Here is a 503890-nt window from a genome sequence, read left to right on the forward strand (position 1 = left end):
TAGCATTTTGAGAAGCAAAAAACATTTTGAAAAATGTATACAGAAGGAATACTCATTAAAGACTTCAGTATGTAATCTTAGTATAATTGAACGAAAAAACATGTTAAGAATCAAAAATTATGATAGAAAGTTAATAATATAGAGGGCACAAGATTATGAAAATTTTAAAGATTGTGTACACAAAAATTAACTTAATATAAAAAATGAAGAAAAATGCGAAAAAGGGTACTAGCGCCCGCAGGCAAAAGCATTTCAAGAAGCAAAAACAATTTGAAAGAATACACCCTGAAGACTCAGTATATGTAATTTCCAGTTCATATTAGAATGAATATTTAGAGGGGAAACAACTGTTATTAAAGTTTAAAGATTGTGTACACAAAAATTTAATTAATAAAAAAAACGAAAAAAAAATGCGAAAGAGGGTATTAGCGCCCGCGGGCAATAGCATTTTGAGAAGCAAAAAAAAATTTTGAAAAATGTATACAGTAGGAATACCCGAATTACATACTGGAGACTTAATAGTATTATTATAATTGAACGAAAAAAAAATGGTAAATCATTAATATGGCTTTAAAAACATGTTAAAAATTACGGTCATAATTTACATACATAAAAGAACGAATATTTAGAGCGGACATGTTTATTAAAGTTTAAAGATTATCTTAAACTTCAAATGTCAAATAAATCTTAATATAAAACACGAAAAAAATGCGAAAGAGGGTACTGGCGCCAGCGGGCAAAAACATTTCGAGACGCAAAATAAAAATTTTGAAAAATGTATACAGAAGAAATACTCATTAAAGACTTCAGTAAGTAATCTTAGTATAATTGAACGCAAAAAAAATGTTAAGAATCAAAAAATTATGATAGAACGTTAATAATTTAGAGGGCACAATACTATGAAAATTTTAAAGATTGTATACACAAAAATTAACTTAATATAAAAAACAAAAAAAAAATGCGAAGGAGGGTATTAGCACCCGCAGGCAAAAGCATTTCAAGAAGCAAAAAAAATTTGAAAAAATGATAATGAAAGAATACACCCTGAAGACTTCAGTATGTAATATCCAGTTCATATTAGAATGAATATTTAGAGGGGAAACTGTTATTAAAGTTTAAAGATTGTGTTCACAAAAATTAACTTAATGAAAAAAACGAAAAAAAAAATGCAAAAGGGGGTATTAGCACCCGCAGGCAATAGCATTTCGAGAAGCAAAAAAATTTTGAAAAATGTATACAGTAGGAATACACATTAAAGACTTATTATAATTGAACGAAAAAAATACTGGAAAATCATTAATATGGCTTTAAAACCATGTTAAAAATTACGGTCATAATTACGGACATACATAAACCTAAGAATGAATATTTAGAGGGGACATTGTACTTAAAATTTAAAGATTGTCTTAAATTTCAAATTTCAAATACATTAACTTAAAATAAAAATTTTAAAACCATTTCAAGAAGCAAAAAAAAATTTTGAAAAATGTATACAATAGGAATGAAAATGATGTCTGCAGTATGTAATTTCCAGTTCATGGTAGAATGATTATTTAGACTTTAGTGGGCACATGGTTATTTAAGTTTAAATATTGTGTACACAAAAATCAACGATAATTAAATTATGAAAAATAAAATGCGAAAAAAGGTATTGGCACCCGCAGGCAAATGCATTTCAAGAATCAAAAAAAAATTTATATATAAAAATGAATATTTAGAAGGGAAACTGTTATTAAAGTTTAAAGATTGTGTACACAAAAATTTACTTAATAAAAAAAACAAAAAGAAAATGCGAAAGAGGGTATTAGCACCCGCAGGCAAAAGCATTTCGAGACGCAAGAACAAGATTTGAAAATGTATACAGTAGGAATACACACTGAAGACTTATTATAATTATAATAATATTAGTATAATTGAACAAAAAAAATACTGGTAAATCTTTAATATGGCTTTAAAACCATGTTAAAAATTACGGCCATAATTGTTCATTTTAATTAAACAAAAAGTTTGTTTAAAAATCAATTTAGAAAAAAAAAAAAAAAATGTTTTACAATTCCTCGTCAATTTTTAAATATTTTCTTTGATTGTTATGTTTACAATGTCGAATACCTTGGTAGTTAGTAGGAAAAGATCATTGCACAGGTCACGACCTGTGATGTTAGTCTACTATCATCAACATAGCTTCAACCAACCATAGTCTATGTATAGTTACCTAACCTAACCTTATTTTGACTTACTTAACCATCTGCTTGTCACGCGGGGAAGGCAGTGCCGTAGCCAGGGTTAGGATTTAAGGACGGTAAAAGTGTATACAGTACTATACACCGAATATCCCTCCTAGGAGGCTGACCACGCCACTGGGTTTATCAAGTATCAATCTAAATCACTGTAGAAAAATAAATAGTATTTTTGGGTAACGCGAGACAAACGGATGGTTAACTAGGGCACTTCGAATAAAAAAATCCTTAGTTGGTTATCAATTTAAGTGTTTTCTAATTAAGTTGTTCTCTAGATTGTTGTCCTCCTAGGAATACCTCTTATTATAAATATATTGGGCTTCTTGAGATATTTTTCACCCTAATAGGACTTCAATAACACTGCCTCTAAAGTAATATACTATGGATAGAGTCAAGTCCATATTTTTTATGTATTTAATTTTAAGCACATATTTAATGGACTGATACTCGAGATGAGGGCATACATGGAGGGAACTGTCTTCATATAGACACATCCATACTACTTATTATTTAGCTCTAAACATAAAATGTGTTGACTGCTGAACATACATTTTCTATGTTTTGCACTAGTAACAATAACTGAATACTTGGACAGGCGAGACGTCTTAAGCAAAACAACTTTTAAATATGAATTTATAAATATGTTATTACCGAAATTCTGCCTCTTCCAACAATAAAATCATACTTATTATTATTTTCCGGTCCTAGAAACGTCATATGGCATCATGATAAATTTGTTTAATTTTTAAATGATGTTACCAAAAAAAACAACACTTTTACACCAGAAGTTAAATATTATGATTTTGGATGTTTTTTAAGTAAAATAATCTAAAAAAATTTTTAGAAAATTTTTTCTATCGTTAATTAATATTATATTACCTATTTATTATTTCGACATAACTTTTTTCTGTGTGATAGGTAATCTTTACGTCACAGTGTCTGTATTTTTTTATATGATAAATATAATTTCAAGAACAAAATTTAATCATCTGAAATACCTCAGACTACATACTTATTTTTAATTATTATTACTTAAAAGTTGTACTATGAACTATAATATCTTATATAGACTTATATAAACAATGTACAATTAGATTTGTATTATTACTATTATTATTATTACATAATAAACTTTTTTTTTTTTTAACATAGGTAAGTATCGGAAACTATGGCTGTTAGCATTTGGTAAGTAAATAGAAACACATGTGTATGCGGGGAAAGGTTTCGTCACTAAGCAACTAGGTGGTCACCCATCCAGGAGCAAACACGGCAAACAACCGCGCCACACCAGTACCAAATTACACTTTTTGTGATATTCTTTCATTGTTATACGATTATTGTGTGCATATACCAGGTCAGTGGCAATTTTTTTTTAAGTATCAACTGCATAGTCTGGTTTTACTGTTTGGTTTAAAACACATGCAAATAGGACGAGGATTCGTCACTAAGAACCCAAGTGGTCGCCCATCCGGGAGCTAGCGACGCCGGTCGATGCGTTGACCTCGGAACAAATAAGTGACTTCGGCCAACCACCGTATTACCACACCAAGCCTCAAATTTACTTTTTAAACATAATATTATCTATAATGTTATCTATTACATGTGATAATTAGTACTTGTGCATCTATTTTTCATAGTGTTCATGTATGTGTTTCGAATATTTAGATAATAATTGTAATACGTATGTCACTTAAAATATTGAATAGTTAATAAATATCTACGTGATAATAACTAATTAGTTTTCATAAATGCCTAAAAATTATTATATTTCTATGAAAAATCACCTTTCACCAGATCTAATTTTTTTCCAGTATTAGAGATTTGAATTCATTTTATAAAACTATTATATGAAGTTACTTTTAATTTCGTAATGTAATTCTTATAAATCTTAACTACACTCAAAAGTTGTTTTTCTTTTATCAGGACAAATTACTATTACGAATCTTTATTTTACATAATTATATATCTACTATATTCCATATATACCTACTTTAGATTATCATTCATCTAAGTTAAACAATGTGTTGAGTTTAATTTATGAGTTTCTATAATATCTACTCTCATAAAGTTCACTTTGATAATTAACGAATTGTTGTATGTATTCTTTTTGGAAGACAACTTAATTTTTTTTTTTACTCTGTTCATTATTTAGCTACAATATAGCTTAAAAGTTAAAATAGTATATAATTATTTTAAGCGCACTGTATATTGTAATTAGTTAATTAGTTAAAACAAAATATTATTATTTATTAATCTTTAAGTACATCGCTTATTATGACATTGCTACCATTTACCGTTATGTCTCATTGTATCCCTGTTTCCGTATGGATATAACTTTTACATATTTTTTTTTTTTTAGTAAAGGGCACTCAGGTAAAAAACAATACGAATCAAGGTATAATAAAATAATATATTAAATATGAATGAATACATTTTTACTGGCTGTTTTATTTTTTTTTTCAATATAAATATATTATATAACATATTACATTCATCTCATTACACTCGTGAACTTTTTAAACTTAATAACACTTAAGAGGATATCAGTGCATTTATATTTTCTCCCTCTGACCCATACAAAACATAACTATATTTGCTATATTGCGCGTGAGTCAGATGGAAAAAATTGTGCTGACATCCTATTAACTAAAACCAACTTTCTCCTTTTATTCTATCCAATAAGTACCGAAGGTTCTAAACCTATTAACTTGGTATCTAGTTTCAGCAAAAGGGTCGAGTAACCTTTGCATATCAAGATCCTTTCCTACGTATTCGGCAATGTAAACATAATTATTCCAACTTCTCCCACCTAACCTAACCTAACCCTGTCACTCCCAAAACCCACTCTCTCACTCTCTATCAACCTATCAATCTATCTGTCTCCCTCCCCCTTTCTTATACTCACACACTCAACCTCTCCCTTTCAAATCTACCCCCAGACCCTATATATCTCTCCTCTCATTCGCTATTCGCAATCTCAATCTCATCATTACCCAGAACCTCTTTCTCTCTCTCTCTCTCCCATTTCTCTCTTCCTATCCCTCTCTACCCCCTTTCTAACCCAGCCACTAAAGTGCCTACAGGTTAGGTTAGGTACAAAAAAATGATTGATATATAACAGGCAATTATGTATCTCCTGATCAATTAACAATATAAAAAGAAACCTACTGAAAAATAGAAAATGACGTACCCTATATCTGAAATCTGAATCAATATCTGCTACAAAAATTCATCTTCGAAACATCGTTAACGCATTTCACATAGCTGTGTAGGCTACACAGTTGAATATGATACTCAATTGTCAAATTTTCACTGACGAATACCATCTATGAAATTTCAATAAAAATTATAATATATATAGCTCAATAATATCCCGTTTGTTAATTTTGTTCAATTCTCATCAATTATATTATATTCTGATCTATCGATCTATACCTACATATGATAAACAACAAAGGTTATATATAACTATAATAAACCCAATATAACAATAAAATATATTAATTCTATTAATTGAACCGAAATATCTATTACAAGAACCTATACCAAGGTAATTAATTTATAATTATAATTATACTATAGGTTATACCCTTGACTGAAAAAAACGGCGTTTGAGTTTTATTCATTTCAAGAATAAAATATGTGTCACTGCATTTGGGTAACATATTTTTCGTGTTTAAAAAATATTTATTTTCAGTCTAAAATACTAATTTAATTCGCATATACAATAGGTATGAAATCAAACTTACTTTAAATATCGATTCTTTTGGGCTTCGGTAGAGTCCGTGACGCGTATGCACTCCGACGCTTACGTGGAAACCCATCAGATACTGTTATATTGAAGTCTGAGAATTATTTAATTTATGAAATAAAAAAATTATACGTAATGCAGTATGTTTTTCGTTCATGTCTTCTTCGCTACCTAATTGAAATGTTACAATCTTTAATCGACTACGTCTCCTGTAACGATTTTGGTAATCGCCATAGATTATATAATTTTATATAGTGTTATATCAATAAGATAAATCCATAGATGTATATTATAATACGATTTTTATATCGATGAGGTCTACGTTTATAATTGGTAGGGTACCAAAGGGTAAGGGTCTAAAATTCCAAGTCAAATAATATTTTCTCCGAATACGAATTTTATAATCAAAATTTAATATTATAAACTAATTTTATTGACTAGGTAAATTTTATTTTAAGCCATTCTGAATATTTAAAATTTAAAATTTAATTATTTTGTTCCCAAAAGATAATAATAATATGTTTCCCGTAAAATTATCTTGTAAATGTAATTCAAGCTATCTTAAATATTTGTCTATCGTCAATTATACTGCTATCGTGGCAATTAAAAAATTAAATTTAATAATCAATAAAAATTAATTTAGAAATTGTAAGCATTTTAAAATTAATCACTTATCTTCACAAATTATTAATATTAAGTTGTTTCTTTTGATTATATTGATTCATTATTTTTTATAAAATTGTAATCTAAGTAAATTAGTAAACATTTTCTTTGTATAATTTTCCGTATTACACAGTAACACAATCTATAAGCTTATATAGGAGTTGTGCAAATTTTTCTTGTCTAATTTTCTGTTTTATATAACTTGTATTTTCAAAAAAATCATAAATAAAAATAATATTTAAGATTTATCTTGCATACCTATTTATTATATTTTGTTAATGTATGTTTTAAATATTTTTATACCTACGAATACTTATACAATTTTTTCACTAGCCATGAAAAGTTAATTATTTACTGGAATTTGGGTACTACCTACCGGTTTATTTTTATTATAATAATAGAAGGATTAATTACAATCGCTTATTATAGTTGCCAACTATTAGTTGGTGTATATATTTTATTTCAATCATTTATAAATATTATTCCAATTTATTTTTATTTATTTTTGATGCATTGTGTTTTATAAATTATAACTCCCGTGTGTTTGTACTACTATGCATATTTTTCATAAACGAGCACATGGGGTGGTCATCGCTAGTCAGAGAGCTCAGGATAGGCAGTTTATCACATGGTGAACTTTTTCATTAGTTGTATAAGGTTATATGTCACTACAATATATACCTACATAATATGGTGAAAAACACAGGTTATATCAGTTATAAAAGGCATTAATTTTAATAATTGAATCGAAATGTCTATTTCAAGATCATATCAAGGTAATTAATTCATAATTATAATAATACTGTACGCCGGAAAAATGACGGCGTTTGAATTTTATACATTTCAAAAATAAAATATGCGTCACGACATTTGGGTAGCATATTTTTCGTGATTTAAGTATTTATTTTTAGTCTAAAATATAAATTTAACTCGCAAAAGAATATATATGAATCCAAACTTAGGTACCTAAAAATATCGATTCTTTCAAGCTTCGGTGGAGTCCGTGACGTGTATGCACTCAAACGTTGACGATGAAACCCATCAGAGATACTATTGAATTGAAGTCTGAAAATAATTTAATTTATGAAAAAAAAAAAATTATTCTGAATTCAGTGTGTTTTTTCTTCATGTTCGTTTCACTAGCTGATTGTTAAATGTTAGAATTATTAATCGACTCGAGTCTTCTGCAACGACTTTGCAATCGCCATAGATTATAAGTATAATTATGTGTTATATTACATCAATAAGATAAATCTATAGATGTACATATTTATCTGATTATTGATTAAGATGTTTTTATATTCATATTGTTACTATAAGCGAAATTTATTGGGTAGGTGAATTATATATTATTTTATTTTAAGCTATTCAAGAATATTTAAAATTTAAAATTTCATTATTTTTTTCTCGATAGATATTATAATAATTTTTTGTTATCCGTAAAAAACCTTGGAAATGTAATTCAAGTAGCTATCTTATAAAAATATTTGTCTATTGTCAGTTTTAATACATAATGGAATTTTTAAAATATTTCAACCAAATTTTAGTTTTTATTTAACAGTGTTTTCGCTGCACCTAATGATAATTTATGTTTTTAATATACTCGTACTTTTAAAGGCTTATATTAAATAGAAAACAAATTTTAAAAATATTGAATTTAAAATTAAATTAAAATATGAATTTTAAGGATGATCATTAATTATTTATTAATATGGAAATCACTATTTTAAAAGTTTACAGATATGTTCATCCGTTTTTTTTATTAAAAAGCTTTAACTTTTTTCGTTACGTCATTCATCGATTATGAGTTATAAGCAAAAAACAATAAAACAATTAATGGTTGTCGCATGCCAAACTGAACGGTACAAACTATTACACAATTTTATCAATAGTAAAATGTACAATATTGCTTGAGTAGGTATGTGATTTATTTACCAATATAATATAATAAAATATAAATAATTGGTTTGCTGCATAGTTGATTGGTGCAGTATCGCAACAAAAAAATATAAAAATCTTACAAAGTATTGACTTTCTGGTGAAAATTTTATTTGTGCAGTTACGAACGCTGTAGCACATCATCTTCGCATCTCCGAACTGGAAGTAGGTATAAGTATACTGATTTTTATGAAATTATTATATATACTATATACTAGGGCTGACGGTATTAAAAATAATTTTCGGTATTACGGTATTGATTTCAATTTCCAGTTGGAAACGGTGTACCGAAAAACCGAAACAACGAAACATTTCGGTATACCGATATACCTAACCTAACCGATATGGTACAGTACATCAGTATACCGAAATAATACATTTTTATTTAAATATTGTTTCACAGTATATAGGTACCTACATTATGGTTTATTATATACTATATAACCTACACTATTACAGTATTACCATTGATACAAGAAAAAAGCAAGCACTAGAACTTGTACTAATGTCTAATAATTATTTCATACTTCAAAAAATACTAACGTACAGAATAAAAAAAAATGTGTGCTGTTTACATTGTAGGTATATAAAAAGTTCACTGTATATCATGTTAGTAAGATAACTTTAAGAAATATTTATTATAATCATAAAGTTTTATTTTATTTTATTCAGGAATTAAACAAAAAAAGAAAAAGAAATGAATATAATAGTGTCGCGTCTTGCGAAAGAATGATAATGAAAAAAAGTAAAAAACGTAACAACAGTAATTTGAGTAGATGCGCTATATTATGCCACAATGAGTAAGTCATTAATGAATATACTTGGCATTCATAGATAGAAAAATTAACTCTTCAGCATGTTCAGGAGACAATGAGGATCGGTGATCAGTAATGACATTACCAGCAGAACTACACGGTTTTTACAATTAATTCGGTATTTAGGGTTTACCATTTATTCGGTTTTTTTTACGGTATACAGCTTAGGAAATTAATTTCAAAAGATCGGTATTAACGGCGGTATACCGAAAAAACCGTCAACCCTACCATAATATTTTTTTTATATTTACTATGTCACCATGATAATATTTTTAATCTTGTTGTATTCTTAAAAATTAAAAACTTTAACCATTATAGTTAAAGTTTTACTTTTCATACTTGTAGGTGTCTTGCTCTTACAATTTTGAACTATAGTCAGTAACTATAGTGTCAGTAAACTACAACAGAGTAAAGCAGAAAAATCTAACATTTTGTTATCATTCAAAAAATACTAACTTATTATGACTTGAAAGTTTTTCTAGTCTTCCAGCTACCTACATCTCTATTTATATGTATATTATTTTATTTATCTGTCGGGTGGTACTACTGAGTACCCTCCCTCTCTGTTATATCAACGCTATTCTCCTTCTAAAAAAATTACTTATTGTATAAAATGTTTGTATAGATTGTAATTATTCTTTTAATAAAAAAAAAAATAAAAAAAAAATATTATTTTATTTTACTTAGTAGGTAGTTAAAAGTCCAATGCTCGTCTTGGAGGTGGGGGGGTGGAGTGTAATAATAAAAACATGTCGAACACAACCCACGTTATAATGGAATTGATGAGCACATTCGTTTTTTCCGCATAATATAACCAAATACTTGTTTTCAGCGAATTATTTTTGACGTCACTGCGACGTTGCGCGTCGGCATCGGCATCGGCCTTATAATTTATTTTTACTCTCATTCCTTTATTAATTCCGATTATTAGCTAATAATTATTCGATCATTATCAGAAATTTAAAACAACAACCGTATTAAACAAATGTGTTATAACAGTATGTACAATGTAAATTTTCATTTCAATAAACATGTTTGTAAAAAAAATGCTTTAATTCAAAAACATATGAAAAATCTATTTTTATTCTAATAAAAATTAGTAACCGGAAGTTTAAAATGAAATGCCATGCACATTAATTTTAGGGTAATTTATATTCGCGGGAAAGGGGCATGCTTTGTCAGCCGCATACCTTGCATACAAGTCTGCGCACAGCTATGCGGCCTATGCGCTCACGTCCGTCGCATTGTCTCCGAGATTATCAACATCTCCAGGCAGAATAGGCAGCAGAAAAGTAGTTATAGTCATTGCAGTACTCGGAGAAACTGATCATCATTGTTTGTGACTTGTGTTTACCCGTAGGCCTTAACAATGTAACATACACGGTGTTTGTTACTATTTTTGATTATATATTAATTATTATACTGTTGCGCTGGCCTGATGAGACATTTTCGTGGTGATATTTTATTTTTGTACAGCTTTAGTTGCTCCACTACAACAGTTTAGGAAATGGTTAGATAAAATTTGATCGAGTACTACCTTCGCCACCTTTATCGTTGAATTTTGTGTGTGCAACGTTGAGTACATTCGTCATCGGACAGCGGGATGACAAATTAATTTTTATTTTGACATGTTCGTGTTGTTAATGGCCGTTACTAATCGTCTCGGGAATTAAACACTATCCCGTTTGGCTTTTCTATTCTAAGTTTTGGGTTATTGTTTCATTACTGTCCACACGTACGGCATAGGTAGTACCGGATGACGATTCATCTGCCGTTACTTTTGTAACGTGTGTTGTATGTCATTGTGACGTTACATCGTTATCATCGTTTTAACAGTTATTACTATGCAACCAGTCTTCAGCCTGCAACGTTACATTACGCAAAAATGGGCAAAGCGTAACGAGATTTACAGCATCACTCTGTCGACGGCACGTGCCGCATCGTTCCGTAAATAATAAATATTTTAAACACAAGGCACAAATGAGCTAAACAAATAATGAGAATAATGATGTGTGTTACAATGTCCGACTAATAAGACACATATATTATGTATAATAATTACAATTTAACATGACAAAACCTGGTTCAATGGGCAATGACAACTGTCAGAATGGCATTATGTTGGTTGACAGTACTGTACGCTGAAACGACGAGCGTGACGACGTGTAATACTTTAAATACTTTTGCACGACCGACCATATTATTATGGTTAATGTACTCGATCCCTGGATGTCGGGAACGTCGTCAAAGTTGCACTAAGCTCTCGATTACAAGATTTCGGTGGTACTACCAGAGGCGGTTTGAATGTATTATATTTAGTGGTGCAAGACAATATATAGACACACACTCACCAACCTCCCCCCACCCTTCACCATAGAAATTGCAAATAAATATTTTTTTATAAGTTTATAATTTATAATTATAAGGTCCTTATATTCTTAGCTCAACGCTTTCAACAGTTTCAGCCACGATTAGGTACTTTATTATTTTTTTCATTTATTGAACATTAAAATTAAACATTGCGGTCAGCACATGCTCAACTAAGACCACCCACCCCCTAACATTGGTGGTGCAGTGCACCAACAACATTATACTCAAACCGCCTCTGGGTACTACAACAACAACAGCTAAGCTATAATACGATTGTAGTTTAATATCATTCTCTGCTGCTGCTATACACCACCAAGCAAACTCCAATACATAAAAAGAATCCCAAAACACAAACGGGGTGAACGCAAAGGCCGACACCAATACGAACTCGGACACGAACACGTGGTTTGTAACTGCACGTCGAAAAATAAATGAGCGGACACGTGAATAATTATTATCAATTTATGATACACCGCAGAAGACCACGCAAAAAAGAACTACTTATATTTGCTGCGATTAAATGAACGGCGACGACTAAGCACAATATATACGTGTCGAGCCGGACACGACGGAAGCAGTGGGTAGGCCGCCTCGAGAACATTTTATCGTCAGAGGCCGGGTGCCTTTGACTGTGTCGGCGGAAATTTAAAAATTGTGCCTTTTTGAAATAAAAATTTAATAGTTACAACCCATTCGTCAAGTATAATTCTAAAAGGAATTGTGTATTTTACTTTAAAATATTTGATTTCTGAAAATAGAACTACCAAAAAGTGCTAAACATAAAAATTAATTTTGTTTAAAAAGGTATAAAGCAAATTTACATCACTCTTCCTATTAGAACGTATAGTTGAATTGAAATAAAATCAGTACCTACCTGTTGCCACAATAATGAATATATACGAGTACAATGATAAAATATGCAATACCGGTTAAAGGTCCGCTCAAACCGAAGCGGTAGCGGTAACGGTAACTTAATTATCTTAACTAATTTATCGCTTTTTAAATACCGCTGATCTAACCTAACCGGAGAGCGAAATATTTCGCCGAAAATTACTAGCCGACATTGTGACACCCATGCGCGTACATGTATTTTACGGCACTTTCCATTACCGCACAAACATGACCCAATACCGCACAAAATGCATAACCCAATACCGCACACAAAAATAGTACGATACCGCACAGATTTATAAAAAGGTATAGCCTAAATCCGCATACAACAAATGGTACGATACCGCATAAATTTATTAAATATAAAAATTTAAATAGTTAAAAATACTTTTTAGTCATAATATTTGTAGTAGTATTAGTAATAGTAGTAAATTCATTTTTTCATCATTGTCCTCATCGTGTTGGTGATCTTTAATATTACTGCGAATTAAAACCATTTTTTCATTGTTGGTGATAATAGTTACATTACATGTTTTTGGCACACACCACCAAACAATATCACCTGAACTTTTATTATTTCTAAAATAACGAAAGTTATAGTTGTCGAAATGAATAGAACTATTACCACGGTTATTAGTAAAAAGTTTAAACATATTGTATTGATTTTATTTATTTTATTTTAAATGTCACGTGGAATAATTCAAAGATTGAAAGACGACTAAAAACACACTACAAATGTTTACACTGCGAATACAATCTTTTACAGATAAAGCTTAATAATGTCGTTATAGATAATTGTCGATAAGTGACGCAGAGCCCAATTTAGGAATTTTGGGGCCCGGGTCAAATTTTTTAATGGGGCCCCAAAATTAATTATTATCTAAATTTTAAATAATCAACTTAAATTATAAATGTAGTCTTTATGCTATATAGATTTGTTATATTCAATTTATTTAAGATTATAAATCAATTATACCATAATAATAATATATTCCTAATTTTAAAACTGAAGATCGACATATATTTATTTATTTGCATTTTTTTATACTAGAACATAAAGTTCATACAATATAATGTATCGTGTATACTACACTTTTATCGCGATCGACCAACAGTCCAATAAAGATCGACTGATTGGTGACGCTTCTTAATTCCTGATTTTGATTTGTAAAAGTTTTTTAACAATTTAGAAAAAAAGTTGACAATACATTTGGTTTTGGTTATTTTCGATTGAATATTTGTAAAAAATTTGGAACGGTCGCGACGTTTAGACGCTGTTTGTAAAACCGTTTTGACGCAGCGTTTGAATGCCGCGTCTAGTGTCGACTAACCGCAAGGTCCGGACGCTGTAAGGAAAACGTACCTTAATTACTTAATAAATATTAATAAAAATGAAACGATGAAATTAAAAATATGAATATAAATAAAGAAATGTAATAAAGTGCTTTTGACCAACTTTATCTTAAAACTTATTAGCTTATGTTATCAATTAGAAAATAATTTATTATAAATTCCATTACGATACCTACGTGACTAACGAAACTACGTAACCAATAATACCATACAATTATTTCAAAATGCCACTTTAATAATTAAATATCAACAGAGGCTCGGGGCCCCAAATAATATCGGGGCCCGGGGCTGCAGCCCCCCTAGCCCCCCCCCTAAGTTGGGCTCTGAAGTGATGATAATCGTCCAAAATAAACGTGTGCGGCAATGGGATATCCAGTATTTTAAAATCTGTGTGCGGTTTTGTCCCATGCGTATTTTGCGCTTTTGTGCGGTAACGGGCGACGCCTGTATTTTAGTAATTATTATATTTTTATTTATTAATAATAATATTTTAAAGTAGGTACAAAACAACAAATTGCTATATTTTATTTAAAATTTTTAAAGATTCAACTGCAAGGTGTACAATTACGATGAATATTAGGTACTCGTAGATATGTGTTTGAATATTAAGTTAAAATTATCATACAATGTAATGATAAGGTTTCTATAGATATTTATATAATATTAATAATAAAATGTAGGTAACTCATAGTTGGGAATTCACAACTGATTATCGTAGCGGTAAGCGAAAAATAAAAATATCGCGCTCAATCTTGCGGTAATATTTTCGCCGCGGTATTAATTTCGCGATAGTGAGTGATGCGTTCGTATTAAAACGTATGGGCATTAAATTTCGATGCCGCTACCACCGCCGTTACCGCTTAGGTTTGAGCGGACCTTAGGGCGCAGAATTGCAGAAGTGAGCAACGAGTTCGAAGATCTGATCGAACTGCCGATCTGGGATGAAGCTATTACGTGCCAATCCTTCGTAAGGTTACGTTGGATGGTTTGATACATGAAATTAGTGCCCGGTGAAATGACCGTTATCTAAAACTTTCACATAACGTACGGCCTTACACGAGACATTCTATGACACAATCGCTTAAGAACTTCAATATAAAATACTCCTGTCACTGTTTGACCTTGTGGAACAAATTCTTTGTGCACAATACCCCTAACATCGAAGAAACAGATCAGCATGGTTTTGATTTGGCTTCGAGACATCCTGGCTTTCGTTGGGCGCTCTCCCCCCTCTTCAATCCACTGTTTGCTCTGCCTACGTGTTTCAGGGTCATATTGATATACCCAGCTTTCATCTGCCGTAATAATTGAACTCATCCAGTCACGCCCTTCACTCTGAATTCGTTCAAGAAAGTCCTCACAAATCGACCGTCGCAACTCTTTTTGCTCCACCGTCAGCATTTTCGGAACAAGCTTTACACAGAGCTTGCGCATCAGTAAATCACCATGTAACATCTGGCGAATGGTTTCTTTATTGATCCCGAGTTCACTGGACATCATTCGGACTGTGAGGCGTCGATCAGTTCGCACCAACACACTCAAACGTTCAACATTTTGCCTAGTGTGCACAATTTTAGGGGCACCCGACCTTGCATCATCTTGCGTCGATTCTCGACCTGATGCGAAACGTGATGCCCATTCATACACACGTGGTTTTGATAAGCAGTCATTACCGAACACACGCTGCAATTTACGAAAAATTTCGGCCGTTTTTTCACCAGATTTCACCAGAAACTTGATGACGATTCGTTGCTCGTTTTTCACGTCACACATTTTTGTACGTCACGACACTACACTACTAACTTTAAAAAATCGGGGAGCACAAAATATAACACCGATCACTATCAAACTTGGCAAACTTGTGTATTACCTCGTGAACTTTAAGTCAACAAATTTTCAAGGTATCAGTGTTACCACTATAGAAGCTAGAAACAAATTCTCGTTATTTAATTGCCACACCTCGTATAATAAAATTAAGTTGGATGTTGTAGATAATATAATAAATTTGCTTATGCATTTAATATAATTAACGTGGTACAAGTGACGTTAAGTGTACATTATATTTATATAGGTTACGTATTTAATAATAAATAACATGCGTATAACGCAGTGGCGACTCGTGGCTCGAACGACGTGATGATACCACACTTGGCTACGAAAATAAATTAATTGTATTCATAATTCTAATTTGTTTTAAATGATTTTTATTTAAACTGCAATTTTTAAATATTATTATATTATAATTGTTCTAAATGTATAATACATATTTCGTAATGTGCGAATATTAAATTCGTTTTTCTCAGTTACTAAGATCATACGGGTAGGTAACGTACACACGAGCGACGTTGTTTGGACGAATGACAGCGTCGTCCGAGCATTTTTAAATAGTAAATACAATCATTATAAGCGAAGACAGTGCAATTGTATTCGTGCGTGTACATTTTTATTCTGCCGTCTTATATTCGCATTTTGACAACTGGTAGCGTCGTCCGTGTCATTATATGTTATTATTAATTTTATAATATTATTTTCTTATATTTTAATTGACAATTTGATATACCTATGATTAAGGATATTATGTTTAAACTTTTAAAGTCGCACTTCCACTAACTATCCTCACCCGCGAGAGCCGCTATGGTATGAATTATAGTAAAAATAATACTGTAATAACATTTTATTTGGCATATAGCAAACTCACATAAAACATAATAACAGATAAATAGAACCCGTTAAGATTGACGAGTGCGTAATTAATGAAATAAATTATATTATATTATGAATATAATATGATCTCGGTTGACTAATTATTTGTTAATTGATATAATTTTATGATAACGACGATGTACTGAAATTAGTTTATTATATATGGCCCTAATGTAAAGTAACGTACATTGATACATGTTTACACATGGATGTGCGGCCCGAGTTTGGGTATTTCAGTATTTTGTATGATACTTTGAAATATGAAAACAAGACTACAACAGTGGCGTAGCGTGCGTTTCAGCTTAGTGTATGCATTGAAGTTGTAAGTTAATAAAAGCGTAGCCTTAAAATATAACTAAAGTAGTCTTAAAATATAACTCGAAACTAGTTTAAATAGTTTTAATTTAAAAACGATATGTCACACTTATAATATAAATTAATTATACGCACTTTACAACTTTAAATAATAATTTTTTAATATAACATTATAGCCGGCAAAATATACGATAGACGGCTCTATGCAATAGCGTATGCAATACTGATCCAGCATACACGAGTGACGTAAACACGACCGCGAGCATTCTATGTTTTGTTATTAATATTATCGATAAGAAATATAAATAGCTGTCGCTAAATGTCTGTACTAGTATGCAATCGCCAACGTGCATACTGCGTACATAATGAACATGTTACATGATAGGTATTAGCCATTAGATATAAATATGACGGACAATAGCGCGACGCGGCCGTAGTGTTGCGGATTAATCAATCCTAATGTACTTAGAAGAAAATATACAAAATATTATAATATTATAAAATATTAAATTAATACAATCTAACATGTTTTTATAAAAATATTACATTATTAATACAAAAAAAAATTATTATTTCAATTTGGGAAGTGTATGCTGTGCATACACAGCATATGCACACGCTACGCCACTGGACTACAACTTACAAGGTTCATAATATGTGTATGAATAGCGTGAACGTAGCTACAGAGTATAGTTTGGTTACTATCGGTGGAGTGCTCAAACGCTCATAGGTAATATCAATAATATGGCAAACGATATTGTGTCGTATCATGTAATTTGCTGTCATCGTTATCGATTTGATTATGTACGTTTATGGAACAGGAACGATGCTCGAACTGCGGAAAACGTCATACGGTAGGACAATATTTGAGACGAGCGATTCTTCAGTTCCCGCGGCGAGTAATAGCAACCACCGTACTCTTATAGTCGAAAGCAACCAGACAAAGCAAAATAACGTGAATTTCTACGTGACAGAATACGTACGGTGTTCTGTGGTAACTAGTAAGTGACCCTAACGATTTCTCCAAGGCTCACCGACAGTATGCGAGGGTGATGGAGACCATACAGAGTGTATCAGTGATGGAGTGTTAATTCGGTCGCCGATGATACCATAATACCACTTCTTCGATCGACGTTTTTTTTTTTTTTTTTTTTTTTGTCGTTCGTCATCATCACCAATAATGTCGTCACACGCAGTCGCTCGCCGAGTATCGTCACTCCCGAGGCCACGTCATATGGCGTCTATATTGACACATTCGTCTGACGGAACAGTCGGCGATATAATTTTGTGCTGATGAGATATAACCGCAGTGGCCCACAAGTCACAATTGATTACTACATCAACATCTGCACTAACTATGCCGCCGTAAAAGCACCATTGGGTAAGGTGTACCTAACTATTGACATGTCTTGTTCATTGCTTCTTAATGTTTTTTATATTATTATAATTATTAATTAACATTCACTGACACAGCCACTTTGAACCAAGTTTATAAATTACAAAAATGTGTTTGATCTTCTCGAGTCACGCGTATGATACAATAATCAAATTATTGTTTGTGTAGCTGTGGCCCACATCGTATTATTTTTATAGATAATTAATAACAGTTTATTATACTTTTGAGGAAAATACCAGTATTTCGCGTTTATAAAGTCGATTTGAAAAATGCAGCGTACAAACACTACAAAGTACAAACTGACGATTGATTATATATAATACATAGATAATATTTATTTCATAAAAGTTTGAAATCATAACGCATGTTAAATAAAAATATGACACAAGTGTCCCATAGTTTACGGACCTTGTTTTTGGAATTCTTCGATTTCTTTCAAGACTTCTTCGTTATCAATTATATCTGAAAAAAGATAGTTAATAAAACATTATTGTGATTATCATTAATATATATTACACATTTGGTACATTATGTTTAAATCACCTATCTCATACATTAGAGTATTTTAAAAACTTATATCATTTGTTTATTGTTTTTTGTAAAAATTTAAATAATATCTTTATTTATAGATTAAAACAATAAAAACTACATATTCGATGAAATAATGTGTATTATACTATATACGGCGTACGTACATTCAACGTTTATGTAAATATAACTGTGCACTAACAAACACAAATTTTAATTTCTTATAATTTTTTAAGAGTTTTATAAAAAAAAACTAAACACTGTATTTTATTCCAGGAGCAATGAAACAGAGTGGTTGCAACTGATGTGTTAGGAACTTATGGGAACTGATTCAAGACACTAGGTATATGCTAGGGTAGTACTAACTCATAACCTATGCATAGATATACCTTGCATTATTATTTATCATACAACGCTGAATAGGTATAATTATAATATATGAACAGTGATTAATATTTAAAGATCTATCATTAACTTTATGTGTTAGATAAATATAATATTTAAAGTTAAATTAAAAGTCAATATTTAAAATATTGCTTTCTCGATCTGCCTGATGGCAAGTAAACTATCTTCGGCAGTGTCTAGCTGTTTAGCCAATACAGCAGAACCGGCCAAAAATTACCTTTACAAATAATTATTTCATTAATGTATTGTTGTGTGTGGTTCGTTTTACATATTTGAAGATCTAATATTATTGGTAAAATCTGTAATATTCTGATAATTTATTTCTATAATTTGTAAACATTTTATTTTGTTTATGTTTAAAAGTATTAAATTTATTTTTTTTAAATTTATAATTTTATATAATTTATAATAATCATTCTATAAAATATGCGATTTGTTTTTGGAAAAAATTAGTTCAACCATTGGTTATAAGTTATAAATTCTAGTATTTATAATTACCTAATGGATTAACCTATCGTAAGAAAAATAATCAGTAAGTATGATGACAAAATTTTATTTATATGACATTGAATATTAGAAAAGGAAGGCCCTCAGTAGTGCCACCTGACAAGAAACATTAAGTTAATTATTTGGTATATTTTTAATTGTTTTTTTTTGTATTTATGCTTTGAGCATGTCTCGGGGCCACAGTCTTTTTAGTCTTTTGGGAGCGTGTGTTGCAGAGGATAATTTTTGGATTAAAGGGTTGTAATGAGTGTGGAGTTTGGTATAATGGGATTTGGTCAAATCGTTAAGGGTAGGAAGATTTAAATCTTTGTGGAGATTTTTATTTGTTACATATCAGGGGGCGGAGGTTATTAGTCGTAAGCATATTGATTGAAAAGCTTGTAGAGTTCTGGTGTTGGAAGGCTTTGAAGACCCCCATAGCTGAATGCCATAGAGCCAGACCGGGTGGATTATCGCTTTATATATTGTCACCTTGTTTGTTAGGGATAGTTTAGATTTTAAAAGGGGCTGCAGCCTGGGGTTAACTTGTTTCCGTTTTAGTTTTAGGTGTGGACCCCACGTTAGACGTTTGTCAAATGTGAGCCCTAAGTACTTAACTTCGTTTGCTGAAGGAAGGGTTTTGTTGTTGAGTGTAACTGGAGGGCAGTCAGAGTTTCGTAAAGTGAATGTTACGTGAATTGATTTGGTTTCATTTATTTTTATTTTCCAACGATTAGCCCATAAGTTAATCATGTTAAGGTGATTATGAATCCTAAACCTAGCAATTTCAGGATCGCGATGTGACGCCGATATTAGAGTATAGTCAGCGTATGTGCCAATGAATGTGTCTTTGGGATATTTTGGATGAACACAGAGTATAGGAAAGGGGCGATGTCGCTTCCTTGTGGGACACCTGCTTTTATGGGGTGACATATTGAGTAGCTGTTTTTTAGACGAATAGTGAACGGTCTGATAGGTAGGATTTTAATAGTAGAAAATAGAGGGCTGGAAGGAACTTTTTTAATTTAAAGAAGAGTCCATCGTGCCAGACCCGGTCAAAGGCCTGGGAGACGTCGAGAAAAACGGTGGGGCAGAATTCTTTTTTTTCCAGAGCGTTGGAGATATGATCGACAGTGCGATGTAGTTGGTGAGTGGTCGAATGGTTAGGTAAACTAAATTGCGTGTGCGGGATGATGTTGGCATTGGTGGCGATGGAGAGGAGCCTTTTTAATAACATTTTTTCAAAAAATTTTGATATGGAGGGAAGAAGGCTAATTGGTCTGTATGATTCCGGATTTTCGGGTGGTTTGTTTGGATTGAGAATAAGAATTATGATAGAGTATTTCCAGGTACTAGGAAAGTATGATAATCTAAACAGTGCATTAAATAAGTGGGATAAATAAATTATGACTTTACGTGGTAGGTTTTTTACTATAAAGTTGGTAATTAAGTCGTGACCTGGGGATTTTTTGATAGGGATTGTTTTTATTATATTGTTTATTTCTTCGGGGGATGTGGCTTTAGCAGGCAGAGACATTGGGAGAGGAGATTCAAGGTAGTACTCTACTATTTTCAGTTGAGTGGGACTGGGTTGAATATCATGAGGACAGAAGCAGTTTTTTAGGTGCTGAGCTAGGATATTAGATTTATCGGTGTCGGTAATGGCCCATGAATTGTCTTCTTTTCTAAGAGGAGGGATGGGTTGGTTTATTCGTAGAATGTTTTTTGTCGCTTTCCACACGATATATTTTTAGTAGTTAAAGATTCTACATAGGTGTTGTATGATTGATTTTTGTAATTTTGGATTTCCTTTTTTATTTGGATATTTAGTTTGTTGAGTTTGGTCTAAAAAGTCAGGCCTAAGGAATTAATACAATATTTTATGTGTAAGATATCCCCGAAACAATAATATAAAAACTCCTTAATTTAGACTCTTCTCAAGTAAGTAATAGCCTAAGAACTAATAGGTATGTATAGTTTTTTCTGCAATTTACAAATGACCGAAAGATGAAAGTTATGTAAAATTATGTTATTTTTCTGGTAGTTCCTACCTACATTATAATGTATTTATGCATTACAGAATTTCTGATAAGTAATATAAACGCAGACGATAAAAATCGTTTTTATTTTTCGCTGAAAATGTAGTAAATGAAAAATATGATCCAACCATTTAACATTTTGCCACAGATACTATTATAATATGCGTTATTAAAGTACTCCGTTTTCTTAATATAAATTGAATGTCATTGATGTAATTGTAAAAATTGGTAAAAATTTCAATCTTGTACCAACTTACTTAAGTTGTTGGTTAATTATTATCAAACTTAATTATACACATCAAAACCAGATTGTATAAATCTTATGGATTAATCTGTGTATAAATTAAATATTTTTAGTAATCATTGATATGCTGTTTAAAGTATACACTATACAGTGGCAACTTTTTTTTTCATACAAACAATTTTAGAGTGACATCTATTTTTAAGGAACCCAATGCAAATTTTGGTCAGAATATCAAAGAAACAAAAATCCATACCACATAATTTTAAAATGCAAATGTTTTCTTGCGCAGTTAAATGCCAACACTAATTGAATACAATTATTTAAATAAGTTAAAAATTTGTAAATTGAAGGTCACTTAGTTATTTGAAGGCATTTAATTGAAATCCATAATACATTTCATACATGTAATACTGATAAATTACTCATATATTGAGACAGTGAAAACTTAACAATTACATTACATAGTTTTTATACTGCAGATTTTTCATCATGGTTTTTCTTCTTTAATTTTGGATCATCTGGTTTCATTACTGGGCAAAATAATACTTCCTAAAATTTTAAAAATATAGGATTAATTATATAAATATGTAATTTCCAGTTCATGGTCAAATGGATATTAACAGGGAATGATTAAATTATTTAAGTTTAAAAATTGGGTACACAAAATTTACCTATAGATAAATAATGAAAAAAGAATGAGAAGGAAGGTATTGGCTAAATGCAAATGCATTTCACTGCAAAAGTCTTAAATTTAATTTTATGACATTTAAAGAGATGTGAGAAAAATTGTTCAGATGTATTTGGTGATATTTACAAAGAATTAAAAACGATAGCAACATTATTAAATGTCGATGAAAAAAAACCACGGATATGTCGATATGTGTCGATCAAAGAAATCGTTAAAATATTCCACAGTGTTTCACTGAAGAACTATATGAGAACTATTTTTATCCCTCGCTTAGATGATTTAATATCATCATTAGACGATCGTTTTACGCATCAAAAAGAAACTATTATTTCTTTACAGTACATTTTACCTTCTCTTTGTGTTAATAAATCGTTTTTATTTATTAGTGAAGCAGTTGATTTTTACATGGATGATTTACCGGGTTATAAAGATTCATTGGAGGCTGAGTACGATTTATGGATTTTTAAATGGACCTCAGTAGTACCATCATAAAGACATTCTACCGCAACAGACGCTTTAATTTCTTGTGATAAAACATTGTTTCCTAAATCTTTACCAACTGCTGAAAATATTTGCCATACTTCCCGTGTCAACTGCATCTGCTGAACGGCGAACGCAATTTTTCAACATTGTGACGGTTAAAAACATATTTGAGAAACTCAACTCAGAGAATCGTCTGGTTAGTATAGCATTATTAAATATTCATAGAAATATTTTTATAACGGATGATATGGTCTTAAACAAGTTTGCCAATAGTGGACGAGCCAGACGTTTAAAACTTATTATTTAGTACCAAATGGCTAATACATATTATTATTTATACATTGTAATTTAAATCATTAAATTATATTTTTTTGTTTCACTGTATAACTATGGACTACATTTATACATTTTGATCAACCCCTCACGAAATAAAATTCTGGATACGCGCCTGTACCATGGCAATGTATGAATAGGCATTTATCATGATATAAATTTGTATTTAGTTACTACATGCAAATAGCTTCAAGCGATTAGAATAAGAATTTTCATTTGGCCTCTTACGCCCGTTTCACATGGAGTGTGGACGCGTATCATACGCACTTGTCTCCAGTTACATACTCACCTAAGCACCTTTCCCATGATCTTCTTCCCGTATGAATTTAATAAATAATGTAATCTGAAAATGCGCCTATGTAAAACAAGCCTAACGAACATGATATCATTATATGAGTAGGTATATATTTTTATATAGGTTTATTATTACGTATGATTTCATATAATACGTGATATCATAGGCGCCCGCAGGGGGGTGAAAGCTGGGGCAATTTGCACCCATCTGGCTTTTTCAAAATATTTTTTTTAATTGAATGTTTTAAGATAAATTACTATATACTATACAACAAATTTAATGTATAAAATAAGTTGTAATACAATAAAATATAATTTATTGAGTTGAGTACGAGTATAATAAAAAAAGGTTATTATTTTAAAACACCTAGTAAAATTATAATATTTATCCTTAAATCCTAACATTGCCCCCCCCCTCCCCATAGAAAATGTCTCTATGCGTGATATTAATATCTTCTTTAAGTCGTAGCCAAGATTTAAGTATGTCTGAAATCGTGGTCGTAGTTCAATAACATTAGTCAGCTTCTGGTTTACTTAAGCTATCATAGATCTAAGCTGCTGCTGACCACGGATATCTTAGATCAATTAGATCATATAGGTAGGTACACTGGATACAGCTATAGTGTATATCACGCGGTAGTCCGTGTTTGAAGCAGACCTGTTCGGGCCCGAAGTGCTTATTGCTCATGCGTGAGAAATGAAATAAATCGCGCGGGACGGGGAAAGAACTAATAATGTGTGACAGTGATTAGGTACTGAAATACCTATTACTGTTATGATGTAGTATAATTGTAGTCTCTAGTGATCTAGTCTCTAGTAAGATAAATATAGGTACTAGGTTTTTTTATAGTGATAATAATAATAAAACCTTATCTGAGATCATAATATTATTGTCTTATTGTATTTGATTGTAGATAATAATATTATGATAATATGATAGACTACAAAAGTTCAGCATACTGCAGAGTACAACTTTCAACTTTAAACGTTTGAGCCTACTGCACTGAACTATATTATACTGTATTTAGTATATGCATTTTATTAAATTCTTTGCTATTGATTTCAGTTTTGAGTCGTTCGAAGTTCGCACTTTTACGTTAATATGACAGAGTTTAAAAAATCCGAAATATTGTGTCAGAACTTCATTTCAGTAAAAAATATTCTAACTTCGTCAATATCAATGTTAATATGTTTATAGTCTTTGTTAATAATCTAAAACTGTGAAAATGCTGGTGTATTAATCTATCGATAGTTATTACAATAGGTATACACCGTGAGTTAGCAGTATTGACCTAGCTATTGATAAGAATGGATCCGATGCTCTGATGTGTTGCCTCTTGCCAATGCTAAGTACTAACTAACTTCCCTCACGTAACATGGCGACATTTTGTAATAATATGTTTATTTTTATTTAAATTATATAGATTCCAAAGTGGAACATTTGAATTGTAGATTGTTTCATATTTATTAATTATCTGTGATGCTTATGAATCCTCAATAAAGCATTACAAAATATTATTATTTACTGAAGTATAATGAAATTAAGTAAGTACAATTTAGTAATATATTAAATGTAATTTAAGTTAAACTTTTTCTTTGTTTAAATAGGTAACAACTTAATCGGTTATTAGAATATTTTTAAATATGAAAGGCTATAAAATCACTAACTGTGCACAAGATAAGAGAATTGGTATTGTCGGAAATTCTTTAAAAGACGTTTTTACTAAAGGATGTCAAAAATTAAAGGTAAACAATTCACATATCTATTTGTAAATTAAAACCTATGTCTTTAAAGTTGTATGTAAGATTATTGTTATATTTTACTTGACTTGACTTACCTTTACCTGACAGTTGATACTTTAATATTATTAGTATAGTACCTACTGTAATAATATCGAGTTAAGTTCTTCAATATTTTTGAAATAATGTACAGTATAAAAATATTTTTACAAACCTGAAATCAAACATCAACTAGAAACATAGTTTTGTCTCCGCTACTCAGTAATGACCCATTGTCACCTATGTTGGAAATATATTAGTAATATATACCTGATAAATAATTATTGTAATAGTCTCCCTTACTTTCGACACATGTTTTACTTATGCTTGTAGGTATCAACTTATACATGTTAATTAAATATAAAGATTACTTAATGTTATAAAGTTGAATTATCATATAAATAAATATAATACCAATTTTTATTATTATTTTATTTTATAGTTAGACCATGCAAATGTGACTATGATGACTCTTGATGGTACAGTAATAGATGATGAAGATTATTTTCAACAACTACCAGCACAGACATTATTTATATTTCGGTTAAATGGGGAAACATTTGAAACAGGTATCTACTTACAGTTGATTACATTTCATCACAAATTGATCCTTTGATTACTTGTCGAACTGGAGTCATATATATTTTGACACTGATTAGATTCTGATCATAATCCTTTTTATTATATATTTGAAATGAATTTGATAATACCCAAAGATTTCCTGTTCTATCAACTCTGACGTCAGCTGGATACATATCTATACTATTATCTAAGCTTATTACGCCTTGGGTCAATTCATTATATTCTTCACCACTGTAATTATTTATAATTATAAAATTATATACAATATATATCATATAAGTAATAATCACTAAATTACCTATAAGAATTCCAACAACCAAGAACATTTTTTAAAAGAAGCCCATAAAATAAAACACCGGTTTCCATATCAAACGATGATGATGTAGCTTGTTTATTAGTACCTCTATTTCCCATCACTTTAAAATCATACACATTTACATTCTTATCATAATTTCCACTACGTATTATTTTCGAATTAACTGCAAAACCCATTGTACTGGCAATACTATGAAAGTAAATAGTTCTAAAACCATCTCTTGCTGTTGGTGATAGAGTTATTCCATATAGACCTTTCTGAGATTGAAAATGAACTTCGCCCAAGTCTATATCGCCACAAAGCGGATCAAAATGAAAATAATTATGTGATATTGAATTTGACTCATTAGTCTTCCAACTGTAAACTAATAATCGATAAGTTTCAGTATCTGGTATATATGCGTATGCATCTTCACAAGTTGAAGATGTTACATCTATTTCCATGTTGGTGATATCTGAATTTATAGTTGATAAACGCCCAAGATCAAATGTTCTCAAATGCAAATCATTTTTTAAGTCATACACATGTATAACAGGAATACTTTCTTGCTTGTTGTTTATCTTTCCATTGTCTAATATCCATAAGCGGTCACAAACATCAGCTCTTACTTTGACTACTGACTTAAAATTATGTTCAGATATTTCATTCATTTTCCAATCAGGATAGGGAATCAATAAAGGTGTGTTATTTTTATAACTTTCCATATCTAAATTATAATCATTTTTTTTTTTTAATGTAAATAATAATACTTTTGTTAATGTATTTAATTATCTTACTTGTTATATTTATGTATGATAACGTTACTGGTACATCAAGCTTGAATCTAGGTGTAACCAAAAATAATTTATTCTGCCATCGCTCCAAAGCCAGTGGCATTACATTAGTTGGTTCAGGTTTAGTGTTATTTTTAAGTATTGTCACATTGATGGGTGAAAAAAAAACTTGTTTTAAGCTAAATACTTCTTTGATTCTGGAGCTCCATGCAGACGACAAGTAAATAGCGAATAATACTAAAATTAATTTACACATTATGACCAGGAACTTAAATAATCAAGTTATATTATTATAATAATATTTTTTATAAATATATATAGTTATTATTTTTGCACAATCATTTCCTATAAATGTAGTATTATTATAAAACAAATAATATAAAAGAATTAATTACCAAACATGTTTTAATCACATTAACCTGCCAAGCATGTCTAATGAAGATTTTATACTAAACAATAGGTTACAACCTGTATTGTTGTAGTATGTCATAACAAACAGATTATTGCTTTTTAATTATTTTTGATTATGAATTTATTAAAGCAGTACTATAATACTGTATTTTATTTAATAATGTCTATTTATGATAAATGTATATACATCTTATAAAATATACTTGATCACTAAAACTGAAAATAATTTATACATTTTTCACAAAATAATAAAATTAAACATTTTATTGATATAACAAATAATATGTTTTATAAAATAGGTACTTATTATTTTAGATTCAATTAATATTTAAAAAAGTAAATCAAATTTCATAACATGAATCTCAAGGAAAATAAAAATTAATTTAATTTATGTATTTTTTGAAGAATATACCACAAATAAAACTTATGAACACTTCAAGAGATGAAAAATAAATTTTAATTATTAAAACTTATCTGTAATAATATTGTGAGCATTAAAATATTTTTCGGTTAAGTAGTTAAATATCATATTTAATATTGTGGTTAATATTTGAATTTTTGATGGAACACTTAGTTCTAGTTAATTATCAGGGATAAATAAATAACCATATAATGTCTAAAATTATATTTTATTATTTATCCTAAGATTAAACGTGAATTCAATGTTGCAAACAATTCTTTGTGCACTCCAGTGTTCCTTAAATATTTGTTAATAAACATATTTTTAGTATTTTTTCATTAGGTCATTCCATTTATCCCTAAAATAAATATTTTCTCTTTTTCTTCAAAAGAATAATTTATTTAATCATCAAAAAGAAGTTCTTATTATTCTGTTATGATAATGACATAATATTGAATATGTATTTATTAGTTTTAGTTATATATTTAAATTTGATTTGATTATTTTTCATTTTTTCAGGTGCTGATTTAATATATAATGTGCTTGCAGCTGTAAATAATAATACATTAGAGACTTCAATTAAAATAAAATCATTTATGGATGAAAACATTAAAGAAAAAATTAGAATATTATCTTCAGTTCTGGATGCAGATGATGATAATGATAAAAAAAAAGAGATAAGCAGTCTAAGATCAATAGACCCAGATTGGTTTCAAGGTAATAAAATAATTATAATGATTACCCCTTTATTAATTACATTTTTTTGAATACTCTGTAATTGTTTAGTTATATAATTTTTAACTCAACTCTATATCAAAAAATGATTCTCACCCAACACTAGTACTTATATGCATTGTACATACATTCAAGTTTGGGATAATTTTATTCAAATATTATAAACTCAAAATTTCAACTCTTAACAACTTTCCTGTCAATAAATGTTACGAGTGTATGATGATAAATCATAATAATTTTAATTATTATTTTAAGTTACAGGTGATAAACTATACATATGTCATAATATTAGGTGTATCATTTTTAAAAATTTATGTATTTTTAAGGCTTGGAAACTAGGGCAAGAACAAAAGAAGAATTCATGTTCAAACGCTGCCAAGAACGAATTCGAAGTTATATGTACAAAACAAAAACGGATGTAATTAAGTCAGATTTTTACATAAAACATTCAAAGTGCAGGAAGTACTTGGATGAAGTATTTAAACAATTCAGTGAGCTTTTAACAAAAAACAAACATCATGGATATTATTTTGATAGATCAAACACAAATGGTTTGTGCGATGAAGTTGGAACGTTTAAATGTGAGGGAGCATGGAATCAATCAATTTGTACTTATGAACGTGGTACTGGTCACAAAATCAATCCATACCAAAACAGAGAGAGTAGAATTATATTTTCTACTTGGAACTTAGACCATTGGTATAGTTTATAATACTTTAATAGTTCTTAACGATTCTTTCTAACTTAAAATCCTAAATTTATAATTAATTATAGAATTTTAGTTTTATTATTGATTTTTATTTTTATTATTAGGATGGAGAGATCTAGAACTGTTATACCTGCATTGTTTGAAGCCAGTAAAATGGCATCTGAATCTCACCATTCAATAAATATGAACTATTTCTATGAACTGCTCTTCACAACAGTTAATCTTAAACTGGTACATATTGTATGCCATGACAAAGGTCAACATATTAGTGCTAAATGTGATCCAAACTTATATTTACAATATAAAAAGGTAAAGTCTTAAAATCAATGTTTAACATAAGATATGTTGTTAGTTGTATGAACAATATTATTAATATAACTAATTATATTACATTAAAGGATTAATACAAATTCAATTTAAATATATCAGATACATGCAGATTTCTGCAAGAAAATCAATTAAATGAATTGGAATAAATTATTTTTGCTGTCTGTAGTCATAAATATATTGTTATGTACCTTTATCTTTTTAATAAGTTTATTAATACGTACTATTTAATTATGTTATGTGAGAGTTTTTTGTTTAAAGTCTCATACTTATTACTACATTATTAACGCATATAAATATTGGTATTTATAACTAATGATATTATAGGTAAATATCATAATACTTTTATAACATTATTAAAGTATTTTAAGTAATTATTAATAATCTAGCATTATTAATCTTCATATATTTTATCTAACTTAGAAGAACTAACTTTTGATCCTAAGTAATTTAATTATTGAAATTAAAATTAACATAAGTTAACATAATTTGTAGTTACAAAAAAACAAAATATTAAAAAAAAATTATTTACTTATTTTTATTTTATCCTATTATTTGTTAAGTTTTATTATTTTTAATTAAGCGACCATTTTTAATTTCATATCCAAAAGTATAATTTATTATTCTTGATTGCTCTTTAATTTTAAATTAGATTTCTATCAAATGCAATTTTGTTGACTGATTTATTTACAAAATATGGGTTAATGTATAAAATATTAGTTAGCAAAATATAACAAAATATCCAAAAATATGAAATATAATTTTTTAGATTTGAGATATGAATGAATTTATGTGAATCAGATTCTTAAAAAATATGTGAATACAAGAAGTTCAGAGTTCTGCTAATTACCTTGTTTAAACATTTAAGTTTTTGTATTATCTCAGTATTATTTCATCATGAAAATATTCTGGGTACTTGTATGTTATCATAGCCAACCTAAAAAAACATTAAAAAAAAATAATAATAATAATTGGTTGTTATGATCTTATGAAATTATATTATAAAAGGTGATTCTTTTATAAGTGAACACTAATTTTCATTAAATGTATGTAAAAAATATATTTCCAAAAACATAAATAAATGTTCAAGAAAATGAGTGTTTAAAAATAAATTGCTTTTATCATCATACTTCTTGAATTATATGTTATTGAGATCTTCATCAAATTGATAACATTTAAAATATAATCAATCATTAAACTGAAAACAGAAAATTGTTAATTTATAATATTGAAATTTTGTGTAATATATTATTATGTTTAAAGTGTTAATATGATTTTATTTTCACAGGTGAATCACAGCTTCTCGTATGTTGATAATTGTTTAGTGAACGATTTCAATAATTGATCAAAAAAAAAAAATAAATAATTATGTAATGACATATACTTTATTTATTACATTACTAATTGGAATCATGGGTTTTTCGCAAAAATCTAAGATCAACATTAAATCTATTTTTTCAAGAGGTTGTTATAATTAGTTTTATAATTTTTCATCCTATAATAATGTTTTTCTAAAAATTAATTTGTAATAAATGACTGATAAGTGATAAGTAATATTCTTGGGTTTGTATTTCTATGTAATCTTCTACTATCTTCGGTATCAATATAAAATAATAGTTTTTTGAAAGAATTTATTTATTTTCTTATTGTTTATAGTATAGACTACAAAGGTTATTATCTTAACATAAATATTTATAATTTCATTTATTGAGTTATATATATATATAATTTTTTTTTTAAGACCAGGAAATGATGTATTTGACTATATTTGACATTAAACCAATTACTTCATATAGCTTTTCTGAGGTTTTAAATTAATTTCTGTCGTGATTAAATTTAGACTGTGGATGATGTGCTTGACAGAATTGTTTGTATTGAATGTTGGCATAAGGATGATTCTGTATTTTTCATAATAATAAGGTCATCTCTATGTGAGAATTTTGTGTGACCAATACTTAGTCAGTTAAGAAATATTTCTTTTTTTCTACCTAAATTTAAGTATTTTGGTCTGAATTCAATGGGGTGTTTTATTTCTCTTAATTTGTTTTCGCTGTCTTGCACCATTCTGTGTTCCATATACCCATACAGTATTTATTTATATTTTTTTGTATTTTTACAACACTTACAAGTGATGAAAAATAATGTATTTCACTGTTAGGGTTGTTTGTTGGATTTCTTACTGCTACATACAACTGCTTGTTTCACTTTATGCTACAATGTCCTAGAGTCCATATAAATTGTTTATCTTTATTAGATTTGGTAATAAGGTTGGAAAAATTGGCATGATAATTATACTAATATACAAAACTAAATAATATTGTTTAAGACAAAAGATTGTATTTAAATTTATTTCCACATGTTAACAATATAGATAGAATAATATTAAATTAGTTATCCAACAGTTTATATCTAATTTATATATTTTTACACCTAGGTACCTAGGTCATAAAAGTATTTAATAATAAACATAAAATATACTCAACACTTACACATATACATACCAATACAGATTTTAAACAATACATTTGATTAAATAAGGCACTTAATATATCATATGTTAAATAAAAACAGTAGAGCTAAGAAATAAAAATCTGATTTAATTTTACCATAGGTATTTACAATACAAATAGTTGGTAGAAGTATACACAATCTGGAGAGTACACACATAATATCACATCAAAAATTATTAGGTCAAAATACTGTGCAAACATTTATGTACCTACTACAATATACAGTGTTTAGCTAGTTTGAAAAACATCATATTGACTACATCAGTTATTTAACTGTAACTAAACTGTTGTGTAATTCTTATAGTTTTCAATTTGATTATTGCTTTTAGATAATTATGTTTCAGATATTAATGAGGCACTAAAATTTATAATAATTGACATAATATATTGAGAAAAAAAACAATTTGTACTGTGGTATATAATAATATAAACGAATAAACAATGATTAAATTATTTGATCTAATTTTAATCAACAGGAGCAACTTTTCTGCGTATCATTTGGGGTGTTGTTTAATATTATTTGACCCTTTGATTTTAAGTATGTTGGTTTATGTTGAGCAGTGTACTTCAAAATCTGAAATAAAAAAAAATATAGTTTTAAAAAGTATTATCAAATATAAAACATTAGTAGGTATCTAATTGTAAATTTTATGTTTACATTAATCTATGTTGATCAAATCGGCGTGTTAAAGATAATACTTTGGAAAATAAATTTAAGATTCTATGGGGGTAAGTGCCCTGTCTTGCTTCCTTCTGGGGATGCCTATGGGCATTAATACTTTTTCAAAATAATAATAAAGATTTTATAAGAATGTAATGTAAAAAACAAAAAACAAATATAAAATGTTTATAAATTTTAATTTATCTTGTATAGGTAGGTAATGTATTAATTATAGGAGTGTAAATAGTAATGTTTAAGTGTTGAATTATGTTTTAACTAAAATTAAAATGTATTAACAAAAAATAGCACAATGTATTTAAAAAAAAGTTTTTGTGCAGTTTTGGTGTACAATAAAAATAACTGGACTAGGACCACTAGGGACTCAATCATATGCCAGACTAACTCTAGACTATTCTGAATATAATATTAGGTATTAAAATATTATTTATCTACTTGTAGTGTAGTTTTATAAGTATAATAAATTTCTAAATAATATTTAAGATTATTATTATTTTTTTTTTGTTATCTTATGATGTCATTAATATGTTTTTGTTTGATTGTATCTAAAGGTTAAAACATTTTATGCCTTCAGACACAATTAGATAACAGTCGTAACAAAAATTGAATGCTTATATAACTTAAGCGATTATTCTGCCAATAATATCTGTGTACGATTAATAGCTATTATAATAGTTAAAATATCAATTAATATTTAATAGTAAAGTTAGGTACATAGATAGAAATTTGATTAATTTTTTTTTTTTTTGAGGGGGGGGTGCTTAAATCTTATTTTATAAAATGATAAGTAGGGGTTTGAAAAATATTCGATTAACCACCCTTTCTTCAAAGCACCCACTAATCTCCATCTATGAGTAAAGAAGGTAGGTAGTCAGCCATTTTTTATGGTATGTGAAGGAAGGGAGGCATAGCCCATTATTTGTTATGGACATTAATTTAAAAAACTAATAATAATCAAAAATTTCATAAGCCTATAAATAGCTCAACATAATATGCTATAATGTTTTGAACATTTGATAGTGTATAGAAAATGTTGATAAAAACATTCAGTAAATATTTCATACATTCATTTATTTTAAATTAACACCGAAAACCAAAATTGATTTTGTCGAAAATCTATTTTTCGTAACAATTCCCGTTTTTCTTTATTTTATTTTTTTTGTTTTTCCAGGAGCTCTTAAAAACTACTGATAATTTTAAATTTCAATGACCCAAATGCGCCAACTAAAAATTCACTTTCCTATCAAAAGATACTGAAGTTGAAAATCGAAACATTATTTCAATTACTTATCGTGTAAAAACACACGTCATTATAAATTTGTAAAACCCTGCATGGATCACTCCGCTCAGAATCTAAAACAGTAATCGGTACCTAAGCCGTAGGTGTACCTACTATTAAACGCAGAATATTAATGGAGCCCATCGATGTTTGACTGCTACATTAAATATAATAACATAAATAATTCACGCAACTGTAAGTTATAGGCATATTTTATATTATACTGTATTGTCTGTATTATCTTTGTTTGTGATAGGAGCTAGTTTGTGTCACATCCTATGGCAGGTTATATAAATTATATTTTACGTCTCGAAAAAAAAAAATGTCATTAGGATAATTAACAAACCAAGTAGGTAGTTTTTATTTGGAATTTCGTTGGTATTAAATAGGTAGTGATGTTATTATAATATAAATACCTACACCATAAACGAACATTGGTTATGAATGCATAAATTGTAATTAATAATCGGTATGTTTTTGTGTAGGTAACAAAATATATGGATTTACATATAGGTAGTTATATAATATATATTATAATTTTAGTACCTACGAGTACCTAGAGAAGTTTAAGTGATAACGTTTACACGTTACGATAAATTAATTATACATAATACTATTTATGCTCTATGCGTCTATGACGGCATCCGTCTTTGTATATTTGAATTTATAAGTAATTTAATTTATAGAACAGTTTAGAATTGATAGATACCTTAATTTAGCCAGTTTAGGTTAATCTTAATTTACCTGAGTCACGAGTGTCTTTGCTGCATCGTCGATATGGACGTTTTCTTTGGCTGACGTCTCGTACCAAGCAGTGAACATATTTTCTTTGCAAAATTCGTCCATTTTGGCAATACTATTCACCATTCCTTCTTTAGTCTCATCACACTGCAAAAAAAGTGAAGGAAATTTAAAAATATATAAAAAATATTAAATAGGTATAATATGGAAAAACGTCTCATAGAATAAATATTTTTAATATTTTGTGAGCACATTATATACTTTCGATTTTTCGATATTTTATAGTTTATAGTAAGTTTTATATCTACAATTTACTTAGGTATACATCAATAGTTCTGTGTCATGTCAAATTGTATCACTATAGGCAGGATCATCTTGTTTTTTATATTCCTAATGACCTAATTCATACCTATTGCTCTACAATCGACTGATGAGGATTTTATATTGAAATGATAAGAATCCAATACATTTTGGGGTAGTAGTCATCCTCTACCTATTTATTTGATTGTATTATCAGGTATTGTTATGTGGAAATCAAAACCAATAATATAACATAATAGTGTCATATAGACACAATACCTAGTATAACGATAAATCTGTATGACAGTAATATTACGATGTATTGATGTGAGTATATAATAATAATATTAAAGTTTCAATGTTCTTTTAACTTCCACATTTGTTTTGAGCTACGGTCATTACACAAGCGAGATACCTCAATCAACAAATTCTTATGCCGGGTTTACAAACAATGACTAAACGAATGTTTAATGAATTAACTGTAATGCCTAATGGCCTTAAAACAAGATTTAGTAGCATATTATAATTGTTCCATTAAATTTTAGTGAAACATTAAAACCTAAAATATAATATTTATCATTTTTTTTTATATATAATTCAACATAGTCGTTCAGGTTATGTAGTTACTAGTTACCTACAATTCAACACATAAACCTATAGGTCATAATTACACTCGAAGCGTCGAAGCTTATCTAAAACGATAACAATATAATAGTAAAACATGTGTTTATTATAGAATACTATGTATTGGTATTTAGTGTGTAAAAATAATTATAAAAAGGAGAGAAAATAATAGGTAACCACTGGTGTAAAATAGGTATCGACTATCGAGTGAACCCGTCTAGTCTGCAGTAAGTCATTAAAATGTATTATTATTTTTAAATTTTAGTTTAACTATAAATTGACAAATAATTGTAAGAAAAAAAATTCTGAGTAAAATCAGTTTGTCAGCCTATATTATTGGTTATTTTGATTTGTATTAAGCTATTTTATAGGCATATGACATTTTCGATTAGTCCTAGTTTCTTTTAATTAATGTTGATAAATAAAAATTTTGCCTGGTTAAATAACTTGAAAATATGTATAATACAAGGTTTTCATAAATTGTTATTGCAGGAAATTAAAAAAAAAATTAAGCGTAAATCTACAATAGTTGTTTATGAGGGTCCGAAGTTAAAATTTTGAAAAAATGATGAAAATTTGCAAAATCTATTGACTTAGAAATTCTTTAAATTTTTCTTCTCATATCTAAAATTTTAAATTCCTTTAAAGAGTGTATACCTTAGTCGAAAAAAAAAAGTTTCAAGGAAGTTCAAAAGTTTACAAGATTGGATAGGTATTCCCTCAATGTCTCATGAAATTATTTAATTATATAATTTAAAAATTAAATACCGTATAGCTAGGTAGGTACTTATCGAATTACATCATACATTTATTTTATCATTTTCTATTTAGAAAACAGACATTTTGCCGTTCGATCTGGCTTCTCCTTAACCGACCGCCGATCCACGCAGGGGTATCTCAAGGATCTGTTACAGCACCTTTACTCTTCAATCTATTCACCTCAGATCAATCTATAATCCCCAACAGTACAACTGTCGACTTTGCCGACGACAAGGTAATTCTAGTGATTTTTTCCGACCTTGAAATAGCCTCAAACCTTGTACAAAAATCATCTCAATCTCTTATCAACCTGGTATAAAGGCTGGAAGATAAAAATCAACGAAACAAAATCCATCCACTGTAAGTCCACACTAAGGTAAATAGTCTGCCCTCTCATCTACCTCAACAATGTACCTTTCCCAACCACCCAAAATGTCCGATACATTGGTCTACATCTAGACCGCAGGTTAACTTGGGTAACTGACACCCACAACACAAGAATTGCCTTAAATAATTGCTCCGGCCAATTAATTTATCTCCTCACATCTCAACACATCAACTTAAAAACAAGATACTATTATACAAACTCCTACTTAAACCGATCTGGACTTACGGTATCCAACTCTGGGCTGTACCCCAGTACAGCCAAAAAATTCAACTTAAACAAAATCCAAGTCTTCTAATCAAAATGTCTCCGCCAAATAACCAAGGGTCCTTAGTTCCTACTATTTAACGACACTCTACATAGAGATCTAGCCATTCCAATTGTCCAAAACGTCGCAAAAACTTTCTACAAATGCACACACTCTAAGTCCCACAGCCATATAAAATCCCCTGATTTCCTAGCTATCTACCAACGCTATTCTTGGTGACCTCAGAAGACGTCTTAAACGTGCCTGGTGTCGTGACCTACTCATCTAATATTGTATATAACTCTACCTCCCCTTAATCTTGTGTACTCTCTCTTACTAGCACATTAAAATCCTAACCTTAAGTACCTCCAATGGGTGGCTTCTTATCTTCTGACACTCAAGCCATATCACCTCCATCACCTACGCTTGTTGTAAAATAATATTTACAGATTGTGTATTTAATAATATATGATAAAAAAAAAAAATCATTTTCTATTACAGAAATATTTTGACTCGTTTTGAGCTGTTAACTAACATTTTCAATTTCCAATTTTTTTCGGTAAATGTCAATAAAATTATATTCATTGGGCTAAAAAGCTTAAAAATGTAATAATCTCTTGACATAATATAAAAAAATGAATTTAACCTACCGTAATAGTACTATTATAATTATAAATGCCTATTATATAGTAAAATAAATTATTTCAATCATAATAATATCGTAATTTATTTAGTAATATCATAGGTAACCTCAGAAAGTCAAAATATTTTTTCGTGTACAATGGTTTTATATCATTGAATTCAAATTTAACACTTTAATTTCAGTGACTTCCTATACAAACACCTGATTACATTAGAGCGTTAACCACACGGGATTTTTGTTATTAACTTTTGAGTCAATAGGTACAGACTTACATCGTTAAACGATGTGTATATAATAGGTTAATGGTATAAAAAGGCAGTAACATAAAATTAATCCATATGTTTTAATACAATAATGTATGTAAAATCTTTAAGTGCTTATCCGAATAATATTTATGGATTACAATAAAATAACTAAAATCAGTATTATTCTTTGTTTAAATAGGTACCTATTTAATTTCCACCAAAAGTTGAACTTCAGGTATCTAAAAAAAAGGCGTTTTATTTATTTATTTTTTTGTTTTGGTATTAACTACTAACGAGGAATATAGTATTACATTTTCAAATTTTTTAACCAAGCTGATTTTTATCAAAATACATTATTTTTTTTAAATTTACGTATTAAATGCCTTTAATAGTTTACATTGAGTCAATGTACTCTTAGATGATTTCAAAGAGAAATTTAAGTAGGTACAAATGGAATGTTCCAATTTTCTATGACTAATTATTTTTTGGTTACAACAAAAAAACTAAAATTAATTGTTGAGATATCATTATTTTACGTGCAAATATCCTTCAGTTGTCAAATTAAAATTTTGTTACTCGTAAAAATATTTGTGGAATGACGACGCTCAATTTGTATTTAATTCCAGTAATACAAATTTTTGAGGAACCTTGTATTAAATTGTCAAATTTATTAACATACTTAGCGAACGTTTTTCTTATCAATATTTATGAAAAATAAACTAAAAATTGAAAATTCCAACATAAATAGTAAAAGAAGTCAAAATATTTTTTTGAATTACTACAAAGTAAACCGAAATTTATTTCCTAATGAATGCAGGTTTTACATAAAAATTCCTGTTATTTCCAATTTATGAGACACAAAAAACAATAACCTGTGCATTTTACACCACTCTTCTCCCCCACAAGTACTTATTAGGAAAGGTATTGAAATTGAAAATTGAGGCATTTTTTATTATACATATTGAAACGTTTAAGTAAGTATCTATCTACCTGTATTTAAAATTTGAATATTTTACTAGATTAATTAATAATTATTTTTACTATTATCCAATGACATATTTAATGTATTTACTTTATTTGCAAGTAAGACGCATGGTATCGGTGATCCGTCTTCTAACGAGACCTTTGCATCCAAGTCTTGTTTCCACTTGGCCACTGCTTCAAACGTGGCTGGTCGTGTGACGTCGAAAACTACGAACGCTCCTAGTGCGTCTTTATAATACACGCGGGTCATGTTCCCGAATCTTTCCTGGCCTGTAATAAGTACATGAAATACGTATAAATTATACCAAAATAAAATTGTTGACAATCGGCCTCACCTCTATAGATTATAGCTTTTAAATTATTGGAAAACACATTTTTAAAGGTATAGATAACTTAATTGCCTACGATTTTCATTTTTTAGGAACACGATTTCTTATACATATTTGTCAAATAACAAATGAATTAAGTTATTGAACGATACGATTGCGTACTAAATAGGCTCCTAAATTTTCAAATCAAAATTTTACAAATTTCAAAACACCAAGACCAAATTAAATATTTTTTGACTTGAAAAAAATCCAACCATATTTAAAAAATACAATTTAAAATTAACTGATATTTATATTACTAAAAAAAATAATTCTATAATACTATAACTATACATCAACACATCATCATTATATTAATTAAAAAAAAAATTAAAAGTATAGCTTACATAATATAGGTAGTTACAACTGTCACGTTAGTTAGCTAAAATAATTGCTTTTAAAAATAACACTCCAAATAATTAGCTTGTTGAAAATAAAAACATTAAAATATTTGATATTTTCATGTAACATATATGATTTTTTTCCTCAAAGGAAATAATAATGAATTAATTACTTGCAGTAGGGAAGGGCAGACAGTTGGGTATTACTTCTATATTTTAATTTAAAAAAAGTATATAAGACATATATATAATATTAACAGTAAATACTATAAACTATAGATCAGGGGTCACCAAACGACCCGCGGGCCGCATCCAGCCAGTGAATGCATTTTAACCGGACCGCAAACTGAGAGAAAAAGCCAATAATTTAATTATATCTTCATTAGTTTTAGTTACATAATAATTAATAAGTGTATATTTTTTTTTATTTAAAAATATAATATTTTTGGCCAACCGGCATATTATAATAAATATTATGTACTTTGAATTTTTATGGCACGCGAGAATTTTCCGAATCCTTAATGTGGCCCGCGGAAAATATTAATAGGTGACCCCTGCTATAGATAATATACATATACAGTAGGAGAGTTTGTAATTTGCACCACCACAGGTAGCTTAAAGTTGTCCTCCCAAAATGTATTTATTTTTTAGATAATACCTATACAGGTGCCTATATATGCCTATTATGTGCCCTAAAATACGTAAATACATTGTTTTTAATAAAAACATGCTTATTAATTATTATAATACGCCTAGTTTAATTGATAACAGCAATCCTGCTGTAAAAATATTATAGTACCAAGTAAACTAAAAGTGTTTTAAACTATCAATAGTTACAATTATCATTATATATATATATTTTTTTATTACTTTATTTATATTTCCACAATCTGTTACATACATTTTGAACAATAAGTGAAATTGATGAAATAGATAACTATGGCGTGAAGGACGGATTAAAGATACCTTCCAGTGAAGACACTTTTACAGTTAAAGATGAGAAAAAAAGTGTTAAAAAATGTTAGAAAATATCATAAGGAAAGATAAGTGGAAATAGCAAAGATATAGAAAGAAGAACAAAAGGAGTTAGATTCGTCTAGACTAATAGGTCCCTACACCACCGCCTTTTCAACCTTTTTTGTGGGTTGCCGGGTATATTTATAGACGCAAGTTCTTTGATTAAAAGATGTTTGTGGTTTTGTAGGTTGAAATTAAAACGTCTGTAGAAGGTCTTAGCTACATCGTTGACATCATTATATTAAACGATTTTAATTGAAATTAAGAGTAAAAGTCAAAAAAAAAAAAAATGAATTAAAAAAAAATTAGTTCTACGTTATGGTGTTTGTCTACAATTAATTGTTTAGCTATGTATAGTTGGTGGTTACATGAGAGACGTAAAAATGAGAAGTGGTTTGAGTTGATACATATTTTAACTAAATAGGTAGGATATAATAATATATTATGTAGGTAGAACGGAGTACCCGTTCTGTATATTTTACTTAATATTTATTAATCTCATTGTAAACACACGTTGTCTTAAATGCTTACCCAACACAATAATATTTACAAGTAAAATAACTTGTATAAAATATAGATATTATTAAGCTCACCGGCTATGTCCCATAGTTGTAGCCGAATGACTGTGTTGGAATCCCATTCTAGTGATTTCAACGCAAAATCTACACCGATCGTCGCGCGGTAGTGTTGCGAGAAGAATTTGTGCACGTAACGTTTGATTATGGAAGTCTTACCGGTGCCAAGTTCGCCGATGACTAAAATCTTGAACAGGTATTCTGTAGGAGCCAATGATGAATTTCTCGACTGTGCGTTAAAACATAACAAAAATAGTGCTTGATTAACATAATATTATATATCATTCAGGGTGATGCACCAGTATGTTCATCACTATTTTCTTCAATAACGCAGTAGTTAAAAATCAGATTTTTTAAATTATTAAAATTATTAAATAATATACTACAACAATATTTTGAAATTATTGAGATTATTTCGGTGCAAGAAAGTCCAATGTCACATTTTGACGAAATTGAGATTATTTGACCAATGTCATTAAAATTTGATTATGTTACTTGTATTAAAAGGGCTAATGTCTCTTATACTGTGTGACCAAATTAGATTTGACATTTGCCTCTTTGATATTAATCAATAAAATAATATTCGATATATTATGGGCCTATGTCTACATTGGCCATTTCGAAATTAATTAATAAAGTTTATAAATGCAGATGTTACTAACATTTAGTAAAAATTTAAGTTCTTTAGGTATTAAAAATTGTTTATTTTAAATTTTGGTTTTTGGCCAATGTCAAACAAAACTAATTTTTATTTTTTTTCTGATGGGCCAATATCATAATAATACTTAAACATTTGTAGTTAAAAACAAAATGAGAGCCATGCAAAGAAATAGAATACAATTTAATTAAGTAATAAGATTTTTAGAGTTCCTACATCAAATTTAAGATTTTTTTGTAAATTTTAAAATTTGGCCAATATGTGTTTATAATCCCTGGACATTGTCAAAATATGACATTGGCCTTTCTTGCACCAAGCCACAGATTTATTACTATATTTACTTAAAGTGTAGTGTGTTGTTGACAATACAAAATTCAGTTTTCTAATGAGAGCACCCTTTTAAACAGAAATTATTCTGTGGATAATTTTCTGAAAACGTTGACAGTAAAAATTACGAGTTTTTGAGATATTAACATTTAACTTTGTGTACTAAGGATATTATAGCAGGGGCAGTCCGCCTGAAATATCCCCCTGGGCCGGTCTAAATTAAGAAATTTGGGCCGGTCGTCGAACAATAAACTTGTAATATATTTAGTCAATAAACATTCATATTGTTTTTTTTCATTTATTTAATAATTAAATGTTTCAGCATATTAATCATGCTTTTACAAGTTTAGATTACGGTTTACAAATAGAATATGGAATGGGGATTGTAGATAATTTTAATGAGGTATGTAGATAAGAGATTTAATATTGGAAGTAATGGCTGCTATGGGAATATTGTTGTGAGTTTGCTTAAAATTACAGTTATTAGAGAAATTAATGGATTTAATAATATTTTTAGTTCATTCAAGATGTTTGACGTTGAATTTGAATTTGAGTTTGAAGTACTGGATGTTAGTTGGGCAGCTGTTACACTGGCATATGATGGTCCAGACTGGGGTGCATGCGCTGCATGATGACGTGAGATGCCTTGTTGTTTTGGAATTACTACCTTTTTTGGTTTGTCAGTTTTTTGTAAATGATACAACCTTCATATTGTTTACAAAATCACAACTTATATAGTAATAATATAGTAAAATATTTAGGGCCGCTAAGCTGTATTTCCCCCTGGGCCGACAATCTCCCAGTCCGCCCCTGTATTATAGGTCTATGATGATAAGTTTAGATGATATAGGGGCAATGAACAATATTGTAGTAATTTGTATTAATCTATCAATATTTATAATTTGTAAAATGACTCAATAGTGTAATAACTATAATAAATAATTCAACATAGGTATAATCTATATATTTTTTTTAAATTCATATTTTTTTAAGACTATATTTAAGAGCTATCATCTTTAGTATATCATTATAAACATAATAAGTAGTAATAACTGAAAAACTACTCGTTTGAATTTCGTATTAGGTAATAGGTATACTTTAACATTTTCAAAAAATTATCCTCTGAATAATTTACATTAATGAGGTTTTAATTTGAAAAATAGAAGTTTGTATGACAATAGAAAACTCCTACAAAAAATCTCAATAATTTTAAAATATTAACTTCAAGTAAGTATCTCTATGTATTTAAAAATTCTAAAAATCAGAACTTTAATAAATTTAGTATCAAATCAAATCATGAGCATTTTTGGTAACTACTAATTACTAAAATACCCTATAGGTATATCATTATTTTAACTATTTTTATTCTTGTACAATATCATATTATGATAAATTATAATATAAATTATCATTATATTTGTTGATCTTTATTACCGTACGGTTAGCGATTGGTTGCAATTATATTAAATAGGTACATTTTGGTTGAAGTCGTTGAAGACTAAAGAAACGGTGATTTATAAAACATTGATACACATATTATCAAAATTACCTACATAGGTATAGTAGGTGCATGATGATGGGCAGTTGTTTTGCGAATATTTATACCTATAATATGATAACATTGTACATTAAGTCGTTAAAACTTAAAACATAATTATAAAAGGTATCATCATAGCTTTGAATTCGAATTATGAATATTATGATTTTGCTTTTTGCATTATTTAAAACGCAGTTTTATAGGTATTTAAGTATTTGTATACCTACTATGGTAAATTACTGTTATTCAACATTTTAGCATTTTATAAAATATAGATTAAAATAGAGATTAGAATTCAGAATCATTATGATACCATCGATGCCCAATGATTTATGATAGTGAAAGACACTAAGTGTTTAATCGCTCTTTGTATATACTTATATATCTACCTAATTAAATTTGCATAAATCATAATAATTGTATTGTTATCTATAGCAGTTATTAACGTAGTCATATAGGTTAGGTATACCTACCTACTTCTCGGACCACGAAAATGACCTAAATAAGTTTTAAAATAAGTGTAATATTATAAAGAAGCTATAATATATACAATACCAAAAAAAAATCAAAATACTGATACTATTTTTAGTAATAATTTAATTATAAATTCATAATCATAGATATAGGTCACGAGACACGCTTACTAATGTATACGTGTGAATGTATTATGTACTGAATCCTGATAAGACAAGTGATAGTCTAAAAAACAAATTAACTTAATTTCTACTATGCTCATGTCAACATGTTCAAGGCACTATATGCCTATATGTTTGTGTACATTTACACAAAATTATTCACACAATAATACTTGTTCAAAATTAACATATTAAAATATATACAAAATTATTAAGTCTGAGGCTTTCCGAGAATCTTCAAAAAAATGCCTTACACTCTTACCTTTATAAACGAAATGATAAATAAATACGTACACAATTCTTATTCCGCAAATAGATTCCACTTTGTTATTAATAGTATTAAAGCTATTTTATTTTATAACATAAGAAAAAAAAATTAATTTATCTATTTATATACTTCTCAGTATAGGTAATTTGCAGTAATGCAGTTGGCAGGTTTTCTATTATTTTAAAATAATTTGAATGAGACATCATCGATATACATAACACACATAAATTATTTATTTATATATTTATAAAACATATAGGACATAGGTACTTATTTGGAAATATTATTAGCAAACATTAGAATAATTATAAAATATTTATATTCTATGGGTATAATTTGCATAAATTCTAGTCCTCCACGTGAAGTAAATGCAATAGTGGTTATTATGCAATACTATAGCGATAATATATGCAAAATCAGACCTTAAAAAATGCACACGTGTTTTCTTGTTTTCGATATTAAATGTCGTTTTTAGTTTTTTATATAGGTGTGCCACTTAAGGAATGAGTTTTCATTCTACATCTAGTAAAATATATCGATCTATTTCCGACGCGCCTTTGATAATTTAATAAATGCTTTAGTGCGTATATTTTCGGTTTGTTTTACGATATAGCCAACCTCTACCTATCACACCAATAAACTTCGAGGAAAAACAATATTGGTATTTAATTTAATATATTAGGTATATAATTAATCATATGTCTCAACAACGATCTAAACATTCTAAACATATCACTTCGTATTGATTTTGATACACACCAATTTACCTAATAATACGAATATATTTAAAAATATATTATTAAGCAATTATGTAATATTATTCTTTTATAACTAGATCAAAAATAAATGTATACATATTTAACATTTAATGGTTCAATTTTTCGATAGCGTTTTCGATAAATTTATACGTGCGTTAAAAAAATCACAAACATGGTTACAACATTTGAATATTATAAATGTACATATACGTAACATGAATTATAAAATAAATTATAATATTAATAGATCAGTATAATGCAAGCGATTGTGTCGTAAATATTTCTTCTTCATATAAGTTTTTTAATTTTTATCTTTGTCTAGCGGTCATAATTTATTTGGATTAATAATATATAATTTTTACAACTTTATGTAGGAAATTGGAAAATATACCTATTATACGTTATATTAATACACAATAATATGATATAACGATTAAATTATGAATTTTAAAAACAGCTACTTCTACAAGAGTATAATAATGTTGAACACGGGAAGTTCTAACGTGTTATTACTGATGGCAAAACAATATTAATTTAAAACTTTTGGAACTTTGGCTTAAGATTATAACCATTTGTATTATTATGGTTTTTAATCTACCACTGTAATATAAGGTTTCAATCAATACCTACATAGGCAGAACATACATATAACATAATATATCTATTGGTTACCTATAATTTACTTATAATATATTATATACCTCGTAATGGACACCGTAAAAAAATGTTACGAGCAAATAGAATAAGGAGCGAGGGGACACATTTTGCTTGGCATGGTAGTTATATTTAATTAACGAAAATAGTCTTAAAATATTATATAATATCATATTACGCATATACATACACACACATTCTTATGTGTGTGATATACCTTTTAATAATACCTTATAATAAATTAATGTTATACCAATAAAATAATAAAATTACAATTTTCGTCTGGCCACGAGTCCTAAACGGCTAAACGTGAATACACGCAATGTCATATTGCGTTATTATATTAATACTTTTATAACCATATTATATTATTAAGATATCGACATATCGTGCAGGTACATTTGTAGGACACGATGTACTCACCGAAAAGTCTATGTCGTCGGACGAACTTTCAAATAGCACCCTGTGCTTGTACGCGCGCGATTTGTTAGTAAATGCCATCAATCACAGTTTTAAAGAAAATTAACGAAAATGCGTATTGATAGTAGTGACCGCAGCAGCGGTATAATATATTGTTATAAAAGGTTGGTAAAAGTTCGTGTGTATAGATACTACAAAAAACGATCACTCGGGTGTTGTTCGATCAATATAGACGTTGAGTGGAACGAAAAAGTAACTAGTCTTAATAATAATATATTTATCGGATGTTTTTAAATTAATATTAAAATATTAAACGTAGCTAAATACAGTCTACGTGAAACACCAACACAACATGTATAACTGATCGCACAATCGCAGAGTGCACTCTATCACTGCTCGTCTCTTGAAATTTATTGTGCAACGTCTAATATTTATCACATCACTATACTGTTGTAGTTATTAATATTTTTTCCTCTCCATTCGATTACGTCTGTTAAGCAGTTATATCATAATATAATAATTTACGATAATACTACTATACTATACTACTAGTTACTACTACTACTAATAATAATAATAATAATATACGTGTAGAGATACCTATATACACAGTAATGTGACATTACTCTACCAGGTGCTCAGCACACATGTGCTTATCAGGTGGTCGAGTACCTATACCTACTTGAGTAAGAGTAGTGATTACATTTATTATCAAGTATTGCTATTGAACTTTAATGACTTATTATAACTGGTGTTGAATGTTTTTATTTTTGGATGATTCGATTTATTTATATTTATTACGTTAACAATCTGCGAATCGTGATTTCAAATATTTCAATATTGAACTAATTTTAATGTAGATTGTGGAATACTGGAATGATAATGGAAATGAAACCATTTAGGAAGTACAGATGGACATTAAAAATTGCACCAATATTTTATGTAGCAAGTTATAATTGAAGTTATTATATTAGTAGTGATGACATATTTAAAACAAAATACAAGATAATACAAATGAATAATGTTACCAAATAGTAATGACCAAGTTAATAGGATTTTATAGCTCCTTAAATCGCATAAAATAATATATGCAGAATAATATTGCTTTAAACATCACTAAATATGCAAAAATAATAACAAATAGATAATTTTTGAAATTTTAAAACTAAGTTGAGTACAATTTTAGACGTGAAATTCAACTTGTTTAACTAAAAAAAAATATAACTATACAGTATTTTAGTAAGTACTTCGAGTACCTACACAAGTCGACTTTATAAAACTAGCATTAATTATAATTCTAGTACTTATAAGTTATAATCAATAAACTATAAAAAATATCTACTACCAATAATATATTTGTGGCTATGTTTAAGATCAATGATAATAGTGATGGGGCACCACATTTAAAAGGATGCTACACACTGATATTTGTTATCTTCGTCTTACGTAAAAGTGCGTAACATAGCAAATTTACTCACAGCCGACTAAGTTTAGCTTTGCTAATTTAAAAATTAAAGAGAATCGACTTATTGTGAAGCTTGATGGTAAGAAAATTACCTGTGTTTGTTTGTGGGTTTTTACGATACCTTAATAAATTTTTTAGCATGTTTAGCGTATAAAATGAGGTGTAAATTAAAAATGCTCATAACTTGCTTAAAAAAATGAATTATCGTAAGAAACAAACATAGAAACACAGATAATGTTCTTTTCATAAAAAGTCGATTTACTTTTATTTATAAATTAACGAAGCTACGCGTGATCTTAATGAGCATAAATTTGTTATGTTAGGTGATTGTAAGACAGAGATAACAAATATCAGATTTACGTCCTTTTATACAGTGTTTTCAACGGTTTCGCAACATTCAATACTAGTTCGATGACAATTGCAGCAAAAAATGACTTAACACCAAAAAGAGGGTTAATCAAAATTATCAGATACTAGTTTAAAATTATAACTAAAGAAGAAGTAGTATAAAAGTTATGAACGTTGCTGCTTGCGCTGCGTCGTGTAGTAATTGATAGTAATCGCGGATCTTTATTTACTTTTAAAATTAGACAGTAATCAAAAAGGTTGTAGTCAATTTACTCCAAAATTGACCAAAAATACATACAACATGTGTAATTTGCACCATTTTTTTTTTAAATGCTTTTGTAATTTGCACCAAAATAAGGATATGTAATTTGCACCATCTTTAGGTATAGTTAGAAATAGGAATTGTAATTTGCATCGACTATTCTTTTGATAGTATCTTGATAGTACCAACTTACAAGTTTCTATGTATCTGAATTTAAATTTACCTTAGTTTTTATTTTTCAAATAGCTGAGGTTATACACATATTGTTGTAAGTATATATATAAAATCGTATAATTATGAATATAAAAAAAGTTATTCAATTAAAAAAAATATATGTAATATTAAACTATTAAAGTCGTATTACTATGAATAAAAAAAAAATATTATTGTCATTCGTGTTCATCTAGTCTTGACGTCAACGAATATATCGAGGAATATTCAAATATTTCAAAATCGAACAAATAAAAATCATTTTGGTGCAAATTACAAATTATATTTTCGACTATCTATCTGAAGATAGTGAAAATTACATATCTTTAATTTGGTGCAAATTTTACAAACTCCCATTTAAAACACAGGTAAATGTTATTTCATAAAATATGACGAAGTTTCATTTAAAAAAAACAGGTTAATATGCAATGCAATATTCAAAAAGTCCCGAAATGGCATTGAAAATCTAAAAAAATTGCTAAATTCTTTGAATAATGAAACAAATTTTGAGCATTTTGTAAGAAATATGAAAATTAAAAATGATATAGAATTTCAGCTCAGGTAATGACTTATTTAAAAAATATTCTATTTATATAATTTAGTACCTAATATGAAAATAAACATGGATTTTTTTTATATCTGAAAAATATTTTAAATAATTTAAATAATATTATTTGATTAATAATGTATTATACTGCATTTTCAAAGAACCTATTATAATACTGTTACTTACAATATATTATACGTACATATTAAAAAATCACAAAATAATATTTTTTCAAATTATTATTTAATATTAAATTATTGTAGTAACTAACTTAGCACTGTTAAAAACGGTTATTGGTCGAAATTCAATGTAAAAATCTTATTTGATGAATTATTTGGGTAATTAGAATGGCTGGGGTGCTTTATTAGACCAAATACATTTACAGTTTACACAATGATTTTTGATGTTTGATTGTTTTCGTGTCACTACGATAAGTGAATGTCGCAGTTACAATTCGTATACCGTATATGTAACAAATTATTTTAAAAGATTTTTCAATATTTGAAAAGAAAAACTAAACACTTAAGACAAAATGCTGGTTCCATCTACGTTTTCAGTGCATAAAAAAACTTCACTTACGAGCTTACGATGTTTGAAAAAAATTCTAAAATATACTTTAAAGTTAAGTAAATTTTTGTGTAAAGCAATCAACTTATCAATCACACGTAGAACTGTATAAGATGGGCAATTTTCAAATTGAAAAAAACTTATTTTTTGTGTTTTGTTCTCCTTTAAATACAAATAGAGTGAACCTATTCTCATAATCAATAGATTGATACACCAATAATTTAGGTAAGCTTATGTTGCGTATTATTACCATGTTTATCGGAGACCTTCAATTGCGTACCAAAGTCAGGTGAACGATATATTTTTCCGTTCTCCCCTCTGATTTTCTACGCAATAATCATGATATGAGATCGGGGAAGTAAGTTGAGCGAATGATTGAAATACTAATAAACTATGTTGTAGTTACAAATATTTAATGATTGAATAATTTGTACGTACCAACAATAATTATCCTAGTTTCGGATTGAAAAATATTATTTTAGCAGTCAGTGTTTTAAAAAAAAATAATAGGTAGTAATAATAAATAAAATAATACAATATAATAATTTAGTATTTAATATATAAATATATTAAATATTTTTTTTATTTTAAAACGTATCTCAAAAATAATTTTGGGATAAAGAATTGTACAGAATTTTTTATTTTTGAGTAAAGTGGATATTTCTAAGTTTTCTTAACAAAAAATATTCATCTTTTTTAGGTAGTTTGGTCTGAGTGTTAAATGTTGATTTGCCAAGTTTATACAGATTTGCATGCCACATACATAGTGTACAATATGTTAGTCTCTATACAAATTACCAAGTAACATAAAACATATTATAATTATTTTTAATTTATCCAACTTGATGCACTATGCCACACCACCTTCGTATTTCCCTTAAGCCTTGTGGTTAATGCGTTGAAAAACTATTTCACCATGGGTTAGGTGGTTATTTAAATGGATTGTTAATGAGTAATGGCTATAATATATACCTAGTGAAATCGTTTTGCCTAAACGATATTATTCAGTTTGGTGAATAACAAGAAAATACGGACCAAACACGTCCACGCCGCAATATAGTGCCTTCAGGGAAGCACCTAAACAACACTGGAAGGCATAAATGGTCAAAATATGGTACACAATCGAATAACACCGTCCGTTTGTATTACGATTTACGATTCACTGCATAGACCATGTGCCATAATATTATATTTGTAAACAGCAATAATCATTAATGATATAATAATACAGATGCCACATTATTATTAATATGAAATGAGATGTAAACAGTTAAAAACATGACTATACATAATACGTGTATAATAACCTGCAGTAACAATATAGGTGTACACAATATATTATGTTAAGCGTAAAAATAAATAGATATGTGGTATATTATAAGATATAATGTATAATTAGATAAAAATATTTACCATAATATTACTGTTGCCGTGGTAGGTTTGAGTTTTTTCACGAAATTATAATATCAATATACTATAATTATAATATTATGACGACGAGATGGCTTTAGCAGCATGAATTAATTTTCGTTACGTTTTATCCGTCGCGCGTCTCAAACTCAACATGTATTATTATGCTATAATATATTTTAATGTTGTATTAAGTAAATAATCTGCGATATCTGCGAATGATAATTGGCAATTATTATCGTCGGTGGACCGCGACTGCCGTCGAACGTTTTCCGTTCACACTCTTTGTAAATAACGCAGTTGCTGTTGTTGCTCGAAGATATCCGGCGAAACACGAACGACCGTCCAAATATTAATAACATACGAAGAGCGACCGTTCGACGTCGGCGGTTGCGGTGCGGCTGGTTAACATTGAAACGCGCGCGCCGGCACGATGGAGCGTCAGCGTGGGTTCGTGTACTGTGTTACGGCCGTTTACTCGGCTCCGTTGTGTAACGTTCGGGTGGCAGCGCTGGTAAGAGGCGGCGGCGCGCCGCGCATGTTTGTAGGTACGTTCGAAATGGTTTTAAGGGAGCCGCCTGGTGCGTCGTCAGCTGAGCAGTCGCCACTGCCGGTCGTACTACTCGTACTACCACGCGATTCCGCCACTCGGTCCGCTGCAGACCTGCTTGCTGCGGACTGTCGTCGGCCGTATAACGATTTCGTGACATTGTACAGGAACGATACGACCATGCCGGCAAACGGGCCTGCTGCCGACACGCCGTCGGGGTCGTATATATAGTAATAATAATAGTAATATTTTAATACACAGGTCGTATGACTGTAGACGGGCCTTACCGACTTTCCACGCATCGTGTCTTCGGTTCGATGGTCGAAGTGAGAATAAATTATTATTGCGATTATATATTTTCACCTAAACCGGCATCGTGTGCAAACTGTACAGGGTGTTTTATTACTACGGTGGGGGGGGGGCGAATAAATCAAATGTTTCTGTAATTTAAAAACATATGTAATACATAATATGCCTATTTAGGGGCAACTGGGGTAACTGTATTAATAGATTCGTCAAAGCTTTCCTGACCAACGACACTTTGTATCATCATATCTATTATGTTACGTGTTTTAAACTCATTTCGCAATGTCATAGGCACCTAGGAACTACATAAAAATAATCACATAACACAATATTGAATAAAAAAGCATTATCTTGTTCACAAATTAAAATGTGCGTTTGTCCCATGCTAAATGAAAAAATAAATGTTGGGTAAACGGAAATGGACACCTCAGATTTAATTAACTCGATTAGAAGAAAGTCAGGAGGGATAGTATACAAATGATCGATATTTTAATTATTTTGTACTTCAAATGGTTATGACATGCGTTTTTACATTCGTTTCTTATTTTAATATCAAGTACACCTAATCAAAAAGACATATTTTTAATATTCAGGTATGCACATTTTTCTCATATTTTTGCATATTATTCCCCTTCGATTCGAGCACTGCTCAATGGCTAAATACTCATGATGGTGGAGAAAAAAGACACAACAGTGTGAACTTGTCTCATGTCAATAATGCCTATTGCCTAATGATAATATTACGAAAGGATATTGTTGTTGTTCGGTGATGGACCGACACGATCCCAATAATTAATATTGATCAATCAACCAGAGAGACCTCAGACCAGAGACATGGGCGTACAAGACAACATTACGGACGGTTGAGAAACGATGGCGACGGCGCGCGCGACATACCAGAAAACCGGTTACCTCAATAAAACACGTTACCGTGGACCATCGTCAGTGTAAGAAGTTTTTGGAAAAAATATTATACCGTGGCTCGTTGCTCGTAAAATATATATTATTATGTAATACTATGAATAAGTATGAGAACCTACGAGAATAATATTATTTACCGGGCCGTCGGAATATTATTATTACCATCATCTTATGATACAAACATTATTATTATACCATTCGTATACCTATATGACGTGTAGGTTTACACTCGGGATGCCGTGTATAGCGACGCAAAAATAATTTGCCAACAAAAGTTGACACATACACCCACACACCGACGAATGAATATGATATTGAGTTTGTTTTTCCCTCTCGACAAAATTCGATATCCCATCGTTCGCGGATAACTGCACTGCTGCTGCCGTCGTCACCCATAAGCCGTAGCAAATACGTGTCATTATTATTATTATTACTATGATTATGTTTTTTTTTTATGGATCTCGGGTTACGATATCGAAGACCGACAACACCGCGGCGACAGTATGTCAGTATAATATACGTCCTGAAACGTCTACTGCAGTTGTAGGGCAAAACTTAGCTGCGACCGAACTTAAGACCTGAACGCAGCACGTGCGGTTCGATCGTATTTATGATAATAATAATAATTTAAAAAAAAATGACATTGGTGTGCCGCGTGCGTTTGCACACGGTTTGTGGGGAGACATTTTTTTAGATGGTATATGATGTAGTGATGGGTAAATATGTTTTTAGTAACTTTCCTTGTTATATACTCGTGATTTAATAATAATACTAGGTATTTTGGATATTTATTTCAAACAAAAATTATTCAACATTTGTTTATCTATGGTCAAATGTAACCGGTATAGTGATCCAAGCCTATAGTAATTTGTAATATGTAACATGTATCACTATATGAATATATTTTAATTTAATACACTTTAGGTGGAAAGTTGACAAGATATTTTTTTTTTTTGAAAAATTATAAATTAATAATAATAAAAAAAGACTTTTGAGTTTTGAACCGAAAAAAAATCTTCATAAGCTCATTGCTGTTATATTAGAAGAAAATATAAAATATATTTTATTTAAAAAAAATATCTTACTTCAATGTAGTAATAAAATGCAATAATTAATAATAAATGAATAAAATTGTATAGGTATGTGTGTGAGACCAAATAAAAAAAAAAAATAACTTTTAAAAGAATAACAAAAAAAAAAAATGTCAAATATGAGTAATCGATATGATCGGTATTCACTAATTATTACGGATCAAGTATGTGATGAGCATCGTGAAATCATAATAATATCATCCTTTTTAATAAACACGTTTTTATAAAATATGTTATAGCTCAAAAAAAATCTGAAAAACCTTATAATATTAGGTACATAATTAATATGCATTTTCTAATCAGGAGCAGTAATTATGATAAAAATGTTAATCATACATATTTGTAAGGCAATATTATGGTATATGAGCATTTATTTATTCGGGGGCATTTTTATTTTTGGAAAATACCTATTTTTATCAGCTGCGACCAAGTGCTGCTTATGGGTCGAAATGTATACATCGCGTTTGTATACAATAATATTGAAAAACAGAATAATTGTATTATTTAATACCACACTGGAACCAGAGAATACCAATGTGTGTTGTTATGGTAAAACATTTCATAATTATTATTATGCGAGAACCGGCTTTCCGGGCATTAACATCATCTCTTTCTCGACCGCTGCTGGTCAGCGCGATAACCTTTCCGTGCTCAACAGATTTTTGTTCACCGTCCGCCGCACCAATTATTATAATATTTTTGACTGTTGTACTATATTTTTTTTTATCGCGTGTACAACAAATTGTTGTTAATTTTCGTGCTCGTGTTATACATTATATTATTATTAAATCATCAGCGGAACAGCGTGTATCGATAAGATGTGCGTCTACCCGTTTAGATAAGACTATTGATTTTACAGTCTGCCGAAGGTGGCGGCGCTAGCTGGTCATCGCCATTCGCCACACTATAGCCAGCTATAGTATAGGTTCCTAAAAATCATCGATATAATATATTGTTTTTCAATCTTAATCTTTGTGGTGGTGGTTGGTACCTATAACACCGGGTGATCCGTTTAACACAAGACTGATTATTTCAAAAATTGTTCATGTTTTGAAAACATTTTTTTACATAATTTTAAGTCGGTTAAATACAACATTGTTGTTATAAATTTTTAATTTTATTCCTTTTCAACATTAGTACTATTAATTTTTTTCTTCAAATCAGAATATTGTTTGGAGTACTTTAGACACGTACAAATCGAATTTTATGAGTTTTAAACTTATAAGTATTTGAAATTTAGATGATTGGTACCCTAAAGACATTGGTCTATTACTCCACATTATTTTCACTCATCAATATTTTTTATACATTATACTTGTAAGTTATAAGTTTATAACTAATAAACTATACCTACTTGCACGAAATTGGATTTGTATAGACCGAAATAATTCAAATATTATTCCGCTTCAGATTATGAAATGTAAAATTCATGTTGTCATTCAAAAAATTTAAGAACTTAAATATAATAACGATAAAAACTAATAAAACTATTATTTTTTTCCAAAAATGTTTTCTTGTACGATTCAATATTATCATAACCGTTTAGTGTCTTCTGAAATTATAAATGAGTATCTCATGTTAAATGGGTCAGTCCAGTGTCGCAACTAAGTGGGAGTTAAACCCTCCCCAATCTAGAACCTTGATTTTAACTTCCGGCATGTTATTATATATATAATATTGTAATAACAATGCAACCCTTCCCCGTTCCCCCCAAGAAATTATTTTCTAGTTGCATCACTGTGGAGTGTGAATCACCCATTCAACCAGTAAATATAAATTCTTCACTGTAACATAATTATCATAGGTATTAAGGTATGTATAAAATATAATATCACATTGAATAATACATCAACTATATTGTGAGATAGTTCAAAATGTTACTTTTGTGAGTCGTCGTCTAGTTTTTGTCATTATTTTGTCATTTGATCATATTTAATATTCATAAACTATAATAATAGTAAATCTAGAAAATAAGGAGTAAGACAGAGTACTATTGAAAAGATATTATGAGGTTTATAATATTTATGCATGCCGTGACCAATATTGTATTTGATAAAGTATTCGAGTAAAAGTATTCAAATACTTTTTTAAAATTTTTTTTAGTTCTTAATATGTTTTTATTTTATGTAATCCTTGTTAAATAAAAATACCATGCCGTCATGGTCATGTTTTAACGTGATAAAAATTATATTATAACAAACTATAATATATTTATTATTTATCATTTATGGACAATTCGATAAAGTTTCTCTTTAATTCACAGCTTAAGATGTTTTTTTTCTACAGGAAACATTTAATCGTTTAATAGTCGAATAGCACGTTGGTATTGTGGAGAATCTGCTAAAAATTTCCACCCAAGAAATTACCATGTTACTCACCCAATTTATAATTATTATAATAATTAATAATAATTTTCCATAAAAACCTTTTCGTTTTTTAATTATCTATTATTTAATATAATATATACGTTCAACACGTGAATACGTAGCTTATTTCATCATTTTTCTACCAGACAGTATGACGAAATAGAAAATCGAAGCATTTTTACTGCCTCTGTATGATAGTCACAATTTTTTATTTTTTTTTTAAGCATCAACATAAAATCAGTACATTCATATCTCAAATCGGTTATAAAATATTAAACGTATTTTATAGAAATAATGACGGATAAATGACCTCATATAGTTATGTGTACTACTTAATGCAACCAAAATGACATTAAAAATCGTGATGCGAGTATACGACAAAAAACAACGTAGACACGCAGTAAAATATTATCAAACAATATGTTATCCAAGTACATCGCCACATCGGCCATGAGTTTTAATACGAGAATCTGCCATCCGGGAACTTTTCTGGTATTCTGGTGTGGCTCACCGGCTATCCACCGTTGCATTGGTACCAGCATCTATTAAAGCTGTTAATTAAAAGCTTATAGCTTATATATTTTATTATTGACTGAAAAATATTTATTATATAATTTTACCATACTAAAATATTATATTATATAATATTATTACTTACTAACTACATACCATAAATTATTTAAAAAATAGGTATATAGATTTTTTTTTTTGTATTTGAAGATTATTTTAAATAATTTTTTCTAAAAGTATTTTAGTAATTATTTAAATACTTTTGAGTAGTTTTTACAACACTGCTAGTGACCAGCTAAAATATGTGAAATGTGATTTATAATAATTAGCATAATGTATAGCATACATTAATTCAGTCACGGGAGTGGCTGACGATAAAACGTTCACTAGCTGCACAAGAATCCAAAATTAAGCTGTTAATACATTTTTAGCGAATTAATTGTTGTGAATTAGATTTCGTTTATGTATTATGTATATTATGCAACTACCTACTCAAGAATCAAGAAATAATTGTGACAATACTTATTATATTTTGTTGTTTGTAATATTGTGTAATGTTAAAAGTTTAATAAATTACGTCGAATTCGATTCATGTAAAGACATCACATTGAATTATTAGCTTACTAGGTACATATCATTCATTGATTTTAAATTATTAATCTTAAAAAATCGGGAAATATGAATTATTTCATACTTATATAATATGTACTAAGGGACTATAAAATATAATGGTCGTATAGTACACGAGCTATACTTTGGCCACCCAACGATAAAGTATAATAATAGAGAGTAAACTTTAAGGGACGCTTTTTCATACGTAATACAGTGTCCTATCATACGAGTTTCAATAGGGAGTTAACAAGAATAATACAATTATGTAGAAACAATTTCAGATAAACATTTTATAACGACACATACACGATATACCTTATCACATTGCTTTGCAAGAAACTGTAATCGCTTTAAAATATTTATAATCATATAATATATAATATAAACATAATAGAGTAATATACTACGGCTGGAGAATTAAACGGTCAAAACACGTCATGTTTCTATTATACTATAAGTTTTGTTGGTTGAAGATGAAGAGATTAAATAATCGAAGATAATCATTGCAGTACAAGTATCGTATATTATATTACGATCGTATCGATGTTTTGTAGAACGTTCTATCACAGATTATAACATTTAATCTTTGGTTTTATTTACATAACTCGCACAATTCGTATGGAGCCTAAATAGAAAAAAAGGAGCATCCATTCCTGCGGCCATCTTTTGATGGGTAGAAATATCAAAAACTAAAACTATTAACCAACTGTTTAATTTTGACTTTTTTTAAAAATAATTGAAATCACGATAAATCTTTAGTTTTAGTTATAATTTAGAATTCAAAGAAGCATTAATACAATAAATAAAGTATATATTGGTTACTCGTAATTGTATTTTCGATCAGAAGATAAAATTATTATCATTTGTTTTCATTAGGTACATATAATACGAAATGTAAATGTAAATGTATAACATTTGTTGAATTGCTTTTAGAAGCAGAATCGTCAAAATAGTTTAAAATAGTTTTAAGAATTAATTGTACTATATTAGTATAGTACGTTCAAATTAAAGTGTGAAAGATCGTTTCCAGTCCGTAAAAATTTGTTTGAAATTATCTGTTTGATCTTTGATCCACTGTTGACATTGACCTTTATCCGACTCCGATGAGATACTCTTGATAAGAAATTCTTATTTTCCAATAAATTAAGTGTATATTCCTTGCGCAGTTATGTGCAGCGTATAGCATTACAATAAAATATAATTACGAAGGCTTCACTGGTGCCTGTTGGCTGTTATCCGTTCTCATAATAATAATTAATATTGGTTGTCGTCATTCGTTATTCTCAATAAACTACTACAAAAACACCTACCTACTCCCTCATCTCTAAGTTATATTATTTTATGCTTATAACTCTGTAATCTGATTGATGATTATTTACTGTCTCCGTGATTAATGTAGGTCGAAATTAAACTCTTTATGAATTATATTCAGATAATAATTATAATTTAACCTATAATCTACATTTTAAATAACAACTTTATCGAAAGAAAATATCTAAGCATATGACTTATGAGCGAGTGTGACGTAAATTGGACATTTAATACGTATAGTATAATATCTATCAGAATATCAAAAAAATAAAAATAGATCTCAGACAAAATTGCATCTAAGATATTATAATTGTTATTTATTTTGATATTATTATTTACACAATTGATTGTAGTACAAATATCAATCGTGTACAGTCATATTTAAACTATGTTATCAACATTTTTTAATTATTATACTTCAGATATCGTGTGGTATATACTAAATTACTAAAGATGATTAATGTTTAGCATACAAATATAGCAAATTTACAATAAATTATTGTTTTTTTTTTTTGTCAATTTGTGGGGTGATTTTAATTTTTGAAGTAGACCATTTTTGGTATATTTTGTAGCATTATTCCAGCGACTTCGACCGTTAAATCATCTATCATAAAAGTAAATTTCCTTTTGCCAGGAAAAATAAAAAACACACCAAAATTGAAAACAAATATTTATTTACTGCAGGATTTTTCCAAATAATCGCCATTTTTCTCTAAATATTGTTTGCAATTTAGCAAAAGTTTTATTAAACTCTCTTAGTATTTTAAAGGGTATGTCGTTTTTGCCGAAAATTAGTTACTAATCTCACAAGTTTTTGTTTCACTCGCTTATGAACAATTTTCCTTCCCAAAATATTTATAATATTGAAAAAATGAATTAATTTTAATATAAATATAATATGTACATTGTATTCGACTGAAAACTCTACCCTTCGCCAAAATTCACCTTTGAAAAATTTATTTTCGGATTATTAAAATTAATAAAAACTTACACGGTGATAATAATATATAAATAATGCATTCTAACGGAATTTGGATGTATATTCTTCAGATATTACTCTAAGAGTCTAAGATAACTGTTAATTTATTTATTGAATTTAATTCCTTATGCATTTACTGGTCCCCAATGAGCATAATTATCGTGTGGAGGCAAGGAATTTCAAATTACATTGGATAATACTTATATATTATTTTTAAGGTACATGATTAATATTAAAAAGTGATTAAGATTTTAGTGATACCACCAACGTATAAGATAAAATTGGTGTAATTTAATATGTTTTAAAACTTTGTTTAGGTTTCTTAATATATGAATTATTTTCTTCAATTTTTTTTTATCTATTGATTGGTTTGATTGACTGATTATGAATTTTTTAACAATTTATTGAATCTTTAGGTATAATTCGACTTTTTCCTAATCCCTATTATGTTTCTGAATCAGAAAGTTGAAATGATAAACCAACAATTACATAACATTTGTGTGTAATATGAAGAACACTATAATAAGTAAATTTAATGTTTTTAACCCTTAATCGTCGCGTTTCAATACAGGTGTGTACTTTTATTGCCTATACGTAACGCCGTACAACACACTATTATAATTTAACACCAGATAAGATAAAGTTACCGCCGTTACCGGGTCTGGGACTAGTGTTGGGCAGTATTGCGGATATTGTCGAAGTATTTCTAGGACATTAGTTGTTACTATTTCGATCAAAAAACAAGTTACAGTAATATATAATAAATATTACATTAAAACGACATTATAATTGAATCACCTAACTTAATACAACCAAATAAGCATATAAGACAAAAGTAGTTTTTATAACACTATAATAAATTAATTATTGAAATAAAACCCACGATCATAATCTTAAACTTTCTAAATCCGAATTGAAATAATTAAATTCACGATACCTATCAATACGTCTCATATCATTTATTGGATTAAATAAAAATAAAAAATTCTACATAATCTTATAATCAAGCTTAATTCATTTAAGATAGTAGAATCTTTACAAATTCTACATATATAAAGTATATAATATTTTACGAAAATAATTTATACCGAGATAATAAGCTGAGTATATACATAATTTAGAAGTTTTTAAGTAGTTTAATTACTTTTATAATCTACTTTGTTTTTGGCAACCAATTCGTATATATGGGAAAGAAATTATAAATTAATTCATAGATAAAGATATTATATTATGTTAAATATAAAAAATAAGTAAGAAGTTACACTGCCAGTGTAACACTGGTAAATAATAATACGTAGTAATACAGTTTTTTAATAATTTAATTAAAATTCGATTTCTGTTCGATTTCGTTCTGTTTAGTTGCATTTCGGTTAGGTTCGAAGTTCGTAAACATATGAAAATCCTATTAGTTGAGTATATCCTTATAAAGTGTCCACAATATCGGTTAAATATGGAAGAATGAATCTCTGAATTACCTAAGTCTTTTTCCTTCTAATATCTAATGAACTATTCCAATTTATGTACCTACGAACACATACGTATACCATATCATAATAATCGTAAAAATAAGAACATGATAAGATATTATTGTACAATGATTGATGTGGTCTCGACTTCGTGTGACGCTGTAATAACATTCGACCACAGAAATCGATGTTAATAATGCACATGCCATTATGATATAAATACATTTTTGTAATGCACCACGCCTTTTCGAAACGCCAATCCTCGGTCACATGAACGTGCATTTTTATCATCCACTGACTCGACATTTTAATTTATTGCTATAAATATTTTACTACTACCGATTTTTTTTTTTTTCATAAATTAAAGATAGATAACGATGCTTTTTTATAAATTTATAGTTTATTTCTAATTTATTATAATTATTTATTTCCTCTGTCGTTTACGTATACTCTGTTATCGGCCAAGTACTGAATGATAAAATGTTATAACGATCAATGTTTATATAATTTTCAAACTATAGCGGTTTCGACTGATGTTTGCAGTGTTATTAGAATCGAGTAGGTCCCTAATTCAAATACAATGATTTTTTGACCAAATTCATTTTTCAAATACTAACGGTTATCAAACGAATTTTTGGTTTTTATTGTTTGCATGTGAACAATATTAGGTATTACTATGAATCCTCTAAATACCTGATACTCTTGGTCACTGAAATGTTGACCTGCACTATTTAGAAGACGCAGTTTGTAAAACTGTTGGTTTGTTCACCCCAAAAAAACTATTTATTGGTGTCTGTTTGTAGAGCTTGTATTGTATTAATCTTATGTCCTGCTTTTGACAATTTATAGTAAACAATCAAATCTTAAAACTAAAAATAAATTGTATAAAATTTAAATTTCATCTGATTTTTTTCTGCATTATATTTTACAAAATAAGAAGATTGATTTTATCTAATTAATTAATTTATTAATATTCTCAAATTATATTTTCTGTTGTTGCTTTTAACATATTTTTATTAATGAGTAATAGCTTATAAATTAAAACAAGTAATAACTGATCACCGTTGTAGAAATGTGAAAATATTATTTTTATGAGGCTTAATTTAAACACTTTTGCATGATTAATAATAATTTAGTAGAACAAAAACCGTGAACTAACGCAGTCTATTATTTCATTGAATAAAAATATAAAGACTGTGTTTACTTTCTAAGATTTTGTTAATATTTTATTTTTATTTTGCAAAATGAGAAAAATCTTATGCTAGATGTCTATTAATGCATTATCAATCGATTTCTGTTTGAAGAAAGAAAAATCAAAGAAAATAATATTTATATTATTTGTATAGGTTGCCTACACAAAACGCCTACAAATAAGCATTACGTTTTCGTGGGCAGTTATTAAGAACAAACTATTATATCAGACATTTTTAACATCCTGCATTAAAATTGAAACTCCAAAGATTAAAAAATTATATTTTGAAGAATTATTTAATAGCTTTAATCTATGAAGTCTTTGTTAGATAACAGTTAAATTAATTGAATTTGGTTAGTATTATTTGATTATTATAATAATATATTCGTAATATTGATGGGTGACAATATTTGTAATACATGCTTTTATTTATTATATAGGAATTATTATATTTGATTTATTCCAAATAATCCCGTAAAAAAAAAAAAATTAAAAAAAAGTTTGGAAAATTTGTATAATATTATAATAATAAAGGTATATGTAATATGTATTAACTTAATGTATATTCTCAATTTTTGATGTTTTTTCAACACAATGACAGACAAATACTCAATAATACATGCTATGATAATAGTAAAAAGTATTTAGATATTGTCTATTAAAACATAAATTATAATAAGTAGAAGGTTTCTTTTATAAATAATTAATGATGATGGGTACCCATACACTAGCACAAAAGCTGTATAAGAATCTAACAATTAACATTTCGTAGACCTAATAATTGAGATTTTATCGAAAAAGAAAACGAATATTTCTGTTCATTTTTTTTTCTTTTAAGCCATGTAAACATGATAAGTAAAAAATAATTAGTATAATATGTTAGCACAAAATATATAAAATAAAATATCTGATACTAACAAAATCATATTATTTTTTAAATAAATTTTGTTTTTTGTTTTTTATTTTTGAAAAAAAAGTTCAACTACCTATGTAAGTTATAACGTTTTCGGTAAAAAAACAATATATACATTTTTTTAAACAAAAATCTACACTATACACCATATGTTACAACACATTTAAATATAATTTTATAAGCATAACAGACGGTATAGGAATAGTATAAACTTATTATTGTATACTCAATGTATTAATTTTTGCTTTATTATTCTTCCTATGATCACTTTTAATGTTTTTAAATTACAATTTATTATGACTGAATACTGTATAGGTAGGTATTACTGAATTAGGCGTTGTAAGCTTTTTAGGGTATTAATGGTATTATTATTTATTGTTGAGAATGTCTAGTAAAATATTTAATGAGGATAAGAGTGGATGTAAGGAATTTAGTGTAGACAAATCCTCCTAAGTTTCTTATCATATATTCAAATTTCAAATCATAATATATACAATATACATATATAAATTATTATAAGCTATGTTTAAATATATATATTATATACCTTTTATGAATTATTATAAAGTCTATTCTGTTATATACGGTATAAGTTATGTTTGTTATCCTATGTATAATATCAGTATATTATTATACCCAAACAAATATTAATTCAACATGATCACTATTATACTATGTAAAAATAACAAATAACATACGAGATAAAACATTTTTATATGTGACAGAATTTATTCACTCAGAAATCAAAATTGTTTTTTATTGTATGTCGTAATTTATTTGTGGATTAATATTGAATACATCAAGTGATCTACATAATGATAAAGTACACTATACACCAGCTAGCGACTCTTCTGATTTTTATAACATTATATTATAATAATATGATAATACACTATTTTATTTATTACTTTTCTTACCTTCTAGAAAATATTAGATTTTAGAAAATATCTTGTTTTGTTAAAATCTAGTTGAATATGAAATGTATTAATATACGGTTAGGTATCGATTAAAATGTGATATATTTTAAGGATTATACTATAATATTAATACGGGAATCTTAAACTATTTTATTCACATATTATTATTATTATAATTATTATTATAAAGTAGATTCTTATTATGTTAAGCTTTTATATCTCGAATTTATTAAGCACCCTTGAAATAATTACTATTTCAATAAAACTCGATATCTTGAACTTTTTTCTGTTCGCCTTGAGTTTTGACATAACAAATTGTATTCATTTTAACGATGATCTGCATGATAATATTAAGACTGGCTATTTTTGAAAGGGATAAACACGGTTTGATACAAATTTAGTTTTTGTCGAATATAACATACATAGTTATTATATTATTAGGTAATATATTTTAAATTTCGACGTCGATTAAAATCGACCATGTTGCCTCATTTCGTATTAAGATATACCATATTTTATAGATTTAGCTGCGGCCCATTTTGAAGTCAATAACTGCAGCTAGTTGCTATATCGTATCGATTTCTGTTTTAAATTTTCATGCAAATAACCTACGTAAACAACTTGTAACAAAAGTGTCACTATAGTATACAAAATATAGGTATATTGTCCTAGACACCATCGCTTGAATACATTACCGTAACACGTGGCAAGTGGCAAGAGTGAAGGGGGTGGCGCCAGGACAGTGTGCGCTTAGTAATAGATATATAAGTGCATCTGTGTTTGACTTGCACAGCTGCAGCTCTCATATAAATGTATAGTTATAGTATTATTATGTTGGCATAACGTTTCTAAGTTGTATTTTTTGGAATTAACGTTCAGCTATACATTATAATGAATAATGTTATGATACTATTGTATATTTTAAAAATAAAAAAAAAATCAGAAGAGATACCGTCAGCACAAAACCAGGACACCTGTTGCCTGTGCGTCCACTCTATATGGATCCGGTTGGACGTGAGCAGAGAACGGCTGCAATGTTATTATTATCATAATAATTATTTAAATATTATTATTATTATAGGTATTTTAATAGTATTTTCAGGATTCAATATAGTTTATTTATTTATATATATTAGAGTTAAATGAATCAATAAACCTTCCAAAAATACACATTATCGACGATAGACAATATTGATATATTTATTTATTATTTTAAATATAAAAAATATATAATATATAATATATTAAAAATATATTGAGTATAATAAAGTGAAAGTAGAAGTACAGTAGTTTTGTGGCCCCAAGTCAACGGTGAAATCGTATATATATATATTATCTTATATTTTTCATAGAACACGTTTATTGATAGTTATATATCATTATAATTTTAATGGAATTTTGTATCCAATAAACAGATGTATTCTGTAGTTGTAGATATTATTGGGACTTACTGAATATTACCTTTTATGAAATGTATTCGTTTTTAACTTAGATTTTATGAAGTAATTGTATTTATAATACATAGGTAATTCATTATATTTCTACATAATATTATAATATATTTTTTTTTATATATATAATAATGATAAGACTTCAACATCTTTGGTTATTAGCCTACAATTTTAACAATATGAAAAAAACGAAATTTACATATATTTACAATTTATGGGCTATAGCCGAATATAATAGAAAAATTTATAAGTTGCTTCAGTATTATCTCCGCTTAGAGTAAGTCGTAGAGAAGTTGCATTTTTGAAAATTGTTCGAGTTTTGGTGTATTTTGGGAATCTCATGATGGTATATGGTTGATATATAATTTCACGTTATATGTGTTGCATACTGGAGCAGGTTTCTTGGTGATAAGGAAAGAGTGGGTTACGTGAGTGTGTCCTATTCTGGCTCTGGTTATAATGACCTCGTCTCTTCTTCTAAGACCAATGGGAAAATTCCATTTTTTTATGGAAGGCTTAATGTTTCTTAGTTTGTTTGATAGAGGAACCTCGGTCCATTTTGTTTGTCTTGTATCAAGAGTTTTAAGGTTAATGGTGTCGAGTGACTCTGAGGATGTGGTTAGGAATATTTTTGGCATTGTGAGGAATTGTAGTTTCATTTGCTGATTTATCAGTTCTTTTGTTGCCAGAAATACCGACATGAGAAGGGGCCCACATGAAAGTGAATATTTTATTGGATGTAGATACCAGTTCTTGGATATGCTGCTCAAGTTCATTCTTAAAATATGGATTTAAGATTGATTTTAAAGCACTCAAAGAGTCACTTATGATAGTGAAAGAGTCAGATTTGAGGAGGAGGCAATTTTCAGTGCTTCAAAGATGGCATAAGTTTCCGCTGTGTAATGTTGGTGCTGGGAAAAAGTGAAAATGTATGATTTTCATGACCTTTTATTATCGTAAAACCCACTCCATTAGAATTTTTTGATACATCAGTGTATAATATTTATTTTAGCGTATACTAATAGAAATTATAACATAATGAATAATGATACATTACATTTAATTTAATTCTATAGTTACCTTTATATTCGATGAACATCGAATTTATTAATATGTTTGTTGTTGTAGTAGGTATTTAGATCTAAAAAAATAATGTACATCTACCTTACATTTTTAATAGCTAGGTATGTTATTATCAACTAATTAGGTACACTTTGAACAGTTTGAACCCTAAATACTAAGAAATTAAACAAAATAATAAAAATGAGTAAATAAATGAGAAAATAAAAATTATGTAAAAATTATAAATAATAATAATGGTAATACCTAATAATAGTAATAATCTTTAGTTTAAAAGTAATTAACATTTTACATAATGTATATTATAACAAATTTAAATAGGTTTTATGCATTTTATATATTTACTTAATATTTATAGTTTCTTATCGAAGTTATTTTCTTAATTATTAATTATATAAAAATGAATGTTAATATCAAATGATAAAATTTGATAAAAAATTCATTAAATATCTTATGATATTAAAATTTGTAAACAAAAATCATAGTACAACTATCAAATTTGAGTCTTTGTAAATAAATTTAAATGATTTACTAAGAAATCTTTGTTTTTTAAATTAGCAAAATAAATGCATCTTCTTAAGGGAAACTATCAAAGTAACAATAGCCAATTGGTATATTTTGTAAACGTGCATATAACATTGTCTGTAAGAAAGTTTGTGTTTAAAAATCATATGGATGACGTTAAATTTTAAATTATTTATAAGACATGTAATTCTAAGTTCAGTATGCAATAAAAATATAGTAAATCGTGATAGCAAGCTGAAACTAATAATTATAATTTACATTCATAGTATTATCGCATTATTAATTTTTGCGCATAAGCGATTAACCGGTTAATCAAATTAAATCAAACGTCAATAAATATCAGTGATTATAAAATAGCTCATTTTATTCACGGTTACCCGAATATCGACCTATAATTATTTAATATTATTTAGCCCTCCCCCCGCGTTCAGTAGTGATACTTATTATCTACTTGAATAAATAAATAATATAACGCAATTCAAAACGGATCATATATTATTATTATACATGCGTCATGGATTATAAATTTTAGAACATTAAAAAATAATATATTACATTAAAGGTATCTATATAGTATAACTACATTTTCACATTTTCACAATTTCAATTTTAAATTAGTTTAATAAACCAGCTGCAAAACGTAATTTAAAACATAGCACAAGTGCATTGTTTTTATTGTAATGAATTAGTTTAAATTTTTTTATAATAATATAATACAATGGTGAATGATTATAATAATATAATATATAGGGTAGTATATAAAAAACAATACATTTATATTTCATAAAAGTTACCATATTTTTTTAATTAACACGTGGACCACGTCTTAGGTGGTACGTATATATACGGCAACGAGGATGAGAAGTTTGAATACTGTAAATTAATAAACAAATAATTTATATTATAGTATTAGTTTAACTGAAAAAAGGGTCGATGTTCATAAATAGATTCTTTGAAAATGCGTTAATCGTTTTATAGAACATTCTGATTGAAGCAAAGGGTGTGCCGTGTATTATGTATTTTTTTTAACTTGAATACACACACAGCCACACGCACTAAGATTTACATAGTTATTTTGTCTATGAACATTTTTGTTTCATAAACAGTTACAAACATTTTAGTAACTAGTTGCTTTTACTGAATTGGAATTTTTTTAATCTACTACCTATGAATCTTTAAAGAAGGAACTATTGGATTTTTTCATTTAAGTCCTTAAATGCAAGTAAACGTTACACACCATATCCAATAATATATTATGAGGAAGAAATCTTATAAAGTTCTAATAAACTTGCAGGCATTGTCATATTGTTATTATTATGTTAAATAAACAAAATACATATGATAGGCGTTAAAAATTTAGAAAAAAAACATGATTCTATGTAGTATTGTAGTTAACTATATTTATAAATGTATAATAATATAATTTAATCGAGCTTTCTGATCAGACTCGTTTTAATTATATACTACACGATACCATAAATTTATAGATCAAAATAATATATGTTTATTACAAAATAAATGAATTATCCTCTAAGAAGTTTAAAGTGATTGGTTACGAAAATAGTCGCGTACGCCAAGATGTTGTTGTCAAATTGGATAGATTTTCCTCAAAGTTGATACTAGAACCTCACCGTGCGTAAAAGTTGTTTTTTAGAAATATTACTTGACCTTGGCATAATAGAAGTATACAGTGTACTACATAATATATAATCTCTATTTTGGCGACTTTTCAAATAACACTCCGTTACACGTATTGGTATATATATATAAACATTAGTATATACATTTAACTTGTCTCACTGATTTCAGGGCGCGTATGTGCAAGTCTAGTGATTATACTGTGATGGGTATATCGGTACAACTCATTTTATTCTATAGTTAACACATTGCGAAAAATTCATCTCCCATTAAATGCATACGCAATAATATATAATATCTATATGAGGTCATTGGCATTTATTTGTAATACGACTGCAGTCCAACAGGTTTTAATGGTATTTTTGTTGATTTAATTTTTTTTTTTTTGTTATGCATTAAGTATTTAGGATGGGGCACAATTATCATTAAAATTAGTATGTTTGCATTTATATGCATGGTTTAACATATTAAAAATCTTTGTGTTAGTTTAAGAGTGGTTCCATACAATGTCTATTTTCTGATGAAGTTTATTCAATACTAAATTTAAGAAGAATATCGTAAAGTCTAAAATAATTATAAATTCAGATACCTATTTTAATTTGACAGATATTATAATAATTTAATTCTTATAGTTTGTTTGATGTATATAAACTATAATAAGGGTAGTTTGCCCATAACTTAGTAAGAATGGAGGATTTTAAATTATTAATATTCGATGAGTAAATACTCCTAAGTTATTTCTCTGTTATAAAAAGAAGTTATTGATATACTTAGTAAGATAAGATCTTAGGAGATAGTAGTAGATACTTAATAGTATCTTAGTAAGAAATATCCCGAAAAAGTTGAGGCATGGACAAATTCTGTGTACTAACAATTGGAAAAAAAATCCTGATTCAAAATCCAAGTTTATTCTTATCTGTTGAACTGCATCAGCAGAGGTACTATACCACAAACAGGCACGGACGTATACAAGTACATCATATTTTAATATTCTATGGGTGGATAGGCGAGAACAAAACTGAGTTTTATCAGAGCCCGCACCTAATTTCAAATCCGAATGTTGTCTGAATACCCACAATAGTAATATACGAATAATACACTTAAATTGTATGGGTATAGGCATGGACGTAAACTAGAGGATTTAATAGTTAAAGGGGATAGAATCCTATATAAAACCAAAGTTCAAAATAAGCCATAAAGTAAAAGTGCTTCATCATCCCTCGTCAGTCGCCATTAAAAATAAAATGTTAACAATAAAATAAGTAAACATGTAAAATGTATTAATATATTTTATAATTGTATACGACTCAATTTAGATGCAATTTATTGTTGATTATATAATCATCATTCTATTGCTTTATTCGTATAGCCAGAATCGCTCTGTTTTATTGACCTGATATGTTTTGATTCGACTTATTATCATGTATGGCATATCCATAATACCTATTAATAAACTATTATATACCTATATACAAACGTAATAATCAATTATGTTAAATTAAATTAAAAATTTTACGCAATGAACGCACCTGAAATTTTTTTTTTTTGAAAATTTAGATTTCACAATCTAACCTAAGCAGGAGGTGTTAATAAGTATAAATGTATTTAAGGAGGCTAAAAACGTGAATACTCGGCTAAGCTTCCCTTCCCTCATCCTTAGTCTCTCTAGTTAAGCGCCTTAAAACAATACACAGGTACCTATAGTTATATTACAGCTCTGTCGAGGAACCAAGTTTGAGGTTGTGTCAGACCCTCAGACCACGGTGTAATGTAATATACATAATATAGATCGTATATACGCCTGAAAAATGCGTTAAAGTTCTGCGACGCAACACGTAACCAAAGGTACTAATTAATGTACGTACGTGGGTAGTGAAACGAGCACTGCACCTCTCGTCAAGTTTTGGTGCAGTATACAGCAGCTCCAGCGGTATCGGCTTTACAGCGATGAAATGTAAAATAACAATACTCCAATAGGCGATAGGCAAATCGTGCGGCACACGAGTGGACCAACGTAGGCACAAACACGGCAACGTATACAATTTATTACCTTCGAGTCCTGTGACGGTGGACGAAGAAATATAATTATTGCGATTCGGTGGGTATATAGAAAGTATCGCCGTCGACCACGACACGTGTACACAATTATCATTACGCGTACACTGGTCAATTGTTACGCCGTGTAATAGGCTGTTATTACTTGTTATATACGTGTCGTGCATTTGGACTGCAGTCAATACGATAGTATTGTTATCATAACGATCGGCTGTTCTTCGGAGCGGTGGAAACTCTACAGCGAGCAGAAAGAAAATATCATCGGGAAAACAAAAAAAAAAAATCGTAATTTCGGGAGCTTTTCGACATGACGTGGCGCTGTGGAGACAAAATGATTTGTGGCGAGAGACAGAGAGATGAGAGAGAGACAGAGAGATGAGAGAGAGAAAAAGAGATGAGAGAGAGACAGAGAGAGAAAGAGAAAGAGAAACGAACGAATAGAGAGAGGGAAAGAAGAAATAAAACACCAAAGTCGGGAGACGACGGATCAAGATAATATGTAAACCCACACGAGCTACCGGTGAGAGTGGAAAATTACAATAATAGTATATATATATAATATATAATATATACACTGTATTATTATTATTATTATTATGACAAATGCGCTGGACTCGAGGTGGGTGGCGGTGTGGATGGTGATGAGGAGGTGACGGAGTGCCGGTCACCGTATAAATACTGGCGGCGGACAGGATGTGAAAAAAGTCGTGGCGGTGGAGGCAACTTGGGCGGCGACGGCGGCCGAGGATATTTTGTATCTCGTCACGTGGCAACGCCGCGGCCGTCGCCGAGCATTGCACTAACACCATCTGGATCGAAGCCGGCCAAGCACGAAGGTCGTCTGTGGGTCGCACGGCGGCGGTGGCGGCGGCTCGGCTTCGCTAGCAAACCGACACCGTACCGAGCGAGCGCGCCGCCGCCGCCGATCGCAGTAGCAGTGCTCCGGTCGTCCAGACTTCCCGACATACACGCGCGCATGCTCTCCCAATCGGCCGCCGCCACCGTCGTCTGGTGCGAATGATAATAACAATAACAACAATAATAATAATACAAATAATTACAACAATAACAACTCACACATACATGATACGCGACGCGCAGAGAGCATAATATTGTTTAACGCTCTCGTCAGTTTTTTTGTCCAGAGCTCATCGGCAGTAATATCAAATAGACTATTTACCTGCTGAAAGTTCGTCAGGCATAATTATAATATATCGCACTCAAAACATTTCTTGTAAAATATTTTAAGCCAGTCCGACGGTTTGTCACGAGTGCATAAGTTTATTCTGATCGCCGTGTGACGTCCAAACGGTAAACGGATAAATAAATCTTATAGTAACAGCTTCTGCGGCACACGAACAAGGGCGATGTACGCGCGTTGTTAGTCCAAGGGAGAACTTTGGCATCGGAAGTGGTCACGAGCTACATCAGCGAGAAGCGGAACAGCATCAGTATCAGCCACAACTCCGTAATCACGATGACAACAGGTTAGTCTAACCCTCAAATAGGTATAAGTTTTGGTAGTGGTTAGATAGACATGGCAATAGGCAACGGAGGAACGGAAGCTCCGTCGTAAAAATAGGTATTTCATATGTTATTGCGTGTTTCTAGCGCACAGTACGCGTGGACTGCGCGCCACTCGGCGATCATAATAATATAGTAAGTAGGGATACTGCAAATAATATAATACGAAACCTGCCCCAGGGGTTGCATCGAGCACCCTGATAGAACGGTGGGGGGGGGTAGTCGGGTTTCAAATTATTAAAAAAAAAAAAAAAAAACATTGTTCTACTTTTTATATACGTAAAACATCGGACGAAAAAAACCGCAGCCGGCGTATTATTCCACGTGGGAGACGCTATATACACATATATATTGGATTTACATATAAATATATACGTAGGGTACGCAGCAGCTCCGTGCATGGGTTTTCAAGGTTTTTGAAGTGCGCGCGCGCGACTGCATCGCCGGCGTTTACAGTCGCACACCGGCGTCACATCGTTTTGTATACCCGGTGTGCGGTAACCCGTGGCAACGCGATCGTAAACGTGTGTTCGGCCATCGGTCGTACGACACGACACTAAAAAAACAATAATAACATACTATATTACTATTATAATGCATACGGACGACACAAACTGGTGTTGCAATATTATGCGCGCGACATGTATACGGCGACGGTCGTAGTATAATATAGGTACGCGCGTGTACTATATCCGAGTGATGTGAAAAATGGTGTTAAATCTCTGTACACCACCGTATTTCCGTTATAATGATGATCCTGTGGACTCGTGGATGTAAGTACGGGGAAAAATAAAACCAAAAATACGGTGCGTTATCGCCGCCACTTCGACGCACGCGCTTTTTGCTCCCCCCCTTCCCGCTTGCCGTCGCCAAAAACCTGCGGGAGTAATAACCCCGCGCGGTGCCGATACCTCTGTTGGTGCGCGTGTATATTATAAGAGCCTACCCTAGTTGGCAATGGTTTTATTGTTATTATTTGTATAGGCAGGTATACCATGGTCAGCGTAAAGGGTTAAACTTGTACACGCGCTCTGGTCAAACGTGATGGCTGCGTGCACGTGTGCATATATATGACACAAGGGTAGTTCATCGGTAGATGACGAGTTGGGATAAAACCCCCCTCCAATGGATTTTTTTTATTATAATGTCATGTATTAATTTTATTTTTATATGGAAAATGATTTGAATAATAACATTTTTTTTTTATTCTTATTATCTGATAAAATATGAATATTCATAATTTTATAACGGAAAAATTATTTTTAATCATTTTAAAATCATTAAATATAGAACTGTTGTAGAGGTAAATACTGTACCTATTCGATGCGCTTTAGGCTAAAAAAGTGGGTTTATTTTTTTTCGCGATTTTGTAAATCCAAATTTATCGGAAATACCTTTAACTTAGCACCATTTGGTATTTACTGTATCATTTCAAACAGAAACTTACTGATATTACTAATAATACATTATTATATTAGGGATGGAGAAGTTTACTAAAACTCTGATAAATGCTCAAAATTAACTGCAGTGATGCTTTGTGATATCTCTTTGTAGTAAATTAAATTTAACATATCTACATAGTTTGCTGAACCGGATGAAAAATATTTAACAGACTATACGTACATTATAAAATGTATAGGCTGAATAGTTAAATACGTAATCATAATATGCGATATACGTGACATTTATGATTAAGTTTTTTCATTATATTTTATATAACATTGTTTTTCATCTCTAATAATTACCTAGTGAAATTATTTATTGACTCTCATTCAAATGATATTTTTTGAAACTTGCTAAGCATTCGAATACGTTACATAAACCAATGTCTGGTAGGATGTTTTTAAGAAGTTTAATCGAATTTGTAAAAAAAAAAAACCATATCAAACTTCAACATTAAACGTTGATTACATCATCTGCCAAATGTTTCATATTAATTGTATAAAAATATTACGTTACGCTTTTAGCACATGTGTTATTTGACACACACAAACCATTATTATGATTTATATTTTAAACTGTAAATAAATAATTGTAAGAATAATTACATATTAATTATTAAAATATGTTGAGTATAATTAAATACACTATTTTACACCGAATGATTAATATTTCAAAATATTATAAGTATTTAGTTTTACTGAATTTGGTTTACTGTATTTATTGGCTGAATGTTACCTAATTAAATGTGTAAATTAAAATAAAAATTTTGACATTTTTTTGCTTATTTTCATTAATAATGTTAGTAATGTTAATTAAATCGCAGAAGAAAGCTCTGCTAAATAATAAATCAATAGGGAATCAAGCAATTGTGATTATAAGACTATATACAATATACATATGTAGAAGAAAAAAGTGATAATTAATATAATATCTTTTAATCTTTTAATCTAGTAAATATAGTCTATCTTTTGTTATTTATTTATTTATTATCATATACCTAGTGATAATCAATAATAATTACGTAATAAAAATAAAAAACAATTGTATTTTCACTATGAAACTATACTTAAATACCTAATTGTTTTTTATTTTAATTTCTGATTTATTATGGAGACAGAAACATCAAACAATTTAAATAATAGTTTTTATTATAAAAAAAATAAATTGAATGAAAGACAATAAAAAAATATGTTTTTTTTTAAACGTTTAACATTTAATACAATGACTTTAAGGCCAGACAAAAGTGATAAAAGTTGTCTTTAGAAGAAATAAAATATTCTTTTATTGTTTTCAAGACACACATAATATATGCTTTAATTCACATAATATTAAAAAACTATGCTAACAATATTCAGAGTTATGTATTTTTTTTTATATTACTGTCCAGATTGTCCTTGAAAAGAAAAAACATCAATTCAATGCACAGACCACAATATTTTTTTTAATTCATAATCTATATAGTATAGGTAATAGGTATACAGGGCGTCCCGCGAGGATTTACCCATTGCGATATCTCACGAAATAATGGAGATATCAAAATTCTGGTTTTATAATAAGATTCACAGGGATAAAAACTACAATTATTTCATTTTTTAATTTATTTCAATGTTTTTGTAAAAAATGTGAAAAATATATTTTTTTATGTAATTATTTCCAAAAATATTAAAGATGGCCATTTTGTAGAGTTTATTTTTCTGAAAATATTGACGTTTCAAAATTTTATTTTCAATAATTTCCTGATTTTTAATATTTTTAATAGTTTTGAAGAAATAAAATATGATTATAATTTATAACTATTATAGGAACACGGAAGGTATTCGGCCGGCTGTATGGGAATGCGCGCGGCGCGGCGGGTCACATGTTTGATAACATTACGCTATTAAATAATTCACAATTTTTCTCGAAACTAAAAAAAATATTAAAAATAAGGAAATTAATGAAAATAAAATGTTGAAACGTCAATATTTTCAGAAAAATAAACTCTACAAAATGGCTACCTTTAATTATTTTGGAAATAATTAATAAAAAATATATTTTTTAACTTTTTTACCAAAACATCAAAATCAATTAAAATATAAAATAATTGTAGTTCTTATTCCTGTGAGTCTTAATACACAACCAAAATTTCGATATCACCATTATTTCGGGAGATATTGCAATGTGTAAATCTTCACGGGACACTCTGTATATAAATAATGCACAATTTTGATGTGTATGGTTTAGATAAGGAAGTAAAAATTATTAGGTATTTAAGTTAAAATATGTATTATAGGTAAAACGGACATTGGATAGGTGCTGTACCTATGTATATTTATTTAATTTTCGGAAACAAGAATACTGGGTCCAACCGGGATACTCGTGTATGAAGAATAGGAACAATATAAAGTATTTTTCAACTATATTTACTATGATCTACAACTATCAACGATATTATGGTAAACATAATATAATTTTATGTTTAAAATGTCAAAATGATTAAATATAGCAAATTATTTTATGTAGTGATTATATTTTGTGATAAATTGTTGATAATTCAGGTTTTACTGCTTGAACTTATGTTAGTAAATCTCAATTGCTTTTCTAAAAACACTCTGATTTTATTTATAGACGAACACCCCATCGGATTTAAATTCAAGGCATTTTTAGACCAAACGGTCCTTTGAACATCATTAGATAAATCTGGGAGAATCGACGGATTATAGATGTGGTTTTTAGATTGTTGTTAGATAAGATAACTTTATCGAAAAATTATAATGTGGGTTTTATTAAGAAGATTGGTTAAAAGCCAAAGATTTAAAAATACAAGGCACTAAACTATGTAAACAAGAATGTGAAAATTTATAATATGTCGTGAAAAAAAATAATAAGTAAAATAATTTAACACTTGACAACAAAAAAAAGTTTATGCTGTTAAAATATATATTACAGCTGCTCTGGAATAATATAATGTACACAGCATTTATTATTTAATTAGTGAAAATTAATTAAAATTGAAGTATGTACCTATATTGTACATTATTAATTTTCAAAACAAGTAGTTCTAGAGCCCATAAACCACAAAATCATCATTTTATTTTTTTTATTATGGTGGTAGGTGTAACTATACTTATATCATTAATAATAATTAGATTGTTTGCTTATAGTAAAATGCATTTGAACCGTGGTTTTGAGATATGCTTACGTTTAGTTAAAAATATTCCAGTTATAGGTACATAAAATATTATTATAAAGCGGGTCACTGTATTGGGAATTGAGTAAGTTTTTGTTTTATAATATTATCCAGCTACAATATTTTATATGATATTAAATATTTTAGAAGGAACTTGAATACAGTAGATTCAGTCCAGATTTTAAACAAAACATTAAACTGCATATTAAAATAATGGTAGTAAAATGTTAATTTCAAAGTAATTATAACATGTATAAATCACTGTGTTAAAGTTAATACAGTATAATAAAAAAAAAATTGATTTTATACTGTCAGCTTATTTTTATGGTTTGTTATTAATTATTTCTTTCCTCAACATTTTTATTTTTATACTAATGTATCAAATAAAGTGATGTATCATTATAAATCATCAATAATTAAGTGAATTTAAAATTAAATTCAATGCATCTGTTGTTAAATACCTAATACATATTATAAAAATGTATTTTCCCTTGTGGTTTAATATTTTAAAATTAATAATGACAACACAGAATGATATTTTTGAAATTTTCAAGCAAGTACTATTGTAAAAATAAATATATACACTATGCTTTAAGTTTTTGTTTAAATTATAAACGTGATTGTATATCCTTTAAATGGATCAAATACTTTCTTAATTTCATTTAGCTTAAGCTTTTTTACAAAATCATAGACTGAAAATAGGCTTGGAATAAGTACTATTTCAGACTTTTTTTCTTCTGGAAATAATTTTCGAAATCGGTTAGATCCAGAACTTGCTTACGTCAGATTCAAACACTTATGCAGAAAGCAGACTATTACGAATTCGCGTTGAGAGCTTCTTATCGAAGAGTTTGTAGACAACTGACAGCTGGAACTAAATAACAATATTCTTAAAAATGCATAGATATTGTCACCTGGTTTATATAATTTTAATGTAACAACAATATTTACCTCTTGATGTAACTTCTTAACCATTTCAAAACATAAAACTAGAAATAGTTTGTTAATTTTAAATAATTTTAAACCATAACTTTTTGTTACCTAAATAACATGTTAAATATATAATTTTTTCGTATTGCATCAAACTTCTAGGTACTGAACTATATTTATGTGTTACCAATTATTAGCACAAACAAGTTCTTACACATTTTTAAAAGCCATTTCTAAAGGTTTTTAAAATATTATAAGACGTTATAAAAAGTGATGGTTTTTAAAAATACTAATGGTTTGTAATAAAGGTCTCTTCCTTCTAAAACACATAAAACCTAACTATTTTATATATTGATCGACCACTCATTACAACTATGTTTACATTAAGCATACCATATCGTACGTGTAACTTTTAAATTATAAGATAGCTGCACGCTTTGCATGCATATAATTAGACAAACAGCTTTTCCTACTATTCAATATGATAAATAAAAATGATATTTTAATAAATATAATATATTTGATAATTTATTTATGTATGATTAAGTGCATGACCTAGTTGTTAAAGCCAAAACACAGTTTTCACGACTAATAAAAATAAATATATACCTAATATTGTTTATTATACTTGTAATGTTGTATTTTCTAAGTATAGTGTAATAGAAATTTAAAAAAGTTAAAAAACGCGCAATAAGTCGACTGCTTTTTACAAATTTAAACATTAAATCAACCGCAATTTTGCTAACGTTAAATTAAAACGGAATATAAAAATATTTGTTTTTCTAAGAATATAAAAAAATTTTTTTTAGATAAAATAAACTAAAAAACGCAATATGCCCCATATTGTACTAAAACAATCTCAAAATTCTTATTTTGTGAGAATGTGGTATAGTTGTATACTGTGTATTACTATATTAGTATACACAAATCATCTCGGTCAATGTTTTAATTGTTATGAATTATGAAAAAAAAAGAGAAAATATAAAATAATTTAATTACCTATCAAATATAAATAAATTAATTAAAAATTAAGAATATGAATTAACCATTTATAACTATTTGAGCTCTGAAAACAATATACATATTATCACATCCTGGGCAATATTAAAATATAATAATATTATGTACGAGTAGGTAACTGACAATTAAATCTGTGTGTTTTTGTAAATATCGTTCTTTTTTTCATGTAGGTGCTTATCTTTAAAATAACAAATTATTATGATATTTGAGTACTGTTAAAATTTCGCATTAAACAAACCATTGTAAAATATATAACCACTTAGAATGATACTATTATCTTAGAACTTTTTCAAATTTTTATCAAGAATAGTAATTTTTTCACTAACTATTTAGTATATTTTATTGATGGGAGGTTGGATGTAATTGATATACATATACATATTCAAGTGCGTGACCTCGTCATAGGTAACATATAATTTTTGTTAAGTATATTATAATTTATAATTAGCAAAAACATAATATTCAAATCGGTTCAATGGACATATTATTTTAATTAAAGAATTCACAATCTTCTATATAGTTTGCAAAGCGTACTTAAAAATGAAATTATTGTAATCTAATACCATTTATCAGTACCTTCAGTATTAATTTTTTTTTTTGTATTTGATGACATATTTTGTCAATTTGTCCACAACACTAAAAAAACCCATTTGGTTTTTATGTTTAACTGCATTAAATTAAATGTAACATGAAATAAATACATAATTCCCAGTTTTATGTTTAATATCTCTGATAAATACAACTATTTAATTGTACATGAGCACGAGGTCTGGTAAAAATATTAAATAATATATCAATATAATAGTGTTGTGCGTGATTGGACATATAGCTGTTAAATCTCTTCAGAGAATTGACACGATTAAGTCTGCATTCTAAGACATCGTACACTTTTAATTTATTTTATTTTAATGAGTCCTCGTATTACTATTAAATGTGTAGGTGGCGACTATAAGAATTGTAATTGACATTTGTTACCACACCAATGGTGATTGTGAATTTTTTTACATTATACATTAACAAATTATAAAAACTCTAATGCATTTTATCAAACAAAGTCGTTACTAGTTACCCCCCCCCCCCTCCCACCATAAAATAGACATGGATCAAATACACTTTTGATTTTAATCTTAGATATTATATTGCACTATACTCTATTAATTATTTCAATAATTATTGTTTAAAGTGATTGAAACTTAATATTTATATAGCAACACATTTTAATATTCACGTACACAGACCTAACCACATAGGGCACACATTCAGTTTTATTAGGTATATTATAAGTCGTAATAACGAATATAACGAATGTAACTATCATATTTTGTGAACGAATACAAAATTCAAATGTATACATTAATTTAAACAATGGTTTCGAGCGGGCGGTGACACGGCGGCTCTGCACTTTGAGACAACAGAATACTACGCGACGCATGAAAAACTCCGAAATAGAAATCGAATAAAAGTGACCAAGAACGAATATCTAACGATCGGTGACAAACGAGAATGTTATAATAATAATATTATCCACATGAATAAAATATACATGATTGAAACGCATATTATTGAGATAGGTTTAATATTATTATAAGTTATAACATCTCGCATATAATGTACATTAATCAAATTATTATAAACAGCAGCAGCTGTTGGTTGTTGGCCTATAATCCGAGTGCGTTCGAATTTGAATACACAAATTGTAGGTACCTCTGCAGTACCTGCAGCCTACCTGCTCACTAAAAAAACAGCTACCTACCCATAACTTATATGATGTGTAATATTATTTCATATTATGTACACGCCAAATCGAAATTTGAAACTGAAACATGTGTTGGGATGAGACTTGTCACGTGGGCGAGAACGACAGCGCACAAATATTTATAATAACAAATAATTTAAAACCTTCGCGGTAGTTGACTCTAGTCGAGTGCGTACGCCTGTTCAAAGTTGCTCCGCGTAAATATTATATATAATCATCCATCAAACAGAATTATTATGATACACCGCAGTCGTTTATTATAAAAATTATAATCGGATGACTGCATTTAACATGAATACAAGTGATAAGACATTTTTTTGTAAACCAAAATTTCGGGAAACGTTCAAACATATTTTCATATTTTAATAATTTTAAAATAATTGTTATTGTGATATCCATATTAGTGTTTAATCCTAAACATATACTATCGGAACTATCAAAAATATATTCGAAAAATGATGAGACATCGGTTAAAACCAAACCGTAAAGTTTTTTTCATAAAAGTAATCGTCTGTAAAATTATGATGTCAAGTTATACAAGTGCACTTCGTCCATGATTTATGACTGTATTAGCGTACTTATTTCATATTGTAGGTCTACAGTCATCGTATCTCGTATTCTGCAATTTTTCTGATTTGAGGCCCCCGTACACCTAATCGATTACATAAGTGTAGCATACGAATAGTACGATATGAGAACTAACTTTAACAATAATTATAATCATATAAAAGAGGAAGATGATTAAACACAGATCGTCAAAACGTCCAAATAATTAGATATATGCATCAAAAAAAGAGATAATAATAATACATACATTTAATACGCACATGTTGTATATAGTTTTATACTACGTTTTTATGACCTGCAAAATTCTACTCCTGTGACGACGTTGACGATGGTATCGTCCTTGTGCCTCGTATCTAAAATTTCTAAAATACATATATTATAATATATATGCATAAACATAAACATTCATGATATATATATATAGTTAATATCGACTAATTCACCACCGCCACTGTCAAACCAATTTATTATTGTTACGAGTGCAAATTGTATAAGGCATCATGGGCCTATTAAAAACACATCAATTTTGGTAAAGCGAAATCGCCTTTCTCGTCATGAACGGGGAACAGCTTGTACAATAATATATATGAATATTATATAACACTACGTACTAAAATAATAATATATTGTACTCGTACATGTGTTACGAATTATGACAATAGTAATGACACGCGTTGAACACTTTGTTCGTGCAAAGATGTTCCATGATTCGTATTTGTTTTAATCCATCGAAACTCATGATGGTTTCGTTGCTATATTACTAAATAATAGAAATCCCTTTCCTTTAGTGGTGATTGCAATATATGTGTGTAAGTGAGGAGAGAGGGAGAAGATAGCAGGTTCACTTACAGTCTTTTCGGTCAAAAATTTGAAAAGCTCTGCACATCTTTCACCGTAAGATAGCCAGTTTACATTTTTACGAATTTTTTCAACGCGTTATACCTTTTAAATTTTAGTCCAATTATATTGGAAAATTCGTATGTAAAAATAATAAGTCTTATCAGCCATTAATCAATATATTATATTATCATCATACTCTGGTTTCTGTAGGTACTCACCGATCAAACGGTATAAATGGCCGTCACTCATCTTGTGGAAATGTGTGGGTTTAAGTAGAGGATAATTCTGTGAAACATAGCAAACGATTGCTGAGGAAAATCGATCAGTGAAAATTGTCATCTTAATAGAGTTCTCCACGTTAAGTGGTATTGTTTTGTTATAAATATTCAGTATTTTCTAGAGTTATTTGTAAAGTTCTGATACATAAAATGGTTTTATAATTAACTATTATTAAATACAAAACTTGAAATAATATATGAAACCAAACAAATGTTACTCAACCGCGTTCGTATAGACTTTTCATTATATAAGCTATCGTAATGATTAATTACGATAACCTACTACACATTTTAATATGAGTACAGTTGTGTACCTGGGGTCTGGACAGTGCCGACGAGATTTTGGAACTTTTCTGGGTGGATCATAACTTCTAATGGGTTGGTTGTACAAATAATGAGAGGCAATAGGCACAAATATATTGAGCAATATTGACATAACCGCTATAAATTGACATGGTTAAAAAAAAGTGATTTATTAGATAAAAACTGTAAAAAAATATTTAAGTAATTTTTTTTTTAAATTTCATGTATAAACTGATTTTATTAAGCGAAAAATATGAATTATTTCGTTTAATACCCAAACACTAATTCAAGGGTTGCACTGAGAAAACACGCGAACAAATCACTTCCTAAACATTCCTTCCAGTAAGAAATGTTGAGGGCTGTTAATATTAGAGTATTCCCGAGCTCAGATTTTTCACAGTCAACCACTGTCACCGTCGAGTTTTACACGTTATGACGACAGTCACCATTATTACATTCACCTGCTGAATATTATATGTAGATCAGTATATAAAGGTGCGAATAATATTTTTACGATCGAGGCTTTTTTCTCCCATCGTCCGAATAATCAAATGCGTAATGTTACGTAAAATACGCGATATGTGCCGACGGCTGTCACTGTGGCGAGGTCGGAGCATGCATTGTTTCCGAATTTATCGTGGCGACTTCGAACACGCTTAATAATATTATAAGTATCTAACTGTATACGATATTATACATTCAACCGGCCCGTTTAGCGTATATTATTCATCATTATTATTGTTATTATTATTAAAATTATGCTAAACTTAATGTATTTAGAGTAAACCCATGAGCGAGACAGATATTGCTGCAGAAAAAAAGAATAATATAATGTCGTTTCAGTTTAAAAACCGAATGAAAAAGACGGACGACGACAGTAGGATGTGGCAAACGCCTCATAAATGCACATAATATAAAACGACATTATGCCTTACCTAAAAATAATAATTTATATTATACGCGCAGACGAAAAAACCGCTATCGATATCGTATAAATTATCATTAAAATATTCTAATGACAAATGGCACACAACGATATTTTCGTTACATACCTACTTTAATATTATTATTAAATTAATCGTGTCATAATATTCTGATTCCTGTTGGCGTTCTATTGTAACGCATATCTGGAGAAGCAGCAACAGCAGCAGCAATATGAGAAACGTGTAATTGAAAATTTGAAGAAAAAAAAATACCTTTCGAGTTACGTGAGAGAAATTTAATTCTCTTTTATGTGAACGACGACGATGGCGACGATAACGCTGTGGAGGGAAGTATTGTACAGTACCTAAACCCTTTTTCTTCATTGCATAACACTATAGCGGTGGTGTTCAGGTGTTCTGTATGGAGAGAGAAAAAGGTCAACCACACACACATTCTATTCCAGTGCGTGTTTTTTTTACTACGCAATGCTAAGTAATTTTTTAATTTCGTCGTCGTTTTCGTCGTCGTTTTCGTCGTCGGTGTAGTACTTGACTTGTTGCCAATTATCGCCAGGCGTGCGTGCGTGCGTGCGTGGGTATCCACACACACTGTTATACCGGAAGTATGCTTTATGGAGTTATAGAAATGTCTCGAAAAGAAATTGCCCGCACGTATTATCTATGTGAGCAGAATACGTAAATCTGAACTGGTGGTGGTGTGACATTATAGTATTATTAACGAACGATTTGCGAGTATTGTGGTGTGAATATATAAAGGTACCTTAGTAGTTTATCTGATATGGTATATATATATATATATATGATATATATTCTACTTACCTATATCTATGTATATACTGCGGTTTGAGTCCCCCCGATTGGGTCGTGTAACTTCTGTAGTTGTGTAGGTATGTGTATAAGTGCATAAATGTAGTGGTAAAGGCCAGCGTGCGCAGACAATGACGTTCACTCGATTCGTAAAAAAAAAAATTAAAACGTATCGTGGAGGTGAAGTCTTTTTTACGCGTTTTGCCGAGCTGTGCCTATAGTATATAATATTTACATGCACACGATAGTGATATTATTTAATAAATCGCATCAGTATCACTACTACTACTACCACTACTACCACCACCATTACTACTACTACTACTACTACTACTACTACTTCTACTACTACTACTACTATTTGAACGCGATCTATTGTGTGCACCTATTCTACACATACATATTGTACAACACTTCACCAGTGTAAATATTATGTGTATGAATAGAAACACATAATATTATAGATGACTAAGTGACGGGCACGTTGACAAACAACCGGCGTCGGAGTAAATTATAAAAATGATTTCTCGATAAAGTTCATTGCCATGAGATGGACGTGTGTGAGTAAATTAGTATATTGTAACACAATATTATATTATAATAATTTTTGAGGTCTACATCATGTAGGTACATGATATTGTGAAAAAATATGTACATACACACTGCAGCGCACCGTGATTTACAACGGACACGTTAACGTATATTATGCAGCTAAGTCAAAGCAATAATTGTACGGTTTTCCGACGAAGTTGCAGGTGCAAGTATAAACTGCACTGTTTTTGGACGATTTCCCCGTTCCCCCCATAAATAAGAGGAGGGAGATAAGTAGGTAGGCAGGTATATAGGCTGGTACTATAGATATGCTCGCCCTCTCCTCCCTCGGGCCACTATATAATATTAGGCATGTGCGTTAAAAGTGGAAAAATCCAACTGAAAGAGTTCCCAAACCATAATTGCCTATAGCTTTTTAATAGCAGAAAACTATAGTATTATAATAGGTGATTTATAATTATACAATAATATTTACGAGTCCAAATAGCTGTAGGTATAAAATCGTCGTTGGTGTTAGCTTACACGATGCATCACACATATATGGCTATAACTATAAACTATGGTTTACCAGAGTCCATCGTAAGTTGGAGTAATAATAAAGAAGCAATAACATGACGAAAATGATTACGATTGAAAGTTGTCGTAATATACACATAGACGCGAGTTAAAAAAAAACATGGAAATAAACTCGCGAGCAATGTGTTTAATATGTATACACTAACACTATATACAGTATACACAGACATTTAACATATATAATGCGTGACGGGCACGTTAGCGAACCACATGATTGCTGAGTAAAGTTCATTGCCACAAGACGCGCATATAAATTGGTCACATAACGCCAAAAAATATGTCTTTGAATAATATGTTAATAGGGAACGAAAAAAAAATGAATAACAGCTATATTCGTAGTCCTAAATAATTGTATTCTGAATAAAATTATAATATGATACTGCGTCAGATACAAAAAAGTACCTATAAGTGGAGAATAAAAGAAAAAAATTCAACCGACGGAAGTAAATTTTAATTTTGTAAAAATACGAGTATATAACACATATTAATAGGTATTTTTTTGTTTAGCAAATAGTGAATTACCTATTCAGTATTAAACCTATAAAAGGAGTACAAAAAAACATACCGTGTGCTGTTGAGATTTGAATTGAGGTATATATAAACTGCTGCGACAGACTGACGGTAGAATTAAATATCTTTATAAATATATATTTAAATATATTATATAATATATTTAATAAAATAGAAATAACGCATTTTCAGAGAGAGAGACTTAGTTGTATTTATTTTAAGAAAAAAACTCAGCTGTGACGAAAATATTGACAATTATTAAAAACATTTCAATAATTAGAATGTAAAAATGACACGAAAGGGGTCCCTTGTATTGCTCGAGAATCTGCACTCAACTGTTATGTCACGTATCTATAGATCTGGTCACGATTCGTTAGTGGATGTATTTTCTAATTTTAAAAACACACGTTTAATAATAATGATTTGTCGTATACACTTAAACGTCTTATATACCCAGACCCAATAACATAAATGTCTAAATCGTATTACATTATATCTTACAAGTTGAGTTATTACAGTGTATTGTTCCCACATTCCCACTCACACACACGCATTGCGCTCATATGCGGTTGCCGGTCGGACTTAAAAAATCTTCATTGATGGGTACGCTGTACGCAAGCACGACTACTCATAAATTGCTCTTGACCTTCACCGCACGAGTGTGTTAGACCGTCAAGTGTTTAAAAATCATTAAGTCATTGTAAAATGTACATAGCACAGGCCGAACAGTGCGTATTTAAAAAGCGCTGTACCGAAGAACATTTTATTAATATTATATATGTACGTTAATAATTATTCTAGTTAAAAATCAGTAATTATCATAGGCGTGCGCAAAGTTTCAAGTCGGGGGCAGCGAATATTTTTACCTGCCCATACATGATGGGTATTAAGTTAACATTTTTAAGCTCAAAGTCAAAATTTAACCTTTGACCTTTAAATAAAAATATTTTAAACGATATTATCATTGGTTAATCATAGATTGTTTTTGCTCAACACCGGTTACCATATCAAAATTAAAAATACATCAAATATCAATAACACATTATTCTTTATTATTATAATACGGTTATATTATTATGTTATGTTATTATTATATAGTTCGGCCCAGACAAATATATTCAAACCGTCCAGGGGCAGCAAGAGCACACCTTGCTGCCCCTGTCCGCACGCCTATGGTAATTATTATATTATGGAAAATAAATGACATATTAGTGTATATTATGACTATTGTAATCTACATGATACACTTCATAGAATTCATGCCATTGAGAGCAAAGACAATTTTTTGGTTTACTGGATGCGCACAAAAGTAATTCATATTTCCGCCCTCACATTCACATAATATACGCCTTAGTGAATTTGACTTGAATATAATGTTGAACACACCGATAACCAGTAAGTATAATAGGTTGGTGAAAATCGATTAAGACAATTATTGTGTTTAAACTTTTTAATAAACTATAATAAATATGAAATATGGAAATATTTTATGATTTTTCTGCAATAGTATTATGATAATTTTTTGACAGTTTATAATTTTAGAGAAACAAAAAAAAATATGAAAACAAAAATCTCAAACTATTAATTATAATATTATAAGTAAATATAATATGATTGAAATTTATACATGACTTAAAGTTTTTAAATATTTTCGGAAAATATTCAGAAAGGTGCGTTTTCAACATCATGATTTTACAAAAGTTAGCATTGATGATAATAAGATTACATAGTAATAATATATTTCATAATAGGTACTTATAATATTAATGTGCAGTCTATTGTATTTGATTAATCCTAACAATTAAATGTTACCTGTCTATTTTTAATTAAAATTACATTCATAGTAATAAATTCAAAGCTGGACAAGTTATCTATTTTTTTTTTAACTGGTTTAAGTTAAGATATCGTAAAAAAAGAATTAATTAATAGTTAAGCCTATAAGTCAACTCTAAAATGAATTAAAGCCACTAAGTTAAAAAATAACATATTATTCTTTAACATAATGATAAAAAAATAACACCCAAACCCTATCATCTCGTGTATAAGCCTCTACATTTATACATTAACAAAAAAACAGTTGAATACAAATGTATAATACTGACGTAAATTATTATAAATTTGATTAGGTAAAGTGCAATAAGTTTAATATTTTCTGATAAACAAATGATTCTAAAGAAATCGCAGCGTTAAATGTTTGATGATTGATAAGCAGCGGAAACATTACGTATGTTATTGTCATAACATACGTATTTAATTTTTCAAAAAAAAAAAAAAAAATGTTTTTAAAAAGTTCCTTTGTGTTATAAATTGATTACTCTACCCGGTATATGAAATAATTGTTATTTTTTAATTCCAGCTGCTATATAAAAAATAAAATGCATCAATAACGTGCAACTTGAATATTGTAACATATTTTCAAATATCATCATTATTATTAAGAACATGTAGAATAATGAAACGCAGCCAACTGAATAATTAAAACATAATACATTGTACCGCATAAAATTCAAACTCTTATTAAATAAAAAATAAAAATATATAAGTTCGGACTGCTATAGACAGGATGTTTATTCTCGCTTCACTCACATCTATTACCATTTTTTTTTTTTTTTTTTGTAAGGAGAACCCGCGGCAACATAGGCCATTGGGTGTGGGGTGGTACGGTAGGGGTTATTTTTGTATATTTGTTTGTAGGTTTTTAAGTGGGTAGGGTTGTAACACGTGTTTGTGTATGTGTGTGGCAAGGATATGTTGCTAAAAATCCCGGATGGGTGACCATCCGGGAGCTAGCAACTGCGGCCGGTACTTACGCTCAGTGCATTTCCGCAGATTGAGCGTACGACCGCGCCTCACCAAGCCACTTACCATTTTTTGTGTTGTTATTACCATTAATAGTAGTAAAGGTAAAGTTATTAAAAAATTAGAAAAATAATTTTGTTTACGTTTTAAAAATGTGGCTTTATAATATTGTTGTTACTTTGTAGGACATCTTTAAAATTAAATTTGACTATAATATTTACTGTTACCATTCTACTACTTAAAAAAAAAAAAAAAAAAAAATGTCAGTTGAGAAGAGTGCACTACTTGCAGTCTAAATCCTTGCCGATAGTTAGAGTATTAGATTATTGAAAAATACACACAAATGTATACCTACAGTAATTACTAATAAAATATTATAATATCTTGAACGTGAAGTTAATAAACGGGACTTTGTGCAACTCATTTCGTCGTACCTATTTCATTACATATACCTACATAATAAAAATTATCATTATTTTTTTTTTATTACGTCTAATTTATAATCTTAGAACTATAAAAAATACAATAGGTATACCTGTAAACGATATGATGATGCATTGCAGTAAATCAATTAAATCGTCGATAGGTAAGTACACCCGAAATAATTGCCTATACCGGCTATATCGTTTTAAAAGTTAATAAATATGTTTTATTTTATGGTCAGTAAACATTTTATAATTAATAATCGATAACAATACGGTTTCGTATTGTATAATATTATAGTATATAATATTATACATCGTTACTATTTTTATTCTATAATAACCAATGTCAAGGGGGCCGAGAACGTTAAAAAACATATGTGATAATAAATTAAACGGACGACAGTGAAAAAAAAATTTACGAGCACAGTTTGACAGAGCTAGTGTACACTGTACACGCAGTATATACGTACGTTAATATAATGTTTAACAAAACCACAATATTAATATACTGAATAATGATGATATTATAATAGTTGGTAGGTATTTAAATAATTGAACTTTAATAGTATTATTGGAATCATTTTTATCACCGGCTGTGGTAGTGATTTTATAATTTACTGTACACATATAGATACTTGGTACTGCTGCTGCAGAGGTACCGACGCAAAACGGAGACAATAGACAATATACTAATAAATAACAAAAATAATAACATTAAATTATTCGATTGTTATATACACCAACAAGCCGGGCATTTGTTTTTTTAGCGAATCGTTCCAAGCAGATTTTTTGCGATCATTATTATTTTTTTCCTCTTCCCTTTCGTTTTTATTCGTCCAGACATGACCGAAATAATTACCGCTCTATCTCGCCGGGCGCCTGCTGGTGCAGTAAAAATGCAGTTGAGCATTATTTTTGCCTGAGGAACAACAATATTATTATTATATACGTCGATAAGAAAGAAAACAAATATTACATAAAACGCCTGTGCGTTACGATATTTCTTTTTTTTTCTTTAAAAAACCGATCCGAGACAACACATCATTAGTCAATCTATTATTAATGCACATCGAAACTTGTTATTAGAGAGAGAGAGAGCCCTTTGCTTATAACTTAGGCGAGGCACCGGCGCAAACCCGCGCACCACTATATGTATATAGGTACGTTCGGCTTTCGACCTCTATGGAGTGCGTGCACGTGATCCCAATATAGGAATTCATTCTCCCTCTTATGTTTAAGGTACACACTATAGGTACGTGTGTATACGTATGTTGCCCGTGGTCTGAGGTGGACATTATATAATGTATATTTATATATTCTGTGTTGAGCAACTATGACGACGGTCATTAGAAAATAAAATAAAAACAAAACAATTACAAGTTACAAACAAAAAACAATCGTTCGACACAGTCCGTATTCTGTTTACTACGGGAGCCGGACATTGGTATGGGTACTTATATAAATTGATATAATAATAATAATGTATTATATATTTTGTTCAAACCTGAACACGCGTTCCGAATGAGTCACTCCTAAGTCCTAAGAGCTGATTACCACAGTACACGTATAATATAATGTAGTCTGTAGAGTAGAGTATATAAAAAAAAAGATTATCGTTCGATATACCTACCGGACACCGTAGTGCAGTGTGCATTAATATTGCATATCATTACTATTGTACGAACAATATATTATTATATAATTTTATATTATATGCCTCATATGGACTAAAAATAGCATTTAGTTAGTATGTAATATTGTATTTACACGATCGTTGTACCTTTATTTATGAGACAGAATAGCAACAATTACAATAGATTTGAAAAAAAAAACAATGTGTACGACAGTGAAAAAAGAAGATTCCGGACAGATGGCTCACATAATGATAATGTTATAAAATATAATTTATGGTTATAATATAGAGTAATTCACTAAGCATATATTCGTCCATATATTTTCATTTCATAATACTTTTTACAATTTTGATTTTTGGGTTTTTTTTAAGTATTCAAGGATCATATCCTATTTTTCAAAATACGTGGATTCTTAAACCGTTTTCGAAATGTCTTTTAGTGATAACAAATTCATTTTCACCCAATGAGAACCATCTTTTTGGCATTATTTATTGAGCAGATGGTTGTTTTAAAAACGTCGAAGACTCTAAATAGAAAATTAAAATTAATAGTTCTTGACTTATTTAACTTCATGCTTTAAATAAGTCCGTGATAATAAGTTTGGAAGATATGGGAGATGATAATCATAAAAATATGAAATAATTTAATGATAATACCTAACGTATTAATATTGCATAATAATTATATGAATATTCAGATTAAATTATTAATTAACTAATTTTAAGGATTATCCTAAATATAATAGTATGCATTTCAATAACTCAAAAATTACTCGTTTGAATTTTTACATAAAAACATCAACATTTTCAAAAAGTATCTGCTTAACAATTGCTAACAAAAAAATCTTGATTCTTATTTATAAAAATAAATTTATTTTCAGTGGTTACTACCAAAAGTAGCACAAAAATATATCAAAAATTTAAAAATATTTACATTGAGTGGGTGTAAAAAGGTATCTATTATATTTATAAAATTTGAATAACTGCATTATATTAGGGGAAAATAGGGATGATAATGCTTGCAATGGCGAATCACTCTGAATATAATATGTATTATAACCTGCGTATATATAAGTGTTTATTGTAGGTACTTGCACTATAGTAATATTAAGGTATTTAATATTTGTTTTATGTTATGGTATACAGTATCTACTTGTACATTTATAATTCATTGTTATTATTTTTACGGATACAGTGGATACACAAATATCACTCAACTGCAAATGCAGCCGCTTGCCTTCTTGCCGATATAATATAATTATAATATAATAATAAATGACTTGCCAGTAGAAAAACAATGGGAAAAAATTAAACGTTTATTTATTGAACGATTGTGTATTACATAATATTATTATAGGAAACTTATGAAAATCTTCAATTAACAACGTACTTATCGAAAACTCGAGTACAGTTAAAACGTTGGGTTCTTATAGAGTTGTTTGTTCTGTTATTGATTTGTTAAGAAACAAATCAACAATCGTATTCAACTACTACAAATGTTATAATAATTACATGAGAATATAACAGTTAGCTTGATTAGTATAGTTAAATTGATGTCAACATTCTAGAAACTGCACTATGCATCTTTATAATAATGAAACGCACTTGTTAGTTCAACAATAATAATTGCATCGGCAATAAATATATTTATCGTTATTACTTGTGCATCTTTTTAATATGATTAAATGCGTTAAAGTGTATTTATTTATTTTTGTTTACATATTTTAAATTAGACCGTCTAGACTGCATCGCCATATTATGTTTATTTGTCTTTCCAGCATTCATCAGTGATGATTAGTATATTAAGTATAATTTATAATATTAACAATTAAAACGATGTCATAACTCCACGCTATTCAATTATTCGAAGTAGATAAAAAAGACATATTTGTAGTTCTTCGATAATGCGCGTATTGAAGTAATACTATTTTGTTTTATTTTCATCGCTGACGTTAATTTTACGACCGTTAGACTGTTGGACACAAATCAAAGACAATGCACAATGACTAATTCCTTTTAATTTATTATTCATATTTTTTTTTAATAATCGTCAAACATTCGTGTGGTGGTGGTTGTCTGTACGTATTTTTTTAAATAATTAATGAAAGAAAAATAATAACAAATCCTGAACTAACTTGGTGCTAACAGTTGTATAAAGTAATTTGCGTAATGTGATGGCGACGATGGCGCACGAAAAAATTATAATATAATGTGATAGGTATAAATTAGTAACTATTTAACATTACACATACACCACGACCACGACGTAACGTGGGTTGTAACTTTAAGTCAATAACAAGTAAAACGACGACGCAAAATGATATAGCATAATAATATTATAATGAGACACCAGACTATATTATTATACTAGGCACCTACACAATACACAATACATTTTCTTAAAAATATATTGTTGTTATTTATAAGTAATGATGAGGTTCAAAGATAATATATTATAATGGATAGGGAGTTTTTAATGGCTAAAATTAAGAAAACACAAATATGTTGAATATTATGAAAAAACAACATATTTTATATTTATACAATATTTATTTGTTGACAATCTAATAATTATTTATGAACAGTGTTAATATTTATATTGAATTGACGAAAAACAATAAATCCACACTCAAACTACGTTATCAGTAAAATATAATGATAGTATCGCAATCGAAATTTATTTTGTGTGTATGCATAAATCATACACATTATATTATTGAAATAAAGATACATTAAATGACGGAACTATAAACACAAATTCTGAGCTTCTGAGTTTTTTGATTATATGGTGTTGAATCTTGGAATGCTTCCTGGTGATCTTACAAATAAAACAAACAAAAAATAATAAAACATCCTAATGACCACGTATAGTCATAACAAAAATAGTAAAAGGTTGCGGGATATCAAAAAATCATAACGCATAGTATTCATGTTCGGTAGTCGTGGAATACGAAAAAGGAGATTTTTACCGGATAAAATATCAAATTCGTAAAGAAATTATTTCAGCAATCAAAATACCTATCTCTTTTTTTTAAACATTTATTTTTGAATTTACAGTTGTTGTGAATGCGTGAGGTGAGTAGCAACCCAGCGGTAACACTCGACGAAATACCTATCTAATTTCTCTATGACAGCGTGGTTACGGGATTCACGAGAGTCCTCAATTTATATGCTATTGATGCACGAAAAAAAAACATTATCTTCTGGTAAAATGTTTTGTTTTTTCATTGTAAGTACGATCATATACAAAGCACATAATATAAACATTAAAATTAACATATTATTTTAAGTACTTAACGTCATGTTCTCAAAGATATTGAACACTTACAGGCATGTTCGAAAACATTAAATACTCTCAAGACAGTGTATTGAATGTTTAAAATGATTCCCAATAAAATTAGAATATTGTACACTTTACATATTTTATCAAAAATATCATATATCTATATTATGTTTTGAAAATAATTTCCACAACAAATTTTGAATTTAGCTAACAAATTTTTTAAATGTGTTGTATTAAAATACGTTGTATAGTGTATTGTGAAACCAGCAGTGGCCATTGGTGATGCGGTATATTAAAATATGATACACTAGACATATGTCTTGCATATATTATGCACATTACTGCTGTGGAGTATCTATAAGAACAATATTTTTAAAAGGTTTCAGTCAGTTGGAAAAGTTGAAAGTAACTTATTCAAATTATATAAACATATATATTCTTTTATCAAATCTAATAACTACAAGTCGGTAGACATGGATAAGTGCAGTTAATATTAATGCGTAAACGTTCAGTGAATAAATGTGGTCAGGTCGTGGTCGTACATTTGGTCATATAATCACATTTGGTCAATAATTTCTATTTCAAAATCAAAATTAGTATTATATCTTAGGGTATTTTTGAGTATAAAATAAAATAACTATACACATGAACAATTAACTTAGTTTAAAGCTTAGGTCTTATAGAAAAGTTCAAAAAATGGTATGTATATTGTATATAAATATTACTTATGTTAGATAAACGCAATATTTTATTGATTTAGAAGCAAGTTGTAGGTTGTGCCGTCACAGAACGCAATATTTAGACTCATAAATAATTGAGGACGATTCAAACGGACATACACATGTAATTTTGTACATGGTGGCACAATAATAGCTATACAATGAAATATAATATTATTAAAAAGCCCAAATGGAATTGTTAAGTAATATCGAACTTGGATTGTAATAGCTCCGAGTTTGTTACAACAACTTTTGGTTGTCGTGGAAATAAAACTCAATAATGCAACGTATCGCGTTTAATACGCATAATATTATTTGAATAATTGAATACCATATAATATGCAATGCCGCGAAAACTCAAAGAATATGACGACGACGTCCTACCGAGATGATAACTTACCCATAACACTGTACAATAATAATATTTTTGAATTATTGTAACATATAATCACTATTCCTACAAATCGTTCAATTATTATTGTTATCGTCGCAGCGCAAATAAAAGGACATTAAAATAATACATTTTTATAAGAACACTCTTTTGATTTAGTGGGTGGTGGATTTATAATAAACAGACCCGAAAAAATATAGACCATTTAAGTATACAATTGTTTTCTCCTTAATTATATACACTTGAAATGTGTGCATGTTGAAACATTATCGTGGTGTCACGTGTAATAGTAATATACGACTCTTTGAAAAAAATCGAAGGAACGTTCCTATACATAACATATAATATAGTGTGCGTTTATGTAAATTTGCCGTGTGACAGTCAAAATGTTGTTTGAAATCGCGAGTAAGTGAAATTGACCGTCAAAACTAGTTTTGTACCGTGATATTATATTATACTCGATGCGTTACGCACAAACGTCACAACCACAAACGTACAGACATATTGTATGTGTGTAAAAAATGTGATTTTTGTTAATGGGTAGGTAACGCGCAGATTTATATAATAATAGGTAATATTAGTATGTGAAACTATGTATAACTGAAATTCAGCATAATAATATCTCCGCGTATAATATAATTATAATACATAAAAAAGCGAAACATTATTTTAGACATATTATATTGAAAGTACTAACTACTTTGTGTTTACATATGTATAATATTATTTGGAATGTCTTATGAGAATGTTTGTGTCACTTGTTCACTTGTGAATATATTAAAAACGATTATCAATTAAGATATATATATATATATATATATATATATATATATATATATTATTTTACTGCAAAAACCGGGTGCGTATATTATAAATGATAATGTTATGTGTTATTCGTAAGCCTCCACATTGTACTCTTCTCGATTCGCTTATTATTATACACGCGTCGACGTGGGCTAGCGCAGAGTTTTCGGTCGTGTATAATTAATATAATGGTATGGTAATAACCGAGTGGGTGGGAGGGAGTGGGGTGGATTCGATAGAAGTAATTTTTAAAAACTGAAACGGAAATAAAATATAGAGTTTTAATATTGTTTCGATATTTATCATATATTTATCATATATACATCTGCAGTACACTCGGCATCTGATCGATATGTGAGATTGAAAAAAAATTATAATAATATACGCGGTGTTTAGTTTATCATAATGTATTATTAGAAAATACATGCATAATCGTTCAGTTTAAATAATACGAAAATATGGGCCATCGATTGGACGGTTAGGTTATTATATTATACCTAGGTAGTGAACTTGGGGTTCGGGTCACCAACACAATATTAGAATAATCAATCGTAAAAAACGCAGAAAAAATATTATTTTACATACATTATAATATTATTACTATTATTATTATTATGCTATTGGAGTAGTATAACATACATAGCGTGTTAATATTATTAAAATAAGATTACGGGTTTTTGATTTTGAAGCACAAAACAAAATATTTTTAACCCTCGAGTCCTGCAGTGGCGGCAGCAGTTGTAGTCAAACATAATGATGATTTAATATTATTATACAGTGTATATTATTATTACTACTATAGATAAGATTATTGTTTTTCTAGAGAAAAAAAGGAGTGCCTCTCCGATTGACAATGCAATAGGTGTACAGATGATCTTAATATTATGTACTTTGTATTATGATGGCTTGTGTGCGTAAACATGATTAGGTTAGGATGCAAGGTACATAATATTATTTAAAACATGCTGTTCTTTAAAGAAAAAAATTTCGAGAAAATGAAAATTTTCATTTACCCATCTACTGCCACATTGGTTTTCATATTTTTAAACTCTTCTGCAATGTAAAGTGCATTAAACACTGTTATGAAACGGCTAACGAGGTTTGACTGTATGATATTATAATGAGATTATAAACATTTTTTTGTGGTTTAAAATTCGATTTAAACTATAAATTTCGAACTTAATCATCGAAACATTTAATATTTCATTAATGCTTGGTACAATACTTCGCTTATTTATCGATTGTCAGCTATTGAAATTCAGTCACAGGTTTGGACAAACTAAAGTACTAAAATAACACAGATCATTAACAAATTAAATTCTTTAAAAGGATTACACAAAGTGTTGATTTTTGAAGTAGACGGAGAGTTTTTTTCTTAACTTGAAATTACATTATATACGAAACACAAATCCAGTGAGATTTATTGAGTAAAAACCTACAATTCATGATCATGAGACACGATTTATTACAATGTTCTATATCATTCTTATGATTAAGAAAGATTTCTCTGTTATCGGTAACAGTTGTTGATATTGTGATAACAGTTTTCCTCTGCGTACATATTAAAAAAAACAACTTAAAATCCATGTATTATATACAGTAGGCATGTCGAGTCCCGACGACGGTGGCTCTGTTTCTGCTAACTGTAGTTGTATACTGTCGCGTGGTTATTGTGATATAAAAGAAAGAATACGTCTAAAGAATATTATGATGTTCAACATTCGTTAATACAATAATATGATAAAATGATAATATATATCTAAGTATAATATATATAATAACATAATATTATAATTTTGAAGTAGTGTCACTGGGCACCCTCTTCTATCACGACATCAATTGATGGCTTAAGACTTGTACAAATCTAAAACCATCAAAATTACCTATTGTATATATTAATTACAGATTGTATATTTTATCTTTTCTAAAAATAAAAAAACAAAACAAAAAATAAATATAATAATATATGCGCATTGCTCGTATAATATGGTATAGCAACGATGGCCAGACGACTTTTGAAATAATATTGTGTTTCACGACTTCACGTGCAAACAAGACGGATCTCGGTCATCCAATCGTTACAGAAAACCCGTTATGACATTGTCATCGCTTCAAAGTGACTCGACTTAATAATGTTCATCTTATTGTTGTCATCACACATGGTTAAGTTTATCAATTATATTGAATAGAGTGATTTGATATTATTATTGTTATACGTCGTCGTATACAATGGTGACGTGGCTGACGCGATGCACAATAAATTATTGATAAATGTGCATCGAGTTGCATCATAATATTACTAAAGTTATAAGTTTTAAAAATTTCCTTTTTTTTAAGGAATCGCTAAATTAGTTTATACCAAACGAAGACTTGCCAACCATTCATATTTTGCAAAGCAAACTAAATTATTTTAGCAGATTTTGAAATTGTCAATTTTTTTTTTAAATCAAATAAAAATAAACGTAGGTATCCAAAGTTGTATCAATAATTTTAGTGTGATACCTTAAAAATATAGAGAATTTGTAGACCGCTTAATAATTATTGTCAAAACATGTCATCATTATATTTTATAACTCATAATGTTAAAATAATTTATATTTAATAGGTCATACTTTGGATGTAGGCAGTTCCATACCCAGGATTTGTTTTCCGGGGGGGGGGGGGCTTTAACATTCATACTTAACTCTATAGGAAAATAGGAAATAATTTTAAAACATATACATACATAGTATTCAATGTATTTAATGTATTATGCTATTAGATATTATTATAATCAGCTGTGGCGTCAAGAATGATCATGCTTATACCTATATCATCGGTTAAAACAGTTTTTTACTGGCTTCTGCCATGATAGGTAAACCGATAGCTCGGTCTCTCTCAGTCATATTTTATCTATCTTTCTAAACGCGGTCCATAATTTATATTAGGTAGGTATGTCAATTGTCAATGAATCATTACCATTTCCGTCGTAGCGTCGTAACCATAGGGCATGGAGTAATAATATAAAGTAAAATCGTAGATTTAAAGTTCGTGTTTCTTCATATCCGTACGGATATCAATTGTATATTATGTGGAAACAATAATAAAAATATAAAATGACGTTTCAAATATTGGATGATCGATTGTATGTATAGTTACTGATTTTTTTTTAACAAACGTGTACGTAGATTTCACCTACGAAATCCCTACTTAGGTGATACGCGCACATAACATATTGTGCGCATTATATATTTTAAATATAGCTGCTATATATATTTTAATAATAATGAACGATCATCGTATTGTTGCAGTGCAGCATTATATTATTATACGATAAATAAGTCGGCGAGTGGAGTTTGTCAGAGCATTTTACAAGTACAAAAGAACAACACTAGCGCGCACGTGTACATCATGACATTATATACACCATAGTGGCAGCAGGTCGGGTGTGGTAAAAAACGATAATCAAAATCTTTTTTGTTTCTCATTCTTTGCCTAAAAGAATAATACGATTAAAAAACACACTCGTCTACATGGCGGTGCGCTACTACATATTATATTACAATATCTGTAACATAACGTACACATTCAGATAATAATATCTCAAATTTTATTTAAGTGATAGGTAAATTTGATATATTTGTTAGTTTTGATTATGAGGATCTATAAATATTATTTATGTGACACAATATTGTTATATATGTAGTATTAATAAAATAATATAATAACCATATTATTATATGCAATATAATATAATGAGGAATTTTAAATATCTATTTTATATAGTATTTAGGTAATTGTCCGATATCATAAATTTGTGAAAGAAGTAAAAAGTATAACATAATATGCGATATATAGTAGACGAAAGATAAACATGTTGTGATGGGAATAAACTGATGCAGATACAGCTTTGAATATCAAACCAATACAATTATTATGAAAACAGTATAGATAGGTAACTTAATATATATTTTCATTGTTCTGCCCAAGTATCAATTGATTAATACTTTGTATAGTTACAAATATGACAACATATTTAACATCAATCATTACAAGGATAGTAAAAAAAGAAATATAACTATCCATCATGTGTACGTAAAATACATCTCAAGTAAATACTCAATAACATATTGTTATACCAATCGACCATCGGGTTCGCACCTACGACTCCGACAAGACCAAAGCACCAAACAGGTGGGGGATATGTAAATTGGGTCTGAGATTATTTTGGTACATTTTGAAAGTGGTAAATTGAGTCTCAGAAAAAAACAGGTAGTAGTAAATAAGTTGGGCCTCATGAAAAAAAAAGATTGTAGGTCCCGGCTACTAATTAAAAAAAAATTAAAATTAATTTCATTATACTATTATATACTTCATTTATATTGATTAAAAATATAAATTTATTAAAAAAATAAATATCATTATTATACCGTGTGTTGACCAATTTAGGAAACACTGAATTTCTCGTCCGGATTATGTTTTGAATAAATAGAATTTTTTTTACAAACTAGTGGTATATAAATACACATTTTCAGATAAATTTCAAATTTTTAACCCTGTCGGTACGCGCATGTGCACCGAAACTTATTATTTATTTTTTTATAGCAACCGGTATTTTTGATACCAAATTCGGATAGACTAAATTTTTTAAGTCATATTGACCAATAAACCATGGCTCTAAAACCAAAATTTAATGAATGAGAGCCATCCAAATTTGAATAAATAATACATTTTTATAATTTATTATAAAATGCATAAAACCATTTATAATTATTTATTATTGGTTACTTATTGAATATTTTTACGTATACAATTGTAATAAATTTTATATCCGTATTATGATAATCTTTTTTATAATAGGTATAAAAAAATAAAAAGTAAAAATATTCAAAAAGTAATCAATAATAAATAATTATGAATGGTTTTATGTATTTTATAATTAATTGTAAAAATGTATTATTTACTAAAATTTAGATGGCTCTCATTCAGTCAATTTTGGTTTTAGAGCTATGGTTAATTAATCAAAACTACTTTAAAAAATTCAGTCTATCCGAACTTTGTATCAAAAATACCGGTTGCTATTAAAAAAAAAAGTTGCGCTGCGCATGCGCGTACCGAGAGGGTTAAACATTTGAAATTTATCTGAAAATATACCATTAACTAGTAAAAAAATTTCGATTTATTCCAACATAATCCATCTGACAAATTCAGTGTTCCCTAAATTGGTGAACACACGGTATACATATAAAATGGATATTATGTACTCGTTAAAAAATTCATTGATATTGATTTAATATTTTCAAATCGGGTAATAACATTACTAGTATATTTGGTAATTTGATCCCCTTTATAATCATAATACAATGAAATTTATTTTTTATTTTTTAATTAGTAGCCGGGATCAACAATCTTTTTTTCCAGGGACCCAACTTACCTACTACAGGTTTTGTCTCGGAACTCGATTTACCGAGTAACGGTAATTTGGGACCCAATTTACCAACCCCGACAAGGCGAATTATTACGATGTTATGTCGTGTAGTACTGTCATGATCTAAACCCAAGCCGAATTTTTTTTTAAAAATCATAATAATTTATTGATCATCTAGATAATGAAACCTTATACATACATAGTTATATTAAATACTATACAATATGATCATGTCATAATAATTCATAAATATATTATTATTCTTGGATATTACGCTAATAATGTCGTTATGCGCTTGTAATTTCACACGTTACACGGCGGCGCTCGTTTGCGAATTATTCGTCGTCGATCTCAACCTGTTGCTATCTCCGGAGCGCGCGCGCGTGCGCCCAGTCCGTCACCCTTTTTTGTTAGCGCGCACTCCAAGGCCGATCGCGCGTCTCACACGCACTGATACTCGTGTATCTTTATGCGTGTGTGTTACGCGAGCTCACACACGCTTAACTAACACAATAATGGTAATAATAGTAATAGTAATAGTAATAATAATAATAATAATAATATAATTTCTCGGAAGATAATACTATTATATATTGTAACGCGCTTTCGGCCGCACGCGCGCGTTCACTTTTGGCCGCGTCCGCCGTGACGTTTAATTGCCATCGACCTTGTCCCGCACAGGTCATCATCACAATATCGGCGATCGCGCGTGCGCGTGAGCGTGCGGCAAACCTTGGGGCGTAATAATAATAATACGTTGCGCACAATAAACCTACGTACGACGTCCGAAAGGGAGAGTCGTTCGTCTTTATTCGTCCATCTGACCGTCCGTCCGTCTGTTCATCCGCGCTCCGGTGCGCAAACGAGCGTGGACTACGCAGCACGACCGCGTCCCGTGCAGACACGTCTTCCGAAACAAACTTCCGAGTGCGCAAGAATCGCGTTATAATTCCTAAACTCTCGCTACTATTTCCCAAACCCTGAGCTCGGACGACGGCGATAATAATATTACGATTTCAATATTTTGCCGTGATATTATGATCGATCATTTCCGAACAGCCGATTTATGTATTTTTTCTCTTAATTTCCACAGAGACAACCGGACGACGAAGTGCACAGTGAGCCGACGTGCACGACGACGGTGCAGTAGCCGCGCAGAATTGTTGTTGTACTGACGCGGGCGTAGACGCCACTAAAATGGCCGCGTTCAACGGCCGGACCGGGACGGCGGCCGACGACAAGGAAGCGACAGACGCGATGCTCACCACTACCGTGATCGGCGGCGTCACGACAGTCACCGACGACGACGATGATGACGATGACCGCGACTTGCAATGCGGCATCGGGCCTTGCCGGTCCAAGTGGATGCAGGTGTTCGCGTCCAAGCAAGTATTCTTGGCCACGTTCTGCTTCAGCTGGGTGCTGCAAGGCATGTTCTCCACGTACTTCGTTAGTGTGATCACCACACTGGAGAAACTGTTTCAGCTGCAGAGCAAGACCATGGGACTGGTACTGAGCGCCACTGAAATCGGACAGATCGGATCGTCGTTGTTGCTCACGTACTACGGTGGCCAGGGACATCGGCCCAGGTGGATAGCTTCCAGCATGGTACTATTCGGTGTGGCTGCCTTCGCGTGCTCGTCGCCGCACTTCTTGTTTGGCCATCACCAGTATTCGCCGTCCGCGTCAGGGTCGACGATGGGCGGCGGCGTGGCCGGGTCCACTGGAAACTCAACCACCGACTATTACCCACCCAACGTGTGCGTGGCCCCCGACCTCACCATTGGTGACAATGGTAGTCCTCGGCCACCGGTCCAGCAACACGACATGTGCGAACAGAACGAACTATCCGAACAGCTAGAACAGTCCAGGAACACGCAAATCGTGCTGATCATATTTTTCACCAGTCTGCTGGGCGTGGGCATAGCCCAGACTGCCGTCTACACGCTTGGCATACCTTTCATCGACGATAACGTGGCCAGCCGCGAGTCGCCACTCTACTTTTCCATCACGATTGGAGTCCGCATACTCGGACCATCTTTTGGATTCCTGTTGGGCGCCTTGTGCACCAGCCTATACGCTGACCTTAGCAACGAGCCCAATATGGACACCAACAACCCACGGTGGGTGGGCGCCTGGTGGTTGGGCTTGGTCGGCATTTCGGCAACGCTGCTGTTGGCCTCTGTACCGATGTTCGCGTTCCCCAAACGGTTGCCCAGTCCGCCGTCATCCAGCAATACCAACGTGAAAAAGCAGTACCCATCCAAGCGGCCCGTCAACGGGTGTGCCAATGCGTCGCCGTCTTCGCCACCACCACCCCCCTACGACGGTATGTCGGCCGTTCCCAAGGCGCCTAAGCTCAAAGATTTTCCGACCGCAGTCAAGAGACTTCTGAAAAATGACATGCTCATGTACAGGACCGCAAGCAGTGTTTTTCACCTGTTGCCGCTGGCTGGCATTTACACGTTCCTGCCCAAGTATTTCGAATCGCAGTTTCACTTTCCCACGCACACCGCCAACATGGTCACAGGTAAAAATATTAATATAACTTATAATCACGTGATGATTTTTTATGACTCATATGCCATGTTTTTCACTGTGGACGTCAAACGGTGATGGCCCCTAAAATTTTTATAAGAATACAACCATACAAGCGATTAACCAATGAACCAAAGTTGTTGGTAGCACGATGTTTCAAATACCATACGGTAGATAAATATATTATATGCACGCACATGACTTTAATAACCAGTATTATATTATATTCGTACCCAAGGTAGACGGCATCTGTCGGACACAAATTGAATCACTCCGAATCTGAATCTGCAGCACTTGAACTTTCGTTCAAAACAATCTTATTTAACCAAAAGGAAAGTAGGTACCTACAGTTTAACCCATGTAGTTATCAGGCTTAGAAATATTTATGAGTTTTTCGTTATCGGTTATATATGACTGTTCTAAAAATAAATTCAGTACCGGTTTCGGTTCCGGTTCCGGTGGATACCGGTATTTAAGAATATAATTTTTTTTTAAAGGTAATAAAAAATTTAAGTAAGTATACATTTCTTGTAAAAATTTTTAAGATAAACATAAGTTATCTTAATTGGTTGAAAGAACTTAAGTGAGTTAACTGTTTTTTTAAATGCATGTAAAACAAATTAAAAGAAATCTGTGTTGATACGCTTTATAAAAAATAGTGTTACTATAATGTATCATAGATAGATACTTTGATACAGTCATATTTCATACTTCACTGTATCTATAAAAAGTGATTTGTTTTAAATAATAGCATCTTGCTGCCACTTGTTTGCTTACTATACATCCGAGTGATAGGTACATAACTTAGTGTGATTGAAAAGGATACTGATATGAAAATTGGCAGGAAGAAACAAAAATAAGCGTAAAATTTTTTGTGATTTTAAACAAAATCAATTTTGGTTTTTGTTATAACTTAAAAAAAAAATGACCATAGATACAAGAGATTTTCATCGAATTAGCATATTAGGACTTTATATATACCATGCAATTTTTAAAATATTTCTACTCTTTTAAAGTTATTTATAGACATTTGAAATTATTTAGTTTTTTTTTTATAAATATCATTAGAATTTTATTCATCGGGTCAAAAAGTTTGAGAATTTGATACAATATTCCACATAAGTTGATATGATTGCAGTTGGAAAATATTTAAAATATGTAGGTACTTTATATATATATATTCAATTTTTAAAGTTCAATTTTTGACAAAATTTATAAATTATTTAGTTAAAATATCCTAAACTGTTAAACCATCTCCACTCAGAATTATTTTTCGTATACGATGATATTATATAAATTTAATTCAAATTTAAATTTAAGTTTATCATCTTTAACAGTGACTCACCTGTAACACAATGATATAAAGTATGGCGACATCCACTTTACCGCTTTTTTAATCTTCAAATTGTTAATAATGATAACAATAACAATTTTTTAGAAAAAGTTGAAGAAATATAATATCTTAGCATATCATGTCACAATGTCAACAAGTGATCTTCAAAAATATTATCAAAAGACAAAAATCCGGGAACTAGTGATACTAGGTTGATGCTTGACCGCAGATTACGTTTGTGACTCAGGTCATACAGCACGTCACACCTGGCCACTAAACAAACATTATTACTTAAATAAATCAAAAAGCTAAATAATACCGAAACTGGAAAAAAATAATAATATCGGTACCGGTTTAGGTTTCCAAGAAAATTGTAAAAAAGTTAAATAAGGTTTGAATATTATAGGTTATTTAATTTCTTATATTATTATAATACAGGTATATATTTTATCGTATACACATTACGGTGAACAAAACCATAAAGTATGAAAACTGAACCATTTTTTTTTTTGTTTTTAACCATTTTTTTTTTTTATCTTAGGAATTTACGGAATTATGGTCATGGGCATTGGAATCATAATATCCGGAATATTCATACTGAAGAAAAATCCCAATGCTAGAGCAGTGGCTGCTTGGATCGCATTTACTGCACTGGCATACGCCATCGGTAAGACAGATATAATATTTGTTAGGTACTTCACCGGATACAAAGTTATTAACTGAAATTATTATTACCATTTATAGGTATGTGTATTTTAATGTTTTTCGGATGTCCAACCACGAATATCACAGGATTGCGATACGACGAACTGTGAGTATAATATTATGCGACCACTATGACGTATATCATTATTTTGGAAAGTCATTGACTCTAGTACAGTCTTATTTTCGGGGATTTATAAATACACATACAATTCATAGGCAGTATAATGGCTAATGGGTTATAGATTTCGTTATTTATTTTTTACATTTTTTTGAAACACCTTTATAAAATCTTAGACTCTAAGTGAATGTAGTGTGAAAAATCAAGTAGATATATTATACGAATCATTATTGGTAGATAATAATATTCTATTCTATCGCAGTACGGACAACTACAGATCATTATAATAATATTGCTCTATATTTCTCTGTTGAATGAAAATAAATCTAAGTAAGTAGAGCGGTTTAATAGTGTCGATTCGGACGAGCTCCTCGTAGAATCGTATTTTTTTATTTTAAATGGCTTAAAAAAAATCATAAATTCTCGTATTAACCAAGTTCTATCTATACACCCAATGCGCATAAAGCGTCGTGATATTTTCTGCTAAAAATTGAATGTCGTGTTGCATGCAAAAATCACTTTGCAGTATTCGGCTTGAAATGTTTTAATAGCTTTCTAATTGAATCGGTTTCACGATTGTTTTGCACAGGAATCAGCCCAAATTTGAGTCTCCATGCTCGGATCGATGCGTGTGTGACGAGGAGATGTTCAGTCCGATTTGTGGCGTGGACGGGATAACGTACTTCTCGGCGTGCCACGCAGGATGCCAAAATCAGACGTTCGGAAAAGAGTACAGCGCCGGCTACAAAGTACTAAATAATAAATTGTTTATTTGTATAGTTAATTTGCGTCGCAATTATGAAGTCGTCGACTTATTTTTGTTTCCACAATTAATTATTATTATTTTTATAATGCATGGTTACCATTTTCTGTCAGTGATTTTTCACCCTCATAACACTATTATAACTGACTCCATATTATTATTGTTATCAACGATTTGAGACTCATAACTAAGATTCAATTACCTATTAAAAGATGATTTACATAACATGCCAAGTTATAGCCACCTTTTTTTTAAAATTTTAATTCAATTCACATTTTTTGTACTGTTGTATACGCGTTTTTAATATTTCAAGTTAAATTATTTAGAAGTAATTATAAAATCATCAAAATTATTAGTGATTTTTAGATATTTTTTTCTGATAGTTTATGCAGATCAATACATAAATGAATATAATTTGAATTCGGGGGCTATAAATATGATGCTTTTTGCATTTATCGCCATAATTACAAAAAACGTGTCAAATTTTAACTATTAATTAAATCAAGTTGAAGTTTAGACTTATATTTAACTTAAGCTGTTCACCTCTATGTTTAGTTCAGTTATTAATGTGATATAACGTGATCTTTTATTTATTTTTTACTTAATCTGTAGTACTTACTTTCATAATATTATTCCATAAATAAAACTGACTATATTATGCAATCGGTTCGACCATTGCACAAACCATCGAATTTTATAGTCACATAATATTAAAAAGTATACTGCCTTATTCGGTGATCTCTCATTTTGAGTTAAGACAAATTGTTATTATTTACATTATTTTGCAGTTCACAGACTGCCAGTGCATGAACAGCAATGCCACGGAGGCATATCCGGGTGCGTGCAAAGATGATTGCGAGGACTCGGGCTTTTGGTACATAGCTCTGTTCTCTTTGTTTGTATTCATCCATTCCACGTCAGAGGTTGGCAGCATGTTGCTCATACTTCGGTGTGTACATCCTCAAGACAAGGCGATGGCACTTGGGCTCATACAATTCGCTATAGGCCTATTCGGTAAGTCTATATGGTGTCAATAATCGTTTGACGCCAGTGCTTACTCATAATATACCTGCAACATGTTGTAACATTCACTCAGCTTAATATGCAGAAAATCTATAGTGAAAAATTTCCATAATATACACCTATTGCATTTGTAATAGTTCAGCGGGGAAAATATGTTTGGTAGGGTAGCGAATGATAGTGGCAACATAGTTTAAATTCAGAGTCACATTTAGGAGGTCACAATGAGTGCAATTTATTATTACATAATAAGCGGAAAATGTATGAGTCCTAGAAGAAGTGTAAAAAATAAAAACAATTTTCAAGTTAGATGTTTAGTGAGACATTACTAATAGTATTATGATATTTAGTTTATTAAACTTTCATGGCAGTCCAAACTACGACCGCTATAAAAATCGATTTTTGAACATGAAATTAAACAAACTGAATGTGAGGGGCCCCTAATTTTGCAACGTGTATAGTTTTGTAACATATTATTATAATGTATATCTGGTGAGTAGTGAGTGGAAAAGTTAATTTTGTCTCAATGAAAAATCAAAAATGTTCATGTATTTGGAGATTTTAAATTAAGTTGTAAAAAAAATGTTTCACAAGCAATATTAAACATTAGACTTGCACAAAAAGATCAAAGTACTAAGTTATGCTTGAAATCAAATAATTTACATTAATTACATATAATACATCCCAGAGCTAGCAGGTGCACACTTACGATATTTGTAGGGAGGGCTAAGAAGAATTATTTTTAAATATGTACAGAACTCCGAAAGCACGCTTGTGAACTATCTTAATTAGATAATAATTTAAAATCGATGTCTAATAAAATTAACAGTAAAATAATCAAAATTATAAGACCGTTATCTCGCACTTCCTCCATGGTCGTGCTTTTGGAACTATGAACGATTATTATCTAGAAGTACATAATATTATATTAAAACGATTATCGGTACTATGCTATTAAGTATTAATATTGTTTTAAAAACTTTTACACACATAGAAACGATTATTATAACAATGTAATTATTTTATTGTCACACAGGTAACGTTCCTTGTCCCATATTGTACGGAGCGGTCGTCGACTCTGCGTGTCTCATATGGGAAATGACGTGCGGAAAACAAGGAGCGTGCTCTCTGTACAACTCGGACTCGTTCCGTATCTTCTACCATGGTAATATCCGCTAGCAGTCGATCTGGGAGGATTAGATTTCCGAACACAATTATTATCTTTGGGAGTCGTTATTACCATTATACGTTTATGTATACCTACGTAATTCTTAGAGATTGATAATTGAGCTTTAGTTATATTACTATTACGCTTGTACGTAGTGAACCTACCGATTTAAAAAATTTAATGATTAGGGGTAAGATTTTGATACCCAAATAGGTTTTGTAAATTTATCTGAAAAAAAAAAGAAAAGAAAATGCTTTATATATATATCAAAATAATTTACTATAAACGTAAACATTAAAAATTTTTTTTATTTATCATATGTAATACAAATTCTAGAATTAGTTAGGTACTTATCTATACTAAATATCTTAAGATTCCGTATATTTTTTAAGCAAATAAAATACATTTAAAATAATATAAAAATAATTATACTGTACTTAATTTTGATATAATTTGGAAATTAATTGAGGTTGTATTAGGTAAATAAATTATGGTTGGTTGCCGTTAAAAAATTAAAAATTAAAATTTTCTTCGTTAGTCGGCTGATAAATTTTTATCAAGTTAAAAAATCTTCGAAAATTCCAAAAATTACCAAAACGTATACAACGTGATAGATTGTAAAGTATAAATTGCATTTAAATTTTAAATATATGTAACATAAATTTCACTCATGAAGTTACATGTTTAAATACACACAAAAAATAAAAATGCATCGAAATCTCAGTATATTAATGATAATTTACACGATGCATCTTGGTAGTTCGGCGGTGGTGGGATGAGGTATACATAATATTAAAATAGAGCTTTATAAATTATAAAAAAGCCAGAATGCCTGAACAATAAATCGTTTATTTAAAATATTATGTTACTCGAGACTATATTTCTAATAATTTGTTATTATTAATATTGTGAGTTCCGTTTGCTTATGATATTATGCGAAAAATCCAGTTATATCTTGACAGTTTTTTTGCAAATTAATTTCCAACTAACTGCTCATATTTTTATTCACAACAGGTGTTACTGGACTACTGATGATGTGCGCCTTTTTCGTTGATATAATTGTCTGGTATAAGGCAGGAAGTATAAACTTTGAAGACGACCATCAACTACCTATTAACGAGGAAGAACTGAGTCAACTGACACCTATCACTGACAAAACTGAGACGACTGTTTGACTAAAGTGAGACTTATTATGGGTTTAAATTGTTTTCACGAAGAAGAGTTTTCATAATTTTGAATGTATATAATATTATTTAAATTTAATTAATTTAAATCTATAAAGTTTAAAACTAGGCATCAGTAATAAAATCATTTAACAGAAGTAGTAAGCATATAAAAAAAATATATCGTTATACTGGAAAACATAAAGTAATATAAATTTTAAATATTTCATTTCATACATTTGTTAAAACGAGGTTTATATTATGGAAATAGGAGCTAATATCAAAAACAATTTAATTCATGGGGAAATATTTCGTTTTTTATTATAATAATATGAGTTATCTCGAAAAATAAAAATTTATATGAATAAGTTTAATCAAAAAAATAATAGGGTTAAGTAAAGTATAAATTGTAAATCATAATCAATAACAACCTAGGTACATAATATGAATCTGTTTTTTATGATATATTTACTCGAGAACCAAAATTATCATATTATAATTTAATATGAATCCCAATAGTATGGTAATAGTTTCATAAACATAATAATACAATACAATATGATGTGATATGTAACAGGTTATCTAACATCATTGTACTCAAATAACGGTAAATAGGTCGTACAGGTTGTTAGTTGATTTAAAGTTCAATAACTTCGGAAAATCTGTGTTTCATTGAATTAGATCAACATTATTTTGGTTGGACTTACACCACACATTTAACAACCTTAATATTATCTAAATAATATGAATACGGAAATTCGATACCTACGCATATTTTCTAATCTAGATTGAATGTATAATAAATTTATTCAACGAATAAAATGAATTTAATAGGGTCAGGATCTTTTCTGGTACCTACAAAATCAGATACTGAATAGCCATAGTCATCGGGCCACGTAAAAAAAGCGTAAAAGTTGTAATTTTTGTTTCTACCAGAACTTTTTTTTCTTTTTTTTTTAAAGACATTTCCGCTAAATATTGTTTAAGAAACATGTTTAAATGTGTAAAAAATAAAAATGTAACTATATTATGATGTGTGTAAATAACAAAAAAAAAAAAAATGATTGTATATCAAAAATATTAATCACAGCTAATTTTATTTATAAATTATAATTAGATCTTTTTTTAATACAATATTATATAACAGTTGTAGAGTATACGTTAAACTAATGTACAATTTAACCGTATTATTAACAAAGGTGAACCGTTTTACCGAATTTATTTGACTCGTATTTTTTAATGAAGTTTTCAATTTTTTAGTTGGTATATCTGATTATATATCAATGTATTACACAAAAATATAGCTACTCTTCCTTCATCTGGGCCTAATGGTGGACTGGTACAAAAAATGAAGGGTCAAAATTAATAGCACACAATTAGTCCGTATACCTTCACACTAAAACAAGGACACTGTCCTAACGTTTTCATAAATAATATTCCAATTCCCACTTCTGACATGGTGAAATAGTTTGGTATTCATCTCTTTATTCTAACCAATTCACAAATTTAAAAACAAAAATAATAATATATAAATCTCTTTTAAAACCTATATGGGCTTATGGACTACAACTCTGGGGAGCAGCCAAAAAATCAAATACCAACAAAATTCAAACATTTCAAAATATTTCACTCCACAAAATTACAAATGCTCCTTATTTTGTTTTAAATCCAACGCTCCATAACGACCTTCATATCAAAACAATTAGGTAACTAAGAAGCTAAAATTTTCTACAATAGATTTATAGATTTCACCTTAAACTTTCGAATCACTACAATCCACTCATAAAATGTCTCTGTATCTCAACTCTTCCTGGAAATCCCCAACGTAGGTTGAAAAGAACATGATGTCACCACCTTTTTTAAATTAACTAACGATGTATATTATATACGATATATTTACAACTGCTACTGTGTCATTAATGGGTGACTCCTTTAATAACGCCTTTCTCGTCTGTTTTATTTTTATTTATTTTTGTTTTTAGTGTTCCATTGCTCACATATGCTTATTGTGCCTAATTTTTACAGATTGCGTATTGCCTAATAAAATTTTAAAAAAGTAACATAAAAAAAATTAGCTATGATATTGTAGATTTAACTATAAAATTATACATATTAGGCAAATATCGACAGTTAAATGCGTTTCGTTTAATTGAAGTTGATTTGTTATATTATTATTTATTATATTACTCACCTATACCTATAGATAAATATGAAACTAAAATGGGATATAAATTAATACATATATGCACATGGCACCCATGACCCGTTATCTACCTAGTTAAACAATTCCAATAAACGACTTTTGTAGGCTATATTTGAACTGGTGAGTTAGTTAATATTATTAATTATTACGTGATACTTTATAATAATAAAAGTGATTAAAAAGAGAATTATTCTTGGATGATCAGTCCACCGAAGTTAAGTTAATTTTTCATAAAGTCCTAATATTTAAATGTTTATTACCTATGAATTAAAATTTGTAAGGCGCTACCTAATGTCCATTGTTTATGATAAACATTTTGAAATGTCTATTTTCCAAGGAACAATGGTCTCTAGTTTCTAGTTTTTGATTTTACCACTTTCTGTGGTCACATATTCGAGAACTAGTGTCAACGGCTGATGCTTGTCCTCAGAATACGTTAGTGACTGAGTTCTAACATTGCGCAACACTAGGCTACGCATATTATATTATATTAATTAATGTTTTTTTTACAGGTAGATCGTACTAAAGAACATCAACATTAAAACGATATGTCATGTTCCTTATTCATAACCTCGGAGAGATCTGTTGAATTTTTATTGAATTTTTTATGGATTGAATTTTATAACTAATTTAAATATATTACGTATGGGATACATTTTTCAATAATTTAGCGCGTTATATTTAAACGTTTCACGTACGTCAAAACATGACAAATATATAATTCTATAATCACCACACGGTGCTTTTAATATTTATTTATGTGTAAAAAGTAGCATCATTTACAGTTTATATAGATAGAATAATTATATTTGTTTCTTACCGGTCCAATAATACATTTATTGCAGGCAATGAAAAATAAACTATAGAAATTTTTTTATATATTTTTTTTAATTATATATATATATATATACAAACGATTATTTATCATGAATAATATGCGCATTTTATTGTTGATAGGAAATTTGTTATCTTAGGTTAAACTTTTTTTCGTATTTTAAAGTCAATTAATTTTGCTACAAACAATATTTTTCTTTTTTTTTTTTTGTTGTTGACTTTATATTATCGTAATATTTTATTGTGTTAAGCTCATAGTATACATCACATTATAATATAAAATTAGATAATAATACTACAATGTAAAACTGACTAATCTCACGTTTTTGAATTATAATAATATTCTAGTGTGTTGTTTTTGTAATCTCCAATTCATGGTAGACCATGGAAACCCAACAAATTAAAACGACGAAAAGGCTGTATTCGGTTTCTTGTGAAATAATAATAATTTATTTTAATTTTACAAAAATAAAATCGATTTTTATGTTGTTAATTTATTAATATTGCTAATTGAATATATTTTTCTAGTTTTTCTTTTTTAGTTTTCAACGTCACATAATACATTAAGTTACCTTTTTATATAGAAAAAAATGAATTATTTAAAACTATATTAGGTTATTAAAAATACATTATTTTATTATAATTAAAATAATTAGTTAATTATTTTTGTTGTTTGGCTGAATATTACATGGACATTTTTACTCAAACATCAAATATTTTGTTCTAATCAATTGTATGCGTGTGCTATGTTGTTTTTTTTTATTGTTAATTTATGTTTATTATTGTAATTTATAATGTTTATTTATTTGTATTTGTATTGAAAAATTTAAGTAGTAATAATTGGTTTTAAATAAGATTATTTATCTGACTATGTAAACGACTTTTTTGCAGTTCGATATCAATTTTTAAAATTTAAAAATGTTTTTTCATATACTTTATTCTTTTAAACTTTCTATCAGTTTTTAAAATTTGGTTGTTCGGTCGGTTAGATTAAATGATGAAACTATACATCAAAATCGACTGACTTATTTAGAAATAATATTATTTTTTAAATTTATTTGTACACTAAATAACAACGTATTTTTATATTGCATTTAAAACATGGTTTCTTTTAAAATAAAATATGTTTTTAAGAATTTAAAATCTTTGTTATTGTTGGTTTGTTTGAAAATAACGATTGATGTGAATGAACAAAATAAAATACTATAAATATTAATTGTAATCCCAATCCAACATTCTAGTATTTGTTTAACTGTTTATTAGGTTTAAAATAAAATGAGGAAATACGATTTTAGGTTATGAGTGAAGTGATGGGGTACTGATGTGTGTTTTTTCAAATATAATTTTCATTTTTACTATCTGTTATCATTTTTTGGGGTAATAACATGAATCACTATTTTAATTTAGACTTGTTTCTGATAGAAAATTATCTAGTTGAGAAATCAACGTAAATAATTCCTAGTACTTTTCAAACTGATCGAGAAAATACAAAAAAATTTTTAAAAAAACTGGAATTTCCACGCAAAACTAGTATTCGATAAAAAAGATTTTTCAAACTATAAAAAAATAAATAACCTTAGATATTTGGAATATTCACGAAATGTTTATATTATTATAGTTTTCCTCAAATAATACATATATTTTTTAAATATTTTGACTCGTTTTGATCTATTTATTTATCATTTAAATTTGTTTGATATTTTTTTCTATACATTTTGATACAAATTTTTCGTCGTGTAAAAAAGCTTGATAATTTAGTATCAAGTTGTTCATATGTAGCTCTGTAGCTCTAGGTAATATAACTGGAAAAAAACTAAAGAATACAGGAAAAAATATTTTTTTGACATTTTATGTTCAATTTGAACAAAATTATATATTTAAACAAAGAATAACATTTTATTCTAATAGTTAAATAAATTGTTTTAATATTTAAGCAAAAATATATCATAAGCAGTAATACTTGCGAGAACCGTTTTTGTTTTTACGAAAATTTGATAAATATTATTTATCGTTTAAATAAAATTTAATACACATACATGTCCTATATTTAGGCCTATATATATGTGTGTTTATAGTTATACTTCTTATGATATCCTTTGAGATGGAATGTATACTCGAACCTAGTGCGTAGTAACTGTACAACAGAGTGGACTTTTTTTTTCTTATTTTCCATATATTTGAAATAATATACTCAAGCTGCATGATAATAGTCTGAATAGTCTGATCATGTTAATATTATGCAGGTATTTCTAATGTCTGTATCGCATTATAATATGCTTCAGATAACTAGAGAAAATTTATTTAAATATACATGAAATGATGAAATGTTTACTGATAATGAACCTGGACAAAACCAAACAGTTAGGTACAGAAGAGAAAGTAGAGAGTTAGAAAAAGAAAAAGAACAAGAAGTAGAAAAAGAACAAGTTCATTACAACAAATATGTTGTTTTTTAGATGTTACAAAATTGATTAGAATAAAATGTAACCAATGGGTGATATATATTTATAAATTGATGTACATGTATATATATTTTTTTTATTGTTACATCATCAACTACAAGGTTATTAGCTTACAGTAGTAATATTTTAAGTTATAGATTATAATATATTATATATTTACAATAGATTAAAATTATATTATGTTGTACATTTCAATTTTTTTTAGGAAAGAAATTATTTTTTCTGGATCTGTATAAGGCCCAATAGCTTGTACATGTATATTACAATAGATATAGGTAATAATATCCCTTGGCTTTAACCTATCAAGCAAATAAAATATTATAAAAGAATGCTACAATATAATGTTTATGTTAGTAAATTCTGAAAATACTTCATCCCATTCAACATTTTTTATTTTAATTTTTTCGATTAAATAATTAATTAAACCTCCTTTAAGCTGGGCTTGTGGAGGAGGCATAATGTTTTTTATTTTAAAAATTTCACTTATAATTAAAATTTGAGAATAAATTATAAACGCAGTTCAAATACAAAAAAAAATCAACAATATGATAAACTTTTGAGAAAAAACCGACCAGTACAATAAAATTTGACTTTTAAAAAATAAAAACGAAATTTAAAACTATTTGTATCGTCTCTTTACAAAAATATATTAACTAATCATTATTGTATTATTTAATTGATACCATAGTACCACCGTGTATAGTTCATGTCTATATAGGTATTATCTTAGTGTTCAATCGTATGGCATTATGTCTGTTAAATAATTAAATAAATACATACATTATATAGTAACTTTTTTATTTATATTTGTAAATAGCTGGTACGTTTAATGAAAAAATAAGTCTATATGTTCTGCACGAGAATGCAATGCTTGCCATAACCTTATTATACTTTTAGTGTCTGTACCCATAGAAAAATATGTTATAATTTACAACATCAAAACGTTAAAATAGATTGATTGGTGACGAGTTGCTCGATGACCACTGTTTAGATACAATTGAGCTCTGATAATAACTGCGTTGCATCTTCATGGTAAAAAATTATAAATTAGTAAAATTATTATTAGTTATCACTGAAGTAAGCAATAATAAGGCAAATCTAACCTAATCTAATAAAAACTACTATTATTTTTTATAAACAGTACAATTTGAGTTAAATGTAGTAATTTTCTAATTAAATAGATTTTATGCACTGTAAATCAGTTAAATAAAATATAACAACCTTATCTTTTGAAATTTTTGAAATACAAATACCAATAATATTTTATACATTTTAACATAGGTATAAATAATAAATTATGCGAAGTTAAAATGCAATACTATATCAGTTACACAAAAAACTATTGGAAGTATTCTGATTTAATTCGGTAGTTTTGTACAGAAAACGAAACTAACTAAATGTAGATACTAGATATAATACAGTTGTGTAGGTATATTAATATCGTGGTTTTAACTAAACCCGAATTAATATTTACGGTAAATTATATAATATGAAATATACTATAAATCTTTATAATACACTAAATTTGCATTTTATAATTTTATTTACACACGGTAAACAGTATGTAATTTATTATATTTTAGTAAGATATGAAAAATCTGTGTTTTTAATAATATGTGAATATAGTAATATTACTGCAGATGATTTTAAAATTTTAATTTTTTAATTTTTTCTTTTTAGAACGTTTGATGGTTACATATTATCGTTATATAATGCATATTGAGCCGGATGGATTCAAAAATAATAATTATTGTTTAATGCTTATAATTCATTTTTAACACATATTATACTGTAACTCCTGACAAAACATGCATGGAAAAACTCAGTCACCAAGGTCGTGACGGTTGGTATTTTTCTTATACGTCTAACAATATACACAATACATAAATGAACGCGTTAAGTGTTTTCCTTCGTTTTCATGTCCACAGGTCATATCCGGGTATGGTTCAATATCTTCTGCTAATACTACATATAGTGACTTGCACGTCCGTCATATATTTCACGGGTGACTATATAATAATATTTCTGTAACATAACAGCTATTATATAGACAATACTTGAAAATATAATCCTACTTACCTGTGTAGCGTAATGAGTCAGATTACTTCGATGTTTTCGAATTATCAATAGGTTTGTCGATTTCATTGCACAAGAAGTCTGTAAGTCATTATAAATGAGGAAACTAGATAGGTACATGTTCATTTAACAACAAATAGTTAAATACAATAGTATACAGTGTAAATCATAATTACCATTTGTTAACTCAGAAATGTTATTGTAATGTGTTTCTTGTTACTCGTTTTCAACTAAGTCTTTCAAAAACCAAAATTATTTTGCATAACAATATTAGTTAGCTTACTACATAATATTATGCAGTTTTTTAATTTATTGTCCGAAATATGTTGTATAGCATTATGAGTTATGACCGATGAAAAGAGAAATGACAAAGATTAAAAGAATATTATTATACCGTATTGTAGGCACCTGTGAAATAGTTACATATTATTATGATTACAATAAAAAAAAATTCCACTTAAAAATATCTGAAAATATCAGTAATACCATTGAGTATATTATGTAGGTAAAACAATACATTTTATTATAAATATTTGTTCTGGTGTAGGTTCTACTTTTACTTTTGAAACGATAGATTACATAGCTCGTAAAAACGAAAAGTGACAACACTTGAGCTCATTTAAGAAATAACACTTATAAAGAATTAGTGGTATAAGTTGGATTAGTACATTTTCTTGTATAAATCAAAAACTAATTAGTATCACGACTTTAATAAATTGTATCCAATATTTTTTAAACGTATAAATACATACACAAGTAATATCAAAACAGCATTTAATCATTAATATTTAATACTCATATTATTTGGTATCTGTTATGTAAAAAAAAAACAACATTGACGTATAGAAAATAATATAAATTTATAATAATCGTAATCATAGGAAGATCTCAAGTTACATTAGTGACATTATTAACTAACACAAATCGTTAAAACTTAAATAATTATAGTTAGTCAGATCACTACTCCAACTCAAAGCCCTGATTAAATATTTCTGCATAGCATATAAATTATGATTTAATAACATGCATTTAATTTGTTCATATAAATAATACAAACATTAAATAATTTTCAATTTACTGTTAATATTTAAGAAAAACCGTTATATATTAGTTGTTTAAAAATTTAACTAAATTACAAATATGTTTTTTAGTTTATTAAAAAAAAATATATGGTGATAATATGATATTATAATCTTACTAGATAGCTAGATATAATAATATATGAGTTGATAATTCGAATTACTTCACGGTCTACATAATATATTAAATAAACCAGAACAGGAAAACATTTCAAGGTTTTCTTATGAATCTATGGAAAATTGAGTTTAGAAAATGTATTAAAAAAACTGTATGGGTAGTTTTTTTTATAGCGGAAGTATTATAGAAGTAACACATAAAGCAATACAGAATTTTTTTTCACTAAGATTGAGGTTTTTTTTTAGAAATTCTATGCAATTATTTTTTAACTTACTTACAGAAGTAAAATTGTTTCCTCTTGTTTATTTTGTAATTTATTTATTTATAAATTTGTAATTCATTAAATGATTTACATCAGTGAGTATAAGATATCTATATTAAGTAATAAATAATTTTTAATGTTATACTATAGGTACCTAGCCATTGAGGTAATCAGGTTTATGAGTGGTGTGAAGAGGAGAATGCGAGACATAATATAGTATCCAGAAGGATGAAGAAAAACTAGAGAGATTCAAGAGAAAAATATTAAGGAAAATATAAGGACAGCTATACAATGCTGACTTGGAAAAATTCGAAAGAAGAACACTGAACAAATAAAAACAGCTATGTAATAATAAGTTGAGTCTACAGTATTTCTTGGTCAAAAAGAGGTTGTGTTTTAGTAATAAACACCGTTATAAAAAAAAAATATTTATAAATTTATATGTATATTATATACTACCTAACGAATGAGCCACTAATGGGTAACACTAACACTAACAGGTGACTGTTATTATAAATTATAAAAAAGTGACTGCTCACCTCAATTCTATTACGCATGATTTATGCAAATTATTTTTTATTTAATATTTTATAAGTTTAATATGTCTATTCTTGTTTCATATTTACTTAATGTGCTATTAAATATAGATTGTTAATTTCATCTATATAAAAAAAAGTTAGAATGGACAGGCCACGTCTGGTGAGCTGAGTGGACGAGAAGGTAGCTGAAATAAAATCAAGAGGTAGATTTTGGCAGAAATGGAATGAATCAATTGGAAATAAAGAACAAAAAAAATTGATCCAATACTAGATATGTGAGTGGAAGTGGATAAATAAATGTGGAAAAGCATTCCTCAAGCGATGATGGGCTGAATGGATCGCTATAATACTAGGAAGAAGAAGATTCATACAATGCATTGTTATTAGCTGGTACATTATGGTATGATCCATTTAACGTAGGACACTCAATATTTTTAAAAACAATTGTTTTTGAAAAATTTTAATTTGCTTAATTTTAAGTCATTATTGTAAAACAACTTATTTTTATTATTTTTGGACCACAACTTACATTTATAATTTCATTTTCCGAAGCAGAATATTATTAAGAAGGAGTAATCAATAAAAATAAAATTTCTGTCAAGTATATCTTGTTAATTAATTATACCTAACTATTTTTGTTTTATTGAAATGAAACTTCCATCTATACATTTTTTTGTACAATAAGTAGGTTTGATAAATGGTATAGAAGCTTAAACGAAGCTTAAGATTAGAGTAGTTACTCATTGGTAACACCCTATATATAATTTTTTTATTAACCTAATTATTTAAATTTTAAAATTTCGCTGAGTGAAATTGTGGACCAATATTTTGTGTGGTACCACCTATTGTATCACTCCAATAATCTGATGCACTCATCAAAACTTTAAGAACTATTATAACTCATCACAAGCTACTTTTCTATAATTTGAAGGAAGTACTCCAAAACATATTGTTCTTTGGAATAAGGAATTAAAATCATTTAGTCATTAAAAAAAGGAAAACTAAAAAACTAAACCAATAAAAATCGTTAAAATATTTTAGTAACGTTAATAGTTTTTGAACAATAAGTGTCTTGTATTAAATGGATCTCCTGGTCCTATAATATTATAATATAATATTCATCTAATATTGTTCTCAGAATTTATGAATAGGTAATATTATATATCAAAACATAGATATTATATCACCATGAAACATACATCACATCGAAAATAATCTACGTATATGATATAAACGTCAATGCCAAACGGTAATTATATTATGAGTCTCGTCTTTTATAATGTATAACATTAATATTATAACTAAGCCTAAGGGGGTAATCATTATAATACTTAGGTAAGAAAAGAAGGAATGATCTAATAACTAATAAAGACAACTTATTAGTTATACATTTTAATATAAAATTTATATAGCTTACATTTTTTTCACTTAAAAAAAAAAAATATTATTATTTGATATAGGTCTAATATACTTCAATTATTAGTTTGATTTAAAGTTATGGTTTAAATATAGTCTATTTAACAAAACCTTTAAATAAACCTTAACTTAGTTTTAGACTTATGAATGTGTTTAGAATTTATAAAACAATGGTTTATAGTCTATAAACTTTATGCAATATGAATTTATTGTTGTATTATTTAATTTATATTTTTGAATAATTAAGGACTTTATTGTATTATAAGTATAATAAAAAAACAATATAAATGTAATTTGAATTAACATTGTATTAAATGGCTTAAAAAAAGATGCACATACGATGTAAAAAAGTGTCGAAAAACTAAAAGTTTCTTAAGTCTCGGCTTATTATGTATTACATTTTATTCTTATTACACAAACACAAAAGAATCAATACTTAAGTTACACATTCATATAGTTATAATCCAGATTAGGTAACTATAATATTCCTGTACATACATATATAATATTATAATCAAGAATTTTCATTCAAAATATTTGAATATTGTTTCAATGATATTATACAATCGTAATTCAGAAACTTTTTTAGTTTCGTTAGCGTTATCTTTACCTTTATAATACTCTATATAATACTATATGTATATTTGTGAGAAAATAAATAGCTTCATGGAAATCTGTACAAAAATTTTTACGCAAGAAGAAATTTTATGTTCCAAGTTCCACATAGCTAAATTTTTTAAATTTTTAAATTTTAAATTTAATGAGCAATCATTTAAGTACAAGTCAATAGTTGCTGAGGTATACCTCTTTACGCATAGTTAAAACTCTACATTACGTAACTTTTGTTCGTATAATGAGTTTGTATTAAATTCATAAATAAATAAATATTATATTAAATTTATTTTTCATATTACAAACATGTTCGTTGCATTATTTGTCGAACGTAACGTAGATCGAAACGCTGCGTGGTTTGAATACAAATAATAATTATATTGTCAGGATTAAAACATTGTGCGTGGCTTATGGTAGATCATAGTAAGACAGGTAAAGGTATATTAGGTATGACATTATACATCTCTTGGTTTCAGTGATAACTGCACCGTCGCACGCGTTAGACCATCAACGATCTGGCCGATTTGTTGGTCTGCATCGATGTAGCCGCGGCCGTCGAGTTGGAAGGCAACATAATCTTTGATTTGTTTTTGGATCCAACTCGGTTGTGCACTTGCAAATTTGATTCGACGACGATCTCGTCGAAGCCTGTGTTCAACACTACCGAAAAACAAATATTTAATTATTAAAATAACGGCTGCGACGTAAAATTCAGTATATTCCTTTAATATCTAATATTTTAGGTTGCAAAGGGTACCTATTATACTTTCCAGTTATAAGTATTGCTGCAACATCTTAAACTATTTAGGATTTTTAGGATAAAGGGTCGTGGGAGGAGGTGAAGGCTATTTTATATTTTGTTTCTTTCATTTGGTATATGAAATTTTACCTTGTGTGGGCTTTTGAAGTCTGCTCATCCGGTTGTTGGAAAGAGTCGTCGGTCCGGTGGAGGTCTCCAGAGGTTTGGCTCCTCCGTCTTTTGACGGTTTGCCTTTGCCGGCTTCCTGCGGTCTGCAAAGGCAACCGATGACCAGAAGTAATAAAACCATGAGCACGCTGACCGAAAGTCGTTGAGTGGTCTGCATTTTAATATGTTACGATGTTATATTAATATGTAAAATAATTCACGGCGAGTAGGTGAATATGGAATAATAATAATAGAAACAGTTATATGTTATATTATTATAATAGTCGGTCGACGGAACTGGCGATGGTTCGTGCGCGGATGCTGATCCAATACTGCAGCCACTGCCACCGCCATCCACTTGACCACCCACCTACCCAACGCCGTAGTAACCGATATCGTCGCCACAGCAGCGGTCATACTTAAATCTCGCTTAATCTCGCTTGGTAGAGGCTATATAATAATATATTATATTTTATACTATACATTACATTACACGACCGACTATATTTATTTTATCAATTTTATATTGTGTGTCAGTATACGAACGATATTTTAAACGCACATATATTTTGTTTATCACACACAGTATTATTATTGTTCGTACATGTCTATATACGGCCATATAACTATGTAGGTACCTATACTGCAGTGACAGCGCTGCTGAGACGGTGAAAGTATAAATATTGTACATTAAACCTAATGAAATACCTATTACACAGAAAGACGTGGTAATCTGAACGGGCTTGAAAATTGTCACATATTTATATTAATACACACATATATTATGTATGTATATCATAATAATGTAATAATATTTCCTGCTGATAAAATATTTGTCGATTGCGTTCGTACATCTCACGTGTACTTGGCCGTTTGCAGGACAAGGCATTTAATATAGAAACTAAGTAGTGTTCAAAAAACAATAAATCAATGTTTTAAATGAATAGGTGCATAATCATAAATAATATACATATTAAATGACTGTACATACATAATTATAACTTTGACACGAAATAATTAGTATTTAATTAATAGATAAAAATAATTTTAAATTTCAAGAAAATTGATTTTGTATAAATCATTGGTTACCTAATCCGAAAAAGATCAACTATCCAAATAACCTCTTCCCCCAATTTCGTTCGGGTTATAACGATATCCTACTGTATTATTATTACGAGTTTAATCTACACGAAAACCAATTTCATAGTACATAATATTATACGTTCTGATATTTAATTGTACCATGCATTCTGTTACCTGTGTTATATTAATTTAAGAAGTGCAATACTGTGGTGTCAAACCATGAGTTTAATAATTATATTCGTGGTCTGTGCTAGATCTAAAAATATTATGTTATTCAGGACATAACACAATATCAGTAGGTATTCAGTAAAATTCTATAATATATTTAAATTATAAAGGCATAATTTATGTTATATTATGCAATTTACGCTCATTTTTTTTCTTTATTATAGAAATAACTAATAATGTAACAATAATGATTGTTTTAGAGTCTTAAGCATTTTGACCGGGTGAAATTTTTTATTGTTATTTTTCCTCCTCTCATCTAGATCTAGTGCTGTACTGAGTAACTTATCTGATGGTTTATGTATTTGAGTGTAAGTACTAACATTTGTTTTAGCTGTAATAGAGAAATAGTATCCTCGATCCTGCAATGTACTAATAAGTTATTTCACCATGTCTCCTTGGTAAAATTTGACATGAGACTATTTAATTTTATAGCTTTATGGCGAATCTCGTTTAATCTACAATTTTAGTTTCCATGAATAATATTAAATTAGTATTTGCCCATGTTCTGAAAGTCCTGACCACGCCCCTCTACTGCATGGAGGACGCTGGCTATACATACTTAGTAGGTATGTTCTGTGCCTACATAGGCAATATTAATTCATATTATCGTGTATTGTCCACAAACATAATATTAAACTTGTATAAAAAACAAACAAGTCATTCATATACATTTCTATTATAATGAATAATAATATGATAGACTAGCTACAAATTATAATATGTTTGTTATTCATGTTGTTTTAATATAAGAAAAATACTAAATAATATACATTTTTAAAACTATTTGCTTAACTTATTAATGTTCATTATGCCTATTACTTCAATTTTGTTCAAAATAAATTTAAATAACGTCCATCAGTTTTAATTTTCATGAATAATATTTATAATTTTTGATTAATGTTCTAACATGTAATTTATAAAATATTTTCTGAAACTATTTTTATCTTTCCACTTACCTAGTTTATTATTTTTTTCACTTAATTTTCGATATAAAACCTTTAATCCGTTTTAGATTCATAGATTCGTAGATTGCACACACCAATAATGAACTCGATTATTACCAAAGGATTTATTAATTTATTGAACTCAGATCTGAAATATTTGTATCGTACCTCAATGTTTCATCTCTGTAAGTTAAGTTTTGTAACAAGCCATTGAGTCCAAGTAAGAAATTATTTTGATATATTTAGTCATGGTAAGCTAATTTTATGTATTTTATGTATTTTGTAAATATATTATGTATTTAGATATTAAGTATTATAATTATACTTATTAAGTTCATTTTTAAAATATTTTTTTAGTATTTATTTAAGTAGATAATATATAATATTATAGATGTATATAATAGCATCAAGTTATTTGATTGACGAACGCTTAGAATGCCACTTGTGATTATGACAGATGTTAATTCAGAGGATTTCTTTAGTTTAGTGATAGGAATGAAAATCGTTCATAATACGTCATCATCTCCGTATTATTCGAGTCACGTATTATATTTTATTTTTATTTGATAATTTCGTCCACCCACACATCATTTGTTCATCTCCGAGCAGTCCGAGCTCGCTACACATCATCCCGGCCGGCTTTACACATTCAAACACGTCTTCCCCGGAAACGTAAAAATTTTTCATGAAGGAGTTTTGTTACACATTTGGTAGGTTGAATAGTTAGGTCTTATTAGAGCGAGAGGTTGGAAACTTAGAAATAGGTCTTTGTCTGATCACTAAATGGTAGTAAATGAAATTTAATATATTCCTAATATTATAATAATGTGATAAATGATAAATAATAATAATAATAATTATTATTATTATTAGTATTATATTATATAGTTATCGTTATAGTATTAAGACAGTGTTGAATTTAAATAAGTATCTTGAAAAGGGCTCCTTTAAATAAATTTAAACGACTATTATGCAGGGTATCTACTCCTCAAAGAATTTCACCTGTTTTTACTGCTTGGACTTATAATATCATGTAACAAATACAAATCCTTAAGCACCTGCATCCCTGGTTGCATTTTCATATTTACGGAAACACACTTAAATTCAACACTAGTAAGTCGTGAATGAGTGGGTGCCGTGATTCGACGAAATAAGCAATTCTAAGTTAAAACCAATTAATTAATTAATTTTGGTATATTTTATTTATATAACCAATTGAATTAAATTATATTGATAATAAGATGATTTTTATACGCGAGAAGTGCATTTTTTACTGCACAAGTCATTGTAAATTAAGTTTTATTATTGCAGTCGACCGGTGTTTGCACGTTTTCACTTACAATGTGGATTAGGCCTACTGGGGACACCACAATAAAAAAAAAAAACGCGCTACGTGTAATACCTCATATTTTTAAACCACATTATGTAGTTTAACAAGCTAGGTGGTGAGGAAATTTACACAACAGAATTGTTATCTTATATCAAGTACTTAGCTGCAAACTGCAATACACAATACTATACAAAAAAGGTTTTTTATTTTTTTTAAACTGCCTATTCCATCTTTATTTAAAAGACCAAAAGTCTTTATTAATACAATACATATTGAGTGTGTACAATATGATAATATTTATAAGTAATAATAGTTATAATTATAAATTATAATAATTACTTAAGTATCTACTGTACAAGAACGTGTCTGGGTTAGTACCTCCAATGAATCAATTTCCTTATCCTAATTCCTAAGACACTTAAATATGTCATATTGCTTTAGACGCCTAATGTTTTGTGAGTTGTAAATTAAGTATTTATTTTTTTCTAATTTTAAAAACCAAAGTTTGTTTTTGTATAGAAGTTATAAAAAAAATCTCTAGAATTGAGAAGTATGGTCATCAAGTATATTCAAAAACTAAAAAAAAAAAAAATCAGATAATATTGAATAACTGCAATATTAAAGAAAAAAGTAGGGAACCATTCTTGGTGATATCAAACAAAGTTGGTGAAACACTGTATATATTTTATATTGAGTACCTAACTCATACCTTATGTCTTATGCCCATGTATATAGCATAGTTCCTCCAAACTAGATTTGGTAACGGACATTTTATTATATTTTTAATCAGTGTTACAGTGATTAATGTTTTGTAACTTAAATTTTTGGTTTTCTTTTCTCTGTAACTAATATGAGTCATCATATTATGTACATTGGATTAGATTTTTCATTATTTTATCGTTTTATAATTTTACAATATTTGTTATTAATTTCTAACTGAAACAATGTAGGTACTTATATTCTTACTGAGGAATAACCATCATATATTTAATATTTATAAAACTCTAGATCATTATGTAGGCATTAAAATGTATTATTAATAATTTCATAGTAAAATTAATACAATCACATAACATTGGTTCATCGTATATATTCAATTAAAAATCATGTTGTACGCTATAATAATTGCTTTTGTATAAATACATTATTCATGATATGGTTCTTCGCACAAAACGTTGAAATATGTTGAACAACTTGTATTTCTTTTACGTGCCTTACAGTGATCAGATTGATCAAATTAATAATTCTTCTGCCGTTTCAGTTTATTTTCCTCTTTACGGATTCTTTAAACAATATTATATTTATAAGCCTATGAAAGCCAGTATACGACAAATAAAACACTATTGTTCAGTGCAAACACTTCTGATAAAATAAAAAATAAATATTGTTTTGCGCTTCACTACACTTGATTTTACAATAGTGAAATACATTTTCATCAGCATTTGGGAATGCATTTTATTACATTTCTATAATCGATAAAAATTAAGTATGTGAATATTTTATTCAGCTGAAAAAGGAAATAATAACGAGGGAACACGCTCTGCTGTATTGCTAGGGTCGAGTGTAATATACCATTGAGTAGATCACTGTATAGGTAATAGATAATACATTAAACAAAATTAAATGATAAATGGTTGTGTAGGTATTTACAAATACTATTCTGAGCGGAGATAGTACGTTGAACTATAGTAATTTTAAGGATAACTTATGTTATATAATTGACTATTAATAATTTGTAAAATAGTATAGGATTAATTAATTGTTGAATAAAACTAATCACATATCATCGTTGAATGTATAATTTGGTTTTGTGTTATAATACATTTTTTTATTTTATATATTTTAATTGTTATGATTATTAGGAAAAGTACTGAGAATTATCGACGTTCAAAGTCTCAAAACTCCAAATAAAACCATCATAAGTTGAAGATTCTTAGCATTTTAACTACCTATTTCAAAAGTCGATGACAGGCAAAAATCACACTTCATTGTAAAATAAATGTACATTCATCTCCGATGAGGATTTAAAACTTATTGGCATAGAATATAACGCATGATTTGAATAATTAAAAACAAATAGTTTGGTGATACTTAGCTGTAGCTGTATACTAGGCTGTAGCTGATGTTTTTCCTATAATAATTTTTTAAAGCAAACATACATCTTCGAATTTAATAAGCGATTCTACTACCAAATCCTCTAGCCAAATATATTCCCGAGATATATTTAATAACGATTTAATATCTATTACTGTTCTTGTTTTAAATAACTTATCTAGCATCTTAAAAACGACTTCTAATAGTTAAATATTACAATTTCCGATTTCAAAACGTATTCAGCCATTAGTATTAAGTATTAATATACAATTTATTAATGGAGTGTTTGAAAAAAAATAAAATCCACGTTATTTCAAATAAGAGATTAAAAAAATATGAGTAATTTAGATTTAATTGTTTATTATATATTTTTTATTTAATTGATCTAATAGGTGCTTGATGCGTGTAAAAAATATGCTATACATTAAAATATTATTTTAAGTATAAGTAGAGTTTCAAATTTTTTGTTGAAAAAAACATGTAATATTAATCATCCAATATAAATTATTATTTAATAAAATATAAAATTAATGATATTTATAACTAAAATTACAATTCTGAGGCGATACCTCAAAATCTGGCACTAATAAAATCCAAAGTTTTAGACAAAAAAATACAAAACTCTATACTTATATACAAAAATTAATTGTCCATACGTAGAAAAAATATGTTTTGGATATTTGCGCAGTGGACAAAATGCTACTAATTTATTTTACAGTTGAAAGCATCCACAAGACTTTTTGGTAATAATATTATTAATACTATAAAAAGTTATTGAACGAAATAAATGGAACAAAATTACTACTAATCCTCTACTCAATATTCCAATATTCATAAAAACGTAAACTACTATGTTTTGCATTAATTCAGTGATATAATTTTATTGATATATGCAAAAAAAACTAAACACACCGCAAGTATCAGCCTTTGAAAAGAAGGCATTATTTTCGTTATCTTTATCACGCACCACTTTAAAGCTTAAATATAACATATTTGCAGATCATTCATAAACTATTAAGGGGATGTCAATCAACTGATAGTTTTCTCACACTGGTCCACGTGCATGAAAAAAGCATTCTGTATACGAATTCAAGCAAAATTATTTTTTTTACATGTTTTCATGTTTTTTTAGTCATTTTAGTGTTAATCACCAAAAAAATTGCAGTGGATACAGTTTTGTTATTATTAAATTGTGTAATTTATTTTTCTAAAATAATATTGCCTCAAGACGATTAAATATTCATTTAAATTTACACATTTTTAATTTTTATTTCGAATAATAAAAAAATATAAATCGATATAATATATGACATACACTTAAAAAATATATTATTCTTTATAGATTTCGAGATAAGTGATCATCCTAAGTAATGATTTTAAAACCAATAATATTACGATCCGCGACAAACAAAAATTAAAAATAATTTTTTGAGGATATTTGTTGATTTTTTTCTCTTATACAAAAACAGAAATTATGCATAAATGATGATAATATAGTTTTGAGGTTTTCGGTATTATTTTTTCATCACTCGTAAATGATCTGCTCGGGCTCAAGAGGTTGTTTTCAAGACATCTGCTGCAAGTATGCAAAAGTTTGTGTGACATCTCCGAAACGATATCGAACTAATAAACAAGCAATAATATATTTATTATATTATTGTACTTTTCAGATATCAGTCGTGGTCAGTTATATCTACGCACTGGCCACACGCACACGCACAACAACATATGTCTTATGTATTTATTCCCACGGCGGCCGGTCAGTTCTTTGGCTACAAAAACCGTATATTATAAGATATTCACGGCCCGGCGTGCACTATGCGACTAGAGTCGGGCGAGTACGTGACACGCGTTTTGCTAATGTGTATAATTTAAAAAAAAAATTTTCTGAAATTTTTATTTTCTCGTTTTTACGTGCCTATTGTTTGACGGTCACGCGGATCTCGCGAGCACGCGTGTGTGTGTGTGTGTGCGTGTCGTGAAAACCGTCATCGAAGCGACTACAATGCGAAAGATGAATAATAAAAAAAAAAAAAAAATGTGTAGGAAGGTATAATACGATATTGGCAACCGATCGCCAACTCGTGTGCCGACCGCCCGTCGCGAGCCTGCGGGTGTGCGGATCGACAACGACGACGGCGACGTGTCCGTCGTTCCGAGATAATGTACAGACGCCGTGTCTCGTGCAGACACGAGAGGTCCTTATGGCCGAGGCGGACGTTTGTTCTGCCGCTGCGCCCAGGTGCTCGGCTCGTGCATGTTGCGTCACAAGCTGCCGGGCTCATCAATAATGAATGAGAGTCACCTGAATGTGCGGACATATTATTATAGTACAACATACTATATACCAGAATAATAATAATAATATAAAAAAAATATTAGCAACGTCAATCGTCACGATACGGTTTCGTCTTCAGAATACGATTTTTACCAAAGTAAAAATAATAATTAAGTGTGACACATCTCGCCCGGAAAATACGACGAGCTTGTGTGATTATTATGCATCATTGGGTATTCACGACCAATCGCTGACATACGTCGCCAAGCTCCGACCGCTGCAGTCTGCCGCTGACGTAATAATGCGGTGTAATACGATGGTAATATTTTTATTATATTATTATAGATAACAATGGACGACAGATAACATATCTTTTCCGAGACTGATAAAAACGTGTCACGTGTCTCGAGCCTAGTTTATACACGAATAATTACACTCGTAAGACACTCATTACTACATTACCTGCTATTATTATTGTCGCGATTGAAAAAAGTAAGAAAACTGTATGATCGTTCCACGAAAAAACGATATGAACTCTGATATGAGCATTGGATTAACTGTGACCATTTTTCGAGGGAGGGGTATTTTTAAATTTGTTATAATACTCAAAAAGAGTAAAAACACAACATCATAATTTTTTTTGATAATAATTCATAGATATTTATTATTTTTCAAGATAATATTCATAAATAGTATTATTCTAAATTCTCATCATACAATATAATATTATCAGAGTTCACTGGATAGTCTCAAACATAATAATAATCGAAATACTAAAATCTTTCTGACTAGATGTAGGTATCGTATAAGTAATGTGATGTACCTATAATACAAAACGTGTGATCTATAAAATGTATACAGATATTTACCGTCCCAATTCTTTCGTTTACTTAAGTAAAACAAATATTATAAAACACAGATAAACACAATAGTAGAAACAAAGTGAGTTCTGGGGGGAGGCGTTATATATCACATTACCGCTTGTAGTTACGCTACTGCATGGTAGTAAAACATTTATAATAATATGTATTTACGAAGTATGACTTTGAAATTTTTGGTACAAACCATGTAGAGACATTCACTGGGTCACATAATGCAGTAAACCATTTACAGAACATATAAAAAAAATCAAACACTAGTCATCTTAGATATTAGTTAGAATTTATTATTTTTAATTTTCATTGGTCACATCATCACAAGTTAAGTTATTCCAGGTAAATCATCAAATGATAAGCCAAGGGCGTCATTTTAACTTTTTATTGTTGGTGTCAACATTTTTGCAGGCCATTTTAAATCATTACCAACCCAGATAACTTTTTTTTATGAGTGGGGGAGAAAATTTTTAAAAAAATTTGTATAATTTATTTAATATAATAATATATATATATATATATATTATATTGTATTGAAAATATCACAATTATTACTATTTTAGTCTAACTATTTGTACTTTTAATGTACATATTTAGGTATATTATTTATACTTATTTTGTGGTTACCAATGGTATTAATACTTGTTAAATAAATTTACAGGTACCTTAGTAATCAAATATCTAATCAAACCTAACCTATACATTTTTTTCATGGCACTCAAAATACATAATATAAGCTAGCTTAATAAAACCTGTAACTTATCGTAACTGTATGGATGGATACCCTTGCTCACAATGGAACAATAAACAGTTATATACCTAATTAACAAAATAACACATGAGCATAATATTTTTTTTTTTTAATTCTGAAAAAATATATATGGGGTAAAACAATTAGATTTATTGGAGCATGTATTTATTGTTGGTAAGCCAAAGAAGGCGTTTTAAAAAAAAAGTTGGTGCAAATGTACAACCTGACCACCCCCTCCCCCCTTAAATAACCCCTCTGTGATAAGTTACATAAAAATTAAACTTTTGGTTTCCAATATTAAATTTGTGTCAAATTTCCTTATTACTCAATGAAAATAAATATAATACATGAATTATTTTAAGTAAAAAAAAATTATCTCTTAATATAATATCAAATTTCAAATAAATTTTGTTTAAACTTTTTAAACACATGCGACAACAAACTAAATAAGCATCTTGTAAATGCGACAACAAATCCCAATCTACTGTTTGTAATTTGATAATGAGTTATTAAACTTTAATTCATTAGTTATTACACCTACCCAGTTAGTACTTACCAATAGAAACGAAAATTACACACCAAAATAAACGTCTAATGATTATACACTAATTATTTTGCCGAGTTAACTGCAATTACAACGTTAGTCTAAGTATATAATTGGTAAAATGCATTATATTGTATTTACAAAAAAAATTACTTAGAAGGTTATTATCTCATAGAATACTATGTCAATACTAGTTATATTTAATATTTTTTTATGAACAAGTTCGGCTTAAACTTTTAAAGTAAGATTCAAATTAGGTGTTTATAAATAAAATATAGTATGAAACAATTTCAATTATGTCATTTTTATATAAATAATATTAACAATACTAACATGTAGGTTACCAACATCTAAGTTATTATTCGAGAAACACATTATTATGTTCTACGGTGAGACCTTGTGATTTTTAAGGTTTATAATCTAACGTAATAGAATTTTCATTGAAGCTCTTAATACAATTGATGTATTTTGTTATAGTTAGTATTTAAGTATGACAAAGAAGATTAAAATGTGTATGGTTATTTACCATAGGTATGCAGCTGTTTTTAATAGATAGGTAGGTTATTACATTTTAGATTATAACTTATTTTGTACTTACTATAACTAATATTCTCTTTTAAAATATCGAACAATCTTTGAGTAAATTTTATAGTAACATAATATTTAAAGATTAAATTGGTATCTTTTATTGAAATTGAAGACTAGGACCAAATTTTTAAGTGTGCACCTATTATAACTTAAGATTATTATAATATTAGAAATTATTGTTCTAGAATATAAAACTAATTATATAGTCTAAATAATGTTTTTTTTACTATATTCGAGTAACGGAAATTTTAAAGTATGAATTAATCATTTATATAATATGAAATCGGACATTTCCTAACGACTGATCAACGTCGTTTCTTTGATTTAAACGTTAATTTCTACCTATATATGAACCATATGCGTGTAGGATCTTAGTTTTCGGTTAGCAAATGTGCACATATACGATGCGTGGTGGCACTGGTGGCTACAATAAACAGTTCTAAGAAAAAAATGCATTACCAACTGATGAACAAAAATATAATTTGGCTGTTGTTGAATTTTAAATTTGTATGTAAAAATAGTAAAACAACTATTACTTTGATAAAAATTATCAATTTCATTTTTTTTAGTATAAGACTAAAGTCTTATACTAAAAAAATACTTTGAATATCAATCTATAAAAAATTCAATTTTTTTGCTACTTTTGATTTTATAGATGATGTTTGATAATTTTTAATTAATATTTAAAATCTATATCAACCACTGAATATACCTAATAATACTTAAATGATATAATCATTACGAATCTTTTGAACGAAATTGAATAACTTATTTTACGAAGATATCTATCCTGAAAACTAAAATTGCACCAATGCTTGGTGTAATACTAATTTAGATACAGCTAAATATGTGCAAAAATATGAAATTAAAACAACAGCAGACTATGCAAAAATTAGTTTTTAAAACAAAGTTAAGGCACTAAAAATAATAATCACGTTCAACCGTAAACAATGGCTTTCAAAATAATTACCAATCTTTCGATCAAACCTAATGAGAACCTAACCTACAGTCGCAGGGTATGATGGGTACTATTACTAGGTATATAATATGCAAACCGTTTTTTTCCCTCTTAACTATACATGGTTGATATTATTATCATATAGACACCTAGCTATTGTGTAGTACTAATAATATTATAATCCGAACGGGAATATAACATATATTATTAATATTAAAATCGTATCGTTTATTTTTAATCGGTGTACCTACGTGTTCGTGTGTAAATATTGGTATCGACTTACGACGGATTCTATACGGTCAAATCGAAATAATAATAATATTATAACTGCAGTCCGCGCACACACGAATCGTTAATGGGTTTAACGCGGCATTTTGGCAACTGTGGACTCACCCATCTCGCCCGAACCCGGACACGGCAGGATTTTATAATGCACGCGACGACTGTGGTGTAACGTCGTTATTATAATATTTTTCAACCATCGCATTGTTATTGCGTTGGCGCGGCGACCGTTGATATCGCGGAAAACGGCGTCGACGAATTGGTAAATCGCGCGCGCCTAATAATATTCAGCACCACGATTACGCGTCCAGACCACGTATCAGGTGGACCGAGGGGATAACCTCTCCTCACCCCGACCGCCACAACTGGCAACCCCGTGCAGGACGACTGCCCGCGGGGACTATATATACGGGATGTCGATCGGTCACTCGTCCCATTCCACCGCTGGTCGCCGAGCAGTCCACAGGTACACGCGTCAAGCTCTGCCCCGCAGTAAGTACGACACTGGACCAACACCTCTCCCCCCAAGTCCAAGACCGGATTTGGTTCAAGTCTCCGAACGCGTAGTACGCTGCAGCAGATCTTATACGAAATGGCTAGCCGTTACGCCTCGACCGCCGCTCTGCTGGTATTCGTCGCCGCCGTCTTCCTGCAAGCTACGTCAGCCGCTTACGTGGTGCCAGAAAGTAAGTCCTCTCCTGTAAATCCACGACGGGTTTGTACGATTGTCTATATTATCAGGTATTTAGGTTAATATTAATATGCCCACCGCGATAAGAAGAGCTCGTGTTTTGCGACGATAAATCGCCGTTGTCGTGTACAGAACACCATTAGGGCTAATCGACCCAGTAAAAGGAAATATCAATAAAATACAATGTATTATGTCAAAATATGTTTTTTTTATTTTGTGATCATCACCAAAACTGGTATATATTTCAAGGTTAACCTTTTTTTTTTTTTTTTTTTACAGTGGTCGTGATGAGGATGAAGCGCAACCCCGAACCCATGCGATCATTTTCGTTCAGCGGTTTCAACCCTAACGGTCAGATGGCCGCGTTCACCGGCCTGGCCGAGTACCCGATGTTCGGTGGCAGCTACGGGTCACCGTCGCAGGCCGGCCCGTACGGCTACGGGCCGCAACCGGCCACGCAAGACCCTTACGGGCCACAGCAGGCCAGTCAAGACTCTTACGGGCCACCGCCGTCGGGCGTCGCGGGACAGCAGCAGACGCCGGCCGCCGACTCGGCCAACAAACAGCAATACGGAGGTTCGTCGGCCGCGGGCAGTCAACAGCAACCGCAAGAGTACGTTCCAACGAAGTCGGGCGTGCCGGTAGATTCCAAGGAACAGAGCAACAACAGCGTGGAACAAGCGGACAGCAAGAAACAGTACAGAGGTAAGCGTGTCGATTAATTATTCGCCGCGTCGTCAACACCGGCCGAGCACGTGTGTACGATGGTCATTGATACCATTGTCGTGTACGTTTATAGGCACCTACTTTTGTATGATTCCATCGAGCGTTCAGCTTATTTCGTGTCCTCTCAAAAACAAATTTAACTAAAATTTCGGATTTTTAACATTTTCAAGTGTACAGGCAGGTATGATTTGTTTTGTTATGAAAATCAGTTTTCACGTCATTTAAGAATTGTCTTGATAAATAATATTTATATACTATGACCATGGTGGTCAGCACCGTGCTCGAGGTGCACGCAATAATTTACATCATAATATAGTGCGTATTATTTTATCGTATCTTTTATGAGTTTATGATCTACCCGGCTGAGTATAAAAATAGATTCAGAGTATAATTCGCGTCCCTTAAAATGCATAGAGTCAATAAAAACGTAAATATTAAAAAGAAAAACTGATTTTCAACTCTAACAGTTTTAACAGGAGAACGATGGAAATGTAAATGAAAATATGTTTGTTTAGTAGGTGGGAATAATAAATATGTATTAAAAAATAAATAATACATAAAATAAAAACGACGACAAACACGAGATGGCAAACACTGTGCTGTTGTCCGATATGATAATATTACCATTATAATAATAATAATTATTATATTGTTCGCCTTAGCACGTCGCTGAGGTCATTGCCATTAGCATACTAGCATAGCATTATGTACTGTGGATATTTTATCTAGTCAATATATATTATAGACGTGTACACGGAAACATTATTATTATATCGTCAACTGTTCTAGTTTTTTTTTTTTTACTGCTGTTGTACCACAGTTTTAAATTTTTTTCTAATTTGAAACTGTTTTCTTAAAAAAAATCCTATAATTTTTTTCTAGTGAAACTGCGTGATTTAAATACATATCTATGATTAGTTTTATTCAGAAAAATATATTTTCAAAGAATCCTTTATCAGTTCAAAATACAAGTTCATAGATGATATTATACGAAGAAAAGTACATTTATATGTATATATAGCTCACCATAAAGCTATAATGTAACCGTGTGTCGTATAACTATATAAGACGTAGCCTAACCTAACCTAACCTGTAATAAAAGTAAAAATAATATTAATATAATAACTACGTGGTGATATAATAATTAATAATCATCGTGGTGATCGACAGGTCGCGATGGCCCGAGCAGCAATGCGGAAGCTTCGTTCAACGCTTGGTTTCCCATAATGTTCGGTGTATTCCCCAACGGTGCTGGCAGCGGCAACGGTCAATCGGGCAACGGAAACAACCGCGGTAACTACAACCAAGGACAGGGCCAGGGTCCGGACCAAGGTAACTCGTACGGGGGCAACGGTTACGAGAGGTCATCGGGCACGACGGTGATCGCAAACAGCGTGAGCAACGGCAGACACGGTGTGGCCACCAGTCATGCGATCGCCTACGGCAATCCCAGGTCTTCGTCGCAAAAATGAACGCGACTATATTATAATAGGTCATAATATTGTTGAAATTAGAAAGACCACAACTTAATGATTTTGTATAAAATTAAAAGGTCTTTCTAGTTCTCCGTGATATATATACGTATTTATATTGTTATGATGTAAGGTACCGTAAAATAGGTTAATAGTATACCAATTGCATATCCTATCTACTCACAAAATATTTTCAAATTATAATTATTAAATATTTTTTTTATTTTTTTTTTTTGACGTATGAAAATCGTATGTATTATATACTATTAATGGCACCTGTAACAGTTATCGATTAAATACATACAATGCATACTCATAAAAATGTCATATTTTTCATTTATTTTTAATTTGTACAATAAACTATGGTAATCATTTATGCGTTGTCGTTATAAACAATGCGACTTGAGTGGAATTTACCTATTCGTCCTCAAAATAAAAAAATCACCATTCCCAAAATGCGTTCAAAATAGTTAGGTACTATATGATCCAAAACATTTACATTTATTTTTTATCAAACGTGTGTTACACTAAAACATATTTGATATATATATTTTATTAATTATTGTTTGTCATTTTTGATGAAGCGGACCGATTGATTCGCAATTATATTTACATACCTACTCATTTTGCTTACTGTTTTTACTAAAACAAATAAAATCAATACTTCATAATAATTGATTACGTTATTAGCCATACAAACGTTTTTTAACCTATGCATTTATAATTTTTATGTTGTTCGATTAACTGATTTCCGTATAAAATTTAAAATAATATTATGACATTAAGGTCCCACAAGCGTTATAATTATGATATTTAACTCCCAATTGTTGTGAAAGAAAGAGAGAGGAAGTATATTATACAATATTATGTTATATGTTTAGGTATTATTGGTATTAACTTTTGTAATAATACAAATTCATATACGGGTGCAAAATGAAAATATTCGACCACGGAATCAACCGAGGTTTAGATTAATTGCACTTTTTGCAACAATAATATTTAAATTTTTTACTGCACGTGGACGAATAATTGTATACTTTATGTGAATAAATAATAAATACCTATACCTAAAAATGTTATAGGTAAATTAATTATGTAAATTATTTAACAAATTCACGTGTAATACATGTATTAACAAATATGAAACTGACAACCCAGAGAAGTATAATGATCGAAATTCAATAATAAATTCGAATATACTCAAGAAATAAGTAACAATATTAAGTACCTAAGCACTAAGTTGTTATAAAGGCTCAATGGTAAAAATGTTTAAAATAATTATTATTTAAGTGTTCGGTATATTTTCAGATAGGTATATGGTATATGGTCAGATAGGCCATATTGTTACAACGAATAAAATACAACCAAAATAATGTTTGTTCACTTAAACGATATTAGTAAAATAATCAAAAAGTTTAGTAAGAACATTGAAAATAGATTTTAATTTAATAAAAAATAGTAATCAGTTGTAAAATATGTGTTCCATTTAATTACTTTTTTTTATATATACTTATATATTAAAAATCAAATTTGTATTGTCACTAAGATAACTTAATTCGTGTGTAAATTGGGAGAAAATATAATTGGAAAGTATTATAACTCAAAATCACGTTATACAATGCTCTTTGAATTTGTTTTAGTAAGATGAATTAAACTGTTTAAGTATTTGCGTATTTGTGGAGACAAGTTTAAGAGTGATATAGTATATTTATATTATAATAATTTATTCATACGATCAAATCGGTGTAAGGAAAATTGTGAAATAAAATAAATAAACAAAATACAGTTTTTCTTTTATTTCCAAGAGTTAAGCTGCGCTTATTCAAAAGCAACCGATTTCAAAAACGACTTTTATGTGACACCGACGCTTAAGTCCAAGTCAATTCATCATTGCACATAAGACTGTCTTTCGTTTTATAATAGTAGTAATAATAATAATAAATAATAATAATAAGACGTTTTGATTTTTTCGAGAAAGAAGAAAATAACATTGGCCCGGCAGCGCATTAAGCACACAAAAGCGACACAAGCCCTTTTAACTTCTGAGATGCTTTTGTCAGGTATCTCTCGGTACGCTAAGCCCCGCGAAAGAAGAAGAAGAGAGTGAGACAGATGTATATACATATACATAAAGGTGCTCTTAATAGACAGATGGAGTCCCCTTAAGCTCCGAGACCTTTTTAAATTATGATCTTCCATCGCCGCCGTGGCGGCAGGTATATAATATATCGCGGAGGAGATGACGACGCGGCGGCAGCGGCGGAGTCACGCGCTTCTAATTATGAATGCGCGGCCGAGAGAACGGGTGGGAAGAAAAACGTACAGGCGAGAGAGGAGGACACACCCGGCGCTAAGGGCCAGCGGGAGGGGAAGGGGGCAGAGAAAAGAGACGTGGGTTTAGAGCTTTTGTGATGGAAAACGGTGGAAAATATTAACAAGTAAAAGATTTGAACAGATGACGCGCGGGAGAGAGGCGCCGAAGGGATCAATTATGAAGTAGGATTACTACTGTACTATACACTAAAGGATGGGGTTGATGATGAAGAATGTCGTTTAAATTTCATTAATGTCAGTCTCCATTTTTATATTATACACATAATAACAATATGATGCGAGCGAACGGAATACGGCACGAGGGGGAAAGGCTCTACACAGAAGAATTTTTTTTTCCTACCTCATCGCCACACGCCGCGACGTCTACCCCTCGTGATTCTTTTTGTGTGTTATATTATAAGAATTTAAGTCAGCCCCGAGCGACAACAACGATATATTAACGACCACGGATCGTTATTGGCCATTACGCGCAGAATTAAGCCACGTCGCGGTCGTAGCCACCCGAAAAAAATATTATTATTATTAATTCATTTTTTTTTTTTTTTTTTTAAGTGAGCGCGCTGTGACAATACGACACTCTGTAGCACGCGATAATATCCGTCAAAAGAGAAAACGGAATGAAAACGAAATCAGATTTAATAGGTATAATATAATATTTTAATTTGTGAAAATATTGATGTGGAAAAATATAGTTTCTTTTATGCCGCGGCCGTGCTTAGGGGAGAAGTATATTTTAATATCAACGACTAAGATTTGTAAGACTAATCGATCAATAAAACTCAATTTCGTTATAATACAGTAGGTATATTAAAGGCTATTATTATTAAGATTAAATGTAGGCGTATATTATCATTTTGGTATACTGCTATAAAATATACGAGATGACAACGATATTATCAAATAATTTAAAGGTAGATCAAACTATTTGAACTGTTCAAAAAATTGCACAAACCATTATTAGGTATCGGTGCGAGTATGAAAGTCGAACTCGCTATACCTAAAAAAAAACCAAATCTGATCAAAAACTTCAAAATTATATAAATAATCTGAACTCCATATTATAGTTAAAATTCTAAGAACGGATTACAAAATCAAAAAAAATATCAAAACCAAACACATCTAACGCTGCAAACAAAAAATACATGCACATGTTTAGTTTTAAATTCGTAGTTTGTCTGTTATTTATTTTTAATTTATTGACAAATGTATACCCGCATTTTACTCTTTTCAGTTTTTGTTTTTAATAAACTTATTAGTAGTAAACAGAAGTTAAAACCGATTAGTAATAAATATATTTTATAATATAATATAATATAGAATAAACTAGATTGCTAACTGTGATCAAACGTGAAGTTACCATTCACTATTTAAAAAGAGGTCAATGCGTCTTATCACACATATTTTTAATATTGATAATAAGAGAAAAAAGCTGACAGACTGTTTAATTTTATAATATGTAACTTTTGAATATAATATATTCTATAAATTATTTATGCATCTACATTTTCATAAAGTTAACATTTCAGTATAGGTAATATATTATACAATTCTTGTAATAGCTTTTATTGTTTTATTAATTATTATTATTACATTGAAATACTGGATTCAATTAATAATATTATTATGTTAAAGTGTTCAACTATTTGGTTCAACGTTTATTGTTTTAGACTTTAGAAAATAATTATTATTATTTTTACAAAATAGTTATTAAATAAAAATTATTTTACATTATCTTATAAACACAAGTTATGACGAATATTGGCGTTGTTTAAAATGGCGGGCAATGACTTTAATTAATTACACGAACGCTGTTTCACAGTTAGGAATCTAGCATATTCTATATATCTGTAGATTTAAAATAGAACTGATAAGACTTTAATTGGTTATTTCAACATAAATCTAAAAAGTTGGATTAGAAATTTAATTGAAAAGTCCATTTAAGATTCAGTTTGGTATAAACGAAACTCATGGTAGGTACTGCAGGCTATTAGTTCAGTGTTGAATGGCATATTATTGTGTTTGAGTTCGAAATCAGTACATCACGCTAAATTGTTCAAGTTGTGTTGTGTTTGACATACAATACAAAATTCAAAACCATATTTTTAAATTCAATCCACTCTAATATATATATATATAATATAAAACAGCTTAAAAATTAGTATTTAAAATAAAATTGTATATACATTTTTCATACAAATTTTTTTTTCAATTTGGTTGTGTCGGCAAAATGTTTAATCTATTTGGAGAGTACTATTACTACTTAGTATCTAACAAGTTATTATCCAAACATTCCAAACCCAATGCACTGTTTCAATTGATAATATTTTTAGACTTGTTTGCATCCCTTTTGTCCCTATCCGAAGTCAAAAGTCAACTCCGTGTTTTACTGAAACTTTAATTATCGCTCAAGAATTCAAGATTATTAATTTTAAGTTGTATCTATAAATATATATATAACATATATGTATATAAAAACAGTAATTATAAATGCATCAGTTGTTGTACTTGTGCTTGTAGCAATAAAATTATTAGTAAAATACAGTGCAAGCCCGTTGCACCGTAAACCAATGATATTAGGTAGGTATATTATATTTGTTCACGGCGATGGAAAGGTTTTTCTTAGAATCAGTAATTAATATTTCAACTTATATTCAAAGTTTGATTAATTTGAATTATTTTCGATCATATATTTAAGTGTCTTTGCGCATCTACTATGGATTTTCTAGTCATTAAATATCCAATTTAAAATATTTTAAATGAACGTTATAATTCAAAATCTTTCTAACAATGTATATATTATTTTTCTTGGTATATAAAATACAACTATTAGTGCCTGTCTACTCATCTTGGTATTATTTATATTGGAAAAAGTTTTTATATGAATATTTTAAAATAATAATAATATCTACAGCAAATACTCGTACACCTGTCACTTTAATCATAATTTAATTTAATAAAATATCAATACGTTTGAATGCACCGGGTAGGTGATGAGTTGGTGTATCGTTTAAACAGTATATGGCTCAACACGTCAACGATGCAGTTTGTTTCTAGATAGGTAGATAAATTAATCATGAAATGTATGATAAATTCCATTACGACGAAGGATGAATTTAAGACTGGACGTTAAAAGCCGACCAAGAGCAGTAATCGAGTCAGACCCTTTGAATAATATTATGGTACCAAAGAACGAACGAAGAAAGCACGGAGATATTATAATGAAATCACTGTGCATGTTCCGAGACAAAGGTTAATTGATTATAGAGTGAAACTTCACGATTTCATTATTAGTTAAGCGAATTATACATGTTCAATATTATGTATATTATATTCTTATGACGCGCATATGCACATCACCAAGAATCTGCAGACATTTCGTAAGTAAGTCAAGAATGAATCGTTTTTGAAAAATATTATTCCTGAGTGATTATTAATTAAATATTTGCATATTAAACATCTTCTTTACAGTTTTTATTATTTTGACAAGGACTCGCATTTTTTGATATATTTTTATAATATGACATTTTGAATATTAATATAGATAGGACTATGAATATGATAGATGACGGCATTGCAGGTAAAATGTACATATTACAATTTTTAACTTAATTTAGTTTCATTTTAAATAAACATCTACTACATAAATGCTACAAAATGGATATTATGGATAATCCAGATTAAATCATTTAGAAGTTTTATAAATAAAATGTGAAAGATCGTAAATATTAATAACGATAAATTCATCAAACAATTTGTCTCATACCACGTCGTTTAAAGTTAACTAAATAATAAACATTTAAAATGCATAGTTTCATATCTATATATAAGAATAAATATCTATTATATAGAACATAATAATATTAAAATATTGTTTGGTTTTATAATGTTGGAGGCGTGCATTATTCTAAGCAATTTTTATAATCCTTGATATTTTGCCAAAATTATGCCGCTTAATCATCCGATATAGTTTGATTATTTATAGGTACTGATATATGTACACAAAAATCGGTAGATAAATCAAACTTTCGTATATTAGTAAATTAAATTAAATTAAAACATGTTGAATATTATTACTTGATCTGCTCTACCCTTAAATTATCTAAATTATAATAAACACTACATAGCTCTTTTGTTATATCAGAGCCCTAATATTATAAACCAAAAAATAAACCACCTATTAACAACTATATATATAACTACTTTCACCATAACACGTTTACACAAGAATAAAATACTAACGGGTACTCAATAAAATTCAAATTATAATATTATAATGGACAATGACGATGTACATTGTAAATTCGTATAAGCTATAAGTTACAATTAAACAAAAAAATTAATTGATTTATAATAAACAAAAGATAATTTATATAAACTCAAACCCTTCATACTTAAGATTTGCAAATTTGATTGCCGGGAAAAGGATTTCTCCGTCCACAGTGAACACCGTTATAAACGTGGCTGTGACGCCATTGTCACCATTACTTTCTTGAGTGCTTATTGCTGTAATCACTGAATGACCAGTTCCAGGAATAAATTTAAAACTAGAGTAACCGCGGTTAGGTACTATATCGCCAATGCGTACCGCCTATACAAGCAAAATAAACAAAAAATAAAAGCAATGAGAATGAAAATAAATACAATTTAAGTGTCATTCTAAAAATACCCATACAATTATTGCAGAAAAAAAGTTTAATATTATTATTGGTTATGATATTATCAGTGGCGTATTTTGGGGGGGGGGGGGGGTGTCCTCCATGTCTTGACACCCCCCGACATTTAAAAAAAAGTCCTAATATATTGGACATTAGTGTTGTCACTTATTTTATAGTATACTATTTTTATCAAATGTAAAACTTCTTGTCAATTCCTAACATATTAATTTGTTAAAAATTAATTCAATGTCTTTTTACATTAGTAAATAATACTAAAAATTTTGTTTGTGAGGTTCAATAAATGTGGACACCCCCCGAGAAATCACCCAAAATACGCCACTGGATATTATTATGCCGAAGTAAACTAGAAACAAATTTCAGTATTTTAAAATACGGTTAAAGTAGGTATATCTAATCAATCATTGACTTTGTGCGTTCAAATTTTGAAGAAAAACGTGATTTCACCAATGGACAAAACAGGAAACAAACGTGTATTAAATCTTATTTTTAATTGGCAAAAATGATGCTATACTGGGACTTTTGAATCGATTAAATTAGCTTTTGGAGATGTTTCATTAAGTCTTTGTGTAACTTTTGACCTTTTCGGGAAAACATTTTAGCAGTTGACGAATGACTTGTCGGAAAAGTAGCCTATAGAGATGGCATATCAAAAATTGGTTAGTTTTTCCATTTCAACAGTTGAGTTGGGTATGGAGACCGTTTACCCAAAATGAGTGCCTAAGTGGTTATAAATAGAGGACCAAAGCTGGAAAATCTGATTGAAATGTTTTTGAAACTGAAGAATATGGTTTTAATGACTAAAATTTAAGAGTATAATCAATGTACCATGTAGAAATTACTAAACTAGGCACCATGTTTATAATATTTTACCACCCCTACAGAAGAAATGGAACCAATTCAGTATCCTTATATACGTGTGCTATATTCCATCCAAGGTATTATTAATTTTAGGTACCAGAATTCAAGATAATTACATATATTATATTGTAATCAAGTTATTATATCATTTTCAAATGCGAAAAAATTAATTTTTTTAATACATATTATATAGAATACTTTTACAGTTCAATACACTTAAAGTCTAATATCGTTTTAAGTGAATTGTTTAAAATGCCTATATTTTGAATCGAATTTGATGAATATTTCACTGAATGTTTGACTTAGTTCCAATATGGAAAATATAAACTGGCAATTTCTAATGATGTATACGACTTAAATCACATATTATATATCTAGGTAAATGTAACATGTCATACAGTCATACTACTATTTCGTTCACCTTAATATCTTCGAAATCCGATGTGGCTGATAACAGTACATTCGTGCCCTTTTGTTCGTCGGCCGAATCATCGAATTGTTCCTCCGATATTTTTCTCGGCAAAAAGAACCATCGTTTATGAATATCACTCCATTCGACCGCCTCGTGAGCCATGTATCCCGGGTATTCTATATTTACGGCTTTCCGAATTTTGATGAAGTTATCCTTCCAGTTCAGGTGCTCCACATTGCCTAACTTGTCGATGGTCTTCACCCACATATACGAATAATCAATGTCCTGACCGTTAACTAATTCCCTGCCATGTGAACCCACGTAGAGTTTCGAGTCCTTGACGGTGGCCCATTCGTTCTTCATTTCTGCGACATGTACCTTCGTAAAGTTTTAGTAGTTTTACCGTGTCACGCACTGAGTATTTTACAAATCAGACGTGTAATAATAATTATTAAAGGGTTAACGGGTTTTTTTTTTAGACAGTTTTTTTGTACCATACAAATTAAACTAATAAAACAAAATCGAACAAAATAAAGCCAACTAAGTACGTACCTATAAGTAAAAACGAAAAATCTCATGTTCAATGAACACGATCAGAGCAATGTTTTTATTTTAGGAATATTAAATATTTATAATAGACTCGGTACAATTTATTTATTTTAATTTTTATTGTTTTAATTTTAAATATTATGTCCAAGCAAAGCTGGAATAACCATATCTCAAGTATGAGTAATTTAATAAATATATCCAACCCTAATACCCTATATCCAACATAAAATTGTTTTAATGTTTTCTATAATTGCACCAACAGTTATGAAAAAAGGAAGATATTATGGTGCTGTTTTAATACACTAAAATATGAGATGTAACATGACTATAATATCATCTACAAACAAAAATTTAATTTGAAATTTCACATTTTGATTAAAAATGTGTACATGCAAATTACATTAAATGTTTAGAATTATTTTAATAACCAATTGTCAATACTATTTTGTTAAATATTAACGTAGGTGTGTATTATACTGATTAATTCGTTTAACTTAAGAATTTTTTTATTTCGGAAATTACTAACGTTTATAAAACTATTTCTCTTATATAATTTTCAATTCGTTATAAAATAACATTTTTAGATACAATAATATCATGTTTTATTTCTTTCTCGTATGTGTTAAGTGTTTTACTCTTTTGAATGAGAACATAGATTTTTAATATCATATTTCTAAGCAGGATATTGTTTGGAGTGTTTGTCGAAATACAATTTCGGACAAGTAGCTTATAAGTTACTAGCTTAGTGTTTAAAAATTAAAAGTTAAGATAAGTGGAGTGATTAACTAACATTTTGTGGAGTAGAAAAGCATCACTGTAGTTGTACCACTTCACTCCTTTTATCTAAATCAGTGGTTCTCAAACTTTTTTGGTTCATGGCACATGGCACACTATTATACATCACAAGTTTTACGGCACACTCAAGACAAATGTAATGAAATAAAGTACTGTTTTCAATGTTTTTTAACAGCATGATTACAAATTTCAGATATTTCTCGTGGCACACCGGTTGAGAACTACTGATCTAAAGTGTTAACTTGTATAATATTCATTCCTCAGAAATTCAGTTTTTAAAGTACAAAAAAATAATCTACTTTTGAATAAGAAATTCGTGTTTTCATTAAAAAAAATATACAATTTCATAAATTGCGTCGATGTTAAATAATACAATTATGTTTTTAGGAAAACGTTATTTTTAAACTTTTTAAATATTATGTCAGATGAAAATATTTTCAATGCCTAACATTCATTATTATTAAGTTAATGATGTGTGTCTTACGCGTTAAACGATTCACTCGGTATCTATTATTATTACCTTTATTGGTGTTGCCATCGCCGTTATTAAGCTTCACCCAATTTGTCAAATTATTGTTTTTTTCGATCAAATAAACCCATCCAGTTTTGTCGTCTACTGTTATTAGCTTTGCATCATAGGTAACCAACTCTGATAGCTCTGCGCCTCGGTCGTTCACTGAATCGTGCGATTTGAGCAGATCAGGAATCGGGGAATTATCCCATTCAATGAATACTTCTTTGGTGTCTGGTTTGTAAGTCAAGTAGCCCTTTTTGAAATAACTGATCCATGTAGAAGATTCTATTGAGCTCTTCGATTTTTCGTCCAAGTCGCTGACGATACCTATGCGGTACTTGACTATTGGCTCGGTCAGTGGGTATCTTTTATCTGTTATCAAATTGCAATTGCAATCTGAGTTTACTGGGACACCAAACACGGTGGCTATTGCTGCCAAAATCACGAAACTGGTCAAATGAATGGACTGAAACACATTACATTGACAATAAATTAGTATTCAGTGGCATATAGTGTTAGACAAGGCCGTATCGGGGGGGGGGGGGGGGCGGGGGGTTGAACCCTCCCCCCCCCCCCCGAAATTTTAAAATAGTTAGTAAACTGAACTTTGAAATAATCGGCAATAATAAGTAATAAATAACGTACGAATCACCACAATCGGAACCTAACCGGATATTTACCGTTCATTTATAATCTGTATATTTGACAACGAAGCAAAAATAATTTAGCACGCGCAATTGTACGCCTAAAAAGGTACAGCTGATAAGGACCGCACGCAATCGTATTTCAGCCATATATTTATATTGTATCGAAAATTATATTATATTATTTTATAATCCGGTAATCGTGCGAATACGAACCGTATATGAATTTATATACAATATACATATTTACGCACAAGCGATTGAATGTAAACGATTAATTGACAGACGACGATAACGTCGTACTGCCGTTTTCCCCGAAACTTTTCGATTATCGGTACCTACAACTTCCTTTGTAGTCTGTGTTGAAATTGTAAGTATTGTGCTATATTTTTTCATAATTATACTGGTAAAGGTGCACATCAGAAACCCGGCGTATTAGTAACAAAACCGTTCAATAAATGGAAAAATGCAATTGAAATTTTTAACACACATAATAACACTGAATATCATAAAAACAAATATGTATAATATATACAAGTATATATATATATATCTGTGGTGATTGTATCATAGATATATAATTTACCTTTTACGAAAGGAATGGTGCATAATGGTTATTTATTGTTTTTATTGAACTATTTTGGAAAAAAAAATTATATTATTTGCTTAGGGGAAAATCCTACGTAAACTCGTATTCAATTATTCCAATAATAAGATAACCATCTTTACCATATTATTATTTATAGTTTATTACAGGATATTATACATAAATTATATAAATAAACTATAAAACAATTTTAATACTAGTCAAAACAATATGTCTATACACCATACTGTATACAAACATCCAATTACGGAATGAACATGGTGAATTATTCAATTTTTTTCAAATATACTTTAAAAAAATAATCTTAAATTGAATGAATTTGGTGATTTCGGTAAATTAAGGAATAGGGTGCTTCGGCCCATGAAAAATCACTGGTCATGCCTGGGCACGCCCGGCATGCCCTGTACACACGCCTATGCAAATAAGAAATGCAATTTTAAACACAAAAAAAACATATTTTATTTGTTATAATGTTAAATTTATATGTGAGGTATATAGTGCAATGCACTTATTTTTATTACTGTGCGTATTTTTAAGTTATAATTAAGTCGAAATACACGTATATTAGTATATTATTCATTACGATTTACGAAAAATATATAAATATTAAAATTTATTAAATAATAAAAAATATATATTTAATATAATTATTATATGTATATTATGATTTGTCGAGAACAGTCATAAATTATTATTTTATTATTTAGATTACATAACACGGATTATTATATGGAAGTTTTGTTGAATTTACCTCCCTGTTTTGCCAAAATTTTGGTTTTTTTTTTATTCTATATTAATGTATATTATTAACTGTTTCATCAAATAAAAACTTTCGAGTGGTTTTAGAATTTCCACATTAAAATTTGACAAATCCCTTTTAGCTCTAACCTACACTATTGTGTATGATAATGTAATTCACCTAATAGTCTAAAATTATTTCTGTAATAATACAACTTTGATACTGACCAACAAATGCATGTAGGTCAGAAGTATTCAAACTGTGCGTCGTGAATCACAAGGGCGTCGCGAGAGTTTGCAAAGGGAGCCGCGTCAAAGCACCGGAAATCAACATCATACATAGGTATGTCTTGTATAATTATCAAAAATGTTATTTGCAATCATTATGGAAATGAAAAAGACACACCTTACGACGCGACCATTTGAAGTTTGATTTCTAGTACTAAACTATTAAATTCACTGTTATTATCACCCATATAACATATTGGCCATATTGTATCCGTGTGTTATTTCAATTTTTTTGTAATAATTTGGAAGCCATCAAAATATTGTGAACACCCAAAGGAGCAGCGGGATGAAAAAGTTTGAATACCTCTGATGTAGATAAATCCATATAGCCCTAAAGACCTGAGATAAATCAAGTGTACATCACCTGTATACAATCATTAAAAATATAATTTGAGTATAAAGTTGCCAGATAATTTATACAACACATTTGTGTAGATCAGTTATCAAAAATTGTAATCATTATTAAAAGAACACATGTTTATAATTCTATATATATTAAAAACCTCTAATAATTGGAGGTAAGGGATAACAATGTAAAATATTAAATTATTAATAATAACTTACATTTGATATTAAAAATTGTGTTGACATTGAACCACATCTATCTACCGTTGTTGGTAATTTTTTCAAAATGTATTGACAAAAGAAAAAAGTATTTTTAATAAAATTTTGCTACTTTTAAAATATAAAAACTATTACCAATAACTAGCATTGTTTAACCAATACATCCTTTCCAAGGTTTAGAAATAAATCAAATTATTTTTTTTTTTAAATATGTATTTAAGTTATTCGTTATTATATATAATAATACATTTATGTCATCAATATTTAATAATTATATTAATCATAAAATTAATGCAAGTAAAAATAAAAATAAAACCATAATTTATTTGTCAATGATATTCGTTTTAATATTATTAATATTTATCTGAAGTACAAATTTTCCTTCCAATTGAAAAAAAAAATATATATATATATATACATATAATCAATATAATACGTTCGGACCTCCAGTCTCCAGTTTGGTTTTAATAAATACGATAAAATATGTCTGCAGCCAATATTCGCTCAACTCACTATACTCAGTAATGCAGTGCCGTCATTACCTCTCTTATATAGTAACTTTTCTGATGGGTTACCATTTAATACTCAGTGAATTTCTATATACACACTGAACCTACTCATAATTTTAAACTACTTTATTTATAACCCTGTGGATTCAATATCTGGTTAAAGGTTTTCATTAATCACTTAAGATCAAAAGAGCGTTTCAACTAAAATATAATATAAACGTATTAATGTTTGTCTTTTAAACTGATCAAATAATCAACATAAGTCATCCGTCCGCAACGAAATTATAACATATATTTTTTGAGTATACATAATAATATACGTTCGATTTTAAATCAAAGGTCTCAGAGAAACCGTATTATTATTATTAATATTATTGTGTACACCGATATAGCTTTTAATAAAGTTATCTATACTGGTGGGTGATGTGATTAATGGACCATCTAATTAGCCGTCCCGATTTTACTCGACAGTAGCGGCGATTAAATTACACGCATACGTCTATGTAGACTCCTCATATCTAGAGAGTAATCGAATTCAGTTGACCGAAAGGTCCACTTCAAAGGTCCACAGTATCGAACCCTAAGATATGTATTATTATTATTATATTATTATTTAGAGGAACTCTTTATCTTAAGTGATCCCTTCGGAATATGCGTTCATTGCGTTCAGCAAATAGATTATAATTTTTCGTTTAACACACACATTATTACGTATTTTTCCATTTCTCGTATACTCACCAACCTATTCGACTTAACGGTAATTTATTTGTACGATAATATCACCCTTTAAATGATGAATGTAACAAATAAGTAAAGACAATTCAATAAACTGTTTGGTTCAAACACATATAGGTACCTATACTTATATTACTATAATACCTATATTATACTAAGTATATAGTGTTCTTAAATCTAAATAAGATAGTTTATTGTCGAATTTAAAATAAAGTGGGAAGAAATATGGTGTTTATTCTACCCAACATATAAATATATATAATAATAGATGAATGATTTTGAATGATTCTTACTAAAATATATAAGGTAATATAGATTAAAATTCGATCAAATAAAAAGGAGTAAAGTAGGCAACCACTTTGTTGCTTATCTACAGTTTTAAGTGTCGAGTGAACCTAATCATAAAGTAGTTCAAAGTGATGTCATAAATTTATAATGACATATATGAGCTAATTTTAATTAAATGATAAATAATAAGCAAATTTTCATTAAAAACTTGATTCAGAGTGAGTCTAGGATATTTTATAATATTGCCACTATAAACATTTATTTAATAGTAGGTGGAAATTATGGATCTTGCATTCAATTTTCAAGAAAAATGTGTACCATGTTTAGAAAATAAACTTGCCAACATTTTGCAAATTAATCTACAGCTACGGACATTATTTTCGAAATATTCAAACAAAACTGAAGGGTTATCAAACGACATCAAATACATTTGCACCTCCTTTACGCGCTTATGAACGGCAACGTTTTGATTAAAAATTGGCTTGACTCACATGAAAAAAACAACCAATAACTTACTGTTGTTTTTTTACATAGTTTTCTACTGAAACTTTTTTTATTTGTCAGGTAGTGTAAAATGGCGTAAATGGTCTAGACGTACATTATAACATTAAAATAGAGTGATTCACCCTTTTCATTTTATTTAGTTATACATTTTGTCAAAATCTTAATTTAGAAATTTTTAAATATATGCTTATATATACTTGATTCATCGTGATATCGTTCATTACTATGTAAGTAGGTATTTAGTTTTACATAAATTATAATCTGTAAAAAATGGCCCAATTATAATGAGCATTAGATCCAATATTACATCTAAGTTATGTTACAAAAAAAAAAAAAAAAAATTGAAGGACGATTATCCTTTTTATACAATATGTAATAACTTAAAGACTACTAACTTGAATCTTGAACTAGGTTGGTGCACTAAAATGTTTTTTAAGTATTTATAAAAAATCCAAAAATCAGAATTTTAATAAATTCATTATTAAAGGAGAAATATTATGGGTTAGTATACTTGGTGAAAGTACCTATACTCAGTATACTCTAAAATAATTATTCCTAAATTGGAGAAACGGCTGATAATAATTATAGTAATGCTTGTTGGTAAATTGTTATTTCAACAATCTATTCTACATCTACACGTGAATATAATTATTGTTCCAAAACTTGTTAAGTGACACCGCTGGGAGCTTTAATTTTCTAACCTTAAATGAGTTAAATGTCATTGTTAAATTTGTCATCAGACTTGCCTATTCAATTTTAAAGATTGTAAATAAATTATTTCTTGATAGTATACAAGGAAAAATTATGGTTAATGGTAACAATCACAGTTACATTTCACAAAAATATGGCATAAAATTGTATTATTGTTTTTGAAAAACCTCAAAAGTATTATAATGTTTCAAAATGTAATGTTAAAAATATCTTATATTATCTATAGGTACATAATTCAAAAAAATTACAATTAAATTAGAATAAATAATTCAAAAATGAAATAACTTAAGAAAATATAATATATTCTATACTATAATACATTTATATCATTACTACTGTACGGTCTTTTTGATTATTTACGAATTTCAAAGAGAACATAGTTACTAATTTATTATATGTATAGTGTTACTTGATATAACTAGTTGCCTAAAAATTTGATTCATTGAAAAATTTAATTTGGTAGAAACTGGAATCAAAACTTTAAAACTTAAAAAAATTTTTAATTTTTTTTTAATTTCTGGTTTTTGTTTTGATGGCAGAGTGTTACAGAAAAACCCGATAAATGGAATAACATTTATTTGAATAAACAGTTAATTTTATAATATTCGATGTGTTGATATAAAAATGATGTCATACAATGGTACCTATTTATTTAATATTTGTTATTTTTATCTATATAAATTTACGTATCACACGTCGTCCAATATTTTCAGATTGTTCAGTCAATATTAGGTATAATAATTAAAATCATTATTATTATTGTTATTATTTGCTTAGGCTTGGTTATTCATGTTTCAGAATAATGCATTTAGTATTAATTACTAAATTTACTATTATTTTATATCTTCAAGTACACTCTTAATCAAAGAGCCATCAAAACATTTTAATTAATAGTTTTACTAAAATATAAACATTTATAAAATAGTCAATACTTTAATAATATTCATTGGTGATTTAATATTTAATATATACTCTTATTTATAGAACTGTAATAGTATACAATTATTACTGCTTAAAGATTTATATAGTTGATTTTTCTTCAAATATATTTTACATGTTTTCTTGGTAATGTTTTGTGTTAAAAATAAATGTTCAGGGCTAGAATTTTAAATTGAAACAATTGAAAATAGAAATAATAAGTTAGGTACATAATCCCATTAAAAATTTTATATTTGTTAATAAAATAAAATAAAAATTAATAGCGTTTCAAAGTGATACGAATTAAACAACGCAATAATGTAAAAATTATAATTTAAGATTAATATACATACATATCTTTTGTTCATAAAATGTCATTTAAAAAAAAAATGTACTAAATTTGCTCAATAAACATAACATGCATCAATAATGGACGAAAAGTGTAAAACATTATTTGAATTTAATCGAATATATTTCTCAACAAAATTTAAAAATATTTTCATCACATAATCACCTCACTCACACTTGCTGTTTGTGTTCCTGTAAACACAAAGTTAAAAAATATAATTACTAGGTGCCTAATTTATTATTATTTTTTTTTATAAAACATCTTAACGAATACAATTCGTTTATAATATCATGTAAGCAAAAATAATTTATTGCATTGATAAAATAATAATTGTTTTTCGTCACATTAATGACAAGTCAATAATTATGCAATATTCAAATGATATATTCTATGGTATTATACTATTATTACATTGCAAAAATTTAAAAATTCAAAATATTTACCTACAATTTCCGGATGATGTTCATAATATGTCCACTCGTTATGAAAACCCCAAACTAGTAAATCCAGTTCATAAAACATTTTCAACTCAATGGCCCGATATACAATACTACGGATTAAATTAACAAATAGTATTTTAAAGGTTTTTACGGGGTGTGAAAAGAGTCAAAATGTGGTAATGCTTTAATACAAAAAATAAACCTTAAAAGATGATTAAACAATTTGAAATAATTTTACTTCTAATAGTATCTCATACTATTATACTTATACATTTACCAGAAAGTTACTGTCAGATTTATACGAACATAAGATAAAACGATAACAACGTAAATGACTAAGTGAGACCGTAGTAATTTATTAACGCCGTTGTCAAAACAAACATTATATAATAAAATTTGTAAACTCTTATAATACATAGTTAACCGCAGTGCACCTATTTCAAACGAAAGTTTAAATCTTTAAACTATTTTTTTTTCCAAGTGATTACAATGTCAAACGTCTTTAGCTTGCTATTTTTATACCCGTTCGTAATCGGTGCCTTTCGCATTGAGACATATTTGAATTATAATACAGCAATATTCGTATACAAATTTAAAAATATAATGAAATTATTATAACATAGGTATTAAAACACAAATAATGGCAATTTTATCGCTATTCTTTCACCAGGCAGTGTGTTATGTTTGTCATATTATTGGCAAGTAAAGTTTATTTCGTTACTGAAATGTAAAAATTTTGACTATATAACTAGTAACTTACGCACGCTTTTTTGTATGGAGAGTTTATTGTTGGTTTTTTTTTTTTGTTAATTTTTTTTTTGTAATTATCTACTGGGTAACTGTATTATAATATTATAAGACGACGCAGTAAAAAACAAATGGCCCCACTTAATTTTGGTTTAGTCATGTACGCATACTTAAGTTTCGGGGCTTGGTGGATTCGGGGGTAGCGTTGTTATATAAATAAATGTATACACAAAAGTATACGGGCGGGCACGTGACCTAACGGTGAATTATGCACAGTATACTACGTGCTCATTGACGAGAGGAAAAAATGAAACAGTGATCCCCGTCTTAACCCGATAATTAAGAAAACGAAGAAAAAATGTCCTTCCGTTGCCGACGACGAGCCGGTGCCACTTAACGTGGAGAATCTCCCGGCAGAATAAATAAAGGAGAAAAAAATATATAAATATAAAAACCTCGGCAGTTTTCGTTTCATCCCTCCGCACCATCATCCAGCGACGTCCCTCCAAGCAATCATTTCACCGCGCACCACTCCCGTCGACCGTATCATAATACTATATTAAGCGCGCGCATACAATATTACACAGTCATTTTTGCCCCGCGTACTTTTTTCTACACGTTTTAATCCCGGCACTTAATTTGCGACGTCGATGTTGTTGCAGCAGTGCCAGTGTGTCTGTTTCGGAAAATATTTTCTCATAGCGTGCAAGGAAAAAAAAATTTAAAAAAACATGGGAAATCCCTCGACATCCTCCCCACCACTACCCCCTCTACCTACCACACAACCTCATTGCGCCCCATCCACCTCCTTCCAGCATCCGGTTGATGAGTCTCCGTTTTAATCGCGTTCCGCCCCGGCATCGTTAATTGACCAGACGCATTTTTCCCTTTCTTTACATTTCGTAATCCCGACGAATTCAAAATACACGCAGATTCGCTTTCACGGATATTTTTTCTCCCACTCGCTACGCCGTCCGCCGTGCGACTCACGTCTCAGTATAATATTGTAATACAGGGTGATTCGCCGAATATGCTCACTCTCAGTTTTTCTTTTAATATTGCGGTCGTATTCAAATTTTGATTTTTGAGAACCTATTCGAAGCCCATTTTTTCAAATTATGACACCCCCCCCCCTCAAATTGTTTACTGTTATTTATACACTAGATCGCTTTTAATCATTTCGATGTTACAAAGGTTCAATTAAATACATAGGTATAATTTAAAATTCGAACGAGTAGTTTTTGAGTTAAACTTTTTGTACTAAAGATGAATCTTTAAAAATGGTCTTACAGAAATAAAAGTTATAGTGTATAGTTATTAATTGGATTCAGTATTTATTTCGTACAATTTTTAGAAATTAATAATGTTGATAGATAATTATAAATAACTGCAATTAAATTTTCAAATCACCATAGCCACCACATTTTCCAAACCCATTATCAAGGACCTATTACTCCTAGTATCTACATACTTAACTAAAATAAAAAACAACTCAAAAATGACTCGTTCAAATTTTATTTCTAATACGTTAATGTTTTCAGAAAAACTATAGTATAGATAGTAATCTGTTAAATATTTTACATATTTTATAATTAAAAAGAAGGGGAATTCTAGTTTAAAAAACAGAAGTTTATATTTCTACATGAAACTTCATGACTTATGAGTAGCACAAAAATCTCTACAATTTGAAAATATGCAGGTCTTTAAGACTTAATTATAATAATATTTAATAAATTCCAAAAACAGATTTTTGCAGAACAACTGTGAATTAATGAAGAAGAAAAAGGGAGTTAAGCACGCTTGTTGAATCACCCTGTATTAATATCATGACACTGTGACACACACACACACACACACACTATGTAGTTATATATGTAGCCACCCCCGCGAAAGTTTCTTCTTTTTATTTATTTCTGATCCACAGCGGTACTCAATTCTTTGCTCGGGGATTATATCGTGGCCGAGGAAATTGCTTTCTTTCAAATAATATAAATTAAAACAACGTTGAACGAAAAAAAGATCATAGTCTTCATGAATATTATTATTATTAAACTCAGCTGCCACCACCGTCTGCGATTGTCATCGATTTCTATGAACTGTTGCAAACTGTTGATTGTTCCAAAATGACGAGCAAAAAGTTCAGTAAAACATTTTTGTAATAATTAAAGAAGTTTGTTCTGTACATTTTGAATTCGTGTTAAACTGTTAACAAATACTTACGAATCTTGCATGAAGTTTTGACACGACCAAAAACTAGGAAATTACTAAACAGCTATTGGTTTCGTAGAAGATATCTGCGAAATAAACTTTTGTCGATCCAGCGCGAAGCTAAGTAAAAAGAAAATTGCGTAGTAGACACTAACTTATAATAACAGAAAACCGAGTTGTACCCACCATTGAAATACCGTGATAATTTTTGTTAATCCATCGGCCACCTCTACAGAAGAAACGGCTGAACATATAAATTTGTATAAGGTATCAATTGATCAGAAATATTATGCAGATGGGAACGGAGGAATTAGCAAACAGATTGGTTAGATGGTTTATAAGTTATAACCAAAAACGTTCAAGTACTTTTAAGACCGATTTTGCGTACGCAACGTCGCAACGAAGATATCGTAAAATGTAATATTTCTCCGGATCCGCCGTTTATCGATATCCCCAAACTATTATCATCGCAACGGAGGCGGTGACGGTGACGTAAATTGTATATATTATATTGTTATTTACTATATAATATTATTTATTATTATGAATAATATATTACATCCATATTATTTATAATATAATTATTTATTTATAATTAACTTGTTATTGTAGTACGTGTAATAAAGTGGCAAATCATGTACAGAAAATAAAAATAATCAACAGGTACATGCCAACATTTGTATTTTTTAATCCAAATTTAGAACAATTTTAATAATAAAATAAACAATCTAGTGATTAATTCATTACCCGTGGCAATAATTAAGATCGATGGCAAATAATATGCACTTAATTCCGTGGTTTGAAATCATGGTCCATCTATGACTCAAGCCCATTATACATCAATCAAAAACGTAATAATAAATGGGTTAGATGTAACGAAGTATAGAACACTGGCCTCGTGATGGAAAATATGTTTACATTATAGTTTAAGAAAAAAAAACTAAAATGTAAGATATAACAACAGGAGGCCAACAATTTTAGCTGGATTATTATTATTACTATTATTATTATTATAAACAGTCAAATAAAATTGTGACGTATTTTATAAAAAACCGGTCAAGTGCGAGTTGGCTCGCGCACCGAGGGTTCCGTAGTCCGTACAAACCTGTAGGTATATAAGTAAAAGTTCACCCATCACGACAATCGAGTCATAGTTATGGTATTTTTATTGCAAAATTAAATTTATAACATCAAAATATGGAAAGCTGGAGGATCATAAATACGCGTTCGTGAGGAAAAGGATTAGAAGTTTAAAATTATTTGAAAAAAAAAAAATATTTTTTTTTTATATGATGAAACTAAAAATTTACGGTTTTCGTAATTTTTCCTATATCTGTACTATATGACGTGACTTCGTACGAAATTTCAAGATTCTAAGTTCACGGGAAGTACCCTGTAGGTTTTGATTCCCGTGCGAGTTTCGAAAATTTGCGGAAATTTGCGGCCTAAATGGCTGTATCTTTTGATTGCGTTGGCTTAGAAGATTGATTTTTCTACAGCTTCCAGGGACAGTAGACCTGAGTATCATATACAAATTTCAGTTTGATACCTCCACGCGTTCCTGAGAAAAACGCTCTTGACAGACGGACGGACGGACGGACAACAAAGTGATGTTATAAGGGTTCCGTTTTTTTCTTTTGAAGTACGGAACCCTAAAAATAACTAATATCATATTACAAAAACACTTCGTTATAATTTCGTGTAAAAAAAAAAGCTAATTTAAAAATAAATAAATTTAGTAATGATTAAATCTTTAAAAGACGTGATTGGACGAGTATGGAAACTAAGTGAAATGCCATTTTATAATATCACAAATGCCTATGATGACAAATAAGATCAATAATTGTAATGTTAAATACTTATTAGTTAGCATATTGTTCAATTACTTGGCAGGACGTAGAGTTGTAGAAGTATACATATATGGGTACTTAAATATATACAAATAAGTAAACACTCCGATTTTTCGTAATTAACAAATATGTTGACGAAGTATTTAACATTACAATTGATCTAATTTGTCATCATAGGTATTTGTAATAAAATAAAAATGTCATTTTACTTATAGTATCCATAATATACCAATACCACGTCTTTTAAAGATTTAATCATTACTACATTTTCTTATTTTTAACTTGGCATTTTTTTACATTAAGTTATAGCGAAGTGTTTTTGGTGTGAGAAATAAAAACGTCAGAACTTAAAAATCACCAATATGTTCTTGCGAATTCTTATAATGTCACCGCCCGTAGGAAATAGTTACATTTTGCTGCAGAATATGACGCATTGTCAGAATTTAGAACATAATAAAGCTATATTTATAATAAAATAAAATAAATTGATTTCAACAGTTACCTTAGTTTATGATTATGATATGTTATTATTTATTTCAATAAACAAAATTACCTTTCACGATGTGATAAACAAGCAATACTGAATAAATTTAAATTTACTTTACAGTCATTTCCTCAATTGTATTCTTATTTGAAATACTTGATGATGAAAATGTGTAAAATTTTAAAAGTATTTATTATTATTATCCACTTTTTATACTATACTATAATAACGTTAATATTATTATTATTATTATTATTTATTAATAAACATTATTTTAAATAAAAAAGCATCTTTTAACATTTTTATTTGCAACTAAATATTTTAAGGACGTTAACAATGGCAACATACACATTTCTGTTTTTGACTGAATTCGTTCGTAATTTTTTTATTCACGAATACCTAATAAAATTAAATCGAATACAAAGTATAGACAACTCACCTGTTTATATTATGATTACTGAGTTTATTATTTTGCATTACCTGTAGAGCTTTAGTAAATTATATGCCTTTGGTACAATTTTATTTTTACTTTTATTAAAGGTAAAGTTTAGAGCTGTTGTCCTCCTCTTAGTGGTTTAGGGGGTAACCACCGGCAACTGGTAACCGAGCTCCGCCTATGACGCCTGTTCGTGTGGCGCGACTACCGACTGGGCGGCGTCTCCGTACCTTTAGTTGCCACCCGACGCCTGTCAACAGGATTGCTCTCACGCTTTATTTTAGTCAATAATTGATGAGCAACTATAATGGCCAGCCGGCAGCCACATCATAATTATTACGTAATAGTACTATCGTTTAAATGCTTTGATATTTTAAATATTTTTCCAATTTTACTATAACATAATGATATTATTGTATATTAGTGTTTTAAGCTAATATAACCTAATCCATCTTTATATTATTATCTCATTATCCCATGAACATCGATTCAGTAGATATAAATTGTAACATAATTTGAGTACTCGATAGTCAATACTGATACTCAGTGGACTTAAACACGAAGAATATTGTTTTAATTATTATGAAAACATTATTATTAGTTATTAATATTATATAGTGTGCATATTTATTAATTCAAATATTGTTGAGATGCTTGATTAAAATTTAAAAAAAAAATGTAATTAATCATTAGGAACAAAATTTCATAAGTCAATGCATTTTATAATTTTTAAAACATTAAAATATCAATAATAATTCGTTCAAAAATCTAAAAAATGTTCTAATAAATTTAAATCTTGTAGGTATAGGATTGAATTTGACACATTCTGAATGGCCCAATATTTTGATTTGAAATTTAGGTCTAAATCGGTTCAAGTTTTCAGCCTTTTCGACACGTATGGATATAAATCAAAAGTTCGATTACGTAACATGGCGTAATATGGCCCTAAAATTGTTTACTACGACCTTTATGTCATATAAAATTCAACATCAAGAGTCCTATCGTGAATATCAATTATTAAGGTGTTAGCTATAGGCAATTATTTCTACAAATAAATATGTTTATTATCGCCGTGTTCGTGCATAGTTGTAATTAATATTAGTATGGCGTCGAGTAAACTTTGGACTTAAACTAGCACGTACGCTGCTCAGATTATTTGAATCAAAATCTTATAGATTATCATTAAAATAAATTTCATAACAACTAAATATGACAGATGTGAAAAAAAATCATATCAATATTGCAGTATAATATTTTACTCAAACAATATAGGTACTACACATAAAGTATGCGTGTTTTCATGCAGTGCCACTGATTACTGTATTATTTTACGCCTTTACCGATATATATAATACCAAAAGTATATAAATAATTATAAAGTATTAAAATAAGTGTACTTAATAATAACTACCATCGCCTTCATAAGTCTGGGTTGGTAGTCGATTCGATGGACTAGAAATCGAAGGTCTTTGCAAACAATTTTCTGTAAAGAACAAATAATAACTGTCAATCGTCAGGCCAATAGTTCTCATTTGAATATACTCACGAAAATAGTTTTCAACAAACTAAATGGTCCAAAAGGTTTTAGATAATGATAAAATATGTATTTTTATTTAGATACAAAATAGTATAAGCACTATGTTCTGTGGTACTATATGTACCACAGAACTTCAGTATTTTGATATAAATGCTATAAAACATATTTTTATGGGTAAATTTATATAAGATAGTAATAATAATGGTAATACTACGTATAGTGATATAATCTTAAATTCTATTAATAAGTGTCAAGTATTTTGTGCATATTAATTGTTTGAATGCTATATCCAAAATATTAATTACATTTTCTAATTTTTTAAATATTACTATATTGAAGTTAAAATAGTTAAAACCAACCATTTACTAGATTACCTTCTAAAATATGTGTAAATTCCGATTGTCATAATATCTTGCTTACTTTTTTGAAGAAAAAAATTTAGATTTAGGCCTTAGGTCCTAAATTAACTTTTGTTCGCCTGTCATGTAATATTTATTTAAGAAACTGACGATTGAGCTATAATTTTGTTACCTAATAATAATAGTTTTTTTTGCGTAGCCACTGCCGCAACTAAAATGCAAGTATATAATTAATAATTACAGACAATAACTATCATTGATATTTTTAGATTATTCGACTAATTTAAATTAATTGTTCATGTATAATACCGAGTAATACCTACAATTTCATTGTTCCATTCTTGAATGTTTTTTTTACAATGAGTACATTTTTTTCTAGATATGATATTAGATGATAATTTTTAAGTGCATGACGCCACTCATACATGCTGACATGTTTTTGAGCAGATGAAGTATTTGGATTTCACAGTTAGATATAGCTTTTAGTCTCGTATGCTGTTGTGTTTGCTGATCAGTGATCACGTAAATAATAGGTGACTTTCAAATTGCCTCCTGATTCCTAAATATAGGCAGATGACCTTTTTTCACCAAAAATTACTACCAAGTAAGTATACATAAACGGTCTACTCGTATTGCATACTTCGAATATTAGGTAATAATTAATCGATATTTGTACGCGTACTATCGATTTTATCAATTTCCGTAATGTTAAAAATATTATTCTTTAGACAAACAGTATTTTTCACATAGATTAATAAGTCGAATGCAATCAACCTTGTGATTACTAATCAGCTAAAAATTAGTTGATCATCGTATTGAATATCATCAGTTTCATTAACCTAACCGAAATTTAAATGCCTACTTAAAAGTATTGGCAATTACATTTTTGATCTCTGAACCATTAAGATATAACATAATTTACTCACATTTTTACACTAAAACATAATGCTATTTTATCTGAATTAATTTTCAAATTTTTTCTTTGATACTTTTGAAACAGTATATTTTTCTAAAATATTTATAATTATTTATTTACTCGGTTGACTACATTAAACCATCATCATTTATTTTATTTATTAATATTTCCTAAATGTAGGTTGGACAAATTACATAACCTAACCTAACCTAAAATCTTTCTATATTTACTGTATACGTTCTTAATTGTTTTTTTATTTAAAAAAAAAAATATATTTTTGTTATTTGAAATAGAAATCAGTAGTACGAAAGTATCACAAATAGGAGATAATTCAGATGAATGATATTTTTGAAATCAGTAGGCAATTTGAGTAAACTTAAAAAAAAGTAATTGAAGGATCAGATGGTAGGAAATTCATGTACACCAAAATAATATTATATTACTTTAGAAAAAGATACTGATAAACTAATAAGTAACAATAGTTAATAAGGCGTACCATATCCAAATTTGTAAAATCACTTTCAGTAAAATCTGAGAGGCAGAAAGGCGTCTGAAATAGGCAATTCAAGTAACGCGTGTGAAATTTCGAAGTTAATTTATTTCTGTGTTCTCCGTAGTCCATACTATGACAGTTTGCCGACAAATCAGCCAAATTTTAACGCTTCACAACAATTTCCCAGTTTTCCGAAAACGAATACCGACAATTTTGGACATAAATGACGGGATATTCAATAAATTTTTTGATACACTCTATTTGACGTAAACTAATTTTGTTCACTGCAGTCTTACATACTTGTCAGCGAACTGAGCATACATCATGAACTTGTTTTCTTCAGAAAATTTTAGACTACTTGTTATAAACGCGTATGTAATATTATTTTCATATGTCCATTAACCAACATAATGGAGTATGTGAGACACTCTCTCGTATTTTATGTGACAGTATAATAATTAGTGATTTTCGATGGTTTATTTTAATTTATAACTCTAATCAGTAAATAATAAGGTAAGTATCGTTTTATTATTTTTATTTTTAGAGATGAAACTAAAATAAATACTATAAATAAGAAATGGAACTACAATCTGAGTCACTAAAAATGTAAACCTGTTATCAAAGTCCTTGTCAGACAATGTGATCAACAGGAACAAAATAATATTATACTGAATTATTTTGACGTTGGTCAATAATAATGTTGAGTGAATAATAAATATTAATATTGTACACCTAATCAAAATAATAATTAGCACAAATTTAGATTTTGACCGGAGCAACTCGTGTATATGTATATGAAAAGGGGTTGAAATAATGCTTTTAATTTTCAACTTCAGTATTCACCTTTCTGGTGAGAAAGTGGATGTAGCTAGTGCATTAAGTAAGTCGAAATTTAACTCTCAGTAGCTAAAAAATTATAAGAAGAAATGGGAATTTTTAGGCAAAATCGATTTTCGATAAAATCGATTTTGGTTTTAGGTGTAATTTTAAAACAAATTACCACAGATACATGACAATTTCACTTAATGCTTATAGTAAAAATATTTAAATGTTCTATAATATACCATGACAGTTTCAAAATATTTACTCATATTGAGCTATTTATGGACATATGCAATTTTCGATTATTATTAGTTTTTTTTTTAAAGTTATGTCGATAAAAAATAGTGTGCTCGATAAAATACCCTTTACGCCTACACACAGTAAATTCTGCTTATTACGATATAATATTCCAGATAAGACGATTACTTAGCAACCATGTATTTGGTTCGTTTTATAAATCACGTGCAGTATGTTTTTGTCATCCAAATAATACGAAGTTTGGTTACAACGATCTGATCCTCAGGGTCCTTGAATATCGTTATATTCTACTGTGTAGGACGTATATAAAAATTATACATTTATTTTGGATGAGACATTGCGTGCACCTGCAACACTATAGACACTTGTATGGTGTAATGGCTTACCCTCAGAAATGAGAAATCGATATTTCATTACCACTACAACTATGCTATAATATTATTATTATTATAATCACTATACGAACAGACGTCCCGAGTAAACTCGATACCCTATGGCCTATAACGTCGGAACTCACGTGGAATAAAATTGCACCTCGTGTATTACATGGTTATATTATTATTACGATTTGCATAGATGCTAACTTGTTATCGACTTGATTGTGTGATACATAACTATATATACTTAAGAAATCGAATGCTATAACAAAAAAAAAAAAAAAAAAAAAAAACGATCTAAATGTATGTATATGATACTAGTAAACATATAATTAACATATAGGTATACAAAGAGTTTCACCATGCATACTCAACAACATTTTTTCATTAAATTACTAATTTATTTAATTACAAATATCAGATTTTGAATAGCTGCACTAATGCACTATTGATGGAAAAATGCGGTGGGGTGGTGGTAGGGGGGTGACCATGTGCTTCAAATAAACTTGTGTACAACCGACTAAATGTACGAATAATATGTAATATGCAATATGTATGTGAATTATGTGTATTTACCGTATAATTGCAGTGTGTGTGTAATTATTTAATACAATAATTATAATAATATATATTATTTATGCACTAATGCGTTGCAGTAGTCATCACGATACCGAACACAATTATGGATTTCGAGAAACAATGAGTAGGTACAGTAGGTACCTATGGGCACACAGAACAGTTACAACACCGAATGTGAACGGAAACGACGTTCTTATTTCGATCGATTTTGTCTTTACTTGTGCTCATATAGCGGATAATTTTTGCATGGGAAATCCTTCGCCGATCAAAATAAAAATAACAATATAATTATTACGTGACATATTTACTGCAGAGGTATGGCTCTGTATGGATTTCCAATGTTCACACAATCGCACTCGAAAAAATGGTGAGAACAAAGTTTCACAAAAGCAAGCACATAAAAATTATATTATAATATAATATATTAATACGTTGTTCGCACATCTAAATAATAAAAATGAAAATAACGAAATTTAATTAAAAAAGAAATGAACTATTCATATACTTTGTATATCATTATTATTTGTCATAAATGATTGTAAAAAATATACACCAAAAGAAAAGTTGTTCTTTTCTTAATATTAATTTGCACTTGTTTTCAAAATTTACCTTATAAGTAAATCGAAAATGTATAATTTCACATTCAGAAACATAATTGTAATAATCTAATTTAAATATTAAGTGAAAACAGTTTTGCCCAAAGTTAGTATTTTTTACTATATAAACATTATAAATTGATAAATGATAATAAACACTGTGATCATGATTTATGGCGGTCACCCATCCGGAAGCAAGTGGATTAAGATGATGCTGGACGGCCAACTACCACGTCACTCCAAGACCAAATTATTGCTATTTTATCTAAATAAATAGAAGGTAGATATAAAAATAAAATATTATTCAGAAATGTAGTTCACGTAACAATATAATATGATATTATTATGTAAAATCTTGAAATTAGAAAACTTAGTCTATGAGTGTATGCATATAATTATTTAGATAAATTAAAATTGAAATTAATTTAAAATATACATACACATATTATATATTTATAAAAAGTCAATTGTACAATTTGTGACGTAATTACGAATATAATATTGTATATCTTTGTTATATTATAATCGTAGGTATATATTATCTAAAATAATTAATAAATTAGAAATGTACTTCTATTAAAAGAGGCGATTGTTACATAAATTATTATGTAGAAGAGCGTATTTTGAATTTCTAAACTTTACATAAGTTGTAAACTATGCATTGATACAAACAAAATTTGAAATTAGTAATCTTATTTTCATATAGGTCTTAATGACACTTGTTGATAAGACCATTCCAACTACAAAAGTCTCTTGTTTTTGAATTTTGAGGTGGAAATATTTCCGATCAGTTTTCAAAACTAATCTAGATAGTTAACGACATTGTAAAGCTATATTTTGCTAAGAAAAAGATTTTAAAAAATATGTAAAATAGTCATTAAAGTGACGATTATGTTGTTTGCACGATAAAGCAAATAATCTACTTGTATAATATTTAAAAATAATGCGTCCATTATACTGATGTACCTATTAAAGTGAGTTCTGCATATTCCATTTTCTAATCTACTTATAAAGTAGATAATAATATAAAATGAACTGACGTAGATTTATGTAAATTAATTTTAGTAAAGATTTGAATTATTATTAATTTTTTTTTTTTATTGATATACATACTATATGATTCCCAGTTTCTTGTTCATTGTTAATTACCTATAATATACTACATTTTTTTTGAAATTCTAGTTTTATCATGTTGTATATTAATATTAATTTATATAAGAACCTAAGAAAAATTAATTAATTAATTAATACATTTTAATTATATCATAGTAATGGATATTTACTTTTAAAAATATTTCTATAAATTTACTTCTCAATATTTCAATGTGTAAAATATAATATGAATATGAATTTCTAATTTTTTCATGGATTATTCAATCCAATTTAATATATTATTATTACATTTTCTATCAATTATTTATTTATCATATTGATGGGTATTTTTTTAATCACAGATCATTTGCAACACAACAGTCAACAATCTTATACATTTTAGTACAACTCTAAGACATATAACAAGTCATACATTTTTAAAAATATATACCTAGTCAACCACAAAAAATCTCATAGACAAATCTCAACAAGTTAATATATAACTTAATTAAATAAGAATATCTAGGTAACACTTACATGGCGTAATAGATGGCCCATGTTAATTCTAAAATTCCAATCGTTATTCATCTGTTAGGCTTGTCCACCGCGCGAAGACGCGAAATCTTTGAATTGTCAGCCAATTGGCCGTAAATTAGCTAAATTGATCTTTTATATGGGCGAATAACTCAAACTAATTTGAATAACAAACCTGGTCTCATCGTATGTTTGCGCTTTTTGCGTGTGTAATTACACGCGTGGCTCGATGCGCTCGATTGGCCACGTAGTATGCCACGTAGTATTGCGTCGTCTGCAACGTTGGCTATACTGTAAGGGACGCCGCCGCCTCCGCCGCCTCCGCCGCCTCAGCCGCCAGTTGAGTTCTACGCACGTTGTTTGTTGGTTTTTACTATTTTACTATTCAGTGCTCATACGCTCACGAGTACAGTCTGTAATTCGATTGCTCCACCAGCGCGTTAGGTTAGGTTAGGTACGCTTGAGCGCGCAGTACAACCCGTCGATCCACGTGAGTTGGACCCAAGATTATTGGATTCAGACGATTCGGTAGCAGCTCAGCAAGGATCATCTCAAGAAGTCGGTTTTACGGTGCTCACCATTTCTCCTCTATATTGTTGTCCCCTTATTTTATTATTATTATTTGGAATATTTGTTGTTATATCATATTATTTTGTGCTCCCAATACAAATGGTTGACATATCATTAAAATATTCCCAATCACAAAGGTCTGGAGGACTTGGCGCCCGGCGTACGCCCTAATAAGGCCCGTTGGCGTCAACACCGTATAGTTCTTAGAATGATGTTGGTAGTCGGCACTAGTCGCTGTCCATGGACATCGGTGTGCACTTTAAAAGTATTGATAGAAATACAATACATGATAAAAGAAGGGTCTGAGTTAAAATGTTTTAGTCATATATCCGCGAAGCTGCAGCTAATGGATTTGGACAATACATTTTATTATATAACTGTATCCATATGATATTGACATTTAAAACCAGTATATTTAGCTATAAAAGTACCAATTTTTTTATATTATAACATAGGATATTTCATAGAATATTATTATTATTTTTTTTTTTTAAATTGAGCCTCAACAACAAAGGTTATTGGCTTTAAACATTAATATTTTTTACACAAGTATGAAGCATTAACAATAATATATACATAACAATAAGAATAGTATGAAAAAAAAAGATTGAAATATATCTAGATTAAATTAGTTTATATAGTTTAGTTTGATTTAAATAATTAATTAATTGTTCTACGTTGATTGGCTGTGGACTTAGAGCTTCTTCCAGGTTGTCTTCTATGTTGAGCTTAGCTCTGATGTCGGTGAATTTACGGCAGTGGCATATTAGATGTTCAACCGTGGAAGTTTCACCGCAAGTTTGGCATTGGTCAGGTGTTCAGATCTGTTCATAAGGTGTTTATGAGTCACCCATTTATGACCTATCCGTAGTCTGTTTAAAATTACTTCCTGGCGTCTTGGTAATGAGGAGCAGAATGGCCATGGGAGACTGTGGATTTTATTTTATTTAGCTTGGTGTGAAGTGTTGACCACAAGATCTGTCATTGAGTTAAAATGTGGTTGTCAATGACGGATTTTAGATCCTGGAAAGTATAGGTGTGAATTTTGTAAGAGAGATGGGAGGAGATGGCTTCTTTGGCATACGTATCAGCTAATTTATTTCCCCGGATTTCAACGTGGCTAGGTACCCAGCAGAGAATTATGGTCTGTGCATTGGTTTTGAAAAGGTGTAACTGATTGTGGATTTTTCTAGATATGCTGTTGGGTTGTTGTATATTTAGAATACCGGTTAATGTGCTGAGAGAGTGACTAAAGATTATGGCTTTATTTATTCTATTTTCATATATGATATCGAGATCTTGGGAGATCGCAGTGGCTTTGGCTGGTTAAAGACTGAGCAGAAATCTGGTAGATTGAACATTTGTTTTATTTCGTTATATACCACTGTGGCTCCCACACCCAAGTTTATTTTAGAGCCGTCAGTGAAAAACTTAGTATGTTCTTGGTGGTTGTCCGAGAATGAATAAAATTCTTTTCTATATACGCTGGGCAAAGTATAGGCTTTGGTAAGTAGGGATAATGTGGTGTTTATATTGATATCCATGATCCATGGGGGAATGTAAGGACATTCGTGTCTGATAATTCCGGAAAGATCAATATTTGTGTTTTCTAGGAGGCTTCTAATACCTTGGTGTGAGAGAAGGTTGTTTTGAAAACACTTAGCAGCTAGAAGCATAGCATTCTTTTTCCTTATTAGGCAGATGGGAGGGGTTTGGGTAATCAGGGTTGGGCAGTATCAATGATACAATTGTATCTTGTATCTTGTATCATGATACATAATTTTAAAGTATCAAGTATCATGTATCATAATACATTTTATACCAGTATCTTGTATCTTTTTGCCAAAAGATACAAGATACTTTTGTTGTAAAAATGTGTACTGAATAGTGCCAAGGCATTTCGATTTTCGTTATTAGATAATTTCGTCATGGATTGTTATACATGTAATTTCGTGATATTTCTTTCATCGTTTGTAACGAACATACTTTTTAGCCGTAAACATCGAAATAGCGTCAAATAGTACCCTAGGTACTAAATGTCAGTTGACGTAGAGTCATTGGGCGCGTGTGGTATATCAATTGTTTCCTATTAGTTTATACATTTTGTATCATTATTTTACATGCGTTCAGCTCATTTGTTACGTACCTACTTGTCCAAATCTTTGAGTTTTGGACCTGAGTTAAAGTTAAGTGAATTATTTTCATCGAATTTAAAACTAGAAAACATGCTTGATGGTTAGGATAGGTTAAGGTTAGGTTAGGTTATTAATTATTACCAAACCATTATCACCAAATTACTTAACTTTTCTCAACAACTTTTGAACTTTTATAAACACTAACCAAATGACTTAAAATTCAAAAAATGAATATCTGATTCAATAACTGATAATCCGTAAATTTTAATAATGGTTAAAAATAGTGTATGAAATTTAAAAAGACTAATAATTAGGTACGTACGCATGAGATAATAATTAAATCTTAAACAAAGTCTAAACTCTCCTTATTCCACGACGGAAAAGATCATGAGTACCATAATATACGATAATATATTAATATGGAGAAGATCTCGAATACTATAATATTGTACCTACGCTACGCCACTGATAAATCGTTAAAAATAAGGAAACGCAGTCATACTCATCATCAATATAGGTGCCTATATTATAACATTGGGTGAAATTTGAACATAATAATTCATGTTAAATCAACGATCGGCAACTGGCGGACCGCGGAACGCAGAAAGCCTCCGGGACCGTTGACATGTCTTAACATTTTTTCTTCATATTACTATTATAAGAACATAAAGATTTAGCAAACATTTTTTTCACTGAACCTCATTTATTTACTACTTTAATCTTCCGGAACCCAATAGAAACTACTTTCCGACCACTGTGTTAAATTATATTTTGTAGTTGTGATTTCGGTAAGTGAATAAGGGATGGGACACTTCTGTCATATATTGTATAATTTATTTTACATGTGATAATAACAATAATTAAATATTATACCTGCATCTATAATATCAACGTATATAAATACAGTAAGCATACGTGATGATTCGCGTGGTATATGGTGTGCACGCAGCAAGTTCGTAATAGTATTATATTGGTATGAACACGAGAGTCGGAGCTTTTGTGCGGGAGGAGGTGTTTTGTATTGTGTTTTAATATTATTATTATACATCAGAATAATAATAATAATAATAATATAATGTTATAAAAGCGAAGGGAATCCACTCGAAGGCGGGTCCCGAAACGCCGGAGAGGGCGTATTTATGTCATCTCGCGGCGCGCGCGGTAAAAGACACCGTCGTCGTCCGCGGTTTTCGTGGACACGCTTGGGCGGACGAGGCGACGGCGGCGGCGGCGGGCGAGCGCGAAAGACGACGGCGCTGCGCCGAGGGGAGGCAGTGGAGGGAGGCGTCGTCGAATAATTCGCGTCCGACCGACAGCGGCTGCGGTGGTTGCGGCGGCACATGTTTTCGTCGCGCAGTTCAGTCGGCTCCGGAACGCGACCGCGTGGCCACGTGTTCTGCTGCTCGTCTTGTCTCCGCCGCGCACCGCTCGTCCGGTCGACCGTTGTTGCCGCCGCTGCACACGACGAATGCGATCGTCGCCACGCCAATAATTATTTTTGTTGATATTATTACCCATTTCGGTGATACCACGGTAACCGCACGCCGTTTGACATTTTAAAAGGCCCAGCTGAGCCCACCAAGTCGGGTACCAACGAGTTCCCCGACATGGACTTCCAGAGCGCCATGGAGACGTTTGCCGAAGCGTGGGTGGTCGCCAGTGCCAAAGGCACATTTACCTACCCACCGATCAACGGATTCCAGGTCAGTTTTCTTACTATAATTCCGGAAAAATATTATATATTTTAAAATTGAGTATCTTAAAACCGTAATGATAAAATATTTGTATTTTTTATTTTCTTGTATTTACCACACATTTCAGATAGAATATCGCGAAACCATTACCGTTTTAAAATAATATATATGTATGTTTACACAACGATGATATTATGGTATAATAATATAACATTGTCTTGGAGTCACGTGATGAAAATTTTTTACCAGTATCTAACCAGAAAATTATGGAAGTAGCTATATAAACTCGCCACGAAAAACTGGATATGATAATGATATTGTAGTGTACCCAAATGTTCGCGAACGTTTAAGTACACAAGTAAAAAATGCATTCATTACTCATTCGGTACACACACTAAGTCTGAGAAAAACACTTAATTTCAAAACATTTTGTATTTTCGTGCGTATTACGAATGATAAATCGTCGTTTTCGAGCTAATCGTAAAAATTTTTCAACTGACGTCCCAAGTTTTAATTTACAACTTTGAAAACTCGTAAAAAGATTGTAAGGCTTATTAAATCTTATGTCCAACTGTATATTATTATTAATATCTCGTATAATGATATTTCAAATAATATTAATTGTTAATATTTCGCAACAGAATTTAATTACTGCATTTATGCAATAATATGTAAATGATTATCAAGCTTAAATGAATTTATTTTTAGATTTCAATAATTTGTATATGTTGAATTTTAATTGCATTTAATGTGTACGTTTATTTTTGTCTGAATAAATTAAAATAAGATAATTCACATTATGTGCTAGAATAAATAAAAAAATATAAAAATCTGGCAATTAATAATAGTTAATTATTTCCAAATTAATCATTGTAAAAAAAAAGAATAAAATAAACAATAGAAGCTTTCGATGCAATCGTTTGAATTCATAACTGCATATTAAATATTTAGACAATAGTTGTTTAAATGTCACAATTAGCAAAATCACTACTATAATAAATATACGATAATGAACAAAATAACATTGTTCGAGATTTAAATAAAAAGTGATCTACCTTTAATCTTTAAATCAATAAACTTTTATTTAATGACACAATTATGTTTTATCTGCACATTTAATTTCCAATTACACCATCCATGTAATAAAATTATGTCAAAGGAGCTGAGAATACATAAAAATATTTGAAACTATGTAGGAATTAATTGAAAAAAAAAGTTAAAGAAGTATAGGTAATTTAAATTAATGTAAAGATATTTATCATTTTATGAACTTTTAACGTTATTCAATATATTCTTTTTACTTAATTTCAAGTTATAACAAAGCAATATTTATCATAATTTGAAACTGTGTGTAAACAATAAACACACACATTGCAATGTATTAAAACATTTAAAACAATATGTGGAAAATTAATATATTTATTATTTTATTTTGTAATTACATTGGTATAAAAATAATATGTTGGACTGGGTGACAATATTGTAATAAATAGTTTTCATCCATTCTGTTTTTTTTTTTTTTTTTTTGAACAAAAAATATGGTAGATACCGATACTTAAAAATAATTATCCGTTATAATATGATATTAGTTATTTCTGTAGCGTAATACCTTGGATTTTGTCTGGAATCCGTCAACTGGTGGTTTAAAAGTTTTTCCCCTCGAAATACAGCCACCGTGCGTAACAATATTATGTTTTCATTTCGCGGAACGTGCACGTTATGCAACAGATTTGTTGAAAGTTAAGCTAATCTGTTCGCAAGTGTAAGTGTAATTCGGTCGTAAGTGCTAGAGAAGAATGAAATGTAGGGTAGAAATAACACACCTGCCAACACTCGAGATGGCTATATTCGCTCTATTTATTTAATTTATTTTCACCCGTTAAACGACTCTATTTTATATCTTGTACAAAGCGCAAGCACTTGAACGACAGCCGTAAAAAGCTTTTAAATGGCAAAAAATAGATCAACTGGTTGTGCTTTTCGAGTGCTTATTACCATATTATTTTCGTTGTAGAAAAGAAAACAAGAGTCAGCTGCTATAATATATTATTAACAGCTAACCAATCGACTTTCAATAGTATAATATTATGTTTTCTGTTCACGAAGTACGTCGCTTTACTAAATTGAATAACTATGTACTGTATTGTCGTATATTATGGGTTATACGCCAAAATAAGTGTACCATCGTATATTATATAAATACTTTTTTATTGGTTTTAACATTTTATGATGTACGCACATTATGTTTGTATATTGTACACCATATAATATTAGTAAAACGCTTACCAACACAAGACCATGATATTTAATATTATTATCGCATAAAATAGTAATACTCTCAACTCCGTGATGTTTGAGATTATTCGTTTATAATATTTATGTTGTACCTATTGCATAATCGTAACCGTATTGTAACCTTAGGTATATATTATTTTCTACTCCATTAATTTTTACGAGTTTTTATATTTAAATAATGTACATATTATTTATAAATATTATAACTTATAAACAGTACCTAAGAACCTCTAAAATTGTTAGGTATTATTATTTATTTTTAATTCCTCACTATTGAAAAAAATACAAAATATATTAACTGTATTACAACTTACTGTGTTGTGAAGACTATAAGTATATTTTTAGATAGTTTATGCTTATAAGAAAATTTCCTTTTATTGTTCTTCGTTTAATTTTCCACTAGAAAAAAAAATAAAGCCCATAAATTAAATAAATAAATCATTTTTAATTGATTAGTCTAGTAATCCTCTTCACCGTGATAATTATTATTGGTTATAGGTAATTATTAACAGTTTCGTGTAGTGTATTTACGATAATATTACGATGGTATGTACGATATAAGTAAACATGAAATAAGCTACTGTATACCTAGTCACTGCAGATTATCGTTAATTTATCGTATCAATTGATTTAATAAGTATTATAATAAATTGTGCTATGGTTTATTATTGAATCAATTTACTTTATTAGTTTATCGCAACCAAAGAAATTGTTTTGACGTAAAGGGGCCACTGAACGTACATATCATTTTAGAACATTAATTTGAATGCGATACGGCATTGAAGTGTTCTACTATTACAATAATAATAATAATAATAATAATAATAATAATATCAATAATAACAATATACGATGTACCTTATTCTATTTTATTTTTTACACTACGCAATGTCGAATCACATAAAAATCATAATCACAGTTATAGATACCTATATAATATTATGAATTTTTGATATTTATTTAATTACGCACCAGCACGGTGTACGCATTTGTGCAATAGACTTCAAACATATTGTGTACAAACTACAAAAGACGGAAAAAATAAGCAATAACCACCTGCTTATGTTCTATTATGTTTTGAAAACAGACTTGAACTAAAATACTGCAATGATACGACTTTTACGCCTAATAAATAATTTTAAGCCTTTACCTCAAAAAAAAAAAAAATAAAAATAAAAAAAAAATAAAATAAAATAAAATAAAATAAAATAATTTTATATACCTAATAAATAATAAATAAAAACGTGGAGCGTGTGTGTGTGTATAATTACATATTATATGTCCGGCGTGAAGCCTTTAATCGTAAATCATAATCCCAAAATACTAATTACTGTCGATAGGTAGGTACTGCAACTGCACGATATTACAGCAACACTCTGCGTCGTGTATATTATAACATACCTACCTAGGTAAGCAGGTTCCATAAAAAATTTATTACACATAAAATTACATTTGTGCTCTATGTACAAGGCACCCTTTGGGAGTCGGGACATCGCAGATTTCGGTGAATAACGTATTCATAATCATCTTTCGGCATAGATCATCGACTACAATGCCATTTCGCCGCCGCTGCTCTATATCCGTCTTGTTTTTACAGATAACCTTTTCCTCTCCGATATTGTTCACGATACATAATATATACGCACGCACTGTACCAGAATATTCCATAGGCCATAGCAGGCGTAGTATTACTCATTTAGGTACTGTGGTTGGCATTATACAAGTCACATTATAATAAATAATAATACAGTAAAACTTTCATAAAACGATGTCGTATGGGGGAATAAAAAAAAAATCGTAATATAGTGGAATTCGTTAAATAGAATTACATATTTGTTATCTACGAAGGTCATGGTTCTCAAAAATAGTTCGTTAATTCGTTGAACATAAAAATTTGCTATATGGAAACTGCATATTATATTATACGCATAGAAATTCGTGTTAGTAGATGATCACATCCGTATTATAATAATTATGGTTTATATACTAATAAGCAACATTAAACTAATATTCATATTATACGAAAATACATATGTAATATGAACGCGGCGCGTTTCTGTTGATGATTTTACAGCGGAAGAGGTGGCGCGGCGTAAGGTCTACACTGACCAGATCACACCGGGGATTAACCTCAGAGGTTTCAAAATTATTGTGAACGATCCGCTACAAATTGGGACGCCGCCGGCTCGCTATATTATGTGTATATATTAGATATGGTAGTTATACTAACCCACTATGTTTAATAATTCTCTCGGCCTGCCATTGAATCAAACTATAATATTTTACAATATAAAGACAATAGTAATATAGTTTCGTATACCTATATCTATATCTATATATATAGTAGTTATACTGTGATAACGCCGCTAGCCTGAGGTGTACAATGTGAACACGCTTGCTGGTTCACATTTAATTGGAAACATTGTGCGCTTCGGATTTTTCAATTATATTGCTAACGACGAGGGTTATAACACAATGGCCAATTCTGTATAAACAGCACTACATGCGCGCACTTCGTTCACCTCGTAATATTGTTGTGTATGTTATATAAATGTTGTACTGTTATAATATGATCGGTCAGTATGGTCACTTTAATAATATAATATTATCAAGGTTTGGATAATATGCGAAACGTCACCGCGGGGGGAGGATCCACCTAGGGGCTAGGGTGACAGCGTTTATTATTTATCCACCCTCCTCTGCACCACGGGTCGAAGAAACTTACTGTAGGAATACAAAGTTTATTATGTTCGGGTTGCGCTGAAGTATAGTGAAGTATAATCCGTTTAAAAGGGGTTACGCGTGTGTACACTAAGATGTCGTATTTTGATTTCTAGAGGTGTTTTTAAGAAGGCTTTGTTATACTTGAATTTAAGATCTTAGAGATCTTGCACATGCTGCCGAGAAAACGTTTTCAGATTAATTTATTTTAAGGTGAGCAGTATAGAAAGCAGGTCACGTGAAATACTATTATTATACAGAAAAATACATACTATACTTTGTAAAAATTACAAAATAGGAGGAGTATTGGCTCTTGGATACCTATTAGATATATACATTATACAATTTATATAAAATTAAATGAATAATTAAATAAAATAAGTCGTTTTACTTATCGTGTTTTGAATCTTTATATAACAGAGGCATGGTTGTAGTGATCATAATAATAATAATAATAATAATATAAATACAAATATTATGTGTGTGTGTTATAGTAGCAATTTTTTTTTTGCGTATGTGTATATATTGATTACATCGTGAATATTTAACTTATTTTTTTAGCATATATAGAAGTATGAATAGTTTAAGTATATTTAAAATATTGATTTAGTATCTTATATCACAATAAATATTATATTATTGTATTTCTGTTTGATAATTCAAAATCGTGCTTAAATTATTAATTAAATTTGTATTTATTATATAATTTATAATACTGCATCGGAGTTTCAAATTATTCCAGTATTCATATCACCTATAAACTAAAAAACGAGTTGAAAATATTGGTATATTTTTGGAATATAATATAAATGTATTGATTTTTTCACGATCAATAAGAACAAATCAAATATTATAATGACATGTATGTTCATAAATGGATTTAAAATGGCATACGCCACTAGTTTTTTAACACCTACAAACAGCTGTAAATACCTACGTTCGTTTATTTTTAATTAATATTCTACTGTTTACTATTATAGTTAAATAACAGCCTAAAACTATTTTATAAATAAATTGAAATACCTTTATAAAATTACAGAGCGGTTTTGTTTTTCAATATTTAATATTGGCACCGTAGCTAAACAAAATATATACTCTATAGATATGGGTAAATTTATTAGGGAATTAAAAATATATGATATAAGTTGTATGCCTATATTATGTATATTAATCATACATGATGTATAAAAAATAGCGATTTCATCAATTTTTCAGTAGAATAATTTATTGTTTTTAACAACTCCAATATAATAATATGCAATATGTTTATTAAACTTTACTTATTGGTCAATGAGGAAACGAAAATATTAGAAAATCACATATAGTATTATCTTTTAAATACGTAATATGTGTGAAGAATTTTGATTTTTCAGAAAATATAAATGAATATCAGAAACTTTCTGTTCCAATCAACAAACTTATGACTGGGTAGTATAATATATGACTACTGATAGTAGTTCATATTTTAATCATTCGTGGAGTTATTTTCATTCTAATTAAGATTCACAATAATAATAATAATTTGTATAGATTTTGATAATATTATAGATACCTACGTATTCAACGGACAATCGCGATGTGTAAAACACTAAACTATGAGAACGCCACTTGCCCTGTGATTATAAAATATAAATCTGGTAAGTTACACATTTACGCGCTATGAATTATATTATAATAATGTTCAAAACGATTAATATGCAAATGAGACGCGTATAAAAAAAACTCATTTTATCGTGTGTGATTTTTAAATACTTAAAAAATACCGAAAAACGATTCGTTTTTGGTTTGTCATTCTGTGCTGCTTGAAATAATATAATATCCTTGCTTAATTAATAGTACCTACCTAATAAATGTTTCTTGTGATCGACAACCAGTTGATGTAGAAAATAATAATTATTGCAATATAATATAGAATTAATACTACCATGATATTATTAAAATCATAGTGCCAATCAGAATAATTATTTGTCTGATGATTAACTAATATATCCGATGACTATTATTGTGTCTGATTCGCGAGAGCGAGCGCACGTGTGCGTGTGCACATTATTTTTCGACTGTACAACAACTTGAACAAAATACAAAATAAATAATATTTAAAACGCAGTCAATCACTTCGCGGTAAAATAGTTTTTTTAAAAATGTAAACGCAATGTTCATTATACTATTATATTATTTTTATACACCACGTCGTTAATCATTTGATCGAAGAATAGCTAGCATCCGTTTAATGATCAATAAAAATAATATAACATATTACACTACTTTAATATTTAATCAATGATCACATGCTTTGCATTGGTACAATTCTTACTATCGGGTTAGGTGATCCGATGATCGGTGAGGACAATCTTAAGCAAGCCTAGCTTTTTAACTGATAAACGTAATAACAAAAGTAAATTCGTATAGAATAATAGGTACACTGTTTTTATTTTTGGTGCTGATTTTAAGTACCTAACTTACTAATAATTATGTATAGTGTTTTAAAGAAGCAAACAAATTTGAGATAAATATTTGAATCATTTATGTATTTAGCGCGGTCATTACTGTCTGTATTCTCCTCAAACCGATTCAAAATTAAAACATACATTTATATTCAAATTCGATTCATATACAACGTAGGACTACGTAGGTATCTATGTATTATTATTTTTTTTTAATATTCGTATGTTTTTAGGTTAGTTACAACTTTTTTCTAACTGATTTTTGTAAGACCGATTTTCGTAGCACCTTTTTTATTGTCACATAAACGCAAATAAAAAATAATAATAATAATAATAATAAATAACTAGTTAAATTCCTAAAAAGAAATGTAGCGGCTAAGTACTGTAGATACTTTTGCTATTTATACTCATTTTTGTATATAAGTTTCATACATTTATTGCATTCACAAATCGAATGTTTTCTTAACAAAGACAATAATATAATATAATATAAAATATAAATAAAAGTATATTATACTGATAGTGTTTGAATATTAAAAATTCATAAATGAATGAGCACACGCTCGTTGTTAAAAACAAAATAAAATTATATTGAATATAATTTTGGATGTGCATGCACCGATGCACTCAATATTATTTTAAATGGTGTTGTACTCAAATCCTGTTAACGACGATTCGAATAATATTCGTATCATATACTTAAAAATAGGTCGTGACCAAGACTACGATGCTCTTAAATTTGAAACGATTTCCAAAAGGATTTTAAGGTTATCTGCATGAATATGGGGACGTCGAGAGTTCAAAACGTCTCCGCCGAGAAGATTTTAGTATATTATATATATATTATCAAAGCATTATAATTCATAAATAATAAAATTGAAACGAATTTTGTACAGTTTTACGGGCTATGCACATATTATTAATGCCATACAATAATAAGCTGCAGCGGCTGCAGACGAATCGTCGGACAACAATACATAATAATATTATACTACGACGACAATCAGCAGTTTCTCCGGGTTTCGAGATTTGTATTTATAATTTTGGTAGATAGGTAGGTAGCTAAATTTTTTCCTCCTTCTTTCTATTTATCGTAATTCCACTTTGCACAGTTCCGGATGACGTCTTGCGAAAACCGCGATGTTCTCATGCATTATGACACCTGTATATATTTAATATAAATAATAATACTCTGGCTACCCTCTCGTCGAAAGCACTGCTCCACCGGCATTATAATTGTCGTGTGTCTTAATGATGACAATGGTTTAACTTTTCGGTTGGACGGTTTTTCACGCCGGATGCCTGCAGCAGAGCACTCGAATAAGTGCCAATTTTCCCGAAACATTTTACACGTCTAATGCGATTATTGAAATCAACTGTGTTTGTATTCCGTTTATTATATTTGTTTCTTTAATAACAATGACGTTTTGATTCTTTTCCTCTCTCTCGGGTTTCGTCACCGCCATTGTTTTCTCACGTCGCATACACGCCGCGATCTTATTTTAACGCTGTATATTATTATTATTATTATTTCCGCGCGAGTATGTTGTATAATAATACTTCTCATCAGAAGAGTAGAAATAAAATAAAAATAATAATAGTATTACGTGTGTCAACTTATATGTATAATACATATATACCTATATATACCTACAGCGTATATATGGTTTATTTTTTGGACTCTAACTGCTATACAGTAAAAGGGGGAGGAAATATGGTAAAACGTCATAAATTTCTCTTAAACTAGATAAGGATTTTCTTCTGGCGAACTTTCGCGCGCCACACATAAATCAAAGTTTATACGAACAATAATAAAATGTCTTTGTGATTACGAATTCAAGGACTGCGTGCGGTCGATGAGTAAAAGATAAACTCGTCACCAGACCCTGCTGTAGCCCTCATACATAATATTTGTATTCTATTTTCGTACGTTTTTTTTTCGTACAAGTGACCCCAGACAAGTATAGTTTATCAACATGTTTTATTATTTTAACAAGAAATATGATTTATGTGCCAATAATAATATCATATTAGAAACAAGGATCATGTGATACAGACGTGCAGTTTGATTTCTAATAAACGACAGCTTTTACCTTGAGTTTCTTGAATAGAATAGTGTAATACATATATAAACGCTATATATAATATATTATCGTAAATCAGTTTTCGTTTTGGTTGATAAATCCAATATCAAATATTCATTCTGTGACTACGTTTTGACTGAACAGTGAACAACCAATGCTGCCCTGCAATTGTAACTTTATAAAGTAGTCGTTGTGTTGTGTACACTTTTTATTACAGCGTCTTAAGATAAAATATTAAAGTAGTATGTATGATACATATTATTATCATTAAGAAATGAAAAAAATAGGCATTTTGACGACAATCAATACAAATAAGATAAAATACCGTAATTTGTAACAATAAGATTGTCTTTGTATAGTAAGCATTATAAAAAATTAATTTTGAAACTTAAATTTGTTTAATCTATATTATTATGTATACCTAATAATGGAACGCTAAACTTGAAGTAATCGATTTGATTGAATCATTTTTGTATAGGAGAAGGCCAAAAAATATATATGTCAACGAACAATCACATTTTTCAGTTTCCATAGTTAGGTTGATGTGAATTTACGTAATTAAATAATAGCGATAATAAATATTAGGCGTTGCTTTATAACAATTAGTTATATACTTAAAACACTGCATTCGTGGATTTGATATGCTAACACTACTCTTATATATAATATATATCATATACATGATTGCTATCTGATAAAAATTAGTATTAAATATTAATTAATCCTAACTAGTTTAATGTAATGTCGAGAATCGAGATCAATCAAATGTACGGTTACTACTAGATTATTTTGTACATGTATATATCGATATACGATGTTTTTTCAATTGGTGAATGTTAATGATGATGACTCATATTAAAACAAATTGATTAAAACTACTTTCAAACAAACTGCTTACGCTCAAACATATTTTTCAAAAACAATCTAACTAGGTACGTTATTATACATTTATCGTACATCTGGCGGTACACTCGAAAAACACAAAACACGTTACGAAGTTGCCTATTATGTTGTGTGCGGATACAGAACATAATATTATGTAATAAAATTAATATTACAGGCGTATTTTTACTGGAGAATACGATTTCCACCAAACATTCACTAAATAAATTCCCCACACAACAAAATATTATGTTACCACAATGTTCAAACAATGTTAAAATTGTGGTAAAATTGATAGTACACATTGTAAATAAGTTAATTATACTTTCTCTATATGCTCTTATTAACTTATAATCTTTTAGACTTTAATATGCAATTGGAGTTGATTATATTGGTGAATTTGGAACTCGTCATTAGTATTTTTTAATTTTTTAATTAATATTAAAATCTATTTCTATTTTTTAATAGTAATTTAGTTATATTAGATACCCTATTCACTTAAATACATTTTGCTATTAAATATAATATATTAAAATTATATAAATCCGTGGTGACGACGTACGTAGGTCATAGGTATCACATTACTATGAAATATAAAATATATTATAATTCGTTATTTAATTATACACGCGTCACAGCAGTGTGTACTACAACGTCTGCAATGCACCTTCTTAGACATTTAATAATATTATGTATAATATAATGGTAGATGGGTATATAGTGCAAAAACAGAAATTAGTTTATACCGGTGGATGTTATTGCGCTTAAATTCTTGGAAAGAATTTAAATAAGTGCGTATATGTAGTATAGTGCCTGTGTATTATAATAATAGTACATGGGGGCGAAAACCCAGTAGTAAATCGGAACTAAAGAACAACACCGTGACATTGTAAAAAAGGAAAATAGGTGTCAACGTTTTTCCGCTACTATTGTATTGTATATTGCACCCGTTCTTTGGTGTATAATATTATATATATGTGTGTGTGATATATATACGTATCAACAGATATTTATTCTACAGGACGACGCTAATAAATAAAAATACAATTTACGGTTTTCGATTATTCCGTTTCAAAATCGCCTCTTCTTGGTTGGCTGATTCGGATCGGTCCACCATGATCTGCTATAAAGAAGAGAAATAATACCTTCTAACGAGCGCAGCGAAAAAAAAATTGACTGCGAACAGAAAGAAGATGACGAATAATAATAATAATAATAATAATATAATAAATACATATATATGTTAGAATAAAATGAGAAAACGACCAGATAATAATGGCAACGGATGAAAAATACCGTCACACGATCGGTGTACAATGACAAATTAGTTGGGATTTTTTTTCTACTCTATTCCACTGGCATCTTCTTTTCCGCGGAGGCGGCGATTATTCGCGGTGTTTTGTGATGCTATAATATAATATTTATTATATTACATATTGCGGGACGTGCACATACTTTTAATATTATATCGTTAGATCACACAAGACGGAACAAATATGGTTCCTAGGAGAGGCTAACAAACCGACAATGAACCGTAATCGCCAACGTTGATACACACGTATATTAAAGGTAGTGCATATTACCTATATTATAACTAAAGAGCGGATTTTTAGGTTCTTAAAAGCTTAAAATATGATGCTAATATGCTCTAAAAAAACACTAAAATATTCTTTAAATATGCTTTAAACTTATAAATATGCAAATAATATGTTTTTTTTTTCGAAAATAGTTCAATAAAAACAATAAATAACTTATGTACCATTCCTTTGGTAACGTAAAATATTTAATTATAAAAAATACAAAATAGTTCATAGATATATGAATATAATGAAATAGGTATAAAAAAAACAAAACAAATTAATAAAAACTATATAGAACTTGCATGCCCTTTTGTAACAGCTAAGTTATTTAAATATAAAAACATAAATTAGTTTATATTTAGTTACCTCAATGAATATAAAGAAATATATATAAAAAAACAAAATAAATTAATAAAAACAATATAATTCGCGATTTTTTGTTGCAAGTAATCTTCTTGTCGCATACTTGACAATAAACTATATTACCATCAGTCGTAAATACTGTATCTTTTGTTTTATTATACGGATCTATCCACTGTTTATGTAAATATTTTAAGCTTTTATTATTTTTCGGCATTTTAAAAAATAAAAATGAATATGACAAATTTAACTAAATCGTCAGACATTAAACGTTAAAATAATAAACAATATAAAAGTAAAAATAAATGTATTATTAAAAATCATTCTTATCGCGTTATCAGTTATCAAATACGATCTATTATATTATAATCTATGGTACGATAATGGATTGAGAATAACGGAATGACCAACATTACCAATTTTATTACAAACAAGTCGATAATTGAATGATTTTTAATTTTTATCATTTTTATAATATGAAATATTTTTTTTCCTAGAAAAAATTGTTGTTGGAAAAATTACAAATCGATAAATTAACAATATATATGATATTTTTATGAACAATAATAGAAAATATTCTAAAATATGAAAAATAGGCTAAATATTCTCTTATGTCCAAAATATGCTTTAATATGCAAAATAAATTTTTTCCTGCGAACTCTGTGATGGATAAATCGTCCACATTTTTCACTCTCGTAAAGCTGCATAAAGCCAATAAAAATATGTAAAATCCTAAAGATCCGCTCTCTAATTATAACATAATATAATATGTTACTTATAATCCGTGTGACAACAAAAACAGACTGTTCGACTGTGCACGCTATAATTAAACGACACAAAATTATTCAGAATACTATACATATTTTTGAATTATTCTGTTTGCGGTACATGAAACTATTGGATTGTCAGTCTTCAGTAGGCAGAATTCTAAAATATGTATTGGGTACTAAATAATGTTGGTAACTGAGCTTTATTATATTGGAAACAATAATGTACATACATATTTTATATAACAGCTGTGGTAGACATACTATGCACATATAACATATATTAAATATGGATAAATTATGTTTTTTCCTTTTTATAATCTTAATATAATACAATAAGACACATCTAAAATATATTTGTGATGTATACAATGTGCATGAAGTAGTGAAGTATATTATTTACAAAAATAATGTGTACCTACATCGAGGGTTATTATAAAACTACATCGATATAATATTATGATTTATTATATTTTTATTAAATATTGTTTTAATATAATTCTAAACAGTATAAAATATTTTATTAAATGACAATAATTTTGACTACAGATGTTATGGATAATCTAATTTTAATGAATTTAAAAATGCTAATAAATTGAAACAAATGTATCAATAAGGATTAAATTTTAAATAACTCTCTTCAGTCAATTATTAATTATTAACCCGAAGTTGATGAATCAAAATCACTTGAAAAAAATTGGACCGTCTAAAAATAGGCGTTGCTATTCAAAACAATTAAGTGTATCTGTATACGCGTCTAATACCGAGAAAATGAAAAATTTGAAGTGTTTCGATGATATTATATAATATGTGTGTATTTGAGGCTTGAGTATCCCTAAGCTAGTCAAAAATGTCTTGTCAAGAAATCGAGAATTCCCTTAATCAGTATATATTTAAAAAACGTAATTATCTTAAATAATATTATATTGTGCTGATATTTTAATTAGGTGTTGTGTACTATTATGTCAGGTTCCTATCTATTTTATATTTTAATAATAATTAAGTCAATGTTTATGTACAATTAAAAATGCTTCACTCTGTATAATAAATTACGCTTTCTGGTTATAAGTACGTTTAATTTCTATTCAGTTTGTACATATAGGAGCATAAAGAAATGTTCATTATTAATTTTTTGAATTTAGTAATGGTAACGATACATTTGAATTGTTGTTAATGAAAACTGATTTGTATTTGAACATGATAAAAATAATACAGATTATGTTTATTCTATAATTATGTATTATTTACTATTAGGTCTTATAACATAACTAGTTGAGTAAGTATATTCCTAAAAAATAGTAGCCATAAAAAAAATCAATGAATCTACGTGTTTTGTTTTGAAATAATTATCAATTAACCAGTTTAAAATTTTTAGAGTTCGATTATAATACTAATAATTAAATAAAAATATTATTTATGTATGTTAATAGTGTTGCATAAAACATAATACGTGTAGCAATAATTCTTATGGAAAATTATCTGTAGACCTCATTATAATTAAAAATCGTAATTATATTTGATACAATTCAATGACGTTGTTTTCTTATTGAATAATAAAGTCCTATAAATCAATAAGCTATAATGATTGATCATATTATTATAATATATTTTACATTATACTTATCACTTATCAATATTTAACTCTATATCAAGTTTTCTTTAAAAAAAAAAAACAATACTAATAACTAGGTAGATCAGTGATGCCCAAATTAAACTGTTTGAAGGGTGGAGAGGAGGTACTCTGGAACAATGCATGCCAAAATACATTATTCGTTTAATGTAACTAACAAATACTTCAAAAGAAAAAGATTATTTTGCATCTTTCGTAGAGTTATCTCAATAAATTTTGTTAGGTTTAATATACAAAAATGAAATGCTCTTAATTTAACATGTGAAGAAAAGTTTAATGCAAAATTTAACAAAATCCTAGTCTTAAATTTTCGCATATTTAGAACTAGTAGTACAGAATTAATTCACTGATAAAAATCACAGACGAGTTATTTAAAAACTTTTGGTCATAATTTATTAATCATAAGGTTATTAAGGATTTTAAGAGACTTAAAACATTATAATATGAAATTGCTAATGAAAAAAAAAAAACAATGTTATTTTTTATAGCCATTGTGGCATATTGCGGTTAAATTTTATTTTTTAAGAGCATATAATATTATTTTTTAGAGTTTTTCCATTAGTAGTTATTAAATATGTAGTTTAAATAGCTAAATCATTCCCCTATTAATCACTATGTAATCAATAACTATTTTGTTGTATATACGGTTATGTTGTAAGTATTTTATAAATATCTTATAATCTTTATTCTTTTAACCTAACTTAACTATTTTGAAATGTAAGACATTTAAGTCAAATGATTAAAATGATTGGTTTTCAGAAGAAAAAAGTACGAAGGTATAATAATATTTTAATGTACGATTATAAAATGACAAATGCAGTTTTATACAAAACTTACGCTACATATGTATATAGTTGGTATATAAGTCATATTATATTATTAAATAAATTACTAACACCATAAGTCATAATTGCTGTGTTAAAAAAAATTAAATGTATGTAAGTACTCGTAATTTGTTTTTAAAATATTTCCTAAATTATTTTAACACTGCATAATGTTTAGTGAAAAACATTATTAATATGTATGTACTATAATGCCGTATTTACTATGTATATATAATTAATGAAATATCTGAGAAGATTATTATTTTTACTTAGCTTATAATATTCTAAGATGAATACATTTATTAGTTTAATGGGTCAAAGTTTAATCAATTAATCGAGTATATATGTTTAAAATTATAAAAAATAATAAATAAAATGTTATATTATATTACAATGAAAAAACGTATGGTATATGCTAATAATACGCTCATTTGTTAAAATTTAATATCAATCATCGTAATCATTTAGAGTAGGAAGATAGGTATATACCTACTTGTTAAAATATATTCGATAAACAGTTATTTCAGATAAATCGCAATTGAACCAGTGTGTTAGATTAATGAATGTAGGTATTAGGTATATTAAAATACTATGAATGTAAATTTAATGATTCAGTTTTTTTTTTTTTTTTAACGATCATATATGCGCAAACAAAAAAGTTTAAAATTTAATAGTTACAATAATTATTATACAATTAATTAACCGTGAAATAAAAGTATAATTTATAATTATAGTTTAAGTGTCTCAATCCTCATGGATGTATTAATAATCATGTCCTAAATAATTATTCTAATAAATGATATATCATGCCATAATCGTAAATATTATTATGTTCGCATATTTATGTTGATAAATCATTTTTCTTAAGTATTTCGGTTTATTTTAATTTCTGATTGAATCAAAGTAGTAAATGTCTCCCTTTATTCGTTAATATAAAATCCGTATCTATACGATTAAGATGCATCTAGATAGAATACTATTAACCGTCATTATTACGGAAAAAAATGTTATAATATATTAAATAATATTATTATTAAAAACAAATTTATACGTGCGTGCTCGTGTGTATGTGTGCTCGCGTATGTGTATAATGTAATAAATGCGTTATACGCGTATGATATATATATATTTAGACATTACTACATTAGTACATATATTGATATATGTACTACCTATATAACACTGTATATACCAAGACGGTAGGTATAGTATTCGCGGATTCGGTGGCAACGATGATGGTGCTTCATTTTATGATGTGTGTACCTATCATATGTAATATAATATATATGTATATATATATATATATATATATATGACTATATGTGTAGGTACACTTAAACTAACTATATAAATTATTCGCCTGTTTCCACTGCTGCTAACAGCGACGTCGTCCCGTTACACCGTGCGAATACAATAAGAATATAAGAAATCGAAAAATATATATCTATATTGTATTGCATGCAGTGTTTAATAATAATAAAATCGAAAGAACACCGCGAATACCATAAAAAACCATAGCCGATTGCTGTTTGAAAATAAATCCTTTTCCGATGGAAAAAAAAAAGTAAAAATACAGCATAGCAGCTGACCGGCAAAACGAAGACGATGATATTATTATATAGCTATACAGGACGACGGAAGATATAGCTGCAGTTGTATAGGTAGGTACACCATGTTACTATTACTATGACTATTATCGCTATTATCGTTGTACGCATTTCATATTATATTAAATATATAGATAGATAGGTATACGTGTAAGTATATATAATATTGGCCGACACAAAAGCGTCCTCAATTGTACGCCTATTATTTAGCCATGGGATTCACGTTTTGGAACTATTGGACAGACGGCGAATAGGTGCGCTGCAGGAGAAAAAAATTATCCTCCAATGTCCGATACAGATAAACAATGGATACCGCATTTTCGCCGAATCGACGAGCTGCGAAAAAATGAAAAAAAAAATCGAAATAAAGAAAGAATATAATATAATAATAATACCGAAATATCCGTCAACGTTTATATACCTATATAATATATATAGTGCCGTACCTATATATAATACACCCACAAAATGTGTGCGGAGTTCGCGTAACGGAATGTTTTAAAAAAAACATCTGGTACACCGCGTTATAACAATTTGTGCATGTGTGTACGTATTTGGTGTAGGTGCAATCATACGTCTATATATATATATATATATATATATATATATAATATATTATGACAATTTGATTATAGCAAAGACGTGTGTGCCTGCATGGAAGTATGTTTATTAGATTCTCTGTGGACCGGACGAATCGCGTGTCGTACGTGATGCTCGTCGTCGGTTGTCATCCGCGGTGCACGCGATTCGATATGGATATTTTGGCGACGATCCAAAACGATGATAAAGGAAAATAGAAAGAAAAAAAAATGCCAATAAACACAAATTTAACGCTAAATTGTTGCCCAGTGCTCTATATGATATTATAAACGAATTAAACCTACCTGCACCGTTTTCAATGCGCGTGAATTTCGATTTGCATATAGGCACATTATTGTCACGTTATTACGACGCACGGAGTATGAAGTTATAGGTACATATTATATTATACTTTGTAAATAATTTGTTAAACACGACATTGTGCTGTGAAGAGGACAATATCGATTTATAACCAAACATTTTATTAGAGATTTTCATATACTTGGTCTTAATAAATTCTATCAATGTATAGAAATAACAGTTTTTTATATTTTACGTTCAATTCTCGTCAAAATATTAATGTTGTATGACAGCGATTCACACGATATCAATTTTAAACAAGTATGACTTACTATTAAATAAAGTACATACAAAATATCAAATAAAGGTATCACCTAAGTATTGCATTACTTTTTAATTTGTATGTATTATTATATGATGTTATAATGAAGTTTTTTTTTGCAAACACAAATTTACCCTCAGCGACATGGCCATTGGGTTATAATAATGTAATTTTGGTGCTCAAAACTTTAATGATTTATAATTTTCTGTAGATATTTTCTTTTCAAGTTAAAAGTCAATCTTAATATACCGATCAAACATGATGTATATAATTAACCAAAATAACTAAACAAATTTTATTAGAATCGAAATAAATCCTAATGAATTGTATTCTCTGATTCATATGGCCTAAAAGTTATAATTATTGTTGGTACATCTGTAGTACAATAACGTATAATAGTATGTTTATGCGTTATGCATATAAATAAATCTAAGACCCTGGTTAATATAAGCATATTTCCACGACATCGATTTAAAGTAAAAATTAACGAAATAGATTAAGATAATATTAAATAAGTTTAACGTTGCAAAATCTGACTCTATTATATTCACTTGAGTTAATCAAAAAAAAAACCTGTTAAATAAGTTTAATTTTACTACACTTTTGTTATTATAGGTACCTATACTTATTACACAATATTAATGAGTTTTTAATGTCAATCGAGTGGTTTTTTGAAACATAATTTATTATTATTAATATTATTTTTATTATTATTATAATATTCTCCATAGGTACACTGGTACACAATAATATAACGTTTGGTAGATTAAAATGCACTTTTAGAATAGAGTATTGAAATACCAATAGGTATATGTAGTTAGATGTAGCTCGTTTTTCGTTTTAATATATTTTATTATATTTACCTATTTGCGATTTATGACTATATAAGCTATGTTTAATTAAAATTACAACAAAATATATTAATAATTTCATAGAATTTGAATTCATCATTTTTATCTATGACAACTCAATCAAATCCATTAAAATAAAAAAAAACATTATATTGATTTTGTGAAATTAGTTCTTATAAATAATCAATACTTATAATATATGTTTAGATCTTCTCCATTTTATATGCCTTAATTCGTCTTCTTTAAGAATCACACAACATACATACCATCTAGGTAGTTACCTCAAAATATTTAATCCTTTTTCGGTTCTTTTAAAAGTTTCTAGTAATTGAGGAAATTCAACCACCCCCTACCCCTAAAACAGAAAGCTTTTTTATTATTTAAAATACATCTACAATCTATACAAATTTTTGTACAATAATTAGATTTGATAAAAAAAGATAAGAGAATATAAAATGACGGCGAATATTAAGATTGGGAAGTTATCCATTGATAACACCCAACAAAACAGAAAGTTATGAATGTAGCAGCGCAATGCATTAGTCTCTCTATTACACTTATAAAAATATACAAATGTCAAGCAGACTTGACCAAATATCTGTCTATGCATAAAATAATTGATTCATTATCTAAAATGTTGTACTTACTAGGTATATTGTTCATGGTTGTGGAGCATAATTATTTCTAGTTAAGCATACATGTTCTGAATTTGTTAGGTGATCTAAATGTTAAGTGGGAGCTTGAAAAACGAGCATCGAATATTTCCGTAATTGAATATAGTAATTAAATGAGAGTATGAGACCACAGGGGAGGAGAAAGCGGCAGCAGCAACTATACCTACCACTGTTTCGCTACCATAATTCTATAATATTATTATACGCGTGGGCGAATGTAAGAGAAGAGGATTCAAATACAATAATATTTTATTTTGCCGTCGTCCGCTACAGAGCGCAACCTGTTGTGTCGAATCGCTGTGATGGACTTGCGTCTATATATAATATGTAATATGTATAATATATAACGGTAGCGACGAGACGAGACAATGACAAACGGAACGATATGGAATTAGTAATACAAAATGTAGGCAATGACGTATTATGCGTTTCAAGTCCAGGGCTCGAATTTCCACGAATTTCTTGGTACGATGCATTTCAATAAGGCACAGACATTATTAGAGTACCTATATATATATTATACTGTTCTGAAAATGAATTAATAACAAATTTCGTGATTTTTTAAATGTTTGGTGCATTTCTTCTATATTTTAGATCATTTTTGACCTATTTTGAGGAATATGACAAAACAAAATTTCATCAATGTCAGTGTATAATATGTATTTAAATTTTTTTCTACAACGAGTCTTTATCTGGTTTTAAACAAGTATTCGATTTATCTTGATAAACAGATCATTATACGACCATTGGTCGATTATGTATACAGCTAATGATGAATTTCGTTAATTCAACACGTGTCAACATGTCGACACTTTTTTTTGTTAAGCAGCAATAAATTGAAGTAAAAAAATTAAAATATTATCCAAGCGCGTTTTTTCTTAATTATTTAGTCATAAACTCATAAATGATTTTTTTTAAAGCGAGTTTATACATTTTTTTTTTGTGATTTTTATCAGATCATACTTATTATTTGTCTAAGGACAATAACAAACTATAGGTACACACTCAGCTATATTTCATCGGACGGCAATACTATAATAATAGATACAAATAATATGCTGCAATGTCGCTACGTGCGGCCTAAAGAATGATTTTTAGTGCCATTCATAATAATGGTACTTATATACCTGTAATGATTTTATCATAATAGAATGGTCTTTGGCCATAAGTGGTCTTTGTGCGAATAATATGATTGTCCGACAAGTGACAAAATTCATCTCAACTGTATCTATTCCTATTTCCTATACGTAGGTAGTCTATACATTAACGTGTCACGGGTTGTTGAGTGTTATGGGTTACATAATATAATAATTAATATATTGTTCATATTATTTCGCGTAGGTAAATTGGTAATACCGAAACTATACTCGATGTAGCTTGTCGGTGATCCCGAAAAAATCTCGATCTCTCTAAATAACATAATATTTTGTTAGTATGCACGCAAGACCGCACGCGTTGATTGTAAAACAATAAATTAATTTTATACAAACGAATTATGTCATTATAATATTATATCGTTATGATGTATTTGATTCGATCGTATGCGTACAAAAAGATTAAAATCACAAAAGTAAACACTTATTTGTACTTTGTTGGCATAAAAAAATAAATAATTCAACCGTATTAAAGTCACACACACACACATAGGTACCACGTTGGTATGTTTATAACACTTGTGCGTTAAAAACGATATTAAATTATTATCGCCGTCTTTGTAAAAATGACATCGTCGGACCCGCGCAGACGGGTACAGTGAACCTATGATTTTTGGGTGCGCGCGGGCGTGGCCAAACGGAGGCGGCGGGGCGGATCTCGCGGTCGACCGCGGCCGCCCGATCCGGTTATCTTATTGGGCCGTGGAAATTCCATGGGAAAAATCAGAAACCAGTTTTCCTCGTCTAAATCCACTCCGGCGACCACGGCCGTGGAAATCCACCATCGCCGCGCGCCCATTCCTCTCTTCATCGCCACCACCAGGCGCACCGTCGTCGTTGCGGATATACAGCGCGTAGGTACTATTATTATTATTATTATTATCGCTGTTGTGGCGTTCTTTTTGTATTATATTATTATTATTCTCTTTCAATCTGCACGCCAATCGTCGAACGATTTACGTCGGATTTTTTTGTTACGTTTTGGTTTTTTTTTTTTTTTTCGTTCGATTTTTTCTGCTACGCGGCAGAATATTCGTCCGATTATCGTCGGTGCAATCACCTCTCGCGGGCGGCTATAATATAATATTTTTTAAGCGACGACGTGGGTATGCATAATAATATTGTTATTACATTATTCGACTGCCCGCCCCCGCCTGTCGTCTATTTCTAATTCCATGGCTGTTAATGGGCTAAATAATAATAATAGTATGCCTACCTATATTATAATATCATAATATTATTATTGTTTCGCCGACTTGTGGCCGCCGAGTGTCGTTGACCAAACGCAATATATTATGCAGTTTATGATGATGACAATAATAATGACGTATTACTTGTGTTATTGAATACAATATTGTTTTATGATATTATGATATAATGATATGATTATTACATTTACAAGTGGCACCATCGACGCGCTGCTTCTGCCGCAGCCGTCACGTGTAGTGTTCTTAGAAAAGGAATAATGATGGAAATATTTTAACGATTTTCAAACAACGGAAACAAAAATATCTTCATTGCTCGTTATAGATTAAGTTAATTGGCGAGTTCTAGGAGGGTATAAAAAATGCGGTTTTTTTCTATTTGCATTAATTTTAAAATACCATTAATGAATTTATATTTTCGATGCGCATTAACCGAGATAGCACGATAGGTAGTTGCAAAATTATTCCGCACTGCTGTTCGCATTTAGTTTCGTTAGTCATTATAATATTAGAAAACTTAAAAGTAACAACATTGTGCTTTTCACTGTAGTTTTTTTAATTTTTAAATCAAGTCATGAACATTTTTTAGTTATTTCACCCACTTCTCATTGATAAAAATATATTATAATTTTTATTTTCAATCGCTATTTTGTTGTGTCATCAATCTTAAAATCGGTTGATATGAGTTTTGAAAATTTTGAATGAAATATCCACTTATATTTTTATGATAAATTTCAACTAATATTTGTCTAATGACATTGCATCTATATAGTAGAACAGAGTGGTCTAATTATCGGCCACCGATGCCTTTTTCCCTCTCCCTTAAAAACGTATGTGGTACATATATTTAATAATTTAAAAAAAAAAAACTAAGATGATGCGAGTTTCACGGTGACAACAGTACAATTTTATATAGTCTATACGTATTCTATAATGTGATAACTTGTGTATTATGTTTAAATACCTATGTTTGTTATTATATAAAATAAGAATAAAAATATTATTTTTCCCTTAGCAGCCCCCCTAGTGCTTATATAACTGTGTAAATTGGCTCACCAACTACAAAAGGTTGGACCACCCTGTAGTAGATAATACTACTTATCTTCTTATTGTTACATTTTTCATGGACTAAGAAATTGTTGTTTGCAGGGTCACAAGCACCCTCAATCCCATATACATACCAGCTAATACTTGTTTCGCCTATCCTATCGGTGCATTATGCGGTCGTATTGTGCCGTGCTACCAGCTGTGACCCTGACAAACTCTTAGAACGTATGATTCATAAACTACAAACCTAAATTTTTGACCTGAGGGATTAATGATGCGCAAATGACAAACTCCACGGTTATTTACATCGATAACACTGAAAAGACTTCCGGAAACCACAGCGAGCACTACCCTTAGACATATCACATAATATTATTATTATTTTATTATATTATTTCGAGACTAAAATTCAAAATCCAATTTGCTTGCCGTATAATATAATACTAAATCACAATAAACTTGTTACGGTCTAAGTGGACTATTGGCAATTCGATGTATGAGATATTATTGAGAGTTTAATGTAGATACGCGTATGTGAAATTGTGAAACGTTGAAATACCTACAGACTTTCTGTACAACTATTAGTTTGTAAAAATACATATATACGTATAGATAACGTCAGTCAATACGTGCTGCTAAATAGGGTCTGAAAAAATTGTATCTCTTTAAAGTTGGTACATTTTATCAGATGGTTATTTGTTTTTATCTTCATATTTATTCATAAAATAAAAGGGTAGAGACTCGTTTGCGCACATATTATTATACAATAATTCAAAATGTTATGACAACTCGTTTGCACACAAAATTGTGAACGATATTATAACCAATTTTTGGGAACAGGTTAGGTTAGTATCAATCAAGATAGATAGCATGCATTATAGTTATCATCATAGACCGGTCCTAGACCCATACGACACAGCAAGACTCGTATACTATCGTAAAGCATTATATGACAATTATGTGCACTCGATGTTTCCTATAGTTTGTCATCGCTTATCGGTAACGATATAATTGCAATTAATATGCTCGCCAAGTATACAAATCGTATAAGACAGGCTTATATATTTTACATCTGTATAACTAACTATATTTCTAATCGGACAATATTTTTGGTAAACGTTTTCGGTGAAAATGTGCAATAATTGATAAACCTCATGATCATAACAGATCGTAGAAGATAAATATTAAAAAAAATAAATACATTTTTTTTTTTTAATAATACGTCATTACATCATATTAACAATCTGCAAAAATTGTAAAAACTGAAGATAATTCCTAATTCTTAATCCTATGATTTGGCACTATACAGATTATGCGTACTTCGTGTGAATGTGATAACATTTCATTGAAAAAATATTTCAATTGGCTGTACATTTTACTCAAATCAGTGAGATTTTTGTGCCCAAATGAGTTTAGTTGTATAAAAGTCGCAATGCCTAATTGCCCTAATTATCACCAGCTAAGATGATTATAAGACGTCGTATACCTATGTATTTTGATTGGTAAACGCGTATATTATCTCCATATCTGCTATTGCAGACGACAAGATAGTATTTTAATGAGTTAACACCGAACAAAATATAATGCCTAATAAAGTTTAATCCCATAGACCGTGTGTGCAACGTACCAAATTGCTCGCGACATACAAAAAATGCATTTTCTAAACCAATTGTGTACGGCTGTCAGCCGGGCCGCAGTGTGGACAGCGTGCGTATTCGTCATTGTGACTTATCAAAATTGTCCCGAATTCTTTACACATTATATAGTTTTATTAGAATGTATTTCCCTAGCAATAATAATAATATAGTCAATCTAACGTAAACGACGTGATTTAGCGTAAAATAATAATATACTAAGCAGACTTATATAAGTTATAAGTTATACCCAACGATTATTACGGTTTAAACTAGTCTATATCAGGGAGTTACGTAAAATAAAATCGAGCGTTTGCATACATAATAATATACAAAAATATATGAGAATGTGTTTGGTAATCATTTTTTTTTTCACTTTTTATTTTGCATACATGAAGGATTTTTCTCTGTCCGTTTAATATTATAATAATATTTTACTGAAACATGTGTGTTGCTGGTTTCAAAATACGAATTTACAATAGTGACTATTACAAATAATAATAATAATACAATAGGTGATTTATTTGACGTAAGACACTTCACACTTTAAAAACTATATTAACGTCTTTAAAATTATTTCTTTCATATTTTTTAAGAGGTTAAAAACAATATTTTTTCTACCTGGGTGCTTTTTTTATTATTTTCCCTTTTATTAGTGAAAAAATACGCAATTTTTAATTCTTTACTCCCAAGCAAAATATTATATTGCTAGTCCAAAAATTGATTCTTATACACTGAAATACTACGAATTATATTCTTATTAGGATTAGGATTATGAAATGAAATGTATGCTCAAAAGGCACTTCAAAAATTATAGCGATAAAAATGATGAAAAACATAATTTTTTCAATAATGTTTTATTTAACGACTCAAAATTATGTAAAAGAAATAATTTCAAAACCGTTAGTATGTTAGAAGTTAAAACACATTTTTTTAAATAATGAATATCTTACTTTTAAGGTATCACCCACATATCACAAAACAAATTTACATTATTAGTATGAATCTTTAATTGGGTTCTAAGCCATTCTTTTTTTTTTATCTTTTTCTATTTTTACTTAATTACTTAAATGTTCATATTTCAAACTAAATTGTTATGCCAAAAATGAATAATTTAGATTGTAATTACGTATTCACCTCATATATTCGGCTGTTGGGTATAGATTACAAAAATAAACAAATAAAATAATTATGTTCATCTGATTATTAGATATATTTGACGAGACTGCCACACGCTCTGCATATCATATTGGCATTCAATCTTTCCCAGACACTTGTGATGCGTTAAGTATATTAGCTAAGTTGCGTTTTTAACCTATTTATATTATGTACATATAATAGGATGGTATTACATTTGTGAATAATATTGTAATATCACGTCGAGTTGGCAATTTAGTAATAAAATAACAAATACATGGGAAAAATATGTTTGAATTAAATGTTGTTGTATCTAATATATATTATTTTATCATCATTTGTAGTATAATAATCATACAGCATTAGTTAAGGTTTACATTTAATCATAAAATAATCATTTTCGGTGCTATTATTATTATTATACTGTTCATATTGTTGTGTATATTTTGCACTCGCATTCGAACAGAGTTCAAAGAGCTACTCTTTTTATATGACGAATACGATAATATTATGTAGTATCAATAAGTTTATTGGAAATTTATCCTTTTAAATATTGAATATTATTATGTACGCATAAATATAACTTTTTTATTTTTTTAATACCATACACGTGTTTAATAATAAAAGTAATAATATAAGACATAAATCATATATAGTATTGTTAAAAAAGTTTAGTATTTTGTCTGCTGCTATTATTGCATTTCTATCGAAAATTGTAATAGGAATTTCTAACAATTATCTGTTGACCCTTCTTTGATGATTTTGTTCGATTAAATAATAGTGTTAAATAAATAATTTGTTGACATTTACGGATATCAAAAACGAAATACTTGTTTAATAAAAAAATATACACGTCAAGAATCTATTTGAAGCAATCGATATTAATCACTCAGAATTTGGAGACATATTTATTTATTGGGTTTTATGCGAATTGTTTCATTATGTATCATATCACAGAATCTCTCATTTTATATATCATTATTATTAATTATTATTTATTTATTTTATGTAATGTATTTTATGTTAATACCGTTAAGCAGTGGCGTATTTTCTTTTAATGGCTCCATTTCACTGTATTAACTCGTAACCGTATGTATTAATTATTGACTACCAAATATGAAATCAAAATAAGACCGCCCGTCCAACGTCGTGTGTCACTTATTCGTCACGAATAACATAATACACAGATAAAATCCGCGACATCGTTACATCGTAACCGCGTTATCGGGGCCAGAATAGACCAATTTGCTGAAACGTATACAACCGATAAAATACTATCGTACATACCAGTGTGATCCGGGACTAATAATAATAAAAATGATTAGTATTTGGTAATCTTTTTCTTTATAAATTACCCGTATTTCAACTTTTCATAGCCGAAAACCCTAATATTATCGTACACTGGTTTTATTAAAAGTTTTAAACTAAATAGTTTAATATAAAAATAAATAAATAATACTCAATTAAATGTTACATTTTTTTCTCTTTATTATTATAATTTACAAAATAATCCTACTGTAATAAATTATTATTATAATATTTAAATATTTAAAATTTAAGGTCTCCAGACGCATTCAATAATTCTTTGGGGGAGAAACCCCAGCACCCCCCCATAAATACGCTACTGCCGTTAAGTGCTTAGTATAATGTTAGGTTAGGCTTTAGATATTATTTTTATGCTAAAAAATTATACAATAATACATGTACATATATTATACATATATATAAAACTATACGGCATCATGTAAATATTAGAGTTAAGGAATGATGATATCATTAAGATGAATCTTCTCAAAAGCGAAATTCTTATTGAGCAGTATTAACCACCTGTTAACAGATGGAATACGGTTTACAACCGCATGTTTAGTATAATATACCTACATATTACTCTGTTGTTGAGAATCAAGAGATGTATTCTAATCCTTCCGTGTGCGTACAGTAAACATATTGGAAGTTTTAACTACATTACACTTCGGGTCTGACAAAATTGTATAATAACATCAACTGACGTTGTGCAAACACAAATACAATGGTTGTATAATCATCAGTTACTACTAAATTATATTCGCCTCATTTTCAAAAGTTTTATTTACCACCGCTTTCAATTTAAAAACAACTATCAAGCAAAATGTTATAAAAATTTAACAATATATTATATACGGATTAATACGTGTTTTAGAAACAGTTTTTTTCTTTTTTTTTTATCGAACTCTGTGTTTTTTTTTAATGATAATAATTTAGAGGATATTGAGGAAGGAAAGCAATGAAAACGAATAGTAAAATTATTATGAAATTATAAAACAGACTAAAATAATATGATATAAATATATTATATTCTATAGTTATACTGTTATGAAATACGTCATACTTTAATCTTCCATAGGTATTGAATGTTTAGAAGGCATGAACTCAACGAATATTATTCTTATAACTACTGAATGCAAGCGGTCACAGGGAATGATAACCTTTTAATGCCGTCCCGCAGTTTCATATATCAGTGTATATAATACCATATTAATATTGTTTATAACTTAGTAGATTTCATTATAATAATATCGCGTGGTGATCGATAATCACCACACTGAACATCAGAACATCGTCTTAAATAATTCATAACAAATTTCCATAGAAGATAGAACAGTATATTAATCGAGTGGCCGTGTGGATAAATAGATTGATAATAATAACGATTAATGATTTGTTAAAAATAATTTAAAGACATTAAGAGTGAACATTATACATCACGATCTCATATCGTCGTTGCTACCATCATCAATATTCTCCAATCAATGGTATAATTTGGTCATAGTTAAACAAAGTTATTGCATTATTTAAATGTTTTTTTTTTATTTCGTATTTCTGTAATGTAAAATATAGGTGATGATCTAAAATATAGATTATCGTCTCGTTTCATTTGCATATTTTATAAAAATATTGAAATAGGGTATATGTCTATTTTTTCTCGTTTAGGGCCTCTACATAATACAAATTACATATTTTATAATAAAACATAATTTAACAACGTACAACAAAACTAGAATAAATAAATAAATATTGATAAAACACATTAATAGGTACATAATTTGGTAACACAAGATTATAATAATTTTCTTATTCCCAGTACCGAACTGCATATATCATCTATTGGTTAGGTTCATCATTCATTAGATTGTCTTTCTTACACGAGCTTGACTCTGCTTGTCATAAAAGTATTGTAGATTTTGTGATGATGCCTGTTCATTTCTATACAGGGTGATTATTTTAAGTGGGTACACTAATTATCTCGAAAAGTATTTACTTTTTTCAAAATATTTTTTTACATGGTTTCAAGTTGTTAAAAACCAACGTTGTTATTAAAAAATTATATTTTTAAATATTTTTTATCCTTATCATTTTTTAAGTTTTTTACTTTTTTGAATGACAACGTAGAGTTTTAATTTCATATTATTCTAAAGCAGAATATTTTTCTAAGTATTTTGATTCATAAAAATCGAATCTAGGACGAGTAGTTTTTGAGTTATAAGTATTTAAAGTTTAGATTGGCAGAGTGGAGTGGTACGGGGTTGCCCCGCAAAATGTTTGTTCCACTACTCCGCTTGTCTAAACTTTAAATACATATAACTCATAAACTACTAGTCCTAAATTCGATTTTTATGAATCAAAATACTTAGAAAAATATTCTGCTTTGGAATATGAAATTAAAACTCTATGTTGTCATTCAAGAAAGTAAAAAACTTAAAAAATGATAAGGATAAAAAATATTTAAAATATAATTTTTTAATAAAAACGTTGGTTTTTTAACAACTTGAAACCATGTAAAAAAATATCTTGAAAAAAGTAAATACTTTTCGAGATAATTAGTGTACCCACTTAAAAGAATCGCCCTGTATATACAAATTATATTTTGCCCACATTTTTGCATATTTTTTCTCAATCGTTTTACTACTAAACTACATGTGACCTATTCAGTGTCTTCCATATATATATATATATATATATATAGGAACCAATCAGGATTAAATTTTCTGATGGTTTCGTCCAACGTTTACTAGTTATGTTTGTTAGTTGTTATTTCTACTGTAATATAATATTAACGTAGTATTAATATGGGAAAGTACATTATCATTAATCATATACATTAATTTATGATAGATACCATCAACATTTTCCATATAATATATAAGGTGAGGTCTAAGAAAACAACTAATATATAACAGACGTTTTTTGTTTTAAATTTAATTGTCTACATAATACATCACTCAATATCTCAAAACGCTAATTGACGGTGTATGAAGCAAGTTCAATGCAAAATTGTTGCGACGGGAAGCACTCACATATATTTTATAAATTATTTTCATGTCAACGAACTACAGCGTATATGCGTGTAATTTTATATTACATAATAATTTATCGAACCATTTCTTTGAGATAATATTCATGAAAATCATTTTTCCAGCTATACATTAGGTAATAATATTGTAATAAATGAAGCGATTATTAAACGAACAACACTCGTTTTTCTAACTTATTGTGTTTTTAACTGTGCATATTACGTACGTCAAGGGACTAATTTAAACTATATTTATGCTAGCCTGCAGTTTGTTAGGTCTCAATTGAGTTGTCATTTTTTACCCGTTTGATTGTTTAGGCTTTATATACTTTTATTATTTGTGTGATCATCTACAAAGTGGATTCGTTGACATTTAACATGCCTATGTAGTAGGTACCAGCTATATGTAAAACATTTTATAGCTTAATAATCGATATATTTGTGGGGACAATTAATAATACAATACAAGTTATAATATCTGCAGTCACCTATAATTGTTGATTTTTACAATATAAATACACATCAAATTGTTAGTGAAACGATCATGATAATGTAGCGTAGTCTAGCTTTGGTAAAAAATTCACTCTACAACGTCGTGTAATAAGTATATTGTAGTTATTATCAAAATATGCTTATATCTGCGTGAATATGCCGAAAGAAAAACGTGGCAATTGCAGTTCAACATATAATATAATATGATTGGAACGTTTCGAGTTAACGACGTTTATATAGCTCACTAAAAAAAAAAATAATAATAATAATAAATAAGAAGAAGAAGTAGAAGAAGTCGACTTACTGATTCGGCCTCTAGTCGTTGACATCACTTAACCCCGGTTTAGAAAACTATCGCCGCGGACCGCGAGGATTATTAACTCACTTTTATTGCCGTCCCATAATGGTGGTCGAATTCATTAAGCGGGTTCATTCGTGCGCTGCACTGTTTCTATATTTAATATTTAATATACTACACACACACACACACATTGGCCAGGCCAAATGCAAATTTAACACCAACGTCGATCTGTGCAAATTACTAACAGTTTTACTCAGTGCAGTACGATACATGTATCGTGAATTATACACTGTGCGTACAAGTTTAATATTATACATTATTATTATTATTATTATTATTATGACATGTATGATGTACTATTATTGCTATTTGTTACCGCAATGTGGCCGGGAAATCGGCCCGCAAAGCCGTGATTCGCCGAACACGAAACGCGATACCTATATCTTATTATACCCTTAAAAATTGAATAGGTATAAAGATATACTACAGGGTGTTTGATAAATAATGGAAATAAGACGGCCACGTTTCGTATGATTTTTTGTTTTTATTATTATTGTAAACAGCAACGATGCATTACGATATTATTTTTACTATTTGTGAATACATATCACGTAATATTATGAAAAATAAATCTATGGATGATTTTTTCTATAAGTTCATAGTAAAAACCTTTTGTTTTGGTCCATTAATTTAATAACTAAACTATAAAAAAAAAAAAAAAAAAAACGTAATAATTAATAAGAGTTATATTGTAGAAATAAAATAGTAAAATAATACTTGTCTACTTATAATAAATAATAGATAATTGGGGAGCCATGTCTGATAAAATCTTTAAATTTATTTATAAAAATAACCAGAAAATAAAAAACTAATATTATATTAATTTATTATCAACATACAAATTGGAAAATTCGTTTAATTTCTATATACCTCTGGTTTTTTGCGTCACTTGTCTAGTATCTACAAGATAATATATTATTACATACTGCTAGATTTATTAAGTGCGTAAAACACTTATTATAACATAATTTTAAGTCGTTGAAAATCAACATTTTTTACTTTTCTTAGTAACATCATTAGTTTATAATTCTATATTCCGTAGCAGAATATTATTTGGACCATTTCAATATATTAAAATCGAATTTCGAACGAATAGTTTATTATTTATAGATATTTAAATTTTATTAGATAAATGGATTGGAGTCGTGTTCATAGAAACTTTGAATACTTATAGGTAGGTACACTTAAAAAGTCTGAATCGTGTTCAGCCTAATTATAAAAATTAATTCCATTCAAAAGAGTGAGAAAACTTAAAATATAGCAGAAAATATCATTTTGTCCCAAAAAAGTTATTCTGTAACGACCTATATGAGAGAATCTTGTGATCGAAATATTTTCCAAAACCAGGGTTTTCTGAAAGAAGGAGTACGTCTCACGCGTTAAACGGATCATCATACATTTAATAGATTCTATAATATTATGCAATATACATATTATTATGTATATCACTTTCGGGAGACTTTGCGCACACGAATTACCGCGAGTGCCGATCGCCGGAAACGGGATACTGCAGTGGTTTTGGATCGGCGTCGTCCTCAGACCGTGACAAACTCCGTCGCCGGCGTTGTATCGAAACTCGAGTGTAGAAAAATGACTGTCGAGGAAGCCGTTAATCCTTGTGACAATGTAAAGGAAGGAAACAACGGTTCATCGGTTCCCTTTTGACTGATTGAACTCGTTGGAGAGACGACACATCCAGCGCGGTTGCGGTAGATGATAAAAAAAAACGAAACACAATAAATTACCCCACCGAGGGGAAACGCAAAATAAAAGAATTGTCTCCCATCCGAGCCGCAGTTTATAGTGGGCGCACAGGAGAAAACCCTCATCAGTCGTCGTCGTCGTATTTATTTTGTTACTGCACAGGCTGAAAACATAAGTTAATACCGCACAATTAAGACAATAATATTAACGAAAAAAGCAATATTATTATGATAGGTATAACAATAATAAGTAATAACGATGCAATCGATTATAATTATTAACACGTGATAATATATATATTTATTTGTGATATTTTTTTAATGGATGATTTATAAAATGAGTATAATAATAATAATAAGACAACGGTATATCGTGCATAATACATATTACGCGCTTGTGCTCACAATTTTATAATATTTAACATAATATTGTAATTTTTATGATAAAAAAAAAAAATAGTGAATATGATTTTTTTTTACAGAATCAATCGATGTCATTGACTCCACACTTACAAGGATCCACGTCACCGGTCTCTACGGCAAACGACGGACAACTCGGACCAGGTACAATAATATTATTATTTAGTATATAAAGATGTTTTTTTTTAATGATTTTGCACGATTCGAATTCAGAACTTTGGCACACAAACAAATTTCACCAATCAAAAAAACTTTTATTGGTTATAACATATTATTATCTACTCCTAATATGAACGCTAAAAGGGACCTTTTATGTATATATAGGTAAATAAGTTTAAACAAATAGATATTAAAACTTTAATTAATCCTCATACGTTCAGCCACCACAGCACCATATTATATTATTGTTAAAGTTAAAAAAAAAAAAAAACAGAGAAGTAGCTCTACTTCTAGTGTTATAGTGATTAGTGAGTGTTGAGTGATGAGTATATCTCGTCATTGAGTAGGTAATTGTAATATGATATATTTGTAATGTGTTGAATTTGAATGCAACGATATACATCATAATATGATAATATTATCATTGAATATGTACAAAAAATTACTTTGAGTGGATGTGGTTTGATGTCTAACGATATTTTATAGTAATAAATTGATATCAATTGCCATTAGTAATTTATTTTTCTATTAGTAATACCTACGGTAGGTTGTACTAATTTTTTCCAAAACGAATCGCCTTTTATGTTTTATATATATATACTTGCCATTTGGCAAATAATTTTAATATTATTTTATAATAGGTATAAAGCTATAATTGTCAATACCGAATATTTTAAAGTTTCATTGTAAGTATAGCTGTAACAATAATTAGTCACATATTAGTAATGGTGAAAAGATTTTAGCTCTTGCATAATATTTTTTGAATTACAATAAAATTAGGAAAATGTTTATTTCATTTTAATTATTTTAATATCAATGATATTTAAATCAAAAATATTTATTTAAAAAATGTATAATAAGTATGCAATTTCGATATTTTTATGTTTCTGTAAGAATAATTTATGAAAAACCCGCTTGCATACAATTTTTAATTATTAACTATTTAAAATTATAACTTTAAAATAATTTTCATATTTTCGTGATTTTGACAAATTTCATAAAAATTTGATATTTAAAACGCTGTAAAAAAACAAAATGTATTAATTACACCTAATTTCCTACTAGAAATCATTCCCAGAGTGAAACATTAGAGCATTTTTACTGGTCTTAAAAATTACGTCTAACTGGCACAAACAAAAAAAATATAATATATAACATAATTAAAATAAGTTATACATTTGTATACAGATTGCTAATACAATAAAAATTCAACGCTTTGCTCAGTTTCTTAAAAAAAACTTTGTTGTTTTTTGAAATTTGCATCGTGGAGAAAAATAAAACAACACAAATTTATTATTAACTGTGAAATAACAATATATTTTGTACTTTTCAAGTCCCGTGGTGGCTTATCGGCTAAAGGTATATAATAATATAATATATATTGTAATGCGCATAATATATACATATATTGACACCTGACCTGAAGATTAGGTCATCGAACCATGGAGACTGTTTGTATTGTCTTATCCCGAAGATTGTTCGGTTGGCCGGTCAACCGATCGGTTGTGTATAATAATGTGTTGGGTGAAGTCGTCGGTGAACGCGCAATCGGTCGGTTTATATTATTGATTGTGCACCCAGTTATAGACTAAACGATGGCACTGTGTAATTTCTAAGGTCGTATCCATAGAGTTCTTTGAACATGGTACAGCATTAATAGTTTGAATAAACATTGCTCGGATGTCTATTATAATGGCTGTCAACAGTAATAATAAAAAAAAAAGCCACTAAGATTAAAAAACTAACGACGTCATTATTTTTGTTAACCGATTATTATAGATTGGACGTTATTATTATTTCTGTCTGAATAATAGTACATATTATTATAATGTAATATTATAATGCTATGAGCACGTATTTTTTAATAATAACTATAACACGCAAGCCATAACTACTATTAAACGCTTCACTGTTGTTATATATTGTTGCTGTAGATTTTCCGGGTTTTAAGGTAAACAAGCACGTTCTATCTTGTATAAATATATATATGTTTCTCTTTAGCAGTTAAATATTTTAAATACATACCTACATTGTTAAACTGTTTAGTACGGATAAAATTATTTATATCGTTCGATGTTAAATTGAAAAATAAAAATAAAAACAACAAATGGCCACTAAAAAACAGTATATGCGTGTATGATTGTAGCTATACGGCCAGAGGTCATTATTGTGGGTTGAGAAAAATTACGGTATCAAACGAGTAAAAAAATATACAGCGGAGAGTTCAACAGTCATGGAGGGAAAAAAATAAGTTTCGTTGTTTAGGTGCTCGGTGGTCGTCGACTATATTTTTTATTGTACGGAATTAGGGTTCATTGCAGACGTAGCTCTGTGTGTGCACACTGAAGCGACCTTTATTATCGAATCTATGTAATATGTTTATGGCGTTGTGTCAGTTTTATGATGATATGAAACCGGATGTTTGCATCGTTTCCGTGGTCATAAATACGCGAGCGTACTGTCTGTTTTATAAAATAAACGTAATCAATGGATTTATTTAATCTAAATCTGAACAACTCGGTCATTGTTGTATGTATAGAATATAAATAATAATAATAAAAGAAAACGAAAATAAAAATACGTACTGCAATCGAATCCCGCTGCTTTATTTTTTAGTATACCCTCATCTATGTATTTATTGTATATATAATATACACCAGGGATGTTGTAATATTTACCGTAATATAATGTAAATTCATTAGGTAAATTAGGATTCCGATATAAGAATGTCCAGAAATTATGATATAAATGTACAAATGTATTATTGTTTTACAAAGCAAATAATTAGAAAAAAATTGTCATCATTATTATTATATAAGTACAATGGTACATATTATTTAATACAGACAATCTGTTGGGATGAAAAAAATGATAGTGTGATAATTTACATGATTTGCTTTGTATTATTCGTTTAACTATAGAGGTTTCAATCACCAGGGAACAGGAGTGTAGGACGTATAGTTACACTATGCCGCTGAACAGTAGATATAATAGTCTATCCTGCCTTATATGTCTCAAAACACCTAAATCAGGCCATTGGCATGCATCCATCGTATACTGATGTTTTTGTTTTTTTTTGGGAAATATTAAATATTTTTGACGAATATTATAATATGCGATTCTGCCACCACCGCCGCTGTTGTAGTGTTCAGCCGATATACGGTCCCTCAACGACGAGACCACGCTGGCGTGTAACGGGATTATTGTGTACACTCAGACTTCATCTCTAGACACCCGGTTAAGACTCCGAGGCTTTGTAAACTGTCACCTGCGGGTCCCGGTGGCAGTGAGGGTGGAGGCGTAGGCGAATGTGGTTGATGGTGGTCAGCTCATCGTCTAGGCTGGTCCGAGTGGGGATAAATAATTAGAGACCTGGGCACGGCCCGTAATGGACCCAGCCGATCTTCTTGGACAGTGTAATAACGTCTTGTCCAAAAAGGCTTATCTGAATTTAAATGACTCAACCCATTGTTACAATAGCGTTTTGATTGAATTCCGGGTCTTATGACAACTCCGAGTATAATAATATTATATATATATATTTATGTATATACCTACTTATATCCCCGTTGGGATTGCAGTGTTTGTATATGGTTTGGTTCGCCGTGACATGCTAAGTCCGCGTGGCTCAGGACATCAATGTATATCTGTTTCGATGTATATTATGTATAGGCACATTAAGATACATGGACATAGCAGCATAACTAAATGTACATTGGACAATAAGTTACGAAAAATGTTTTCTTCGATGTGACATGGAATTAACGTTAAGGCACGACTGTAAGACTATTTTTCAAACTTGGAAAATGCGCTGATTTCTTGTAAGTACCATTTAAGGAGCGCAATCCCGTAAAGTTACCAACTTCTATTTTTTCAAATCAAAATCAAAATCTTTTTTTATCGCAAATCATTGAGTTAATTTGTATTTATGTACCAGTAGATGATTTGAATTGTCATTGAGTTAATTTAAAAGTTCCAATTATATCTGAATTTTAAATCAATATATATTATTAAAGACAAATTCAGGGATGTACATACTTGGCGAATCAACTGCAGAATAAATAACTATTATATTTTGAAAATAATATTTATATCAATTTGTATTTATGCAGACCTTTGCAAGTATGCCAACTTAGTATAAATAGAGTATAAATGTCCACAAGGATTAAAAACAGAAAATATTGTAAAATACACCTCGCCGATACACCCCCATATCTCACAATAAATGTGCCAAAGTGGTCCTAGTTGCTCACAAGGAATTGACCACCGTGGAAGTGGTTGATAAAAGCTTGTACGTGTAACTTTAAATGCCTTACCTTTAAAATATTTTCATTTTTATGCAACTTTTTGTTAAGTTATTAAAAACGATCAAATTGAATAGAATAAATAAAATATTTTGCGGAACTACCTACAACATTAAAGCAGATTCTTTTAAATAATGGAATGGTATGCGGGTGAAGAATTGAATGTGATTTGATGTAATGAGAACAAATTTATAAAATTCAAAAACTATTCTGACGATTGATATATTATAATTATGATATTATAAACACATTTATAGAGTTGAAGTTGATTTTTTTTAGGATTTAAAAGAAATTAATGACATGTTAATATTCAATCAATTACCACTAAAAGAAATCAGGAAAGTACCTAATATGCGCATTGATAATATAATATTATATGTATTTTATCTACAGCAGCCATCTTCCTGATGTTGTTTCAATTATTGACTATCATTCTAATTATATTTAAAAAATCGTGATTATTACAGCTGATAAAAAAATTGAAAAAAATTTTTTTTTTTTTAATCTCAACATTTCAGATTGTAATATTATAATATACATAATTAAGATTACGATTACAGTGTAGACAGATAAATTTATTCATAACAAATCAACAAATTTTAAAAAATCTAAAAATAAACTTGGCAAGTAATTAATTATCATACATTAAGAGATGTTATGGCATGCATGGTGGGATATAAGTCATAAATATTTTTAAATTACTTAACGACGTAGTTACATATTTTATTTTAAATGCTATCTAATTATTACAAACTAAGTGTCTAATACTACTTAACTTCTCAATCTAGTTCTATTGGCTGTAATATCAAAATAATTATTGATTATTTTATCGATTATAAAATAACCACTTTTACTGAGAGCTCGTTAAAATGAAAATCAAATAGGTACCTACAAATAACAACACTAAGTTTACTAAAATTAATTGAAACGTAGAATTTTAAATTATAATTTTCCAACGACCCCGTTTTTCCACACTCATTTAGGCTAATTAACTATAACTAAAACCGGTTTTATTCGTTTTCTAATTATATTTTATTATTTGTGTTTAAATTCAACAATAACCTATATGATTTAATACATTAAATATGTACATATTATTATAATATTATAAAACTTGAATTATAAGTTATACTTTTGTAGCTTATAATTATTCAGTTAACCCAAAAGTGACGTCCGCAGTTTGTGGTTTCACCCATCAAGTCTTTATATTTAACCTTATTAGTAAATTTCATTTCAGCTCATTATACAAACTAGTGATGGAGATATTCGAATTTGTTTAATCCGGATTATTCAACTCAATTTGCTGTTAAATGACTCATTTTTATATACTAATAGTATTTTAATTCTTTTACATAACTTTTGGATATAGGCAGGTATAACAAATTTCGAATGAATTTTATGTACCCGTGATATCATAAAACTTAAGTATTAACCTATTTTTAAATTCCCATTATAATAAAATAATTTATTTAACCATACATTAAAAATAATTGTAAGTCTAAAGTCACATTAAATCCATAGCAAAATTAAGCCAGTACATTCAACGTCTATGAGCCACAACTCGGGAAATCCGGATAAGAATTTGATTCAAATCCTGATTTGGATATCCGAATATTTAGATTTTTAGATTTCATGCCCATCCTTAATACAAACGTTATACAGATGGTTTAATCTGAAAAAAAAAAAATGTATTTTAGTATTTTATACAGTATTTTCGATTATGGATTTGAGAGCATAATATAAACCTATATATTAAAGTTATCAATTTAGAGATTTTTAAAGAAATACATCAAATAGTATTACTATTATTAAGTAGGTAAGTATAAGTATAATATTTATTAATAAACCTGATGAATTAGTGTTTTAAAAGTTATTTATTTTGGATTATTTTAATTATATTATAAATTAAAATGGCCAAAAAGTTTCAACTGTTTATAATTTGTATAAATGCTGTATCATCCATAAATCAATGAAAATCTGTTGGTAATTCATGGTATTTCCGCCAAAATATTTTCTGTTCAAATCATTTAAATAATACTATTGAAAGAATAAAAGTTTGTTCATCAATATTTTAAAATTCGAAATTATTATAATATAATATAAGTAATAGATACGTTTTCGTGTATTAACAACGAAATATTTTTTTAGTGTATATAGTTTAAAATAATATTGATAATATTCTATTATACTTACATTATATATTTATATATGTGCAATATATCTGTTTAAAATGGCATTATTTTTTCATGGGTGGAGAACTGGAGAACCAGTAAAATAATTTGGTGCTCAGTTAATTGGTAGCAAACAGATCCATCATAGATCTTTATGCCATATGTGGATTCTCAAAAGTTAATATTAATTAGAACATTTTCCATATTATAAAAATATTAGATCCAAACTAGAAGACTACAGTTTGGTTCAGTTACAAATTTTACCCATCCATTTAAAATACAAAAAAAAGCGGGTAAGTTGTGAATGTCGTTCTGCTTTACAGTAGGTTACAAGTGGGCAATTGTAATGGATAGAATTAAATTTGAATCCAATGATATTATATCAATGTATAAGAAAAACGATTCTGAGTGGAGACGGTTTATCTGTCTAGGATATATTATAGTTTGTTTATATATTTTCAAAGCTTAGATTTAAAAAGAAAAATTTTACGAATTTTCGTGATATTTTTACGTATGTTGTCAAAATTCAAACTTTGAATGCTTGTAAAAAAAAATATATTTATATATTTTTTTTTTTTTTTTTTTTTTTTATTAACATAAAGGCTTCAATTACTAGGATTATTAGCCTATAATTACAAAATGATAGTTATACAATATAAAAGTGGACATTGTCTTTATAGATTATCTTATTATTATTATTATACAATGTAAAATATTCTAATATTTACAGTTTTTTGTCTATATCTATTTGTTTGAAAAATTTAAGAATTTTGTCGGAGTTATGTTGATTAAGAGCTTCTTCGATTGACCTTGGATTGTTGAGAATAAAACGTGCGGTTGAAAATGTGGGGCAATCCATAACGATGTGTTCAATTGTAAGGTGGGTGTTGCATGAGTCGCACATTGGTATATTTATATATTATATTATATAATAATATATATTTCTTTTATTTTCTAACTGCTATTGTAAAAATATGTAAAGAAATTTGTATTAAATTTACAAGCTTTTCTACCCATCAAATAAATTTTTATCGATATAAATATAAAAAAAAAACTAATAATGATCGAAAATTGCATATGCCTATAAATAATTCCACTTAAGTCGAAATTTTTTGGAAATTGCGTGGTGGATATAATACACTTACATAAAAATTCGGTGAAAATTTCATTTAATTGTGGTCGTTTGTTTTAAAGTTACATCTAACACCAAAATCGATTTTGTCAAAAATTGACTGTGCGTAAAATTTCCCGTTTTTCTTTTAATTTTTAGTTTGCTTATCTCGATTATTTAGAAAAATATTGAGAATTTTTCACTTTTGACCCCCCAAATCGAAGCACTTTTAATACCCCAAAACGTGATTACAGACACAAAAAAAAAACACATCATGGTAAAATCAATACACTTCTCTCTCCACTCAGAATCTAAAAAAAATATATGTATATATGTATATATTTTTTCATAAAAATGCTCACAGCATATAATCTTCTATGTTTCATAAATATTGGTTGGAACAATTATTTTTCAAGTACGTTAAATGTTTGTATTTTTAATATTTTAAAAGACATTTATTGATGAGTGTTACTATTTTTTATTATTTTTGAATTTTCGATTAAATAATTATTATACATTTAATAATTTTTCAAATGCACACAATTTTAACAACCGAGTTTAACATTGTTTACGACAAAAGTTCTTAATGATAAAAGAAGTGTCAAATTTTCCAAGGTTTTTCCTTAATTTATGAAAATCTATTAGTATTTCGAAAAATTACTCATTCACAGTACAAAGAGTCAAAGATGAGGCAATTTTAGATTCAAAGAAAGGCATACATAATTTTTTTTTGATCAGTATGTCTTAGTATCAACAGACAATAACCAATAAATAAATAATATCGTTGTAAAATCTATTAACTATAGTTTATAAACACTTGTTTTTTCGATCAATATAGTAAAACCAATAGATCAATAAGAATCTAAGATAATAATTCTTTGTGAATTTAATTTATACACGTAAAATAGATAGGGTATTATTTATTTTTTATTTTTCGGGGCTTCAGTGGCGAATAAATTATTTATGGGAGGCTAAGTTCCGTAACCCTGCTCCCGATCTTTGCTTATAATTATTACCTATAATTATTGTATTGTATATTTCGATGAGAAAATGCTTTTGACGAACAGAGTCTGGATCTGGTGTTCTCTTGTTGCCTACTGTAATCGCCTTAAAACCGAACTTCAAATAGTATCTGTGAATCGTAACTCAACAACGATATTATACAACAATACAATATAATATACATAACATAAATGTATACTCTTACTACATTGTGTTTTCTGAAAGTATATTATGTCATTATGAAATCAAAACGAAGACATTAAGCTAATTTAACTTATTTAAATAGATTTTAAATGAAAAAAGATGTTATTAATATTAATGTAATATGCATAAAACCATTTGTGTTTAAACACATTACAAATGTTTACGTTGTAATACAACACGATTATCATGTAATAACTGAAAAATTATTTTCAATGATCATTCAATTTGAATAAAGTGTGATACTTTATTTACGACTGAAAATATTATCTTTTAAAATTATAAATTAGTTTTCCATGATTTATATGCAAGTGATGGATATATAATATTTCAAAATTGTTTATTGTACCTATTTATAGTTAAATAATTTTATTCACATTTGGTATTATGTTACATGTATAACTTAACGTGAGTATATGAACGTATAAAATATATATTAAATAATATTAAGGACGTGATCAGTGCAAAGTCGGTTCAATCGATATGGTAGGACGATGACGAAAATCTAGTTATGGTCTTGTGGAAAAATGTTCAGGGGGAGGGGGTCATGAATCGTTAACGATAAATCCGTCGATGTGTGTGCGTGATATTTTCATCGTTATTATTATCATATTATTATGGTCGCGACGAAAATCTCCGTTTTTCCGACCTTAAAACCAGAATCGTAAAAAAAAAAACAAAATCGAAATTCCGCGTAGTTATCAACACGTGACGCGCACTGCCACCGACGGTGGAATGCGTATTTTAAACGGCTCGGGAAATTCGAGTGAAACACGACAAAAAAAAAAACACGAGAAAAATGTGCGCCACTCAAGGATGTTTCCCAGGTGATGTGCGCTGATAAGGAATTCTAATGTGCGTATCTGCGACCGCCGCCACCCGATGGAATGCGTATATTTTATTATTATTACTATTATTGTGTCCGTCTACCTAGGTATATTATGGGCAGCCATAGACCGTCGCCACTATTTTTTTTCATCTCATTTTCTATTTTCTATTTTTCTACAATATTACACTCTGACGCTCGCCGGCGAGACGTCTTCGGCTCGCGCGCGCGACGCCTGGCCAAGGTTAATTCCACATTGTTTACACACACACACACACACACACACACACACACACACACACACACACACACACACACACACACACACACACACACACACACACACACACACACACACTCACGATGACGACGGTCCGGGCGGCCGACGTCCCGGCGCTAAAAACCCGGCAGTTTGCCACTGCCGCCACTGCCAACTGCTTCTGCCGCCGCCGCCGTCGGGATGAACAATGTGAAGCCCGCGATGCACATTCGTCGCGGTGCACCGATTATTATTATCTCTGTTATATATTTTATATATATATATATTCATTATATACTCTTCGTTTTATTATTTTTTTTAAAATTTTTTTTACTAGCGTATATAGATTAAAAGAAGAGAGGAAAAATAATCTTTGCCACAACATTCGTACGATAATAATAATAATAATAATAATAATAGTATAATACCCGATTGTTTCGCATTTAGCCGCGTGAAACCACCGACGCCTGTACGCATAATATACCTCGCCGATATCCCACCTACACGTATATATTCTCGGTCAATTATTATTAGGTGCATCTTAGGATATTATATTATAATACGATTATTTTTTTTTTCAAATCTACCGCGGCGACACTTCCTCGTGTGGAATTTTCATATTAAAATTCTCAGCCATGTGTGTGTGTGTGTGTGTATGTCGTTCGATATACGCACACACGCGCGTGCACAAGTACGGTTTTATTTTTGGCGCCTAGTATTATAATAAGAATAGACGCATAACGTGTACATTTATATGTTTATAGGTAACTACATCCATAGCGCATATTATATAGGTAGTAATAGCTATACAGGTAGTCAAAGTCAAAGAAAAAATACAATCGAATGCAATATTATTATTATTATTATTATATTGAGAAACACGGATCACGTCTTAACGAAGTGCCCGTGACGAGTGCCCTATTTATAACTACCGTCTATATTTTAATGTGATTATCTGCGTCGCGTGCATCATAATTTATAGTAATATAATAAGAGTATATAATATGACGTATAGGTATGCCTACTGTTTGTATTGTCGGATAACGAGTGATGAGAATATGTGTGTGTGTGTGTGTGTGTGTGCTGAGTTGTATATATTTCGTGTACTCGACTCACAGCTGTGGTGAACTATGAATTCGGATCGGGAACACATTATTACCGGCCCTCATATTAATTAATTTCTTACTTCATGTTACAAATATGAAATAGGTACATGCTTATTTTGAAGTTTTATAGATCATTATGCCAGTTTTTAAAATAGGTCAATTTTTATTTTAAAACAATTTAATTTATAAATAGAATGGTTTAAATTAAATCAGCGCCTCCCTCCCCCCAATACTCACTAGGTACTGTACGAGATTCATAAAGTCCAAAAATGTCCACTAATTATATTGCATTAAATTATTTAAATTCCTTCTAACGTGGTTTCGTGACCTGACATCTGATCGTCTAATACCCATTTGATCTCCGTCATGAAGTTCCACCATCAATGGAACGACCAAATGGCTTCAATCAAGCTTCCCGCTATTTTAAATGATTAGATTATTTAATTTATATTGTTTGATTATACTTTTTTATTTTATACCAACCTTAAACATAATTTTGAGATTACTAAAAAAAAGGTAATTTATAGATTGTAGAATTGTAGATACACAATCATTAAATGATAAAAAGTTCAAATTGTTGTTAACACCAGCTTGTATTATAGTAACTTGAAATCTAACTTATTACATCATTCATCGCTTATTTATTGAGCTGCTCAATTGTATGTTATGTAAACAAGCATTTGATGGCTGTACGGCAGTTGGATTTAATATCAAGATAAAATATTTATGTTGTAACTTGAGGATTAGATATTAATTTACAAAGTTGATTTAGTATAGATTAAGTGTAAAAACCGGATGCCAATCTATTATAACTTAATACATTCTCAGTTTCACACACTCTCGTATATTATATTTTATGCAGTTTTCTAGATTTTTAACAGGTGTTGAATATAGTAAATACTTGAAAACCTAAAAAAGTAATAAATATTATGAAAATATTGTTTGGTCGTTTTAAATCAATATTTAAAAAAATAAATACTTATCGATGTTAGAATTATTATTATTATTATTTTTTTTTTGAACGACAAATAAAAACAAATAAAACATTTATAATCATATGTTTTGAGAACAAAATTGTAGCGATTTAAAATTGTGAGTTTGGTACATAAATATCAAATTTCAAACGAGTGATTAAATTAATTATTAATACCTATTCAAAATGTTGATCACCGTGGTAGTATTGTAGGTACCTAGTACAGTCATGGTAATCCGCAGCAAAATATTCGTCCACTAAAACTCAATTTAAATTTAAACATAGGAATCAAAACACCATTAATCTAAACAATTACGAATCAGATGCAAAATTTAAAATCATCTTAATTGTTTTAGTTAAATCAATATTAAAATATTATGCAATATATTTTAATATTTCTAGTGTAAAATATACGCATATATAAAAGAAAGATAGACTAATATACGTAGATTTTTTCGGAAAATTATTATTACCTTAAAATATAATACCTAGGCATTCAAGTGCTATTATTGTAGTAAACAAGTGATGGAACTAGGTAATTAACTTCATGAAAGAGCCTGGGACTTGCTATATTAATATAGTGGTTAGAATTAGAGTCGAGTTTATCGATAAATCGCAACTATTATACACAGCTCATATTATAGACTATGTATTATAATATTAAATCTTTTGTATAATAATCATGTATCGCTATATGGGTTAATAATAATAAAGTACGTCTTAAGCAATAAAATAATACAAGTAGATAATATATATTATAGATTTTGTAGCCAATTAATTTAGGATAAAATGATTGCTGATAAGTAGAGCATATTATTGTAGCCTTATAAACAACGCAACAACGGCTGTTGATTCACAATTTATTGAGTGAAATATTGGACGTATATTACATCTAGCCACCCGAGATTATCTAGACGATTAAAAATGGCAAAAATACTAGGTATATCCACTTATATATTGTATTCTCAATTTCTCAGTAGCCAGTCTACAATTAAAACATTTAAAACATAAGACTAAAACCATTAAGACAAGTGTTTTGTGAATTTGTTTACGTCGTTATACGCGCGGTGTTACAATTTCGAAACTGTAGTTATAAATTACTTATAATCTTCTATTCCATAAATCGGAAGACCCTATAGCCAATAGCTTTTAAATCTACTGCGGAGGAGCAAAATTGTAGTCCTATATATAAACCGACTTACATGTATATAGGTATAGATCACGTCCAATACCTCGGGGACCTTATCGAATTTGACGTATATAGGTATGCGTTTGAGTTTATATACATAGCGTTGACCTCCGATGAGTGTGTAATTGGTGCGGTATGTGTTTGTGTTTGTGTGTGCGTGGTGAACGGATATAGGAGTTTGCGTCGGCGATGTGTTGGTGATTATGGTGGTAGTGGTGGTCGATGGTGGTGGTGGTGGAGATGCAGCTAGTGATGTAAGGATCCAAATGGCGTACCAAGGAAAGAAAAATCATCACGACGGCGGCAGCGGTGGACACGCGATTTAACGAGACTTGACCCACTCACCCGTTGTTCTTTCACTCTCACATACATGCACAACTAGACACACACATAAACATTCATACGTTACCGTATAGCTATACCGCCACTACCACCACTACACCTTAGTGCCCTTGAGGTAATCCGGATTTGCAGGATCCGTTTCCTAATAGCCCTCGCCCGTCGGGGTATTTGCCCGAAGCGACCCGGTAATCCTGCACTAATGAACGCTAGGGATAACGGCTTAAATCCCTTCGGCAGCCTCGCCATCATACCCGCACAATATATACCTCTCTTCCACTCACGCACGCACACTTAAGACTACTACTACTAACACTACAACTGGTGTACAACAAAAACTATACGATAACACACACACACACACACACACACACACACACACACACACACACACACACACACACACACACACACACACACACACACACACACACACACACACATATTATTATATAAACACTCGCGATATATATTATATATGTTATATATATATATATACATATATTTGTATGCGTTACTATCAGTGTGTGTGTGTGAGACCGGTATAAGGATTACGATATACACAGTGCACACCGACTAGTGTGCTTGGCCGACCGAAATGCCTGAGAGTTGGTCGACTAATCCGGGAGACGATAATCTCTACAGCAGTTCACCGGTGCAGGGTAGCACGTGGCTAGTTTTCCCCGTATAAAATACGTTTCGTCAGTCGATATTCTGTAAAACAAGAATAATCAAAATCAAAATCAAAATAAATAAATAATAATTATAAACATAATATATATATATATATATGATTATACGAACAATTAGGTTCATTTATTTTACAATTAATTATAAGTAAAACGTCTCATACTCCAAAATTACAAAATAATTTTAAGAATAATTTTAATGATTAAATTAGTTATAATACATTTTTATCAAATATCCATAATATTTTACTACAATATAGTTGTTTTGTTTTTGAATTTATAATTTTTTTATTATTTGAAAAATACAATACAAACAAAGTATTTAAAGAAATAATACAAATACCTACACCTTTAAGCTAGACTTGTGGTGGTCGAGGGAATAACATTACATATATGTGATTTAAATAATTAATTAATTTAACAAATAATTATTAAAACACTGTAAAATAATTAAGAGATACTAAAAGTATATTTGTATTATAATAGACATTGTCTTAGTTCACTAAATAAAACATTATTTATACATTTTTTTATGTTAATTTTATCATTAAAAATATTTTTTCATATCAACTTTTGACCAAAAATTGTATTAGTAAATAACACTTAAATATTACATAATCTATCTTCCCCACTAGGCTTGTCATTCTGTTTAATAAAGAAAAAGTTTGATTTTTCATATACTAACATTAGTGCGGATTTTTGTAGCGCAATTCGAGCGGAAACACATAAAACAATTAAACTCTTTATAGTTTAACAAGGTAGACCCAATAAGATTGTCCTTTTTCAAACATAAACGAATTAAACTGTTTTGTTAAAATCCTTAATGGTTTAAGAACATTTATGGAGGTACCACCCCAAATTACCATGACATATTGCAATATAGATTGGTAAGACTATAGAGAAAGATAAACTATTCTCAATGTATGAGATGATATTATATATTTTAATACATGAAATTTAAACATTAAAGACCGCAATTTTACTATAGTTATATACATACATTTGTTGCCAATCTATATTACCTTACGTCATGTATAATAGTTCGCGATTAATATGATATTGGTCTGTGATTATTACGGTATAAACATTTAATAGTTTGCAACTAAATAAGAAACACCGGGGAACCATATAGTATGCTATTGTCATAGTATCATACTATATACCCAATGTTTTCTAGTATGCTGTGGAAAAATATCTATAGTAGCATGAGAAATTTTGTTCGAGGTTTAATAATTAATTAAGAACTATGGATTGATTTTTGTATATATATTATTATTTATTAGAATTTCTGTGGTGATAAACAGAGCGTTATGTAAAAAATTTGTGTGAAAAAAAAAGTTGTGTTTAGCCCAAAAACATATTATCTGTGTTAATATTAAAAATCTGTAAATATTGCCCTATAGTGACAGATTGCGCTGGGAATCATAATATTATTATACACGTAAGCGTTGTGGAATATACGGAGAACATATTATATATTTTAACGACGAGTAACCATTCAAGTTTTTTAATAGGGGGTGCCAACATTTAAGCTAGCCAATTTTTTTATTTTTATCGTTAGCAGAATTTTTCTCCATCTCAATAAATACATTTGTGTATTTTATGTGCGTATTGGGTTAAAAAATTATATTATATTATACTATCAGATATTTTAATGAATTAAAAAAGTTGAAAAGTTGCAAGTCTGAAATAACTATTGTCATGTATATGGTACAATACATACTGACAACACTTAAATCTATAAATAATAAACAGTATACCTACCTACTTTACTTTACTTCCGTAAACAATATGCTATTTTGCGCATTATATATTTTAATGTTTTTCACTCTTTTAATATGCATCGGCCGTTCGTAAATTTCATACGGCTACAGACTTATGAGACGGGCACAGCGGTGCCAAAGTATACCCCGTGACCCTGCCCACCCTCCAAATGGCACCACTGGTCCAGTCCACGCCGTACAATATGCATGTTATTATAGGTATTATCTGTCGCGGTTTTAGGAATTCGTGAGGACTAACGATAATATCAGTGTGTTCAAGTACATCACTGCTGCATGAAGTACAACTCACACGTCTACGATGCGTTCAAAAACACATTTCCTCGCACGGCCACTGCGCTTTGAATAATATTTGGATCACGTCGTTAGGGTCTGTTCTACCGTATTAATCTGGGCCGACATATCGCGTATGAAATCGATGTGTACATTATTGCGAATGTTAAATATTATATAACACAATTATTGTATTTGCAGTATAGGTTAGTGATATGGTTACACGTGTGTACAATGTACACGAGTACGATGCGCGAACATTATACAATCCGCAATACACATGGTAAACGTCGAGTAAATGCGCGTACGACGTTCGAATTCAAACAATATTATTATACCTTCCGATCTATAAACCATCATATCGGCTCGCCTAAACGTTGGATTAGTGTATAGGCGCCGTGCATGAATTAAACGTCGGGTTATACGAGCCGTTCGGCAGCGGCAGCCGGACGCCGATTTTAAAGAACTTCCACGTCCTGCAAGTGGCGTGTGTGCGTACCTAACCCACAGTACCTACACGTACATAATATAACACGATATTATATAATATACTATCGAACGCGCATACTAAGTAGGCTTAATCCGAATAGACGAATAGTGTAGTACGTATATATATATATATATATATATGAAACACACGAACCCAGAATCATTTTATCAGACTATTATATTATTATAATCCGGTCGCTCGTATATAAAATAATAATAAATAAGCGCGCGCCAGGTCTTAATCCAGATTTATTTCTTTGGCGAATTATTTCGGTTTCTGAGTTAATCCGATTTCCAAACAAGCCGGATTTTTATCGTAATATATGTATATATTATTCTACGTAATTCAAGCAGTTGTAGTATACCCATTGTCCTAGCCTATTATAATAGTTTACCACACAACCATTGTTGAGATTCTCCTTCTTATTCCTAAACATCACGATTCTGCACAGAGCTCTGCATATTGTTATCTGTTCATTATTGTATAGGTACCACACGTCATGTATTATAATAATTGTACTTTCACGCAACAATTTAACTCTAATTATTATTTTATCGGTTAGTGTCTACATTGATTATAACCACTTTATTGTATACTTATAATCAATCGTCATCAATGGTATTTCGGTAAGTGCAGAAGGCAAAGGGTACTAAGAGTGATTCAATACGAAACTAAACTTACGCAATTAATGTTCGACTCCGAACAGAAGGAGACAACACACGTCACACGGCCAAACTATAATAACAATAATAAAAAAAAATATCAACACAAACGGTCGCGGTGTCCAACTCGTGTGTGTCAAACGAATCAGTTTTGTTATAACAAACATCAAATTTGTGTTACACGAGATGAGGTGCGTGCAGTTTGAATAGTTTGTGAACACCGATCGTCGGGTGTGCGTGAGCGGATTAACAAAGGTTGCACGATGCTAGCAACTAAAATACAAAATATGAGGTCGACGTACTAACAAGACAACGGCGAGTGGCACGAAAAAGACGTGCTTGCGCGAGGTTGGTAGTGAGAGAGAAAATGCCGTGCACCGCGCGCGCAACCGTCGAAAGCGTCCCGGCGGCGGCGGCGTGACGAGTCGGCTGGTCGTGGAGATCGACGGACTGGACTGCGTACGTGAGGTCGGCGAGTGGATCTTGACGTGCGATGAATGCTGGTTTGATTCGATCGACGAGAATCCACGCCACGGACAGGTCGCGTTGCACCTCGAAAGTCTTCACGGGCGCACGAGTGTGCTCTTGTAAAGTGACTGGAGCGGTGGTCTGACCGCGTCGATCCGGATGAAAACATAACTGATCTGACTCAGGTCAGTGGGCACGGACGCAGTGCGTCGAGTATCGCGGTTCGTACCTGTGGTGAATCGGAACTGTCTCGCGGAGTGTCGCAACGCAGCTACCAGCTCGGGTTGAGTGAGATAAAATTATAATAGCCTGGGAGTCTGAGCGCGGTTCCGTTTACCAACTCGGCCGGAACTTGTTCGATGTCCGCTCTGACTGTGTTGCGCAGCGCGAGTAGTGCGTAGGGCAGCTTGCAGGTTGACCACTGTGGCGATTCGTGAGCGATGAGCGTTGACTCGAAGGTTCTACCAGCCAGACGATGTTCGAATGTGCTGAATACCAAAAGTGATCAAAAGTGATTTGAACAGATCCTGTCCGTCTGGGTCGGTGGTGAATGGTGATGATGTCACGCGAGCGCGTCAAACCGTGTTGAACTTCTATCATCGTTTTGTTCCAAATGCGGTCGAACTTCAAGCTCCGCTGTACGACATGGAAACCGAGATCAAAAATCAAGACGACCCACTACTGTGGACGGCGACCGCGCACGCCAGTTTCGACGGCTGTTGGCAAACGCACGCCGACACACAGCTCGGCTGTCGCACCTGTGCCCGTGAGCCGCGTGAAATAATCAGAATTCGGCGCGCCGTCCGGAGAGGTGCGCGCCTGCAGCGACAACGAACCTGAGCCCAGGCGCCGCGCTACGTCTGAGCGCCGACGCATCAAAGATGGCCGTGGGAGTCGTCCTCGAACAATACCGTCAGCGGCCCTTGTCAGTCACTGAGTTTTTGCTCGAAAAAACGTTCTACCGCCCTACAAAAGCGCAGAACGTACGACAGAGAACTGTTCTCACTGCGTATTTGGGCGCGCGCACGCTTCGTTCGTTACATCGGCGTGCGCCTCACACACTAAAAGAACGGATCACAAGCCGCTCATCTTCATGTTGTTACGTTCAATGCAAAAAAGATCATCGGCCGACAGGTGTACGACAAATTTCGTTTCTGTCTCAATCCATATTACACAACTTGGAACATTTCTGCCAAGGACACGACATAACTATTTTGTATAGTTAATAGTAATATACGATTTTAGTAGATATAAATACAAAATTATTGTAATTAAATTATTATAATTATTACTAGTGAAATAGTTTAGTTGAGTATACTATTTGTTTCAGTTAAGTTTCGGTATAAAATACAGACTTTATTTATTATTTTTACAAGAAATAAACAATCTGTATCATTAATTATACGCAATAAGAATATTAGATAAAAGTTAACAGATCATGAGATTTTGATGAAAAAAGCCACCCATTGGTGACACTTTCAGTTAGCTTGATAATAAATTTGATTTGTTTAATTCAAGAGATCACGACACCAAAATACAAACTAGTTACATTTACTATAGTTATATAATAGTTCACACGATTAAAAATAATTGTTGTTTGTTTTGTTTTCAAACGAGTTCCGAGGATTCCAAATTGATTTTTTTGCGATCCGTCGTTGATGGCTTACCTCTCCAGTAAGTTCTTACTCGAGAGTAACAGGTAAACAATTGCATACGTTAGTTCTTACACGGACAAATGCAAGTTCTTACGTGGTGGAAAAAAAGTGTAAATATGACGTATATACGAATTTTCCCAAATAAATATATAACAATTAAATTTGTTATATTAAATTTAATGTAAACTTTATACGCTTTATCGATTATTTGATAGACAATATTATATATCAAATGATTCAATCTTTCCTCCGAAAATTTGGACATGGCAATGTTCTGATAGAGTCCACACGACAAGCACATGTGCAAGTTTTCGTTCAGATTTTAATTCAAATTCTTATCAACAACATCTACATAAATTCGAAATGTTTGAAATTCTCAAATTGTCTAAGTAAATACGCATATTAAAATAAGAAACATACAATTAGTGATACAAAACCAAAAATCAGTCAAAAATAAGATTTTATAAATAAAAATATTTCAGATTACTTACAATAACAAATAAAATTTATCAATATGATCATGTCAAATTTTTAAGTCATAGAAATAAACCTAATGATATATAAAATATCACAATACGCGATTTTAATTATATTTTTTACTCGTCATTATATAATATTATCTTTATTTGTGACAATTTGTTGTGCGATTTATTTTTTATTTATTTATCATCACTGTATATTATATTTTTTTTGTGAAAATGTGTTATGCAATTTTTATATTTTATAATCATCATAGGTATATTATGTATTTGTTAACATTCGTATGTACATGATTTTTTCCACCCTGTAAGCACTAACATACACGAACCTGATTTTCACCGCACTTGGTGATGTATATTTTTCTATTGTGTGTAGGAACTAACGACACTATAACGTGTATATTTTTTTTACCTGCTTATATAGTCTCGACTAATAACTTACATTCGGTGCATTCACCATACCTATATGGTCTATGAATCACGTGTTTTTGTTCGCTATCGCAGACATAGTCGAAAAAATTGCACACGTCATTTTTTACATTTGATCTGACCGACGCATTGATGCGCTTGATGAAAATATTATACATCTTCATGCCGAAACTCGAAGTCGGTGAGACAACAACGATACCGAACTAATAACGGCGGTGAGCAATCGAAAAATCGACCAAGCGAACCAGTGTGTTATAGCCCCGATAATGCAACAAGTTCAACGTCGCTGCAGGCGCGCACCTCTCCGGACGGCGCGCTGAATTCGAATTATTTCACGCGGCGCACGGGCTCAGGTGCGACAGTCGAGCTGTGTGTCGGCGTGCGCTCGTCCACACGCGTCGAAACTGGCGTGCGCGGTCGCCGTACACAGTTGTAGTGGCCCGTCTTGTTTTTTGATCTCGGTTGCCATGTCGGGGCTTGACGTTCGGCCGCGTTTCGAACAAAACGATGATAGAAGTTCAGCACGGTTTGACGCGCCCGACATCATCACCACCGACCGAGACCGACAGGATCAGTTCGAATCATTTTGATCGCGAATCGCCATCACAATGATCAACCAAGCTGCCTTTCGCACTACTCGCGCTGCGCAACAAAGTCGGAGCGGACGTCGAACAAGTTCCGGCCGAGTTGGTAAACGGAACCGCGCTCAGACTCCCAGGCTTTTATTATTTTATCTCACTCAACCCGAGCTGGTAGCTGCGTTGCGACACTCCGCGAGACAGTTCCGATTCACCTCAGGTACGAACCGCGATACTCGACGCACTGCGTCCGTGCCCACTGACCTGAGCCAGATCAGCTATGTTTTCATCCTGATCGACGCGGTCAGACCACCGCTCCAGTCACTTTACAAGAGCACACTCGTGCCCGTGAAGACTTTCGAGGTGCAACGCGACCTGTCCGTGGCGTGGATTCTCGTCGATCGAATCAAACCAGCATTCATCGCACGTCAAGATCCACTCGCCGACCTCACGTACGCAGTCCAGTCCGTCGATCTCCACGACCAGCCGACTCGTCACGCCGCCGCCGCCGGGACGCTTTCGACGGTTGCGCGCGCGGCGCACGGCATTTTCTCTCTCGCTACCAACCTCGCGCAAGCACGTCTTTTTCGTGCCACTCGCCGTTGTCTTGTTAGTACGTCGACTTCATATTTTGTATTTTAGTTGCTAGCACCGTGCAACCTTTGTTAATCCGCTCACGCACACCCGACGATCGGCGTTCACAAACTATTCAAACTGCACGCATCTTATCTTGTGTAACACAAATTTGATGTTTGTTATACTAACACTGTTTGTTTCGACACACACGTGTTCGACACCACAACCATTTGTGTTTATATATTTTTTTTTTTATTGTAGTTGACCCGTATATTTTCTCTTTCTGTTCTAGTCGTGTATTGAATTATAGTAGTCCCTGCCTTCTAGTACTCTTACCAAAGTATCTAAGTATCTTTCATGATGATAATATAATGTTAGTAGAGATATTGGTTATTATATTAGAGATATATTTATTTTATAATAAAAATTAAAAATATCTATTTTTTTTTTAAATGCCATTCTTCTGACATTGCAAATATCTTATAAGTAGGTGCTGAAAACGCTTCTATTATATTATTTTACTAATCATAATATTATAATACTATATGACTTTATAATACTTTTATTTCAATAGGTGTACCTTCTAAAATACCATTAAGTGTTCTTAAAATGTGTAGTTTTATTTAAACACGTTATTGTTTTTTAGTAAATAAAAAAATCAAACGCATTGTATGTTTAACGTTTATTTATCAAACCTGCCTGCTCGCTGTTTGTATTCAATGAATTATTTTTCATTCCATCCAATACACCATCATCGGACTTATTTTTCCGCATTGTGGTATTAATAGTTTTAAAGGATGTGGAATCTATATATACCTATAATTACGATTAATGCTTATTGTCCAATTCGTATTTGTTGTTATAAGGATTGATAATATAATATAATAGCACATGTTGTATATGATGGTAGCTTCAGCCGCTATCGAACACACTAATTGCGTTTTAAAGTTTCGCCTGTTGTACACGTTCGAATATGATTTTGCTGGATTTTATAAATTATCGACAATCGTTTTTATAATAATATATTCGAATAAAAAAATAAATATTAAAAAGAATCACCGTTACTGAATCGGTTTCCATTGTTTGAACCATTGCTTGCTAGCGCATTAAATAATAATAAATCTACTTACTTTTTTCGGCGTTTTTCAATTAGAGATTTTTTATTTTTGTATTTTCGCCGGATCATCGTAAAATAATGTTGATTATGTAACGTAATTAAGATACATTATGATAAAGATTTACCCTACCACTGTGATATCATGAATGTTATATAGATGTAATATCATAAACTAATATAGTATAATATAATAGTAGGTACCTATTATATACAATGGATATAGACGATATAGTTATTAATTATTACGCATGTCAACATAGATCACTCTATGCAAATATAGGACTCCCGATATCTGCACTAGCGCAACTGCTTATCAAAGACGTCGTGGTTTCACGGAAATTAATGGTAAGGTTAGGATGTCTCCTAATTAATTGATCTTTATAAATTATAATATTTCAAGTTTAATATGTTATGTAGTATGATAGAAGCAGCATCGCGACATATCGATTGCAGTCCTTTATAGTTGTGCTGTATTCAGAAATGTTTCTAATGAATCCATCTTTCACAGTATAATGTGATCTAAGAGAATCCATAATGAATGTGCATCAACCATAAATAAAATAATATTATTCGATATTACTTGAGACAATCGTAGTCCGCAGTGATCGTGAAAATCGTGAAAATATCGATAATGGCGCTCGCCAATTTCACTCCATTTTCCGTTATCGTCCGAGAGGAGGTACTTACTCTTTCCGTACGTTTAACACGCCGCGTGATGCGTATACCTCTTCGTATTAGAAAAAAAAACTTGTATAAATCGCAAGTACAAAGAAACGGCGGAACGAGAAGCCGCGAATAGAACGCAAACAGATACGCGTGATGGATACCGCGATATTATGTATAGTATTACAATATATATAATATAATAATACTACGTACGACCGTGGCGAACTGCAATTGTCCGCAAATAATGTAGTAGTTGCAGTACAACAACGTTATAATTTATAATAATAATAATAATAATATAATATTGCATTATGGCGTGCGAACCAGAAAAAAATATATAAATAAACCACGTCGGATTAGTCGACGACGGTTTTTGTTATTTTTCCACGACCGCCTCTCGCCACTATATTATATTTTTATTATACACCTATAGTATCGCGTGGCGTAAAAATAATGTAATAATACGTGGTATACGTGGTAATAGTGCCAGTTGGTCTTTCTAAAGGAAATAAAAACCCCTTCGATCGGCTTGGTACTGAACAATTTCTATTAAAATCGTGCAAAAACCGAAATTACGTGAAAACTAGGTACCTAGTCTTAAATCCGTCGAAACCGGAGGCCGTGTCTACCGTTGGTCGTTTAGGCGAGTGAAATTATTTTTACCTGTGTGAGCAGTGGCACTGAAGTGTTTAAAATATATGATGACATCGTCATTGAACATCAAGGGGCCTCTATCATTTTTCCAATATTATATTTTTTAATTTTCAAATTACCAACAGTACAAGTGTCACTGATAACTTTTTCGATAGTAATGAGGTACACCTAACCCTCCCTCATCATATCTGGTAATGACCTCAAGCCATCAAACCTTATTCAAAAACACCTTAATATTTTATCAATCTGATTTAAAAAATTGGTGATAATAGTTAACGAACAACATATATTCACTGCACGTTCACATTATGACAAGCTGTTTGCTCTCCTATCTACTACTGTCATCAAAATGTTCACTACTTAGATATACAATTACACTGTTGGTTTACCTGGGAAACTCCTATCCGAACCAAATTCATTGCTTAGGTACAACTGGTATCGTTAATTACGTTTTATTTTATCAACAACTAAACACGTAAATCTCAAAAATAAACTTCTGTTATACAAACTGCTCCTAAACCAATATGGACATATGACATTCAGTTTTGGGGAGCTGCCAAATCCTCCAACATAAGTTAAATCCAAATGCTTTCGCCAAATAACTAAAGCCCCAAACTACGTCTCAAACAATTTTCTCTTTAAAGATTTATCTATTCGAACAGTAAAAATGTTACCAATATAATATTGGCAATATTTACTATAAGCGCTTGCATTCCAATTTTCTCAATCACTCTAACCCTTTGATCTCAGAGCTATCTATTACCATCACTATTCTTAGTGACCCCAGAAAACGCTTAAAATGAACGTGGTGTCGCAATATACTAGTCGAATAACCCCCAATTTTAGTTATTTGGGAATTCCATTAACGGATCAATCAATGTCTGAAATGTTGTAAATTTATTTAATATTTTCCTAAGTATTTCTCATAAATCCACAATTCACTTGTGCTTATCATAAAAATATCCCTTTAAATATTGTACTTTTTAGTAGATTAAAATAAATATACATATTCAAATATTGTTGTTATTAAAAATAATATTGACCCTCTGCATGTCGTGTCGGTTTAAAGACTAGGTACTAATCATCCGAAAACAAATATAAAAACGTTCCTACGATGTACACACGCGTGGAGTTGATGTAATAATAAATAAATCGATTTTTGTTGTGATTTTTTTCAAATTTATTAAACTAACCGTTTTATTAGCGAGAGCTGTCTGTTTGACATAATACGCGTTAATGACTCTTCGACAAGCTTTAACTGGAATAGCGTGAAGAACGGGCACATATAATAGTACTTACCTATATGTATGTGTTGGCGTATTATAGAAGAACAATGCTTGTATATATTTTTATGCGTTTAAAAAATACACTTTTGATGAGTATACGGTACGTAGATTAGGCGTACTGCTTGGTCATGTCAGAAAATAATAATTTCATGGTTCGGGTTCATGTATAGTGTACCTATATAGAGCATAGACGTTATAATAATATGTTCGTTCATAAGCCGTCATCATCATCGACGCAGCACGGGGTGATAAATGTTCATAGTAATTTTAGGAACCGTCACTGTTATGTATAACATATTATACAATATTGTAATATAGACTATAAATTTAAACGGGATATGCCAAACATATACGATACAATAATAGAAAATCACCAAACTATACCGTATAATATTGTAAGGATAATTTACAAAACGTAGAAATGGAATTTTTATGTATACGCAGCAATGGTCACGGTCGCTTCGCCTACAGCTGCGGCATTGAAAGAAAAAAAGGGTTTAAAATTTAAATGTGTGTACGAGGCAAACTGACAATAAATTCGTGCGCGTCTGTCCATATATACCCGTCGCCGTATTATTGTAGTCGTCTATATCGATTGTCGTACATCGAACGGAGTCAAGTGACTGATGATACTTGTCGTGTATCGTATGCATAATATTATATTATATGCGTGAATAGGGGTGGGGGTGGGAGTGGTTCAACAATACAATATATATATATATATGTTTTTGTCACACACCATAAATTTAATACACTCGTGGGATTATAAGACGATCGGGTCTGTTATTTTTTCACCGTATTATCATATTATGTAACTGTATAGGAATTAATTTCGGTTCGACAACTGCAATAAATAAATTCGTAGACTGCACTGTATAGAATAGAGCGTAATATTGAATGTCAACCGCGGTCGGTCGCTGGTCACCCTCCTCGTCGTACTTTTCACGTGCGGAATAAACATATTTTGATCTCTTCAAAGTGCACTATACCACAGAATATAACACAGACTATACTACTTGAAAATGTGAACTGATATTATACTCTTTGATATAATAGTATTATAATATACAAATACCCGGAAAATTCCGGATAAACGAGATACAAATGCATTTTCCAACGAACTGTCGTATATATAGGTCTCACATATCAAACTTTATGATACATATTATTATTATTATTATATGATGTATGCCATATTTTACGAATATTTACGATTTTAAATAATATACAGATAATAATAATAATAATAATAATGATGATGTAATAAATTATATTGTACACGCGGCCGTCGTACGTTTTGGTTTCGGTCGTCCCGTCGGCGGCAGCACTGCAGGGCCGGATGATAGATGGGGGTGGTGGTGGTGGGGGGGGGAGATGCCGCCGTAATCCGGATTAAGGGTGCGTCAGAGGCGGCAGCGGGGTGGGGTACGGTCGTTGCTATATTCCCGGCTAATCTCACCCCCGGCTTGCACACTCCACGCCGAGAACCTTTCGCAGTAGCACACAAAGTTTCACCCCGAACGGCACACGATAATCCCTCTGGTCTCCTTCCGCCACCACGCACCCCGTCTGCCTCCATCGACTCCCCACGTCCCCCGTCGTCGACAATCCTCATCCACTGTTGCCGGACGGGTTTTTCGACTCTCACCGCGCGCGTGTGTGTGTTGTGAGTGTGTGTGTGTTAACGCGGTCGCGCGTTAGTCTCGGTCGGTCAAACGGGCCGCGTGGTGTACTGTCGTTGTCGTCGATTCGAAACCAACAGAAATAAAATTATTGTACGTGATCGCGTGCGCCTTATTTAGACACCCAGGGAACCCGGACGAAATGCAAGAACAGCCGACGACGTCACAGTCGGAAGAACTCGTCGACGGTAAGACCGTTTTACATTTTTTTATTATTTTGTACATTGTTTTTATTTTTTTATTCGATATATTTTTTTACGCGTCATTTCAAAGCAAAAAATTGGAGTATTTTTGGATTACAATAAATTTAGGCGCCAAAAGTTGGTTTTGCCTATATATGACCAATATCATTGTTCATTTTTGGAGGGTTCATTTATTATTACTTGTGGGTGGGTACTTGAGCTTTAAAAGTAATCAAACGTTTAAAAAGACATCAGCGCCTCTGACAATCATTAGAACACTATCATTGTATAAGTACGGCGTATAAAACTCGTGTATAGAACTCTCCTGCGGCAACAAGTGTGCTACGAAGATGTGTTTTCGAAGCTGATTAACGAAAATACTTCAACACCACCTCCTCGACGTGACATCAATATGAAATTTAAGCACCTTATACAGGATAGTTCACCATGCATGCACAACCACTTTAGTTTTCTTTAGTAACGAACGAATTCGATCAAATTCTAACATTAGGAAATTTAAGTATCATTAGTTATTAGTCATTACCAATGTTTAAAACCTATGTTTTCAAATATATATATTATATATATATATAATATCACCATTAGAGTGATGACGTAGTGTCATGTGGTGGCAATACAAACAATTAAATTAGAGACAACTTTTATATTGACTAGATGGTTTAAAAAGAATTTGATATAGGTACCTAATTCAATTGAAATTTAAGCGAGTAGACTTCGAGTTATTAAAGTACCTAGGTATTTTGTTGTAGGCTAGCTAACAATGATAATCCACGATATTGTATTATTAGTTTAATGATGATTTTAAAATTATAGTTATTATGATATTAATATTCTGCAACATTACATATATAGCTTAAAAAAACTGGCAAAACTATATTACATCTATTTTGTATTTTATGAAAAACTAATATTAGGAATGAGAATAATTGTCTTTAGCTCATAAAACTTGAAATCTTAGCAATTAATCATTTATATTCGAATTTCGACGCATTAAAAAAAAAAAAACATCTACTCAAGATGTATAGCAACCTATTATAGTAACATTTTGGTACTTGAAAATATTGTAGTACCTATATTATGTAAATAGACCGAAAATTTTTAAAAAGTCAGAATTTGAAGAAACGTCACAAATGCAGTTACCCTGTGTACATCGCGGTCTTTCTAAATTTAAATTTGTTTACATACAAATCTTTTCAAATATACGTGCAGCAATATTTATAAATTTGTAATAATAATATTATTTTAATAGGTATAATATAATATACTGTTAAACCTGAAATACTGAATATCGATCGTCGAAATCTGACGACTCCGTGTCCATTTTAATAGGTAATATACTAATATACAGCCAATTTGATAATAATATACCTAATAAAATGTCGTGGTTTTAGTTTTTACTGTAAATACGCAATATACAGGATTATCTACACGGTTTGTATAATATTATAGTCGGTAGGAAGTAGATAACACGCACAGGTTTATCCACAACCCACATAATATAATCGCTGCATATTATTATTTTATAATACTCTGCCGAGTATCCGTACTTTACTATGTATTATAATTTGATGATAAAAAAAAAAAAAAATAACGAAAACTAAAACATTGATTTGAAAACAGATTTTTTTGTTATTGTTCATATTACTTATCATAAGGCCATAGGTATTTTAAACATACCACACGCGGTGTGTATTATATTTTTATTGATTTCGTGTATGTGTTAGGTATTTTGGTTCCTACATAGGTAATAAAATTCGCATAGTAGGTAATACGATACACACGGTTTTCCGTTATTGACTTGGAATTTCTCCAATAGTTGAACAACTTTCGTGCAATTGCAGTATATGCATTATATTATCTATACGTGTATAATGTGGGTGCGATTCGTCGCCTGACTGTGGGTAATTATAACAAATTTAATATTATGTAATAATATATAGTTATAGTCTATAGCATATAGTTCCTCGCAATATTTACAATAAATGTGTAATACCAGCGATGAAGATTCAATGGTTTTGTGAACCTAATAATTGTAAATAATTTGAAGTCGCGATCGTATAACACTGACATAGAAACGAAATCAATTGTTGTTACTAGTTCAACATTTCGTGTTGAATAAAATCTGTTTTTTTTTTTTTTTGTAATAAAAAAAACAACATTAGGGCTGACCCTGTTTCATGTTATACTTGAAATAAACATAGATTAGATGAACGACCTACGACTGAGCACAATTTTATGCATAAAGTAATTTTATTATATTTTTAATTTCAAAAATAAATCGTTTTGATGATAAATTGGGTTTTATCCAAATCCAATGAAATTTTTTTTCGCAATCACGTTCTCCTTTCAATAGTTCCTGCTGGGAGACACTGACTATGGCTTCTGTTTTGGCAACGAATGAATACGTGAGTTATTTTCATACAGTATACAGACGTCAGATTGCTCACAACTATTTTACGCTAAAAAATACTTCCTAATATTATAAATATATATTTGTGTGACATATTATTATTTATTACTTTTCGATTATAAGGTACGTCGAGAAAAAACATCAATATCAATTTTAATTTAAACACATCCATCACAGTGTTATCACTATTGCAGAACGTAATGAATCAAAATCAAATCGTTTTAAACGCCCATAAAACAATAAAATCTATTATAAAATGTATAAGTAAAATTATGTTTCGAGGTAATTTATATGTACATCTATGTATATTAAAACAATTAGGTAATTAATATGACATGTGTATGCATATCCAGATGCAGAACATCCTATTTTATATTATATTATACTCGTACATAGGAAATTTTATTATATAGAAGAACAATGATTAATATTATCGGAAAATTTATCTCGGACAACGTGGCTACGGTCGTCATTTTAATTTTGGGCTATAATTTGATGGAATGATGAATATAAATCTTAGGTATGCGAATCGATAGAATGTAATATTATAGATTCAATGTGATGAAATTATTTTCATAATATGTTCAGTATACAACAACAGATATACATTATATTATATTAGTATGAGAAGGAAATTATTATAAATGCTTAGCCATACACAGGCGCCTATTTCAAACCTTACAAGATTTATTTTAATTGCACGAAAACATTGCATGAAATCAAGATATACCGAATCCGTATATTTTGCATACCTATATATACTGTATGTATCTGTCACTCAGGCATATATATATTTTAATATGTTTAACCAACCGTCATAAAAACTAGAGAATCGTCCGTGTACACGGGAAAGTATTACTCGACTCGAACAAAAGGACGGACGATATTAAAAGCCCCAAAAGCCGGATAAAGCTAAATGCTCGGGGAAAGCCCGAAAGCCGTGCCTTGGTGTAGCTTAAATAGATGTGGTCTTGCTGACCGAAGGGATTAGGCTCATCCTACCCCCCAGAAGAGAGGTCTTACGGGCCCGCCGAACGTTTCCCCGCGGGAGAATATTATCCCTTTGACTTGCCCCACTACCACCCACTCACACTTTAACCCTCCTTACGTTTCTAGACATTTCGCCCTTGCTGCCACACCATCGTCTCATATTATATAAGACCTATAGCTCGTTTGACAAACTCTAACCCCCACATATTGTTTTACGGAGACAACGGGAAGAAAATAAAGAATATGCGAAATCGGTATAATATACGAAATTGATTTCTACGTACTAACAGTCGACTTCTTATAACAAAAATATAGAACATTCAAAGGCCACTATACGGCATTCAGAGAAATATTATACGTATTCCAATGTATTATATATAAAATATATATTTTTATAATATGCTATATATAGGTAGGTACTTTGTAATAATATTGCAACCCGAGTTTCATCAGCGGTCGCAGTTGTATTTTGTATTATTTTTTTAGTTCCCTACTTACATAACGTATTTTTACTCACAGAAAATAGTGAAAAATAATACATTACAATATGTGATTGAATATCGCTTTATAACTTAATTTTATAATATAATATGGCAATCATAAATATTACGATGACACTATACTTAATTTTTAATCATCAGTGATATTATATGAATCGATGTTAAATATAATAAACTTTTTTTATTTAATTCTTGATATTATAGGTATGCCTAACATAATTTATTAGATTATTATCAAGCAGAAAAAATATATGCGTTGTGTGTATTAAAAGTACTTGTCAAGTTAGTTGTACTTATTTTTCGGTGTTATTACTACAAATAAAATATTACAATATAAACACTTTTTCGTCATTAAATAGAATTACTCGATTTTTGGAAAATTAAAATTTAGAAAATTAATTTAGTTTTAATGAGTGCGAGATTTATTTATAATATGTTCACCATCATAAGTTTTGATTAACCTAAAATAGCCAAACAAATTTCATTTTTTCGGATCTTGTAATTTGAATTTTATTCCGTATAAAATGTACCTATATATAAGTATAAAATATTTAATAACCAATCGATATTCAGCATTCTGCGAGTGTTATGAAATTGAATTCCAAAATAATAATATTCATTTTTAAATTTTTCTTTCACATGTACTCGCAGTAAGATTTTTTTATTTTAAATAATATTTATATTTTATGTGTTTAATTTTAATTTAATTCTGAGGTACCTTCGTCCTACATACAGTTTTGTTTTTGAATATGATAAATTTGAAATAAAAACTTAAGCACCTACCATTATTTAGTAAAAAAAAAAAAAAACAGTCAACAAAAAGATCAAACTAACTATAGTTTCGTTAAATGTTCCAACTACTAAAGTACCAATACCACAAAACATTCAACAAATGTTGTGTATCGTGCTACGTGTAGATGATATATTTGTGTGGATGTATGGGTGAAGTGATAGGTATATCGCGTTACTGTACAACTATGGCGATGATAGTACAGTTCAAAGGTGAATAGATTCCGTGGATACCGGTTAAAATCATTACGCGATACTGCTGCTGGAATTTCGTTTGATCGTCTAATGAAAAACTTCTTTGATTTCTTAAGTGTCGTTTAGGTAATCCCTATCCGCCGTTGAGCAGAGAGTCTCCCGTTTATTTTTGATGTGCGAATTCCGAGGACTGTATTATAGATATTTGTCTGTTTTTGGACATGTATACTTATTGTGCGCGGCGCAGGATGAGAGGTGGAGAAAAACACGGGGAGCCGTTGAAAGGTTTTGATTGAGAGCAAAGGACGATGCGTGATCGCTGGAGGGATGAGGGGCAAATCGAAGAAAAAGGACGGTGAGAGTGTCGTGAGTGAGTGAGATAACGTGAAAGAGAGAGAGAGAGAGAGAGAGAAAAACGAAAAAACTAAAATAAAATATTATCGAAATCCGTTTAGGCATGGGGCAAAGCTCAGCCGTTCGCTGTGGTTGCATGCAAATGGAGTGTCATCAAAGGATTATGGATTTACAGAAAACAAAAACAGACGCAGAAGCAACATTAACCGAATATAAAACCGTAGAGACGTCACCGTGTATACGTATACCGAAAGACACGCGGCGGCGTGTCTGCGCGCCTCTTTCCCCGTGTATATGTATAAATAGCGTTCGCGATTTCCGTTACACACACACACACACACACACACACACACACACACACACACACACACACACAAAGACTATACTCGGAAAAGAGCCGATCTGAGTAAAAGGATTTCACCAGGCCGTGGTGCCTATATATAGCCAAACCTCTGCTAACGAGATTATACAATACAAATACTGTTGCATACGTAATAATCGCCTTCGAGAAAACCTTTTAGAGAGAAGGGAAAAGGCCAGCGTGTGGCGGGCATGCGAGGTTATACGTGGGCATATATATATAATACCTATACATGTCATGCGTGTGTATACCGAATTACCGGTGACGTGGAGCGGTGGCGGTAAAAATAAATAAACTAAGACGGCCTTTGCAGCATCGACGAACGCGGCGGTGAGTGAGGGGTGCGCGACCCACTCTCCGTGCGGCGCAATCGGTATAAGATCAGACTCGATTTGGGTCCTGGGAGGTGGATGCTTGCGAATGACGTTGTGTGTGTTGTCAGTCGCGTTTTAATTTCAATATATACCTATAGTCTCACTTGGATTTAGCCAAGGCCGGCCGATGAGTGGATTAAATGGGATTTTGCCGGACAAACGCGGCATATATAGTTTATATAACAGGTAGGTTGTGTAGGTACGTGATTTCTACTGTAATATGTACAATCCCGAGGGTTGAAGAAGAGATAGGGGGGACGGAACGATCCTTAATGAACTATTCGCCGGTGGATGCTACGTTTAATAGTTCCGTACGCAATATATATTATAATTATTAATGTGTACACGTGTTTAGGTATGTTGATTATGGCGACGAAGTTATTGGACGCTTGTGGAGCATCAATACCTGCAACAGACTTGACGGCGAATAACCCAATAACTCCTTCATCAGAATACAGCATAATAGTACTGCTCTTATAAAAATAAACTATGATATTGAATGGTATTTTATAAGACCGTATGATATAAAGTATAGTGCCCCTTATACCGGTAAAAATAATTCGTTCGGTTGGTCGATGGAAATAAATTCTCCAGTAACCGAAATATGTTTTTTAAAAATATTGTATGCTAATAATTTCAGGACAGATAATTCCACGATATAAAATAAAAGACGAGGCTAGGATAGATGATATTATGTACATTTCTTGTTAATTGGGTAGTTTTTTCTTATGAAAAAGTAATTATGCATACAATTTTCAATAGTAGAGCTTTACGTTGTTAAAATAAAAGCATTTTTAAGATGGATGTAACTGTAAATATTCACTTCAAACATATTTTAGTTAAAAGGGAAATTATGACAATGATGTAATAGGAATCAATAATTATACCAATGAAGGAATTAGGTAGGTAACTAAGTTTATATTTTTAAAATTGTATTTGTAATTGTTTAGAAAAAAATAATATTTGTCAGGTCTCTATAATTATTTATATATCTGTAAAAGATGCGTGCACTATTCGACTGGTTACAATGATACTTTGTATGTTTATTTATTTATTTTCATTAACATATCGTATATAATATTATAGTATTCCTATATACGATATTATATCTATTTTATAACTTTATAATCCCGTTTACCTGTATATTTCAATTCTAAAAAGAAAATGTATTACAGTCAATTTTTATTGCTCGTGTCGTAACACTTAACTATAAAAATTATATGAAAAAAAAAATTGAATAAAAAATATTCAATTATAGGTTCGCATTACTCATTAGTGTGAATAATCTTTTGACAAAAACTTGAAACTGCTGAAACGTAAAATACCGTGTAGGTACAATTAAATTGAAAATTGTATTTTTCATTATACTATCAAAATAATTCGATATTAAGACGTTTCCCGAAGATTAAAATAAATTCATTAATCATTTTTAATACTTTTGATTTACCACGAAGTTTTATTAAAATAATTCAAAATCAATTTACTTTTAACGAAATCTGATTATGGGTGTCACTACGGTATTGTTGATTATATACAGTTTAAATAAGATTTTATACAAAAACGATTTTCTATTATTATATTAAAAAATCTTCAAAGTATCAGCATAATATTCCCCTTGAAATATTAGGAAAATAATAAACAGAACAAAATCATGCTTTCGGTATTGTGCATACAGATACACGAAGACAACAATACACACCAAAGTATAAAAAAATTAAATAATTCAGGAGATTAAAATATGATTTCTCGGTGTTTAATGTTTATAATACGTTATTTTTCATTATCTGTCTCGCGCCACAGTATTAGATAGTAGTCTGTATTTCTCGACAGTGACGACGGAAAAGAATTATAAGAAGACGGCAAAAAAACTTCAATTAAAACCGATTTTCTTCGTATTTTCCATTTCAACACGTACGCATAATACACGCGCGCGGTTAGCAGCGGTTGATTGTCGACGGCCAGAGGGTATAATATACCGCACCGGAAACGAATTATACCGCGGTGGCGGTGGCGCAACATCAGCAGGCAATATATTACATTATTATACTGTTACAGCTGCTGTCGGAACAATTAAAACTATAATAATATCTAGATATATCATAGGAATGCTAATGACCGTCGTAGGTATACGGCGACGACAGTGTATTTCGATCCGAGTGCGGAAAAAAGTGGAATTAAAAGCATACCTACCCATTATACACGATCGTAGGCCGAAATATCTATGAATGTAAAAACCGATTGTCTCGCTTAAAAGCCGCGACCCACGCCTCAGGTCCCCCCCAAGACTCGTATACGTGATTAACCGGCGAGGCTAATATACGTCATATATTATATATCATTATTATTTGGTATGACAAGTGTTTTATGGAGAACCGCTGCGCCGAAATCTCGTCGAACAATACCCGCCGCCGTCGAGACGGCTATTAGATCGGAACGCCGCGCCGCCGCCGACTGAGGATAATTCGGAATTCGTATCGGCGGAAAAAAAACGCGTTTATTTCAATTTTCCAGGAATGCGCGTGGGCACCCGCTCATCTCTCCCCCTCCACCCTACGTACGATCCGTAAAAATAGTGTTATAATAATAATAAATAATACAGAATACGTACTTATATATATATATATATATTATGTGCGTATAATACCGCAGCAGTGTGTCGCGGGTAAATGCGTAAATTATTAGTCGCTTTTCTAGACCATCCGGAACGCGATGGCCAGGAATGTGCGTGCAGTACACGCATTATATTATTATAATATTATTATTATTATTATTATTATTGTTCAATCTGTGTACTTACGCGATGGCTGCTGCTATACCTATATGTAGGAAGGTCGACGCCGAATCGCTCACCTTGGCGTTCCTGCGTCTCGTGACCGTGAAAATGTCCGGTACGAAAACGCCGGTCGGAAAACGCCGACGCCGAATTAAGGACAACGGCGGCGGGAAACCGTCGTCATTCCAAAGAGTCGTATTGCGGAACTGCGCGTGTCATCGGCGAAGGAATTTTTCGGCAGCGGCACATCAGATTTTCGTGTTTTCTTCCACCTTACGCCGCCGCTCCCGTGGGATAGTGATGTGTCGCAGACGACAAACGACGATCACATCATTATAATAATATGTTTATTAGGTATTACAATCCGAACTCTGCCGTACAATAATATTATTCTGTTAATGATAATAATAACATAATATATGTTATCGATCGTCAACGTCTGCTGGTGAAAAACATACGTAGTCTTTCTCTTACGAAAAACGTCTCGAATATAGAATCATAATACGTAAATCACCACAAGAACGTGCAAACACCAGTGATAGACATATTCGGATTTCAAAAATCAAAATCATTCGAATATAACGGATTATCCAGAATATCCGGATTATTCATCTCAATTTTGCTGTTTTATGACTTATTTTTATAATATACCAATAATATTTTAATTCTATAACATAGTTTATTTGGACATAGCTGGTATATCAAATTTTGAATGCATTTTAAGTACCAATAAAACTTATGCATTAATTTTTTGTTGAATTTTCGTTATTTTCATTATTAAAAATAATGGTAAGTCTAAAGTCACATATAAAAAGTTAATCCATAAATCCGGATAATCCGAGTAAGAATTTGATTCAAATCCGGATTTGGATATTCGGATAATTCAGATATTCGGATTAATAGAATAAATTATTATTTAATTTTTAATTTTTTCCATATTATTATAAAAATGTAGTGCCAAACCAAATCATTGAACGACCAATTCCACGCATCAAAAATTACTCTCAGTTTTCAACCTAAAAATCTCCATTGAAAATTTTAAAAAATGTTGCCACAGGTACATCAAAATTTATATTTTTTCAAGTGAAAAGCAGAGTTTTTGGCAACGCCTTATCAATACTTAACCACTAGCTTCTAGCTAATAAATAATATTTATACTGGTATTTTGGTTTTCACTTTTCAGTCGAGTAATAATACATTTTTAAATATGATAATTTTAAGTAATTTCGTTGACCAACTAAATTTGCAAGTTTTTAATCGAAGAACATGAATATTATTATATTGTAATAAGTAAACATAATTTTGTTGATAATATTGTTCTTCGTATTGCTGTTTACGAATTAAGTCATTATTAGAATACTTCACTTGAAACTTATATATTGATATACATTTTTATAAAGTTACTGAAAATGTCGATAAATAACTACGTTGAGACTATTGAGGTGAGCCAATATTGCTCAACAGTTAAAATTATTTGTCACAATCAAATATATAAGGAATAAAATAATACCTAAACACTCAATCGACGATTATGTTTAGGTTTCAGGTTCCCAGGTAAATTATTTACAGTTTTTAATAACTATAATCTTCTATAGTTTTGCATATTATAAAACACGAATGATAAAAATATTGAGTTACCTCAGTTGTGTAATTCTTAAGTTAAGCTTTTGAATTTTAATATTTTAAGTTGAGACAATGTTATTTTCAGTGCTTTTCTAAAGAGATCTAACTATAAGAAAATACACGTTTACAAGTTAGACAAATACGCTTAAATTAAAATCAACCAAATTTTAATCTCGTAACAAATTTTATTAAAATCCACCTAAAATATAATCTAAAGTATTTGCATGATATACGTATGATAAATTTATTTAATTGGGAACAACATAATATTTGGTTACTTTCTACAATTTTAAACGTACCTACCACTTAAGTATAGTATTGCCTACCATAAATGGATTATCGTTTATAATAACGTAGCTAAAATAATTAAATGAATATACAAAATAATTTATTGTATAAATAAAAAACATAGTATATTAATGTTAATTCTATTTTCCCGACACCAAATCTTTTAACCACCATTGCATTATCACTAAAGTATACAAGACTAATTCAGTAATACAATATTATATTATGGTTTAAAAACCTTTATAAATGACATAATATATATTCGTACGTCAGTTCATCACAATTACTCTGAAAATCGAATTCATTGTAACTATGACTATATTTTATTCGCTACAACAATATGGTGTGAAATAATTAATATAATCTGCGTGTGAAGATTCCCATCGAATATAATAACATTAAACGAAAAATAATTTTTTTTAATGTGTTGACCCACATCATGCCCTGATCGCGACGGTGTTGGCGACATGTATAAAATACGTGCCATATCGAGAACGATGATTAATATATGCTGTATATATACCGCAAAACATATTATTCGTTGTTTTTAATAGTTCTTAATATATTATTATGTGTAATTTAATTTTTCTAATATTATGCAAAAATGTTGATGGGAAATGGGAGTTTTCAGCGTGTTCTCATTCCGGAATGTAATTCGATATTAAAGTGTTATACTTATTATAAATTCCATACTGGCCATTCTGAAACTAAGCTCGATTAAACCCGGCGGAGTATAATATCATAACGCAATAAAAACGGATTGAAATTACAATAAATTACAATATTAACGTTTGAGATTATCACATTTCGCATGGTTAACCGGTATTTATTAATATATAAATATATATTTTTCAAGTGACTACATTGTATGTTTTTTATTATTAATATAAACTCTTAGAAACGTTTAAGTTGGAATTTTAATATAATTTTCGAATACCAACTGATCCGAATAATTGAATAATAATATTATATTTTATTTTATATGTGAATATATCATATAATACCACAGTTTTGAATAATTGTGCATTATATAATAATATTAATTCATTGTGACCCTTTTATACAGATTGTTATTAGTACCTAATATAATTTTGTAAAGACGATATTTTTTTTTGATTTTATCGCTTTTATATTTTAAGTATAATATTAATTTTCTATCGATAATTCGATATATCACAACTTTATATTAGATAAAATAGGATGAAGGGAGTATTCAGGGATAATTCACCGTATTGGCATTTATTAATTGTAAAATTAAATTCAGATTTGCCTCGATTTACACGAGATCCCTGCATCAATTCCGTTTTAATCTAGATAATCTGTAGCAGTAGGGTCGGAAAATAGAATAGGTGGGGGTAAGAATACGGAGTTTAGAGCGAAATCTGATGTAAAACAGTTTCCATCGTACCGCTCTGTTATTAATCTTAACTTAATGCAGGTCATGATTCGTTACATAACTCCCGTCATACCATTATTATTTATAGCTAGATAGGTCCACCATCAAGTAGAGTCTAAGGTTTTGGTGTCGGACTAACTTTAAAGCGCATAACAATATATTATTGTAATATTATAAATAAACATTTTATAATAATTAAAAACTTTTATTTTTATTAACAAATTGTATTTGCTGTTTATCCTTGAGACAAAACTCTGCAATCGTATAGCACTGCATAGAGTTAATATTATCTAATTATTGTTATTAAACAAGTATACGACTCAGCAATATCATTTACTGTATTTATATATTACTGTATCATATCGCACACAAAATAAGTATAGAGTTTAAAAATATATTATAATACTATATTTTGATTATAAATAATTAAATTCGATTTACGTATGTACGAGAAGTTTCATAGTGAAGTTTATGAACCACTGCTTGATTCAATATAGTAGGTGTGAAAATTCTTGGGGGGGCAACTCGTATATAATAATGGACTACTTGATTATCGGAAGAAACTAGTGTATATTAACCTTTTAATTTACGATAAGGCTTGGAGGCAATTCGTATATTTTGGGAGGCAACTATAGTATGCACTGACTGTTCAGGCCACACAATGGTGCGGGGAACAGGTGTATTTGCCCATTTGCACCAAATGAAAAAAGGTATATTTTTCCGATAAACCATTTGTGCTAAATTTACCTTATATAATAATGATAAAGTAATATATTTCTTTTTCAAATAATAATTAATCAATACATTTTTTTTTTAAATTATCAATAATACACATTTTTTGGAAACAATAATCAGAATTGGCACAAATTGTTTACAAAAAGCCTATAGGCTATATAGGTAATAATAGCGAATAGAGCTTACACTTTTTTTTATAAATTATAATAAAATTTAAATTAAGAATTTTTTAACATATCCTAATCTTTATTGTAATTAAAATTAATAATTTATTAATAAAAATAACTTAATTATACGTTACAGAAACGACGACGTCTTTAAAATATATGAATTAATGTAGTCATCGTCAATGTAAAATTTTACGCAGGTAAATTTGACGCGAATTGGTAACACCTCTTAAGAAACGCTCTTTCAGCAGTATGAAAAGTATATATCTTAATATATTTACGATCAATTAAAACTATTAGAATATATTTTAAAGTATTTTTTATTTAACATGATTAATCCCCCTCCCCTACATTTAATTCCTATCTATGGAAATTGTACTGTATGGCATGGCATATAACTACATAACTATAACATTCATATTTGGGTTGCATTAACTTATTCGTATTACGCTTCTGCTCTGGATTTAAATTGAAAGGGTTTCGCGTGATGATTTTTTTTATCCTCTCCACCGGTCTTTAATCCCCGTTCCCGAGAGTTTAACGCGGCACGACCTTATGCAACTTACAAACACAGTGCCTACGGACCGCCGGAGGATGGTTAGGTTAGGTTATGATCGGGTGGGTGGTGGTGACGGCGGTAGCGGGACACGAGGAATTGTTTTAACAATGCAACCTTTTCTGTACGCCTCCCTCTCCGCCTGCAACAGACGTTTTGCGAGAACGTGTTAAACCTCCGAGGCCGCGGGGTGCAGAGAATTATTAGAGACCCCTTCAGCTGGTTGCACCCTACGTCCCTCACCCATACTAGGACTTCTCAACAACGTTCCGCATATCTTCTATCTACGCTCTATATACGTCACGTATATTGTAGCTTCTCTCGATATGAATGGACAATAATCCTTAGAGACTGTTTACCCACACACACACACACATACATAGATGTTGGGGCGCGCGAGCGGGAGTTTAATCCTTTAGACTACAACTTATCTCTTTTCATCGCGGGATCTCTACCCGCCCGCACGGTAAATCGGGATATTTTTCTCGTATTTTTAATCCTTAGCACCACCGAGTATCGTCGCGTACCAAATACACCCATCGAAGAGGTACTGCTTGCCGCAAAATTTGGTCTACATGTATATAGGCACCACGCGGGCTCAAGCCTTGTGCGAGTGTGTGTTCGGGATCAGCGGAATCGGTAGGATCAGAGTACTTAGCGACCTCGCTCTCTCTTTCACATTCTCTTTCTCTCTCCCTTCTCCCTATCTCCTTCTCATTCTCTCGATATATCCTTCACCCTCTCTTACCTTATACTCCTGTAAACGGGCCCCAGTTAAGCTCTTTGTAGCCGCTTTAACCGGTCCCTCTCCGCTCCATCCCACCGCGTTGTATACGTTTTAATAAGAACCCATCTCATTGCATAATTTCAAGATGCCACTAACCTCTCCACGCTTTTCCCTTCACCGTCGCCCGACACCAGTCCTACCATCTTACTATTTCCTTTCTCTCTTCTGCCGCGATTTTCACGTGTCTTCCTGCCGGTTTTCCTGAATAAATATATACAACATTGTCTATGTTTTCTGAATTCAGGAAACCATAAATACGATTTAACGCCGATGATCGGCTTATGCACAGTGCTTTAAAATCAATCTCGAACAAAGTATATATAGCGTGTATTAAATATATATATATATATATATATATGTACATCATCGTATGTATTATACCTACAACCTACGCGGATTAACAGTATGGGTACAATGCGAATGCGTATTATTTTTTTTTTCAGTAAATACAAGTCATCATAGTGATATATAATATTGTCGTTTTTAAATACGTTTAAAAACAAAATAAATATAGATACCTATTCCAACTTGTTATCTCTAGAAAGGGTTTTACGACGATCTATCAAAACGAGTAATGATCACGTTGAGATTATTTTATCCTATAACATTATTACGTCGATAGTATTTTATATACCTACTACCTACACAGTACACATAAAATTGTGTCTGTCCAATCTCATTCAATACAATCTTGAATTACATCAGTTCTGATTTAAGCTTACCCAACTTTATGGTATTCTATAAGACTATTGATAACAATTATTTTTAATAACATTGATCGCATATATATATATATATATATATATATTATATACTTATCTGTGATCAAATGTCCATTATTGTGAAACATCCAATACAAAAAGTACGTTTTTATCCGATTTGTCTTAATTTGAATAAGAAGATTTAGAACATTGATATAATAGGTATATCGTATTATATATTACTTGTGCAAGATTAAATCTTTAATTAATTTTTTTGGAATGTCTACATTAGTAAGTAAATATTATGTTAAAACGACATTTAGCACTGTTTTAAATATTTTTCTCGAAAGTCGGCTCATTTAATTTGTTAGTTTTACTCGATTTATTATTTCCATTATGCATATGTTTTAAAAATATTATCACCTAATCCAATTTTTTTTAAGATTTCAGTATTCTTTAAATCTAACTAATTATATTAGTGTTAAAGTTTAATTTAATTTAAATTTATTTTAATAGAAATATATACCCAATTAATAATGCCGGGAATAAAATTGTTGCATAATTTAACTTGGTATAAAAAAATATTTATTATATAATTTCGTCTGCATAGGATTTAATTTATTTTTTCAAATATTCTGTAATGTTTATATAGATTATCTGCATTAAATTGAATGCACATAGTAACGAATAAAAACAAATTATTATTTTAAATGTCACTATGAATATAAATTTTAAGATAGTATTTGTTCATCATATAGAATATAGATGTTTAGAAATACAAAACATACATTTTAGTATTTTACTTGCTTCGTTTTTATAATATAAATACCAATGTTAAGCAGTTTTAGACAATCATAAATGAAAAGTAGTTTTTATTTTAAATCTTATCATGTATTAATAGTAAATACTTATTATATTACTAATTAATTAATTATATTAAAAGTATCGCATTATTACACGATTCTTTATTAACGATAGTGTACATTGTTGATTGTTTCTAAGTATAAATTTAAAAAAAAATTGGGCAAGTAAGAGGTAATAGTTCTGCATGTGCAGCACTTGTAAGTGTCAAGTGATATTGTAGTAATACGGAAAGTTTTATACGGTGTAATTATATAAATAGGAAATATCATACAAATAAACTAAATATGTGAAATAAAAATATTATATATATAAAAAAAAACTATATTAATAATAAAAATATTCTAATTTAGAATTGCAGAAAAATACAGTAAAATATCTTGGTGTTCCATCGCGTGTATTAATAAATCTTTTCTACGACCTATTCACCTATTAGAAAAATTTTATAAATTATTTTAAACATTACTTATATGCATTAATGGTCAAAATTGCGTGTCTAAAAACTTATTTTCATCTACAACACTGTTTGAAATCAAAAAATAATCTAACCTAAAAAAAAAAAAATCATATGTAAATAAATAATAATAATATGTTTATATTTCACTCATCATAAACGCAGTGAAATTTTCAGTATTTAAAATAATTTTTTTTTTTTTTGAAAACGATAATAACATAGAATTACAGTACTCTCGTTATGCGTCACGAGGAATAGAAAAAATTGTCTGATACCTAGTCATATTGTATCACATTAGTTCAATGGGGATTTCAATTTAATTCAAGATAACGAATTGTTTGAGATACACATACTCGCGAAATGAAAATAATAATATATTAACCAACTTAAAGAGTATATCGATCGATGTTACGAAAAAAATAATATATATAATATTTTAACAACAATAAGAGCTGATTGTATTTTTTTTTTTTCAAACAACCTGATGTAACCGAATGGCATCCCCTCCGAAAAATAAACCAACTACAACAACAACAACAACCCCTGACGACATTTGTATACCTATTCTACATAACGCGCCGGATTCGCGCGTTTCCGGTATCAAATCTTCGTGGCATTTAACAAAATATAATAATATATAACGGGCGAAAACTAAACACACGGTGTACAGTATACCTCGTTTATTATTGTTTTTTTTTTTTTTTTTTTACCACCCATAAAGAACCACTGCATTCGTTTCGTTCAACAAATCAATATTTCGCGTTCGTGAGATAACGTTTTTCACACGGCAAAGCCACGCGACAGTGTTATATTATTAAATCTGGTAAAAATTTCTTCTTAAAAACAGATAACGAGGTTTTTTCCGCTTCCCTCGCACCCTCACACACTTTCATTTGGATAGCGTTATTATTATTATTTTTTTCTGCGTTCTCTCTCTCTCTCTCTCTCTCTTTCTCTTCTCGACAACCGCGTACCACTCCGTGGCTCCCGCATCGTCGAGCCCGGTCGGTTCTGTTTTTCATTTCCGTTTGCACCACCACAAAAGGGTGAAGGGAGAGATGCTGCCCGTGCGTAGCCGCCAATCCGGTTATTTGTGTACAGTACAAGCTCTGCAGTTTCTTCTGATAAGAGCTTATTATTATTATATTATTGTCGTCGTCGTCGACGCCGTCATCGGTGGTGAGAGCAAATCGCGTCGGCTAATAATGGAAAACGCTTTACACCTCCGTGTAATGTACAATACCATATTATTATTATTATTATTATAAACACCGCACCAACCAGTCAGATAGACACGTACGATAGGTGTATCATATAATACTGCTACAGAGACCCACCACCTGCACCGCATTGTTTATCGGGCTGTCAACTTTTGTGGTTTTGAAAAGTTTTTCCAAAGTGTCATCTCCGTTTTAGCGGAAAATCCGGAGAAGGCACTCCGCAGACGTAGGTGCATTATAGACGCCGGATGTGTCGAGACGAAACACTATCTCTCTAGGAAACGCCGGATGGTATCTGCTTTATATTTATTGTTGTAATATATTTTTTTAATCTTCAACTCGGTGATTGTGTGTACACCGCAATTGGTGCATTCTGCACGGCATCATCGAAAATGATAATATATTAGCCGATGCATAAATATATGTATTTACTATTATGGTATTATAAATATTTATCGTGCATACTTGAACCCTTATATAATCGGGTGACCATTAGATTTTCTACTCGACTTACTCTTAACAATAGTGTAATATCTAAACCATAAGTTCAAGTGCAACGCCATAATATTATATTGAATATATACTAATATAGGTACCGTATCGTAAATGATGTTAAATTATATCATTATTATTTTTTATTTAAATCAAAATTAAACATGTATTCAATCAAAATCAATAATTATAGTTACAGAATTGATTACCCCATCTTATTATGTAATGATATACTTTTTAAACTTTTTTTTTATTTTAGTACCACCTGTGTGCCCGTTAAATTTAAATAAATATTCAATTTTGAAAACTATATATTTTATTATAATATCTATTGCTAATTGAAAAAATACTAGAAAAAACAAACACAAAATATCGACTGTATCTACGCAGTAATAATGGGCCAACTTGCAATAAAAAATGTTCAACAAACCAGTTACTTCAATAATAAAGTCAAAAAATATCTGTGAAAAAAATTGTATAAACATATAAACTGTTTTCTGCTGACCTCGATTTATTAAAAATAATTAATTTGATATAATAAATCTATCTGAAAAAATATTAACCAGTTAGAGTTACTTAATATTTGACATTTATATTGAAAAAAAAAACATCTAATACACGGTTTATATTGCCAATTAACTGTATTAATAATACTCAGTAAAATAATTTTACTGTTTTCATTGATCGAAAATTAATTTTACGAAAATCAATGATGTTCCGAGATTGCAACTCGAGTGATAGAATACAATAAGCAGACCAATAGTTTCCAAAGCGTTTCGAATGAAACTTTAATCCGTCCTTAAAACTCTGGCCTAAGAACCGTGTCTGAAACCCGTTTTCAGATTAGAATGAATTTTAGATTCAACTGGCTTAAGGCTTAGTCGAAGAATTATAAACTTAACTCTGTGGATTAATATTAACATTATAAATACGTCTTCGCCTGACGCACATAATATAATAATATAAACAGACGCGTATCGCGCACTAAGCAGTAATATATATATTATTATGTCGTGTACTGTTATTACCCGATGATTGTTTTTTTACATTGTGTTTTATATATTAAAAATAAACATTATAACTATTTTTTCAGCGAAATCTATACCGGTACATTGTATAGTTGAATCGATCAACCATGTTTATCAATGGAGCCAAAAGCACTCACCGTCACTGCATCGTTCTAAAGGCCACGTAGAATTGGACAGATTCGTCATCATCCCGAACAACACTGCGTTCAGAGATTTGACGGAAGCCGCATTGGTACGCCTGGGCTATTCCAAAGACACAGCTGCAGCGTCAAAGGGATTGGTAGTACTGAAAAATTGGTTACCGTTAGACCTGGACACGATTGCCGAAGACCCGGTACTCACAGTGAACGACGTCCTAGGAGAACTCACTACCTTAGCTACTCTGAGAATACTCGTGTTCAGGTATGTCTGAATATCTATACTGGAATATTTTAATACCATTATTATAAAATATTATGCGAATACCAATCATTATAACCATCTGTATTATTATTCCGATTGCTTTTGCAGGGAAACGAAGAACCGATTCTCCGATTTGAAGGACAAATTGTTGAAACTATTGTTGGTACAAAGCCAAACGCAATTGACAGCGTCCGGATGTCCCCTGGACGAAGCGATAATATTGCAGATGATGAAGGTGGGTCAGGCTTGCCCAGATTTGCCCGAAGATTTGTACAAAAAATTTGAACAGTGGTGGATCATGCAGTCGTCAAACGTCGTTCCCAAAATACAACCATCGGTATTGCCTCAATCAGTAAGAGATATGTTCTATCGTAATGGTTCGTCACCAAGGCAGTCTAACATGCAAGACAACCCCGCTAATTGTATTGTTCCTAAAACAGATCCCAAGACACACAGTCTCCAGGTGATTTACATTATAATTATTATAATATAATATTATTATATAATATCATCTGCGATCCGTATTGTACATTTGGCCATACTCGACAAATCGTGTAGTTTTGTGTTGTTTGAGTACACAAACATTTTTATGTTAGCAATTAGGTACCTATTATTTGAATCGTATTGACAAGTATGATGTTTTAAATTTTTAGTCTGTTTCTCAAAATCAGTTCCAAGGTCAAAAAACGCGTATGCGTACTAGCTTCGATACAGAACTTGAACTTCCAAAATTGCAATCTTGGTTCGCCGAAAATCCTCATCCAAGTAGACAACAAGTACGTCTATCGCACATAAATCTAGCGTATAATTTATACTAGTTTATATAAAATGTGTAAATAGTATTATTCTCATGATGATTTGACATAATTAATGTTGATTGTCGATATTTTATGTTCTTTTACCAAAAGATACACCATTACGTGAGTGAATTGAACAATCTGGAATCACGGAAAGGTCGTAAGCCGTTAGACATCAACAACGTCGTATATTGGTTTAAAAATGCCAGGGCAGCTCAAAAACGGGCTGAAGTACGTGGCACAAATTCAGGTCAGTATACTTACCTACTACATATTATTACTACGTAGCAGCGTTTTTAGAAATTTAATATGGAGAGGCTAACCATTTATTTTCTACGAAAGGCCGTGACCACTGTCGATTTCACACTATTACTAGCTATATATATATAAAAAAAAATATATATATATAGACAATTATTGGATTTTACACTAGATTTGATACCTAATTCCATATATAAATTCTCTCAATATTCATTATAATCCACGACATGTCGTCCTAAACGATATGATAGAATACATACATATTTATAATATTAGTTATATTACCTAGGTAGTTATATTGTACAGTCGTATAGATAATATTCATGGAATTCATAATGTTGTGTAAAAACTGCGTTATTTTCAACATTTCTGTAAACTTTTCCACAATACACGATATAATGTAATATGGGTGTACCTATACGAAGTTTGACTTTAAACTATTCTGGATAAAATCAATCATTGATTTTTCATCATAATGTGTATACGAGAGCGTGTAAACTAGTGTGGCGGCTTGTATAAAAAGGAGTATGGGCTATTTAACCTATCGGAGAGTGGGAGTGGTGGTGAGTCTACAATTACGCCACTGTGATGTATAATACCTCAATCTACAATAATATATTTCAATAGCTACCTACAACACCTAGGCACCTAGTATATAATATATATAATATTATTAACGACCGTAATCCGAGTGAAATAATGCGATTTAACTATGTCGTTTTCTATGTACATATAGACTCGGCCGACCGTGGTGGCAACGTCTATGCTGCAGCTATACCCAATTATTATAATATTTAAGTAATATTATATTCGTTGCCTATATATTGTGTCTCAGGCGTTGCAGACATCATGAACCCGGGAACCAACGAAGCAAACGTGAACGGTTACTGCAAGAGCAGCAGTCCCAGCGAGCACGGCGGCAAGTCGTACAGCGGGCAGGGGTCGGTGAGCGAGGCCGAAGACGACGACGACGAAGAGTTCGACGACAACCGGGACGATGGAGACGACGACGACGACACGAAACCGCTGATGAGCCCACCGGCGGAACAGCCGATATCGTTGACCACGCACGGACGATTTAGTAACGGCGAAACACTGGTGCAGTCGTCAAGACCACAATCACGCAGCTCACAACAGAGTCCTGAACACAAGGTAAGATACTATACGACGATGTTATGACAATAGTATTTCCTATAGCGTTATTATGTGATTATGTAGAAGTATAGACGATAATTATTAACTTCAATCTGGCGTGAAGTTACCGATTATCGTCAAGTTTACGGTTAGAATACGGGTTTCGCTCATTGTTCCGATATTATCTGATCAAGGTTATAGGTTAGGTCAAGTCTAGAGTTGAAAGCATTATTTAGTTCAAATGATATTAGTATTGCAGTGGGTGTAAAAAGAAAAGCAAACTTCAGAGGGTTATTTTAAGTTAATTAATAATAAATTATACTAAATTATACGTCACAATAAATCCAGTATAAAATATTTTATAATAATAATAACTATTAGTTTTTAAAGAACGTATCGTATATAATAAAACATCAAATATGATATCTCTTATTTTTATTACCTTTGGTTTATATTAATTAATATTTACAAAATCTTATCTTTTTATTTTATTAGAATACATTTTTTATTATATTATTATATTATAAGATTATATGCTTATTATTTAGTATTTATAAATAATAAATTTTAAATTTGGTGTCAATTGTCCTATTATTCAGTGTCAAATGTCTCGGGGCTATAAAGTAAAGAAAGAAAAATGTTTCTACAAAAAGAAGACTTGTTCTTTAACACTTTTCTTAAGTTCGCTTTCACGTCCGTCTGTGATCAAATCTTGCGCGCTCGATTTGAGGCACTTTTTAATGATGAAAATTTAATTTTGATATAATATTCATTATGCATGTTATAAAATCATAAAATGTATATATTATGAGTTGTTCAATGCCCTTCTTATCAATTAACACATTTGATATTTATATAATTTATATTTATAAAATAAAGGATTTTGTTATTACCTATATCCACTAGTCACTAAACAGTAAACACTAGTATAGGTAGTTACACATCATCTATTGTGTTTATTATCTAACTTTATTATATTGTGTACCTAATCCGGTCTGTATAAATGAATAATTATCCTAGAATTAAATTTAAAGGTACTGAAAATACTGTACATTATTAATTGTAAATAGATAATACAGACTTTTTTAAACTATATCAATATTAATTGTAAATGGATAATACAAACTTTTTTAAAACTATATGAATATTAAATTGGTGGGACTACTCCTCCCCCTCCCCAACCAATCAATTGATGGGCCATTTTTCGGTTCATTAAGGTGGCGCTGGTCATTAATAGCTAGGCTGCCACTGCGGATGAACTCTAGTCACACCTATGTTCATACTTAACATCAGAAAGGTTCTGATAATCGAATAATATGCCCAAATAATCATTCGACATAAACATTATAATGTATTGTATTTTAGTAAAAAAATATTTTTTGAAGAAGTTCTAAAATTAATTTATCCAAGGATATAATAAGTAATACAGAAAATATCAATGTAGTAACTATGGGCTACATATTATAGCAATAATTTAATATCACGTTAATTTTGTTGAATTCGTAAGCATTTGGTTATAAGAAGTTTATCGACGACCGTATTTTCTATTATTTTAATTAATACAGTATAATAAAAGTGTTTTGAAATGTGTTTTATTTTCACGCTCATTCTCGATTGTATTTATTCGATACCTAAATTTGTAATTTTTTTGTTTTTTATTATAATTATTATTACACTCTGGCAATCAAAAGCATTTTGTTAACATATACAGTTGAACCTAAACTGTATATTATGTTTATTATTAAAATGTTTGGATATATTTTGGTAAGTCTAAATGTGTGTATAAAAACTATTAGTTCGGTACAATATAATATTATGTACTATACAGGTAGTATAAAAAAGACGTTTCTCATATTTCATAGTTCAGATTGTTATTTTATTACCATAAGTATGCCATCGACATAACTGTTGGCATAATTAACGAAATATTTTCTAAAAATATAACCTATAGTTCTTATACAGGTAATATAATTTTTAATAATTATCCACTTAAGATAAATATACGTGTAATGCAATACTCGTATCGTTATAATATACCTATATAATTCTTGTTTGTATAAATAATTAATAATATAACTTTTTTTTAATGCGTGAAAAACACAAATAATGTCGTTTATATTGAAGGTGTTTATGTCATCAGTCGATGATATACCATGTTCTTGAAATTTTAACATAGAAGATTGGAAATTTCGTAAATCAATGATTTCTAAAAGTTAAACCTATGAATGCAGTTAAAAACAAAAGAAATACTAAATTATATCTTCAATATTATGCATGTTGGAAAAGTATCCAATCTCAATTATACTAAGTATTTCACATACTTTTTAGATATTTTATTCGTTTGCCAAAATGTTAAAAGTGATCGAGTTAATTATCGATAAACTTACGATTACTGGTTGTAAAGTTTAAAATTTATTTGTGACCTACAGTCAATTAATGTACTCCACACGCGTAAAATAATTCCAGTCATGTAGTTTTAATAACACGAAAGGAATGGCAATAGCACATATTATTATAATACACGTGGAACTTTGCAATGTGTATTAAATGTTGATGATTCATTCATAGCTATAAATAATTTAGTTTGAAAGTGTCAGAGAGCCACGCGTTTGATAGAGGAGTAAAAACTTTGTATTTGGCTTAACTATTTGCTATTCAGCTTTACCTACACAATATTTATATTATAATAAGTAAAATACATCACAACAGTGTACGAAATAAATTATATAATAAAAATATTATACTCTTTTATGTTTATAAAATACAATATTATAAAACATCAATATAATCAATATTTAAAATCAACTATATATCTAATATGCCTTTATACTAATTTAACAAAAATTTTTTTTTTATGTTATATTTTAGCTCATATAGTCACAGATGACATTTGGGAAAATACTTCTTTGATTAAGAAATTCCATTAATGTCCAATGTAAATGAGCTTATTAGTAATTATTTAAAGAAATTTTGTTAGAAAATTATTTATTTTATTTTTTTTATGGTTAGGGCTTCGACAACTGAGGTCATTAGCCTGAGGAACTGTAGGGAAAGGTACTGTAAGGTTTTAACTCGTGGGTTTTTTTGGCAGAATTTTGAATGTGCACCCGTGGGTTTCTGCCATGCCCGGTTGGGGGCCGGCGGCCTCTCTCTTTAGACATCGCGAAATGCCCAAAGAGCGATGCCACCCGTGACCGAGATTCAAACCGGCGACTGCGTGTGTCGCAACCGACGCCTTAGTCCGCTCGGCCACTCCACCCCCAAAATTATTTTATAGCATAACTATTTAACATACTATTATTTTTACATTATTATACATTATATAATATTATAAGTGAATAAAATGCCAAAATTTATGCTTAGCATATCACGTTATTAGTTTCGTTAGTTTAAAAATATAAGAGCTAATCGACTTATTGTGAAACTTGATTGTAAGAATATAATGTATGTGGTGTTTTTACGGGTATTCAATTTTTTAACATGTTTTGGATGTATTATAAAGCCATAAAAACACAGCTGATAATAATCTGATCTAGAGTATAACAATAATATTTTTGTACGATATATTTATCAACCGTAGACTATTGTACAGCTGTATGACAATTAGAGTAGTTATTATCTATTATTTAACATAAATGACCACCAAAACCACCTGTCATTGATTAAAATATCCGTGCAATGTATAGTATTTCAAAATTTCACAGCTTATGTCATCATTTCTTACATTAACGTATCCAAACGTTATATATTTTATTATACCTATACCTTCATCTTATTATCTTGGAAGTTGAATTTTGCCTGCTCTACTTATATTTTATTAATGTTCACTAAAAGTACTCTGGTGTAGTTGGCAATTAAAATATATTATCCAAAATATACCAAGTAAAGGTTTTGTATAAATTCATACATTTTATCTCATACACCAAAAATTGAATTTTTTAAAAAAATTATGCATTAGCAAAATTGTGGTGTATTTGTAGTAAACCGAGTTGAACAAAGTTACTGAACATACTTTTAAACTTTATGATTATACGAGTATCATTCTAATTTGAACAATTCTTTATCTTGATTTATTTTCTAAAGGTAATGGTGATCAAGGAAGAGCCACCAGATAAGGATAAGGCAATCGTGACCACTGGACTGAACAATAACGATTATGAGAATGAGGACGATTTCGACGAGGAAATGATAGACGATGACGGTTCGGACGGTGACGGTGATGGTGGTGATGATGAAGTAGATGTGATCGGCAACAGCTGCAAACGGTTATCATCGCAACAACAACAGTCATCAATGTTTTGCACCACCAGCCCAGTGGACGATCACCCAGTTTCCACGGGACACCACCGCCAGACGACACCACCACCTCCACCTCCACCGCTGTTTCACCGCGCCGCTGATATGCACCAGCCGCTGGTCCGGCCCGGATTCTCGATGGCCCCAAACTCAATGTTCGGCCACAGTTTCATGTACATGAGCCAATGCTTGCCCGGATTCAATATGGGCCGCCGGCCACAGACCGGCACTCCGCCACCGCCACAATCGCAACAGTCTCAGGTAAGTTATCGTGTACTTACCGCATGATAATATAGCAGGCGATAAATGCATAATGGTCGAATAAATTATAATAAATCGATCCCAATAACATAATATTAATTAGGTAGATTGGTGTGAATTCGTTTCGTATAGATTATGGGTTGAGACGATTATTGGCCAATTCACTTTTCGACCAAACCAAAAAGTTTAATATTGTCATAAATATAATTTGATCGGTGTTCGTTGAATTCGATTGCGACGGGAACAATCATGTAGGAACAGTGGCGGGGCCCTTGAGATCAGTTTTGTACATAATTTAGTTATACCTCAAAATATGACAGTAATGCATTTACTTAAAAATGTGTAAAAAATTACATCACAAGGTCTTATTTTTTGGGTTTAAGAGAGTATTTCGTAATATTTTGAAATGTCATATTTTAAAGTATGTTTTTAAGTGGATATTTAAGTTTTTAGTTTCAAACGCATAGGTATAAAGAACTCTATAAAATATTTTTATTCAAACTCCCAAATTGTTTTTTTCTCAAAACTATAAACTTTGAGTCGTAACAGTGTTCTTTAAGAAAATATGAATCATTAAACATTTTGGTTTCAATATTATTGTACAGTCTGCAGACTCTTTGCTTTAGTGTTCGTTTGGATTACGGGCCGGGAACCACTCTTGTATTTTGTTTATATATACCTATTTATATTTTATAAATGGCCATGTAGTGAATTTATATTGTGATGTATATATAGGTAGGTTACTAAGGTGCAAGAACAAAAAATTGCGGGGACCTTGCAAGCCTCAGTAGTGTTCAGACGAAGAGTAACAGGAATTCGAATATTTAATAGTTATATTTTCAAATTGTATTAATGTTAGATACGCAGCCATACGAAGCTGATATAGATTTTTTGAGTCAAGTTAAGATAAGTTAGACACTGATTTATATATTTTACCAATAAGGTAATGACTAATGCGAGTATTTTGATGCATTGAGTTAGTCAGAACACTCAGAACCACGTTTATCTAGCAGATAACCATGGTTCGAATGAAAAGTATTTACATATTGTGAAAACACAGCCAGTATATATGCCACATAAAATATTTTCTATGTACAAGCAATACGTTTTTAAGCATTTAATCAGCAAACACATAATTAAATTATGTAAATTGCAAATAGTGAACGACAAGTAATTATTTACGGATAATCTTTAGATAGCCAAAAGTGTTTTAATCGCTAACCCATCTTCTGAGAACCCGCATCGAATAATACTAATTTCACTTAAAATATTAAGTACTTTATAACCGATAAACTATAAAATAAAGCAATCAAAGCACTTGATGTAATACTTCACAATTGAAAAAAGGTAAAATAATAATAACAGAAATACCTAATCGCAGTATATTTTAGTACAACACTGTTAAAAAAATATTATTCGAGAAAAAATAAAAAATTTTAAATATTCAAATGGATTATTGTCACAAAAAAAATAAAAAATACCTTAGGATATTTAACGATTATCTCAAAAACTGATAACACGATTTATTCAACTCTCGATGACAAATACAAATTAAATACATTTATGTACACGTAACTACTGCTTACGCAGTACTTGAAAATATGTTTGAAACGATATCGGGTCTTATTTTTTTGTGGATTATTATGTAATCACTTGTTTGCAGTATTTGTACATTGCATACTTAAAGAAGAATAGAGAGTTAGAACTAGAATACTGGTGAATAATATCAATTTGTTTCCATTTTTTGATATTTAGAGCAAAATAATTATATGTTCTTAACAATATTGTTATTTTGCATTTAACTTAAACATGTTAACAGAAGACAAATATTATAATGTGTAAGAATGTGTATAAATATATGTTTCTACCATATTGTACTTAACTTTAAATACCAATCTATTTATATAGATACAATTGAAGTTTGAAATTTCACAATGACCAATGACCATAGATGAATATAGTTATACTATAATTTTTCAGTCAAAATGATCAAACAACCAAATTAATATTGTTATAGGTATATACAATTAACTCTTTTTTTATGGAGGTATGGCTCGTGTAATCAATTCGTTATACATAAAACCAACAACACAATCCATAACAAATGTTGTGGTTTTGTTTTTGGGTTTTATATATTTATTATATATAGGGAGTAATAATTAGGAATTAAATATTTTTTTTGTCACTCGAATTTTTTCGAATGCTTCCCAGTAAGAACATAATACCAGTATTTAATCAATTATTTGTCTTTTTTTTTGAATTGTAGCAAGATAAAAAACAATAAACTACTTAACTATATTGATCACTATAATGTTAGAGATCCACTTAGTTTGACAAATAATATATATTATAAACAATAAACTGAATATCATATTAAAATATATTAAATGAGAATAGTCGAAAAGGTACTAACACAGTTGAAATTCAAATCACAGAATCACAATTATCGTTATTAAGCGCAATATTCTTATTAGCTGTAAGTAATAAACTAATCATAACACTATCAAAATTTAAACATTGAAATAGTTATTACTTTCACTGTTGAGGATATCATGTTATTGAAATAAGATTAAAAATAACACATTTGAGAATAATTTATTGTTATTGTTAACTGATATTAAAGCTTAACGAACGAGCTATTTTAATATACGATTTTCCCAAGAATAGTCAATACTCAGAAAATATTCTCAAAAAATTAAATCGTCAACTTAAAAATAAAGTAAATAACTCAAAAGTTAGTTCAATATTTTTTCATTATATTTGAAAAAATAATCTTTTTTTAGCAAATTTTTTGTTGTCTTTATCTTTTATCTACCAACACTTATTGTGTTTACGGAGGAAAAGAATTTTTGAGAGCAAAACTTATTACGATTAGTTAAAAATAAAAGCATAATGATAAAAATCTTTATTTTTATTTATTTTTTTGATTTAGTATGAAAAACTGCAACAGCACCTTATATCATATTTAATGCTACATATAAAACATTATTGTCAACTAGTAGTGGGTTCGTTAGGTTCCGTTGTATAAATATTGACAAGGAAAGCGTAGTACGTAGATCGTTTGGGTGAATTAACCGAAAATGTGGTTTGTTTGATAGAATAGCTATAAACCGTTTGTGTAAGTGTTTATCTTAATTCCACCAAAAATACCGTTTGGCTGACTAATATGAATAAGTTTATAAGTAAGTTAATATACTGTAGAATTTCAATTATTGAACCAATCAAAATTATAAAATAAAATCCCATACAATAAACATAATTTCATAAGTTGTAATGGGTTCTAATTTTAAAAATATATTTATATAATATAATATCTAGCAATGTACAGTCAAAAATTAATAAATAATACAATATGTATAACCTCCATAGTCCACACACACACACACCCTCGCCTAACCGAACGTCGAATGAATTCCTATTGTTTTCGTGTGTTGACAGGTGTCGTCTGCTGCAACCGCGGCGGGCCTGAATCTATCGGCGCTGGCCGAGGAACGCCGGAAACGGAACCGGACGTTTATCGACCCGGTGAGCGAGGTGCCGCGACTAGAACAGTGGTTCGAGCACAACACGCATCCGTCGCACAGCCTGATCGCCAAGTACACGGACGAGCTGAACCGGATGCCGTACCGGCAAAAGTTCCCGCGGCTAGAGTCGAAGAACGTTCAGTTCTGGTTCAAAAACCGCCGGGCTAAGTGCAAGCGACTAAAAATGTCACTGTACGACGCCATGTCTCCTAAGGATCAATTCTCCATGTCCACGTACCTCAATCACGATTAGTGTTACATATTATACTGTTCTGCGCATCGTTGTTAAAAAAAAATATCTTTTCACGGATGAATAATAATAATATTTAACAAATCATATACCTACAATATTTATACGATAAAATTATTATTTGTTATAGGTACACCGCACGGCTGCTCGTGTGTGTAAACTACTACTATTACATTGTTATGTATTATTTGAGTATTAAACAACGTGTGAAGACGATAAAAAAAACATTTTAACTAAATTAATATTTTTCGTGCATAAAAAAAAGAAAATTAAAAAAAAATTTGAATAAAACGAATGAATATTTTAAGTGGTGCTCTTCCCTGCCGACTGTCTCTTCGATGTCGGAAGATTTCATTCGGTTTTCCCTTATTTTATAGTTGTGCTAGTCAAAAACATATGCGCTCGTTAAAAATGTCAAAAAATAGAGTTTTAACTATTTCGTACAAGCAAGTGCGAATAATGATTAGTCCCGAGATTTTAGTATAATAGGTGCGTCAATGTTTTCAAAACCGTTCCGTATATTTTGAAGAGAAACATTCGTTCCAGAGCACAAGCTTGCACTAAATTATTATTCAATATCATCTGTGTGTATACTTGGCGTTCTTCACTATCAAAACGTGACCGTTCATCGACGCATTGCTGCTGTAAATATTGCGCACTCGTCAAAATAATAAAATAGGTTATAATATATTTAATAATAATAATTTAACCACAATAAAAACCCACCCGTAAAACATAAATTATAATAATATTCCTCCTCGTTCGGTGACGCGTATAACAATAAATGCGATCCACTTGAGGTGGCACCATACCGCTACCGTGGTATAACGTTAACCAAAACTAACAAACTATGTTGTGATGATATTATTTTTCGATAAACGCATTAAGCCTGAGTTAGGTCTCCGAGAAATCGACGAGTTCCGTCGCAGAATTTGCACGATTTCCGTCGACGGTGAAAGGTCAAACATTCTTTCTAAGACCAAAGGTTCCCGCTCTTTCTTATAGGCCGTGGCGGTGCAATTATTTGAGATTAATCGGGGATGACGGAAAGGGCGGTAAAGTTTTCGGCCGATTTGCCTGCAACGAGTGTACAATGAGTCAATGAGTGCAGTCGAAACTTAATCACATTTATAACTAATCATTAGATATCGATAGGTAGGTATAATGTAATAATATGTCAAGTAATCTTATTGATATGGTTAGCTGTTAAATAATATTAATTTTTGTATTTTAATTTAAAAAGCTTTTGAACGTAATAATGAAAGTATAATGCCAAGAAGAAAAAAAAAACAATCGCTAGCCATTAAACACTGCTGTGATGAATTTCACCGATCGCGCATGTATAATAATATAGGTAGCGGATTAAATAATTATACTAAAAAATGTTCCTGAACGGACTCGCATATTGTATATAATACTCACCTAATATTCCGTTTCTGAGATCGTGGTCTATAGTTCAAATAATAATAATATTATGCATCGACCGCAACTTTGCACTACCTACCTACCTATAATATTGACTTGTTGCATTTGATTGTGCGTGAACAACATTCCTCTATACCTTCCGAACAAGTCTGGTACTGTGTCATCAGCCGGTCAGATGACTATAATAAATAATGATCGTAGTTTTGAAACGAATCCCAATCCGTTTTAATGGTATTAATCTTAGACCTACTACGTGTACAGCTTTAATTATAATTATAATAATAATCATATGTAATGTCATAGACATCGCGGTTCTCTTTTACATATTAGTAATAATATGACGATAATAAACTACATTATTATTGTCCAGAAGATGGTGATTTTCAATTTAATTTTTTGTTTTTTTAATTTTTTTTTACACCGATTCTTCAGAAACAACAGAAACATATTATATATATATTATCTGTAGATCGGACCAATATATGATCTCTAGCTTATGGTTTTTGTTGGTTTTTTTTTAATTTGTTGACGTTAAATTTTTTTACGATAATAATATTACACTACTATTATTATTATTATTATTTTTTTTTTTTTGTTATTTGCATTATATTATAATTTTTAACTATTCTTACGAATCGCCTTCACAGTATACGCTTGACACTGTATAATACTAGTATCAGAGCTAAACGTTTAAAGCTTTGGGATAAAATAATCGCTCGACATTTTCAATTGCAGTGTTAAGTTATCTACATCATCGAAACCAAAGATTTATGTTCTATGTACGGAATATTTTGTTTGATTGTTTGTTTGTTTTATTAATTTATATACTACTTTAAGAGCGAGCATGTACAATATTATTAAACTGTATCATACTATATAATATTATTATTATCACATTATACGATTAAAGTGTTTTGAATAGTTATTTAGGGTTTTGTTGGTAAAAATTAAGCGTTATTATTATTATTGATTTTTTTTTTGTATTTTATTTATTTATTTATATTGTATTTTATTTTATTATCATAATCATTTTTATTTTATTTTTTGTTCTACTAGTTTAGAATAATAAAATAATCTAACTATTATTAATTAATTTATTATAAAGTCATATTATATATGTATTTCCTAATACATCGAATGTATTTTAACTACAATTAGTTCAATTATTCAGCAAAAGCCTTTTAATTATTAATATATACTCCTTCGTAGCATCCTATCAACCATTCAAATTGATTTTATTAAAAATGAATGTTAAAAAATACAAGTTTGCAACAAACTAAAGAGGGTCGTTTACAAATCCAAAAGGGCTGAAGCTAAGAATTGAGAGCCACCGAATTAATTAAATTCTTTTTTCATAAGTCTTTTTTTAATTTTTTTTTCTCATTTTCCTACTATCTATGTATTTTTAATTCCGCGAGGTTTAAGAAATAAAAATTAGCTTGGCAGTTCGAAGTTGGTGGTTGTGGTGGTTACCAGTAACGTAATTTAAAAACATAATCCAAGATTTATATAGTGGAATTTCGTTCGTACGCTCTTTTCTCTCTCTCTCTCACACACATACGCGTCAGACATTTGTTCAGGAAATGTTAAAAACTTGTTGTTTTCCACGCTGCAGACCTCGACAGAATAAGAAACATAGCTCGGAGTGAGCGATTAAAGGATTTACCATCATTTGTTTGGAAAATAAGAAAAAAAAACTCATCCCGATCGAATGGATGCTGCAAGGTTTGTTTGAACGTTATTTATTTTTTTATTTGCATTTAAAAAAAAAAAACTTAGTCACATAGTAATAATAATAATAAAGCCATGCGCCATTATTTGTTTTTGAAACTTGAAATTAATTTCGTGCGCAGCTTTCCTCTCCTTCGCGCAAACCCTGCAAATACATTCAAGCGGAGGAATCGCCCCAAAAACCTTCACGACTATTGTTATTCAAGTCCTCCGCGTGACTTGAAATCAAGACGGTTCCGGGCGTGGCACGTGGCTCAGTACCCTGGGTGGGTGACCGTATGGTTGCATCCGGAGTGGGTGATTATGGATGCGCCCGCCGCTGATAGTGCGGTGAAAATGGAAAACCCAACGGTCAACCCTGAGTAAAATGACCACCCCGGTATGTGCCTACAGTCGAATTGTTGCTGTCCTCTCGATCGCCACGTGACCTTCGCTTGGGAAATGAGTTTCACTGGTTTTTCATCGTCACGCGCGATATTATGTCACGCATACTTATGAACAGAGAATATCAGTATAACACTATGACGTCGAAACATAATATAATAATCGTATCAAAATATATCCGATAAGCGCGTAGTAGCCATATTGTTTTGTTATCGCTTAAATATTGTTTTAGTGACTAATATAATAATAACTGCTTACTCCTTTAACGTCTTATCCCATTCGTCAAATAATTTAAATATAGTTTCATGTCAAAGCTCGTCATATTCCTCGAAACCAACACAAATACGGTGTAAAAAAATTTTTTGGTATAAAATCTGTATGTGCATTACTCTCAACTGAGGACTCTACTTATAACATTGTTCAATGTTTATCAAATTTTGTTAGATTTCTTCTTAAAACTCATCTCAGATCCAGAGTTATTGGACTTGTACATGTTATCTAACACTAAACTTAGGATAGTATATATATTTTTAGTTGCATCATGCAATGATATCGTGGTCATAACAAGCTTGTGCACTCTTAGCTGTGTGATTGCTTTGAACTTAAATGAACGAATTGTAGTGAACCAACATTTTTCCGGGTACTCTCGTGTGCCGATCTACTCGACTTGATTTTACTGTAAATACTCATAAGTTATAAATAACTCATTAAAAACTGCAAATCGTTCAGTTCAATTTTTGTATACCTGATTATTTTAATAATTAATATTCTACAATGGATTATTTTATTAAAAATTTATGTTGTCATTCATAAATAAGTAAAAAAAACTTTCAAAATAGTTTTTGCAATGACTTCAAATAATGTGAAAAATATTTTCGAAAATGTTCTAACTTATTAAAATAACGTCCGTAGACTAGGTTTAACAATTGGCGCATCACACACTTTTAAAAGTTTTTTCATATCATAATTTTAATTGATAAAATAAAATATAAATTAATATTATTATATTAATTTACAATAAATATAGATGGGTTGTTCTCTGAAACATTTGGCAATTCAAGAGAATCAAACATCTGGAACTGTACGAACTAATATTAAAATTTACGCACAAGTCAGAGACCATAAGTCTAAACAATGCTGTACTTCGTTTAAGTATTCAAATTTTTGCAAAATTATCTTTGGCCCCATTACAATTAACAGAAATTCTCACTCCTTTAATTTTCGTAAATATTTTTTCTCGGAAATTTCTGAGAGCGTCGACCCTTATTCTTTAAAATTACTATACGAGTATTATGATTATCTAATTTAGAATAAGAAATTTAATATTGTATATAAAAACTATATTTAAAAAAAAAATGAGATAAGCATCATAAAAAATATTATAAAAGCATAGTTTTAATTAATTAATTATTTTTTTCAAGTTTAATCAAAAGCACCTATTATTAGTAAGTATTTACTGTTCAGCAATCTCATTTTAGATTTATTGAAATTAATCGTATTATTATAATTAAAATATCTTCTAAGTTCTAAGAAAGACACGTTTTAAGTTTAAGACTTATAATATGAATTATTATAAACACAGTAGAACACTTAAGTACATAAACTAAATCTGATTAAAGAGAAACTTTATGCGACTGTATCTTAATATTTGACAAAATATACTCTACAGTTTTAATAGATATTGCGGAATACCACAGCAGGTTTTTCGCCCATTGATAAATCAATCTTTTATTGTTTTAAGTATCTCAACTTTTATTTAAATTTTATAAAATTATGAGCGTTTATAAAAAATTAGAAAGCTATAAAAAATTTTGAAAAAATTGTCACTCTACTCTTGTATGTGTTTACATTTAAATTAAAATAATAATAAACATAACATGACATTTATCGCCTATTATTTGATTTTATAGTAACACGCCATGAACTACGCTCGTCGTTAACCATCCAATTCACCGCACGATGAGTCTCACAAATAAGACCACAAAATGAGACCCTTTTAACCTCACCTTACCTTATCTATGAATATATGTGTATTAATTCTGTTCAATTTTTGAGCTTTGGTCCGTTATGTAATAATTAATATAACACAAAATAATAAAAACGAAAAAATGTCAAGTCTATATTTCTTAAATACAGACTTGATATTTTTTATATCATTGATATAATATCGAAAACATCGATATATCGCGATACGATGTCGAGAAAAACTAAACGATATCGATATTGAAAATTATATTGGTGACCAACTGGGGTCAACACTATTATAGTATTTAAAACAATTTATAGCATTATTGTTTCAGTTAGGTGATATTACAATACAAAGGTTTAATGAAATATTGAATGAAATAGTAAAAACTAATGTGTACAACTCAGTGTCTTACCGTTTACGTAGAAACGTCGATAAAAAAAAATTATCTTTTAGAAAATTAAAAACAACTCACATATTTTGCTGAATTTGTATATCTTAATATTATTAATATGAATTGTACATTGAAGGTAATGCAATATTTCACTGTAATTTGTATCTGGCAGAGATATTTAAATGAATCATCATATAATATTCAAACATATTATAGAGATATAAATCCAAGACGCCAGAAATATTAGTACCTATGGCGTTGTTAAGTTCTAGTCAAACTTCGGCACTATATTACACAGAGGCAATTTGAAAAGCGTTTAAATATAATTAGTAAATTAGTTTGCAACTGTTAGGTAGCTATTCTTGTAATATAGATCGTAATAACAGTATCACGTATGATCAAAATAAAATAAAATAATTGAGTTATTTTGGCATTGCATTTATTATTTATTTCTGGCAAATATAATAATAATAATAATATAATAATATTAAATAATAATTTAATTAATAATTTAATAATAATAATGCAATAAAATTTTCCCTATTATTATCATATGAATAATGTGTAATATCAGATTGACATTTTATTGAATATCAATTGTTGTTCATAAAATTATAAACTTAATGATTATTTATATAGCATGATTCATATTAATATTTTAATTTTTAAACGTTTAGAAAAGAATCAAGACAAACAACAAAATGTTTCTAAGATTTTAATTTCAAAACTATTAAAATGTTTTTCATTAACCTGATCACTTCATACCTTCATATTAATTTGCTATAAAATATCATATTTGTTCGTTAAAAATCCATTTATGCACTATGTATTTTATTTATTTTCTATACATTTAAAACCTTATACCTATTTTATTTATTTGAAAGTATTAAATTCACCTAAATTTCAGTTCACTTGAATTCAGACTACGATCAGTACATATTTAATATTTATTAATGTTAAAATAATTTAACAAAACGTTTATATATTTTCATAAATGAGGTGATACAATTTCAATTACATTAAGACCTGTGAAGATCATGTCTTAAATAGGATATTTACTGAAAAATGATTATAATTTTTTTTTCTGTATAAAAATTAATTTTCTTTTATGTTTCATTCCTTTAGAAATATGAAAATAATTATGATTAAAACCGCATTAAGCATTATTACTTTTAATCCTATTTTGTGGCTTCGTGTAAACCATTGATTTTGTTTGAAGTTAAGAAAAGAAACAATATACCTACTCTATATAATAAATGGTATTACAAATTTTTTGTTAAGCTCAATATTATAGTAGCAAGTATGATTATTGACTTTTAGATGTTTACTTTTTTATTAAACTTTTTTTAAATATAAATATTTTATCACGCACGCTTGTAGACAAATATATTACGATGTTGCATGATTTTCTGACAGATAAAATGTTTGTGTTTAGAAATAAATTATATGATCTTAGATGTAGATTAAGATATTATCATTAATAAATAATAATATAAACTAAACAATAAGATTGTATAGAAAAAATGATTACAATTATTTTTTATGTTGTATTATCGAACAGAACAAAATAATGTTTAAATGATAATAACTATAATAATACTTGAATAATTGCAGAAGAAGTACACAAAATTATTAAAATTCGTATTTTAAGGGGACAAGTAATGCAAGAGTATAAATCCAAATTTCCTAAAATAAACCTACCTATATTATGTTATAAATATACCACGTCAACCAGATACAGGCGATATGGCTTTATTCGAGGATATTATTTGAGTTTTATACTTTTATCCGTAAAGATTTATGTTGCTCAACCCTCCGTGAATTGAATATCATTAAATACGTATACACGCGGTAAATCCTAAATTGCTTACAAACGTTTTTCTCACCGTTAACAGCACAATAGTATTATCTGCTATATAGGTACCTACTAAACTTATTATACTCACCGACTTTAATACAAATTTATTTTATTTATGTAATATACCTACACAATAATAATCATATATAAATAACGTGACCCGTTACCGAATACCACAAAAGCTTTTGCAGTAGACTCCACCAACAAACCGAAGGTAATAATTATTAGAGTCATTGTAAAAAATATATTTTATATGAATTATTTGTGTGTGCGTGGTTTTCTGGGGGTATCTGGTGCAAAATTGGATCTAGGCGGTACTTTTGAGAGATCAAAATTGAAAATTGTTAATACCTATTAGAGCAATCGACGGAAAAAATCACGAAAATTTGTTAAAATTTTAATATTATTATTATTAAAACAATTTTAGTAACCTTAGTTATAGGAACCAAAAGTCTACAATTGGATCGTCTTCGAGTTTTTCTAAGTTTTCTCTTTCTACAAATGTTGAAACAATTACTCGTTTGGCAAAAAAGCTTGAAAATGGAATAAAATTTCAATCATAACTTTTTATTTTAATGATTTAAAATAATAATGACCTATATTTTATTTTTATAGGTAAGCAATTAAGTTCAAATCTTTAACAAAATTTGTCAAAATCAGTATTATTTTTTAGATGAAAATACCTATATAAAATATTTAATTTTTATAGGAAGAATGATAAGTTCATACCGTAACCCAAAACATCACTGAGCATTTTAGGATGATAAGTAGGTAGACATGCAAACACAATATTTTTTTACGAAAATTCATATACAGTGAAACGTCCACATAACGAAATTCTATTCATCAAAAAATTGTTTGTCTAACACAATATGTCAATATATTTGAATAATTAAAGCAAATTAGAATCATTAGTACCTACATAAGTATAAGTATATAGGTTATAGTTGTAGCTTCTTTAATGAGTTTGTTTAACAATATACTTAAAATTGTAATTTGATATATATTATTATATTAGATTAAATAATTTCTATGGAAAATCGGATTGGCTTGACAAGAATACTCAGGCGGGAAAACTTTGTTTTTACAAAATATAAATTTACTGTCTGACGAACAACAATGCCATCATGTCATATACATTAAACATATTATACTTAATAAGATATCGATAATTATTATTATCATCGTATCAACTAAATTAGTGCTATTAAATTTACCTTAAATACACCTGATTTGTAAATAATTCAATACTAATTTTAATTATTTATCGTCAAACTTTGATGCGCCAATATTCAAATTTATCGCCATTAATTATAAAATATGTTTTTATATATTAGTTAAACATTTTGAAAAAACAAAATTATATCTATTACAACAGCAATGTTATATCCAACACAAAAAAAAACTATATACATTTTTATAATTACTAAATTTAAAATTTGTTTTTATGATTTATTTTGACCGTTACTATATTAAACTAGCTGCTCCCGTGCCCTCTTAAAAATAACAATTTCCGAAACCTTTTCTCAGTGCAACCCTACACGGCGGTTCGAAGTTACCACGTAGGATAATTTCAAGTGGGTGTCTACTTATCATAGTTAAACTATCATAGTTTAGGCTCTATATGTTGATTATTCAGTCAGGACACGTCTGACTTTTTGTATATTACTAGCTATTCCCGTGCACTTCATTGCCAGTAAAAAATACCACCTAATTTTTTAAATAAATTCTCGTATTTTTTGTGAGATAATTTTTTCGTTCAAGGCCATAAATGCGTCGATTTCACACATATTTTATCCTTGTCTGCCCGAGTAACTAATGTCAACAATTTGTATATAAAAAAAAAAAATGTTAATGGTTTCTCATAGCCGTTGTGTTGGTAACTCCTTATTTAATGCATCTTTACTTGATGGCTGGTGGTATGAGTTCACACCAAAATTTCAAGTCTCTAGCTATCACAGTTTAGGCTTTACGACGATCAGTCAGTCAGGACATAATGTCCGATTAAACATAAAGATTACTTATATATATGTAATTATAACCTGTTGCCTATTTAATATTTTTAAACTAAGTTGGCGTTTTTCAGAATTATCGTATCCCACATTAAATAATATTATTTCATAATCATTGCCTAAAAAGGTGATACTATAATATTATAAATTAATAACAGTCAGAAAACACAACAATACACGTTCAAACAATGATATAAATTAAAATGAAAATATATGGGACGGCGACGACCACGCTGAGAATTCGATCCCAAAAAACTTGAGGAAATATAATTATTATTATATTATTATATAAGATTAAAACGGAATACATTGCTGCACATCAATTATCACGCTTAACTTTTGATTCAAAAAGTGTGCTTATAGTTTTTCTTCTCGGCATTAATATTATACTATTATTATATCAGTTTGAAAATAATATTATAATATTAATACTCGCGTACGCCTTTGAATGTGTGAGAAGCTTTTCAACGTCTCAAACAAGGTATATCACAAGTGCCTTTCACATAACCAATTATTATTACTGTTAAATTTAAATTATGTACCAACTGTAATGTCACTGTATTAAAATAAGCTTTTATACACAAATCTATACCCACTACCTATGTACCTGCGTTTACTGCGTAACACGTATATAATATATTTTTACGACTGCACTTCACTAATTCACTCAGCAATCAGCATATTATACGTCCGTTTACATTTTTCCTCCCATCTCAACGTTTGATGTATATTTAAATACGATTTTAATATTTTGTCCTTTTCATACGGCTCGAGTAATATTATTTCCACTATACCAACGTTGTTGAAGCATCGTTAAAATCGTATTTACCTAAGTTTAATTTTGTATTAATATTATATAAATAATAAATATATGTTTTTTTTTATACAACTAGATAGTGAATTTTATAAAATATTTTTAATTATATACCATATATGTTCACCAATTTAGGGAAAACTAATCAATTTTAATTAAATAAATTTTATATCCGTATTATGTTAATCTTATTTATAACACGTATAAAAAAAAAATAAAAAAAAAAAAAAAAAACGTAAAAATATTCAAAAAGTAATCAATAATAAATAATTATAAATGGTTTTATACATTTTATAATGAATAGTAAAAATGTATTATTTAATCAAATTTGATTGGCTTTCATACAGTAAATTTTGGTTTTAGAGTCTGTCCGAATTTGGTATCAAAAATACAGGTTGCTATTAAAAAAAAAAATAAGTTGCGTTGCGCATGCACGTACTGAGAGGGTTAAAAATTTGAAATTTATCTGAAAATGGATATTTATATACCACTAGCTTGTTATAAAAATTCGATTAATTCAAACAGAAATCCAGTGTTCCCTAAATTGGTGAACACACAGTATATATGTATAATATTTAAACAGTAGGTACATTATTTATCTTACACGTATAATTAAAAAGCTGGTAAGTCGTGGATGTCGTTTTGCTCTACTGTAGGTTACAAATGGGTTACTGTAATGGATGGAATTAAATTTGAATTCAATGATATTATTATATCATTGTGATTCTGACTGGAGACGGTTTATCTGTCTAGGTCCTAGACTCTAGGATATATTATAGGTTATTAAAAATTTTCAAATCTTAAATTTAAAAAGGAAAAATTCACTCAAATGTTTTGAACATTTTAGCATGTTTAGGTAAGGCTAACATAAGTAAATAACCCAAATTTAAAGTTTTTACAAATGTTTTTAACTGAATTACAAAAAAAAAACTCCCAAAATTTAAATGCCTATAAATAGCTCAAAAATGGCTAAAATGTTCCGAACATTAAACCGCAAGGAACAAAATCCAAAATAAAACAACAAAGATTTCTTTTCAATTTTCATTTGAATCAATATTTCTGGTAAAAAACGTCGTCCGTAATCATTTAATATTATAAAATCGTGAAATCGTACGTTTTTTCTCCTTTAACCGTTTTTATTTCGAGTACCGTTTCGAAAATCGAAAGATGAACTCTCGAAAGTTCCAGCTCAAGAACATTAAATTTCAGAAAAAATGCTACACTTAATACTTTTGAGCAAGTTTAGAGGGAGAAAAAGTATTTAAAAAATAACAAAGAAAAAGAAATAAACATCATTAAAAACCAATACAATCCTCGCTCCGCTCAGAATCTAAAATAATAACATGAAATCACTGCATGAGTGGTAAGCTAATGTGATCAATGAAAACCCCCAGACTTTGAAAAGAAGAATTACTTGTTTATTTTTGAATTAAGTAGATGAATTTGTAACATACAGATTATAAGTACATTACACGTTTTATTTAAATAAATCAACCTAATTACATAATTATATACTCGCAGGTGTTCCCGAGTTAGTAAATTTTTCGTTGAATTGGTATTTTATTTTAAGGCCTCAACATATTGCATAAAAATACAACATTTCGTGTACCGGTGCTTATTATTAGATGCATATTTAATCCTTCATATTTAATAATCCACAAACACATCGAAACAAAGATTTACTCTGCATCATAACTTTATAATCACCTCCGTGTACATTAAATCGATTATTACGACAAAATAATAAAACTATTGTTAGAAGAAAAATCATTATTAATTTTTTGTTATGATATTTCAAGAAAATTTGAAATTCAAATGTTTATATATATATATATATATATATATATATATATATATCAAAAGCTATACAGAAATCACAGATAAACTCGAAAAACTTCTTCCTCATCCTGTGAACCTACTAACAATATAAAGTATAAACTAGGCTTTAAAAAGTTAAAAAGCGTTTTAAAAAAAACACATCTACTTCAATTAAGTCACACAAAAAATGATTTGAATACATCATTCGTGACAGACTCCACACATCGCCGAAAAGGTCACACTCCGGAATAGGCTATAGAGAACAATATCATCCGCGCATGCGATCACGAATTATGATTATATAATAATAATAATAATATCATTATACACAACACATAGGTCGTGCGACTCTTGCGTCACTGCGTCTGACAGCCGGTGGCATAAATCGGAAACCGCAGGTTGTGGATGACATTCGAATATCAGATCGCCGGCCTGATCGAGAAAATCTCTTCATACACGTAGTATTATGATATTGTTATACATTTTAACAGCACCACGAAGGGTCGCCACCACGCTGCAACCAGATAATGATTATTATTGTAATTTTTTTTCCCCCTAAGCGTTGTGTTAAGTTAATATCCTAAACTGTCAAACCGTTTCCTCCGGATCGGCTGGCTGCGCTGACATTCGGCGGCATTTGACGTCTTCTGCTGCACGGGCGGTGTGTTCGCCAGGCTAGCTGCACCATAATATATACCATTTCACATTAGATAACAATATCTCACTTAATCTATACAACAGTGATAATAATAATTATTGTTATTGTTATACAATGTGTCAAGGGGTTCGTGAACATGTTTGGTATATATATAATATTATGTATAAATGTAGTACCTATAGAAACGATACGATTTTATAATGTCACGGCGTGTATTTGATATATAAGTATATACCATGTGCATGGTGGTGATTTGTCAAATACGCTCACCTTCCTCCCCTTTTCTTCTTCAAATGATGCTCTAAAGTTGTTCAAAATCTGATTTTCGGATACATTTTTCTGAAAATATTCAAACATCAAAATCAAATTTGAAAGAGTAAGCGCCTAGATTTTGAGTCATTTAACTTTGTGTATTAAGGATAATTTATAAGTTCGTGATAATGGGTTTGAGAGATTTGGGGGCTATGATAATTTTAATATTTTATTAATTTATAATAATCCATCTACATTTATAATTTATAAGAATTAAATGCCTAAGCATGTTACTAGATGTGATATTACATATTATTTACATCTTATTATTATAAAAACACTTTTTACGAACTATTATATCCATAATATAAACATATTAAACACAATAAAAGCTACTCGTTCAAACTTTAGTTTAAATACATATAAGTAGATATAAAAAAATATATTTTTATATTATTCATTAAATAATTTATAGTAAACAAGGGGGATTCTTGTTTGAAATACAGAAGTTTGTATCGCAAAAGATGTGTCAACTTGATCATATTATAGTGTAGGTGCATAAAAATAATCTCAAGAATTTTTAAAATATGGTATTAATATTTAAAAATTATTCCAAAAATCGAAGTTTGAATACACTCGTATTAGGTTTAAAAGAAAAAAAATAGTTGTTAGCATACTCAGTGATTATAGTGAATCACTATAATGTATACTAAATTATAGTGTCTGCGTGTTTATTCTATAGTGATATGCATACGAATACGTATGTTTTTTGTTGATATTACAATAATAGCGGACGCGGAAATAAACGTTTATATAAACGAAACAATATACTGCCAAAAATTAGTGTCAATATAAGATTTACTTTTATCATCACACACGATGTCTATTTTAAAAACAATTTAAATCAGGTATGTTATTAAGACGTAGTGCTTAATACTTTTGTTTTATATTTTAAAATCTGTAATAATATGTACCTATTTTCTGTATTGACAATTTTTCTTTATTATTCTAAAATCATAAGCATGACTCGTGTATCATAATAAACATGTTTATATTTGTATGACACACAACATATTTGTGTAAGTATCGAAAACTATCGACGATAAACAGTAATGGAAATCATTAAAAAAAGCGGATAAACGGTTCTGTGCCAGGGGAAAAATAATACTCACCGGAATACGAGACATTACCATTCTATATGAAATCGATTAAATTGAAAATTGGTAAATAAAAAAAAAATGTTCAGTAGGAATAGTCAAATCAGAACAAAACGGAAACCAAACGTAATTTAACTAAATTTACCTTTGATTGGTTTGAGAGTTTAACATTTAGTTACTGATTAGGTATGCATACCTAAAAGTTATAATATATTATTATAGTTGGGTCATATACTTATATATTATATTGGACGGTGGCGTAGTTATGATTTTGTTCTAGGAGGGATATATAATTGATTGGCTAAACATAAAGTGGGGGGCTTCGCCCCTCAAACCCCTAACAGTTCTTTTAATTTTTTAAACATTATACTATACGCAGTTAAATTGGTACTTATTTATTACTGGCAATACATCGAATACAATTTAGTATCGCCCCACCACTCTTGTTTGTTATCACCCCACCATAAATAAAATAAGCAATAGAAATTTAAAAATATATATATTGTGCTTAATACTTATACATTTAAAAAAAAAATAGTAATTCAAAATAAAAAATGAAAACATGTATAACACTATAATTTATAAAATAAGATCCAATTTTCTTGGTTTTTTAGCTAACTCGTTAATTATTTCCTCTGTGTCAATGTGTACATTTTTGTGACAGCTAACATGATTAATCCATTCAATCGATCCTATATAAGACGGATAAGTGGATTATATCCGTGATTATAATTTATGGCATAATATGGGTAATTTTATAACCAAATAATCTTATATCAGTGTATATAAGTCAATGCATTAAACATAAAAAAAGGCTCTGGGGGGATCTATCCCCATCATCCCCCCACAATAACTACGCCACTGATATTGGAGGAATATATAATATATATTATATTTTTATATTGACATGATTCTGTTTTTTATGAAAACATTTTTTGCGTAAACCATTTTAGAATGTCAACATTGTTATCATAAATACCAATTTATTAATAATATGAGAGGTAGGTGGTTAACTCTAATATCGTAATGAAAAAAAATGTTTTATATAAGATATTATAAAACACAAGCACATTTAAAATAATTTATAAATTTGTTTATCAATCCAAATAATTAACATAAGTTGAATCTAGGTTGAGCCATCGAAAAAACATTATACATACTTTACATAACATTTTTTTAGTTATTTTAATTTGGTTGTTATAGAATATAATATAGCCTAGTGTTATTGACCTCTAAACCACTTGTATACATTATAATTTCGTATACAGACAACAAAGTATAGTGACGGGTATATATATTAGGATTTATAAAATCCGGATTTCACGGAGAACCTCAATGATTCGGATTTTGGATTATCTGCTTACATTTTTCCGTTTTTATATCTTAATACTTGTTTTAATATATCTTATTTCCAACTCATATTGACTACTATATAGTGTTGTCTTGCACTCGGTCACTTCGAAAACACAAATTCATTAATCCCATAATAATCCGAATAATTTTGTAAACCTGTATAAGAATTTGTTTCAAATACGGATATTCGGATTTCATGTTCTTCACTACAAAAAAACCAATCGAAAATATACTGTGTTGGTTACCAGACATATTTATTTTAAATTGCATTATTTAAGAGGATGTCAGAAACTGTTTATTTTATGTATTCGACCCTCACACAACATAGACAAATTCATTCAGGTCAAATAATTTTTTTTATTCATGTCTTTGGATAATCTAAAATAAAATCACGCATTACAAAATGTATAGGGAATACAGTGAAACCTCTTTTAACGGACACCTCTCAATAGCGGACACCTCCAAATAACGGACGGAATTTTGGGAACGGTGAAATGTGTACTCACCTATTTTCCCTCTTAATAGCGGACACCTCTGTACTATTTTTTAGGATATACTGACGTATCGATTTGTCTAAATATTGTTTTTAGTTTTTTGTATAGATACATTTTAATATCCATTTATTTTTAAAGTCGAATTTAAAGTTAAATAGTAAAATATGTCAGACCCTCAAAAATATTATAATTATGTAGCAGGTAATTTTAGATTTCACGTGAATGTGTTTTATCTGCGTCTGAGAGGGAAAGCAATTAATATCGCTCTGATATCCTCTAAATACATATTGCAGGAAGTACCTACTTGTAAACATCGTAAGAATATTAAACCGAGGTGCCTATAAATGTTTAATTATTGCAACGACAAAAAATATGCAACCGTTCCCTATTATATAATAGTACATTATATCTATAATTATATAGACGTAATTAATTTCGTATTGTATTCAATCATTCCAATATAATATTATTTTATTGTTTCAATTTCGTCGTCGGACGTGATTCGCAGCCATTGTAGGTACGCTGTGCACGTCTTGACGGGGTGATGATGGTCGCAGTACATGCAGTACGCTAGGGGGTTGTTACAAGGGTAACTCGCGTAATAGCCTTATTATTACTAACTACGACGACGGTGAAGATAAAACGATCCCGCCCTGCGTAAAACCGCAATAATTTCGTTGTTGTTATAATCGCGTCGTGAGAACGACCCACAACCTGTCGCGCGAGATGCAGAGCTGCAGGACTTGCAGCAGGTAAACCGGGCGGCGAGTGGCTGCGGTCCTTATGGGTTGGCGGGCGGGCGGGTGGGTCGTGAGGTGAGTGCCCGAGACGGAAGAAGACGACGACGACGACGACAACTGTGTTTGCTCGTGTGTGACCGAAAGACGCGCGAATTGTATATATATATATATATTTAAAACACCGCGGCGTATTATATATTTTACACCCACACGTTATATGCACGATGATGGGGTGCTAATGGGTGGCGCGGGTGGAGGCAAGTGTGTTTGGGTGAATAAACCGTGATGACAAAATAAACTCGAGAGGAGACGAGCTTGTCGTCGTCGCGGTGCGGGCGCGGGCGGAGGTTTAAAAGTTCTCGTTTAAAATCGACTTAAACGCGCAGCAAAGTTCACGGCGTGGCTTTATTGTTTATCTCCGCGGCGCCGTCGCTAATGCCGGGCACGCGGATTTCGCCTGCACCGCCAACCACCTCGCACACCTTTTGTACCGCGTCGCGTTCTCGGGCTCGTTCGCGCGTAACGTTCGAGCCGCGGGGACGACCCACCCCTTGGGCGCGCGAAAACCGTCGTCGCCGTTTTCGCACCTCGTCGCACGACTATACCATGTCGGATTACGACTCCTTATATTATTATTATCATTATTAAAATATAGCCACAGGGGACTCAGCTCGTGTACACGATGGCGTATATAATATTATAATTACGTGTGCGACATTTCGACAATGGCGTGACCGCGGTGTAGGTATACAGAGTGCTCGGCTTGGGTGGTCGCATCATATGCGTCAGAAGCGGCATATCGTCCGCACCCCGCCACCGCATACCACGGCAATCGCCCAAAGATGTTACCATAATAGTAATCAACTAAATTCACCTATACACATACATTTTTATGTTCAAATGATTCTTCGCTATATGCGGTTTAAAGGGGTATTTTAAATATCATTAAATTTTTTAATATGTGTTAGAAATCAATTCGACGGCTAACGCTATGTGCGGACAAAAGGTGAAAATCTACATGGAGCGAAAACCTCCAATAACTGAATCATTATGAAAGACTTTACACATTTACAACTTTTGTTTTTATTTATTTTCATGTGATATCAGAAAAATCACATGAGATTCCGGTATGGACTTGATCTTCAGCTCTTTGTACTCCAAATCTCAAACAGTAGTACCTATGCCTAAGACGTGAGTTGTGTTGGAACAGTCTACATTTTTAAATTTTATAAAGCGTGCATTGTGTTAGAATTATTTTTTTCACAACTTGGACCGACTTGATTATAAAATATAGATGATTAATTAATTTAGTGCCTTTTATACATTGAAACGTTTTAGATATTGTTATAATTTTTTTATCATTAAAACGAGATTATGAATTTACTTTTGTTTTCGATATAAACTAAAATATAATAATAAAAAGTCATCAGTGGGTCATGTACTCGTGTCTAATGTTAACGTCAAAGAACTTATTTAAAAAAAAAAAATTAAATATTATAAACTAGTCTACTTTATCCACTGTATACAATCTAAGTTTATTTTCAACAAAATTTAATCAAGGAAAGAAACGAATGTTCTACTTTTGGGTTTTTAGTAATCGAAACAATAGTAATAAATAATGAAGACATGATAAATCATAAAGCCAATTTTATGAGAGTTTTTTTTTCGAAACAGAAGTATTAAATGTTAAACTTATATATATATATATATATATATATATATATTGATAAAATTATTACTAGAAGGTTTGGGTGGTCGATTTACTGGACAATCGATCGAGAACCAACATACCATTAAACCGAAAATAAAAATAATAAATATGATTTTCGAAAAATTCAAAATTATTCATTATACATCAATTTACATTTTTATCTTCTTAAGTTTTTCAAATTATTATTAAAAAAAAATTCTCAAATGAATCGTTGAAGACGAAATTCATGTGGATGCTTTGAATATTGATTGCCCTTTACTGCAGCCAGCTCAAAGTCAGGTATTGTGTATACTTTGGTGGATAGTGTTGATTAGGTAAGACTACTATCTGTCAATTATAATATCGATTATACGAGTAAGAAAAAAACAAACTTAAAAAAATGAAAATTAATATACAAGCGTCGTTTTTTTTTTAAACTTATTTATTTTCGTTCGTCAAATGATCAAAAAGTCTGATAATGGGTGCTAACCTATATGTATTCGTTCTAATATGACAATAATTAATAAGTGTGTGTTACCTAATAAATTTACTTCTACCAAAGCTCCCTCTCATTCTCTTTTACTTGAGAACATATAAATCAAAGAAATGTTCACCAAAGCAAACTTGTACATTTATTATACATATTATATACAGTTGTGTGAAAATAGCAAGTACTATCTTAAAAATATCATAAATTATTCAAAACATTAATAATTATTGACATAGTTTTAGTCTGTTGCTTACCGTAACTAGACCCGAATATATTTTATCATTGTCTAAAATATACAATGAGTCCGTGGGAATAGGGTACACTATATCATTAATTAGGGATAAAGATATTATGTATTATTTTATCAATTGCGATAATATTATTAAATATAGATTTTTCTGATATTCTAATTCTAAACTATATTTTATTTCTAATACTAAATATTTCGTAGAGTGAATGATTATTCATAGCGAAAAGTAAATGGAATATTTTTTGTTTAATTATCAAGTTCAAATATTTCCAAAAATCATTTAATGAAGTTTTTTGTCGCATAAAATAATATATCACTGTAATAATAATATAATATTCATAATTATGTATAAACATTTGAAGTTATAGAATTTTTATATAACAATATGAGTAGTGCGCATACAAACACTTTGATGGCAGACTAACTAGGTATACGGTTAAACGAAGCACTATTGAGACGTAGAAGGTATATACGCCGCCCGATTTCAAAAGTTTGGTGTGTGTAAAAGATGTGGATAAATTCAAAGATGGGGTGGACGGTGGTACGCGATATCCTTATATTAAACAGTTACTAAAAAGTGACAAAATTAATTTCACTCGAACGGCAAGCGAATAAAGCTCTTTACCGGGAACAGCAGCGAAAATATAAATAAAATATATATTTTATTGTATAATGTTATTATATACGCCGCTACCGCTGCTCGCATATAACGTGTACAAACTCTTCTTCTTCTTCTTCTTCGCGCTACGGTCTGCAGTGTATGTGTGCAGTGGGTGGGCGAGTGTGCGTGTATTTATATGTATAAAGTGAGTATGGCAGCAGAAAGCTCGCAAATAATAATAATAATAATAATAATATAAAGCGCGCGAGAAAGCTATAATTCAACCGGCAGCCAACATTAAGATTACTAATCTTTAATCCTCGGGCACCACCCTCCGTGTCGCGGCGCCGCATCACCATCGTCCGCGCGCGCGTCCTTCTACCCCATCCCCTATCCACCGTCACCACTACGCGTTCACCTTATACGCGGATATTATATATACGCGACGCGCGGACCCCCCGCCCGCCACCGGCCGGCCACCGCGACCAGCATATATAGGCGGCGGTGTACCCCCCGAAGTTAAGATTTACGGGCCCAAAGGCATTATACGAGTCTCGGAATCTTCCACGGCGAATTATTATGATATAACGCTAAGAAATCGTTATTATATGGTAACGGGCTTATCTCGGGTACACGCACAGCCTCGGCGGCCCACCCGCACCGCCCGGACGAGAGCGTCTTCATCGCTGCCGTCCCACCCCGTTAGTGCCCCGGTACGACGACGACGACGACGACGACACAACAACAACAACAACAGCGGCGGCGGCGGCGGTAGTATATGTATATAATAATATAGTAATAGTCGTCGTATGCAACTAATATAAGTAAGTATAACGGCGTGCGTACACAGATATATTATAATACGTGTGGGTGTGTGGGTGTCGGTTGTGTATTTTTTCCCATTGCCTACTCTTCTCTTCGCGCGACGCATACAGACACGCACGGCGCGAAACATGAAATATTACCCACCCTTCGGGCCTACCCGCTCCTCCCGCGTATCAATCCTATTATACTATATAAATGGAGATTTAGATAACCCTTTTTGCACTCGGCAAACGATGACAAAATCGTTGTCTTCGCGCACCGCACTATTGTACGCATTCTTTTTTTCCGGTATTATTTTCGCACTGTGCGTGTGCAGCAATTCGATTCGATTCGAACTATAATATTATATTACCAATGATTTCGTTTGACGTTGGTCGTCCACTGCGGCATAGTGGCTATGTAGTCATGTCGACAAGTCGCAAAAATCAACGATAATACGCCAGCTGACAGTTGATTTCACAGACGGCTGTGTTGCTCGTCATGGTCAACTTTACGTTGGTGTGATAACAATATTATGCTTTTGTAGGGTATAAATTTTCAGTTTTGTAATCGCACCGTCTGGAGGAAATAAATCGAATACAGTTTATGATGCTGTATCAAAAGGTTATAGGTTAGTGCAAATTAATTGTTAAACAATTCTGCAATATAGGTACTATTCGTGTGTTGAAAATTGAAATTAAATTAAACATATACCTATATAGACTATATATTATATGTGTCTATTTTTTTTAAATTCTATCTTTAAGTTTAGAAGAAATTGCAAAGTAAACAGTAGGTACCTTTTAAATAATGAAATAAACAAAGTTTCTACCATATAATAAGAATTGGCATTTTTTTTACGGGTAACGAAGTGTACAATGACTGCTGCACAGCTAGTGCACATATTATATAAATGGAGATTTAGATAACCCTTTTTGCGCTCGGCTCGCAAACGACAACAGAATCATCGTCTTCACACGTCCATTTTCCCATGCCATTATTGCGTTATAATATACATTATTTCCACGCTATATTATTCGATTCGAGCTAAATATTACGTATATTATTAGTCCGTGGGTGGAAATATTATTGCTGTTTTCATTTATATTTTCTTATTCGTATTTCGTATGCATAATTGTTTCGGACAAAAATTCTTGTGAATCCGTTTAATGGTTGGTAAGGGGAGAATAGCAGCCCTCATCTAGACATTTCGTTTCGTATTATATCTATCATTATAAATTCTTAGTAATTTCATAGCTTATATTTGCTACGCACGAAAGTAACTTTCACGAGAAAATCTTTGAGCGGGTTAAGAAAATAATGGTCGATTGAAGATTTGTGGGAAATGCAGTTTTCATCAGTTTTATTTTTGATTAATTTTTTTTATGTTATTGCACTTCATGTATTTAAGTAGGTAAATTATTATTATAATTTTTTTGATTTGATTTGATTTTTTATATAACAGTATAAAATAATTATACAATACAATATTTAGAATTATTTAGGCGTAGATCACTTTCGATACGTCTTCTTGCTCATGCTCATTTTCGGTCACTCTCAATAAATTATATAATCGGAAATCCTGTATGATTTTATTTTATTTTTACTTTTTTTTTGTTTTTTCTTGTAACTACGGCTGTGTAACTGTTGGTCATCGTCGCATACTTGACCCAGACCCATCGCACCAACCACCAAATATATCCCGAGCCTATTAAAACTATTCGTGATAACTCGAAGTTGAAAGGAGATAAAAATTCGTTTCGACATATGTACTATTCGAGTTATCTGACTAATAATAGGGGAAGAATTTTCTAGGTAATTAAAAAAAAATTCAAGTTGACAAGTTTTTCGAGTTATCGAGGTTCGAGTTATCGCGGATTGAACGTACGGTCGACCGCTATAATATTGGTCACTTTTATATTTTATACTTATGATCTATGATGTTATCTGCCGTCTGTTTAGTAATAGTTTTTCCGTCTCATTGTGGTGTTACAATGTCATTAATTACTTAATATTAAAAAAAGAAATCAATTAGAATGTATTCTATGCTATTTTTTTTTCAGTCTTTACCTTTTTTTTTTTTGTTTAGCTAAAAGAGCTTTGCCCCTTACAATTATATAACCAGAAATCCATAGTATTTAGTATTTTTTGTGTAATAATATTCAGTTTGTAGTTATTTTAAAGATACGTCTGTAGGATTGAAGAGTGTTTTTTTAAACATTTATTTTTGCTCTATTGTATTTACAGCGTCCTTGAATATAATGACTAAAAATCAAACGATGTTCAGTTTAAAAACGTGTAGACACTTTAAAATAACACAATGGCTGGGGTTACTTAAATAAGTAGATAAACAATAACGATTATTCATTTTTTTGGAATTTAAAAATAATTTAGATTTTTTTTGATTACTAGGTACTTTGCCAAATCCTCCTTAGAATTGTTTTTATTGAACCAACTGCAGTTATACTTGCGGGTACAGCAAAATATACAATATGACGTATCCAATATTAATTATTATTAAACGTGCCCAACACTGTAACGTAAACACTAAACATACGCTGTATGATTGTTACAGCTCGTTCGTTCTGTAATAATAATAGGTATGTAGGTATTTACCTGCAACACAAACAACGTCCACGCAGAACAGTTATGATTAGGGCTAGTTAATGGTAAAAAGATCAATATTTTGAAATTTTTGTATTTTTCTTCGGTTTTTTTTTTGCCGTCTAGATATAGTTAACGTTACATTTAAAAATCATCCATATTCAATATTAAACCATGACATTATGATGTTGATCAGCAACCATGAGAAATCTACGTCTAAAAAATACTTTTTTGTATTTTGTTTAAAATAATAATAATTAGTACCTAATTATAAACTTATTTCGAAATACTTACCATTTTATTTTTTTGTATCTATTGATTAAAATTTATAAATGTGTTGTATTATAAGTAATTATATGTCGAATTTAAACTGGACATCTAATAGATTAATTAAGTATGGAAATATTTCAATGGGTAGGTGTATAATATACAACATAATACTGACCGAGATAACTGCACCATAACATAAAACAATAATAATATTCGTCTGACATTATACACTACACTAGAATGACACTATCCCAATACTATAAATAGTAAGACGAAATAAAAAATAGTTAGTTGGCAGCGGTGGGATTCGAACCCACGCCTCCGAGGAGACTGGTGCCTTAAACCAGCGCCTTAGACCGCTCGGCCACGCTACCACCGTGAAATTAGACCATGAAAATAGGCCTATTTTTGACTGTTGAAGTGATAGAAGTTTTCAAGTTTAACAGTGATAACAAATATAAGCCCTTCACTTGTCAGGTCAATATATTGATTTATGGTAGACTGGTAACTCTATTAAATCGATTTTATCACATCCGTGAAAAGATAAACGGATGTTGATAATTCTTTTGGAAATATAAAAGTCACCTTGCAACAGGTAACAACCTTTGAATTACGTATGTTATGTTCAATATATGATTTTAATTGACACCCTGATATACTTCATGACAATTTATTAAACTATACCGAATTAAAATTTGTTAAATATTGTTATTAATACAACGAGCAACTTTAGATACAAGTAATAATGATTTAATTATAATTAATAATAATTTTGTAAAAGTGTCGCGCACAACTTATAGATAAAATTAATATATGAAGGCTTCTCCTTTATTATATGTACGTAAATGTATATGTATAATATACCCTATACAATTTGTAGACTTTAGGAACTTGAGTGACCTGTAAATTTCTTGTAACAGTTGATATGTCTACAATTTAAAGAGGTCATGTCTCACGAAGAGTGAGTTTTATACAATTTATTGAAAGGTATAAGCATAGGCACTAATTCCGGAGGTACTGAGGGTGCTTAGCACCCCCAAAGTCAAAATTAGTACTCTCATATTAAATATATTAATTAATATGTTATATTTTATATGTATATCGTTTTTCATACTTCAAATATTAAAAAAAAAAACTCGAATACCTAATTAAAAATATATTATTTTATTGATTTATATTTTATACACAGGACAAATGTTTTTTTCTAAAATGGTAAATTTGTTTTAATACACATTAATTACATTATAATTTATGATAAAAATTTCATTTCATTATATACATAATGAAATAATGTACATAATTAAGGAGGTTGTAAAGTATTTGACTGGTGTAGAGTGTGAGATATATAGCCTCTCGCAGGTCACCGATAAGTTGATTTTGGAGGGATTTGAGCACCCCTGAATTTTAAGTGGATTTGTGGCTATGGGTATAAGTGTGTTATTATAATATTTATAATATTGAAATACGTCTGAAAATTTGAAGTTCAGTAAATTTGTGTTTTCATACTTGTATTTTTTAAATATTTATTTAATTAATAAATATTTATTTTAATAATCATAAAAATATACAGAGATTATAATATTTTAAACAAAGATGAGAAAAATAATAGATAATAATAATCCAATTTTTCCTTAATTAATCATATTATTGTATCTATGTCATTTGCATAATCTCAGTAAAAAACTTGAGGAATCTTTTATATTACATGTTTTTTTTTTTTTTATTATAAAGAACAAGGCCTCGACAACATAGGACATTGGCCACGAATTACATGTTTTAACCTTAAGATGTTACCTTTAAGTTGTAATGCATTTTTAATTATGATAATATATTTTACATATATTTGTGACTGAAGAAGTGAAGAATTTCTTATATTCGTTTTAACTAACATATAAAAAAATATTGTTTTTAATTAATTATATATAATCAAACAACTTATGATAAACTTATGACCTTTCCATTCAATTTTCAAGCTTTTTTAAAAACCAAAAAATTGTTTTTTTTTCGTACAGAAAACAAAAATAAACTAAAAATGTGAGCAATTTAAAATATATAATATATTATTAATAGAATATTATTTTAATTTTATAGTTTAGGTATAGCTAAAACAGCAAAAAATTAGTTTTTATTTGGGCGGCGAGTCCACCTCTACGGCTAATGGGTAAATCCTCGCGGGACACTCAGTATATATACCCACGTGCCTGTGCCCAGTCCACAACTTTTTTCATAGAATAGGCGTAAATACGTTCAAAGTATACCCACCCACATATTATTTTAAGCCTTAAAATTACGTGAATAAAATATTCTCTATCTAATTATTAAATAGATTATGATTTATATCCTATATATACCACCTATATACACAGTTTCACGTGTGTTCTGCACTCGTTCGATATAATTATTGCTGGTCGACTAGTCAAGCGTACCTACTTATATATAATACGTCTATATAATAAATTATATTAATACGTATTGTTTTTATAAAATATTATATTGTAGGCACTAAAAGACGTAATACCGCGGGGCCAATCAGGAACCGGAGCTTTGGGATGATAACGATTTATCGTTGATTATATTCTTTGGCGCCCGCGTTTACGTGTTTGGTGCGAAAACCGAACAGCGGCCGAAAACTCGACGCCTGCACGTCGGCGATGTTGCAGCGGCAGTATAGCTCTGCGCAGGATGGCTGATGGAGGGAAAGGCGAAAACCTAACCTATTATTATTATTATTATTATATTCGGTCGAGTACGTGATGGCTTTAATTTCCGTCTCCCAAAGTATAGTAATTAACTTTTCGCCGTTCAGCTCGCGGGGGGGGGGGAAGGGGGAGAAAAAATATAACCGCCGCGGGCACACCTCCGTAGCGGTGGCGGCGCCGCTATGGAACCGCGCGTCCGGAGCGGCGGCGGCGTGGCCTTCGATAATCCGCAATAAGACATAAATAAAGGTGACTTACCTACGGAAACTTGGTCGTGTGCGGGCCGCGTATAGTCGCGCGCGTAGGGCTTAAAACCACCCTGGGCTTTATTTATAGGCGAAACTCCTTGGCGGCCGCGTTGGTGCTATCAAAAATGATTGTTTATGTCACGGCGGCTTCTCCCCCCCTCACCCACCACCGCCACCACCACACGTCGCCGTCGCCGGGTGCGCGGGTCGGAGTGGTGGCAAGTTGGCTAAGAATTAACTTGCCATTTATCTAACCGGCAAAGCCCCAGTCCCGAGCCCCCTCCCCCTCCCCCTCACCCGCCCCACAATCGTCTCGTCCAGCCGCTTATATTTCTCCCTTCGCCCCTGCCGGTCCCGGCGCGTACGACGCGATATTATAAGATATGATTTACTGCCACGGTTTACTCAGTCGCTAATTTAAAGCTTTTGCGCCGCCCGACAACGACTGTATATAATATATATATGTGTGTAAATTCCTTGAATGCTTGCGCGTGCGTGTGTGAGGACGTTCTTTGTGGGTGGGTGAGGGGTGGCCTCCTCGGCAGCGGCTGTGGCCTTTAAATTTGCCCGAGCGCATCTTACAAAATGCTGTAATAATATAGCGAGACGTATATAATCATAATAATAGTACAACAGCAATGACGACGCGAATGCGTTGCAATAACGTATCAATGTTACTCGGACTATATTATATTATTGTTATTAATAATATTGTTTTGCAGGTTGTTTTCGTAAGACGGTGCGGTGTCTTGCGCGTCCGTCTGTGATTGAGCCAATCGTCGTTTCGGATGTAGGTATTTATGCGATTATTAACAACAGTAATTCGGATCTGATGACGGTTAACTTCACGCGTGGATCTGAAAATCTGTTGGATGGGAGGGCTAAAATGTTTTCAAAAGAAACACAATAGTTATAATTTTAGTTCATCGTATATAACAGAGATTAAAAATGAGATTTGATAACAATGTAATAATTATACAATTTATTTATACAAGATAAATAAAAAGCCCCTAAGCTCCATCTTAAATCCTCTGCACCTGGATGACTCTACATTAATATAATAACATAATATGTGTTTCTATATGTAGTTGGAATGCAACGTATAGTCTTCATCCGGTTAACGAATAAGTGAGCGTGAGACCCCACAAACATATTGTATAGGTACCATAGCTCCGAAGTTCGAAGCCATTTTCAGAGAAACAAATCTACCTATACTACTGCACTATGTGTTATTTATTGTTAATGGCGTCTTTTATGTGAGTGCGATTCGCTTGTATAGAATTATTATATATAATTTTAATGCCGAACCATAATAAACCAGATCATATTATTGAGGTATTATTTAAGTACCTTATACTGCGTCTTTAATAATAATATTGTCATTTAGATACTACAATATTTTATAACTAATAAGTACCTATATATTGATAGTCGATAGTATAAGTACGCATTAGGTACCCAAGCATTATAGTTATACAGCTAAACAAAAACAAAAACAAAAACAATTGTTTAGTTCAAATTTATACATAATACATATTATACCTATACGTTGTTGAATTTAAATTATAAAATTATATATTTATGTGTCATGATATTTTGCTTAAGAAGAGGTCCCTACGTTTTTGCTGGTAGGTACATAAAACATTCATTGAGAACTGAGTTATAAACTATTGTCATACATGCACAGCATTTCTGCAGCTTAATAATATTTTAAAATGTTCGTAATTGTTGCTTATCTTAAAATATTAATAAAATCTGTGATGACAATATTCTAACCTTAAAGTTCGATAGTTAGTCAATTCACTCTATATTTATAATAAAATTGATTATACTGAACTTAAATGTACTGTATTTTAACTAAACTATACTAATAATAACCTGTTATAAAAATAATAATGTTGATGACAAAATTATTAAAAGTCGAGTACTCGCACTTGTATTATTATGTATACACGGCGAACACGATTTTTGTAATAACTTAAGTAATTAATATAGTTTGTGTTGAAATTTTAAATTCTGTTGCTTCAATATCATAAAAAAACTCCAATAGTGGAAGAAGAATGTAATTAAAACAAGTAAATTTTCTTTTTAGTTTAATATTACATTCTTCATTTTTAACCTGATATCTGACACACATACTTTCGTACACTAATAACGTAATTTAATATAAAACAACATCAAATTCAATAAACTACCTAGTGCCTTATAGTTTATTAAAGTTGCTAACATTATCTGTGTTTGTTCATTGGATTTTTGTAAAGAATTTTTAATATTTATGCAATTAAAATATTACAAGTTTAAAATCCATTGCTTAGAAATTTAAATTTAAAAATCTTAAAAACGTCTAACCTACAAATACAAAAAAGCGGGTTATTCGTGGATGTCGCTCTTCTGTACAGTAGGTTACAAGTGGGTGTTATTGTAATGGATAGAATTAAATTTGAATCCAATGATATTTTATCAATGTATACGAAAAACGATTCTGAGCGGAGACGGATTATCTGCCTAGGATATATTATAGATTATTAAAAATTTTCAAATCTTAGATTTAAAAAGAAATTTTTTTTATGAATTTCTAGCCTAAAATAATTTGCGAATTTTTGTGATTTTTGCGTATGTTGTCAAAATTTAAACTTTGAATGCTTATAAAAAAAATCGTGACTATGAATTTATTTTATTTTTCAACTGCTATTGTAATAATGTGTTATGAGCCGTGGATAGAATATACTTATATAAATATTCGGTGAAATTTTCATGTAGTCATTCGTTTTAAAGTTACATCAAAAACCAAAATCGATTTTGTCGAAAACTGATTAAGCGTAAAATGTTCCGTTTTTCCCTTAATTTTTAGTTTGTTTACCCCGATTATTTAGAAAAATATTGAGAATATTTTACTTTTGACTCCCCAAAGTACCATTTAGATTCACTTTCTGATCTAACAAGATACTGAAGTTGAAAATCGAAGTATTTTTAATGCCCTAAAATGTAATGATAGGCACAAAAAAAATAAATACATCGTGGTAAAATCAATACATTCCTCGCTCCGCTCAGAATCTAAAATAATGTTTTCAGCTATAAGAATAACAAGTCAACTGACTCCAAACTAATGACTTACAAGATGAGGTTAGTGCATGTCTTGCATGATGATTCAGAGAGACATAATTTTCGCTGATATTTATTTAAATATTGTTATTATAGTAATTGGATTACTTGGTTGAACTCTTTTTTGCCAAAAGCATAATATCGTTAACGCACAGGGATATACTGTTAAACAATATAATTATAGTTATTACTAATAGTTTATTATTTCGTAAAATATTATACTATCTGTTAACAACTTATAAAGTTATATAAGTCAACAGCTCAGGAGTACGACTTTAGATATCGGAGTGTTCAGTATATGTACCTACCAAATACCAAGATATCGCGTAAAACGGTGTGTATTTAAGTTCATGGTACAAATACTAAAAACACCTTAATAATATTGGGTAATACAAATATTTTTCCATCGTATATATAATAAATAGCAGTGAAAAAGATATTCTTTTAGTGCCTATGAATAATATTTTTTGAATGAATAAAATCTTCTTTTTTAAAAAAAAAAAATATCCTATAACTTCAAATGTCTATGAAAAATACTGTGTTAAACATGATGTAATATACTTTTTATTTAATTGTTACATCATCAACAACAAGGTTATTAGCTTACAATATTAAGGTTAAAATTAAAATTATAATGTAAATATTAATAATGAATAAGTTATTATGTACTTAGGGTGATGTTTACAGTGGTCTAAGATTATACTAAAGTTGTATAATTTGATATTTTTTATAATGTTAATTATTATTATTATTTTTTTTTTACTGTCTGCATAGCGTCCTACAGCTTCGTAGAGATTATCCAGAATTTAACATTCATTTCTAGCCTCTGTGAACATTATGACAATTGATGAGAATATTTCTGACTGTGATAATTGAATAAAATTGCAGAAGGGGCATGTTGAAGGTTCAGTGATTCTCATCTGATGTCAGGTGTAATACACTTTTATAGTTTGAATAAGTATTTAAATTTAATATTGAGTTTTTATTACTCACCAAAATTGCAAATTGCCTATATGAAACGCCTTAAAGTGTGACTGCCTCTTAAGCCATATAGATTTAATAGAATATATTATTATTATAGTCATAATTACAGACGTATATATCCCGGTCATATATTCAGAAACTTAGGTAAAATTCATTGGCCAAGAACTTAGTCATAATCTTTTAATTGAGATACAAAGTAAAGTTACATGTTGGGAAATAACTATATCAACCAAAGTATCAATATTAACCCATTCAAGTCATAAACTTTACAGCATATAACATTTAGGATTATGACTTTGATCGTTTACGTTATAATATTAGGAAGTTGATCATATTATACCTATAGGTTACTATAATAAGGGTGAGCAATGAGTGCATCCCTATTCAGGAGGTATTTATAACCCACATGTCTGCTATTGAAACACTTAGACAAGTCCTTACCTAACTTTTTTTTCTTCAAATCAAATAACTGATATGTATCTATACCAGTAACTCTAGAACGAATATTGCCGTACTAATGCAAGATGAGCGTGTGTGTGGAATATTGTTCACTAGTGACTAGTGATTAATTTTGTTTGTAGGACAAATTATTTATTCAAACCAGGTATAATAAATTATGAAGATTTGAGTTTTTCAACGTCTAAGCTAGGTAGTTACATTGTTATGCGAAGGTAAAACATACAAATGATGCAAAATCGTATGTATATTATAATACTTCTATTTAGTTTTGGCGAACTTTTATGATTTAAGTAGGTACCTACTCTCAAATGTTAATAAGATAATATGTATATTATTAAAGTAGTTCTTATTTTACTTTGGTGTTATCCTTTTAAATCTTTACCGCATTTTATTACCATAATATTTTGGCTAAGTTATACTTAATATATAACTGCTTACGTTTTCTTTTTCGTAAACTCGTTTATAGCATTATAATAATAAGATTGTTAATTGAAAATAACGAGAAAAGTGAAATTAATACATGGTTCTGAATACAGAGTGTATCAACTATATAATATTATGTTTGAATATAATAATTATGCACCTACTTGTGACTTGTGAGTAACTGATGGATTTCTTTTCTTTATTTGAAATTCTCGATGACAATAGTTAATTATATTGTAATTGATATAAAATTCTCGAGCCAATATATTTTTGTTGTCATATTGTTCATTATTAACATTGACACGATTTTAATTTAAACGGTCAATTATTTATCGTTGATAAAATATGTATATTTTTATTACTAAAGCCAAAATAAATGTCTATTATATGACGTATGTACATTATTTTAGAATATAAATGTATAACTGAGTTTAATTTTTAAAAATATGAGTGTCTTACATTATAGTGGTATTTAGATCATACATTATGATTTTATCCTTTTCTAGAATTTAAAGTTGAACAATAAATCAACCAAAGCATGAACTGGAATATTTTTGAAAAACGGGTCCATAATATTGGAAATGTGAAATATTTGTTTTTATTCAAACAACAAACTGATACCTATAAAACCAAATAATAGTAATCGGTGTTAAATGCCAAAATATGTTTAAATAATATTTGTTGGATTTTGTCATCCACTCCTTCGAAATAACGAATAGGCAACTTAAAATACAGATTTGTACTTAAAGCAGTGTAAGCCTCTACAACTTGTACATAATTAAGATGATATCATATTATCATAATACTTAAAACACTAAAAGATTTTGTTTTTATTTAGCTGATATTAATCATGAACACCGACCTTTTGGATTCATGACACAATATTTTAGACAACATAGTCAAAATAATTATGCCTAAGATATAATATTATTTATTATGCTACTAAAACTGCCTATAATAATAATAATAATTCATTTTGGCCAAGTTGTTATAGCTTATATTAATTGCATCATTTAATCGCCATATAAAGACATTTTACTGTAGTTGTAACCCATGAATGGTAGATATATCATAATATTTTTATTAATATAGTAACGTCAGCACAAATCCAATTAGCTACTAACTAGTACAATATAATTATACTTTGTAATTAATTTTTAATTGTTTAGAATGTTTAGATGCAAATTATAGTTTCCTTTCCGACTGAAGTCCAGCATATATATATATATCATTAAATTGTTGTATTTTCTTCTCCCTGGACGTAACTTCTTCGATCAGTGGTTAATGATTATCTAAGTTGTTAGGTAGTACAATACTTACTGTATTCCATTACAATATTGTCGAATTGCTTTTCTTGAATATTTCGTAACTAAATATTCATGACTAAATACGTCAATAAAGCGTGTAGGAAATATAGCGTCGGATTATCGATTTAATAAGAATAAGAATAGCTACCCATTACCCAATATATTATTTGGAAGGTTTTACTTTTTGTACAGCCCGACAGTTATTGGGATGTTTTTGCCTTTTGTTGGCTTGACCTTATTGGATTTCTCTGCAATAGGTTCTCGGTGTCTGTTATATTGTAACATAATATAATTATAATCGTGTGGCCAATTTATTTTACAATTTAGTCGTTCCGATTTCTGAAATTACTCAAAAACTCGTGTATATTTTTCTTCATGCGTTACTATTATTTTATTAAAGTTAAAATGATTATTTAAAATCAATTTCACTGAAAAATAAATTTTGGGTTGGGATGTAATAGCTAACGCTATCTAGTTACGCGTCTTAGGTTCAGCTCATTTCATGGCAATCACTAAACGCAAAACAAACTTACAATAAATATACATCAAAAATTACATGTTACTAAATTCTGGGAGAGATTAAGTGAAAATTTAAAATTATTTGGAACAGTAACAGGAATAAAATTTCAAACATATCAATCTATTTTATATTGCCTTTATAACAATAAGTAATAACTAATAACATTAGGGTCTTTGGCATTTATAGGTATATGATTTTATTAAGTTTAAGCATAAAAGTAAAAAATATTACAAATTAATTTTGAAAAACACAAGATAATATGAATTATGTATTTTTTTCTTCGCATCTTATGAAAACATAAGTAATCCAATGGAAATCAGAACTCTGAGGGACAATTACTTAGGTACAATTTATTTCCCACCTGAAACGGACATCGTGAATAGCTCTATTTACCTGAAAAAATGATCAATATTTTTAGGGGCATCGCCAATTTGCGCCAAAAAAATTAATTCGTTTTGGGTACAGCTCATTTGCGCCAATAAAGGTATGTTTTTCAGACAATTTTTCAGTAAATTTGGCGCAAATAGGCTGTCTGAAAAGACATACCTTTTTTTTTGGGCGCAAATGGACTGTACCCAAAACGAATTAATTTTTTTTTGGCGCAAATTGGTAACACCCATATTTAGACTATATAACACGTCATCATGAAATAAGTGAAAAAATATTAGTAAGAGGTGACGGTAAAAACAAAATTCTTACTATATTTTAGTTTTAGCACTGTACACTCAGTAGAAAACTGGAAAATAGTACAAATAATAGTGTGACTTATATAAAAATATTGTTATATTAATATATTGATAACGTGTGTTTAAGAGAGATCGTGGCACATGAGGCACCTACAAGATTTTCCAAACTGTGCAATCAATTTATATTTTGTACTTACCTACATACGATCAAGTTAAACGGCTTTATACCCGAATCTAGGAAAAATAATCCCCAGAAAAAAAATCTCCGGAATAAAAACCCCCGGATAAAAAATCTACAGGAAAAAAACCCCCGGAAAAAAATCCCCAAAGATATACCTAACTGTTCTAAAATAATAATTAATAATAATATAAAATAATTTAACAAATATATAAAATTTGAATGATAACTATTATAATATTATCTTGATCACACAGCTAGATTACACAAAAATTAAAAATAATTATGATAATAATGAACAATAGTAAAAATATAAAATATCACATTGCGCATAAAATAAAAATAATATCTATATACCTATATAATAAAAAGTTAATCAGTTCTCTTGCGTAAGTTATACTCACAGCTGTCAAAAATTCCTCAATAGTTATGTTTTCTTCATTTTGTCTTTTGACTAATTCTTTTAGACGGATGTTTACAGTTTTATTGTGGCTTCTTTTTGTTCTACGTTTCTAAGGTTTAGACTTAAGAAATTTTGTTCCGATCATTTATCATTTTATTATTTGTCAATCGTACTACTTTAATGATTTCGATACGTAGATAACGTCTTTATCTGTCGATAATGCGATTAACGGCCATTATGCGTTCTGGACTCAAACTAATTGGTCACTATTGAGAGGATGCTACACCAACATTTGACGTCTCCATTTAGGATGTACAATTATATTATATAAGTAAACTTTGCAAACTCGAAAAAGCAAACTTTGGGGATTTTTTATCCGGGGGTTTTTTTCTGGGGATTTTTTTTCCGAGTACCTTATACCCACCTCCATCCCCTTGATTAAATGTTTTGTGTATTTGTATTTACATAATAATTGGATAGCGAATAATTCATATTATATATATTTCAATCCATACATTAAAAATATAAATAAAGTTGTAATTATTGTTATCAAATTACATCTATAAGGCTATAATATAAGTTATAACATTATTATAATATTATCTATACTCTATTATGTACTAAAAATATAATTGTATATTTTATGACAAAAAATGTTGTCATTCCACACCCCATTTCCGATTTCTAGATCCACACGTGCATACCATGATGTGTTGATAATATTATTAATATTCATAATACATAAAAACTATTAAAAATAATTTCAATTGCCCCAGCCTAACCTAAAACGTGAACTGCATAAAAAGGACGATAATATATACCTACTTATTTGGTAATATTTACTACCATATTGTCAGTATTAACCGCACATTTTACGGAAGGACCGGAAACGGAGATAGATATTATGTATAGTTATTAATTTAAACAATATACCTACTACAAAAATATACTTATGTAGGTGTTTCATCATATTATTATTTTTTTTTCTTTTATATTATTATTTAGGTACCAGCATAACGTTGTTCTAATCTCATTTCAGTTGTAAATTAGGTACTAAGTTTCGTCAATCGTTTTATCGATTATAAAATGTGTAACTAACCGCGGCATACACCTTCGATATTATTATTACAAAAATATACCTACAAGAGTTATTCGAACAAAATAATAATATCCTAAGTCATAACAGTCAGCCATAGACGATGGCCGCACTCTATAATGTTATACCTATGATTTTCTACGTTGCAATAACTGTACTGTAACAGTCGTTCTCTCTCTCTCCCTCTAAATATAGGTTAGTAATAATAATATCATTATATTATGTTGACTGCACACGTCGCAAAAATAATTATGATTTAATATAATTTGTAACGATATTGATACAAGTATGTTATAAACTCGTTGTTGGACATTATTTTTAAATCAAATAATAACCATATGGAAGCTATCTGCCCACAGTCGTACGCGATTTTCGTTTCGCCGGTGGCATAATTTTTCGAACGATCGGAACAAAAACACCGATACTCAGCAAAAAATCAATTAACACTGTTGAGGATGGGGCGATGGGTCACGTCTCACGTGCATGTCTATATTATCATAGTGCAGTCGACGAAATTCGAATTTGCCTGACAGAAAACTAAAACTATACGAGTACTATAAATATCGTGTAGTCGGCATTATTTTCGATAGAACTCAATACACTTTTATAATATTATTATACAATAATAAATTGTGCCGATCGTGGACACTTATAAATGACGCCGGTGTTATGAAAAAAAAAAACGAACCAATAAGAAAAAAAGATAAGAATCAATGAGTCGGAATATTTAGGCCGTTCAAACTGCGGGAGTTTATATTTTGAACCAAAATAAATATATGCACTGTTTGAAATAGTGTTAGTAATTTGCACCAAAATGAGTATCTATGTAGACCTCTTTGTGGACGTCAAGATTCGACAAACATAAACGACTCAATTTTTTTAATTTTCCTTCACCTTATCTGAAAGTAATTACAAAATTTGATGTCTTATCCTCCGTAATTGCATATTTAACCACATTGTTAGCTATATTTTAGTAATTTTTGAAAAAAATAACGCATTTAAAATATGTTTTACTACCCCAGTAGGTGCAAATGACGCCATGACATCTTTATTTTTGCGCAAGTCTTCAAACTCACTCTAAACATGTCAGTGAAAATTAGGTACACGTCATGTCGTTTTTATTTTGAGTCATATTTAGGTCAATTTTGGTGTGCAAATGTACAACTAAAACAATAGTTTAACCACTTTAATGGAGTAAATACGCGCCGCCAGAGAAGAATTTAAATAACAATATTATTAATAATTGTGATATATTTTAATGTGTAATGATGGTGGCTAATTGATATTATTAGTGATAGTTGGTACTAGATAATAATATATAGGTAGGTACCAACAATTAGTGAAATATAAATTCCCCGAATTCGTCGTTAAACTATGTCTGTACTCAGTCGTTAAGTTAATGTGTTTTTTGTATTCGTTTTTAACAGACAATAATTATTATAATACAACGTCCAAGTTTTTGTGAAACGAGAAACAATAATTTCCAGCAAATACACGTGTTAGCCGATAACCACCGTATAAGGTAAATATATAAATGAAAGTGATTTCACTTTCACGTCTGTGGAAAAGATTGGTTGTAGTTAAATGGTATTAAAACAATACAAATTCCCATTACCAGCTGCTATGCATTTATCAGTTAACTAATAGTTAACAATATTATTATAACCGATTTAGTCTAAGACGAATGACCACACTTATAATTAAATATTTAATATTTAATATTACAAATTTAATGTTAAAATATTTTCATAAATCATAGACAATTGCTATTGTCCAAAATCTTGTAAAAATTATATAGATATTTGAGTACAATTTTTGGAAACATAAGCTTTTCACGCATATGAAAAAAAAACCTTCCTAGTCAGAATATCTATATTTTTCTAATTACCTTCCAATCTTTTTGTTTTAAATATATTTCTCCGCTATACATAATTTGTCGATACGTTTAAATAATTCGATTCATTTATGATTGAGCAGATCAAAAACTATGACTGTGCAGTTCTAATATATCTATCTTATGTACAAATATTCAATGCGTGTAATAATATTATATTCACGACGAATAATAATGTATTCTAAATTCATAAGTAAACAAGATAAATTAGGCACCAACCAAAATTTTTAAATTTGTTTTTAATATTTTTGAATAGTTACAATATTTTCATTCTAAATACATTATCTATGATTCACATTCATGTGTATAGGTTGCTTGTATTTTAATGAGAATTATTGTTGTCCGTTCAGCCAGTATTATTTTTACCATCAATTATTAAAATATATGTCATCTAGACAGAGATAAATACAATATGTTTTAATATTTATAAGACTATGGTTTATATAATGCTATGTAGAATAGTAAGTTATTTTATATTTTATGTTTTATTCTTATCAAATATAGTATTATAATCGTCAAATTTATTAAAATCATTGCAGTTTTTGAAATAAATCCTAGCCCCAATATCAATAAAACCTTACTTTTTGATGCCTATCAAATATAACAAAAGAATTCAAAAAAATTATTGATCAAGTAGTTAGCTATTTTATTTTATATATATATTTTTTTTTATTGATAACGAACTTTGAATAGGTAGTGAATTTGTGTAAGTATTTAGTATAGTACCTACCAAACGAAAAATGTTAACATAACCACTACAAACTACCTTTAATGTTCATATTAATATGCAATGTACGTACGAATTTACTTTAAATTTTAAAGAACTTAATGGACATAGATTTATGTACACATACTCAAATTAATATTTGAAATACATTAGATACAATATATTTTATTCTTATTGAACAGGTGAATAACCTTTGATGATTTCTAGTATTTATTTCATAACTTCTGTGTTATTTCAGAATGTAATATTATTTTAAGTAAATTTAACCAATATATTTAATATATGATTTCCTATATTTTATATTAATCTAAAAAGTGATGTATTTATATAAATATAATTATTGTAATAATACATTTTTATTTTATAATACATTATCTGTACCTATATTAATTGTTGATTGTATTATTGTAATAGATATAGATAATATTATGTGCAATGTGCATTATATATACTACACTTATTATAACTTTTGTTCCGATGTAGGTATATTAATAACACCATAAATAAACAAAATAGGTTTATTCCATTATAACCATTGGTTGCATTTAATATTAGAGTGATTGACTTATATTCAAATTGTATATTTATAGGTAGAATATAACCTGTTTTTGTGTATTATTATATTAGTTATTTCGATAATTTAATTTAAAACAGTATTTTGTATTTTTAAATCGTAAATAATATTTCATACAATCATAACTCACTTAAATGGAAATGATATCGTTAAAAACTTATCTACAAACACAGACAATATGTTCTTATTTTTAGTAGTCACATTAATTATTATTTGCCAATCACTCTAATGTCAACAAAATAAAACTAAAATCACTAAATTGGTTCTGTTTTGAACGTAAATTTACTACGTTGTAAACTTGTAAATAAGTTAGACAGAAACTCATATTCGTGTGTTCAACGTAGTCCTCTTAACTTATACCTATGGTGGTTTTTGTGCCATAGATTGAATATTTCTTGGTAGGCACTTGGTATCTTTGAGCTCTTTAAAATAATTTTCAATTTTTGATACTTTTTATGTTTAATTTTTTATAAAAATATTCCAATTCAGTGAATAAAATTTATTTTTAATTTGGATTTCGATACGTTAATAGTTGTATTGGAAAATTTGCTTTATTATTATACAATAAGAGGACGCCAAACCCACATGTGTTGTCTCCGTCGTACAAGTGCGTAGCATAGCAAATTTTACGCTCAGCAGATCACGTTTATCTCCGTTATTTTAAAATTTAGAGTGAATTGACCTATTATAAAAATTAAAGGCAAGATTATTACCGAGTGCATCTAATAGGCTTTTTATAATATTTTAATTTTAAAGCGAGTAATGAGTATTTTAAAATTGTAAATATTATAAAAAGCCTATTAGATGCACTCGGTAATAATCTTGCCTTTAATTTTTATAATAGGTCAATTCACTCTAAATTTTAAAATAACGGAGATAAACGTGATCTGCTGAGCGTAAAATTTGCTATGCTACGCACTTGTACGACGAAAACAACACATGCGGGTGTGGCGTCCTCTTAAGGACAAAAAAGATGGCAATGAACAGCTTGTTTCATATTTTGTTTTTTTTTAAATTGGGTTTTAAAGTTTATGACAACAGTACTATTGATAACAATAAATTGTTCTTCATTGTTCTAAATTGAATAATTTCAACTGAAATTATTTTAAATTTAAATTTATTTTATAAAACATTTAAAATTATTCGAAAAAAAAATAAGGAATAGACTATTGCGCGATGCTGTGTGTTGGTGTTCAAACTCTGAACATACAACAAGAATGACTTTTCGAGTTGCCCACGGGATAAAATATTATGCCCAGTCATTGCAGTTTGCGATAAAGGCCATCGGATTACCAGATGTTTCTTTTCTATCACTCTGCTGCGGATGCCATTCGGTTTACGTCAATTTATACTAATGATATCAATATATCATTATATACTTACCAAAATGTCTTATATACAAATACTATACTAATTATCTATACAAATCTATACAAATTAATGACAATTATCTGTTTTTTCGTACGTGGGATACCATATTATAATATTTTTAGGTCCTTATAGTTGTTAAACAGATTTATAAAATATAATACATTTGATGTAGACATTTTTGGTATCTGTGTTTTTATTCTAAATCCCTATTCATATATCATATAATATTACAGATGATGTTATATAATACAGTATTATTGTAGACCAAATTTATTTATCTCCTTATACTATCATAAATAAATAGTATGATATAGGGTAATTAATCACTTTAATAATTAGAACATTTATCATAAACATTTGGAAGAATATATTTGGTAATATAATCAAAATTCAAAAGCTGTGATATATCATAGAAAAAAACAACAGCAAACAGTCTATAATAACCGTCAGCTTATGATATATTTTTTTAATTTTAAACATCATAGATATGTATACAACTTTAATTGTTTATGTACATGAAAAATTCACATTTTGCTTACTGAAACTGCGTTAAGGTGATTAGGAAATAGAAATGCAGGTGATTAAAAAATATAAACTTCTCTTATTATTAGTTAAAAAAATTAAAAGGTTTGACCCATATGATATAGGCAGAGTCTATTCAAGACATTTGATCGAAGTTAACTTTTTCTTGGTTGGTTTTACATGAAATCAAATCATTAACAAGAGTATTTGACTAAACTGTACACATTTTAGTATGAAAAACAATAAATCCAAATAATTTAAATTAACCATTTTACTGATTTGAATGTATTACCTATACATATAGTTTTAAAAATTTTAAATTAAGTTTTTCAAAGAGTAAAATTCTGAAAGCATGTTTTGTTTGAAGATATAATTATCTATACAGTTTGTCATATTATTTTTAAAACTTAATTTATCTGAGTTAAAAAATAAAGATAATGATAAAGACATTGATGAAATAAAGACGTAGTCATGTATACTTTGGACAATAGAGTTAGCCAGCCAACATCTTAAAAACATTTAAATTATACTTGTATTTTGTGAAAATTCATATTATAAATTATGATTATAAGTCATTATAAACATACACATTTAGTAGGTAGGTACCTAAGTTAATATGTTATTTCATGGGTAAAATATAAGTGGATAACAAATTTAATTTTGTAACGTGATTTTAAGGTTAAATAATAAAAATAATTATATATTGTTGTACTTTTGACATTTTGGACAGACGAAAATATTAAGTTTATTTTGTAGTCATATTAGCCATTGCCCATTAAAAACCTATAATAATTTGTCGATTTTTTCATAACATTATTAAAATTATTAATCCGTAAAAGTTTTTAGTTTTAAGCTTAATAAAGTAGACCCCGTGTTTGTTCGACATTATTGACTACTGTGAATTAATTTTCAAATCCCTTCCATTTTCAACATCAAAAATAAGCCATACATTTTACGGACCTATAATGAATTTAAAAAACACATAAAATCATAATTATTGAAAACCACTTCATTTGAATAACTTTTTTAATTACATATACGAAGATATGATAAATATACTTTCATTATCCTTGTATTTTACTTTCTTGATTTAATTTGGTAAAGTCAATATTCAAATATATTTGAATAACGCGCATTTAAAATGTGTCTTTCAATTTAAATTAAAACGATTATAAAGATTTTGAAAATTTGAAAATATATTTTGAGTACCTAAATGCAGCGTTTGAATAACAAAAATTTAAAAAAAATTATAACTCATGCGATAAAATATGTTTTTGTAATTTTTGTGAAGTATGAAAAACTACATTATAAATTATAATATAAAATAATATTATTACGATACGTACCACTCATAATATAAGTATAATATGTTACTTTAGTCCGCTATGAACTAATAATTTATGGGTCAACGCAAATATTTTAATGTATACCAATGAAATACTACTTACCAATAAAATTATTGCTTTTAAATTACCTTTGAATTATAGTAGGTATGTATACATTAACTAACCACAAGTACCTTTTATATTATGTGTAACAAATGCGTTTTACAATTACATAATGGTCAAATGGCACAATAAATATGTCGAATAATGATAATACCTGCAATAGTGCAATATATTGTGATTTATGTTTATTTTGATTTGAAACAACTTGCATAGATTACTATTATTTTTATAGCACTTAATGTTAGAATAGGATGTTTATGATTTTGCTCACGTTTCTTTTTTGCTTTTCTTATTGCATGTACTCGTATATTCTTAAATACAAATATTTTGCTTCTTAACGATGTCTAAATTAAAATATTTGCATATTTTCCAAAGTTTAGCATGCATGTGCACATTTTGATTTTTTTCCTGGTTTCAATCACTAATTTTAGGGTTTTCTATTTGCAATTTCAAAAAAAATCATCATCATTTAAGACTGAATCTAAGTTTATGCATCACTTGTATTTTATATACCTAGATAACATACCATTTTATCGGTTATGTATAATAATTATTAGGGAATTTTATTTTGGTATTCTGAGATATAGAATGTAAATAAACGGTCGAACATTTAAAACGAAACATTATATTCGATGCAACTGTTTGTTAATTAAGACGTTTATATGTGCTTTTAATTGTAATGAGCAATTATATATATATATATATATTTTAAAACAACTTTTTTTAATATTAACATTGAATAATTGAAATATAAAAACGTTTAATGGCTTAACAATCCAAATTATTAATTTTTTAGTGCACAAACATCGTTTAACCCTAGTCATGTTTTAGTATTGATATTTCAACAAGTTGTCTTGTTCTGTTCAACCATATCGTCTGCCTTGAAATATTATACTATAGTAAAATAAACAAGAAGTCATAAATCACAGCAGGTGTATCTGTCATTTTATTTTCCACTACGTGATTATAATATAAGTTCCATTAATCATCATCGATCTTCTTGTTGGATTTTAAGGACCATTTGTTCACGTGCGGTAAATGATTTCAATACTCTGGAGACACGTCGCCATATTATTAAAATTTTAACCATGTATGGGTATAGTGGGTATAGATACTTATGCGTGATTATAATATCAACATTATTCACGATGATCCTCATAATATTATGATCGCTATATTTGATTTTGAAACGGGTTTTTAATGTGCATTAAACCTAAGTATACTGTGTATTTTTTTTTTATTTTCTACGACGATTTCATTTTAATGAAGTACTTTCATACATTTAAATAATATTGTATTATTTAATTAACTATTTACTATACATACTCGTATATAAAATAATTCAACTAAAAAACGTCCTGATAAAAACGGTTTCAAATAAGCATTTCGTAACTATATAATAGTTATTAAATAACGCCCGAGAGTTACGATTTGGACAAATTTACAATGTTATTTTATATTTACGTAAAAAATACATCTATCATCAAAGATCAATTAATTTACCATAAACTATTAATAAACGTTAAACTAAAATGTTGTGTATCGATATATCTCTTAAAATCACCGATGATATAGTCCAATATATTACACTGCAATATAGGCACATATCGTGCAGTTCGTGCCTGACTAATAATATAATAAAAGTAAAAATGCATTCGCCTACAGAGCACATCCGACGACCGCTCACGATGAGGCTAATAGCATAGGATGTCTAATAAATAATAATATTATTATTATTATTATTATAACGAGGGACTTGATACATTTTGTGATTAAAAATTTACAATTTTTCGTTTTGTAATATTTTTATGCAAATATATATAATAATATTTTAATAGTTCTCATAATATATCCACAGTCCGGCTGTTTAATATGTATACGATATATTATGCGAAGAAAGTAGCTTGCCGCAGCAGATGATATAATGAACAATATAGGTAAAATTAAAAAGATATTTCCCTATATTTGTTGTCTCTGTCATACAAATGTAGGACAAGGTAAATTTTCGTTCACTTTTTTCAATAGTGTGCTATTATGGTTTTTTTTTTATCAGAGTGAATTGACCTAATGTATCAAACTTTTACATAAGAACATCGTAATCTGTGGTTAAGCGTCAGTTATTATTCGGTATTTTAATTTTCAAGCGAGATATGAGCATTTTTTATTTGTGATATTTCACATTCCCATCATAACACAGTATAAAGAATAATATATTATTCTTTATACTGTGCCCATAACTTGCTTGAAAATTAATGTACTAAACAAATCGGTGACATCGTTTAATCACAGATTATGTTCTTACCAAAAAGTTTGATAATAGGTCAATAAATTCAGTGTAACAACAAAACTAGCAGCACACAGATGAAATATCAGGGAACGTATATCCATTATGTCATATATACGTCTGTCAGACGAAGGAAACAAGCGCATGTGTAACGTCCTCTCAAGAGCGTATAGTTTAACATAATAATCATAATTATTATAATATCGAAACATAATAGAAAAAGGTACATACTTATAAATTATTAGCATTATTATTATTGTTATTATTACTATGGACTATAGTGTACTTGCATTATACTTAATAATATAATATAGGCACTCTTGTATACGCTCACAGACTCCACACAGACAACAATAAACCGCAGAAGAACTATATAAGCAGTTGTGGCGCGCAACACACTTGTTGTTTACGTCCGCGAAAAAGGATTGACTTACAGTCTCTCACGACGGGCACGTCACAGTGAGAACACGAAACCGCGATAGACGTTTTCATATTACGCATTATCTTATGGGTATAATATAATATGTATACCTAGGTAATGATATAATAACGTTCCAAGTACCAATGCGCTACACGTCACTGGGAAATATCAAACAATTTCATGCGGTATTATTATACACCAGCACCAGGTTATACACCCATAATAATAATATTATTATATAAATACTATATATATATATATATATATATATATATATATATATATAGGTATATATCATAGTATATACCTATATATAAATAGACATACGTACCTCGTTATAGGTATTATGTACAGCGAAACACATGACGCACATGGACGCGTATCATATGTGTGTCCATGTTCCTTACCTTGAACTACTGTTAAATATTTTTTTCTCATATTTTATTTCCCAATTCAATTTAATAGCACGCTTACATTTATTATCATTATTTTTATTTTTGTATTTTCACGGTCGCAAAAAAACTCATTCATCCACCACATCCTTATTAAAACGCATCAATTGAAACGCCTCGCGACCTATAAGCAAACTCCAACACACATATACGCACACAAATCACAAACGTATAAATATTTATTTATATATTATTCAGTTGATGTTGATAAAGACTCAAAACTGAATGTCCTAAAAAATGGAAAATATATATGGGTATAGGTACTAAATAATATAATATTCTATTTATTTCAAGTAAAAAATTCATGAACACGATCATTTTTTATAAATAAAAACATATCACATACTTATTATAAAGATATGCAACACCCAAGCATGCATATTATTTGTATGCGATAAAGCGCCTGCATTATTAATGACGACGATTACGATTATTATACCAACGTGTGTACACTGCAAACGCTACGTATATACAACGAAAATATGTACAACAGACGAAAGAAATTCCTTAAGTATAGTGACTCGCCCCTTCCCCCGACACACCCCGATCATCGGACGGGTGGATTAGGGGCTGTGAATATTCAAAAAAAAAGGATACATCCCATGCATTGTATTAATCATAAATTCGAAACATATATTATATGTGTATCATCGTCGGCGGCGTCGGTGGATGTGAAAAAGAAGACGGACCCTTCGCTACAATATATGTACATATCGTCCGACGTCGTCTACAACAAAACGACATTTAGTCACGCTCGAAATCATGCCTGGTGGCGCGTTGTGAGTGCAGTGTACAGGGTGCTGCAGAAACTTTTACCATTTATCATGTATCACAAGACATAAAATAATATGTTTGTCACAATGTACGTATACCGCCCCGTGTGTCAAACGACGTGGAATGAGACGTTTACTAAGTTTTTTCCTCTCTGCTTTCATAGAAAGACTCCTTTTGTGACGGCCGCTGTCTATATGAGACGATTTGTAGGAACGCGTACTATAATACGTATATTATTATGTATTGTCATTAACAAATGGAGAATAACCACTAATCGCGTACACTAATCTTTGTTTTTGAAAAAAGTCACTTTAGTTTCCCTGGACCCGTCCCATAACATAATACAATATAGTGGTCCTACGGGCCAATATGCATAGACAATATGACTCCGCGATGTAATCTTATATGCAGTCTTGGTCTAAAGACAGAATATTATATTGTTGCCCAGTATATCCACGCATATGTACCTGCTTCAGCGTAATTAAAGAAAAAAAATCTATAATTAGTATAGTTACATCCGTGCTATGTCCAGTATACGTAAAAAAATATAAATGTTGATGTTATATTTATACCTACATTAATTGGTTGGATTTATTTGAAATTCGAATTGTTTTTTTTGTTTTTTTTTTTGTTTTTATCTTACACATTTAATCCAATGACTGCGATTATGATGTAGATTGTATATGTATAGTAAATAAAACAGAGTCTTGATAACTCGATAGCATGATATAGGCAACTTGAATTTTTTTTCTTATGCCCGTTGAAATGTTTTCAAGTTGTGTTTGACTATATAACTCGAAAAATACATGAATCATAATTATTTTTACTCCTCTTAAGATTCGAGTTATTGATATTCGACTGTTTTTCTATAGTTTTTAGACTGTATAGTTGCATTTAAAAGTTAACACACTAAGTACCTATATATGTTTTCTCATATAATGATAATTATCTACAATAAGTTATTTGACACCGTAAAACTAATATATGTAATTACTAATTTCGTTTAACAGTATTATTAGGTTAGGTATACCTATAAGACAATAATATGTATATTTCCACATATGTAATTCAAATTTCAAAATATCAATCGTTGTAGTATCAATATTAATTTACACTTTACAGTAATAATGAACAACGTCAAGCGTGCATTGTCGTAGAAGTACACATTAACAATAGTGAAAAAACATTGAACAATTTAATATTTCTTCATAATATATTCCCTATTATAGAATCTGAAATATATATATATATATATATATAAAGGAGATACCTACAATTATCAATAATTATTATAACAGCAGTTATTACCTATCTATATTCTTTAAACAATTCCCAAGGTTAATTTGCCACTTGGATTATAATATCATATTTACAACAATTATTAAATATTCAACGTATATATCTATTACCGTTATGCACATAATTTTAAAAGTAAAATCGTAAATATTATAGTTGAAATCCTCGAATATTTTCAATACATACTTATACCTAATTGTATTTGAATTTTGAATAAACAAAACTAGAAACATAATAATAATATGTTAAGTTACTATACTCTTATGTTGCGTATATTATGTCTGACGTCCGTGTCGCATTTTTATAATGATACAATATGATAGCTGGTAGTTGTTTTGATAACAAATTATTCTTAAAAGTAACTTAACCCGTGTATGCATCACTGTAGGTAGTTTCTTCTAAAAACCAGACCGAACGGATTTAAAATTATAATCGGTAAACCATTATATTATAATATTACATTCGGTCAGATAAGTCTGAGTAGAATGCTCATAAATAACAAAATCAAAAGAAGAAGAATTGTTCTATCGACAATAACGTTATGCCGTAAACCCCTTGTCTGTTTTCTTAATCGTTCTTAGATTCCCAAGACCGTCCATCATGATCATTTTATAAATCATATAATGTAGCTTTGAAAAGTAAGTTGGTAAGATTAAACCTACGTGTGATGGATAAAAATATTATAATAATCCAGTAATGGGGTGGCTATATTGTTGAAATGTACATACGGAGTGATTCAACAGGTCTTTAGAGTTACAATACTTTTATATTTTTATATTAGCTTAGAAAGATGTCGTACCTGCGTCTCTACCTATTACTAACATATTATTATTATTTGCATACGACAACTAACATATTACGTAGATATAACTAATTTTACAATCAGAATGATACAGTATTATCTCTATTATTTTTAACAATATTAGAGTGAATATTAATTCATCAATTAAAACATTTGGCTTGAGCGTGGCCATCCAGAACATTATACTTAACTTAAAATTTGATTCTTTTAAACGTAAAATATGCCATTGCATACACTAATAAGAAAGAGACAACGCAAGCGGTTATGAGTTTTCGACACCTTAAAATAATATCTCATAATGACAACTATGTATAACTATAAGAACACTAAATGTTTTTAATTATAATAATAGTACAGTTGTAGGTAAACATAAAAGATACTTTATCATAATAATTAATTTCATTGTATACAATACTAATCCTATAATAGATTATTCGTCACTGTAAGATTTCAAATTTAAACGAGTGTCTGCTGTATACGCACTGCACAGTTCAAACATTTTTTATTTCACGGAACATACTACATACCATAATAATATGGAGATTTAAAACTATTTTAGCTTAATTGTTCGCAGTCAACTACTATTTTTCTGTTGCGTTTCAAACTAAATTATAGTTTAAGTTGAAATACTAATTCTTAACGGCAAGCTTAATAGCGTGTTTTATGCAAAGAAAATAGAAATCATCAGTCGATATTCTTAAAAATTACTTTTATTACAAATCAAAAGCAAACATCGAAACAAGTAGACGGATAATATTAATTTTCTCGATCAAACAAAATCACCAAACGATTCAAATAGCAATAATATTATACCTACGTGTTTATAATGTTTATAAAAGAAGGTATTGCTAATAAATATAATATTATGTGTTGTAAAGAACACGGTATTCCGTTTTTGAGTGACTTGAGTGAAAATGTGCACGTGAAACATTATCTCATCGACTATATATACGAGTATTATAATCAAAATTATGCCTAATATATTTCGACGGAAACGTGTCGAAACTATATCATGGGTTTACGGTTTCAAAGAAAATAAACCGTAAACTCGATATTAATATTATTCACACATATTGTTATTTTACATCCGTTGAAAATATTATTTTGATAACGTTCAGACGATTTATGACCTATACGCGACCGGGCGACTTTGATCAGTGATCAGCCTACTTGTCAATGTCAAGCGCACGCACATGGTCCCCGCCCGGCAGACTTATTGGTTTAAGACGAATAATATCGATAGTGTAACATGGCAGGGGTACGCTTTCTCGTTTCGAACAGCGTTCAACGTCCGGTCCGGCGGCTATAGGAGTAATAGCGGGGTAAATAATTTAATATATCATACATAATATTATTGTGTTTGTATTCCCTATCATTATTATCTACGGAATGACGAGAAACGAAAAAAAACAATAAGCGAGATGATGTACCTATTACAATTTTGTACTATACGTCCTGTATAATTATAATATTCACCTTTACACAGTATATCTGTACGACTAAACGTTTTTATCGATACACAACACGTCACTAACGCATGTTTAAGGTATATTATACGTCCAGGAGAGTCATTTAACTGATAGGGAGGGTCAACTAAAGATTGGCCGTTCACTAATTGAATCTGATCCTTGCAGTATTTTAATACGATATATAATTATACATTATTTAGAAAGTAAATAATAAAACATTTAAAATAATTTCAGTATAGTGTAAGCAAAAACTATTGAATGCATTCTAGTATTATGTTTATAAAAATATTAAAAATGAGAAAAAAAAATTTTTAAAAGTTCTCGTAACCTATCGTATTCATTTGTGTATCCATATGCTTTAAGTAAACAAGTGGTAATAACTGGATTTACGACTCTATTTCTCACTCAGTTTCTCATCACTATCATCACAAATATCCATAATATCTATTTAACTATGTTTTACCATTTTATTCGTATAAAATAGGGAATAATGTGCTGACCGTTTCAGCAGGTAATACTTGGTTAAATTATTATTATAAAATTGGGTAGATACGCATAATAAATCGTTCGTGATGTTATGTTTTCAGCAAATAGCGGTGCGCTCATCGACACGTCGGGGGTCAATGTTGGCGGCGGTCAGTCATCACTCATCAATAAATAATATATTTTATACTATGCAACGGTGCAACATCGGAATTTGTTCGGCTACATGCTGCAACATGTGATATGTGAACACATTTGGATGTCGAACGACCTGCCGCAATGATTTTGGCAGTCCGCCGGCTGGCTGGGTGTGTGCATTCACTGCTTCGACGTGTTTGAGATAATGTGTATTTGTGTGTGTGTGTGCGTGTGTACCACCCGCAAACAGGAAACGATCGAGCCTACGGTGATAATATACGTTATCGAAAACGGACAGCCCCGACGGTATTGTCTCGAACAATCGGATAATATCACACGCACAAGATGACCATTGACCATTGACCATATTTATTTTTCTACCGCGTTTCTGTTCACCAAATACACCGTCATATATTATATAGGTACTATAATATTATACACACCTTCCTATGTAATAATATCTTGTGCACAAACGCACAAACCACATGGAAATACTATATAATTGAAACATAATATAATACTTAATATAATACTAATAGTTAATTGTGGATAGAGCACGAATTATAATGCCTCAAAACTCTTCAAAAATCTTCTAAAACTACATTTATGGTATTTAAAACTAAAGTATGTGCTATTTTTTTTCTAATATGTTAATTACCTTTTTTTCAGTTTTGAACTGACGACACTGCGGGGACTGCTTTCACATGACTCCGCGGTGCTATATTATGTTAATGACCTAAATACAAAAAAAAAAAAAAACGCTTTTGAAATTGTAAAATTTAATAAAATTATTTATTTAAAAATTAAAAAATTAAATATTTTAAACATAATATATATCATGATATAAATTATTAGTATTTTTTTTTTATTATTTAAAACATTTATCTACATAATTATCGTTAAGTTTTTCACATTTTACTATTTTAGAGTAGATTTATTGTCTCAGACAGATAATTATTTGTATTATCATTATTGATCAACTTGTAATTGCTGTATTCATACTTGCAAATACGTGAAAATGATAATATGGAATGTAAGGTTAAACGTTAAAAAATAATACAATACAATATATTAAAATGCCATTTTTTTTTTTTTTTAATTTGCCTTTTATTAAAAAAAATAATTATAGCAATAAAATGTCATTCCAATATCAATTATTTAATTAAACGTTATTAAACGTCCATAAATAAAACTTCCATCAATACAGTCTTTTAAAATTCTATTGTAGGTAAATATATATGTTTTACAACATTTTATACTTCCGGTAGATTACTGTTTTCACGGTCAACGAATTAACTACGGTCTAATGGTCTAATATTAGTCTCGTGTGTACACAAAATGAGTGTAATATGTAGAGTTATGGTATAAAATGGTATATATGCACATAATATAGGTTAATCAGCACTATTCAAATAATATGTTACTTTACTCTCCAATAAGCACACATATACATATTGAATGTACACGTCGTAATTGTTGTTTATTAATGCAAATTTTATATTTTAATCTATATGACTCCGTGCTGAGACGACATTCCGATTGATTTTCGATATAATTTCATATAATATACGATCCATAGTCCATAATAATATCAAGGTATGTGAATTAACCGCAACGACTCGACTTACAGACATCCTAATCGATCTATTTCAGACGCCATCGTGCCTGCATTATCACACCTCGAATATCGACATTCAACATAATAATAATTGTATAATTGTTTCTTAATGACCGTGATGTATTAGTCTGCGTAAGAATTATACATCTATATAACGCTATACACATAAAATAAAACGTACTATAGGTAAAATAGGTAATGTACTTTCGCTTTTCAATCTCGAGAATAACAATATTATTATCCTGTCGTAAATTGTTCGTTCACCGACGCATTAGTTTAATTTTCTGTGCGGTACCTATGTTGTTAGCTGTTATTAGTTGTTGTTGGTTATTACGTATTCTTCTGTTTTTATTAATTATATTTATCAACCTGCAAGGACAATATATTCATATATAGGTATTTGAATGTTTCAGTGCCGTTTTATCATCATAATTTAAATACGTCTTTTACAGCGACCATTTGAATATTTTTATTTGATATTTTATTACTCTTAATCTGCTCATAAAAACTTATTAAATTATCTATCATTTAATTATGAAATATGTAGTTTTGTTCAAAATTTTTAAACTATATTAGGTATTTATGTAAAAGTGATGATTCACTCTCAGGTTATTAAGCCATTTTAGACATCGAACGAACGACGTATATTATATTACCTATTATTATAACAAAAATCTAAATTATTATGTTACGTATTATTATAATTTTAAACAGATTCAATAAATCATTTTTTATTTTTATAATCACTGATACGAAAAAAGTTCTAAACGTTCGATATTTTTTTCGAAATTGACAGTCGTATAATAATAATTGTTGTGTGTTTGAATATTATTTTTCTGTTGGTAGGTTTATTATAATTATCATTGTCTAATATTCGATGTTTTTAATGAAATGAAAGTTAATATATTTAAGGTATACAATAAATATAATTTGTCCTAACAAAGCACTTCACATATACTAGAGTCTAGTGACTAGACATTGTATTTTTCCATTATATTTACACTGACAAATGACAATTGCATTGTCTCTATCTTTATTATATTACTATATGTACATAACTACGAATTTGAATTCGTAGGCACTGTGCGATATACATAGTACTCTACAGTTTACCGTAAATACTTTTTTGTTCCAAAAAAACATTAAACTATTTGATGTTTCGAAAGATGTTACGTTATGATTTTTTTTGTTAACTTCCAATGAATTTTAATAAAAAATAACTTTTAGAAGTAGGTTTATGAATAGAATCTCAAGATTACCTATATTTAAGAAAAAAAAATGTATAAATTACTAAGTATATTTTTTGTCTCTGTATATAGTTATTACGAGTAATACAAACAAATGAACAAAATATTTAAATTTTATAATTACCTGTAAACTTTTTTTGTAATTTCCAAACTACGAGTATTAATTATTGCCATAACCCATAAATATTTCGATGATAAGTGGGTAACTTCTTAAATTATGAATATCACAGTCATCGCACTAAATATTTACTTACATTTATTAAAATAATTATTGTTGACAGCAGTTTTAATTTCAACGGGTACTCCCTATATACTGGTAGGCGGAAAAAATGGCCACGGAAAAAAAACCCAAACTGAAAAATAAACCCCGGAAAAAACCCACGGAAAAAAAGCCCAAGAAAATAAAAGTGCAATCATTGTAAATTGTAATATTTTATAAAATGTGGTTGATGGTTGATTATACAATGGATTTGCAATCATATAATATTTTATTCTGTGATAGAATAATACATTTTTAACAGAACATAAGAACAAAATATTAAAAGTAACTCATAATAAATAATTTAAAACTACGTATAGAACTTTTTTTCTCGAAAATTCGTTATTAATGATTATTTTTTTGTCCTGTCTTTCGTGGTATTCACAGTAGGCCACGGTGGCTATAATTGGTCTAAAAATGGACACTGCGGAAAAAAAATTTGGGAACTGCAACTATAGTTTAAACATTGTGGGTATGGTGAGTATGGCTATGAACGATATGCACGTAGGTACTTATTGCCACTAAAATTAAGAAACCGAATACATCTTCCTCTAGGACATAGGTGTCGCACCATCGGAATAACTTAAAATCGCGACTGTGCATTCTTATATTTGGATAGCTCGATTATAAATATTATTATAATGTTACTGTCAAAATATATTTAACAATAACCGGAAACCAACTTGACCGAGGTATTGTATACGATTATTGTGGTGCACATGATTCCTGCAGCGTCTATATTAAAAATTGATAGATATATACAGCTATAAAGTATTAAAATATAGTATTAAGCTTATGCACGAAGTAACAACGACCCACTTGGTCGACACAATAATCAGAATAATAATATTATTCACGCCGTTGTCTTTGTAACTAAATGTAAGTAGTAGGTATACGTATATGTGACTCACGAACTTATATCATCGGGCTGCCCGATATACTATATTGTCATCGGGTAGACGCCAATGCGTTTACCTTTGAGAAGTGCAGTGAAACAAACGCGGACACGACTATCGTATCGAGTTACCACCTGCGTGATGGCATTGAAATTATTATTGGAATTAAACGAGTTTTGGCGTCCCGTGACAAAATAACCGATCAGCGACATTATAATAATATTATACAATTATTATTATATAAAAACAGATTTATATATTTTTCATTTGCGCGCGCGTTGAAACGGAACGGAAATTACGAAGGAATAATATTATAAGTTTTAAATATACGTATAATCCGGTGCGATGTAAAATTATTGTTACCTATGCTTTGAATTTATTATTCTCGTGATACTCAATGGGTCGTGTACAAAAGTAGAAAACCCAGCAGGGGCATTAGGTATGCTGGACACCGTGAGGGTCTGCAGTACAATAATTTTTCGTTGTGTATTACCTGGACCATTATTTAGGTTCTGGTAGGCACACCTTACCTACCCTATATTTTATTGCCATTAAGGCGCCAGTTTACCGAACGACTCGTGCGGTTTATATTCTTATATCCGAATCCATTCTATAAAATATTTATGAATATTTATTCCAAAACGTTCCACCCCGTATCCTACAAACAATAATAACACTAAAAACTGTAGAATTTGTAGAATTTTTTTGGATTTTAAAACCGTTACTACACACGGCTTTTATGTTTGAATCATATAAAAAAGTAGAGTCACCGTGATAGTTAGAACACATTTATTTTAAACATAAATAAAATAATGGATATATACAACAGGCATATCGTATACCTATATAGCGTCCTAGCTCATTATTATTTTATGGTCATATTCCAATAAATTATATACTATCTAGTTGTTTCATATGTTTTTGGACGCTTAAAATTTGTCCTGTTAAAAAAATCCACAGTGTAGATTCAACCTATGTATGCCGAATGGATAGGCGTAGGTACATATAGGGTTGCCACCTCTCAGGGTTTCACCCGCATACTCTAGTTTTACAAATAAATCTATGGGCTATGGGTTCAGTGAATTATTCTCTGAGTTATCGTAAAATTAGTTCTAATTTTGTCTAATATGTTTTAATATTGAAAATTCAAAAAAATTTAAAGTAAAATTTTAAACTTTAATAAACATATTTTGTACTTTTCAACATCTAATAAAATATGTGATTAAATTAACATTTTTTTTAAATTGTTATACCTTTTATTTATTATATTTTAATTTTTATCTGTTATACGCATAATAGGTATATAATATAGTATAATTTTATTTGACTAATTTTTTGCTTATCAGCCTATTTCGTCTTCGGATCTGCCATCTTTTAAGGGTGGCAACCCTCAGTACATATGATATACATATAAATAATAAATACATAATATTATATGTTATAGGTTGTTGTTAATACTATAACATGTACAAAAATTATTATCAATTATGAGTTACAGTTAATATTATAGAGAATGATATGAGGACTATTGATCTGTTGGTGTGTGCATTAGGGATGTGGAAGATCGTGAAAAGTGAAGGTGGAGAACAAAGGTGGTCGACTTCAAATAGTTGGGAGGAAAGCGAGGGTGAAGGAGAAAGAGAAGAAAAAGAAGTTACAGTTAATATAAAGAAATTATTTCGTTCACTTATTTGTTTTTTAAATAGTAATAATATGTAACCTGTTGATAAACTGTACTTTAAGTAATAACTTTTAGAAATATAGCGTACCTTATATTCAAAATAATAAAAATCTCTAAAATTATGTTACTACCGTGGTTATTTATTCATATGGTTTCTGGTAAATCAAAAACTATGTTTCAATAAAATAAAACTAGTCCTTAAGAATGATAGTTTTGAAATACATTTAACACTTTTTAAATTCAACTTATTTATTTATTTACCTAGTAGGTTAGGTTTATATATTATACACAACTATTATTAAACCTACGTTTTAATATTATTACATTATTTAAATGCTTTGTGAAGAATTTTAAATTCGTTCTATTTTATAATAAGCCAATTTAATATTTTGCAATCTTTTTTATATCGTATAGGCATATAAACGAGTCTTACTGTCTATTTAAAATCTTTTTTGATGATAATTTTACACTAATTTATGTGTCCTTGAGTAATGCACGTATTACTTTATTGTAAATGCAGTTTGTTAAGTACTCATATTTCATAATAAACTTTTCATACGACTCATGTCAAACGTTAAAAGTTGAGAATTTAAGAAGGCACTTAAATAAGTGTTGAGTCAAGGTATAGTTGTTGGGTATCTTTTAAAAAATATTTTTATTTACAATGATCAAAATGGGAAAATGTATTGTTAAAAAAATATTAAATATTTTTTTAATATAATTATTACCTAGATAGTTATAACTTATAATAATATAATGAGTTAAGTGGTACAGTTATGTATAAGAAGTATTGTACATTTAACCATTACACATTAAACATACAAGGCATATTTATACAAAATATACAAACTATAAAATTGCACAGGCTATGAGATAAAATATAATATAAAAATAATATGTCTTATCTTTAAATGTCTATAGATGTATGGAATGACAAATAAAAATAACGCAACTTTGCAGATGTTACTTTGTAAATAATGAACCAAAACCCGAAATATTATTTTAACGATGGACCACTTGTATACCTAACAGATAAGATGTATAAGTATATAAATGTTTACAAATACGAATGGACCAGGAAATCAATTATTGAAACAAATTGTTAGAAGGCTCAAGGTTACATGCCCTTAGGTGATCCCTACGAGTGGGGCTTAACTGCTTAAGTAAGTTTCCAAATATTAGGTATCGACATAATATTGTATGATCGCGTAGTTAAAATAATTACAATATATTTTTTGAAATGGTGGGTCACCACCTAGGTGTATACCTTAGTACGTGATTTTTGGAACAATTTTTGCAGATAGCTTGGTATATCATTAAAGATAAAAAACAAAGTTAAATTAAAGTACTCGAATAAATGATTTTTCCGTACTAATGCTTGGTTTAATTCAAGCATTACAATCCGCCAAGGGCATACACCTAGTGTGAAAAGTCGTACCCACCTATTTGACAAATGTCTAATATATGCAGTAGGTAACTGGTTAAATTATATTTACAGAATTGTAGAGTTTGTTTCAAAATTAGGTTAATTATTAATTTCTTGCGTTATTATATTAAGTAGGTACATCATAATTTAACGTTCCCTGAACATAATACCAGCTTTAAGTGACATTTTAATACAAGGATACCTAGCTTCTTGTATATTAATATACAAGTATAATATTATTATTCATTGTTGTATTTAATAAATGTTCAAAATGGTTTATCATAATTATTCATCACGGGGTAACATCATACTACTTTAATATTCCTATACAAACACTACACACTATGTTGAGTAGCTATGACTTGTTTTTAACACACCAATATTTTTTGTCGAAAGTCAGCAAAGAGTGAATAGGTACTCAACACTTGATCTCGGTATATTATTATAATATAATAAATACTATTATTTTTTAATGATATTTATTTAAGACAAGTAACTATAATTTATTTAACTATATATACATAATATAATCATTAGTAATGTATATAATACATTATTTAATTATTTAATATGTACCTACATTCATGTATAAAGAATAAATATAAAAGATTGTATTGTAATTCTAGGTACCTTCTATCGATTTCACCAACTAGATGGTGACATTAAAATATTTTATTTTATGAGTATGATTTTGTTCATTTTCGCATAAAAAGCCGAAGTATAACTTGCTCTAAAATAAGTTATACAAAATAATGCAGTTTTACTCATAGTTTATATACATTATTATTGTAAGTTTTTTCATTTTAGATTCTGAGCGGAGCGATGAATGTATTGATTTTACCATGATGTGTGTTTTTTTTTTTTTTTTGTGTCTGTCATCACGTTTCGGGGCAGTAAAAATGCTTCGATTTTTGACTTCAGTACCTCGTTCGATCAGAAAGTTAATCTAGTTGGTACTTTGGGGAGTCAAAAGAAAAAAATTCTTAATACTTTTCTAAATAATCGAGAAAAACAAACTAAAAATTTTAGGGAAAAACGGGAAATTTTACGCACACTCATTTTTCGACAAAATCGATTTTGGTTTTTGATGTAACTTTAAAATAAATGACCATAGATACATGAAATTTTCACCGAATGTTTATATAAGTATATTCTATCCACCGTGCTATTTTCAAAAAAATTTGACTTAAGTTGAACTATTCATAGGCATTTGAAATTTTCGATCATTATTAGTTTTTTTTAAATTAATATCGATAAAAATTTATTTGTTAGGTAGAAAAGCTTGAAAATTTAATAAAGATACCTTACATATTTTTACAATAGTAGTTGAAAAATAAAAAAAAAACATAGTCACAATTTTTTTTTAGCAATTCACAAGCATTCAAAGTTTGAATTTTGACAACATATGTAAAAATCACGAAAATTCGCAAATTATTTCAAACTAGAAATTCATAAAAATTTTTCTTTTTAAATCTAAGATTGGAAAATTTTTAATAATCTATAATATATCCTAGACAGATAAATCGTCTTCGCTCAGAATCGTTTTTCGTATACAATGATATAACATCATTGGATTCAAATTTAATTCCATCCATTACAGTAACCCACTTGTAACTTACTGTACAGCAGAGCGGCATACACGATTTACCCGCTTTTTTTTCACATGTATATATTATAAAATGTGATTCAACAAAATATAACTTTCACGTGTGAATATGTGATTCATAGCAGATAATCCAGTTCATAATGAAGTTAATCTAAATGAGTATTATAGTCCCTACCTATTATTTTAAACATAAAAATTAATAAGTAAAAATTATATATGTAAATAGGTACCTACCTAATAATAGAAATAAATATTTAAGTATTCAATTAAATAGTAATGATAAAATTTAAATATATTGATCAGCACTAGATGTATACTATTTCACTTAAATATATACGTAACTATATATAGCACATACACATATAAAAAAATCTTATTGTAAGCTCAATTTACGTTATATTAACGATTATGTATTCAAAATAAATGTTTAAAAATGTAGGTACCAATAATATACTGTTACCTACAGGTATTAAGTACACCTAGATTTATATACACTTTTATGATATCATGTTTTGTATTTTAAAATAATTTGACAATTAGAATATAAAATATAATGTAATACAATAGTAAAAAATTGATTTTATTAACGAGAGAATATAGCAAGTTTGAAATTATCGATTTTGTAGTTACATAACGAGAGAGTAGCATGATAGTACATTATTATTTGTTAAAAACACCTATTTACAGGGAGATTTTAAAAGTTCGAGTTGAAGTATTCTTTTTAAAAACACTTATATTTAACGGTGTAGTGCATATGATCATAGTATTTTTCAAAAAGTGTAATGCTTGTTCTCAGTACCTTTTTACAAGAGATTATACTAGGTATTTGCCTGTCAATTTATCCCTCACACAAAAATATTTAACATACTTAATATTTTAATGTTCATACCTATTTACATTATTTTTACCACATGATAATATGTCGTTTACAGTGTTTACACAAAAATATTTATCTCGTATAAAGCTTTTTATTTTTTCAAACCTTTTCATAAAATCTGAAATAAATATTCTAAGTAATAACAATGTTCTAGAACACAAATTGTTTGAATACATTTTTTTTAAACTAAAAATATATTAAATATATATATATACTAAAAATATTATGATTATTCGTAATTCGGTAAAATAATCGAGTCTAATGGACGAAACATTCAACTTTTGGCTTAAAGTTGTATTTAAACATATTTTTGAGTACGCTGATATTTTTAAGTTTATATTTTATAACCTTATAAGTGTATAATGTATAATAATATATATCATATTATGTAATTGTTTTAAATAAGTTAGAAAAAACAATATAATATATATTATACATGTTTATTACAATATAATTTTTGAAAATCAATAATCAAATCCATCAAAAAAAGTCGACGTACGTATAAAGTATTCAAAGTATCACAACACAAACCATTTTAGAATGTGAATTGCTTATTTATAATAACATATATTGTAGGATTTATAAAAAAATCCTTTCTATATCTCTTGTTATATTTATTAGGTACTTTCTTGAAACTTCAACAAAATTACAATATAATTAATAGGTGCCTATAAAATAAAATATGTACCTATAATAGATACCAAAGATTAGCAAAATAAAACGTTTACGCATGCATGCTCACTCAATGACAGGCTCAAGTCAAGTTAAGAAGGGTTACCTATACATAATAATGCCCTTGTGGAAAATACAAATAATTTACCAACACCTACATATCGCGTGTAAATGTTCTCTAAAATACATTCTACTTAAATTTCTAGTGAGCTATTTAAAGTTTTATTGGTTAGGTTACATTAAATATAGATATATTCAACTTGGAAGAAATATTAAATTACAATATTATGACCTATATTGAATTGTATTAAACTATTTTAATTATTATTGAAATTAATATAATAATACTATAGGTTGACTTTTAGAACTATATGATATTGTTCGAAATTTTAAAACATAGTATTAATATTAATGTATTAGCTAATATACATACTTAAATCATAAGAAAATATTAATATTTAAATAGATACTTTGTACTTACCATACCTACCATATTATCATGTCAAAATATATTAATTAAATCATTATGAATACAAGTTCTTATTTGATTCATGTATAATGTATAATATATAATATACAAAGTACAATATAATATATATTAGACTTATTTTATATTATATGATTTATGGTGACGTTATTCTATACAATATAATACATCTAAATAAATTAAACTTAATATAATTTTATCGTTAATCTTAAATCACAGTTTAAATTTAAAAACGTTAAGATCGTAATAATATAGGTTATTAAACACAGAATAAAAGTTCAATTTAGCATGATGAAAACGTATTCAACTATTCCGGTATTGAATAATATAATTATAGTGAGCTGGTTTTTTCAAACCACGATTAATTTTTTATTAACGATTTCAGATTTGTTATGGTACCAAAATATAGGTAGGTACGCACGATTTGAGACCTCCTCAACTACCCAATTTAAATAAAACCTGTAACCATAGTTCATTGTTCAACGAAACATCGTTAAACCCTTAAAAAAGTATTTTTTATTTTTTATTTCAAGGACAAGGACCAACATAGTATATATATTATTATTTATATAAACATGTTCAAACATAGTACTTTTTACTTTAACTACAGCGTGATTTGAAATTGAAATCCTAATTACTATATCCCGTACTTATATGATATTAGGACTGCTGAGGATTTCCTCCTTATATTAACTGAAGCGCATCATTTACCGGATATAATATATATTATATAACCAGTCTTACGATGTCAACTGGTGATCATTTAAAAACCACGAATTTCGAACAGTTTCAGTATATTATAACAACTCACTTATTATATTTAATCAAATAATATAGCTTAAAAATGTAAGATATCACTTATCATGATAATAATAATAATAATAATAATAGCTATTCATTTGCATTGTATAGTTGTGTACTTAACTTCGTCGTTCGTCGATATTTAAACAATCAAAAAACTAAAAAATATTAGTGTTAAGTCTTATTCTAGTAATAAAAGATTAAAACAGAAAAAAAAAAACAAGAACGAAAACTCGTTGTTGCGTATTGAAAATAATACATTTTAATTAATTTTACCTAAGGCTAGATACTTATAGAATTTTTCTTGAATTTTATACTTAATTAACATTTGAATTTAAATTTTCAAAACTTTGAGTGTTCACATAATTGTGAGTATACAATATATTTAATTTAGTTAAAAATACGTTAGCATTCGTAGTATGTTTTTTATGTCAAATAAAATGTTTAAAAAATGATATATATTTTATTTATCAATAAAAAAATTTAATTTTAAAATAGTGAACAAATCTATTATTGTTCTTGTAACCAATGATATCTGATACAAAAATGTCAAAAATCTTAAATCTATACATCTAAGTTTAGTTGATTAATGCCATAAAAACTTAAATAAATGTATTAATAAATTATGATAGATTATACGTTTAGTTTTTATGAGTGATTGAAGTTAACATTTCATCCGCTAGTAATTTTTGTTATGAATCAAAAGATTTTAACCTTTCAAGATACTTGAAACATTCCGCTATAAATTAAATAAATTAACATTTTCAGTACACAATGGAATTTTTAAAATATTTAGACTAAATTAAGGAATTAATTTAAAATGTATTAAAGGGTTTTTTTTTTAAGTGCACTTGATTAAAAGTTGTAGGGTTGGTTAAAAAGTTCAAAAATGTATACAAGATCCCACATTTTAACAAATCTTATCAAAATCATAAAAACTGCCAAATAGTTATTATGTAGTAAAAAATTTAATTTTAATAGCTAGGGCTTGACAATTGTATCTACCTATAGGTAATGTACACAATTTCTACGTAGGTACAATAGTTTTATCATAGAAACCTAAAAATCTCACAAATAAATAACTATTCAAATGAATAATAACCGCGATTTTATTTATATTTTGACGTAATTCAAACAAATATTATTCGTAAGGACTAGAAGCTTTATAATACGATGTATATTATTTTTATTATACATGCATTTTCGGGTAGTTAACTTACATATTATTAAATAATAACTATATTATTATTTGATTTACAAATTCTTTTTAAGCTAAATGAACCATCATACGGTACGCTTTCGGTTTAATGATAAGTTAATAACAATGAGAAATAGTATGATTAGTATGAAATAATGTTATTAATCATTGCATATAGCTGCAGGTCTCGATTAACATGTGGGAAAGGTAAGCGCGTACTTAGGTCCAGGCATTGGAGGGGGGAGTAGTTTTTAACGTGTCTGGTTGTATAATAGTATAGGTATCATAAAAATATAAATTCTAATAGTCTATATATAAGACAACATGTTCATATCGTCTAAAAAAGTAAAGAACTGTATAATTTTTTTCCAAATATTATATGACCGTCTTGACTCTTGAGAATGTTTCTGAGTAGGTACTACAGTTACAAATTGTACCGGAAAACGGTCATTCAGTATTAAAACAGGAAAAATTTGCATGCAATCCACTATGTCAAAAAAAAGATAAATATTTTCCTTAAATCTGGATCCTAAGTACTTAATATTATATGCAATTTGTTTTTGACAAAAAATATTTCAACTAACTGCATTAGTGAAATAACTTATCAATGGTAACATAAATACATGTAGTTTGAATTAAATTGGCAGCTTGGCAGCTTTAAAAAATTATAGGTAGACAAAATCGAATTTATTTATTTTTTGATAATTTAAAAAAATATAACATTAGAGACTTCAATATTTCTCAGTAAATATTTAAGATTTAGAATTTGTTTTTTATAAACCTGAGATTAATAATAATTACAAAATATGTTAGCGCTTTTTTTCTATGGATATTATATTTTATATTATAAACATTTGATATTTCCTGCTTTTTTTGTTACAAAATTCTCCATAAGTGATAGTTTTTTTCTTGCCGCAAATAATTTTATTGAAAATACATCAAGTTAATACTTATTGTTTATGTTAATTTTTGTAATGAGCATAAGTTTAAGCATACCTATGTAACATAAATAGTTTAATAATTTTTATTTTACTTTTATTAGAGTTTAGATTTTGTAGGCATTTTATTTTTTATCTGTTGGTATAACAAATCTATAAATGATTAGAATAAAATGCTCAAGATTGTATTTTGTTTTTTTACATATTATTATTATTATTATTTATTGCTTCTTTTAGGATTTTTGGGTGCTTTTTACTTTTAGTTTTCTGTTTTATGTGTAACACTTTTTTTCAAATTGCGATCTAAATCAATGTATTCGAAAGGTTAATATTTATTTTTATATATATTATTATGATATGTTCCATTTTCCAAGGATATGGTTCAAAACCGATCTTATCTCGTTACATGTTTGATTTAATGGGTTGACTTTATTGATGTAACTTGGATAAGAAATTATATTACATGATTTAAAATATTGCAATAATTTATAACAATATTTTATCAGATTGTCGGCGACGTGACGTTTCTTATTAGAAAATGTTTATCGTTCAATGAAATTCAGATATAAAAGGTAATAAAAATACTTAATTTTTAAAAATAGTTTGATAAAAAAGCAGAATTTAAAGTAATATTTTATATTATTTTCTAGATTATCGTAACATACACAACTTGCTGTCACCATCAAATTTTTAAATATTATTTTTATTTTCTATAGGAGTGTAGGTATTTAATTACAATTAAAAGTAACAATTAAATGTAATATGTTATAGGTATATATGTGTATATATAGTTGTATATCAAGTGATAATAAAACAAAATCAATACGCATCTAAAATTCAATTTTTTGTAGGTTTAAAAAAAAAGTTAAATTACTTTTTCAAGCTATCAAATCCAAACTTAAGTAATTACACATTAAGCACTTCAAACATTATATTCAAACTCAAATGATTTTAAGAAATAAATATAATTATTTTTGTATACAATAATTTAGAGTTATGACTGGAAGGCAGAACGATATTTTTTATACCACTATAACATTATAAAGGTGGAGAAATTGACCTTCCTTGCCCACTCCAGATTATTTTTAAATGAGTATCTGTGTGTATTAATGGATACGTATAAATTTAAGCTGTGTATGGTTATACATGTCTGTTGATTGAATATTTTTTTAATTTAAAATTTATTATTATTTACTGGTATTTTTTAGTTAGAAAATAATTTGATGGAAAAAAAATAGAAAAATTTAAATATCAATAGAAATATATAGATAATTAATGGGACACGGACTTAAATGTCTAAAATTGTGTGTGGTACCAAATTAAAAAGTTTGTAATACCTGTAATAGTTACAGTAATTATTTTTATACAGTTTTTCTTCATTTCATTTTTGATCGATTGGTAGATACATTTTGTACAAATGTAAAATAAATGCTCGTTGCTTGGGCTTAGCTTTCAGCAAAACATATGTGGGAGACAGCTACGTTCAGTACCACTAGTTCCCGAATGGGTAACCACACGGGTTTTTAGTGGCAAATTTTTGACACTCATATACATGTTTGAACTAACCGTACCAACCGTACCAACCATACTAACCGTAACCTTTAAAATAGCAGCTAAAATTCCCATAGTTGCTGGGTTTAAGATAAAAAAAAATGTTTATCATAATATTACCATAATTTTCACAAATATTTTTTATAATTATCAACCTACTATATTATTCATAGTTTGTAAACTAAACATTATCTATAGGTAATCTAAGGATAATGTTTAACTATGAATTTTTTTCAAACTTGATATGATTGAACTATTTATTGTGATATAGTCTGTAAACTCGGTGGATAAAGAAAAATAGAAAATTGACTACTTCATCTCCATAGGATAAAGATTAAATACACTTTGGAGGTGTGGAAGCAAAGCCTCTCACGGTAACGCCAAGTTGTTTTATACAAAATGTGCAGAACGAAAAAATTTATAATTTAGCTTCTCTAATGTTACGACAAAATTCTGGTTAGGTTATAACTCATAATAGTTCAATGTTTATAACTAATGACTAGTATTTTGCATAATTAAATTAATTGCGGCGTTAAAATTATTATTTAACAATCAATTATTGTTGTATTCAAAACACTGCTGAGCATGCTTGTTCAACTCAAAAATTGTCAATTGGAAAATTGTTATCAAACAAATAAATATTCATATGTGTACAGTGTGTACACATATTTTATTCATCGTTTTTCGAAGTTTTTTCGGTGATTTTGAACAGAAACATTTGAAAAATAATTACTTATGTAAAATATGATACCATTTGTTACAATAACATTTTGGTAAAAGCATAAAATGATTTTGAAAAGAAAACATTGTCTCCTTAATGGAAAAAACAAAATTATATAACCCAATTCGCTGCCCGTCTAGTTATTTTTTCACTCTCCAAAATAGATGATAAACTCAAGAATACCGGATCGATAATACGAGATATTTATTCATTGTTATTAATATTTATTAAGTACCTTATAATATATATTTGTAAATCATGTATGTAATTGTATAATTATTTACAATATACATTAAATATACAAAAGGTATACTCCGGTGGTATAATCCTATAATAATAATGATAAATAAATAATAATCTTATTGTAAAATTAAATTATACCTTAAATTGTTTAAATTACTTGCATTTATAATTTAATTATGCTTTTAAATTTTCATAATTATCTAATTGTTGGTTTTTCTTCACTGCCATATTAATTTATAACAAAATAAATAGGATATTGGCCCATGAAATAATGAAGCATTTCAAACGAAAATATCAACAAAAAAAACGAGTGGAAAACTGTGGTAAAAATTACGATTATAATACTAGTGCTGCGAGCTTTTAACTTTAATGGGCACAGCAAACACCTGTCGCTGTACGGTAATAATCATAACGACGTATGTTTGCATAACAATAATTATATAATTATAGCAATATATAGTAATAATAATATAATGTCATTCGTATTACATAACGTTGATCATGTCGCGGATAAGAGTTGAATAATTCTTGGAAAATAATAATTTAATAGCTTTACGAGATTACAGAATATTAGTCATACTAAAGTACCTCTGCCCAAAGTCTGTGGGAAAATACTGTTCGTCGTGCGTAGGTTGCCGTCGCGGTCGCGGCGTCGACATAATGTTCAAATAATAATAATAATATGATAATATATTATAATAGTGACGACGATGACTATGATGATGATAATAATAATAATAACAATGCGATCGCACACAAAACGAGTGTAATACCTATATCATTATTGTCATTTTCATTTACATCTCTATACGACTATTATACCTGATAGGTACGTCCTATTATAATGACGAGGCGCACGTGACAAAAGTTTAACGGCGGCGGCAGACAGCGCTGCGGTCGAGGGTCAGCGAAGGTCGCGTCGCCGCCGCCGCCGCCGCTGACGGTTCAGACGACAACTGACGCGGCCAGCGTACGCGGGGAGGTAAAAAACGCGCACATACACGAGACACGACCGACCCGACCGCGCCGTGACTGGTGTAGGAAAAAACAAATCTTGCGCCTACGCCGCGCGTTCCGGGGGGATCGTATTTTTTCGACCGCGACACCACATCGCCGCCGCCGCCACTAGTTGATTCACGTTTTTCGTACCGGACGAGCGCGCGCGCGCCCGAACCACCACCGACCGTATCCGACGCCGCCCGGCCTCCGCCGCCGCCGCCGCCGCCACCGCCACCGCAGACCGTAGGGTCAAAATAATCGCATCCCATATCGCTCGAGCGCGTGTGTTCGTCTGTCCGTCCGTCCGCGTCTGTCTCGCGTCACACGCGCCCGCGCCACAACGCACGCCCATACCGTAAGTCGCCGCACACAAGGTGCCAGCGTTTTCGCGGTCTGTCGCAGACAATAATTTTTTATAATTATTATAACCATTACCGTAGTTCAGACTCGTGAACGAAAATAATATATTATTAAGAAGGAGCAGAAGACGACGACGGAGAAAAGGGATTCCGCCGGCCGATCGAGGAAACACGCATTATATTTCCGGTTAGTAACAATAATTATGATAATAATTAGGTATTTCTGTTATGTCCCTTCAACACCTAGGCTTCAAAATAATACATCAAATTTTATGCAATTGTTTATTATTAATAATTAATAACTATTTATTATACGAGCGCTCGACCTTCCCCCTTTTTCCACGTCTTTCCCAAATTGCCCACTCGCTCGCGATTTTCTTGGCATTTTACGCGTGAATTTATTATTGGTGCACTGCTTGCAGTACATAGTGGGTACCTGCGCTCCACGCGTTCCGATGCAACGGTTATTTTTACGACTCAGGTACTTTTTTTTCGCCGCCGGTCGTAAATATTATAATATAATATAGTATTGTTTATTTTTGTTAAAACGCTTTTAACAACGAAACTATGTACATATTTTATCGCAACACGACTTGTCCCACAATCAAACAGAACGTTGTAGTCGTAGTACCTACCTGTAATCTGCAAATAGATAAATGATGCATTCTTATTATCTACATTTTATTTTATATATTTCATTATTTCCGACGATGATAAACCTATTAGTGAAACTTCGATGTTCACACTTATCATTATCATTTGAGTGACTTATACTTTCCTACATTACAACACATTGTTGGGACAGATTTAAAATTAGAACGGTTTAAACGAATGAATAAAGGCCGGCTATTAAAACCATTAAATATGCCAACAACAATAGTTGGCAATTTTTACTATCATGGTCAAGGATTTTTGGAAAAGTTACAATCTACGTATTTCATCTTCCGGTTTAACAAAATTTAAGGATATAAAGAAAACTATTTTTTATTTTAAAATATAAATAAACGGTTTTAATTTATGATATGTTTAAAATTTTAATACCCATATCTGCTATTAAAACATTTGTTCTTTTATAGCAGTTAAATGTGACAAACAAAATGTTCTTTTTAATCAAATAAACTTACAGGTTAGGTTAACCTACCTTAGAAATTTATAACTATAATGGCGGTACTACCTATAATGTATTTCTACCTGGAACAGTTGAATTGCAAATGTGTATAAGGGCTGCTCCCTGCAGAGAGTATTGTAAATTAAGTATTTTACTAAAAAAGTAAAATATTGTTTTGGCAATGGTACGAATACCGGTTGTGAGTGGGTGGGTGGGGGAAAGAGATGCCAAAATAAATCCACCCCAGCCGGTCAAACATGTGAGTTTGCTTCTGGTTACTTCAATAACATAATATACATGATAAATATCAGGATTAAAAATACATACGTTATAATAGTATTGCTTTATATTTTATGTTGTACGTACAAATATGTAAAAACAACATCTCGTTATTTTAAAGAGTATCGTACTTATATATCTATATCATTAATAAGTAATAAAAGTAGGTATGTTGTTTTAACATGATGTAAAACTAAGTTTAACCTTAAAATATATTCGTTAAATTTTGTTTAATAAATTAAATTGTTGCATATTAAGCAGGAACGCCAGGAAGTATACTTCCCCAATCGTGACCTTAACCTTGTTTTTTAGTGAAAACCTGCTCAACGAATATCGAATAAATGGCTCAATAATATTATTATCTACGTTATTATATAATTGTCATTAGGAAGTTTTTAATATTAATACCTACTATAAATTGCAAGTACACCGTGGTTTCTGTAATTTATATTATATTTTTGATCGCTAATATAATTTTTACGGAACCGTTATTACTCAATTTTATATTTTGATTTAAAACTTTCGTTCCGCTGAACTATAACGTTTTTAACTGATTTATTAGTTATCATTATTTTTGATTCATGGTTTAATTTGATATGGAAATTTTAATTTTAAATACGTATAATAGTTAGTGTTTATTAGATTTAATTAATTGGAAATACAATTTTTATTGTTACAATATCGTAGGTATACGTGTAAAACAATTCAAATAAGAGTTAAACCGTAAATTTAGAAGTATGGATATATTATAGATATAATATATAGGCACCTATATGTATAAATAAAATGTTCGTAAGTAAGTAGGTATTTAATGTATATCGTGCATATGCGGTATGTCGAAGTTTTTTTTTTTTTCAAAAAGTCTGTGTTGACAAATATATCATGGATAAATCAACACAGACCACGGAACATCATATATAATATATATGGTTAAATATATATATTTGTAAATATACTCATACAACTACTTGTATAATATTACAATATTTAACTTTTTAAACATTTGCGTATACAATAGGGTCTAGAATTACCTATCTGGAAGTTAATATAATAACAGTAGATTAAATTTTATTATGAATGTATGAAATAGTTCAATTTTTCTAATCAAACATAATTAAAGTAACTTAATGATAATAATATATTAGGTAATGTTTGAATCAGCTTTGAAAAATTGTTTGCCTTAGGTACGTTACGGTATACGTTATTTAACAATCTAAACGTAAACTTTGGATACCATTTTTTATGCATTTCTTGAAGTACCTATTTAAATACTATATATCATGATGATGTGTGTATACTAAAATTTGAAATCATGCTTAAAATACTATACCGAAAAGATAATAAGATTTTTTTTGTAGAAATATTCAAATTAATAAATGTAGAATAAAGAAAGTAATCTAATACATTTCTATGGAGAAAACACTGCTAATAATTAATATACAAATAAGTAAACCATATAGATATAATTTAGTATGGTTGGAATCAAACGTAACTACCACCATGTGATTATACCTACATTAATTTTATTTTAGGTATTTAAAAAAATGTGATGTTTTAAACGTGCATTTTATATTTTAGAAAATATGATTACGTGAAAAAATGAATCTTTCATTGTGGAAGCACACCTTGTGATTATAATATGTTATCATGCTAAGCAGACAGTTAAGCTAATATCACTTGACGTTTCTTTGGTAATTGCATCTTAAAAATATATTGTATTTAAACCGTTTCACTTCCATTCTGTAGCCTAGAACTGTATGTTACATTGCAACATCACTCATGGGGTTTTAGAACTATGAAAACAGTCAACAATTACTGCATGTGTCACCTGACGCATATAAATACTTTATATATGTATATAAAATATAAATATAATATTGTGTGTAAAATGAACATAATATTATCTATGATAAAATTTGAAAACTAAAATCAATAATTTTGTTTAATTTATTTAAAATATATATTATACCTATTATGTTTATAGTTTTACCTAAATTATACAGGTGCCTGTAAAACACTTTTGTTTGAGTAAAATTTTACCTTTCTAAGACTATAAAAGGCATCCGAAATGATTAATAAGGAGCAATAATTAATATGACTGCCCAATGAAAGTAAAATTTTTTTACTCTTTTATATCTCGCCTTGGGTTAGTGCAATTCTTTATTATTGCCACCAGGATATGCCAATTTATTGCCACATAATTTCACTTGTCTATATCTATTAGAACCATCATTCATCACATTCAGTAGAATAATTTAAATAAAACAAACAATATAATAGTCATTGCTAATCTAACTTCTCGAATAATCAGAATATAATACAACAAAAATGCATTGATCCCTAAGGATAATAATATTGGCTGCATAATCTTTAACAACAATAATAATAATAATTATTATTATTAAATCATACTTAATCTTACAATCAGTTAATTAAAACACTGTATTAAATGTAATTAAATTACATTTGTACCAAGTATTATACTTGGATAACTATTAAATATAATTATTTAAGTTTAAATAAATTATTAAAAACATTTTTAGGAACGGTTCTTATATAGTATTAGTTGTAATTTTACAAACATTGGTGTTTGCAAACATTTTTACTTTTAGACATCCAATTCTTTACGCATAATCCAACGTCTAGACATACACAACTGTTTAGGTATTTCAGTTTAAATTCAGAGTATAGATGGCTGGATTGAAAATAATACCAGTCGCACCCATTTATCGTCCCTTTAACATTCGATAAAAGTGGCAATGACGCTATACGCGTATATTTGACCCACAATACAGGTAAAATAAATTATGATTCTATTGTATACGCATAACATAATCGTATACATATATCGAGGGATATCTTATATATTATTCCTCTAACCTTTCTACTGTTTAATTTATGAATTTTATCTGATGTATTGTAGGGGATAAAACGACCAAATGTGGTATCTATTAATCCACTACAATTTCAAAAGAATGTATAGGTGTGGACGGCATGGTAACATAAAATATTTAATTGTATTTAGTAATAATTCAGAATGATAGTCAGTAGAACATATTTCTAATATTGATTAATTTCCATGCAACTATTAAGTGAACTATAATGTCCACAATTAACATTTAGAAAAAATCTCATCATGTATAATCATAAATGATACTGTTAGACGTTTTCAGAAAATTCAGGATAACATAATATGTATATTTTTGTTGATACAAAATGTATGCTATTATTTAATATTAGATTAGACCAATGGAAATTAAAATAATTGAACAATGAAATAATTTAGTATTTAAAACGTACATTATTTTTATTTGGGTTAATAATATATTTCGTATATTAACCTGAACAGGAAGTATGGTATTAATATCATATTATTAATTGTTTTTTCTCTCCGATCGATGTCGATATAATAACATAATATAAGGCGAATTCACGTTAGCTTGAATATCAAAGTGAATTGAATATTATTACTTATTGTTAAGAACATTATTTATGTAGGTATTCACTTTCAATTGTTTACGTTATTTAAATTTCTTTGTGATATCCTATAAAATGATTTTTTAATTTAAATATTTTTCTCAAATATTTTACGTAGGTACTCATAACTTGCATACAAATTGAATATTACAGTAAAATCAAACCAAACGACACACACACATATAGGTTTTAAAGTAATGTTCTTAAGTCTAAGTTTGATTATAGGTCAATTCAATCTAATATTGAAGGTAATAAATAACAACACAAGATTGGTTCTGCTGAACGAAAATTCTTATGTTGTGGTTGGCCCAGAGAGAGAAAACGCAATATAGTGTGCTGGCATCCTCTTATAAAATGTGTTCCATAGTCAATCAATATACAAACACGCGAGTGCAACATTTAAACTTCATATCAATTAGTATTAAAAAAAATACCCCTTGAGGTGCCTGTCAATCATACTGGTTGATAAACTGACTAATGGCATACTATGTGCAGTATGTATGTATTATTCAATTAAAACCATTGCTCCACAATATGTCTAGATACGTGCGTTTTACTCGATTACAAACAGTTTTTTGCCCAGTTATACCGCAGGGTACTTACATTTTATAATTCGTGGGTTACGTGCTGAATTATTGCACATTTGTAGAAATGCGTATTGCCATTTTAGTAATTTCTAAAAGCAACGTTATTAATTATATAGGTAGGTAGTTATAGGCATATAGCTAACGTGAGCTATATTGTTTTCGTTAAATCAATTTAAATTTTTTAATTCTGTTACCTTCTATTGTTGAACACGTATTGTTCGTATTTTTTAAAAACATTTCAATAATATTTTAAATTATATACAATAAAAAAAGGTATTTTTTATAAAATATATAATCATTCATTTCAGTAATGAAAAGAGATTAAAGAATATAATATTATTGTATGAGACCATATTATTTGTTATTTTGTTTATGATAATAATGGAAATTGAATGATAGCCATGTAACTATGTTTTTTTATTATATAATAACATGATAAATAACTATTTATTTAGAAAAGTAAAAGAGCAAAAGAAATTTAAATTGTTTTAAAATAAAATATTATAATATTAATATTTAACTGCAGTTTTAAAATATACTTAAATTAAAATATGAATGGCAGAACGAATGATGAAAGATATCGCAATTTAATATGGTTAACCTTCAAATTGATTCAAAACCCTGATTTAAAAAAAAAAATTGATTTGTAATGCATTGCTAATCATTACACTGATATACCCTTAACAAATAAAAATTTTAACAGATTTTTATATCAGAATCTATTACCTACTATAAACGTAGAAAATATCTAGGTATATATGTTGAACGCATAGACTATATTGCTCACATTAGAAAATGCAATAGCCTGTTAAATTTGTATAATACGTCTAAGCTTATGCATGGTAAAATGAGTGAGTTTCGATTATATGTTATCATCAATCATTTAAGAGGACGTTACACCCGCATGTGTTGTCTCCAAGATGCATCTTATAAGTGCGTAACATTGCAAAAACTGTTTCGCGCGGTAAAGAACCGAGGAAGCTACAGTTATAACTAAGAAACAAAATTTTCACCACATAAAAGGGACAATTTTGTCTGTGCAATATCGTTTTTATTTTTTCTATATCACAACTAAAAAAAAAAAAGAAAAACACAAAATTAATGTAATATGAAACAATAAGAATTTTTTTTGTAAAGTGATATCGAAAAAATAAAAACGATATTGCACAGACAAAATTTTCCTTTTTATGTGGTGAAAATTTCGTTTCTTATAGTTATAACTGTAGGGTTCTCGGTTCCTTCCCGCCCGAAACAGTTTTTGCAATGTTATACGAACTTGTAAGACGGAAACAATACATGCGGGTGTAACGTCTTCTTAAGTCTTTACGGAGTAATATATACATAACAGGTAGATAAAGATACTGGTCCCATAAAAGCATATATAGGCACGCGTACGGTCAGCGTAATATAATATCGCCTATCGGATAGATATAATGCAGCTCTACTTCTACCAAAAGGAATTTTCCTACGGTTTATTATATTGTGTTAGGTCAGAATAATAATTAATAATCTTTGTCGGAGGTCGCGTTGGTAATATGATGGTTTGGCACAGCTAAGGTAAGGGTGCGCGATTCCTGACGATTTTGTATTTAAACGGGTATTTAAATTAAATTAGTCTAAAGCCGGTCCACGTATAGTTGTATGGCGGACACTGTGTGGAAAAGAACTATAAGTATTAAAATATCATAATAATTTATATAGTAGACCGACCGACCACGGGCAACTGTCGGCAGTGGGAAACGAGCGAATGATTTACAACAGGAAACATAGTTGTTCTATATACACGCGTGTTCTTATATGTACATACTATGTAGATTAAAGTATTATATGAAATACATCACCCGCAGTCGTGCCCTTTTAAACACTTAAGGTGCGGGCCTTTTACACGTGTTTTCGGGTAACCCTGTATGGCAATTTATTGCGAGAATGTCATATCCCACACGATCGAGTTTTCTCACGTTTTCTCTGTGTACATATTATATATGTGATAATAGTATTTACAAAGTTGTAATGTCTACTCGCGCGATGACAGCAAAACGGATGATATTTGACCTTTTATCATTATTACTTTTTTTTAATTTAAGGGTTGGTACGGAGAGGGGGTTACAAACCAGGATTTACGTGGTCTGTGTTCCATATCGCTTATAATATACATAAGCTGCAATGTTGTGTGCGTACCATCTGGTCATGTAAAGTATTCAATTAACTCAAAAACCCGCATTGTCCCGTTTGGGCCGCACACGGGAAAACGGACCCGTAGGCAGACCATATATTATATTATTATTATTATATACCATAAACGCGTATAATATGGTATTGCGCGTGCACATGTGGTCTTTAGTCTTTTGTTTGGTGAAAACTGAAAGTCGCTTCTGAACATGGCATACAAATATACAATGTACACGAATACAAAAGATTGTTCAGATATCATGTATACATTTTTTTAAAGGCCCATAACATACATTTTTCATCCCGATCGTGACAAATTCCAAAATAAAAATATAGTTCTAGGTATTGAGATTTTTTGCTAATAGATTTCGATTCATCGACATGTGTGGTTTACATCGATATCGGATGTTAAGTGAAAGCAAAAATGGCTTTTGCTATTCAATATGTTTACGACTAGAAAATTTAATCCAGTTTAATAGCCATAAAAAATTATTTTGTTTTTTACAAGCGATAACAACAATTTTTTTTTTTTTTTTTTTTTTTTATTGATCAAATAAAAACTCGGCAACTACATGGCCATTAGTTACAGTTGTGGTATGTTTACATGGTTTAAGATTTTTATAAAATTTTTTTTTTTAAAGGGGATTACAATATTAAAGATAAGTTATAACAGTATGGTTTCTAAGTATTTATATAAGAAAGAAAAAAAACAAATGTGAATCATTAAATTAAATTGTAAAGACCTGTTGACTTCAAAAAAAGGATCATCTTGTTGTTCTCCACAGCATTGGGTCCCAATGCGATGTCGAGGGTCGTGTCCAATCCGGTGTTTTGACGTTCTTGCTGGTATTTTAGGCATTCTGTTATTATGTGTTTCACTGATATTTGGACACCACATACTTCGCATAATGGTGGTTCTTCCTTAGCCATTAGGTGTCCGTGTGTAAGTCGCGTGTGTCCTATTCTCAATCTGTTGAGTACCGATTCTTCTTTTCTGTTTAAAGAGCTGTTTAACCACCTAAATGTACTGCTTTTAATTCTGTTAAGCTTGGTGTTTTGTTGTTTCCAAGTATTGAGCCGATAACAACAATTGTTTCATGTATACAGAGTGATTCGTTAAGCATGCTCACTCCAATTTTTCTGTAATGATGTAATCAAATTCTGATTGTTGAAATTTTAAGGGAATACTAAAAACTATATTCATTTAAATATATTATAATTTAACATACCATTTAAGGAGTGTTTTGTGGTGAATACAAACAATTTTTTTTCGAACAAGATTCATACTTAATCCTGTAAATAAGGTGACTTTTTTTAATGTTGACGCATTTTAATAAATTTGAATTTGAACGAGCATTTCTAACCATTTAACTTTGTATAATAAGGAGTAAGGATAGGTCTAACGGTTTGTAAAATATAATGCCAGCTATGATTTAAAACATCAATAAGTTAACATTTAATTATTTATATAAGTATGCTTTAGTTAACCTAATAAATTCTAGATGCAATATAGTATTTGTTTTTTTGTTTTTGTCAAACAATTTTTAAGGATTATTATTCTTAGTATATATACACATTAACAACTTAGCAACTATACTCGTTCGAATTTTAATTTAGGCACATCAGCATTTTAAAAAACCTCCTTATTATAGATAATGTGAACAATTTTGGTTTTTGTTTGAAAATAAAGGTTATATGCCACGAGACACTATCACTCTCTAAATAGTATAAAAATCTAAGCTATTGGAGAAATAATACTTATATTTTGACACATGAATTCCTAAAGACAGATTTCGAATGAATTCGTTATTTAACAACAACAAATGTTGGTGATCATGTTTCTATTGATCAACCGACATCCCGAGTTCCAATAGCCGATAATTTATATAAACTACAATATTTCACTGACTGTGATTATTGAAATACAATTTCAAATTGTTTTCACATGGATGTAACCATTGAGTAATTTTTATTCCGCAGTATTGGTTCTCGATTAATTTATTTAAACATAAATTGAATGACTATTAAGTTGCGATATAATTGTAGTGAGTAAAATGTTCAATTTGATACTTTAAAAAGAAATAATTTATTACATTATAAAAATATCTAATAATAATTTTTTCTTTTTTTAAACATTCGACCTTTTTCAATAAAATTAGAAAAAATGTGTATGATATACTTGGAACATAATATAATAAAATAATATGCTGTATTTTTTTTATACATTTTAAATTATATTATACGAATATAAAAAAAACAAATTTATATAGAAATTCATGAAACTTATTATATAAGCTGGTGAGAATTATAGGTCATTTTAGAACCTACTAAAAAATATAAACAAAAAATTCTGTCCAGAGCACAATTAATCTTATGACCTTTTTTCAAGATAAGATGATTGGAAGTACCTACTTCTGTGCTATCTAATTATTAAATAATTTTTTTCGTCGTAGTTTTGCTATAGCCGTATGTGTCATTGATTTTTCAGAATATTATGATAAAATAATTAAATTATTTAACTGATACCATATAGTTTGTACAAAAATATTTTCATCTTATAAATTTCAATAATTTGAAAATGGTAATCAACGTTGCTGCAGTGTCATTATTTTTAAGTACTTTGAATTATTTTATCAAACAATATCTAGTTTAAATTACTTACTTTAATGCAATTTTTTATATTGTAATATCATAAAATGTCTGTTAAATAATGTATAGCTTTAAAAAAGTGTTTTGAACACATCATTATTTACTGAGATGTCTTAATTATCCTTATAGTTTTCAATTGTGTAATATAATATATTTATTTGCCTTCTTGCAGCGAACGTAGGTACCTACGTAGCTACCATCAATATTATGTTATATGCACCACTTAAAATAAGAACATAATATCATATTTTTCAAATGGCGCCTATTTTACTCGTATAGAAAACATTTTACTTGTACCTATGTAATTCATTATATAAATGATAAATGTGAATACAATAACTAAGCAATTATAATTACAGATATTCATGAAATTCCTAAATTAAACTTAATTTTGACGCAAATAATATATATTTTTAAGAAGGAAATCTATGTACTAGCTGTAGTTAACTATTACGTCGAATGACAAACACTACACTAATATACCTGCATGATAAAATAATAAAAATTAAAAACAGTTTTTGTGGTTTTCGCCCGTTTCTTTATACACGATTTTTTACACATAAAACATTTCATACCAATTTTGTTATTTTATTTTTACCTTGACTATGTGATTTTTCTAGTTATCATTATTAAATATTTCAATAAGTACATATAATGATTATTTTTTGGGGGTCATTTGATAACACGTCACATATAGCTAGAACTATAATCGTTGCCTCAATCATATTTAAGTTTCTAACGTCGGTAGTTCATAGTTCAAACAATAGTTTTGAATTATAATTACTATTAGATTAGTTTTGTGCAAAGGTCGTTCTGAGTACCTACTTGAATACTCGAGCTTTGTTGTTTGATAAATAGTAAGTAATTCTTTTAATACAAATTATAAACAAGGTAAATATTTTTTATGATTAAATTATAATAATATTAATAATAATTATAATTAAGAAGTATACTGTCTAGAAAATACATTACTGTATAACATTTAAAGCTATGAATAGATTATAAAGATTATAATACGATCGCGAAATTAATACCTAATAATATTTATGTTTAATAATTATGAATTTATAGCAAATATACAATTCAATAAAATACTATTGAATTAATAATAATTAGTATTGATAATTGCTTATGTAATTGTCCCAAATAAAATTTTTAGATTTTATTTCGTTGTTTACTCAAGTACATTAAATAGTGATATTTCCTAATGCACTTTGCATTTATTGAGTTATTGTAATACTTATCGAGAACTAAAATAGTCTTAAGATTTCAATCAAAAAAAATATATTAAGTAATATAAATTCAATTTATACCATTGAAAAAAAAAATCGGATCCAAATCGTATTAAATATCTTCTATTATTGAATGTCAACTTCTTCCAAGTTTATACAATTATCTCGCGTTACCCAAGAAAACTTGATATTGTTGTCGAAAAAATCGGTAATGACACATACAACATATTAATAATATTATAATGATATACTTATTTTTTTAAATAGCAAAATATTTTACTGAGATTTATAAAATAATTAACAAATTCAAATTACTAATTGCAAGATTGTTGGTAATTATTTCCTGCAATGCTTATTATTGATATTTTAAATGGCATATTAATTCAGTTATAGGTAGTTAAACAGAATAATATTCTAGACTAGATATTGTTTTTCAATGCAATATTCGATTTCCAATTGCGTTTTTTTTTTATACATTATACAGGTAATATTTATTTTTAAATTTTTTTTTTTAAGGAAAAGCTTCGGTAACGTGACCATTTGCTTGTTTTTACAAATAATGATAATTTAAATTAAATTGTACAATTCAATATTTATAGGTAATATTAAATTTATTTTAAATGAAAGAATTTATTTCACATCATTCTCGTGGACGTAACTATATCAAAAAAATAAGTAATAATATAATTTCATAGAATTCATAAAGTTATATGGTGTGGAACATTGGTTCATGCTACCTTGACATACATATGTAAAACTGCTAATTTTCACGAAACTGTCAAACATAAAAAATATACATAATAATAATAAATACATAAATTGCATGTTTCAACCAGTTAAACGGGTTTATATGTTATATTAAAGGAATTCAAAATTTTCTTTTTTTAAATTTGTATACCAAGAAAACTTGGAATTAAAATAAAACAATTTACTTTTACAAATTTTATCTGAAAATATAACATTATTATATTATATCAAGTAATGATATACATAATAATTATATATATATTTAAAGTCTTGAAACAATATACCGAATAAATTCCACTTGTTTGCTCCTGCAGCGGCAATTTGTCCGACAAGTATAAATTTCTTGTGGCCGACGACGATACTACGCGGTATATGCATCATAGGTGTTGTACTACACTGATTTTTTTTTCCAATCAAGAGTATTATAATAATACTTACGCCAAGAGCACTGCTATGGGTTCGGCTTATGCGTAGTCACAACGAGTAACTCACCGTTTTTCTTTTTCATCGTTAACTATACGTTTTCTTGTCTCATGTTGTGTCTCCTGTTGACCTAAACGATTTATTTCCACTCACACTAGTACATAGAAAAATATGTTTTGATCCGCACTTCCTTTTGCCACCGATCGAACGGACCATATCGCGAAACAAATTACGGTAAACACGGGTGCAACAATAAACACGTATACTAAAATACTTGCAGTATACCAAGGACGTTGTAGATGTAAAAAAAAAATCGTACCGTAATGATAAACACTGTCGCATATAGGTAAATGGAAAATCATCACGGAATCCTTCATTGAGCAGTAATAATGTAATGTAATAATAATTTGGAGTTGGTAATATTAAATTCAAGTATATAGGTACCACCTAATGCATGTTTTTGTTTTGAAAACGTGTAGTAGTCATCGCTTAAAATAATTTTTAATTGATTTCACGTTAAACAGTAAAAATCACTCGGGAATATCGAAACACCTCAGGATGAGTTCATCCATATTACAGATAGGTAGGTACAAGAATTCATCTAGATTTCGATTACCGTCGTGGCGGCGACGACAACTGCTGCAGTTACCACTAACCGGGTACATTATGACGCACTCCCGTTGTACTATATTATGCGTGACAGCTACCCGTCTGTCGGCGACGTAACGAACAACCGGTTACCATCATCGTGGATAGAAATCCTGTTTAATATGCTTTAACGTACTCTTCTCTCAACCACCCTCTCCTTATAATGACGAACCTGTAGCAGACACGAATACAATAAAAACGCTCCTACATTTTTTTTTTCGTTCTCCAATTTTGTCCTCTATTTTTTTTTTTTTTTTATGAATTGTTATGCTGCGCGTATCTAGCTAGGTGGTCTGACTGTGAGTTTTACGGAAATTCGAGTAAAATGCATGTCAGTTTGTGTTTTAGATTTTTTTTCCTACGGGTTGAAATTATACTGAAAATCTCCTGGATTTATGTGTTCTTAACTGTTGCAGAGCTACCCGTATTATTGTGTCCACCAGGCACATAGCATTTCGTTACTATTATAAATCCTACCGAAAAAACCGGCGCATGATCGACCAACGGTACACGATAATATAATATTTTTTCTTAACGATCAGCAGCTAGTAGGTGTATAAGAAGTATAAGTGTATAACGTCATAGTAATAATAATATATCAAGTATGAAATAAGTACTTTTGTTGTTCGTGTAACATATTCAAAACAGTCTAAAGTACTTAGTATACACTTGCACTATACATTATACACACATCCATTATTCTACAACCAAGAGAAAAAAAAAATACAATTTCTTCAATGTGCTTTTTGTACCTATTTTACGTTTGTGTATATTTATTTATATGTATATAATAACGTATCACTATGCTTAACATAATATACGACTAGCCTCACTCGTAAAATATTCCGAAGGACAAAAATCAAAACACGTTACAATTAAGCATTTTGATACCAGTTAACAACACTGCAGTTATATTATCCATTAATGACTTGACAACATTTTATATTGATGACTTGTACAAAATATTAAGTTTAAGAATATACTGCTATGGTTAGCTAGCTATACCTATAATATTATTTTTCGATAATCAAAATTAATTATTGCATATTATGGCGATAAAAATTATATTGCTATTTGCCAATGGTAAAAATAATAGACAGCTTTCAATTTTAGCTTATGGTTTTTTAAATCATAGTATTTCGTATTTTGTTAAAAAATATCTCCAATAGTATACCAATCTTATATTTACAAACACTTATACCTAGTTGATGTAAATATATTGTAATGACAGCATTTTCCAAGACTCGCGCATAACGAAAAACAACATATAAGGTAATAGAGTAATAAATCCATCGGCTCCAGGAGTTGAATATTTTTAGAAAAGTAAACTCTGGAAATTAGTTTTATTTCCACAATGGTGTGAACAGATAATATGAGCATGCATAAACAACACACAGACGTTTCGGTTAACCACCACTGGTCCTCGTCAGTTATTCACGGCCACGGGCCACGCAACTAGTCATATTGTAATCGGCTACACATAGTACCTATATTATACAGTTCATGAATGTATAGGTAGATATGAAAAATTTGGTATCCTCGTTTCGAAACTGGCCTAAAAATATCTCTATATAATGTATAGCTCTTGCATAAAATATTATACCAATAATGTTCGTTCGAAAAAGTCGCAATAAAACGAATACATCCGCAAAAGTCTCATCGACTATGTCTGCTTTCTTGATCATCACATACTCGTGTATAGACACACCCGAACAAATTATTAAGTGAAACACAATGGACTCGAAAATCGCGTGTATTTTACCATCACCAAAACGGCTCAAAACCTAGACGCGTTCTATGCAAATCCGTACAATGTGCGTTTAACGAACTAGGTGACAATAGCGCCTACTGGATTTTTTAAATATAATAATATGTATATAGGTGGGTACGCGTAATTTTTTCATATATACTTATATGTATATATCTACATCAAATAATAGAACTGTGGCTACAAAAGGGGTTTTGAATTGCAAAACAATATATTATAATGATATTCAAGGTTCATATTCATTGCATGGTTTTTTTTTTGTTGTTTTTTATTCATTTTTTTTTATCCGGTGTAACATTGTTTTTATAAAAATTTCCAAGTTTATTGATCCTTCGGATGCGGGCGTATAATACATTTTTTTTTTTTTACAATATTATTTAATGGAAGTTCTTATATATGTATTATATTTATAACTATATAGAGAACAAAACAAAAATGTAAAAAACGGCGACACGCGCGTAAATATTGCATCGTAGAAATTTCGCTCACCGTTGTCTGAAAAGTAAAAATGCGCTTCTATCGTATGACGTGCTGATGCATGTGAAGGAGAATAAATAATAGCAACAGCAATAATGATAATAAAATAAAAAAATCCCATGTGCGTTCTTCATAAAACTGTGTACCCAATTAGGAAATTTGCCATCGACCAGTCGGACGGGTCCCGTGTGGACACACGACGGTACGAGTAAATTGTTGTGTGTATAATATAATATAAACCTACTGTGGAGCTTCGTATATCATGTTCAGAGTGGTCATTGGACGCGAAAATAAATGTACGACATTAAATTTGGTTCTTGGAATCGTTGACGGACGGACATGCATCGCTCGCACCAGTCGATGGGAAAAGTTTTGAAGGGTCGACTTTCACAATATATAATAATATCGTATACACGCGCCTAATAATGTGTGTGTGTGTGTTTGCACGCGATTTCGACTTGACCCGATCGTCGTTTAAGGTGTGCATTTGAGAACAATTATTAGTGTATTAGTTCCACAAATGGTTTTAGAAAATACCATATGTAGGCACTTGTTAAAAAACAACAAACAAGCATAATGTGCACATAAAATTTAATGAGTTTCCGGGAAAACAAAATTGTTGAAAATTCTCCAAATAGTTAAAGAATAAAAAACGATATTAATAATCGATTAACTTGTCGGTAACCCAATAATTAGCTGATTTCCTGGGTGAGAATAACTCAAAGTATGTATAAAATACTTTAATTGTTTATTGGTAAATGATTATAATTTAATCCATTTTTTTTAAATATATACAAAGGAAAATATAATGGCGTTATAATAGCATTTTATTAGGTACATATTATAATAGCGTAGCTAAACTTTTGTTTTATTTTTACATTGTTATCATTCACTGAAATAAAGTACTTCGGAAAATAATAGAAAGTTATTTCCTGTCATAAATAAACGATATAGATAACCGGATTGGCATTTACCAAAATATTTAGTAAGATCGCAGCAGAAAGTTAAAATTGAAAGATATGATAGGTATCAATGTGTAATGAGTTTGATTTCTTAAAAGCTTGTAAAGATAAGATATATTTTTATTTATTTGCTATTTTTATAACAAAATTCAAACATAATTATGTAATTCTGAATAATGTAACTTATATATTAAAACTTGTTTATACATATATTTTTTAAATTTATTATTGCTTGGCATATAAAATATTATTTTACTGCCTAAAATAAATTTATATTCATGGAAAAAGGGAGAGTTATAAAATATAATCCTGTATAAGATAATATTCTGAGTACGTCTTTTTAACAGGTGTATATTATAATACTAGTAATGCCAAAAACTATAATAATTTTATCATGGAATCTAATTTAATTTTTTTTCGCTGTTCCTTACATAATTATTTATTATTTGTTTTAAAAAAAGTATATTTATATTCTATACGTATAAGTTATAACAATGAATATTATTTCTGTTTTGAGTCCAAATCAAGGTAAACGAATACAAAATTTTACTCGGAGGTCTTTTACGAGAAAATGTGTTTCTATAGTAATTGCTGTACCTACATCGAATTCATAACATCCAGATTGTTAGGTACCTACTGAAAAAAACAAATTATTCCGTTTGGTTTTTGTCCTCTTATTAACTCTGCTTACTAGAGAACAAATTACTGTTAATTGTTGAGAATTATTAGAAATTACAAACCAATCTGCCATCATCATCTTAGATCAAAACCCCAAGATTTCAAAATGATTATGTGATAACACGTTTAATAATAATTATATACCTACGTAATTTTTTTACATTTTTTTATAAGACTCTCATGACGACCGTTTTAACTCATATAATATAATATGACCAAGGTTCGCATATAATCGTGTCAATGGGTGGAGATTGCATTAGTTTTCTGTCGACAGCAAAAAGAAAAATGATGATTTAACTTTGTTTGACGTCGTGTTGCCTAGACGTATGTAACTCGGTTTGGTCAAACACGCCTCGATCGCCGGCGGCGGTAGTGACAGAAGAGCTGCGCACATTATAAAACACAATTATAATGCGCCACTTGATTTTGTGCAGGTAGCTAAATAGTGACTGCAGTAGTATAAATTACTCGAGTGTATAGTTGTCAATGGTAGTTCGTCGTATGGATAAATAACCTCCCTATTACCAGTACGGTTCAAACATTTCCACAGATAATATAATGCTATATGAACCGCGCATAAATATAAGTATGTACTTACATAATATTATTATGCACATTGTAAAACCAAAATGGAAAAAAAAACATGTGTACCTAGTTATACTACCTATTTCGTCGATGTGAAACACTCGATTAAGTATTATAATATTCAAAATGCAGTTTCATTTAAATTATAATATAATCACTTTAATTGACAATGCGGACTATTAGTAAGTCATCGTATCATTATTATTTTTAGTTAAAATACATCTTAGGTTGCATATAATATTATATTCTGTTAGGTTGTTAGGTATTGTACAATACCTAACTATTTTTACTGTAGAAAAGTTATTACCTACTGTTAAGTATTTCATTTCTTCGTACCTAGAATAGACCAGTAAATTGCAGTATACCATTGTAGCCGAATATAATTCTGTAATATTTATTTAATAATTTTATTTAACATGCTTGATTATATTAATTATGTATTTTATAATAATATAGCATATTCTTTTAAATTCATACCAACATTAATATTTCAATAAACCACCCTTTAGATGTTGTATTTTCCTTAAATGAGTGTTTTTCCTGAAGTTTAGTATTATTTTGTTTATGCGCTAAACTTATTCGATTTGAACCCATTAAAGATATTCTATCATAATATTATATAATGAGAAAGTGTTTAATTAATATCGGATGAATAATGATATAGTTTTATATAAATAGTATTTATTTTCCACCCCAATGAGCAAAATGCATGTAATATAATAATAATATTTACACGCCGAACGCCGTCGACATTGATAAAATGAACTATAGTTTTTAGTTTTTTAATACAACGGTATAACTATTTTATTTTAAAACGGTTATAATGAGATAAAAAGTATCATCTACCTACCGAAATTTCCATCGCTACAAGACATAAAAGTTTGAGTTCGATATTTAATTTAAATTGTTAGGTAAAAGGTTATCATTTTGTTGATTCTTCTTAATCTTATTAAAAGTGCCATATTATTATCTTAACTCGTCTAATTTAAGTACTTTATGATTTTTATTACTAAATTCTCAGTATTCATGATAATAATTACACATTGGAACATAGCATTACGCATTGTAGATTTGTAGACATGTGAAATTACTTTTCATATTTATTTTTATTTTTTAAATATAATTGTGATTAAAATATTAAATCTTGTTAATTAGAATATACCAAGAATTTTTTTTTAAGTACATCCGTAATACGATAATTCATATACATAATAATATTTAATAAATTTATGTTGAAATATGACAGTACAAATTATATGAAATACTTATAAAATATATTTTCTACGCTTAATACAATTTTCATTATTAAAAAAAAAAAAAAATGTTCTTGATTTTTAACAATCCGTATGATGTGTGGATGATAATATTATAAATATAATTTTAAACATTATCCTACATAATAAATTTAGTGCCAAATCAATAACAAATACTCAACAGTCAATACAAACGTACAGCATTCAGTAATCTTAACTCCGCAATATGTATATATTTATAACTTTCTGGAATGGTAGTCTTAATTCAACAACTGCGTATAGTTAGTTTTAAAATTATATTATATCTCATTATGTGGAGTTGAATAATATATTTTGGTCTTTTAGAAAGTCTTGCAGAAAGCCAAAAATATGTCTGTATGTCTGTACCACAGATATCGAATAGATAATCGTAAGTAGATAACTGTGGTCTATAATGAGCCATATGGTGCCCGACCCCTTATCGTATAGCATACGGACCGGTTACCATTACCAATAAGATATATTTTTGTCGTTTGTGAAATTATATAGGAAAACGTCCGAAGACATTCGGTCGTGTGGACTTGAGATACAAACAAACCTAAAGCTAATAAACGGTGCAACGAATTGCACGTTTAACGAGTCATATTATGTTTGAAAACAACTAGAAATGTGTCAGTGCGTTATTCTTTGGCTGTTTTAGCCTACGACTAAAGTTGACGATCTATCAAACGACATATTTAATATTATGACATATTATGTACAATATTCACGAATGATGGCATTGAGATAAAAGTAAGCAACTACGAGGCTACGACTACCGGCAACGCGATGACAGTTGCATTAAACTTTACTAAAAAAAATATTTATTTTTATTTTTTAATGATATATTAATTACCTCGTACGCCTTATTTTATATTATTTTTTAATGTTCGCGTATAATATGCGATGCTTGCGGAATATCACGCGACTGTCGTCTTTTAGAAAATACTAATTCACGTATTAGTGCCGTTTATTTTTATATTTTGAACAAAAACTAATAATTATAAATTCGTTATCGGACGAAGAACTTTTATACATATTAACTGTGCGGAAAACGATCGATGGTAATGACTAACGAGACGACACAAAGTACCAGTCGCTCGACTGATAAAATACTAAAATGTCTCTCGCGTCCAACATTCGATCAATTGCATTTTCAATTGTTGAAAACACGCAAATGGTATGCAAACACATCCATAGAAACTGCGTTGGTAAACACTGCCATATAGGAAACTGGAAAGTCAATATTTTACTAATAAATTAATATTATTATTTCATTATATCTTTACTCTGGGTTGGTAGTCGTTAAATAGGCATATACAGAGTGATTGTTCTAGCATGTTCACAACTTTTCTGTTCTTCATATAATTAATGCAGATATTTAAAATCTGATTTCAGAATTTTTAAATATACCTATTTAAAGATAGAGTTGTAAAATTGTTTAGATTTTTTGTACTGCTTAAGAAAAACAATCCTGTGGTGATACAAACTTCTTTTTTCAAATAAGGACCTCCTCCCCTTTTTATTGTAAGTTAGATAAGTAGACAATTTTTTTGAACATTTTGATGTACATAATTTATAATTCAAAATTCGAATGAGTGATTTTTTCAGTTATTAAAATGTTTGTTCCAATAGCGGCAATAGCTGCATCATATAATTCTTAAAGATGTTACAAAAATATTAAATAGAGGCCTAATAGGTATTATATTTAGCATGTAACTTGGATCATTTTTACAATTTAATTGATCAATTAATGCTGATGCCCTGATTATTCACTACAATTTTCAAATCACCATATTCTCCCCTCCCACAATCTTCCAAATTTGTTATCACGGTCCTATAACATTGTAAGTGGTTTACAAAGTCAAATAACTCTGCAAAAACATACGATTAGAGCGGGGAGGGGTGAGGTTGATAAATCATCCTTCATAATTTATAATATATCTATGGCCGATTTATATTATATTATTATTGCTTTATTAGACTATAATGTGGTAGAGTCTATAGTATATGGACTGTTTGTCCGGAATGACAAAACAATATTTGATTATACCTGTTTGATTTCGCCTACCCCACTACCACCGCAATGGCGCAATAACTATAGTGACATGTCGCAGAAAAATTGCTTATGCCAGAATCAGGTTAACCGTCCGGGGTTTTTTTTTTTGCCACACGTCGATGAAATTTGAATCAATGTTTGAGTCGCCAAAAGATTTTGCAATATCTATATAACACTATATACAAGCATCTATACACTGCAGGTACATATATATATATATATACGAAATTTGTCGGAACGGTTTTCAAAAACATATACTTATATAGGTACCCGAAACGGTTATAGGGCGATCGGGCTGCTGATATTTACGCCGTGCGCGCGACCTATTTGTCTGCGACGATGATGAATTGATGCATCGTGTTCGGCTGCTGTGACCGATGCAAATCTACTGAATTCGGTTTATATGTTATGTGCATCAGCGCTGCAGTATAGGTACCGGTTTCACTTTTCACACGTGCTCCGCGTTTTTGCGGCGGCGGACCATTTGCACACAATCGTTTTGGAGGAACACACTACGACCACTGTAAAACTGCCGCCATTGTGCCGCAGTTAGGTTTTTATCCTTTTTTTTTTTTCTTTCTTATTTTTCCTCCCGTATACTCTCCTCGAGGCGAATCGAGGGTAACGTCGTACCGTGAGCCGTCTCCGAGGAAACAAAACAGTATACCAAAATAATTGTATAATCCGAAGGTTAACACACGTGAATATAATCATAAAATAATATCGTTGTGCATTAAGAGATCATAATTTCGGTAACCTCCAAAATATTTTAACGTGTGTATTTTTCTCGCTAAGTTGTATCATTACACCTCAATATAACAATATTATGAATATTGATGAAATATTATAACATATCGTATTCCCAAGTAAATATATGTTCAATATAAATTATGGGTGTAATTCAATGGTATCGAACATGTGTATAATAATATTAATATTATTATGTCTATACAAATAAACTAATATTATTTAAGTACTGTATTATAATGTAATTAATTTTAATTAATTACAATTGTTTGACGAATAATTGGTAGGTACAAGATATAAAATGAAAAATGTAATCGATACATTTATAATTATTTATTACAGGTATTATTGTTGAAAATTGCAATCCTACATTTACAGAACTTACGAATTGTAGCAATAGTATCAATTCACATAATATGTTAAAATTTTGTCTTAATTCATAAAAAAAAAAAATCATACTAAGCGAAATGTAATTTGAAGAAATATATATATTTGTGGCAATATAAATACAAAAATAACTTATCTCTGAAGCTAGTTTAGGTTATAATTTTTAGTTGTATACTATTTAGATTACATTACTATGGTAATATGTGCCTTATATAATACTGTAAAACCATAAATGAAATCATTGGAAAGGATTAAAAACATAGAATATGATTAAAGTCTTATGAATTATGGGTTATAATATATTTTAAATATCAACAAGAGGAAATGAAATGTCGGAAATATTCAATCGGTGTTATGCATTTTATTATACTATTTTATTATTTTACAAGTTATATAATTATACAGTTGTTTTATTTGATAACCAAGAAATGTAAAACAATTATCATCTATATACTTTATTTATTTTTATTATTATTGAGAATAAGGCTTCAACAGCTAGGTCATTAGCCTGCGGTTTTAGATACAATATTAAATATACTTTTTTGTTAGTAGAATATAAAATCATTTAATTTTGATAAAATTGTTTATTGGATATAACTAACGTTCTTATTCTCTATTATAACTAATAGAATATTTGTTTTTCTTTATGTGTTTTATAAATTATTTTTAGCACGACTACGATGGTAAATACTTACTTTGCTGAATAAATTGACCAACTATTTCATAAAACTTTTCACTTAAATGTAAAAACTCTATTATAATATCTTAAGCAGAAGTCGTGGCTAGTTAGCGAATAATTGATAAGGGAATATAATATAGTATAAAAATAATTTTTATTATTCGTATAGCTTGTAACTAATCTAATCAGAGGTTCTGTGAATAAATTACAACTTTCTTAGCTAAAATATTATAAGGATTTTATCTCATCATGAGTAATAAAAATTATTGTTTCGGTAGTATTTAAACTTAAATTAGTCACATAAATAAAGACTATTTTAAGATATGAATTAGACGGAAACTTACCATCATCTAGCATCTTTACCTCGTCTACTCGGGACTTAATATTATAATATATTTTTTGTTTGATCTATTAAATAAACACTTTTGATTTATTGAAATGTTAAGCAAATAAATACATAAATTAATAATTATAAAACAATAATCAATTTACTTTTTTACCTCATAATGAAAGTATTATTTTAGATTCTGAGCGGAGCGATTTACCATGATGTGTTTTTTTTTTTTTGTGTCATCACGTTTTGGGGCAATAAAAATGCTTCGATTTTTGACTTCAGTACCTCGTTCGATCTGAAAGTGAATCTAGTTGGTACTTTGGGGGATCAAAAGTAAAAAATTCTTAATACTTTTCTAAATAATCGAGAAAAACAAACTACCTATAAATTAAGGGAAAAACGGGAAATTTTCGATCATTATTAGTTTTTTTAAAACTAATATCGTTAAAAATTTATTTGTTTGTTCAGAAAAGCTTGAGAATTTAATACAAGGCTCATAATATAGTTTTACAATAGCAGTTGAAAAATAAAAGAAATTTATAGCCACATTTTTTTATTACATGCATTCAAATTTTAATTTTGACAACATACGTAAAAATCACGAAAATTCACAAATTATTTTAAGCTAGAAATTCATAAAAAATTTTCTTTTTAAATCTAAGATTTCAAAATGTAATAAAAGATTCCTTACAAGTTTTTCAATCTTTATCACAAATAAAAATTCCACCGGAAATTCTAATTAAATTTTTATGAGCATTTGAAATTTAAATTTTTACAACATTGGATTTTCACTTTTAGCGATTTCCTTATTTTGGTGTAACTCTAAAACAAATGAAATTTTGACTGAATGTTTATATAGGCATTTTATATATTAGATAAAATTTTCAAAATATTTAGATTTGTTTTGAGCTGTTTACTGACATTTTAATTTTTCAATTTTTTTAGTTTTTTTTTTCTATAAATATCGATAAAAATTAATTTATTCGGTAGAAAAGCTTGAAAATTTAATACAAGGCTCCTAACATATTTTTACAAGAGCAGTTGAAAAATAAAAGGAATACATAGTCACAATTTTTATTTATAAGCATTTCAAGTTAAAATGTTGACAACATATTATGTAAAAATCACGAAAATTCTTAAATTATTTTATGCTAGAAATTCATAAAAAATTTTCCTTTTATATCTAAGAATTTTACATTTTATATAAGGCTCCTAATATATTTTTACAATAGCAGGTGAAATATAAAAGAAATATATTGGCACAATTTTTTTTTAAAAGCATTCAAAGTTTGAATTTTAACAGCATATGTAAAAATCACGAAAATCACGAAAATTCGCAAATTATTTTAAACTAGAAATTACTAAAAATTTTTCTTTTTAAATCTAAGATTTGAAAATTTTTAATAATCTATAATATATCCTAGACAGATAAACCATCTTCGTTTAGAATCGTTTTTCGTATACAATGATATAATATCATTGGATTCAAATTTAATTCCATCCATTACAGTAACCCACTTGTACCCTACTGTACAGCAGAGCGACATCCACGACTTACCCGCCTTTTTTCTTATTGCTCTTTATTATTTTCACATCTTACATTTTACTTTTAACCTTTTATTTATGAGTTTCAATTTTAATTTAAAATTCATATGTTTATTGTAAGTAGAATTATACTAAGAGTATTCTTTCCCGTTGAAATATTATTTTTTTTGTCAATTCACAACTACTACTTGTCCTCGGTTTTGAACGCAAATATTTTGATTGCCATAATAATTATTACAACTTGACATTATACACATTATTATATTTTTCAATTAAAATATAGGTTACTTGGTTACTAAATAACATGGTAGACGATAGTTATAGATTAACACGACTACGCAAAATACTATGAGTATTATTGGTAGTACATTCCAAATCGTATAAATAAACGCTCGTCAATATTTATCGCGGTTATTCTTTTATTAATCACCCCGATACCTGATAATTTATTAATGTATGTAGTCCATTATTATTTTGTCAGATTAAACTATGCATATTATCGACGTGTTATAAATAACTTTTAACATACTTAATAATAGAAAATATTACATGTTAGTATTATTTATTATACATTTTTATACTCGTTATAATATATATTATAATCGCTATTTAATTATTGTTGAATTATAGACATAAATTCTAAAAATCGTAATAACGCAAAAAGAGAGTAGGAATAAATATAAAAAATGACTCCTGTCAATAGTTATATTGAAATTTATAGGGTGTTTAAGTGCAAGACCTGTATTATACATTTGAGAACATTAATCAAAATCAATACAATAACATAATATTTATATCATATTTCATTATGAGGTCATCTAAATGTTTTATTTTTATTTTTTATTACAGGAAGAAATGCAGTTATGATCCCACAAATCATCATGCAAGCACTTACGGTTCTGTGTGCCTTGTTTATTGCAAGTGCATCCGCTACACCATGTCCACATCCGTGCAAATGTTTCACCTCTGAAAATGGAATACAAGTAGCTAATTGTACCGACTTACCGGATCAAATGACAACCGCATGGCCACAAAAAATTCTCCGAATTCATTTCGAAACTGATCGAGCGTCAACGATAATGTTGAAAAACAAGGCGTTCAAACACTTCCCGCGTCTTACGTATCTAGATATTACTGGAGGTACGATACATTACGTGGGAAATTTGGCGTTTGATGGGTTACCGGAACTATTGGAACTTAATCTTGTAGGAACGGGAATTAGAAAACTACACCGAAACACCTTCACGAACAACCGAAAACTGGCATTCTTGTCATTGAGTAAAAACCCTAGACTGTTTGTGGGTCCTTCATTCCTCGTGTCCGAATCTATAACCGAACTTGACTTATCAGAATGTGGGTTGACCACACTGAAAAGTGTGTATTTTAAAAATTTGCCTAATTTAAAATACTTGTTTGCTACGAAAAACGAACTCAAATCACTTGGATCACAATTTGGACCTTCCGGTGTCAAGTTTGTAAACCTCGCACACAACCAAATCGAATATATCTACGAAGACTTGGAAGCATATAAACGTTTGAGAACAATTGATCTTACCGGAAATCCAGTTAACTGCACGTGTGAACTTTCGGAAATTGATAAAAAATTATCGTCCAAGGGCGTAGCTTTCGGAAATTCGATTACATGTAATAATACAGGAAAACCATTGGGTGATATGTTTGAAGTATGTTCAGACAAAGAAATGCTGGGAGACGATCCTATGGACATGTACCAAGCAGATCATTTATTAAAAATTGATAAAAGTATGATACAATCAATAGAAGAAATTGATGATTCTGGTTCGGGGTCAGGTAGCGGAGATAGTGAAATTACGACGATAGACGTTAAATCTACTGCACACACTGAAATCAATGATGCAAAACATAACACACAAATTGACGAAGTCAAAAACAATACACAAGTCGAAGAAGTAATAATTACCAAAACTCACGTGAATGATACATTTATAGTTCCTAAAATCGAAACGACTTCAATAGAACCCTCTACTACCACGGTGGACGTATCGACCAAAGATAAAACAGATGACACTACTATACTCCCGACCGAGGAAGTAATGGTTCACGTTCAACCTTCGGTCAATCCATCAGACGGAAATTCATCCACTATGCGATCCAGCATGGACCGTGGAATTGTCTCACAGACGATACAAGCGCAAGCGCCAGAAGACGAAGACAATGTCCAGACCCAGGTAGCCGAGTTCTTAAAGTCTAATGTATATATAGCTGGAACAGCGGCCATATTGTTAATAGTCATCGTGGCTATTGTTTACAAAGCCGTGTGTTTGGGAAAATCACGGAGTCACAGTATCGTGTCCAGTAATGATAAGTCCGTCGAGCTCAAAGATATCAAATACGAAGCGGCCAACACGGAGGACGCACGTGACGATTCACCGGCTAGTTCGGTGGAAGAGAACTTGCTGGGAGACCACGATAGCGACGACGAAGACGACAGTATCGGCCCCAACGAAGATGATGTATTGTCTTCGTCGCCGGCAATCAATGGTCTCGCTCAAAACGGTTTGCTGAACAGCGTCATGGATACGGTGAAAAATAACGAAGCGCCCGCAGTGAGGACTGCACCCGGCAACCAAGACGTTCCTACCAGAGTGATTGTGAAATTGTGTGAAACTCCAAAAGCCTCCAAGCCAATAACAATCAATAACGTCCATTAAGTACTTCTCGCAACATGAAGTAGCTCCTATATATTATTGGACGACGACGAAAACACATATCCAAATGTAAAATTCGTAGCATAATGTATGTTTACCATTTAAATGTATTAACGGTGGCCCGTGTATAATTTAAGTTTTAACAGACCATTAAAAAAAATATATATCTACACAACAAAAAGTAAAATTATACAAATCAAATATTTCTAGTATATTATTATACACTGGTACTAGATGAGAAAACGACTGTTGGGTTCAGCGATTAACTTCGATCCCTGTGGTGTCATTATCATTGTTGTCGTACATCGACGTTTTGATTTATATATTTTGTTTCTTTACCAACTCAGATTATATAAATACGTCATCCCGTACCTACATTTCGATATTTGTTTAGTTTTATAATGATATGATTAAATGTTTTTTTAATCAAGCTTTTAGCTGATTAAAAGATTATACCACATAATATCTATATTTTTAGAGGTTGAAAATACTGTAAATGTACATTTTGCTTAAATATTTAATATTATTTTATTTATTGTTTTTCTACTATTTATTTTTTAATGATCTGTAACTTATGTTAAATTTTAATGTAAATTGTTTTTAATGTAGGTATAATACTCGTACACTATAATTATTATGTTTATTTGTTTTTTTTTTTTTGTAAATAAATAATTATTATTATATTTTACAGATTTCCAAATTGAAACAATAATGAATAAACTATTTTTAATTATTTTAAGTTATATATTTTGTTTAAGAATTTTGGTGACTATTTGATTAAGAATTTCAATCGTCCACTTAATCACTTGTTTTAGAAAATGCATTAGTAATTACTGATCATACCAGGGTTTGGAACTTGATACAACCAAGTGAATTATGTGTGTCTATATTATGATATTATATTATACGTAGAAAAACTCCAACATAATAGGCTGCAAGAACAATCTATTGTGCGATAATATTGAACACTTCAATCATATTTGTATCAAATACAATACGCTTTAAACAAATACTGAATTATCGATCTACGACGATCGTAACAAAACATGTTTAAAGTTCCAAGTACTGGACTGATAACGGAGACATAATATACGGTTAATAAAAAATATATACAATGGTCGAATCATATTATAGGTACTTCACTAAAAGTGTCGTTTAAATTAAACAATATTATGTCGATCGACGCACAGAATAACGTATAATATATATATTTTTAAACATTATAGTAACGAATAACTATCGTCTGATATTAATATAATATTGGAAATGTGATCAAATATGTTATTCCTACATAACTCACCATTCTAATGACGTATCGGTTACAAATATCAATATAATTACCTATTATACGTTTGAGAATGTCATACCGCATGACTTTTTTTTTATTGACATTGTCTTCGTCTTATGTAACTAATGCATAACATAATTATATTATATTATCGTAATTTACGTTCAACATTATTTCAATGATGTGTTGCAATTACTGCTGTGGAGTAAAATGGTGATAGCTAGGAGAAGAGAAAGGCAAAATAGTTCATTTTCCGAAATCGAAACCATTAACTTAACTAATTATTGTTTGTTTGTACACATATACTCATTTCGCGTGGCTTGGAAACAAATCGTAGGTACCGGTGCACCACTAGTATAAAAAATAATATTAGGTACAACATATAATAGTTCATACAAAATAGGTGATATAACTTGTTTGAAGACCTATACCTTCTATGATTTGATATAAAACCTAACCTGTAATCATAATTCATGACATTAATTGGGTTATTTTTATAAATTTAGATGATGCGATAATGTTGACAATATTTTTATGTTTAGAAGAAATTTGAAGTAACTAAATGTTATTTGCAATAATTTGAACGAAAAAATATGTTTATTTTATGAAAGTATGTTAAAGATTAATTACATTCTTTCTTTAATGTAGATGGCATTACATAAGATTTCTACATTTGGCATATCTTGGGGCGGTAAACAATGCCTTAATCCTCACCAAAATGTAAATGTAGCAAGTTAACCACATTTTCTTCAAAATTACGCTACTGGTTGTTTGCTTAAATTATATTATAATAAATAAATATTGACCTATATTATCAAAGTTAAAGGTGAGAATATTATTATCCGAGTACTTTCGTTGGTTTTTACTTTTTATGTTACCTATTTTATGTTTTAATATCCGAGTTATGATTGGAAGAATTACAGTAGTAATCATATGATAGGTATTATTTTATATTTATAAATTAAATAATTTCGAAATACTACTCAATTAAAAATTTAAAACAATATATGCTGTCAAAAAAAAAAAAAAAAACAATGCACTGAGAACGAAGATAATGTTTTTATGTTTGACAAATCGTAATCATAATTTATTGTAAGTCTATTTTCTCTAATTATTATAAAAAAACGAACATTCAACCACACAAATTCGTAATTGCTACAAACGAAAATTTGTCAAGTCGTTTTTGATTGTTAGACGCAGACAACCACTGCATAATATGTAACGATGTGATGAAGGTAATGTACTTACTCTTAATCTATTACACGTTTGGTTACGGTTATCATAGTGATATTTAATATTTGATATTATATTATTATCTGTATAATTCGTATTTGCACGTTTGACTTACTCGGAACTAATAAAAATGATAAAATACTTGAATATATAATATTAATGTAGAACTTTTGCACACTAGCAAAATTGCAAAGTGCAATCATTAATATATAAACGTTTTATCGCGGTTGTGTATGCGTGTATTATAATTAATTGTACTATCTACCTTATATTTTTAATGTTCACTATTTAAGACTTAAGAGGACGTCACACCCGCATGCGTTGTCTTCGTCGTACAAGTGCGTAGCATAGAAAATTTTACGCTCAGCAAATCTCGTTTATCTCCTTTAATTTGAAATTTATAGTGAATTGACCTATTATAAAAATAAAAGGCAAAATTATTACCGAGGGCATATCTTGGGATTTTTATTATATTTTAATTTTAAACCGAGTTATAAGTATTTTTGGATATAAAAATAATTTATTATTTTAAAATACTCATAAATCGCTTTAAAATTAAAATATAATAAAAAGCCCATGAGATGTCCTCGGTAATAATCTTGACTTTAATTTTTATAATAGGCCATTCACTCTAAATTTTAAATTAACGGAAATAAACGTGATCTGCTGAGCGTACAATTTGTTATGCTACGCATTTGTACGACGGATACAACACATGAGGGTGTGGCGTCCTCTTAAGAGCAATATCATAATTATATCAGATAAAATCAAATTACATACGATTTTAAAAAACCGTTTTAACTATAATTTTCGATACAGGTATTATATACAATTTATATAAATTCGATTAGTGTGTAGAAATGTTCACGTGGTAGTGAAAATGCAAATTAACCAATTAATAAAAATAAATACAGCGGCGCTTATATGTTTGGTATCATACGATTTACTGTGTATATGGTTTGTGTATTGGCGATTGCATAGTCGTGCAAAGTTCGAAACCTAAATTATTTCTATAATAGCGGTTTTGAAGTTCAATTATAATTAATAACATCGTATTGTCAATTACTAATAATTATGATGTTTTACACCATTAAACCCGACTAATTCAATACCAAACCTCGTTATAACTTTTATCGAAAATAGTATTTTTAGCTTTTATACGGAAAGCACTAAAGACTGGAATTTTATGCGAAACATAAAGTTCATTAATATATTGCATTTAATAGTATTTATGCATCAAAGTAATAAATTAATACAATTATGAAGGATATGCAAAAATATATAAATAATATACAAATACATATACAGTGAGGCACCTACCTATATATTACGTTTCTGCATCAACATATAGTTAATAAGAAACTGGTTAAATGTTTTTAATATATTATAAAATAATATTCAAATGATATTCATAACAATAAATATAAATTAAGCACTCTATAAAATGTGATATACATCGGATTTTAAATATTTGGCCGGCCACTGTTCGATAATCATTGGTTCAAAAACAGTGTTTAAAAAATAATGAATTATAAAAAAAAATTTAGCAAAAAAAATATTTAATGATTATAAAAAATAATTCAGGGGGAGCTTAAACTATAATATCTAATGTTTATGTAAAAAGTAAGATGAAAAATGATTAAAAAAATCTAATAAATAATGATATAATATAAGTTTAAACAAATAATATGCAAAAAAAAAGTTTATCTAAGATAAATAAATAGATACCATTTATATATTAGTCTAGATAACATACTGGATAATTAATAATTGTATCTTGATAATTATCAAGATAAATTTATCTAGATAAGTCTCAACACTGCAAGTAGTACCACAACATCTATGTGTAAAATATTAAAAAATATTGACCTTTCTTTGTCTCACCGTAATAATCGATGAAAATATGATAGGTAAAGATCGGTTTTGATCGTAAAAAAAAGTTCCAACTATGCAATTATACACGAAACATATTTACGAATTAAAAAACTGTTTTCGATCACTATACTATTCAAAATTAACAATATTTCAATTTTTCTTTTCTAGAAATGTAGTTTAGTGACGCCTTAATCGATCTGGATATGTTTTGAAGTCCGATCGGAACTATTTCCCCTAAAAATTCAACAAAATATAAAATGTATGTTAAAATTGAATCAACAAGTGGTACACCAACATCTATGTGGAAATAATTAAAAAATATTGACCTTTCTTTGTCTCACCGTAATAATTGATGAAAATATGATAGGTAAAGATCGGTTTTGATCGTAAAAAAAAGTTCCTACTATGCAATTATACACGAAACATATATGCGAATTAAAAAACTGTTCTCGATCTCTATACTAATTAAAATTAACAATATTTCAATTTTTCTTTTCTAGAAATGTAGTTTAGTGACGCCTTAATCAATCTGGATATGTTTTGAAGTCCGATCGGAACTATTTCCACCTGAAATTCAACAAAATATAAAATGTATGTTAAAATTGAATCAACTAGTGGTACACCAGCATCTATGTGTAAAATAATAAAAAATTATGATTTTTTTTTGTCTCACCGTCATAATTGATGAAAATATGAAAGGTAAAGATCAGTTTTGATCATAAATAAAAGTTCCTACTATGCAATTATACAAGAAACATATTTGCGAATTAAAAAACTATTGTCGATCACTATACTATTTAAAATTAACAATATTTCAATTTTTCTTTTCTAGAAATGTAGTTTAGTGACGCCTTAATCGATCTGGATATGTTTTGAAGTCCGATCGGAACTATTTCCCCTCAAAATTCAACAAAATATAAAATGTATGTTAAAATTGAATCAACAAGTGGTACACCAACATCTATGTGGAAATAATTAAAAAATATTGACCTTTCTTTGTCTCACCGTAATAATTGATGAAAATATGATAGGTAAAGATCGGTTTTGATCGTAAAAAAAAGTTCCTACTATGCAATTATACACGAAACATATTTGCGAATTAAAAAACTGTTCTCGATCTCTATACTATTTAAAATTAACAATATCTCAATTTTTCTTTTCTAGAAATGTAGTTTAGTGACGCCTTAATCAATCTGGATATGTTTTGAAGTCCGATCGGAACTAATTCCACCTGAAATTCAACAAAATATAAAATGTATGTTAAAATTAAATCAACAAGTGGTACACCAGCATCTATGTGTAAAATATTAAAAAATATTGACTTTTTTTTGTCTCACCGTAATAATCGATGAAAATATGATAGGTAAAGATCGGATTTGATCGTAAAAAAAGGTCCCTACTATGCAATTTACAGGAAACATATTTGCGAATTAAAAAACTATTTTCGATCACTATACTATTTAAAATTGACAATATTACAATTTTTCTTTTCTAGAAATGTAGTTTAGTGACGCCTTAATCAATCTGGATATGTTTTGAAGTCCGATCGGAACTATTTCCACCTGAAATTCAACAAAATATAAAATGTATGTTAAAATTGAATCAACTAGTGGTACACCAGCATCTATGTGTAAAATAATAAAAAATTATGATTTTTTTTTGTCTCACCGTCATAATCGATGAAAATATGAAAGGTAAAGATCAGTTTTGATCGTAAATAAAAGTTCCTACTATGCAATTATACAAGAAACATATTTGCGAATTAAAAAACTATTTTCGATCACTATACTATTTAAAATTAACAATATTTCAATTTTTCTTTTCTAGAAATGTAGTTTAGTGACGCCTTAATCCATCTGGATATGTTTTGAAGTCCGATCGGAACTATTTCTAGCTCAAAATTCAACAAAATGTAAAATGTATGTTAAAATTGAATCAACAAGTGGTACACCAACATCTGTGTGGAAATAATTAAAATATATTGACTTTTTTTTGTCTCACCGTAATAATCGATGAAAATATGATAGATAAAGATCGGTTTTGATCGTAAAAAAAAGTTCCAACTATGCAATTATACACGAAACATATTTGCGAATTAAAGAACTGTTTTCGATCTCTATACTATTTAAAATTAACAATATCTCAATTTTTCTTTTCTAGAAATGTAGTTTAGTGACGCCTTAATCAATCTGGATATGTTTTGAAGTCCGATCGGAACTAATTCCACCTGAAATTCAACAAAATATAAAATGTATGTTAAAATTAAATCAACAAGTGGTACACCAGCATCTATGTGTAAAATATTAAAAAATATTGACTTTTTTTTGTCTCACCGTAATAATCGATGAAAATATGATAGGTAAAGATCGGATTTGATCATAAAAAAAGGTCCCTACTATGCAATTTACAGGAAACATATTTGCGAATTAAAAAACTATTTTCGATCACTATACTATTTAAAATTGACAATATTACAATTTTTCTTTTCTAGAAATGTAGTTTAGTGACGCCTTAATCAATCTGGATATGTTTTGAAGTCCGATCGGAACTATTTCCCCTAAAATTCAACAAAATATAAAATGTATGTTAAAATTGAATCAACAAGTGGTACACCAACATCTATGTGGAAATAATTAAAAAATATTGACCTTTCTTTGTCTCACCGTAATAATCGATGAAAATATGATAGGTAAAGATCGGTTTTGATCTTAAAAAAAAGTTCCTACTATGCAATTATACACGAAACATATTTGCGAATTAAAAAACTGTTTTCGATCACTATACTATTCAAAATTAACAATATTTCAATTTTTCTTTTCTAGAAATGTAGTTTAGTGACGCCTTAATCAATCTGGATATGTTTTGGAGTCCGATCGGAACTATTTCTAGCTCAAAATTCAACAAAATATAAAATGTATGTTAAAATTGAATCAACAAGTGGTACACCAACATATATGTGGAAATAATTAAAATATATTGACTTTTGTTTGTCTCACCGTAATAATCGATGAAAATATGATAGATAAAGATCGGTTTTGATCGTAAAAAAAAGTTCCTACTATGCAATTATACACGAAACATATTTGCGAATTAAAAAACTGTTCTCGATCTCTATTCTATTTAAAATTAACAATATTTCAATTTTTCTTTTCTAGAAATGTAGTTTAGTGACGCCTTAATCAATCTGGATATGTTTTGAAGTCCGATCGGAACTATTTCCACCTGAAATTCAACATAATATAAAATGTATGTTAAAATTAAATCAACAAGTGGTACACCAGCATCTATGTGTAAAATATTAAAAAATATTGACTTTTTTTTGTCTCACCGTAAGAATCGATGAAAATATGATAGGTAAAGATCGGATTTGATCGTAAAAAAAGGTCCCTACTATGCAATTATACAAGAAACATATTTGCGAAATAAAAAACTGTTCTCGATCTCTATACTATTTAAAATTAACAAGATTTCAATTTTTCTTTTCTAGAAATGTAGTTTAGAAAAGCCTTAATCAATCTGGATATGTTTTGAAGTCTGATCGGAACTATTTCCCCTCAAAATTCAACAAAATATAAAATGTATGTTAAAATTGAATCAACAAGTGGTACACCAACATCTATGTGGAAATAATTAAAAAATAATGACCTTTCTTTGTCGCACCGTAATAATCGATGAAAATATGATAGGTAAAGATCGGTTTTGATCGCAAAAAAAAGTTCCAACTATGCAATTATACACGAAACATATTTGCGAATTAAAAAAGTGTTTTCGATCACTATACTATTCAAAATTAACAATATTTCAATTTTTCTTTTCTAGAAATGTAGTTTAGTGACGCCTTAATCAATCTGGATATGTTTTGGAGTCCGATCGGAACTATTTCTAGCTCAAAATTCAACAAAATATAAAATGTATGTTAAAATTGAATCAACAAGTGGTACACCAACATATATGTGGAAATAATTAAAATATATTGACTTTTGTTTGTCTCACCGTAATAATCGATGAAAATATGATAGATAAAGATCGGTTTTGATCGTAAAAAAAAGTTCCTACTATGCAATTATACACGAAACATATTTGCGAATTAAAAAACTGTTCTCGATCTCTATTCTATTTAAAATTAACAATATTTCAATTTTTCTTTTCTAGAAATGTAGTTTAGTGACGCCTTAATCAATCTGGATATGTTTTGAAGTCCGATCGGAACTATTTCCACCTGAAATTCAACATAATATAAAATGTATGTTAAAATTAAATCAACAAGTGGTACACCAGCATCTATGTGTAAAATATTAAAAAATATTGACTTTTTTTTGTCTCACCGTAAGAATCGATGAAAATATGATAGGTAAAGATCGGATTTGATCGTAAAAAAAGGTCCCTACTATGCAATTATACAAGAAACATATTTGCGAAATAAAAAACTGTTCTCGATCTCTATACTATTTAAAATTAACAATATTTCAATTTTTCTTTTCTAGAAATGTAGTTTAGAAAAGCCTTAATCAATCTGGATATGTTTTGAAGTCTGATCGGAACTATTTCCCCTCAAAATTCAACAAAATATAAAATGTATGTTAAAATTGAATCAACAAGTGGTACACCAACATCTATGTGGAAATAATTAAAAAATATTGACCTTTCTTTGTCTCACCGTAATAATTGATGAAAATATGATAGGTAAAGATCGGTTTTGATCGTAAAAAAAAGTTCCTACTATGCAATTATACACGAAACATATTTGCGAATTAAAAAACTGTTCTCGATCTCTATACTATTTAAAATTAACAATATCTCAATTTTTCTTTTCTAGAAATGTAGTTTAGTGACGCCTTAATCAATCTGGATATGTTTTGAAGTCCGATCGGAACTAATTCCACCTGAAATTCAACAAAATATAAAATGTATGTTAAAATTAAATCAACAAGTGGTACACCAGCATCTATGTGTAAAATATTAAAAAATATTGACTTTTTTTTGTCTCACCGTAATAATCGATGAAAATATGATAGGTAAAGATCGGATTTGATCATAAAAAAAGGTCCCTAATATGCAATTTACAGGAAACATATTTGCGAATTAAAAAACTATTTTCGATCACTATACTATTTAAAATTGACAATATTACAATTTTTCTTTTCTAGAAATGTAGTTTAGTGACGCCTTAATCAATCTGGATATGTTTTGAAGTCCGATCGGAACTATTTCCCCTAAAAATTCAACAAAATATAAAATGTATGTTAAAATTGAATCAACAAGTGGTACTACACCAACATCTTTGTGGAAATAATTAAAAAATATTGACCTTTCTTTGTCTCACCGTAATAATCGATGAAAATATGATAGGTAAAGATCGGTTTTGATCGTAAAAAAAGTTCCTACTATGCAATTATACACGAAACATATTTGCGAATTAAAAAACTGTTCTCGATCTCTATACTATTTAAAATTAACAATATTTCAATTTTTCTTTTCTAGAAATGTAGTTTAGAAAAGCCTTAATCAATCTGGATATGTTTTGAAGTCTGATCGGAACTATTTCCCCTCAAAATTCAACAAAATATAAAATGTATGTTAAAATTGAATCAACAAGTGGTACACCAACATCTATGTGGAAATAATTAAAAAATATTGACCTTTCTTTGTCTCACCGTAATAATTGATGAAAATATGATAGGTAAAGATCGGTTTTGATCGTAAAAAAAAGTTCCTACTATGCAATTATACACGAAACATATTTGCGAATTAAAAAACTGTTCTCGATCTCTATACTATTTAAAATTAACAATATTTCAATTTTTCTTTTCTAGAAATGTAGTTTAGTGACGCCTTAATCAATCTGGATATGTTTTGAAGTCCGATCGGAACTATTTCCACCTGAAATTCAACAAAATATAAAATGTATGTTAAAATTAAATCAACAAGTGGTACACCAGCATCTATGTGTAAAATATTAAAAAATATTGACTTTTTTTTGTCTCACCGTAATAATCGATGAAAAAATGATAGGTAAAGATCAGTTTTGATCATAAATAAAAGTTCCTACTATGCAATTATACAAGAAACATATTTGCGAATTAAAAAACTATTTTCGATCACTATACTATTTAAAATAAACAATATTTCAATTTTTCTTTTCTAGAAATGTAGTTTAGTGACGCCTTAATCGATCTGGATATGTTTTGAAGTCCGATCGGAACTAATTCCACCTGAAATTCAACAAAATATAAAATGTATGTTAAAATTAAATCAACGAGTGGTACACCAGCATCTATGTGTAAAATATTAAAAAATATTGACTTTTTTTTGTCTCACCGTCATAATCGATGAAAATATGAAAGGTAAAGATCAGTTTTGATCGTAAATAAAAGTTCCTACTATGCAATTATACTAAAAACATATTTGCGAATTAAAATACTATTTTCGATCACTATACTATTTAAAATTAACAATATTTCAATTTTTCTTTTCTAGAAATGTAGTTTAGTGACGCCTTAATCGATCTGGATATGTTTTGAAGTCCGATCGGAACTATTTCCCCTCAAGATTCAACAAAATATAAAATGTATGTTAAAATTGAATCAACAAGTGGTACACCAACATCTGTGTGGAAATAATTAAAATATATTGACTTTTTTTTGTCTCACCGTAATAATCGATGAAAATATGATAGATAAAGATCGGTTTTGATCGTAAAAAAAAGTTCCTACTATGCAATTATACACGAAACATATTTGCGAATTAAAAAACTAGTCTCGATCTCTATACTATTTAAAATTAACAATATTTAAATTTTTCTTTTCTAGAAATGTAGTTTAGTGACGCCTTAATCAATCTGGATATGTTTTGAAGTCCGATCGGAACTATTTCCACCTGAAATTCAACAAAATATAAAATGTATGTTAAAATTAAATCAACAAGTGGTACACCAGCATCTATGTGTAAAATATTAAAAAATATTGACTTTTTTTGTCTCACCGTAATAATCGATGAAAATATGATAGGTAAAGATCGGATTTGATCGTAAAAAAAGGTCCCTACTATGCAATTTACAGGAAACATAGTTGCGAATTAAAAAACTATTTCGATCACTATACTATTTAAAATTGACAATATTACAATTTTTCTATTCTAGAAATGTAGTTTAGTGACACCTTAATCAATCTGGATATGTTTTGATGTCCGATCGGAACTATTTCCCCTCAAAATTCAACAAAATATAAAATGTATGTTAAAATTGAATCAACAAGTGGTACACTAACATCTATGTGGAAATAATTAAAAAATATTGACCTTTCTTTGTCTCACCGTAATAATCGATGAAAATATGATAGGTAAAGATCGGTTTTGATCGTAAAAAAAAGTTCCTACTATGCAATTATACACGAAACATATTTGCGAATTAAAAAACTGTTCTCGATCTCTATACTATTTAAAATTAACAATATCTCAATTTTTCTTTTCTAGAAATGTAGTTTAGTGACGCCTTAATCAATCTGGATATGTTTTGAAGTCCGATCGGAACTAATTCCACCTGAAATTCAACAAAATATAAAATGTATGTTAAAATTAAATCAACAAGTGGTACACCAGCATCTATGTGTAAAATATTAAAAAATATTGACTTTTTTTTGTCTCACCGTAATAATCGATGAAAATATGATAGGTAAAGATCGGATTTGATCATAAAAAAAGGTCCCTACTATGCAATTTACAGGAAACATATTTGCGAATTAAAAAACTATTTTCGATCACTATACTATTTAAAATTGACAATATTACAATTTTTCTTTTCTAGAAATGTAGTTTAGTGACGCCTTAATCAATCTGGATATGTTTTGAAGTCCGATCGGAACTATTTCCCCTAAAAATTCAACAAAATATAAAATGTATGTTAAAATTGAATCAACAAGTGGTACACCAACATCTTTGTGGAAATAATTAAAAAATATTGACCTTTCTTTGTCTCACCGTAATAATCGATGAAAATATGATAGGTAAAGATCGGTTTTGATCGTAAAAAAAGTTCCTACTATGCAATTATACACGAAACATATTTGCGAATTAAAAAACTGTTCTCGATCTCTATACTATTTAAAATTAACAATATTTCAATTTTTCTTTTCTAGAAATGTAGTTTAGAAAAGCCTTAATCAATCTGGATATGTTTTGAAGTCTGATCGGAACTATTTCCCCTCAAAATTCAACAAAATATAAAATGTATGTTAAAATTGAATCAACAAGTGGTACACCAACATCTATGTGGAAATAATTAAAAAATATTGACCTTTCTTTGTCTCACCGTAATAATTGATGAAAATATGATAGGTAAAGATCGGTTTTGATCGTAAAAAAAAGTTCCTACTATGCAATTATACACGAAACATATTTGCGAATTAAAAAACTGTTCTCGATCTCTATACTATTTAAAATTAACAATATTTCAATTTTTCTTTTCTAGAAATGTAGTTTAGTGACGCCTTAATCAATCTGGATATGTTTTGAAGTCCGATCGGAACTATTTCCACCTGAAATTCAACAAAATATAAAATGTATGTTAAAATTAAATCAACAAGTGGTACACCAGCATCTATGTGTAAAATATTAAAAAATATTGACTTTTTTTTGTCTCACCGTAATAATCGATGAAAAAATGATAGGTAAAGATCAATTTTGATCATAAATAAAAGTTCCTACTATGCAATTTTACAAGAAACATATTTGCGAATTAAAAAACTATTTTCGATCACTATACTATTTAAAATAAACAATATTTCAATTTTTCTTTTCTAGAAATGTAGTTTAGTGACGCCTTAATCGATCTGGATATGTTTTGAAGTCCGATCGGAACTAATTCCACCTGAAATTCAACAAAATATAAAATGTATGTTAAAATTAAATCAACGAGTGGTACACCAGCATCTATGTGTAAAATATTAAAAAATATTGACTTTTTTTTGTCTCACCGTCATAATCGATGAAAATATGAAAGGTAAAGATCAGTTTTGATCGTAAATAAAAGTTCCTACTATGCAATTATACTAAAAACATATTTGCGAATTAAAATACTATTTTCGATCACTATACTATTTAAAATTAACAATATTTCAATTTTTCTTTTCTAGAAATGTAGTTTAGTGACGCCTTAATCGATCTGGATATGTTTTGAAGTCCGATCGGAACTATTTCCCCTCAAAATTCAACAAAATATAAAATGTATGTTAAAATTGAATCAACAAGTGGTACACCAACATCTATGTGGAAATAATTAAAAAATAATGACCTTTTTTTGTCGCACCGTAATAATCGATGAAAATATGAAAGGTAAAGATCAGTTTTGATCGTAAATAAAAGTTCCTACTATGCAATTATACTAAAAACATATTTTCGAATTAAAAAACTATTTTCGATCACTATACTATTTAAAATTAACAATATTTCAATTTTTCTTTTCTAGAAATGTAGTTTAGTGACGCCTTAATCAATCTGGATATGTTTTGAAGTCCGATCGGAACTATTTCTAGCTCAAAATTCAACAAAATGTAAAATGTATGTAAAAATTGAATCAACAAGTGGTACACCAGCATCTATGTGTAAAATATTGACTTTTTTTTGTCTCACCGTAATAATCGATGAAAATATGATAGGTAAAGATAAGTTTTGATCGTAAAAAAAAGTTCATACTATGCATTTATACACGAAACATATTTGCGAATTAAAAAACTGTTTTCGATCACTATACTATTTAAAATTAACAATATTTCAATTTTTCTTTTTTAGAAATGTAGTTTAGTGACGCCTTAATCAATCTGGATATGTTTTGAAGTCCGATCGGAACTATTTCTAGCTCAAAATTCAACAAAATGTAAAATGTATGTTAAAATTGAATCAACAAGTGGTACACCAGCATCTTTGTGTAAAATATTAAAAAATATTGACTTTTTTTTGTCTCACCGTAATAATCGATGTAAATATGATAGGTATAAATCGGATTTGATCGTAAAAAAAGGTCTCTACAATGCAATTTACAGGAAACATATTTGCGAATTAAAAAACTATTTTCGATCACTATACTATTTAAATTTGACAATATTACAATTTTTCTTTTCTAGAAATGTAGTTTAGTGACGCCTTAATCAATCTGGATATGTTTTGAAGTCCGATCGGAACTACCTGAAATTCAACAAAATATAAAATATATGTTAAAAATAAATCAACAAGTGGTACACCAGCATCTATGTGTAAGATATTAAAAAATATTGACTTTTTTTTGTCTCACCGTAATAATCGATGTAAATATGATAGGTATAAATCGGATTTGATCGTAAAAAAAGTTCCAACGATGCAATTATACACGAAACATATTTGCGAATTAAAAAACTGTTTTCGATCACTATACTATTCAAAATTAACAATATTTAAATTTTTCTTTTCTAGAAATGTAGTTTAGTGACGCCTTAATCAATCTGGATATGTTTTGAAGTCCGATCGGAACTATTTCCACCTGAAATTCAACAAAATATAAAATGTATGTTAAAATTGAATCAACAAGTGGTACACCAGCATCTATGTGTAAAATATTGACTTTTTTTTGTCTCACCGTAATAATTGATGAAAATATGATAGATAAAGATCGGTTTTGATCGTAAAAAAAAGTTCCTACTATGCAATTATACACGAAACATATTTGCGAATTAAAAAACTGTTTTCGATCACTATACTATTCAAAATTAACAATATTTTAATTTTTCTTTTCTAGAAATGTAGTTTAGTGACGCCTTAATCAATCTGGATATGTTTTGAATTCCGATCGGAACTATTTCCACCTGAAATTCATCAAAATGTAAAATGTATGTTAAAATTGAATCAACAAGTGGTACACTAACATCTATGTGGAAATAATTATAAAATATTGACTTTTTTTTGTCTCACCGTAATAATCGATGAAAATATGATAGATAAAGATCGGTTTTGATCGTAAAAAAAAGTTCCTACTATGCAATTATACACGAAACATATTTGCGAATTAAAAAACTGTTCTCGATCTCTATACTATTTAAAATTAACAATATTTAAATTTTTCTTTTCTAGAAATGTAGTTTAGTGACGCCTTAATCAATCTGGATATGTTTTGAAGTCCGATCGGAACTATTTCTAGCTCAAAACTCAACAAAATGTAAAATGTATGTTAAAATTGAATCAACAAGTGGTACACCAACATCTATGTGTAAAATATTAAAAAATAATGATTTTTTTTTTCTCACCGTCATAATCGATGAAAATATGAAAGGTAAAGATCAGTTTTGATCGTAAATAAAAGTTCCTACTACGCAATTATACAAGAAACATATTTGCGAATTAAAAAACTATTTTCGATCACTATACTATTTAAAATTAACAATATTTCAATTTTTCTTTTCTAGAAATGTAGTTTAGTGACGCCTTAATCAATCTGGATATGTTTTGAAGTCCGATCGGAACTATTTCTAGCTCAAATTCAACAAAATGTAAAATGTATGTTAAAATTGAATCAACAAGTGGTACACCAACATCTATGTGGAAATAATTAAAAAATATTGACTTTTTTTGTCTCACCGTAATAATCGATGAAAATATGATAGATAAAGATCGGTTTTGATCGTAAAAAAAAGTTCCTACTATGCAATTATACACGAAACATATTTGCGAATTAAAAAACTGTTCTCGATCACTATACTATTCAAAATTAACAATATTTAAATTTTTCTTTTCTAGAAATGTAGTTTAGTGACGCCTTAATCAATCTGGATATGTTTTGAAGTCCGATCGGAACTATTTCCACCTGAAATTCAACAAAATATAAAATGTATGTTAAAATTGAATCAACAAGTGGTACACCAGCATCTATGTGCAAAATATTGACTTTTTTTTGTCTCACCGTAATAATCGATGAAAATATGATAGGTATAGATAAGTTTTGATCGTAAAAAAAGGTCCTACTATGCATTTATACACGAAACATATATGCGAATTATAAAACTATTTTCGATCACTATAGTATTTAAAATTAACAATATTTCAATTTTTCTTTTCTAGAAATGTAGTTTAGTGACGCCTTAATCAATCTGGATATGTTTTGAAGTCCGATCGGAACTATTTCCCCTCAAAATTCAACAAAATATAAAATGTATGTTTAAATTGAATCAACAAGTGGTACACCCACATCTATGTGGAAATAATTAAAAAATATTGACCTTTCTTTGTCTCACCGTAATAATCGATGAAAATATGATAGGTAAAGATCGGATTTGATCGTAAAAAAAAGTTCCAACGATGCAATCATACACGAAACATATTTGCGAATTAAAAAACCTGTTTTCGATCACTATACTATTTAAAATTAACAATATTTCAATTTTTCTTTTCTAGAAATGTAGTTTAGTGACGCCTTAATCAATCTGGATATGTTTTGAATTCCAATCGGAACTATTTCTAGCTCAAAATTGAACAAAATGTAAAATTTATGTTAAAATTGAATCAACAAGTGGTACACCAACATTTATGTATAAAATATTAAAAAATATTGACTTTTTTTTGTCTCAACGTAATAATCGATGAAAATATGTTAGTTAAAGATCGGATTTGATCGTAAAAAAAAGTTCCTACTATGCAATTATACAGGAAACATATTTGCGAATTAAAAAACTGTTTTCGATCACTATACTATTCAAAATTAACAATATTTCAATTTTTCTTTTCTAGAAATGTAGTTTAGTGACGCCTTAATCAATCTGGATATGTTTTGAAGTCCGATCGGAACTATTTCCACCTGAAATTCAACAAAATATAAAATGTATGTTAAAATTGAATCAACAAGTGGTACACCAGCATCTATGTGTAAAATATTAAAAAATATTGACTTTTTTTTGTCTCACCGTAATAATCGATGAAAATATGATAGGTAAAGATCGGATTTGATCGTAAAAAAAAGTTCCTACTATGCAATTATACACGAAACATATTTGCGAATTAAAAAACTGTTCTCGATCTCTATACTATTCAAAATTAACAATATTTCAATTTTTCTTTTCTAGAAATGTAGTTTAGTGACGCCTTAATCAATCTGGATATGTTTTGAAGTCCGATCGGAACTATTTCCACCTGAAATTCAACAAAATATAAAATGTATATTAAAATTAAATCAACAAGTGGTACACCAGCATCTATGTGTAAAATATTAAAAAATATTGACTTTTTTTTGTCTCACCGTAATAATCGATGAAAATATGATAGGTAAAGATCGGATTTGATCGTAAAAAAAAGTTCCTACTATGCAATTATACACGAAACATATTTGCGAATTAAAAAACTGTTCTCGATCTCTATACTATTTAAAATTAACAATATTTCAATTTTTCTTTTCTAGAAATGTAGTTTAGTGACGCCTTAATCAATCTTGATATGTTTTGAAGTCCGATCGGAACTATTTCCACCTGAAATTCAACAAAATATAAAATGTATATTAAAATTAAATCAACAAGTGGTACACCAGCATCTATGTGTAAAATATTAAAAAATATTGACCTTTCTTTGTCTCACCGTAATAATCGATGAAAATATGATAGGTAAAGATCGGTTTTGATCGTAAAAAAAAGTTCCAACTATGCAATTATACACGAAACATATTTGCGAATTAAAAAAACTGTTTTTGATCACTATACTATTCAAAATTAACAATATTTCAATTTTTCTTTTCTAGAAATGTAGTTTAGTGACGCCTTAATCAATCTGGATATGTTTTGAATTCCGATCGGAACTATTTCTAGCTCAAAATTGAGCAAAATGTAAAATGTATGTTAAAATTGAATCAACAAGTGGTACACCAACATCTATGTGTAAAATATTAAAAAATAATGACTTTTTTTTGTCTCACCGTAATAATCGATGAAAATATGATAGGTAAAGATCGGATTTGATCGTAAAAAAAAGTTCCAACGATGCAATTATACACGAAACATATTTGCGAATTAAAAAACCTGTTTTCGATCACTATACTATTTAAAATTAACAATATTTCAATTTTTCTTTTCTAGAAATGTAGTTTAGAGACGCCTTAATCAATCTGGATATGTTTTGAAGTCCGATCGGAACTATTTCCACCTGAAATTCAACAAAATATAAAATGTATGTTAAAATTGAATCAACAAGTGGTACACCAGCATCTATGTGTAAAATATTAAAAAATATTGACTTTTTTTTGTCTCACCGTAATAATCGATGAAAATATGATAGGTAAAGATCGGATTTGATCGTAAAAAAAAGTTCCTACTATGCAATTATACAGGAAACATATTTGCGAATTAAAAAACTGTTCTCGATCTCTATACTATTCAAAATTAACAATATTTCAATTTTTCTTTTCTAGAAATGTAGTTTAGTGACGCCTTAATCAATCTGGATATGTTTTGAAGTCCGATCGGAACTATTTCTACCTGAAATTCAACAAAATATAAAATGTATATTAAAATTAAATCAACAAGTGGTACACCAGCATCTATGTGTAAAATATTAAAAAATATTGACTTTTTTTTGTCTCACCGTATTAATCGATGAAAATATGATAGGTAAAGATCGGATTTGATCGTAAATAAAAGTTCCTACTACGCAATTATACAAGAAACATATTTGCGAATTAAAAAATTATTTTCGATCACTATACTATTTAAAATTAACAATATTTCAATTTTTCTTTTCTAGAAATGTAGTTTAGTGACGCCTTAATCAATCTGGATATGTTTTGAAGTCCGATCGGAACTATTTCTAGCTCAAATTCAACAAAATGTAAAATGTATGTTAAAATTGAATCAACAAGTGGTACACCAACATCTATGTGGAAATAATTAAAAAATATTGACTTTTTTTGTCTCACCGTAATAATCGATGAAAATATGATAGATAAAGATCGGTTTTGATCGTAAAAAAAAGTTCCTACTATGCAATTATACACGAAACATATTTGCGAATTAAAAAACTGTTCTCGATCACTATACTATTCAAAATTAACAATATTTAAATTTTTCTTTTCTAGAAATGTAGTTTAGTGACGCCTTAATCAATCTGGATATGTTTTGAAGTCCGATCGGAACTATTTCCACCTGAAATTCAACAAAATATAAAATGTATGTTAAAATTGAATCAACAAGTGGTACACCAGCATCTATGTGCAAAATATTGACTTTTTTTTGTCTCACCGTAATAATCGATGAAAATATGATAGGTATAGATAAGTTTTGATCGTATAAAAAGTTCCTACTATGCATTTATACACGAAACATATTTGCGAATTATAAAACTATTTTCGATCACTATACTATTTAAAATTAACAATATTTCAATTTTTCTTTTCTAGAAATGTAGTTTAGTGACGCCTTAATCAATCTGGATATGTTTTGAAGTCCGATCGGAACTATTTCCCCTCAAAATTCAACAAAATATAAAATGTATGTTTAAATTGAATCAACAAGTGGTACACCCACATCTATGTGGAAATAATTAAAAAATATTGACCTTTCTTTGTCTCACCGTAATAATCGATGAAAATATGATAGGTAAAGATCGGTTTTGATCTTAAAAAAAAGTTCCAACTATGCAATTATACTCGAAACATATTTGCGAATTAAAAAACTGTTTTCGATCACTATACTATTCAAAATTGACAATATTTCAATTTTTCTTTTCTAGAAATGTAGTTTAGTGACGCCTTAATCAATCTGGATATGTTTTGAAGTCCGATCGGAACTATTTCCACCTGAAATTCAACAAAATATAAAATGTATGTTTAAATTGAATCAACAAGTGGTACACCAGCATCTATGTGCAAAATATTGACTTTTTTTTGTCTCACCGTAATAATCGATGAAAATATGATAGGTAAAGATAAGTTTTGATCGTAAAAAAAGTTCCTACTATGCATTTATACACGAAACATATTTGCGAATTATAAAACTATTTTCGATCACTATAGTATTTAAAATTAACAATATTTCAATTTTTCTTTTCTAGAAATGTAGTTTAGTGACGCCTTAATCAATCTGGATATGTTTTGAAGTCCGATCGGAACTATTTCCCCTCAAAATTCAACAAAATATAAAATGTATGTTTAAATTGAATCAACAAGTGGTACACCCACATCTATGTGGAAATAATTAAAAAATATTGACCTTTCTTTGTCTCACCGTAATAATCGATGAAAATATGATAGGTAAAGATCGGATTTGATCGTAAAAAAAAGTTCCAACGATGCAATCATACACGAAACATATTTGCGAATTAAAAAACCTGTTTTCGATCACTATACTATTTAAAATTAACAATATTTCAATTTTTCTTTTCTAGAAATGTAGTTTAGAGACGCCTTAATCAATCTGGATATGTTTTGAAGTCCGATCGGAACTATTTCTAGCTCAAATTCAACAAAATGTAAAATGTATGTTAAAATTGAATCAACAAGTGGTACACCAACATCTATGTGGAAATAATTAAAAAATATTGACTTTTTTTTGTCTCACCGTAATAATCGATGAAAATATGATAGGTAAAGATCGGATTTGATCGTAAAAAAAAGTTCCTACTATGCAATTATACACGAAACATATTTGCGAATTAAAAAACTGTTCTCGATCTCTATACTATTTAAAATTAACAATATTTCAATTTTTCTTTTCTAGAAATGTAGTTTAGTGACGCCTTAATCAATCTTGATATGTTTTGAAGTCCGATCGGAACTATTTCCACCTGAAATTCAACAAAATATAAAATGTATATTAAAATTAAATCAACAAGTGGTACACCAGCATCTATGTGTAAAATATTAAAAAATATTGACCTTTCTTTGTCTCACCGTAATAATCGATGAAAATATGATAGGTAAAGATCGGTTTTGATCGTAAAAAAAAGTTCCAACTATGCAATTATACACGAAACATATTTGCGAATTAAAAAAACTGTTTTTGATCACTATACTATTCAAAATTAACAATATTTCAATTTTTCTTTTCTAGAAATGTAGTTTAGTGACGCCTTAATCAATCTGGATATGTTTTGAATTCCGATCGGAACTATTTCTAGCTCAAAATTGAGCAAAATGTAAAATGTATGTTAAAATTGAATCAACAAGTGGTACACCAACATCTATGTGTAAAATATTAAAAAATAATGACTTTTTTTTGTCTCACCGTAATAATCGATGAAAATATGATAGGTAAAGATCGGATTTGATCGTAAAAAAAAGTTCCAACGATGCAATTATACACGAAACATATTTGCGAATTAAAAAACCTGTTTTCGATCACTATACTATTTAAAATTAACAATATTTCAATTTTTCTTTTCTAGAAATGTAGTTTAGAGACGCCTTAATCAATCTGGATATGTTTTGAAGTCCGATCGGAACTATTTCCACCTGAAATTCAACAAAATATAAAATGTATGTTAAAATTGAATCAACAAGTGGTACACCAGCATCTATGTGTAAAATATTAAAAAATATTGACTTTTTTTTGTCTCACCGTAATAATCGATGAAAATATGATAGGTAAAGATCGGATTTGATCGTAAAAAAAAGTTCCTACTATGCAATTATACAGGAAACATATTTGCGAATTAAAAAACTGTTCTCGAACTCTATACTATTCAAAATTAACAATATTTCAATTTTTCTTTTCTAGAAATGTAGTTTAGTGACGCCTTAATCAATCTGGATATGTTTTGAAGTCCGATCGGAACTATTTCCACCTGAAATTCAACAAAATATAAAATGTATATTAAAATTAAATCAACAAGTGGTACACCAGCATCTATGTGTAAAATATTAAAAAATATTGACTTTTTTTTGTCTCACCGTATTAATCGATGAAAATATGATAGGTAAAGATCGGATTTGATCGTAAAAAAAAGTTCCTACTATGCAATTATACACGAAACATATTTGCGAATTAAAAAACTGTTCTCGATCTCTATACTATTTAAAATTAACAATATTTCAATTTTTCTTTTCTAGAAATGTAGTTTAGTGACGCCTTAATCAATCTTGATATGTTTTGAAGTCCGATCTGAACTATTTCCCCTCAAAATTCAACAAAATATGAAATGTATGTTAAAATTGAATCAACAAGTGGTACACCAACATCTATGTGGAAATAATTAAAAAATATTGACCTTTCTTTGTCTCACCGTAATAATCGATGAAAATATGATAGGTAAAGATCGGTTTTGATCGTAAAAAAAAGTTCCAACTATGCAATTATACACGAAACATATTTGCGAATTAAAAAAACTGTTTTTGATCACTATACTATTCAAAATTAACAATATTTCAATTTTTCTTTTCTAGAAATGTAGTTTAGTGACGCCTTAATCAATCTGGATATGTTTTGAATTCCGATCGGAACTATTTCTAGCTCAAAATTGAGCAAAATGTAAAATGTATGTTAAAATTGAATCAACAAGTGGTACACCAACATCTATGTGTAAAATATTAAAAAATAATGACTTTTTTTTGTCTCACCGTAATAATCGATGAAAATATGATAGGTAAAGATCGGATTTGATCGTAAAAAAAAGTTCCAACGATGCAATTATACACGAAACATATTTGCGAATTAAAAAACCTGTTTTCGATCACTATACTATTTAAAATTAACAATATTTCAATTTTTCTTTTCTAGAAATGTAGTTTAGAGACGCCTTAATCAATCTGGATATGTTTTGAAGTCCGATCGGAACTATTTCCACCTGAAATTCAACAAAATATAAAATGTATGTTAAAATTGAATCAACAAGTGGTACACCAGCATCTATGTGTAAAATATTAAAAAATATTGACTTTTTTTTGTCTCACCGTAATAATCGATGAAAATATGATACGTAAAGATCGGATTTGATCGTAAAAAAAAGTTCCTACTATGCAATTATACACGAAACATATTTGCGAATTAAAAAACTGTTCTCGATCTCTATACTATTCAAAATTAACAATATTTCAATTTTTCTTTTCTAGAAATGTAGTTTAGTGACGCCTTAATCAATCTGGATATGTTTTGAAGTCCGATCGGAACTATTTCTAGCTCAAAATTGAACAAATTATAAAATGTATGTTAAAATTGAATCAACAAGTGGTACACCAACATCTATGTGTAAAATATTAAAAAATAATGATTTTTTTTTTTTCTCACCGTCATAATCGATGAAAATATGAAAGGTAAAGATCAGTAAGTTTTGATCGTAAATAAAAGTTCCTACTACGCAATTATACAAGAAACATATTTGCGAATTAAAAAACTATTTTCGATCACTATACTATTTAAAATCAACAATATTTCAATTTTTCTTTTCTAGAAATGTAGTTTAGTGACGCCTTAATCAGTCTGGATATGTTTTGAAGTCCGATCGGAACTATTTCCCCTCAAAATTCAACAAAATATAAAATGTATGTTAAAATTGAATCAACAAGTGGTACACCAACATCTATGTGGAAATAATTAAAAAATATTGAGTTTTTTTTGTCTCACCGTAATAATCGATGAAATAATGATAGGTAAAGATAAGTTTTGATCGTAAAAAAAAGTTCCTACTATGCATTTATACACGAAACATATTTGCGAATTAAAAAACTGTTTTCGATCACTATACTATTCAAAATTAACAATATTTCAATTTTCCTTTTCTAGAAATGTAGTTTAGTGACGCCTTAATCAATCTGGATATGTTTTGAAGTCCGATCGGAACTATTTCCACCTGAAATTCAACAAAATATAAAATGTATGTTAAAATTGAATCAACAAGTGGTACACCAACATCTATGTGGAAATAATTAAAAAATATTGACCTTTCTTTGTCTCACCGTAATAATTGATGAAAATATGATAGGTAAAGATCGGTTTTGATCGTAAAAAAAAGTTCCAACTATGCAATTATACACGAAACATATTTGCGAATTAAAAAACTGTTTTCGATCACTATACTATTCAAAATTAACAATATTTCAATTTTTCTTTTCTAGAAATGTAGTTTAGTGACGCCTTAATCAATCTGGATATGTTTTGAATTCCGATCGGAACTATTTCTAGCTCAAAACTCAACAAAATGTAAAATGTATGTTAAAATTGAATCAACAAGTGGTACACCAACATCTATGTGTAAAATATTAAAAAATAATGACTTTTTTTTGTCTCACCGTAATAATCGATGAAAATATGATAGATAAAGATCGGTTTTGATCGTAAAAAAAAGTTCCTAATATGCAATTATACACGAAACATATTTGCGAATTAAAAAACTGTTCTCGATCTCTATACTATTTAAAATTAACAATATTTAAATTTTTCTTTTCTAGAAATGTAGTTTAGTGACGCCTTAATCAATCTGGATATGTTTTGAAGTCCGATCTGAACTATTTCCCCTCAAAATTCAACAAAATATGAAATGTATGTTAAAATTGAATCAACAAGTGGTACACCAACATCTATGTGGAAATAATTAAAAAATATTGACCTTTCTTTGTCTCACCGTAATAATCGATGAAAATATGATAGGTAAAGATCGGTTTTGATCGTAAAAAAAAGTTCCAACGATGCAATTATACACGAAACATATTTGCGAATTAAAAAACCTGTTTTCGATCACTATACTATTTAAAATTAACAATATTTCAATTTTTCTTTTCTAGAAATGTAGTTTAGAGACGCCTTAATCAATCTGGATATGTTTTGAAGTCCGATCGGAACTATTTCTAGCTCAAATTCAACAAAATGTAAAATGTATGTTAAAATTGAATCAACAAGTGGTACACCAACATCTATGTGGAAATAATTAAAAAATATTGACTTTTTTTTGTCTCACCGTAATAATCGATGAAAATATGATAGATAAAGATCGGTTTTGATCGTAAAAAAAAGTTCCTACTATTCAATTATACACGAAACATATTTGCGAATTAAAAAACTGTTTTCGATCACTATACTATTCAAAATTAACAATATTTCAATTTTCCTTTTCTAGAAATGTAGTTTAGTGACGCCTTAATCAATCTGGATATGTTTTGAAGTCCGATCGGAACTATTTCCACCTGAAATTCAACAAAATATAAAATGTATGTTAAAATTGAATCAACAAGTGGTACACCAACATCTATGTGGAAATAATTAAAAAATATTGACCTTTCTTTGTCCCACCGTAATAATTGATGAAAATATGATAGGTAAAGATCGGTTTTGATCGTAAAAAAAAGTTCCTACTATGCAATTATACACGAAACATATTTGCGAATTAAAAAACTGTTTTCGATCACTATACTATTCAAAATTAACAATATTTCAATTTTTCTTTTCTAGAAATGTAGTTTAGTGACGCCTTAATCAATCTGGATATGTTTTGAAGTCCGATCGGAAATTTTTCCACCTGAAATTCAACAAAATATAAAATGTATGTTAAAATTGAATCAACAAGTGGTACACCAGCATCTATGTGTAAAATATTAAAAAATATTGACTTTTTTTTGTCTCACCGTAATAATCGATGAAAATATGATAGGTAAAGATCGGATTTGATCGTAAAAAAAAGTTCCTACTATGCAATTATACAGGAAACATATTTGCGAATTAAAAAACTGTTCTCGATCTCTATACTATTCAAAATTAACAATATTTCAATTTTTCTTTTCTAGAAATGTAGTTTACTGACGCCTTAATCAATCTGGATATGTTTTGAAGTCCGATCGGAACTATTTCTAGCTCAAATTCAACAAAATGTAAAATGTATGTTAAAATTGAATCAACAAGTGGTACACCAACATCTATGTGGAAATAATTAAAAAATATTGACTTTTTTTTGTCTCACCGTAATAATCGATGAAAATATGATAGGTAAAGATAAGTTTTGATCGTAAAAAAAAGTTCCTACTATGCATTTATACACGAAACATATTTGCGAATTAAAAAACTGTTTTTGATCACTATACTATTCAAAATTAACAATATTTCAATTTTTCTTTTCTAGAAATGTAGTTTAGTGACGCCTTAATCAATCTGGATATGTTTTGAATTCCGATCGGAACTATTTCTAGCTCAAAAGTGAACAAAATATAAAATGTATGTTAAAATTGAATCAACAAATGGTACACCAGCATCTATGTGTAAAATAATAAAAAATATTGACTTTTTTTTGTCTCACCGTAATAATCGATGAAAATATGATAGGTAAAGATAAGTTTTGATCGTAAAAAAAAGTTCCTACTATGCAATTATACACGAAACATATTTGCGAATTAAAAAACTGTTCTCGATCTCTATACTTTTTAAAATTAACAATATTTCAATTTTTCTTTTCTAGAAATGTAGTTTAGTGACGCCTTAATCAATCTGGATATGTTTTGAAGTCCGATCGGAACTATTTCCACCTGAAATTCAACAAAATATAAAATGTATATTAAAATTAAATCAACAAGTGGTACACCAGCATCTATGTGTAAAAGATTAAAAAATATTGACTTTTTTTTGTCTCACCGTAATAATCGATGAAAATATGATACGTAAAGATCGGATTTGATCGTAAAAAAAAGTTCCTACTATGCAATTATACACGAAACATATTTGCGAATTAAAAAACTGTTCTCGATCTCTATACTATTCAAAATTAACAATATTTCAATTTTTCTTTTCTAGAAATGTAGTTTAGTGACGCCTTAATCAATCTGGATATGTTTTGAAGTCCGATCGGAACTATTTCTAGCTCAAAATTGAACAAATTATAAAATGTATGTTAAAATTGAATCAACAAGTGGTACACCAACATCTATGTGTAAAATATTAAAAAATAATGATTTTTTTTTTTTCTCACCGTCATAATCGATGAAAATATGAAAGGTAACGATCAGTAAGTTTTGATCGTAAATAAAAGTTCCTACTACGCAATTATACAAGAAACATATTTGCGAATTAAAAAACTATTTTCGATCACTATACTATTTAAAATCAACAATATTTCAATTTTTCTTTTCTAGAAATGTAGTTTAGTGACGCCTTAATCAGTCTGGATATGTTTTGAAGTCCGATCGGAACTATTTCCCCTCAAAATTCAACAAAATATAAAATGTATGTTAAAATTGAATCAACAAGTGGTACACCAACATCTATGTGGAAATAATTAAAAAATATTGAGTTTTTTTTGTCTCACCGTAATAATCGATGAAATAATGATAGGTAAAGATAAGTTTTGATCGTAAAAAAAAGTTCCTACTATGCATTTATACACGAAACATATTTGCGAATTAAAAAACTGTTTTCGATCACTATACTATTCAAAATTAACAATATTTCAATTTTCCTTTTCTAGAAATGTAGTTTAGTGACGCCTTAATCAATCTGGATATGTTTTGAAGTCCGATCGGAACTATTTCCACCTGAAATTCAACAAAATATAAAATGTATGTTAAAATTGAATCAACAAGTGGTACACCAACATCTATGTGGAAATAATTAAAAAATATTGACCTTTCTTTGTCTCACCGTAATAATTGATGAAAATATGATAGGTAAAGATCGGTTTTGATCGTAAAAAAAAGTTCCAACTATGCAATTATACACGAAACATATTTGCGAATTAAAAAACTGTTTTCGATCACTATACTATTCAAAATTAACAATATTTCAATTTTTCTTTTCTAGAAATGTAGTTTAGTGACGCCTTAATCAATCTGGATATGTTTTGAATTCCGATCGGAACTATTTCTAGCTCAAAACTCAACAAAATGTAAAATGTATGTTAAAATTGAATCAACAAGTGGTACACCAACATCTATGTGTAAAATATTAAAAAATAATGACTTTTTTTTGTCTCACCGTAATAATCGATGAAAATATGATAGATAAAGATCGGTTTTGATCGTAAAAAAAAGTTCCTAATATGCAATTATACACGAAACATATTTGCGAATTAAAAAACTGTTCTCGATCTCTATACTATTTAAAATTAACAATATTTAAATTTTTCTTTTCTAGAAATGTAGTTTAGTGACGCCTTAATCAATCTGGATATGTTTTGAAGTCCGATCGGAACTATTGCCCCTCAAAATTCAACAAAATATAAAATGTATGTTAAAATTGAATCAACAAGTGGTACACCAACATCTATGTGGAAATAATTAAAAAATATTGACCTTTCTTTGTCTCACCGTAATAATTGATGAAAATATGATAGGTAAAGATCGGTTTTGATCGTAAAAAAAAGTTCCAACTATGCAATTATACACGAAACCTATTTGCGAATTAAAAAACTGTTTTCGATCACTATACTATTCAAAATTAACAATATTTCAATTTTTCTTTTCTAGAAATGTAGTTTAGTGACGCCTTAATCAATCTGGATATGTTTTGAAGTCCGATCGGAACTATTTCTAGCTCAAAACTCAACAAAATGTAAAATGTATGTTAAAATTGAATCAACAAGTGGTACACCAACATCTATGTGTAAAATATTAAAAAATAATGATTTTTTTTTTCTCACCGTCATAATCGATGAAAATATGAAAGGTAAAGATCAGTTTTGATCGTAAATAAAAGTTCCTACTACGCAATTATACAAGAAACATATTTGCGTATTAAAAAACTATTTTCGATCACTATACTATTTAAAATCAACAATATTTCAATTTTTCTTTTCTAGAAATGTAGTTTAGTGACGCCTCAATCAATCTGGATATGTTTTGAAGTCCGATCGGAACTATTTCCACCTGAAATTCAACAAAATATAAAATGTGTGTTAAAATTGAATCAACAAGTGGTACACCAGCATCTATGTGTAAAATATTGACTTTTTTTTGTCTCACCGTAATAATCGATGAAAATATGATAGGTAAATATAAGTTTTGATCGTAAAAAAAAGTTCCTACTATGCATTTATACACGAAACATATTTGCGAATTATAAAACTATTTTCGATCACTATACTATTTAAAATTAACAATATTTCAATTTTTCTTTTCTAGAAATGTAGTTTAGTGACGCCTTAATCAATCTGGATATGTTTTGAAGTCCGATCGGAACTATTTCTAGCTCAAAATTGAACAAATTATAAAATGTATGTTAAAATTGAATCAACAAGTGGTACACCAGCATCTATGTGTAAAATAATAAAAAATAATGATTTTTTTTTGTCTCACCGTCATAATCGATGAAAATATGAAAGGTAAAGATCAGTTTTGATCGTAAAAAAAAGTTCCTACTATGCAATTATACACGAAACATATTTGCGAATTAAAAAACTGTTCTCGATCTCTATACTATTCAAAATTAACAATATTTCAATTTTTCTTTTCTAGAAATGTAGTTTAGTGACGCCTTAATCAATCTGGATATGTTTTGAAGTCCGATCGGAACTATTTCCACCTGAAATTCAACAAAATATAAAATGTATATTAAAATTAAATCAACAAGTGGTACACCAGCATCTATGTGTAAAAGATTAAAAAATATTGACTTTTTTTTGTCTCACCGTAATAATCGATGAAAATATGATACGTAAAGATCGGATTTGATCGTAAAAAAAAGTTCCTACTATGCAATTATACACGAAACATATTTGCGAATTAAAAAACTGTTCTCGATCTCTATACTATTCAAAATTAACAATATTTCAATTTTTCTTTTCTAGAAATGTAGTTTAGTGACGCCTTAATCAATCTGGATATGTTTTGAAGTCCGATCGGAACTATTTCTAGCTCAAAATTGAACAAATTATAAAATGTATGTTAAAATTGAATCAACAAGTGGTACACCAACATCTATGTGTAAAATATTAAAAAATAATGATTTTTTTTTTTTCTCACCGTCATAATCGATGAAAATATGAAAGGTAAAGATCAGTAAGTTTTGATCGTAAATAAAAGTTCCTACTACGCAATTATACAAGAAACATATTTGCGAATTAAAAAACTATTTTCGATCACTATACTATTTAAAATCAACAATATTTCAATTTTTCTTTTCTAGAAATGTAGTTTAGTGACGCCTTAATCAGTCTGGATATGTTTTGAAGTCCGATCGGAACTATTTCCCCTCAAAATTCAACAAAATATAAAATGTATGTTAAAATTGAATCAACAAGTGGTACACCAACATCTATGTGGAAATAATTAAAAAATATTGAGTTTTTTTTGTCTCACCGTAATAATCGATGAAATAATGATAGGTAAAGATAAGTTTTGATCGTAAAAAAAAGTTCCTACTATGCATTTATACACAAAACATATTTGCGAATTAAAAAACTGTTTTCGATCACTATACTATTCAAAATTAACAATATTTCAATTTTCCTTTTCTAGAAATGTAGTTTAGTGACGCCTTAATCAATCTGGATATGTTTTGAAGTCCGATCGGAACTATTTCCACCTGAAATTCAACAAAATATAAAATGTATGTTAAAATTGAATCAACAAGTGGTACACCAGCATCTATGTGTAAAATATTGACTTTTTTTTGTCTCACCGTAATAATCGATGAAAATATGATAGGTAAATATAAGTTTTGATCGTAAAAAAAAGTTCCTACTATGCATTTATACACGAAACATATTTGCGAATTATAAAACTATTTTCGATCACTATACTATTTAAAATTAACAATATTTCAATTTTTCTTTTCTAGAAATGTAGTTTAGTGACGCCTTAATCAATCTGGATATGTTTTGAAGTCCGATCGGAACTATTTCTAGCTCAAAATTGAACAAATTATAAAATGTATGTTAAAATTGAATCAACAAGTGGTACACCAGCATCTATGTGTAAAATAATAAAAAATAATGATTTTTTTTTGTCTCACCGTCATAATCGATGAAAATATGAAAGGTAAAGATCAGTTTTGATCGTAAAAAAAAGTTCCTACTATGCAATTATACACGAAACATATTTGCGAATTAAAAAACTGTTCTCGATCTCTATACTTTTTAAAATTAACAATATTTCAATTTTTCTTTTCTAGAAATGTAGTTTAGTGACGCCTTAATCAATCTGGATATGTTTTGAAGTCCGATCGGAACTATTTCCACCTGAAATTCAACAAAATATAAAATGTATATTAAAATTAAATCAACAAGTGGTACACCAGCATCTATGTGTAAAAGATTAAAAAATATTGACTTTTTTTTGTCTCACCGTAATAATCGATGAAAATATGATACGTAAAGATCGGATTTGATCGTAAAAAAAAGTTCCTACTATGCAATTATACACGAAACATATTTGCGAATTAAAAAACTGTTCTCGATCTCTATACTATTCAAAATTAACAATATTTCAATTTTTCTTTTCTAGAAATGTAGTTTAGTGACGCCTTAATCAATCTGGATATGTTTTGAAGTCCGATCGGAACTATTTCTAGCTCAAAATTGAACAAATTATAAAATGTATGTTAAAATTGAATCAACAAGTGGTACACCAACATCTATGTGTAAAATATTAAAAAATAATGATTTTTTTTTTTCTCACCGTCATAATCGATGAAAATATGAAAGGTAAAGATCAGTAAGTTTTGATCGTAAATAAAAGTTCCTACTACGCAATTATACAAGAAACATATTTGCGAATTAAAAAACTATTTTCGATCACTATACTATTTAAAATCAACAATATTTCAATTTTTCTTTTCTAGAAATGTAGTTTAGTGACGCCTTAATCAGTCTGGATATGTTTTGAAGTCCGATCGGAACTATTTCCCCTCAAAATTCAACAAAATATAAAATGTATGTTAAAATTGAATCAACAAGTGGTACACCAACATCTATGTGGAAATAATTAAAAAATATTGAGTTTTTTTTGTCTCACCGTAATAATCGATGAAATAATGATAGGTAAAGATAAGTTTTGATCGTAAAAAAAAGTTCCTACTATGCATTTATACACGAAACATATTTGCGAATTAAAAAACTGTTTTCGATCACTATACTATTCAAAATTAACAATATTTCAATTTTCCTTTTCTAGAAATGTAGTTTAGTGACGCCTTAATCAATCTGGATATGTTTTGAAGTCCGATCGGAACTATTTCCACCTGAAATTCAACAAAATATAAAATGTATGTTAAAATTGAATCAACAAGTGGTACACCAACATCTATGTGGAAATAATTAAAAAATATTGACCTTTCTTTGTCTCACCGTAATAATTGATGAAAATATGATAGGTAAAGATCGGTTTTGATCGTAAAAAAAAGTTCCAACTATGCAATTATACACGAAACATATTTGCGAATTAAAAAACTGTTTTCGATCACTATACTATTCAAAATTAACAATATTTCAATTTTTCTTTTCTAGAAATGTAGTTTAGTGACGCCTTAATCAATCTGGATATGTTTTGAAGTCCGATCGGAACTATTTCTAGCTCAAAACTCAACAAAATGTAAAATGTATGTTAAAATTGAATCAACAAGTGGTACACCAACATCTATGTGTAAAATATTAAAAAATAATGATTTTTTTTTTCTCACCGTCATAATCGATGAAAATATGAAAGGTAAAGATCAGTTTTGATCGTAAATAAAAGTTCCTACTACGCAATTATACAAGAAACATATTTGCGTATTAAAAAACTATTTTCGATCACTATACTATTTAAAATCAACAATATTTCAATTTTTCTTTTCTAGAAATGTAGTTTAGTGACGCCTTAATCAATCTGGATATGTTTTGAAGTCCGATCGGAACTATTTCTAGCTCAAATTCAACAAAATGTAAAATGTATGTTAAAATTGAATCAACAAGTGGTACACCAACATTTATGTGGAAATAATTAAAAAATATTGACTTTTTTTTGTCTCACCGTAATAATCGATGAAAATATGATAGATAAAGATCGGTTTTGATCGTAAAAAAAAGTTCCTACTATGCAATTATACACGAAACATATTTGCGAATTAAAAAACTGTTCTCGATCTCTATACTATTTAAAATTAACAATATTTAAATTTTTCTTTTCTAGAAATGTAGTTTTGTGACGCCTTAATCAATCTGGATATGTTTTGAAGTCCGATCGGAACTATTTCCACCTGAAATTCAACAAAATATAAAAAGTATGTTAAAATTGAATCAACAAGTGGTACACCAGCGTCTATGTGTAAAATATTAAAAAATATTGACTTTTTTTGTCTCACCGTAATAATCGATGAAAATATGATAGGTAAAGATCGGATTTGATCGTAAAAAAAAGTTCCAACGATGCAATTATACACGAAACATATTTGCGAATTAAAAAACTGTTTTCGATCACTATACTATTTAAAATTAACAATATTTCAATTTTTCTTTTCTAGAAATGTAGTTTAGTGACGCCTTAATCAATCTGGATTTGTTTTGAAGTCCGATCGGAACTATTTCTAGCTCAAAATTGAACAAAATGTAAAATGTATGTTAAAATTGAATCAATAAGTGGTACACCAACATTTATGTATAAAATATTAAAAAATAATGATTTTTTTTTTCTCACCGTCATAATCGATGAAAATATGAAAGGTAAAGATCAGTTTTGATCGTAAATAAAAGTTCCTACTACGCAATTATACAAGAAACATATTTGCGAATTAAAAAACTATTTTCGATCACTATACTATTTAAAATCAACAATATTTCAATTTTTCTTTTCTAGAAATGTAGTTTAGTGACGCCTTAATCGATCTGGATATGTTTTGAAGTCCGATCGGAACTATTTCCCCTCAAAATTCAACAAAATATAAAATGTATGTTAAAATTGAATCAACAAGTGGTACACCAACATCTGTGTGGAAATAATTAAAATATATTGACTTTTTTTTGTCTCACCGTCATAATTGATGAAAATATGAAAGGTAAAGATCAGTTTTGATCGTAAATAAAAGTTCCTACTATGCAATTATACAAGAAACATATTTGCGAATTAAAAAACTATTTTCGATCACTATACTATTTAAAATTAACAATATTTCAATTTTTCTTTTCTAGAAATGTAGTTTAGTGACGCCTTAATCAATCTGGATATGTTTTGAAGTCCGATCGGAACTATTTCTAGCTCAAATTCAACAAAATGTAAAATGTATGTTAAAATTGAATCAACAAGTGGTACACCAACATCTATGTGGAAATAATTAAAAAATATTGACTTTTTTTGTCTCACCGTAATAATCGATGAAAATATGATTGGTAAAGATCGGATTTGATCGTAAAAAAAAGTTCCAACGATGCAATTATACACGAAACATATTTGCGAATTAAAAAACTGTTTTCGATCACTATACTATTTAAAATTAACAATATTTCAATTTTTCTTTTCTAGAAATGTAGTTTAGTGACGCCTTAATCAATCTGGATTTGTTTTGAAGTCCGATCGGAACTATTTCTAGCTCAAAATTGAACAAAATGTAAAATGTATGTTAAAATTGAATCAACAAGTGGTACACCAACATTTATGTATAAAATATTAAAAAATATTGACTTTTTTTTGTCTCAACGTAATAATCGATGAAAATATGATAGGTGAAGATCGGATTTGATCGTAAAAAAACGTTCCTACTAAGCAATTATACAGGAAACATATTTGCGAATTAAAAAACTATTTTTGATCACTATACTATTTAAAATTGACATTATTACAATTTTTCTTTTCTAGAAATGTAGTTTAGTGACGCCTTAATCAATCTGGATATGTTTTGAATTCCAATCGGAACTATTTCTAGCTCAAAATTGAACAAAATGTAAAATGTATGTTAAAATTGAATCAACAAGTGGTACACCAACATTTATGTATAAAATATTAAAAACTATTGACTTTTTTTTGTCTCAACGTAATAATCGATGAAAATATGATAGATAAAGATCGGTTTTGATCGTAAAAAAAAGTTCCTACTATGCAATTTGTAATAGGTAGATTTTTATACGCTGATGGTTATCTACGGTTCTTACAAAAAATTCAGAAATTGTTCTTTAATAATTGTAATATTTTTTTATTTCGAACAATATTAAATTATACAATTTAATAACAACATTAATATTATTTGATCATTAATAAATATATAATTACTGTAAAAAAAAAAATACAATAGAATTCACATCTGCGGTGGGCGCGTAATACAATACATAATAGTCGGCCGAGTAACAATAAATACGACGCGTTCACGTAAAATACAAATATGAGTTAGACGCGTAAGGTGAAAATACTTAGTGTTCGCGTAGAATATAATATAAATATGAGTTGTACGCGTAGTATGAATATACTTAGTGTTCGCGTAGAATATAATATAAATATGAGTTGTACGTGTAGTATGAATATACTTAGTGTTCGCGTAGAATATAATATAAATACGAGTTGTACGCGTAGAATGAAAATAAACAATAATCGGCCGCGTGACAATGAATACAACGCGGTCGGGTAAAATATAGATATGAGTTGGACGCGTAATACAATCTATAACGATATTACGTACTGCACGACAGTGTCTTATCAAGAATAAACGAAATGTTATGACATACACATCTATGTTATAATTATTACTCACATTCCCACCAAGAACATTATATTAATGACTTACGGTTATATTGTATCAGTTGATCTCCACGAAGTCTTTCTTCAATGGTACACACCTGTGTGGAATTGATGATGCACTGATCTCGTCCAAAGTTAACACAAATAACGGTGGCCGTATACACGACGGCGTGTGCAGCGGCGGCGCTGTTCTAGCCTGCCGAATTATCGGCGGCCGAGAACTCGCTAACACTCGCGGCGGCGGTGCGGTCTTAGCCTACCTATTACAGGTGGCCGAAGACAACACAAACGAAAGGGAAACGGCGGAAGTATGTGCGACGGCGTGTGCAGCGGCGGCGCTGTTCTAGCCTGCCGAATTATCGGCGGCCGAGAACTCGCTAACACTTGCGGCGGCGGTGCGGTCTTAGCCTACCTATTACAAGTGGCCGAAGACAACACAAACGAAGGAGAAACGACGGCACTATCACTACACAACGACACTATTTACTACCCGACGAAACTATTTATGACTGCACTATTCTTCCAGACTCACTACTTTACTCTATAGACATAGTCCGAATGTCAGATCGCCTTCTAGCCTTCCTATTACAGGTGGCCGAGAAAACGATCCGACACTAGCCAGTTATCTAAGAGGCCGAGTAGTCGGTAAATGAAAAATGACACTTTTGCTATTGCGCTTCGCTGGTTATATCGACTTCTACAGTATCTGGTCCGGGGTAGAAGTTGGGGCTAGAATATATACTAACGGTCGTAGGTACCGGCTTATTGTATGTTACGGATCGACCGTCTACGCTCTCTGTCGGCCGTGGTAGCGGTACGTAGAGCGATATTTACACTGTTGTTTCCACTTTGCCACTTGATGGCGCGTCGTGAGTTTTGTACTCGTTACATAGTCCCCTTTTGCTTTGTCGGTACTTTTGTGAAGGAGACAAAATACAGACAAAGTAAATTATTTACACATCTATTTATCTATTTACATATTTATATATATATACACCTCACCCTATCTTGATCTTAGTTTTGCTTCTTATTTTTTTGTTTGTACCAAGCTCGTTTGGCCGCTGTCCTTCTTTCTTTTCGGGACAGTCTGATCATAGGCCCTGGATCTATATGAGTTATTTTCGAATCGGATGTTGAAACTGTCATTGATTTCAATTCCGGTTTTCTTTCGAGTACTTCCATTGTTGCGTCGATTAGACTTTTACCTTGAATAGTATAGTCAGCTTGTTGTATTATATCTAATTCATATTGGCTCATTTCTTCATAAGGTTTTCGTTGGTGGATTTGTGCTGCTCTCTGTCTCTGGAATTGTGCTATCGCTTTAGCGTGTTCTTTGTTCTTGATCACGGTTGACTCAATATTGATTTGCCCAATCGGTAGGGTGATCTGTTCTTCGTCCTCGCTTATATCACTATAGCTTAATTGTATAGCATCTGTGAGATCTTCTGTAACGGGTTTCACCTGATGTTGCGGGTGTTCCTCTGCTTCATTTTCACTGACACTAGTCTCTTCCCATTGACTGGCGGTTTCGTCAGGCTCACTGTCACTGCCGAGGGCCTCTTTGATCCGTCTTTTTAATTCATTTTGATGCTGTATGACCTGTTCATCTTCACTATAATATTCCTCACCAAATAAATTGATGATGGTCTGTCGGTACTTATCCATTTCTCACTTTTACAAAGATATTTATTTTAAGGTATATGATAATATGCACATTTGACCCATCCACCACACATATAGATACAAACATATATTTACAAACAACAAAAAAAAATTTAATTTTTTTTTTTTTTTTTTTTTTTTTTTTTACATATTTATACACATATATTATTTTATTATGCATCATATGATACGGGGTCGCCTGGATCACCCGGACATATATATGGTTTAATGTTTTTTACATTATATGTAATGAGTTTGTCCCCTTCTTGTATTACTACGGTGTTGTTATCACGTACCTCGTGTATTGTGTATGGTCCACGGTATAACAAAAACAGCTTCTTTATCTCCCGGTCTTCTGCCGACGACAATCGATGTTCTTTGACAAGTATGCACTGACTCTTAGTATAGTTTATAAATTTCTTTCCTCTGTCAAAATAATTGCTCCTTTGTTGCGCTGATTTCTTTATTCGTTCCCTCGCGATTTGTATTATAACTTCTGTTTTAGCATCCGTGGTTCCTTGTGGAAAGTTTATTAGTTTTTCAAGGACCAGTGGTTGGCGTGGTTGACCCATCAGTTCTTGTGGCGTGTATCCGGTAGTAGTGTGGGTGGTATTGTTCATCCAGAATTCAATCTTCTTTAGATACTGTACCCAGTTAGTGTGTTTCCGATGACAGTAGGTGCGTAACATTCGTCCGATCTCTCTGTTTGCCCGTTCGACGGGGTTGCCCTCTGGGTGGTATGCAGTGGTCCTTAAAATCTTGACTCCTAATTTTTGCATATGTAATGTCCATTTCTTGCTATGGAATTGTGTCCCGTTGTCTGTTAATATTTTTTTAAATGATCCGCAATTTGGTATGTACTGCTTCTCAATCCGTTTTAATATAGTTTCCGCCGTAGCTTTCCTTAGTGGGTATACCTGTAAATACTTTGAGAAAACGTCTATCATGACTAGTATATATTTCGCACCTAGTTGACCCGTGGGTAGTGGTCCGATCAGGTCCAGAGATACCAATTCTCTTGGTCCGGTAGGTATGTTGGATATTAGTGGTCCCCTAGTCACCTGATTATATATCTTACTTTTTTGACAAATGTCACAGGATTGCGTGATGCGTTTAACTGCGTGATACATATGGCTTAGTTGACAATCCTGCTTGAGTATTTGATATATCTTCGTTGCTCCGCTGTGTCCATATTGCTCGTGTACTTCTTTTACCAGTTGGTGAGCCAATTTGTCTGGTATCATCAGTCTGTTTTTTCCGTACCGATCTACGTAGAATAATAATTGTTGGTATACTAAATATGGTGGTTTTGGTTCTGTATTGAGACGTTGTATAATTTTTTTGATTTTCTGATCTTCTTGTTGCAATTGTGGTAGTTGTTGAAGCCTCTGTGTGAGTTCTTTACTGTATTGATCGATTAATAATTGATTTATGAATATTTTCTGGTGGGTTGGTATTTCATTTTCGACCATTTGCGCATAGCGTGTTAATGTATCTGCTCCTATGTTGTCTCTCCCCGCGATGTGTTGTATATTTAAGTTAAATTCCTGCAGCTGTATTGACCATCTCATCAATCGCGCATTTAGGAAACGACATGTGTTCAAAAAGGTTAGTGCTTGGTGGTCAGTTAATAGGTGGGTTACATGCCCTAAAATATAACTTCTATATTTCTTGCACCCAAATACAATAGCTAAGAGTTCCCTTTCCGTAGTGTAGTACTTGCGCTCTGCGTCATTGAGTGTTCTACTGGTGAACCCGATAGTCCGATGTTGTCCATTCTCCTTGATCTGATATAATTCGGCTCCAATGTGCGTGTTTGATGCATCAGTAGTCATAAAGAAGGGTTGTCTAAAGTTTGGATATTCAATAATGATGTCTTCCAGAAAGCATTGCTTTATTTGTTCGAAAGCAGTTTGCTGTTCTTTCTCCCATTGCCATGTATAACCCTTTTTGGTAAGTTGACTGAGTTTTCCTGTTAATTGTGACAGGTCCCTAATATACTTGCGATAAAAATTTATAAAGCCTAAGAAAGCGCGTACTTGCTTTTGATTCCTTGGTGCGGGGAATTCTTGTATTGCCCTGACTTTCTCTGGATCCATACCAATTCCTTCTTCCGATATTATGTGTCCCAAAAATGTTATTTTTTTTTGTAAAAATTGTGACTTATGGATGTTTATTTTGACATTGTGCTCCATAAATTTGTCAAATATTGCTCTCAGGTGCGTAATGTGTTCCTCAAAACTTGTGGATGTAATGTGTATGTCATCTACATATGTTGCTGTAAATTCCAAGATTTCTGGTCCTAGAACTTTGTCTAGGATCTTTTGGAATTCGGCAACTGAGTTCACAAGTCCGAAGGGGAGTACTTTGAAATGATAGTTGCGTCCTCGGTGTAAAAAGGCGGTTACCTCCCTGCTTTCTTTCCGGAGTGGACACTGCCAATAACCTGAAGTCAGGTCTATAGTACTAAGGTACTTGGCTCCACGAAACTTAAGTAATATTTCTTCCATGTTCATTGGACACTCTCTGTCCGGGATTATCCGTTTATTGATCTGTCGAGCATCGAGACACAGTCGAATATCTCCATTTTTCTTTTCAATACCAATTATGGGCGATGACCATGGTGAGTCAGATTTCTCTATTATTCCCAAGTTCAGCATACGTTGAATTTCCTTATCCATCTTGCTTAATTTGGTGATGGGGATCGGATACGGTCGCTGTGCTATTGGTTCACCGGGTTTCACTTTAATCTGACATTCATATTTCCAGATCCGACCCGGATTATCTGAAAACAATTCTTGGTATTCATCTAATAGACTGTTGAAAGTTTCATTTTCCTGTTGACTCATTATTACACTTGTCATTGGTTTCTCAGTCACTTCTATACTAGTAATTCGATCTTCTTTTGATTTGGTTGTCTCCATATCCTCCGAAAAAGGTGTGGTCTGTTGTCCTTTTTGTATTGACCATTGAATCGTTTTATTATTGAAATCTATATGTGCATTGTACTCGTTTAGTACATCTGCTCCAATTATAGCCCGTTCATTCAGGTTTTCCACTTGTATAAAGTTAACAAATATCTGTTTGTCCCCTATTTGACAAAGGCAGAATAACTGTTTCGACACTTTACAGATTTTTTTGCCAACTGCATTGCTTATCTGTACACTATTTATTGGTAGTATAGGTATCTCCTGGTTTACTTTTAATAATCGGTCTGCTAATTCTTTATTGATTACACTGATTGTGGCTCCCGTGTCTATTAATGCTCGTACCGGTTCGCCTTCAATCTTGCATTTTAAATATGGACTTGTAGACACGTTACTCATATTCACATTGTTAATTACATGGTTGGTGTGACTATCGTCACCTGTCCCCTCATTGTTTATCTCCTCTGCATTGACCTGATTGATCGGTCGCCGATCCCTCCATTGTTGATCATTATCTTGCCCTGGATCTCTGCGTTGTCTCGTCTCATTACGGTCTGCTTGGTTTTCACGTATTTGATTATTTCGTGGTACTGCTCGATTATTCCAATTTCGTTGTGGTTCTTCCCTCTGTCGAAATTGATTACTGTTGCTTTCCCTGTTCTGGTTCTGTCGATTACCATAGCCGTCGTTATCTCTTGTTTCGGGTCGTCGATGTTCCTCGGTCCCCAATATTTTCATAGCATTTAATATATTGCATTCCGGCAACGATATCAATATTGCCCTCAGATAACCTGGATAGTGGCTGGCTATATTATTAACAATTTCTGTTTCAGTTAGTCTTGGTACTTCCAGATGCCTAAGTTTGGTGGCCCAGTATGCAAAGTGCTCTCTGTAATTTGTTTCGGGTTGCACTTGCCTTGTGCTAAGACATTGGCTCCAAAGCTGCATTTGTATGTCTCGTGACCAATATTCTTCTTTAAACGTATTTTGAAAATCTTTATAATTACTAATTTGGAACCTTACAGTTGCAAACCAGTTGCTTGCGTTTGCCCTTAGGCAATCACCGGCAATAATTAATTTTTCATCTATATTAACAATTTGTTTTACTGCAAAATACTCATCAAGTCGGTTTAAAAAATCAATAGGATGTGTATCTCTGCGATTCCCGTAAAATAGTGGTTTTGTAATGTCCACTGTTGTTCCTCGGTATATTTCTCCTCTCTGGCTGTCTGTATTTCTTTGTTGGTCATCTCCGAGATTTCTAAACGTGGTTATATACCTTCTTTCCATTTCTTCAATTTTTGTATTATATTTTTCTTCCCACTTCTTTTCCAATCTTCGCATTTCTTCTTTATGTTTCTCTTCTTCTTCTCGTAATTTATCTTCAATTTTTTTATTCTGCTTCTTTAGATTTTCTACCTCTTCTTTATGTGTTTCTTCGTTTTCTTGTATTTTATTTTCAATTTTTCTAAATTGCTTTTTCCATCGGTTCTCCATTTCCATCATTCTTTCTTCCCATTCTTCTTCCACATTTTTCTTCTTTGGACCCATATTGATGTAGTATTTATATGTATATATAAATAAATAAACTACATTAAGGATGTAGATTTACACTTCTCAAGAGCGCGAGTTCTTATTTTCGTGGTCGTGCGATTCGAGACTCGCTAGTTGGGCGCCAATTTGTAATAGGTAGATTTTTATACGCTGATGGTTATCTACGGTTCTTACAAAAAATTCAGAAATTGTTCTTTAATAATTGTAATATTTTTTTATTTCGAACAATATTAAATTATACAATTTAATAACAACATTAATATTATTTGATCATTAATAAATATATAATTACTGTAAAAAAAAAAATACAATAGAATTCACATCTGCGGTGGGCGCGTAATACAATACATAATAGTCGGCCGAGTAACAATAAATACGACGCGTTCACGTAAAATACAAATATGAGTTAGACGCGTAAGGTGAAAATACTTAGTGTTCGCGTAGAATATAATATAAATATGAGTTGTACGCGTAGTATGAATATACTTAGTGTTCGCGTAGAATATAATATAAATATGAGTTGTACGTGTAGTATGAATATACTTAGTGTTCGCGTAGAATATAATATAAATACGAGTTGTACGCGTAGAATGAAAATAAACAATAATCGGCCGCGTGACAATGAATACAACGCGGTCGGGTAAAATATAGATATGAGTTGGACGCGTAATACAATCTATAACGTTATTACGTACTGCACGACAGTGTCTTATCAAGAATAAACGAAATGTTATGACATACACATCTATGTTATAATTATTACTCACATTCCCACCAAGAACATTATATTAATGACTTACGGTTATATTGTATCAGTTGATCTCCACGAAGTCTTTCTTCAATGGTACACACCTGTGTGGAATTGATGATGCACTGATCTCGTCCAAAGTTAACACAAATAACGGTGGCCGTATACACGACGGCGTGTGCAGCGGCGGCGCTGTTCTAGCCTGCCGAATTATCGGCGGCCGAGAACTCGCTAACACTCGCGGCGGCGGTGCGGTCTTAGCCTACCTATTACAGGTGGCCGAAGACAACACAAACGAAAGGGAAACGGCGGAAGTATGTGCGACGGCGTGTGCAGCGGCGGCGCTGTTCTAGCCTGCCGAATTATCGGCGGCCGAGAACTCGCTAACACTTGCGGCGGCGGTGCGGTCTTAGCCTACCTATTACAAGTGGCCGAAGACAACACAAACGAAGGAGAAACGACGGCACTATCACTACACAACGACACTATTTACTACCCGACGAAACTATTTATGACTGCACTATTCTTCCAGACTCACTACTTTACTCTATAGACATAGTCCGAATGTCAGATCGCCTTCTAGCCTTCCTATTACAGGTGGCCGAGAAAACGATCCGACACTAGCCAGTTATCTAAGAGGCCGAGTAGTCGGTAAATGAAAAATGACACTTTTGCTATTGCGCTTCGCTGGTTATATCGACTTCTACAGTATCTGGTCCGGGGTAGAAGTTGGGGCTAGAATATATACTAACGGTCGTAGGTACCGGCTTATTGTATGTTACGGATCGACCGTCTACGCTCTCTGTCGGCCGTGGTAGCGGTACGTAGAGCGATATTTACACTGTTGTTTCCACTTTGCCACTTGATGGCGCGTCGTGAGTTTTGTACTCGTTACAAATTATACACGAAACATATTTGCGAATTAAAAAACTGTTTTCGATCACTATACTATTTAAAATTAACAATATTTCAATTTTTCTTTTCTAGAAATGTAGTTTAGTGACGCCTTAATCAATCTGGATGTTTTTTGAAGTCCGATAGGAACTATTTCCACCTGAAATTCAACAAAATATAAAATGTATGTTAAAATTGAATCAAAAAGTGGTACACCAACATCTGTGTGGAAATCATTAAAAAATATTGACTTTTTTTTTGTCTCATCGTAATAATCGATGAAAATATGATAGGTAAAGATAAGTTTTGATCGTAAAAAAAAGTTCCTACTATGCAATTATACAGGAAACATATTTGCGAATAAAAAAACTATTTTCGATCACTATACTATTTAAAATTGACAATATTACAATTTTTCTTTTCTATAAATGTAGTTTAGTGACGCCTTAATCAATCTGGATATGTTTTGAAGTCCGATCGGAACTATTTCCACCTGAAATTCAACAAAATATAAAATTTATGTTAAAATTGAATCAACTAGTGGTACACCAGCATCTATGTGTAAAATATTAAAAAATATTGACTTTTTTTTGTCTCACCGTAATAATCGATGAAAATATGATTGGTAAAGATCGGATTTGATCGTAAAAAAAAGTTCCAACGATGCAATTATACACGAAACATATTTGCGAATTAAAAAACTGTTTTCGATCACTATACTATTTAAAATTAACAATATTTCAATTTTTCTTTTCTAGAAATGTAGTTTAGTGACGCCTTAATCAATCTGGATTTGTTTTGAAGTCCGATCGGAACTATTTCTAGCTCAAAATTGAACAAAATGTAAAATGTATGTTAAAATTGAATCAACAAGTGGTACACCAACATTTATGTATAAAATATTAAAAAATATTGACTTTTTTTTGTCTCAACGTAATAATCGATGAAAATATGATAGGTGAAGATCGGATTTGATCGTAAAAAAACGTTCCTACTAAGCAATTATACAGGAAACATATTTGCGAATTAAAAAACTATTTTTGATCACTATACTATTTAAAATTGACATTATTACAATTTTTCTTTTCTAGAAATGTAGTTTAGTGACGCCTTAATCAATCTGGATATGTTTTGAAGTCCGATCGGAACTATTTCCACCTGAAATTCAACAAAATATAAAATGTATGTTAAAATTGAATCAACAAGTGGTACACCAGCATCTATGTGTAAAATATCAAAAAATATTGACTTTTTTTTGTCTCACCGTAATAATCGATGAAAATATGATAGGTAAAGATCGGATTTGATCGTAAAAAAAAGTTCCAACTATGCAATTATACACGAAACATATTTGCGAATTAAAAAACTGTTTTCGATCACTATACTATTTAAAATTGACAATATTACAATTTTTCTTTTCTATAAATGTAGTTTAGTGACGCCTTAATCAATCTGGATATGTTTTGAAGTCCGAACGGAACTATTTCCACCTGAAATTCAACAAAATATAAAATGTATGTTAAAATTGAATCAACAAGTGGTACACCAGCATCTATGTGTAAAATATTAAAAAATATTGACTTTTTTTTTGTCTCAACGTAATAATCGATGAAAATATGATAGGTTATGATCGGTTTTGATCGTAAAAAAAAGTTCCTACTATGCAATTATACAAGAAACATATTTGCGAATTAAAAAACTATTTTTGATACTTCAATTTTTCCGTCTTTATTTTTATTTTTATATATCGGCGTAACTTAGCTAAACTATTGATCATAAATATCCTGAACATGTAATATTTTTTTTATCTATTTAATTGTATTTCGTACTTATTAGTTTGTTATTATAAGTTTATTTATTTAATAGTTTTAGTTTTAGATTCTGAACGATGTGAATAATGTATTGATTTTACAATGATGTGTGTTTTTTTTTTTGTGTCTGTGTACACCATAACTAGTTGAAATAATGCCTCAATTTCAAACATTGGGGGTGGTTTCCTTTGAAAAAGTGAATATCGTTGGTAAATTATACAGGTCAAATGTTAACATTGTAAATACTTGAAATTTGCACTAAATGCTAATGTTAGTGCTATCTATATACAGTTATATTTTCAAAAATGTTTGATTTTTTTTGAGTTATTTATTGACCACTGAAATTTTCGACTTTTTTGAGAATTTTTTTTTTGAAGTGTCGATAAAAACTTTTTGGCCCTATCAAAATACTTGAAAATTTAATAATAAGTTCCTCATACGTTATTCTTATAGTGATTAAAAAATTATAAGAATACATGGGCACATTTTTTTTTATAAGCGTTTATAGTTCAAATTTTTACGAAATCTGTCGAAAATGCGAAAATTTGCAAGTAATTTTGAAACTGAAAAATCATAATTTTTTTTTTTGTTTATAACTAAGGATTAAAAATACAACACTAAGTTTTCCATAAGTTTTCCTTTAAAGTAGTTATAGAGACAACTCGAAACATCATTATAGGACAAATTTTAAGTGCGTCTTAATTTTAAATTTTTACGAAATAGTGTAACGATATCGATTTATCCTGAAACGATTTTAAATATTTGTTATTATTCAAAAAGTATAAGTCCTAGATACTTGAAAATCTTACCAGTATTTAGGATTGGCATTTTCCTTACATGATTTAATTTTCAAAATATTTTGACTTTTTTTGAGTTATTTATAGACGACTGAAATTTTCAATTTTTTTGAAAATTTTTTTTTAAGTGTCGATAAAAATTTTTTGGCCCCATCAAAATACTTGAAAATTGAATAAAAAGTTCCTCATATGTTATTATTATAGTGATTAAAAAATTATAAGAATACATAGGCACAATTTTTTTTTATTAGTATTTGAAGTTAAAATATTGAATTAATACGTAAAAATTAAGGCAATTTTCAAATTATCTTAGATCGAAATTCATAACAGTTTTTCTTTTTGATTCTAAGATTTGAGAATTTAATACAAGGCTCATAATATAGTTTTGCAATAGCAGTTGAAAAATAAAAGAAATATATAGCTACATTTTTTTGTTACATGCATTCAAATTTTAATTTTGACAACATACGTAAAAATCACGAAAATTCGTAAATTATTTTATTCTAGAAATTCATAAAAAATTTTCCTTTTATACCTAAGATTTGAAAATTTAATACAAGGGTCCTTACAAGTTTTTCAATCTTTATCACAAAAAAAATGTCCACAGGAAATTCAAATTAAATTTTTATTAACATTTGAATTTCAAATATTGACAAAAATTCGTCATAACCATGAATATTTGCAAATTATTTTGTAGTTCAAAATTCATAATATTGTTTGTATTTATATCTAAGGTTATAAAATTTAACTCCGAGTTTTCCATAAGTCTTGCTTCAAATAGCTATAGAGAAAATTTGAAGCGTCATTATAGGAAAAATGTTTTGAGCGTTTGAGTTTTAAATTTTTATGAAATCGCGTAATGATAACGATTTATCCTCAAACCAGGTATTCGTATATCTATGATAATATAAGGTATTATGAATTATGATAACTATATGATAACTATACTAATTGATTAACCGTGCCTTATGTAAAATGCGTCTTAATTGAAAAATAAAATATTTATTTCAAAATAGAATATATGACAATATTTGAATATAATGTATCCAGACTGACAAATCATCTCCGTTCAGAATCGTTTTTCGTATACAATGATACCTATCATTGCATTCAAATTTAATCCCATCTATTACAGTAAACTACTGTACAGCAGAGCGACATCCACGATTTACCCTCTTTTTTTTTTATTATATTATATTTATACTACATAATATTATATTTAGAATTAGATAGTTCAGCTTAGGAATTACTTTATTATATTACACAAAAGCATGAGTTGTGCTTGTGAGTTTTGTGGTAGGTAGATGATGTAATTCGATGTTTATAGAGGATTTTGGCGATTTAGTAAATTCGAATGAAATTTATTTTTGGTGAATCTTCTCCGGATTATTTGTAGGTACCTTATATAATTATTATTTCATTTAATATTGTTACTACCTCACCATTCCATCTCCAAATTTATCAATCACTATTACCAGTCTGCGTTATACTCACACAAAATAAACATTTCATTTCAGGACCTTTAATATGTTTATGGTTGAGTTTTGTGACATTTAAGTTAGTGTGAATAGAGAGCTTCAATAGTAATAGTGAATGGTTGACATGAAATTAGAATTGGTTTTGGTGATCTCATCTTTGGTATAGGTCAGTGTGGTTCATATGCGACACTTAAAGCCTTTTTTTCCCCTCCTTAGTAGATATTTTTATTATTTAATAAGATAAATAATAAAAAAAAAAAAACTAATGAGGTTAGCAATGACATTGCTGTAGTACTAATTTATAATTATTGTATAGTTTGATTACTGTGGATAGACATTTTAATAATTAAGCATTTAGGTAAATATGAATTTCATTGTTATGTTTAATCATTTATAAATTATAGTATACAATATGTAGATTAAAAGTACTTTAGTTACACAATCCAATCCAATAATGCTCGACACGCTTCGGCTTCGGCGAGGTTCCGACGGAACATCCCTACTCTTACTTGGCCATGAATATAAAAACCATTTCATGAGAATAATCATAAATATCTGTCCTTGACCGGTCTAGTTATTATGTTAGTCAACGATTGAGAGTTCGATGTTGTAAACGCGTAGTTGGTGTACGTCTGTCGTAAATTCAACAATTAATACTTTTATTGTTTTCTTTTTTGTAAGTTATCTAATTTATTATAATAACTAACATATAATAAACTAGGCGTATAATTTTATTGCAATTATATCATTGTTAGTTTATGTATGCGTCTTATATTTATTTTATATGTATGTATATATATATATATATATAGAGTTGGGCCACCACTTTTCAGCAGTTGCACCTATTTATATCTGATAATTCACCATGTAGCGTTACAATTGATTATATATAAAAATATGACATTTTACATTAAAAAAATGTTGTATGTTATAGCCGAGTAAAATTTTAAAGATGACTTATAAATTAACATACTTCAACTTCACTGCTCTGGGTGAACCCATCCGATTCCTGCTATCTTATTTGAATATTGATTTCGAAGATAACCGTATTGAAGTCGAACAATGGCCATCAATCAAACACAGTAAGTCTATTAATAGTAATACATGAAGAGTATTATATTACTTTATATTGATATTAATTTGGTTATATCTTTTACGTTGTTATTCGTTAAGAGGACGCCACACCAGCATGTGTTGTTTCCGTCTTACGAGCACGTAACATAACAAATTTTACTCTCAGTAGATCACGTTTAGTTCTGTTAGTTTAACATTTTGAGTGAATTGACCACTTATAAAAATTAATGGTCACATTATTATCCAGGACATCACATTGGATTTTTATGATGTTTTAATTTTTAAGCGAGTTATGAGTATTTTAAGATATACAAACTATTTACAATTTTGAAATACTCATTACTCGCTTTAAAATTAAGATATCATGAGATATCTTGGGTAATTGTCTTACCTTTGATTAGTTTAATTTTTATAAGGGGTCAATTCACTCTAAATTTTAAACTAACGGAGCTTGATGTGATTTGCAAAGAGTAAAATGTTGTATGTTACACACTTGTAAGACTTGTAAGACAGAGAGAACACATGTGGTGTCTTTTTAAGTCAACTTAATGAATAATGTATGTCAAGGATATTTCATAAAAGTAGGCAAGATAATGAACCATTTAACTTTGGGTAATTAAGTAAAATAAGTCAAAACGTAAAATTATTAATTACTTAGGTACCTAATAATATAATATTTTACTCAAAAAGTTTGAATTTCAATAAAACCTATGTAGAAAAGTAGTAACTTAACTCAGTTAAAAACAATTAAATTCATTTTTGTTAATGTAATTACTACCTGCATTGGCTGCATTAGAAAAATTACACAATTTTCAAGTTGAATAAAAACAATTTCGCTAAAATTGTACCCTACTGTTCCTCTTATTTTTACTCGCTAAAATACAATGCATCATATAGTTCAGATAGCTTTTCCTCGTCTAATATTTATAGCGCCATAGGTATAATGTATATATACCTATATATACATATTATATATGAGTATTATATGTTTATTTTAGCCATCCCGTATGGCAAACTCCCGTTGTTGGAAATCGATGGTAAAGTATTGAATCAATCTAAGGCTATCTGTCGATATTTAGCTAAAAAGGCTAATTTAGCTGGTAGCGATGATTGGGAATCTTTATTGATAGATATCGCCGTTGAAAATTTCCAAGATTTTCGTCTAAGTATGTACGAGTTTCTGTTAATGTGCCCACACTGATTGAACTATTTAAATTGTTTAATATTATTTTTAAAGGTATAATATCTTATTTTTACGATCCAAATGAAGAATCTAAAGCTGCAAAATATGTTACGTTGGTCAATGAAACAATTCCATATTATATGGAACGATTTGAAAACATTGTTGTTGAAAATAATGGATACTTTGTAAACGGAAAGGTAAATAATGTATTAAACCGAAATGATTTAATTATTTTTTTGTACCAAATTTAAATTATTGTAAAAGTACCTACATCATTCAAATATTTTTGTAACATCGTGTTATCAAAATACTAATATAATAAATGCAAAAGTTTTAAAAACTTAAAACTAATATTAGTTATTTCGATATATACCGCATTGTTATTAGGTAACGAAATACATTTTATTAGGTTTATTTAAGACCGGCACAACTGCAACCAAAAATACTGCCAAGCTTATACAATAATTATCTGAAAATTATTTAATTCAAGTATAACATTATTTAATAATAATAGTAATATCAGAGTTAATTTATCAGGTTTCCAATTACTTGGTAGCATGTATGCCGAGAAGCTTAGTAGGTACTTAGAATATATTTTTCGTTACATTGCAATTTTGTTTTATTTTAGATATTTTATTAATTTAGTTTTGTTTGGTAGTCATGATTTAACATTTTGTGTTTTTTTATACAATGTGTTTAAGTATTAAGCAATTGTAACTTACCTATATAGTTATACCACTGATTATAAATACTATTTATAATATAATATAATATAATACAATAGTATTTATAACAATGGTTATACATATTATTATAATTAATTACTAAATATATTGGAAGTCAAAGCACCTATAATCTATGCTGAAAAATAATATTCTAATACCTATCTAGAAAAAAAAATAATAGCTTTCTTTGCAAGTATTTATTTTATTGGTTTGACTTATATTATAAGCATAATCAGAAATTTAAGCATACATGGTACATATATAATATGATTTTATTATAAATGGAAATATATGTTATTTTATATTATTATAATTTATTATCAATACTATATTTTAATAATGTACTAATTAATAAAACATTATTATAAGCGGTGTGGTGAAACAATTATTTATTTATGTGGATTTATATAGGTTGGTAGATGCTTTATATAAGTAATGAATTCAATTAATAACAATAAAATAATATATTTTAATTAATGGTGGTCAAGAATTAACAGTACTATACTTATCACAATGTTTATTTTTTTTTTCAGTTATCTTGGGCCGATTTATTCTTTGTGGGTATTTTAGACTACCTGAAATTCAGATCAAATATTGACTTGTTGAAAGATCGTCCTAATTTACAAGCTCTCCGGGAAAAGGTATTGGCAATACCAAAAATTAAATCATGGATTGAAAAACGACCATTAACTGTTGACATTGCATAATTTCGTTGTCTTCATTAATTAAATCATAATATCATATCTACGATAAAATAAGATATAAGTATTAAGTACATATTTTAATACACCGTTTAGTAAAAAAATTGTGTGTATAGAAATAGTTACACTCAAATTATAATTATTGACATATTATAATATATATTATATTACTTAAATATTAAACTAATGTGGTTAACTTGCATCAGAATAATAAAGTAAAAAAGTACATCAAGTCTTGTACTTGTAATGTTCTAAGCAAAATTGCTAACAATAATCGGCATTTCTAATTCCTATTGCAGTACGGACGGTTCCCACCCCTTTATACATGATTATTTTTATTTGTCAATTATATAATATAATAAGAGAAACACGTACCAAGTAGTGAATAATACATTCAATATACCTACTAAAAATATATTATAGATAGGTAATACAAAACCATACATATTTTGTACAAATAGAAATCAATACAATAAATTATATTATATAGAAGTAAAAGAAAGAAAATTACGTCATTAACTTGTACGTATTATAGTTATTTAATTTATCGTTATGTGTGTGTATAAATTAAACATTATTCTAAAATTCTAAAAAATTACAAAATATGCGTTAAACATTATAATTTAATATACATTTTAAGCTAATAAAAACACAAAAATATGCACAAAAAATTATTATAATTCATTAAACATATATATTTTATTATTATTAATATTTTGTTTTAATTCAATTTAAAATACATTTTTTTTAATTTACATATAATACACTTTTCGACCGACACAACAATTTAAATCGTACTAATACGTTGTCCAGTCATTGCCGTATATAAAATTTTATTATTATATTGTTATATACGTTAGATATCTAATAAAGTACCGTAGTTCTAAACAAACACGATAATAATACATTTATATTTTACGTCATTGCGTGGTAGATCGAAGTTATCATCTATAAAGCTTATATAGATATATGAATTGTGGAATTAATTATATAGTTTGTTAATTTGAATTGTTTTTAAATAAAATGAATTGAAATATGATTTTTTGTTTTTAAAATGTCAAAATAATATGCAATATTAAAAATAAATATTATAATTAAAATACAAAATCATTAAATATGCAAAATAAAAATAGTATTATGCGATTTAGTTGAACATGAATTAAATTTGTACCTAGGTTAGCATTCAATTGGATAAATAGAAACAATTAATATGCTATTGCATAAACATCTGATCCCTGTAGTAATCAGTGTTATTTTTATTTCCTTCAAGAGGAGCGCACAACAACAAATCGATACGTAACAATATTCAACCTACAATGGCGTGAAGCGTATTGGTAACGCTCATAAAGACGTAACGTCACAACGGCACTGGATCTCGATATAATGAGTACGAGAATGTAGACGTTCTAGAGTACTATACTCAGTACACGTACAAAAGTAACGTGTCGATTACTGGTATGCGGTTGGCGGCTGAATAGTAACGCACGATTAACAGCCTGTGATGATAAGCGGAAGAACGTACTGGTATCGAGTTTAATTTCTGGGATTTTGGATAAGCCGCGAGATGTACGGCGGAACGCGCAGACGCACAGCAAAAGTACGTCAAAATCAAAATGTACTGACCGTCCCGTCCCGCGGTGACCGCGACAGGACGTATCTCAAATCCGACACAAATTAATCATCGGACAGCGATACACAGCGTGTAGGATATAGCACCAGATCCGATGTTCAAATAATGGTAGGTATTCGGGTATAGGTAATTGCGTGACAGTGCAAAAAAGACAAGAAAATGTAATGCCGCTGTCGAAGACGGACATCTTCCGGACAGCACAACAGTAATGCTAATAAAAATTAATCAATATCAAAATATATACTGTGATGCGGCATACGAGTAAACACAAATATCGGACAATGCATCAAGGCGCTCAAACGATGTTTTTCTGCTGCTCAACGTGTTTTGGTATTATCAAGGCGGTGGCAGTACGACGAAAGTTGAATACTGAATGTCTGAATATCAATATCTATGTATAGGTACAGACTGCAGTGCATTGACATGTCACACTGTTTATGTATACATATACTAGCTGTCCCGCTCGGCGTTGCTCTTGATAAAAAATATTATTTTTTTGTGAACTGAAATAAAATCATGTGTGAGCTATTCTTTAGCTTTCATCTTTTTGTTGCTATAGCGTCCTTTTGTTAAATTTGTTGGCATTTAACAAAATAATGATAAATTGATCAAAAATTAATATTCATTCAGTTTCGAGGTTTGCGATCAATGTTGATTTAATAATATTTTTAAGATGTTTATTTTATGCAATGATTTAATAAAACAAACCTTTAAACCCAATAAGGCAATAACATTATTTGGTTTAATGGTATTATGTTCATTTAATACTAACAGGACTGGACATTCCAAATTGCTACGTTGAAAATTGATATTAAAATATTCTTTTGAAATAATTTAAGGTACTGTGATTTGACAAATAATAACAGATAGGAGCATAGCGATAGCTACATTTTTAAATTCTGTGAACCGCCTTCTATATTTCATTTGCTCTCTGGACTTGTTCAGATTACCCTTGGTATAGATTATAGAGTATAGACAGTGTACTATATTGTTTAGCAAATTATAATAATTAGGTAGGTAGGTACCGACTTAAGTGTTCACAACATTTTATTCTTACTAAGTACCTACCAGTTATCTATTATAATATTATTGAGTCAGTATTCAGAGATAAGTGATTCGAAATATATTATATCATGCTAACCAACACGGTTTGTCAATCGACAAAAAATTGATAAAAAAATCAAACTAAAAAATTTGTCAATTGATTCATGATGATTAGAGTAATATTAAATAACGATTTTAGCCGAATCATAGCGCAATAACAATACAAAATAAATAATGCTTACCTTAAGTGTTTAATAAGGTCTCAACTTTAGTAGATGAAACATAAAAAAAACAGATGAGGCAGATGATACACTAAATAAATAGCAAATAAACGATTTGTATGGTTTAAATGATTGTGTTGTAATAATAACGTGGCGTCGTTGCCTGTTCTAATGAATTAATAACACAAGTAGCAGAAATAACTATTTTTTTTTTTTATGCCACATTATTTAGTATCATTTTTTTCAGACGACTAGACGGCAGACAAATATTGTATTTTTATGTTTTGTGTATCTACTATAAAAGTAAAAAAACAAAAATATTTGTGCCCTATGGACATTGGATAACAACATAACGGACACAAGACGACAGTCGCATGAATAATTAATACAAGACGGCAAGACGCTGTGATCGAGCCTGCCACAGTTGCGTTATTGCGGGATTTCCTTATTATATTTTAAACCACGAAAGAGGACGAAAATAATAATTGGTGAATAAATATTGGTCGTCGCTGTCTTCATACTCGCAACATAATAGTATATCTAGCCATGTACAAGTGTATAACATTCATCCTATAGTATATTAAGCTATAGTCTATATTTTAAGGCGATTATAATCTGTATTTGAACATAGAGTTTTTTCATGATTAAAAGTTATTAAAAAATCAAAAGACCCAGTCAAATTTATCGTTTTTATAACTAGCGTTTGACCGAAAACACGACGGATTGCAATCGCCGTGTATAAATTTGCAGACCTATATATATATATATATATTGGCTGTATATATAAAGCACTATAGTCAATACAGTCAGTGGCGGATTAAGTAATTTGCCGCCGTTTAATTTTAAACATTTTTTAAAACAAAATACAAAAAGAAATACATTGTTATTTAAATTATTCTTTATTATTCTTTATTTTATATTTAATACAATCGTCAAACATTATATGGTATATTAAAATATTTTCGTTCAACTTTTGAGGTTAGCGTATGTATCGATTAGGTCTTGAAAATCAATTGTTGACACTAATTCAGATTCAATGCACAGGAGAGACAAACTATTTAATCGATTTTCACCAATAGTAGATCTTAAATACGTTTTAGTTCTTTTGAGACACGGAAACGATATTTTTGCCGAACAATTAGTAGGTAACCGCCATACAGGAGTATATTCTTAAAGCGATGCTAACATTCCGAAATAGTTTTTCTAAATTCTGATTTCTAAAAAATGTAAACAAACTTTGATTTTTGGAGAATTGGTACGAGGGCGATTTTATATAATTGACATAATTTAGTTAATATTATATTTTTATTCAAGCGTCGACTGAGAGACACTGTATTGTAAAATATTGTGCGGATATCACCAATTTATTGGCAGGTTAACATAACCACAGTGAACGTGTCATAAAAAATTAAAAAATAAATTTATTTTATATAACTATAGAGTAAATTGTTTTTATTTTTCTTTAAATTTGTGAAAAAAGAATCGAGTTTTCTTATTTTTTGAATCACCCTTTTCTCTTTTTCTTAATGCTCTTCTCGCAGCTTTTTGTATCCTGCACCACTTTTTCTTTTTCTACCATCACTCATTGTGATGTAATAATTTGAAGAATTATAATAAAAATAAATAAAGACGTCGTTATACTCGTAGGTGGCAGTGTCACAGTGTCACGGTATACTAATAAGCAGAATAATGTTATGATAAGGATTAAAGAATAATATTATGTATAACATTCTTTGTAATTGTAAGTTATAAAATAACGAAAATAAAATATAACTGACAAAAATAATGTTGTATCGGCTATCGCCATAATGTATAGTTATGATCATATTAATTTAATATAAACCGTTTCAAGGAAAAACATAGATTCGCTAATAATTACAATCCTAGTTGATTGCATTCACCGAAACCATTTCAGTATTCATCAAATCAATAACCTAATGGCTAATATTCATAAATTATAATATAATTATATCAATACATTTTTTTTCTTAAGTGCTGATAATTTGCCGCTCCAATCACCTGATTACTTTGTCTGTAGGGTAAATTGACGCTGAATACAGTATTTTGTCCATTTAGGTATATAATGCAAGAAATAAGTGCATTAGTTTTGGTAGTATCGAAAGGCAACACTTAATAATAAAATAATATTTAGTAATTAATAAAAAAGGTATGAATAAAAAGCTAGGTCAACATTAAATAGTTCCAACACTTTAAATATCATTGTATAATACATCTACATGTGTACTAGTAAAATATATTGGTATTATATTATTGAGTGCTTAAAACTGAAATTAATACTGCCGAATATAGTAGGTACCTAAACCTAGGTAGGCAAGACGTCTGGTGGCAGTAATGCGAGAGCAATTCCCACGGCGTCGTTGGTTCAACCGTGAAAAAAAATAGGTAGGCAAGACGTATAAAAATTCTGTCGTATCCCATTTCGCCACGGTACCATTTCGCCGGCAAATTAATCCCATTTTGCTGCCGACCCATTTCACCACATAAAATTATTTTTGTCTTAAAACATGATTAAGAATTTGTGATTTTAAAAGTAATAAATAGACACAGAGAAACAAGTAAAAAGAATTTACAACAAATATGTTAAGCTGGAACAAAGAATTTGTAGTCTTAAGGAAAGAGTGATGAGCGATCCTTCGCAGATGAAATGGATTGACTATTTGGACAATATTAGTCATTTAAATAAACATAATGAATAATTTAACTATATTATTATGACTAGTTTAGCAAAACTTTTTTTTTATATTATTTTATGATTACTTTTATTATTATTTTTATTTTGAAAATATTGATTTTTTTATTTATGACTATAATATAAGATACCTAATTATTACTATTTTTACATAAATACTTATTACATAAATATAACTAATTACTATGTAATTTTTAATCCTAAGTTTACTTAAAATAGTTATTTAAAAAATAAATTTGGCCAAATGGAACTGCGAAAAAATAAATTCGGCGAAATGGGAGCAGCCCAAAAATTCCGATCAATCATTATAGACAATAGACTAGAGGCAGTAGAGATATCAGTCCCAGCTCGTAGCTGGTGCGGACGGTATTTATTCTGATCGTAATTTTCCGAACGCAGTACGTTGTTCACTTAATATGGCGAAACACGCAAAGCTATTTTGTTTTCATACGTATGCGTGAAAATCTGATAAGATACGGCGTAAAGGTTTTTTTCCGACGGTTATTAACCGAACGCAACGTTACGTTATTCATTCATTGGAATTGAAACTTTTAGTGTGTCGTTACTGCGATCAGCCGACATTCTCGACTCATAATAAGCGAATTATCGAGTTTTTGTTTTCCGTCCGACGCAGCGTATTGTTCGTTCACCGCCCGATTTTTCAGCTACAAAATTACTTGCAAATTTTCGCATTTTTGACAGATTTCGTAAAAATTTGAGCTATAAACGTTTATAAAAAAAAATTATGCCTATGTATTCTTATAATTTTTTTAATAACTATAAGAATTACTTATGAGGAACTTTGTATTTTAAACTTTCAAGTGTTTTCATAGGGCCAAAACAATTTTATCGACATTTCAAAAAAATTTTTCAGAAAATTTGAAAATTTCAGTTGTCTTTAAATATCTAAAAAAAAGTCAAAATATTTCGAAATTTAAATCATGTAAAGAAAATGCCAATCTAAAGAACTGGTAAAATTTTCAAGTATCTACGAATTTATTATATTTTTTGAATAATAACAAATATTTAAAATCGTTTAAGGATAAATCGTTATCGTTCCGCTATTTCGTAAAAATTTAAAATTCAAACGCACTTAAAATTTTTCTTATACTGATGTATCAAGTTTTCTCCATAGCTACTTGAAGGAAAACTTATGGGAAACTTAGTGTTGTATCCTTAATCCTAAGTTATAAATACAAAAAAATTTATGATTTTTCAGCTTCAAAATTACTTGCAAATTTTCGCATTTTTTGACAGATTTCGTAAAAATTTGAACTATAAACGCTTATCAAAAAAAATTGTGACTAACAATTTTTAATTTTTTTTAGCTGCAATAAGAACAACTCATAAGGAACCTTGTATTACATTTTCAAGTTTTTTTGGTCGTCCAACATTTTTTTACCGGCACCTAAAAAAAAAATCGAAAATTTCAATGTTCTATAAATAACTCAAAAAATCAAAATTTTTTGAAATTAAACTTCATGTATATAGATAACACTAACATAAACATTTGGTGAAAATTTCAAGTATTTACAGTGATTAGTTTTTGAATTACAACCATATAAAAAAATCGATTTTTTTGAAAACTGTTGGAAAATGTTAACTTTTGACCTCTATAATGCACCTAGGATATTCACTTTTACATTGGAAACCACCCCCAAAGTTTGAAATTGAAGCATTTTTTCGACTAGTTTTGCTGTACATAGATACAAAAAAAAAGAAAAAAACTCCCATCATTGTAAAATCAATACATTTATCAGTTCGTTCAGAATCTAAAATATATATTTATATATATATATAACAAAAAAAAAGTTATCCAAGTTAGTAAAAATTTGAATAGGTACCTACATAATTAATAGAAATAACCTAAATTAAATATTTGTAATTTTAAAATATTATGCTATACTTGACCAACTCATTAGTCATTACGGCAAGTTATCTGTTACTCTGTTATTTAGTTACTATCCATATTCTAAAGTTCATTTATATTATAGTTTATTCAATTGTTTTGTACATAGATTATATAATATATAAAAATGTCGTGTAATGATGTTAGTGGTCAAACTTCTCTGGCATTTGGCTGAATTTAAGTGGAGGAACACTTAATAATATAATGAAGACCAGTTCAACGTGTTACATCATCGTATTTCAAAACATTGGACACCACAAATCGATTATTAAACTGGCAGGATTAGAGTGGGATATAACGTGCGGTATAGTCGCTATAATCCATGAGTACCGATTTAAGTTTACCTATTTATTTTTTTGAATACAATTATGAGAAGAATATAATGTTGTGTTTCGTGCTAAATAAGATAGACACTGTTGTTTGCGATACTTTGTTGAGAATTCTTGAGATAGCAAGTTGTTTGAAATATAATATGATATAGGTAGCTATTGAAAATGTTTTCTAACACTACCTATCAACACTAAATTAATGTAACAATATATATCTCAAGTAATATTTTGGTCAGTTTGTAGTTTTGTATTTAAAAAAGAAAAAACTACTAAGTTAAAGTAAACATTTTATGGTTGTGACGGGTGTGTTTCTGAAGTGATGAAATACTGTATACAGTGATAAATTGTCTGCCCAATCATATACTAACAGTATTAATATTATCATTTAAATATTAATGTGATAATTTGAACGCTAATTGTGTGAAATATTTTAGTCTCGATTCAAATTGTGGTGAATAGGAAGGTGGGTTTTCCTCTTTAAATCCACCACAGTCACTCGACCTCGGATGGTACCTATGAATATATGTGTGAAAATATGTCATACGAAATATATATAATATATATATATATATTTATGAATAGATATTGTTAGTTTTTTATAAACTTTTTTAAATTGTAACAATATAACTGAATAACCTACGAAAGGAGATTTAGGATAACATGTTCAAGAGTTGTTGGAGCTGTTAGATAATATTGTTGTATGCAGTTAACTCGTCTAAACTATAAGAGCTGCGCTATCTACTGTAGTCGTTGTAAGTTTTATTTGTACGTGTTTCGTCTGTTTTGTGATGGACATCACTTTTGTCACTAGATAGCACGCTATATACGTTTTTTGCTTACGGATCCAAATAAGTATACCAATATTATTGTATCCTATTATTAATGAAGATTGATTGTAAAAGTCTAAACATGGATTAAACTCTACATATTTTGTTATTCTGCAATGAATTCCAATAATTTTTTTTTTTTTTGTAAGGAGAACCCGCGGCTACATAGACCATTGGGTGTGGAGTGGTACGGTAGGGGTTATTTTTGTGTAGGTTTTTAAACGGGTAGGGTTGTAACACGTGTTTGTGTATATGTGGTAAGAACATATTGCTAAAAATCCCGGGTGGTCACCCATCCGGGAGCTAGCAACTGCGGCCAGTACGTACGCTCAGTGCGTTTCCGCAGATTGAGCGTACGACCGTGCTTCACCAAGCCGCTCCAATAAATTGTTACTAATATAAATAACACCCCCATCATTCAATTAAAAATATACGAGTAGTTGAATGATACGTATGTAACAACTTTAATATTAAATTTTGTTTTTAAACTTTTTCAAGCATAACTATTTGTATACAATTTAAATCATCAAATAAGACTAATAAAAAATTATTCATGCCAATCATATTTACTTACATTTTATGTAATAAACATTCTAATTCAAGTAATCTTACTGAACACCCTTTTTGTCATGTAATACAGTTTTTTTTTATTAAATCCCATAAAAATTGTTTAAGTTACGTACTGAATAACTTTAAACTTACAAAAATCTACATTTTTGTAATGAATTAATATAAATATTAAATATGATAAATAATGAGAAAATGTCTTGGAAAATGGTAATGTGTATTAACTAAGGAATAGATACCATTAAAATGTTTTTTTCTACTAAGTTATAATTTAAATTTAAATTTTCTTATGGTTAATATATCTATAATAAATACATTGTGTTAGCTAATTAATCAAACTTTCCGTCCATGAGATCACCAATCTCAAGTGATCAATGAAAATGTTTGATATCAGTGGATATATTGACCTGCAATTTGACTACATTATAATACGGTCTCCTATATCGGACATACTATAACTTTCTTTACCATAGTTCATATTTGTATAATGGTATATTTATGATTACTACTAGTACTATAGTGGAAGTAAAGAAGTAAAGTCTAATTTCATCTAACCCACTGGCCTTTCTCTATATTTTTCTTCGTCTGATATATGTCATTTTAAGAAAAATACTGTCTTTCGCCTGCCTTTTCTCCACGTCCATTAGACTTTTGATAAAACCATTTGCTCATCGTAAGTTGCGAGAGCGTATTAATATAGTGACATCATATTAAGTAAATTAATGTCATTAGACAATGTCTCGTAAGTATGTTATGTTTGCATGTATCATTATAGTTTCTTGTCCTATAAAATGTTTTTACCCGTTTTCCGAAGATCGCGTTCAAAGTTTGTGCATCAAGATAAGATTTATAGATTATTATAATATTTAAGCTATTTCGTAGGGGTTAACTATTCAGTGAATCCGGGTACCCCGCCCAGCCTAAAGCTCTATGTCTATGCTATCGCGACTGTGCTTGGCATTGACCCCCCCCCCCCCCATCTACATCTATCATCAGCTCTCCCTTATCTTTCATGTCTATGCTACATATACCAGACCTCACCCCCTACTATACTATCAGTACTCATACTGTGAGTTGTCATACCCCCCCCCCCCCCCCCTATATCTTCTACACTAAGCACACTTCGAAAATTATACTTTAAACTACTTTACTTCTATGTAAAAATGTATAGTTTAATAAGTTATATATAATGAATAAGTAATAAAAAATTAAATTTTTAATTAATAATAAGTGGATTTACTGTTTAATGATCTTCATTTAGTAAATAAAAGTACTGGTTAGGTTTAAATACTGTTCTTCAAGCTCTTGTTTACAGTATATGTATTATTATTGATTTTGCTTAAATGTTTATTACCTATCTGCAGTAAAACTATTTAAGTGTGGTGTTTGGGATAAAGTTTTCATCATGAATTCTAATATGTTTAGACATAACATATTGCTATGTATATAATATATAAATGTTCATTCTGACCCCCTCCCCACTACTCACCACTCATTTCAAGTTCATGTCCAACTGTCTATCAATACCTATAATGAGTATAACATAACATACCCATCACCACCCATAAGCATTATAGTCTACTACACCATATCATGTATATACCCACCATACCCCTCCACCCCATCCATTCCTATCACATTCCTACCCAACCTTATCATCCTTACCTATACAATATATATAGGTACATATAAAATTGTAATAAAATAATATATACCTAAGTGATATATTGATATAATATTGTATGTTTTTAAGTATGTTTTGGTGAGTTCTATAACACTGAATATCCCACGAAGTTTAGCTACACGGAGTACCTAGCTCCAAACATTTCAATGCGTATGAAAATCATGGATACAATGTTGGTGTGTAGGGAGATAAGTTGCTCCATAATATTTGATCTAAAAATATATGAACAAGTATTAATAAACTTTTTAATGTCTAAGAGGAGAATATAATTATAAAAATTCCCCCTTAAACTCTATTAGGAGTGGTATCCCGAAGAATCGAAATGTATATGAAAAAATACATAGGAGTACTCATACCACTCCTGATAAGGAATGGGTTAATATCTATCGCGATAAAATTAATAGAGAGATAAATCTAAGGCTAGACCTTACCTTTATGATATTAAAGGATTATAATTTTATTCGAGATAATCGGTGGCTGCTAGATGTACAATCGGCTGAGACGTTAGTTGATGAACTTATATATAGAAATAAGCGGTGGGGTTATATATGTAATAAATGCTCCTTCACACACCCAAGATATCCATTTGAATATAAACAATTTTTAGGAATATACCTCTTAATCAATTACGCTATATATAATTTTATAATAAATAATTGTCTTAAATAATCTGTTGTTAAATTAATTCATAAGTATTTAACAAAACTGAAATGTATGTATAATTTCTATTAATAGGTACTTTAATTGTTTATGACGTATACTACCTCTAACATTGTTAAAAAATATATTATGTTATTTTTTACGTTTAGTTAATATACTATGATCCATGACATGCACTGTGTAATCAATCAAATTTTGTAATTTTATATATCATATATTATATTTAGGGTCGGGATTTGTATGTAATAAAAATTTTAAAATATACATTTAAATTTTATAAGACTATTTATAAAGTAGGTATTCAATCTTTTATCACATAGGTACCTGTTATGTGGTATATATTATAATAGATACCTATATATTATTATATTCTAATTTTGTATCAAATTATGAAATAGTCGATAGATCGATTAGTCGATTAATAGATATCTAATATATCACCTTGAGTACCTATCTACTTATAAATAATGGATAAAATAAACCGATTATTAGATGCAAAAATTGAGTTATTCGAATAATCGAGTTGGTCTATATATGTTATATATACGAGTATAAAGATGGTTTAGAAAATGTTTATTTAATGATAATTTGGTAATAACTATAACATCTAGCCATTTGTAAAAATTTGCATCGCCTATATTGTTGAGAGTATAAGTGGTAGTAGACTATTGTAGTATTGTAAGAAGAAATTCAAAGCTCACCACTAAATGTATGTTATATACTACTTATCTATGTATTATCATCTAATTATGTATCTGATTATTCATTTTAACGGTATATGTATATAGGAAATACGGTCATAAGTCGATTAATATGAATATATACATTGTCTACTACTATAGATCTTATATATTTAAATAAATATAATACTATTATAAGAAAAATCAAAAACACCATATTCAGTTGGCCCAATCTCCTCACAAAACGAAGAGAAAGAGTTATCATTAACAGACTTCGTATCGGGCATACTCGGCTAACCCACGGCTACCTCATGACAAAAGACGAAAAACCTAACTGCACAACATGTGGCACCGAACTAACAGTTCATCATATCCTCACAGAATGCCGACAACACACAGAGGCACTCGATCAGCTGAACATCCCAACCACCTTAGATGCAGCCCTCGGTCCAAATGCAGACTCCACATTCAAAATTTTGTCTTTTTTAAGAAAATATGAATTGTACGACTTAATTTAAAATTATCATATTTAAAATACCAAAAAAATGTAATCAATAATGTAAAGTTTAAGACTAATGGCCGTTGTCGCCGATGTCCTTTTGATCAATAAAAAAAAAAAAAAAAAAAAAAAAAAAAAATACTATTATAATATAATAATTAATATTATTTTTATTATTTAAATAATTCTATAAAATGTAATATAACATCTAATATCATATACACATAGTGTTTGATGATTATATACAGATTTAAGTATTCAATCTATATCGAGAACTCGTTTATCTTCGAAGCGATTAAGCGATATTTTCAAAGAGTTAATCACGGAAAAAAATATGTAGTTGATGTTACTATTATTATAATTATTCCAACTATATTTTATAGTTATATATAGGACAGCTATAATATTCGTTGATAATACTATATTGTTATAGTTATCGTATTATAGCAATGATAACTATAATATAGTAGTGACAACTAAAACAATATAAAATTATAGTTAAAATATTAACCATCGTGGACCATTTATTATAGTTGAAATGACTATTTTTTATGGTAAACTATATAGTTTAACTTGATGATTTTAACGAGTAGATCTATATATTTACTCTATATTATAGGTAGGGTGGTGAATGAATCATAGAAGTTTGACTATCGTATTATTTAAATAGCAATATTGAATTTGATATGTTTACCTATAGTGTTATGTTTTAATTTCAAGTCAGTATATTCAAGTAAAAAAACCTCTGTTAAATTAATTTAAATTTAAATTTAATCTATATAAATAAATTTGTTAATATTATTAATTCTCCAACATATTTTGATGCTATACAATAATAATAATAATAAGTAGTTATAACATATTTTATCCTGATTTAACTAAGTAATATAGTTTAAGTGAAATTTTCAAACCAAAATAGTTAATTTAATATAGTATATAAAATCATTATATTAATTTAAAAATGGTATACTAAAACTGTGATTTTTAGATGGTATTCAACTAGTGATAAATAGCTAGTATACTATGAATGATAGGGTTATACTATGAAAATCTCAAGTTCATCACGTCTATGTATGAATGTTATAAGTAGGGCTCGGATTTAAATGCCCTTTCAAAAAATGCATTTATGACCTAAAAACTCTAAAAAATGCCCTAAAATATCAAATAATTACGTTTCAAAAAATGCATTATTTAATAAACGCACACCACCGATATAATATTATCGCTCGATAAGAAAATAATCCGATAAAAGTTTAGTTGTGTGCAATAATATCGGCTAGTTGAATGGTGTGACATAAAAGTTGTAAAAACTGGAAAACCTGATGTTAAATTAGTTCAAATAGTTCAAAATGAAAATAATTTTTATTACGTAGTACTATATTACTATTTAGTACTTATATTTCAATGAGGTCAAATTTTTTAGTCATAATACGACAAATAGGTCAAAAAATGCACTAAAAATGATGAAATCCGCTAAAAATGCAAAAAAAAAAAAAAACAAAAAAATGCCCCAAAAAATTATTGTGGTTAGATTGCGAAGTACTTGAAACATATTTGTAGCTTGGAAAGCATCGCGTAAGATATCCCAAAAAAAAGATGCAAATGCATTCATACATGAAATCCGAGCCCTAGTTATAAGGATAGAGAATTATTCTTGCTATATTCCTAATAATTAAATAGTTAATAAAGTATTTCGAGATATGTAAATTTGTTATTGTTATACGATCTGTTATATCTAACCAAATAAGACTTTGTGGTGAAAACTTTATCACAAACATCACCCCTAAACATTTTTACTGATAGGTAATAAACAGTGGAGTAATAACAATAGTAATACATAATATACCGTATACAATAGCTTGAAGAACAGTATCCCACTACCTTGAATGAAATCAGTCCTCTTATATAATATGATTTATTCAACCTCGTTACATAGTTATAGTATAAGGTGTATCTATTTTTCATAAAAGGTTTATCAAAACATATTAATATCTATAATTAAGATATTAGAAAACTCAGTCTATTATGTTAATATAAAAATAATAATGTAATTGTTATGAGTTTTATTTGAATGTGAAATTTTTAATGTAATAAAAAGAGTACTAGTACCTAAATTATATTATTATTGTTGATAATGTTGTATCAACATCCCTCTACATATTTATATTTAAATACAAAAACTAGTGTGATTTAATGACTTAGCTTACAAAAAATCATTAAAGAGAAACTATTAAAATTATAAATTTACACTCTCTTATTAGTTAATACTTTTATTTATTATATAAAGATTATTAAACAGAAAATCCACTTATTATCATTAATTAACAGTGTAATTTATAATAATTAGGTTAGGTATATATTTAATTATGTATGTATTGTTATATCTGTATACAAATATTGAAATATATATATTTATACTTAAAAGTATATATCTTTAGCTATTTATATAGAGGTATAGTAGTTTAGAGTATAATTTTCAAGGTGCACTTAATGTAGAGGATATGGGGGTTATGATAACTCACAGTATGAGTACTGATGGTATGGTAGGAGGTGAGGTCTGGTATGTATAGCATGACACGAAAGGTAAGGGAGAGCTAATGATAGATGTAGATGGGGTGGGGGTTGGCTTGGGACGTATGTGGAATGAATGATGGGCGGAGGTCAAGACCAAGCATGGATGGGAGGGGAAGGGGTACGGCTAAGCACGGTCGCGATGGCATAGAGCTTTAGGATGGGTGGTGTACCCGGATCAACTGAATTTGCGGGGGGCACAGAAGGAAGTAGGAACTAAAACATACTACTTACATTTTATTGATAATAATTATATGAAATACCATCGTGTACGTACGTTGAAGTTTATCAAGTTATAATTTAAATATTATTATATTTTATAAATTAAAATACAATTTAAAAAAATTAAACGCGAATTAGCGTATTGGATGGTAAAATATTTTATTATTATTATCTCCAAAAGTTCTATCATTTAGTCCTTCGAATACAGGCCGCGTACAAGGGTTATTGTGCGTGACAAAATGTTAAATCGCGCGTGAGCACTCAGGTTGTACAAATTACGCAAAATCGTAAAATACGAGTGTAATATTATTAAAATAAATTCATATTCACTAGTCATCGTGACAAAAGCAAGTATCACATGCCTGAAGCCAGCTTACCAAGGACGAGCATAACTTTAACTTCAACAATACAATCATGCCAAGAGTTATTAAACAGTCATAGCAAATATATTTTCAAAATTAATGAAATTTAAAGTCTACTACAATGTTCAGACAAAGCATAAAATTAGATACGACTTGTAAGCGTTCCTTCCATATGTGAAATGTGTATCTATATATTATAATATACTTAGTACAATAATAAATAAATATATAATAATATAGTAATAAAATAATATATAGTTATACATATAATATTTATACACTTTAAAACTTGTCACACTGTTTTGGCACATTAATAATATTATAAATATTTCACAAATTATAATGTATAGATATAGAGAATATGGAAATTTACGTAAAAACGTATAAAATATGATGGTGGCTATATTTTGTTTTGTACCTATGCAATTAGTGGTGTCTTCAGCACCCGTTCCCATTTATATATTATTGTCAAAATGCATTAACAACCGTAATAAAATATACTAATAAACGTAGTTTGAGAACAAAAATATGTAATTTAATGTGTTACCTAATTCTAAACTTAGGTATATTATGGTTCCAATCCAAGGTTTCACGGTTTCATGATATCATACACTTTATTTAATGGGTGTAACTATAATTTATTATCATAATCTTTTGTGTTTCAATATTTTTATTTTTGAAAATATTTTATTATGCGATTTACACTATTTTATTCGTGATTGCTAATGATGAATTATTATAATATAGGTTACTAATAAACACGGATATTACGTTAGGTAATGGATTTCAAAATCCACGCGAATAATATTCGTGATCAAATTTAATACATTTACCTAATATACATTATTAATTGATGATGTAAATTTTTTTCTTTTAAATTTTTATTACTTATAGCAATTTATCAAAGGTGTTTTATTTTAAATTTACATGATTAGGTTGAAAAATAATACACTATTAATATAATGCTTCATCATTATTATAATTCATAACAATTTCCTGTATAATTGATATTATGGCGACGCGTCAAAATATCCCGCGTAACTATTAATTATCAATTTAAACATTTTTATAAAAGTTACATAAATATATTAATACATTTATATAATACAAAAAATTAGTTAAAACATTTAAAAAAATACATTCAAATGGTACGTTTCTCGGATTTTGATTAATTATAGAATTTTTTAATTAAATAAAAAGTCAATTCTCGCGCAAGCAGTCCGACAGTGCGCACGCATTTCGATACTTTTCTCGGATTACGCTCCATTGTACCTCTGTCTTGCATCAGGAAAAAATAAAATATCACTTTTGCTTCGTAGGATTCTTCTTCTCCGTCAACGTCTTACCAAGGATCAATCCACACATTACGGGAAGAGCTACCTCCTCAAATGCAGTAATATAATTTATTTACTAGTTCTACTATTATAGTTTCTAAATATCACGATAAATATTTTCTGTTACGTAACAACCACAAGATTACATAACTACGCAAGGCCACGGTCATCGTTTCGTGCGGCGACCTTTGGACCTCAGATAACAACAAACCTGCGATATGCCAAACCCAAAGCCAACTGTATCCCCAATTAAGATTGTGAAAAATAAAATTGTTACTAGTAAAAATACTAGTAACAGTGAAAATAAACGTCCCCTGTCATTATCATCCTCCTCCCCATCGCATTCACCGCCTATCATAACTTCTAAGAAAACTAAACTTTTCTTTACGCCAAACCGGTTCGCACCACACTCCACGGACGACGTCAACGATATCAATGCCATTAATAATGTTGAAATTGACACTCAATCAGAGACCTCAAATCAGGGGCAACAGAATACCACCGAAGTCACACCTAAAATCTTTTTGCCTCCACCCATATTCATGAAAGGCGTTCACGACTACCTTGGAATACGCAACCACCTAACAGAAGTCTCTGTCCCTGATAGTTTCTCGTGCAAATCGACCACTACTCACCTCAAAATCCAAGCAGCCACTCCTAACAGCTACAGGAATATAATTAATTACCTAAAAGAAACCAACGCACAATACCACACATATCAGCTACAATCTGATAAGCACCTAAGGGTAGTAATCAGAAACCTACATCCCTCTACTCCGGATGCTGACATCACATCCGCAATAGAAGAAATTGGCCACAATGAAAGAAACGTCACCAATGTCAGACATCAACAAACTAAAACGCCTCTACCTCTCTTTTTTGTCGACTTGGACCCAAACGATAATGATAGCGACATTTTCTCCATAACCTCTCTTTTGCACACGAAAATCAAAATTGAAGAACCATACAAAAAGCGACAAATTCCACAGTGCCAAAACTGCCAATATTACGGCCACACCCACACCTACTGCGCTCACAACCCCAAGTGCGTCAAGTGTGGTGGAAATCACCTCTCTACCACCTGCCCAAAATCTCCAGAATTTCCGGCTAAATGCGCCCTCTGCGATGGTGCGCACCCAGCCAACTATAAAGAATGCACAGTATACAAGCAACTGACTCGCAAGTACAACAACTTCTCAAGCAAGAAATCTCAACAACCACTATCGTTCAACTTTGCCGTCAACGTCGAACAATCCAAACAACACTCCCCAGCTACCGAATTCTCGTCCAAGCCGCAGCCACGTTCGTATGCTAATGTAACTGAGGGTCACCTACCTCCAAAACCTAATCCTATGTCTTCCAACAACAATGAAAGCGAGCTTCTTAAATTCATCAACGAGTTCAAAGCCATCCTAAACCCTCTAATTGCACTCCTCACCACTGTTCTCTCAAATCTCGCTAATATTAATAATGCCAAATAATCCTACATCCAAGTCTCTCCTCATCCTAACCTGGAACTCGAATGGGCTCGCAAACCACAAAAATGAAATTTTAGCTACACTCCAAAACAATAGGATTGATATTGCACTCATCTCTGAAACACACTTCACTTATTCTTCAAACTTTTATCTACCTGGATATCAAACTTTCAAAACTAACCACCCAGATGGCACAGCATACGCTGGATCCGCTATCATAGTGAGGTCATCACTGATCTTCTACCCTCTTCCCAACATCCAGTCACATCATATTCAAGCCTGTGGCATATCCTTAACACTAAATAATATACCTATTAACATCTATGCAGCTTACCTTCCTCCTCGCCATACTATTACCCATAACCAACTTAACGACTTCTTCAACACACTTGGACAAAAATTTATTATAGGGGTTGATTTTAACGCAAAACACATACAATGGGGCTGCCGTACAAATAATCCTCGTGGTAATACCCTCAAAACTCTAACCCACGTCAAAAACTATAAAATACACGCCCCTCCCTCTCCGACCTACTGGGCCTCTTCACCCAGAAAAAGCCCGGACATTCTCGAAATTTTCATAACAAAAATTCCAAACGGGCTATATACCACAGCTACCAACTTAGATGACCTTTGTTCTGACCATTCTTTTGTCCTCTTCACAATTGATACAGCTCCTCTTTATAAACCCGATAAATTCAAATCTTTACTTGAAAGCTAAATAAACCTAAAAGTTAGTTTAAAATCCACTGTCGATATTGACGACGCTGTTAACCATCTAATTAAATCAGTACAAGATTCAGCTTGGTCTTCCTCCTCTCCACATCCTCCTAAAGACCACGCTAGGAACTTACCCCTACATATTAGGGCCCTAATTTCAGAAAAACGAAAAGCCCGATCTATCTGGCAAAGAACTAAATACCCCTCTGATAAACGTAAATTTAACAACCTCTCGAATAAACTAAAACGAACATTGGCCTCAATTACATCAGAAAACTTTACAAGGAATCTTGTTTCCCTATCTACTGCCGATAATTCGCTGTGGCAAATCACGAGAAAAATACTCCGCTCCCGACCTCATGTACCTCCTCTGAAAAAAGCTGATGGGTCATGGGCCATCACTGATCTGGAAAAAGCAAATATATTCTCCCACCTCCTCGCCACTACCTTTCAACCACACAACAATTTATGCCCAATCCAAATCGAATCAGTAAACCGCTCCCTACTCTGCGCTCTACCTATGACCCTTCCACCTAAACATATTCGCCCGAGCGAAGTTGAATACGCAATACAGCAATCTCCTCGTCGTAAAACCCCAGGTTATGACCTAATCACATCTGAAGTAGCAGTGAAGTTACCCAAAAAAGCTTTACTAATGCTCACACACATATATAATTCTATGCTGAGGCTCTCATATTTTCCAGTCCTATGGAAGTTCTCTGTAATTATCATGATTCTCAAGCCAGGAAAACCACCAGACTCTCCTAAATCTTACAGACCAATCAGCCTTCTTCCTTTTTTTTCAAAAATCTTTGAAAAAATTATCCTAAAGCGCATCCTAGCCGTCATTGAATCTAACTTGCCTAACAATCAATTTGGTTTTCATCATAATCACTTAACCATTCACCAGATCCATCGCCTAGTTGATATCATCTCCTACGCTCTGAAAAAAAAAGCTAATATGCATAGGTGTATTCCTCGACGTGGCGCAAGCTTTTGACACTGTCTGGCACGAGGGCCTCCTCCTTAAACTTAAAACTATTCTCCCCTACTACTATTTGCTGTTTAAATCTTACCTTAAAGACAGATACTTCTCTGTCCGTTCAGGATCTGCTATATCCAAAATATTCCCGATCTGTTCTGGTGTTCCCCAAGGAGCAGTTGCAGCTCCATTACTATTCAATCTATTCACATCTGATCAACCTACTACTGACTATACTACAACTGGGGACTTTGCTGACGATAAGGCACTCTTGGCTCTCCACACAAACCCTGAAACTGCCTCAAACTTCATCCAAAACCACCTAAATCTCCTATCAATATGGTATAAAGATTGGGGAATAAAAGTCAATGAAACCAAATCCGTCCATTGTACGTTCACGCTTTGGCAAGTTGTTTGCCCTCCTGTGTACCTTAATCACCTTCCACTTCCATCTGCCCAAAACGTTCGCTACCTAGGTCTTCATCTAGACCGCCGGCTAACCTGGGCAACGCATATCCACACAAAACGGCTTGCTCTAAATATTCGGACTCGTCAATTACGCTTTCTCTTAACATCAAATCATCTAAACCTTAAAAATAAACTTCTCTTATACAAACTACTTCTCAAACCAATATGGACATATAGCATCCAATTATGGAGTGCTGACAAACTCTCCAATATTAATAAAATCCAAACTTTTCAATCAAAATGCCTTCGAAAAATAACTAATGCCCCATTTTATGTCTCTAATGATACTCTCCAAAAAGATCTTTCCATCCAAACTGTTAAAGACGTTGCCAAATCCTTCTACAAACGCATGCACACCAATCTTCACAATAACCGCAATCCCTTGATTTCATAACTATCTATCCCCACTATTCCAGGTGACCCCAGAAGGCGACTAAAACGAATGTGGTGTCGTGATCTACTTTTAGACTAATCTCCACCAACACATGTCATGAAGTCCCATCAATGGATGGTCTCTTCTCTCATGCCCCCTGTCTGAATTGTTGTAAATAATTGTAATCATCAACCCGTCGTTGTTTATTACCTTATTATTTCGTCTTTTCTATATTATTTTATTCTATTATCACTTGTGCTTATTGTAAACCTTAAATTATAGATTGTAGTTTAAAAAAAATAAAAATAAAAAAAATAAAAAGTGTTAGTTAAGTTTTTTTTTTTTTAAAGTTACCTAGTTAAGTAATTTTATTTAAGACTGTAAGCGACACGCACTGTTGGTAATGATATAAAATGAAACACTATAATAATATTATCAAAATAACGAATAATACTATATTAGATAAAGTGCGATTATTACTTCTAATCACAACAGTATTTATATTATATTTTGTCGGGGATATTTTTGAAGGTATATTTTTATCGGGATATTTTCACCAGGATAATTTGTGGTGGAACCGATATTATATAGATACCATAAGTAAAGCTGTCTAAATGTTATAGTGTTGCAAGAAATCTTTGAAATTATTTTTCATTTTTGCACTTATATGTAGGTACTGTTAGAAGTTGTGAAAATAAAAACGAAATACTTATAAAGTACATATAAATAATTATGAGTCTCTACCATGTGTTAGAAAATGCATCCCGTATTCTAAATGATACAACGAAATATAGTATAAAACGGTACTCATGCCAAACATGATACCTTCTCGTATTAATTAGAAATCTACGGGTGTTTGTTATACAAATTGGCAGTTAATTTCTATTATTAATATATATATACGTATATAAATTTACAAAGTATGCGGGAGTGACAGAACCACACGGCTGACGATTCCGAGACCTTTTTGTACGACGGGCAGAATTAAGTTTACAATCAAGGAATGATGCCGTAAAATGTTGGATTGTGGTCGGGAAGGATTTTATATTAGTTGCTCTGAAAAAGGTCAATTTTATTGTTTTTCAGCGAGCACGCATGCTGATGGGAAGTTTACCGGGCTTGGCCTTGATTGTCCTGATGATCCTCGTCCGCTTACTACTCCATCCACGGGCGTGATTTCTCGGATACTTAACCTTTACGATTAGATTCAATCAACGGTACTTTGATAATTTTGTCGGGCATTTGAGTAGTACGGTCACCGATTAACCAATTAGGTTTGAGACGTGTACGTCGAATGGTTTCCATTGATCATTTAATGTAGGGAATCCGCAGCTCGTTGTCAGCTGTGCCCAAGATGATGCTCAACCGTGCCTATCGTTCAGATTTTAGCCTTGTTTCAACTATGCTCGTGTAGGTTAAGTTAGCGGCTGTGCAAGTTAGAAAATCGTTAATCACTTAATAAGCTCTGGCCAGTTGTGGTCTTCAACTCTTCGGGTCTTCTGTTTCAGCTAGTTTGTTATCGAATATTAGAAGAATAGAATCAGACTGATTCATATTCGCAAACGCACTGGTTTTGTGTCCATAACGCTAATCTAATGGTGTTATTTTTTCATTTTTCTTGTGTTTCCATCCATTGTCACATTAACATTTCGATATCTAGTACATAGCACGCGCACTAATACCAACGACCTTATAGCAATGCAATATACAGATAAAAAAATAAAATTATAAAAAATATGTTATAATTATGATGTATTTTATATATTTTGTATTTACAAGTAAAACTAATATAATTTCATATTATTAACTGAAAACAATTTAGTCATTCGTATAAAAAACAAAAAAAAAAAAAAAACAAAAAATATATTAGCCTACCAAGTACCAATTTTAAAAATGTTTATCACCAAATGTAAGTTATTTATTTTGTGAATTCCACTTCGTAAACATTGGACAATAGTTGATTTATTTGCAAATTTAAACCTAAATGAAAATCCATGAGTGTGAATCATAAATTGAGTTCTATAGGTAAATGTTTTAGGTTTTTCAAATATTTACATAATATATGCATCCATATTCGTTAAGAATATTAAATTATACTCCAAGAAATTATCAATTATTAGTTATTAGGAATAGTTATATAATATATATTTTTTAAATCATGTTATTTAAATTGGTATTGTATTATTATCAATTGGATATAAATTGAGTTAATGGTATTTTTTAACTTAATTTAAAACAACATCAATAACTTGTCTAGCCTTTTTTAATACCAACTTATTTGGTATAGCCAATAGTATTATACTGATGTTCGATGGAGTATAATAATAATTAAATTTAAAAAATATTAAATCATGGTATCATATATTATAATATTATGGTTATATGCAATTATAAAATAAAATACATGAATAAATACTCAAAATTATAAATAAGTCAATTTGATCATGCCAATATAACGCTCTTATGAAGATACCTAACTAACAAGCATGTAAAAAGTAAAACTATTATTTCACCGTGAAAATTCTATTAATATGTTCAAAGACTACAAACAAAAGTTTAATATATTGCACTTGATTTTAGAATTAAAATAAAAACATATTATTTCATACATAAATTAAATGCATTTGAATTTCATAATTTTTACTGTGTAAGTACTAACTTTGTTTTATAACGCTCTAACAAATCTGCGGTAAAATAATCTTATAATTTTTGTTTTTATATTAAACAAGGTAAAACATATTTTATTATTTTTTAATATACCTATGTCCTATATCCTATGAACTTGGCTTACAACTGCATTATAAGCTATTACTATGAGTAGTATAGGTAGTATGCAAGACGTAGTATTATAAGATTTTAAAATAATCATAATATTATGATGGGATATATGGCCATTTAATTTTAAAAATAGTGCGCTTACATAAAACTAATATAATATTTATGATAAATTTAACATTAGATTTTATCATTTATACATTCTGATATCTGTATTATATTTATAAATAGTTTTACTACGACATCTGAACTTATTTTGCTTAAACTTATCATGCATACTGCAACATAAGACATTAACATAATAGCTTACGAAAATTATTTTTATACTAATTTAAATAGTGCTTTTATGTACGATAGGTATACGTGTCGATATAAATCATTCATGCTGAATTCATTGTTCAATTAGGTTTTTACGTTAATCAATATAAAATGTTTGTAAAAATTTAGGTTTACCAAATAGAACGTGGGTGTTACTATTGTAAATATTTTAATATATTATGTTTTATGCTTCGTACAGCCATACGATATTTTTTCTTTTATAGCCGGTGCCTAAATATATTTAAAAAAGAATAAAAATATTCGAAAACTTTTGATATGTATAGTCAGTCCACAGATTTAGTTTTATGTGTGCACGGGGCAAAACAGATCAACCATGGCAACACACCTTGTGTGGAGAGTTTGGCCATTCAAAGTTTTGTAAATTTAATCTAAACTTTTAGTTTCACGTACACGTGTTATATTGATAATTTTACGTCGGTAACTTGGTGATTACGCCTTTTAACATCTTAATCAAAATTATGTTCTAAACTGTACAGAGTGTACCAAACGACGCGTAAGAAATTCCACAGTTCCTTATTTATTTTATATGGTAATGGTTTTCTGTTAATTATATTAGACGAATGTTTTCTCTTTATTTATCCTATAGTGTTAAGAACTCAGAAGCGTTTAGCTTGTGATGGGTTCAAAATACAAATAAAAATGTAATTAATGATTTTGCGTTTTAATAATTGAATAGCGTTTGAATAACAATTGTTATTATATTGATTTGTCATTGATCTATTGTTTCTGTGATTTGGTTACAATGTAACACCAATTTAACACAATAAAAGTTATAACATATTTTATAACTATGATATTACAACCTATGTGTAATCCAAAATGCCATTCAAAGTGTGAATGATAGTCTACAATGATAATTTAATATTATTTTATGTTGAATATCTCTTAACATTTTTTTTTTCAGTAGAAGGAGTGTTTCTGTTTGAAAATTATTCTGTTTTAAAACCTTAACACTACGCTGTGAATGGACTTGATAAAAATCTCTGTCCAAGGGGGAAATATACATCCACATTTGTAATGAAAATGATTTAACTTTCTAAGGATAGAAGATACATAAAGTAATACGATTCATCAGATATAAGCTATGGTTATGTAATATTTTTGTAGTTAATATTAATAACATTAAATATTTCAGAAATGGCCCAAGTATAGTAAATACTAGTTCAAATATTAATTTTCAATATATTTTATCATTTAATTGTATCATAAAAACATTGAAAAAAAATTAAGTTTAATATGTATATATTTAGATACTATACATATAATAAGACCATGAAAGCGTTAGTGATGAATATTAGAAAATACAATGTAAAATAAAATAGATACATATATTTATATATTTTTTCTTTTAAATTGAAATGTAAATTTGAATAGTTTGATTTATATAGTGATAAATGATCAGTGATAATAATACATGAAATTTAATAGTAATCTTTTACTTTATATCATATGAACAGTGAACAAAATATAACATGGATATTAGTTTTTATTAAAAGTTTCGTATACTTACATTATTTTTCTAGTCTTAAAATTAAAAATATTTTAACGATTCCCTCTAAGCATTATAAAACTTTGATCATCGTTTATGATCTTTGGATTTAGTATTTCTTATTAATTAAATTTTAAGTAAAAATTAAATATTGCAAATCATAATTTATTTAAATATTTTGTTCTTGAAAAAATATTGATGTATGGGAAAATTAATAAAGTATTGTATGATAATATCTATACTTTAGTTGAAAAATGTTATAAATAAATATAATATTGTTATTTGTTATGACTTCAACACAAATGTCCATTTTAGAAGGTTAATGACTATACTAGTAATTAATAAGTAATAAGGTACCTAACTATGAATAGATATTTCGATACCAACAGTTATTACTTATTTCAATATTATTTTATGGTTAAACTTATTGAATATAATATGTTTTAAAATACCAATTAATATATTTATATATTCAATTAAGTAAATAATTAATAAACATATCAATAGATGTAAAAAATTTAATTTTTAATTTCTAGTTAGTACTCAGGTAGTATTAATAATTAATGACTACCGAAGTTTTAAAAATATAATAATATTCAGTTTTGTAACTTGGTGTGTCGTGGTGTCTGGTTTTCGGTCTCAAAACGTTTCTTAGTACTAGCAACAGCCGGACCGGTGCAACTACTTCCCACCTACCGGATAGGTGACCCAAGTTCTTGTGAAAAATTCTCTATCCAATCATTACCTCCCAACAGTTGAAATTGAAAACCTACTTAAAAGCAACCATCCATTGGCCATCCAATGTTGCTGCGGGTCAATTAATAAAAATAAATATATCATTATTTAGTTTAAAAATATACTCAGTCATAACAATTAAGTATTTCAATGCCATAATAATACTAAATCTGAAGTATTTGTTATTCAGTTTTCCATTCATGTACATGATCATTTGATAGTACAATGTATATTATATACCAGAAATAGCTTTTATGGGGCATAGTTTATTTTTGTATTGTAATTAAAAATATTATGTTTGTATCATAAATTACTTATCATTTTTATTGATATTGTGCTGATAGTTGAAGTATAATAATATAGTTCCTGAAATATTAACTGAGAAATAGTTTAAGTGAGTCTACTCTAGTGTTTAATTAGTCACGGGCAACACCATTTTAGTTGATTAATAATAATGAGTTTTGCAACATAATGTTATAAATTGGGTCAAAATAAAATAAGGAATAAAATACAGTCCAATATTAAAATAAATCATTTAGGTATGAAGAACATTGCATTAATTAGTTTTTAGATCATTGACAATCTTTTTTGGGTACATTAAATTATTAAAACTTTCATTTGATCAAGTAGTTCAAAATGCATCATCTATATATTACTAAATTTATGTAGGTAGATGGTATTGTTCATACAGATAATCCTCTGCGGTTAGTTTTAACAGGGAAAAAAATGTATGTAGATTATTTATTGGATAAGGTACTAAATTTCAAGAAAATGTACGAGACCATGCAAAGCGTTCGAGTTTAACCAAATAATGACTTTCGTCTTGTTGCTCAAGCTCGAGGTTGGGTTGGAAGAGGAATATTAATATAATATTATAGTTTATAGATAATTTATATACCTGCATGTGTCCATAAAACAGGATATATTCTATAACATAGCTACATTAGTATACATTCAGTACTCTATACATATTTTTAATTTTGTTTGTAGTTCACGAGACTTAACTATTGGATTACAAATTCCTATAACTTATAATTTTTTAACTCTCTTTTATTTTGAGCATGTGCAACAACTTTGCCTTTGTTCAGTACTACACATTGTGAATCATATCAATAAAAAAACTTAACATTTTGACGAGAATACGCACTAATTTTTTCATTAAAAAAATAACTTGCTAGAAACTATAAAAGTTTATTATTAAAAAAAAAAAAATACAAATCATCAACCTATTATTATATACAAAAAAGTAGCTTTAATAGAATTAACATTATTGTTTGAATTTGTAAATTCTCAAGGAATACCCAACATATTGTGTCTTATATAGTTATATTATGTGTTCATATAAAATGTCCGTGCTATAAAAATGGTGGAGATTACATAAGACTTCACTAATGATTCTAATTTGCAGCCAAAGTCGCTTAGGGTGTTTATTATGCTAACAGGAAATTAGTTTTTAAGTTAATATATGACTTCAGGTTAACTTCATTGTTTAAAGTAAGTTTATTGTAATGTTACATCAAAGTTTTCGTTACCAGAGAATAGCCAAAGCTTATCTAAAGCTAACAAATTATTTCTCCTAACTTTTTGATGGATGAAATTCTTAATAAAGAAAATAATTTTAGTTTCAATATTAACCCAGGGTGAGTGTTCAGTTGTTTTAGCATGATAATACAAACATCGTTAGATGCGTTCTTTATCGTAAGATATTTAATCATCCATTTTATAATTGGTTTTCTTTTAAACATTTTTGCTATTCTATGGTTGTTTGTGGGCATTTTTGGACGAACTTTTCTTATGTTCTATAAATAAACAAACCGTACCCCAGTTGGAGTAAATATATAATACTTAATTTTATATTACGCACTATAATTTAGTTAAATGTTATAAAAATTGGTTTTAAGCTTAATATTATAAACTTAAGCTATATACTCTTAAAGTAGAAAATAGAACAGTACCGTTTGTGTTGAAACTTTAAATTTTTATGGCTTGTTAAACATTTTATGGTATACGAATACGTATTTATTTTTGAAAAACTTACATAATATTTTATACTGCACGTTGTAATCGTTAATTAGGGTTATTTTATTTAAACTGCAGCAACTTTGTGTTAATGGAATATATATACATATATATTATATTTGTCGACTTCCGGTAATATTTTTCTTATCGTTTCTAAGGGCAGGATAATCTGCAGTCTGGCCTGGTTAAAAAAATTATATTTTATCCATAAGCTTGTGTATGGGTTAGATGCAAGTTAAACTATGGATGGGTGACGGTTAACTAATAATATGAAGATAGTCTGGGTTCAATAATCTACATTTCTCGAATGGGGTCTAGACATTTTATCCTCGTATGTATATACACCTAACTCGTATACTTTTAAAGTCACATTGTTAATAATAATTAATATTATATTGTAATTTTTTTCACGCATTATGTGCTCGTTATAATAGAACGAAGGGATTTACGAATCTTAGAAAACTATTATAATACGTAAAACATTGACACGAAGTTTATAAGTTATAGGTGGGTGCTAGATCTGATTAAAATTTTAATACATACCTAGTTTCTGCAGCAAGATATATGTAATCGTACTTAAATTAAGTGTCTAGGTATACATAAAAGGTTATCATAAAATTAAAAAAAATAAATAATATATCGCTTTAAATTACAAATAATTATAGATTTTATTTCTACTACGGAAGAATTTAATCGACTACAAAAAGAGAACATTCATAAGACGTGTTTACATTTCAATTGTTGTTGGTAGTAGGTAGTGATCTAGTAATACATTATAGATTCATTTTTACTATTTTACAATCTGTGTAATTTAATACTAAAAACGCTAAGTATACCCATAACATTTCAAATGATAAAAAGTTCTAAAATCTCGTCAACATGGCATTGCGAGAAAATGTTACAAAAGGCACTTTGTATTGTTTATGGTACGAATAAAAATAATAATAATAAAGAGCCTCGTAAAAGACAACCTAGAAAATGGTATCAGGTGTACTGTGGACAATAGTATGAAAAACAGTTTGAAAAGTACGTTTAAGAATCATAGTCGGTTTTTGAATGTTTATATACGCAGAGGAGAAAACGGAAAACTGGAAATTCATACAGAATATGCCTTTTGGGCATTGTAAATAATTGACATGGATATAGGAGAGAGTGGAGGAAAAAGCAATGGCCGTTAGAACTTAAAACATTTTTCTGAAACAAAAAAAATTATGAATAAAAACTAGCTACGTATACTGCTATAACTGCTGGTTTGTTATATGTGTCCCTTGAACAATGTATATAATATTTCGTTGAAACGGAGCGATTTTTTCTCGTCTTACTTAGTTATATTGCACACACATTTCTATGAAACAGAATGTAATTCCATAGCATTTCGTATATGGTTAGTAAATCACGAGAAAAAAAAAACCATTTTTTTTTTTGTACAGTCCATACAATATTTTATTTTAAGTATATAGTGAATTATGTCCATTTGGAGTTTTACAATTACATCAATATGTTTGTTTTTTACGGTGAAACAGGGATTAATTTAATTTACACTATATTATGAACACATCGTAAAGTTATAGGAACCTAATGAAAAAAATGGCAATTTATTTTAAAGTTGGCAAAATTATTAAAAATATTTTGTTTTTTATCAACCTTTTGCAGCAAAGATTCCGTGTCACCTTGGTCAAGGTAATTAAGGCGGTGATCACTGCCGGGCCCTTAGTTTTTTTCATCCAAATACATTAAGTCTCAATGAATCATTTAACAATATTTTATATTATAAGCGCAAAAGTAAAAATGAGCTAAAATAGCTAATTATTAGTAACAGACAGGTAACAACCGACATACCAATAAAAAATGCATGTAGGTTTCCAATTTTTTGATAGTTAGATTTAGATAACATAGAAATAGTCACAGCTTAAAAAAATATATATTCCTATAATGTTCCTACACATCACGCTCGTTGATCTGTACTACTATATATTACTACCTAGTCATAAAGACATCAATTTTCAATTTAAAAAAAAATAATAATACTGTCAATAATAGAAAACTTATTATATTCCTACAGTTTCTAATTGGAATTATACGAGGGAATTTTAACAACTCTGCCAAGTTTATGGCTATTAGAAATATGGTCAAATTTTAAAAATATTTTTATGGCTTAATTTATATAGGCATATTTTACATCTCTACTTCACTCTCAGATTTTTAAACTAAGTCACTTCACTGTATAAAAATCTGGCCAATGATTACAATGCTAAAAATCAAATAAAAAATAAAAACCGTAATGAAGAGGAAATTGAATATTTTTATAAAAATGAAAGGATTTTAAGTTTTTACTAAAATAATTCATGTCTTTAAAAATGAACCTTAGAAGAGAATATTTAGAAAAAAACATATTTAGACATTTAAGATTGAAAATTCAAAACAAGTGTTCTCATAAATAATTTATATATTGTACCTATACTAACCAAAAAATCTAAAAAAATTATAAATAACATATTATTATTGACATATTATGAAGTTCAACATTGGACGAAATTAGAAATATTTAAATGCAAGATAACAATTTTAGTTATTTTGATTTGTATTTTTAGTTACTTTAAAAGTGTTATTTGTGGGCACTTGAAACTTTTGAAATAGTCGTTTATTTATATTTTACAGTACAATGACATTTTCAAATGCAATTTATCTGTAAAATTAAATTAAGCTACTGTAGTAGGTGCACAATAAATCACAATAATATCATAAAATAAACTTTGTAACATTAAATGTTGGCAGACCGTCTTTGATCAAAAAAGCTTTTCATATACAATAATTTAATATCATTGAATTCAAATTTAATGCATCTATTACAATGGCTTCTCTAAGAAGCTACACGAAGAAGTGCACAGCAGAGCGTTATCCGATCATTTGATTTTTTTATAATTTTAAATTAAATAAAGATTAATACATTTTAAACAAATTTAAGCATACAATTATTCTCATACTTGAAATTCCATGCGTACATGTTAATTACCTACATTCAACTACTCATTTTAGTTAAACATTTAACTAGGTTAAGGTTTTTCATTGTTTTACCTATTCAAATTCACTGAAATTATTATTTTAATTAATGATGTGTAGGACGTAGTGTTGGCACTTATCAAAATATATATTAAAAGTATAAATATTTATCTGAATACTTATCAAATAGTATAAATATACTGATGTGTTGTTGGTTAATTGGAAGAAGCAGAATGTCTAACCTAACCTTACAATACTTTATTAATTTAGTGATATATATTGTTTTTTCTTTAACACTATACCTGTTGAACATTCTACTATAATTATGAATTAAATAATGCTCACCTACTTACCTTGCCACTGGAAATATTCAATAATAATGATAATGATACATAATCCAAACACATAGAAATGCCTCAATCGTTCAGACCAATCAGCCTCTTATCTTATTTCTAAAAATTTTTCGAAAAAACTGATTCTTAAGCGTTTCTTAACAATCATAGAAAAAACCTTTTCCCAATACTCAATCCGGATTTAGGTGCAATCATTCCACAATACATCAGATCCATTATCTTATAGATAAGATCTCTTTTTATCTTAAAGAAAAGCTCATATTCACAGGAGTGACGCTGAACAGGCATTTGATCGAGTTTGGCACCAAGTGTTCCTGCACAAAATTAAAGCAATTTTCCCTCCATACTTGTAAAATCATATTTTAGTGATGACCACTTCTCTATGCGCCCAGGAACAACTTTTTAAAATATTTCTAAAATAGAAGCCGGTATCCCGCATGGTGCAGTTATTGTACCACTTCTTTTTAACATCTACATCACGGACCAACCAAATACTTTAAACACAATATTTGCCGACTTTGTTGACGACAAAGCACTACTTGCATGCTACTCTGATCCAGACATAGCTGCCTCTTTTATGCAAACCCATTTTGACCTACTACCCTCTTGGTGAAATGTAATCTGAAATTAAACCAAACGAAATAGCTCCACTCTACCTTCACACTACGCCCCATAGACTGTTCTCGAATATTCCTCAATAATCAACTTTTACTCTAATCTCAAAACGTCAAATATCTTGGACTAACTCTAGACTACCAGCTCACATGGGCTCCTTATATACGCTCCAAACGTTTAACGCTCAATGCGCTAAACGATCGTACTCGCCAGCTGCGACACCTACTGAACTTAAACATATTCATCTGAACAACAAGCTTCTTATACGCAAAATACTAGCAATACTTAAACCAATATGGGTCTATGGTATACAGCTTTGGGGATCATCAAAACCTACTAACATCAATAGAATATAAACCCATCAATTCAAAACTCTGAGGTAAATCACTAAAGCGTCATATTACGTTTTCAATCTCACACTCTATCACGACTTCTCCATACCCTTTGTTGCAGACTTGGATAAAACACACTACAAAAGATTCCATAACCGCCTTTTAAACCACAGAAACCCACACATGCACAATATATCTTCATTGACTATGCCTGGAAATCCTCTCAAACGGCTCAAGCGCAAATGGTGTAGAAATCTACTGACAAACTAATATTCAACTTTAATACTCATGTTTTTTTATCGTAGTACCTCCACGGTGAGCTTCTACACTCTGTTTAATTTGTCATTTTGATCTATTTTATTATTTTTTTAAATATCTATTAGTTCCTCATTTGTTCTTCTTGTTCTTTTTTGTAACAGATTTAATAAAACATAAAAAAAAAACTAATGAATTATCTTTCGAAAATGCGATGTGAAATAAAATCAATAGTTAACTAAGTAATTGTTTATACGACACCATGTCATATTATATGCTTATATATTGTTTTGTTTACAATTGGTACAATTAACTTACTAGGTACCTTAATTCATGGAAATATTAAATTGTAGCTGATAAACCAAAAATAGCTCAATATAGGTTATGACATACGAGTCATAACTAACCCTCCCCTACAGTTTTTAAACGGAAATTCTGGCCATAGAAAAAAACTCTAATTATGCCACTGAACCTACTAAATATAATATTCTAATTTATGTAATTAATTTTATTGTACAGCTAATAACATCGGAACATCGGAGTTATCTATTTGATACTCAAATAATGTATTTAAAAAAATACCGAAATAATATTTTTAAACGGAAATTCTGGCCATAGAAAAAAACTCTAATTATGCCACTGAACCTACTAAATATAATATTCTAATTTATGTAATTAATTTTATTATACAGCTAATAACATCGGAACATCGGAGTTATCTATTTAATACTCAAATAATTTATTTAAAAGAATGCCGGAATAATATTTTTAAATACGTAATGTGGATAAATTTACACTAGGTCAGTGTTTAGTCACAATTTTTAACACCAGAGATTTCATTACAGGTATTCGTAATTCGATCATCGTATAAATGCTATCGGAAATTTAGAAATATTGAACAAAGATGATTTCATCATTGATCGAACATATTTTTCTTTATATTATGTTTTCCTCAACAAAACGTGTTTGATTTAGTTTATTTTAATTGACAAACTTCTTTGGTGACGTAAACAACTTATGACGTTGTCACTTGCTACTATTAAACGCTAAACGTATTTTTATCTTACACATAATATTATTGATAATTTATCATTGTGTTGTTATATAATTTATTGTATGGAATTTGATCACAACATATTTTTTTATGATAAAATGGACATTTGTAATCGAATATTAAACGATCGTTAAATTATAAATGTTGGTTTTATGCATTCAATGTGTTCGACATAATCATCGAGCAGCTTAATTGAAAGAGAAATCGTATCAACTATTATTGTACCTATTTATCAAACTAAACTTTTACGTCTCACAGTTTTAATTCCTCATAAACCATGGGAAATGGAATACAGTTATTTTTTATTTATTTAGCCAACCGTTACGTAAAAATCATGAACTTTATTATTAATTAAAATGTATAGGCGTTCATATTTGTTCATTATCGTAAATCATATAATAATAATTATTATTATGATTATTGTGCACGTGATAGTAGTCCACGCGTCTTAACTGTGTCCTTGTTTAATTTAATTCACTTAGATTTTAGTATTGGCAAATAAATTCCAGGGATACGATTTCTAGTTATTTTTAAATATTATGTACTTGAATCGTACAATGCTACTTATGCAGTTGATGAATGTATTACAATAATAAATTTAATAATCGTTTACAAGAATGTTACTTTTTTTATATATAAATAAATGTACTTACAATCTGCAATTTGAGATTTTTTTACAAGGTTTGAGTGTAGGCATCTATTGACACTATTTCAAACTATTTTTTTTTTTTTATTTAGCGAAGTAAATTACGAGGCCAATATCGTTTTAATCGAAGGGGATGGTTATCCAGGAGAGTCTTAGAGGTGAGGTTTGAAATTAATGGGTTAGGATAATTATTTGTTTTTGAATGACATTTTTTATAGTGTGTTGAAGCGAGGGTGTAAAGAGTTGGAATGTTCAGGTCTTTGTGGATTGTATGATCACTAAAATACCAAGGTGCTTTGTCAGAAGACGGAGACTAATCGACTGAAAGGATTGGAGAAGATTTAGGTTTGAGTTTTTGGTTGAGCCCCAGATTTGAATACCGTATGTCAATGCAGGACGAATTAATTGTTTGAATACAAGAGTTTTGTCACTAAGTAATATTTTTGAATGGAGAAGTTGACGAAGTTAATGTAGTTTTAGTTTCATTGATTTTCTTTTGGTTTTGAAGTGAATGGCCCATGTTAATTATTTTTTGGTCTAGATGAATACCTATATATTTTACTGAACTTATATAGTTTATTATTAGTTAGTTTCGTTATTGAGAGTAACCGAGGGGCTGTTAGTTGGTCTAAGCGTAAATGTGACATGATTTGTTTTGTTTTTTTTTTATTCTCCATAGATTAAACCAATTTTGTGGGTCATTTAGATGGGATTGAAAGTTCCCCGTTGCTGTATTTGTATCTAGATTAGAGGATACTATGCATGTGTAATCGAAAAAGTAGTTACGCTAATGAGGTTAGAGTGAGGAATATCAGATGTGTAAATATTATAGAGCGTGAGAGCAAAAATGCTACCTTGGGGTACACCTTATTTTGTAGTATGAGTTTCGGAAAGAACATCTTCACAGCGCACTTGGAAGGTACGATTAGAGAGATATGAGTTAAGAATAAGGTAGAGAAGAGCAGAGAGAAATCGGGCTTTTTAGAGAAGTCCTTTGTGTCACACTCGATCGAATGCCTGGGCAATATCTAGAAATACAGTCAAGCAGAAACATTTTCAATGTAACTTACAGTTTATTTAAATCAGTTTGGAGTTTCAACAATAATATTATTCTATACCTACTTCTGTTAGACGTGTTTTAGTGTCCCACAGAGATAAAATTGTCCTTTTAGACAGTTTAAGTCATATTAATAAAAATGCTTACATCATAACACACCTTGAACATATTTTCATATGTTAATAAAATTTTTAATTTTAACATCATTAAGATAAAATGTGTCATGGTCTTTTGATCATGGACTTTTTACTATAAATTTTATTTTTTTGCAATTTTTCCTTTTTTCATTTTTATAAGAAATTTATAATATGTTCTTATTTTTTCGCAATTTTTCCTTTTTTCATTTTTATAAGAAATTTATAATATGTTCTTAGCTAGAATAATAAGTAAAAGTGCATAGAGTAATTACATATGAGTCTTTTGAGGGGAGAAGCCACTCATTAGGGACACTACATATTTTGAGTTTTTATTTTTGGCTTAAATAACCTTCGCTTAAATAAATTTTCTAAAAAAAATTATTTTAAATTGTGTGATAAAATATTAGAACCACAATTATAATTCGATTAATATGAAATATCTAGAATTATAAAATACGTGTTTCATTTATGAATTAATATATAAGTAGTTAGTTAAAATTAACATTGACTACTTTTGTAAATATATAATTTAATATTTATATATATATAATGAATGTATTTTTTATGGCACTTATAAACTTGTAATCTATTGAAAAAATTGAAATCAAATTTCGAAAACATAATATAATTCTTTTAGAATCAGATAGTGTTTGATATCTTCGTTGTTCAATTTCTGTAAGTTTCTATAGGTTATTTCACGCATGGATTTCATTTTGGCTCACGAAATTCAAATATATTTTTGTGTATATAATATAGGGTTACCATTGATTACAAGAATAAAAAATATTTGTATATTAGATAATATAACTTATATATAATATATATATATATTTATAAATATATGAAAATGAATGCATGCACCTATGTTTGTAGCTTACTTATTCAATTAAAAACTAGTTATTAGTTAATCGATTGATGGATTTGAATACATTAAAAGAGCACTTAACGTAAATGTTAACCGGAGTAACGAAATATAATAATGATTAAACATTTTCATAAAATATATCATGCGTATATGGAAAACATTGGTTAAACGATTTGTCATAAACGGTCATGAGATTTTATATAATTTTAATATTACTTTTTGGCTATTATAAACATAATATTCCGATGGTTAAAACTATAATATATATTATTTCTAAAATCATCATTGTTCATTGTTCTAGATATAGTTTCACAATTGTTGTTATTTGCGTTTTATACAGACGTCACTACTTTTATTTTCTTCACCATATATTTATATTTCTTAAAGTAAATAAAGATTTGTTGCAAATGTCCATATAGTATTGATAAATGAATCACGAATAGAAGGTACATAATTAAATGAATCAACTGAACATAATTTTATAAATGCATTGTATTTAACATATTATCTAACACATTTTAAGTTTGCAATAATTTGTATGATATCATAATGAAAGATACATAAGTTATATGTATGATAACATTTAAAACGTTACAATTTTTATATTAAGCTAGCTAAATTCCAAAACTTACAGCATCAACATAGAAGATAGTACATGAATACTAGGTATAAATATAGTGTTATTTTGATGTATTTTGATACTCAAAAACGGAGAATTTTATTTATGACTGTGAAAAAATGTAAGGTGCCTTATTTATTACGGTACTTATTTCACTAATTATTTGATTATCAACATTCGGTATTAAATTTGTTTTATTATCATACACATTATACACACAATAAACCCAAAGATAAATATACATACATGTATTAAAATATACAAATTATGTATGTATAATATATTTATAGAAATAAGTAATACATTTAATTATATTGGAAACTACGTACTTAAAATTGATGTTGACCGCGCAGTTCGCTGATTTTTTTTGATTTTATGATCGGAGCTCGAAGGGGCTGGTAATATTTTTTTCGGATTTTCATAAATTTTAGAAAATTTGAAAGTTATATTTTTAATTTTAGTTGTAAGTTTCATAATTTGTAATAGTATACTATCAATGCCTTTTTAAGGAGGAGGTGTCAATACAGAGTATTATATCGAAAGGCCTTGTAGAATTTTCGAACTTTGATAACTATTTTTTTTATCTGACTATAGACAAACTCTTAAAACCGCATTGAACACCGATTTTTAATAATTGTTTAATATAATTAAAAAAAAAAAAATACTTAAAACTTTTTTTTTTTAAAGATACATTATACATTTTAAAATTAAAATATTGGAAACTAAATTCAATATAGCCTGTAGAATATTATATTCTCTATAAGTTTGTATTTACATTAACTATTTTAAATATTATTATTTTTTTTTAAAGTTTGATGCAAGTTATGAACACATTATGTTATAACTTACTATTTAGTATTCAAATTTAACTGGTAACACTGTTTATACCCATTATATTATAATTACAGTCCGTGCTTCATGTAATGGCGTTACACACTTTTAGATTATTTATGTAGACTTAGGATGTGATAAATATAAAAATTCATGTCGCATCATTATTAATTATTATGTATTTGTATATTAAGTGCATTTTACGCACAGTTATATCATGATAGTTACTTAGCTTAAGTTACGTTATATGTTGTTGTACCTAATGATAAGTTGGCCAATCATCACAAAGTGATTACCTTCAGTAACTGCTGTATTATCAATGAGAGTAATTTTAATTTATATAAAAATAAAAATATTTGTTTTGATTTTGAAATATCTAATAGAAATCCTCATTGAAGATTAGAGTAAACATTTCACAACATATTATGAGATTGTATAACTATCATTGTTGAACTATGCTTTGAATGTTATTCGTTTTAATATTTCAGATACACGCCTGGTGAGTTCTGATGTAAATTCCGATGTTTATTTCGCAGTTTTCGTCTGATGAGTATTAATTAATCACAAGCAAGTAAGCAACCGTGAAGTCTTTTATAACATAAAGTATGATTATATGAACCTCTCAATAATTTATCTGTATAACACATGGTGTTATTGGAGTAACAATAATAATTTATACAGTTTCCGACAAATTTGACTTTGGGCCCAAGACAGAATAATTTAAATCCGAAAAAAATTTTAAATTAAGACATAAAGCTCGTATTATCAAACGAATATTCTTTTTGATATAAAATTTTAAGACAACGAATTTGGGGGCTTTTGAAAAATGCTAATAAAACATGATATAGAATATGATTTCTTAAATTACCAAATATATTTAATAGTGAAGTACAAGTAGCTTATATTATTATTCTAATAAAATTACATTGCATATTATTAATATATGCTCTACGGAGAAGATAGATAATCTACATATTGTACAGCGAGATTAAGTTTCCTAAATGTTTCGTAATTGAAATCATGATAATTATATTATTATATCCTTATTAAGTAACAGTTTTTATATTATTCCTTTTTAGTATAATTTTGCAATACCATAAATTCTAGTATCGTTTTACGTATGTTTTTGTACTTCCTCGATTTCTAATTTTTCTTATTTTAAAACATTACTGTATATCTACTCGTACATTGTATTTTGAGTAATTATTAAGTTTAAAATGACGTACGTAGTGCGTATTTAACTAGAATAAAACATAATAATAATAATAATAATACAAAAAAACAACAATTGTATTTGTTATAGTCGCAAGTTCTAATGATACTAATTTATTACAAATAGATACCTAGCGCAATTGATACGAAAAAAAAATGCTATTTAGTTATGATAATAGATAAAGCACCAACAAATGGATTTTCAATTAAATGTAGATATATAAAATGTATGTATATTTTAATCCACTTGTATTGCATCTTTCGATAAATACGTAGATCAGGTTGTTTGTTAAAAAAATTTGATATCATTTTCTGATATTGTTTCTGCTGTATGGTGTACCTATATTTAATATTTTATAAACTGAATAATACAATATCTGCAGAGTCAGTAGTCAGTACTGACACGTGGCTACATTAAAATTTGATTGCTGTAAAATAAAATTTGAGTTTCAGTAATTAAAACGATAAAATGGAAACCGTTTCTTACAAGTTTAACATTTTAAATAATTTAAGTAATATAATATGCTTTTATTTATCTATGGAATTAGATTTAAATATAATAATTGTGCTAATATAAAATATAAATTTTTTTCAGATTAATATGAATTTTATAATCAATAGTGAATTTCATCATGCGAGGCTCTAATTTTCCAAATTTACATAAATATATTATGATTATTTAAAAGTATATTTTCATTTAATTCTATTTTTGTCCGGATAGATTTTTTTATTTATCTAACACAGTTGTATTGGTTATCTGATATAATATAATATATTATCACCGAAGTATTTTCGGAAATTGTGATTTATAAATTAAATATAAAAATGTATTAAACAAAACTTCGGTATAATATATATATAATATACGTAGGTATAGGTATACACACTATTATTATTTATAAGTAATATTCAAAAGATTTAATTTGCCTGGTTTTAAATGTTCTTAGATAAACATTTTAATGTGTCGTAATAATTTTTATCGAAAAAAAAATGGGATTAGATGACTGGACCTTGTTGTATTTCAGATTTTTTTTAAATACCTATAAAGAACTTATTTTTATTTTGTATTTTTATACATACATGCTTTTATTTTGTAAATTTTTTTTAGATACTTGCCCAATCATCGAAAGATTTTACCTACGTTTTAAATGTAAAAAAAGGTACGCCGTTCAATACAAAAATACCCATATTTTAGATATTAAATAGAATTTTAATACAAAGCTGTAGTTTATTTATCATTCATTATCCGTAAGTATTAAGGTTAAGGCTTTTAAGTTTTCTATGCAAAAAAAGTGTAATTAATACAATATTTATATTAATAAATAACGATTTCACATTTTATAATAAAAATGTTGGAGCTATTATATTTAATGCCTAGCGTGATATAATGTAAGTATTATCATATTTCAAATAAGTGTTTTTAACTTAGCCAAGTTTTATCTGCAGATGATAGATAAGTGATAGGTGACAGAAATAACAAAGAATTGTAAATATTGACCCATCAAAAGGGTACCAACTAAATCCAATTAGCTATCAGAAATCTCCACTAAAGTTGAATACCTAAGCATTTATTCTACTGTAAAACAAGTACACACTACACATAATATGCAAAAAACACACATCATTGTAAATTCAATACATTCATCGTTCTATCCAGAATCTAAAAGACTTCACTTAAAAGTATAAAATGAGTAGATATAGGTACAGTTTAATATAAATCGATATACGAATCGTCGTTAAAATATTAACATTTAATATGTTATAACTCTATGTCGCTGTAAGCAACGTGTGACTCGGGTGGGAAGTAAATCGAAAAAATGTTTAGTTGGAAGTCGGTCATCTACAAAAGAAAGATACGTTGCATTAGCCGTTTGTCGTCAATCATCTAGTCGTATCTCGTTGAAACCTTTATGGTAGGGACTTGCCCGCTATCATATGATGACCATTACTATAGCGAAGAAATTCGTCAATGAATGAACTTGTCTGTCAAAGGGATCACAAGTAAGGACTTATAGAAGTGACCACCCACTTCACCATTGTGCACCAAATTGTAATGGCTCGTTAATATTTTTATAACTTCATCTTAAATTAAACTTAAAATATTGATAAAAAAAATTAAAAATTGAAAATTGAAAATGTCTATAAACAGCTAAGTTTGAGATAAAATAATGTTGAATTACAATAACATAAGAAAATCGTTCGGTATAAAATCTGATCGATTTGTTTATTTACAAGTGAATTCAATATGAAAAAAAATTGAACTTCTAACGCTCACGAAAAATTAATTTAACTAGAATAATAGTAGATTTTTCGTCATTAAAGGTAGGATAATTAATCTCACCTTATATTAAATATTCAAAAATAGAGATTTTTAACAATTACTAACTCAAAATAATTCCCAAATTTGATATATTTTGTTAAAAATTCAATTTTAGGCGTTCATAAAAACTATTGAAGATTTACGTTCAACTTTTTTTCTACTTCCACAGCTTATAAGGAGCTTTTTATTATATTTTAAAGTTTTTTGATTACAAAAATACTCCACTATCAAAAAAATTGCCGAAAATACGCCACCAAAGTTGAGAAATTCAATTTTAATTTTTAGTTAGATTATCTGATTGCACGCAATTCATTTTATTAATATTATATCTTTTTCTCAATGAATACTTTATACATATTCGATACTATAATATAGTAACTAATTTAGTAATTTGGTAACATACTACTATAAATACAAAAAAAAGTCTTAAAATTCCTGAAAATATATATATAAAACAAAAAATTACATATAAGACATTCGTGTTCAACGGAATACTTCATGTCTTCATAATGAGTGTATTATGCGATAAATTTTTTGTTCGTCGATCTTGAAAACAAAATTTTTCTTATGTTGATAATGCCACTATTATTAAATTCCAATATTATCCGATGGTGGGCGTATTGATACTCGATTTCATAAATTAGGAAGTTGGAAAACCAATTCACTGGCTTTTTGGAAAACTGATGTGAACTGTGGATAAAAATAAAAAGTATTTTAAATGTTTACATTAAATTTCATCCAATAATATAATATGTTATTTTATATTATGATATAAATAATTAGCTATGTCATATATTTTAAAAGAATAAAAAATATTAATTTTGTGTTACTCAATTATTTGTGCGTTTTATTTTTAATTAGTCTTTGATGGCCTTATATTTAATTTGTGTAAGACAAACGTATAATGTGGTATCTTCCTTTGATTATATTAAATTAATATAATTATTTTAATGAGTATTGTTTACATTTAAAACAAATGTAAGGTACACATTTAAAATTATAAAAAATGTATATAATTTAGTATTGATGTGTTCTTATAATAATGAAAACATACGATGTAAGGCTAAATGTAGGTGATATAGCACACATAAAAATTGTATGTGATTTTGATATTACCATATAATACCTACATATTTCTTATTATTATTATAGCCAATATTGTCCTTTTTGCGAAACGTTGTACGGGTATACGTCAGCCAATTGAATACGTTTATTATTGCCATCAGATCATTTAGTTGTAAGTAATTTTTTTTTTACAACATTCTACTTCAAAACCTATTATTATAATTATTATATTATTATAAATAGATGAGTAGCGTAACGTAAATATTTGTCTTAGGTTTATAATAATCAGATTTATATAAATGTAGGTACTACCTACTATAAATTCACATGATAACCTCAGTGCATTCAGAGAAGTGATAACCCTCGTTTCAACCATGCTACCCAATAATTGTATTTATTTTATTTTTTGTTATTCAAATAAATATATTAATATAGTATTGTAATAAAAGCTTATCATATGTATTTTTTATTTTTCTAATAATAGTGGTAATATAAGTTAATATTGTTTATTATAACGATTACGGTTTATAAATTGCACACATAAAATGCCGTAATGACGATGAAATTGTACGATTGTGAATTATAATAATAATAACTTGACATTCGGAGGAAATCAATAGTTAAGATAATATGCATATAAATAAAATCATATTCTAATGTAACAGTAAATAGTACTAATAATATGCCTGCAGCTTATAATATGTATACAGAGTGATTTATTATACATGCATCTCCCTCATAAGTACCTATAATTGATACCTTTTCTAATATATCTGTATACCTATATATTCAAATTGAAATTTTAAATTAAACCTACAAAGGTACTTAAAAATATTTATTTTTAAATACTTATATTATATTTTCAGCTATTTAAGAACCTCATTTTTAAGTAGGGCACTATTATATAGATGTGTTATACTTTATTTCAATGATAAATCAATAATCATTGTAAACTATAAAATCGTTTTAATATCAAATTTCCACGAAATTGTTACATCAAATAACTATAATAAACAATAATTGAGAAATTGTAATTTCTCATTGTCTTCATGTCTGCAAGAAAAACTTATGAATAACCTTAAATAAAATGCTCGAGATGTGATTGTTATAATTGAAAATTGTAAGAATTATTAATTATACTACAAATTAGTTTGCATTTCTGCGGTTTTGATTAATATCTTGAAAATTAAAGATGGTGAGTCTCAACAATAAACAAGCATTTTGTTGAAAAGTATCAGAAATAAAAAAAAAGTGCTTTCATTATAATTTTAATTTACCATGCATAAATCATATTTAAAAAAACGTTTAGTATAAATAACAAGTGATTACTGTTAAAATAATTACTCGAGAATCATAAAATTGTATCTAGTTTGCCACCACAATGATAGGCGAATCGGAATTTTGTAGAATCAATCACATTATTTACTAATTGTACGTATTATAAGGATAATATAATGATAATTAGCTATAAATATTGGCGTCACGTCGATGAATGACCGGGGTTACTGCGACGAATGTGAATGAACAATTTACATAATTCCTTTATATTGCATGGTGACACGTCGTCCATACGATTATATTTTATGTTATTGAGTATTTGGTTTGAATTCCCGTGATGTTGGTCTACAGCACCACATTCGTCCACAAAATGGTTACAATAATTATTCTGACCAAACACAATAATAGGTAGACACCTGCAATTGTTGTAGTTCTGTTAAAGCGACATTAATGGCGGACTTCGTGACAATGTGTTACTGTCCAAAAATTTGATGTTTTTCGTACAAATTATGTATAAGTCTCCTAGATCGGTACAATTTAATCAAATTTTTTTTTATCTGATCGATAAACCCACACCAGAACTATACAGGATGTTCCGCGAGGATTTACCCATCATTATATCTAACGAAATAATGGAGATATTGAAATTCTAGTTTTGTAATAAGACTCGCGGTATTAAAGACTACAATTATTTCATTTTTTAGTTTATTTTAACGTTTTGGTAAAAAAGTTAAAAATATATTTTTTTTATTAATTTATTTCCAAAAGCATTGACTATAGCCATTTTGTAGAGTTTATTTCTCTGAAAATATTGACGTTTCAAAATTGTATTTTCATTAATTTCCTGATTTTTAATATTTTTTCTAGCTTTGAAGAAATGAAATATGATTATAAGTAGGCATACCTACTGAAAGTGTTCATTCAGCCGTACGAGCTTGCTCGCGGCGTGGCATGTCACATGTTTCATAACACTACTTTAATAATTCACAATTTTTCTCAAAACTAAAAAAAAATATTAAAAATCAAGAAATTAATGAAATTAATATCATGTTTTATCTAAATTAGTATTTGGATGGAAGGGGTTTATATAGGGTGTCCCGTGAGGATCCATTACAATATCTCTTAAGATCTGAAATATATCATATTTCTGTTTTTTTTTATTAGACTCATATTGACAAGAGCTACATGTATTAAAAATAAAAATAAAGATTTAAATTTCAAATGCTCATAAAAATTTAATTTGAATTTCATGTGGACTTTTTATTTGTGATAAAGATTAAAAAGCTTTCAAGGAATCTTGTATTAAATTTTCAAATTTTAGATTTAAAAAGAAAATTTTTTATAAATTTATAGCTTAAAATAATTTGTGAATTTTCGTGATTTTTACGTATTTTGTCAAAATTCAAACTTTTAATGCTGATAAAAAAAAAAAATTGTGACTATGAATTTTTTTTATTTTTCAATTGCTGTTGTAACAATATGTTAAGTGTCTTGTATTAAATTGTCAAGCTTTTCAAGCTAACAAATACATTTGTATCGATATTCATTAAAAAAAACAAATAATGATCGAAAATTTCAAATACCTATGAATAGTTCAACTTAATTTGAAAATTTTCGTAAATTGCATGGTGGATGGTTTATACTTATATAAACATTCGGTGAAACTTTCATGTATCTATGATCATTTGTTTAAAAGTTAAATCAAAAACCAAAATCGATTTTGTCGAAAAATGAGTGTGCGTAAAATATCCCGTTTTCCCCTTAATTTTTAGTTTATTTTTCTCGATTATTTAGAAAAGTATTAAGAATTTTTCACTTTTGACCCCCCAAAGTACCAACTAGATTCACTTTCTGATTGAACGAGGTACTGAAGTCAAAATTGAAGCACTTTTACTGCCCCAAAACGTGATGACAGACACAAAAAAAAAAAACACACATCATGATAAAATCAATACATTCATCGCTCCGCTCAGAATCTAAAAATAATAATAATAAAAAATATACACATAATTGTAGAATCAATCCAATCAAAATCTAAAACCACTTAAAATAAAAATGAAATACTAATTATAGAATATAAAATGTTAACATAAGGTGAACATTTCAAGCATTTACAGAAATTATCCTTTTTTTTTTAATCTACCTGAAATATAAAAGCAAAACCGATTTTCTTTAAACGGTGAGTATAATATATCCCCTTTCTTGTGTTGTTTTTAATAATATTTTGAAAATTGTAGAGAATATTTTTATCTTCTACGTTATTACGTACCAAGTAAATTCAATTTTTTTGTCAAAATCAAACTCAATATTGAATAATGATGTATTTTGTCTTTTATATAAAAAATATGTCTTTATACGCTTGAAAAAACACACACACACATCTTTGTAAAAACCAATACATTCGTTGCTACGATCAGAATTTCAAAGGTTAATATCACCCACATAATATGGCTTTTTCAATCAAGATATTCACTGTCATGTTTATATAAATTTAACACAAAATATTGTTTTATGCTGTTGGATAAGAATAACTCTATATACATTTTTTTTTTTTTAGATAATTTATCAATTGTTACTTGTCTATAATATTTTACTTGAATGGAATACAATATATTTTGTTTTATTATTAAATTATTATTTTCCAGAATGATAATATTACAATAAATGTATGAAACATTGTACTAAAAAAACAAATACTATAATAATAACCTTAGAATTTTAGTTTTTATTCAAACATTGAACTCAATGAATTGTTATTTATTTAACTGTTGAAATTTAAGAAAAATATAACAAACTTATACAAACATATAATACTATGAAATAATACAATAAAATATACAACTGAAAACTAATTGTGTACCTTTTTTAAATCACTGAAACATATTTTATTTTTATTAACTAAATATTACATTTTTTTTTTTCACTGAAATTTAAAATAGTTTAAAAGTATATTAGAAATATTTGATAACAATAATTACTTTCTTAATCATATTTGTATAGTTGTCTATGTATTCAATAAAAATATATATAAACAATAGAATACATACAAAAACAAAACAAAATGCTAACAAATAATCTGATACTCACTGATTCATTGAGCACACTACGAAGCTTAGAAAATACTACAAACCCATCTGACATTGCTAAGAACATACAAGAAAAAACCAACGAACTAAAGCTTAGGGAGGGGAACAAATATCACTTTCATTTGGGTACCAGGACACACAAATATTAGGGGGAACGAGACGGCAGACCAAGCAGCAAAGGAGGCGGCACAACCTAACAACCAGAATATACAGTTCCTGGACATAGTAACATATGACGACATCAAAACCCAAATTAAAAACAATACACTAATAAAATGGCAAACGCACTGGTCAAAACAACGGACCAAACTCAATGAAATAAAAAACACAATCCTAAGTTGGAAAAATCAATATCTCAGCAGAAGAGAAAAAATTATTATAAATCGTCTCCGAATAGGCCACACAAGGATGACACATAAACACCTCATGGCCAAAGAAGAACCCCCTCAATGTGCAGCCTGCGGGGTTACACTGACTGTGAAACATATAATAACAGAGTGTTATCAATAATTAGAAGTTATGGAGAAATACAACATTCCACCCAACTTGTATGGAGCTCTGGAACCGAGCAACGAGACCACATCGAACATGATAGCCTTTCTCAAAGGATCGGATTTATACAACAAAATTTAAACGTATTGATAAAAAAAAAAAAATTGTAACATTAACTTAAATAGTAACCATATGTAGTTAGCATCATATAAACATTGTAATACCGTTAACATTGTATCTTAACAAAAACTAATAACCTTTGTTGTTGATGTTTTTTTTAGTTCAATAAAAAATAAAAATATATAAAATGTGGGTAGTTATCTTAGTTTTATTTATTTATAATATCAACATTAAAAATTATACAGCTGAATAAAATAAAACATATTTTTGGTTAATTTTGATTCCAACAAACATTGCTTGTGATGGAGTAGAAGAGTTACAGTATCCAAGTAAAATAAACTTATTGATGAAAATTAAAATCACCAAAAATTTAATTTAAAAAAGGTTGAACCAAAATCAAAAAATATCTTTACAAGAAGCAGAGTCTAAATTATTACAAGAATAGATACTTTTATTGTTGATAGGTATAAGTATATTATTAACATAGAAATCAATAAAATTGATTTTTTAATATTTAATATTAGTGTCCTACTATTTAATTGTTTGAGTACTACCCATTCATATTCCTCGGGTTGCTTTTTATGTAGCGATTCCAACTTATAAAAGAAAAGAGAAGACATGATTCGTTAATATATGAAAAAACTGAGCCACATAAATTCAAATCGCAAATACAGTTTACATACATGTTGAATAGAAATGGTTCGAACTGGTTCAAAATATTGTGGCACTACATAACCAATCATAATTTATTATATTTTATACTTATTCATTATATAATATCAATAGAAATATAATACTATTTATGATTGAATAAATAATAAGAATAAAAGTGAATATACAGAGAATTTATGTAAGCCTTTCTTCTTTCTTTATATTTAATATATAGTTGTATAGATGTTTGTCGCCTGCCTGTGTGTCCGGATGGCCGGTAAAAATGGTCATAAAAAATATGTTCATGGAAATAAATATCTAAGTTAATATTTCAATATACAAAAATAACAATCGAGAAATATCATTTAATACACAAATGGTGTGAAGAAAATATGTTCGTATGTATAAATATATTTTATTAATTACTAAGTCAAAAATGACTAATTTTATTGGCTTATGGTTTATAGAATTTGCCGAATTTGGTCATTATTATCAATTATTCTTTCGCTATAATTCATATTGTGCCATTATTATTTCATGTTTTTTTATTTAAATTATGTTATAGATACATTTAATTGAGAAATTTTATTTTAACAGTAAGACTATACATATATCCATAGTCTATACACCCACTAGTTTTTCTCAACAACTACTCTGTTAACTTATTTTGAACTACTATTATATACATTATATATTTTGTGAATAAATCTTGTAAAATCTTGGACGATGTGATATCATGTCGTTTAACAAACAAAGGTTGTGAAGAAATTTAAACAACATTGCCATCTCATTATCGCGTACTACAAATAGCGAAAAATTATTTATTATTTTTACTACAGTTTATTAAACACTAATAAGAAATAATAATTGAATACCAATGAAATAATATTATTTATATCGATAGACGAAAAGTAAGTATTGACATTTGAGGTTTTTAAGGAACTAAAAAACAAGCCCTACTACAATGTTTATTGATTTTATTTATTTATTTGTTTACTGGGCCAAAAAAATTACATTTAAATAATTACAACAAAACACATTTATAATTAATAGCTGATAGGTACGTATAAAAACTAAGTTACGAGTATAAGCTCGTATCTGGTAACGGAATTCAACGATATTAATATTCGTATTATAGTAAAAAAATTATACAAATAAAAATATGATTTAATTAAATAAACATAACATAATAAAAAGATACTTAATTATGAAATTCAATTTAACATCAGCATAATATATTGGTATATATTTTTGTTTATTTATAAATGGTTGCTTATTATTATTATATATTTCTTATTGCCAGAATTAAATATCATTCCAATTGCAGTGACCAAATGTGATTTTTTTTTTCCTTTTGTATCAAGAGCCAGAGAAGGAACCGCGTTATCATTACTTCTCCTCTGACTCCCATCGTTTATTGATAACAATAACAACAACAACAATTATTAGTGGTGGGGCAATCCCCCACTCGCTAATATTACAACAATCTTTTTACATCAACAATATTTACAACAACAATATTTACAACAACAATTTTTACAATAACAATTTTTACAACAACAATTTTTATAACAACATTTTTGCAACAACATTTCTTATCACCGCACCTCCGCAGCCTGACGGACTCGCTCCTCTTCTTCTTTGCGTGAGAAGATGCGTTTGACCATTCCATAGAACAGCCGAAAAGACTCCTCCGCGTACCTTAGTATATTCAACTTTTCATCTGGGTCTGCTGGAAGCTGGTCAAATGGCGGCCCGCAAATTATATCCTGGATGTCGGCTGTACGCGGTCTGTACCCCAGGTGGATGGACAAAGGATCACGGAGGACGTTCCAGTAGTAGCACTCAAGCAGAGTATGCTCCACCGTGTCCTTTCCGCCTCTGCACTGTAGGCACATTGGACTGGCGGCCCTGGCTCTCCTGTAGAGATATGACTGGAAACAGCCGTGTCCCGTTAGTGCCTGTGACATGTGGAACGTCAGGGGCACTAGCGGGACCGTTCTTTCCTGGGTTGCTGGCTCTGGAGCCCCATTCGACGTGCCAAGCGTTGAAATCCCCTGCCAGTATGATGGAGACGTTACCCCTGGCTCTGATTGCATCATCGATATCACTCAAAGAGGCGATGAACTCTTGAATCGTAAGACTGGGGCGCAGGTAGCAGCTGAAGATGGTCAGATCCCTGAACGACATCCAGGCGAAGCCGTTTCCGGAGCCCCGATTGTCGTAACTGAGCTCGGTATGGCGTGATGTGCCCCCGGCGGCCTTTTGATCGTGGCTGAAGCACCACCTGTCTTCCCGGCCGTAATGGGTCGCAGGCTCGGAGATAATAAGGACATCCGCTTCCTCTTCGTCCGCCGTCTGAACCATGAGTTGTTCCGCTGCCCAGCTCACGTTCAGGTTGATTTGAAGAAGTCTATACATTGTGGCCGGTTTTGCCTGCTGCCGACTGTTTTCTGGCGGCACATGCGCCCGAACCTGGCTTGTGGGGAATTTTCGGGAGCCCGGTGGACTCACATGCCACGCACCGATCGTCTGCTTCCACGCAATCCTTCATAGCGTGTCCCTTAGCCCAGCACCTCCAGCAGGCACCGGTTCTGTCGGCTGCCTTGCAGACCAAATGTGACAAAATTAATTGGTACAGAGATCTATTAGTCCGATTGGCAGAATATAGACCAAGTTAAAAAGTGATAGGTCCAAATATCATTCAATTGAATATTTGAATTGTCAGACTTTTCTCGATAAAACGAATAAATTTACATAATGATAAACTTAATTCAATGTCGTTGTAAGATTATTACTTAGTATATTTTAACCATTATCTATCTATATGTATTATAATAATATACTGCTAGCAAAATCACAGGAAACGAATTTAACACACAGTTTGAGTGATCTAGGACAAATTGGTAGCCGTTTGGACGTATAAAAACTAAAAAATCATAAATTAGTAAATAAAATTATTAAGTTATATTTATTAAATTACGGCAACAACGAATAACAAAAACAGTTAAATGTAAATATATTATATTATATGTATAAAAAAAGAAAATGTAAAAATTAAAAATATATCTAAAACAAATTATATTAGTTAGTTATATTAATTATTTTTTTATTTTTTTATTTCAATATTTATACGGACAATGCATAATTTATTTACAATATACAATAACAATAATAGTGTGATAATATTTGACAATTAACACATTTTAAATAATTCAATATAAGTATAGTACATTAGTACGATTAATACAAAGAATAAAATAATAGTAAAAAATAGTGATTTCATAGATATACTGAATTGAGGGGATAAGTGATAATAATAATAATAATAATAAAAAAATAATAAGTGACGTATATAATACGTATTTATAACGGTTGTCATAACCAATAAGTTATAATGTATTATATTGTTATTATAGGTACCTAATAACTGAATATTTTCAATACGATCAAATTCAATCTATAAGTAATACCTACGTGATATTCAATAATAATTGATAAGGTTAGATATGATATACGATACCAATACAGACTTTAAAATTTTATTGACACACACTACATTATCCTCAAGATAACTAAATATTTTATTTATTGCTTTTTATTTTATTTTTATTAATTAGATATATCATAGGTACTATAGGATTGACTTTCAAATAAACTTTTTATAAGTTTCTTTACTTCCTTATTTAAATTGTTGAAAATAGTTTTCCTTATGTGATTGGAAGAGTTTCAAGAACTAGTTAATAAAGTATATGACCGTTTACTGTATTTTCCTGTTCTTCGATCTATTATTTCTGTAGTATCGAGTGTGTGGTTTTGTATGGATCTAACTATAATTTGCACAATCTATTATAAAATAAATGCCTCCAAATAGTTTTGATCACACCGATGTATACTAATAGAATCATTTAGTTTAATTTATCGAACGTCAGCATGATTTTAATATATTTCTTTCGATAAGCGCAGCAGAATAATTTACATACTCGAAACACAGGTGGTAGGTAACTCATACAGTATAAAATTGTATTGTTTTCTAGTTAAATATTTTATGATATATTTTTTAAGATAATATAACGTTTATGAGTCTGAATGTTTAAAAATGTTTTATTATAATCACAATTAAATAAGACGTTTTGATAAATCATCAAGTTTTCAAATGTGTTCTGACTCTTTATACTTGTGATTTGCATATTATTGTAGTGATAAAATTAGAAATATTAGGGTTAAAGAGAAATAACTATGATGGCCAGAATTTATATTTTTCTCGTTTGCTTCTAACGAAAGTAGCAATTTCACAACTGTCACTATGTTGACATATCAGTGTACACATATCAGACACACGTAGACGTCTTGACAGTTTTCTACATACGACCGGCTCTCCATATTATTCTTGGATTTTACAATCTGATTTGCTAGAAATGATAGATTGGTATTTTTAAGTTTTCAAATAAGGAATAGTGAGAGGAGTAATACCTATTCACTCCTCTGCTCACGATACCTACGTTTCAATAGTATTATTTAAGTTATAAACAAAATAGCTTTTTTATTATAAAATATACATACCTATGTAATAATTTAAGCTTATAGTCTAAATTTCATTTGAATAGATGTTTTAGTTTTATTAAAATTTGTGGTAAGTTTAAAAGATACTAATTATAATTATATTATATTTTTAGATATAAATAGCTGATGTTACACTGTGTTTCGAGCTATCCATTTATGACATTAAATATTAATAAATAAAGAGGTATCGATAAGTTGCTCTGTATTTCACCGCATTGAACCCAGGATAATGCGAAGTCTCGACAATATGTAATTATCCCTGCTTATAGCTGTGGTGCTGTTAATATATTGCTGACAACAAGATAAATTCATGAAAAGGTTGATTATCCAATATATATATAGAGCAAAACTATACTTTTAAATGGTGCAGAATAAATAATCTTATAAAATCATGATCTTCAGTAAACAAATATCTAATATTATTGCAGATTAAAAAAAAAAAAAAAAACAGACAGTTTACGATTAAAAACCATTTATTAAATCACTTAAGATTAAATATTAACTCTTGATTCTTAAAGCACATCATTTAATTATTAAATTTGTTGTTTTAAAATATGAATACATCAAAATGAAGTTATTATTACACTTAAAAATGGTTAAATCGTAATTTAAATTGTTTTGGTCGAAAACATAATACATCATTTTTTGATGGCTTCAAAATATTTGATTAAACCATTGAAAGTAAAAATAAATTGCAATTTAAGTTAATATATTTACTAATAAAATAGTACAATTAATGTATAACGCAAGAGTTAAGAATCAAAAATATAATACAATTATATTGCAATTCATATATTTTCTATATAACTACTAATACTACTATTATACGTTTTTCGCATTAGGTTGGCGGTACTTGTTATATTTGAAGACAATATTTTAATTTAAGTAGTAGCAATACTGCTAAAATTCTTAAATTTTAATATAAGTTTCATCAATTTTACTTTTAATTTTTTTTTCGTTTGTTTAAGAAGTTTAATGAAAAATGTCTTATTTTATTCAACAATTAAAAAAAAATCAAATCAAAGAGTTATTTAAATGATTCTAGGAGATGGATGTCATGGAAATTTTGAGTTTTGGCTATAAATAATATTAAACTTACCGATTAACGGATAGAGTAGGTACCTACTTCTTCAACAATGAAATATATTGAATAGATATAGAAAAAATTGATACCAATAATGTGAATATTAATAATATCAATGATATAGAAAAGGCATATGATAATATATGGAAAAAAATTTAGGTACCATCTTTGATAGAAACGGAATATTACAGAAAACATGCTAACTTATGTTCACAATTTCCTTCTTGATCGACAATTTCAGGTAAAAATTGAAAACATACATTATAGAAATCTAGAGATTGAGATCGGACTATCCCAACGCTCTTCAATAAGTATCATATTGTTTCTCATCGCCATCATCGCTATATCTTATAACATATTAAAGCCTCCCATAAAATGTTTACTATTTGTTGATTACTGAAATATATAATACTGCAGAGGTGACAATATTAAAACTTCTGTATGTAGCGCTTCTTCAAACTGCGCTAAAAGCTCTATCACTATACTCTTCCACCACAGGCTTCAAGTTCTCACCATCCGAAACCACCACGATAATTTTCAATAACAGAAATAAAAAAAGATAAAGTGTATCCACACTCCATGTAAACACATCGGTATTTGTGTATTATGCTATGCGATAATTTCATTCGATTTATAGAAATTAATAAGTTAGTAATATAATAATAAATTATTATCGTTACCCTGAGAATCTAAAAAATAAAATGAGGTTGCTATAAATACTACAATTCTATTATTATTAATTATTGGTTGTTATGGGAAACCTAACTTCATAATAATAATTTTATTTTATATTGTTTCGTTATCATGACAACTAACACAAAATTGGTCAGAAAAATACAACAATATTTTACCCTTCCCTCAACACGATGACGTAATGGTAACGCTCTCAGTGTACCACAAGTTTTTAGAATAACCCTATCCACAAGACATACAATATAAATATCGAAAAAACAGCAACACACTCCATTACGTATATCTAAATAATTCTAAAACCAAATACACTGAAACATCTACATACTCGGGATGATCTTTGACAGTATGTTCACATGGGTGCTTCACCTCAAAAAACTCAAAACTGGATGAAAGAATAGAATAAAAGTCATCACAACGCTGCCACATCATACACGGGGTTTGGAAAAATAGACTTCTCACCATATACAAATCGCTCATCTTATCCAAAATTGACTACTGTTAAAATCTATTAGGTACTGAGTAAACTCTAACATCTGGCACACCATTTATCTTATCCAGGATGAAAGAATCAGACTTTCCATAGAAGATTTCCGCACTAGCCTAGTCCCTAGCATTCTTTGTATTGCAGGCTAGCTTTCTCTATAGATTCGAAAAAATAAAGTAAATCTAATATATGCAGCAAAAAAAACCTTGAACATCACATGGTATTACAAATATTTACTTCCTCTCATAACCCCAGAGCATCTATAATGCAATAAAAAGTCACGGATACATACATCAAACTTTGTAATAACTCAAACTGCCTTATTACTACTAACACCTTTTCTATTTTTACAACAACTTCTTTCTGGCAAAAGTAACCTAAAATCAACAAGGCTCCTTCTCTTCAAAAAGAATAGCACCTCTTACATAATTATCACAGCAATTTTCAACGAAATTTCACATACTAAACTCCAGGATTCAACAGATAAATGAGATTCCAGATTCTAGGATGATTAAAAATATTTACACTGATGCTTCAAAATCCGTAGTAATATGAGTAGGATTTGCTTACTGCACAAGTCATACCTCAAACTCTTCAAATTTCTTTCTGAAGCCAGCATCTTTAGATAAGAAAAACAACTATTAAAGAAGCATTGATATTCGCAAAGACAGCTACATCAAACAAAATTTTAATAATCAGTATAAGCGGCCTTTTAGCCATCGAAGCACCGAATTCAACTAACGAGATAATTTATCAAATTCATATAACATCATCATATTCATATTAATTAGTAATTATAAAACGCAAGAAACATCCTAAACCAAACATCATCGATTGAGCGATTGAGAAGCTCTAAGAGAACATAATACACAATTGATCCATAGCTTTTTCAAATCCATCGACTCTAAAATTTTATATTATGATAAAACTGTATAGCTAACAAAAATGTAAATATACAATTATGTATTAACTACTAACCCTATAACCATGTAATCACCAATCACAACTTTACTACACTACCCATTAATAATAATGTAAATACAGTCGCAGGCTAATGACTTAGCTGTTGAAACTTTTATTTCTAATAGAAATAAAATAACATCAAAAGGTCCTGAGATACACTCAATAAAATATATCTAAAATGTAATAGTAATTTAAGCAAGAAGTTTGAATTGTAATAATCGACTGACAACGGTAGACGTTTAATTTAAATTAATATTCAAACTCGCAGTATAAAAACCAAATCTAATAATGAATATCATGCACGTGCTGTATTTCTGTTTCAGTTTGATTAGTTTTTTGAATAAGAAAAAAAGTTTCATATTTGTTTCTTCGGTTTGCATAGTTTAGATGCATCAAATAATAAAGTAAAAAAAAGTGCGTAAGTGTGTAACTTTATATTAGGTATCTAGAGAGTCACTACGATGGATGTGTTAAATTTTAGTTCAATAATAATTGAAGGTACACTAAAAAAATTTCAATAATATGGTCTACCAGTCGAAAATATTACCCACAAAGTATATATTATAATATTATTATGATTGATGTACCTAATTTATATTAATATTAGGCATCAATACTAGAGTAAGATAATTTTTTTTTGGACATGTAGACATTTGTGTGACTCCCAGAGCGTTACCATTACGTTTTCGTGTTGAGACTGGAAGAGAAAAATATTGCTGTATTTTTCTGACCGGTTTAATTTTACAGTGGCCATGACAACCAAACAATAACAAAGATAAAATTAATTTTATAAAGTTAAGTTGCCCCTAGAAAAAAACTTTAATAATAATAAAATTATGTTACTATAGAAACCTCTTTATACTTTTTAAATACTAAGGGTAACGATAATAATTCATAATTTATTATTAAATTAATAACTTATTATTTCTTATGTTGAATGAAATCAGTAGCTGCATGACATACACTTATATATGTATCGATGTATTTGCAATGAGTGGTGACACTCTCATTTTTTGCTAATAAAATTGCATTTCAAAATACAATATTATATAAAAATGTACCTATTGTACATATGTACTCTAAAAGTCTCAAGTGCCCATGAATAATATTGTTAAGGTATGATAGTATATGGATTTTTAAATGTTTCTAAATTAATATTGAAACAACTTATATAGAACCTTCTATCTATTGTATTAAGTTTCCCAGCATTTTGACCAAATAAATACAATTTTCTTGATGGGTAAAGTATCAAAAATTTAATAAATGCAAATTTAAAATGTGTAATGATTAACGAGTCAAAATATTTTTACTAAATATATATATAATTTATGATTCAACATAATATAATATGTATCAAAACGCAATCATGGTATTTTTATTTTTTTCCAATTCAAAATAAATGTTAATTTGCGTATATAGTATATATTATAAGTGCATTTCAGATTATTATTGATATTATTACAAATAATCTTTATTAATGTATTATTTTTAAAATTAAATTACTTGGAGTTACCAGGTATTGTTTTAATACCTATCTATACATTTTATTTTAGTGACACAATAAGTAGGTATATAATGAAATTCGACATTATTACCAATTACTAATTAGAATTAAAACAATAATAATTTTATGTTATTATTTGTACATCAATTTATATAATAATAAGCGATAACGGCGATCACCAAGCGAAAATATTAGTTTTTTATGTTTAATCTTTGTTGAATTTATGGGGTTTTGCACACTTCCTTGTTAATTAGATAAGTATTTTGCAATAATTAATGTTCTTATGTCCCAGAGTTTTTTTTTTTAAATTGTTGGAAAATGAAAAATTATTATGAGTATTTATGTTTTAGTTTTATCTAAAAAATTATAATCACATAACTGTAGATTACAGTTATCGATTCAATGACAAGGAACAGTTAACTAATATACCATAGAGCAGAACGGTTATCTACTATATACCTAAAAATAAATATAGATTCTGAGCTGAGCGATGGAGTTAATGGTTTTAAAATAAAGTGTGCTTATTATTAACTTTCATATTTTTATCTGAAGGCATCTTTAATATTACAAAAAACGATCCAGTCATGAATTTTGAGGAATGTTTCTGGTATCGAAGTGTATCTAATTTATATTTTGGGCATTAAAAAGTTAAAATTGACTAGTACTATTAAAAATAGTTAGGAAATATAAAAAAAAAACCAAATTTAAATTAAATTAGAAATTAGTTTTTAATTTTGATGTAACCCAAAAATATACCATAGAAAATTTCAAAAAAATGTTTATAAATACACTTTTAAAACATAATAAATTTAAGAATATTCAAAATAGTTATTTGAGAGCATTAGAGTTTAAACTTTAGTGATATTAAATATTCAAATGTATAATACTGATTAGTTACCAAACGATTTTCGGTATTTTATTAGTTTTTGAAAACTATTATTATTGGAATTCAAAAGCATTTCAATATTATTAAAATTATCATTTTTTATAAGATATAACCATTGGTGTTTTCAAAATATTTAGATTAATTCTTCGATATTCAAACCACCAACATATTTATAGCTTGAATATACAAAAATAATTAATTAATAATTAATAGTAAGGTTAATTTTAATAATGTTTAACATTATGTACCTACCTACTCAAATGTTATGTATCAATGTGTTAATTAGATTTAGTTTTTTTCATTATTATGGTTATCTTTATTAAGTTTTTTTTTTTAAACTTTTTTTCAGAAAACCAATGTTAAATAATGAATTTACTTTTTTAATATTGATATATTAATTATTTTGTATTTATGTTTTTTATTTTAAGGAACTACAACATAATCATTAAAATTTTTTTTAAATTTTACTATAGAAAACGTGTGCTGTATTCATTTTTCTGCATTGTGTTATTAGAACAACGACAAAACTAAGAAAATTCATGAAAATAATACAATTATTATTGTTATTTAATTAGGTTGACCTTCACTGACTTTAGACAGGATTCATGTTGTTTATTAAACATGGAATGAATTTTGCAATCCTTCTGTTAATTAAAATATTAATTCTCATTGGCAGATTTCAATAACTAAACGTATAAGCACCTGTTATTGCCTAGTAAAATTTATATATCGTATTAAAGTAGATATTCTTATTTTTCTCGTGTCTATGTCAATTGGTAAAGCTGTATAGTATAAAGATATCACATCATTAAGTAATTCAAATGTATTTGAATATAATATTTACTAATATGATTTTTTTAGAACATTTTATTATATAGTTTTAGCCAAATGTTGAATAATATAAGTGAGCAAAACTGTGAAAATGGAATCAACTACCTACATAATATTTTCATCACGTTCCGTTCGTGTTTTTAGAATCTAAGCTATAACTTTATAACTGATAGACGATTGTACATTTGTACAATATTATTATATAATCATTCTATTCATCACAACTATAGTCACTTAGTATAACCTGTTGTTACCTACATGATCAAAAATCAAAACTAAATAAAAATATTTATTATTTAATTATATTTGCAATTAATTTGATTTATGATATGTATTAAGTTCTTTCTATCTTACAATTGGATAATATTTTTTAAATGTATTTATTATCAACGTGTAAAGATATATTTTTAATCCAATTTTGATTGGCTCATTATATAATATTGATTAATGTTAATGTTAAATAAATGATTATTTGGTTAGGTAAATTTTTGGTAAATGGTTAACATAACATTTATGATTATAATAGGTTCACCAGTTATAATGCCTCAGATTTAAAACAATTTACTAACAAATGCCAAACATACCATTATATAAGAACAAGCCTCTCCAACCTTCTCGAACCATTAAAAAAAATACTAAGCAATCATCCTAAATCCATAGAAAATATCTTCCAGTCCATTACGGCCACCGCCAACCTCCAAACTAAAATATAATTGACGCTTAAATTTAGTAACTACACAAATATTTAATTAATTATTTTACTTTAAGCCCGACGGCTTATGTTGCCGAGGATATGTACATTGTACTAACTTAACGGCTCTCTCAACAGCTTGAGTATGACATGGAAATATATTAATGTACTCAGCAACTTGTCCGGACATAACAATCTGAAAGAAACAAAAAATTAAGTATTTAAATTTAATAAACAGTTTTGTAAAATATATATATTACTCGATTCAAAACTTAATTTTCAATCATTGATAATATTGGTGGCTCAGTTATTTATTATAATGATTCCAAAAAATTGACTATAACTATTTTGTGGAGTTTATTTTTTCTGAAAATATTGACGTTTCAAAATTTCATTTTCATTAATTTCCTGATTTTAATTTTAATTTTCGAGGAAAATTGCCAATTATTAAACACTGTAGTGTTGTCAAATATGTGACATGCCGTGCCACCTGGTAAGTACCTACCTAGTTATAATTAAATTTTATTTCTTCAAAACTAGAAAAATTATTAAAAATCATGAAATTAATGAAAATAAAATTTTGAAAAATTAAAATTTTCAGAAAAATAAACTTTACAAATGACTATAGTCATTTTTTTTTAAAATATAATTAAAATTAAAATTTTTATTATAATTTTATTTTTTATAAAATATAAAAATATATTTTTAACTTTTTTGCTAGAAAATTAAAATAAATTAAAAAATGAAATACTTATATTTCTTATCCCGGCAAGTCTTATTACAAAACCAGAATTTCTATATCTCCATTATTTAGTGACATATCGCAATGGGCAAATCTTCATGCAACATGTATATATATATTATATAAACAATTTATACACATGTTATTTCTAATTAATCGTTATTGTAGATATCTACTAAGTTCTATTTCTTTTTGTGTAACTGTAATTTTTAAACTAAAACCTGATCATAGCAGTTGGTTAAGAGACGTGCAACTGTTTTAAAATGTTTTTGTTATCACCTCATAAAGATTTAAATATCTATAATAATATTATGTGATTTATTCGTTGGTCAAAATATATTATTATAATATAATTTATTAATAAGCACCATACAACTTATTTGTTTTATGGATGTTATTATGATTCATCGACCATTTTAAATGTTAAATGACAGCATACCATTAATCATGAATCTATTGATATTATATACTTATACCTGTAATATGAGAGGCATATGATGAAAAATATCTTCCACGTGGTATATATTATGTCTTTTTATTGTAATGTCATAATAATTTATTATTATCAGGAATAAATAATAATTATTATAATTACACGTGCACTGCGCAGCGTAGCTATAGATTATAATGTATAATTTATTACGTTTATTTTAGCTAAGTATAAAAGAAAAGTTCAAAGTCTAGTTATTACAACCAAATATCATAATATTTTATAAATAGGTATATAGTTTCATTTTCAGTTTGCAACAGTAAAACTTCATGTAGGTAATGAATTCTTAAGCTAAAAGTCTAGATATGTAATTAAAGTTTAATAATATGTTCAGTATTTTTGAATTTCCTATTAATAATAAATAATAACCTATGAGTATATTCAACAATAATGAATGGTTTTAAGTTTTAGTTTTCAGGATATTTAATATTATTAATATTATTAATATTATTAATACAGTCAAATTAAGAAAACTACTATAGTTTTTATCAAAGTTGATTTCTGCTTCAATTTTTTTGATCTATTCAAAAAAAATATTGAATATAAATATTTACATATTATTATTCAACAATAATATTATATAATTTAACGTGGCATGTAAATTTAAAGCGTTTTGACTAGTTTAAAAATATCTCTGTATGTTTATTATTACCTACACAATGTGCATTATTTATATCTGGACATTTAATATAAGGTTAACTTAGTAGGTACATTATACTTAAGTCTGGAATTGTTACATTAGGTTAACATTATGAATATGAGTTTAAAATTTAAGTAAAAATGATTTTTCCTAATTTATTTTAGCACTGTTTGTAGCTTTCAGTATTATAGCTTGAAAATATAATACAATATTACTAATATAATCACAATTATTTTGTTTAGTAAACAACGTTAAAAAACATTAATTATTTTCCTATGGAATTTTTAATTTTAAAAAGTCCGATAAAAATTTTACTATAATGAGCTGAACACTTGTTTAAATCGTTTATTGAAATTTATATTATTGATTATTGTACGCATAACATAATCTTTGTGAATTTTAATTTGAATCAAATAGTTTATGATGTTAAGTATTTTTTAGTAAACATTTCAAAAATTCTGTTTGACGAATAAAGTACTGCTTCATTGTATTCCATAAGTCCTACTGTAAAATGTATATGTCTCTGAGTAAAGCAAACAATGTTTATATTATGATATTTTTTTTTTTTACTAGGTAAACATTAATAAGACCAAAATACACAAGCAGAAAGTCTAGTTGGTATAACATACACGTCATGTAGGTTTATCAATGTTATTGGTAGTTTTTTAAGCATGTATAGTCTCTAATTGGTTTGTTTTACTTATAATTTATCTGCAGTTAAAAACGTGTTATACATGCACACACTAACATAATGTAGGCTATTAATTTAGTAAGTAAAATAATCTCAAATTAGCTGGTCTATAACTATCAACATTAATGTTATTATAGTTATTAGTTTATAATATCGGTACCTATATAGACTAGAAACCCTAATTATTATTGCCATCGATTTTTATTGTAGGTATTATTAATATGTATGAATAAATTTATTATTTTTTTTATAAATCTAATAAGTTTGTTGTTCAATCTCAGATAGCATTCATTGTGTTTATTTAAATTTCATTAGGTATATACTCATTATACTCCTAATTTTATTATAAATTATTTGATCATTGTTGAATTTTCATGATTTTTTTTTTGATTTTTTTTTTTTGTGGTTAAGGTTATTATTATTATTATTATATAAGGAATTTTTGATAAATTAATAAGTATTTATTTTTTGTTGGTTTTTGAGTATGAAAAAAAGAAGATAATTCTCAGTAATTATGTAATCATAATCAGGGGAAAAACATAAATGAGGACATTTTTATAAAATTTAGTTTTGGAAAAATAATTTTTGAATTTTGGTTTTAATAATGACAAACAAATCTATATTTGACATTTTCAACAATTATGTAGAATAAAAATTGTCTCTACAAAAACTGTAAAACTGAAAAACCCCAAGAAGATATATTGACTATGGTGATTTAAAAATACCAATGCTCCAATATTTATATTTTAATAGTTTGTGAGATGGCCCGAGTACAATTTTTGTTATAATACATTTTATTACTTACACTTATTTATACTTATGAAAATTCATCGTTATTGGAATATTACACTAAGATTTAAGTACACAAAGCTTAACCTCATAAATACAGGTTTTAATTTTGAGATATTATAACTTATACTAGGTTTATTAATAGGTATACACAAAAATTCTGAAAAGTCATCTAATTAACAATTTATAGTATAAGATGATTGTTCCACGATAAACTGAACTCTTTAAAACATATTACACACTAAATATTATAAGAAAATATGACTTTTCAGTATAATAAAAGTTACAATAATAAGAATTTTGGTGATTACTCTGTATCCTATAGTAGTGTATAATATATACATAATATATCATATAATATTTATAATATATATCTTAAATACAAATATTTTAGTATTTGATATAACTTATCATTTATTGTGTTTTCAGTTAGAACTGGATCAAATGCCCAATTTGTAACATGTACCAATGTACCTATGTCCTATTTACACAAATGCTTAATTACTTAAAATTGAAATGTCAATATAATTTATTGTTATTATATAATTTTATATCTAACTACTCCTAATCTTTTGAATATATTCGAGAATGTAATACATACAGTTAAAATTAAATTCATTATTAATATCTATATTAATTTAAATTAAGATGAGTAATAAATAATTTAATTATAGCTTTCAATATGTTTCACGTAAAGATTTTAATAATTTTAATATATTTTATATACAGAAAAAAAGAACACTTTTAGTGTATTTTTCAAAAATAAATAAATAAAAACTTTTTTCTTTTAAGTGCACAGTGCACACATTTATATGTTCAAAATAAAATATTAAAAGTTAGAAGAAATTATATTTTTAAAGTACCATTGTATTTTCTTCTTGAACTTTTGTTCATGCAGTTTTCAAACACTATCATAAGAATTGATTCTTAACACAAAAATATCTACATATTGATAAGAATAGCTATGGACTTATGCAGACATTATAGTCAAAGTAGATTTATAATTATGTTTGTAAAATCCCGTTCAGACTGAACCAAGTTACTGACTTGTGTTGTTGACAACGAAGACTAAAAATAAAAATACTTTCAAAATGTGTTAAAATCAATTGTATCATCAACAACTTCCGTATTTTTACGTATGTTTGTGAAAAAAAAATGCAGAAATAATTTGATTGAAAATGATTCATATTTTTAATGTTCTGTAAATTTATTATTTTCTATAATCGTTTGATTTTAGATCTTGTATGTGGAACGAGAAATCAATTATTTTTTAAATTGTTATAGACGTAGGCTAAAAAAACGTGGTGTAGTGACCTTCTGAAATTTATTATCAGGAGGAACCCACGGAAACATAGACTATTGGAAGTAGTAGGGTAAATATTTTTGTTGTATTTTTATTTTAGAACTGTAAAACGTGTTCGAATGTATGTGGCAAGGATATGTGGCTAAAAGTCATGGGGAGTCACCCGTCCGGGGGCTAGCAACTGCAGCCGGTATGTCTCCACAGATTGAGTCCAACGATTATGACCACGCATTACTAAGCTACTCGATTTTATAAAGGAAACCGTTTTTCGTCGATTAATTTCAAAGAAATTATAATATGATTATAGCCATTAGTCATTATACTGTATTGATAAATAAAAACTCTGTTCTTAGACATTAATTGAGTTTTTTACTTTCCTTTTTGTTTTTATAATCATATATTGCAATCAATTACAGTTTTAATATTTATAACTTTATAAGCTTCATAAATTAATATTAATTCATTATATTTTTTTATGCATTATGATTGAAACATTTTATAGTATTGTGAAAAGAATTCTAACTTGATTATACAGACTATTATATTAGTTATAGTACACTCAGGGATTCCTTGAGATTATAGTTACTAATATTTCAAATTGATACTGTAATTTATTGAGCGCACAAGTTCAAAAATTAAAAGATGATAATTATTAACTAATAAATAATAATATGATAAATGTAATATTGATATTAATAATTTTTTTGAAACAAGGCTTTATAAGTTGGTATATTTAAAAATGATGATTGCATGCAACTAAAGTATTTTTTGATACTGAACAAGTAGTGCCATTTGTATAATACAACAGTTTACTAAATAAACAAAAGGCGCAAAAGTAATCAAATACGAGTATCTTTTAATATTTCAAGACGTTAGTGTTTTAAAGATATAAGCTTATTATTGTACTACGATTTGTACTTGTATTAATCATTAGAGTTTTAAAATGTTGTGTTAATTGGTGGATTGGATTATATTATTGAGAAATTATTATGAAAATAAAAAACTAAAAATTATTTGATATAGAAATAATTAAGTTTATGCATACTAAGTATTAGAATTCAATGGTTTATAAGGAGCCTATTAATTTGGGGTGGGTGGGGGTGAACATAATTGGTGCGTTCTCTCGCTGGACAGAGTATAGTTATAAACATAATGAAAACGATTAATTGTGTAATATTTAACTTAAATATTAAATGTAATTTTATAAAATTTTCAATTTTTCTTGCATTTTACCTCATTGTTACTAGTCAGTTATATATAGGTATTACAATTTAATCACTAAATTTTGAATTAAATATGCGGAATATAATATTGTATGCATATTTCTTGCAAATATGTTGAAATTAGTAAAATATCTAAGAATATTTTGTATATTTATTATTCAAAACTTCATAATAATATACTCTAGCCCAGTCTAGCCCGCATATTTATGTAATTACAGTAATATATTGGAATAACTGTTAAATCATATTGGAATATATGATTGATACCTCAAATTCGAGCATAGATATTATAAAATTAATGTAAATTTTATAATTTTTTATATTTGATTATGTGAGCATATTATATATAGACCCATTTTTTAATGTGAAAGTATAAATTGGGTACAAAACAAAAAAAAATTATAGAAATATTTATGTAACTATTATTTAAATGTTCAACAAAACGTAATTTTTTATTATTGACAAGTTAAAAATCAAATGGTATATCTATATTTAAATGTAATCGACATAATATGGTTATAATTATAATATTTTTGAGTTTAATAATTTATCCTTATCCTAAGACTAAGTTGATGTTGTACCTTTATGTATTATGATTTAAACACATTTTTTATCAGTTAATAACAAGATATAAAAGGTTATACTTTTCACATGATAATCGTATTGAATTTTCAACGAAGAAACTTTTAGTTTTTGTTAATTGCTATAGTTTATTATTAATTGATCTTTTATAGAATTACTTGTTATAACTCTACAATAACCTTCAATTCTAGATTGTTATACTTACAAATAAAAACATGATAAACATGATAAATATTATTTTATATAACATTAGATTTTGGATATTGAAACTATTAACATAATGTTCAGTTTTATTGTGAAGGTTTTTTAAAATTATTTGTAAAAATTTTATCATATTTTATATTAGTTGAGATTTTACTACAAACATTTATCTTGCTATATGTATAATTGATTTTCCCATAAATTATAAAATAACTGTTTATTTTGATAAAATTAGTCATTAAAAACCCGATAAATTATAATCTAAATTATGACCACTACTTACTAGTAAATAAATATTACACAGCTGATTAACTATAGTAAAATAAATAATAACAATAAAAATCTTTATAATTAATAGTGATAATGTATATCTATTATGAATATACAAGAAGTCTAATTAATATTTAGATTAAATGATTTTACCGATTTTACCGATTTTTGTACATTTTGAAATGCTAAAAACGTACACTAAAATTAAAATACGCAAAAGTGAGTAACGCTATGATGTACATTAGGTAGCTAGAGAAGTTACTATAATAGTATGATGGATGTGTTAATTTTGAATTTAATAATATAAAACATTTAATACATTTTTAACCACTAAATAATTTACAAATTTTAATTTTGCCAAAATTTGAACGTTAAATGTTTATAACAAAAAAATCGTTTTTTGTTAAAGTTAGACAAACTTAAGAGGAAACTTGTATTACATTCTAAAATTTTAGGTATGAGAAGATAATTTTTACAAATTTTGAACTCAAAGGAATTTGCTAATTTTCGTGATTTTGATATAGACACATAAAAAAAAAAAACACGTTCATTGTTGTAAAAGACTAATATCACTCTAAAGATATATCTTATTCTTACCTTTAAATTTGATACCTGGTCGATTTACTGTCATTTTTAATGTAACATAGTATACAATATCAAATTTTTCCATTATATCATACGTTAATAAGATGGAATCAACTCATACGAGAATTCCTTACTTTTAATGTTTCATCTGTTTTTTGTAGAAATAAAGTCATTATGTGCGAGACAAAATAATTAATGTATGACAATTTTTGGTAAAAAGCTACGATTTTTAATTTGATTTTCATTGTTATTGTTTCATTAAAGTTGTATTCATAATAAAATGGGTGGGTTTACATTCACAAAATTATAAATACATAAAATATTACTAACATTACTAACAAGAGTCATTCAATATTACCATATTTTTTGTAACAGTAGCCAATAAATAAGAAATTCCGAGTAAATAACTTCTAAATAATTTTCAAATCTTAGATATAAAAGGAACATTTTTTATTAATTTCTAGCTTAAAATAATTTGTGAGTTGTCGTGATTTTTAAGTATTTTGTCAAAATTCAAACTTTGAATGCTTATAAAAAAAAATTGTGACTACCTATGAATTTATTTTATTTTTCAACTGCTATTGTAACAATATGTTAAGTGCCTTGTATTAAATTTTCAAGCTTTTCTGCATAACGAATAAATGTTTATCAATATTAATTTAAAAAAAACTAATAATGATCGAAAATTTCAAATGCCTATGAATAGTTCAATTTATGTCGAAAATTGCATGGTGGATAGAATACACTATGTATATAAACATTCGGTGAAAATTTCATGGATTTATGGTCATTTGTTTTAATGTTACATCAAAAACCCAAATCGATTTTGTCGAAAAATGAGTGTGCGTAAAATTTCCTGTTTTTCCCTTAATTTTTAGTTTGTTTTTCTCGATTATTTTCACTTTTGACCCCACAAAGTACCAACTAGATTCACTTTCTGGTCGAACGAGGTACTGAAGTCAAAAATCGAAGCACTTTTACTGCCCCAAAACGTGATGACAGACACACACAAAAAAAAAAAACACATCATGGTAAAATCAATACATTCATTGTTCCGCTCAGAATTTAAAAATAAACTAATTTTTATAAATTTATTTTCCTAACGTTCTACTATGAAGTAGGTGCTTTATTAAAGCAACTAAACTACACTGTACTTGTTTTATTAAAAATTCAGTCAACTTCACTGGAAGTATTATAGGTACCATTGAAGAATGCCTCAAATGTGTAGATTATATGATGAGCGCTTGTATCATCTAGCGAAGCGAACCTCAGAATAAGATAGTTGCTAGCTATATGGTGTATTATAATATTATACTATCATACAACATCACAATATTATAATACTATACATATCACTGACTGAAATATTTGACTTAATTGATTTTTTTACGATTTTCGGTATTTTTGATCTTCCCTAATTATATAGTGAATCCTAAGAGCAAATGGAAAAATACCTTTCCCGTTGCCACATCTATATTTTGTTTCCTATCGGTAAAACTGCATTATAAGTCTGAACGTTACAAACTAATTATTTATGGTTAGTGAAAATGAGTTTTAAATATTAAAATATTGTTCAACATGACTGATAAAATATTAGAGCTATAAATAAAATGCAAATTAAGTGTTTTATTAAGTTGCATTTAAATTTTACTTTTATATACTTGAAACTTTTAGTACGATGTAAATCAATATTTAAATTTAATTTAATTTCACTACTTACCTATAGAAGATAAGGTATACGATTATGCATATCAAAAATACAAATAAATCATTTTCAATAAAACGAAATACAAACTAAATTTATATTGTATTGAATGATCTAATATATGTTTTATGAATATTGATTGCCCGATATTTGGGCATTATAAATAATAAAGTACCTAAACTTCAACAATAAGTGAAGTGTTAGTATAATTTCATAGGCTATTTGTCGTTATTAATTTTGAGTGAATATTGAGTAAAGTATATGATAAATAATAATGTTCACATAATTAAAATTATTTTCACACACAAATCTTTTGTTTAACGATTAATGTTTAACCCATTGTGAAATACGAACTTTATCAAATGGTTCTTATATTATCGCATACAATTGAATAATGCATACATTTATTCTTTGTAATTGATCAATGATATATTATACTAACAATTTGCATAGGTAGTAAAAGTTTAAAAACTACTAAATAATAGCTGTTATAGTAAGTATTAATAGTGTCTATAACTTGAAAATTGATTGATTTTTAATTTAAATCTAGAATATAATTATTTGTTTTTGATTGTAAATTTAACATAATTTTATTATTAATTTTTATTTAGTAATTGTTTGTATTCAGTGGAGTCAATATTCATAATTATAATTTTATCAATTTTAATTGACTATACCTTATTCATTAAATTCAAAATATTTTTAGCATACTTAGTATGTATAAAGTTTCTTGAAATTTATTTTTAGCCTTAAAATCCGATACTTTGACTATAAATCATTAACAGAACATTTTATGAATATCATAATTCATAATTAAACGAGTTTGTACGGTTTCGTTTTTAATTAAATCACCTACTTTCAACAATTATTCATATTTTATTTATTTTGAGTTATCTAATTAGTCAGTTAGAGTATCAATCGAGTACTAATTATTATCCTTTATTTGTATTTTCATCAGTTAAAACATCATAACAATCAGCAATTTTTTTTTAAATTACTATTATTCTCCAAGTATTATCGATTACATATAGTGATATAAAATAAATTATTATAATGTTTGTATAGTATTACATACTATTATGTGTTATCTATTAATTATGAGCTGTACAGATATTTTCAGTGACTAAAAGCAATACTTAAAACCCTCGAGTAACTCAAAGCATGTATTTTGTTGTTGTTTTTTTCTGATTTTTCTATTGAACTCAAGTTTTACAGTTAAGAACGAAACATTAAACTCAAAATGATACGTACTCAGGTCTCTGGGTTATTCAATTTTTAAGCTCTGAAAGCGACTGTTGTTGTATTACTTCAAAATTTAAAAAACATGGATTATAACACAAAATATATGTTGGTAATATAATATTAATCTTTGAGTGTAGCCTGTAGGTATAAGTAAAAATTTAATTTATTTAACTATTGATATAGAATTTATAAACAAATTATATTTATTAAATTTTAATGTAATATACTAATATACAAATTAATATAATGTTATTTACGTTTTATATATTCTATACCCACTATAGATTATTATTATTTTTATTTGTAATGGTCATTACGCGACTATGATTCTTGCTACAGTCTATGCATCGTTCATAAAACTTTCAATTAAAATTTCAGTCACTTAGATGAATTCACAAAATAAATGTTTTTAGAATTTGGTACTCAACAATTAGGCTGTAAATAATGTTATGTTTTTTTAGTTGTTTTATTATTTAATTAAAACTGCTCTTTGTTTTCTTATTCGATAATAACTTGACATTTTTAATATTTTTATAGTTTGCATTATTCCAAAATATTGTTCTTCGTATTATGATAACCACATATAAATATATTTACTAAACATATAATATATTATAATATTTTATTCTTTGTGTTTCATGTTTTGCGTTATATAGCATTTTATTGCGATAGTATTTAATTTAGTTTAATGATGTATATGGGTAAGATTTAATGTATGTTTCTATATTTGTATAATATATCGAAATTATATGGATTTGAGAATATGAAATTGCAAAATAAATAATTTAAAAGTAAAATATATGTTTATACATTGAGTAAAATTTTTATATTTTTAAAGGATTATTTGATCTTTGACGGGCGAATGGTTTTATGTTAATATTGAATCCATCCGCATTCTAATGTATAGTTTCATTCGTAGAAAAGTGTACGAATACGAATGCGAGTACTCCATAAATGTAAATGGTAAGTCTATAAAAATATAGCGATAGTGCCTATCTAAATTTGAACAGTAACTTACGGTCTATAATATGTAAGTTTATATAGTGTTAAAATAGTTAAGAAAATGCTGTGACAAAAAACATAAATCATATACCAACCGTTTTTGACAGAAAACCTAACTAAAATTTGAGTCATAGCACTTGTATAATATCATGATGTACTTTTTTTTTTTCTATACACCCAATAACATCACCTGTATACCATAATATTATAATAGTTCCGCCCCTAACAGCAGCTTACGATAAAATCAATTTCGTAACGTTAATATCAAAAAAAAAAATACATCGTTATCAGTGTATCAAATAAAAATAATCTTTTGATAAATTATAATATCCACATCCCGCAGAAATGAACAAGAATATCCCATTTTCACGTTCCAAACCTTATATTATAGGTGTTGAATTAACCTGCATCTGAAATTGGATTCCTCGTTCAACGTCTGTCGCCGGCGCCCTTCCATACGATTTTTGATCCCATCGACAAGTCCACTACACTATCAATCTGTATGTATTTATAATACTAATAATTAATTATTATTATTATCATTATTATTAACTACGATTATTATTATGACATTGTTTTCACTGAACTATTTCACTCAGATAACACGTAAAAGCAAGTGATAGCAGTAGCGGTGGTGGATGGGCAAGGCGTATATATAAGACGAGAAAACAGACCGGTCACTCAATGCGCACACCTTGGTTGTGTGTTCACCATGTTATTATTGTAGATCGACCTCGAAATTCAGTCCGTGTCCTGTCTGCTGTTCAAGCTTCTACTACCTAACCAACCAGTATTCGATTTTTCTCTCTCAGTTCGTTTATTTCAGTTTCATTTTCAATTTCAGAGTGGTCTCCGTGATTAACGTTTCCGTTCGATCAGATTTTGAGTACGGTTTAACGTCGCAAAGTTCGTATTTTTCTATTCCGTGTGTTCAGTTGTATTTAAAAATACATATGCAACTGTATTATACACTTCGCCTTAAAAGTTTGTAGTTTGTAGTCCAAGAGTTAACTATAATAGTTGGTCGTCTTCAACTTAAGCACATGTCGGTCAGTGGCGAGCTTCAGATTACAACACAAGAAATGGTCGATACAGAAGCGTGAGTATAACATAATATTATCTTAATCGACTCATTTTTTTCTCATTACAGGTAAAAGCTTATTATGTAGATGCATTTTAATTCACTTGAAACCTAAACAAATTGCAAAAATATCTGTTTAATATAATTATCTGATGCATTACCTATATTGTATATATATTTTTTATTTTTAGGTATTCTTTCGATCGAATATTAAATTCGCAAATATTACGGTTTTTAATGTAGGTTTTATCTTTATTTTGGGTTTTGTTTTGATCGACGTTATTTTATAATGATAAATGTCAAGTTTAAAGGACGGTTGTAAAGTTATGTGTGCATGTGTGTTTGTGTTAACATGTTTATGCCGAAACTCTGTGGTCGGACAATATGTGGGCGACGATGATATCTGATTGGCGCCGAAATTTGGCTGATAAATTATTTGTTTTTCGAATACCGTTTAGATTGCTTTATAACATTAATTGTGCGTTATTGCCACGTACATTATTTATGAGTATATAGAGTATATATGAGAATACTACAATAAATCATATGTAGAACTGTGAACCAATGTTATCGACTTTGATGAAATAATAATAATTGTTACACTAACCTTCAATAAATCATTAACGGGAATATCTGATAAGTTTAATATACATTGTTACTGTGTAGACATCTAATATGACTGATCATATAATGTTATTGTATTTTATTCTTCTCAACGTGTAAGCATTGTTAATTATTAGTTAGATTTTTTACTGTCTAGAACATAGTATAAGATTTTTTCTTGAAATAAAAATAAAAAAAATCCTGTTTTATGTATCATTATTAAGCGAAATCGATTTTTATTTAATCTACAGTCATCCCCTGCTACAAGAGAGACCCCACAGGTCATTATTAATAGAGTAGGAGAGATGAAAGGAGAGATAAAAGTATTACTTCAAGTGGTGGGTGAAACGATAAAATAGACGGAGAGAGCCTGAAATTAAAATTAAAATTAAAAAAAAAAAAATTAAATAATCATGAATCTGCAGTGTCCACATACTTGTAAAAAATAAATATAATACGGGTATATCCACTAGAAAAGTGAAGTCCTTATAACATATCCTTTCTGGCATCGCGTAACGGGAAAACGTTGAAGAGTTAAAAAAGAGCATCATTTGTATCCTTTCTAAAAAACTTTTGAGATTCCGCCACGCTAGAAATCGAATATAAGGCTCGACCCATAGTTTTCACGAGTTGTTGAATGAACATCGACATAATATCTTTTAGGGGCTTTTTTACACTCTGGCACATCAAAATACTCGTAGACTTGATAATAACTTTAGAGTACAATCATGATCATATAGTTATAATACGCGAAATCAAACGGTTCTTTTAATGATAATTTTTAATATAAAAATAAAACTTAATAATGTACAATTTAGGTGAACATTAAAATTCATTCTAAAAAGCTAGGGTCGTTTAAAGGTTAAGTAAGGCACTGATATGATGATAGTTAGAGGTGCCTCAGGAGTTAAAAATCACAAGTATAACAGTTGATACAATGTGAATTCAAATGAACTTTGCCATATTTTTCATCAGCTAGTGTAAGTACAAGGAATATTTGTACTTAAGCCGTTCGTCACTGTCTACGGATATGATGACTTATTGTTTTTCTTTTTACGTATTTTTGAACTTATAAAATCCGAAGAGAAATACTGAGAATTACTAAAAGTTTATTGTAGTCACTGAAAGTTTATCGGTACCAAATTGAGTGAAAAATTGTCTCTTTCATTCTTTAAAGTTGAAATGTAAAAAGTTTAAAACTCTTAACGGTTAAAATCCAATCTTAAATGTCATATTACAAAGAGATTTGTGAAACGTTTTGACAACGTTTTGCGTAAAAAACTGTTATTGACAGTATCGGGTTTATTTTATAATATGGAAATAATAAATTGCTATTTTTTCTTCATACAATAGTTATTGAGATGTTTAAAGCTGTGATTTTATAAGTTTTAAATAGCGTTTCATAATGATTGAACAACAAATAAAGGTCAATGAAAGCCATATAAACACACTTGGTGTTTTTTTTGGTAAACTATGTTCCAAATGAAAAATATTATGAACATTCGCATTTACTGAACAAATTAAAAGTCTAAAATAGGAGTAAAATTGTATGTGAAGATATATAAACCGATATATTATATCAACTTAGACAAACTTACGATGGTTGCTCATGTATACATGTGTTTGTCGGCTTTAAAATTTTGGTCATATAGGTAGGTACTAACAATATCTCTAAAAATATGACTATTTCAAAATATAACAGGTACCTTTTCACAAGTAATAATCTATAAAATGCATATATTTACATACGTATTTCAGTGTATTTGGTACTAATTTACGCAAAATGTAAAATAATATTACAAAAATAAGTAAAAATTAATTTATCTATATTACCTCCATACGGATTATCTCGTACCACCTTATAACTTTATACATACCAGTAATGGTACGACAGTATGTGAACCACTGGAATACATGATTAGTAGATAATTTTATAAGAACTACCGTTGTATAATAATATATTAATACGCAGTTATCGGTTATTTGTCCACAGATCGTGTCCAAAATGTGTGTTCGACCGTCTGCCACCGGAAATGATCCGGTTCATATTCCGAAAGCAGTCCACAGACGATCTTTTGCAGGCGTCGGCCACTACCGACCGGTTGTACCGAGTTGCACAGCACCACATGTACGTTTCGGAAGGTGCGCTGCTCGTGCGTGGTGGCCATGATACTGCGGCCACAGTAACGCGAACGTTTGACGTGCGGAACGTTACGGCGCTTTACCTGGTGGACGTATATGACTTTGACCGGGACGTGCCCCGACAACTTCGGCGGCGCGACAACAGCGGCGAAGACGATGGTGAAGACAGTGGCGAAGACGTCGGTGAAGACAGTGGCGAAGACAGCGGTGAAGATGCTGGTGTAGACAGCGGTGAAGACAGTGGTGAATATTGCGACGGAGATGACAATGACGACGACACCGAACGTAGCGACAGTAGCAAACCAGCGTACCGTGGCCGCCGGACGACGTCATCGGCATTGGAAGTGTTGCATGTGGGTTACTGCCGGGATGTAAATTACGGCAACTTACCGGTTGATGGTCTGCGCCGGTTGTTATCCGGCGTCCGCGCCCGGCGGGTGTGCTTCAGCAACGTAGTGATGACAGCTGACGACGTGGCCGACGCGGTGTCTGCTATGCTTGAAGCTCACGATGACGGGGACGACGTAGCTGTCAATGAAAACAATGGCAACGACGATGACAGTGGTGATGGCGGTGACGGCGGTAACGATATCGACAATCAGCCGCCGGTACTCAGGTGCTCACACGATCGTGCAGACGACAATCGGGTGATCGAGCTCATGAATGACGTCGAGCGCACGTGTGCCGGTCTGCTTTCAGAATTCAGGGTAACGGTCCGGCGGCCGGTGCCGCATGCGTACGCGGTCTATCCGATGTCCCGGTGTGGGAGCGCGGCATCCGTCGGTGACTGGGAAGACGCGGCGGCCACAGCAGACGCTGCGGCCGCCGTGGCCGCCGAGACGCCAGAAGACCTTCTTGCGCTTACCGCGGCCGACTGTTCCGGGCTGGGCCCGTCCGCGTACAAGCGGTTGGTGCCAGCATCTCGTCGGTTGCGCCGGTTGACCATGAAGGCCGCGCGGCAAATAGACGACGACGGGTTCAAGGCCATAGCTGGAATGCCTTCGCTTCAACACCTTGACATGGAAGGCATGGCTGATGTAACATCCGACGGCCTGCTCAGCGGTAAGTTGAACGTTATTTTATTCAAGTGGACACTAATACACACTGTTATGATTTGGGTGGTGGAAGTAGAGTAAGCACCTCATAATTTAATTATTATGAGTCTCACAACGATCAGACATATGATATTATTATCATATTATCACAATAATTATATAGGTTTAGGTTTGAAAACGTTTGATGTTCTGTATGTAATAAAATACAATATCTAATCTCTAGAGTAGGTTTACAGGTTATAAGAGTAGAGTACCCTGCAGTAAACAAACTAATTTACAACAACATGTTATGTAATTAGGGGTGGTTCTGGTAATAATAAAAATCATTTGAGGTATTTGTTAAAAATTGATATACGTCAAAGAATTGTTTGACGTAAGCTAATTGGGAACAATTTAATGTATAAATAATGACTTTACCTCTGTAAATAATAATTATAAAATAAATTTCGTATGGACACGATTAATTACGCAGTAGTTTTAATAAGGAAACAAAACTATATACACATAATTTTGGCCTTTTGGAATATTATGGGTGGGATGTATACATCATCCGATTGGAATGTGATCATCAGAAGTGTGCCTGTACCGAAACATGCGTCATTTGATCGTTATGGGTTCTATCGTGAGCCGGTATCGATATAAGTTCCGATGGGGGGGGGGGGGGGGTGAGAGACGAAGAACTTATATCACTCAAGAAAAATAATATGAATTTAAAATTTAATAAATATTAATATGATAATAATATTACCTAATTACCTAGTTGCTTAATTAATTAAATCATAATATATCATACAAATGTTACTTACATTAATTATCTCAACATATGTTATATACCTATTGAGATAACACTAAAACTTAATTTAGCATTTTATAATAATTTATTTAGCTCTGCTTCTATAAATTTTAGGTACTTATTGGAATAGGATCTAATAACCTTTGCCTTTGTATTAGAAGAGCCCAATGCGAAGACCCATATTCAGATAGGACATACTAGAGCTAGCGAGAGCACTTATTAATTTATCAAACTTTTAATTTAATAATTATTTTGAACATGGAATATTTTGCGTTAAATAAGCATTTAAAAAATATTGAGTTGAATTGAATATCTGGGCTTATAGAACAATTTTAATTATTTTAACTACCATTTCTGTGTTAAATTAATTAATATAGACTTTTTTTTAAATATTTTGATAACATTTAATTTAAATTACTATTGGACTTTAGCTTCCTTACAACTATACAACTATACGAGTCTCTTCTTTTTCTTTCAATGGTGGTTAGTACGTTGGGTTGCTACACATTAATGACAAAACAGTTTATTCATAGACGTGAGTCATAAATATGCCAAAGTCATCGCGATTTAACGAGTTTGGATGTATAGTACAAATCATGTTGATAAGGCTAATTAGCCCAAAAGTTAAGGCGATTAGCTTATACTAAAAATGGTCGGTTTCATACTGAATTCTCACCCACCTATGAGTACAAGGGTATTTATAACATTAAACTCTGTTCTTAACTTTAAGAGAAAGCACACAATTTGGAATAATGTTGAGTGTCATGATTTTACACGGGTAATCGTGAATCGACGACATGACATACTATAAGACATAATATCTGATACCAAATAATGACACAAAATTTCATTTTTTTTTTTTTTTCATTACTTTAATGCTATTATCGTTATTAAACTAATTACAATATAATTATTAAGTGATTCAACAAGACGGAAAATAGCCACGGTAGATTAAAATTATTAAACCCACGTTAATTTTTTGAATTTACTTTTAAAATAAATTCTTGAGGTATGCTGACGCTGGATATAAGTGAAATGTTTATTAATATTTAAATTTTGTTAATTGCATTTTAACTTGTAATCTACGGCCGTCCGAAATTAAAACAGAATAAATACATTTAAACAAATTCAGTCTTTAAAAAAAATCGTAGAATTTATTGGTATTGCAATATGATTTTTTTCAACGATTTCCAAATAATTATGATATTAATTATTTTATTATTATGCATCGACGCGAAAGACACGAGATACGCGATTGTCTGCACTTATCCATACAGTTTTTTCCCTATAGTCTGTCTAAGTCATTGTGTTACAATTATATTTTTATCATGCATGAATCAATAATAATCGCGTTATAAGCCACTCAAACATTGAAAATCGGCTTAAATTTATAAATATAAATATGATTAATATGTATAACATTTTGTTTTGTTTAAAAACACATATTTGAAATATGACTGGTACGAATGTGGCATATTATTATCACCATAATTAACTAGAGTGCCCAACTGAATTTCAAAAATGCATTAGAAATTTGAATACAGAATCACAGTATCTAAAGTGCTACTATTAGATCTCGGAGAAAATGTTCTACACAATATTAAATGCATAGTCTGAAAATAGTCATGAGCCTATTACCCGTATTTATAGTTCAAATTATGTTGTAAATCGTTTTTCACTGTTCTCTTTCCAATAAAAAAGCAGTGGACTCGCCACTACAAAACGCATAATAATATCATGCAACAATATTGCAATATTTTAGTAGAATTGATTGATCAAGAGCCGGACTAGGTGTTTCAAGATCGAAAAATAGTATTTTCAGAAAAACTTATATATATATATATATATTATTATATTGGGTGGTGTTCAATCAGGATTATGTGAAAAACAAAAACTAGACAATCGAATAAAGGCCATTACAAATCGATTTCAACAAACCCGGAACCAAGTAGGATGCACGTTACGAGTACATCTTTGTGTCCTTTTATATAGGTCGTATATTTTTTGTATGCTTAAGCGAAGTATGTATTATTATCGTGACTTCAAAGAAATCGTAAAACTGCACAGACAGTTGTCCTCCATATTTTTTTCGTATTCTCTAGAGAAAGTACAATAGACTTCTGTAATCTATATATTTATAATATTATTGGCTATTTCGTGAATAATATCCATCCTGAACATAATAACCGATTTCTAAAGCACTATTTTATATAATAATAATATATTACGTACATACAATCGTAAATTAAGTTTGTTTCAGGAAATTTTCTTCATGTCCGATAGGATATTTCAATTTATATTATGATTTTTGTACTTAATGACATCGATTTTTTTCGCAATGTTTTGTACGATTATTAAAATAATATATTATATTATTATTCTACTCCATTGATAACTTTACTGTGAACAATAAAATTGGTTTCTGCTATTGTACTGAATCACAGTAATTTAAGAATAGGTACTCTGCATATCTATCAGAGTCTGAAATAATATATATTTTTTTTAAATACACACGGGGTTATTATAGTTACTTTTTAAAATAAAAAAGATGGTATTTTTTATAAATTTATATTTAAAAACATAAATAGGTACCTAAATGAAAATTTATTCAGTTATAAATTGGGATAAGTACATTGTTAATTTTTGTATTAAATGTAATATATAATATGTTATAGAAATTGAGTGACTTAGAGAAATTAGTTTAAAATAACACTAATGAGTGCGTATCTTCTAGTAATACATTTTATGATTCAAACAAAACAAACAACTACGGTGTATTATGTATAGTTGATTTGCAAATCGTTTTTCTGATTAAAATTGATTGGTTCATTCAACGTCTGATACACGAAATATCAATGTCTATACGAATATTTTTAATGATGCACGCGTTTTAACGGTGTATTTCGAAATTTTCCTCAGACTTTTAGATTATAATATAATATGCAAATCAATGTGGTGCATTAAGTAGGATAGTATATTCTTATAATTAATATTATATTATAAATTTGAGTGTATCGATATACGTAGGTATATCAATTTAATATTGAGCGTTTTAAGGATTTACACGTGTGGTGTACCTGCAGCGATACGTACCAACGCGTATCGGACCCAGACTTTGATACGATTCGGTGCGTATAAATATTTCGATACGTATCAAATTTTTTCTCATTGAAAACCATTGAATGTTACGGTCGCGTTAATAATATTATATTAAATATTATTGATGGACATTACAATATTGGTTTATTCGTCCCACAGGTCTTGTGAGCGCCGTCGGACTACAATCACTGGGCCTGGCCGACTGTCCGTACGTGACGGACGATGTTCTACGCCGGATCAGTGAGATGAGACAGCTGCGTAACCTCCGGCTGGACCTGACCGACTGCGACAAGACGACGGCGGCCGGCGTGACAGACATGCTGTCCGGCTGCGAACGACTACGCGAGCTGGACCTGACGCTGCCGTTGAATGCCGACTACGTGGCCGCAGCCGCGTCTGCAAGCCACCTGGACCAGCTCCGGACGTTCCGGCTGACATTCGAGCGGCTATCGTTTCAAGACCACCTGGATGACCAGCCGACTGACCCCGATTGGCAAAGTTCGTTGGCCGCTGGTTTCCGCGACGATGTCGAGTTCAGTGTCCGGCAGATGTTCACCAAGATCACCGTGACGGTCGACTGACTGGTTGTGCGTATTAGTTGATCACAATGATCGTGGCATCATCACCATCGTTTATCTAAGCTCACCATTTATTCCCATACTACGTAGATATCGTGATGATTGGCGCGCGCGCGTACACACACACACGCACACATCTAAGGTTGGCTCTATATGGTCATCGAAAACTATTGTAATTTGTAAATAATACACACTCATTAATACATAATATAATATATATTTTAATAATGTTATCCATATTTTATTATATTAATCATATACTCCTATACATATTTTAATATTGTCATGTTATTATTATTCATTATATACTATTTATAATATATCTATCGAAACTAGTCAAAAATTAGTTATTATCAATATTTTTTTTGTTTAACTTGTTTCATTTTTTTTTCATTTGAAAATAATTGTAAATACCTATTATAGCCTTAATGATTGGTTTTTTGTTTGTTTGTTTGTTATGAAATATATTTTGATTCCTGTACAACCACATTTCGTTCCATTAACATCGGTTGATCGAACACCGATGAAATAATAATAATAGTATGTACTTGCATAATATTATGGTAATATTATAATATTATAATATTATAATATGCTCGTATTGCGAAGTTATTGTCTATCGGTCTGTACTCGAAAACTATGAACAACTTTAGTACCTAAGACCTCGTTGTTGTTATACGACGAGTTCAATAATTATTAAATTTTTAATTACATCATTTAACCAGCAAGAAGTAAAGAACCTAGTCTCCCCCTATTCATTGTGCTTCATTGCTATTCGATAAAAGTGATAATTTTACAATAACATGACAATTTCAAAAAAATTTGACCTAAAAAAGATATATAATGTAATAATATGGTATACGTATTTTTATATTTTAACTTGTTAAAATGCATGTGAATTTTTTATTATTATATCTATCTGTCCATATTATTATACTACACCCTGTTAACTTGGTGTAAAATATTTTTTTGAACATGTTATGGATAGGTCTTGTATAAATCGTGTAATAATATTATATATTATTATAAAATCATATATATATATATATATGTGTGTGTGTTGTTACTTGCAACAAGACGTCTTTCAGATTATAGAATCGACGGGTATTTATCACCAAATAAACACGTATGACGTATAACGACATGAATATTATAAACTTAGTTCTCTCCTGTCGTACCGGACGCAATATTGTCGGTCAGATATTTGCTGCAACTACCAACGTCACTGTAGACTACATTTTGCAGCACAACCAGCTGAACTCGTTTTCCGGTTAAGTCAACTCGATTTTCAAGCCATCCCTTTTCAACTTCACTTCCGTCCCAACGGCAGTTATTCCAAATGCTTGTTAGTTTAACACACACAAAACCAAAACTATCAAGTAAATAATGTATTACAGCTTATGTCGGGAGCAAGCTTATGTAAAGATTTGTCGGTAAATGTCACAAATTACAATTATTCGTGGGTTTGGTAATGTAAAAATGTTACGATTGCGGCTATTATAAAAATAATGAATATTTAAAAAAAAAAAAAGAACTAAAATAAGTTACAATATTTTTTATATTATTATAGTTATATGTGTAACAATCACAATTATCTTATTAAGTATACGATAACCATAATTTTTTTTTTAAACGTCTGTAGTTGTTTATTTTCTCATATTAAGAAATTGTATTCATTCTTGTCTTATATAGCTTTATTTGTTAGATATTCATATCATAAAAAATATAATATTCCCTATTAAGTGAAGATATTTGAATGAAAAGATAGATATCAAAAAAGTTATTATATAAAAGATAAAACTAATTGCATTTATAGATATTTTTAAAGCATACAAATAATAACCAAAACAAAATATATTACCCACAAGTATTAAATTATTGACAGGATAGTTTATGATTTGATTTTTTATTGGAGAACATTTAGTAAAAAGATAATGGGTCTCTTGAATTGAAGAAATTTATTTTAAAAAGTGGATAAGAGTTGTAGGTTTAGATAACTCTTTGCCTTATTATACCTCATATTATGTAATGTAAAAATCAAGAGAGCGAAAACGAACGTCTTTCATTAAATAGATGAAAACTAAGATAATTTCGTTATCACCTATGAATGAGTCAGAGATCATTAAATTTAAAGAGATTAAGTGTAAAAATTATTTTCTACTTATTCATGCTTAGATGTATTATTGATATGATTTGATGGAAAATATTCAAGATTCTAGTGAGCCTCGTTTAGTAGATAGGTAGCTTTTAAAATTGTCGAATCATTAAATTAATACACATTCTTTAATAAAACTTATGTGGCTCATTGTTTTATTTTTTATCATTTAAGTATAGTTGAAGATTTTTAACTTAGAGTTAGAAATCATAAGTACTAGAACTTCTAGCTTACTAGTACTAAATAAGTACTAGATCACAGTTTAATCCAGAAATTGAGTTGTTAAAATTAATTGGAAATTTCGTTTAGGTAAAGTGTATGAACTTACGGCTGTAGCCCGTTTGCGCCCAAGAGCAGCCCATTTGCGCCCCAAGGGTTATGGACATTTGCGCCCAAAATAAAAAATTTAACACCCTGATTTATAGCCCAAATGCGCCCATTTTGCATGCAACGTTGCCGTTGTTGTTTAAAAATATACAATTCTATGTAAAATCAGAATTTAAAAAAAGTAATAATTTTAAAAATAATGTTAAATACTAAACAGTATACATATTATATATACATATATATTATTTATATTGCATTAAATTATTAATTTCAAATAGAATCATTTTCACATAAAATCAAAATAATTAATAAATACAATTACAATAATATCACATATACATCTAAATTTTAAATATTATTAATAATCCATTATATAGAAACAAAATAAATAATACATATTAATTGCCACTGTTGTCAGTTGTCGTTTAAGATTGTTTAAAAATATTAAATCCTACGTCAAAAATAATGAAAATTTATTTGATATTGGTTTCGATTAGCTTGGGAAACGATCAAATATTATTTTAGATTTAATAGTTACACGCCAATATACTCAATAAATGGCAACGTTGCACGATTTTCACCTGATCTGAATCGGGCGCATATGGGCTATGATTTGGGGCGCAAATGGGCTACGATAAATGGGTTCGGGCGCAAACGGGTTGCGCCGGAATTTACATTTATCAATATTTAGATTTATGCAGTAATATTAGTGCATCATTTCCCAAGGCTATTCATATCCTTTTGAAGATTAATTGTGTCTTTATTTGTTCTCACTATGTTTGCGAGCGTTAGTGAAAAATCAGGAGTATTGGATGGTGTAAAGAAATCTCTTTTATATAAATATTGAATAAAGGAGTGTAAATAAATGATTACTTTGGGTGAAACCTACGGAGACATTGAATAGGGCAGATTTGAAATTTCGGTATTTAATATTATGATATGATAATTAATAGGAAAATCACAAAACTACTATACCAAGCAAAGAACCAGTAGAGCAAAATAGCAATTCTAGTTTTTTTAACAAAATTTTGAGATCAATATTATTAAAAGCTCATCTGGCGAAGGAAATATAAAATTATCTTTATTTATTTATTTAATTAAATATCTTTAATTTATCTCCTCGAGCGTAGTTTTATTCAGGGGATTATAAAATTACATTTTTGAACAGAGATTAAATATTGCAGGAATATCGCATGGGAATAAATCCATATTGAGTATTGATTGTTAGAAAGAAACGTATAACAATTTAAGATTTTGTTATTTTTATGAGAATTTTTATATATTATAGACGATCTAACATTTGAATCGCGCAATCGATTACTTATTCGTAAATCATCAGTATTTAACGTTCTGTCCAAGTTTTCATGATTTTAATTTTAATTAATCCATATTATAATTACATATTAGGTACAATATATTATATGTTGGCTATGGCAAAGCTAATTTATGATTTTTAGATACCAAGGATTATAATTTTCATAATGCACACCAATAGTTTTAAATAATCTAGTATACTGAACTGAACAATCAACTGTTGATAATTTTTATCATAGTATCAGGGCTGTAAAACTGAAGGAACTCAACAAAATATAAAGTATATAATATATTTAATTTGATGAAACAATTGATTATTTTTAATTCGTGAATTTCATAACCAGTACGTTTTGATTTAAGTGCCGCATACAAAAACGTTATAGTACCACTGACATAAATAATTGAAAAATGTATATATAAGTTAAGATAAACAATATATAATATACATTATTCTGTGTAATTATGCTCATGTATATTATATATTATTATGTAGAGGCTTATCACAACTAGATGATGAGGTTTCACTGTAGTTGTAACTCACAGCATTCACTTAAAGTGCAATATTTCGAAGACTCCAGATTTGAAATTCAGGAATGTAACTCTGCTGTATAGTAATTTCCTAGTGTACTTTGAGTAGATTATTGAGTAGGTCTAAGTTATGGAAGATTTAAATTTGAGTTCAAACATAAATCATTATATTTGAATGCGATGAAAAACGATTTTGAGCAGAGATGTCAGCCTACATTTTAAAGGACATTTAATATTATATTATATTATATTTGCTATTAGTAATTAATTTTTATAGTAGTGATAATATCATGATAGATGGAACTATTTTTTAACGTATAACTATATGAGTTGATACTCACTACGAAGGTATTCACTGTTAAAAGGTGTGAATAGGTTCGAAGTACAAAAAAGCTCAAAATAAATCTAAATATTTTTAAAATTAAATTGATCGTATAGTCAATAATAATGTATACAGTAGGTATCAAAATGTTTCAAATGCCTAAGATTAATTTCGTCAAAAATAGTAAATTAAATTTATGTTTTTGAAATATTCAGATAACTTTAAAAAAGTCATAATCATAGGAAATTATTAAATTACATGTTCAATTACTAACTAATAAAATTGAAATTTTTATAAATTTTCAGCTAAAATATTATTTTTAAATACCATTTGCATATTTAAAAATATATTTAAATTCTTAAATTTCTCCATACTTCTTAAGCGTTAAAGAATGTTGTGTAGTAATACAAACAATATTATAATATTATGATTGAAATATCAAATAACTGTCTAGCAAAAAATCGGCTGCTTCCCGGTATTGTCATTTTAAAATATTTTGCATTGCATATTTATATAATATATATAAATATATTTATATATACCCCCTCAGTAGGGGGAGGTGATGCTATACCTTCTCGAGGTCTCCCCTGTGAGTAGTGCATTCCTGGTCTGCTTTCCGAATCTCCCAAAGATTTTTCCACGGACCAAACAATGAATACACGAAACCAAATAGCATCAAACCGACAGCCAAACATCCACGGATCTCCTGGCTCGACAAAAACAGTCCTTTTAAGGACTACCCCACTGACGCAGTTGATCATCGCGTAAATACCAAAAAAAATAAAATACCCTTCAAAAAATATAAAAAATCAAAAACACAAAAAAAGAAATCATACATACATATGGACGAACACCAATACTCTAGTAAAAAAGAGTCACAAAGAACGATACGAGTAGCGCACTTAAATGTAGAAGGATTAACGAGAGCCAAGTCCGACATTATAAGCAGGATATTTAAAGACACAGATGTACTGGCATTACAAGAAACTCACATACCGGAAAATGAGACAAGACGCCTGAAAACACCTGTTTTTAATATGATAGACTATAAAGGACACACAAAACATGGATTGGCTACATATATTAACCAAAACTTTAAAGAACAACATATAAATCCTGTCGAGGGTAACGCACACACAATTGGAGTATCTCTAGGAAATCTGTTAATATACAACGTCTACAAACCACCCTCAGAAAGATGGTCCAACACTGTACTCCCAGTCCGACAAGACGTCCCCTCAATGTATATAGGAGACTTCAACTCACATAGTACTGAATGGGGCTACTCTAGAGATAACGAAGATACGCCTAGTATACGACGCTAAGCAGGGGGGAACTTTTAAATCAGGCCGCTGGGGGACGACCACATCACCTGATCTATGTTTTACGTCAAGAGACAAGGATGACCAACCTATAAGAGTATCACGTTCAATCATTCCAAACTTCGCCAAAAGCCAACACAAACCAGTTATCATAGACATAGGAGTAAATTTCCCAAGGATCAACAAACCCGAAATGCCCCGGTGGAATCTACGAAAAGCTGTATGGCCAAATTTCACTAAATACATGGAGGAGAACATAAATCGCATTCCCCCCATCCCAGAAAATTATCTAAGATTTGTTAAGCTTATTAAAAAAGCCGCTTCACTGGCTATACCAAAAGGGCATAGACAGAATTACATCCCATGTTGGAGCAAAGAGTGCGACTCCCTACTACGTGAATACGATGAAACCGGAAATGAAGTAACTGCCAACCGATTGATAGCTCTCCTGGATGAAGAGAGAAGAAACAGATGGATAACTGCAATGGGAGAAATGGATTATACGCATTCAAGTAGGAAAAGTTGGTCACTCTTGAGAAAGCTTGGTGCAGCACAACCAACAAGAAAGGTTGGTAGTGTAGCTGCTGGCGATGTTGCTAATATACTATATAAAACATCAAATATTAAACCCCATAAAAACGAAAAAATCGAGGCGAAAAGGGAATTCCAAGAAGAGCTAAAGAGCTGCAAAGAAAAGTCGACTCTTATGAACGAGTTCACTGCTGAAGAGGTCTATAACGCATTAAAATCTGTGAAAAACGGAAAAGCAGCTGGAGTAGATGGAATCCTTCCATAATTCCTTAAAAATTTAGGACCACGAAGCATTCGCTGGATTGCAAAATTGGCCAGTAAAATAGCAGACACTAATGTTCTTCCAAGACTCTGGCGCGAAACTAAAGTGATAGCTATTTTGAAACCCAACAAAGAAGCCAGGAACCCAAAAAACTACCGTCCTATATCCCTGCTGTCAACAATGTACAAGCTGTTTGAAAGACTCCTCCTAAGACGCCTAGAACCACTCTTAGAAGAATCCATGCCCATAGAACAAGCCGGTTTCAGGAAAAATAGAAGTTGTTGTGACCAAACCCTTGCATTAGCAACGCACATTGAAAATGTATTCCAACGGCAAAAAAAATCCGGAGCAGTTTTTCTGGATCTGTCAGCTGCGTACGATACGGTCTGGAAGAGAGGACTATTACTAAAACTGGCTAAAATAATAAAATGTAAAACAACGCTAAGACTACTAGAGAACTTAATTTCTAACAGAAAATTCAGTGTATCTCTCAATGGGAAAGTAAGCAGTTACAAAATACTACAAAATGGACTACCACAGGGATCTGTATTATCACCAATTCTTTTCAACACATATACTGCTGACATTGCCTGCACGAGCTCAAGAAAATTCATATACGCTGATGATGTAGCACTTGTCGCCCAAGCTATAAAATGGCTTGAAGAACTAAATACTCGTCTGTGATTTTTATTACTATTAGTGTTGATGTTATTATAATTTACTATACCTACTATAACCTATCATACTAACACTTTATATATTTTATTACCTGTTTGTAACGGGATCAAACAGAGCGCCTATTTAGGTGGCCCGCTCTGTTTGCCCGTTACTCAACCATTCCACAACGCGCACATACAACACTCTTGCGAGGAGTGTAATCGACACACGCCGCCGCTCACTGACGGTACGGTCAATAGAGAGCGCTGGTCAGAAGCGCATACATAACCACCTGCCGCCCGTAACTTAAGTCAAGATTAATCAGGAACGATAAAACTTAGTGCCAAACCGATGACAGAATCGAAATCGTCAATCTATTTACTAGCAAATTCATTAGCATTAAATATGCACCTACTCACCAAAACCCTTAAAATATTCAAAAGAACAAAACTATATTCTACATCAAACCGGATAGCGCATAACCGCAGATATATAAGTCGCTGAACACGGTATCATCACTCAGTCTCCCTGCCTAGCAGTGTGAACGTCCTCCGGACGGTACTAGTGACCGTTATCCACGGAGGCGATCCGCAGCAAAGCTCTCTTGATTCCCTAATCTGAACAGACCGGACGGTACTAGCGACCGTTATTCACGGCTGTTCAATAGATTAATCCGAATCGTCCCTATCATCCAGCCGTCGAGCCGTGGAGCCGTCGAGCCATACATAAGCCGCTACTGTCCCTATCATCCAGCAGCCAAGCCGTCGAGCCGTGGAGCCGTCGAGCCATACAGAAGCCGCTACTGTCCCTATTATCCAGCAGCCAAGCCGTCGAGCCATACAGAAGCCGCTACTGTCCCTATCATCCAGCAGCCAAGCCGTCGAGCCGTGGAGCCGTCGAGCCATACAGAAGCCGCTACTGTCCCTATCATCCAGCAGCCAAGCCGTCGAGCCGTGGAGCCGTGGAGCCATACAGAAGCCGCTACTGTCCCTATCAACCAGCAGACAAGCCGTCGAGCCGTGGAGCCGTCGAGCCATACAGGAGCCGCTACCGTCCCTATCATCCAACAGCCAAGCCGTCGAGCCGTGGTGCCGTCGAGCCGCGACAGAACTGTCACTGTCCCCATCATCAAACATTATACATCCGAACACACGAAAACCACCATGAGTCAAATACAATAAACCTATATATGTCTTTCCCCCCCGTTTTGTAAAATCCCTTAGAATACTATAATTTAAATGTACGCTCGTTGAGCATAAAACTTCAAGAAAAAATTGTAAAAAACTTTAACGCATGGTTGTATGATTGTAATTATTTAAATAAAGAACCATCAAACTACAACAACAACCAGTCTCGTTACATGTTTTTAAATAGTTGACTAGTTATCTTAATTATCATATTTATTAATTTATTTGTTTCAAATTTTACTAACTCTATCTATAACATTTCTCACGTTATCTTAAGTCGAATATGTCATATGTAAATAAAAATAATAAATACTGTCTACCAAAAAATCGGCTGCTTCCCGGTATTGTCATTTTAAAATATTTTGCATTGCATATTTATATTTATTTACTATATATTATAGACAACATACGTGTAGATTTATAATAGTTATTAATATCTGTCATCTGAATCAATATGTAATTCAGATAATTCATATTATCTTCAAAAATAATTTTAGATACATTTTGAGAAATTTAAACCGATTTATAAGTTAGAATGGTAGGTAGTCTATATATATATAGGTCATCAATATTATACCTACATATGATATACAATCTATTAGCTGTCATTTTAAAATCGTTGACAATCTTGTCACTATATTATTGTTATCATCTGGATTTCCTGACATTAACACTACCTTAATTTTGTGTGCGTCACATTCAGTGCTCCCATAATGTATTTTACATTTAATTTGTGTTCCTTTCATACGCTTTAAGTGTACAAAATATTATCATATGATTTCTATATAAATTCATTTAAAAGTAAAAACTCATTAATCTTAAAATTAGTTAAATATTTTTTATTATTTATTTTAAACGTAACTTTTACTCCATCTGATGAAATGTATTAGTTTTAATAAATTCAATGATTTAAAATTAAAATGCATCAAAATATACTTGATATTCAGTATTATATGAACCTGTATATTATAATATTAAGCATCCCATCCGTATTTTTATTTTCATATATTAAGTATAAAATACCAAAATCAATAAAATGACGTAGTGCAATATTATATAATACATTTAATATGATAATTTATGAATAATTCAAAAACATTTATGTAATAGGTATGCTATATTATATAGTCAGCGGTAATCAGTTGAAATATAATTCATTATGCAGTACAGATTGTCACGCTAGAGTTTGATCATTGCCTGCTGATTTTAAATTCGATCAAAATAATTTGTTGCATTAATATTTTTTACCTAGACAAACAACAAATTTATGACTGCATTTTGAAACTGTTATACGATTTATGTTTAATAAAGTCAAAAGTACTAATCGTAAAATATATAATACAATAACACACAACTAAATGTCTACCAACTCTGTCTCATTTATAAACTAACTCAATATTGTGAATTGTTTCTAAACATTAACTATTATACACATCATTAGAATGTAGATCAATATACCAAACATTATCAAAAGAAATATATCATTATATACAGATTTTTTTTCTTTTGTAACAAATAGTCATAAAATAAGTAATATGTGACTATTATGTTGAGTTGATTTAATGTTTTAATAATAATTCATACATGAACATTTTTACTGTAGTTGCATACCAATACCTATTAAAATATTTGAATATTTTCATGTAATAAAAACAATAATTTTAGTTAAAACGATTTTTAAAAGATATTTTATACTTTATAGACCGCTAAAAATTAAAAATCAATTCAACATTTAGATTCTTTTGTACTTTACGTTTTAAAAATAACTAAGAAATTAATTTACCAAAGATTTTACTATTTTAGAAATATTTTGAATATATAGTAATGGTTAATTATATACCAGGATTGTAACAAAGTATAATTTTCTACTAAATTTAAAAAATACTATATAATGCCATAAAAAAACTAAATGTATCATGTCTAAATTTTTAACGTTTAAATTAGTTACTACCTAGTATAAATAAACATAAACGTCATTCAATTTAGCTTTTCTGGGAATCTCGGGCTCTCAATACCACTATTTGATAAAAAAAAAAATTATAATTTATATAGTTATAATCATAAATATCAACGAATCAGTTAGGTACTTATATATATTTTATTAACCACGTAGCATATTATTTAATAAAACGCATGTACTCAAATTCAAAACTTTTCGTAAACTGAATCCAGTAGGTAGCCTTCTATAGTTTATTAGGTACCTACATTGAACACTATTTGAAAACATAAATTCCCTATTAAAATTAACATATAATATATTTTTCAATTTTACAGATTTACAAAAGAATATTTCCACTCTTAAATTAAATTTATTTTATCATTATTTAATGTTTATTTTTTTTTTTTTACCTAAATAAAAATGAATAAATTGATAATCATGTTAAAACTTGTCGGCGTTACTGTTGTACGTTATAAATTGTATTTTATTGTCCTCTGGTTTTATATAATACCTATAGATACGTATTTATTGTAATGTATTCGTACCTATATTGAATACTCAACTGAATATTGAAATGTCAATTTCTAATATTGTGGTTTTTAAATTTATTTATACGGTGTCTTTAGAATTTTATTTGTCTCGTTCAATAGTTATTCATTTGAATGATTCTAATGACAAATTACCTTCAGATGAATACCTCACAGATCGTTAGCTTGCAAATGATGAAAAAATAGTCAGATAATTTTGTGAATTTCTTCAAAAATACTGTTGATACTCGTTGAAAAAAGGGAGGATTTTATACAATCCTCTAGAAAAGAAGCAGCCATTAATATTAGGGGCAATAACT

General features: G+C 29.3%; 12 protein-coding genes, 2 long non-coding RNA genes, 1 other non-coding gene and 1 pseudogene across 24 annotated transcripts; 9 read left to right on the forward strand and 7 right to left on the reverse strand.

Moving 5' to 3' along the window:
* Nucleotides 1-18234: 18234 nt before the first annotated feature.
* LOC149057489 (uncharacterized) lies at nucleotides 18235-19370 on the forward strand. The gene is made up of 3 exons (XR_016190704.1): nucleotides 18235-18417; nucleotides 19062-19119; nucleotides 19237-19370. It is a non-coding gene; the product is annotated as an uncharacterized LOC149057489 (long non-coding RNA).
* On the reverse strand, nucleotides 18696-27642 carry LOC149057490 (protein yellow-like). 2 transcript variants are annotated; one of them, XR_016190703.1, is made up of 5 exons: nucleotides 27386-27642; nucleotides 26592-27315; nucleotides 26293-26524; nucleotides 22596-22683; nucleotides 18696-18894 (listed from the first exon to the last, which is right to left on the reverse strand). XR_016190703.1 is itself a non-coding variant. In XM_089221982.1 (4 exons), the coding sequence occupies exons 1-3, from the start codon at nucleotides 27636-27638 to the stop codon at nucleotides 26299-26301; spliced, it is 1203 nt and encodes a 400-aa protein (XP_089078108.1). In that variant the 5' UTR covers nucleotides 27639-27642; the 3' UTR covers nucleotides 22526-22683; nucleotides 26293-26298. The 2 variants fall into 2 exon arrangements, 1 of the variants encoding a protein (XP_089078108.1); XM_089221982.1 differs by lacking the exon at nucleotides 18696-18894 and having other exon boundaries at nucleotides 22526-22683.
* Nucleotides 22668-24118, forward strand: LOC149057491 (52 kDa repressor of the inhibitor of the protein kinase-like; annotated as a pseudogene).
* Drep4 (DNA fragmentation factor-related protein 4) lies at nucleotides 24747-31347 on the forward strand. 2 transcript variants are annotated; one of them, XM_089221983.1, is made up of 9 exons: nucleotides 24748-25114; nucleotides 25197-25282; nucleotides 25357-25477; nucleotides 25541-25678; nucleotides 26154-26280; nucleotides 28713-28910; nucleotides 29255-29627; nucleotides 29742-29946; nucleotides 31253-31347. In XM_089221983.1, the coding sequence occupies exons 4-9, from the start codon at nucleotides 25577-25579 to the stop codon at nucleotides 31307-31309; spliced, it is 1062 nt and encodes a 353-aa protein (XP_089078109.1). In that variant the 5' UTR covers nucleotides 24748-25114; nucleotides 25197-25282; nucleotides 25357-25477; nucleotides 25541-25576; the 3' UTR covers nucleotides 31310-31347. The 2 variants fall into 2 exon arrangements, with proteins under 2 accessions (XP_089078110.1, XP_089078109.1); XM_089221984.1 differs by having other exon boundaries at nucleotides 24747-25282; nucleotides 30036-31347.
* Nucleotides 31348-32541: 1194 nt separating this feature from the next.
* Nucleotides 32542-52323, reverse strand: LOC107163408 (ras-related protein Rab-38-like). Of its 2 annotated transcripts, none has more exons than XM_015510825.2 (5): nucleotides 51731-52323; nucleotides 41680-41890; nucleotides 39449-39630; nucleotides 35177-35320; nucleotides 32542-33048 (listed from the first exon to the last, which is right to left on the reverse strand). In XM_015510825.2, the coding sequence occupies exons 1-5, from the start codon at nucleotides 51731-51733 to the stop codon at nucleotides 32944-32946; spliced, it is 645 nt and encodes a 214-aa protein (XP_015366311.1). In that variant the 5' UTR covers nucleotides 51734-52323; the 3' UTR covers nucleotides 32542-32943. The 2 variants fall into 2 exon arrangements, with proteins under 2 accessions (XP_015366311.1, XP_015366310.1); XM_015510824.2 differs by lacking the exon at nucleotides 51731-52323 and adding an exon at nucleotides 46922-47286.
* A 20111-nt stretch (nucleotides 52324-72434) lies between these two features.
* Nucleotides 72435-115278, forward strand: LOC107163403 (solute carrier organic anion transporter family member 74D-like). 3 transcript variants are annotated; one of them, XM_015510818.2, is made up of 10 exons: nucleotides 72435-73097; nucleotides 94744-94761; nucleotides 103384-104820; nucleotides 106703-106828; nucleotides 106906-106972; nucleotides 107574-107733; nucleotides 108536-108761; nucleotides 109804-109932; nucleotides 110950-111115; nucleotides 113814-115278. In XM_015510818.2, exons 3-9 carry the CDS (start codon nucleotides 103488-103490, stop codon nucleotides 111108-111110), a joined length of 2202 nt encoding a protein of 733 aa, XP_015366304.1. In that variant the 5' UTR covers nucleotides 72435-73097; nucleotides 94744-94761; nucleotides 103384-103487; the 3' UTR covers nucleotides 111111-111115; nucleotides 113814-115278. The 3 variants fall into 3 exon arrangements, with proteins under 3 accessions (XP_015366304.1, XP_015366303.1, XP_015366305.1); XM_015510817.2 differs by lacking the exon at nucleotides 94744-94761 and having other exon boundaries at nucleotides 72436-73097; XM_015510819.2 differs by lacking the exons at nucleotides 72435-73097; nucleotides 94744-94761 and adding an exon at nucleotides 94768-94915.
* Nucleotides 115279-122968: 7690 nt separating this feature from the next.
* LOC107163399 (uncharacterized) lies at nucleotides 122969-123951 on the reverse strand. Its single transcript, XM_015510808.2, has 2 exons — nucleotides 123589-123951; nucleotides 122969-123359 (listed from the first exon to the last, which is right to left on the reverse strand). Exons 1-2 carry the CDS (start codon nucleotides 123782-123784, stop codon nucleotides 123199-123201), a joined length of 357 nt encoding a protein of 118 aa, XP_015366294.1. The 5' UTR covers nucleotides 123785-123951; the 3' UTR covers nucleotides 122969-123198.
* A 12027-nt stretch (nucleotides 123952-135978) lies between these two features.
* On the forward strand, nucleotides 135979-138823 carry LOC107163400 (uncharacterized). The gene is made up of 3 exons (XM_015510809.2): nucleotides 135979-136244; nucleotides 136529-136954; nucleotides 138146-138823. Exons 1-3 carry the CDS (start codon nucleotides 136151-136153, stop codon nucleotides 138445-138447), a joined length of 822 nt encoding a protein of 273 aa, XP_015366295.2. The 5' UTR covers nucleotides 135979-136150; the 3' UTR covers nucleotides 138448-138823.
* A 6202-nt stretch (nucleotides 138824-145025) lies between these two features.
* On the reverse strand, nucleotides 145026-169366 carry LOC107171755 (soluble calcium-activated nucleotidase 1-like). 3 transcript variants are annotated; one of them, XM_089224484.1, is made up of 5 exons: nucleotides 155884-156021; nucleotides 155615-155631; nucleotides 148592-149051; nucleotides 146737-147092; nucleotides 145026-145369 (listed from the first exon to the last, which is right to left on the reverse strand). In XM_089224484.1, the coding sequence occupies exons 1-5, from the start codon at nucleotides 155960-155962 to the stop codon at nucleotides 145148-145150; spliced, it is 1134 nt and encodes a 377-aa protein (XP_089080610.1). In that variant the 5' UTR covers nucleotides 155963-156021; the 3' UTR covers nucleotides 145026-145147. The 3 variants fall into 3 exon arrangements, with proteins under 3 accessions (XP_089080610.1, XP_089080609.1, XP_089080611.1); XM_089224483.1 differs by having other exon boundaries at nucleotides 155606-155631; XM_089224485.1 differs by lacking the exons at nucleotides 155615-155631; nucleotides 155884-156021 and adding an exon at nucleotides 169172-169366.
* A 3865-nt stretch (nucleotides 169367-173231) lies between these two features.
* Nucleotides 173232-266787, forward strand: dve (SATB1_N and homeodomain domain-containing protein dve). 2 transcript variants are annotated; one of them, XM_015510821.2, is made up of 9 exons: nucleotides 173232-173576; nucleotides 207033-207114; nucleotides 253418-253754; nucleotides 253863-254217; nucleotides 254408-254530; nucleotides 254663-254801; nucleotides 255648-255964; nucleotides 260030-260503; nucleotides 263942-266787. In XM_015510821.2, exons 1-9 carry the CDS (start codon nucleotides 173481-173483, stop codon nucleotides 264278-264280), a joined length of 2262 nt encoding a protein of 753 aa, XP_015366307.2. In that variant the 5' UTR covers nucleotides 173232-173480; the 3' UTR covers nucleotides 264281-266787. The 2 variants fall into 2 exon arrangements, with proteins under 2 accessions (XP_015366307.2, XP_015366308.2); XM_015510822.2 differs by lacking the exons at nucleotides 173232-173576; nucleotides 207033-207114 and adding an exon at nucleotides 234108-234283.
* Nucleotides 266788-276811: 10024 nt separating this feature from the next.
* Nucleotides 276812-332045, reverse strand: LOC149057492 (uncharacterized). The gene is made up of 5 exons (XR_016191021.1): nucleotides 331612-332045; nucleotides 315461-315538; nucleotides 277514-277676; nucleotides 277274-277409; nucleotides 276812-277193 (listed from the first exon to the last, which is right to left on the reverse strand). It is a non-coding gene; the product is annotated as an uncharacterized LOC149057492 (long non-coding RNA).
* TRNAL-AAG (transfer RNA leucine (anticodon AAG)) lies at nucleotides 288335-288416 on the reverse strand. Its single transcript has one exon. It is a non-coding gene; the product is annotated as a tRNA-Leu (tRNA).
* On the forward strand, nucleotides 332021-360618 carry LOC107163392 (uncharacterized). Its single transcript, XM_015510800.2, has 2 exons — nucleotides 332021-332568; nucleotides 358042-360618. The coding sequence occupies exon 2, from the start codon at nucleotides 358056-358058 to the stop codon at nucleotides 359880-359882; it is 1827 nt and encodes a 608-aa protein (XP_015366286.2). The 5' UTR covers nucleotides 332021-332568; nucleotides 358042-358055; the 3' UTR covers nucleotides 359883-360618.
* Nucleotides 360619-408207: 47589 nt separating this feature from the next.
* Nucleotides 408208-412408, forward strand: LOC107168449 (glutathione S-transferase-like). Its single transcript, XM_015517861.2, has 5 exons — nucleotides 408208-408362; nucleotides 408621-408768; nucleotides 409759-409926; nucleotides 409998-410140; nucleotides 411202-412408. The coding sequence occupies exons 2-5, from the start codon at nucleotides 408639-408641 to the stop codon at nucleotides 411373-411375; spliced, it is 615 nt and encodes a 204-aa protein (XP_015373347.1). The 5' UTR covers nucleotides 408208-408362; nucleotides 408621-408638; the 3' UTR covers nucleotides 411376-412408.
* A 48648-nt stretch (nucleotides 412409-461056) lies between these two features.
* On the reverse strand, nucleotides 461057-472656 carry LOC149057494 (uncharacterized). 2 transcript variants are annotated; one of them, XM_089224678.1, is made up of 4 exons: nucleotides 472435-472656; nucleotides 471755-471879; nucleotides 471577-471694; nucleotides 461057-462585 (listed from the first exon to the last, which is right to left on the reverse strand). In XM_089224678.1, exon 4 carries the CDS (start codon nucleotides 462403-462405, stop codon nucleotides 461830-461832), a length of 576 nt encoding a protein of 191 aa, XP_089080804.1. In that variant the 5' UTR covers nucleotides 462406-462585; nucleotides 471577-471694; nucleotides 471755-471879; nucleotides 472435-472656; the 3' UTR covers nucleotides 461057-461829. The 2 variants fall into 2 exon arrangements, with proteins under 2 accessions (XP_089080804.1, XP_089080803.1); XM_089224677.1 differs by having other exon boundaries at nucleotides 461057-462913.
* An 11154-nt stretch (nucleotides 472657-483810) lies between these two features.
* On the forward strand, nucleotides 483811-492938 carry LOC107171783 (uncharacterized). Its single transcript, XM_089223695.1, has 3 exons — nucleotides 483811-484247; nucleotides 486826-488036; nucleotides 492081-492938. The coding sequence occupies exons 1-3, from the start codon at nucleotides 484192-484194 to the stop codon at nucleotides 492500-492502; spliced, it is 1689 nt and encodes a 562-aa protein (XP_089079821.1). The 5' UTR covers nucleotides 483811-484191; the 3' UTR covers nucleotides 492503-492938.
* Nucleotides 492939-503890: the final 10952 nt, after the last annotated feature.

Source organism: Diuraphis noxia, unplaced genomic scaffold (genome assembly GCF_037042655.1).
Source record: "Diuraphis noxia isolate RWA-SAM2 unplaced genomic scaffold, SU_Dnox_SAM2 contig0003, whole genome shotgun sequence".
Classification (NCBI taxonomy): domain Eukaryota; kingdom Metazoa; phylum Arthropoda; class Insecta; order Hemiptera; family Aphididae; genus Diuraphis; species Diuraphis noxia.

Bases quoted from the DNA above. Each gene is read 5' to 3' on its own strand.
- LOC107163408 (XM_015510824.2), bottom strand. From the start codon at position 46,999: ATGGCATTTACTAACAAATCGCGCGCGTACAAGCACAGGGTGCTATTT. The intron at 41,891-46,921 runs GTGAGTACATCG...TTTAACGCACAG, and splicing joins CCGACGACATAGACTTTTCG to TCGAGAAATTCATCATTGGC. The intron at 39,631-41,679 runs GTGAGCTTAATA...TACTTATTACAG, and splicing joins ACAACTATGGGACATAGCCG to GCCAGGAAAGATTCGGGAAC.
- dve (XM_015510821.2), top strand. From the start codon at position 173,481: ATGGACTTCCAGAGCGCCATGGAGACGTTTGCCGAAGCGTGGGTGGTC. The intron at 173,577-207,032 runs GTCAGTTTTCTT...TTTTTTTTACAG, and splicing joins CACCGATCAACGGATTCCAG to AATCAATCGATGTCATTGAC. The intron at 254,218-254,407 runs GTGATTTACATT...TTAAATTTTTAG, and splicing joins CCAAGACACACAGTCTCCAG to TCTGTTTCTCAAAATCAGTT.
- LOC107171755 (XM_089224483.1), bottom strand. From the start codon at position 155,962: ATGTTTTATGAACTGGATTTACTAGTTTGGGGTTTTCATAACGAGTGG. The intron at 147,093-148,591 runs GTAATAATAATA...TACATGTCGCAG, and splicing joins CGATGGCAACACCAATAAAG to AAATGAAGAACGAATGGGCC. The intron at 145,370-146,736 runs GTGAACGAAATA...TTGCTTGTATAG, and splicing joins CGGATTTCGAAGATATTAAG to GCGGTACGCATTGGCGATAT.
- LOC149057490 (XM_089221982.1), bottom strand. From the start codon at position 27,638: ATGTGTAAATTAATTTTAGTATTATTCGCTATTTACTTGTCGTCTGCA. The intron at 27,316-27,385 runs GTAAGATAATTA...ATTATAATTTAG, and splicing joins ATCATACATAAATATAACAA to ATATGGAAAGTTATAAAAAT. The intron at 26,525-26,591 runs GTAATTTAGTGA...AAATAATTACAG, and splicing joins GGTTGTTGGAATTCTTATAG to TGGTGAAGAATATAATGAAT.
- Drep4 (XM_089221983.1), top strand. From the start codon at position 25,577: ATGAAAGGCTATAAAATCACTAACTGTGCACAAGATAAGAGAATTGGT. The intron at 25,679-26,153 runs GTAAACAATTCA...TTTATTTTATAG, and splicing joins AAGGATGTCAAAAATTAAAG to TTAGACCATGCAAATGTGAC. The intron at 29,947-31,252 runs GTAAAGTCTTAA...TTATTTTCACAG, and splicing joins TATATTTACAATATAAAAAG to GTGAATCACAGCTTCTCGTA.
- LOC107163403 (XM_015510818.2), top strand. From the start codon at position 103,488: ATGGCCGCGTTCAACGGCCGGACCGGGACGGCGGCCGACGACAAGGAA. The intron at 107,734-108,535 runs GTACTAAATAAT...ATTATTTTGCAG, and splicing joins AGTACAGCGCCGGCTACAAA to TTCACAGACTGCCAGTGCAT. The intron at 108,762-109,803 runs GTAAGTCTATAT...ATTGTCACACAG, and splicing joins ATTCGCTATAGGCCTATTCG to GTAACGTTCCTTGTCCCATA.
- LOC149057494 (XM_089224678.1), bottom strand. From the start codon at position 462,405: ATGTATAGACTTCTTCAAATCAACCTGAACGTGAGCTGGGCAGCGGAA.
- LOC107168449 (XM_015517861.2), top strand. From the start codon at position 408,639: ATGACTTATAAATTAACATACTTCAACTTCACTGCTCTGGGTGAACCC. The intron at 408,769-409,758 runs GTAAGTCTATTA...TGTTTATTTTAG, and splicing joins ATGGCCATCAATCAAACACA to CCATCCCGTATGGCAAACTC. The intron at 409,927-409,997 runs GTATGTACGAGT...TTATTTTTAAAG, and splicing joins TTTCCAAGATTTTCGTCTAA to GTATAATATCTTATTTTTAC.
- LOC107171783 (XM_089223695.1), top strand. From the start codon at position 484,192: ATGTCGGTCAGTGGCGAGCTTCAGATTACAACACAAGAAATGGTCGAT. The intron at 484,248-486,825 runs GTGAGTATAACA...ATTTGTCCACAG, and splicing joins GAAATGGTCGATACAGAAGC to ATCGTGTCCAAAATGTGTGT. The intron at 488,037-492,080 runs GTAAGTTGAACG...TTCGTCCCACAG, and splicing joins ATCCGACGGCCTGCTCAGCG to GTCTTGTGAGCGCCGTCGGA.
- LOC107163392 (XM_015510800.2), top strand. From the start codon at position 358,056: ATGATCCCACAAATCATCATGCAAGCACTTACGGTTCTGTGTGCCTTG.
- LOC107163399 (XM_015510808.2), bottom strand. From the start codon at position 123,784: ATGCAGACCACTCAACGACTTTCGGTCAGCGTGCTCATGGTTTTATTA. The intron at 123,360-123,588 runs GTAAAATTTCAT...GTTTTTCGGTAG, and splicing joins ACTTCAAAAGCCCACACAAG to TGTTGAACACAGGCTTCGAC.
- LOC107163400 (XM_015510809.2), top strand. From the start codon at position 136,151: ATGGCTAGCCGTTACGCCTCGACCGCCGCTCTGCTGGTATTCGTCGCC. The intron at 136,245-136,528 runs GTAAGTCCTCTC...TTTTTTTTACAG, and splicing joins CGCTTACGTGGTGCCAGAAA to TGGTCGTGATGAGGATGAAG. The intron at 136,955-138,145 runs GTAAGCGTGTCG...GGTGATCGACAG, and splicing joins CAGCAAGAAACAGTACAGAG to GTCGCGATGGCCCGAGCAGC.